Raw genomic sequence first — 463,227 nt, 5'->3', positions numbered from 1 at the left:
CATTCGCCCACGGCTCGGGGGGCTCCTCGGTGTAGCGGCTCGGCCCCGCCTCACCCACTCCTCGCCGCTCCGAAGGGGCAGGAAACGGGAGTAGCATGTCTGTCCTGGGCTCGGCTCCCCCGGGGGAGCTCCGGGCGCTTGACAAGGGCGTCCACAGGTACCAGGCGCGGGAGTGGTCTCCGCGACGGCCCGGGGGCGGCGGCGGCCGGCGCGCCCACTGCGGGCCCGAGGCGCCCGGGGAGGTGGCCCTGCAAGCCCCCGCTCCTCGGCCACGCTCAGGTTTCCGCAGCGCGGGTGCCCCCGGCGCCCCGGGTGGGACGTGACCCCGCCCCCGCCGAGTCGGGGCGCCCCCCACGGAGGGGTGCGCGGATCGCCCCCAGTCCCTGGGCCGACCCCGCCGCCCCGGGCCGCGGCGGGCGCGGGAGGCCCGGCTGGGAAGATGTCTCCTCTCGGTGCGCGCAGCTTCGCGCGAGGGTCAGCGACGGGGCAGCGGCCGCCCGAGCCGCGCCTGCCCTGCCCACGAACGGGCTCCCGCGGCTCGACAGCTGCCCGACGGGCTAGCAGGCTGGGGACGTCGACGGAGCTCGGCCAGAGGTATCTGAGCAACGCCATGCGAGCAGCCCAACCGCGATCAGGGCATTTCCCCAGCCAATCTCGTGCTTTGGGGCCCGTTTAAATTATAAATTCCATAAAGGACCGTGGCTTGGGCGTTACGCATCCGGGTCGACACGCTCGGTTTCGCTAAGGTCTTGCTGAGAGGTGTCACCCAGATCTTTTTCTCCCTGCCTTGGGTTCCTACTCTTTAACCCCTGATCCTGGGAGCCGGGAATGCAGGAGAGGGGAAAGAATATGGAGTGAATCATGTAACTTCTTTAAACAACCTTCCGCTCTTTTAGGAAGACCGATGGGGAAAGACAATTGAAATAAAGATCGCTTCTGTTTCTATCACAACTCTGGGTTTGAACTCTAGGGTAAAGGCACTACGTACACCCGAGGTAGTAATATTTATTACCACAGGGTGTTTTTCTACATGCACATGTTTGGAGTTTTAAAAAACGTTCTCTGTTTCACAGCATCCTTGGGAGTCAAGCTAATGCGCCTGGTAGTATTGTACTCATTTTAAAAATAGACAACCGAAGTACAGAAAGGTTAAACAGCTTGCCTAATTACTGGAACAGAGAGGAGTCCAGCAGTCTTCGAGAGCGGACAGCAACATCTCCCAACAACAAAACCTGGTTCGTTTGTGCACTTGTGGTGATGAGCCCCGTGCTATGTGTGGAACCCCACAATCCCTGTGCCATACTCCTGAAACTAATCTACACCGTATGTTAACTAGAATTAAAATAAAAATTTTGAAAAAAAATGATTTGTTGATATAGTCTTACTTCTTGCGTTCCAGTCACTGGGAAATGGTCTTTATTCTGATACCATTTTTGTTCAGACTTCATGGATTTTCAGGAGTACTGTTGTGAAGAAGATCTTCACCAAAACCTTATCAGTTCTAAAGCCTTTTTAAGTCTTTCGGACTACAGTAAAATATATTTTAAAAGCAGCAGAGGCAACTGGATGTCTGCAGGTATAGAAAAAGGCAGCAGCTTGTTTTAAGAAGAGAAAGACTTTTGCCATTGTCAGATTAAGCAAGTGTTAGGCCTCATTGCTATTTGCAAAATATATGGCTTTATTTACTTCCCACCTGTCCTTATAACCCATGCTTGGGGGCAAAGAGAAGGAGAAGGGGTTCTCGAAGTAGCTCAACTTGGTCTTGCCCTTTTCCTTAAGGTCCGGAGCCTCTCAAGTCGTTAACCCTCAACACTGAGTGTGAGTTCCTCACCTTCAGCCGATGCCTCCTATAGATTTAATCCAGGTAGGTATGCTGGGAGGAAACCTAAGAAGATTCTAAGAGCAGTTGACAGTCATACTTAACTTGGAGCAGAACTGCAAGTAAAGGTTTGTCAGAATGCAACCAGCTCTTTTCCAGTCGGAAGCCGATTGTTTACTAGTCTGGTTGGGGGGGTGTGGGGGGGTGATAGCATTTAAAAAGATACACGCGATGGGTGTGCGCCTGGGTGGCTCAGTTGGTTAAGCAATTACCTTTGGCTCAGGTCATGATCCCAGAGTCCGCGTAGGTCTCCCAGCTCCACGGGGAGTCTGCTTCTTCCTCCGACCTTCTCCCCTCTCATGCTCTCTCTCTCAAATAAATTAATAAAATCTTAAAAAAAAAAGATATACATACACAATGGGTTTTCCACAGGCAATCTTTGTTAATATTTGAAAGCAGATATGCAGAATAAGTTAAGAGATAGGTAGCAATGATGCCCCCAAAATCACAATTGGCAAGGGTGTGTTTTGAGGCTCACTGCTTTGCCCTAAAGGAGACATTTTCAAGAATAAAGCTTGGGGGGGGGGGGCGCCTGGGTGGCTCAGTGGGTTAAAGCCTCTGCCTTCGGCTCAGGTCATGATCCCAGGGTCCTGGAATCGAGCCCCACATCGGGCTCTCTGCTCAGTGGGGAGCCTGCTTCCTCCTCTCTCTCTGCCTGCCTCTCTGCCTACTTGTGATCTCTGTCTGCCAAATAAATAAATAAAATCTTTAAAAAAAAAAAAAAGAATAAAGCTTGGGGGTGCCTGGGTGGCTCAGTTGGTTAAGTAGCTGCCTTTGGCTCCGGTCATGATCCTAAAGTCCTGGGAAGGAGTCCCACCTCGGGTTCCCTGCTCCATGGGGAGTCTGCTTCTCCCTCTGACCTTCTCCTCTCTCGTGCTCTCTCTCACTGTCTCTCTGTCAAATAAGTAAAATCTTAAAAAAAAAAAAAAGAAAGAATAAAGCTTGGGTGATTCCCCAAGAAGGGCACGAGAACTATGGAACTATATGGCTTCAACTGTGACTGCAGGGAGAGGCAGAGTGGTGGATGGGAAGAAGGAAAGAAAGGTGCCTTCTAGAAACACCGAGGAGAGGATCCCTGGCTGGAATACGCTGGCACCTAATAAGATATTAACAAATTTCTGCCTTCTTGAGCAAAGCTGACACCCAACAAACGCTGAGTCAAAGTCCAGATCACCTAACTTCTTTTAGGAGACTTTAGTGGGTAGAAGGAGAACTGTATAGTCTCTTCAACCAAATCAAACTATTTCTAATTTCTCTGCACCCCTTAAATGTTAAGGAGGAAGTAGGGATGTCCCAAACAGTGGAAGTCTAAACCAAAATAGAGAAGTTCGTTTTGAAGATGCCCCTGTGGTAGCATAACCAGTGGTTAAAAAGCTTTGACGTCAGAGACTAAATTACCAGATCTTTGATCCTAATGAACTCCTCAAAGCCTCCATTTTTCATCTATGAAGTGGGAAAATACCTAATGCTCAAATGAGTAATGTTTTAAAGCTCAATGTCTAGCACATAATAGTCTCCAATTATGAGCATTTACTATGTTTCTGACTTCTAGTTTTACTATGTTTCTGACTTCTAGTTTTAAGGAAAGTTTTGAGTAAAGATGCTTCAATGTTTAGGTAAATTGACATGGAGTGCAAGTAGTCACTGAGAGCTTCTCTTTCCCTTTCTAGCTCCTAGCCTTTCTTTCCTCCCCACCCCTAATGTCTCTGATCTCCATTTTCCTCTCTCCCTGAATTCTGTTTGTGTCTCTCTCATCATCACGTCCCTCCTGAGGTCTCTTTTACCCATCCATTTGGAGCCCTCAAGCACATACTCTGTACTTCTGCTAATCATTTCCTGAACATCTCCCTCTACCTCCTTCCACTAGACTGTAAGTTCCTTCAAGACAGGAGTCAGGCCACATTCGTATCCATCAAAAACCTTCCAAAATCAATATCACGTACTTAACGGTGTCAACCTTAGGAGAGGTTAAGAAAAAAAAAATGTGCTGGGTGATTGTGGGTTTTAAGGGATAGAAAGCTTTCTTTTGAGGATGGAAGTAAAATCTGAAGTGATCAGGAGGAAAAAATGGAAGCCAGAAAAGCCCTGAGGATTGTCGGAGCATTGAACATGAATAGCACATGAGATTCTTGTAAGTTTCATGGAGCGCTGTTGATCCCTTCTCCAGGACTATGGGACCACAGCTCTCCCTGGCCCAATGCCTCCTTGCTGCCATTTTTTCTGGGCGTATAGCCTGCCTTTGTGCGGACCTGCCTCTCCTGATGTGAGGGGCTGACTTCCGCTGCGAGGGCAGCTACAGCAGCATCTGGGATCTGCCTGCTCTTTTTAGCCACCTTGCTTTCCCCCTTGGGGCGAGGCCACCATCACTTCCACTTCTAAAAGGGAGGACTCCCTGCGTTTTCCAGGGGTGGGTCTTCAAAGATGCCAAGCCCTGTGCCTCACCACGCTTGGGCTTCGTCGGGGGCTCTTTCTGGCACCCTGGGGTTTCCAGGTCGGTTTGCAACCTTATGCTTGTTCACTGGCTGAGCTAATGAGAGCTTATAGTGTTGCAGCGGCATCCCCAAGGGGCTAGTTACCTAAACACGTGGGCCTGTTCCTGGATCTGCCTAGTGGGTCTGATCTTTGCCCATCTTCTATAAGAACATCCCCTGCCTTTTATCAGCTTTGGCTAAGTCTAGTCCTTCTTCGGCCGCTTTATGAGAGGCTCTTACCGGTTGTATGTTATTAACCCAGGCCTTTAACCTATCAGAAACCCCGTTCTCTCTTTAATAAAACAGAGATAACAACTCCTGCCCTGTTTCCTGCTGGGATTATTGTGGAATCAGACGGACAAATACGCACAAACACCCTATAGACGCTAAAAGACAACACGTTTAGATGGGATTGCTGGTTCTCCTATTTTTTCTCATTTCTCTTTTTTCCTACATGAAGAATTTGTTTTGCTACTGAGTACCCTTATGCCCAACACTAAATGGAGCGCTAATATGGAGACAGCGATCTGAAAAATTAGAAAACTTGGCTTTTACCCTTGGACACTCCACATCATGTGGACATCAAGTGGACACTCCACTTCTGTTACCGGCTTTTTGACTTCGTTCTGTGACTCCACATCATGGCAGACATACTGGGGAGACTTGACATGCTTAGAGAAAAATCATCATTACAGTCAATCACCAGACGATCGGGTAGACAGCAGGAATTGGAGAGAGAATTCCACTTGGATGTGGGCCCCAGGGGAGAGGAAAAGTTGCACGTTTTTGTTCACGTTCATTAGTATATCCCCAGTGCCTCAAACAGTGCCAGGCTTGGCTGGCACTAGTCTGTCTGTGTTTATTGACTCCATGAATAATGTAGCATGCTGGTGCTTTTGAGACATGGGAGGGCTTTGAACCTCTGCACAGGTAGGTTTGGTTTGGACAGAGAGGCACACAGGTTCTGGAAGCAATGGGTTGATGGGGCAGCAACTTGTTGGAGGTGAACTGTTCATACAGTTGTCACTTCAGCCGGAATAGAGCTGATGGAACCCAAAACCCCTACCAGGAGGTAAGGATGCAGATCTTAGGGCAAGTGCTTTGCTCTCTTTACTCCAGGTTCTCTTGTGATCTAGTCCTTCTGTTTCACTGATCTCTACCACCTCCGGTTTCTGGGTGCCGTCTTCAGAGTCCACATCAGAAGCACAGCTTTCAATGTGATATTATGAGCTTAATATCGCCAGTCAACTTTTTTTTCCCCCGAATGCCTCTAATTACATTGTTCGTAATATTGGACGTGTGTAATTTTCAAATGATGATCTTCTTTTTCTCCCCCCAAATGCTTGCTAAATATTTAAACTCTGAAATATATTCACTTATCTTTTTCTTTCTGACTAGATCTATTTTCACACTCCCTGGGGGAACCACAAGAAAATACTGACTGCATTTAAGGTGAGATTTTCATGTTGTATTTTTGGCAATTATACTTGACTTGCCACCCAGCTTGGGGTTCATGTTTTGATTTTGTCACAATTACTAGTTCTGCTTCTACCGTTGATCTAGTTATTGTCTCGTTGGTGAGTTGCGTGTCCTTAGTAAATTTTCTATCCCTGTATAATTTATTGGTTTGAGGAAAGTGGGAGACACTATATGTCTATACCTTAGTCTCTATTATTGAAACTGATTACAAGATTTACCAATATCCAAGCTTTTAATAAACATGTTTATAATGGTGAAGGCTTATGTTTTGCATAAATGTTAGTATTTTCCATAGCCCCAGTACTCATTTACTATTTCCTTTTTAAAGATTTTTCATTTATTGGGGCACCTGGGTGCCTCAGTGGGTTAAAGCCTCTGCCTTCGGGATCAAGCCCCGCATCAGGCTCTCTGCTCAGCGGAGAGCTTCCTTCCCCCCCCCCCACCCTCTCTGCCTGCCTCTCTGCCTACTTATGATCTCTGTCTGTCAAATAAATAAATAAAATCTTTTTTAAAAAGGATTTTTCATTTATTTGAGAGAGAGAGAGAGAGAGCATGCTCCAGAGAGAATGAGTAGGGGGAGGAGCTGTGGGAGAGAGAGAAGCAGACTCCCTGCTAAGCAGGGAGCCTGAGGCTGGGCTCAATCAGGTTCCTGATCATGACCTGAGCCAAAGGCAGATGCTTAACTGACTGAGCCACCCGGGCGCCCCTATTTACTATTTCCTATATTTCATGCATTTTTGTAGTCAACCAATTCAGAAAAGTGGGCATATCGAATTCTCAAGTCTAGCTTGCTGGGAGATAAATATAGAATCTGCAATGTCTTCTTTTTTCTGAATCCACATTATTCCTCTTGAAGGGACCATATTTCTTTCTTTCTATATGCCTTTAAGTTGCTCTTTAATACACAGACATGTAATTTGGCTGCTATCGATAGAGCAATGCCCCTCATTTCCAATACCGTCTCTTCATTCTCAAGGGCACTTCTGATGAACCCCGCTGCCCACTGTCTCACATTTGATTGGATCTCCGTATGACCATTAGGGTCAGCAACCACAAAATACAGGCCAGTTTTTAACTCCCTGCTGGGTCCTGGAGATTTTAAAGTCTAAAACTTGGACCTTGCCCTCAAGGAGCTTCCTGTTTAAAGAGAAAAGTGGGGGGCTGCCTGGGTGGCTCAGTGGGTTAAAGCCTCTGCCTTCAGCTAAGGTCATGATCCCAGGACCCTGGGATCGAGCCCGCATTGGGCTCTCTGCTCAGCAGGGAGCCTGTTTCCCTTCCTCCCTCTCTCTGCCTGCCTCTCTGCCTACTTGTGATCTCTGTCTGTCAAATAAACAAATTAAAAAATCTTAAAAAAAAAAAAAGAGAAAGAGGGAAGAAATGAACTACATCAAAACTGTCAGCAGGGCAGGGCTGGGCGAGAGAAAAGTGGGGAGTATTTCTAGACACTTGGGGAGCTGCAGCCATATTCTTGTCTCTTTCCTAGGACTTCCTGGTGCATTTACTTGGTGCTGCACTAACTTCTCCCTTATAGTCTGTTAGAGCCTCATCTATGAGGGGACATTAGCATTGAATCACAAAATCTTAGAGCTAGCGTGGAGCTTAGAGGTCATCTAATCCCACCCGCTCATTTTAAAAACTGGCAGTCTGAGACCCCAAGATGTTTAACAGCTTGGCCAAGGTCATGCAGCTAGTTTAGTAATGAAATTGGAACTATAAACCATGTCTTCTGATAGTTGCTTTTTCTGCTGCTACTCAAATAGATGGCAGTTTTAATCATCAGACCCAACATCATTCATTCATTCGTTCCTCCCCCAAATAGAGCGCCAGCCTATGCAGGACACTGTGCGTGGCACTGGGGTTGATTGCAATGTGGTGTGCATGAGACCCATATTGTGTGGGGGCGAGGGCCTGGGGTTCCAGTGACCATGTAAATTACCCTCTAAACTGAGACCCTTTGAAATGGCAAAAGTGGACACCTGGGTGGCTCAATCAGTTAAGGGTTTGCCTTTGGCTCAGATCCCGGGGTCTTGGGATAGAGTCCCACATCCAGCTCCTTGTTCAGTGGGGAGCCTGCTTCTCCCTCTACCCCTTCCCCCCACCCACGCTTGTGATCTCAATCTCTCTCTCTCTCTCTCTCTCTCTCTCGGATAAATAAATAAAACCTTAAAAAAAAAAAGAAACAGCAAAATGGTCTAATAATAGCGGTATGTACATCAGGTATAAACTAGGACGAGTGCCATCATGGACATCAGGTCTCTGCAGGATATATGCAGTCTGTATAGGATACCGTGAGGGCACAAAGGTGGGAGGGGTCGATTCTACTGTGGGGGGAGGGGTGCTCAGTCCTGGAAGGCTTCTTGGAGGAGATGATGCTTGCAAGTCACTGGGGCTGTGATGTTAACCAAGAAGACAATGGGGGAAGAGCATTTCCTACCTCTGGCATGCCCTGGACACAGCAGGACAGCCAGCAAAAGGGGGAATTCCTATCCTGAGGACCTCTCCCACCATATTCAGCCAGCAGATGGGGGCTCAGTGACCCCCAGTCTCCCTTGGATCCCAGCAGGTATTTGGTCATCCCGACAGCAAATATTTACCGAGGATCCACTAGGTAGCAGGCAGGCCCTGGGAATACTGCGGACATGATAGGCAGGGTCTGGTGTGTGGTCTGGCAGGGACCCTGGAGATGTGCAGATTGTATTCCCAGTCCAGCTGCATCGTGCAGTGAACACATCGCATCGCTCAAGCCACAGAGCTCTTCGGGGTTCAGTTTTCCTCATCTGCAAAATGGGGACGAGTCTGTCCTCATAAGGTGGCTGTCACAGGATCTAAACGGGTTAACAGTCCCCTGGAACATAGGAAGCGCTCTACAAGTTTGTGAAACAAAACCGAGCTCAGAGTTAGTCGGGAGAACCACAGCAAATTATTAGCAAAATTGTATAAAGAAAATAGGAAGAAATAAAGGAAATAGGAAGCCTTCTCTGAGGTAGTGACATTGGAGTTGAGATCGTATAACGGAAAGGAACGTTCTGGGGAAAGGGAACTGCTTGAGTGGGAGCAGGAGTCTGTGTACTGAGACAGCCGCGGACCAGAGGGGCGGAGGTGGAGACTGGTGTGAGATGGAGTCAGAGTGGCCAGGCTGGGCCATATAGAGCTTGCCACAGGCTGGGAGTATACTCTTAGGGCCGGGCCAGCCCACGGTGGTTGTGGACGCAAGGGGATGACAAGGTCAAGTTTATGTTTCAGAAAGAACTCTCATGTAAAAGCAGAGTGCTGGAGAGAAAATTCAGGTGTTCTGAGGATCGCTTTGAGAGAATTTGAGGGCACGGCCTCAGCAGTAGATCTGGTATGGAGAGGCGAGAGGAGAGGTAGAGGACAACCTCCACAGGGTCTGGTCACACATGGGACTGTGTGGGAAGTGAGGCAGAGGGAGGGGCCGGTGATCCCCTCCTCTGCGCAGCTGCCTTCTCAACTGCATTTGCTGTGCTCCCCCCGCCCCCAAGGAAGGAATCCACGAGAAGCAGGGGCGGGGCCAAGAGGATGGGATGAGACTGGGGCTCCGCTGGGGGGCTGGAATGGAGAACGGTCTGCACCCAGACCCTGGGAGGCACAAGATAGCCCGCTGAAAATGCAGGAGACCAGAACTGCAGGAGATCAGAACTTCAGACTGTACCCAGCCCTTTGAAGATGCTCGGTTACGCCTTGAAGAGTGAATCAATGTAGGAAGTGGCCAGCAAAGGAAGAGGAGCCTGTGAAAACAGCTGAGAAGGAAAGGCTAGAGAGGTAGGACCCAAAGAAGGAAAGCAGCATGGAGGAGAGTGTCAAGCAGGAGGGAGGGGTGGAGGGTCCGATGCAGCTGGAAGCCCACCCCAGGGTGGGGAACCCTTATGACATCACCTTTGCCACCAGTGTCAGCGCAGATGTGGGTGGGAGGGGTGGGGTCAGAACGCGACAAGCCGAGATCGAATGGGAAGAAAAGATGTCAAATGTATCTCCTTCCCTCATAGAACTCTGCTCTGGAGACTAGAGCAGAGGGAAGACAGGATGGGGAGTGGGGGTTGGGATGGGAAAGAAACGAGCTTGTTTGGGGGATGGAGAAGACAGTGTGGTAGATTTTGGAGCTCTAGTCCCTTTCTGACAGAAGCCATGTCTTACTGCTCTGAACTTCCTTGGAGGGAGAAGGAGGTGGATTTGGGAAGCAAGGGGTGATTGCGGGCGCCCTGCCTCCTGTGACCACTGGTCATGCCAGAGGTCAGTGAGGAAGGAGAGCTTGGGAGAGTCCAAAGCAGGCCACGATGGCTCCAGCAGACCAATAAACAGGTGTTTCTGCCTCCCTCAGGCCCAGCTCTGCTTCTCTCCCACCATTGCCCCCAGACTTTCTGCAAGGCCTGGCCTTCAGCTTTCAGCTCATCCTTCTCTCCAAGTTCTCATTTATTCTCCTAACTTTGAATATCATCTCAGTGGGGGTGACTCCCGCTGCTACTGCAGCCCTGACCTTCCCACACCATCTGGCCAGCAACCTCGCCGTTGGAGTTTCCCTGGACTCCCCTGTGAGGAACGAGGTCTCCTCATGCTCCTTCCCTCCAGACTGGCTCAGGCTATGCTCCCTCCTCCAGGGCCCCCCTCCAGGGTCCTCAGTCACGTGCCCCAGGCCTTCCCAGCTGTCCCATGTAGATTCCGACAGCGCTGGAAACCACCCATCCAGTTTGGCATTTACTGCATGATATTTTGGATTTTGAAAATCTCCAGGGAGGGGCGCCTCCTTGGCTCAGTGGGTTAAGCCCCAGCCTTTGGCTCAGGTCATGGTCTCAGAGTCCTGGGATCGAGCTCCGCACCCAGCTCCCTGCTCAGCAGGGAGCCTGCTTCCCCCTCTCTCTCCACCTGCCTCTCTGCCTACCTTTGATCTCTCTCTGCCAAATAAGTAAATAAAATCTTTTAAAAAAGAAAAAGAAAAAAGAAAAAGAAAATCTCCAGTGAGTGTGTCTCGTTCTCCCTCCTGGATAAGCCCCCCTAAAGACTGGGGCTTCCGTGTCATGGTCTCCTCCAGTGGGTCTGGAATCAGCCCTCGAAAACAGCGGTTTCCTCACTAATGCTCATGAAGGTAATGAACGTGAGAGGAGGCCACTGGGTAGGGGCCAAAGGCACAGGAACCAGCTAGAGGGCCTGTGAGGAAAGATGTGGAACTTGTGAAGTAACTCTCAGAAGACAACATCACAGGCACCAGGTATTGGCATCAGAGTGACAACTCAGGACGAAACGATGGAAGAGGCCATTGAGTGACTTTGAAGGCTCAGCCAGCGGGTGGAGGCGATGGGAGAGGAAGCAGCGCAAGGGGCCTGAGGAGAAGAGCTGCTGGCGAGTTTAGCCTGGGACAGGTTGGTTGCCAGCAGCTGTACAAGGCTCTAGGAGGGGCTGTAGCCTATACTCAAGTCAAGAGATAAGGCACTTGTGGCCACCAGCTGGGTGCTATGTCAGCAGTTGCTAGAAGCTGGGAATTGGGAGGGTTGATGGCCACAGACTAGACTGAGGTGGTGATGGAGGAATGGGAAGAGTGGAGAGCAGGCAAGAAAGACCAGTGTCTGGCAGAGGGCATGGAATGAGGAAGGTGGCGGTGACTCACACAGGCTGAGCTTCGCCAAGTGAGTGGGAGGAAAACCTGAGGAGAGGCTGGTGAACGCTGCGTTTCTTGGTGGTCCTTACCCAACTCCATTCAAAAGGGTTGGAGAGGCCTCACGGGTAGTCTTAAGGGAGAGGAGTGGCGTCTCCCTTCCATGGAAGCTGAAGGCACCAGCCCTGCTCACCTCATCTTGCAGGGTGGCTTGTGACATAGGTGTGACCCGGCAGACCCTCTCTTTCAGGATGTCGATCCTGAACCAGGTGAAGCTCCCTGGCTTCCCACCAACCCAAATGTCGTCCTTCAGCCCCCAGTCAGTTCTGGGGCCAGCTCCCCCCACCCCCCGCAGACACGCACACTTAGGTCAAATTCCTCTCCGCTTTGGTTAGCCGGAGTCCCTTTCTGTTGCTTGCCACTAAGAACTCTGACTCAATCTGAGAGCTCAGTCTCTGCTGACTAAAGGTTAAGGATGCTGTCGGATTCCGACGCGGATGTGGAGTCCAAGGAGGAATTCAGAAGAACCACAGGTTGGTTCATGATTTTCGTTTCCTACATGTCAGGTTCTGTGTACCAGGAACGGGGGCCGGGACGGGGGTGGGGGGTGGAGGGAAAGACAAGGCTCTGGTCTTAACGCAAGCTGGTAAGTGTGTCTTCCTTTGAGTTTACCCAGCAGCAAAACTCAGAACAAGGGTTCAAGTGCAAGTAGTTGATGAGGGAAGGGGTCCTAGGGAGCACTGATAGGGAGGTGGGGGAGTTAGACAGGGAAGAGAAGAAGGCCAACAGAAGGTGCGTCATCAAACAGCTATTCCAGTGAGCCTCAGGAGCTCAGCCTGCCTGGGGCCTCTGGGAGACGGTGCAGAAGAGGCCTCACAGTTTCATTTAGCCACCAACTGCCATCTGTCGTTGGTGGACGGTGGCCTCCAGAGGCCACAAGCTCCCCAGCCCTTTCACCGAGTTAGCAGCTGAAGCAGCCCTTGGGCAAAGACATAGAATGTGGCTCCTGAGGAGCCATGGGTGGGCCACCCCTTCCAGGGCTGTGCAGTACAGTGGGGGGAGGGTTCTCTGGATTCTCTGAGAGAGCTGGGACACAGAGGGGATGGTGGGCATCAGAGGAGAGCCGTCAGTTCCAGAGAGAAAATGTCCTCAGACCCGAGTGATTTCTTCACTAAGGCCTGATGGGTTCTGAACATGAACTTGCTGATATGGTAAAGGAAGGCCAGTGGAAAGAGAACCTGCTGTGCCAAGGTCCCAACCCAGGAGGAGGCATCCTGATCAGAGGTGGCCTGCTTGGCTTAGAGGTGGGAGGAAGGAGGCCGGAGAGTGGAGGACCACCCCCCAACCCTCTGCACCAGGCAGCAGCATCTCACCTGCCTCCCTGGCCTTCACCGGTGGCCAGAGATGCCCTTTAAACTTTTATTGGGGTGCCTGGCTGGTTCTGTCGGTAGAGCATGCGACTTTTGATCTCGGGGTTGTGAGTTCAAGCCCCACATTGAGTGTAGAGATTACTTAAATAAATACATTGAACAAAAAAATACAGGTGAGGTTGTGTTCCTGCTCTACAAACACCCAGAAGGCTGCGTGTGTTCTGTGACAAGTGTGAATGAGACTCTCAGAGGGCTGCAGGGGACTCTCCCAGCAAAGAGAACTGGACGGGCAGGCCTGGGTGAAGGGCAGGAACACGGCGAGGAAGAACTTTCCCTGGGCGTCACCAGCTGGGGGCATGGCAAGGTGGGAGAGGGGCAGGGGCTGTGGCAGGCCAGGCGATGAGACAGGTGCACCTGCCAAGCAGAGGGGCCCAAGATGGGAGCCACTGTGTCAGGTGCGGGGGAGCACTAGGTTTGCAAAGGGTGAGGAAGACATGGCCCTTTCTCTTGAGCAGAAGCGCAGGCCAGGGGAGGAGATGAGAAAGGCCACAATAAATGATAGAGGGAGGTGACTGCTGCTGGGGCAGGGCGTGGCAGCAGCCCGGGAGTGGAGGTGGATGCGGGAAGCAGAGTCCTATGGTCTGATCCTGCCGTGGGAAGGCAAGCCCTGCTCCCACACCCTTACTCCCACACACTCCTGCCTCCTGCCAGCCCTCAGATCAGCCCCACGCCCAAGCCCCAGGGCACCTGCCTCCCGCATGCCCGGCAGTCCTGCCTGCCCACCACTCCCGCCCCTTCCTCTCTCCTTGAAGGGTTCAGCAGCTTCTAGTTGTGCTGTGCTACAGCACTAGAATTATCAGCCAGAAAGTAACCCATGTCCATTGTCCTCTTTGCCCTATGTTTGTGTAAGGATACTGAGTCTCAGGCAGCAGCGGCCCCCATGTAGTCTCAGGGGCCCAGACGGGGCTTGTAGTCCTGGGACGGACTGCGATCCTCTTGGACAAAGCCCTGAGCTTGGCTGTGCCAGGGGTTGACGCCGTGGCTCTTGGGGTCCTGAGTGATGTTCCAGATAAAGAGCTGCTCCTTACAGGGGGCCTTCTGGAGAGACTTCGGAGCACACAACTCACGCTTTATTTTGTCTCAAGATTCCCTAAGGTGTGCGACAAGTGTGTTAAATTGAAATTCTGCTCACTTCTGAGAGAGTCCCAGCCAGAGGCTAAAGTGTTTTCCCTTCCTTCCTCCCTTCCCTTCCCCTTCTTCCTTCCTTCCTTCTTTCCTTTCTTTTTTCTCTTTCTCTCTTTCCTTTCTTTTTAAAGATTTTGTCTTTAACTGTCTCTTTTTTAAAAAGATTTTATTTATTTATTTATTTGACAGAGAGATCACAAGCTGGCAGAGCAGCAGGCAGAGGGAGAGGGAGAAGCAGGCTCTCCGCTGTGCAGGGAGCCTGATGCGGGGCTCAATCCCAGGACCCTGGGATTATGACCGGAGCCAAAAGCAGCTGCTTAACCAACTGAGCCACCCAGGCGCTCCTTTAAAGATTTTGTTTTCAAACAATCTCTACACCCAGTGTGGGGCTCGAACTCAGGACCCTGAGATCAAGAGTCAAGGCTCCACCGACTGAGCCAGGAGGCATTCCTAAGGTGCCTTTTTTGTAGCCCTCAGCAGCTGTGCCCAATGGGCCGGGGGCTGGCAGGGGCTGTTGCTGAGCGCAGACAGCAGAGCGAGGCCCCAGCTCGGGAAGGCCACTCCGTGCTCACAGGTGCAGTGACCCCCGGTCTCCCTTGGATGCCAGCAGGCTCCCCCTCGAGCTCCGGCGACAGGGGCGGACGCTGCTCTCTCCAGGGTGGGAGAGGACAGAGCGCAGCAGGCAAGGCGGGCTAGCCCGCAGGAGTCCCGGCAGCTTTGTGGGACTGGGGCAGAGCGTCCTCTGGAGAGTGGATACATGGCTGTGGGGCCTGGGCCCCTTCCCAAGGGAGATTTGTCCTGAGTCTCGCCCGCAGCTCGGAGTGACGGTGATGTTCTAGGTGTCCAGCGGGTACTTGGTGGGAGCTGACGGAGCAGCTTCAGGGGAAGGGGGCCAGGGTGACCCCCAAGCTGGAGGTGGGTCTTTGCTCCTTAGGGGAAGGGTCTCAGTCCCGGCCCTGACTAGTTTTCAGCCCGGACATGCACCGCACCATTCTCCATCCCGCCTGTGATTCTCTGCCTGCTCTACCCTCAGCCCAGAGGCAAAAACTCTCCAGGGTCCCCCTGCCTGGTTTAGCTCCAGATTCTTCCCCTACCTCCACCACGACCCTCTCTTCCGGGGCCCCGCCCCACACGCAGGTGACCACAGACCACCGCCCTGTGAGGCTGGGCCGGGTAGAACTTGGGCCAGAGGCTTCGAGAGGCTCGGGCCGGGTGAGTGAGGGGTTCAGGGGGCCCCGCTGACCGTGCACAGCCGTGTCTCGCGCCCCAGCCGCCTTGGCCTCCGGGACACAGGCCCTGTAATCTCTGCCCGCCCCGCAGGCTTTTAATCCCTGCCATAATCCCTTCTGCTGCCTGCTGAGCAGAGGAGCGGGAAGCGGGGCGGGTGAGCTTGGAGAGGGCCGGGCGGCTGTTCTGCCCATAGCCCGAAGACCTCAGGAGGCCCGTCTTGGACCATCCCAACCCAGGGTCCCTAGGGCAGGCGGTCAGCCCAGGGGCAAGGTCATACTCGGGGGCTCCGAACTGAGTCTGGGCCAGAGTACTTAGATCTGGTCTGAAACGTGGTAACTGACTGCTGTGTCCCGACTTCCCGGGACTCCGAGGGTCAGTGAATTTGGGCTTGGGCAGACGCGTCCCGAGAGTGACAACGTGTGAGCAAGCCCATCAGGGGCTGTTTACACTTCTATTGTCAGAGGCCGGCATCTGTTTGTTTAACCCCAGGAGGTCTCTCATGGCTCTTTTGGGTCTCGGCTTCGGCTCAGAACTTGAATTTCGCAAGTCAGCACGAATCGCACGAAGTTATCCGTCTTGCCCGGAGGTGGGGCCGTTCAGGCTTTGAGAGCCCACGTGCATTTAATGAACATTAAAGGCCTCCAAGGGAGGCCCCGGGGCACGTCGCTAAGCCTCGGGGACCTGCCCTCAGCTTTTTTGCCATCCAGACCTCGGTTACGGTACACGGTTTCAGCTTTGACAGTTGTCCTTAGAGGTTCTCAGCTGAAGGATCATGGGGTCCTTCCCCAGCATAGATAATAGAATGTCCGATCAACACAAGATTTCTCCCAGTGCTTAGTTGGATTCGTTTTTTAAATAACGTTTTAAAAAGATTTTATTTGAGAGAGAGAGAATGAACCAGGAGAGAAACAGAAGGAAAGGGAGAGGCAGACTCCCCACTGAGCAGGGAGCCCAATGCAGGGCTTGATCCCATGATGGACTGAGCCACTCAGATGCCCCTTAAGTAATGTTTTTATTTTGGAAGTTTTAGATTTATATTAAAAAAAAAAAGTCTTACGTGGATGGAACTAGAGGGTATCATGCTTAGCGAAATAAGTCAATCGGAGAAAGACAACTATCATATGATCTCCCTGATATGAGGGAAAGGAGATGCAACATGGGGGGTTAAGTGGGTAGGAGAAGAGTAAATGAAACAAGATGGGATTGGGAGGGAGACAAACCATAAGTGACTCTTAATCTCACAAAACAAACTGAGGGTTGATGGGAGGGGGGTTGGGAGAGGGGGGATGGGGTTATGGACATTGGGGAGGGTATGTGCTATGGTGAGTGCTGTGAAGTGTGTAAACCTGGCGATTCACAGACCTGTACCCCTGGGGATAAAAATATATGTTTATAAAAAATAAAATTAAAAAAAAAGGCTAAAAAAAAAAGTCTTAGTACAGTTTCTATGTCTCCCTGCACCCAGGTTTCCCTAGTACTGGTATCTTATATTCATTCGCCTGGTACATTTGTTACAAGTAATGAACCAGTGTTTCTTTTGTTTTGTTTTAGTATTTATTTTTTTAATTTTTATTTTTTTAAGATTTTATTTATTTATTTGACAGAGATCACAGGTAGGCAGAGAGGCAGGCAGAGAGAGAGGAGGAAGCAGGCTCCCTGCTGAGCAGAGAGCCCGATGCGGGCTCGATCCCAGGACCCTGAGATCATGACCTGAGCCGAAGGCAGAGGCTTTAACCCACTGAGCCACCCAGGCGCCCCAGTATTTATTTTTTTAAGTAGGCTCCATGGGGCTTGAACTCAGGACCTCGAGATCGAGAGTCACATGCTCTGCTGACTGAGCCAGCCAGACACCCCTAGTAATAAGCCAATATTGATACATTATTAACTAAAGTTTATGCCTTCTATGGAGTTCCTTACTTTTTCCCTAATGTTCTTTTTGTCCCGGAATCCCTTCCAGGACACGAGATACTACATTTGATGGTCACGTCTCCTGAGGCTCCTCTGGCTGTGACAGTTTCTTAGATTTCGGGTGTTTTTGATGACCTTGACAGTTTTGAGGAGGACCTGCCAGGTAGTTTGTAGAATGTCCCTCAGCAGGGGTTTGTCTGTAGTTTTTCTCCTAATTAAATAGGGGCTCAGGCGGTGGAGTGGGTGACTCTTAATCTCAGGGTTGTGGGTTTGAGTCCCACATTGGGCATAGAGATTACTTAAAAATAAGATTTTTAAAAAAAATAAAATAAAAGGGGCACCTGGGTGGCTCATTTGGTTAAGCATCTGCCCTCTGCTCAGGTCATGATCCTGAGGTCCTGGGATCAAGCCCTGCTTCGGGCTCCCTGCTCAGTGGGGAGCCTGCTCCCCTCTGCTCGTGCTCTCTTACTCTCTATCAAATGAATAAAATCTTTAGGGGCGCCTGGGTGGCTCAGTCGGTTAAGCACCTGCCTTCAACTCAGGTCATGATCCCAGGGTCCTGGGATGGAGTCCTACATCCCACATTGGGCTCCTTGCTCAGTGGGGAGCCTGCTTCTCCCTCTGCCTCCCTCTCCTCCTGCTTGTGCTCTCTCTCTCACTCTCTCTCTGACAAATAAATATCTTTAATTAAAAAAAAAAACAAACAAATAAAATCTGTAAAATAAGTAAATAAATAAAAATAGGGTTTGGGAAGGATCACAATGGTAAAGTGTTTTGATTAATCTTGAATATAAAAATTAAATTTATTTCCAAAACTGTTCATTTTTTTCTCCCCTCCCTCTGACCCAGCCCTCTTTATTGCCTTCACCTTTTCTTTTTCTTTGGGGTGCACCTGCTTTGCCTGGCCCAAACACTTCCTCTATCTCTGTTGGCTTGTAGAAGACTAGACCTGGCCATCAGAGCTAAGGAGTTGAGGGGCGGGGTGATCAGTGGCCTGGAGGTCTTGGGGGGGAACCGGAGGGTCTCTGGGGACAGGAGGGGGCCAGTGAGGTGTAGTGATTGAGACATGGATTTCCTGGGTTCAAATCTTATTTTCTGCATCTCTGTTAAGAGCACCCACCTTGTTAGGGCTGTTGGGATTATTAGTTAAGCTGTAGAGAATAGACCCACCAAAGGGGTGCTTGAAGTGAGTCCTAAAAAGTCCTGTCTGACTGGGGTGGTGGGAGGTGAGGAGCAACGTTCCCCTCTGTCTCTTCCCCTGCCCCAAAGGCCCTTCAGCAGCCCCTGCAAGGTCTGCAGCAGAAGTACCATCACTAATGACCAAGTGGTTTCCCTGAACACCAGCTAGGCCCTCATTCCCCAGGCATTCACTAGGTGCTGTGTTAAGTCCTCCCGTGCAGGACCTCTTGGCAACCATCTAGGCAGCGAGCGAGGGAGGTCCTACCACCGCTTTACAGAAGAGGAAGCCGAGGCCCCACCCACTGATTACTGATCTTAATCTGATAAAAAATAAATGTATCTAAAACCAAAAATGGCAGGGAGCAAGCCAGAGTTTTTCCTTCTCTAAAACCTTTCTCCTTTAATTTACTGATTCCTTGGCTCCCTTTACCAAGTCACAGTACATACCATACTGGCACTTTGATAGAGTTTCATGTAGACAACAGCATAGGGTTTAGGGGCAAGAAGACCTTGAATCCTGTCCTTCCCTGCCAGCCCTGTGTGATCTTGGGTGGGTGCCCTAACCTTTCTCTTTACCTGAGCGTGGGGGTGTGGGGTGCGTGGAGGAGGTGTGGGGCCACTGAGTAGTTATACTACTGATCAGCGGGGCTCCTACTTAAATAGAACTTGTTTTTTGTTTTGTTTCATTTGGTGCCCAACCCCCAGGTGTGAACCAGCACTTGTTTTTAAATAAGCGTTCTTATTTTCATTTCTTATGAAACAAGTTTTCCAAAGTAAAACTAGGAACAATGCAAAAAAATGTGCAGCAGCAGATAGGCTTTTAAAAACTTATTAGAATATTCACTAGAGGAAATAACATGCAGCCACTAAAAATGATATTCACCTAAACGCATCATGATACACTGGATTGGGTCTTGGAACAGAGAAGAGACGTTTGTGAAAAAGCTAGTGAGACCCGAGTAAGGTCCAGAGTGAACTGTGTTAATGTTAATTTCTTAGTTTTGATAAATGAGTGTTAACATTACGGGAAGCCAGGTGAAGAGTTTATGGGGACTTGATATACTCTTTTTGTAATTCCTGTTTAAATCTGAGATTAGGGGGCGCCTGGGTGGCTCAGTGGGTTAAAGCCTCTGCCATCAGCTCGGGTCATGATCCCAGGGTCCTGGGATCGAGCCCCGCATCGGGGTCTCTGCCCCGCAGGGAGCCTGCCTCCACCTCTCTCTCTCTCTCTCTGCCTGCCTCTCTGCCTACTTGTGATCTCTGTCTGTCAAATAAATAAATAAAATCTTAAAAAAAAAATCTGAGATTATTCCAAAAATAATTTTTAATGATATTCACAAGCTGTTTGGAATATAAGAATGCTTAGACTAAAAATTGAGTTTTGTTTTTGTTTTAGGCTTAAATTTTGAAAAAAAAAAGCAGAATTCAAAATTGGTCAATGGTGTGATTACAACTATGCAAAAGCATTTTCATAGAAAAAAAAGAGGAAAAGAAGCTATGCAAATTATCAACAGCTGTTTTTGGTTGACCATGATACAGAGTAATTTGAATCCTGTTTTCCAATTTTCCCTTGATACACGATCTCAACCACTCAGACTTCTTCAGAGGCTTTGGACCTTGGAAGGGGCTGGTTAATTTCTGCAGAAAAGGCCTATGGAAAGGCTGTCTGATCACTCTCAATCAGTGTGAAAGCAGGGGAACAGGTCCCCATGGGCCAGGTGACAGCCACTGAGCACTTTTCCCAGGCAGGCCACCTCACCCAGTGTCTGGACCATGCACAGATACAGCCCTAGTTCAAAACCCTAGGTCTGTCACTCGTTGGCTTGTACAAGTTGGATAAGTTTCCTAAGCTCTCTGCCCCTCAGTTTTCCCATCTGTAAGATGGAGCTGCTGACAACTGGACCTACCTTGTACAGTGGTTTTGAAGACTGAATGAGTCTGGAAGGTAGAAAAAAAAAAATATTGCCCATGTTACTAAGACGAATTTAAACGTTCCTCTTTGTCTCCTCTTCCAGATTAAAAGTCTTAAGTGCGGGAGAGACAGCAAGAGGAGTCGATATTGGTGATGTCCTAGCGGCACGTTAAGGACAGAGTGAGGGTCCAGTGGGTGGCCCAGCTTCCACAGAGGAAAGCGTGCTCCCTCCCAGTACGGCTGCACAGAGAATCAAGAAGCCAGTGGTCCAGGGACTGGGCTGGGAGGTGCTCAGGAAAGAAGGGTTCAGTGCATGATTGAATAGACAAGCAAAACAAATGAAACAACTAGAAGGAATAGAAAAGCTAGTTAGGAGAGCCCAGGAAGCAGGAGGAGGGAGTGGGGGCAGTGAGACCAGAAAAAGAAGCTCTTCATGGCGTGTCCCGCAGGTCCCCCCTGGGACCATGGGACACTTAGATCTGCCCCTCCACCCTGTGGTCAGGGAGGTCCCCAGCCTGGGGTAGGGGCAGGGATAAAGGTGGAGTGAGTGGGAAGTTGCATGCCATGAATCTAGGCACCCAACCAGTGACAGCAGCGTAAAGCACTCTTTTTCATTTCAGGGGAAGAGCTGGGGTGGGGAAGCGAACAGTTGGAGAGCCCGAGGTGTCTGAAGCTAGGGGATGGGCAGGGGGGGAGCCCTGCGGGACGTCTCCCCTACTGTGGAGAGGTCACACGAGTAAGCCTTCAGCTGGAAAGGCTCACCTTTCCCAGCACCCTCCCACCCCCATCACAGGGTCTGGGTCTCCGCATGGCCTAGTTCTCCAGCAGGAAGAACCCCCAAGGTCCTCCAGATGCTCCCTGTCTTCCCTTCCCTCCTCCCGCCAGCCCCTCAGGATAGTTCTGGCCAAGTGGGGCATGCTCCAGGTACCTGCCCACAGTGTCTTACTTTCCGGGTGTGCTCCCTTGGGGTTCCCTGACGTCCTAAAGTATTTGGGTAATCTTCTACAACCATGATCTAAATTCGGAGGTGGAGTCAAGGGAGAGGAAGTCAGGGGCCAAGACACCGTCTGCCTCCCCAGGTGTCGCCCTGAGGAAATGAAGCGAGTCTGGATCCCGTGGCCCTGTGAAAAGTGCTTGCGGCCGAGCCGCCTCCTTTGATCTCGGTCCAGCCCCCGCACTTCCCTATGATCCTGCCAGGCGTACACGCTGCGCTGGGATTCTAGTCCCAGATTCTGACGATAGAACCCCAGCAGGATTTTCATTCTAAGTCCGCCCAGACTCGCTGAATGGTCAAGTCCTTGGCCACTCTGAGCCTGCTTTTTCTTCAATAAAATGTTGGGATGGGCACGGCTGGTGGGTGGCGGCTTGTGGGCATGGTGTGGTGGCCCACAGTGCCCCAGGTGGGGGCGATGGGACAGGTGTCCTCTCCTGGCCTGCCCGCCGGCCTCCCCTGGGGAGTTTCCTCTCCTTGGACCCTGCTGCCCTCTGCTGGTGGAGGTCCAGCCACCTGGCCAGTGCCCAGGGGAGGTCAGGAGCCTGGGCTGGGAGTCCCATCCTGCGTGCAAGACCCCAGCTTTTGGTCCCACTCTTTAGCTTTCTGAAGCGCTTTCCTCATCTCTGAAGTGAGGATATTGCGAGGACTGAATGAGGGACGGTGTGCAGAATGTCACCTACGGCGTCTGGCTAGACGATTCTAGTAATGCTCTTCCGGAGGGCAGACGGGAGCATAGATCCTGGACAACCCTGTTTCAGATTTGTGGCTGTGAGGGGGGGAACTCCCCCGTCTCCCCGCTTATTTATCTCAAGGGTAGAAGCAGGCTCCAGATGACACGTTGGACGCTCCCTCCCCCACGGGTTGTGTCCACAATGGGACTCCCACAGAGGGTGGAGGATGGAGGCTTAGAAGGCAGGAGCCTCATCCTGCTCCCTTCCACACCTCCCAGACACCCCAGTGTCTGGAACAGGGACCGCACATGGTAGGCAACCAAGACGTCTTTCCTAAACAAACACTTGGAGTGTCTGCCCTGAGATTAGTCGTGGACCAGGCTTGGTGTCTCTGCAGACGTGAGCCCCACAGGCAATTTCAGCCCATCCTCCTGCCTCCGCTCCGAGGGTTGGGCCAAATCCGACCTGTTAAACGGAAGCATTTAACTGGAGATCAAGCCCTAGAAAGCAGGGTGGCCTGTCAGCTATCCCGCTCTCTCCTGGATCGCGGCTCGCGGATCTCTCTGCCCCTTACCGGCTCTCAGGCTTTGTTGGTTCCCTCGCCAGTGGCTTCGGGATGACTTCCTGGGAGCCTGTGAATTCTCATCCTCCAAAAGGAGGCCAGAGAAAACAAAGAGAGTGGCCCAAAGTGGGGTGATCTGGCAGCCACCCTCCCCTCCCTGCTCCCAGATGTGGGGCTCGGCACGCACGCATACAGGCAGAGTTACAGGGAAGCTTCGTGACTCACGGAGTGTGCCCCACCCTCCCACCCAAGGATGCCAGGGAGTGGCCTGTTTTGGAGGAGGTGACTTGGGGTCCCCACTCCCACCCCTTGCCTTCCCGGCAGACAATCCCAAGGCTGGCGGAGGCGGTGTGGAGAACTGAAGACACTGCGGTCTGTGGCTCCTGGCCCCAGCTGGCCTCTGGGCTGTGCCTTCCCCTGGCTCCCACTCGTCTGGCCGCCGCCCTGCCAGACAGGGTTGTAAGGAATTGGAAGGGGGGCTTGGCGGGTGAGGAGGAGAACAGCAGTCCATAATAACAACCCTGGCTCCTCGGCCAGGCGGCTCCGAGGGCCACCACTCACTGTGGCCTCCCAGGATACCTGGGATGGCTGTGGGGGGACCGCCTGGCCAGATCCGCCTCTCCTGGTGCCGCCCGCGGGGAAGGGGCTCGTCTTCTCCAAGTTTCTTACGCTGGGAGAGGCCTGCATTCTTCCCTCATTCTCAGCGTCCCCACCCTTCCAGCAGTCCACCCGGGGCCACCACCTCAGCTTCCAAGCCTAGAAATCACCCGGCCTTGACCTGTGCAGGCTTGTTTCTCTGGTCGAGTCTGGACGTCTGCGGTTGCCCAACTGGGCTCCTGCCCCGCCCTCCCAGCCATCCTGCCCCGTCTGCCACCAGACTGTCATCTTAAGGAGCCCAGTCTGGCGGTTCCCACTGCCCGAAAGCAAAGCCCAGTTCCCAAGGGGCCCGTGCAAAGACAAGGGACCCTGGGGGGGGGGGGTGCATGCCATGAGGGGGAGTGAAGAGGTTGACAGGTCAACGGGTTTCCTGGGCAAGGTGGTGTCTGATCCGCCTCTGGAGGACTTGGGGTTGGAGGGGGGACTTGAACAGGCAGTGGTCGGCAGGTGGGCCAAGGGTCTGGAAGACCTGGAATACTTGGAAGCTAGGACAGGTCCGGGGTGCTCCCCGGTGTGGCTGGAGTGTCAGGTGTCCCGGCGTGAGGTAGGGAAGGCAGGCTGCAGCCAGGCAAGGCAGCCACTTAACAGGAGAGTTCAAGTCCCCGGCTACCCCAGCCCGACGACCTTCTTCCCGGGCAGAGGGTTGCGGAAGGATCAAGCTGACGTGACTGGATCCCTGCAGGGGAGAGTGGCCGTGCTGGCTGGGGGCGGTGGGAGGGGAGGAGGGGCGGAGTCTGGGAAGAAGGAGGAGGAGGAGGAGGAGGAGGAGGAGGAAGGCGGGGAGATCTACGTGATAACTGAGGCAGGACCGAGTGTGAGCCTCCATTCATCCCGCGGGTATTTCTTTAGAGCTTCCTATATGCTGGGCACTGTTGGAGGCACAGGGGAATCCGACAAACCCAGTCCGTTCTCTTGAGGAGCTGGTAATCCGCAGGGGAGCCCCACAAGACCGTCCCACACGGTGATGAGCTCTGGAGGAAAGTAAAAGAGAGCCTCCAAGGGCGGGGCGAGGCGGAGAGTAAGTGGATGTGTCTTTCTGACTCAGCAGCTCCCCTGCGGAGACCCCGCGAGACTGGGCTCCGGCCCACGTCCCTCTCCGTGCGTGCAGCAGCTCCAGAAGCCCCTTCTTGCATACCACTGTATCCTCTGTCTCCCTGACCCCATCTGACTTCACCTCTGCCCAGAGCAGTTCTTCTCTGACCTTGACCTCCCAGCGTGTGTCCCGGGGTGAAAAGCGGTGAGGGTTGAGCTAAACGTCAGACCTGCCTCTGGTCACATGTCCTCTTCCTCAGAAAACCTGTCCTTCAAGGCCGTCCACTGATTGGACAAGGCCCACCTACATGATGCAAGATCACCGCTTTACTCCAAGCCTACTGATGCAAACGTTCCTGATCTCTAAAAAAATCCCTTTAGGGGCAGCATCTAGGCTGGTGTTTGACCAAATAAACTGGGCACTGTCACCTAATCAAGTTGACACATAAATTTAACCATCAAAGCTGCTTATTTATCTAATCATCTCATTCCAGATAGAACACTGCCAAGAGACAAGAAGCAAGGAAGCAGAACTTACTCCTCCCATGGTCTGGTGAGAAGATGAGAAGACGGAGACCCTCCTGGGACCAAGCACATCACTCCTTCTACCTTCTTGTTAATCCTATGGCCCCCTTGGCCCACATCCTTTTGTCCCACCTGCCTTGCAAGACTTTACACACACACACACACTCAGGCTCTTGGGTCATCCTGATGGGACATGTCATACCCCATACTTACCTGTGGTCATATTCCTAGCCCTTGTCCTAGTGTGGGGCACACCAGAGAGCTCCTGAGACACCAGGTTGTTGAAGGGACAGATGACGGAGTCCCTGGTTATCTCAGGGAAGGAGCCCATGCCAGCACCTGTGTCTCTTGATCTCTTGTTCAGCACCTTGCCCTCGAGTATAGGACATCCCGTCCAGACCAGCTACTTCTTGCAACGTGTCCTCTGCTTCCTGCTTCTTCCTTTGTGGCCGGCACTATGCTAGGCGCCTGACAAGCCTTTTGTCGCTTCCTTCCCATAACAACCCTGTAGATGGATATGATACTTCCCCTTTGCCAGATGGGACATTGAGGCTCAAAGAGTGTAACTCTCATAAAACCACATAGCTAAGGAAAATGGCAGCACTGACACTCTAACCCAGATCTGCTACTGACTCCAGAGATGGGACACTCATCAGTGCCAACAGGCCAAGCCACATCCTCAGCTAGGGGCTGGGGACAAAGAGACAAAGCAAACAAAGGTCCTGATTTCATGGAAGCTGAGGTCTAGTGCATGAAGAGAGGTGTGTAGGCTGCCTGGGTGGCTCGGTCGTTGGGTGTCTGCCTTCGGCTCAGGTCATGATCCTGCCATATATCGGGCTCCCTGCTCGGCGGGAAGCCTGCTTTCCCTCTCCCACTCCCCCTGCTCGTGTTCTTGCTCTCACTGTCTCTCTGTCAAATAAATAAATCAATATCTTAAAAAACAACAACAAACAGATGCGCAAGAAGTTAGCGTGAAAGCTTCGTAGCAACCTGTCATGGCTCCAGGAACGTGTATTTGGGGAAGTCAGACAAGAGGGCTGTCTGAGCTGGGCTTGGGGAGGGCAGGAAGGGGAGAATAAGAAATATTCTGGGCATGGGGTATGCTTGGCAGGAAGGAGCAATCAGGCTAGAAATCTAGGCCAGGAAACGTTATTTCCCATTCATTCCTGGAGTGAAGCCTGTAATTCACGTGGGGTTTCTGGAGCAGGCCAACAACATCATCTCCCCTGCCTCAGTTCAGCTCCGTATCCCAAGCCATGAGGCCTCCTCTTGCACAAGTAGTCCTTCCCGTGAGCTGTTTGTCGTTGTTCTTTTTCTTTCTTTCTTTGTTTTTTTTAAGATTTTATTTATTTATTTGACAGACAGAGATCACAAGTAGGCAGAGAGGCAGGCAGAGAGAGAGAGGAAGGGAAGCAGGCTCCCCGCCGAGCAGAGACCCCGATGCGGGGCTCGATCCCAGGACCCTGGGATCATGACCTGAGCCGAAGGCAGCGGCTTTAACCCACTGAGCCACCCAGGCGCCCCTTTTCTTTCTTTCTTTTTTTTTTTTTTTTAAGATTTTATTTATTTATTTGACAGAGAGAGATCACAAGTAGACGGAGAGGCAGGCAGAGAGAGAGAGAGGGAAGCAGGCTCCCTGCCGAGCAGAGACCCCGATGCGGGACTCGATCCCAGGACCCTGAGATCATGACCTGACTCCCTTGAGTTTCTTTTTAAAAATATGTTGTGAGAGAGAGACTGGGAGCGAGTGTGGGGAGGAGCAGAGAGAGGGAGGGGAGAGAATCTCCAGCAGACTCCACGATGAACATGGAGCTTGGCGCTGGGCCTGATCCCACGACCCTGAGACCATGACCGGAGCCAAAACCTACATTTGGACTCCACTGAGCCACCCAAGCACCTTTTTTTTTTTTCTTAAAGATTTTATTTACTGGGACACCTGGGTCGCTCAGTTGGTTAAGCCTCTGCCTTTGGCTCAGGTCATGATCTCAGGGTTCTGAGATCGAGTCCCATGTTGGGCTCCTTGATCAGCGGGAAGCCTACTTCTCCCTCTGCCCCTCCCCCTGCTTATGCACTCTCTCTCTCCCTCCGACAAATAAATAATAAAATCTTTAAAACTAAAGATTTCATTTATTTATTTGAGAGAGAGAGGGGGAGGGCAGAGGGAAACGGAGAAGCAGACTTAACGCTGAGCAGGGAGCCCGATGCGGGTCTCTATCCCAGGACCCTGGGATCATGACGTGAGCGGAAGGCAGCTGCTTAATGGACTGAGTCATGCAGTCGCCGCCTCCCCACCCCCCTGCCCTCAAGCTGTTTCTAATGAAACCCAAGCAGGGCATGTTTGTGGCTGGTTCTATGTGGGTGGGCCTCACCCAATGAGGTGAAGGCCTTAAGAGAAATGACAGGTTTCTTGAGGAAGGAATTCTGCAGCACAGAAAGCCTTCCTGAGCATCCAGCCGGCTGCCCTGCAGAATTCAGACTCAGGACTGCAACATGAACTTACCTGAATCTCCAGCCTGCCCTACAGCTTTCATACTTGCCAGGCCCTGTGATCCTGTGAGTCAACTCCTTACAATTCCTCTCCTTCTCTCCACACATATACACACACACTATTGGTTCTATTTCTCTGGAAAACCCCACTATAATATTGCTGAGTATATTACATATATTATATCTCAGCAATATTATGTATTTATCATAAACAACAACTAAAAAACCCTCTTGTGAACCTTTTGTGAGCACTTACTGGGTGCCAGCCACGTGCCAAGCTCTTTGCGTGTGTCTTGGATGCTCTTCCTCATCTAAAGGCTCCATGCCATCATCTGGGATTGGTCCCATTTCACCGATGAGGATACTGAGCTGCAGAGGGTTCAAGTAATTTGCCCAAGGTCCTGAAGTGATAGAGCTGGGTTTGGATCCGGGTTTGGATGCGGGTAGTCCCACTCCAGTGCCTAAGAGTGGTGGGTCCTTTTCTGCTACGGAGTGTGTGTGTGTGTGTGTGTGTGTGTGTGTGTAAAGCAAGACACGTGACCTAGCTGGCAAGGAATGCGGTTTTAGTTAGTTGTTAGTTACCACTGGGTGGGCAGGGGGCGGGGATGAGGGAGGGTGTGAGTTGTGTGGCTCAGGGTTCTGGGAGTGCCCTGTCTGAAGGGGCAGCCCTGGGGGCAGCCGTGAGGCAGTGCCTAGCTAAACAGGCTGCTTCTGGATGTGCGGTCCAGGCTGGGAGCTGGGAGCCTGGCAGTCATTTTAGGGGACTCCAGGAATAGCCCTCCACAGGGCAGGTGGGCTCCGGAAGCCCCTTCTTCAGGCCTCAGGGTGAGCGGGTGATGCTATTCCAGGGTTGGCAGCTCCAGCTCAGGGGCCCGGCCTTGGCGGGTCCAGCTGTGTGAGGTGCAGTTCGGTGATCACAGCTTGGGGACTGGGTCCAGCCCAGCCGACTGGGCAGCGCAGCGCCCAGCTCCTTCCGGTGCTGCTGGGGTGGCTGGGGCAGGGAGGGGCTCAAGACGTCAGGTCACCACGCAACAGCTCCGGGTAACCCTCCTCCAGAAGTTGCGACCGCGGCTGCTGAGGGCCACCTTGGCTGCCTCCTGGAAGACCGCGTGGACATTTTCTTGGAGCAGGGCTGAGCACTCCAGGTAGGCCACTGCGCCCACGGCCCTCGCCATCTCCTGGCCCTAACAGAGAGAGGGGAGAGGGCTGCCTTGAGGGGGAGGCCTCCAGAGGGCCTTGCGCTCGGCCTCCTCATGGCTTCACAGTGCTCTTGGCCATCCTGGGGAGTCTCCAGGACAAAAGAGGAAGGTGAGTTTTTCCAGGGGCCACAGTTCCTGCCCCCTGGCTTGGCCAAGCACTCTCATGGCTTCTTTGGGTTTCCTGCCTCAGTTCCGGGATGGATCTCGGTCTCTCACGGCACGAACTAACCCACTTCCTAGGTGTGTAGCAGAGAGGGGCCTGTGGCCTGAAGGGATGGGGTTCCTCTCCAGGTCTCAGCTTCCCTATCTGTGAAATGGGTGTGCAGGATTATCTGAATGGGCAGACCACTCGCTCCCCTTCCACAGGCAAAAGCTTCTAGAGTATTCTAGGTACCAATTCTAAGCCCAGACCATTCCAAGATGACCCCTACCTTGACCTACACCCTGTTTGTGCTGGATGCCTCATGCTGCTGAGAGTCTGGGCGGGGTCAGCATACCCTGAAGCCCGCCCCCTTCCCAGGGCCCGTCACCCCCACCCTTGGGCTGGGTTTCCTACCCTGTGGTAGGTCACAGGTTCCAACCTATTTTTCCGCAGCTTCTTCACCAGCGACTTGTCCTTGCGCAGGTCAGTCTTGCAGCCCACGACAATGACAGGCACCTCCTTGCAGAAGTGGCTCACCTCTGGGTACCACTGCGGGGAGGGTGGCAGCACGGGTGTGTGTTAGCCATGTCCTCCAACCTCGCGCTCCCCGGGTGGACTCCAGCAATGAGAATCAGCGCAGCCAACGTTTAGGGAGAATTACCCTGTTCTAGGCTCTAAGACTTCACATGTGTGAACCCTTCAGTCCCCTAAGTTCCCGTGAAGCAAGTTCTGTCATCAATCCCATTGTACAGATGCAGTAACTGAGGCTCGGAGACGCTGTGGAACGTGGCTTTGGTCACACAACTGGAAGCGGCAGGATCTGAGCCCAGGGTTGGGACCCAGAGCCCTGCTCCTGCCTGGTCTAGAATCCTGCCACTCTGCAAGGTAAGGGCCCCTAGGACTGCCTCCTAACTGGGTAAAATATATAAAGAAATAAGTCAGCCTTTAAAAATAAAGCAGCTCACAAAATGGTCGCAGCAGCTGTGTGCCTGCTGGAGGGAACTCTCCTACTCTGTGTCAGCTGCTCTTTGGAACGTGCGGCTTCAGGGCCTGGGTACTGCAGCCTGGACAGCTGGGAAGTCTAGAATCTGGAGGCAGGGGATTTAGATCTCCAGGAGTGCGCGCCTGCTCAGTTTGTCTGTTTAGAAAAAACTGGCATCAAACCGTCTGGCTGCTGGAGCCAGACGGGGCCTGGGGGGTTCCTGGGCTGACTTCCCATACTCCAGCCTCTCCACAGACCTGTGTCTGACCGTGGTCTCCACCGTGACTTTGCCTTGCTAAATCCAACACTGAATCCTCGGCCTTCGTCCTGCCTGAGCCCTGGCACCAGGCCGCCAATCTCTCCCTCCCCTACCGTCTGGTTGGCACTTCACTCTGGGACCCTGCTCTCTCGCTTCTCTCCAGGTGACCTTCCCGTGTGCAAGGCTCTTCCCCACTGGTGGTGCCGAAATGGATCTGCCCAGCCCTGGGAGCTGCAGACTCAGACCCCCATGTCTACCTGGCCCTCCACTGCGATGTCCAACAGGCCCCCATCTCCCACCTCCCTACCCCCCACTTGCTCCTTCTCGTCTTGGGAAATGGCAAGGCTGCCTTCTATTTGCTCTGGTCCAAACCTCTCTCCCACTCCCAACCTGGGGACAATACTACTGGCTCCACCAGGCTGTCAAGGGGAGGAGATGAGTGAATGGGCAGAAGTGCCCAGAACGGAGCTTGGCACAGGGTATGTTCTCAGTAACTATTACCATCATTGTTGTGGTCAGTGTGACTCATGCTGTCACCAGCTGTGCTCTGAGGAACCCTAGAGCACACTGTTTGCCTGCCATTCACGTGGAGGCCCTGGCAGCAGGGGGTACAAGAGCAGAACAACTCAAGGGACCACATCCCTGACACCTGTGGGCAGCGAGCAGCCTTGGGAAGCCCTGACACGGCTGCGGGGCACTGTGGGAGGCTGCTGAAAGCCAGCAGTCACACAGGAGGGGGCCGAGAGCTGCTGGAGGCTGCCAGTGCGTGCAGCCTCGGACAGGCCCAGGCTGGAGAGCTGCAGGGGCTTTCTCGGTCCAGACCCTGCTACCAAATCCCTGTGGGACCTCTGGCAAGTTACTGTCCCTGCTCTGGGCCTCAGTTTCCCTATGTATACACCAAAGGTGCTGGATTTGAGTCATCTGGGGCCTGCCATGCTCTGACAGGCTGTGGAGTCAAGGGTGGGGCCAGAGCAGAGTGGCCCGGCTGCGGGGGGCTGTACCTCCTCCACCTCCAGTACCTACCCGGTTGAAGATGTTGTCACAGCTGTGCGGGCTGGTGACATCGAAGCAGAGGAGCAGGACACTGGCGTCGGGGTAGAAGAGGGGCCGCAGGCGGTCATAGTCAACTTGCCCTGGGGACAGTGGGCGTGGGCATTCCCTTCAGATCTCCCCCAACACCAGGGAGGTCACCCCAGCAGACGGGGGAGCCAGGATCAGGCCCGTATGCCTCGTGGTCTGATACACATGTGGTGCCTAGATGGCCTCAGCACGGACATTTCCCTCCCGGCGGTGTTCCCCCAGCTTGCCCGGGGGCTGTGTTGGCCCTGGTTAGCCCTGGTGCTGGCCCTTGCCAAGAAAGCCCTGTTCTGGAAGGAGTGGGGGACCAGGCAGAGGCCCAGACTGCAGGGACTGGGGCCATCGGTCCGAAGTCTGCTTTGCCCTGAGCTTGGGAGGTGAGGAGTAGGAAGCAGGTAGGACCCTGGACAAAGGCCCCTTAAGCCCCTGCACGGCCAGGGGGCTGCTGGGATACCCTGGGGTGAGCTTTCAGCTCTGGTGTGGATTTGACTGAACCCTATGTGGGTAAGGTCAGGAAGCTGGGAGGCAGAGGTCAAGGTCAGGCAGATCTTACAGAAGTTAGAGCCAGGATGGAATGCTTAGGAGGCCAGTAATAGCTCACCCCTTAAGAGAAAAGAGCTATGAACTCCCCCTTGTCTCCGGGACACAGCTGGCTACCCTCTGTTGGGGGAGGCAGCTGACGTAGGTGCAGGAGCAAAGAAGGTTCAGGTTCCCGGGGACCCTAATCGTGGCCAACACCCTCCCTTGGAGATCGGTGAGATTGGCTGGGCTTCTCTGGTTCGGAACGAAGGGAGCAGGGCTGGGCTTCTGGGCATGGGGGCCCCCTCCTCCCTCGTCCCTCCTGCAGCCTGCACACCCACCTGCCGTGTCCCAGATTTGGAGGTCCAGGGGTTTCCCCTTCATTTGCAGGTTAACGGTGAGCCGCTCAAACACAGTGGGGGTGTAGCTCTGAGGAAGAAGGGGGCAAGGCAGAGGCTGTGAGGACTGCTTCTGTAGCAGGGTATACCCGGGTGCCCTGGCCAGAGCCCGGATTTGCCTGCAGTACCGCCCCCCTCTTTGGGAGTCTGACAGTCTGAGGGAGGGTCTCTGCGAGGTAGGCGGCCCAAGGGGGTGAGGCCTAGCACTGCCGCCTCCTGGCTGGGGGTCCCAGCGAGGCAGGCACAGAACCTCCCCGGCCTTCCCACCTGTAAAGCAGGAATATGGAAGGCGCCTCCCACATGTGTTGCGCTAAGGATTCCGTGAGAGGCTAGCTCTGTGCAGAGCCTGACGCACACCGAGCACTCCCCACATGCCAACTACTGTTATTTTTATCTTTGTCCCCCCGGATGGGGGACTGTCCCATTTCTGAGTCTTCCTTCGCGTTGTCCCCTCCTCCTGGAATGACGTTAACCTACATTTGTTTGTTTGATTGTCCATTCATTCACTCCCTCATATATACATTCAGTAAACACTGGCACCTTCTCTAGTCCTGGTTGCTGGGGAGCAAGTCATGAACAAGACTCACTGTCTGCTCTGGAGAGCCTGTAGCTTTTTTTTGGGGGGGGGGTCCCTGCTTTGCCTCTCAACCTCTCATAAGCCAACCAAGCCCCCTGCCCCATGCCACCTCCCCCAGGAAGCCCTTCTGGATTGCTTCCCACATCCTGTCCGTGTCTGCCTTTCTTATTAGCCCCGTCTGGCATCAGGAGGAAGTCACTCAGGCCACAGGCCCCTCCACCCAGGCCTAGAGGCTGAGGGCACTCCCTCTCCATGAAGGCTGGATGAATGGAAACAGGACGGGTTTGGTACACAGACAACGTGCAGGAATGAGAAGGGGGATCGTGTATAGATGCGGTCTGAGCAACAGGTGAGAGGTTTCCAAGGCTCGACAATGCAAGCCCTTTGCCAGAGTGGTGTGCTGGACCAGCTAGGGTCCCCAAGGTGCGCTCACTTGCTCAGGGCTGGTGGGTGGGGCCACAGCATGGGGAGACCCTGGCCTCCTGGCCTCCGCACTTCCTAGGCCAGATGGGGCCTGTGCCTGCCTCAACTCCAGCTGACTTCAAGCCTGCCTGCCTGCCCGCAGGCTCTGAGTCAGGCCCTGGGCTGCTGGGAGGGGCAGCCCCTCAGTGGTGGGTCAGTGTGGTCCTCTAGGCCACTTGGGAAGGTACAGGGGGAGGGTGGGCCAACGGAGAAGGTGAGGACGGCCCTGGGATAGGGGTTTAATTTGCCCTGGACTCTAGCCACCTGTCACTCCCTCTACCAGTAGGTACAGACAAGAGCTCTACCTACCCCCCACCCCACCCCCCAGCACCCAGCTGCCCCAGGCTCCCTCCCCTCAGGTCCCTTGCCTGGCGGGAGACAGTGTGACATGGTGGCTAGAGCAGTGGCTGTGGTCTCAGATGTTCCTGGCTTTGGACTGGCTCTGGCCCTCACCAGCTGCGTGACCTTGGGCCCGTCCCCTCACTGGTTAAAGGAGAAGAGTGTCCCTTTACAGTGGGATAGGGGAGACCGGCTGGCAGGGGAGGCCCAGCATAGACGTCCCCTGCTTAGAAAGCGGGGCGCCAGCAGCAGTGTCCATGCCAGTTGCTGTCCATCCCTCCAGGTGGTATGCCCTTCCCCAGCCTGTCACCGAGGAAGGGACTGACACCTGCTGAGCTTCCACGCACCCACTCACCTGTGGCGGGACCCCTCCTGATCTGAGGTGGAGGGCAGCTGGCCACAAAGCCCTGGGGAGACATGTGTCACTACTTAGCGAACACCTGTGGAGATGACACCGTCATCCACATTTTCTAGGGATCTACTGTGCATGGCCCTCCACCTGTCCTCTCTGGGATACCCACAACCTTGGGAAGTTAGCACTATCCCCATTTTCCTCATGAGGACAGAGCCGGGAAGGATGGAGCCAGGTCTTTCTCGCTCAAGAGGCCAGGCTCTGTCCCAGGCTCAGACCACTGGCCTGTCCTGAGGTCACTGACTCTTGAGCCCTGGGTATCCGGAGTGGGCAGGCAAGCCCCATCCCAGGCTGCCTGGCTGGGTTGCTCCTGCAGCTTATAACAGCACAACCCTCCCCCCAACTCTAGAGACTTTGTCTACACCTTCTGTTGTGTTCTTTGAACCACCAGGCAGGGTCACTCTGACCAGTAAATGCCTAATCTTATCTCTTGAGCTGTCCTTAGTCAGAAAGGGAGGGCCAGGTCTGAGCCAGACCAGGGTAGAGGTGACTCAGGCTTGGGTCTGCCCTCATAGGGCTCACAGACAGACAGATGGAGCATTACAGGATGGGGGAACATAGTTCAAGAAAGGAGAGTCAGGGGGTTCACACCCATGAGAGTCCCTCTGTGGACCAGGAGGGACTGAGCTGGTTCTGGAAGGCAGGGCTGGTCCTCCCTCCCCCCTCCCCTTCCATCCTTCTGTGGGACCCCTGGGCTTTGGAATGGTTGCTGATCCAAAGGTTAGCCAGGACTGGGCAGAGGCTGGTGCCTGGACTTCCCTCTACCTCAGGAGCTTTCTCTACTCTGCTCCCTTGCTCTGAACCTAAGGCTGGGCCACAGCCAGACAAGGGTCCCTGAGGTTCAAATCCCAGCCTACTGTCTGCTCTGTGGGGGACTCCAGGTCTTCTAGCTGCTGGTTCCCTGAGTTTGGAGGCCTGCCAGGATGAGGAGTCTCGGGGCCAGGGCAGAAGGCTGGTCTGGCAGGCAGAGCACTGGGGACTGTGGAGAGTGCCCTGGTCAGGGGTGGGGAGATCTGGGCTCCCAACGTGCACTGTCACTGCTGGGCCCTGCTCCCCAAGGCAAGACTCTCTCTCTAGCTTCAGTTTTCCCACCTGTAAAATGAGGCCTTTCCAGTGCTTGCCATTCTTTTAAAAGAAGAGCTCTTCCTTGTGCCTGGAGGTAGAGGGGTCCTCAAACAGATGAGAAGCTTAGACAAGGACAGGTCCATCTCCCTGGTGGCAAGCATGTCCTCCCTTCCCCTGGCCAGCCCCAGCATGCCCTTCAAAACACACATTCCATCAACTTCCAGATGCCCACTTCCAAGCTGCAGTCTCTCTGGAATCAGGATGAGCCTTGCCATCAGTGATGTCTCAGAGACTAGGACACCCCTCCCAGCCAGTCTCCTGGACCCTGGCTGGCCTGGTCCCTCTCCCTACCATGCCATAGTTGTTGGGTTCCCTAGGGCAGCATCTGGGGGCCCAGAAACTTGTCCCACCCAACTTAACAAAAAATGTGACTGCCCAGAGGAGGTGCTGTCAGCTCCACAAACCACAAAGCAAGAGTTGGCTCGATGCTGCCATAGTGGAATGGAAGGTCTGACCCTGTTACCAGCCCTGGCTTCTCCTGCCTCCCCCATCAGACTCGCCAGGGCCTGTAACAGCCCAGGGGTTTGGAGGATGATGGGACAGGCAGGAGGGCGGCGAGATGCTGGAAGCAAACCCACAGACTCCCAGAACTGGGCTGAGAGGTGAGTGGGCCGAGCCCCTGTCCTGGTGCCTGGGAGCCCGCCTGGACAGTCTGAGTGCACTAGCGAAGGACCGACAGCCAAGGCGCCCAGAGTGTCCCAGACGTGCCTGGTACACACGGGCTGTCTCTCAGCCTTGCCCTAATTCCACCTCCCTGGGTCTCTGGCCCTCTAAGGTTGTGTGAGGAAATGGAGGCTCAGAGAGGCTAAGTAAGGTACCGAGGGCCCTACAGTTTGTTAGAGGAGAGCTGAGGTGCCAACCAAGCTATCTGACTTGAGTCTGGTGCGCTCTGACCTCCAGGACACAACCCACCAGAGGTCCCTGCACAAGCAAGAGCTGGTGGAGAAGAGATGTTTGCCAAATTCCGTGGGTCCTTCTTGCTGCAGGCTCTGAGCTGAGCCCTTGACCTGTATTAATTCACTCTTCACAGAGACCCTGGAAGGTGGGCACCGATCTTATTCCTATTGTGTGGTCAAGAAAACAGGCACAGAGAGGGTAGGGGACTTGCCCAAGGGTACGCAGCTTTAAGTGGCAAAGCCGTGATTCGAACCCAGGCAAGTCTGGCTCCAGCGTCCTCAGTCCTTGCTGGCCGAGCTGGGCCGCCAAGTGCTCTCTTAGGATCTGGGGGGTACCCAGGTCGCCTCTTCAGTCCCCGAGGTACCTCCCAGCGAAGTGCCCTTCTTGCCGCTTTACGGATGATACCACTGAGGCCCTCGCTCCCGATGGCGGAGCGAGAACGGCCTCCGAGCACACAGTCCGCCGGGAGACCCCTTGGGGGACCAGGTGGGCGCACCGGGGAGCGCGCGCGGAACCCGACCGCGAGGCCGAGCGCGCGAGGCGGGGTCCGGGGCGCGGGGCCCGGAGGGGGCCGGGACTCACCTCGGGGAAGGACCCCTCGGCGAAGACCATGAGAAGCGATGTCTTCCCGCAGCCGCCGTCGCCGACCAGGACCACCTTGACGGACCGCGCGCCCGGCGACGCCTGGGCGCCCGCGGCCTGGGCCGCCTTCATCGCGAGCGCGCGGGCGACGGCGCGGGGCGGCCGGCCGGGCAGGAATGTGGAAGGGGCGGGCCGGCGGGAGGAAGTGCGCGCGGGGCAGCCGGGGGCGGGGGCGGGGGCGCGGGGCCAGGTGAGAGCCCGGGGGCGTGGCGAGCGGCGGGGCCCGCCCCTGGGGAAACCCTTGGGGAGCCGCTACTGCGAGCGGGCGCCGGGGGGGGGGGGCCGGGGGGCGGGAAGGGGTCTCGCGCTCGGCCTGAGTCCTCTGGAGGCCCACCCGGGTCCGATGGGGAGAAGAAAAGGAGCGGGACGATGACTGTGTGTGGGGAGGGTGGACAGGGGAAGAGGAGGCCCCTGGCCCACTTCCCCTTGGAGGAAGGAGGCGGGGTGGGGGGTGAGGGGCAGCCTGGGGAGCCTACCAGCTTTGTAGGGACAAGAACTGGGTCCCTGGTGCCCAGCGCCGGCCGGCCGGAACAAGAACCACAAGAGCCGGTGACTTCGGGTGAACGAATGGATGCCTGAAGGGACGAATGTGCGTTTCCCCAGGGCTCTGGAATCAGCGCCCACCACGGTCCTCCCTCCAGATATGTAAGGCCAGGCGGGAAGGGGATGAGCCGGGCATACCCTTATGGGTCAGTTCCCGGCACTGCCAGCCTGGCCTGCCCTGCCCCAGCCAGCACCAGGAAGTTTCCATGCAGGTAGGTCAGTGACCATCTGCTCACCTCTGGGAGGGCATCATCTAAAGAAAGTGAAGGAACCTTCCACCAACAAAGTGATGAGAGCAGGGTCTGGTGCATGGTTGGTCCATGTGTTAGTGATCCTTACTACTTAACCAATACTGATGCCTAAGGGCCTGGGGACCCTGAACCCTTCAAGATGAAGTCCCTATCTTGAGAAGCTAACGTCTAGAATGGGAGACAGGTAGGGCATTGGTGTGGTGGGAGCTACAACAGAAGTGGGGACAGGCAGCGGGACAGAAGTAGGGAAGAGAGGCTGGCTCTTTACCTGGGGGGGGGGGATCAGAAAACCCTTCTGAGGAGAGGGGCCAGAGTCTTGAAGAAAAAGTGAGACAGTCAAATGGGCGGGGGTGGGGGGTGGGGGAAGGTGGTCCAAACTGAGGGAAGCCCAGGCAAAGTATGGAGGTGAGAGAGGGCGTACTTTGAGGGGGTGCTGTGGTCCTTCTCTGTGATGGAAGGTGAGGTCGGGTTGGGGAGCTGGTGCCAGGAGAGGCTGACGTTCTAACAGGGCTTGGATAGCAGAGCATTTTGGGTGCCGGGAATAAATACAGAACTGAAGTGAATTGAAATCCTTTGAAAATGGGCACAAGGTTCTCCCCAGGTCCTGGACTGAGTGTTTTCAGTGGAGCTCAAAGGAATAGACAGTAGAATCTTTGGGTTCCCCACGCAGGTCATGACGTCATCCCACGTGGAGTTCGAAGCTGGGCAGGTGGAAAAGCACCCTCAATCCGCGTTGAGGTCCTCACTGTGGACCAAAGTCCTGTGGACCACAGTCCTCACTGTGGACCAAAGAGACGGCTGGGGCAGGAGTCACTGTCCCCACTGCAAAGAGGCAGAGCCCAGACCCCTGACTCAAGCTCAGCCAGGGCCACAGTCCGCAGGAGGAATGGAGCCTCATCTGGATGGCGGGAGCATCTCGTGACATCCCCACCCTTCAGATGCTCTTTCCTCCCCGAAACTGCCAAAGGGCTGAGCAATGACTTGGCGCTGAGCTGGGTGTGTATAGCCACCGAGCAGGGCTCCCCGCCCCAAGGAGTGGTGGGAGGGGCCCCATCCTCCAACGATCAGCTGTCAGCTTTGTCATCCTCTGTTCTCTCCACTGCTGCTGTCATCAGGCCTTGGGTGACAGGCTAGGAGGCAGGTGGGGCCAGACTGGCGGTGGAGGGAGCTGAGAGTCAGGCAGAGGCGTTTGGCCTTGGTTGCTATAGGGATAATCATTATAATGACATCCTTGACGTATGTCATGCCTTACAGTTTCACTGAACATTTCCGAGAATAACAGCGCCCATTAATGGCTAGCTCACTGTGTGCCAGCTCTGTCCCCCAGCAGGTGGGAATTGTTAGCCCCATTTTACAGATGAGGAACCCTGGGCAGGGGGCAGAGAGGTTAAATTCTTGCCTAAGACCCGCAGCTAGGAAGAGGCAGAACTTGAGTTTGAACCCAGGTCTGGCCACACAGCAGGGCTCTCTCCTGACATCACACCTCGTATGTATTATTTCCTTCAGCCGCGAGACTCTGTTGTGAGCCCAGCAAGTGATCTGCTTCCTTCGTTCTACTGGGAGCTGAGGCTCAGGACAGTAGGTCCGATTGACTGCCTGGCTGGACAAAGAGGGCAAAGGAAGGGAAATGGAGCAGGGACTAGAGGAAGGAAGGTTGGTTGACTCAAAAGAATAGACAAACCAAAGAAACGAAAAAGGGATAAACGACCGCCCAGGTGAGATTACAGTGCGCGACCCAATGGTAGGGGCAGCAGGCAGGGGACCGCCCTCCTGCTTCCATCCGCTCCAAGGACCCCTGGCCTTGGCCCCTTGGCCACATCATAGACCCCCCCGACCCTACCCTCCCCAAGCCTGGGAGTCCCCTGCTGCCCCAGCCGGGTCTCTGCTGCCGCCGTGTGGCTGCTCTTCTCCCTGCACCATTCCCACAGAGGCTTGCCAGGTGGCTGGGAGCTCCTGGCTTGGGTGGTGGGGTGCTCATGAGTAGCTGACAGATGGGGGAAGTGGGTGCAGGGGGTGGAGTGGAACTTCAGAGGTCCAGTCATGCCCCTTGGAGTGGCTTGGCAGGCTACACAGGCCCTTTGCTCCTCATGCTTCCCTATGTGCCCTCCCCCTCCCTTTTATCTCGAAACCAGGTCCCAGGAGGTCTGTCTTTGGCCAGAACCCTTCCACCCAAAGCCCGGACCTCTTGTTTACAGAGCATCTCCTGAGTCCTGGACACTTGGCATGTATCGCTTTATTCCCTCCTGTTACGTATAATTCTTATCCTCCTTTGACAAGTAATGAAACTGAGGCCCAGAGAGGACAGATGATTTGCCCAAGATCCCACAGCTGGTGAGTGGGTGAGCTGGGATTCTAACCCAGGCATTTGGGGCTGCTACGCATGGAATTCCTGAAAGTCAGAGGTGTGGGGGGCCTTTAGAGGCCTTCCTGACCAACACATTTATTCTTCAGGCAGGGAAACTGAAGCTCTCAAGAGGAAGGGACCTGTCGCATAGTGAGAAAGCTGCAGGCCCAGTCTGCGGCAGATGGAGCCCAGAAGAACCTTTTCTCCCATTTCCGTCTGTCTGGGCTCCGTCAGATCCATTCCACTCCAGCCACCATTTAACTGGATGGAGCTCAGGGCTGGGAATGCAGGCCTCCTGTCCTCGCCTCCTCTCTCCGACCTGTCATTATGGATCCTGGTGGGTGGAGTGAGAAGGTTGATAATGGGGTGGGAGGGGCAGAGAGCGAGGGGGCCCTGTGGCCCAGTCTCAGGTTTATTTAGCCTTTCGGGTTGTCACTTTGGGCATCTGCAGGCATAGACGGCTGGGGCAGGAGAGAGGAAGCAAAGGTCTGAGCGGCTGTGGGGCTGTGGGCTCTGACCCAGCCCGGGACCCTCTGTGGCTCCTCACTGCCAACCCGACCAGGACCTTTGGCTTTACCCTGGAGCCATAAAACCTCCCCAGCTCAGCCTCATCTGGCCTCTCCAGCCTCAGGTGTCACAAAGGACACCAAGGAGTTCCCATGCCCAGAGGCCCCTCTCCCTCCTCCATTTGCATGGTCTTCCCCACACTGCCAGGCTAGTGCTCCTGCTTCCATCTCCTCCAGGAAGCCCTTCCCTACCCTCCCACTCCTATCTCACCGGTGTCCTTTGTCTGTCCAGTGTTGGTGGGAGACGTGGGGGGAGGTCCACAGAAGCCTGCACAGTCGGGCTCTGTGGGAGGCAGGCCTCCTCGGGGCTACTGGTAATTCCGACCTAGATCATCCTTTTATCCTTGGTATGATCTTCTAGGGCAGGGGAGAGACTAGAGCAGCCTGGGAGAGTCGGGGAAGGGGGCAGTGTGGCCTGGGGGTTAAGAGCATGAACTTTGGAACGAGACAGCCGGAGCTTGAATCCCAGCTTTGAGACTTTCTGGGGCTGTGTGATCTTGGACTAGTTACCTAACTTCTTTAAGCTTCCATTTCCGGTTCTTCAAAACGGGTTGATAACTGAACCTCCCCTAGGATAGCGAGGGTTACAGGGTGGCCCGCTGGCACCTGCACTCACTGAACGTGTGCGACCCTTCTCCCCTCTAAGCCTTTCTTTTGGGTCCCTTGTCCTCAGCCTCCCCCAAATTTGCTCTAGCAAGGTTGACTAATTGGCCTCAATTTTTGCCCACTCCTGCCCTTTTGTGTCTTGTTCCCTGTTCCAGAAATGCTTTTTGGGCCTTGTCCTACCTTTTTCAACCCTATGGTTCTTTCCCTGAAGATGGCTCAGAGACACCACCAGGAAGCCCTCCGTGGTATTCCCTACTGCCATCCTCCCTGCCAGGCCTGGCTTAGGGCCCCTTATTAGAGCCTCCCAAGCAGTCCGATGGCATTACTTCTTGTGCTAGACTCCCAGCCAGACAGAGGCCTCCTTCCCTTCTGGGTACTCAGCAGCAGGGCAGTCTGCTCAGAGTAACCCACACAGAGACCCAAGTCCCCATTCCTGGAGTAGAGACAAAGGTGATTTGGGGCCGAGCAAGGCTCCCTGGAAGCCCCCTCCTTCCTGCCCCAGCTTTATTTTGGTTCTAGAATCATTCCAGTCAGCAGACTCGGTCCCCACCGTGCCCGTCCTGGGTCCACAGTCCACATTTCATGCAGTTAGAGGGAGGGAAAGAGGGGGAAGAGAAGGTGGGTGTAAAGGCTGCCCTGGGGCAGAAACGGTCTGGGTCTCCCCGGCTGCAGAGGCTCCCCAGCTGCAGAGGCTCCTCCGCTGTGCCCCTGACCTCCGTAGCGGGCCATGCAGACCTTCCGGTGCCAGCCACAGGGCTGGGCCCACAGTTCTGCCTCCAGTCCCATGACTGGGCTCTCCCAGAGGCACTGGGGGTGACAGGTTGGGCCTAGGTCTCCATAGCTCACCAGGGCCTGTGGCAACCCGAGAGCCCCTGCGTTGACCTGTGGGTGGCCCCGGGGAGCGGATGCTGCTGCAGGCCACCCTCCCCACCCCCACCCCTCAGCTGCCTGCTTCTCACGCACAGGGGCTGCCGCAGCCAGTGACAGCTGGAGAGTGTGCGCTCTCCTCCTCCAGCTGGGGTGGGTGGTAGCCGAAGCCCTGGTGGGGGGCCAAACAGTCCAGCCCCTTTTTTTCTGGTCAGGATCCCTCCAGGGGCCAATCACACAACAGGGCTCCTCAGGCCATTAGGCTGGACACTCCAGAAGCCACGACGTGCTTGGAGTCTGCCCCTGCTCACGGCTCTCCTCTCTCCCCTCCAGTTTTCTCCAGATGGAGGAAGGCTCCCTGCTCTCCTAACTAACTCCTTGCCTAAGAATCTCAGGGTTCGCTTCTGGAACTTGACCTAGGACCCCCAGTGCCCCTCCTTCCCAGTCTGGCATTCAAACCCTTCCTTCTCACCCCCCCGCCAATCTGGATGCCCCTTGACTTCCCCTCCCTGCCTCTGCTCAGGCCACCCCTTTCCTCCCACCCCTGCAGTCTGTCTTCTGGCCCCACTACCCACTGGCTACCCACAGGCTGAGGCATCTCTCTTCCCAATAGGGCCTGGCCTGGAAGTATAGAGCCAATGCCTAATCCAGTGGAGACCAAACGCAGGGACCTGGCTCTGGGCCTCTCAGGATCTCTGGGCCTTGCCAGGGTTATGGATGGAGGGAGCAGATTTCATGGAGCGTGATTCCGGAGTCAGCCTGGTCTCCTGGTCACTTCTCCTGCCCAGAGAAAGGTCGTTGTGTCCACTCCAGTAGGCTGAGGACAGTTAGTGACAGGGAAGTTCCTGTCCCTGCCTTGCTAGGGCTGGCTGCCTGCATGGGACACACTCTGTTCTTTTCCTGCCCCTCAGGGCATGGCTCCCATCCTGTCCTCGCAGCCCCCAGAGCTCTGCCATGGTGGCATTCAGCACTGAGCAGAACCCCAGGACAGGGGAGTCTTGTCTTCCGGACATCCTAAGGGCCGTGTCCTCTTCATGTCATGTCTGTGGTATCTAGCACAGCATCTGGCCCCCAAGACTCACGCGTTTCCCCGTACCTGACCCCACTTAGCACTGGTCTCCCAGCAGGGTGGGATGTGGAGAGCCCTGAGAGACCAAGCCCCAATGCCCCAGGCCGAGGAACAGGGGGATCTCAAAGTGGGAGCACAATGAACCAGTGCCAGGCTGCCTTCCATGGGTCATGGCCCAGCCCCAGCAGGCCCTCTGTGGGAGAAAACCTTGGGTCCCTAGACACCTGGCCAGGCCCGCTTCTCCACTGCAGTCTGGACAGAAGGACCAAAATGGCTCATGGGGGCTCTGGCAGGGGACCCCAACATTCATGGCTCCCGCTGGACTAGGGAGGGGCATTAGAGCTGAGCATGGGCCAGGCTCAGTGCCCACCCCGGCCCGTCGTGCCAGCTGCTAGTTTCGCCGAACAGGGTGCCACATGGACACGGGCCTACGCAGAGTGGCCAGCATCTGGTTCCAGTGCGTGGTGCCCATGCCACTGGCAGACGGCCCAATGATGACATGGCCCACGTTGTCCCCTCGGCCGTCGCTGCTGCTCTCAGCCACTGTCACACGGAGAGACAGGTCCTGGGGAGGAAGTGACATGGGTGCTAGGAGCAGGGGGCCAGGTGTGACTCCCTGAATCCTTACCCCGGATCTGCGTAGCCCCCAGGCTTCTGTTCCTATCTCCCTACACAGCGGCGGCGCTGGACTCCCAGGTTCAAATGCCAGCCTCCCCACGAGCCTTGCTATGTGACCTTGGGCAGTGAATTGCGCTCTTCCTACCTTAGTTCCCCGTCTGGGAAATGGTAATTCTATTAGTTCCTACCTGTTCTGGGGGGAAAAAAAGGTTAAAATGTGTCAAGTGCTTAGAACAGCCTGCACACGGAGCATTTTAGATGTCTCATTATTCTTAATATAATCACATGTTGGACTCAGAGCTGAGGAAGGAAAAGAATGTGCTTGAGATCAAAGTGGTTGAGCTTGAAACTAAAACCCAGCCTGACCTCCTTCCTTCTCCTCCTCCTCGTGTTCCTCCTTCCCCACCTTCCCTCCTGGTCCTGAGAGGTCTCCCGCCCTTGGAGGCTGTGGAATAGGGACACTGCGGCCACTGGGGGTGGGAGAAGAGGGGGGCAGGTGGACAGTCTGTCCTATGAGGGTGGCAGGAAGGCAACACCGGTGCCAACCAGTGATGCTGGGATGTTTGCCTGCCTTGGGGACTCTGGGAGTGAGGCCGATTTCTGGGCTTTCAAATTCAGGGTGGGTGTCAGAGTTGGCGGGTTCCCACAGCCCCATGGATAAGGGGCAGGTTTCGGCTCAAGGCACAAAAGGCCATTCTCACTGTCAGGGATGCCCAGGGACAGAAGGACAGAGTGAGGGGAGGTGGTAAGCTCCCCATCCTCTGAGGCATGCCAGCAGGGCCACTGGTGAGGCACAGGCCATATTCTCTGTAACCCCCCAGGTTTGGTCTGTGGTATCTGTACTGGGGCGGGGTGGGGGTGGTCTCCCTGGATCACATGACCTTCTGAAAGCCACGGAAGTGTGGGCGGGGCTGAGCAGGGCCTCTGCTGGTAGCCTCCAGAGAGTTAGGGCCAGCACTGTGGGCCCTTGGCTTAGCCCTGGCTCATCTCCAAGGCCTTTGTTGCTCCTACCGGAAACTGTCTTAGCTTAGCTCTCCCCTCCTGCAAAAGCCTCCCCTGACCACCAAAGTCTGGCATGCTCTTGGAGGATTAAGATTGTCTGGGGACCTTCTGCCTGTCCCTTGTGAGCACCAAGGAAGCAGCGCCTGCGTCCCCAGCACCCACCATAGGGCCGGTAGCTGGTGGGTGCTCCATAAATGCCTCACCACTAGAAAGGTGAGGGCATGAGGCAAACCATTGGCATCTGCAGGAGCCCTGAGATGCAAGGTCGGTGTGGCTGGAGTGGCCCCAGAGTCCCCGGGGTGACCAGGCCTGGGCTCTCACACCTGAGCCAGTCCCCCCCTCACCTGGAGCACGATGGCTGGCACCGAGAAGATCATGGCTTCGTTGAACACCGGGTTGGGGTCATCCCTCTTCACAGCCGTCTTCTTTTTGCTCATCTTCCTCCCATCCTGAAGCAGGTACACCTTGACAAAGGGGTCTGTGGGCGAGCGAGAGGTGGGGGTCAGGGCCACACTCCCTTGGCATAGGCCGGCCCAGTCCTAGTGGCCCACTGGCTCCACACAGCCAAACCTTCACGGCTGCTACCATCCCCTGCCATCCTGCCATTGGGCCTTTAGTTCTTTCCTATTTTACAGATGAGAAAACTGAGGCTCGTGCATGAGTCAGGAAAAGAGCCGGGCTTGGGGCTCAGGCAGCCCGCCTCCCAGCCCCCGCACGCGCTCCCCGCCCATGGCGCTCGGCATACTCCGCAGACCCACCACTTCTCATTCTATAATGAGCACAGACGTCAGCCCTGAGTCACCCTGTACCCGTTCTGTGGAGCCTGACTTTGAAATAACAAGTCACTCACTGCTTGTCACCCTTCACCCATTGGGTGTCCTTGCTGTACCCGCCTGGACCCTGGATTCCCCCTCCCCTCCAGCTCCCAGCAGGTCGGGCTCCAGACCCCCCAGCCCTCTGTTTCCAGTTCTGTTCCCGCAGACGGTGGGAGGCAGCAGGTCCTGCCCGGCACCCAAACCATCCTGGGGGCCCTGGGTCCTGTCTGGGATCTAGGACGCAGCCCAGCTCCTCATGAATTCTAGTTCTGGAAAGTGGGCATCCACCTTGGTTTCTTCCCCATGCCCCAGCCTCCTGCTCAGACCCCCGTCTGCCCCTCACGGGGGTTCCCTGCCACCCTCGCTGCGCTCAGCCTTCCGCAGCCAGACTGCTTTCCCCGCTGTGCACAGCTCCTGAGCTCAGCCAACACCAGGGGGTGGAGGGGCCAGGCGCTGTACCCCCACACCTGCTGATGCTCCCGGGGGCCCCCTGCTTAGCAGGGGGGCCACCGCTCCCACCAGCCCACACGAAGGAGCCGGGCAGCCGGCCAGGCCTTACCTGCTGTGGTCTTGTCATTGGTCCAGATGAGATTTTTGGCTTTCACCACCACGACCGTGAGGCGCTCAGCTGTTGGGAGGTAGCTCAGGGACAGCAAGATCTCACCCACAGCATCAGCAGCCTGGAGGACATGTGAGTGACTTGAGGGGCCCAGGGCAAGGCAGAAGCTTCCTTCTCCGCTGAGAACTTGTTGCTCCTGCCCTTCCACCAGGTACTGGGCCAGTGGGATTGAGAAAGGGACCCCAGTCCCGCATCCCATGAAGGGTGCACCATCCCTCCCTCGCACAGGGGGTGGGCCCTGCCTTGGAAGGAGGGCCAGGGGCACCTGTCAAATGTGGCCACCCAATGCAGGTAGAGTCCCTCCTTCCAGCCCATGGAAAACGTTCCATGGAGTAGCACACAGAGGTCCCGGCGGACCAGGACGGGTAGACCATTTACTTGAGTAACAGTGATGGTCCCCAAGCCGTCCTACGCTTATAAAGGTAAACCGCAGCTCGGCCTCTGTCTGCATGATCCCCTTTAGCACCAGAGCACCTCCCCAGCAGAAACCCTCTAAGGAAGAGAGTGTCTGAAGGTTTGGTGGCTGGCGCAGTGAACAGCAGTGAGAGCATCTTCATTTCATGCAGTAAACAGAGTATTCCTGAATGCGGCACAGGCCTCTTTCTCTCATCCCCTAAAGAACGGCGGGGTGGGGGCTGTTATGGACGGCGGGGTCTCCCCGCGGCAAGAGGCATGTGTGACCCTCTCTCCATGGGCGGACTGACCTTGTTCTGGTCCTGGAGGTAGAGCCAGCCGCTGAAGGGCTGCAGGGGGAGGTCGAGGACAGAGAGCTTCAGCTCAACCACGCCCGTGCTGACCTTCCGCTCGTCTTCATCGATGCCAAACACAGAAAACCGCAGGCTCTTCTCCTCCAGGGCGGCAGGGTCCAGGGGGATGGAGAACTTCTCATCAAAGAAGATGGAGTAGGCATTCCTCTGGATCTGCAGAGAGAAAGGGACACGGGGAAGGGGTGGCAGTCAGGGGCCTGTGAAGCCATGGTGGGGAGAGAGCACCGGACAGAGAGTCCAGAGGCCTGGGCAAGCGCCCTGGCTCTGCTGCGCACCACCCCCCTGCCCAGCCTCAATGCCAATTCATCCTTTGGGGGTTTAGCCCTGAGGACTTTTTTTTAAGGTGGGCTCCATGCCCACCGTGGGGCTTGAACTCATGACCCTGAGATTAAGAGTCTTGTGCTCTACCAACTGAGCTAGTCAGGCACCCCAGCCTTGGGATTTAAAGGCCCCCGTCTTCCTCTCTGTGGTGGCCAATCTGGTAGCCTGGCATTCGAAGCTTCCATAATCGGACACCAACGAATTCCCACACTCAGTGCCCATGGCTCCATAAAACCCTTGTGATGTTTGCTGAACTGGTCTCCTCTCTCTTATACCAGTTCAGCTCTGGGCTGAGGTGTGCAGTAAGTACAGAAAATCGTGGAGCTGAGAACCACGGGCTGATGTCCCAGCCCTTCAGAGCCTGGCCCCGGATGGCCTGAACATTGTGGGATGGATGGATGGATAGGTGGATGGGTGAATGGATGGAGTCACGAGGTGAGGCTGGGCAGACTCTGCTTCCAAGACCAGTCCTGCCTGGTGGGTGCCTTTGGCCTCCTCCCAGGAAGCCGTGGGCAGGCCCCCTGGAAAGGTGCCCTAGCGGGCACAGCTCCCCTGTCCATTGGGGGCTGCCTTAGTCACTGCCTGGCAATATTCAGGGAGGAGCTCTCATCCCTGGAAACTTGCCTGAAGCTGGGGGGTTGCCCAGCCTGGGGGCAGCCACCTACTTGCTAGGACTGGCTGGGTTGCAATGCTGAGAAGCCTGCCTTCTCGGGAATAAATCCGCCAACAGCTCCGGGTGCACTGAAGCATACTCTTTGGTCCCTGCCTGGGTTGTGGGAAGGTTCCTTTGCCACTGCTCCCTGGGAGCCACGTTCCCCAGCCAGTTCCCTGCTTGAGGATCTTCACGGACTCCTTCCCCGTGGGATAAAGTCCACCCCTGATCTTGACCTTGGCCTCCAGGCTCTTCATGATCTCCCTCCTCCTGCCAAATGAGCCACTTTGCTGTCCCCTGCCTGCAGGGGCTCGGGTTCCCTGACCATGCATTCTCTGTGTGTTGTGCTTTATGAGCACATGGGGGGAGGAAAATGGGAACTCCAGGGCCAAGTCCTGGATCTCCGGCTCACTTGCTGGCATAGTGTTGGGCAAAGCACTCTCTTGAACCTCTTCATCTGTAAGATGCCCTTGGTCCATCCCACTGGGGCTAATGAGAGAGTCACAGATGTAGGGACTCGGTGAACCAGATTCTCAGCACACATCAGGCTGTGGTGGTTCCTATCCACCAATGTCCCCCCTCAAGGAAGGTATCCGGAACCACCCAGGATCTTCTAGACAGTCCAGGTCATCGGCAGCCTGGATCCAGGCTCAGCAGGGACACTCCATGGTCCTGAGGTACAATCTATTGTATCCCCTCCTCAAGGATTACAGTCCCCATTTGAGAGATGGGGAAACTGTGTCACAGAGAGCTTACATGACTTATCCAAGGTCATGCTGCTAGGAAGTGGAAAACTGCTATTGGAACCAGACAGTGAGCTTTTAGGGTCCTGCTCCTCACCATCCACTGGACGGCCTCTCTTGGGTCCCACGCATACTGGGCTGTGGTCAGGGACCCGGAGTGGGGGGGGCAGCGTGGGGGTGGGAGAGGGATGACAGTGTCCACCACAGAGGGACAGTCAACTTCAGCGTGGTAAGAGTGACTGGACACAGGCAGGTTTCTGAGGAGTCAGAAACCACTTGGTCCTGCAAGCCCGCAGGTTCCTCCTACTCCAGTTAGAGGCCATGGGGCGTCTACCTTGCCCACCTCAGAGGACTCCCAGCCATGGCGTCTGGAGCCTTTTACCCCTAATCCAGCCTGGAGGGGAGTGTGTCTCATGAAGGCTTGGCTCCCTCCTGGCCAAACAGAGGGGACCCTTGAAAGATAGCCTGGTGTGGGAGGGTGCTGAGTGTCTCCCCCCACTCTCCCCACCCTGTTCTCGACCCCAGGAACTGACCTCTATGGGTTGATCGACAGGATCCCTTAGCTTCTGGCTCCTGGTGGAGTCAGACAGGGGAAGTCACTCAAGGGAAATCAGAGGTCAGAGGTGGGGGTGCTTATTCCCTAGGTCCTTCTCTGCAATACTGCTGTGGTCTGACCATGTGTGTCCCTTGACCAAAGGGCACAGAGCCTATCAACGTGGCCCCTCCACATGCCTTTCTTCCTTTGGGGCCAGTAGTCTCCCCATCCCCTTATCCCTTCAGAAGAGGGAGCCACTCTATCTTTGAGGTCGTCCTATACCCCACCCACACCATTGTTTTGTGTGTGTGTGTGTTTTAAAGATTTATTTATTTATTTTAGGGAACGGGGGCAGGGAGGAAGACAGAGGCGCAGAGGAAGAGAGAGAGACAGAATCCTAAGCAGACTCCCCACTGAGTGTGGAGCCTGACACGGGGCTCGATTCCACGACCCTGAGATCATGACCTGAGCCTAAATCAAAAGTCGGAAGCGGGGCGCCTGGGTGGCTCAGTTGGTTGAGCGACTGCCTTCGGCTCAGGTCATGATCCTGGAGTCCCGGGATCGAGTCCCACATCAGGCTTCCAGCTCCACGGGGAGTCTGCTTCTCCCTCTGACCTCCTCGCTCATGCTCTCTCTCACTGTCTCTCTCTTCTCTCAAATAAATAAATAAATAAATAATGTTTAAAAAAAAAAAAGTCGGAAGCTTAACCAACTTAGCCCCCCAAGCGCCCCTCCCCCCCCCCGATCGTTAACAGTCCTGTTATTGAGCTCTCCACAAATGAGCCAACTTGAACATGTCATCCCTCTTCTGCCAGGACCCTAAGCTGACCCAGGGGACAGGAGCGGAAACGGACAATTACCACACACTGGGCCGCTGGGGTAGGACTGCCGAGAACCACGCCTGGTCCTCAGGTCCTTCAGCTCTGGGATTAGCATCTAAAGCTGCCCTGTGGCACCTTCCTCACATCCAGCCTGGCCCTGCAGACCCGCCTGCCCGGGGAGGACCTCCGAGAGCCCAGATAGCACCCCACTTACCCGGGAGATGCCCACGATCTGCTCGTCGGGCAGCAGGCTAACTCGCATGAAGCAGGACTCGAAGCCGGCTTCTTCCCGCTCCAGGAGGTCCTTGCCCTGCAGCACGGCCACGTGGAGGGTGTGCGAGGCCGTGTCGTAGTCCATCCTCACCTCCACCTGGCCCAGTGTGAAGTCCTGCCCGAAGGTGTTGCTCACGGAGGAGATGGAGTTCAGCGAGTCAGCCGACTGCGACTTGTGGAGGGTCCCGTAGGGGGCCAGGTCCAGCTCCCGGCCCATCAGCTCCAGCGGTCCCAGCTCGCTGATGCTCTCAAAGGTGTCCTCAATGCTGAGGCTGCCTTTGCGGCTGGGTGGTCCCCGCGTGCTGGCCCGTGGGGCATTCCAGGCAGGCACTCTCTGGGGGTGAGAAAAAGGGACACGGGAGCCTCACAAATGCAAAGGCATGGTCTTGTGAGCCTGGTCTATTCGAGGCACCTCTAGTTCCCCTTTTGCAGGAACGATGCATGCCTTAGTCAGGTGTTTTTAAAGATTTACTTACTTATTTGAGGGTGGAGAGAAAGAGAGAGAGAGAGAGAAGAGCACAAGCAGGGGGAGGAGCAGAGGGAGAGAACATCCACGGAGACCCCCACTGAACATGGGGCCTGGTGCGGGGCTCGATCTCACAACCCATGCGATCAGGACCTGAGTCCGATGCTCAACCGACTGAGCCCCCCAGATGCCCCAGGAAGGTCCTGGCTTAATGCTCTTTTGTGTCACTCCGTTTTCTTTCCCTAACCACGAGGAAGAAAGCTTTTTCTCAAAATGTTTAGTGATGCAGACTGAGTTCTGTACATAAAGATGTTCACTGCAGTGATGTTTATGAAAAGCGAAAGTAGTTCGCAATCTAAGTTTCCAGCACAAGGGCAAGGGGTAAGAATACTAGGGCAGAGCCGTTCACCAGATGATCGAGCAGCCTCAAAGGATGTTTACCAAAATGTCTACAAAAGGGGAAGTCTTCCAAGTTGGGTAACGTTCGCCCTAATATTCAAAATTTTCTTTTCTCTAAATTGACCTTGGGATTTGAGAACCCAAAAGCCTTTGTGCCATCAGCATCGCCCAAGCGGCTGCACAGTCTTCATTACCATAATTTTTAACGGGCCCCCAACCTGTCATTGAGTGGATAGCTGTGATTTACTTCACTGTCCTCCACTGCTGGACATTTACGTTGTTGCTTATTTTTCACGAAGAGAGATAACGCAGCATCAAATAGCTTTCTTAAAATCCTAGCTCAGAGGACACGGTCCTTTTGCAAGCAGTTGATCTATGTGGCCAAAATGCTTTTTGGAAAAGTTGTGCCAAGGTACAGTACCCCCCAGCAGAATGGGAGATAGTCCCCTCGCACCCCAAATGAATGAGTGTGCAGGGCCCCTATCCGGTAACAGATTCTGGCTGTGTCTCTGGAACTCGACATGATGTTAGAAAAATTCTCTGCCAAGTGTCTAATGATGAAACATTCAGCAATATACACTGAGAGCCCTAAAAAATGTTTGTCCTCCCTGACACAGGAATTCCACATCTGGGCGTCCGCTCAAAGTACAGAATCCCAAACGAAGACCAAGTTTTATATGTAAAATATTCACTGCATTATTTATAATGGCACTTAGGAAATCATGGCACATACATAAAAAGGAACCTGAACCGGCCATTAAAATGATGTTTACGGGGCCCCTGGGTGGCTTAGCTGGTTAAGCATCCGACTCTCGGTTTCGGCTCAGGTCATGATCTCAGGGTCGTGCGGAGTCTGCTTAAGACTCTCTCTCTCCATCTGCCCCTCCCCCCTGCTCTCTCTCTCTAAAATAAATTAATAAATCTTTTAAAAAATGATGGTTTATGACGGGGGCTCAACAATATAGGAAAATGTTTTAGCTGTGAGATAAAAAGAGCAGGGTATAAAATTTTATGTAGAAATGACACCCATTGTATAAAAACTATGCATGGAAAAAAGACTGGAGGGTAGATTAAAAGTACTGGAATGAAATCAAAATGTTAGTGGTTAAAATACAGCTCACAGTTATTTGGCCCTGGGTGGTAGCATGTGGAGAGAGGTTTTCTTATTTGTATTTTCCTGTAGTTTTCACAGGATGGTTTTTATTTTATTTTATTATTTTATTTTTTTAAAAAGATTTATTTATTTATTCGACAGAGGGAGAGAGAGACAGAGTGCACAGCAAGGGGCTCAGCAGGCAGAGAGAGAGGGAGAAGCAGGCTCCCCACTGCGCAGGGAACCCGATATGGGGCTCGATCCAGGGATCATGACCTGAGCACAACGCAGATGCCCAACCGACTGAGCCACCCAGGTGCCCCACACAGGATGGTTTTTAAAATTGAAAGCATTCATTCCCTCACTAAGTGTCCGCTGGTTTCGCACCACTGGGCTGTGGTGGAGACACGGAGTGGGACAAGGGTCGCTGGTCACCGGAGGAAGTTAACCAGGAGAGAACAAGGGACTGGGGAGGGAGGGGATGCCATCTTGAGAGAGCGGAAACCTCACCTTCTGCTTGGCCTCTGCGTAGGTCTCCCCGTACTTCTGTTGAAGGTACCTGTAGTCATAGTTTGGGAACGGGGAGGGGCTGGGGAAGCTCCCCGATGTCCAGAGCTTCCACAGGCTCACAGCTGCAATTCCCAGCAGTGCCAGGGCCCCAGCAGTGTAGACACCCACCTCCCAGCCAGGGGGGCTCTTGATGACTGCAAGGTAAGGGCAGCCTCTCATTAGTAGGCTCTGGGGTTCCCCAGTGCTTACAGACTCCCACCCAAGGAGCAGGGAGTTCAGCACTGACTTCCTTATTCACTGCACAAATATTTACTGAGCCGCTACTATGCACCAGGCTCCATGCAGAGTGCTAGGGGATCCAGGATTGAATAAGACATATGTACGCTGTGATTTCTGCTTCCATCTCCTTTTCTACAAAAGCATCCATTTCTACCGGAACAGGATGGCGGTGGGGACTAGCTTGGCTAGATCAGATGAAGAGCTGTGAACGATGGTTAAACATTCCCTAGGCTTTGAACAAATAGGGTTAATTTTCCCCCTTTTGAGTTCTCTGACCTTACAGCCTTCAAAAGACCTCTTGCCGCCAGGTAATCAAAGCCACCTTTTGAGGTCTGAGGGAAGAGGGAAAGGGTTTGGGGAAAAGAAGAAATTACCCCATTTTTGCCTCACCGTCATGTAGAACAACCCAATGTCTATCAATTGATAGATGGATAAATAAAATCTCCATCCATGCAACATACTATAATGTGGCAACACAAAGGTTTTTGGTTGCAACATACACCTTGCAACATACATGACCCATGAAAATGTCATGCTAAGCGAAAGAAGCCAGTCACCAAAAAACACATGTTGTAGGATTCTATTTACATGAAATGTCTAGAATAGGTAAATGCCTACAGACAGAAAGTTGGTTAGTGATTGTCTAGGGGGACAAGGGGGCAATGCAGAATACAGGGTTGCTTTGGAGAATGATAAGCAGATTCTCAAAGTTGAAAGTGTTGATGGGTATAAAATATGTCAAATCCACTGAATTGTACGTCTTAAGCCGGTAAATTGTATGTGAATCTTATCTCAATAAAGTTCTTATAAAAAAAAAAAAAAGGCTCAGCCAGGAGTGAGATGTAGCTTTCCGGCTGTGCAGGGCTTGGGGACAAATCCAGACACTTAATGCTCTCTCTCCGCTGATAAGTAAACAACTTTCCCTATCTGAGCCTCACTGGCCCCAGACATAGTAACAAACCGCCCCTCACCAGTGTTGGGTGAGCTCTCACCTATCAGAAGTGACCTTCTGCCGGCAAACGTAATTCTCTGCACCATTATAAGGACTGCTTCTATGCTCAGTTCAAATGGGGAAACTGAGGTGCACAAAGGATAAAGAAATTGCCCAAGGTCACAGAGCCAGGAGGGGGTGGTCCTGGGATTTCAACTCTGCCAGCCAGACTTGAGAGCAAGCAGGAGTCACCATGGCCCCACCCAGCCTCCACCCAGCACAGCTCCGAAGCAGCAAGGCGAAAAGAGTTGGGGAGGGCATTTCATGTGTGGAGATTCATCACTGCAACGTCTGTTGAGCACCTACTGTGTGCGAACACTCTGGAGGGAGTCAGCCCCAGGCTCAGTCCCTGTCCTTAAGTAGCTCACAGTCTAGGGATGAGATAAGTAGGCAAATAAATAGACAAAAAAAAGAGTGATGAGGACAATCCAGAAGGGCTTCCTGGAGGAAAGACATCCAGGCTGAGATACAAGGGAGGAGCAAGAAATGTGCCAGGCCAAGGCGCCAGGGACTGGGAGTTTAGGACAAGAAGAGGAGAGGGTGTCCAAAGCCAGAAGCATTCAGAGTGTCCAGTGGGGGAGAGAGAGTGGGGCATTTGGGGCTGGGGATATCCTTGCTACCCCTTCCCTGAAGCCAGGCTGTCCCGTGCTGCCACACAGCAGCAGCAGTCCGGCTGGCAGTGGAGGCCTCAGCCTACCCCTGCTCTCCTGAGACCCACCAACTCTAGCCAGAAGCCATAACACCAACGCACTCCGGAGAAGAGCAGGGCCAGCCTGTAGCCCCGGCATTTATCCAGCACGCACATCCTGTGAGCTCCCGACCTCCACCTGCTAGAGGAGGAGAGCTGAGGCTGGGAGAGGCTGAGAGCCTGCCCAGCCACCGGCCAAAGGCCCTGGGGTAGGAAACACAGAGCCTCACCAGTCTGAGCTGGAGCCTTCCCACCCAGAGAATGGAGATGACCACCCCGCCGCCTGCCGCCCCCCCCCCCCCCCCCCCCCCCCCACCGCAAGCATACGGTCCCGCCCTGGGGAATTTATCTTGCGGAGAAAAAATCCCAGGAAGTTTTATATCTGGTGTGAATCATCGAGGCTGTATTTATAACCGCAGAAAACTGGAAACAGCTTGCCGGGGTCACTGGGGCCAGGTGGTGCTAACTAGGGAGGGAAATACCACTGGCCTTTGAGAATGGAAGTCATTAGGATGTCACTGTGGCAAAGCAGGAAGATGTGTCATGCATTGCCAGAAGAAAAAAAGATGAATTCACGACATGGTCCAACCACACAGTTTTGACGTAAACATCACACGGCCTATGGACAAGGGCTGGGCGGGACCAGGGACAGATGAGAGGGGCGGGAGATCAGGATGGAGGAGCTGTGAGCAAACCCGGAGTTCTGACCTCTATTGACAGCACATCATTTGTGGGCTAACCAAAACCACAACAGAGATCTACAGAGGGCCCCAGGCGAGCCCTGCAGAGCCAGGAAAGTTCTGGGAGTCTGGTGAATAAGGGATGGCCTAGGAATGGGCCTGATGAACTGGAGAGTGAGGGCACACGTGAGGAGCTCTGGCCCGGGATGCTCCAGGGATGGCTCCCAGCAGGGCCAGTGGTTGTGGGGGCGGGCGAGCAGGTGGGCACTGAAGTCTGAGGTCCCTGTGGATGATGGGCAAGGCCACGTGCACAGCAGAGCCAGGCTCCCCTGAGAGGGAGGATCCCGGGGTGGCTGAGGGCCTGAAGCCAGAGTCCTGGTTGGCAGAAAGGGGGGCAGGAGAGGAACAGCCCCAGGACGGTGACGCAAAATGATGCCTATTAATGCGAATTTATTTATTCATTTTATTGCCTGCCAGCCTCAGGGGTATGGGGAGAATTCCCAAGGGAAGCGAGCACTCTGCTGGGACCAGAAATGAGGAGGAGGCAGCAGCGGCGGAGTGGCAGATAATAAAAGCTTCCTTGACTGTCGACTATTTGCCAGGCCCCTGTCCAGCACTTGTTTGTAGATTAGCCACTGAGACCCCAGGAGATGAAGGGCCGAGGAGGTGTTGGTGGCCTGCCAGTCTGGAGCTAGATCTGCCTCGGGGACATCCCACTGGTCTCGAGGGCTTAGCCAGGTGGAGGCAGGGAAGGACTCTGGGCAAAGGGAAGGGCATATGCAAAGATCTGAGTTGGCACTAAGCTCGGTTACTGAATCTTCCCAGCAGTCCTTGAGGGAGGCCTCACGTCCCCCATTTTGCAGATGAGTAAGTAGAAGCCCAGAGAGGTTTTTGTCACTCGTCCAAGGCCATGCCAGGTCCTAGCCCAGTGTCCCCAAGGCTGTGTGACCTTGGGTAAGTCCCTCTCCTTACTGCTAAAATAGGGCCATTACTGGCATCCCACTGACACCCCCACCCCGGGCCTTATGGGAAGGCCCGGTGAGGTGACAGCTTCTGCTGGGACTCACCGCTCAGGTGGTATTCAGCCACGTCCATGGCCATGGTGATGCCTGCTGCAGCAGCCGGGCCTGCAAGGGGAAAGACAGTCAGCAGAGGGGGCTTTGGAGGGCCACCAACCTGAACCCTATGCCTTGACCTCCCTGATGCCCATGGGCCTGTCTGGAGCTCACATTCACCTGTGAGGAGAGCTCAGCCAAAGGTAGGCTTTTAAATGGCATTTTCATTTTTTTTTAATTTAATTTTTAAAATTTTATTTATAAAAAAGATGTTATTTATTTATTTTCACAAGAGAGAGCATGCATGAGCTAGGGGTGGGGGGTGGGGAGAAGGGGCAGAGGGAGAAGCAAGCTCCCTGCTCAATCCCAGGAGCAGGGATAGAACGACCTGGGAACGAGCCAAAGGTAAATGCTTAATCCAGTCACCTATTAAATGGCATTTTAAAAAAATGGTGTTTAGGGTGCCTGGGTGGCTTAGTGGGTTAAAGCCTCTGCCTTTGGCTCAGGTCATGATCCCGGAGTCCTGGGATCAAGCCCCGCATCAGGCTCCCTGCTCAGCGGGGAGCCTGCTTCCCGCCCCCTCTCTCTCTGCTTGTCTCTCTGCCTACTTGTGACTTCTCCTTCTGTCAAATAAATAAATAAAATCTTTTTTAAAAAATGGCGTTTAAAGCTCTTTCCAACCAAAAATGCAAGATGCCCAGTGACATTTGAATTTGATTCATTTTAGTATAAGTATGTACCAAATATTGTATGGGACATACTTATACTAAAAAAAAAAATTATTCATTGTTTATCTGAAACTCAAAATTTCCTGGGTATCCTGCATTTATATTCACTAAATCTGGCACCGCTACCTCATTTCCATCCTACCAACCCCATCCAACCAACATCCTACCTGCAACTGTTCTCTGATTCTTTGCTACTTATAGCGTGGGCTTTTAGGGTGTTTGCTAAGGCTTACTTCAAAAGCTTTTGTTTCCACTGGAAAGGCAAGGCTGCATTTCTGCAATATTCTATTATCAGTCCTTTCACTGCTCAGGATGGTTTCCTCCCCACCCCACCCTCCAATTCCAAGTTTTATGAATGCTGAAGGTCTGAATCAGTTGTTCTAGAAAGGTCTGGGAGTCATACAAGCCATTACCTGAAACCCAGTGACTGCTCAAAATTTTATTACTGCTCTTGCTGAGAAGTACTTTTGTCTCACAGACATGAGCTAAAGGAATGGACAAGGGAGGCTGGGATAACCCTATCGGCCTCAGCTCTAAGGGCCACGGGAAGACAGGACAGCCCCGCCCCCGCAGAGGTGGCTGCAAACAGGTCAGGGTGTTGGCTCGCCTCCCCCCCACCCCACCAAAGGCCGCTGTTTTTTCTGTTCCCGCAGGAATGCCAACCTAGCACTGCTGGATCTTCTGGCTTTTCATGACTTTATTTTATTTTATAAAATATTTTATTTTTAAGTAATCTCTACGCCCAATGTCGGGCTCGAACTTATAACCCTGGGATCTAGAGCTGCAGACTCTACTGGCTGAGACAGCCAGGGGCCCCAATCTCCAGGCATTTTATTTTATTCTATCTATCTATCTATCTTCTGGCTTTTTCAAGAAAAGCCAGGTAGGGGCGCCTGGGTGGCTCAGTGGGTTGAAGCCTCTGCCTTCGGCTCCGGTCAGGATCCTGGGATCCAGCCCCGCATCGGGCTCTCTGCTCAGCAGGGAGCCTGCTTTCCTCTCTCTCTCTGCCTGCCTCTCTGTCTACTTGTGATCTCTGTCTGTCAAATAAATAAATGAAATCTTAAAAAAGAAAGAAAGAAAAGCCAGATACCTGGATCTTTTCTTGATTTTTTAAATGTTGTAACCAATTCACAAAAAAATGTGAACGCTGTTCAGCCACAGGGTAAAAGGCTCCCAGGCTGTGGCTTGGCTACCCTCTTTGCAACCCCTGGAAGGATTCTGTGGGTTCCCTTGGGGATTGGAGTCTAATCAGAAGGTAAGCATTTTCTTGAATCCTGGGGTTCTCCCCAGTCTGTGGCTCTACAGCCCAGAAGTCTGGTTCGGACGGGGTTATCCAGCACATGGGGGAGTGCCAGAAGCCCCAGGGCAGGAGGCCTGGAGAAACAGGGCAGGACAGAGCCCTGGGGCAAAGCTCTGTCAGGTGCGGGGACAGCTCCTTGCTCCCAGCTCTGCCGATGGTGATCCAGTGAGAGGTGGGTCTTTCACGGTGGTAGAAGGGAGGCTTATCCGGGAAGCCTTCACCTATGCTGACCCGAACAGGGAGCTCACTCCTGGGACCCTGGGCTGTAGACCTGGATGACAGCCTCGCTGAGCACTCCGTAGGCCCGAGAGCATGATTCTAAGCATTTTGCTTATATATTACCTCATTTAATCCTCTAACCACCCCAGGAGGTAGATACTATTATCATCTCCAGTTTGCAGAGGAAGAGTCCTGAGGCCCGAGGGGAAAATCATTTGCCCCAGACCACACGGGGCTAAGAAACCGGTCCACCCAGGCCCTCTGGCTCCATACTCCTAACCTCCGTGCCTTACTGCAGATGGCATATGGTTTCAAAACTTTCCTGAGAACGTGCAGGCCAAGCAGGTCCCTGTGGACAAGTCCAAGGTGGCCCTAGTTCCTGGCAGAACGGGGTCTGGACATACCAACACACATATGTTAAGGGGTACACACCTGTCCCAGCCTTGCTGGGAATCCAATGCCATCAGCTTTCTTTCCTGCTTACTTGGCACAAGCTGACTTCCAGAGTGAGGCTTCACGGGGATAGCCAGTGCTAGCAGCAGGCTAGCGTGGACGGGGTACACCCCCATGGCAAATACCACCTGGTATGGGACAGAACCCCGTATCTGCTGGGCCAGACTCAGAGCTGTGGAGGGGCCCCCAGCCCTCTGAGGCTGGTCCAGCTCCAAACCCCAACTATCACACTGCCCACTCTTCCCACACCCCTTGCCCGGGAGCTGTAGTTTCAGTGAACATGTGGATGATTCGAGGCACACCCAAGCCCCAAGTTTCTGCAGTGGCCCCCAGAGAGGTAGCAGAAGTCTGACTGAATCTGCCTAGACGGAGGGAGGGAAGGAGGAGAAAACTGGGCTGGGGGAGGAGGTGGGCAGCCTGAGCACAGTTCTGAATCTCAGCTCTGCCCCCTGACTAGCTCTGAGCCTCAGTCGTCCCATCTGTAAAATGGGGCTCATGACTGCCTTATCAGGGTGCTAGGGGGGCAGACTAAGAAGTGTAGTCTGGCTTGGTAAACATTAGCTGCTGTGGTTACCAGCCTGACAATCATCCCAAAGGCCCCCTAACTAAGCCCTCGTTTGAGCAGTAGAATCGTGTGGGCAGTAAGCTCGATTTACAGCTTCCCTTAAAAAATGAGGAGATCTGGGGGCTGGTGGGTCGGTCTCCCCCGACCCCTGCAAAAATGCCAAAGCTGGAATGGAGTAGGCTCTGCCCCTTGGGAGGGGGCATTTGTTCTTCAAGCCCGGCCCCTCCCATCCCTCCACTCACTTCCAGAACCTGCTGGCCCCTGGAGCGCATCTCCATTCATGGCTCTTGGATGAACAGTGAGAGGTTTAGAAAGGTTCAGGAATCTGCCCAAAGCCACACAGCCAGCAGTGGGAGAGCTGGTCCTGGGCAGCCACGCCTGCTGCCCCGTCCGGTGCCTCTTCCACTAGTAGCCACAGCCCCCAAGGACTTCACAGGTGTCTTCTCCAACACCTCCCACAAGACCCCTATGGGATATCCTATCATTAACCTCATTCCACAGAGGAGGAAGAAGAGGCTCAGAGAAGGGCAGTAAATTTGTCCAAAGTCACCCAACCAGGATGCAGGGAGCAGAGATTGAGCTAACTGTGTAGTGAGTGCCCTTCTGCATGGCTTTACTCCCTAGTGCTGGCCCCCTCGCCCCCCTCATCTCACCGACTACAGCCTCGGCAAGCAGGCTCCCACCGCTGCCTGGCTGGAGGTCCTCTGGGCAGAGGGGCTGTGGCTTCGGCCGTCTGCTGACAAGGCATGTCAGGAAGCCAGGGAAGCCTATGATAGAACTCCCCCGAGGTTCTGATACAGAGGAAATGGGCACACCAGGGATGAGCCAGAGCTGTCCCAAACTCACACCCAACCTCCTCAGATCCACATCCCCTTCCAGGCACCCTTTCCCATCCATCCATTCTACTCATTCAGGTCCCACCCCCCCCCCCCCCATCCTGAATCCAAAACTGCATGGGGCTTGCTCCCTGGAAACAGCTCTAGGTTCAAATGCAGACTTAATCAGACCTACGTGGCAGTGGCTCCCGACTGCTGCAAGCATTGGACTTCATACCTGCGAAATGCTCAGCACAGAGCCTGGGCTGGCCGAGGCTCGCGATACAGCCATGACGCTTGGCTGGATGAACGGGTCCCTGTTTTAAAGATGAGGAAGCGGGGGCCCCAGGTCACTCAGCATTTGAGTAGCGACCCTGGGACTGGTGCCAAGGTGTGATGGATCCGGGCCTGGGCTCTTGGCCCTGATGCCACCTCCTGACCAGGCCTTTCAGGGGTGGAGGTGGGTGGAAAAAAGTGTCACTGGCCTTACTGGAGTCTGACCACAGTCTAGGCCCCCTCCCGGGCTTGTTGGAGGAATGGCTTTCCAGGAATTTTGTGTCTCTCCAGGGGGAAGGGGCCCCGTGTCTCTGCTTCCCCCACCCCATTTCCTGGCTCACTGTGAGCCCACATCACATTTGTGGCTCACAAGGTGTTGCCTGTCCCCCCACCCCCACTCCTGTGGTCATCAGACATTAGGAAGGATTCCAATGTGGGCACAGGGCAGTCCTCACCTCCCAGGCTGTAAACCTCTTTAGGATCTTTAGGTTTGAAATCTTTTTCAAGTGCTTCCCTTCCTCCCGCCCCCGAAATAACCACATCCTGCTACCATCCCCCTAAAGCCTACAGAAACCGCAGGGCAGACTGGCTAGAGTGGCGGCTGCTGGCGTCTACTGGGTGCCTACTATGTGCTGAGCACTGTACCAAGGACTCGCCATGTTTTATTTCAGCAAGTCCCTCCCTGCTGCCCTCTGAGGGGTGCTACTCTGCCCATTGTACTGGTAAGAAAACTGACCCGCCAGAAATGACTTGCCCAGCGTCACCACAGCCGACAAGACGGAGAATCCAAGCTTGAACCCCAGACTGGGAACCTGCTCTCTCCCAAGCTAGGGGAAGGTTCTGGATTTCAGAGTGGGAAGGCAGGGGGCTTAGGTAGTTGTCTTGACCTTTCTCCAGACTGGCTGGGTTAACTTGGCTGGAACTCTTGTCTGCTTTGAGCCTCAGTTTCCCCATTTCTAGTAAGAAGCACAACAGCGGCTGCCCTCCTAACCTGCTCCCCTCCCTAGCTTGGAGAAGGAGCCGACATTCCTGGGTGAAGGTTTCCCAGTCGCTCTGGGTGGCCCTAATGACGGGGGAGGGGGGCACACTGTCATGCAGCCCTGGAAGAGGAATCACCAGGAGGGCTGGCTCAGGGCTCCTCCACCCACAGGCCTGGCTCCAGGTCCCCATGCTGGGCCCTACTCCCACCCCTCAGCAGCCAATTCTACAGTCGGAGGCCCTGAGACGCGGCAAGCTTCCTCTTGGCAAAGAGCAGCGGTATCAGAGGTTCCCAAGAGCCCCCACAAAGCCCCAGACTCAGGCCGTTGACACGGGACGAGGCTGAGGATCCTCTCCCGAGCTCCCCGAGCCTCCTGGCGACGCGGTGCGACCTGCCTCTCCAGATCGGAGCATTTCCTGAAGACCCAGCACCCCTGCCGCGGGAACCCCCCAGGGTATATGGGGACCCGAGAGCCGGGGACTGAGCCGGAAGAGTCGGGAGAGGGTGTGAGGTGGGGCAGGGGACAGTGGGGCCAGTCAGGACGCTGAGTGTGAAAGTGAGGGGCGCTCGCGCAGCGCGGGCGCCGGGGAGGCGTGTAAATGCCCGGGTGAGTCGCGTGTGTGCACACGCGGGACGGGCGTGCGGGCGCGATGTGATGCGCAGTGCGCGGAGTGGCCGGGCCGGGGAAGGGCTCCCGGCGCGCTCTGTGCCCGGCGTGCGTGTGCAAGCGCGGCGCGGCGCGGGTGTGCAGAGTGCGCGGAGGCCGGGGTCCGCGGCGCTGGCAGGGGGCGCCGCGTGCGTCCCCGCGCGGGACCGGATCCCGGTGGTGCGCGGGGGCGGCCGGGTGCTACTCACCCCGGCTCCACGGAGGGGCCGCCTCTCGGCTCCTGCTCGGGCTCCTGGCTCCCGGCTCCCGGTTCCCGGCTCCCGACTCCCGGCCGGCCTCCTGCAGCGCGCACGCACCCGCGCCAGGCCCGGCCGTCTCCCGCAACGCCACCCCTGCAGTGCCGCCCGGCGGCCCCTTCGGAGGAGCGCGGCGCGGGCCGGGGGCTCAGCCGGGCCGGGGCGGCGGACGGGAGCTGCGCCGCAGTCCGGGCACGCTCCCAGGAGCCCGCCGCGCGCTCCCTCGCGCTCGCCCGCCCCCCTCCCGCTCCCTCTTTTAATTTAAAGTGACAACCCCGAGCGCTCTCTCCGCTCCCGGGAGCCACGCGCCGCTTCCGGGGTCTGAGCCCAAGATCCCCAAGCGCACCCGGCAGTCCCGGGAGGTCGCCCGAGGCCGAGCGCAACCCCTCACTTCCCAGGTCGGGGGACGAGGGTCGGCTGGGGGATGTGCTCTCCAGTGGCTTTAAGAGTACTGGACGCAAAGTGGGCAGGCCCGGGTTCCAGCCCCAGCCTGCGGCGCCCCAGGTAATCCTATTCCCTTTCTGGGCCTCAGTTTCTTTTTCCGTAAAACCGGCCTGATACTGCGCGCCTCCTAGACACCGGTGAGAGAACAGGTGGAACAGCGGGAGGTTTCCCAAGGCGCTGAATGGATAATCACCCCTCCCAACGTAACTGGGCTTTTGGGCAGGCCAACATCATCTCCATGCTCACAATGACCTAATGGGGTCGTGGTCACACCATTTTTTACATGAGCCGACAAGCTTCAAAGAGGTGCAATGACCTTTCCAAGGTCACAGAGCCAGAGGTCAGAGCCAAGACTTGAACCTACATCTGTGTGATTTCAAAGCCCATGATCTTAACCTCTTAGAGGTCGTGCTTTCCTCCCAAAGGGATGAATGAATCATTCAGGAGCTATTTATGACGCCCCCGCTGGACTCTAGGCAGAGTGCCAGGTGTGGGCGATCTTCCTTGTTCCCAGAACAGGGGGACAGGTCCCCACCCTACCCTCGCAGTCTGGCAGGGAGGCACACATGCATCAGGAGGGGCCTGGGTGTGTGTGGGAAGATGCCACCTGCGACGGCACAGTGATCAAGAGAGCAGGCCTGGGGGCACCTGGGAAATCCTGCAGGAGACCCGGAGGACCTGGTATGAGGTGAAGAAGAGGGGAGAGCATCTCAGTGGGGAATACGTGTGTAAAGGCAGCTGTGGTTCCCAGATCATCTATCTGGGCTTTTGGGGCTGAGAGTAACCTGTGGGCACTGACCTCTCAGTAGAAGGCGGGTCTGTGCTAGGGCCCTGGGGTGGCTCAGTGGGTTAAGCCTCTGCCTTCAGCTCAGGTGGTGATCTTGGGTCTTGGGATCAACTCGGGCATCCGGCTCTCTACTCAGCGGGTTGCCTGCTTCCGGGCCCCGCCTGCCTCTCTGCCTACTTGTGATCTCTCTCTGTCAAATAAATAAATAAAATCTTAAAAAAAGAAGAAGAAGAAGAAGAAAAAGAAGAAGAAGCTGGGTCTGTGCTGGCTTTGTGGAGAGAGGACTTAGCCTAGAAAGCAGGACCCTGGAGAATCAGGGATGCAGCTTCACCGGTACCCACGGGGGGCGCCCTCGTTTTCCGCTCGCTTTCTGGATAGGACCTGGGGCCCGGACTGTGGGCTTTCATTGCCGTTTCTCATTTAACTGACTCTTCACAGCCACCTGCAGCTTTGGAATGATTGAACCCATTTTCCATGGAACATCATCAGCCTAAGAATAGTATCTTCTTAGGACATCAAAGCCTGAGGGAATGACAGGGTTCCTGGTTTGGGAGGGAGTGATGAGTTAGACACGCCATCAGCGCATAAAAGGGCAACGCTGATGTGGGCTTCTATGAGAGAAGCAGAAAGCAGTTGAGGCTCGTCGGGTTCTGGGGGCTGATGCAGGAACTGGAGTGAGCTTGGAAGGAGCTCTTGTAGATTTCATGCGGAAAACCCCTCCCTGAACAGAAGAGCGGGAGCACTCACTGTGCACCGATGTCAGGGGGCTGCGAGTGCCTGTCAACAGCCATGTGTGTAAATGCCTGGGGGCATAGTCACGTGGCAGGTGCACAGCAAAGGGAAAGAAAAACTTTGGTCCTCTGCAACAAGGTGGGTGAATTTCACCGGCAGGTGATGCTGAATAGTGCTTATAATGTTGAGTCAAAGAAGCCAGACACAGAAAACAGAGCGGAATGATTTCATTTATAGAAAGTAAAAAAAAAACAAAACAAAACAGGGAAAACTACTCTGTTGTGAGCAGTCAGGATGGTGGTTACCACAGGGGTTGTGGCTGGAAGAGACCCGGGGGGTGTCTGGGGTGCCGCTCCTGTCCTGGCTTTGAGCTCAGTGTTGGCTCCTGGGTGTGTTCACTTTGTGAAACTTCCCAGCATTGGCCACTTAGATTGTGTGAGTTTCTGCACACACCATCCGCTTCTGCGCACAGAAACAGAAGTACCTCGTTTGACTGCCCACCATTCTGGAAAAAAAAAGCCAAACTTCTTTCTGTGGTCCATACGGCCTTGCTGGCCTCTCTGACCTGTCGTGCCGTCCTCCTCCTCACCCACTGATCTCCCACCTCTCAGGCCTTCTGGTGTTCCTGACACCTGCCAAGCCATTTTCCACTTCAGGGAGTCTCACTTGCTGGTCCCTCTGCCTGGAAAGCACTTTTCCTGCTCTTGCCAAGGCTGCCTCCTCTATCCCCTAAACACTGCCCTAAAGCAGTCACCAAGAGGCCCTCCTGACTACCCCACAGGGAGTTCTCCGCCCCACAGCATGTCCTTTATTTCCCTGAAAACACCAGCCAAAATCCGCAGTTATTTTATTTATGTGTTTACAGTTAATTTTCTGCATCCCCCACTAGACTAATAATCACAAACACATGGCACACTAACTATTTGCCAAGTGCTCTTCTAACATTATATTAAGGCATTGAGTCCTCATCCCAAGCCCATGGGGAGATACTATTCTTAGGCGGATTTTACAATTGAGGCAGCTGGGGCTCAGAGAGGTTATGTAGCTTGCTCATGGTCACACAGCTGGAAAGCAGCAAAGCCGGGGCTTGAACCCAGGTAGCCTGGCTCCAGAGTCTCCGCTTAATTCTCCACTTTGACAATTCTGCCTGTCTTCATCCTTATAGCCTATCTGGGACAGTGCCTGGCACACAGTAGGTACTCGATAAGTGCCATCAGCACATAAACAGGCAATGCTGATGTGGGTTTCTACGAGAGAAACAAAAAGCAGAAGTTGAGGCTTTATGTGAATAAATCAGAGCTCTTCAGACTCCTTCCCACCACACTCCAGAAGCCAAGACCACCCCAGAAGAACCTTCCAGTTCTACCTGTGAGTTCTGGAAAGTTCTCTGGGCTCGGTCTCAGTTATCCCACTCCCTTCCATAAACTGGGATCATTTGCCCCAATATCACCAACTGTTGGGAGGATTTCATGGTGTAACAGCCAGGAAAACACCTTGCACAATGTCAAGTAGTATGTGAATTCCAGTTCTGTGTTATTATTTCAAAGAAAATGCAGGGGCAGGCGGCGGCAGCTGCTCCCGTTTGCGGAAGGCTTGCTGCGTGTCGTGCACACCCTCCTTTAATGGCCCCCCAGCCTTGTGAGGTTCGTCCCCAATTTATAGATGAAGACACTGAGCTCGGAGAAGGGAAGCTTCTCACCCATGATGGGAATTTAGGTTCACATCTGCCTGTCCTCAGAGCTCATGCCCAGGGGCATTGGGCCCTCGGAGGTAACAGGTCTCAAATGAAGGGCACAGATCAGCCAGCCAGGGCTTGGGAGAGAGGTGCTGGGTTCCCTGCCAGAGCCCCCAAACTGGCTGGCCAGATTCATGCCTCCTATTTTCTTATTCACTCTGTCATACCCCAAGGCAGATGGGGAAACTGAGGCTTAGAGAGCAGGAGGAGAGTCACGCCGTGAGTGAACAGCAGGTGGGGTATGTGGCACTCTCTCTCTCCACCCCACCTTGCAAAGCTCAGGCCCTTTAGGGTGCCTGGCATACCTCACACCGTTTCCCAGGCTACCCACCCCTGGTTCCCTCTTGGCCACACTCTCTTCCTTCTCTGGCCTCTTCAATCTCAACCTCACCTTTGCTGTGACCAACTACAGGGCTGGTTTAAGGGAAGAAGGGAACCTGGGGAGACCAGCAGGGACCCCAAGGCCCCAGAGCTGGGTGAGGTGTGGGGGGACCCGGTCAGCACTGTGCTTGGACCCGGACCCTTCGTCCCCTCAGCACCAGCAGCCCCTGGGTCTGGGGGTGGGTGCCAACACAGACAGTGGCCAGGACGTTGGGGGATGGGAGGTGTGCAGAGTAAGCAACAGAGGAGGGGGCAGAGCTGGCGGAGGGGAGGGGTGCTGAACAGCAGGGGGAGGCTGGGCCCCTGAAGTGGGAGGGTTAGTCTTAAGGCTCTCACAGCCATTCTGGTGATTTGCAAACTCTATGAAACAAATCAAAGGGATCCGTTCCCCTTGAAGCCAGAGCTTCCCCCCAGTCCTGGGGTTCTGGGAAACAGAGTGTGAGGTTCCACCCATTGAGGTCCGTGTTTTGGGGTGCCCAGGTTGCAGCTGAATAATGACCCTCCAACATATCCAGATCCTCAACCCCAGGCCATGAGTGGTTCCTCACACCGTAAAAGGGAAGCGCATGTTGCTTGTGTGATTAAGTCAAGGGGCTTGTAATGACAGCGTCTGTGATTACTGTGAGCCCAGGGTAATCACAAGGGTCTTCACTGGGGAGGCGGGAGGGCCAAAGCTGGAGACTAGCGGAGTGACAAGAGACCACGGGATGCGGGGCCATGAGCCAAGGAATGAGGACAGCCTCTAGCAACAGGAGAAAAGCTAGGAAATAGATTCTCCCCTCAAGCTTCCAGAAGGAACTGACCCTGCTGAGGTCTTGATTCTCGCCCTGTAAGACCCATTTCAGATTCCTGACCTTGAGAACGGGAAGAGAATAAATTTCAGCCCCGATTCTGTGGTAATTTGTCATAGCAGCGTTAGGAAACTAAAGCACCCAGGTGGGTCTTGAGTAAGCAGCTTCGGGAAGGCCAGAAACAGGGGTGGGGGACGGGGGCACAATGCCCTCTGGGGAGGAGTCTGGGAGGAGGGCTGGCTCGGGTGTGAATCAGTCCCCAAGATGCTGCGGGCCTCTCCCTGCAGCACATATTTTTCTGGGGGGGCCGGGACCCCAGGCCTGGCCTCTTTCTTATCTACCTCCTTCCTCGTCAGCTTGCAGCTGGAGATCTTGGAGGAGGAAGATGGAAACCTCATTTCTAATAGCTCCCATACCTGGCCACCCTGGGATCGTGTTGCTCAGCATAGTGACAGATGAGTGTGGCCTGTACCCTGGCCGGGGGCTCTACTTGCCGCCTTCGTGGACCGAGGAAGGACAGAGCTAGCCAAGGGTCTTCCTGTCCCGCAAGGTAGACATAACCATGAAAGAGGCAGATGGGGCCCTGGTCTTACGCTCTAGTGGTGAAGACAGGAGATAAACGAGCAAACCAATAAGGAAATGAGATGCTTACAAACTTTGGTAACTCTAATGAAGGCAATAAAGCAGGGTGATATGACAGAGAGGGGGTAGGTGGGCAAGGAAGGCTTCTGAGGAGGCAACATTTGAGCTACACCTCCCGTGCTAGGACTCAGGGACAGTCCAAGCAGAGGGAACAGCCAATGTCAAGGCCCTGAGGCAGCAGGGAGCTTGGTGAGCTGTGCAGGCGAGGACCCGTAGCTTCAGGTGGTGGTGAGGAGAGACAGATCAGCAAGATGCGCCGTGGCAGATCTGGGGTGACAGGATCAGGGACCACCACTGGGGTCAATTTTCGTGACTCCTTTTCTGGCCACTCTGTGGAAGAGGGATGGAAGAGAGTTTGAAAGCTCTCGCGGGATTCAGGTAGAGCAGGTGAGAGCTTGGAACAGAGTTTTACCAGGAAGAGGAATAGACAGATTTAGGGTCTCTTGGGGGCACGACAACCAGTTAGGAAGAGGAGACGCTATCGTTCCTGCGATGCCATCCGTGAGGCTCGTAAACTAGAGCGTAGTTCCAGAACAAGCTTGCCTTGGGGAGGTTTCATGATGCTCTTTTTTGATAATATATGCTACTTGGAGACGCTGTCTTACACATTTAAAGAAACACTAGTCTGGCATCTGAAATGGCTGAAAAGTTATTTACATTTTTCCAGAAGCCTCTCCAGAAAATGCCAAAGAAGCGCATTCATAAATGCTCAGCAAAATCCCTTTCCTCCTGTCTTCTCCTACCCTTGCCTGCTGCTTCCCAGATTTCTCTACCTGGCTCCAGCTGCCTGAGCATTCTGTTGGGCCCCTCCCACAGCCTGTCCTCATGCCCCCTTTTTGTGATGGAGAGAGATAGCATCTCTCTCCAGCCATGAGCTCCCAAGCTTCCCAGTGAAATCCAGCCCGGCCTCCCCCAGCTTCTCCAATCCCCCTCCTCCCCTCCCCACCCCCTTGAGATCCAGAGCCAGGAAGGGAGGAAGAAGCAACTGGACACTCCTGTGTTCATAATTCTTTCTGGTCACATACAGGGAGGAATTTTCTAAAGCTCCAAACACGAAGGGATTCCAGTGGTGACGGCCACAACAGCTGGGATCCGTCAGACATGTTTCAAACGCTCTTTATATTCATTATCTCGTTAATCCCACCAGGTTGATGCTGTAATTAACTCTTGTCACTGACAAAGAACCCAAGTCCAGTGAAGCTGAAATCACGTCCACATAGAGCCCCTGAGCCTAGGCCCCCAGTCATGAACACCCTCTCTCCAAGGAGCCGCTTAACTTCCCTTTGCTCCCAGTTGGGGATCCTGTTGTACCATCATCGCCCGAGGGCACCCACCATGCCTGACCCTGTGTGCCTCCCTCCCCCACACCCCAGTGGGGAAGTGGCTCCCCCAGCTGCCGTTTCCAGCATGAGGGTCTGGGATTCAGCCTGGAGAGGGCCTGGGGATGTAAGTGTCTTTTGCGGGGGGCAGGGACTCATTCTCCCAGCTCCCCTGTTGTAACCCTCCGAACCGGCAACTCTCGGTCTCCGCACCCACAAGACACTCGGTGTGCCCCATTCATGGGTAGCTCAGAGCCCTTGGCTGGGGGCGGGGGCTGCCACTGGCATTAGGGCAGAAGAAATTCAAGTGGAGGCTGCAGCTCTGGATGTAAGGCCAGGTTGCGGGGGGGGGGGGGTTTGTTCTCCAGCTGCCCAGGATGTGCCCAGGGAGACCTGTCTGCCAGCCGCTTCTCTCCTGATGGGTGTCTGTCCATCTGCCTCTGTGGCTCAGAGGCCCAGGTTGGCTGGGACTCTCCTCCCCACGTCCAACCCCATCAGCTCCCAGGGCCCATGTTCACAGGCTGGGAATGTACTTGTATTACCCTGTCTTTGCCCCTGTCTTTGGCATTCCCAGCTGCCAGAAAACACCTATGTAGGAGGAGGGAGACCACACGGGGCTTGGGTGACTGTGGAGGGCAGGACAGGACACCTAGGCCCATCTGTGTTTTCAGACCCTCAGGCCAAACCTTGTTGCTGCCTCCATTCAAGTGAAAACAGGTGTTCGATCAGCCCGCACCCACCCCTCCCCTCCCCCTCCTGCAACACTTCAGCCTTTATTCTCCAGCCTGGGTTCTACCCACAAGGCCTCTGGGGACATGCCTTCCTCATGGTCCAGCCTCAGTGTCCAGGCAGAGGGCAGGCCAGCAGGGACCCCTTCTCTAGCCCGCTCCAGAGAAGCTGGTGCTGGGGAGGCAGGGAGGCTAGCCTATGGTGTCTGTGGCCCCCCCCATTCCATCTGCACACCCTCTAGCCTCCCCCCCCACACCTCCCCAGGCATCTGCCCTGGGCACACTGTTTAGATTCTTGGTCACTGAGTCAGCCAATAGTTTTCTCCCAACAAGCATCTTCTGTGGCGATGGAGAGGCGGAGGAGATGCTGTTCCTGACCCTGAATGCTCCTGGGCTGGTGGGGGTTGTCGCTGGATGAATTGCGGCCCCCCACAAAGATACGGCCGAGTCTCAACCTGCAGTACCTGTGAATGTAACCTTATTTAGAAATCAGGTCTTGGGGCACCTGGGTGGCTCAGTGGGTTAAAGCCTCTGCCTTTGGCTCAGGTCATGATCCCGGAGTCCTGGGATCGAGCTCCACATCGGGCTCTCTGCTCAGCGGGGAGCCTGCTTCCTCCTCTCTCTCTCTGCCTGCCTCTCTGCCTACTTGTGATCTCTGCCTGTCAAATAAATAAATAAATAATCTTAAAAAAAAAAAAGAAATTAGGTCTTGGCTGAGATAATTAAGGATCTCAAGATGAGATCACCTTGGATATTGAGGGAGCCCTAAATCCAGTGGCTGGGGGCCTTCCAAGAGAAGAGAGAGGAAGATCACAGACACAGAGACACAGAGAGAAGGCGGCCCTGGGAAGATGACACGGGAGCCCAAGCCAAGGCATGCCAAGGATGGTTGGTCGCCACCGAAACCTGGGAGAGAGGCCTGGAAGAGATGCTCCCTCAAGCCTCCAGAGGGAACCAGCCCTGCCAGCACCTTGATTTCAGACTTCTGGCTTCCAGAACTGTGAGAATATAAACTTCTGTGGTTTTAAGCTGCCGTGCTTGTGGTCATTTGTCACAGCGGACAGGAACCTCATACAGATGGCATGAACCCCGACGGTCCAGAGCACCGAGCAGAGTGCACCGGGAGTCTGCGGGCAGAGAGGTCCTGACCTGGAGGTCAGAGGATGCTTCTCAGCCAAGGCCACACTTGGCAGGAGCCTGGAACCTCGCAGGGAAGAGAAGGGAGGACCTCACAGGGGAGGGTCCAAAGCGGGAGCATCTGGTGTGCTCAGCACCCTGCTAACTGGCCGGTGGGGCCTTGGCCCGGAGAGGGAAGCTGTGGGCCAGGAGCTGGCAGGGGGCGGGGCATGAAGGGGATGGACGCAGGGCCTGGAGGCCTTGAATGTCAGGGTTGGGGCAAAGAGGAGAGAGGCAAGAGTCTTGGCTGAAAACCAGAAAGGTCTGGATGGCTTGCTCGGCTCCCGGAAGCGCGGTAGGGAGAAAAGGGAGGTGAGATCCAAGTGGGCCTTGAGCACCACCTGTCAGAAGAACGCTGGGAAGCAGAGGTCAGATCAGCATAAACAAGAACTTTCTCATGGTCAGAGTCCCCCAAATCGGAAGCACCCCAAAGAGGGACCGAGCTCCCCACAGAAGGAGAACGGAAACATGAGTGCCGGGCACAGAGCTCAGCACTGGGTATGGCTGGTTCCAGCTGGTCCCTAAGGGTCTCTTTTCACCGGGACACCCCACACATTGCCTGGCTGGGCCCTTCTCCCATCCCCACTCAGTGACTCGATTATCTTGAATTACTCTGCCTCAAGCCACCCACACCTACTTTCTGGCCGGACTCTACAGCCCATCACCTGTGAAGACACGGGTGTCATCCCTCAAGGCCCAGAACTCAGGAATAACAGGTAAGATTCTTGCTTCTACCTCCCAAAGGAAAGGCTGGCTCTCCTGGACCTCACAGCCCCAACTCCTGCCCCAAGAGTCCCCTCTCCTCAGGGAAAACCTCTGCAGGCCCTTTCTAGCATGTGCCTACTTTGCACTAAGTATCTGACATCCGAGAACCTTCTCCACAACCCTCAGAGGCAGCACAGGTGGTTAAGGGCACCAGAGTCACTTCGTGAGCTTGGGTAAGTTCCCTACCTTCTCGATGCCTCAGTTTGCCCAAACTGCAAAGCAACCGGAACCGCCTCCTTAGACAGGAGAGAACCTGGAATGTGGCTCTGTGAGCAATAGCTCTTATTACCACTTTGCGGCCAACGGGGAAACCTGATCTGGTGCTGACTTCAAGGCTCCTTTGTCCCCTTCACCGGCTGGCATTTTAGGTGCATTTTCAGATGAAGGCGGGTCTTAGGGCCCATGAATGAGGTAGGCCCTACCCTCTCGAAGCTCACAGTCTGATGGTGGAGGCTAACTTGTAACCAAGCAATGTGATGACGGAGTGTAGGGCATGGTGGGAGCACAAAGGAGTATGACTAGCCCAATCTGAGCGAGAAGGGCTTCCCAGAAGGCTTCCTGGAAAGGGTGACCTTTAAGCTTAGACCTGAAAGATGACCAGGCATTGGGCTAGGCAAAAGGGGTGGGAGAAGGCATTCCAAGCAGAGGAAACTGGGCCATAAGCTCCATGAAAGCAGGGAGGCGGGCTGACCTGATCAACCCTGCATGTCCAGCACCTGATCAACCCAGCATGTCCAGCACCATATTTACTAGGAGGTGCCCAGTAAGTATTTGCCAAGGGAATGACATTTACTTGCAGAGGGGAATGGACCAAGATGGGGCTGTGCAGGTGGAGAGGGGCCATGCAGGGCCTTGTGGGTCCCGGTGATCTGGGCTTTATCTCCAGGCCTTAAATGCACATCCAGAGCAATATTTTCTGCTGGGATGAGAGGGGTAAGTGGGGGAGTGGCAGATCTGGAGTTTCTGCCACCCAGCACCCTTATCTGGGCTTTAGTTCCAAAGCTCCAGACTGCTGACCCACCCAGCCCTGGGGCCTCCTTCCCTGGGGCCTCCTTCCCTGGACCTGGGCCTTCCCCTGACTTCTCCCACCCTTGACCCCTGCCTGTGCTCTCCCAGGCACCGCACCCTTGTCCTGACCACAGCCCGATGCTGAGTCTTAGTGTCTGAGTCTTAGTCTGGCTGCCGACGCAACCAGCCTCTGGGGCTCCCTCTGCCTTTTGCAGCTGGTTTTTTGCCACTACGGACCCCATCTAAGCAGCTCAGTTTTCCCATCTGTACAGTGGGCACTCTTCATCCTTTCTATCTCACAGTCTTGCTGTGAAGAGCAGTGAGATGGGGGGTAGCCACCGGGAAAGGTGGGACACGAGGTCAGGTCTATCCTGCAGGCTCAGGCTCTCTCCATCTCCAGGCCCTGGGAAGAGAGTCAAGGCCCATTTATTAAGCACACGCTGTGTGCCTGGGCTGGACTGGGAGACAAGTACCGCATACCTAACGAGAATGTTGATTTCGTGGGAGGTTCGTCACAAAGGGTGGGATTGTGATAGGGGACACTGTGGGGTTTAGAGCAGGAGGCCACCAGAGGGCCAAAGGGTTGGGGGGACTTCTGTGGGAGGCTCTTCAAAGATAGCCCAGTGCTTCCAACCCAATTTGTAAGGGCCTACAACACGAAAAACTGGGAAAATTATTGCCTTCAAACTAAGATAAGAAAATCAAAGTTAATATTTGATCATGCAGGAATATTTTGCCGACTAGTAAACTGCACTTCAAATATGGTGTGATTAAGAATCAGTCCTCTTGGGGCGCCTGGGTGGCTCAGAGGGTTAAGCCTCTGCCTTCGGCTCAGGTCATGGTTTCAGGGTCTTGGGATCGAGCCCCGCATCGGGCTCTCTGCTCAGCAGGGAGTCTGCTTCCTCCTCTCTCTCTGCCTATCTCTCTACCTACTTGTGATCTCTGTACGTCAAATAAATAAATAAAATCTTTAAAAAAAAAAAAAGAATCAGTCCTCTTCATTGTGACATGTGGACACATTTCATGTGATGTGTTATGGGATGAGGCCTTCAGGAGAAGGAGAACCTGGGGCCTTAGGAAAGTCTTAAATGAACCTGGGTCCCAAATCCTTTTCCTACTTCCTCAGACCTGAAATTCCTTTGGCTCAGCACATTTGGGGATAAGACCAAAAAAGTGTGGCACCACTGCCAACAGCCCCTGTTAAAATAAAGCAAAAGAACCACAGGAAAACACCTCCTGACCTCTCCCCAGAGCGTGAGTCACGGGTGAGGCCGCCCTCCCCCAGAATGCCCAGGGACAGCTGTCAGGGCCTCACAGGCACCAGCAGGAGGCAGGGCAGCCACAAAGAGCATTTGGAGGTGGTGTCAGCGGCACGGTGCTAAGCAAGCAGCTAACACAGAGCCAGAACAGTCCTGGCAGGATGAAGGGCATGAGCCCAGGAAGGGATCTAGGGGACCTCGGGTTGGAAGGGGGGTTAGCACTGCACAAGTCCAGCTAAATCATGATGCCTACAGTCTAGACTCTGACGCCCATCTTGGCTCTCATCTGTCCTACCCACTCCTGGGGACCCAGCACAACAGAGGTGGATGGAACGTGGACCTGGGCAAGGCTGCTAGCTCCAGAAATCATGCCACACCCTCCCCCTCAAGGGCCCCTGGGATACAGTTGGCCTGGACACTCCCACAGGGGAGAAATGAATGACTGCAGATTATTCGTCCAGGTAATTCTTAAGACTCTGCTTCTTTTTCTAGCCTGAGAGGTGGCAAAATATTTTCTCTTAAAGTCTTGGGAAGCCAGAAATCAGGGCAGATATTTTTGTGGCATTTTATCACCTGTATCTTCAGCTTCTTGTCTAGCCCTCCCTGTCCCTTAGGGCCATACATTTTAAACTTCAGCAAGATACCTTACTAACTATTCCCCAAAAACACCAAGCCTTTCTAGTCTCCAGACTTTTGCTCAGTGCAATTCCTTTTGCCTGGAATGTTTTTTATATGCTTCCCTCTGTATAAAACTCCTCCTCCTTCTTCAAAACCTTCTCCTGCAATGCGTTCCAGAACTGTTCCAACAGGTCAGTCATTCTCCTTTTCCACAGAAACTTGGCCTTCCTTTTCGTGTAACAACATATAAAGTCTGTCATGAAAGTATTTCTTGCTTCCTTTTTGGGGGGCGGGGGTAGCAGAGGGAGAGAGAGAATCTTAAGCAGTCTCCACGTCCAGCATGGAGCCTAATGTCATGACCCTGAGATCATGACCTGAGCTGAAACCAAGAGTCCAAGGCTTAACTGCCTGAGCCAAGCAAGTGCCCTGGAAGTATTTCTTTCTCTGCCTGTTTCTACGGGACGCTGGCCGGCTGAGGACCAGGTACCATTTCTCAGACACCTCTCAGTCCTTTAGCGCTTTGTCAGTATTTTAAAAAATCAATGGGATGGGGACGCCTGGGTGGCTCAGTTGGTTAAGCAGCTGCCTTCGGCTCAGGTCATGATCCCAGCGTCCTGGGATCGAGTCCCACATTGGGCTCCTTGCTTGGCGGGGAGCCTGCTTCTCCCTCTGCCTCTGCCTGCCATTCTGTCTGCCTGTGCTTGCTCTCTCTCCCTCTCTCTCTGACCAAAAAAAAAAAAAAAAAAAAAAAAAAAAAAATCAATGGGATGCCTGGGTGGCTCAGTAGGTTAAGTGTCTGCCTTTGGATCAGGTCATGATCCTAGGGTCCTGGGATAGAGTCCTGCATGCGGCTCCCTGCTCATCGGGAAGCCTGCTTCATGACCCGAGGTGAAGGCAGATGCTTAACGAGGGAGCCACCCAGGTACCCCAGTTCTTAGTGTTTTATATAGTTTAACTCATTTAAGCCTCCCAACACTCCTCACCCTAACTCCCAACACTCCTACCATGAAAGTTCCCATATCAGACGACTTGGTGCTTGTTGGGGAAGAAAGAAATGTGGCCAAGGGCAAACCCACTAGCAGGTAGCTGCGGTGGGATTCGAACAAGTGACTACGGAGTAGTAGCAGTAGTAATAGCAGTGAGGAGGAGGAGGAAAAACAGGAGGAGGAGGAGGAGGAATGAGTTGATGAATGAACAGATGACTAAAAGGACCCACAGGAGAAAATCCAATGAAGAAGGACTTCTTCAGGATCAGAAAGGAAGCGTTCCCCCTCAGAAATGAAGAGAAACCCTTTGATTCATACCCAGTCTTTTAATAAATCTACCCTGCCTTCTCCCACTCCCTCTTAACATTGCCTCTCACTTGGGAACTGGGAGCGCGCTGGGTAAAAATAGCAAACCTGAGGGAGTGTGAAGGAAGCTCTCGGCAGAGCACCCACCAGGAACCCCCACTCTCACACCGTGTCATCCGCTTCCTATTTCCTGCTCATCCCTGGAAACCCAGCTTCCTCCCCCTGCTCTGGGAAGCCTTGTCCCACCCTGGCAAGGAACAGAATCCCACTCAAGCTCGCTGAAGCCGAAGAGGGGGACGACTCAAACACGTTCTGCATCTCGAGGCGCCCCGCCAAGGCAGCCAGATGTCCACAAACGACAAGGATCAGGGACGTGGAACCGTCATGAACCCTAATGGCTTCCCTCTGTGGCCCCTCCCCCTTCTTCCCACTCTGCAGACCCCTCACCAGGGAGAAAGGCCACCCCAAGCTCCCGGGGTAACAGCGTCTAGAATCCCAACCTGGGCCACCTTCCCTGGGAGAGCTCTGATTGGCTGGCGTGGGTCAGGTGATCGGCCCTGCTCCAATCCAGTGTGGCCAGGCGTGCTGTCACGTGATCCAGACAGGGCTTTGCAGGCCTGCTCTTGGAGGGGGTAGGGGCCGGGTAAGGGATGTTGACGTCACCCCAAAGGGGTCCTGGCCGCCTGCGTGCTCCTTTCTGAGCTTTACGCTTCCTGCAGAATTTATCTGTCTGCGTGTGTTGACTGCCCTTCCTGGGCAGTGCAGTTTGAAGTCCGACCGCCTTCTCTGCTTGCTTTCTGAGTCGGTCGTGTGTGCCGGTCTTTGCGCACAAACCCACGCGAGGACCCCGGCATGGTGTTGGGACAGACGCCCTCACCGTGCGTGTGTTGGTTCCAGGCCTCCACCCTAACCCCTCTTCTGGCCTGTCTTCCTGGGTGTACAGTCTGTGCATGGTTTGATGCTCTGCTGTTGCCGGCTTGCAATTCACAGTAATTTTTCAAAAAAGTCTGCATTAACATTTTGCAGCAAGCCCCGCACATTATTAGAGAGTTCTCCTCCTCTCCTTGCCTCCCCTTGCGATCATCTTTCCACCTGGACCATCCTAGTCTGCTTGGGCAGCCATAACAAAATACTATAGGCTGGGCGGCTCACACAACAGTAATTGAGTTTCTCATAGTTACAGAGGTCGGAAGTCCAACATCAAGGTGCTGGCAAAGTCCGTTTCTGGGGAGCCCTCTCTTCCTGGCTTGTAGAGGGCTACTTTCCACTTTGTCCTCACACGGCCTTTCACTTTCAAGCGCCTTGTGGACAGAGAAAATGCTCTCTGCGGTCTTTTTCTCTTATAAGGAAACCAGCCCTAACTGATTAGGGCCCCACCCTTACAACCTTATTTAACCTTAATTACTTCCCCAAAGGCCGGGTCTTGAAATACAGTCACCCTGGGAGTTAAGGCTTCAATATAGGAATTTGGAGAGGACACGATCCACTCCAGTTTGTAACGCCAGCCTTCTAGGTGCCTGGCCCCTGGGCTTGCATCTCCTGCACAGACTCACGCCTGCCCCTTTAGATTGACCAGGTGGCACTGTCCCTTGGAGTTGACCTCCAGTTTTCGCTCTCAGTCATGGTTCATCTTGCCTTGGCTGCTTCACCCTGGGCAGCACCCTGTTCAACCCAGTCTACCCCTTTGTCTGACCCAGCCATCCAGGGCAAAGAGCACTCACGCCCTTCAGGGACGTTGGGGCTGTCTGACTGGTGTTTTTCACACCTGCCAAACTCATAATCTTCAGGCTTGTTAGGACCCACACTCACCCTGCATGCTGTTTGTGCCCACCGCTCACTGCTCCCATGACTGGCCTCCGAGTTCCCTCCTGTGTGTCTTACCTCACCCCATTAGAGCTCCCACCAAACCCTGTTGTAGAGGTCGCTTTTAGGCAACAGGCTTGAGGAGTGGAAACTTGAACAAGGCAAAGGCCCACAGTGACCACGGAGATGAATGCAAACAGGTGTATTAAGCCATAGGCCCTAACCGGCCAATGCTATGGATGACCAGGCACAGTTACCAAAAAAGGGAAAATTCCATACATCCCCATACTGCTTCCCTCCACCCTGTAACTGTGGCCGGTCCCCACCACCCGTGGCCGTCTCCCCTTTGCTGTCCTGCCTCCTGTTCCCCTGCAGTGAATTCAGTAAAGTTCTATCTCTTTAGTTCTGCCTTGGGTGAATTCTTCCCTCACCTACTCGGCCGGTCCCCACCCAGTCAGGACACCCCACACAGTGGCCAGTTTTGTGCCTGTTGGGCCACTGGTCTCTTCACCATGATAGTGACTCTTATCACCATCTTCACCCTAATGCACGGGGTTGGCGCAGAGTGGGCACGAGAAATGATAAGGTGCTCTTTGAAGGTGGGGCTTGGTCCTGTCACCTTTGATCCCCTTCTGATTGTATCCAGTTGTGCCATGAGGACCACCCACAGGGACAGAAAGGGAACCGGCCTCTTCTAGGCCAAATGGGAGAAAAATCTATTGGGTTCTTGATTATTTGGCTTTAAAAAATTACAGCTGCCTTGGAGCGCCTGGGTGGCTCAGTTGGTTAAGTGTCTGACTCAGGTCATGATCTCAGGGTCATGGGAGGGAATGTCACGTCAGGCTCCAAGTTTAGTGGGGCGTCTGCTTGAGATTATCTCTCCTTCTCTCCCTCTGCCCTGCCCGCTCTCCTCCCGCACCGGCTCTCTCTCTCTCAACAAATTTTAAAACGACAACAACAGCAAAACTAGAGTGCCAAAGACCCCAGACAACCTCATGCTCCTTGGTCCTTTTTGCTTTTCATTCATGCATGTCTTTAAGAAATACACTCATTAAACTTTTTCTTAAATTACAGAAGCTCTATCAATGTGCCAAACATCAAACAAATTGCTGTCATTTAGCATCTGAAACACGAAATTTGGTATGAAAAACCAGAATCTATAACTCTGTCAAGCTCAGCTCCCTTTGCCCACGGTTCTGCTCAGTGGCAGCAAAATCCTAATACCGCTAATTTAGCATTGGGCACTTTCCATTTACACTTAAATCTCATAGTCTTGGAGAAAGTTTGGCTTCTATTTTTGACCTTAGCTCAAGGCAGAATGTTCACGTCACTTTGAAACCTAGTGCAGTTGAGACAAGGAAACTAAACGGACCCCATGAAAAATTGCTTTTTTGGCTCCTTTTCCTGCTTCTGTTCTAGCGCGCCCTACCTTCCCGCCTCCTGCACTCATTGTAGAACAGATAATGTGTGTCCTCCTCGTAGAGGTCAAGGGTTTAATGATTTCTTTAGAGTCTACAGATAACATCTAAGGAGTGACTGAGCATTTTCCAAGACCACTGACTCGTCGAGAACCCTAGCTCCAGGACCTAAGTGACTTAAGGGGACACGTATATACCTGTCCTTGCTCCTGGATGCCTGAGAAGACGCGTGCATCAGGCCACAATCCTCAGAAGAAAGCCCAGGCCCCAAGCCAAGCAGAGAGTCACGCTTACTTCCTTTCCGAGCCTCCCAGATGCTCTGTCTCTGTCTGCAGTTCTTCATGTCTTCAAAAAACTGCTCTCACTTCCTCTCAGCTCACATTTGATTTCTATCTTGTGTGAAGCCAAGGACCTTCTTGGCTCATCCTGTGGGACACCCGCTAAAGGAGAGCACATTAATCAGCTGTTTATTTATGCATTTGCATAAACACACAGATTTGTGTGTACACTGTTTTTTTTCTGTTCTTTTTGCTGTTTCGAGCCAGCTTGCCTGGGTTCAGATCCCCACTTTGCTATTTACTACATGTGCAACCTTGGGAAAGTTACTCAGGCTCTGTGACTCAGTGTTCTCATCTGCAGAATGGGAATAACAATAGTGATGAAGTCACAGAGTTGTGAAATTTACAGTGAGGGAGAGGCTAGCCCACGATGCATGGTACAGGGTTAATCGTGACCATGGCACTGTTTGTGCCAAAGGCTGACCTCATGCTTTCACTCTCTTGCAGGATATTTTATTTTCTGGGAGCATTGTAGTCTCTTGTCGATGGGCCAAGGCTGTTTCTAGTTTTGGTTATTACTAATAACACTGCAACAAACACATTTATTTTTATTTTTTTATTTATTTTTTAAAAAGATTTTATTTATTTATTTGACAGAGATCACAAGTAGGCAGAGAGGCAGGCAGAGAGAGGAAGGGAAGCAAGCTCCCTGCTGAGCAGAGACCCCACATGGGGCTTGATTCCAGGACCCCGAGGCCATGACCCGGGCGCCCCCCAAACACATTTATTTTTAAAATTTACAGCCCAGGGGCACCTGAGTGGCTCAGTGGGTTAAGCCTCTGCCTTCAGCTCGGGTCATGGTCTCGGGGTCCTGGGATCGAGTCCCACATCAGGCTGTCTGCTTGGCGGGGAGCCTGCTTCCCCTCTCTCTCTCTGCCTACTTGTGATCTCTCTCTCTCTGTGTCAAATAAATAAAAATCTTTAAAAATAAAAAAATAAAAAAGTTTTAAAATTTACAGCCCAATTGCCTCCTCCAGAGGTTACACCAGGGATTACACACCTGCAAACACTGATTCTAGCCCTGTGCCCTCATCACCACCGGTTTCCCTTCAGGTGAGAAGATGGTGGTTCATTGTTGTTTTAATCGGATTCCCTCTGGTTACTGTGTGTAGAAGCTCCTGTGTATTTTGGCCAAGATCTTTCCCTTGCTTTAGAGGTTTATGTATTTTTCCCCCACTGTCTCTTGTCTTTTTTCTCTTTTGATACTCTTTTTTTTTTTTAAAGATTTTATTTATTTATTTGACAGAGAGAGAGAAAGTACGAAGGTACTAGCAGGGGGAGGAGCAGAGGGAGAGGGACAAGCAGGCTTCCTGCTGAGCAGAGAGCCCAATGCAGGGCTTAATTCCAGGACTGTGGGATCATGACCTGGGCTGAAGACAGATGGTTAACCGACTGAGCCACCCAAGTGTCTCTCTCTTTTGAGACTTTTTTTTTTTTTTAAGATTCCATTTATTTGAAAGAGAGAGACACAGCAAGAGAGGGAACAAAAGCAGGGGGAGTGAGAAAGGGAGAAGCAGGCTTCCAGCTGAGCATGGAGCCAGATGTGGGGCTCGATCCCAGGACCCCAGGATCACAATCTGAGCAAAAGGCAGACGGTCAACGACTGAGCCACCCAGGTACCCCTCTTTTGATACTCTTTAACGCAGAATCATTTTAGGGTTACAGAGAATTTTCAAAGGTCCAACAGGGAATTCCCATGTACGCCACACCCAGGTTTCTCTATTAACACCTTAGTGTGAATTAGTATGGTACAACTGTCACAATTAATTAGCCAACATTTACACATTATTATTAACTAGAGTCTAACCTTTTTCAGATTTCCTTCCTTTCTAAGCCATGTCCTTTTGTCCCAGAATCCATCTGGGATGCCACATTACCTTTAGTCCCCTTGCTTTCTTATGCTCCTCTTTTTTTCATTTTAAAAGATTTACTTATTTTAGAGAGAGAGAAATAGAGTGGGAGAGAGAGCAGGGGGAGGAGCAGAGGGAGAGAGAGAACCTCAAGCACGATCCCTGGGTGGCTCAGTCAGTTAAGGGTCTGACTCCTGATTTCGGCTCAGGTTCTGAACTCAGGGTTGAGGGATTGACCCCCGCATCAGGCTCTGTGCTCAGTGTGGAGTCTGCTTGAGTTTCTCTCTCTCCCTCTCCCTCTGCTCCTCCCATGTGTGTGTTTAATGACCTTGGCAGTTTTAAGGGCAAATGGTTAGCATTTTGTAGACTGTCTCTCAATTAGGACCTGTTCATTTCCTCCTGTTTAAGTAGCATCCGGGCACTTTGGGGGGAAGACCACAGAGATAAAGCGCCATGTTTGTCATATCGCTTATCATCATTGATGTTGACCACACTGAGGTAGTATTTGACAGGTTTTTCACTGTCAAGTTACTCCTTTAATACTGTTTCCTGTGCGTTAACTGCGTCTATAGTGTCCTCTTTTTTTTCTTTTTTTTTTTTAACGGTGTCTTTTCATATGGAAGATTTACCTGTTTGGTCTCTTCAGAGCTGGAAGGACCTTCACCAAGGCATAGCATGAGTGACACCAGTAGGTCTGGGTCTGATGTAGTGAGTGCCTCTGGAGCATCCAGCCCCACGCTAAGAACTTCCTCACTTGCCTCACGGACCCCTGAGGACAACCTGTAATGTTGGTCGCTTTATTGTCTCCATTTTGTATCGAGAAAGTGGAGTCCACCCACCATTAGCCACACAAAAGCCAGCAAGTGGCAAAATCAGGATTCCTCCCTGAGTCTGTCTGACAATGGACATACTGTTTTATTATTTCTTTAAGTTTATTTATTTTTCGTAATCTCTGCAGCCAACCTGGGGCTCGAACTCAGGAACCTGAGATGAAGAGTTGCGCGCTCTTCCACTGAGCGAGACGGGTGCCCCTGGACAGAACTGCTTAAATGTAGAAACCAAGTTCCAGAGAGAGGGCGCTTATCTGCATCCACCCAGCAAGTTGGTGGCTTCTCCCAGGCCCTCCCCACGGCCGGGCCACCTCTGAGCCTCTTGAGTCAGGAGCTAAATTGCAGCCAGGAGCCTGCCCTGTCCTCAGCCCTAGCCCAGCCACCCGCTCCCCAGCCACCTCCAGGACGTGTCTTTGGCCGCTGTGGCTTCGAGCACCCCCAGGGGAAGGGACCCAGACTTCCCAGCAAATAAACACCACCCACAGATCTCCAAATATACAGAGCTAAGTGTTCCTTCCCCTCTCAACCGGGCCTGGCCCCAACTCCAAACATCCCGCCTGGCTTCCGCCATTCCCCGGGGTCAGGTTCTGGGTCTTGAGTCCTGCTCAGAACAGCACATGCCCTCTGCTGGGGCGTCTTGGCCACCATCATCAGTGGTCTTAGTTCGCAGCCACTTCCGGCTCACGTGCCTCGTCCACGCTTCATGTTTCACAGAATGACCGGGAACAAAGTCTTCCCAGCCCTCCTGGACACAGGGGTCTTTGTTATCAGAGCACTTTGGGGGTCCCCTTCCAGGGCTGTCTCGGGCACCCCGCGCCCCTAGGGGAGGGAGTTGGGCTGCAGGGCTGGGCGGGTGTGTTAGCAGCTCTGCCGCCACTAACAGAGAGGGCTGCTTTGCCAAAGCTCTTGATTGTGGAGACTTTTGAACATAAAACCAGACAGTCTCCACCCCGTTGCCTCAGTTCCGGGCTGATCTAGCTTCGTCTGCATTCCCATCCACATCCCTCTCCTTTAAAGCAAATCCCAGAGGGCACATCGTTTCACCCACAGAAGGCAAGAATCATCTCAAGGATGAGGAGTTTCTCATTAATATAATAGTATAATTTCCACTCCCCTCCCCCAGCCAAGAGGAATAGTTCTATAGTATCATCAAATGTTTGGTCAGCACTCAAAGTACCAGTTACTTCCTAAAGAATTTCCTTCAACAGGGCGCCTGGGTGGCTCAGTCGGTTAGGTATCAGCCTTCTGCTCAGGTCATGATCCCAAGGTCCTGGGATTGAGCCCAGCATTGCACTCCCTGCTCAGCGCAGAGCCTGCTTCTCCCTCTCCCTCTGCCTGCCACTCCCCCTGCTTGTGCTCTCTCTGTCAAATAAATAAATAAAATTAAAAAAAAAAAAGGGGGGGCGCCTGGGTGGCTCAGTGGGTTGAGCCTCTGCCTTCAGCTCAGGTCATGATCCCAGGGTCCTGGGATCGAGCCCCACATCAGGCTCTCTGCTCCGCAGGGAGCCTGCCTCCACCTCTCTCTCTCTGCCTGCCTCTCTGCCTACTTGTGATCTCTGTCTGTCAAATAAATAAATAAAATCTTAAAAAAAAAAAAAGGAATTTCTTTTTAAAAAAGTCTGAGTTAGTATCCAAATAAGGTTAATACACTGTGATTGGTTCATGTGTTAGGTTTCTTTTACTCTAGAGTGTCCCTCCATTTCTCTTATTTTCTTTGTAACTTATTTGTTGAAAAACAGCTTGGCGGTCTATCCTGTAGGGATCACCATGCCTGGATTTCGATGATTGCAGCCCTGTGGTGTAATGTAACATGTTTCTCTGTCCCCATGGGATCTAATAGATTGGGAGTGGGATCTAGAAGTTTCAGAAGATGCAGGCTCGATTTTTTTTTTTTTTTTTGGCAAGATTGTTTCATAGGTGATACTGTTATTTTTTTTTAAGATTTTATTTATTTATTTGACAGAGATCACAAGTAGGCAAAGAAGCAGGCAGAGAGAGAGAGGAGGAAGCCGGCTCCCCGCTGAGCAGAGAGCTCCATGCGGGGCTCGATCCCAGGACCTCGGGATCATGACCTGAGCCGAAGGCAGAGGCTTTAACCCACTGAGCCACCCAGGCACCCCGGTGGTACTGTTTCTTAAATCAGGAGATGTATGATGTCCGATTGCCTCCCCTTTTGCAATGCTTTATTTGTAAAAATTCTTATTTTGGAAAAATTTCAAAGCTGTGGGAAGTTGCAAAGATGGTTGGTATACCTCCACCTTGATTTACCAATCTTTGTCACATGGATTTTGTCATTCACATGTGTATATTCCTATATACACATTATTTGAGAACAGGCTTTAAGCGTTATGCCCCTTCACTCCTAAATGCTTTTGCATGTGTCTCCCGAGAGCTCTCTTTCATAACCATCTAAGAGAAAAAACTGTTTCTCTCTATATTCACAATACTTTTGACACCAAATATGTGGTTTTCCCTCACATTAAACAATTTGGGGCATCTGGGTGGCTCAGTTGGTTAAACATCTGCCTTTAGCTCAGGTCATGGTTCCAGGGTCCTGGGAGCCCTACGTTGGGCTCCCTGCTCAGTGAGGATCTGCCTCTCCCTCTGTCTCCTCCTTCATGCTCTCTCTTTCTCTCTCAAATATATAAGTCTTTAAAAAAAACAACCCAAAACAATTCTCCAACTCTTTAGATACCAACTAGGTGCCCTTCAATTTGGTTCTCACACTAGCCACTTGGATTTAGCACGGACTCTACAGGTGAAGGGCTCAGTCCCATAAGATTGTCCCCACAATCTAAACAAGATTGTTTAGAAGCCAGTGATAGGTCACAGGTATAAGGCTAAGTCACACCTGCTTCTGACCAACTGGCTACACATCGGGGGTTCAAGTTCAGCAGTTTGCTAGAAAGGCTCATAGAACTCAGGGAATCCTTGTTTGCTGGTTTATTATAGAAGATATGATAAAGGATACAGATGAACAGCCAAATGGAAGAGAAGCATGGGGCAAAGGATATGGAAAGGATGTGGGGCTTCCAGGCTCTCTCCAGGAGAACCACCCCTCCCACTGCCTTGTGTTCACCAACCAGGAAGTTCCTGAATCCCATTGTTTAGAATGTTTGTGGAGGTTCCATTCATAGGACAATTGATTAAATCATTGGCCACTGGTGATAGAACTCAGTCTCCAGGGGCGCCTGGGTGGCTCAGTGGGTTAAAACCTCTGCCTTGGGCTCGGGTCTTGATCTCGGGGTCCTGGGATCGAGCCCCATATCCGGGCTCTCTGCTCAGCGGGGAGCCTGCTTCCTCCTCTCTCTGCCTGCCTGCCTCTCTGCCTACTTGTGATCTCTGTCAAATGAATGAATAAATAAATCTTTAAAAAAAAAAAAAAAAGAACTCAGTCTCCAGTCCCTCTCCTCTCCTAGGGGTCCAGAGGTGGGACTGAAAATTCCAACCCCTCCAGTCCCAGGGTGGCCTCCAACTTCCAGATGTCTCCTCGTTAGCACAAGCTTGGGTGTGGTTAAAAGGGGGCTTATTATGAGTAGCAAAAGATGATCTACCCACCCACCCAGAGAAGTGGGATCCAGAGAAGACCCCCACTGACAACTTTGAGGCTGGGTACAGTGGTGGGCTCCCTTTTCTCCCATCCTTGCCAACACTTGTTATTTCTTGTCTTTGTGCTAATGACCATTCTAACGGGTGTGAGGTGACATCTCATTGTGGTTTTGACTTGCATTTCCCTGAAGACAGGTGACATCCCCCTGCTTTCCTTATACCTGCTGGCCATCTGTGTGTCTTTGGGAAAATGCTGATTCAGATTCTTTGCCCATTTTTTAATCAGGTTGTATTTTTACTATTGAGCTGCATGAGTTCTGCATGCATTTTGGATATTCTCTGATAAAGGGTTATGTATATTTTCTCCCATTCCATTTTCATTTTATTGACGGTTTCCTTTCTGAGCAGAAGCTTTTGTTGACATAGTCCCACTTGTTTATTTTTGCTTTTGGTGTCAAATCCATGGAGCAGCTACTATGCACCAGTTATTGGGGATATAGCAGGTCCCAAAGCATATCGAGTTCTTGAAGTTGATATTCTGGTCGCAAAGAGAATAAGAATAAGAACATATGTTGGCCAGAATAAGTGGGTAAAGTAGAGAGAGGAAGGATGGGAGAGCTGTTTTAGGTAGAAAAGTCAGGGAATTCCTCTGTGATGAGGCAATGAATGAGCAGAGATTGAAGAGAATTGAGGCAGGTTTTACAGGAAAACATTGCCAGTGGAGTCAATAGTAAGTGCAAAGGCCCTGAGGTGGGAGAGTGTGTCAGTATGCTTAAGGAACATCCAGGAAGTCATTGTGATTGAGCTGAGGGGCAAGGCTGTGGGAGGGCGGGCCTCCTGATGAGGTTGGAAAGGTAGCCAGATGGTGTCGGGTGGTGTATGCCATGGGATTTGCTGTGCAGGAACAGGAAGCCATTTCCAAGTCTTGAGAAAAGTGCCCAGATCTGACTTTAGCTTTAGAGGTTTAACCCTTGACACATGTGGAAAGTAGATGGCAGGGGGCCAAGTTGGAATGGGACCACCACATAGGAAACCATGAACATGGTCCTAATGAGAGGAGATGGTGGTCAGGCCAGGGCTGTGGTACTTAAAAGGGAGGCCAAGTTCTCCAAGTTTGGATGAATTTGGAAGATGAGGCCAACAAGATTAGCTGGGGGAAGTGGCATATAGAGAGGGGATTCGCTATAACGGTTAATATTCGCTATAATGGTTGATTTCATGTGTAATTGGGCCCATGGGAGGCCCAGACACTTGATTAAACATTATTCAGCCTGTGTCTGTGAGGACATTTCTGGATGAGATTAACATTTGAACTGGTCCACTGAGTTAAGCAGATAGCTCTCCCCAGTGCGGCCAGGCCTCTTCCAATCTGCTGAAGGCATGAAAAGAACAAAATGCAGAGTGAGGCCGAATTCTCTCTCTGTCCAGCTGTCTTTGTGCTGGAACATCAGTTTCCTCCAGCCTTTGCACTTAGATCCAGACTTGGATTGGGACTTACACTGTTAGCCCTGCCCCTACAGTGAACCTATTTTTATAATAAATCTGTATGCGTATATGTCTCACACTGGTTCTGTTTCTCTGGAGGACCCTAACTGATGTGCTGACCATTGAGTTTTCTGGTCCTGCCTGTGGAAATCTTGGAGTTGGCAGGGTGGACCAGATGACTGGGAAGACGGTTTGGGACATGTAAAAGGGAGGCTGTGTGACATGTTAAAGGGGGCTGTGTCACCTTGGGCAATTGACTATTTCCTATAAGAGCTTATATTTTAGTTGGAGAATCCATCTTGTCCCATGTGATTCCAGGGAAGACAACTCAGACTTGACCAGTCAGAGCTTTGCATTACCTGTCAGCAGTGACTGGTTCAGAGATGAGTCTATGAACAGAGATAAGCATTCTTGCCCTGCGTGCTCCTGGATATAGGGGCTGGGAGATCCACAGATCCATAAGGAGACGAAGAGAGAATGAATCTGAGAGGGAGATGGAGGGAGGGAGAGGGTGATGACACAGGTCCTAGGAATGGCTTTGAGCCCCTGAGCAAGCTGTACCTGAAGCTAGTCTGTGTCTAAACTTTTTCGTTATGTGTACCAATATATTCTTTTCTTCCTCAAGCTGGTTTAGGTTGAGTTTCTTGTTAATTGAAACAGAAAGAGAGGTACCTGGGAAACCATCCAATCCTTCCATTTTCCAGGTAAAAAAAGGCACAGCCCAGAAAAGATGAAGGACTTCCCAGAGGTCACACAACTAGTGAGCAAATGGGTAACTGAGCCCCCTGAGCCAGCCAACCAAAACCCCTACTCCACATCTCTGAAGATCCAGGATTCTTGCTTGGGAACAGGCTGCCGCAGCCCCCATCCCAGCAATGGAGTCTCCATTGTGGAGTGACTCGAAAGTCGGACCAGGAGGACCGTCCTCTCTCAGGGACCACTGGCTGTAGGGAGCCCACTAGGCAGGCTCCAGCTCACTTTACCTCCCCATGGAGAATTTACACCAGTCCCCAGGGCCCTTCTGCTGTGGGAAGGTGAAGTGGCAGACATTGGAACAGCTTTGGATTCTAGCCCTCCAAACATCCTGGTCTATGACATTGATCTAAGCACACTGACCAGTCACGGCGTCTGGTGTCTGTGCGGTCCAGGAGGCAGCAACTGTGCGAGTAGAGATGGAGAGGCGGGTTGCTCGTTTCTAGGGTGGAGCTGAAGACAGAAGTAGGAGGAGGACATGGAAAGATCGAGAGGGTGTCCAGCGCCAAGGGCAGAAGCAGGGGCCCAGACCTGTGGTCAGCCTCCCTGGCGCCCGTCCTCACCAACCCATCCACCCCCCAGCTGTCAGGATCGCCGCCCGCCCTGGGAAGGGGAGGGCCAAGCACCCTGCCCTCCGGGAGCTCCTAGCTGGGGTGGTGCCACCCGGCAGAGGAAAGAAGGCAGAAGGTGGATCTGTGCCAAGGCATGTGATGGGGGCCTGGGTGTGGAGTACAGAGCACCCGGCCTCATCATCTCACTGGATGTGACCCATCCAAGCCCACCTCCCCACCAGCCTCAAAACTCTCATTTGGAAAATGGGAACAGTCCACCTGCCCTCCGCCAGAGAGTCTCCACCATCCTCTGGGCTGGAGGGTCACAGGGAATCTTTAAGCTATCCCTTTTCCTCAGCTACTGAAAACCCTGTGACGGCTCCCCAGGCGAAGTGGTGTCCTGGTCCTTTGTGCCTTGTCCCTTGTGGGCCTCTCCTCGCCTCCCCCACTCCCACCTGTCCCCCAGGAAGACGGAAATGTGCCTGGATCTCCCAACACTCCAGCTGAGCCATATCCCCGTGCCCTTCCCTCTGGAAAGGTGGGGAGGCACCCTTGCCCTGTTCTCTGCTGTTCAAGAAGCCTTCTCTGCTGCCCGCTCTCCAAAAGCCCATCTTTGGGCACACCTGCTCCCCCAGCCAGCTCCTGGAATATGGGTTCATTTCTGTGGCTGTGCCCGTGGCGGATTCCAGGGGCTGTGCCTGTCATCCCGCCTGAAGTCTTCCCCAGAGCAGGGCTGAGTATTGGCTGAGCTGGCAGCTTGTGTCTGGAGCTCCGTGAAGGGAGACAGGGAGACGGGGCCTCGTGGGGGTGGGGCAGGAAGGTTGTGTGACAACCACAGTGCAGAGTGACGAGAGGCCTTCCTCCCACGCCCATTCCTGCCTTGACCGCGTCCTGGGAGGCCCCGGGGCAGCTGTCTGGTCTGCGGCTGGGCCCACTTTCCTGGATCCTAATGCCTGTGGCCCTGCCAAGGCCCAGCCAGGCCAAGGTGAGGTGAGGACACACTGGGCTCTGAGCGCCAGGTTCTCATTGAACAGGCACTTGTGTGTGCTGGCCCTGGGCTCAGTGCACGGGCACTTGTGTGTGCTGACCCCGTGCTCAGTGCGTGTGCGCCTTGGCCTATCTCATCCCCAGGATGCCTTTAGTCTGATGCTATTATTAGCGCCCCCATTTGCCAGAGGTGGCCACTGAGCCTCAGAGAAGGGACCCACCCTGGGTCACATCAGGTGAACCTTCTGGAACTGCTAGGAACCAAGGACGAAATGCTTTGCGTGCGTTCACTTGGGGAATACAGCAACCAGTGAGGAGGGGTCGGTTTTGTATTTATTGAACAGATGAGGAGACCGAGGCAGAAAGAGGGGTTAGCGTCTTGCCCAAGTTCACCGAGCTAGTAAGTGGCGGAGTCAGGGCTTTAACTCAGGCATTTGGCTACAGAGCTTTTATAGACTTTGCTCTCCTGCCTGATGACGCAGGTGGGGAGGAGGGGCCGGCGATGCTGTTCCTTTTTCGGAACGCAGCGCGCCCCGATTTGCAAAGCTTTTGTGCACTTAGCGCTTGGTGTGCCCTTTGGCTCAGGGAGACGCAGAGATCAAGATTTCCATTTTACAGAGAGGAGGCTAATCACTGGCCCAAAATCACTCCCCAAGTTAGTTGCAGGGTAGGGACTGGGGCCCCAGGTTTGGCACACAGGCTCGGCCTCCAGCCCTTCTGATTAACTGGGCATTCTGAGTTTGCAGTCCCCACCCCCAATCCCCGAGGGAAGGGGCTTTGTGTGCACAGGGTGGGCAGAGAGTTCTGGCCTGCTGTGGGACCTCAGTGTCCTTGTCTGTAAAATGAACAGCCTGGATCTGTTGGGCTCTGTGTGTCCTTCCAGCTGAATTCGCTGTCCTTGCTCTGAGAGTTGCTTGGGGACGCGGTGTTCCCCGCTTGCCTTGTTGCCTTCCCCGTGATGGCAACCAAGTGGCCCCATTCCCCTGGCAGGATATCCCCCCCCACCTGCCGGCCTCCTCCCATCTGGCCCGGCTGGAAGCCGCAGGAAGCTGGGGGAAGAGGTCCAACCACGCCCAGAGTGTCCCGCTGGCTCAGGAATCGGGGCCTCCTGCTTGATCTGCCTTGTGAGCTCCTACCCCATTCTGCATCGAAACAGAGCTGCTGGTCATCAGTCTGTCTGCCTGTCTGTCTCCCTCCCAAGCAGAACTGTGAGCCTGAGCACCAAGGTCCTGTGGAAAGACCTTGAGAAACAGTGAGCTCTCTGGTTCTGGAAACGTACAGAGGGGCAGGGGGTGGGTTGAAGGGTCCCAGGCCCCTCCAGCTCCTGGATCTGAGCCCCCACGGCATGGGAGAGGCCTGGGAGGCTCTGCCCTGTGGGCAGCAGGACCGGAAACTGGGGGCACGAAGCCTGCTCTACTCTGTGTGACCTTTGGGCACAGGCGGGCCGAGGGTGGAGCCCTTCGAGAGCTGGGTGCTGGCTGCGTCATCTCTCCACACAGGTCACCCCTGCCACGCACATCGGGGAGGCCTCCAATGGTGTCACCTCCTCCCACTCAGACCTGTGATGTAGGCAAAGTCCGCTGAGGTTGGCTAGCTGGTTGGCTTAGGAGCTGGCCCGTCTGGAAGCAGCCTTATACCCCCTCCCTCTCACCTTGGTTGAAGTCACCTTGGTCTCACCTTGGTTGAGGTCACCTTGGTCTCACCAAGCCCCTATTCGGTGTGGCCCAGCTCTGTGTGGTGCCTGTGCCCCCTCCTGTCAACTCACCCCACCCCAAAAGCTGACAAGGCAAGGGTATCCTCTCTCCTTGACAGAAGCTGAGGCCCCCAGGGGCGTGAGCATGTGAGGGGCAGTCGCAGAGCTGGGCCTAAGGCTCAGGGGCCTTCCCAGTGGCCCGCCCACCCCAGGAGAGTGAAGTCTTCACATGCAGACAAAACCAAGACGGGCAAGGCCCAAGGAGGGCACAGCTGGGGAGACAGGGAGGTGGGGAGGGGGACTGTCGGCCACATGTATGTCCAGAGCCTGAGCCAGGGACATCTGTCCTGTCATAGACCATTCACATGGTTTGCACCTCCCAGATGCACCGTGTTCTCTCTGGGCTTCCCAAACAACTCCCTCCACCTGGAACACTTACTCCCTCCCTCCCTCAGCCTGGCTAACTCTACCCCTTAGTGGCAGAGGACTCAGGACTTCAACAACTGTTTGCTGAGCACCTTCAAGGAGACAGACACTGTCCAAGGTGAGCAGTTCACGGTGAGCAAAGAGAATTGTCCCACCTTCTGGAAGTTTCCCATCCCCAAGGAACCACACAGAGCTGACAGGAAATAGTTGGGATAGACTCGCGGCTGTCACGAGCAGCCCCCAAATCAGAGGCTTCACACGACGAAAGCCTATTTTGAGGTCCTAGCATGGTTGAGATGGGTGACAGGGGGCTCTGCTTCTGTGCCACTGTCATCCCCTAACTTCAGAACACCCTTGGGTCCTCTGCACTGGGCAGGCCTGTGAGCGAAGAGGGAAGCATCGGGGGCTGGGCGGGGAGGCTTAGCTACTGGTTCTGGAGGGGCATGCGCGCCGTGTTTGTTCAAGCCAGAGCTTGGCCACAAAGCCACACCAGAGTGCAAGCAAGTCTGGGAGCTGTCACCTAACCAGCATGTTGGGTTTCAACACTGGCCAGTCTCTGCCAGGCAGAATCACACAAACAGTGTCTTAGTTTCTTGGGGCTCCTGTAACTATGCCCCAAATTCTGCGGCTTAAACAATAAGAATGTATTATCTCGTGGGGCTGGAGGCTTCAGGGGACAATCTTTCCTGACTCTGCTGGCGGCCACTGGTCGCTGCGGGCAATGCTAGCCTTCCTGGGCTTGTGGTCACTTCACTGCACTCCACGCCTCCCCCGCCTTCACATGGCCTCTTCCTCTGCGTCTTTTCCTTTGTGCGTCTCTCTAAGGAAGCTTCTTGTTGAAGTTGGGCCCCTCCCACCCCAAGAATCCAAGATGACCTCCTCATCCCAAGATCCTTAATTTTTTAAAGATTTTATTTATTTATTTGAGACAGAGAGAGCATGAGCAGGGGTCATGAGAGGGAGGGGGAGAGGGAGAAGCAGGCTTCTTGCTGAGCAAGGAGCCCCATGTGGGACTCGCTCCCAGGATCCCAGGATCATGACCTGAACCCAAGGCAGATGCTTAACTGACTGAACCACCCAGGCGCCCCATTCCTTCATTGAATTGTATCTGTAAAGACCTTTTTTCCATAGCAAGCAAAAGTCACAGGTTCTGGGGATTAGAATATAGACGGATCTATTTTGGGGCCACTTTTGGGGCAGGATCATGTGGACTCCTTCCCATGGCCACTGGCCTCCAAGAGGCCAGAAACAGAAGCAGCAAGTCCTCTTAAGGCCCGAGCTCAGAAGTCCCAGATCATTATTTCTATCGCATTCAGTTAGTCTGAGCAGGACAGGGCCCACCAGATTCAAGGGGAAGGAAAATAGAATTCCTCCCCGGATGGGAAGCGTGCCTCACTCACTCAACAACTTATTGGGTACCTAGTATGGGCCGGGCTCTGAGCCAGGCACTGGGGTCCTAGTGGTGAGCAGGCCAGGCCCCCACAGAACCTTCTGTTTTGTGGATGATGGAAGTTCATAACTGGAGCATGACACAAAGCATGACACAGAGCATGACAAATAGAGCAGCAAGGATTCGGGCTAGAAAATCCCTGGGGACACAGAGGCCAGGATGAGCCTAGAGGGCAGACATCTGGAGGGTGACAAGGACACCTCCCCATTTCTGGGCCTCAGTTTCCTCCTCTGGATGAGGGTTTGCCACAGCCATGGACTCAAACTATTCTTCCTGAAGTCCTGGGGCTGCCCAGAGGCACCCAACAGGCTACTGCAGAGGGTGGCAGAGTAGCGGGCTTCTAAAGTTTGTGACTCATTGGTCTGGAAGCTTCTGATCAGCTCCCAGATTCCAGCTTCCAAGCCGGGCACCCCAGTCTCTGATCCCAGTGGCTGTCTAGAACAAGATTTTCCTAGGAGCCCTCTTGTTCCTCAGTGGCCCTGCCGGGGTTCTGGACTCTGTGGAAACAGGGAACCTCTCTTTCTATCTGGTTGGACTCTCTTCCCACCATCCCAGGACAGACCTCGCCCTGGGACACCCCTCACCTTTGACCTTGGGTCTGCTTCAGCCAAGGGACCCCACAAGAAGTGCCAGTGTCTCTCAAAGAGCTCAGACCCTTTGGGGTAAAACCCTCCCTTCGGTGTAGCCTTGGATGAGCCCCTCGCTCTTTCTGGGCCTCGGAGGGAGCCCAGCCTCATGACGATGGGCACAAAGGCAAAGCACGCTCCCCGAAGCTGGCGGGAGGGGTGGCAAATCCTCTGGGGAGTGAGGTCAAGAGAAGTGGCAGGAAAGACCCAGCCTCCCGGGGACCCAGGGGGACCCATCCCTGGTGCCCCTGGTCCACCATTCTGGCAAATTCTGAGCCAAGCCTTTCTCCCGTCAGGCAAATTAATCACTAGGCACGTAGTTTACTTTAGCTTGGCAATCTTTATTCCTGGGTTCAGCCCCAAGGGTGGGAACTGGGTGTGGGTGGGGCCAGGGGTGCCAAAAACAATAATTCCTTCCTTGCTCTGGGCCTCAGTTTCCATTTCTGTCACACAAGGAGGGAAGGCATCCCCTGCTTCCTTCATTGAGACACTGTGAGGGTTCAAGTGACCACATACAGACCTGGGCCTTTCAGCCACACAGCTCCAGTACTGACAAGTGCCCTGACTCAGTCCTTGCCCCTGGAGGGCTCACTGTCAGGGAGGGAGACCCGTCTTGTCCACCACTAGCTGCTGGCAGGTGGGGCGTGGGGAGTGTGGGGGGACAAGCAATGCCCAAGAGCCTCTCAGCCATGGGTCTGGCTTCACTGAGCTCTGTCTTGGAAGTTCATGACTGGGCTTGTGTGGGGCGAGGGGTGTCAACACCCCTACTTCTAGGCAGGTAAGGCCCTTATACCTGTTACTGTCCAGGGATGCCCCCTTGCCCAGAGAGCAGGGTCCACCAGGAAACAGAGCTGAGCCCCCTTCTTCATAGTCCTTTTGGGGTCTTCCTTGCAGGCTGGCCTTGGAGTGGAGGGCCAGGGCCAAGGGGCAATCACAGGACCCTTGGGTGAGCTGATGGCAGAGGCCTTGGCGCACCGTGGAAGGAAGGCACGACTGGTCCACTCAGAGGGGTCCAGAGGGCTGCGAAGTGGTGGGTCAGCAGGCATGGCCATGCCGTGTGGGTGCCCCAGGGGCCTGCACCGCTTCCGCTTCCGACACCCTTAGCTGGTGGTGCCCTGAGGGGGCTGTGGGGAGGCTTGCCGGCTCAGGGTCACACCAGGGAAGCTGGAGACAAAGCTCTTCCATCTTCTCCTCACCTGCTGGCAGACAGAGGAGCGGGGAGATCAGGGCCCGGTCTCACAGCTGTGCGGTGGGCTTCAGTGTTGTTCCACCTACTGCCACGAGGTGGTGGTAGACCGCAGACACAAGAGCACTGCTGGGACGGGGTGCGGGGCGGGGGGGGGGGGGGGGGGGGGGGAGGGGGGGGGGACGTCGTCCAGAATAAGGAGGGAGGGCCAGGATCCTGCAGCTCCCACCAAGGGGGTCAGGATGCCCCCTTTCCTGGGGCAGAGGAACACAAGATGTAACCCTGGGGAAGTTGTATTGGCTGCTCTCCTTGCCTCCAGCGAAATCCACCCATGTAACCACTGCCAGATCGATCATTTTAGAACAGCTCTGACCCTATCACCAGCGGGCTCTAAAACCTTCCATAACTCCCCAGTGCCTAGGGGATAAATCCCAAATGCCTTTAGGGCCCTCTGAAATGTGGTGACTGGATACCTCTCTTTCCAGCCTTATCTCCAGACAGTTCTGCTGTCTTCTTGGTCCTTGGTCCCCCATGTTTCTACTTCTGAGCCTTTGCTACCCTGGGTCCCTCTCTGTAGAGTCCCTACCGTTCCCCTGCAGTGCTCCTCTGTCCGTCAACCCACAGCCAAACCTGCTGATACTGCTTCCGCCACTGCTGCCTTTTTCCTTGCTGGGCCTGGATGAGCCACTCTGTGTCCTCCGGGCCCCCTGGCAGCCACTCTTGACCTGGCGTATCCAGCCTTTCTGAGCCTTCGATGGAGGGCCTGGACTTCTCATGCCCCTGCGTGAGTCTCAGTGCCCAGCGCAGTCGGCTCTCTCGAGGCTTCCCCCAGGGCTCCTGGAGTTTGCCATAGGTGGGCCGTGGTCCTTGCAAGGACTGGCTGCGTGGGCCCGACCCCATGGTTCTGGAGGCTGCGAGCACTGGACGGCTGCAGGCCTCTTGGCTAGCCAGTGGCTTCTGAGATGGCCTGGAGTCTCTACCCTTGTGATGGGAACTTTATTTGGGGGCAAAGGTTGGTACTGCTGAGGTGGCCATCATAAACCAAAGGGCGGGCCACAGGGTACAAGCATCCCTGAGTCAGCACCCCCACTGCCTCTCTCTACCCGCGGGAAAGTCATCTAAGAAAGACAAAGACCTGGTGAGCAGACCTGGGGCTAAGGCCAAAAAGAAATCGTACAAAACTATGGTTCTAGGCATGGTCAATGACCTGGTCTTATGCTACAAAGGAACATAAGACAAATTCTCTAAGTTCTCAACTCTAAGCTTAGAGCCCCAGCTGTTGTGTCTGAGAGAAGATTCAAGGTCCCCTGGCGCGGGGCAGCCCTTCAGGATCTCCTCAGTAAAAGGACTTATTAACCTGGTTTCAAAGCACAGAGCTCGAGTCATCGATGCCGGTAACACTGAGGGAAGAGATGCCCCTCCTGCTGGCGGGGACACGTGAACAGATCCCACCAAGGGGGAACCCTGAAAAAGAAAACGTTATTAAATTAAAAAAGGAAATAGGGAACGGGACAGTCCTGGTCTAGAAGAGTCAAACTCACAGAAATAGAAGGTGGCGCGGGGGCTGCCAGGGTCTAGTTGTTTCGCGGTTGTCAGGCTTCAGACCCGCAAGAAGAAAACATTCCAGAGATTGAGGGAATGGCACCGTGAACACAGGTAACGCTACTGAATTATACAGAAAAATGGCTACATGGTAAAATGTATGTTTCTGGATATTTTACAGCGGCTGGACATTACTCATTAGCCGAGACGAATCCCTTCCCCTTCTCCCTTGGTCTTATCAGCTGCAAAATGGGTCGCTGTGAAAATCCGATGAAATCATGGATGTGGAAGAGCTAGACCACCAGCAGCGGCTCTTTTAGCCTCATGATAGCCCTGTGAGGTGGGCACTGTCATCCCCATTTTGTAGATCGGGAAACAGAGGCTCGGAGATGACGCACCTGCGGGAAGCACGCCCAGTAAGAGGCTGAGCTGGGACTCGCTCCTTGGTCAGAACCCATGCTGTGCCCATTCTGGTCCCCCTGCTCTGGTGTTGGTGGCAGAGGTAGGACCCAGAGCCGGGGGTCCTCCTCTGTGTTTGGGCTGCTGCCCAGGGCCCCCTGTCTGGGGTGAGGGAAGCCCTGGCTGCAGCTCTAGGCTCATCCCTGACCTCTCCTGAGGGCTGGCCTGGCTCTCTTTCCTCTGTCTCTCGGGGTTGCTAGGCCTTCCTGGGGTGTAGAGTCTCGTCATGTCCTCCAGGCTCGTCTCTCAGCCAGAGGAGCTCAGGCAGGGCCACAGTGAAGAGGAGCATGGAGAAGAAGGTCCCTCTTTTTTTTGTTTTTAATTTTTTTTTAAGATTTTACTCATTTATTTGACAGAGATCACAAATAGGCAGAGAGGCAGGCAGAGAGAAGGGGGAAGCAGGCTCCCTGCTGAGCAGAGAGCCCGATGTGGGACTCCATCCCAGGACTCTGGGATCATGACCTGAGCCAAAGGCAGAGGCTTTAACCCACTGAGCCACCCAGGCGCCCCAAGAAGGGCCCTCTTTACTCCAACCCTGAGCAACCCTCTAATGTCCAACCCAGAGGCCAGCCCTGGTGCTGGATGAAAGGCAGCAAAGCCATTGCTTAATGATCAGGACCCTCACCCCCCACGAGTTGGGCTCAGACAACCCCTCCCCCCAACCCTCCACTCTCACTGAAGCCTGGTCCAGGAAGAGTTCGCTGACTCAGACTTCTGGGACGTGCTGGGGTGAATCTCACTCACTCCTGTGTCGAGCAGGCAGCTGCTCGATATCCTCCTGCCAAGTGTGTCATCTTACAACTTCCCAAGCCCATGGACAAAATGTGTGCTCCCTTCCCTCCCTGCTGCCTCCCTGCCTCCGTGTCAGCTGGGAAGCACTTGCCTTTTCCAGACGCTGCTGTGCTCGGGGAGAACCACCCTGGGAGCCCACTGTCCCCTCTGCACGGCTGAGGGAGGCAGCCCCCCTCCTGCTCCCCCCCCCCAAACACAGTTTAAACACAGCAATTGTTGCAGGATTTTTCTTTCTCCACTGGTGCCCACGGTTCTTGGCTATGCCACTTGGAAGAACGAAGCGGTAGACCGGACAGAGGGGCGGGCAGAGATGCGAGGTTAACGGAGTGATTTACTGGGCGATTGCAAAAGTGATAGCACAAAGCATCCAAGGAGGAAAGAGACCTGGAGGGGTTGTCATGGGAGTTTCTGAGTCTAGGGGATTTTACTGGCTTGTGGGTGGGCTGTCTTAATCTGATTAAGCCCCCCGGGCCGGTCAGCCAATCAGATTTTTGTCCCCTATCTATCATAGGGGAAGGATGGAGGGCTCCTTCCAGGGTGTGTAAAATCCTTTTAAGCGAGGTTTCCTCTTGAGGGCAGGAGGCGCTGGTCCCTGTCTGCCTGCCCGCCTCCCAACTACCCTTCGTCACAGTCACACACGCAGGCCTTCCCCTCCCTCCACTGGGTGTCCCTTGAAGACTTTCCATCTCTGTGTTCCCAGGACCCGACGTAGGACGTATTTTGTCTTAAATAATGGAGACTCTTCGGGGCGCCGGGGTGGCTCAGTTGGTTAAGCAACTACCTTCAGCTCAGGTCATGATCCTGGAGTCCCGGGATCGAGTCCCACATCGGGCTCCCAGCTCTGTGGAGAGTCTGCTTCTCCCTCTGACCTTCTCCCCCTCTCATGCTCACGCTCTCTCTCTTTCAAATAAATAAAATCTTTAAAAAAAAATATATTGGAGACTCTTCATTGTTGCTGCCTTAAAAAATTACCCCAAAACTTAGTGGCTTAAGGCAACATTCATGTAGCACCTCACAGTTTCTGTGGGACAGGAGTCCAGGCCTGGCCAAGCGGGGGGCCTCTGGCTCAAGGTCCTTCACAGCCTCCAGTCAGGGGCCTGCCGCCATGTCAAGCTTCAGCTGCAGGGAATCTGGCTCCCGGGTCACTCGGATGGTTGCTGGCAGGACTCTGCTCTTTGCAGGTGGAGGGCCCGAGGGCCTGAGGGCCTGAGTTCATCGCTGGTTGCTGGCTGTTGCCACGTGGGTCTCTCCCAAGGGCGGCTCACAGCATTGTGGCTGCCAACTTCAGTTGGAACCAGTCCGTGGGAGGGCAAGAGATGGGGGCGCCAAAGCTAGAGTCTTTGGGGAGCTCAGTCTCAGAAGTGACCTCCCATCATTTCTGCCCTGTTCTGTTCGTTCCTGGGGGAGATTCTCCAGGTCCCGTCCCCCCTCCAGGGAGGGATCCCCACAGAGCTTGAACACCAGGAGGCGGGATCACTGGGGGACATCATGGAGCTGCTTACCCACAGACTGGGATTTTATTATTTTTAAAAAATGTATTATTTTATTTTTTTTAATTTTTATTTACTTGAGATGGAGTGTGCGTGTGTGTTTGCGCGTGCACACCCAGCAAGCACAAGCAGGAGGGAGGCGCAGAGGGAGAGAAAGCCCCAAGCCGACTCCCCGCTGAGCACGGAGCCAGAAGGGACTCCATCCCAAGACCGTGAGATCGTGATCCAAGCTGAAATCAAGAGTCAGATGCTTCAACAACGGAGCCACCCAGGTGCCCCAGGTCTGTGTTTTAAACCATCACGCTGCCTGAGTTTAGAGCCTGGCACTTCTGTGTGATAGCTCTGTATTTGAATGAGTGGCTTAACCTCATGTGCCTGTAATTTATCAGCTACAAAGTGGGGAAAATACCTTATTTCACCCAACCTCAGGTGGTATGAAAGGTAGCATTAATTCATACATCATTAAGAAAGAATACTCAGGGCGCCTGGGTGGCTCAGTCGGTTAAGCATCTGCCTTAGGCTCAGGTCCCGAGGCCCTCACTCTCCGGCTTGTGCTCTCTCTCCTTCTCTCACAAATAAATAAGTAAAATCTTAAAAAAAAAAAAAAAAAAGAGTACTCATTGCCCATTCATTGGAAGATGCAGTTCATTTCAGAGAGGTTAAAATGGAGGGTGGGGGGTGGTGTGCTGTGAAATTAATGAAACACATTGTATCTCTTTCCTAAAGTGGGTTCTGGGACTTGATATACACGAAGGCTACATGGGAGCCGCCTACACAATTCAAGTGAGACTTTTTTTTTTTTAAGATTTTATTTATTTATTTGACAGAGAGAGAGAGATCACAAGTAGGCAGAGAGGCAGGCAGAGAGAGGAAGGGAAGCAGGCTCCCTGCTGAGCAGAGAGCCCGACGCGGGGCTCGATCCCAGGACCCTGGGATCATGACCTGAGCCAAAGGCAGAGGCTTTAACCCACTGAGCCACCCAGGCGCCCCTCAAGTGAGACTTTTTAAAAATTTTTTATGATACCTAGGAGTAAGTCCCCCCAAACGAGGGATTCTCATACATATAAAAACAGACACCAAGTGCTGATAGTGCAGGAAAGGAGGATGGAGACCATTTGGTTTGGGGGTAGGGAGAATCTGGGCAGGCTGCCTGCAGGAGGTGGTGTTGGAGCTTAGCCTTGAGAGTAGGATGGATTGGTGCAGTAGAGATGGGGGCTGAGAGCCTATGGGCGACCAGAGCCTGGGAACACACAGGGTTACCCCCAGGGTGGGAGAAGAATCTGGAAAAGCAGATGGAGCCCAGTCTCTAGGGAGGCCTGGAGATGGAGATGGAGTGTGTCTTCTATTGCAGGAGCCTTACATCTGTGCTTACATTTCATCTTCACACTACTCCGGAGCTTAGCCCCATTTTTCAGATGAAATAACGGAAGCCCAGAGTGGTGAAGCAACTTGCCCAAGGACACACAGTCAGTAGTGGATCTTACATTCATCCTGGCGGTGTCAGGCCCATAAACAGAGGCCCTAGCAAATGTGTGACCACCCTTTGGGGATGGTCTTCACACACCCTACGGGATGATCAGACAGAACTATGACCCAAATGGTTAATGCCCCTAGAATCTTCCTTAAAAAATACGATGCCTGCCAGAAGGATGGCGAGAGACTGTGCAAATACACATATTTAATTTAAAATTGTGTATGTTTCAACTGATAATTCATCTCTTTGCCTGAGCAACTCTTATAATACAGTACGTGTTGGGGGAACTAGTTAGTTCTTCTGCTTCAGAATAATGGCACAGAATGCAGAATAATGGTGTTCATGGTTGTGGTTTCCATTGCCCCACAGGAGGCTAGAATGCCAGGCTATCAGGTTCAATGTCAGACTTTGGTGTCATTTGCACTTGGAGAAATCAAGCAAAGGGAATGATAAATTGTAATAATGCCATTGATAATAAAAGCTCCTGTGTTCTGAGCCCTGATTCTCTGCCGGGTGTTACAGGGCTTCCTACATGTAGTCCCAAAGAATCAGGGGAGGATTATTTCTACGTTACATACAAAACAATCGGGATCAATTGGTGTAGGATCCCGGAGCTCACAGTATAGGTGCTTTTGCAGTTTTTCTAATATGCGGGACTTGATGGCTGTTGATGGTGAGCCTGTCTCTTCTCCTGTGTGAGCCTCCTTTCTCATCTGTGAAATGGGTGGGTCTCGCTGGAGTGTCCCAAACGCCCCTTGTTAAAAAAACACCAGTTGCTCGTCCCCATCACAAGCCCCCTGCATGGACAGGGGCCTGAGAAGCTGTCTACGCAACCATGACCTAGGTGATCTGTATCTTGTGGGAAATCTTGGAAACATAATTGCTCAAGGCCCTTCTGCCTCTGAGGACTGTGATTTTAGGACTCAGATTTCAAATCTAAGCCCTCCCTTTGAAATTCTGAATTCTGCACATTCTTGCCTTCTCTTTTCCCCCAAGGCAACCAGTGGAGCCAAAAGACCGCAGCCTGGGAATCAGGGGATTGGAAGGCGAGTCCTGGCTCTGCCCCTGACTAGCTCTGTGATCCAGAAGGAAGTCGTTTCCTTTCTCTGAGCCTCAGGGGAAGAACCAGGGGAGCTGGAGCTTGGAGTGGGGGCAAGGGGAGGATCTTACCCTCCTCTGCCTTAGCCTATGAGCAGCAGCCTTGGTCTGGGCCTGAAGTGCTGTGGGGCTGGGATTTACTAGACCAAGACCCACCTTCATAGGTAGAAGGTCTGACCTTCTTGTAGAGATCCCATGACGGCATGGGCTCTACAGGCCCAGTGGGTCAAATAACCAGAGTAGGAGGAGGCCAAAAAGACAGGGTGTAGGAGTCTGGTCCAAGCCCCTGTGTAGGAATCCCAGGTCCCTGGGAGTAGGTGGTCTATGGGCTTAACTAAGCCTGGAGACCGCAGTGGGGAGGCATTGGGATTTAGTTTCCTCCAACCCCAAAACTATATTTGGGTGGCCATGGCAAGGGTCCAGGGCAGCCTCTTACAGTTGTTCAGTTTCCACACTGCACAAATACTCTTGGCAAGCTGGGATGGCAATCCAGCCCATGCTTTGCCAGCTCAGTCATGTGCTGGCATGACTCTGCTGCTGTCCTAAGAAGGGCCTCATCCCCAGGATGCCGCCAGAGGAGCATTTTTTCCTCATTGTCACAAGGTACAACATGGGTCAACAGTGTTGGTGGGTAGGTGGGGCAGCCTGGACACTTGAGGACCTGCCCGGAGAAGAACATATCTTGAACCACCTCCACCCCCCATCACACACCTCAGGAGTTCTGGGCTGCTTCGAAGAATAGAAGCAACAACTCCAGCCTGTGAAAAAGGACAGGCTTTGTCCATTCTTCTCACCTCCTCTTTCCATCGTGAAGGATTTAACCATGAGGTCTCACCAGCAGTCAAACTATCTGAGGTTCCAGCTGCTAGTATTTGGTGAATCTTTTTAAAAAGTAACTTTCTGGGCGCCTGGGTGGCTCAGTGGGTTAAAGCCTCTGCCTTCGGCTCAGGTCATGATCCCAGGGTTCTGGGATCGAGCCCCACATTGGGCTCCCTGCTCAGCAGGGAGCCTGCTTCTCCCTCTCCCACTCCCCCTGCTTGTGTTCCCTCTTGCTGTGTCTCTCTCTGTCAAATCAATAAATAAAATCTTTTTAAAAAATTAAAGATTTTTTTTTTTAAAGTGACTTTCTTTTGTCTCCCAGGACAGGGGATCTGGGACATCTAGGTTGTGCTTGAGAGGTCCTCAGGGCAGCCCTTATGGACTGTCACCAGCGAGAGATGGCTTCACGGTGGCTGTTACAGTTTGAGGGACCTACCTGGGTGCTTCTGCTTATCCTAACTGCTCTGGGCCTTCCCCACTGCTCCCACCTCAGGCAGTAATTCCTGAACTTGGGGGTGGGCTGTCTCCCCCCGCCCCCATGCCTTCATCCTATCATGCTTCCCTGCCTTTGTTTAGGCTCTGTATGGGATTCCTTTTACCAATAAATTTATCTGATAAGCTCTCAACTTATCTCTGCCTGTCTATCTATCTATCTATCTATCTACCTATCTATCTATCTATCATCTATCGACTTAGCATAGGCATTGCCCCCTCCAGGAAGCCCTCCATACCCCTCTCATGGGGTAAGGACTCCCCTCTTTGGGATTGCACTCTGGCCATTATCTCTAGCACAGCACTACACTGTTTTGGAATCCTACACTTTGAGGTGTATCTCCCCACTCTGGTCTCAGAGCAGCTTGGTGGGGGGCAAGTTGCTCCTTTTTCCATTGGGTGTTGCCAAAATGGCGGCAGAGTGACTGTATCTCATTGCCTCCTGTCCCCCATTCCTCCTTCCTGGTCTGGGGCACTGTAGACGCCTCCCTCCTCAGATTCTGCTCCTCCTGCCAGCCCGTGCCCTCCCCCTCTTTAGCTCTCCCCTTCCCCTTAGATGTGGTGCCCTCTGAAGTCGCCTCTCTATTGGGGGATTCCACTCAGCCTCAGGGGTTGGCTGATGACTCCCATTCCTTCATTTGCTGACTATTTATTAGGCATCTGCTGTATGCCAGACTCAACTCTTTTAGTGGTAACGTTCAAATGTGAGAAGGGGATGGGAGTACAGAAGACAAACACAAACCGAGAACTTTCCAGAAAGTGACTGATACTAAGAAGCCGTAAGGCAGATATAATCCTATCTTAACAGGACCCCATGAGCTGCTTTGCGGCCGCCCCTGGACCCCTCTCTTCCAATTGAGCTGTGCTGCCTGGGCCCTATACGCCAGAGAGAGACTCCCCACTAGCTCCTCCACGCTACTCTGAGCCTGTCTCTCCTGCATCATCTTCCCCTGTAGCCTCTTAGGAACTCAGCAAAGTTTCCCAAGGTTTTGGTGGCCTTAAAATCAGTTGCAGGTTGAGAGGCACCCCGTGGCTCAGTAGGTTAAGCATCTGACTTTGGCTCAGGTCCTGATCTCAGGGTACTGGGATCAAGCCCCACATTGAGCTCCACACTCAGCTGGGTGTGTCTGTTTGTCCCTCTCCCTCTGCCCTTCCCCCCTTGTGCTCTCTCTCTCAAATGGATAAATAAAATCTTTTTTTTTTTAAAGATTTTATTTATTTATTTGACAGAGAGAGATCACAAGCAGGCAGAGAGGCAGGCAGAGAGACAGGAGGAAGCAGGCTCCCCGCTGAGCAGAGAGCCCGATGCGGGACTCGATCCCGGGACTCCGAGATCATGACCTGAGCTGAAGGCAGCGGCTTAACCCACTGAGCCACCCAGGCGCCCGGATAAATAAAATCTTAAAAAAAAAAAAAGAATTAGTTGTGGTTTTGATACATAAATAGAAGATAAAAAGATTCTTGGGCCCAACCACCAGATTTACTGAATCCTTACTGAATTAGGGACGGGGGAGGGCAGGATCTGTTTTATTTTTATTTGTTTTTAAATGATTTTATTTATTTATTTATTTATTTATGAGAGTGCCCATGTGCAGGGTGGGGGATGCAGAGGGAGAGGGACTAGTACCACCCTGAGATGGTAACCTGACCCAAATCAAGAATCAGATGCTTAACCAACTGAGCCACCTAGGTGTCCCCTGTTTTGTTTTTAAGGAGCCCCAGGGGGAGTATTATTATCAGAAAGCCAAGAGAGTAACTTCTCTTGGTATCTTAGTGGGTCTCAACACTGACCCACATTAGAACCATTTGGAGAGCTTCTTTTATTTTATTTTATTATTTTTTAAAAGACTTTATTTATTTATTTGATGGACAGAGATCACAAGTAGGCAGAGAGGCAGACAGGGAGAGAGAGAGGAGGAAGCAGGCTCCTCGCCAAGCAGAGAGCCCGATGCGGGACTCGATCCCAGGACCTTGAGATCATGACCTGAGCCGAAGGCAGAGGCTTAACCCACTGAGCCACCCAGGCACCCCCCCATTTGGAGAGCTTCTTAAACTAGCAACGCAATGTAGGGATCTCATTCCCCAGAAAGGGATCCAAGTAGTATTCTGCTGGTCATTCGAAGACCTCTGACTTGGTGAGAACCATGGAGTGGCACTCAGGAATCTGTGTTTTCACTAGCAAGCACCCTGTCCCAAAGAGATTCCACCACTCGTGGTACAGAAGCCCACACAGAGGGATGCTCTAAGTCACGTTAGGCTCTCCACCCAGGTTTTTGTCCGTGCAGTTTTCTCCATCTGGGATGGACTACCCCTTCTAACTGTCCTCTCGGGAGCTCAGCCTGGGGGTAGGAAAAAGCCCCAATGGAGAGGTGTCTTGTTTCCTAATCTAACTTGAACTAGATAATTTACATGCCTGTGTTAACTGTCCAAAACCCACACGTTTTCTGTTCATAGCAGTCCATTTTCTAGTTCTCAATTAGTTTCTTTGTTCAGACCTCTGCCCGGTGGTTGTTGACATGGGAATCACCTGAACCAGTCTGGAGCCACCCACTCTGCTCCAGACCCACAGGTTCACAGGGACCAGGCAGGGCTGACCTGACCTTCATAGTGCCTACAGCATGGCCAGCCCTAGAGCAGGGCCTTCCTTTCCTGAGGGACACGAGGGTCCACATTTTACATGTGCACAGTGAGGGATATAAGATACAGGCAGAAAATGTTGAAATCACCAGGTAGGCATGCTAGATGAATAATAGGGACAGTAGTGTAATAGGGACTCAGTGTCTATCAAGTCCATCTGCTTATTTATTTCTTTATTTGAGAGAGAGAGAGAGAGAGAGAGAGAGCACACGCACAAGGTGGGGAAGCTCCAGGCAAAGGGAAAGGGAGAAACAGGCTCCCAGCGGGATCTAGATCCCAGGACTGTGAGATCATGACCTGAGCCAAGGGCAGACACTTAACCAACTGAACCACCCAGGCACCCAGAGTCCAATCGCTTCTAAGAGGAAATTCAGTCCAGAGAGGGAGGGGCCCTGGCCAAGGTCACAGTGCTTTAATTCTTTCCAGCATTAATGAAGTTCTGATGCAGGAAGTGTCCTAGGACGGGTATCTAATAGAATGTAAGCTCTACGATGTGATGCCACAGGGCCTGTCTTTTCCCCACTGTGCACTGGCATAGCACTAGGCTCATGATAAGTGCACAATCAAATGAATCGTTAATCGAATCACTATGTGGATCTGGAGAATTGGGATTCTAATCCTTGATCTGCTACTAAAATAACTGTGTTGGACTGAGCTATGTTGAAGTTCAGCCAGATAGGTGGAAGGAAGGACAAGAAAGTTGGAGAGACAAAACAGAGAATGTGACAGACATGACAGGGAATGGAGTTGTAATATCTCTCCATGCTCAATAAACTATTTCTGGTTAACAAGATGTTCTCATAGTCCTTGATCCTTACCATGGTCTGGAAGCGGGTTATTTTTCCTCCATGCCCTGATTACCATCTGGCGTATCCTATATTTTATTATGCCTTTTCTCTCAATGTAAAGCAGAGATTTTGTTTGGTTTTGGTCACTCTCATATCTCCTAATTGGCAGAGAGCCCAGCTTATGAAGCTTTCTGTTTAATCAAGCCTTCTAAACCTTCTAGGTCCCCAGGGGCCTCGATTTGCAGATTAAGAAACTGAGGCTCAGAGTGATGAGTTTGCTTGTCCAAGGTCAAACAGAGACGGACTCTTGCCTATCACCACCACTCCCACAGCTAAGGGACAAAATCACGCACACTCGTGTGGTACGACTGCCATCTCCTTCGCCCTGCCCTTCGCAAACGCTTCTCCTCTGCCCTCTTCCCGGTCAGCTCAGTGCATTGAAGTCCAGGCCAGATATCTTGAGTCCCGGTGCGATCTGTTATGCTTGCGGCTTTGGGAGACACGTGCTACTCGGGTGAATGAATCGCACCTCCCCACCCCCTCTGACAGCCAATCACAGCGCGGCGGAGCCCAGTTACTTCCGCCTATTGCGGGCGGAGGCCCCAGCGGTGCGGCCCACGTGGGGCTCTATAGACAACGGAGTAGGCGGTGGCGCGGCAGGGGCGGGCCCTCCCAGCCTCCTCACCAATCCTGGGACCCGCCGGCGACGCGAGGGGCGGGGCTGACGTGGGGCGCCAAGGCTTAAACGTGACGGGTAGGCGGGGGGGTAGGGAGGAGTCCTGAGCCGGAGCGGTGAGTGACGGGAGTCACTGTCCAATAACAGGAGGGGATGGGCTGCCTGAGCCAATAAGAAGTCTGTAAGGCGGGGCCAGGACTGCAGCAAGTTCGGTTGCGCGGAAACCGCAGCTGTTCCCTGTCAGTGGAGGTAGCGGCGGTAGAGACGGTGGCGACGACTTGCGGCGGAGGCGCGGAGGTGAGTGCCGGCGGCGCTGCGCACCTTCCTGTACTCCCGGCGGGTCGGAGCGGGTGGGCGTGCGCCAGCGCCGCCGCGGGGGACGCTTATGTAAGGGTCGTGCGCGCCAAGGCGGTGCGGGCTCCACGAGTGACGGCTGGAGGAGACGGCGGCGGGCGGTGCGAGACGCGACGTGCGCCGCCCCTCCCTCTCTCCCCTTCCCTCCCCCTCCCCCTCCCACGGGGATGGCCGACCGGCGCGGGTCTACCCCCGCCCTCTTCCCTGCGCGCGCACGCGCTCCAGGCACCCTGCTCTGGGGTCCCGTCGCCCGGACCCCGGCTCGCCTCCCCGCCTGGCTTCGTCCGCCCCGCGTCCCCGTCGGCGGCCTGCGGCCTTATTCCTGCCCTCGGGCCCATTTTGCAGATGGAGAAACTGACGCACGGAACCCCCAAATGCCTAGGGCGAGGTCCCTGAGGGTTGGAACCCAAGTCTGTCAGAATCGGGAGCCCAAGCGTTCCCCAACGTACTAGAAGTTGCTTAGCCCTGAAGAAAGCCTTGGGGTGCAAGGCGAGGGTTTTCTGTGTTCCAGGTGCTGTAGGGATTCTTGTAGTAACCCTGTCGGGATCCTCGGTTCCACTGGATTTCGAAGGGGAAGCAGCGATTCGTCCTAGGCTGCTCCGTGAGGAGGAGGAGGTGGGGCTGAACTCAGCCCGTTATTCTCGGGCTTGTAGCAGTTTACAAAGTGCACTGGCCCGGGGCGGTGAGGAGCAGCGGGCGGTCCTAGACGTTCCCTCCTGGGCACGGAATCAGGGCCCTGGCTTTGAGGACCTGCCCTGGCAGGTTCTTTCCAGCGGGACTTGTTTTGTGTACTTTTGAGTGAGTTGTTTTACCTCTCTCGAGCTCTTTCCTCTCGAGCTCTTTCCTCATCGCACACATGCTGGGGTGAGGCCAAGCCCCTAGGCTCCTGGCAGCTTTGAAACTTAAAAATCGAAACACTCCTTTTGTGAGCGAGAGGAGGCCAGGGCTATTGTCCCCATTCTGCAGCTGAGAAAGCTGAGGCTCCAGGAAGTGCGGGTGTTTTGCCAGATCCCAGTGAGAGCCTCCAGTGTCTTTGCCTTCCTTGGGGCCAGCAGCCCTGGTTTCCCTTGCCACCCTTTCCCTGCCTGTGATGCAGACACTTCTGGTGGGGTTGGATGTGCTTGGCGTTTGTGGTTACTGTCAGTGACAGCTTTTCTGTTTGCCCAGTGCTCATCCTAAGTCTGGAGCTCTCCATGGCATTCTTTTGTACCCCTACCATGTTGGGAGCCCTAGACTGGGCATGGGAAGAAGACTTCGGAGGTGAGGTTAATCCTTGCCCTAGGACTGCTGGCAAACTGGGGAAAGAAAAAGAAAGAACCTAACCAGTGAGTCAGCGTGCCACAGATGTTTGTAGAGAGCCCGCGTGGATGCGGCATGGTCTCTAGGAGGCCCCTAGGAAGTTCAGTAAAGGCCCACAAATCAGACCACACACCAAGGCCAGGGAGAGGAGAAATAGGCGAGACTAGGGCAGGCTTCTTGGAGGAGGTGAGTCATGAGTCTTCTTCAATTCCACTGGATCCTTCAGTGAAGAAGCAGTGATTGGATTTGAGCAGTCCAGGTTTTATTATGGAGGAGAGTTGAGTTTAAGCAACTAAAACCTGTAAGAGAAAGGCTGAGGAAGGTCAGGGGAGAAGATGGGAGAAGTAGCACTTCCCACTTGAGTAGAAGTTTGGCCGGGCACTTTGAAGACGCCTCTCCAGGAGATGTAACAAGGTGAGGGCACTTGCTATGGTGCAGAAAAGGCAGAAGTGAGATTGGGTTCTGCAGGTGCCATGGGTTTTGGTTGGGCTCTGAGGGCCCAGCAGCTACAGGTTGTGTCTGTCTGTGTTCTATGTGAGCAAGCGGCCTCTGGTTCTTAGTGGCTCCCCTGCCCTGCCCTGCTGGAATGGGCTTTGTTCACCATAGTTGCTCAATATCTGTTTGTTGAATTGAATTCGTTGCCAGCCAAAGTTTCCACAATTTGTCCCAAAGTCCCCTCTGTGCCTTATTCCCTATTCTCTCTCCCAAAGGCTGCTCCAGCCTGTTGGACCCTCTCTGTGCCAGTTCTCACTTCCAGGATCATCCTTCTGGGAAGTTTGCCCTGGTGGGTAGCCTCCTGGACCCTTGCTGCCTCTGACGTACCAATATAGGCCACTTGCCTTTTTTTTTTTTTTTTTTTCTTTTTTGCCCTCTTCTTCCCTTTCTCCTTGTTTCCCTTCTGGCACCCAGGACCCCAGGTGCTGTGCCAGGTGCCAGTCCTCCCAACAGTGCTCACAGAGACCCTGGGACCATGGCAGGGTAGACTTCAGACTCAGGACATTCCAACTTGCAGTTCTCTGTGTCCCTCTGCCCTATGACTTGTCAGTGCTGTGGACAAATGTTTCAGGTGAATTACTGGAAATGGCTCAAACTGGAAACCAGTGAGGAAGTTGGGGAACCAGGAAAGGGTCCCATTTAGGAACTGCACTGATGACTGTTCTAGGGCAGCGAATCTGGGAGGAAGGCCCGGGCAGGCCCCAGACCATGCAGATCTGTCATTGGCATGCTACTGTACGAGCTGGACACCTCACTTGAGTAGACAATTTTCCTTGAGGATTAGGGTGGGCCTTCTGTTGGCTGTCTCCCAACAGCATCTGACCCTCTTCTGATTGGGCCCTGACTCCTCCCATCCAGAGAGAGTGCCTGTCTGCGGGCTAGTTTCTCACCTGAGGCCTCCTTTGCAGAAGTGGGCCATTTTGCCTGTTACTCTGAAACCTCATCTGGGCCTGACTGACTCTCCCTTGGTCTCTGTCCTAGTTGCTTCTAGTCTCAGTTGTAGACATGTTGTTGAGCTGCCAAAGGAGTAGGGCGCCATAGTAGACGTGGGAAATGATGGAAGGAAGAACATTCCTCTTACCCACTGAACGAAAAGATGTGAGGCCATCTCTTGGGTTTTTTCTTCCATTTCACCCCACAGGTACCTTCTTCTGCCTCAGCCCTTGTCTGAGACTGCTTGCCATCATCCCAGACTTGCCTTTTAGTAAACCCACCCCCCATCTTGTTCCTTGGCGACCTTGTTTTCTATTACTCTTCCGGACTCAGGCTTTCCTGCATTATTAAGTCTTGACAAGCCTGTTCAGTTGGATGTGGGCTTTTGCTAATCCCACCGCATGTATTACTTGGTCATGACAACAACCCTACAACCAAGAGACTGTTAGGCCCTCATTTACACATCCGCCCCAGGCCGCCAGGCTCTGGGGTCCCTGCCCGGTTCCCTCTCCTGTATTACCCGTTTTCATCCTCTCTTAGCTTGCCCTCAACAACTTGCCCTTGGGCTTTTTGGGAACAGAGCCTGTGCCTGTGCCTTCTGGCATGGCTGCCTCATGCAAGGTATGTGCTTGATAAATATTTTATTGAATTGAATGCCCCCAAAGATTCATTTCGAGCCTTGACATAATTTCTTAAGGCAACTGATCTTAGAACATGGATTCAATCCATTCAGCAGCTTGCTGGCTTGTGTCTCCATTTTGCTCTTTACTGACCAATGGCTAGAGCTGACTGACAGGTGTAGCCTCTCAGAAACAAGTGGTCCAGGGGTGCTGGGGTAGCTCAGCCCATTAAGCATCTTGGCTTCAGCTCTAGTCACGAGCTTGGGGTCCTGGGATCATGGGATTGGCCCCCTGTCGGGCGCCATGCTCAGCGGGTCTGCTTCTATGCCCCCTGCCACCCTATGGTCACTTGCTCTCAAATAAGTAAAATGTTAAAAACAAAAAAAACCCAAGTGGTCTGTAAAACTCCAAAAAATGATGGGCTTCCTTGGGTCTGAAACAAGGGATGTGCTCTCTTGTGTGTATGTGTTAGCACTAAAGGAAAAGATCTGAGGAAATAGGGAAGTAGGAGACGTATCAGCTTTCAGGTCACGTAAGACAGTTCTTAATTAGTGTCAAGTTGCTTGGTGAGACAGGAACCAGGCTCAGGGAATCCAAGGGGGTTAGGTAGCTCCTGAGGCTTAGAGACAGCTCTGCTGAGAAAGTGGGCGTGGGCTGAATGGAGGTGGGCAGGAAGAGAAAACAGTTCACATAAAACAATAGGGGCGCCTGGGTGGCTCAGCGGGTTGGGCCTCTGCCTTTGGCTCAGTTGGTGATCTCCGTGATCTCCATCTCAGGGTCCTAGGGTCGAGCGCCGCCTCGGGCTCTCTGCTCAGCGGGGAGCCTGCTTTCCCCTCTGCCTGCTGGTAATCTTTTCCCCTCTCTCTGCCTGCTGGTAATCTCCGTCAGGTGAATAAATAAAATAAAAAAAAAAAGTTTTTAGAACTTCTTGTTCTGTGTGGTGGGTGCCAGAAAAGGGTTTTACTTTAACACTCCTTACTAAGCACGTTGGCTAATGTCTGAGAGCGTCCTTTGTACCAGGCTTCGTGCCAGTGGCTTGTGTGTATTGCATCACTGGGAACTCGGCAGGCTGGGCGCTGCGGTTATCCCCATTTCACAGATGAGGAAACCAGCTTTGACTGGTTATGGGAATGGGTGACCGAGAGGCACGGGTGGGGCCCACACTGTTGGACAGGAGCCAGGATCCTCTCAGCCCTGTGCTGTCCTGGCCCCCCACCCCCGCCCCGGGTCCCTAAGATGGAAGCAAAGGAACAGTTCTCTGGATTCTGGACCTATGTTCTTCCCACTCCTGGGTTCTCTGGAGGAACGCCTGAAGAAGCGAAGATAACACTTCTTTTTTCTTTTACTTTAGATAGCAGCTGCCTTCTGAGAGCCGACAGAAAACTGAGGGTAAGTCCATGCCTGATTCCAGGACGCTGGGATGCGCGTGGGTCTTCTCCAGGAACAGGTGTAGAGGTTCGCAGTCCTGGCATGTCAGTCATCAAGTTCAGTAAATAAAAGAGGCCGAGCTCTGAGTTTCGGAAAATAGAAGCAGTCTTTGTCTGTTCCTGATCTCTCTTGGTTTACCCCTGGCTCTCCGCTGGCCTCAGTTGGTAGCCGGCAGCCTGTGCAGGAGGCCTGACGTCTGGAAGGGTGCGGCTTGGGAAGCTAGTTAAGGGAGACGCAGCAGAGCTTCTCAGGACCACAAGAAGCAGGTCTAGGGCTGGGCAGTCTCAGGGACGACCCCTTGAGTCAGTGAGTAGAGCAGGCAGCCGGGCAGTGGGGGACTCGGGGAGATGTGAAGCTGGACATGGGAGAGGCTGGCTGTAAAAACACTTGACCTGGGGCACCTGGGTGGCTCAGTGGGTTAAAGCTTCTGCCTTCGGCTCAGGTCATGATCCCAGGGTCCTGGGATCGAGCCCCGCGTCTGGCTCTCTGCTCTGCGGGAAGCCTGCTTCCTCCTCTCTCTCTCCCTACTTGTGATCTCTGTCAAATAAATAAATAAAATCTTTAAAAAAAACCAAAACAATAACAACAAAAAAAAACACGTGACCTGTGTTTCCAGACAAGGACACCCAGGCTTCGGGAGTCCCAGCGATAAGGATGTGAAGGGGCGAAGTTGGACCTTCTTTGCCCACATAGTGCTCCGGCAGCCCTGTCCCCCGTGAAACCAGCTGCTGCTCTCTCACAGGGGTTCCCCGATGCCTGGCCTGAGTGCATCTGTCTCCGCAGCCTAATGCCAAGGCCCCTGGGCAGGAATCTACCTAGTGACCCAGTCCTGTCTCCCGCTGCTCGTCCAGCATGAACGTCCTGGCCTGGCCCGAGCCTCGCTCTCTCACGCGCCCACCTGTGTTTCAGACACTGATCACGCTGCTCTTCCCCACACCCGGAGGCAGGTCGCTTCATAGCCAGGTGCTCTGGCGGCTTCGTGGATCACAACTTTCCCCAGAGCTCAGACTCTGTGCTCAGGGCGAAGCTTCCTTTACCTTGGGATTCTTGAGTTTCCACCCATTGTGTGGGGATTTTTCTCAGGTGACCTGTCATGACCCAGGAGTTGTTCTGACATGTTCTGAGATGTTCCCACAGCCCTCTCTAGTTCTAGGTCTTGGACCAGCCGTGGCCGGTTTCCACTCTACATTTGCGTTTGCTTTGAAAAGCAGGTGGAGTGGGGCGCCTAGCTGGCTTAGTGGGTAGGACATGGCAACCCTTGATCTCAGGGTTGTGAGTTCAAGCCCCACATTGGGTGTGGAGCCTACCTTAAAAGAAAAAAAAATTCTCATCGCATGAAAAGCAGATAGAGTAAAGGCCAGATGGATGTGGATTTTTGATGGACTGTACCCTCCACAAAGGTTCCACTGCCCTGTTCTCTGCTTGCTCTCGCCTTCCTGTTCTTGGTTGATGGAGTTCAATGTTACTGCCCTTACTTGCATCCCTGAGAGGAGAGCGGGGAGAGTTGGGTGAGGGCCCTAACCACCTATCTCACGCAGCTGAGAAATGGGGGCCCGGAGAAGGCTGATTAGCAGAATCCAAGATTCTGGCCTTCCCCTTGCTTCTTAAAGAGTGCCCTCTTTTCTTATATGTCTTCCCCCAGATCCATCAGTAGCAAGGGAATATTAGTTGCCAAGAAGGGCTGCCTTTGACCTCGTCATCTGATCTGTTAAGGCTTGTCTAGCGCTTCATCCCTAAGCCCCGCTGAGTCCTTGGAGTTTTCCTTAGTTACCGAACTAAGACTGCCACAGAAGGTGGCTGCCCTGCCCCTCCTCTGCTGTCTCCTTGGTGATCCTGGAGGGAGGGGGATGGGATGTGGTGTTGTTGTCTTAGGTAGCATGCCAGAAGGTGTAACAGAAGTCATCCCGGCACCCCCTCATCGCCGCTGTCCCATAGCTCCTTATTGGCCTGCAAGCCGGAGAAGGGCGGGCGGATAGCCAGGGCTGCTCTGAGTGCGTTTCCACCAGCTGTGTGTGGAATAGGGACAGACTCCACATGTGGCAGCTCCCCTCCCCACAGACATCCATCCCTGGCCGAGGCCTTAGGGAAAATTCCGTGCTCTGTCTATGCTGAGTCATGCTTAGTCTCCCAGGATCTGTGTGGCACCTTTCGCATGTCTGTCACTGGCCAGCCCGGGGTCTGGGAAGGACTGCAGTTAGGCCGGAGCACACGTGCTCTGATCTGTTGTATTTGCACATCAGTGTCTGCTTCGAGTGCTTTTACTGCTGTGCTGTTCATCAGTGTGAAATTTATTAATATGAAATCGTTAATAATAAATGTATTGTTTATTCTGGAGAGGGTGGAGAGGGGCAGAGGGGAGGGAGAGACAATTTTAAACAGGCTCCATGCCCAGCATGAGCTGACATGGGGCTCAATCTCACAACCCTGAGATCATGACGTGAGCAGAAATGAATAGTCAGATGCTTAACCAACTGAGCCATCCGGTGCCTCTAGTCTTTTAAATTTTGCTTTTAAGTAAAGCCTATAGATTTTTCTGTTCTGTTTATGATTCTAGAAAATTCTAACCAGTTTGAAGGGACCTTTTGATGAGTACTTGATTTCATTTGTGAACTTAACTCATTTGAGAATTTTAAATTGAATTTGTAAATTGCATTCAACTTTCTTTAATTGTTTTAACACTTCCAGTTGTCTGCTTAACAAACATCCCTAATGCTTAAATAATTCCTGTAAGTCTAATAAATTAACCTGACTGTTAAATTTTCTTAAACATTCTTAATATTGGGGCGCCTGGGTGGCTCAGTGGGTTAAAGCCACTGCCTTCGGCTCAGGTCATGATCCCAGGGTCCTGGGATCGAGCCCCACATCGGGCTCTCTGCTCAGCAGGGAGCCTGCTTCCCTTCCTTTCTCTCTGCCTGCCTCTCTGCCTACTTGTGATCTGTCTGTCAAATAAATAAATAAAATCTTTAAAAAAAAAAACATTCTTAATATTGTTTTATGTTTTAACATTTTGAAGTTATTCTGCTCACTTCATTGAGGTATTGTTAACATAATAAATCGCTCATCTTCCATGTACACTGTGTATTTCCCCGTATGTTTCCTCTAGTGAGACCTTAACCACAGTTAAGACAGTGAACACATCCATCACCTCTGAAAGTGTCCTCGTGCCCCTTGGTAGGCCCTCCCTCCCACTCCTCTCTGCTTCTCCCATCCCCAAGTACCCACTGAGCTGCTTTCTGTTACTGTAGATTAGTTTGCATTTCGGGGAATTTTACATAAGTGGAATCGTAGAGTATGTATCCTTTTTTGTTTGGCTTCTCTCGGTCAGCACACTTATTTTGAGATTTGTCCGTGTTGCCGCATCCATCAGTAGTCCTTTCCCTTTGGTTTCAGGGTAGCAGTCCAGGAAGTGGGGGCCCCACAGTCTGTTTGCTAATTCACCTGCTGTTGGTCTTTTCAGTTTCCAGTTTTGGGCGGTGCCAAATAAAGCTGCTCTGAATGTTTGTGTCCAAGTCTTCATCGGGCACATAGTTCCTTTCTCTTGAGCAGTCGTGTGGTGGTGGAGTGGACAGAGCATATGGTAGGTGTGTATGTAACTGAACTTGCCCAGTCTTCTTCCAAAGTGGCTGTGCTATCTTACATGCCCACCCGTGGCGTATGAGCTCCAGTCTCTCCACATCCTCGCTGGCACTGGATATGGCCAGTCCTTTCAATTTTATCCATTCTAAAAGACGTGTGTTGGTGTCTTGTGGTTTCAATGTGAATTTCCTTGGTGGCTAATGATAGTGAGCATCTTTGAGCGTATTCGTCATCGGCCGTACTGATTTTAAGTTTTTTTTGTTTGTTTTTTTTTTATTTGACAGAGAGAAATCACAAGTAGGCAGAGAGGCAGGCAGAGAGAGAGGAGGAAGCAGGCTCCCTGCTGAGCAGAAAGCCCGATGTGGGGCTTCAACCCAGGACCTGGGATCATGACCTGAGCCGAAGGCAGCGGCTTAACCCACTGAGCCACCCAGGCGCCCTGATTTTAAACTTAATAAAATTCTTCCTTAAAATCATGTCTGAACCAGTTACTCAGTTACCTATTTTAATCGGAATCTTGAGACTGACTTGTTAATTCTGAACGGACCGAATTCCCTTGAAGTGCATAAAATAACAGATACACACAGATTTCTTAACTCAAAATTATAAGTACTATAGTTTCTATTTTCTTGGGGATGTTTATTCTTTTTTTTTTTTAAGATTTTATTTATTTATTTGACAGAGAGGTCACAAGTAAGCAGAGAGGCAGGCAGAGAAAGAGGAGGAAGCAGGCTCCCCACCAAGCAGAGAGCCCGACGCAGGGCTCAATCCCAGGACCCCCGAGATCATGACGGGAGCCGAAGGCAGAGGCTTTAACCCACTAAGCCACCCAGGTGCCCTGGGCATATTTATTCTTAATGCTTTAACTTCCTGGAATTAAAGAATCTTTAATTGCTAAGATTTCAAACTGTAATAAGTTATTTTCCTAAACAACTTCAGGAGTTTCTTTCTCCACTAGATGACATTTCTTTATAATTCAAGAGATTGCTGGCCAGGATGAAACTAGGTCTTTTCCTTTGAGTACACCTGCTAAGCAGAGTCCTGATTCATTGCCGTTTTGCTCCCAAATGGGGAGAGGCTCACAGCCCATATGCCCCAGATGAAAGCATCATATCGCCTAATCTTCTTCCCACAGAACTCTGCACTTTTCCACCCAGGCTGCCATACCGTGTGACTGGATCACTGGATTCAATTAACCTATTTAAGGCTTCATTTCTCATGCACTATGGCCGTAATAATAGGGGAAATTAAAAGTACAAATTAGGTGGAATTGAGGTTCTGTGTATCTTCCAGCACTTTCTCTGACCAAGGACTATCTGTAAAATCAGGCCAGTGACCCAGCAGTTCTAGAATTTTGAGTCCCAGTCTTCTGTGTCTAGATTGGCATTCCAACCCCCACCCACCAATTGCTTACATCTTCTCAAAAGAAGAGAAAGGGAGGCTGGGACTTCAGAGTACTGGTGGTTTCCGGTCAGTCTTGGTTACCAAGAAATCCTGGCACCAACAACCCACGCCTGCCTTTTCCCTTTCTTCAGGTTCACCTTCCTAGAAATGGTGAGAAGCCTGGCTTCGCCCTGACCTTGCAGTACAGGGCTACCGATCTCTTTGGAGGGGCCATTACTATCAGATTCTTTTTATGGATTTGATGTTAGATGTTAAATGAATGTGGATTTGCATTCCCATCCTGGTCACTGAGTGTGGCCTCAGGAAACTTTGTGGGTAGTTAGTGGGACCTGGTTGAAAATGATTGATGCAGCCTGACCTCTCCCGTGATGGCTGATGCTGATGTCACTCCACATGTGTAAGAGTGACAGTCTGTGGAGTTCCAAGAAAAGGACATTTGGGGGACTGCTTAGATTGCTGCTCTGCAGTTTGAAATACATTCTGTGTTCAGCTTTGGCTCTGAGTTTCCCCTTCAGGTGGTGAAGCGGTAGTGTGTGACAGTACAGAGCGTATGGGAGTTTATTGATGACAGTGACCTCCCTGCGTTAACAGAATCTCTGTTCAGAGAGAGAGGAAGGGGTGCTCCACCACAGGCAGGGCATTAAATGACGGGGGACAGAGAGATCACATGTAAAACTTAGAGTAAATAAATAAATAGAGCATTCAGCACAGCGATGTCAGTTCTAGACATGACAAACTGGGCTGTTCAGATCCGCATGTTTATAGCAGAAAATGGGAAACCGGGGCACCTGGCTGGCTCAGTTGGTGGACCTTGTGACTCTTGATCTCAGGGTTGTAAGTTCCAGCCCCACATTGGGTGTAGGGATGACTTAAAAATAAATCTTAAAAATGGAAAAAATGAAAGAAAATGGGAAACCACCAAAATACATATCAAAAAAGTGTCGCCGCATGTTTAGTCTGTTCAGTGTCATACAGCACAGCTTTGAAAATAGCCCATGTTACCCTAATCAAACTTGCTCTCTAATTTGTTACCTTAGAACAAGATGCTTTTATTTGAGAAAGGTATATTATGAAACAGAATGTGTAGCATCTCCTTTTTGGTTATTTTGGAATGCTATACCAAAAGTTTTTCCCTGGATGCTGGAATTGCAAAATTACGTGTTTAAATTTTTTTTTGTTTTGCTGTGTCTTTTAATTTTGAATAATCAGCTTTTTAAAAAATATAGAGAAGGGTGCAACTTATAATACTATGTGGCACTTAAGAGCAGGGAGTGGGTTTCAACTATCAGAATTCCTCTCTTTTGGACACCTGGGTGGCTTAGTCACTTAAAGCATCTTCCTTCAGCTCAGGTCATGATCCCAGGGTCCTGGGATCAAGTCCTGCATTGGGCTCCATAAGATAATTAAAAAAAAAAAAAATTCCTCTCTTTACTCCTGTTCTCCAACAAATTGTTTGGGGGTGATGAAAACCTTTTTCTAAATGCTGTATGAGATGGAGATCCTGGGAAATAGTGAAATAAAGACTTCTTAAAAGATGTACCTTCCTAAAGAAATGAAAAAAGCTGGCAAAAATTGTCAAAATCTTCTTTTTCAGATTCAAGGGAATTAATGGCTTGTAGCACTCCAAGGAAATGGCCAAATCTTTCTTTCAACAGAAATTATGAGTCCTGCAAAGAAACAAGAATGGCATATACACGGGGTATAGCTCCTGACGGAAACTATCCCTAAGAAAGCTCATTTGTTGGACTTTTATAAAGACTTTAGATCAGCTGTGTTAAAACGTGTCTAACGAACTCAACTAGGAGAACAGTGCCTTGCCAAATAGATGATAGAAATTATGAAAAAAGAACCAAAAAGAAATTCAGGAGTTGAAAAATAAAATAGCTGAAATGAAAAAGTCACTGGAGGGGCTGAAAAGCGGAATAGAGGTGGAAGAAGGAATCTGTGAACTTGAGGATAGCTCCGTTGAGATTATCCCATTGGAGGAACAGAGGAAGCAAGAATGAAGGATAATGAACAGAGACTCAGGTGATTGCAGAACACGATCAAACCTATCAGCGTTATTACACAACAGAAATTCAGTAAATGTGAAGATCTAATTGGGTTTTATTAAGTCATTCATGAATTGGGCAGCATCCGGCTAGCAAGTAGAGGGGAGCTCTGGGGAGTGGTACCTGGTATTTAAAGGAAGGTATTTATAGGCAGGAGGGTGAGGCAAGCGATCTTATTAGGTGGATTGCTTTATCTTTCTCTCAGGGTTGGAAAGGCCCCTGTGACAGATTATACTATGACAGATTATACCTCTTTAGTACTGATCAGAAAATTCCAGATTGATTGGTTTAAGATTCCACTCCTAGGGAGGTTGAAACTGTAATTAAGTCTTGGTTTGTCCCTCCTGCGGGCACACAACACCACTTTGAGCCTGTGGCTTTTTCTTTCTTTTTTTTTTAATGTAGCTCTAGGCCTAATGTGGGGCTTGAACTCAAAACCGCCACATCAAGAGTTGCATGTTGTGCCTACTAAGCCGGCCGGGCCCCCTGTGGCTTTCTTGTAAACAGTGTGCACATGTGGGAGTCCTAGCAGGAGAGGATGAATATTTGAGCAGAATGAATATTTGAAGAAATAGTGGCTAAAAAGTTGCTAAATTTTATGAAAAACAATAGTTTATGTGCCCAGGAAGTTTCACAAACTCCGAGTAGGAAAACGCAAAGAGAGCCATACCTAGACATCACAAAAGAATCCTGAAAGCAGGGATGCCTGGGTGGCTTAGTGGGTTAAGCCTCTGCCTTTGGCTCAGGTCATGATCTAAGGGCCCTGGGATCGAGCCCCCGCTTCCTCCAGTCATGCTCTCTGCTCAGCAGGGAGCCTGCCCCCCCCCCCCACTGTGTTCTCTCTCTCTCTGTCAAATAAATAAATAAAATCTTAAAAAAAAAAGAATCTTGAAGGCAGTGCTTAACCAACTCATCACTAACAAGGGATTTTTTTTTTTAAGATTTTATTTATTTATTTGACAGACAGAGATCACAAGTAGGCAGAGAAGCAGGCAGAGAGAGAGAGGAGGAAGCAGGCTCCCTGCTGAGCAGAGAGCCCAACTCGGGGCTCAATCCCAGAACCCTGGGATCATGACCTGAGCCGAAGGCAGAGGCTTTAACCCACTGAGCCATACAGGCACCCCTGCAGGAGGTCTTTTACCAAGTTTCCCTCCCCAAGTATTTCTAGAAATGCTTAGGAGATGCTTATTCTGTGTTCTAGCAAGCCAAGAACATAATAGGCCCCCCAGAATATTTGTTCAATGAATGAAATCTGCCTGGGTTGCTTCCTTCTCTGGCTAGCTGTCTGTCCACTCTTGTGCATGGGACCTCATTCTCCCTGTCTCAGAGTTACTGCCTCTCTCCTCATACCTCCTCATTTCGCCTGAAAGATGCAGACCATGGGGCGCCTGGGTGGCTCAGTGAGTTAAGTCTCTGCCTTCAGCTCAGGTCATGATCTCAGGTTCCTGGGATCACATCGGGCTCTCTGCTTAGTAGGGAGTCTGCTTCCCCCTCTCTCTCTGCCTGCCTGCTGCTCTGCCTACTTGTGATCTCTCTGTCAAAAAAATAAAATCTTTAAAGAAAAAAAGATGCAGACCAACCAGTTTAATAACTTCTCGAAGCACAGCTTTTAAAAATATTACTGGACATTTCACAAAATTTTACTGACTGTTTAGGGAATAGCGGAATGGAATTATGAGACAGAAAAAAGAAAATTTGCCTCAAGAAAAATAGAACAGCTGCTATAACCTAAAAGAGGCAGCTTCCCCCCTGCCCATGGTGAGCAGTCAAGGTTTCAGTAGGTACTAGAGTTTTAATCCCAGGCAGCACTTCCCAGGACACCGCTGCGCTGCCTGCCTGTGTTCTGCTGCTTCTGTCGTTGGAAACGCTCCTCATAGGTGTAGAGTCCTTTCCAGAGTCATCATTTCGTCAGACAGTTCTTTTTTTTTTTTTTAAAGATTTTATTTATTTATTTATTTGACAGACAGAGATCATAAGCAGGCAGAGAGGCAGGCAGAGAGAGAGGAGGAAGCAGGCTCCCCGCCGAGCAGAGAGCCCGACGCGGGGCTCGATCCCAGGACCCTGAGATCATGACCTGAGCCGAAGGCAGCGGCTTAACCCACTGAGCCACCCAGGCGCCCCTCGTCAGACAGTTCTTACTGGCACTGGTCAAGGTGATAGATTTGCTGTTTGCGGATGACAGCAGAGGCTGGAGGGCTTCAGTGAGTCAACCGGCTCTGCCAGGAAGCTTTGAAATCAGCACCTTGATTCCTGGCCTGGAGTCCTCCCTGCTGTCACACGGGGGATCAGAAGTGATGTGGCTGTGGCACGGTGACAGGTGCGCGGGGGCTGAAGAGATCATCCTGAAACTCGGCGTTCCCAGCTTCATAGTTCCTCTCCTGACGGGGGTTCGTACCTTCTTCCGTTAATGCTGTTTCTGGTCACTGGGACTTCGGCCCATTTGGGAGCCTCCCATCCGGGCAGGGTCTCCTCCCTGCCATGTTGCCTGAGGCTGAAGCCCGAGCCACTTCCATGAGACCCGAAGTTTGGCTCCGCCTTCCGGGCTTTTGCCTATTCGGTTCCAGGTTCCAGCCGGTTGCAAGGCCACGATTGGTGTTTTTATCCACCTGAGCCATCTTGCCCTCCCTTTTCCATCTGATCGTCTTAAATGGCAGTTTGAATATTTGGCAGGATAAATTCCCCATGACCTAATCCTGCGTGTCACAGCTGAACGCTTTAAGAAGGGCAGAGGTAACTACTGTGCGGAATTCCAAGAAGCTTCTCTTCAGGCAATTGCTGTGACCCTGTGGCAGGCATTGCCCTTTGCTGGATGCTGTGGGGTCACCAGAGTGGGGATCCGACATGGCCCTTGCCCTTGGTCACATATCCCATGGTTGGGGAGAGGAGGCAGGCACGTGCCGGGGCTTGGGATGTGCTCGCTTGGGAATGAGGGGCCGCCGCAGCTGGCCTTCACCATGGGCTGTGTCTGTGCCCGGGAGATGCTCAGTGCCGGGCTGGAGGCCGGTGCTTCCCAGAGACGTGGCTAAGCGCAGGGCTCTGGAGTCAGGTGGTCAGGAGTGGAGTTTGGCCCTTTCCCAGCCCTGTCACTTCTGGCAAGTTCCTGAGTCCCTTTGAGCCTTGGTTTCCTCCTCTGTAAAATACGGACAATAAAACCTGCCTCGCAGGGCCGTTGGGGGAATTAAACGAAATCACTTCCGTGAAGCGGCCCCTGGCAGACACGTCATCGCGGTGGCTGTGTTGGTGGTACTGGGGGAGGACGGCCGCAGGGAAGCTGTGTGGGGCAGAGCACAGGAGCCTGAGGGCCTGCAAGTTGAGGGCACGGGGTCGGGTGGGTGGCTACTCAGGATGGTCTTCTTGGGAGAGCTGGCTCTGAGATAGGGGGTCCTATTTGGGCTGGCAGAGAGTGTGGTGTCTAGATGGGGTGTCTCTCCCCCTCAGGTGAGGGCCCCCAGATGTGGGGTGGACCCCAGGGCATGGGCGGTGAAGGCATTTAGCCGAGGCAGAACAAAGGAAAAGGAGGTGTATTGACTACAGGGAGGGGGCAGAGGACAGGACGGCAAAGCAGAGACTGCCCCCGAGGCAGTGGTGGCAGCTGATTTTAAAGGTGGGGGGTGAGGAGGTGCGGGGACGCGCAGGATTCTCCCTATTTGGGTAACTGTGCCAAACTGTGGCTGTTAGTAGCCCATTGGTTAGTTAGGGCCTGTGGGTACTTTGAGGTGAGTCGCCCAGTGGGCCTGTCTGCATTCAGCCCAGGGGCGCGCTGGGGACATTTTCTCCATGCCATCGCTTAAGCCTGTTGGCCTAGAAGCCGCCTCTACAGAGAGGAGAGGACAGCATTCGAGTGGCAGCGCATGGAGACAAGTCACGAACCTGGGAAAAGCTGGGCATCGGGAAGGGTGATGCCCCAGCCTCGCTGGTGGGAGGAAGACGATGGAAGCCCTTCGAGGGTGGAGGTTTGCACCTGCTGTGTTCGCTGCTATTAGGAAACCCCATTGGAAGAATGGCTGCTGTTGGGGGATTCATTCCGTGAATGGCCAGCTGCCTGCTGGGTCTGAGACGGGGGGAGAAGCCCGAGATGCTTGAGCGGGCAACCACCCACGGGCGAATGGGGTTTTGAGAAACTCTTGGGGACTGTGCTGGCGCCTGGAATGGGGAGAAGCAGGTGGTCAGGGCGGGAGAGCAGCTCTGAGAGGCGGCTGTTGTCACTCCGACCAGGTGGCCAGGGGCAGGAAGGAGCAGGTACGGCTACAGAAGAAAGGTCGCCTTACAGGAAGGACTCAGCTCGAGTTTCCACCTCTGCCTCCATCTTGAGATGCGGAGCTGGAAAAACAACCGCATTCATCGAGCTGAAGAGACAGACCAGACAGGCCTGACACAGGGAGTTGGCGTGGAATGGTGTGTTAGGACTGGGCTGTTAGGCCCCACGCTCAGTTTCCTGAAAAAATTGAGTTTGCTTGAGACCAGAGCAGCTAGTCCTGAAAACGCACTTGGAGAAAACATGTGGAGAGAGAGAAAGCAAAGTTCCTGAATCTCCCCAGCTGTTGCCTCCTAGGGCCTTCCCTTTTCTGGCGATTTTAGGGCAGGAGCTGCTGACGGGGCCCCGGTGAGAGCCCGACAGGTCGTCTGCATGGTGGGCCTGTCGGAGCCCCAGCCCCTTGGGTAGGCGGGCTGGCAGGGCTCTTCAGGAGAGAAAGGGCTTCCAGTAATTGGAACTTTCCCTTTCCTTCCAAGGCTGGGGAGGTGGAAGCTGGAACTGCCTGGCACCTACTCTAAGCAAACCGGTGTATTTGTGGAGGTTAAATTTGAGAGGTTTTATTATTCACATGTTTTAGGAGCATGGGGAGGGAGGCATGCTGGAGGGGGGGTCTTCCCAGCACACTCCGCGCGCGCATTTGTAACTCTGCCCTCTGTTCTTCTTCCACCTGCTTTGTTCTGTGTTTCCCGTGCTAGGGCTTTGCAGTGGCGTTTGGTGAGCAAGACAGACAGGTGGGGCTCCTGCTGAGGGGTGTTGAGACCGGTCCCGAGTGAGGGGATGGCGGCTTTCCCTTCCAAACACAGGTCTGCATCCAGTCCTGTAGCTGGCCTCACTCTTGATTGCTTTACAGCTCTCAGTCTGTTTTCCTCCTCCTCCTAGCTCATTTCCCAGCTGGAGAGAACACAGCTTGAAACGGGGTTTCTTCCCCAGGAGGCAGATGAAGGGCATGTGCAGGGCAGAGGCCAAATACCGCCGTTTCTAGCAGATTCATGGCCCCAGGAGGACATTTCAGCCACCGTCTCTCCGAGGTTTTTGTCCCAGATCAGTAAGCCAAGCAGAGTAAGCCCAAGGGTCCAGTCAGTCATGGGTTCCCATCGGAAGATCTCTCATGGTGTGTTTTCACCCACAACACTTCAGACACTAAATGCGTGGTATTATTCCTAACACCAACCAGTGTTCTGACTGATACCAACTGGGTGTCCTAAGTTTAATTCAGTTCTGACACTAACCACCTGGAGTTCATGCAGACCCCATGGGTTAAGGGCTCAGTCACACAAGATGGCCTCCAGTTCACAGGCCGGTCACAAACGCCGCGTTGACTTACATCTGAGCGACAGGCTGTAAAATGGCATTCCCACGAGCACTTCCTTGGGTCTGATCATTTGCTCTGATGGCTCACGGAACTCAGGGAGACACTTCACTTTACTTAGTTTTACTGATTATTATAAAGGATGCAAACGAACAGCCAGATGAAGGAGTGCTTTGGGGAAAGTCCAGAAGGATCTTGAGCACAGGAACTTCAGGTGGAGTTGGGGGGATGCCTCCCTTCCAGCACGCGGAGGCATTCACCAGCAAGCAGCTCTCTGAACTCTGTTGTTGAGGGTGTTTATGGAGGGTTCATTGCGTAGGCATGATGATTGGCCATTGGTGATTAACTCCATCTCTAGCCGTCTCCCTTCCTGAGGCCCAGGGGTGGGGCTGAGCGGTCCAACCCTCTAATCTCACCTTTGGTTCCTCTGGCAACCAGCCCCCTCCAGAACTCTAGGGGCGTACCAAGAGTGATCTCATTAACATAGACTCTGGTGTGGTTGAAAAGGGCTTGTTGTGAATAACAAAAGACACCCCTCTCCCCGGTCCCTAGAAATTCCAAGGGTTTTAGAATCTCTTGGGGGGGGGGGCTGGGAATAAAGACCAAATTCCTATTTATTATATTACAGTATCACAGGGTCCCTGTAGGATTCTGGACTTGGATGGGCTGCGGTGCCCTTGCGGTGAAATCTTTGGGATGGTGGAGTGCCTTCAGCCCTGAGAACTGAGGTCTGGTAGAACACCTACGGAGGAGTCAGGATGCCCAGGTGTGACCCGGGCAATGGCCCTAGGGGCATGGTTTTGGAATATAGGTGAAGTTCAGTGAGGTGAGGTCCAGAGCCGACTGACAAAGGATTCTCGAGATGTCTTTGGTGCAAAAGGGTGGTCTGTTAAAGCCCGAGGACAGGACCCGTGGGCAGAAATAGCTGATGCACTGGCATTGTGAGGGGCGGCTGGTTGTACACTTGGGGGGGGTGGGGAGCGGGGGGGGGGGGTAAGGAAAAGGGTTTCAAAAGAACTTTCATATGCTAAAGAAGACCTACAAGATATTGGAGGCCTTGCCATTGTCAAGTTAATATTGTTTTTCCCCTTTAGCAGGGTGTTAACATGAAGACAGTTGGGAGATTTCTGGAAGAATGTCAACCTGTCCTACCCCGGAGTGGGGGTGTGTGTGCAGGGGGTCAGCTTCTGCTGTCTTCAGCCAGCCTTCTCCCTCATCCCTAGAGGCACCGCATGCGAGCCTAGCCTAGTCTTCTTACAACAAGTTTGCCACGTGGTAAACCAGGGGTTAGGGTTTAACTTAAAAAAAAAAAAAAAAAAAAAAAAAAAGCATGTGTTTTAGCTAAGTAATGCTTGCATCTGACACAACAGACGTATACAGAAGCCTTGTTTTGTTCTTTTCTCTTGAAACCTAGTTCCGCTCCCGAGAGGCCACCTCTGGTTCAAGTGTCTTGTCTGTCCTTTTAGAGATGATGGGTCCATTTAAAATACAATTCTATTTCTATTCCTTTTTCCTCTTATCCTCTCTCTCTGCTCCATGCCATTTTCACTTACCAGTGTCTTTGAGATCTTCCCGTATCAGTACAGACGTGGGCTTCGCTCTTTAAAAGCCGTGTAACATTCTATAGCTTTTCTTTTTTTCTTTTTTTTTTTTTTTGGCCTTATGTTTACTACAAAATATATCACACAGAAGAGGTATTTAAAACATATGCATACATTAAACATAAGGATCCATTAAAACAAAATAATAGACGTTTATGTTTCTATTCCCCAAGTTAAGGAATAAAAAAGACTAGATCTTATAAGCGCCGCCCCCACAACCTGCTGAAGGGCCTTACCCCCACAGCTGTCCTTTTGTAATAACCATTCTCTTGAATTTCTCTTCCTTCCCTTCCTTCCTCTCTCCCTCCCTTGCTGCTTTTCCTTCCTTCCATCCTTCCTTCCAGATTTACTTAGAGAGAATCCCAAGCAGACTCCCTACTCGGCAATGGATCTCATGACACTGAAATCATGGCCTGCGCCCAAATCAGGAGTCAGTCTCTTAACAGGTTGAGCCATCCCGGTGGTCTCTTGATTTTTCTCAGTAGTTTTACCACCTGTGACCAATCTCTGAGTAACTTACTATTTAGTTTTTGCCTGTGTTTGAACATCGCAGACATGGAGTCATACTGTAGACCTCTGACTCACTCAGCACGGTTGGGTTGTGTCCACGTGGATACACTTAACTCCCTTCATTTTCCCTGTTCTGTAGCTTTCCACGGTATGGATGAGCTGAAGGCTAATTTCAAAAACTTCTAAGAAATAAATACATACGGGTCGCCTGCATGGCTCAGTGGGTTAAGTGTCTGCCTTTGGCTCTGGTTGTGATTCCAAGGTCCTGGGATTGAGCCCCACCCACATCAGGCTCCCTGCTCAGCAGAGCGCCGGCTTCTCCTCTCCCTCTGCTTGTCTCTCTGCCTACTTGTGCTCTTTCTCTATCTCACTGCTAAATAAATAAAAATCTTAAAAGAAAGAAACATATACACAGATATGCAGGTATTTTATTCAGCATTTTTAGTTATCTGCAGGAGGCATGGATGGTGTTAAAAAACAAACCTAAAAAATTCAGCTGAGTAAATCTGAGGATTTGTCTTTATTCAGTGATGCATGAGTGAGGCAGCATCTCATCTAGCAAGTAGAAAGGAGCTCCGAAGAGCTCTACATAACGGGAGACTTTTGAACAAGGAAGGAGTAACCAATAACCTTCTTTGGGGGACGGAAGGGGTCTATCAGGCAGATGCTTCACTACTGCTGACAGAGAAGAGGCCAGATTGACTGGTTTAAGACTACATTCCAGGGAGAGATTGAACATGCAATTAGGTATTAAATATTGGCTTGCTGATGTAGGGCTTGGCACAAGTGACTCCATTTGGGGTCTGTGTTTGTTTATTTCTTTTTTTGGGGGGGGGGTCATCAATGTTTATCTAACCCTGCTAGGAAAATTCTTGTTTAATTTTGAAGTAGTGCTTTTGAGGCAGGGTCCTTTCATCCCTAGGATGTGGCTCCCATTGTCATGGGCCTTCAGCTTTAACCCTTGAGAATAAAACCGCTAGCGTCATAGTGATCTTATGGACGTGGTTTGGGCCACTTCCCCGGAACTGTAGTATTTCGATGCTTGGGTTGGGCCTGGAAATCTGTCTCACGCATCTTAAACTCATGTGCCATTGATTTGTCCTGGGAGGCCACTTTGAATTTGTAATGGAGGATAGAATCCCTGAGGTCTGCCCTTCTCGTTTTAAAGCCCTGTGGTTGGCCCATCTGTACCAAGTAGGTATGCTGGGGCCTAGGTCCACACTAGCATTCACTCCATAGACAGGGTTGCTTAGAGAGCAGGAGTGACAGAGGCAGTTTTCCGGACCTGTCAACAGAGTTTTAAAATGATCCTATTTTAGACCCTGGAAACCCTTGTCTCTGGTTGCAGATTCCTGCTTGAGCATAGTTGCTTTTCCAGATACTTTGTTGTTTTGATTTCTGAAATTCTCCATAGTTTTCACATTTTTTGCATTCCTGGGGAGACTGTGTAAATATCCCATTGTCATTCTGAATATCCCATATCCCATTGTCATTCTGCTACTGCCAAGTTGATCTTGGTAGGTGTTAATTTCAGGGTGGCCTGATTCTTTTTAATTTTTTAAAAAACTTTTTTGGGGGACACCTGGGTGGCTTAGTCATTAAGCGTCTATCTTCAGCTCAGGTCATAATCCCAGGATTCTGGGATCGAGCCCCACATCAGGCTCCCTGCTTAGCAAGAGGCCTGCGTCTCCCTCTCCCACTCCCCCTGCTTGTGTTCCCTCTCTCACTGTTGTCTCTCTCTGTCAAATAAATAATTTTATAAAAAGAAAAATAAATACCCCCCCCCTTTTTTGTGGTGCTTGGGTGGCTCAGTCAGTTAAGCATCTGACTGTTGATTTTAGCTCAGGTCATGATCTGAGTGTCGTGAAATTGAGTCCTGCATCAGGCTCTATGCTGGGCTCTGCCAGCTGCCCTGGCCCTGGCTCTGGCTCATGCTTTCTCTCTCAACAAAACAAGACAAAACCTTTTTAATAACCTTTTTATAATGTCCTTCTGCTGTCTGGATGCTGAAGAAGCTGCTTATTTTTCCTTTTTTTTTTTTTTTTTTTAAATTGTGGTAAAATACACATGACATAGAATTTGCCATCTTTTTTTTTTATTTAAAGATTTTTATTTATTTATTTGAAAGACAGAGATTACAAGTAAGCAGAGGAGATAGGCAGAGAGAGAGGAGGAAGCAGGCTCCCCATCGAGCAGAGAGCCTGATGTGGGGCTCGATCCCAGGACCCTGGGACCATGACCTGAGCCGAAGGCAGAGGCTTTAACCCACTGAGCCACCCAGGCATCCCCTAGAATTTGCCATCTTAAACATTTTAAAATGTAAAGTTCACTGGCATTAAAAGTATATTCACGTTGCTCGCAACTGTCACAACCATCCAACCCCATAACTTTTTTTATCCTGTAAGAGTGAAACTCTTTCCATGATTCCATTAATCAATAACTTCCATTCTTCCCTCTCATCTGTGCCCTGGAAACCACCATTATACTTTGTCTTTTCATATGCTTAGTGGCCATTCATATATCTTCTTTGGAGAAATGTCTGTTCAGGTCCTTTGCCCAATTTTGAATTGGGTGGTTTGTTTTGTTGTTGAGTTTTAGGAGTTCTGTATATTCTGGATATCAGTCCTTTATTGGATATATTACTTGTCAGTGTTTCTTCCATCCTGTGGATTGCCTTTTTACTCTGGGAATAATGTTTTGATGCACAAAATTTAAAAATTTTCATTAAGTATGCTTTGTTTATTTTTTCTTTAGTTACCTGTGCTTTTGGTGTTATATCCAAGAAATCACTGCCAAGACCAATCATAAAGTTTTTGTCCTATGTTTCCTTCTGCGTCTTATTATTTTAGGACTCACATTTAAGTTCCTGATCCATTTTGAGTTAATTTTTGCATATGGTCTTAGATAAAGATCCAGCTTCATTCATTTGCATGAGGATGCCCGGTTTTCCTGGCAACATTTGTTGAAAAGAGTATCCTTTTGACATTGACATCTTTGGGCTTGGCATCTTTGTTGAAAATACTTTGATCATGTATGTCAGTTTAATTCTGGGCTCTCACTTCTGTTCCATTGGTCTGTATGTCTGTCTTTATCCCAGTACCACGCTATTTTGATTACTATAGCTTCATAGTAGGTTTTGAGATCAGGAAGTTCACACTTCCTGAACTTCCTGAAGTTCCTCCAGTTCTGTTCTTTTTTTTTTTTCAAGATCATTTTGGCTAATTGGGGTCCATTGAGATTCCATATGAATTTTAGGATGTTTTTTTCTATTTCTGCCAAAATGTTAGGGATTGCATTGAATCTGTAGAACACTTAGGGTAATATTGACATTTTAATAATATTAAGTCTTCCAAACCATGAACATGGGATGTTTCCATTTATTTGTTTTCTTTAATTTCTTTCAGCAGTGTTTTATAGTTTTTATTATACAAGTTTTTTACCTCTTCGATTAAGTTAATTCCTAAGTATTTGGTTCTTTTTGAGGCCATTGTAAGTGGAATTGTTTTTGTAATTTTCTTATAGAAATGCAGCTGACTTTTGTGTTTGTTTTGTATCCTGCTACCTAGCTGAATTTATTTATTCTAATAGCTTTTTTTGTGGTATCTTTTGTTTTCTACTTATAAGATCATATCCCAACAGAGATAATTTTACTTCCTTCTTTCCAAATTGGATGCCTTTTGATTTCTTTTTATTGCATAATTGCTGTGGTTAGAACTTCCCATACTGTGTCGAACAGTGGCAGTGAAAGTGGGCATCCTTGCAATGTTCCTGATCTTAGAGGAAAAACTTTTGGCCTTTCACCATTGAGTATTATGTTTGCTGTGGGTTTTTCATATCTAGCTTTTATTATGTGGAGGTAGTTTCTTTCTATTCCTGTTTCATTGAGTGTTTTTATCCTAAAAGGATGTTGAATTTTGTTAAATGCTTTTTCTGCATCAATTGAGAGGATCACGTGTTTTTTTCCCCTCCATTGTTTGTTGATGTGGTCTATTACATTGATCTGTTTTCATATATTGAACCTGTGCATTCCAGGAATAAATTTCACTAGGCCAGGGTGTATAATCCTTATAATATGCTGCTGAATTCTGTTTGTTAGTATTTTTTTGAGGATTTTTGCAGTGTTCATAAGGGATACTGATTTGTAGTTTTCTTAACAGTGTTCTTGGCTTTAGTATCAAGGTTCTGCTGGCCTCATAAAATGAATTAGGAAGTACTCCCTCCTCTTTAGTTTTTTGCAAAAGTTTGAGAAGGATTGGTATTAGTTCATCTTTAAATGTTTGATAGAATTTACCAGTGAAGTCATTAGGTCCAGGGCTTTCCTTTGTTGGGAAATTTTTATTAATGATTCAGTTTCTTTACTTATATTCAGATTTTCTATTTCTTCATGATTTAGTCTTGGTAGGTTTTGTATTTCTAGGAATTTGTCCATTTTATTTAGGTTATCCAATTTGTCATGTGTAATTGTTTAGAGTTTTCTCATAGTCCTTTTAATTTCTGTAGAATTGGTAATAATATCCCCACTTTTATTTCTCATTTTAGTAATTTGAGTCTTTTCTCTTTTTGTCTTAGTCTGTCTAGCTACTTTTTTTGTTAGTTTTGTGGATCTTTGTAAGAATTAACTTTTGGATTTACTGATTTTCTCTATTGTTTCTTTATTCTCTATTCCATTTATCTTTGTTCTTAATCTTTATTATTTTCTTCCTTCTAACTTTGAGTTAGTTTGTTCTTTTTCTGGTTCCTTAAGTTGTAAAATTAGGTTGTTGATTTGAGATCTTGGTTTTTGTTTTTGTTTTTGTTTTTGTTTTTGTTTTTTTTTAAGTTTATTTAAGTAATCTCTATACTCAGCATGGGGCTCCAAAACTCAGCCCTGAGATCAAGAGCTCCATGCTCCTCCAGCTGAGCCAGCCAGGTGCCCCTCTTGTTTTTTAATGTAAGCATTTATGGCTATAAATTTTACCCTTAGCACTCCCTTTGCTGCATTTCATGAGTTTTGGTATGTTGTGTTTTCATTTTCATTTGTGTAAGTATTATTTCCCTTATGATTTCTTCTTTGAGCCACTGGTTATTTAAAAATGTGTTGTTTAATTTCCATGTATCTGTGAATTTTTCAGTTTTCCTTTTGTTACTGATTTCTGACTTCATCCCATTGTGGTCAGAAAAGATACTTGCATGGATAGCTGCCCTCTTTTTAATCGGGATTTGATTTGTGGGCTAATGTATGATCTGTCCTGGAAAATACCCCATGTGCACTGAGAAGAATGTGTATTCTGTTGTTGGGTAGAGTGTTCTAGATAAATCTGTTAGATCTACTTGGTTTATTGTGTTATATAAGTCCTCCTCTTATATAGTTATATAGTCCTCCTCTGTCTCGTTGTTCTATCCATTATTGTGAGTGGGATATTGAAGTCTCCAACTATTATTGTAGAACTGTTTATTTCTCCCTTGAACCTTGTCAGTTGATGATCAGTCATTAGGTGTGTGAATGTTTATGACTTATATTTTCTTGCTCTGCTGACTCCTTTATTAATATATAATATCTTTGTCTCATAACTTTTTTATTTTTTATTTTTATTTTTTAAAGATTTTATTTATTTGACAGAGCGAGAGAGAGCACAAGCAGGCATAGCAGCAAAAGGAGAAGGAAAGGCAGGCTCCCCACTGAGCAGGGAGCCCAACTTGGGGCTCAGTCCCAGAACCGTGGGATCATGACCTGAGCCGAAGGCAGTAGCTCAACGAAGTGAGCCACCCAGACGCCCCTTCTTTTATAACTTTCTAATTTTTATTATTTAGTATTTATTTATTTTTAAAGATTTTATTTATTTGTCAGAGAGAGAGACAGCAAGAGAGGGAACACAAACAGTGGGAGAAGGAGAAGCAGGCTTCCAGGCAAGCAGGGAGCCTGAGGCAGGGCTCTATCCCAGGACCCTGGCATCATGACCAGAGCTGAAGGCCGATGCTTAACTGACTGAGCCACCCAGGCGCCCCTATATCTTTTTTAAATTTAAAGTTATTTTGTCTGATAATTAGTATGGCCACCCTGCTTTCTCTTGGTTATACTTTGCACAGAGTATCTTTCTCCATCCTGTCATTTTCAACCAGTTTGTGCCTTTGGATTTTAAGTGAGTCTCTTGCAGACAGATACTGTTGGATTATTATTAAGGAGGAACTGACTTCTGTCACTGTATTATTTGTTTTCTACATGTCCTGTAGTTTTTGACCTTCGTTTACTGCATTATAATCTTTTGTGTTGTGAAATGTTTTTGTAGTGAAATGTTTAAATCCTTTCTCATTTCCTTTTGTATGTATTGTATAGCTGTTTGGGGATTACATATAACATCCTAAAGTTTTATCACTCTAATTTAATCTATATCATTTCAACTTAAATAATATCCCCACCCCTTTCAGTTGCTGATGTCACAAGATTTTACCTTTATATGTTGTGTGCTCTAAAACATAAACTAATAATTCTTTTTTTTTTTTAAGATTTTATCTTTATTTATTTGACAGACAGAGATCACAAGTAGTCAGAGAGGCAGGCAGAGAGAGAGGGGGAAGCAGGCTCCCCGCTGAGCAGAGAGCCTGATGTAGGGCTCTATCGCAGGACTCCGAGCGGAAGGCAGAGGCCTTAACCCACTGAGCCACCCAGGCGCCCCATAAACTAATAATTCTTATAGAGGCATTAGTCTCCTAAATTGTATAGAAAAGATTTGAAGTTACAAACTAAAGTTGCAGTAATACTACTGTTTACACAAGTAGTTATTTTCTTTTCTTCAAATGTTTCAGTCTCTTAAATGATGTAGAAAAGTACAGTTTGTTGCAATAATACTAGCTTTTATAATTGCCCATGTAATTACCTTTATTGAGATCTTTATTTCTGTGGATGGCTTTGAATTACTATCTAGTATCTGTTCATATCATCTTGCATGATTCCTTTGAGCGTATCTTGCAGGGCAGGTCTAGCGGTCAGACTCCCCTTCCGTTTTTGTTTACCTGGGACTGTCTTAATTTCTCCCTCACTTTTGAAGGACATCTTTGCCAGATAAAGGATTTATGGTTGATAGGGTTTTTCCTTTTAGCACTTACAAATATATTGCTCCACTGCATTTTGGCCTCCAGCATTTCTGATGACAGAGTGCTAAATATCCCTGTATGTGACGGTTTGTCTCTCTCTGCTGTTTTCACGATTCTCTGTTTTGTCCTTTGAAAATTTGATTATAATGTGTCTGGGTGTGGGTCTCTCTCTCTCTTTTTTTTTTAAGATTTTGTTTATTTGACAGAGGGAGATCACAAGTAGGCAGAGAGGCAGGCAGAGAGAGAGGGGAAGCAGGCTCGCTGCTGAGCAGAGAGGCCGCCCGATGCAGGGCTCGATCCCAGGACCCTGAGATCATGATCTGAGCTGAAGGCAGAGGCTTAACCCACTGAGCCACCCAGGTGCCCTGGGTGTGGGTCTCTTTGTGGGTCTCATATTCTCTTATTAATTGGGTTCATTGAGCTTCTTGGGTGTTCATATTCATGTTTTTCATCAAATTGGGATGTTTTCAGCCATTATTTCTTCAGATAGTCTCTCTTCTCTCTTCCTTCTGGGCTCCTACAGTGCATATATGGTATGCTTGATGGTGTCCCACAGATGCCTTATGCTCTGTTCACTTTTCTTCAGTCTTTTCTTTCTGTTCCTCACATTTGATAATTTCCATTGTCCTGTCTTCAGGTTCATGGATTCTTTCTTCTGCCTGCTCAACTCTGCCTTTGAATTGCTGTAGTGTATTTTTCATTTCAGATATTGTAGTTTTCAGCTTTAGAATTTCTCTTTGGTCTCGGTTTTGGTTTTTTAAAATATCTTTATTGATAATTTCCATATAATTTCCTTGACTTTCTCCACATCTTTCTTCAGTTCTTTGAGAATCTTTAAGACAGTTATTTAAAAGTCTTAGTCTAGTAAATTTGCTATTAGGTCTTTCTCAGAGACAATATCTGTTTTTTCCTTTGACTGGGCCATACTTTTCTGTTTCTTTGTATGCCTTTTGATTTTTGTTGTTGTTGTTGAGCACTGGGCATTTGATTCCAATAGTGTGGTATCTGGAAGTCAGACTTCCTGTTTCCCAGGGTTTGTTGTCTTTGTTTATTGTTTTTTAAAAATCATTGTTGTAGGCTGACTCTTTGCTGAGGATCAGCCTGGGGTGTGTATGTAAGGTCATTATAGGTGTTTTCTGTGCGTCTTCCCAATATGCACATGTCACTTTCCAGTTTTGCATGTGCAGTTGTTTTGGATGTTCTTGTCTTTACTGTATAGCTCCCCAAAGGGGAAAAAGCAAAAAATGAAGGGAAGGAAAGAGGTTACATGCCCTTCAAGTCCCCTGGCAGTCCCTTCAACTGCAGGGGTGGGGGTCTTGCAACAGTGGAGGCAAGTGCAGTAACCATGGCCACCCACCTCTTTTTCTGTACCTCTGTGATCAGGAGCAGCAGTCAATGATCAGAGCACATATCTGCAATATTTGAAGGTCAGGGTCCTCTCTGACTCCCTCTGGCTCCCGCATGTTGCGTGCCCCCTGCTCCAGGAACGTACACACCTCTGCCTGCCTTGTGGCTTGGGATTGGGGATGCATAGAGTCTACTATGCTAAGAGCTGAAATTGACAGAAATTAACTGCAACTTACCCCCCAAGACTTCCCATGGAAATTGCAGACTGTGGACTTCAACAGACTCCAGAGTTCCAAAATAGTTATATCAGAAAATTCTGCCAGTAGTTGTGTAGGAGGGAAATCAGATTCCTGGAACTACTTACTTTGCCATCTTCCCAGATAGGAATGAAGAGGTGTCCAGCGGTGTGCCTGGGAGTTGAGCTCTGGAGTCAGACTACCTGGGTTCAAGTCCTTGACTAATTAAAGCATAACTAGAGAGGCCAGCCTGGATGGTTAAAAATTATGTATTTCAAATGTTATGTAGGCATGAATGTTCACAGCAGCATGATTCATAACAGCCCAAGAGTAGAAACGACCCAAATGTTTATCTGCTGATGAGTGGATAAACAAAATATGGTAGATCCACGAAATGGCACGTTCTTCAACCATGAAAAGGAATGACACACATGCCACAGCACGGATGGACCTTCAAATCATTATGCTGTGTGAAAGAAGCTAGTGCAAAAGGCCTTGTAGTGTGGATTTTATATGCGATGGCTATAGTACGCAAATGCACAGAGACCGAAGGTAGATTGGTAGTTGCTAGGGGCCAGGGAGTGGGGGGTGATGGTTAATAGTACTGGGTTTCTGGGATGCCTGGGTGGCCCAGTCAGTTGAGTGTCCGACTCTTGGTTTGTTTTTTGTTTTTGTTTTTTTTAAAGATTTTATTTATTTATTTGACAGAGAAATCACCAGTAGGCAGAGAGGCAGGCAGAGAGAGAGGGGGAAGCAGGCTCCCCACTGAGCAGAGAACCCGATGTGGGGCTCAATCCCAGGACCCTGAGATCCTGACCTGAGCTGAAGGCAGAGGCTTAACCCACTGAGCCACGCAGGCGCCCCCCGACTCTTGGTTTTGGCTCAGGTCATGATATCATGGGTCATGGGATCGAGCCCCACGCATCAGGCTCTGTGCTGGGTGCAGAGCTTGCTTCACATTCTCTCTCCCTCTCCCCCTTCCTGCTCTCTTCCTTCTTCCCCTGTGGCTCTTTCCGTCTCTCTTTTTCTATCTCTCCAAGTAAATAAATAAATCTTTTATAAAAAGTACTGGGTTTCTTTTTGGGGTGATACAAATGTTCTGGAATTAGATAGTGGTGATGGCTGCACAGCATTGTGAAGTTCTAACTTGCACACTTTAAAATGGTGGGAAACACGCTTAAAAAAATTAGAGTTGCAAACTGAAAGCTTCATCATGCCATGTGAAACTTCCTTCTCCTCTTTGTCAGCAGGCCTGTGCACTTTGTATGCGCTTGTAACCACTGTGTTTAGGCCCTTGTGCCAAACAGTTCTAACTGTTCATGTACCTGTCACTGGTCCTGTCAATTTACCACGATGGATAATTAAAAAAAAATTCTACTTCCTACGTCCTACATGATGCCAGGCACTTAAGAGATTCTCTATAAACATTTACTGAATTACTTCCGCTTGCTCTTCGCGTTTCGTTAGTGTGGACAATTGCAGGCTAGCTGGAATTACGTTGTTCAGGATTGTTTCAGAAAGAGGTAATATCTCTTAAATTATGTGTCTTTCAGTAAGAGCTCTACATTTTACATTTGTAAGCTGTGTATATATTTTTTCCAGACAGAAAATAGCGTGCTTGGCTTTTCTGATCACAAAGATAATATTTGCTAATTTTAAGCAAGATTTAGATAATGGTCTTGCTTGGACTGTGACCTTTAGCTTTTAGAAGCCTCCAGACAATGCTAAGTCAGCAAAGGAGCTTCTTATTTTTTTTCCCACCCCCCTCTCTTTCTGTCCTGTCATTCTTTTTATTAACTTCTCAGCATCTTGAATTAGTCTGGCCTTCATCACTTCTTATCAAATAGTTTCTTAGATATCTTCTCTGAGACAGGACCCTAGGATGCCGTTTTCCTATTGTCCAAAGATCATGTCTGTCTTCTTTGCAAATAAGAAGAAAGAATGCATAGTGTTTGCTGTTCTGCCACATCAACGCCCCCTTAATTCCCAAATTTTTCTCCCTTCTTCTTCTTCTTCTTTTTTTTTTTTTTTTTTTGCTTCATGATTTTTCTGAATCCCAGAGCTATGTGCTTTCCTGTGACCCGTTGAAAACCTTCATCTGTGACATGGCTCTTTTGTGGAAAGGAAGCGGTGGACTTCGAAAGCCTCTTCCTTCCCCTTTGAGTGTGGCAGAGACGTCACTAGGCTGCCTTCTTGCTGCTCCATGGCATCTGGTCCCCTTTCTCTGCCACAGTCACAGCTCAGCAGCCTCAAGCCAGGTGAGATGTGGCAGCAGGGACGGGTCATTGTCTACTTAGGAGGCTGATGCCACTGACCTTGCTTTTCTCTTGAAGTTCGTTTTCAGCAGTGAGGATGCTCTCGTACCCTTTGTGTCCTTCTCCGAAACCCCCTTCTTAGCTAACAGCACACTTGGGCAGGACAAGCGTGGAGCCCAGGTGGGAACTGACAGGCCCACTCAGTGCTGGAGAGGCCAGCGGCACTCGACTTCCTGTGGCTGGAGGAGGACTCATGCCCATGTCACCTGCAGCCTTGAAGGGATGCGGACCCGAGATGGGAAAGAAAGGGTAGAGCACCGGATAAGCAGGCACTTCTTCCTGGAGTTCAGGCGCACACCCGGCAGAGCTGGTTTTCCTAGTTGACGCTGGGAAGACTGAAAGAATGTTTTATTTTTTATTTTTTATTAATTTTTTAAGACTTTTTAAATTTATTTGACAGAGATCATAAGTAGGCAGAGAGGCAGGCAGAGAGCGGGGGGAAGCAGGCTCCCCACTGAGCGGAGAGCCCGATGTGGGGCTCAATCCCAGGACCCTGAGATCATGACCCGAGCTGAAGGCAGAGGCTTAACCCACTGAGCCACCCAGGCGCCCCTGAAAGGATGTTTTAACCTTCGTTTGAGGCCGATGCTTGTGGAATGAAAGTGCATCTGTCTGTAGCTGCCTCTCCATCCTTCTTGCCATTATTCCGTTTATTCCGATTTGAAGCGCCTCACCACGCAGATTTAAATTGAGGCTGTCGGAAAGCTCCTTACTTTCAGAACGTCTGTTCTGGGGTTGTGGATGCCCGGTGGGCTCCGTGCAGACAAAGGGGCCCACGGCCTCATTCACAAGCACGGGGGGATTGTAATGAGGAAGATGTGGGCTCTCCTTTTTTCTGTTTAACTGAGGTGGGGGTTAGGGAAGGAACCCCTTTATGAATGTTGTGGGGGGAGGCAGCTTTCTCTTTGTAAGGCCTTGTCAGGCCAAAATTCTCAGGGAGCGCTCCAAAGTGGGAGGAAAATGAGAGCAGAATTCTTGGGTGGGTTTGTATCTGCTGGTTGTTTTTTTTCCCCCCCATTTAATACTAAATGTGTGTCATAGAAATCAGTCGTAGAGTGTAACGGCAGTTACATTTGTTCTGCTCTGCTGGGGTCTCTTCTGGAGGCCGAAGGTGTTACCCTGAGGAAACTGAGGCTCTTGGGGGTGATCTCCTTGCCCCAAGTTGTCTAGGGATGGAGTGGCAGAGCCGGGGGACAGACTCGGCTCTCTGTCCAGACACTTGGGCCCCAGTACCGCGCCGCCGCTGACAGAAGCCGATGCCGCCCTCTGCCAGGAGGCCGCGAGGTTGCTGCTTTCTCTGACTGGCCCGGCTTCTCTCTTTGTCCGTGTCTGTGCCGGGGTCTCTCGAAAAGCCTCTCCTTCCTTTTCTTTTTCCTTCCCTGCTGGCCTCGGACGTGATGCTTGCGGTGTAGAAGCAGGAGTCTTTGCTCAGAACATCTTGGTTCTTGTCTATTTCACAAAATTTTTCTCGGCCTCTTTCATTTTCGCTTTCATTTCCCCTGGACAGTGCTGCTGCTTCAGGCCATCGTGAGGAGAAAGATGAGCCTGCCTGAGGGTTTGAAGAAACGTAAAGGAGCAGTTTTATTTAGCAAACAGTTGGGTGTGGGGAAGCTTATTGCCACGCTTCTTGATGTCCTAGTGAGAGCGGGTGCTCTTCCTCACGACACAGTGAGGCACGGGTGCGAGTGGATGTGGTCGGGGACAGTGAGGCCGCTGGCCTGGGAAGCCCTCTTGTCCTTGGCCACATTGCATCACACGGTCTGCACTGAACCAGCGTGAGTCCAGGAGCAGTGCTGTTTCCTAAAGAGGTGGGAGATACCCCCCCCCATAGAGGGAAGAGAGCCCCGGGTGAAGCTGCTTGGAGGAGGGTGTGGTGAAGACAGAGGGTGCCCTTGAAAGCCTGGACTTGACAGGAAACCACTGCCAAGGGTTGGTTGGCCCCTTGCTCTTTCTGAAGCTGTTAACAGGTTTCTAGAAAACAGGCCGCACACCACACCTGGTCTTAGGTCCATGCCATTTCTCCTGCCCCCCCCCCCACGCCCCCATTTCTCCCAGCCCCACATGCCGAGATCTGGGGCTGACGGCCCCGTTGATGAGTAGCCAGACACCATTCTCCAGGTTGTCTACTGTGCCAGCTGAGGTTCGTGTTTTTGGCAAGGGGGGTCTGAGAATACATCTCCTTGCTCCCCCTGCCACCCCCTTCCCTCTGTACCCCAGCCGGAGGCGTGGTCTCTTCTGCGTCCCTGGTAAAGTGAGCCGCCTTGTTCCAAATTACATATGCATCAGCTCTGTCTCTGCTACTCTGATGACTCCAGATCAAACCAGCCTCATTCTGAATCCATTCATCTGTGTTTTCATCCCATGAGCGTTTTGTGCCAGGCACCGTGGTAACGTGCATTCTCAAGGCCGCGTCCTACCTCATCAAACCAGGATCGCTTGCAGAAGTGTGGGTCACTGATGAATGTGCCTTTGACCTGATGCCTGTTTAATAAACTTACGCTCCTCCTGAGTAATATGGTGTCTCTTCCCAAGGAGTTGAGGCCTAGATTTTGATTCTGACCTCATTCAGAGGGGGAGCCTGGGCCAGGCCCCTCACTGCCAGGCCTCATTTTTTTCTCAGCATTGGGAGTTAGAGGCTCCCCCCTCCCCCGCTCCTAGCTATTTGTTTGCTATTCCTAGCACAGACCCTTGCATTGGCCCATTCACTGCCTCTGGCCTAGAGCCTGTTCCACTGTTGTCACTACCCTGTCCCTCCCACCCCTTCCCCAAAGCAGTGACCCCTTCCCCAAAGCAGTGGCTTCTGTTCCTTTACTCTTACCAGCTCCTGGAGGTCTCAGGGGAGCCTCTGATAGCACCCGGGAAGCCCCTTCCCCAACTTCCAAAAAGATGCTCTTTAAGGGTACCAGTGAAGGGGGAACTTGAAATTAGAAAGTTTTTCTTCATTTGTTTTACCTTTTGAGACCAACCTGATGGCTTGAGACAATCTGCTTGGGCCCAAGGTGCCAGGATTATCTGAGTCTTTTCCAGGGTCTCTCCTGAAACCCTCTGGCTTCTGTGCGTGCTGAAGGCTCCCGTGGGCCTGCAGGCCTGCGGGGCTCGTTCTGTCTCCTCTCTGAGCTGCTGTGTTGGAGGTGCTTCCGGATAGAGGAGTCTTCAGGGACAAGATGGGAGTGTTGTGGGCCTCAACTTGTCCGGGGCTCTGCCTTGAGGCCAGGGTGAAAAATAGAACACTTGGAGGCTTAGGGGGTGGAGAAAACTTTTAGTCATTCTGTTTACTTATTCCTTTGTGTCTCATCTTCCCACCCACACCCCCAAAGAGAGACCTATGATGGAAGTAGACATGAGGCTTGCTAGTTTGTTTGCTGCCCTTTGCAGGAGCTGCCAGTGAGACGAATTCTCATTGGCTTCCTGTGACGTTTCCTTTAATGCAAAGTGATTTAGGAGGAGGAAAGGATTTCATTTGTTGTTTTCCTCACCACCTAGAGAGCTCTCAGCCTTCTGCCAGGAAAGGGACTTGGGCATTTTGAGTCAAGATTTTGCAGTGGATGGTGGGTGTTCCACAGAGATAAAAACGTGTAACTTAGGGGACAGGATTCCAGTTTCTCCCCTGCTTGTAGCTGGAGGTCCTCCTGGACCTTCCAAAGACCTTCCCCGCAGCCCGCCATTGGCTTGAGTGCTGCTGTTCCCGGCGGCTGGGGCACCTGTTGCCCCAGGTCACCCAAGTCCAGGCCAAAAAAATCATCTCTGCCTTGTTACACAAGAATGACAACAGTTTTCCAGACCCTTTCCCCTTTTTGGTGACTTACATCCATGTAAGCAGCTGACATGCCTGTGTTCAGGTGTTTGATTACTCTGAAGCTGAGGCCCAGCTAAGGCGAAGTCCACACACTGGACACAGCCCGAGAGCGACGTCCGAGCCACAGACGCAATCAGCTGCTGAAACATACAGCCAGCCTTCCAGGCCTGGTTCCGGTTTTCCCTGGAGCGCAGTTCTGGAATTTCAGGCTTGACCTCTCTTCTTAGCTTACCACCTCTCCATCCCCCTCTTATCCAGATGAGAGGCAGGTGAGGGCCGGCTCTGGAAACCGATCCCAGTTTGCTTGGACTCTTCCAGCAAACACAGCGCTCTCAGCTCTGTTCCTGAGAGGAATTAGGGCTGTCATTCTGGCAGACGGTCGCATAGAACCGGGCCTGGGAAATCTGCCACCAAGTCCCCTGGACAGTCTGCAGCACTTTGTCTCTCCCTTAAGGGCTTCTTGTGTCCACAGACATTTACTTCGTGCTTGTTTGGTTTTCTGTTCTGCTGGGTTTGGGATGCGGAGATGAGTAAGTTGTGTTCTCCAGCCTGGCAATGAGGTGAGCTCCTTGCTGCCTCCAGCCAGCCATGTCACTCGGGAAGTAAAGCTCTGTTTTACTTTGTGAGGAGCACAGGTCACACATGTAAAACTGCTTAGCAGAAAGCAGAACAGGCCTTCTTTCCATAACCATGAACCTGGCCTCCCATTGCTAAGAGAAGATAGTGGGCTGGGCTGAATGGTGGATCACCCCTGCGGTCCTTGGTCTCCACGATCACTCGGCGTGGAGTGCTCCGCAGCTGGCCCTCGCCTTCAGGGGCCACTGTGTAGTTGACAGACACTTGCATGTGTCCCGCAACTAATTATTGAGTACTCATGTGTTCCAGGCCCCATGCTACCTGTTGGAGACACAACAGGGAGCCGGAAAGATGGAGCCCTGGTCGCTTGGCATCAGAGCAGACAAGCAGAAGGCCAGTTACTGTTCAGTTATGGCTGTGATAAGTGCTGGGAAGAAAAGCGACGTGGGAGGGAGAGCACCTTAACCGGGAGGGCTGGCCGGCCAGTTATCTGCTTCCACAGCAGGCAGCGGCTGGGTGTGGATCTTGGCAGAACACAGGGAACCTTAGGTTTAGCGACTCCAACTCAGCACTCCCGGAACTGGAACAGAGGGCGGGCGGAGCTACTGCAGGCACCACTGTCTTCCACCATTCCCCACCCCTTCTTCCCCTTCCCCAAGTCCCTGGCTGGATTGGGGTTCCTGGAGCTGTTTGCAGACCTGGTGAGTCCCTTTCCAGGGGCGCACCCTGGGACCTCTGGTGCCATCGCTCTTAACCAGCCCCTGTGGTGTCACTGAGGTGATGGCAGAAATGCCCCCAGGGGACGGGGTCTGTTTCTAGTTAATTACATGCTTTCTTTCCCGGCAGTGGATGGGCAGGTTGTGGGTTGTCTGGGCTTATTCTCTCCGCACACTAGCGGAGCACTTACTTTGGGCCAGGCTCAAAGAGCTCCCAGCAAAGTCTTCTCAGGGTTTTCTTCTGGCCTCTTAGCTGTGGCCCTTGCTGGGAGAGACGGGCAGGGATGAGTGCCGGTGAAGGGGACTGAGTTGTTTTCAGGTTGCCCAGGTGCTGGGTGACCCGGGACACAGGAAGCACCCCGGCTGTGAGTTCCTAAGATTTCTTTCTTTTTTTTTTTTTTTTTAAGATTTTATTTATTTATTTGACAGACAGAGATCCCAAGTAGGCAGAGAGGCAGACAGAGAGAGAGAGAGAGAGAAGCAAGCTCGCCGCTGAGCAGAGAGCCCAATGCGGGTCTCTATCCCAGGACCTTGAGATCATGACCTGAGCCAAAGGCAGAGGCTTAACCCACTGAGCCACCCAGGCGCCCCATCTAGATTTCTTTTTTTGAAGGCTGTCCTTCACCCTTTCAGGCCTACAGCTGTGGCTGTGTCCAAGGGCCAGTGCCACCTTTGGGCCAGGCATGTGTCCTCCCTGCCTGGAACTCATATCTCAGAGAGCCCCACGTGTGGGAGTACCCCCCTGTGACTCTTCTGGGTCCCCCTCCAGTGCCGTTCTGGCTGGGCATTCCCAGCCCTGAGTGGGACCCATATTGCACCTTTGGGGTGCTCTCAACCCTCTGCCCTATTCAGGGACAACCAGATGTCCTAAGAGCTTGTCCCAGGGTCTCATGTCTGGGCCCAGTTCCAGGACGGCTCCCACTGGAGGCCGCAGTATTATTTCTTTTGTAGGCTTGTGTGAGATTGGACAGCCAAGATGGTGCTGATAATGCGAAGTGTGCATGACTCAAGTTTTTATTTTTTATTTTTTAAAAAATATTTTTTTTTATTTATTTGTCAGAGAGAGAGATCACAAGTAGGCAGAGAAGCAGGCAGAGAGAGAGGGGGAAGCAGGCTCCCCACTGAGCAGAGAGCTGATGTGGGGCTCGATCCCACAACTCTGGGATCATGACCTGAGCTGGATTAATGCCAAAGGCAGAGAGGTTTAACCCACTGAGCCATGCAGGCGCCCTGTGACTCAAGTTTTTATATAAATGAGGCATTCCTCCCCCAAAATATTTGCCTGGGGCCCTGCACATCCTAGGGGCAGACCTGCCGGAGGGCTACCCGTTGGGCCCTCCAGCTCTGCATTGCTGCTCTTGGCCTGCCCCAGAGAAGAGGATAAGGGCCCATTGTTTGTTCCCCGGGGGCCTGAATGGTACTTTGTTTTCTTCAATTGAACTCACAGGCTGTGGCTTTTCTGCTGCTGCTCTTGGCCGCAGTCATGTCTCGGATGAGAAATCCGTTCCCACTCTGACTTCACGGTGTTCCAGTGAATATCCTGGGAGGGAAGGGCTGAGCGCCAACTTGGGGTCTTGTGTTAGTAGCTGTGGGGTGGGAGCTAAGAACGGAGGTGCTGAGAGCAGGGCCTTCCCCTACCAGGAGGGCTTAGCTGTGGCCGAAGGAAAAGTGGGGAGACCCCTTTGTTCACACTGAACCGAGGAGCTAGCTGGCAGGAATGTAGGCCCGCCCTGACTGGGCAGGAAGGGAATGTGGTGGGAATGCGGGTGAGCTGAGGCTGGGCCGGGTGGGGGCAGCTGGACCAAGGCAGAGGATGCCGTTTGCCGCCCTCCTTTCTCTGTGCCTTCTTGCTGTCCTCCAGCGGCACATGTTTACCGCGTGGCCTGCTCTCTGGTGTGGAAATGAGCACAATCCCAAGAACAGAAGGTGCCTCGTTTATGCTGAGGTCAAAGGCCGGGCTGCGGAGCAGGGGTAGGAGAGCGAGTGGGAGCTTGTTCGCTGGACTTTGAGAGCGCAGCGAGCCGTCTTTGCGCGCCGGCCTGGGCCCTCTCAGGCGTCAGTTACAGGGCGTTGAGTCAGGCCCCCCTGCCCTGACTCAGAACAGGAACCCCAGCTCACCTCCCTCTGGCGCCTCTGCTTATGTCCCTGCGCGAAGGAGGCGGTTTGTTTTCTTTTAAAGGTGCTTTGCCCTTCTTCCAGTCTGCAGGGAGGGGCCTCCTAGATGAGTGTCTCTTCAAGTGGGGTCCGCAGGCCCATTTCAGGGGGGTCCCTGAGTCCAGATGGTGGTCGTAATGCTACCGAGAGATGACGCGCTCGTCTCTCCCTGCGCTCTCACATGCGCGAGGCTGTTGCAGAAGCCAAGCGGGGCGTGGCTGCTGGAGTCCGCGGGAGTCCGGGCTCCGGGGCCGGGGCGGGGGGCACGGAGCCCTTGGCCTCCACACACTCGCCACGCCAGGAGCCGGCTTTGCACAGCAGTGGCCTTGACGAAGCAGGAAGATGGCCATTTCATTGACTCCCCACGCGTGTGTGCACGTCCGCGGTCGCTGCCCGGGCTGAACCGTGCTGCTGGCTGAGGACGGGCGCTCCGGGGGTTGTGTGGGTTGCGAGCTGAGCTGGCTGCTTTGTGCAGGGAACGCTGTTTGTACTCCAAAGAGCGGGCAGTTGTGGTTATTCAGACTTGGGTACTCAACTGACCTTTCTCGAAAAATGGATGTAGCAAACCTCGCTTCAGAGAAAATCACTAATAACATTTATTGCCGGTGGCCAAATTCAAGCTGTCAAGCCACAGTGAGAATTTTGGAAAGCTTTTACCCACCATCATGAGCTCGGCTGCTTTTCAGCCCTTAGACTTTCTGATGATTTTATTGGTGGTAATATTACACATGTGACATCTTGGTGTTTTATTAGAAAATGTGTCCCCATCTGGAAGATCAGCATAAGTCCGTGAGCCAGTATTTTTTCAAATGACCAGTGTGGTGTGTAAGGTCACAAAATCATGTTGGGTAAAGGGCCCATTTATATTTCAAGATAGGCCAGTGGATTTTTTTTTTAAGATTTTACTTATTTATTTGACAGATAGAGATCACAAGTAGGCAGAGAGGCAGGCAGAGAGAGAGAGGAGGGGGATCAGGCTCCCTGCTGAGCAGAGAGCCCGATGTGGGGCTTGATCCCAGGACCCTGGGATCATGACCTGAGCCGAAGGCAGAGGCTTTAACCCACTGAGCCAACCAGGTGCCCCCAGTGGATTTTATTTTATTTTATTTTTTCTTTTTTTTTTTAAATTTAGATTTTATTTATTTATTTGACAGACAGAGACCACAAGTAGGCAGAGAGGCAGTCAGAGAGAGAGAGAGAGAGAGAAGGAAGCAGGCTCCCCGCTGAGCAGAGAGCCTGATGCGGGTCTCCATCCCAGGACCCTGAGATCATGACCTGAGCCGAAGGCAGAGGCTTTAACCCACTGAGCCACCCAGGCGCCCCCCCAGTGGATTTTAAAATAACACAGTACATTAAGGTTCATAGGGTTTCCTATCTCACATTATCATTAATTACTGTTGGTCAGGTTTTGGTATAGTATCAAACAGGAGACTCCAGCATTGTCTGAAATGGCTACTAAAATATTCCTCCCTTTTGTTAATACATGCCTGAGTGAGTCGTTCAGATTTTCCTCGTGAGCATCACTTATCACAACAACAGACTGAATGCAGAAGCACAGATATGAGAATCCAGTATCTTCTGTTAAGCTGGACATGAAATAGATTTCAAAAATGTAAAACGATACCACTCTTCTAAGTGTTTTTGAAAGTATAGTTATGTTTTTTGGGTAGGGTATGTGCTATGGTGAGTGCTGTGAAGTGTGTAAATCTGGCAATTCACAGACCTGTACCCTTGGGGCTAATAATACATTATATGTTAATAAAAAATAAAAAGTAGGGGGCGTCTGGGTGGCTCAGTGGGTTGGGCCTCTGCCTTCGGCCCAGGTCATGATCTCAGGGTCCTGGGATCAAGCCCTGCGTTGGCTCTCTGCTCAGTGGGGAGCCTGCTTCCTCCTCTCTCTCTCTGCCTGTATATCTGCCTACTTGTGATCTCTACCTGTCAAAAAAATAATCTTTTAAAAAAATAAAAAAATTAAAAATTAAAAAAATAGTTATGTTTTATGAAAAGTATGTTAACCTGTAATGTATTTATTATTTTAAAACATTAAGAAATATAAATGAGGGTACCACATCCCAGAATAAGCCTGCACTGTGTTTGTTTTGCCTACACAAAGCTCAGTTCCCCTTACTACAAGATTGTCTGAGGTCCAAGAGCATATGGACTTCTGATGGGTGGTTAAAATTTTTATTCGTGCAAGGATTTTAACTTTTCAAGAAGCTTTAAGCTTTTTTTTTAAAGATTTTATTTATTTGACAGAGAAATCACAAGTAGGCAGAGAGGCAGGCAGAGAGAGAGAGGGAAGCAGGCTCCCTGCTGAGCAGAGAGCCCCATGTGGGGCTCCATCTCAGGACCCTGAGATCATGACCTAGGCTGAAGGCAGTGGCTTAACCCACTGAGCCACTCAGGTGCCCCTAACATGCGTTACTTTTAAAAATTCATTTTTAGGGGCACCTGGGTGGCTCAGTGGGTTGGGGCCTCTGCCTTCGGCTCGGGTCATGATCCCAGGGTCTTGGGATCGAGCCCCACATCGGGATCTCTGCTCTGCGGGGAGCCTGCTTCCTGCCCCCTCTCTCTGCCTGCCTCTCTGCCTACTTGTGATCTCTGTCAAATAAGTAAAATCTTAAAAAAAAATTCATTTTTATAATACCTTTACTTGAGATATAATTCATATACTATAAAATACACCCCTTTTAAAGGGTTTAATTCAGCGGCTTTAGTATATTCAGTGTTGTGTAACCAACACCTGCTATTCCCGAACATACTCCTAACCCCAGAAGGAAACCCAGTGCCCATCAGCAATCACTCTGTTTTCCCGCCGCCTCAGCCCCTGGCAACCAATAATTTGCTTCTGTCTCTGTGGTTTTGCCTATTCCAGACATTTCATATAAATGGAGTCAGACAGTATATGGCCTTTTGTGTCTGGCTTTTTTCAGTTAGGATGTTTTCAAGCTTCACCCACTTTGTCACAAGTAATAATTCAGTCATCTTTTTCTTGGCTGAATAATATCCCATTGTACGGATAGACCACACGTTTATCTGTTCACCAGTTGGACCTTTGGGTTGTTTCCACTTTTTGGTTATTCTGGCCCGTGCTGCTGTGACCCTTTGTGTACACAGTTGGTGTCGACACATATTTCCTTTTCTCTTGTGTTCCTGTCTAGGAGCTGGGTCGTATGGTAATTCAGTATTTAATCATTTGAGGAACTCCAGACAGTTTTCTGAAGTGGCTGCCCTGTCTTATATTCCCACTGGCGGTGTATGAGGGCTCTGATTTCTCTGTGTCATCATCAGTACTTGTGACTGGCTTGTGGACCACAGCCACCCTGATGGGTGTGAAGTCTGTCTCACTGTGGTTTTGATGTGCATTTCTCTAATGACCTCGAGCATCTCTTCATGTGCTTATTGGCCATTTGTATGTCTTCTTTTGCAGAAATACCTGTTCAGATCTCCTCATGGTTAATGAAGTTGTATTTTTGCGGTTGAGGTATAAGAGGGTTTTGTGTGTGTTTTAAAGTATATATTCTGGATATTAGACCCTTAGAAGATTACATAATTTTTAAAAACTTTCTCCCATCCCGTGCGGTTGTCTTTTCTCTTTCTTGGTGTCCTTGGGAGCACAAAAGGTTTTTCATTTAGATGAAGCCAATTTATCTGTTTTCTTTGGTTTCTCACAAGTCTTCTGTCGGAGCTAAGAAGCCAAGGCCACAGAAATTTATATTTTATCCTAAGAGTTTTATAGTTTTAGCCCTTGCATTTATGTCTAATCCATTTTGTGTGAATTTCTATAAATGGTAGGAGGTAGGGGTCCAAATTCATTCTTTTGCTTGTGGCTCTCCAGTCATTATAGCACCGTTTGTTGAATTGTTTTTGACACCCTGCTGAAGATAATTGACTAACTATGAGGGCTAACTTACGGGCTCTCAAGTCTGTCCCCTGGATCTGTATCTCTATCCCTCTCCCAGGACCACACCGTTGTTGGCCCCGCCCCACCCCGTCTTGATTACTGGTAGCTTTCTAGCGAGTTTTGGAATTGGCAAGTGTGACTCCTCCAGCTGTGTTCTTCTTTTTCAAGATTCTTTTGGTGGTTCTGGTTCCGTTGCATTCCCTTATGAATTTTAGGATCATCTTGCCAATTTCTGCAACTAGAGGAAGCTGCAGTTCTTTTCTTTTCTTTTTTTTTTAAGATTTTATTTATTTATTTGACAGAGATCATAAGCAGGCAGAGAGGCAGGCAGAGAGAGAGAGGAGGAAGCAGGCTCCCCGCCGAGCAGAGAGCCTGATGCGGGGCTCGATCCCAGGACCCTGAGATCATGACCTGAGCCGAAGGCAGCGGCTTCAACCCACTGAGCCCCCCAGGCGCCCCGGAAGCTGCAGTTCATGTTAGGGTTTGTATTGAATCGTTTGGGGGGGTATTGCCATCTTAACCACGTTTCAGTCTCTGATCCATGAACTTGAGGTGTTTTGCTTTTTTGTTCAGGTCATCAGATTTTTTCAGTGATATTTTGTAGTTTTTAGTGTACCGGTCTTGCACTTCTTTTGTTAAATTTGTTCTTTGGTATTTTATTCTTTTTTTTTTTTAAAGATTTTTTTATTTTATTTATTTGATAGAGATCACAAGTAGACAGAGAGGCAGGCAGAGAGAGAGAGAGAGGGAAGCAGGCACCCCACTGAGCAGAGAGCCCGATGCGGGACTCGATCCCAGGACCCTGAGATCATGACCTGAGCCGAAGGCAGTGGCTTAATCCACTGAGCCACCCAGGCGCCCCTATTCTTTTTTTTTTTTTAAGATTTTATTTATTTATGACAGAGCGAGAGAGGGAACACAAGCTGGAGAAGGAGAAGCAGGCTCGATCCCAGGATGCTGGGCTGCTGAAATCATGACCTGAGCTGAAGGCAGATGCTTAACGACTGAGCCCCCCAGGTGCCCATTCTTTTTGATTCTTATCTTACTCTATATTGGTTAAACTGTATGGGGCTCCTGGATGGCTCAGTGGGTTAAAGCCTCTGCTTTCAGCTCAGGTCATGATCCCAGGGTCTTGGGATCGAGCCCCACATTGGACTCTCTGCTCAGTGGGGAGCCTGCTTCCTCCTCTCTCTCTGCCTACTTGTGATCTCTGTCTGTCAAATAAATAAAATCTTTAAAAAATAATAATAAACTGTATTGATTTACTCCACCCCCCCCGCCCCGGCCCCAACTTTCTCCTCAACTAGACTGAGTCCCCACAGGGCCTGGTACTTAAGTAGCACAGTGCACTGCCATAGAGATTTTCTTGTGTTTTTTCTTTTGTCATTCACTCTGCCCTTGTGAAGAAGGCATGGTCTTACTGTCCCTGGCCTAGTAGTTGAAGACACTGATGCCTGGAGAGCAAGGTGACTTGCTTTTTGGCACAGCACTCATTAGTGGTAGCAGAGGTAGGACCAGGATTTTTCTGAGTCACAGCCCACTCCTCTTTCCAGGCATCATCCTGAGTGGGACTGGCACTCTATTTTTTTTTCCTGAGCCACCAGGTACCCTGACATCTATTCTGTCCTCTCCACCCCCCAACCCCCATTTGTGTGTCTGTCCCTACATAGAGCCCCAGGGCATGAAGGGAAGAGAAGGATTAAGGCTGATACCACAAGGGCTGACCACTAGGGTCACTTTTCTGGGCATTTCCAGCGTGCCAGACTCTCTGAGGTATTTCCAAAATAGGCGACCTAATTAAGTTCTCAGAGCCTCTCCACCAGATGACTCAGATCACAGCGCGCTACAGACCAGCAGGTGAAAGTTCAGAAGGCCTTGGAAACTCCCAGGTCAGAGAGTGAGCTACGTGTTCAGCACTGTTCCAAAAACTTGAGTTACGGTGCTGCAAGAGGGGGAGGCGTGGGGAGGTGGGAGGGAATGGGGGCTTTTTCGGAAGCTGACACTCATCAACACCGGGTTGATTTGGATCAATCCAGAAGCGTTTGGTCATTGGCCTGCAGCTGGGATCTCAGAATGATTGGTTTGCTGCTCCCTTCCGGGGGTGACTCTCTCCCTCTCTGTTTCTCTGGAGCACCTGGCATCATTTTCATTACCCAGTGGACATTCTTCACAAGCTTTTTCAGTAAATCAAAGACACTCTGCCTGCCTGCTTTGCTCTATGGGAGTGGAACCTCTCAGCCTCTGTGGCCTGATTTGGGGTGATGTAGAAGAAAGGGGGACAAGGGGACAGAGGACAGAGGGGTCCCCGCTGCCGGGCTGATGTGAGACAGGCACGGGGGAGACGCAAGACCTGCTCTCATCGGCCGCGTCTCCACCCCCAGAGCAGAGACAGACAGACAGCTTCCTTCTTGGAGTCGCTGACATCTGGTCTATCACATCCAGGGCTGCGGCGTTGTTTCCACACCTGAGTCACCTGTGAACCAGAACAGCGCTGAGTATCTTTGCCGTTGGTTTCACTGAGCCAGACCCTTCCTCCCCACTCCCACTTCTGTTTTTCTAAAGTAGGAAAACACCTATGAAGTAGTAGACCTGGTGGCCTTGACAGTATTTTACAACTATATAGAAAGTTAACCGGTGCAGGTTTTTAAAAAAATATTTATTTGAGAGAGAGAGAAAGACAAAGTAAGAGGGAGCAAGTGAGCACGAGCAGGGGGAGGAGCAGAGGGAGAAGCAAACTCCCCACAGAGCAGGGAGCCTGGTATTGGGCTCGATTCTAGGTCCCGGAGACCATGATCTGAGCCAGAGGTAGAGCTTACTGACCGAGCCACCCAGGCGCCCCTAACTGGTACAGTTTTTGATGCTGGATGTTCCGCTTAGATGGAAAGCAGCGGCACAGATGATTATGTTTCTGCGATGCAGTGAGCTCGCCTTCTTCCCCAGCCTCCTTCTGGCACCTGCTGCATCAGCCATGCCAAGCTATGCATGGCTGCGGACATGGAAAGCCAGGTGGTGTCCCTGTCACACAGCTCCCTCTTCCTGGATGCTTGCCCTTCCTCCTTCCCTACAGTCACCTGTCCCGCTCCTCCTCTTTCAGGCTCCCTCCTATGATGCCCTTCTGGATCCTCGATCCCCCTTCACCTACCAGTAGCTTAGAGCTGACACCTGCTGCTGATTTCTGTACGATAGTGCCCATCACACTTCCTTTGACTTTCTCCCCCTTGGTTTATTTTTCTTTTTTCTCTTTATTTTTTTTTTAAAGATTTTATTCATCTATTTGAGAGAGAGAGTGAGGGAAAGAGCGAGCACAAGCAGGGGGAGGGGTGGAGGGAGAGAGACAGACTCTCTGCTGAGCAGGGACCCCCCCACCCAACCCAGGACTCGATCTCAGGACCCGGAGATCATGACTGAGCCGAAGGCAGACACTTAAATGGACTGAGCCACCCAGGCGCCCCTTTCCTTTTTTTTTTATTGAGGTGTAATTGACAATATTACTTTCAAGTGTATAGGGTAATGGTTCAGTATGTATGTATGTACAGTATGTATTGTGAGATAGTCCCAGTAAGTCTGGTTAATATCCTTCGCCACATGTAGTTACACGTTCATTTTTCTTGTGATGAACTTTTAAGATCCCTCTTAGCAACTTTCAGATACGCAGTACAGTGTTTACTGGAGCTGCTGTGCTGAGCAGTCCATTTCACTTCTTTCCATGTCTAGTGTCTTCGCTGATGCCAGTGCCATGAGGGCAGGGCCCACCCCTGTTCCTGCGTCACTTTGTGTCCCCACAGCTGGTAGAGACAGCTGGGCAGGCTGCACTGTGTTGACCAGAAAACAGAGCACTGCGGCCCCGGCAGTGGTATTCTCGGTGCAGTCCGGTGACTGCTTGTGAAGTGCCTGCCGCAGGCCAAGTCCCGGGCACCTTCGAATATGGACGAGCAGAGACACCTGTTCTGAAGGTTCCTTCTCTTCTGCCTTATCTCCGAGTGTTAGAAATGAAGCCTGCGCGGAGGCAGCTGGGGCTTGTGAGACGTGTCCCATGGGAATTGGCATCAGTGCCACTAGAAGTTGTCCCCAGCCCCCTCCGACTGACCCTAGAGAGGCCCGGGTCCTCACAGCTCTCAGAACCCAGGACTCTGCTCCTGGGACCATCCCTGCTCAAAGCTAGGTGACTTGCTTCCTTGATCTTGTCCTGACCTGGGTGCTATGGGGAGAAAGGCACCAGATTTCAGGGCATCTTTGCGATGCCTGTGGGCGTCCAGGAGGTTACAGAGGAAAAGGCCGTGTACCCAGCTACCTAACTGAGCCTGTTCGACCACCAGGATTTCCCCTTGCCCCGTCCTCCTCTGAGTTCCTTAGTGCTGGGAGATTAACAGAAGTTGGAGAAACAGTAGAATGTTTCTCCTTCTGGACTGCCTTCTTCTCGTTCTACTTTTATGAGAAAAATTGGGAACAGTTGGACCTCGCAGCTGGCCATTCATGATAATCAGGTCCATCGAGCCCTCACCAGCGGCCCTGCAAGCTGTGTGTTGCTGATTCCCATTTTATAAATGACTGAATCGAGGCTTGCAGGTGAAGGGACCTGCCCAGGGTCACACGCTGACACGGAGCGGAGCTAAGATCCAAGCTAAGATCCAAGCCCAGGTGTGTCTCACTGTGACGCCCTATCTCATGCCTGCTCATTCTTGTGCGTGGCAAGCATCACCCCCCTCTGTGCCCCTTGTTGCCAGCATGTCCAGAGCGTTGGTGAAGGGAGTCCCATCTTCCCTGATTTCAGCCACTTCCTATCCAGGGGCCCTCACCCACAGTTTATGCCTTTCCCCAAGTAGCCTCTGACTGTCCAGGCCTTCTCGGACCTGTTTCTGCACAGGTGTCGGGAGGGTCTCCATTCCCCTGTGGCCCTGTCCTGTCTTCATCCGCGTGGTGTAGGGAGATTGAGGTAAGGTGCGTGCAAGTGCTGGGCTAAGGTCTCATACTGCAGAAACGTCCCTCAGAGCATTCGTGTTCCCATCCCTGCCCCTGGATGAGGCTGAGGCCTGTGTGCCGGCCGGATGCCGCGGCTCCCTCCAGTTCCCGGACTCAGCGCTCCACCAGCCAGACTGGCCAGTCTCAAACTGCTGCTCTGCCTTCAGCTGGGGAAGCCTCGCTGGGCGCCGGTCCCGATGGCGCGGGAAGATGAGGCCTGCCACAGCGAGAAGCCGGGACACCGGATGCAGGGAGCCCCGGCTGGGTTCCCACTGGGCATCACAGCCGACCCTCTCCTCTCACTCTTCCTGGGCGGGCCCCCTGCAGGGTCACTGGCCTCTTCCCGGACCTGCAGCCGCCTGCCTTTGTCAGGGCATGTGAGTGCCTGGCTCCCTTCCTTGGTGGACTAGAGGGGAAGCAGAAAGCTGCTTGTTGTCAGCTCTGGAGAAAGCTGGAGGCAAGGGGGTAGCAGAGTGCCTGTACACAGTGAGGTCTGGGATCTGAGAGGAGGAAGCCGGCTTCCACCCAGGCTGAGTTTGCATTGAACTTCCCAGGGACTCCTGTTCTGGCTCGCACCTGACTTAGACCCTCTGCCCAGGTCAGGCGTGCCCGCATTTCATCAGCAGGAGCGTCCTTCCTGCTTCCCTGGCTGCCACCTGCCTTGTCCGGGAGTGAGCACTCAGAAGCGGGGAGGGCCCCTCTGACCAGTAAACCTCAGGTTCTAGAAGCTTAGCAAAGATCGAACAGTAACTTACTGACTGCGCCTCCTCGAAGAACTCTCGACTGAGTTCAGCCTTGGGCTGGTTTTTATTTTGGTGATAGTGGGGTGGCGTCCATGGCATAGGTACTCTGTCCCTGTTCTGGACTGGAGTGGTCTTGGGGATGGCGCTGTGTCCAATGGGTTGATCTGAGTGGGTTAAATGATACGTTAAGGCATTTAAAAGCCTTGCTAATGAAGTCAGACCAGGCCAAGGGCTCATAAGAGCCACTTGGTGACATGTGCCCTTGGGAGGAATCCTGTCTCCTGGCCCCAGGGGAGAAAGGACCAGGATGTCTGCAGATCCCACAGGGACAACCTGAGACTTGGTAAGATCTCAGCAGGAGGAGGTAGACCTCAGAGTCCTCATTTTTTCTTCAGCTGTCAGATTCTCTGTTCCTGTCCTTAGGCCAGAAGCTCTCTCACCTGGCTGGCTCTCCTGTCCTTGGCCCTCTTTTCCTGGTAAAGGCCAAACACTGCTGCCCTTTAATCCTTCCCGAGAACCCATAGGCAATGTTTTTGACCGCCCTCTCCCGGCTCACCCCTGGCCTGGTTTTGTTTTTTCCTTCTCTCAAACAAGCTGTTCAAGGTCTACTGCTGAGCCCAGAGATTGGCTCATAAGCAGCTCTCTCCTCTGAGCTGTAGGGAGGGGATAATTCTAGAAAGTCATTGACAGAGGCTTAACCTAGAACATCAATTATAAACAGGCTGTGGGCAGAGGGCCTAGATTTGGGTATCCTGGTACCAGGAACGCTGTGGCCTCCCTGGGGCTCTGCAGACCAGCTGCCACGGTAAGACCACCTCTCAGCAGTCCTGGGCACATGGTCCGGGTGGGTGTGTGCACTGGTGGTCACTGGTGAGGGACCATACACTGTGGTCATTGTTTCTCTTCCCTCTGGAACTTGGCAGTCTATTGCTACTAGAAGAAAGAGGGCAGAAGGGTTCTGGGAATAGTCCTTGGAGACAGGAACCCAGGGGACAGGTGGGCTGGATCATTGCTCACAGCTCTGGTCAGGGATGGTCAAAACCAAGGAGCCCAAGGTGGGACAAACCCTACTTGACAATGAACATGGATTCTTCCTGAGACCTTGGGGACAGAGGAAGATGCGGCGTAGGTCCCAGAGCTCTGGGCCAGGATGCCTTTGTGTGGTGGTGACAGCTAGGGGAAAGGGTGTGTGGGTCCCTTGACTAGGGTCCCTTGTGGAAATGGTGAAGCAGTAAGTGGTCTGCCAGGGGCTTGGGGTCCCACACGTGCTGTGCTCCAGCTCCTTGGGCAGCTTGGGCTTGGCAGATGCTCTGGAGCTGTGGAACAGGGAGGCCTTGCTCTTTTTAGGAATCTGGGACACAGAAGGGCCAGGATCAGTTCTAAGAGGTGAGTTTGTGATGACGTCGTAGAGAGCAGTGAAGGAAAGGCATGTAACTACCCACCTTTTTGGGAGAACAAATTTCTGGCTTTCAGCAGGACCCACTGCTCTGGTATAAAGCGAAATGACTTTTGCTTAAAAGAAAACCTTTCCCTCAGTTCTGGTGACAGAGAGGCTAAGGGCCCCAGATGGCTGCGGGTTATCTCCCACTGCCCACGGGCCAGATGGCCAGATTTTCCAGGTCATGGGATACATGGGATAAGGATTTAAGAAGGGAGTAACTCTGTGTGTGTGTGTGTGTTAAGGAACAGGTGAGAAGGAGGACTTACATTTCCCTTTACTTTGTCCCAAACTTCCCAGAGTAGAATTTGGGGAGAAATGTGCCTTTTCTCCTAGTGTTCTGGACCAGGGATGGTGGGAGGGATGTGGCTTCTGGACTTCATTCCCTTTTGGGTTACTCAGAGGGAGACCTGTCATCAGGAGAAATTCTAGGGCAAGATGACAGTCTTTGCTTACAAATCAGAAGGTCTGGGTCTGGAATGATCTCACTTGTGCCCTTGGTTTGCTCCTGGCTAGAATGAAACTCTCAGTTTCATGAAGGCAAGGACCTCTTCTCTCTTGTTCGGCTTACCTCTGGTGCCTAATGGTACCTGTTGCAAAGGCTCCATCACTGTTGAGTGAATGAATGAACACTTTCTCTGCCTGTCATTTCACTAAACCTCTCCAATTTCATCTTTTATTGGTTCATACCAGACTTCTCACCTGATCGGCATCTACTTGGTGTCACCGACTCTAAACTAATCAGGCAAGACCATGCACACTGGGAGAGGCTGGTGGGCCCCAGGGTTCCCACTCACCGCTGCTCCACATTGATGCCCTGTGGGCCAGGTGCCGCTGCCCTGGGGCCTCTGGGCCTCTGGAGCCCAGGCCAAGCCCCTCCTCCACGTCACTTACTTAACTCTCCTCAACCAATTTACCCTTTACCCTTCTCCAATCTCCCTTTTCCCCCAGGCGGATCCTTTAATATGCTGGCTACTTACTATCCCTGATATTGCAAGTTTGCTAGTCTCGTTTTCCTCACCAGGCAGAAAGTTTAATGAGGGCAGAGGCCCTGGTTTGTTACATTATCCTCTGTCCATCTAGAGTGTGTTACGGGCAGTAGGGGCTCCAGAAACACGCGGAGGCTCCAGTTGTGTGAAACTAATCCTAGTCTCCGGGAGTGTGACTTGCAGCTGCTTCTCTTTTAAAAATAAAAATTTATTTATTTATTTATTTATTAGAGAGAATGAGAGAGAAAGAGAGAGAGAGAGCATGAGAAGGGGAAGGATCAGAGGGAGAAGCAGACTCCCGGCTGAGCAGGGAGCCCGATGCGGGACTTGATCCCAGGACTCCAGGATCATGACCTGAGCCAAAGGCAGTCACCCAACCAACTGAGCCACCCAGGCGCCCCTACTTGCAGCAGACACCCTGGGTGAAGGGCTCAGGCCCCCAAGACGGCCCGCACATTAGACACCAATCACAAGATCTGGCCTTCTGGAGCTCTGACCCACCCGCTATAAATCAGAGATGACCATGATCCCATCCTCAGGTTTGGTAATTTTTAGAAGTGTTCACAGAACTCAGAATACTGCCTGCCTTACTTTGACTGGCTTCTCGTAAAGGATACAGCTAGATTGCCAGATTAGGAGGTACATATGTGGAGTCTGGAAGAATCCTGGGTGTAGGGGCTTCTGTCCTCATGACTGGGGTTCACCATTCCCGTGGTGTATGGACGCACTTACCCTCCTGGGAGCTCTCTCCACCTCATAGTTACAGAGGCATGGCTGATCACATCATTGGCCATTGGTGATTAACTCAATCTCTGGTCCCTCCCTTCCTCTCCATGGAAGTTCCAACCTTCTGCTCATGGGGTTGGTTTCTCCAGTGAGCAGCCCCTGCCTGAAGCTATCTAGGGGCCCACTGGGGTCGCTTCGTTAGTATAAAGTCAGGTGCGATTAAAAGGGGCTTACTGTGAATGAGAAAAGCTGCTCCCGTCTCCCCTGGCACTCAAGAAACTCTTCAAGGGTTTTAGGAGCTCTTTGCCAGGAACCAGGGAGGAAAACCAAATTCTATAGTTTTTACATCGCTATGTCACTCAAGGGCAGTGAGGCGGAGTGATCCCCAAGGTCATTCGAGCAGACAGTGACAAACCTAGAATTTGAACCTGACTTTTCTGACTCAAAAGACTTTGGCCTTTCCAGGGAATCTCAGCAGCGTCTGGCTCCACCTCCACTTCATCGAGACTTCGGTCCTGCCCTCTGGGGAGGGAGCTTCCAGCCCGACCTAAGGGTGGGGGGTGGGGCAGGACCCTGGCTGCTTTTCCCTTTATCCTTCCAAAGTCCCTGCTCCTGGGACTGTGGATGCTCTGAGTTGCTTGAAAAGAGCATTGTGGTGTCTGGCAGCAGCAAGGAGTTCGGGAAGTGATGTGGGTCAGCAGATGGGCCTGGAAAGCCCCATTTTCCTTATCTGTAAAATGGAGGTAATGCTTGCCCTCCCTAGGAGGCAGAGTTGCTGTTGGTAGCAAATGAGAGTGTCTCTCAGAGTACCTTCCAGACTGCGGAGAGCCGGAAGTGAGTGTGCTGCTGTTGAATGTGATTCCAGCACGCAGGGTGCCACTCTGTAAAGCTGTCACAGGGACCACCACCCACCTCCTAAGCGTTGGGAAATCACCTCGTCCAGCGGTCTGGCACCATACAGACACTTAGAGCTGTCATTAATTGTGGTGTTTTGTTTTGTTTTGTTTTAACTATTAAAACACATGACATCTTCCCCAGATGGAGGGTGGATGCACTGAGGAGACCTCCTGGAGTAGTTGGGACTGAGAAGATGAGGGGGGCAGTCTGTCGCCTGGGACTTTTGTAATTCAGTTCCTGCTCAGGTCTCTAGTGGGTCTCCCAGGAAGCCCCAAGTTCTCAGCTCGGATGGGTCTTTCTTGCAGGGAACTGTCAATTGAACTCATCAAGGTGGAGGAGAAACTCTTCAGTTCAAAAGAACACGCCCCCTGCCATCAGAACACGCCCCCTGCCATCAGAACACGCCCCCTGCTATCAGAACACGCCCCCTGCCATCAGAACACGCCCCCTGCTATCGGAGGGCGGAACAGTGAGTCTTGGCTAGTCAGAACCTGTGGGGAGGTGAAAGGTTGGAGCTGCGGAGCTTCTGGCAGGCACCCTGCTTTCGCCTTGCAGGGGACACCAGGGTAAAGGCCAGCGGGAGCCTCTGGTCACTTCTGCAGAGCTCCAGAACAGTCTCGGGGAAGGTTCTGCTCCTCTCAGCAGGATGCTCAGTTGGGCTCCTCCCACTCTTCCACGGTGATGGAGTGGTACCCAGCTGTGGCCAGGGCAGGTGTGGTGGTTGAGGCTACTTGGAGGTTGACAGGCAGGGAAGGGAGAGAGCGGTAACTGGTAAGGTGGCTGGTAAGGCTGGGATCCGCGGGCGGCTCCTGGGACTTAGCGACCGGAGTGAGGCACGGTGTGGGGTGACGGGCACACGGGAGTACGGGCGCCTTTTGGCTTTGAAGCCAGGGCCTAGCTAGTTATCGCGAGTCTCCGTGTCCTTACTTACAAAGCTGGGGCTGTAATGCCCGCCAGACAAGGGTTTGGACGATTGAATGGGATGGTGTGCAGCGCTTACTGCGGTGGCTGGCAGCCAGCAGCAGCCCAGGCAGATGTCATCGGTGGCTCTGACACTTTGCCACGTGGCTTTGGTCATGCGGATAAAACCAGCAATAGTGGTGCCTACGACTCCATCTGGGAAAAGCCTCTAGTGCAGGTTTTGTGCTCAGATTCCAAAGCAGAGGGTGAAGGTCAGATCGGGGGCTGCTGACACGTATTTTCCTGGAGTCAAGAATGGAGGGAGCAAGTAGCAGCAGCCACAGTCGAGGTCTTATCCTGTGAGGGTGGTTGTTTACTTTTTTCCTTCTAGGAACTGAAGCACTTTGCCTTTGAATTTCCTTACTGTTTCCTTGGCTTATGGACTAGACACTTCAGTGATCTGTTTACGCAGAGAACCACGTTTTCTAGTGAGCCAGGTTCTGTCCCTTCCAAGGGGATGTCTGGGGGTTGGTGTCTAGCAGAGTAGTGGTAAAGGTTGCTAGAAATGGCTGAGGTCACACACCGATTCTGAGAAACTGAATTAATCAGGCCAAGCAAATCAGGTGCCAAACCAGGGACATTGAGGCACCCAGAATGGGCAGCAGTGGGAAGCCATTACTTCCCGTTGGGAGAGGAAACAGTGCTTCCTCTAGACTCCAGGGGGGGTTGGCAGCGTGGAGGTGGGAACGCCCAGCAGGGACTGTCATAGTGGTGGGAAGCACCCCTGGCCAGGCCTATGGCAGCTAAGCCCGTAGAGAGGGGGGAAGATAGACCCATGCTCTCTCCTGTTTGTGCCTCCCGGTGGCTGAACGTACTGGAAGCCAGGCTGAAAACGCGGGGGGAGCCCTTTCACAGGTCTCAGATTCCCTGGGCGCGGAGCAGAGAATGACCGACCAGGAAGCTTCTCCTAAAGGCCAAATCTCTGGGGAAACATCCACTTAACAAGCGTGACAAGCAGAGGAATGAGGGTTCTGGCTTCCTGTGCATCAGAGCAGCTGCTGCTTTCTGGGACGGGCTACCTCCCATTCAAAATCAGTCACCAGTTTCAGATTTGGTCATCAAGGGCAATTAGGAGAGATAATGAAATGAAAGGCATACAGATTGGAAAAAAAGAAGCGGATATATGTTTGCAGCGGACGTGATCTTATATAGGAAAACCTAAGGAATCCACTAAAAACCTATTAAAATGAAGGAATAAAAGCGTTCAGCAGGGTTGCAGGACAGAAAATCAATATACAGAAATCAACTGTTTCTATACAGTAGCAGTGAACAAATGGAAAATGAAAAGTTTCATGTAGAACAGCATCAAGAAGAATAAAATTCTTTTTTTTTAAAGATTTTATTTATTTATTTGACAGACAGAGATCACAAGTAGGCAGAGAGGCAGGCAGAGAGAGAGGAGGAAGCAGGCTCCCTGCTGAGCAGAGAGCCCGATGTGGGGCTCGATCCCAGGACGCTGGGATCATGAACTGAGCCGAAGGCAGAGGCTCCAACCCACTGAGCCACCCAGGCGCCCCAAGAAGAATAAAATTCTTAAGAAAAAATTTAACGAGAGAAATGTAAAACTTAAAACAGCTTAAAACATTGCTGAAAAAAATTTTTAAGAATAAATGGACTAAATAAATGGACTAAATGGACTAAATGGACTAAATTTATGGACTAAATAAATGGACTCCCCATCTTCATGGATCAGAATTAATCCTGTTACAATGGCAGTACCCGCCCCCGCCAGTGACCCGCAGATTCAGTGCAGGGTCTTTCACAATGCAGCTGCGTTTAGTTGCAGAAACTGGCAAGATGATCCTAGACTCCACATGGGAGTGCAAGGGAAGCAGACAACCAGAAGAATCTTGGGAAAGAACTCAGTTGGAGGACTCACACTTTCTGACTCAGAACTTTGTACAAAGCTACAATAATCAAGACAGTATGATGTTGGCGTAAAGACAGACATAAAGATGAATGGAATAGAATTGAGAGCCCAGAAATAAATCCTCACACTTACAGTCAATTGGTTTGTGACAAGGGTGCCAAGACAGTTTAATGGCGCTGGAACAGCTGGATGTCCACATGCCAAAGAATGAAATTGGACACCTGCCTTTTACCACAGTCAGAGATCAAAATGGATCCAAGACCTGAATGAAAGAGCTAAAACTATAAAACTTTCAGAAGGAAACGCAATCGTAAATCTTTGTGATGTTGGGGTAGGTAGCGGTTTCTTAGCTACAATAGCAAAAGCGCAAGCAATAAAATAAAATAGATCAGTCAGACTTCATCAGTATTGAAAACTGTGCAGCAAAGGACACTGTCAAGAAAGCAAAGGATGGGAGAAAATTTTTACAAATCTTATAGGGAATTTCTTTCTAGAAATTGTATCTAGAATATATAAAGAACTCTTACAACTCGCAGTAAAAAGACAAATAATCCAGCTTAAAAATGGACAAGGGAGGGACGCCTGGGTGGCTCAGGCGGTTAAGCACCTGAATTTGGCTCAGGTCATGATCTCAGGGTCCTGGGATCCAGCCCTGTGCTCAGCAGGAATTCTGCTTGTCTGCCCCATGCCTCCCCCGCACCCGCAGACACACACACGTGCTCACGCATGTGCACTCTCTCTCTCTCAAATAAATAAAGTCTTTAAAAAATTAAAAATGGACAAGGGATCTGAATAGACATTTTTCCGAAAGATAGACAGATGGCCAGTAAGCACGCGAAAGTACACTCAACATCATTAGCATCAGGGAAATGTAAATCAAAACGACGATGAGATGCCACTTTGTCCCCTCTAGGGCGGCTGCTCAAAAAGACAGTTACAAGGGCTGGCGAGGATGTGGGGGAGCTGGTGGGTTATAAGATGGAGCTGCTGCTGTGGGAGACAGTTCGGCAGTCCCTCGAGCAGTTAAACATAGAGTCACCATAGACTCCAGCTGCCTGTCCCGAGCTGAGAGATGAAACACGTGTGCACCCAGAATCCTGCACACACGTGCTCACAGCAGCGCTGTTCCTAACAGCCAGCGAGTAGGAACAACCGGATGTCCACCTGCCTGTGACCCGGTAAGACGCGGTCTGTCTCTGCAGGGGGTAGTACTTGGCAGTGAAAGGGACTGAAGGTCTGGCCCCTGCTGCAACGTGGAGGAACCTTGAGCACCTTATGCTGAGTAAAAGAAGCCAGACACGAAGGCCCTTCTTATTCCTTTATGTGAAACGTCCCGAATGGGCAAATTGAGAGAGAGAGAGACAGAGAGGGACAGAGAACGTTAGCTTAGTGAGCTGGGACTTGGCGGAGAGGACAGCTAAGCGGTATGGACGTGCTCTAGAACGGATTGTGGTGACGGATAGACGGCTCCATAGACGATACACCACTGAACTGTACTTCAGTGTGCGAACTGTCTGGTTTGTGAATTTGACCTCAATAATGCTGTTTAACAAAACCCACACAGACCTGGCCCCTGGCGGTGATCCCATAGGCCAAGTCTGTGACTTCATGAGGAAACTCCTGCTGGCGGGGCAGAGGTGCTGCTGCCACCGAGCACCCTCTGCCTCCTTTTCTGGGTCTCAGAGCATGGGAAGACCCCGTGGAAAATTTTAATTCCAACCCAGTTTGCATTTTGGTTTAGTGAAATGGTTCTGGAACTCTTCTGTGAACCAGGCACCGAACTGGGTAGTCTCGTGAAAAACAGGGGGTCTGGATTTGGACGGGCTTGGTGATTCTTGAGTTGGCTTCTCTCTGTGGGCCCTCCTGAGGCTGATTTTTTCTTATCAGTAAAGTCAGGGTTGAACTCCTGGGATTGTGGTATGAAGTAAGCAAACTAGAAGGGGCCTGGCATCTAGTAGGCAGAAAATGGAAGTTCCCCTGCAGAGCTCCTGGGGCAAGTTCAAAGATGAGTGAGATGTGACCACAGAGAGCTTGAGGTCAGCCCTCAGCCAGCACTAGCTACCTAGCACCCAGGGAGAGGCAGGCAGGAAGAGGACACCAGACACCTGGCTGGCTCTAGGCCTTGGCTGGGAAACCAAGGGAGGCTCCCTGTGGGCAGGGCCTCGAGAGTGGGAGGAGCCCCTTGTCATATATTGTATTTACTTTTTTTTTTTTTTTTTTTTTTAAAGAGTGGGGGGAATTGAGAGAGCACGAGCGGGGTGGTCGGGGGTAGAGGGAGAAGCAAATTCCTGCTGAGCGGGGAGCCGATGGGGAACTCAGTCCCAGTCCCAGGACCCTGGGATCATGACCTGTGCAGAAGGCAGGCGCAGACGCTTAATTAACCAACTGAACCAGCCAGGTGCCCTGTATTTACTTTATATTTTGAATATTCAGTCCTATGATGTAAAGTCAAAAGGGTAAATGGTTAAAGATAGACCTTTTCCTCACGTCTCTTCCGCAAAGGCACCTGCTGTTAACCTGCTCCTCGAGTGCCCGTCTAGGAATATTCTACCTGCATACAAGCAAACGTTTGTCTCTGTAGCGGAATCTTGCTGGGACAGGTTGGACATCTTCCCCTGCTGGTGCATGGGGACAGAAGGCTCGGGCTAAGGTGTCATTTATGCCGCCGCCCTTCCTCCCAGTGGTGTTCAGACAGGCTCTCCGTGGGTCCCACCAGTAAGAACGCTGGCTCTGCTTTCCTTCAGGTCCCCTGGAGAGAGTGGTGCCCGTGGAGGGGATCCTGCCTGGTCCTTGCCTTACCTGGCATGCCACCTCTCTCTACAGCTCCTTACCCCTTTCTGGCCTGTCTGCCGTCTCCTTTTGGTGGAGCTTGTCCAGGTAGCTTCCTGAGAAGGAGTGCCAAGTGCGGGGGAGCTCAGGCATGGCGGCCTGTTTCTATTTTACCTGCATACGGCATTGGTAGTTTAACTGGATGAGGGGTTTCAGGTTTGAACTTTTTCCTTTGCAGTTTTGAAAGGATTGCTTTGTACTTTTTGGCCCCCGAGTTGCTGTTGAGAAATGCAAACCTCATTGATGTCTGATTCTTTGTGTCCTTTTCCCCCTTTCTGGAAAACTCACAAGACCTGAAATTTCACAACATGCCTGGTGTGGGTGTGGGTTCATCCGTCTTGTTGGCTCCCGGTGCGCCCTTCCGTGTGGAAATGTGCTTCTGTGGAGGGAGTTTCTAGAATATACTGTTATCTCTTTGTTTTTCTGTGCTCTCTCTTTTCTGAGACTCAGCTCTCGGGGCCCTTGGACAGCCCCCGGATTCTCTTTGCTCTTGGGCCTGTTTTTGTTTTTTGTCTTTCTGCTTCCATTTCTAGGAGGCCTCCCCTACCTTGTCTTCCAGCCCTTCTATGGGTCGTTCGTTTCCCCCATCATATTTTCAGTTTCCAAGAGCTCTGTCTGCTCTCTGAATGGGCCTTGGACAGTATGTGCACAGCCTGTTGATTTGCTGTATTGTAGGCTTTCCTTACTTCTCAGAGGATGCTAATGTGTGTTTGTCTTTTTTTCCTCGCCAAGGCTGTTTCCTCCCAGTTGCTTTTTTCTGCTGCTTTCTTTTGGTCTCTACCCTTGAGGGTATCTGTCCTCATCGGGGGCTGCAAGCTGCCTGGTTTCTGAGCTGCACAGAAGGTGATGTGCGTGTCCTTTGTTGGGTACCTCAGTGTCATATCCTGAGGTCTTCCCTCTTGAGTTGGGTCAGGTCTCTGAGGAGGGGAAGGGCAGGCTGCTGTGTTGTGGGAGCCGAGTGGGGTACGGGGCTTACTTAACATTCCTCCACCATTCTTGACAAGGTAACCAGGCCTTCAGCTGGGCCTCCTGTCCCCCAGTATAGACCCAGGGCTTTGCCGTCTCCAGAGAGTAAACGTCTGTTCTTCGGGAGAGGGCAGGAGGGGGACGGTCTCCAGCCACACAAGGAACAGTTCATCCCAGGCCCAGGGGCCCCGGGGCCATGGTTCCCTAGGCTTTCGTGGATTCTGTGGAAGAGACCGCTGCATGTGGGCAGCCTTCCCCACCACCCAAGAGAGGCCTCGAGGTCAGTTTTCGAGAACTGTCTTCTGGCTTCCACAGTTGCATGGCTGTGGTCTACTCTCCTAGTCTCCTTGTCATTGGGGTATAGAGCTTTATAAAAACAAAAAATTCTTCACTCGGGTTTTGGTGGAATTTCAGGAAAGAGGAAAATGAGATGCCACAAGCAGCCTTTGCATGAATCAGCACAAGGAGAAGGGTGGTCAGTGGGGGTGTTGGGGGAAGACGTGCCCCCAGGGAGATGGGGAGTGCTTGGGTTCTTTGGGAACGAGAAGGAGGCGGTTTGGCTGGAGTTAGAAGATTCGGGAGGCTGAGGACTGATGGGCAGTGAGGATGGAAAGGAGGTTGCGCTGGTGATAGGAGAGGGCCTGCAGGGGGAGAGCTTACCTGTGGGTAGTGGGGTGAAATGAGAGTGAAATAAGGCTTCTGTTGGGGGGCGCTAACTACCAGGCGTACGTAGCACGGATTGGTAGCTGAATCCAGCCGAGGGTCATGGCTGGTCATGGTGGGTTTTGCACTAGTCGAAGTAACAACGAAGGGCATAATCTAGGGTGTGTTCAAAGAAACGAAAGGAGGGAGGACCCTAGTTTAAACCCTAGTTCCTGGGGAGACGGAAGACAGGAAAAAGTGTGGGGCTTGGATTTTGGGGTGTTATTGGGGGAGCAGGAAGAGGGTGAGGAGGGAGGGGTAAGTTCTGTTTTAGAACAGACATTGGACATGTCCATCCAACAGCTGTTATTTTAAGTCCTCGCACTTCAATCTGCAAATGCCTATGTTGGTTAAGGGGGGCGTGGTGGGCGGGGGGACACGGTGCCAAGGATATGAACAAAGAAATGAGTCCCTTAGAAAACAAAACAATAATTATCATGTTGTTAAATGAGATTATCAAAAGAATCTTCAGGTTGAAATTCTCACAGGTTAATTGGTGTCGCGGGATGTGTTCTGAGCTGCGGTAAGACTCGGAGAACGTGCCAGATTCATTTCTTCCTCGGCTCACCCTCATGTTTTAACTGAATTAAGCACTTGTATGTCAGGCTTTTACAATGGAGACAGAGGCCTCTTTATTTGGATTCTGTAGCCAAAGGAGAAAATGGAGAAGGGGCGCCATTCACCACCCACACCCCGCCCCCAGTCTCTGCGACAGGGTGGCGGTCTGCTAGGCTCTCTGGTGCTCCGTCCCTGCCTGTCCAAGAGGTGGGCAAAGGGCCCTGATCGGCGAGTTTGCCAGTTCCTGCGGTATACATCTGCCCAGTGTGGCCGAGCGTCGGCTCCCAGTGAGATGCCACAGAGCCCGGAGTGGGGCAGGTGCAGAGTCAGGGAGCCGGTGGGAGCGGGTGGGAGCAGCTGCTTCCGCTGCGTGTGGCTCAGGTGGATCCCCGATGATGTGATGCGGCTGGGCAGGTGGACCCTGTTTCTTAGGTTGTCTTTTTGGGGTTGAGGCGTGCTTCAGAGTGTCCTCACAATCAGCAGTGCTTCATGGCACAGCTCAGCCTCGACTGGACCTCAGCTGTCCTCTGGCCCTCCCTTACAGCCCTTCTTCCCCCACCACCTCTCTCCATCAGAAGCAGGGCCAGCCCTGCGGTCCAGCTTCTAACACGAGAAGCTGACGGTTACAGTGAAAGCTGCTTCTGTGCCAGGCGCTGAGCCGAGGGCTTCACAAGCATTAACTAATGTTTAATGTTGTCTTTGCAACAACCCTATGTGCCGTTGCTGTCACTACGATGAAGTTGACAGACAGAGGTTAAGCAATTTGTCCAGAGTCCGTGGGCTTGGTGGAGCTCTGATGCAAACCCAGGCAGTGGGACCCCGGGATTGTAAGCAGTGTCATCCCTGTCTTCTGTGCTAGCATCTGAGAATTTTCCTCACATGTTTCTTTCCTCCTCACACCCAGTTGGCCCCCAGCACCACTGACTTGTTGGGGTAAAATACAGATAAAATACAGGATGCCTAGTTAAATTTAACTTTTGGATAAACAGCAAATAATTTTGTAATGTGCCCCACACACATAGTGCATGGGATATACTCACACTTTGAAAAAAATGTTATTTATCTGAAAATCAGATCTTAACCAAATGGCCACCGTCAGCTAGTTTTATGGTGGTTGAGAACACAGTCGGGAGGAGACTGAAGGGCCCGGTCTTGCTGTTGGTGGTTCTCTGGTCCGGCTGTGCTGAGGCCTGCAGGTCTCTGATCCACTGTACGCTGTAGAGTACAACATTCTTAACACCGAAACTCCAAAGGTGTAAATTTTGCTTTTGTTCCTCTAAAGAAAGAATATTAAAACACTATTTTGTAGGAACATGCCAAAACAAGGGTAGAAAACTGCTTTTGCTTCCCCATTCTCTAAGGATAATCACAACAGAAACTCAAGAAGTCTCATACAATCAGTTTCATATTTTGCTATTCCAAAAGAGTCACTTGATCTACACCGACTCTTTCGGAAAACTGTCTACATTCTTTTAAGACCCCCCTCAGAGGGAAGTGCCACTGCTCTGTCTCATCTGTATCTTTCGCTGATCTGACTATCCGGACGTTATTCTTAAAGTTAAACATCAGTCATCTCTGATGCAGCCTGGGCTCACTGCAGCAGCCGCTGCTGACGAGGAGTTTGGATGTGCCCGGGGTGCCCTGCCGTCTGCAGATTCTTCTTTCGTGGGCTGCTGTCTTCCGGTTGTGCCTCCTGGAACGTGATGTCTGGGCTTCTCAGCCTGGAGAGCCAGAGCGTAAGATCTACCGGTCATTTCACACCTTGGCCCGGTCAGTGCATTAGGTGACACTGGGTCCTAACCAGCTATATATTGTAGGTAGGTGCCTGTGGCCAGGCGCTGGCATGTTTCCGCTGGGACTGTCCCAGCAAATGTAGGTACTTCTGTCTCGGAGGAGGAAGGCCTTCTCTATGGACTTCCTGGTCAGTCTTTCACTTATACCAGGGAGACCCGCCTGGGCTTGCTTCTGTCTCCTACTGCCCTCCCCACTTCCTCTCCCTCTGCCCTTCCTTGGACTTACGACCTACTTTGTCATGCAGGAAGATGCCTCCCAGGTATATAATGGAGAATGGTTCATATCTAGAATATATAAAGACTTATTACACTCAGTAAGAAAAAGACAACCGGTCCAGTAGAAAAAGGGGCAAATGATATGAGCAGGCAATTCATCAAAGAGAAAACCTAAAAATAATCTCAATAATCTTAAGAAAATATCCAACTTTACCAATAATCAGAGAAATGACTTTCTGCCCGTGAGACCAACAAAACTCAAAGTCTGACAGAAGAGTGAGCAGGGACGTAGGGAAAGAGAAATTCTGTTGTGCTTCTGGCGGCTGCGTGAAGGATCGGGACAGCTGCATTAGAGAGCTGTTCGGCAGTATTGATGCTGAAAATGTGCCTGCCGGGGGCACCTGGGTGGCTCAGTCAGTTGAGCTTCTGAGTCTTGATTTTTGGCTCAGGTCATGAGGTTGAGCTCAACGTCGGGCTCTGCACTGAGTATGGGGCCGGCTTGGGAGTCTCTCTCTCCCTCTGCCCCTGCCCCTGCCATCCCTCCCATCGCGACTTGTGTATACACACACACACACACACACACACACACACACTCTCTCTCTCTCTCTCTAAAAAAAAAGAAAAGGTACAATGTACCTGCCGTCTGAGATAGCAGTTCCAATTCTACGTGTAGGCCCTGGAGAAATTCCTACACATTTTGTATATGAATGCAAGGTTATTCATTTTTTAATATTTTTTTTAAAAGATTTTATTTATTTGACAGAGAGATCACAAGTCGGCAGAGAGGCAGGCAGAGAGAGGGGGGGAAGCAGGCTCCCTGCAGAACAGAGATCCCGATGCAGGGCTTGATCCCAGGACCCTGAGATCATGACCAGAGCCGAAGGCAGAGGCTTTAACCCACCGAGCCACCCAGTTGCCCCGATTTTTTAATATTTCAATTGAGATTACTGTGGTTGTTTCCAAACATCCATAAAAATGGAGCAAATAGTACAATGAACTTTATGTACCTGTCCCCCAGTTTCAACAAGGATCCATTTGTCAATCTGCGCATCACAGTTTTTTGTTTTGTTTTGTTTTTGTTTTTGTTTTTCAGATCTTACTGATTTATTTGACACACAAGAGAGAGAAATCACAAGTAGGCAGAGAGGCAGGCGGGGTGGGGTGGGGGGAGGCAGGCTCCCCACCGAGCAGAGGGCCTGATGTGGGACTCAGGACCCTGAGATCATGACCTGAGCTGAAGGCAGAGGCTTAACCCACTGAGCCCCCCAGGCTCCCTACATCACAGTTTTTAATAGCTAAAATTGGAGGCCACCTCTGGTCTGTGTCTCTCATTTGAGCATGGTTGAGCTGTAGTCTGTATACTATTATACAGCTCATTAAAATTAATGAGCTAGATCGACTTGTAACAATGTGGATAGATTCCAAATATGTTGGGTGAAAAGAGTGAGTTAAACAATGATAGTATATCATTTATGGGAACATTAAAACACAGGTATATGGCCTGGGTACACATCTGTCTGATCAGTGTAAAATCCACAAAGGGGGAGCAACACCCCCAGAGACTGGCCTGTGCTGGCCCCTGGGGATCAGGGGAGGCGGAGAGGGGTGGGGGATGGGACTGGAAGAAAAGCAGGAGAAACTGCCGCTGTGTTCATAGGATGTGCTTTTCCTGTTGTTAACTTCAACTGTAATGTTATCGAAATAATTCATGCGGACACTTGGGAAGTCAAAGTGTGTCATGAGGCTCCAAAGCTCCTTCGGTCCCCTGCCCAGCCTGCCCTCCCTGATTGTCTCCTCAGAGACAAACCCTTTACTCCTAGCAGCTGCCCAGGCCTTCACCCTGGGCGCCGGCGCTGCTGTGCAAGGCTTCGCTTGCTTTTACCTTTGCCCCAGCCCCCCTCCTGCACCCACTTCCCCGGTTAGGGAACCGTTTTGGTTTAAGTACATTTTCAGTTTGTACGTTATTAAAATCAAGAAAATGCTCACACTTGAGAACCCCCCGTGCATATGTGGAAACATTTTCTTGTACAGTTTTCTTCTACAAGCTTTTCTTGTATGGTAGCTTCTTAGAGCTACTGTTGGCCGCATTCTTCATCCCTAAATGCACATCGCCCCCTCCTCTCCATTTTTTCAAGGGCTTCAGGCATTGTAGCCTTTGCCGTTGTCTACTTATCGCCCCCTTTCCCTCCCTCTCCTGGGCTCCCCCACCCTGGCCCTTCTGGGCAGGGCTTCTCTGTCACCGTCTTTCTGAGCGCTCCCTTGCATCTCCTGTACCATCTCCCGTGTTCATCGCGGGTTATTTACTCTCTGGTCTTGATGCCCCTTCCCCAGGAGCTCCCCAGGCAAACCGGCTCCTGGGCAGTGAGCTTGCCTTTGCTGGGTGTACCCGACAAGGTCTCTATTTTGCCCCTGCACGTGATTGGTAGTCTAAGTGGGTGGAGAGTTCTAGGTTGGAGGACATCTTTCCTCCAAGTAGCTTCTGGCTCAGTGTCCCTGTTAACTGTTACGTGACCTTCTACTCGTTCTCCACTTTGGAAGCATAGCAGCCTGGATGACGGCCCCCGAAGGTCTCTGGGTCCGCATCCGTGGAACCTGTCAGTGGCAAAAGGGTTTTCCTGCAGGTGATGAAGGGAAGGACCTTGACATGGGGAGATGACCCCAGATTATCTGGGGACCCGTTAATGCTGTCACATGTGTCCTCGAGAGAGAGAGGTGGGAGATGACACATGCCAGGGGAGGCTGAGTACCCACAGAGGCCAGGACCGGAGGGATGTGGCTACAATCCGAGGTGTCCAGCAGGTGCCATAGGCAGGGGGCCGTGGGGTAGGACACCCCCTCCTGGGACTGGAGGGGAGCATGGCTCTGCCGGCACCTCACTTGGGGCTCACACAGCTGATGCAGAACTTCTGGCCTCTGCCAAGGGGAGGGCACAGATCCTTGTTGCTTCAAGCTGCCACGTCTGGGGTGGTTTGTGACGGTCGTGCCAGCAAACTCGCGCAGGAAGCTGGTGGATCCCACCCGGCTCCCTTGCTGGGTGGGACTCACGGCATCATGCTGGCATCTCCAAGCGCCCTCGCCACCGCCGCCGGAGGGCCCGTCCCCAGCCCCGGGACTGCCGTGTGCCAGTCTTCCTGTTCTGCTCTCTGGGCGATGTCCTCAACTGTCTTCTCATTCTTCTATTTATTATGGTTAAAAGTGTCTGCGACTCTATTTTTAATTTCCTAGAGCTCTTTCTCGTTGCCTTTAAAATAGCTGCCGCCTTTCAATGCGATAGCTTCTCTTACTTCTCTGAGATTAATTACGGTTGTTTTTTTTTTCTGACTATCTGCTCTCCATGTTACTCTTCTCCTCAGAGTTCTCTGTTTCTTATTCCCCACTTGTTTTGGTGAATTTGGGGTGACTGCCTCAAATAGCTGGTGATCTTGGCTGTTCGTTCCTACTGAAGACTGACGTGGACGTGGGTCGGAGCCTGGGTGGGGCAGGACCCCTAGGGCTGCTCAGGACCCCTAGGGAGACTGAGGCAGCCACTTCCCCTGGCACCTGCTGGTCACTGCGGCTCTGCCCTGCGCTGGTGGCTTCCTAGAGAGGAGTCCTTGTCGTGCTGCCTGCCCGTCAGCCCGGGGCTGCCTGGTGGAAGCTGAGGGGTGTTTGGTGTCCCCGTCCTGCCTGGCCACCCTTCCCTGGTTACTGGGCTCGAACTGGGCTCTGTCACTTGTCCCCCTGGATGGAGCCTCTCTAGGGCCTGGGGGCAGGGGCAGCACCATCTGGCCTGCCTGGGTTTCACCTCCTGCGGCTCTAGACCTGAGCTCTCAGGGTGCAGGGAACTGTCGTGGGGAGGGTTTGGAGGACCTGGCGCGTGACCACAGGGGACTCAGGACCGCGTGGCCCTCATGGGGGCCCGCAGGCGTTGCTCTTCCTCGCTGCTCTATACCTGCAGCCACTTCTGTGGTCTTTAACTGGACGTCACCGTGCCATTCGTCCCTGCTTTTCAGGCAGGAGCCACGGGTCGCTACCCCACATCGGAGAGGTGCTGGCAGAGCTGCCGTGTTTCCGGGTTCTCGTCTCTTCCCTACATTGGAACATGCATTCCGCCTTCTAGTCTTTCCTTCTCAAATCCAGCTTCCTCGGAATGGCCAGCGGGGTCCCACTGGTCTCTCCTCCCCTGCCTGGTTTCTGGGCTGGTACCTCCTGCCCTGGGAGCTGCGGCCCCCGGCCCGTGCTATGCCGGCGAGCTCTCGACCACGTGTCGGAGTTCAGGTGTGGGGTCCCGGCCTCCGCAGCGTGTTCACTCCTGCCTCTGGCCTCAGTGCACGACCCACGACCCCAGGCTGCTCCTCTTGTGCCTTTGCTCCAGCTGCCCCATCCGGGACCGCCAGCCCCTCTTCCTCGGCCTTGAAGAGTCGGGCCCGGTGTCCTTCAGGAGGTCGTCCTGCTGCTGCCCGCTCTCCGTGCAGCTGTGTGTTGGTGCTGGCGCTGCCCATGGTCATGGCCTCCCACTCGGCCTTCCCTGGAGGGGACACTGATCACAATCCTAAATAGTTCTGTGCTCTGAAGGCCCTGCTGTGGCCTGTGCCAGCATGAGCAGGTGAAAGCAGGGACGTTTTCCCAGCCCGTGTCTCTCCTGGTCCTCGTCCCTGGTTTTAGGGTCTCTGAAGGTTCTGGTCATTAGTGGGGGAACCTAGTCTGTTAATTTCCTAGGGCTGCCATAGCGAAGTCCCCGAAACTCAACAGAGATTTATTATCACTTCTAGAGGCCAGAAGTCTAAAATCAAGGTGTTGGCAGGGCCTTGTTTCCTCCAAAAGCTGTAGGGGAGGGTCCTTCCTTCTCTCCTGGCTTCTGGTACTTTCCAGCAATCCTTCTAGATGAATCTCTCTGGACACGTGGCCCTCTTCTTCCTGTGTGTCTTCACATGATCTGCCCTCTGTGTTTGTCTTTCTCTGGTTCCAAATTTCCCTTTTTTGTAAGGACAGCAAGCATACTGTATTAGGGCCCCCTAAGGGCCTCATTTTCACTGAATACCTTACAGTTTCAACTAAGTTCATGTTCTGAGGTCCTGGGGGTTGGGACTTCCATAGATGACCTTGGGGAACACGGTTCAGCCCATATACTGGCATCCACTCCCCTGCCACCTTGGGACTGGAGTGAACTGGGTGAGCGACTGGGGAGGGGATCTTCCATGACCCTCCTTCTGGGGTGGTGTGCTGCGAAGGGGTCGGGGAACTTCCTGGCCCACTCACAGGCCCACTGCGCTCTGGGGTCTGTCCCCCTGCATAGCCACCATCCAGCCCCTGTCCAGAACGAAGGCTTTAATGCTGGTTGCCTTACTCAGCTCTCCTGGCTCCTGGCTTCCATTCGGGACGGTGCTTTTTGCTGACTTTGCCCGTTTAGTTAACTTCCTTGTCAGTACTTTGGGTTCTAATCTGTGCGTAGCTTCTGTGTGCTGCTCCGAGGAGGGACATGACTCTTGGTCTCAGTGTTGTATATTTCTGGAAACTTGTGTGATCTGGAGCATTCATTCATTTGTTCGTTCATCCATTCGTTCCCCAGACATTTAATCACGGTGTCAGGCACGGCACAGAGCACTTAGGAGACAGTGAAGGACAAAGTAAACGGAGGCTCCTCAGTGTCTCCTGAGATGGGTCAACGAATCGTTACATTAAGTGCTCCTTCCCAAGGATAGACATGACCTCACGGACATCCTCCATAGACAGGAAGACAGTGGGGTGTGGCAAGGACAGTGACAGAGATTTTCCAGGGAGGGTGTAGAGCTTGAGGTGGGATGTCCAGGAAGGTCTTCTGAGTGAGTTCTGAAGGATGTGGAGCCATGGGGGTGACTGGCCTTGTGTCACTGTCCTGGCAGGTGTGCGCTGGTCGGCAGTAGCTCTCCTTCTGCACCAGGGGGCAGTGTTTGACCTGCAGGTCACCCTGCCCTTGAAAGAGGCTGGCTCAGGGCAGCCGCTGCTGTGCCAGTTGCCCCGTCCTCGTCCCTGGCCTTCCCTGCCACCGCCCTGCACACCCAGGCCCCCGGCTCGCCTCCTCTCTCCGAGCTTGCTTCATCCCCCGCCTATGTATCCCGGCAGCCCACGCAGCACCGTCGGTCCCAGGGTGGCTGTCCCACCCTCTTCCCCTCTCCCTGCCGCCTTCAATCAAGGGCTCGTGGAGCCGTGCTGGTGAGGCTCTGAACCACGGCCACTCAGGGTAGGAGCCGGCTGCGCTGCTCCAGGCCACGTGCTGTTTCCACGCCCCGTCGCTGACTTTGTAGTCTTGCTCCCCTTTCTTCTTCGTCTGTCACCTTCACTGTTTTGTGTCCTCCCTTCGGCTCCCCTACCCAGACATCTCAGCCTTAGTCAGCCTCTCTTGGGCGCTTTGATACTGGCTCAGTCCTTTCCTTTCATCTGTCCCCATTGGCCACCAGCCCTGGGGCCCCTGTTGGACACGTTTAGGACAGCGCGGAGCTGCCTGGAGAGAAAGCTCGCCGGGAGCGGCCCCGTCCATCAGAGGCTGGCTTTTGCCACGGCTGCAGTCCTCTGCCAAGAACTCCTTTCTTCTGCTTTTGACCTGCTTTCGCTGCCCTGCTGAGGCCAGCTGGGGGCCGGGGCTGGAGCCTGGTGGGGCTGCTAGTGAGGGGAGGGTCGGGGGAGTAATGTATGGGAGTCTTGTTTGTTCATTTGGAGATTCCTGGGGCTGGTTTCCGAGCCTGTCTCACCCCCTTGGGTGCCCTCCTGCACACCTCTGACATGGACGTGCTGAGGGACTTGGGAACAGGCGATGGGAGCCCAGACTGGGGGCCTCCAAAACCACCGTCAGCCAGGCAGCCCCGAAACAGGGCCGTGGCTTCCCCTTCCAGTGTGCGCCTGCCCACAGCTGCCCTCCGAGGCTGCAGGAGATGCTGCGGGAGGGCTGTTGAGGGTGGAAGCAGGACAGATCCGTGAAGGAGGGAGCGTTCTGGTTCCTGACGCCTGGCTACACCGTGAAGGCGACTGCCCGACCCTGGTCCCAGCAGGGCTCCTCTGGCTGAGGGCACACCCACCCTGAGCTCAGTGGCCTACCGTGTGGACCACAAAGTGGACGACGATGGCCTGACAGAATTTGGTGCTGCTCCTGCTTGTAAGAGGCGGCCTGGGAGATGTAGGTGAGGTCTGAAGTGGTGGGACTTCTAGTGACATTTTGATGGCTTACTGGAGAAACTGCAGCTGCCCTGGCTTACAGGGGACATGGGGTTTCTGGCACTGTTCGCCTGCTCCCAGATGGGGCCTGCAGAGGCCTCTAGCGGCCCTGCTGGAAGTTCTGGCCCGGGTTTGGGCAGCTTTGGTTTCCAAGTGCCCATCGCGATCTGCTTTCGATGAAAGCCACAACTTACTCCTTCAGTCGGGGATGACTCCGTGTGCCCGGATGGAGGAGAGCCCCCGCTCCGGAGGGCAGCAGCCACATTGGGCTCAAACCTAGCCCTGCTGGGTCACCTGGGATGTGGTTCCTTATCTGTCCAAGGGCGTGATGAGCACTGTAGAGAGTCAGGTCTCATCCCGTGTGTAGCTCAGTACTGGTAGAGAGGACAGGCCCTGCTGGCGTGCAGTCAGCGCGGATCCCGCCTGCCAGCCTCTGCCTGGCGTGGAGGCTGGGCAGAAGGGGTGGGCACCTGTCCCCTTCCTCCTTCCACGGGTGGTTGCAGGCCCCTTCCTGACTTGATTGTTAGCCCTGCGTTCTGGAAGGAGAACGCCGAGCTGCTTGGTCCCCTGTCGGAGAAATCCTGCTCAGAGGAAGTAGGAAGTGTGGAGTCACGCAGGGAGGCTGTGGGGAGAGAGACCAGCTGCTGGAGACACTCCCTCTGGCCTGTGCCGCACGCTCGCCGGCAGGGCGGTGTTTACACGTCCCGAGTGAGAGTCAAAGCCGTCTTATTCCCAGTCTCTAATGCACAACCCGAGGCCAAGGAAAGAGATCTGTCAGCTGGCATTTGCAAAAAATAGCGAACAGGCCTCTCCGGGGCTGTCAGCTCTCTGGAGAGGAAACCAGGGTAAGGGATCTGCGGGTGACCATGGTTGCTTTTCTGTAACTGTTTCTTCCCTGACCGTCGCCGAGGTCAGGGAAGGAGCCGTTGGCGCAAGTGCGTCCCCAGCGTGGAGCAGGGTGACATGGTGTGCCTGGGGCGGGTAATCAGAGGCTCGCTGTGCTCAGGCAGCATCGAGCAGCCTCTCCTGAGGAGATCCAGCTGGCGAGGCTGTCCTCCCAGGACAGCGGCCTCCCTGGCCCAAGGGTTCCAGGGCTTTCCAAGATGCCAGGTTTGGTTAACGAGGCCCTTGGAGCCTTTAAGCGAGATTCTTAGCCAAACTGCCAGTGAGTTTGAAGATTTCTTGGTTACTATCCACTCACCAAAAACCCATGGTGGGAGCCTGGGACCAGCCCCACACCACTCACCTGCGACCAGCACGTTCGGCTGCTCTCTGCCCCGGTGTGAGGATGAGATGGACGTCGCCTGGAACAGGGTCTGAGGGGAGGCCCGCTCTCCGGAGGCTGTTTCTGGGAAAGTGCCCCTGTGAGGAGAGGCTGGCGCTCAGGCCACTCCACTCCACCCTGAGTGAGGGGCCCCACTTAATGCCAGAGGCAGCCCCTTTAGGAGGGCTGTAGGAGGGGAGTGTGGTGCCCGGTGGCCTCCCCACTGCCTTCCACTTCCACCTCGGGGGCTCTGCTTTTACCCGGTGTCTGGCCAGGTACCTCCCCGACAGTGTGGCTTCCTGCCTCCACGCCCACCCCCCCAAAAAAAGCCCTGCACAGGGGCTCTCCTCCCTCCCGGGGGTGGAGAGGGGCCGAGATGCAGGTAGCAGTGGAGTCCGCCGCTCAGGGCCTCCCTTTGGCCCATCCCAGAACCCACAAGCTCAACATACCCAGAGTGGACTCATCACACACGACCCACGGACGTCCTGCTTCCCGGAGGAGAGGGCCCTGTGAGGCAGCCCGCTCCTGTCCTGCCAGTTTTCCCCAGCTGTAGTTGATTCTGGAAAGGCCTTAGGAGACAGCGGGCAGCTGACCCCCAACCTCTGGGTTTCGGGTCTAGGAGGAGCATAGGATTTGACTAGGGACGAGGCGGGTGCTGGGTGAGCCATGTTCTAAGAAGGGTGGACATGTTCTGGGAGTGAGAGGACATTTTCGTTGGTCCCTGTGTCCTCCTAGGAGCCTGGCATTGGCAGTGGCGGGAGGGGATGGGGAGCAAGGTCAGGGTTGTGTGTGACTCCGCTATGTATGGAACTTCCAGGCTCTGTCTGGGCTTTGAGGAGCAGCGTGACCCCTGTCCTCTGTCAGGCACATGAGCCGCTCCCTGCTAGCCTCCCTGGACCCCGCTCGGCCCACTCCCTGATGTTTCTGTGCCTTTAACCTCAGTGGCAGCAGGTCCTAAGTCAGTCCCAGCCGCCCAGGCTCTCTGCTGTCCTTCTGCTGGCTGGTGTCCTGCCTCACATCATGTCCCTTGGAGTCTTCCCTAGTCCCAGGGGGTCAAGGGAGTGGGCTGCAGGCTGTGAATCACCTGCTGCGTTCATGACCCAACCTCCCTGCCTCTCCTGGCTCCAGGCCCCGGAGCCACTGTGGGCGCCCCTTCCCCTGATTTCAGTCTTGGCTACCACGTGGGCTCTCAGAACTCTGGTGCCTGGACATCGTAACCCAGTACGGTGGCCTCAGGCGGAGCGGCCAGTCGCCCACAGATTCCCTGGGCAGAAGTGGCTTGGGCGCCGGCTGGTGCAGGGTGAGTGCTGCGGGGAGGTTCTCCTCGACCCCCGGTGCCCGTCTCACTGAGCAAGGGCCTGGTGCTGCCGCGTGGGACCCGGTGGAAACGGAGCTTCTCCGTGCGCCTTTGCTCTTTTGGGAGGAAAGTGCTAGTGGCCCAGCAATCGCTCCATGCTCCGGGTCCCCAGGATGACCCGCCGAGGTTGGGGGGTTGGTGCTAGTTCACAGACAAGGAAATGGGGCCTCGGGTCCCCAGATCTCACAGCTCAGGCAGGCCCAGTTGGGAGCAGACCCAGACCTGTGACTCGAGGCACCCACGCTGGGCCACCAGTGGCGAGATGAGGCTGCTCTCTCCGCCCCTTTCCCCGCCGCTCTGGCTTTGGGGAGAGGACCCTGATTGTTCCTCTCTGTGAACCGCTGGGCTCTCTCTTGCGCCCCAAGGCCTGATCTGCTTGGACACGGGTTTGGGGTATTTGGAGGCTTGCGCCCCGGCCCCGAGCCCAGCTCTTGGTGGGGAAGGTCGTATTGCCAGGGAAGCCGGGCCGCAGCGTCTGTGAGGATAGACATGGAGGGTGCTCTGAGGCCTGCGTGGGTGTTTCAGGCTCCCTCTTTGCTTCACTGTGGGCTGGGAGGCACTTGTGCCCACCCTCTGCACAGCCTCCGGGATCCCTTTCTGTAGCTGGGAAAGAGAGTGGGAGTATGAGGTGCTGTTCATAGCCAAGACAGGGTAGGTGCCTGAGTGACAGCAGGAGCAAACCCACCCAGGTGGGAGAAAAACATGGGCCTCCTCGGAAATAGCTGGAACTTCCGGAAGTTTGAGAATCCTGGTGCCCTGGCACCAGCTATGAGGCTGCGCACCTGTGGACAGGTGAGGAAGACCCAGCGGCTCCCCTGGGGCATGGGGTGAGGCGGGTGAGGTGGCTCCACTATGTGTGGGGGGAGGGCGCCCAGCCTCACACACAGGCGCTGTTCCGCAGGATAGACCCGAGTCTTCACCACCCGCCGGGGGACGACGGAGACGGCCCACTTAGCCTTTTTCCACAGAAATCTTCCAGTCCCTTCCATATATGTCTGCATTGTGCTCTCTAATTGTAAATGACATCCCCCCAGTGGAGAAGACACGGACTGTCTGGAGAAGCATAAGGAAGAGAACAATACCGCACCAGTTCTAGAACATGGGGCTGACTGACGTGCTTCTGACAGCACTCCTTCCAGTTATTTCCTCACCTAAACAAAGCGTCACGAAATCATACTATTTACCGTTCTAATTTCCAGAGCATCACATTGTGTCACAAACATTCCCCCTGTTTTCGGAGCGGTGTACTCAGTCATCTTTAATGGTTACAGAGCGCCCGTGTAGGTGCCCTGTGTTGGATCTCTAAGTGGCCTCTAGTTATTTGTTGTTGTAAATAACGCTGTTTTGAACATCTTTCTGCATCCATCTTGGTTCCCATTTTATTTTATTTTATTTTTTTTTTAAGATTTTATTTATTTATTTGACAGAGAGATCACAAGCAGGCAGAGAGGCAGGCAGAGAGAGAGGAGAAAGCAGGCTCCCCGCCGAGCAGAGAGCCCGATGCGGGGCTCGATCCCAGGACTCTGAGATCATGACCTGAGCCGAAGGCAGTGGCTTAACCCACTGAGCCACCCAGGCGCCCCTTGGTTCCCATTTTAGAACGTTTCCTTGGGTTGGATTCTTAGAATGGCAGTCACCGGGCCAAGGGGCATAAATATTTCAAAGGCTCGTGATGGGATTTCCAGGGAGCTTTCCAGAGAGCTGCCTGGACACCCAGACCTCACCTTGCAGGTCTTTCTCCCACAGGCCTTGCCAGCACTAAGTCCCGGTGTTTTCAACACTGTCGCTGATTTAATAGAAGTGGCCCCTCGCTGTTCTCTTTTGTCTGTGGTGAAACTGCTACTGGTCTCTTTACCATTCCTGTTCACTGCTCTGTTGCTGTGCTTGTCCTAAAGGAGCAGGCGTTTTTTTGCCTCTTTTTGACTTAACCCTGTTTGGTGGTTTGGACTCTTTCTGTGGGGCCCTTGTCCCTGCCCAGATCTGCCGGCGGCCCCGAGCGGAGCGGCATTCAGTGCCCGGGACGAGGTGAGGGCAGTGCTCTCTGCCAGGGCGTTGGGCTCCGGCAGGCCCCCCCCCACCCGCTGGAAAGAGTGCTCCTCCCAGGGGGCCGGTTATCTGAAGCAGATCTCAGAGGGTCAGGCTGCTAGTGGGTCCACGATGGGAGATCGCGGGGCAGCGGGGGAAACCTGAGGTTCAGTGCACTTCGAGGAGCTGCATAGAAAAGGAGGCTCTGTCACCGTGTGACCAAGTCGCACTCCTGAAGTTTGAGCAGAGGCTTTGCTTCCTGGGATGGTGCATCCATGCAGGTCAATCTGTCGTTACCTTCGTGACCTGGCCAGGCAGAACCCCGGTGGAGGGACACGGGCTAGTGTGGCACGGGGAGGTTCTAAAACCCAGACCGCTGGGCCCTCTGCCCAGCACACACCACGCGCATGCAGGATTGCTTTAAGAGCGTGAAGTTGTCTAAGTTACCAGAGTGCTCCGGTGAGCTTGAGTTCTGGTTTGACTGCTCGATTCCCTACAGCCCGTCAGCCCTCCAGGAAATATTGGGTTTGGCCAGGAATTGAGGGAGGGGGAGGGGGGAGATGGCTGGATTTTGCGTGGGGCCGCTGTGGGGCCAGGGCGGGACCCTCACTTTTCCTGGGGGACCCTCCTTGCCAAAGCCACTCTGATCTGCTCTGACTTCCCAGATGCTGAAGTTCCAAACCGTCCGTGGGGGCCTGAGGCTCCTGGGTATCCGCCGAACCTCCACCGCCCCTGCTGCCTCCCCAAATGTCCGGCGCTTAGAGTACAAGCCCATCAAGAAAGTTATGGTGGCCAACAGAGGTGAGTGCCCTTGGGGCCAGCGAGAGGAGCTGCGTGTCCAGCCCAGCCTTAGTGTCCCTGTCCTGCCCCTGCCCTGCACACCAGCTCCCCGCCCTGCTTCTGTTTCTGTAAGGACCCAGGAATCTAGTGGCTTGTCTATTGCCCCTTCCCTCCAAGGCGAGATCGCCATCCGTGTGTTCCGGGCCTGCACGGAGCTGGGTATCCGCACTGTGGCTGTGTACTCGGAGCAGGACACAGGCCAGATGCACCGACAGAAAGCAGACGAAGCCTACCTCATCGGCCGCGGCCTTGCCCCAGTACAGGCCTATCTCCACATCCCAGACATCATCAAGGTGGCCAAGGTGAGCGGGGCTGGGCCTGCGTGCTGGGCCTGGCCCCGAGGCCGGCCCCTAGTAACTGTCTGTGTGTAGGGGAATGGATAAATGAAGGGATGGATGGATCGATGGACGGACCAAGTGTGGTCAGGGGGAGGTGCGCGAGCCACGGGTGTGGTTCTGGGCCTGTGGGAAGGAATTGGAGAGTCGCTGTCCTCCTCTGACTGCTCGTGCTCCCAGGAAAACAATGTCGATGCCGTGCACCCTGGCTACGGGTTCCTGTCGGAGCGCGCAGACTTTGCCCAAGCCTGCCAGGATGCCGGGGTCCGCTTCATTGGGCCAAGCCCCGAGGTGGTCCGCAAGATGGGAGATAAGGTGGAGGCCCGGGCCATTGCCATTGCCGCAGGTGCGTGTGGTGGACAGGCCTCTGGGGGCCGCATGGCTCGAGAGGGGCTGTCCAAGGAGGGGGGTGGCGGGTTTTGGCAGGATTCCAGCCTGTTACAGAGGACCCACATGCCTGTCTCCCAACAGGTGTCCCCGTGGTCCCTGGCACAGATGCCCCCATCACCTCCCTGCACGAGGCCCATGAGTTCTCCAACACCTACGGCTTCCCCATTATCTTCAAGGCCGCCTATGGGGGCGGGGGGCGTGGCATGAGGGTCGTGCACAGCTATGAGGTGAGCGGAAGCCCAGGGCTGGGTGCAGAGCAGGGAGCCCAGCTGGCCTGTGAAGCCACCCACAGAGCAGACCCTGGGGTTCCAGGAGCGGGCGGGGGTCCTGCAGAGGGAGAGACCGAGCTCCGCTTGCCTGCCCTCTCAGGAGCTGGAGGAGAACTACAACCGGGCCTACTCAGAGGCTCTGGCCGCCTTTGGGAACGGGGCGCTGTTTGTGGAGAAGTTCATCGAGAAGCCACGCCACATTGAGGTGCAGATCCTGGGTGAGTGGGGGCGTCCCTGGGCGCTTTCCGGGCTCAGGGCGGCTGATCTCCAGGAGCCATCCCTCGGGAAGACCCCCCCGCAGGAAGGCAGGCTGTGGAGGCCGCACCGGTCAGCGCCCGGGCCTTGGCGGTGGAGGTTTCTGTCCTGGCTGCCCCGACTGCTGGGAGTGGGCGTCGGCTGGCCCCCGCAGTCGCATGGGGGTTGGTGGGTATTCAGGAAGTGTTTAGGTCCCTGGAGAAGCTGAGTCTCCTTTTCACTGTAGGAGACCAGTACGGGAACATTCTGCACCTGTACGAGCGAGACTGTTCCATCCAGCGGCGGCATCAGAAGGTGGTCGAGATTGCCCCCGCTGCCCACCTGGACCCCCAGCTTCGGACGAGGCTCACCAGTGACTCCGTCAAACTTGCTAAGCAGGTGAAGGGCAGGGGCCTTCAGGGACGGTCTCTCACGTGGACCTAAAGAGCCTGTTCTAGTGGCTCCCTCTGGCCTCCGCCAGCTTAGGCCTCATGCCAGGGGTCCTGTCTGGAGGTGGACAGCCCGCCAGGGAGTGGGGAGGCTGCGTGACTGGCTCTGGGAGGGAGGGGTGGGGACTGTTTAGGAGGAAAAAGGGCTGACTCGGGGTCCTTGGGACCCTTACTGTGTGAGAGCAGAGGCGCCAGGCCCAGAGACCAAGCCTGGGATCCAGGAAGGCTGAGAAGAGGGAGGGAAAGAGGCCACTGGCCACTCCCTCTGCACAGACAGAGCTTCTGCGTGGCACCGACTAACCTGGAACGAAGGGAGTGAGATCCAGTGCGTTCTGTCCAAACAAGAAACATTATTAAGGCATTTCTTCTCCTTTGTTCTCGACCGTTCCCCGCATCACATTTATTGCCCCCCACTGAGTTCTCAGGTCCTCCTGCGCCAATCTCTGCTCTGCTGGCCATGGAGGCAGGAGATGGCATCTGGTTCCCCCAGCAGTGACCTGTCACCGGCCTCCCCAGAGAGCACCTGTCGTGGCCAGGCTTGTGGCAGGGGTCCCGCTCTCGGTTCTTCTGGGCTCTCCTGAGCCCACCCCCTCTCCGAGTCTGGGCACCTAGTCCGCACCCTTGCCTCCCCTTCCTGGCGCCCCGAGGGAGAGCCTCTGCTCAGATCTGCCTTCCCCAGTGGACAGGGTGGGCCTGGGTCCTGCTGTCTTTCCAGAGCTGTGCTCTCTCAGACCTCCTGGGCGACAGATGATTCTGTGACCTTCCCTGGCTGAGAGACAGGGTCAGCGTGGGCAGAGGTCTCAGCCGCAGTTAATAGGCTTGGTCAGGGTCTGATTTGGAGTTGACATTTGGGTTATTTGGTATGAGAAGTAAGCTTACCTGGAGTTGGGTCTAATTTGTTGGCTTAGGCCACGTGTGTCACTCTGTAACCAGTTTGAGGGAGCGGACTGTCGTCTATTTTGTGGTCCTGATAGAACCAGAGTGAGACTGGAATGAGCGTTGAATTTTGCCTTAGAATCATCACTGTTGGTTCCTCTCAGAGGACACCTCTTTGGGTCCTGGCCAGAGGTGGTGGTGAGTAGAGCAGTGGGGAACTTTCTAGAAACCCTCTGAGAATGAGAAGAGTAGAGGCTGGGGTAGGCGTGGTGGGGCCTGTCCTCCAGGGAGAGGGTGCCGAGTCCGGGGCCAATGGCAGCTCATGACGTCGTGCCCCAGACAAGCCCGGTGCAGCCATCAGAGGCCCGGGCAGGGTCCCGGGGAGCCGTCTAGGCAGGGGCCGGCCGTGGGCTGCGGGGGCTGCCAGCGCTCTCTCCGGGGGTAGGACTGGTTGTGCCCTCCATTGGGGCAGGGCGTGTGGCGGTCTGTTCCTTACGGAAGCGGCCCGATGGTTGTGGCTGAGCCCAAGTGGCGGTCGGCCCCGCTGACACGGCCGCCCCGCAGGTGGGCTACGAGAACGCGGGCACAGTGGAGTTCCTGGTGGACCGACACGGCAAACACTACTTCATCGAGGTCAACTCCCGCCTGCAGGTGGAGCACACGGTCACCGAGGAGATCACCGAGTGAGTGGGGCGCGGGCGCCGGGGGTGGGGGGGTGGCAGCTGCTGGGTCGCCAGTAAAATCCATGCCAGCGGCTCTTGGGGAGCTCAGCGCGTCTCCACTGTATTGGAGAGCAGTCAGGGGTCTAGGTGTTTGCTTTTTAGAAAAATTACTATTAGAAGAGCATTACATGGGGGCGTGCCTGCCTGGTGGTTCAGTGGGTCAAGCGTCCGACTCCTGATTTTGGCACAGGTCATGGTCTTGGGGTCCTGGGATGGAGCCAGCTTAAGATGATTCTCTTTCTCAGAAAAAGAGAGAGAGAAGCATTATATGCCTATTGTAAGAATAAAGGAGCAAATGAAAAAAAAGACTGAGATCCCGGGATAAAAATAAATAAAATAAATAAAATTAAAGAAAGGCTGAAAACCGGGATGCCGAGGAGGCTCAGGCACAGGTGTGCTGGGGGAAGGTCTGGTCTCCCGGGTTCCAGGTGAGCCGGAGGCCCAGGTCCGGGCAGCCCAGCAGCGCCCGGACTGCTTTGACTGTCCTGGTTTTGTTTCCTCTCCTTACTTGACTCTATAAACAGCTGGACCAATTGAGATGTTACACGTAGAATTTCTGTTGCACTTTTGTAATCAATATTCGTGGAAGGCATCCTCCAAGGCCCTGTTCTCTCTGAACTGCAGGTGTGCGTGTCTCATAGCTTAAGGAAGTAGCCAGCCCCCTCCCGTGCTAGGCGGTCGGGTCGTTGCTGGGTTTTGAGGCCCATAAGGGGGGTCTGTTTCCGTCTTGGTGCGTAGATCTCTCCCTTCCCCTCTGAAGAGTCCTGGGGATAGACGGTTCCTGTGTGGTTCCCTGAGCGAAGCCTCATCGGGTTTCCAGATTGTGTCCGTTTGTGCTCCCGCAAGCACTGAGTAGAGACACTTAAAAATCTGCCCGTTTTGTAAACCACCCAGTAGTTTTAAGATCCTATTTTGAGCCATTGAAGTGTGAAGCCCTGGCTCGGGGCCGGTCCATCTCGCCCGAACCTTCCTGACAGTTTGTTCCTCCCCCGACCCTCCCCTGAGGTTGAGGATGCTGTGGGGGCCTGCCTGTGCCCAGCAGATGCGCAGAGGCTTCCAGACTCTGTCCTCTCGAGGTTAAAGCCTGAGCTGAGGTGGATGCTTGGGCATCTGACTCTGGCTCCACGAGACTTGGCCTGATTGACCCACGGTAAACATGCTGTATGTCTCGGGCCTGCCGCAGGCCTGCTCTGTTCAGGACGGACATCTGTGCCAGCTTGGGAGTGGTCTGTGACAGACCAGGTGCAGGTTCCTCCCCGGCCACTACCCACACAGAGCTGGGACGAGCTGCAGCCTCTCTGACCCTCAGGCTCCTCCTCTGCTGGGAATGACAGACTCCCAGAGCATCACCGTGAAGGCCCAGCCTCAGTCCAGGCTGCACGCAGTCGCCGGCGCTGCTGGAACTACTAGTTCCTGCTCCAGCAGGAACTACGGGGCACTAGGGGAGAGCTGCCGGTGCCGTTTACAGGCCTGTCAGCAGGCCTCAGTGGCAATACATTTTAAACTTTGAGTTGTTTTTTGTTTTTTGTTATTTTGTTTTGTATTGTTTTTTTGAAACAGCTGTTCCACTTGGATCTGTCACTGTCCCTAGGAGCCTTGCAGTCCATGAGGCCAAGCTTATAAATCATGCGCATTTGGAGAGTTTTGTGCACTGAGGTTGAGGTCTTCCGTGGGGTGCGGTCTGGGGCGCAGGTGCAGCTGAGGCCCGGATCCCAGGAGGACGGCGGCACCCTCACTGCCGCACATCCCCTCACGGACCCTCCCAACAGCTTGTCGTTCCCATGTCAACCAGCCCCGCACTCACAGCCCCCACCTCTGTCAGGGTGTAGTGCATACAGCTCTCCTCATGGAATGTCTGAGGCTTCAAGTCCAGCTTGATCAAGGGAGGGCTTGGGGGAGGCCGGAGGACAGAAAGGCCCTGGGCAGGCAGTAGGGCAGAGCGTGGGGAGGGGACGTTTGGTGGCGGGCTCCGGAGCAGGTAGACACAGACATTTCAGCTGAGCCCTCTCCGGCTGCCCCCTCCTTGTTCCAACTGCCTGGACTTCCTGTCCCCTGGGCCTGGGGCGGGGGATGCTGGTCTGGCTGGAGGGAGCCTGCCACCCAGGCTGGTGAAGAGTCCACAGACGGGTGGGGACCTTTCTCCCCGTCCATCCCCTGCCTCACGCTCTGCGCCTCCCTGCAGTGTGGACCTGGTCCACGCCCAGATCCACGTGGCTGAGGGCCGGAGCCTGCCTGACCTGGGCCTGCGGCAGGAGAACATCCGGATCAATGGCTGCGCTATCCAGTGCCGGGTCACCACGGAGGACCCCGCGCGCAGCTTCCAGCCGGACACTGGCCGCATCGAGGTATGCCAGCCTTCCCACGGGGTGCACCCTGGTCTCTGTCCGGGCAGAGAGACCCTCCTGTGGGCCTGGCGGGGCACAAGCACCCTTGCCGGGGCTGGCTGAGGCCGGCTGAGGGTAGACCGGAGCCGGGCTCTGTCCGAGGGTCAGGGAGAGAACATTCCAGGGGGAGATGGCCGGGAGCCCAGACGAAGATACCAGCAAGGGAGTCACATGGAACGGGGAGCAGACCAGTTGGGTGGAGCCAAATGCGGGGTCCCCAGAAACGAAGCCCGGCCCCTTGACTTCGCCTTCTTGCAAGATCCCATGGACAGAGCAGCGGCCTCCCTCCTGCCTTCTGTCCGAGGGAGTGTGGTTGGCCAGGCAGGCCCCGGGGGTTGGGGCAAAGGACCAGGGCCCAGTTGTGCCAGTGGAAGGGCCCGGCTGAGCAAGGGGCCCAGTAAGGATCAAGGGGGGAGCCAGGGAGATGGTGGAAAGCAGGGAGGAGGCAGCCTCGGGGCGCCAGGGGTTGAGTGGGCAGACGTGGGGGTGGGCCCTGCTGTGCCTTTGTCCCTGGGAATGTCTGCTGTGCCCCCCCTTTTCCTCAGCACAGACATCCCTCCCTCCCGCACTCCTCCCCTCCGCACTCACGTCCCTAGGCCTGCCTGGGGCAGGCACCCTCTGAGCTGCGGGGTGCACGTCCCTGGTCCTCTCGCTCACGTTGGCTGAGAATGTTCCGGAACCTTCAGCAGCACTGCTGCCAGCTCTGCTGCTTTACCACCTCCCCATCTGGTTGGAGCCTCTGAGGGTGCAGGACTGTGTGAGAGCTCAGGTTCTGGCCCGGGGAGAGGGCCAGGCTGATTTGGAGGCGGATACTAGGCTTCTGAGAAACAAGTGATGTGGGGAGGGAAAGGGAGAGCCGGATTCTGAAAGTGCAGAGCTGGGAGGCTTGAGGCAGAGCTGCCACTGGAATTCCATTTCTGGAACAATCGAAGCCCATAGGTGGGGGCCAGCCTGAAGGCCGGAGTGCTCTCCAGCGAGGGCCCTGACTTGTCTGCCCTCGGCGGGGAAGGGGCAGCCCTGCGACACCCCGCGGCCTTCCTCCACCTCCATTTCCACGTTCTGGCTCCTCTGAGCCTGGTTTACCACAGAATATTTTTAGCTGACAGTTCCTGCTCACAGCTGAGTGTTCGTCCTTAAATATTTTATTAAGTTCCTTTTTATCGAACACAGGCCTGTGTCCCTCAGAAGCAGAAACCTGGTGCAGTGGGTGTCCCGTGCCCCTGGGCTGTCCCTCCCACTCCCCGTCCTCCTCCCCCATGCCTCACGGGGGTCCCCTGGCCCAGGTGTGGGCTCTCCCTGCCGGGACTCACCCCGGGCCCCGTCATGGGTGTTCTTGTCTATATCTGTTACCCCAGATACCCTGAACCTCTGTCCCCCAGGGCCCTGTCCCCATCCAGCCGTGGACTTGGAACCCCCGCCCGCCCCCGCGAGTCTGCTGCAGGACCCGCACCGCTCTGCCCTGCTTCCCTCTCCGAGCGTGTGGGCACGGACCTGCTCTCCTGAGAGCCCCGCGTCTGGCCCTTCTCCCCGATCTTCGTCTCATCTGCCTCTCCTCCCTCTCCCTCCCATTCTCCCCTTTTGGAAGGGAGGGAAAGTGGGGGGACACTGAGAGCTTCCCCATCGCTTCACAGCATATGTTAAAACTCCTTGGCCTGCCTTCCCTCCCTGCCCTGCTCGTGTCCTGCGATGTCCCTGTCACCAGTCCGATTTCCTTGTTTGTCCACCCCCTTGCCCAGCAGGCTGGGAGCCCCCTGGGATCAGGGACCCTCTTTTAGCTGCTCACCTCGGTGCCTGGCATGTGGTGGGCACAGATGTCCGTGGGATCAGTGACTCTAAGAGGCAAGAGGGTTGGTCAGGCAGGCAGGAGGAAGGTTGGGGGCGTCCGGCTGCTGCCTGCCCAGGGCCCCTCTCTGTGCTCTGCGGAGCTCTGCATCCGCCCTGGGCTCAGGGCCTGCGGGCCTGGGGCTGGCCGGCCGGGTCCTCCCCTGCCCTTTTCTTGCCTCCTCCCCTGCCAGCTCCTCTCAGGGGAAGGATGCAGTGACCATGTGGCAGCCAGAGAAGGCGGGATGCCCTGGACTTCACTGGTGGGAATGAGGCAGAACTAAACCAGCCAGAGCTGGCGCCCTTGTGCTAGGCCCGGCGCCCGGCCCCACCCGCACACGTCCAGCCTGGACTGGGGGCTGCATCCGGACTCCCGCTCCCGACCTGGTTCCTGACTCTGCTCACCCCCGTCCACAGGTGTTCCGGAGCGGAGAGGGCATGGGCATCCGCCTGGATAACGCGTCGGCCTTCCAAGGGGCTGTCATCTCCCCGCACTATGACTCCCTGCTCGTCAAAGTCATCGCCCATGGCAAAGACCACCCTACGGCTGCCACCAAGATGAGCAGAGCCCTTGCCGAGTTCCGGGTCCGAGGTGTAAAGGTAAGAGGCCGTAGGCTCTGCCTGCCTTCTAGGTGCTCAGTCCTGCACTAGGCCTGCCCCTTGGCCGCACGTCAACTCTCCTAGCCACTCTGCTGGGGCTGGGCCCCTCCGCCACCCTGGGAGTGGGCCTGGGCTCCTCTGGTGCTCGGGGCCCTCGGCCAGAGCCGGGAGTCTTGCTCCAGGGAGCCCCACTGCTTGCCCTTCTTAGGGGAGATCACCTGGAGTCTGTGTTCGGTCTGCATATCACAGGTCTCCTTTCTGGAAATTCTGATCTCATTGGTTGGGGTGAGGGGCCCAGAGCCTGCATCCTGAACACGCTCGCCAGGTAGTTCTGAGTCCCAGGAAGACCCTGGGTGAGAGAGCACAAGCCCGTGCGGAAGAGGTCACTTGGCATAAAATGAGACCCCCGCCTGCCCTCCTTGCCCTCGTCCCCTGGCCTGGCACGTGGGCGTCTTGTCGGTTGCCTTTGAGACAGCCAGGGGAGGAGGCTGCAGCCGGAGGTCTGAGGGAGGCCAGGGGGAGGCACGGGGCCCAGCTGCCAGGCAGGGACCTGAAATCCTCGATGGCCTCTTGGTTCCCTGTGTCTGTAGCCGGAGACGAAACCACAGCCGCATGCTGTCCTGTCCTGGAGGCCGGCTCTGCCTGCCTATCCGTGGGCATCCCCGGGCCAGGGGCTGCCCGCAGAGGCCCTGCGGCACGAGGGCAGGGAGGAGGGTTCCACCTGCAGCGGACCGTGCCGCCCAGCCCCTCTGTCCTCTCACGGTGCCCTGGGCCCATCCTTTCACCCACCGGCACGGCTCTGTGATGTGTCCTGGCAGGGGCTCCGGTGGGTGCAGAAGCCTTTCGAAAAAGCAGTTGACAGGGGAAGAGGGAGTCAGGGGACCTGCAGGGCCAGTGGGGGTGTCAGCCATCTCCCCTCAGGCCCGTGGCCCACCTCAGAGGCGGTGGCCGTTCCCCAAGTGTTGGGGTCTCTGTGCTCTCTCATGGGAAGCCTCAGGGCTCCTGGTCTGGGGGTTCCTGCGCACACAGAGATGTGTTGTGACGTCCTCCCTGAGGGGCCTTGAGGTTTCCAGCATGGGGAAGCTTTGGGGGCCAGTATGTGCCATGACCCTCGTGTGGGGCCCCACTAGCCCACCCTTCACCCGCCTGCCCTCGTTGCTCTGTTGTCCTTACCGCTGGCCCCTACGCTTGTGTGCCCAGGTCATTGGACCCTCCCCGTCCCCCAGCCTGGGAAGCTTATGAGGACCTCCTGCCCTAAGGCCCTGAGGGCAGAGAAGGGAGGCGGGAGTCACGGGGCTCACCAGGAGGAAGGTGGGAAGGCCAGCTACAGGACGTATGTTTCTGGTTCCTTGGGGCACCAGAGTCCTCCCCAGATGTGCACCCCGACGAGGCCACGGGCTCTTGCCACATCGAGAGCCGCCCACGCCCGGCAGCTCCTTGCCTGGCACGCCCCAGGCCCCCCTCCCCTCAGCCCCGGGCCGCCTCCGCCTTCTCCCCGTGGCCCCTTGGAGGGTTCCCGTTCTCGTGTTGTTCCGCGGAGGACCTTGTTTATTTATTTAAACCAGGATCTCCCCTGGGCCCCGTCCGGGCGTATGTTCCAGGGCTGCAGGGCGGGCTCACGTGCGTGAACTACAGACACGCCGGGGTGGGGGCTTGGCGGCCCACGTGTGTGCGCACATGCCTGTCGTCCGGCTCTCCGCAGGCTGCGCGCTGGAACACGGCAGGCCTCACATACGGGCACCGTGCGCCCCTTGGCACAGGTGTGGTGGCCACTATGGTCCGGGCCTCATCACGGGCTGTGGGATGCTGGTGTCCGCCATCTGCGGTGGCACTCAGGCATCTGCATGTTCTTAAAGCGTCTGGGGGTGCCGAGCGCCGTGGAGAGCCCCACGTCTGCTGTCATTCGTGTCTGGAGCATCAATTCCTCCCAGCTGACGCTCGGGAGCCGGGACTGTGCCCGGGGCCAGAGGCTGGCAGGGGTCTTGGTCAAGGGGAGTTAGAGCAGGGCCCGGCTGTGCCCCCCGGACTGCAGCTTGTCGGGGTGGGGGACAAAAGCGGGGAAGTGGCCCCTCATCCCAGCGTCTGCCGCTCCAAGGTCCAGCAGCCGTTTGACTCAGTCTTTCCAGACAAGCCCAGAGCGAAGCCACGGGGAGAAGTGGGGTGGGGGTGGGGGATCAGTGGAGCCGCTGGGAGCTCAGGACCTCTAGCACTGATGAACCTTCCAGAAGGTCTTGGGCTGATACCAACGCAGTGGAATTCTAAGCCTTTTCCAGTCCTTCTGGGATAACACTGTACAAATCCAGAAGCTGCCCTGGGAAGTGGGGAGGTGGTCTCCAGTGGAAGCCATGGGGACTTTCTACGGAGTTGGAGTGTTGCCAGCCAAAGGTCCCTTCGCCCTGAAGGGCTGTGCCGTGGCCCTCGTGCCCGTTGGCCCTCTGTGCAGCCTGGCATCCATGGTTCCACGAGGATGTCCCATCTTGTCCATGTCGTGCCAGGAAGGGGTGCTCTCTGCACTTAGAGGTGCAGGCACAGGGCCCAGAGGGCTTCAGCACAGCCCCTCCCCTTCTCGAGGGGCCGGTCTAACTCACCTGGGACAGGGACACCAGCCCCAAGCACCTGCCGTTAGGCAAGGCCAAGGGCACCCTGGGCTCGTTGGGCCACCTCCGGGGGGCTAGCGGTCCTGAACCTGACCCTGTCTTGTTTGGGGGTGTCTACTGGCCCACATGTCCCCCTCCCGTCCGGGAGCCTAGCAGGACAAGACAAGGCTAGCACAGAGGTGTACGCAACAATTTTATTATAAAGAAAAACAAGACTCCCGCTTGGTGGCTGCAGCCCTGCCTCGGCGGCTGTGAGCACCCGTCAGAGGAATGCGGGTCTGGAGGCCAGAACTGGGGCAAGGGCCCCTTGTCCTGCCAAGTACAAAGGAGGCCTGAGGTACCAAGGGTAAAATCAGGAGGGACTCCCAGGCAGTGCTGACCCACCGGGCCCAGCAGCTGCATGTCCCAGGCCCTGTGCCCCTTCCCCGGCCCACCCCGGGCTCACTCCCTTCCCCTCACACCACACTCTCCTCCAGCTGCTCCGTGCTGCCCCCCACCCCCCGGCACCCTGCCCCGAGCAGCCCCCCATGCACAGAGTGGCTTCTCCGGGCCCAGGCCCCTCCAAGGCGCCTGGCGTAACCGTAGCACCCGCCGGTGTCTCCCAGGTCCAGGGAGCAGCTGCGTTGCGGCCTCGGTGGTGGGCTCCGTGGTGGGTGGGCCTTGGGCGTGGGGCTGGGGCCTCCATTGGTCTGGGATTGGACGTGGCTGAGCTTGAGGGGGAGGCGGCCGTTCCCAGCCCCCCGGCCCCGAACCAGCAAGGCCACAGTGAAGACCAGTAAGGCAGCCACCAGCACACCCCCCACGGCCACGGTCAGGGTCCCGCCCAGCACGTGGGCCTGCAGGGCGTGGCACAGGGGTGCAGCCGGTAGCGTGGAGAAGTGGGCACAGCCCAGCAGCCTAGTGGCTGTGAGGTCGGAAGGCCCAGCGGCAGGTGACAGGGCCAGCAGGCAGAGGTCATAGTCGGCACCGGGGACGAGGTGCTTCAGCAGGAAGTGGTGGCTGGAGGCCGGGACAATCCTGTGGGCAGGGGTGGGTGGTCAGAGCCTAGGTTCGGGCTCTGACCCCAGCCCCCGCCCTCACCCCCGGCTCCCAGGTCCCACCTGGGAACACTCCCTTCCCCTAGGACCATCTGGGCCTCAGTTTACTCCAGAAGGCCGAGAAGCCAAGACAGGCGTCAGTGTGTGCAGCTGGGGACAGAGCACGGGGCTGGACGGGCGCGTGTGTGGATGCACAAGCCCAGGGCAAGCGGGGGAGGCGGTGTGGAGGCACGTGGCACGTGGCCAGGGCCAGGAAGAAGGTGGTGCGCGCAGCCCAGGGTCGTGCGCCTCTGCACAGAGACCAAACGCAAAGAGGCCTGGACTGCGGACCCCATGGGGCACTTCCCACCTCTCCCTGGTGCCTGCCCCCCCCCCCCGCCCGCTTCCCCCCTGCAGGGAGCTCAGAAGCTGAGGAGGGGTGTGTGGAAGTGGCCGAGTCTGGGAGGGCTGGAGGGGGGCTCTGAGGGCCACAGGGAGCCACGTGGGGGCTGCGGGCCGCACCCTCACCGGTAGATGAGGGTCTCGTCCTCACTGCTGTTGTACTGGATCTGGAACATCCACACGGGGTCTGCAGGCCGCCCCGGCCCCCAGCTCACCAGCCCTGAGGTTGCAGTCACCTCCGTCACCTGCACAGCTGGCTCAGACTCTACTGTCCCCTCGCCCTCAGCGGCGGTGCGGGCCGAGGCAGCAATGTCCGAGGGCCCCGGGCGGCCCCCCTCTGCGCTGCCGTTCCCGCCGTGGGGCAAGGCCAGCACGCGGAGCTCGACCCGGGCTGTGGCCTCGCCGGCTGGGTTGGTAGCAATGCAGGTGTAGCCCCCTGCATCCCCAGAGCCCGTCACCCCGATCTCCAGGGTCCCATTGGGGAAAGCCCGGGCTCGGGAGGAGTTGCCAACCAGCCGGTCGTCGGGGCCGACCCAGTGCATAGTGGGCGCGGGGTCGCCGAGGGCCCGGCACCGCAGCGTGGCCCGCTGGCCCTCCAGCACCCAGAGGCGCTGCGTGTGGCGCGCGATGAGTGGGGGCTCACAGGAGAACTCGCCTTCGGGCACGGCCCAGAAGTAGCGGCCGGCCAGGCCCGGCGGGGAGGCGCACGTCTCCAGGTCGTCGGGCCTCGCCAGCCGCCGCAGCCACAGCAGCTCGCAGTTGCAGTGCAGGGGGTTCCCACTGAAGCTCAGCACCAGGGGGGCGGGCGAGGCCTCGGCGTCGCGGCCTCGGGAGAAGAGCGGGTCGGGGGCCAGCGTGGCCAGGCGGTTGGACGTGAGGTCGAGGCGGGAGAGCTGGCTGAGCTGGGCGAAGGCGCCCGGGGGCAGCGCGTCAATGAGGTTGTGGTCCAGGTTGAGAGTGTGCAGCGCGGGCATGGCGCCGATGCCCGCCCAGGGCACCTGCCGCAGGTTGTTGTAGGACAGGTCCAGGTCCTCCAGGCTGTCCAGGAAGTCGTCGAAGGCCCCGGGCGAGATGCGGCCCAGCTGGTTGCCGCTGAGGATGAGGTGCTGCAGGTTGACCGGGCCGCGGAGGCTGCCGGAGCCCAGCTCCACCAGCCTGTTGCCGTCCAGGTGCAGGGAGCGCAGGCTCTCCAGGTCCCCGAAAGCGCGGGCCCCGATGCGGGTGATGGCGTTCCGGGACAGCGTCAGGTCCACCAGCCCCGTCATGTTTCGGAAGTCTGGCGGCCCCAAGGCCTGGATGAAGTTGTCAGCCAGCCGCAACTCCACTGTGCGCCGGTCCACGTTGGGCGGCACAAACAGCAGGCCTCGGTGGGCACAGAGCGTGCTGAGCGACTCGGACAGGTTCTGGCAGACACACGGCAGTGGGCAGGCGGCCGCTCCGCTGGCCAGCAGCAGCAGCAGGAGTGGCGGGGCCATGGTGAGCGCCCTGCAGGGAAGGGCCGGAGCCCAGGCGCAGGTGGGGCAGGTGCAGGTGCCCCCTGTGCCCGCCGCCCAGTCTCAAGGGCCAGCTTCCAGAGCCTGGCCTGGGTGTGTGTGTTGGGCCGGGGGTGTCAGAGTCAGAGACCCCAGGACTCTCCCTCTCCCCCAGGGGCAGAAAGAAGGCTGGGGCCTGCAGGGCCAGCCCCCCCCCCCCCCGGAGTAAAGGTCACATTTCCCAAGCGGGTAGGGGGGTCCTGGCTCTGGGGACAAGGTGCAGCATGAGGCAGGAAGCGGAGGTGGGCACTAGAGCAGGGAGGGTCCCGGAACTTCCTTTCTCTGGCGTCTCCAGGAACCGCCAGCCCCCTCCCTCCGCGCCATCCCCTCCCCCGCCAGGGAAGGCGTCCCCCCGCCCCACCAAGCCCCTCCCGTGGCCCGTGGCCCCTCCCTGCCCAGCCACCGCTGCCGTGCCCCGCGGCCCCCTCACCTGGTGTCTTTAGCTCAGGGGGCGCGGGCCGGCCTCCCCGTGGGCCTGGCCAGCCCCCGCCGACTCCAGGCGGCTCTCCCGTCGGGGCGAGGCCCGGGGCTGACCGGCCGCCCGCCGCGCGCCCTCCTGCCCATGGCGCTCGGGCCCGCGGCCCCGGCTCTCTCGGTTCCCGGCACCTTTTCCCGGCGGCTCGCGGCGGCGGCGGCGGCGGCGGCGACAGGCGGGCGGGTGCGCGCCGGCGAGCACGCGCTCCGCGGACACGCACGTGGAGGGCGGACAGGGAGGGGCGCACGGGGATCTACCCGAGCCGGCTGGCTCCCGAGGTCACGGGGACACGCGGCCACTGCAGCGCCCACGGGTGGCTCCCGGTCACGCCCGAGGCCCGGGCTGGCGCGGGCCCGCCGCGCAGTCCCCCGGCGCTGCCGCAGCGCACTCACCCTGGCACAGGCGCGCGCGCCCCCGGCCACCCTGGCGCCCCGGCATCCTGCACCGCACGGGCGCCCGCCGCCGCCGCGCGAACCGTCACTCCGCAGACAGCCAGACAAAGCGCCGGCTCGCGGGCCCCTTCACCATCTCCCAGAGACGGGAGCCTTTGTCACATGTCGCCGGGCACCCTCCCCAACACACCCACACATGCCCGCACACCCACACGTCCCCGCACCCACAGGCAGGGCCGGGCGCAAACCCGCACTGTTGTTGGGACCCTCACAGACACACGCTGAAGGTCATAACCGTTCTGCATCACCGAGTCACGTGGAGGGTCCCCAACAGGCACGGGGCCTGGGGTGGGGGGGGGCGGTGAGGGGCTGGGGCGACGCCCCCGGCAGGCCGGCTGCGGGGTGGGGCGGAGAGGGCTCGGCCTCCCGGCTGGCGCCGCGCCCCGCCCCTCGCTCCCCCGCCCGGGCTCGCCGCCCCGCCCGGCACGCTCGGGAGCCAACCGGTCTCCGCCTCCGGCCCGATTGGTCCGCGCGGCGCCGCTTCCCAGCAGGCCGTTGGCCGCGCGTCAGTGGTCCTCGCCGAGCCCGCGGCCCCTCCCGCCCCCTCTGTCCCGCTTCGGGCCGTGCTTCTGGGAGGGCGGCGCGGGGGGAGCTCGTCTGGGCTGAGAAGGGGCTCCCTGCCGGGGGTGCGGTGGGAGGAGGGTTCCCGGCTTCCTCCCCGCGAGGGCCGGGGGTGCGGTGGGCGCGCCGAGTGCTCGGAGCCAGCCAGCGCGCTCTGGTCCTCCGGGAAGCGAGTCGCCACTTCTCCAGGTATCTCCTAGTCCTCAGGCTCCCCGGACACCCCCACCCGCGCCCTGCCCCTTCCTTCCAGACGTGATTCCTAGGGACTGGGGGGCCAGGACCCCTGGGAAACGGAATTCTGATTCTGCCCCGTGCAGCAGGTAACCTTAGGCAAGTTATTGAACCGCTGAAAACACTTCACTCGTTTTGGCCAAGGGGTGTTAATGACACGAGGAGAGATGTCGCCTTTGAGGGGCGCAGCTGCCTGGCAGCTGGAAGCTTTTCCTGACCGTTGCTGCTGTCAGGGCCTCAGCTGTTGCGTTTGCAGAAACGAAGGCATTGGAGTCTAGCCCAGGTCCACTCTGGCTCTCAGCGGTGGGGTAGCTCCTCCCTTCACCTTCCGGAGAGTTGTCATTCGCTGGGAACAGGGTCTGCTGGCGTCCGTCACAGGCCGCTCTGTGCTGAGAGTGGGGGTACATCAGGAAGCGGATGGTCCTGGCTGTGCCCGCACTGAGCTCACAGTACATAGGAATGGCTGATCCCCCACGAAATCACCAAGGGGGAGGGTCTACACATGGGGGAATGGAGGGTGGGTCAGGGGAGGCCTCGGAGAATCCCTCTTACCCGTATGTGGTTCTCGGTTCCTTAGACGGCTCGGCTGCTCTTACCTTCTCACGTCTGTGCCTCGGTCCGGTTGAAACGCTCCATCTCTTTAGGAGGGGCAGGGACTAGTCTCAGGGACAGATAGGCCGATCTGTCGCACCAGAGAGGCATGAGGCAATGTTGGCTGAGTCCCACTCTGCAGTGACTGTGGGGGAAGCACCCTTTCCGTCTGGACTTCCAGGCGATAGGAGCCCTGAGTGGAGGGGGTGACAGCTAAAACTTCTCGGAGTAGCAGCAGGGCCCAGAAGCGTGAGTCCCTGTTGAAGTTGCCAACAGAGACAATGAGTGGATGACACAGAGGTACCTTATCTGAAGTGACAGCCATGTGGTCACAGGCAGTGCATGCTCGAATTCCACCCACGAGGCCGGGCAGTCATGGGACGTGTCTCCGTGCTGGCTTCCAGGCCGCCATGTGGCCTCCGGGTTGGACTTGCCTGACTTCAGCTTCAAGCTGCCACCTAGTAGTTTAGTGAGCAGAAATGAGGGCCCTTGGGGTGGGGGGGGCGCCAGGGTGGCTCAGTGGGTTAAGCGTCTGCCTTCCTCTCAGGAGCCTGCTGCGCCCTTCCCCACTTCCCCTGCTCGTGTTCCCTTTCCTTCTCTCTCTGTCAAATAAGTAAAATTAAAAAAAAAAGAGAAAGAGGGCCCTTGGGCACAAAGCAGGTGGACACAGATACGTCCCACAGCAGCCCCGCCCCCAGAACGCTCCCAGGGCTCGCAGGTGTAGGAAGAAGGCGGAGCGGAAGCTGACGCCTAGGAGGCACTTTGCAACAGCTGATCCCCCGGAAGCTGACTAGAAAGGGGGAGGTACCGCCAGAGGCCTTCAAGTTCAGACTTCCTGGAAGAGCCTGCCGGGCGGTGCAGAGGCGCGGCGGCATGAGAGCTCACGAGGCGACTCTGGTGTGGCTGGAGGGGGCCGTGACTTTGAAGCCTGGCAGATGACATGTCTGGAGACAAGGGCTCATAGAGTCTAGAGGTGACCATGGTAGAACCATCTGGCCTGACCAGTGACACAGGCTACTGGGGGTGATGGAGCGTAGGTTGGGGTCAGCGGGTGGACAGTGAGCACCCAGCAGAAGGCAGAGGACGGCGGGGTGAGGGAAGCTGACTTCGGACATGGTGAGCTTGTGTGAGGGCCACACAAGGAGAGGTGCCCAGGAGGCATTTCCACTTTAGGGTCTTGGCTCAGGAGCTGGAAGCCCAGGATGAGGCACGCGGGGAGAATGTGCTGTGTGAGGAGAAGAGGCCCAGTGACAGCTCTGAGAACTCCATCCTGCAGGGGTGAGAGGAGCTCCCAGTGGGGACTGGGGAGGAGGAGAGCAGGAGGTCTTGGAAGCCCAGGGCGACAGTGCCCAGGTGGGAGAGGGCCGAAGGAGTTAGCCGCCACGATGGAGCTTAGTGAGGCCGCCCGAGTACGGCTGTTGGGGGTGGGGGCGTAGGGACATCTGTCAAGAAGCATGGCTGGGAAGGGGAGCATGGCTGCCGTGTGTCGCAGTGTTGTGGGAAAGGCCTGACCCGTTTCCTGGGCTGTGTGGAGGAGAGGAACGAACTTCCAGATCACTGAGGAAGGAGGAAGTGATTCAGCACATGTTCTGGGGGGAGCAAGGTTGGGCGGGGGGAGTGGGCTCAGCCTTCTAACACTCAGGGCACTTTGCCAGGATAGGGGGTTGGTGAGATGGGAAAATGTCATCCCACAGGGAGGCCTCAGACCTCAGCCTAGTATCCTGGGGGACAGGGTGGCAGGGGGGCTCTGCTGCCTCTTCCCCAACCGTGCTACACGGTGACACCCCCCCCCACCTCTGTCCTGCAGACCAACATCCCCTTCCTGCAGAACGTGCTCAACAACCAGCAGTTCCTGGCGGGCACCGTGGACACCCAGTTCATCGACGAGAACCCCGACCTGTTCCAGCTGCGGCCTGCACAGAACCGGGCTCAGAAGCTGCTGCACTACCTCGGTCTGACCCCGGACTGCCCTGCTCTCCCCTCCCAGAGGCCTTGCTCCTGACCCCCTGCCTAGAGGAGTGCCAGCTCTCACTGTCCCTGCCCTCCTTGGCTTCACTCTCCTCCTCTGCTTCACCCTCCCACCTTGCCCACCTTCTTTGCTCCTGATCTCGGAGATGCCCCCTTTTCCGTCCGTGCGGCCGTCAGTAGGTCCCCACTGCGTGGATCCAGGAGGCCCTGGCTTTGGAGAGGCCTGGGGATCCCGGAGGAGCCCATCATGTCCAGGCCCATCCGCTGTCACTTCTGCCCTCAACTCGGACTCTTCCCAACCTGTCCTAATCCCACTATCCCTCCCTCCCTAGGTCATGTCATGGTGAATGGCCCAACCACCCCAATCCCCGTCAAGGCCAGCCCCAGCCCCACGGACCCTCTTGTCCCTGCCGTGCCCATAGGTAGGTGAGATTCATTCTGCCAACTCGGGGAGACGGAGAGGAGGCGGCTGCCTACGGCTGCTGACACCCCGGTCTGCCCTAGGCCCACCCCCGGCCGGTTTCAGAGACATCCTGCTGCGGGAGGGGCCGGAGGGCTTTGCTCGAGCTGTGCGGAACCACCAGGGGCTGCTGCTGATGGACACGACCTTCCGGGATGCCCACCAGTCACTGTTGGCCACTCGTGTGCGAACCCACGATCTCAAAAAGATTTCCCCCTATGTCGCCCACAACTTCAGCAACCTCTTCAGCATAGAGAACTGGGGAGGTAGGCTGGAGGAGGGCTGGAGGGCGGGACAGCCCCTGGAAGGAATCGGGTATCCAGTGTGGCCACTCCGGAAGCTAGAGATGTTCACACTGAGGAAATCAGTGAGGGGTGCACGACGCGTGGTGTTCATGTGTTCAGCAGCGACTGGTGCCCACTCCGGACACGCCTCACAGAGCTGAGACCCCAGTAGCTCAAGGACAGGGAGGAGCCACCAGCTTGCTCGTCACAGCACAGAGAATTGGCCGCAGGGCTGTGAAAGGGGGCACAGAGGACCCTGATCCTGAGCTACCCTGGGAGCCGCAAAGGGGAAAGTCTGCAAGGGCTGGGGCAAGGGCTGGGGTAGGAACGTGAGGGGTCCGGAAGGTGTGCGGGATGGCTGTGGGGGCTCGGGCCAGGGGCTCAGGCCGCAGAGCTGCAGGGTGTGGTGGAATCCCAGGGGAGTGAGGGGCTGACCTCGGCCTCTCGGTCCCCGTGCAGGAGCCACGTTTGATGTTGCCATGCGCTTCCTGTACGAGTGTCCCTGGCGGCGGCTTCAGGAGCTCCGGGAGCTCATCCCCAACATCCCATTCCAGATGCTGCTGCGGGGGGCCAACGCCGTGGGCTACACCAACTACCCCGACAACGTGGTCTTCAAGTGAGCCTGGGGTTGGGGCGCGGGCAGACCCTGGCGCATGACCCCGCGGGTGCTGCGCCACACTGCGATGGCCTGTGCTCCCTGCAGGGGGCTTGACGCTGAGCCTCCTAGCTGTCCCCAGCGAGGGCTGCCATCTGGCATCTCACGGAGTGTAGAATTAACGCTTGGAGAACTGGAAGGACTAAAAACTCAGGGAGGCGAGTGCTCGCTCAGTGCGGTCTCTCTTGCTCAGACCGTCACTCCCGCAGGGACTCTCCCGCTGAGTCTTCTGCCCTGGGCAGACAGATCGACTAGGGCAGGACAGCTCTGCGGGGCCACGTGCCTCCGGGGTGACCCTGCCCAGCCCAGGCTACCCCAGAAAAGGCCTTGTCCACACCGGGGCGCCTCCCCTCACACTGGCTCGGTGGGTGCCCCTCCCCCTGTCAGGCCAGAGCGGGATGTTCCGGGGGGGGGGGCAGCGAGATGGGATTGACCCTCGGGCTCTCCTGCCCACTCAGGTTCTGTGAGGTGGCCAAGGAGAACGGCATGGACGTCTTCCGGGTCTTTGACTCCCTCAACTACATGCCCAATCTGCTCCTGGGCATGGAGGCCGCGGGCAGTGCCGGCGGTGTGGTGGAGGCCGCCATCTCCTACACCGGGGACGTGGCCGACCCCAGCCGCACCAAGTACTCACTACAGTACTACATGGGCTTGGCTGAAGAGCTGGTGCGAGCCGGCACCCACATCCTGTGCATCAAGGTGCCTGGACCCCCGCCCCAGGACTCCCCAGGCCCTTACCCGTCCCCCCCCACCCCCACCACGCCCCCTGCTTACCGCCTTTTCTTTCCTTCTTGCCCCAGGACATGGCAGGGCTGCTGAAGCCAGCGGCCTGCACCATGCTGGTCAGCTCACTCAGGGACCGATTCCCCGACCTCCCGCTGCACATCCACACCCACGACACATCAGGGGCAGGTGTGGCAGCGATGCTGGCCTGTGCCCAGGCTGGGGCCGATGTGGTGGATGTGGCAGCTGATTCCATGTCCGGGATGACGTCACAGCCCAGCATGGGGGCCCTGGTGGCCTGCACCCGAGGGACTCCCCTGGACACAGGTAGGAACAGCGAGGGTGCATGGCCCTCCCCTCCCAGCTGTGGCCCTCAGGAGTCCTGGTGGAGTCTGGCCTATGCTAGAATCCAGATGTTCGTTCCTGACCTTGCCCTCCATGACCCACATCTGAGATGGGACCTGAGCTGGCCCCGGAGTGCTGGGAGAACCTGGGAGCTTAGCCCGTTTTCCTGGCCTCCCTGCAGGGGTGCCTCTAGAGCATGTGTTTGACTACAGTGAGTACTGGGAGGGGGCCCGGGGACTGTACGCGGCCTTTGACTGCACGGCCACCATGAAGTCTGGCAATTCGGACGTGTACGAGAACGAGATCCCAGGGGGCCAGTACACCAACCTGCACTTCCAGGCCCACAGCATGGGGCTTGGCTCCAAGTTCAAGGAGGTCAAGAAAGCCTATGTAGAGGCCAACCAGATGCTGGGCGACCTCATCAAGGTGAGCCGTCCCCCGTGTTCTTATCCCTGTTTCTGGGCATCCATAAGGCACAAGGTGTCCTAACCCAGGGGATTTTCTTCTCAGGTGACACCGTCCTCCAAGATCGTGGGGGACCTGGCCCAGTTCATGGTGCAGAATGGGCTGAGCCGGGCGGAGGCTGAAGCCCAGGCAGAAGAACTGTCCTTCCCCCGCTCCGTGGTAGAGTTCCTGCAGGGCTACATTGGCGTTCCCCACGGGGGCTTCCCTGAGCCCTTTCGCTCTAAGGTAGGAAGGCCCGGCACAGTCTGGGAGCGGGAGGCTGGGTGTAAGCGTCAGACCTGACCCCCTGCTTTGCTCCCCAGGTGCTAAAGGACCTGCCAAGGGTGGAGGGGCGGCCTGGAGCCTCCCTCCCACCCCTGGATCTGCAGATGCTGGAGAAGGAGCTGATAGAGCGGCATGGGGAGGAGGTGACCCCAGAGGATGTGCTCTCAGCGGCCATATATCCAGATGTCTTTGCCCACTTCAAGGACTTCACGGCTACTTTTGGCCCCCTGGACAGCCTCAACACCCGCCTCTTCCTGCAGGGACCCAGAATCGCAGAGGAGTTTGAGGTCAGTGGCTCTGGTACCTGTCTACACTGCCCCCCAGCACCCCTGCCCCCGAATCCCTAAGGACACCAGCACAGCTAGAGCTCCAGGCTTTGGCTTGGCCGTCACCCCGCCTCACAAGTTGTAGGTCCCCAAAGCACCCTTGAGAGACCAGGAGGCTAGGCCTTTACAAGTGAGGAGCCGGGGCCCAGGGTTGGGGGACTGGCCTGGGACTGGCTCGGGGGGCTGCTCTGCCCAGGCTTGTGTGTTCTGCTGTCCCCACCCCCAGCTCTGAGCCTCAGCGCCCTCCCTGCAGGTGGAGCTGGAGCGGGGCAAGACGCTGCACATCAAAGCCCTCGCCGTGAGTGACCTGAACCGGGCCGGCCAGAGGCAGGTCTTCTTTGAGCTCAACGGACAGCTGCGGTCCATTCTGGTCAAGGACACTCAGGCTATGAAGGTATAGTCCCCCCGGGGCCAGGCAGGGGGTGGGGACGGGTAGGGCCTGTGCCTCACGTCTCCTCCCCTCTGCCCTGTCTGCAGGAGATGCACTTCCATCCCAAGGCCCTGAAGGATGTGAAGGGCCAGATCGGGGCACCTATGCCCGGGAAGGTAATAGACATCAAGGTGGCAGCTGGGGCCAAGGTGGCCAAGGGCCAGCCCCTCTGTGTGCTCAGTGCCATGAAGATGGAGACTGTGGTGACTTCACCCATGGAGGGCACTGTCCGCAAGGTCCACGTAACCACAGATATGACACTGGAGGGCGATGACCTCATCCTGGAGATTGAGTGATCTGCCCCAGGTTGGCAGCCTGGCCATCCCCACCCCAAGCCTTCCATAGACACTGTGCTGCCAGGGCAGGCCCAGGCCAGCCAGTGCCCGGGGGCAGAAAGGCCTAGCCCTGGAGCGCCTGTCCTCAGCTGCTTGTGGCAGGAGACACACTGCCTGCTGTGGCACATTCCCTTCCTCCAGCCTTCTGTCTTTTCCCTGCTGGACAGCTGCTCACATAGTCATCTCTTGCCAAATAAGGGTCCTCTCCTTGTTGGAGATTACAGGTGGTGGTGTAGGTGGGCCAAAGACCCGGGGGAGCAGGTTGAGGGGTCCTGTCTCCTGGGAGGAGACCTAGGCTCCAGGTCCTGAGAACTTTGCGCAATAAAACTGGCTTCCCCTGCCCTCCATACCGGGTCCTGTGCAGCGCCACTCAGCAGAGGGACAGAGCTGCCTGCTGGGACTCCCCGTGGCAGGGGCAGGTCAATTGTGTCTTCCTCCTTGGGGGGTAGAGAGAACAGCAGCCTTGGTTTCAGCCACCATGGAGTGCCTACAGTATACACCCCAAACAGAAGTAGCTGTACTACGAACTTGTGGGAAGGGATGCTGTTCTAAGCACTGAACACCCATTAACACAGTGAGTCAGTCATGTTCTATGGAAAGAGAGATGGAATCCTACGAAGGTTAAATAACTCATCTAAGACCGCAGAGCTAGTAAGAGGCTGAGGGTTCAGACCCAAGCTGTCAGTGGCCTTGGCTCCCCACCAGAGTGCTTTACTTCCTAAACTCAGAGCCAGCCTCCCACCCCATTAGCTGAGGACTAGATCCAAACAGGCACCAAATTCTAGAGGTGGGCAAGAGGATGTTAGTGGGAGGTTAGGAGTAGTGGGTTGAGTCTCAGGATCTAATGCTGCCCATTCCCATAACCAAGCCCTCGGGAGAACCTGTCACCCGCAGGGGGACAGCAGCCCCTGACCGCACAGCTGCCCATCCTGAGCGCCCACAGGGGAGGGGACATGGGGGGCACTGGGCAGTTCCTGAGTAGGAACATGAGGAGGGGGTAGAGCACAACCCCGTGCTTTTGGGGTACCACAACCTAATTTTGGGGGCAGTTTTGGGTTTCCTTTTTGGACCCCAAGATTCCAAAGGTACCCTCTAAAGTAGGGCTGTGCTCACCTCCTCTGCCTCCCCAACAGCTGCTACACAGGCCAGAAGACAGCAAGGCCCCCACGGCAAGGCAGGTGCGACCATCATGGTGACCTTTTAGGTTCAGGTGACTGTCATGTAGCCACAGCTAAACCAACAGTACCCTGGGGAGTGACTGCACACCCATTTCCTTTCAACCACCAGGCTCAGGGGACGGGACGGGCAACCACCTTCAGTCTAGAGTGAGACCTCAAGGTATAATAATATTCCTTAAAAATTAAAGTTCCAGAGGCGGGGAATGAAGACCATTTGAAACACAAGCAGAAGGGCAGGTAGAACACTAGAAAGCTCGAAGAATGAACCTTGAGTTCCAGTGTTGCTCAGCAGGGTCCTTGATGCTCTCAGGGCTGCAATCTCTGTTCTGAGTTCCTCTAGGGACCAGACTAGCAGCACAATGGCAGAGGTCCAAGCCAGAAAAGCCTCTACTCCCAGGTGACACTGAGCTGGTTCCTTTCCCATTCTGAATGTGTTTGTTCTTCCTTATGTAATGCGAGGCTGGCAGACTTTGGGGAGGTCCCAGTGGAGGGCCCAGTCAGCCCTCTATCCTCTCACGTCACAGGTTGGAGGTTCCACCATGGATCAGTGCCCTAGGTTCCATTCCCTGATCCTGGGAGCCATGAGGCCCTAGGTCGAGCTGAATTCACACCTGGCACCTCTAGTCCCAGGTCCATCTGTGCCAGGACATGGGGCATGGCTGAGAAGGGAAGAAGCTGCAGACCCAAGGCAGCCAGAGGACCCCATCCTGCCCTTTACTTCAGGAACTGGGCCTATCCGGCTGAACTGCCCAGAGCTTGGGGTTTAAAGTAGCCAAGAAAGGTGGTGAGGACACAAAAACCCAAATAGATTGATTCCCAAAGATCCAAGGCCATGTTACCCAAGTTAAATCTCTTTAATATCTCAATACAAAGTCCTGATGCAAAAAGACAATGAGAAAACCCTGGGAAGTTGGGGGGAGGGATTTTGTAAATTCCACCCCCGAGCAGCTTTTCAGAGGCAGAGGGGGGCAGAGGAGCTCAGAAAAGCAGCAGTCCAAAGTGAGGAAGGGAGTGCACGGCTCCTGGGACCTGCCCCTTGTCCCCTCACTCCCAGCTGCTGCTCAACCTCCTTTGGAGGGGCTGTACCCTTTGGATATCTGCTCCTTTCTCTTGGTCCCTGGGATTCAACTAGCTCTGGCTTCAATCCCCTACAAAAATTCCTGAGATCTCGGGGACCCCAGCCAGCTCCTCCCCTGCAGTACCCCTTGGTGGGGAGGGGCTGGGGAGCCCGTGAGAGTTCATAGGAGCCTGGGTCAGGAGCACAGGGGAGCCTCTGAGTCCCCTGCCCGCTCCAAAAGCACACAAAGGGGAAGGCTGCCGTACAGCTTGGGGTCCGTGAGGGGCTGGAGCAGAAGTAGGAAGAGTCCCACACCCAGAGCATAGCATGCCAGCAGGGGCCGCCTCTGCGGATGCTCCAGGGCAGCGCACACGGCGGGGAAGCCCATGTAATTGCAGAAGGAGTGGCAAAGAACCGGCCCAATCAGGTGTCCTGGGGAGGGGAGAAGAGCAGCTCTTGGAGCATCCCCACCCCCTCTCAGGGCCCTTTCAGGGCTAATCACCCACATTCCTGAAATAGGAGATGAATGACCGCCCACACACCACAGGGCCTCTGCTCCCTTCCACCTCTCAGACCTCACCAGACTGAAAGCCCTGGTTCTGCCTGTCTCAAACACAACAGTGGAAGACACTTGTCACTCCTACCACAAACACAGCATTCCCATTCTCCCACCCACTCCTGTGGGCCCGAGTCCCCGGTGGGGGGGGGGACCCGTGAGAGACTGAGGACCAACCTGTGCGGATGAAGAGGAAAGCAGTGTAGGCACCGAAGACAGCTGTGTAGGAGAACTGGAACGCTGGAGACGGGGAGGCCTCGAGTGACCACACCTGCATGCTCTTCTGCCCCAGCACTGCACACCCATCAGCCAGAGATACCCCCTTCCCCCTGAGGGCAGTGGCTGCCTGCCCCAGGACCTATGGCTGTCCTCTACACCCCAACTCCCATGGCCAGGGGCCCTTCCAATACTACATCCCTCTGTTCCCAAGTCTTCCTCCAGAACGGCTTTCAGGGACACCCTTACACACCCAACCCAGGATTGCCCCAGGCAAGGTTTCTAGGACTCACCTGCAGATAAAAAGATGCTCCCCACGCTGCTCTGTCGGAAACGAAGCTGCTCAAAAATGTGGTGAAAATGGGCTGGGAGGAAGGCAAGAACTATGTCTCATTCCTCTACAACTGCCTTAACAGGCTGTACCCTTGCTCCAAACCCCATTTCTGGTGCTCATGCTGGGAACATCTCAATAGGACTCAGACAAACTCACCAACTCCAAAGAAGAGTGGGCAGGTGAACACGGCAGGGCCCAGGCCCGTGCACGGCGCTAACATGGGCAGCATGCAGGCCCGGAATACCAGCTCTTCTGTCAGGGGCGCGATCACTTGGTTCCGCAGCCAACGCATGTCTGTGAGGCAGCGGGCCCAGGAGCGAGGGGCTAGAGAGGGGATCCAGGACGAAGAATTCGTGATTAGCCACTGAGCAGAGATCCTAGAGGCCCCCAGGGCCCCTCTCCCACAACCTCTCCCCAGCCAAACTCAGTTTAGGCATCAATACTCCTGAGAACAGAGAAGAGTCAAGTTTTGTTACCACACCAAGTATAAAACAATGTTTTAAGAGGACCGAAAGGAAAGATATTAGTAACTGAGGCAGGATATCTTGGTAGTAAATTCTGGAAACATCAAAATCAGAACTCAAGACCAGTTCTGATTTGAAGTAATCAAATGTTAGAGTAAGAACGGTCTTTAGTCCACACAAAGTACTGCTACAGCTTCCTAGGGACCTCCGTGAATGTCAGGAACCAACTCTTACAGGCCATCTGCTACATGTTAAGACAGGATATAGAGAGAACATCTCCATCTCTTCTCATGTCCAAGTCCCACCAGGAGCCCACTTACTCCCTTCTTCCAATGAGCTGGGCTGCCTGTGCCTACTTTTTCCTTCAGCCCTAAGGACTCACCTAAGACAACCTTCAAGCCATCTGTCAGATCACAGGGGCAATCCATAGAGAGCTGCATCAGTGGGCCCAGGAAAAGGATCTGGAGACAGAAAAACGGGCGATCAAAGGAAAGGCTTAAGCCACAATCCACTGTCCTTGCTCAGAAAAGGCCTCATGAAACTTCAAGGCTCCTGGTCTCAGGATTTCCCACCCATCCATAACCGAGGACCAAGGGCCATCTCACAATTTCTGTTACCCTTCAGTCCAAAAATGGACACAAGATAAAAAAGGGGGGAGGGGCATGGGGAAAAAAATCACGTTAATACCAAGAGAAAAAACAAGAGCACTCACCATGGTCAGCAGCAGGGGCAGCAGCGCTGCTGGGAAAATACCCTCCAACCTGAAGCCCATCAGGGTGAGCAGGGATGTGCCTGGCTGAGCCACAGGAAAGGAGGCATCAGTCTAGCTCTCTCTCCCCTAGAGACCCCAGAGATTCCCCCCACTGTTGCCCTCTGCCCCACCTCCTTCGCACCTGGATGCCTGTGAGTTCTCTCCAGAGTAGCACGCAGAGGGGCGAGAGACTGGACACCACCAAGACGCTAGTGAAGCGCCGCTTGATGACGGCAGGGTGGTCCCTACGAAGGGAGCAGTAAGTTCTGGGGGCCCCCAGCCTACTCTGGACGGCGCGGCCCCGCCCCCCGGCTCTCCCAAGCTCCGCCCGCAGCCCCGCCTCGCGGAGGCGCGGGTTCCGTCCGCGCGCGCAGCCCCCGCACCTGGGTAGCTCGCTCTTCCAGACGTAGAGGCTGCCCACGTAGGAGCAGGCAAGACTGAGACAGGAGAACACTGACACCCAGCAGCAAAGTCCGGGGCCCGGACCGCCCAGAGCCGCCGACTCGGGCTGCCGCTCCGGCCGTGACACCGACAGCAGGCGCAGCCCATCCCCGCCCAGCGCCGCCATCGCGCCCGGACCCGCGGCGCGCACCAGTGACGTGACCCGCCGGCGCTCGACCCGCGCCTGCCGGAAGTGCGGGGTGACGTCATCCGGCGGCGCGGGTGCCCCGCCCCTGACCCCGCCCCCAACACAGAAGCAGAGGCGGCGTGCGCAGAGCAGGTTTATTGTACAACAGACAACACGCGGCGGTAACTACTGGCGGGTAGGCGTGGAAGCGCAGGGGGTGGGTGGGGAGGCACCCAGCTTAGGGCTCAGGGCCGGGATTCAGCCACTCAGACAGATTGGAGACCTCCCGCTGCCAAAGCGAGTCCTGCGGGAGGAAAGGGAGCCCAGGGTGAGGACCCACCGACGGCGGCCGTCTCCGCCTCCCGCTGAGCCTTCCCCTGCGCGACCCTCGCGGGTTACCTCCAGGTCGCCCCCGGGGCTCGCCCTGCTCCCGCTAGGCGTCAGGGAGGCCGCTGCGGGCTTCGTGCGGCACGCGGCGGCCTCTGACTGGCTCGGGCCCCTCGCAGAGTGGAAGGCCCGTGTCTCCTCTATGCCCTGCCGGAGACTGTTTTCCACTTGCCCGCTGGTCCCTAGGCGAAAACAAGCCCACTTACTTGTGCCCACGGCCCTGTGCTAGAAAGATCCCTGGGGCAGCAGAAAGGAAGGAACTGGTCCCATCTCTCCTAGCCCTCCCACCTCAAATTCTTTTCAGTCAGGTTTGGGCTGAGGCAGCGGAATTGTTTCAGTCCTCGCTTGGGGCTCACGCGCACTCATTCACTGCACACAGATTTCTGGTGGAGTTTGCACTGTCCAGCTCCTCCCTCCCTGCTAAGCTGTGATCCCCTGCCTGAAAGCCAGCCTCACCTCTCCGTTCGTAGCTCACAGTACATTGAGCAGTGCCCATTGGCATTCTCCTTATATTAACTGATGGACTTGTGCAAATTTAAAGTGAGTTTTTACCCATAGTTCCTTCTGAGCAGGTCCTGGGAATGTAGCTCAATGAGCTGATGCTGGGTTACGCTCACAAATGCTAGGAGGAATGCAGAAGTGTGTCCAAAGCCCATGGACAGAACAGAAAAAGAAGTTGCTAACCATCCCTAGAGGTGAAGAAAGGTTTCCCTGAGCTGTCTGAGCTGGGTTTTAAAGGACGAAGAGAAATATGGGGAACCAGTATTTCTCCAACAAGGGAAAGGAAAGGAATTCCAGGTGAAAAGATGCAAATACCCAAGACATTAATTAGTATCCCACATAAAATGCGAAGTGTGGGGGGGGTCCCCTAGGAGATGGATCTGACAGGGTTAGTAGAAATCAGAGAAGACTAAAAAATGGATTTTTAGGGCGCCTGGGTGGCTCAGTGGGTTAAAGCCTCTGCCTTCGGCTCAGGTCATGATCCCAGAGTCCTGGGATTGAGGCCCGCATCCGGCTCTCTGCTCAGAGGAGAGCCTGCTTCCTCCTCTCTCTCTCTGACTGCCTCTCTGCCTACTTGTGATCTATCTCTCTATCAAATAAATAAATAAAATATTAAAAAAATGGATTTTTACCTGTAGAAAGTAGGCAGTGAAGAACTGTAATAAGCACTGGAGATGTATTGTTAATTTTGTATTTTAGATTTTTCTGTCAAAAGTGTGGCTTAAAGTCAAATTAGAAATAGGAAGACCTTGGGACACCTTGGTGGTGCAATAGGTTAAGCATCCCACTCTCGGTTTCAGCTCGGGTTGTGATCTCAGGGTCATGAGATCGAGCCTCACGTGGGGTTCTGTGCTCAGCATGGAGTCTGCTTAAGACTCTCCCTCTCCCGGGGCGCCTGGGTGGCTCAGTGGGTTAAGCCTCTGCCTTCGGCTCAGGTCACGGTCTCAGGGTCCTGGGATCGAGCCCCACGTCGGGCTCTCTGCTCAGCGGAGAGCCTGCTTCCCTTCCTCTCTCTCTCTGCCTGCCTCTCTGCCTACTTGTGATCTCTGTCAAATAACTAAATAAAATCTTTAAAAAAAAAAAAAAAACTCTCCCTCTCCCCTACCCCTGTGCATGCAGGCACACGTTCTCTCGCTTTCTCTCTCTCAAAAAAAAAAAAAAAAAAAACCACCACCACCAACAAAAAACCAATCACATGAAGACCTCAAGAGCCCCAGAGAGTGAAGAGAGTAGGAATGGATGGAGGCACCACCAGGTTAAGAAGTATATTTATGAGGCCAAATCAAATCAACAGGCTTTGTTGAGACTAGGTGTGATACATGAGAATAAGCGGCATAGTGAATGAACCTCATTTCAGATGTGAAAAACTGGATGTGTTGTGGTGCTATTAATCTTGACAGAGAGGGGCGCCTGGTGGCTCAGTGGGTTGAGTGTCTGCCTTTGGCTCACGTCGTGATCCCAGGGTCCTGGGATCTAGTCCACATCGGGCTTCCTGCTTGGTGGGGAGTCTGCTTCTCCCTCTGCCCCTACCCCCTGCTTGTGCTCTCTCTTACTGTCTCGCAAATAAATAAATAAAATCTTAAAAACACAGAAGATCCTGACAGAGGTAGGACCATGGGATCTCCACATGGAGCTGTCTAGTTAGCAGATAAATCTTCCATCTGGCACTCAAGAAAGGCCTGAGCTTGTCATGCCAGCTGGCAAGTCCTGAGCCCAGAAGCAAGGTTTGATGCCTGAGATGGAAGAAAGCAGCTAGGGAAGGAGTGCGATACAAGCACTTTTAAGGGAGTGGCCAAAGGAGGCTGGTTGAAGAGAAAGATCAGAGGGGAGAATGAGGTGAGTCACAGTCTCATAGCACGGAATTCTGTAAATAGTTCAGGCACGGTAAAGATAAATGTACAATTTGGTACTTATGAAGTCTTCCCAAACAAGACCTTGCAGTGCAGAGGCCACACAGAAAGCAAGTGCCCTGGGTTAGAATTAGAGAATGGAGGAAGAAAGAGAGAGGGTACAGCTTGCTTTTTTGAGAACCCTGCCTCTGATCCGATGGAGAGAAAGAAGTTCAAGATCACGGGAAATTTCCTTTTTAAGTAGTGAGAGATTGCCCTGCTGAGGGGAGAGAACAGTGGAAAGAGTAAAGGTGCAGAAGTGGTAGCTGATGCAAGAAGGTCCTGAGAAAGCAGTAGGCTGATCCCACCCCTGAGCCTGGCAGAGATGGGTCCCCATTCTGATACAGTTTGGGCACTAAGTGTGAAGTAGGAGGCTAAGTCAGGAGGCAGAGGCTGGGTAGGTATTTTAAAGAATCGAATAGCCAGCAACGCGAAGGCCAGGAAGACAACACAAAGGACTGCTAGCTGAAGGCTACCCAGTGAATAGATCGGGGATATATGGTGGCGTTAACCAACTTTCAGTGATCATCTTTAGCAGAACTGCCCGTGTGGGACATAGGATTGATGGTGACTAGAGCTGCAGCTGTGTAAAGCAGAGCAGCTCACCCAGTCTTCCAGGCTCCACCAGATTTATAAATACCTAGATTTTAAGGCTTATATTGCACAGTGGAGAAAGCATAGCCTGACATTCAGATTATCCACCCACAGAGCAACCTCTGAGTCTGGACTATCTCTTGTGAAATGGGACCGATGCTGCCCATGCCGGAGGAGACCAGGCTCCGAGTGGCCACTGTGGGAAAGTCTAGTATCCCCCCTGGATCCACAGAAAGTGCTGGATAAAATGTTAATTTTTCCTTCTAAAAAACAGTTCCTTTTTTACTACTCTTCACTGCATAAATATTGAATTGTATCCATTCTTTTAAGTCTCCAAATCTAAATTTATATAAATAGATACTTTGCTTTACACAAGCCTTCACTGCAGCGTTCTTTTCAGCAGCAACAGCTCCCACCACATTTAAAACAAGGTTCAACTGACAGACTCAGGAGCACCTCTTAGGCCTAAGTCTGGACAACACGCAGCATGTTGTAGTTGTGACCCTGGAAAGAGGAATTTTACCAACAAAGTATAGGTACTAAAGTCAGTCCCCAAATTCCCTTAAGCCGAGGTGCTGTTATGACAGTGCATCCCTGCTGGTCTTGGCTCTCGGAGACAGACTGGACCCAGGCTACCTGGGTTTGAATTCTGGCTCTCCCATTTACTACCTGTGTGACCTTCAGTAATTTTATTGACATATCTGTAAAATGAGAATAGTAACACTATCTCATAGGATTGTTTTGAGAGTGAAGAGCATTTATGCATTTTAAAAGCTCAGAGTCGCAGTGCCTGGGTGTCTCAGCCAGTAGAGCATCTGACTCTTGCTTTCGGCTCAGGTCATGATCTCAGGGTTGTGAGATTGAGCTGCATCGGGCTCTGCACTCAGCGTGGAGTCTGCTTGAGATTCTCTCTCTTCCTCTGTTCCTCTTCCCCTCCCCGTGCCTGCTGCCCCTTCTCCCCACCAAAATAAATCTTTTTTAAAAAATTAAAACCTCAGGGGGTGCCTGGGTGGCTCAGTGGGTTAAAGCCTCTGCCTTCGGCTCAGGTCATGATCTCAGGGTCGTGGGATCGAGCCCTGTATTGGGCTCTCTGTTCTGCGGGGGGCCTGCTCCCCCCCACCCCCCGCCTCTCTACCTACTTGTGACCTCTGTCAAATAAATAAAATCTTTTAAAAAAATTAAAACCTCAGACTAGTGCCTGCCACCTGCACTGTCAGGCCCAGATTCCAGTGGCTATGGTGATTTCCAGCCATACACACATCCCTCTGTCACTGCTGGATCTGAAGGCCGTGTGAGTGTTGGAGGGAGAGGGAGAAGACCAGTACAATCATATTACACAAAACTACCCCCATAGGATACATCAGGGCTGAGGTGGTATTCCACGCCCAGGAGTGATCTCCAGAGCCCCAAACAGAGCAGTAACTCAAACCAGGGAGAGCTTATCAGCACTAATGATGGAGAAAAGACACAAGGAATGAACTGGATTCAGGGCCCTGGCCCTCCATGTGCGACTATCTTTAACTGCACAAACTTCATGAGGAGTTTCTAGTTCTGTCATTCCAGCTTCGGGGAGGGAATGCCCCCTGCTGCCCCAGAACACCGCTAGTGGTGGTGGGAGTCAACCAAATCCCAGGGTTTTGCTGTGGTGGAAGATGCAGTTTGAAAGCTTCAAGTGAACATTTTTTACTCCTGAGCTTTGGTCCTGGGCTCACCTGAAAAGCTGACACCGTACCTGCAAGGAGTTCCAGGCTGTTCTCATGTGCGTCCTTTGTGTTCTCCGCATTTTCCTCTGGGAGCAGCTGCTTTAAAAATCGGAAGTACTAAGTGAGTTTTGTAGGAACTTGAAAAAGCCCCAATGAGGTAAGTCTGCCTGGTGGCTTTGTTGACCTCACAGGGCTGTCTTCCCTCACCTGGAACTCCCGCTTCTTTCTTCCTGGCTCCTGTGAGTCTCCCTACCCAGCTCCAATCAAGGCTTCCTTCTAGAGTCTGAGCCTTTGCAGCTCATCCCAGGCACCCCGGGCATTTCCTTCCTCCTCTGAATTCTAGACACTCGCTCACCGTCTGTCCCACTCCTTGGGCTCTGAAGATGCACTGCCTGCCCTTGTTTTATCATTTTTGTGTGTGTGTTGTCCACATTATTTTTTTAAAATATTTTATTTATTTAGGTATGTAGAGAGTGCACACAAGTGGGGGAGGTGTAGAGGGAGAGAGAGAGCGAGCCCGAAACAGGGTTCAGTCTCACGACCCTGAGATCATGACCTGAGCCAGAATCAAGAGTCGAACGCTTAACTGACTGAGCCACCCAAGTGCCCCATTTCCGCGCTTTAAATTCCTTGAAAGGTAAGGCTCATTGTGCCCATGTCCCTTTACAGCCAGCACAGTGTACCTTGCACAGGTAAGTGCTCAACATGCAACTGACTGGGGTCAAACCTGGAAAGCCACGGGGCACATTCTGTGGTCCTCTATAGCCTTTCAGAGCCTTGCCACACTTGGTTCAATTTGGACAGAGAAAAGTTCTTACTAAGATCAGCCCAATTCTCCTAGCTTCTTGTCTTTCAAGAATACAAGTACATAAAAACAGACTTCCTGTTCATCAAAATTAAAAACTTTGTGCTTCAAAGGGTGCTATAAAGTGAAAACTCACAAGAATGGGAGAAAATATTCACAATTCACATCTGATAAGGGTGTTGTATCCAGAATAAAGAACACTTATAATTCAACAATAAAATAACAGCCCAATTAAAAATGGGTTTCGGGGGCGCCTGGGTGGCTCAGTGGGTTAAGCCTCTGCCTTCAGCTCAGGTCATGATCCCAGGTTCCTGGGATTGAGCCCCACATCGGGCTCTCTGCTCACGGGGGAGCCTGCTTCCCCCTTTCTCTCTCTGCCTGCCTCTCTGCCTACTTGTGATATCTGTGTCAAATAAATAAATAAAATATTTTAAAAATGGGTTTGGGGCACTTGGGTAGCTCAGTTGGTTAAGCATATGCCTTAGGCTCAGTTCATGATCCCAGGGTCCTGGGAGCAAACCCCACCTTGCATGAGGCTCTGTGCTCAACGGAGAGCCTCTCCCTCTGCCTGCCACTCTGTCTACTTGTGTGCTTTCTCTCTCTCCTGGTGTCAAATAAGTAAATAAAATATTTTTTTTAAAAATGAGTTTGATAGGGATGCCTGGGTGGCTCAGTCGGTTGAGTGGCTGCCTTCGGCTCAGGTCATGATCCCAGAGTCCTGGGATCGAGTCCCAAATCGGGCTCCTTGCTTCGTGGGGAGCTTGCTTCTCCCTCTGCCTGCCACCCTGCCTGCCTGTGCTCTCTCTATCTCCCTGACAAATAAATAAATAAATAAAATCTTTTTAAAAAGTGAGTTTGATAGATTTGGAGACCTTTCTCCAAAGAAGAGATACAAACGGCCAACAAACCCATGAAAAGATGCTCAACATCATTATTCATTAGAGAAGTGCAAATCAAAACCACTATGAGATACTTTACACCCAGCAGGATGGTAGTAGTAATAACAACAACAATAGTAGTAACAGGCAACACCAGGAGGATGTGGAAAAACTGGACCGTTACACACTGCTGGTGGAAAAGTAAAATGGCCAGTTTGGAAAATAGTTTGAAAGTTCATCAAAAAGTTAAACATAGTGGGGCGCCTGGCTGGTTCAGTCGGAAAAGCATGTGACTCTTAATCTCAGGGTTGTGAGTTGGAGCCCCACGTTGGGTGCAGAGATTACTTAAAAGTAAAATCTTTAAAAAAGAAAAAAAGTTAAACATAGGGTTATCTACAACCCAGCAATTCTACTACGAGATATATAACCAAGAGTATTGCCAACATATGTCCACCTGTAAATGTTCCCAGGGTTATACATAATCACCAAAAGTGCAAATAACACAAATACTCATCAACTGATGAATGGATAGAAAAAATGTGGTATATCCATACAAAAGGATATTCAACCATAAAAAGGAAACACTGTCACATGTTAAAATATGGATGAATCTTAAAAACATTATGCTTAGTGAAAGAAGCCAGACACAAAAGACTACTTATTATGTGATCCATTTACATGAAATATCCAGTATGGGCACATCAATGGAGACAGTAGACTAGTGGTTGCCAGAGGTTGGGAGGAGGGGGAATTGGGACTGACTACAAATAGGTACAGGGTTTCTTTTTGGCATGATGGAGATATTGTAGAATTTAGTGGTAACTGTTGTACAACACAGTGAATATATTTTTTTAAATGGTAGATTTTATGGTATGTGAATTGTAACTCAATAAAAAAAAATACTCTTATCATGTATTATTTACTAAAACTTCTAAGTACTTTCCAAGGAACACAGAAGGGTAAAGATGGCTCTGATGATGTGAAAAAAGAAACAGCACTAAAACAATTTCCACTTTTTAAAAAATTCTTTGAGAGAAAGCTTATTCTTTTATTTCATTGTTGTCTGGAAAATCTCATGTAATAGACAAAACCTTTCTCTTATCCTAAAACTAGTATCACCAAGGAAATACCCACACTCAATATATAGCCCTCAGCCTTAGAGGAACCTTGCACACACTTCATCCATCGTCAGTTCCCCGAAATGAGACAGCCGAATCTCTGGGATATACCTCCTTGGATTTAACACCAAGACATTTGATTCTGGTCTTACCCCACCCTCCTCCTGGAAGACAATAACTTTCCTAACAACTACTTCCCTGTTACTGTTCTTATTTATTAGGGACTTATGTTCTCAGCTGCTACACACATCTGTGACACTAGCCCTGGAGAACTACCTTGTTCCTTCATGGCCCACTGTCATATGTTCCAACACCCAACTTATAAATCTCCACTCTGGCATGGGCTTCTCTTAAATATATTCTATAAAACTCTAAACACATATTCTCTCATTTCTTCTACTTCTCCATAAACTATATAATAGATTGGATTGCCTTATTCTATATTACTGAAGAATTCAGCTTTTCTACTTTATCTGTTTAAAAGTGGAAACTGAGGGATCGGTCCAGAGGTAAAAGAATTAGAGCGATCATCGTTGATCTTGTAGTTTCTAGCTGAAGCCACTGGGTGCCGCTCTTGTGCCACTAACAAGTTATTTATCACTAAAAGGACATCACCGGAAGGAAAACAGTAATGATCTGGAGTGCAGAAGCAGAGGATCTGCTCACGAGTGCCTCTGATCACTCATCTTCCCTGGGCTATATGGTGTGGAACATTCCAGTACCAGTCCTATATGGTAACAACGTTACTAGGCTTTGAAACTAGGAGACCTCCGTGCAAAGCCTAGCCTTGACATTTGCTATGTCATCCCGAGCAAATTAGGAAAGTTCTCTAACCAGTTTCTTCATCGATAAAATGGGAAAACTACAACCTATTTTGTAGGATCTTTTTTGATATTAAAGTGGAAATCTTGACACAGATTAAGAATTCAATGAATATTCCTTCCTTCCAAGACCTAGAACTACTGGGTAAGACCTTGAGTTCACTAGCCATCTGCCAAATTAATTGGGCTATGAATGGCCCTGAGGCTATGAACCATCACTATGGTAACAGAATGGGGCAAAAGAGGTCAGATAATTTCCTTTTGAGATCTCACTGGGATATCAGAGAGGCCCAAGCAAAAGGTCTTCACAGGATGAAACACTTCTAGATCCTACCCATGTATCTTTGGTCCTATGATAATGGCACATGCTTATCCCTAGAAATCTGAAGGAGTGGATGGCTATAGTGAATAGAACAGTGGCTCCCAAAAACGTATGTCCCAAGTCTTGACCCCCAGAACCTGTAAATAAGACCTTATTTGGGAAAAAAGGTGTTTTTAAAAGTAATTAACGATCTCAAGATCATGATGCATTTCGAGTAGGCCAAAAATCCAATGACAGGTCTTTTTTTATAAAAGAGGCAGAGGGAAATTTGAGAGACATAGGAAAAAGGCCCTGTGTTGAAGATGGAGGCAGAGACTGGAGTGTTGTAGATACAAGGCAAGGAGCACTGAGAGCCAACAGAAGCTGGTAGGGGAATGGAAGGATTCTTAGAGCCTTTAGAGGGAGCATGGTTTCCTAAAACCTTGATTTGAGACTTCTTCTTCTTCCTCTTCCTCTTCCTTTTCTTCTTTCTTCTTCTTCTTCTTCTCCTTCTTCTTTTCTTCTTCTTCTCCTCCTCCTCCTCCTTCTTCTTTTTTTTTTTAATAGGCTCCATGCTGGACTTGAGATCAAGACCTGAGGTGAGATGAAAGACTCCACAGCCTAACCAACTTAGCCACCCATGTGCCCCTGATTTCAGACTTCTGGACTCCAGAACCGTGAGATAATAAATTTTGGTGTTTTTAAACCATTAAGTTTGTGGAAATTAGTTTGTTCAACTTTGTGGGCATCAGCTTTCCAAGTTGGAGTGAAACCAGCAAGAGTACTTGCAGTGAACTAGCTGAAGGGAATGGCAGATGCATTCCGAGGAACAGACTTTCTAGAAGGTACAGAAAAGTTGTGGTGAAAGGAGCATTCATAGGGATTTCACTCCCATCCTCTAGCCTTTCTAACTACAAAGCAGAGGAGGATAAACCAGTTGATGAGATGCTGTGATCCTTGGGTGTGATCCTAGGCACCTAAACACTCCCATCCAAATCAGGCAAACTAAAGTAGAAGAGGGAGAGAAGCAGTAGAAGTGCAAAGGGGCCTATTATTTTGTCAAAAATATCTGTAATTTTGTATAGCAACTTTATTGGAATATAACTTACACACTTATAATAAGCTGCATTTATATAAAATGTACAATTAGGTAAGTTTGGGCATACATACATATTTGGGCATACATATATACTTTTTGATCATCCCAATCAAGGTAATTAATACATCCATTATCCTCAAAAGTATCCTCTGACCTTAATAATCATTCCTTTAAACTCTTATACCTCCTATCTTTAAGCAACCACCAATCTGTAGGTAAAGATTAGTTGGCATTCTGAAAAAAAATTTATTTTTAGATTTGCTTATGACAGAGAGGGAGAGCAAGAGAGGGAACACAAACACAGGGGAGCCAGAGAGGGAGAAGCAGTCTCCCCGCCGAGCAGGGAGCCTGATATGGGGCTCCATCCCAGGACGCTGGGATCATGACCTGAGCCAAAGGCAGACACTTAACGAATGAGCCACCCAGGCAGGCACACTGAAGAATTTTATATAAATGCAATCAAATAGTATGCACTCTTGTATTTCAGGGATGCCCCCCTCCCCAGCTGCTCTTACACCTGATCCAGTATTTCAAGGGTTTTCATTTAGCATGGCTATTTAGAGATTCACTCATGCTACTGTGTATCCCAACAGTTCATTCCTTTCATTGCTGAGTAGTATTCCATTGAATGAACCATTTATTTCCATTTATCTACTGACACTGGGTTGCTTCCAGTTTGGGGTTATATTCCAGAGGTGCCATGAACATTAGTATATAAATTTTTGTGTGGACATACATGTTTTCATTTCTCTTGGGTTAATACTTAAGAGTAGAATGGCTGGGGCGCCTGGGTGGCTCAGTGGGTTAAGCCGCTGCCTTCGGCTCAGGTCATGATCTCAGGGTCCTGGGATCGAGTCCCGCATCGGGCTCTCTGCTCAGCAGGGAGCCTGCTTCCCTCTCTCTCTCTCTCTGCCTGCCTCTCTACTTGTGATCTCTCTCTGTCAAATAAATAAAATCTTTAAAAAAAAAAAGGGTAGAATGGCTGGATCATATGTATATACTTAACTTTTTAAGAAGCTGCCAAACTGTTCTCCTGAGTGATTGTACAACTTTTTCTTCCTACAAACAGGGTTCAAGAGTTCCAGTTCCTCCATATCCTTACCAATACCTGGTACGGTCAGTCTCTTTATAGCAAGTAGGTGTGAAATTATGCTTCTGACTTGCATTTTCCCTAATGACTAATGTTAAGCATCTTTCTTCTTTTGTATCTTTTGTGAAATGTGTGTTCAAATCTTGTGCCCATTTAAAAAACTGAGTTGTTTTCTTATGCTTAAGTTTTGAGAGTTTTAAAATATTCTCAATATTAAGTTAAGGTTTTTAACTAAAAATCCAATCTCTTTAATAGACATAGGTGTAATAGACCAGGTATATAGAGCTATTGCTTTTTTTTTTTTTTTTAAGATTTTATATATTTGAGAGAGAGAGACCATGTGCATGAGCAGGGAGAAGGACAGAGTGGGAGGGGGAGTAGGAGGGGCAGAGGGAGAGGGAGAAGCCAAATCTCTACTGAGCAGGGAGCCCAATAAGGGGCTCCACTCCAGGACCCTGGGATCATGACCTCAGCTGAAGGCACTTGCCTAACCGACTAAGCCACCTAGTTGCCCCTACAGCTGTTTCTTCTTGAGTGAACTTTAGTAATTTCTGTCCTTCAAGGAATTTGTCCATTTGATCTAAGTTGTCAAATTTACTGATACAATGTTTAAAATTTAACATGATAACATTCAACATTGCTCATAATAACTCCTGATAATCCTTTTAATATCTGAGATGTCACTTCTCTAATTTCTAATAGTAGAAATTTGTGTCTTCTGTGGTATAAAAATATAATGGAATACTATGCAGCCATCAAAAGAAATGAAATCTTGCCATTTGCAACGATGTGGATGGAACTAGATGGTATTATGCTGAGCAAAATAAGTCAATCAGAGAAAGACAGATATATGATCTCTCTGATATGAGGAATTTGAGAGACAGGGCAGGGGGTTGTGGGGAGTAGGAAAGGAAAAAATGAAACAAAATGGGATGGGGAGGGAGACAAACCATGAGAGACTCTTAATCTTACGAAATAAACTGGGGGTTGCTAGGGGATGGGGAGTTAGGGATAGGGTGGCTGGGTTATGGACATTGGGGAGGGTATGTGCTATGGTGAGTGCTGTGAAATGTGTAAGCCTGATGATTCACAGACCTGTACCCCTGAGGCAAATAATACATTATATGTTAATTCTTTAAAAGATATGAAAAAAAAAAAAGAAATTTGTATCTTCTTTTATCCTGATTAGTCTGGTTAAATGTTTGTCAATTTTATTAATATTCTCAATAAACCACCTTTAAATCCTCATTGATTTTTCCCTACTGTTTTTCTGTTTTCTATTTTACTGACTTCCACTCTGACTTTATTATTTAATTCCTTCTGTTTGTGTGTCATTTGCTCTTCTTGTTCTAGTTTAAGTTGGAAGCTAAGACCATTGATTTGGGAACTCTTCCTTTTCTAACATAGGCATTTTTCTCTCTAAGTATTGCTTTAGAGAGAGCTCACAGATTTTGATAATTTGCATTTCCATTTAAATTAAAATATTTTTCTACTTTCTCTTTTGATTTTGTGTTTGATGCATGGGTTATTTATAAGTGTGTCATTTAATTTCCAAATATTTGAAATTTTCTAGATATCATTCTGTCACTGATTCTACTTAAATCCAACTGTGGTCAAAAACATACTTTATATGACTTGAGTTCTTTTAAGTTTATTGAGATGTATTTGATGGCTCAGAATATGGCTTACCTTGTTAAATGTCCCTTTTGTACTTGAGAAAAATATTCTGCTGTGGTTGGGCAGGACGTTTTATGAATATAAGTTAGGTGAAGTTAATTCATAGTGTTACTTAGGACTTCCACTTTTCCACTTCCACTTTCCACTTTCTGTCTACTTTATCAATTATTAATAGAAGTATGTTGAAATTTCCAAATACAATTGTGAATTTGTGGGGCGCCTGGGTGGCTCAGTGGTTTAAGCCTCTGCCTTCAGCTCAGGTCATGATCTCAGGGTCCTGGATCGAGCCCCGCATTGGGCTCTCTGCTCTGCAGGGAGTCTGCTTCCCCTTCTCTCTGCCTGCCTCTCAGCCTACTTGTGGTCTCTCTCTCTCTCTGTGTCAAATAAATAAATAAAATCTTTTTAAAAAAATTGTGAATTTGTCTATTTCTTCTTACAATTCTATCAATTTTCTTCATTTATTTTAAAGTTCTCTCAAAAGTTTCATGAGGAGTGCCTGGGTGGCTCAGTGGGTTAAGCCTCTGCCTTGGGCCCAGGTCATGATCTCAGGGTCTTGGGATCAAACCCCACGTCGGGCTCTCTGCTGAGCGGGGAGCCTGCTTCTCCCTCTTTCTCCGCCTGCCTCTCTACTTGTGATCTCTCTCTCTCTGTCAAATAAATATCTTTAAAAAAAAGTTTCATGAACGTTTGGGGCTATTATCTTCATTACACTGTACACACTGTATTGTAATCATCATTATGAAATGACCCTCTTTATCCCTAGTAATATTGTTTGCTCTGAAATCTACTTTATAGCCTTTTCGATGGTTTTTTAAAAAAGATTTTATATATTTATATGACAGACAGAGATCACAAGTAGGCAGAAAAGCAGGCAGAGAGAGAGAGAGAGAGAGAGAGAGAAGAAGCAGGCTTCCCACTGAGCAGAGAGCCTGATGCGGGGCTTGATCCCAGGACCCTGAGATCATGACCTGAGCTGAAGGCAGAGGCTTTAACCCACTGAGCCACCCAGATGCCCCTCAATGCTTTTTTAAAAAGATTTTATTTTTAAGTAATCTCCACACCCAACATGGGACTCAGATTTACAATCCTGAGATCAAGAGTTGCGTGCTCTCCCAGCTGAGCCAGCCAGGTACCCCTCTTCAGTGCTCCTTTTATCAGTGATAGACTATGGTATATATCTTAAGCATGGCATATCTTTTTTATCCTTTTACATGTTTAATCTACTTCTGTATTTTAAAGTGGGATTCTTATAGGCAGCATATTGTTCTCTTTATTTAATCTAACAGTCTCGATCTTTTAATGTAAATAGTTGTAAAGACCACATTTAATATGATAATTGATATGGCTGAGTTTAAATATATCTTCTTGCTAACTGCTTTCTATTTGTCTCGTCTGTACTTTGTTTTCTTTTCTTCTTCCTCTTTATCTGCCCCCCTTTTGATTATTTTTTAAAAAGGGACTTTACTTTTTAGAGCAGTTTTAAGTTTATAGCAAAACTGAGGAAAAGGTACAGAGATTCCTCATATGCCCTCTGCCCCATATATGTATAGCCTCTTCCATTATAAACATCCCCCATCAGACTGGTACATTTGTTACAAATGATAAACCTACATTGACACATCATTGTCATTCAAAGTCCATAGTTTACATGAGGGTTTACCCCTAGTGTTGTACATTCCATGGCTCTGGACCAATGTATGACTCGTATCCACCATTACAGGATCATACAGAGTAGTTTCACTGCCCTAAAGTCCTCTGTGTTTTGTATATTAATTCCTCCTTTTCCTTTAACCCTTGGAAATCACTGATCTTTTTACTGTCTCCATAGTTTTGGCTTTTCCAGCATGTTCTGCTTTTTCATAGTGACTTCTTTCATTTAATAATATACCTTTAGGGGGTGCCTGGGTGGCTCAGCTGGTTAAGCAACTGCCTTCGGCTCAGGTCCTGATCCTGGAGTTCTGGAACGGAGTCCTGCATCAGGCTTCCTGCTCGGTAGGGAGTCTGCTTCTCCCTCTGACCCTCCCCCTTCTCATCTTCTCTTTCTCTCTCTCTCAAATAAATGAATAAAATCTTTTAAAAAATATATACCTTTAGGCTTCCTCCATGTGTTTTCATGGCTTTATGGCTCATTTCTTCTTAGTGTAAAATAATATTCCATTGTCTGGATATGCCAGTGTATTTAACCATTCACCTGCTGAAGGACATCTTGGTTGCCGCCAAGTTTTAGCAATTATTAAGAAAGCTGCTATAAACATCCATGTGCAGGTTTCTGTGTGAACCTAAGTTTTAACTCATTTGGATAAACACCAAGAAGCATGATTATTGGATCACATGGTAAAGAATGTATTTAGTTTTTTAAGAAATTACCAAATTGCTTTCCAAAGTAGTTGTATCATTTTGCATTCTCACCAGCAATGAATGAGAGCTCCTATTGTTTCACATCCTTGCCGGCATTTGGTGTCGTGTTCTGGGTTTTGGCTATCGTAATAGGTATGTAGGGATATCTCATTGTTTTAATTTGCATTTCCCTGATGACATATGATGTGGGGCATCTTTTCATGTGCTTATTTGCCATCTTAAGTCTTCTTGGTGAGGTTTCTGTTAAGGTCTTTGGCCTGGTTTTTTTTATTATTATTTTTTTTTGTGAGTTTTAAAAGTTCTTTGTATATTTTGGATAATAGTCTCTTAATCATATGTGTCTTTTCCAATTATTTTCTCCCAGTCTGTGGCTTATCTTTTCATTCTCCGGAAGGCTGAATATGTTTTATGACTCCGTTTTATCTCCTTTCTTGGCTTAATAGCTGCAACTCCTTGTTGTATTATTCTGATGGTTCCTTTCATCTTAACTTACCAGTCTACCTTCAAGTAATATTATGCCACTCCGCATACAGTATATGTCTTTACAACAGTATATTTCCATTTTTCTCCTCCTGGTTTTTGTGCTGTTGTCATACACTTTACTTCACCATAGGTTATAAATCTCACAATACATTATGGCTATTTTTTTAAAAAGATTTTTTTTTAATTTATTTGACAGAGAGAGATCACAAGTAGGCAGAGAGGCAGGCAGAGAGAAAGGGGAAGCAGGCTCCCCACTGAGCAGAGAGCCCAATGCGGGGCTGGATCCCAGGACCCTGGGATCATGACCTGAGCCATAGGCAGAGGCTTAACCCACTGAGCCACCCAGGCGCTTCCATTATTGATATTTTTGCTTTAAAAAGTTAATTATGTTTTAAAGAGATTAAGGTAATGAGAAAAAAAGTCTTTATATTTATCCTCGTAGTCACCATTTTCAGTACTCTTCATTCCTTCATGTAGATTCAGGTTTCTAGCTGGTATCACCTTTCTCCTACTTGAAGGACTTCCTTTACATTTCTCATCTGCTGATAATGAATTCTTTCAACTCTTGTATGTCAGAAAAGGTCTTTACTTCATCTTTTTTTCTTAAAGATTTAATTTTCGTTAGGTAAATAATCCTAGGTTGAAGGTTTTTTTCTCCAGTACTGTAAAGATGTTGCTCCATTTTCTTCTAGCTTACACTGTTTCTGATGAGAAATTTTATGTAATCCTTATCTTTGTTTCCTTGTAAATAAGCTTTCCTCACCCATTTGTTTTTTAGGTTTTCTCTTCACCACTGGTTTTAACCTATTTAATTATGTTGTGTCTTGGTGTAGTTTTGTTTTGTGGGCTTGATGTTTCTTAAGATTCTTAGATCTACTAGATTTATAGATTCTATCAATTTGGAAAATTTTCAGCCATTATTCCCTCAAACATATTTTCTGCCCCATTTCTTCTTCAGATTCCCCGATATTTAGGCTATGTGAAGCTGTCCCATAACTCACAGATATTCTATGTTTTATTATTATTGTTTGTAAAGAAATCTTATCCTTTTAATTAGTTAATCTTTTTTAGGGAGAGCATGCACATGTGTGAGTGGGGGGTGGGGGTTAGTGGAGTGGGGAAGAGTGGGAGGGGAGAGGGAATCTTTTTCTTTTTTAACAGATTAAGCTATTTTATTTATTTATTTATTTATTTATTTATTTATTTATTTATATTATGTTCAGTTAGCCAACATATAGTACATCATTAGTTTGAGAGGGAGAGAATCTTAACCAGACTCCATGCTGAGCATGGACCCCAATGCAGGGCTCAATCTCATGATCTTGACATCACAACCTGAGTCAAGATCAAGAATCAGATGCTTAATTGACTAAGCCACCCAACTGCCCCTATGATTATTATTATTATTTTAAATCACTGTGTTTCATTTCAGATAGTTTCTATTGCTGTATGTTTCTCCTTAAGTGTCCAATGTGCCATTCATACTATTCAGTATAATTTCTACCTTGGAGACATCATAGTTTTCATCTTTACAGTTCATTTTGGGCCTTTTTTATACTTTCCACATCCCTACTTGATATGTTCAGTCTTTCCTCTAGCTTCTTCCTGAACATACGGAATACGGTTATAATAATAACACTCTTAATGTCTTTGTCTACTAATTCTAACTTCTGTGTCAGTTCTGGATCAGTTTTGATTCAATGATTGATTGACCAATTAAGAGTTTTCTCTTCAGTATGGGTTGTATATTCCTGCTTCTCACCATACCTGTTAATTCTGATTAGATGCAAGGCACTGTGAATATTACCATAGTGGGTGCTGGATATTTCTAATAATCCTATAAATATTCTTGACCTTTGTTCTGTGATGCTGTTGGAAACAACTTGATTCCTCTATGTCTTGCTTCTGCTTTTAAGCTTTGTTAGGCAGGACCAGAGGAGTGTTTATTAGGCAGAGGTTTAATTTTCCTCCATTCCGAAGACAAGTATCTTCTTAGTATTCTATATCATGCTCCATAAATTATAAAGCTTTCCTCTCTGGTTGATGGAAATAGGCACTATTCCTGGCCCTTTTAAGCTCTGCATATTATTCCCTCTAATCCTTCTGGGTGGTTCTTTACCTGAATAGTTTCTTCACAAGACTGAGCTGATTCATACTCATCTGAATAATAGAGAAGGAACCCTGCAGATTCTCAGAATTCTCTCTGTATGGAGTTCTTTCTTTTCTGATAGTTCACCCTGAAAACTTTATCTGCTTTGGCATACTGGAATTCCCAGCTTCATCTATTCAACTCAGGGAAACCACTAGGCTTTGCCTGGATATCTTCTCCCTGTTCAGTGGCCTCTGTACTTTCTCTAGGCAGTATGTTAGGGTAATCATAGGGCTTACTTCATTTGTTTTCCACATCTCAGGAAAGACTATCCCATTCATTGCTGCTCAATGTCTTGAGAACCATTGTTTTATATGTTGGGTCTGGATTTTTTTTTATTTCAGTCAAGAGAGTAAATCTAGTTCCTGTCACTCTGTCTTGGCCAGAATCCACTGTATAATAGTATCACCCTTACTCTCTTTTATTTACTCATATTATACTTTAGTTCCACAAAGGCCAGTCCTACTGATTGGAGCCAAGAGAGCCAGAAGAATGGGCTTTAGTTGGAACACTGTTTCAGTTATACCTGCAATCTGGAGATATATAGAATTTCCCAGCTATGAATCTTTTCACTCATTAGAGGAGTCTGTCATAAAACCAGATGAAGCTGTTTGAGCTCCTTGAGGGTGGAGACCCCAACTAATGCAATTCTCTATCTCCAGCATCCAGAAAGGTAAATAAAGTATGGCTTTGATTAGACAAAACTAAACAAAAATACTCCACTCTATCATCACCATTGTAATGGTAGCTATGTGCTCAGCACTTTACATACATTATTTTATTCAAACCTCACAACAGTTATTTCAGGTTATGCATCATTCCTACTTTATTGATAAAGAAACTAAGGCTTAGAAAGGTTAAACAGCTTCCACAATACTACACAACTAGCTAGTGGCCGAAATGGAATTTGAGCAACATCTAGCTATGCTCTTGACCTTTGTGTAATACTGTATTTTATAAAGTTTTCCTAAACCACAGGCTTCCCTGCTGAAAGACTAACCTCAGATTGTGCAATCTAAAGTACCTGCCCCTAACCACCCGTATTCAGGGTTCCCACACATCAGTATGGAAGATCTCCACCAAAGTACGATTAGTACTTTATACTTACCTGCTTTGTCTCACATGAGCAGTAGGGAAGAGATCGGTGCCGGGTGATGTCATGAAATGATTTGTGCAGTTTGGTCCCAAATTCTTGAGTGTCAACTGCCTAAAATGGGCCATAGATGAAATGTGCTGAATTCCAATACTGGCAACCAAAAGGAAGGTACCCACAGGATATGGGAAGAGGATGAGACAAATAGGAAGGCAAACCACTGACATCCCTCATGTTATGTTTGGAGTTTCCTTAATTCCTATGGATACATAGAAGTAGAGAGGCGGCCTGGGATACATGCCATGAGACAAGTAGTTGTGGCTCCTATGGCTTCCAGTGTCTGTTACCTAACCAAGATCTTTCAAACAAGGCCTTTGCTCTACCTATCTCTATAGGAAATACATATCCCAGAGACTTCTCTGTTCATAAAGGGGTTATATAAACTACTTTCCTCTAAAACAAGTGCCAGGAGAGCAGAGGCTTCACTATATTCAACTAAGACCGATATAAGAACTTTTCCTCAAATAAGTCTTTTAGCAAATAAAGGAAGAAGATAATAGCATCCATAAGGAATGGGTAATAACTTCTAAGTTTTAGTATAGAATTGCAGGAAAGTAGAGTTAAAGGGGACAAGAGTAATCACCCAATACAACAAACAAATTTTATAGATGAGAAAACTAAAATCCAAAAAGGTGAAGTAACCCACCTAAGATTTCATGACTTGTTATACAAAAGTTAGGCCTGACCTAAGGATTTCCAACGTGGCATTCTTCTCATTACCCTGTGCTATCCACATGATCCAGAAAGCTGAAGCTGTAGGAGGCACTAGATTATAAAGGTGTTATACTCTTAGACCTAGTAACTCCACTTACAGAAATTTATTCTAGGAAATAATTCAGAAGAAGCAAGATATCACACAGAGGTATTAACTGAAATACTATTTATACTGGCAGAAAGAATATAAGCAACGTAAATGCCTATTATTAAGGGGATGGGTTATTAAATTAGATTAAACCAATGTAGTGAAACTGGCTAACTGATAGAAATTTTAGAAGAGTTAAAACGGGGAAGTATCAACTTATATATGAATATAGAATTCTTCAGTTACAACTATACAATATAACTTGAATGAGATTATATCAAAAAAATTTTAATTACAGTGATAAATATTATTAGCTATTATTTTAAATTTTGAATGTATTATATTATTTTTTCAAGAAAAAAAGTACAAGAAAATAAAGCAACAGACATGGAATGAGTGGATCACGCACTGCTGATACCAACTGGTCAGCACACATTCCTAAAAGGAAGGAAAGAAACTAACATTTATTCAGAACCTACCATGTGCTACATGCATGTTCACACTTCGCCCTCACCATCGCAATAACCCTCTGAGGCACTATTATTTTTTCCACTTTGTAGATGAAGCTCAGACAAATTAAGCACCAGCCTAAGTCCACATAGCCAGTAAGTAAATGAGCCAAGAATTGAACTCAGGCCTCAGACTTCAATTGTTATACTATGCTATACTGCCAAACATGTGTAATACCTAAGGCTACTCAGTTATTTCCAGTGTTTTCTGTCACCATGAGGTACCAAAACATTCTTCAATAAGGAACTGGGAATCACTGTCTAATCTTGGTTCTAACTGTAACCAGCTATGTGACCTAAAGCAAGTAGAAATTTTAGATAACTTATTTTCTCATTTATAAAGTAGTACATACATACTATCCATTCAATAAAATTTCTTAAAACACCACAGGCCTGACGCTATGTATGTAAAATCAGAATTTTTGATCACAGTAGGATAAAATGAAATAATGTTTCTAAAAGCTCTGTACATAATGCTGTGTTGGGCCGTAGAATGTCATTAGAACCCTGGCACTTTTAAGCAGCCCCAAGTTCCCACTAACTTGAAGGGCCTGGAGACAGATCTTTCGGAAGCTGTTGCTGGTGCTTCCAGTCACGATACTCATGATGGAATTCACAGCCACTGAGAGTGAGGCCTGAAATTTCTGATGATCCTAAGGAACATATTAAGAAGAGATGGTAGTTTATAATAATCCCAAGCTACTGGTTCAGAGAATACCAAAGGAATCAAAGATTTCAGTAACAGCAGGATTTCAACAACTCTTCCCCCACCCCCATCAACAATACTTACTGAGATCATGCCATAGAAAGGACACTTATGGATTGAAACAATGTTCTCCCCTTTTGCAGAGATGACTTACTGACACAGAAATATTCAGAAAAGATAAGCCATGAGACACTAGGCAATAAAACAGATGTGCCTGCTATTAAAAAAAAAAAAAAGCTTTAAACTTTGCCCTCTTAGTGTGGTTGTTTTTTCCCTCAAAGGGGGTCATATGAATTTAAGAAATATGTTACAAAAAGCATATAGGATATAGGAAGTCAGAAAGTCAGATGAAAAGAGAAAGTGTTGGGGCACCTGGGTTGATCAGTTGGTTAAGCCTCTGCCTTGGGCTCAGGTCATGATCCTGGAGTCCCAGGATCAAGATCCCTCCTTCAGCGAGGAGACTGCTTCTCCCTCTCCCTGAGCTCCTCCCTCTTCCCCCACACCCCCAGCTTATGCTCACTAGCTCTCTCTTGCTCACTCTCTCTCTCACCTTACACCAGTTAGAATGGCCAAAATTAGCAAGACAGGACACAACATGTGTTGGAGAGGATGTGGAGAAAGGGGAACCCTCTTATACTGTAGGTGGGAATGCAAGCTGGTGCAGCCACTTTGGAGAACAGTGTGGAGATTCCTTAAGAAATTAAAAATAGAGCTTCCCTATGACCCTGCATTGCACTACTGGGTAAATACCCAAATACTAGGTATTTACCCCAAAGATACAGATGTAGTAAAAAGAAGGGCCATCTGTACCCCAGTGTTTATAGCAGCAATGGCCACGGTCACCAAACTGTGGGAAGAACCAAGATGCGCTTCAATGGAAGAATGGATAAGGAAGATGTGGTCCATATACACTATGGAGTATTATGCCTCCATCAGAAAGGATGAATACCCAACTTTTGTATCAACATGGACGGGACTGGAAGAGATTATGCTGAGTGAAATAAGTCAAGCAGAGAGAGTCAATTATCATATGGTTTCACTTATTTGTGGAGCATAACAAATAACATGGAGGACAAGGGGAGATGGAGAGGAGAAGGGAGTTGAGGGAAATTAGAAGGGGAGGTGAACCATGAGAGACTATGGACTCTGAAAAACAATCTGAGGGTTTTGAAGGGGCGGGGTGAGGGGGTGGAAGGGTGGGGGAGCCAGGTGGTGGGTATTATGGAGGGCACGTATTGCATGGAGCACTGGGTGTGGTACATAAACAATGAATTCTGTTAGGCTGAAAAGAAATAAATAAATAAGTAAATAAACAAAATCTTAAAAAAAAAAAGAGGGAACGTGATGTTATAAACCATTAGGAAATGAGGGAAAAATGTAAGATTTAGAGAAGCAGTAGCTCAAAACGCATGTGTGGAAAGGGAAGAAAGATAAGGAAAGGCTCATTATTAGTCATTTTTCTCGATTATTTTGTCCCTTTTTATTCAAATTCACCCATTAGGAGGTAAGACTATGCAAGCTGGTAACAGTGACATATGCTAAGTTAAATCTTGAGTTCCTGGGCTAGAGGCCATGTAAGGATCAGCCAAGGTGACAAAAGAGGAGTAGGCGTTGAGGGAGGAAGGGCTCTCAAGCTCGGTCATAGCCTCTAGTTCTTGCAAATTTCTTATTACCTTGGTAGCCTGGTGATGCTGTTCCAAGGCCTGGTCCATGGCAACCTGGATGGAATCTTGCACTACGCTGTGGTTCTCCATGAGGATGGCACTGAGATGAGTGGTGAGCAAAGTGTGGACTCCTAAGGGGAGGGAAAATATTGGTAACTTTGAATGAGAATGGCCAAGACTTCAAGACTACTGTTATGGTGCTATGAGTTAGGGGTGGAATGAGAAAGAGGCCTTTTGGAAGAAGAGGACACTTTTGCCTATCCACAAATAATTACTTTTTTAGACCAAACAAAACCACCCCCCAAAAAACCCAAAAAACAAAACAAAAACCCCCCAAAACAAACAACAACAGAAGGTCAGCAACTTACAAACCCATCCAATTCCACTTGCAAATGAAAAAGACTTCCAAAAACTAAGTGTGAAGGTTGACATTATTTTTGAAGAGAAAAGTGAGGGATCCTGTTTAATTCATATCAGAAACAGAACTATATACCACATACTATAAACAATGACACTGGTGACTTCCAAAGGATAGGAGGAGGAGGAGGAAGAGAAAAAGGAAAGGCCTGTTGGAAAGTGTGTCTACCCTACTCCCTTCCTATGTGAGCATCACTGTTGGGGTGAACCACTGTTACTGTCAGGGTCTCAATCCTTTCACCTATCCTGTGATACAAAAAAAGTTAACACTCACAAAGATGACTCTGAGACTGCTGGTACAAGGCATTTTTATTTATTTTTTATTTTATTTTTTTCTTCAAGGTATTTTTAAATGGGGCTATTTCTAATTAACCATAGGCACCACTGCTCAGAAGAAAAGCTAACAGTTAAGAGAAATAGGTAAAATATGTCAAACAACAATAGGCTGGCCTGATGACCCAGAGACATGGGAAGACAAATTCACTTTACACCTGAGAAAATCCTTGTAATTAACCTTTCCCTTTTCAGTATTTTTCTGTTCTCCCCTGAATACTCCGTGCAAAGGCCATGGTGAAGCAGCCCACAGCTGGCTGGCTTTTCTCAGGGCTGCATTAAAAATGCAAACCAGAAGGTACATTTTCTACCACAAGGCACCATGATGCTCTCCCAGAAAGGAATTCAAAATGTGGTCTGCTCAAAAGGAATCCAAAATTGGAGTCTGGAGAACATAGATTCCAGAGTGAATTCAACCACTAGCTAGTGGTGACCAAGTCCCTTCACTTTTCTCACTTCAAAACTAAAACTGGCTTTATACCACCTGCTCTCACAGGCATGTTGTGCAGATAAACTGGGATAATATGTGTGAAGTGTTTTTAAATGTACATTGCAATATGCAACAGGACAATATTGCTATTGCTATGATGATATCGTATGGATTACTGTTTTCTATTGTTTGGTGCTAAGAATAGCCTCAAGAAACCAGTTAGGCCCTTTTTGAAAGCAGACATTTAATTAAAAAGCTACAAGTTTGTTCCCCTAAAACTGATGATACTACCAGATGCCTTTAACGTTGTAGCAAAATAATGAGTTAATCATAGAAAAGTTACCATGACAAGGTGGGCAGGAGGCCAGTTAAGTGATTTTTTAAGACACATGGAAACAGACTGTAGTTCTGCACAATCTGTTTCCTAAAAGTAGCTCTAGAGAAAGCTTTCAAGGATATGAGAAAGAATAAGGGAAAAAGAAGATAAAATTACTGTGTCTCTATTCATGTGTCTATATCTACCTACCTTTACATTATACCCTTTTTCAAAGGCTAGTCCTACACTACCAGATGTGTAAGGAAATTTATAAAGATACATAGTATGGGGGCTCCTGGGTGGTTCAGTTAGTTGAGCAGCTTGCTGTTGATTTCGGCTCAGGTCATCATCCTGGGCTCCTGGGATCAAGCCCAGTGACAGCATCTTTGGGCTCCATGCTCAGCAGGGAGTCTGTTTCAGGATTCTCTCTCTCTCTCTCTACCCTCCCCACTCTCTCAAATAAATAAATCTTTTTTTTTAAAGATACTTAGTATGTTTATTAATGCAGTGATGAATTTCTATTTAATCCAATATCGAGTGTCACTACCTGAGATGCTACAGGCCTTCTGAGTCAAGCTAAGCAGAGATGTATAAACGATCAAATTACTGCAAGAATGACAGGAACCACTGGTTTTTTAGGAATCTGAGTTCTTCAGGTGTGTACGATAGGATTCAGAAAATGGTATGAGACTGTCATCACGGGGAAGATTGAATGTGATAATGCCTCTAGCAGACCTCAAAACAAAACAAAATAAAACAAACAAAATCGAAACCAAACAACAACCAACAAAAAAAGCCTGCCAAAAGACAGTGGATCTTAAGTTGTAAGAGGGTCTTAGACTTGGAAGGGCTTTGATAGCACCTAGTCTAACAATCTCACATTAAATACATGAAAAGGGAAGATCAGATGATTTATGTGACTTGTTTCCCAAAAATCACCAAGGAATTTGATAGCAGAACTAAGATTATACCCAGCTTTCTTGATTCTATCCTGAAGTCCTTTCCACTATACTAGGATTTTTCTCTTATCAGCCTCTGTCCCTACGAGTGCAGGCTGGGTAACAACCCTAGGCCTCCTCACTTTGTCCTCCCTGCTTGAAGCCTCATTAGTCTGGGTCACTTCGGGCTCCCATTCCAGGGCCTTGATGAATGGAAGAGTGGGGCACCAGAAAATAGCTCTTCAAATGAAGAGTGGCAAGCCAGAACCCACAAAAGCAGTGTGCTTCTCTCCTAAACAATATACAGATACTGGGAAAAGACCAGAGAAGCAGAGAAAGTGGGAAGCAGGAAAAATCCCACAGCTGACAACAGTTTGTTCAATAAATAGTTGGCACCAGTCAGCAGGAGCTCTTCTGCTCTGGGGACGTAAGCTGTCTCCTTTCTCTCATGACTTCGTGGGAGCAGGGCCACAGCAAACAAGCACAGCGATGGCTGGAGCAGAGCCCCAAGGAAAAACAGTGGCTCACAGAGCGCACAGAAGCATATCGGGAGCACCGAAAGGGAGGCTTCTTCTGAACCTTTCCTCGGACATTTATAAGCTCCGTGTCTTGCTATTTCCAAGTTTAGGAGGGTATTGGGAAACTCTCTTCGGGGCACCTGGGTGCTCAGATGGTTAAGTGTCTGCCTTCAGCCCAGATAATGATCCCTGATTGAGCCCTGGGAGCAAGCCCCCTGCTCAGCAGGGTGTCTCCTTCCTCTTCCTCTGCCCCTCCCCCTCCCCTGCTCACACTCTCTCAAATAAATAAAATCTTTTATTTATTTATTTATTTATTTATTTATTTATTTATTTATTTTAAGATTTTATTTATTCATTTGACAGACAGAGATCACAAGTAGGCAGAGAGGCAGGCAGAGAGAGAGGAGGAAGCAGGCTCCCCGCTGAGCAGAGAGCCCGACGTGGGGCTCGATCCCAGGACTCTGAGATCATGACCTGAGCCGAAGGCAGAGGCCCTAACCCACTGAGCCACCCAGGCGCCCCACAAATAAATAAAATCTTAAAGAAAAAGGAAACACTTAAATTTATATCTCAGTATTTATTGGATTAAAATGCATAAGCCAACTCACACTCAGTGGTTTTCAAACTTCACTATATTTAAAAATTACCTGAGAATCTTGTTAAAAATGCAGACTCTTGAGCCATACCGTATTTTTACATTATAACAAAACAGTGAGTTAATCCTTGGCTCAGGAAGCAGCATATTTTCAAATACTGTAGGTGATTCTGATGCATGCATTTCATGGACCACCAACCAGAACCTTTCTGGTAAAAGGTTATCACCAATTTGTTAGATAAACTCTAAAGTCCCCCTTTGTATGCCTGAACAAGGACAGTTTCTCCCTTTCCAGAGGTCCATGTGGCAGTCACAGAAAGTCATTCATACCATTACACGCCCACACCTCCCTATGTTGTAGTTGAGAGAGATGTTGCCTCAAGGCCAAGCAATGAGAGTAATGTTTCTTGATTCCACATGGAAAAGTGGTAATGTGGTGGACAGTTCTCAGGCCTGAGCTTTAAAAATATACTGCTATCTGAATCCTGTCTCAGTCCAAGGAAATCATAAGACCTGGGGGTGACGTCTGGGCATTTTTTTAGAAGCTCGCCAGGTAATATATCAAGCAGCTAAGGTTGAAAACCACTCATCTAAGGTAACAGACTCTGTAGAGATCATTACAGAAGTATCCACGGATATCTGGCCAACTAAATCTGGGAATGTCATCATTTGAGGGGTGTTTCAAGATACGTATCTTTTCCACAGAGCATATAGTTTAACTTTTTTAGGCAAGGTTTTTCATTAAAATTCATTTTTCTACAGAAATATATGTAATTCAGACATGTGCATCATATAAAGTCTCCCTTTCTTTACTTTCTTAACATTTAAGCACACCCAAACTGGCAGCCCCTATACCTACTCCACAGTTCTGGTTGCTGGACTGGAAATCCACTGTGAAAATCCACAAAGAGAAAAAGCAGCAGCGTTTGTCCCTGGGAGTCCATATTCTGAGACTGATCTCCCACACTGGATTCCACCTGATAACTCACATCTGGAAGCACCAAATCTAGAGGACAAGATATTACACAGTATTCTAACATAAGTAAAGCCCTCAGAATGCTGAGCAAATAAACAACCTATACCTCAAAGAAGGATCTGAGACAGATCTAAATTCAAACACTCCCTTCTCCTCCTGAACCTGTTTTTCTATCCATGTGATGGAAACAAAGAATAGGCACTCACAGAAGGAACATCAAAATAACAACTGGGTGTGCAAAATGCAAACCAAACAGCACTCCTTAGAACTTACTGGGAAACATTAGTATAATACATTTGCTGATTCCCCACACGACTTTCCCAGATAGATATCACTAGTAAGGGGCAGAGGTTAGAGTCAAACCTGAGTAACGATAATGACAACAGCTAATTTGTATTAAATGCTTACTACATGCCACTTATTATGTTAAATGCTTCACATGGACTATCTAAATATTTAGTCTTCTCAACAACGCTATGGCATAGGACCTATCCTTATATCATTTTACAGATTAAAAAAAGGCACCAATAGATTAAATACATTGCCCAACATGAGGCAGTAAGGTGGTGGAACTGTTTTAGACAGACTCAAAAATCTGTGTTCTTAACCACATTACTATATTGTATTTGTATCCCCAGGTAATCTGATGCCCTACAGTCACTTTCTAGCACCTTGATCCTTTAGAATACAATTATGATAGTCCTAAATTTCCACCCAGGTCCATACGGAGAAGAACCTCCATGTGGATTCTGGTTCTGTCCTTTACAGTAATGAGTGAGGAAAGGAGATGAGGGGACATTTTCTACATTACTCATTTCCAAAGTAAACTGAGCAAGTTCAGGCACTGTGAATTGGCAAAAAATGAAGGAAACCAACAAAGCATGAAAATAAAAATTGAAAGAGAAAAGGAGATATGGAGAGCCCTAGAGACTCAAATATTTATTCGCATGACATCCCACCTGTTAAGACCAGGCATTCTTTCTTCACAAAACCACTCACCTCCACAGACCCTATTTAAAGACACCCTCCTTTCACTGCACCCTCTGGAATAACTACTTACTCAAGAAAAAAATCCTTACTCTGAGGCTTACTTCCTAGAGAAGATTCTATCATTTCCCCTGAGATACTTCACCCCAGGAGGCTTCAGTCCTCTCATTCCAGGCACAGTTCTAGAATGCCTTTTCCCCACTGATCACCTTCCTCAGCATCCAGTTTACCAGACCTTCTAAATTTCAGAGGATTGTAGCAAACTAGTCAAGCTCAAGTCTGTAAACCTCCTAGATATCACCTCCTGGTTGCATATCCCTACTTTCCAGTTTTGTTTTTTGGTCCAGTTATTAAGTGTCCAACTTTCGGTGTGATTCACCCCAAGTTAATGTGGTTAGGATCTATATGAATACTATAACCAGCTTCCTAAGCTGATTACTGTGTGGTTTATACTCCTGCTTTGAATTTATATGGTGTTCTAATTTTTTATAAGTAATTTTATGTGCATTTTCTCATTTCACTAGAAAATATTTCTCTTCCACAATAGTTCAGTGATGTTACTGACCTTTCTAAAACCCCACAGTTGACAGATTAAGGTATGACAGAAACCCTCTGAACAAGTCATTACAAGATGGAGGCCTACTGACTATCTCAAGAGGACCAGGAAGAGAGGAGGCAGCAGAAGAAATGAGAGGAAAACCAGCATTAACAGGTAATACCAAAACAGTTAGGCTCTAATGCGTCTTTGACTATTGACCTCTTAGCCACACTTCATATAGATTCCCAAACTTAGACCCTTACCAGCGGCCCCCAACATAAACCATCAGATCACTGTCTCCTATTTTTCATGTACACCTGCTATTTATATTTCCTTGCATTTTTCTAATTTCCTCCAGGTTTCTTTATTCCTGTGCAAAGAGAGGGAGATATACCTCTATCCAAGTTGAGATCCAAACTGGGCACCATACACAAGTGGTATTTCTTCCAATCAATGAAATAAGAGGTATCTTTGAAGACAGTAGTAGTTGGCTGCTCCTGACCTGGCAATATCAGAGGCAGACCTGATGGTCCATATAGAAATATGTATAGTTGCTAAAGAAAACTACTAGATTTTAGTTTTTTATGACTATGTATTCATTTGCATAAAACAAACATAACACTGACCTGGTTCACACTCCCAGAAATAAACTAGGGTGCTAGATGATTACATATTCCTTTCCACATTGAATAGAGGTGTGAGGCACTAGAGAAGGTCCACTAGAATCCCTAGAAATTTATTCCGGGTTTAATAAGTGTGTGCTACAGGTATAGTATTGGGACAATTAGTTTATATATTCATCCTACTTATTCCATCGTAGGTTTGAGTGGTACTACAAGCTAAACACCATATTAAATTCAGAGGATACAAAGATGAATATCCAGATTTAATACCTTTGAGTTATCATATTTATAGTACTGGAGATACAGGTAAAAATCAGTAAAATATGGTGTGATACATACTAGAATAGAAGTATATACAAAGAAATATCTTTCAGTAAGTATCTGAGTATATTCAGATTAAGAAGGAAATTCCTTACCATCTCTAACCCTATTCTCTAACCAAGACCAAGGGGGCCAGGACCTCTGAAATGGTTTCCTTCTCTTGATTTCCCTCCTACCCTCACCCTCCCTTTTACCCAGGGTTTCTCCACCTTAGCACTACTGGCACTTTAAGTCAGATACTTGTTGTAGGGGCTGTCCTGTGAACTGTAGGATGTTTAGCAGTATCCCTGGCCTCTACCTACTAGATGCGAGTAGCAAGCTGCTCCTGAGTCATGACAGTCAAAAATTCCCCAGACATTCCCTAATGTCCCATGAGGGCGAAATTCTTCAGTTAAGAACTAATACTTAACCCTTTTTATCCCCTAAACCAAAGCTAAATAAACCAGAAATATTTTTTCCTTTATCTTTTTTTTGTTTTCATCCTCTTTTTAACAGGGTACACATGAAGAATTAAGTGTGAAGATTAAAATCCTCACCCGTAGGCACAATGAAAAGTCCCAGCAGAACAAGGCAAGACAGTACCCCTAAATGAAGTCGCTATCACAAATCCAAGACATCTACACAGGAGCTGAGGCCAACACATTCACTTTTTAGAGCCAGGGGAGCTTTAAGGTACTGCGAACTCAGTAAGAGTGGAGTGTCTGAAGAGTCAAAATTGTGTGACTATCTTTTCATTGGGTTGTTGAAACCATTTACATTTAATATAAGTACTGTTATGGTTGGGTTTAAATCTACCATCTTATTATGTGTTTTGCATTTGTTTCTTGTATTTCCCTCTTTTCTATTTTTGGATTCTATTTTGGACTTGGTATTTTTTATAATTCCATTTTTAACCTCCTTTTTTACTTATTCGTTTTAATTCTTTGTTGTAATAACTTAGGGATTGCTTTAGGCTTTATAGTATACAACTTTATCACCACCTACTTTTAAGTGATATTATAACAGTTAACACACATAAAGTATAAGAATCCTGCAAAAATACTTCCATTTTTCCCCTCTTGTTCTTCGTACTATTGTCACTCATTTTACTGTGACATAGCATATAAGTCTTATATACCGATGGCTATCAGGGCACCTGGGTGGTTCAGTGGGTTAAGCCTCTGCCTTGGGCCCAGGTCACGATCTCAGGGTCTTGGAATCGAGCCCCATATCAGGCTCTCTGCTGGCCGGGGAGCCTGCTTCCCCCTCTCTCTCTGCCTGCCTCTCTGCCCACTTGTGATCTCTCTGTCAAACAAATAAATAAAATCTTTAAAAATAAAAAAAAAATTTTTAAAGTCACTGTCTTTTAAAGAGATTTTTTTAAAAATACGACAAAAATCTTTTATATCTATTCACATAGTTATGGTCTCCAGTGCTCCTCTTTATTTGTGTAGATCCAGAATTCCATCTTCTGTCTGAAGCATTTCCTTTAACATTTCTTACAATATAGATCTGCTGGTGATTGAAATCTTTTGTACATCTGAAAAATTCTTTATTTTGCCTTTGTTTTTGAAAATATTTGCTTTTGGTATAGAATCCAGGTTAAGTTTTTGTTTTTGTTTTTACTATTTTAAAAATGTTGCTTCAGTGGCACCTGTGTGGCTCAGTTGGTTAAGTGTCTGACTCTTGATTTTGGTTCAGGTCATGTTCTCAGGGTCGTGAGATCAAGGCCCACCTTGGGCTCCATGCTAAGTGTTCAGCCTGCTTAAGATTTTCTCTCTCCCAGGGCACCTGGGTGGCTCAGTGGGTTAAAGCCTCTGCTTTCAGCTCAGGTCACAATCCTGGGGTCCTGGAATCGAGCCCCGCATTGGGCTCTCTGCTTGGTGGGGAACCTGCTTCCTCCTCTCTCTGTCTGCCTCTCCACCTACTTGTGATCTCTCTCTCTCTCTCTGTCAAATAAATAAATAAAAACACTTTAAAAAAAAAAAGAAGAAGAAGAAGAAATGTTATTAAAAAAAAAAAAAAAGATTCTCTCTCTCCCTCTCCAGGGGGCTGGGTGGTGAAGTGGGTTGAGCGTCTGACTCTTGGTTTCAGCTCAGGTCATGATCTCAGGGTCCTGAGACTGAGCCCTGTGTTGGGTTCTGTACTCAGTGGAGAGTCTGCTGGAGAGTCTCTCTCTTTCCCTGCCCCTCCCACGTTCTCTAAAATAAATAAATCTTTAAAAGTGGGGGAGGGGCACCTGGGTGGTTCAGGTTAAGCAACTACTTTCAGCTCATATCGGAGTCCTGGAATCGAGTCCCGCATCGGGGTGGGGGGGGGCGTGCCTGCTCAGTGGGGAGTCTGCTTCTCCCTCTGACCCTCTCCCCTCTCATGCTCTAACTCATTCTCTCTCAAATAAATAAATAAAATCTTTAAAAAAAAACAAAAAGATTCTCCCTCTCCCTCTGCCCCTCCACCCCCCGCTCATGTGCTCTCTCTTAAAAAGAATAAAAATAAAAAATAAAATAAAAACGTTGCTTCACTTTCTTCTAGCTTAGTTTCCAATGAGAAATCTTAATTCTCATCTTGGTTCCCCAGTATGTTATATATGTCTTTTTACCTTAGTCTCTTTTAAAGTTTTTTTTCTTTATTATTGGCTTTAACCAATTTGATTATGATGTATCTTGATATAATTTTATTCAAGTTTCTTATGTTTAAAGTTTGTTGATCTTCTTGCATTTGTAGATTTATACTTTTCATCAAATTTAGAAATTGGGGGAATATTATTTCCTCAAATATTTTATCTGCCCTCCCTCCCTGCAGGAATCCAATTACATGTCTCTAAATTAGGCCACTTGAAGTTATCCCACAGTTCACTGAAGCTTTGTTCACTTTTTTAGTCTTTTTTGGGTTTCATTTTAGTTTCTATTGCCATGTCTTCAAGCTCACTAATATTTTCCTCTGCAATGTGTACATCTGTCACTGATCTCATCCAGTGTATTTTCATCCTAAAAGTTGTAATTTCTATGTCTGGTTGTTCAATTTGGGTGCTTTTTATAGCTTTTGTCTCTTTACTTAAGATGTTCAATATTTTCCTCTCACACCTTGAATATATGGATACAGTTATACCTGTCTTAATGTCCCTGTTTACAATCCTTTATTATCTATGTCATTTCTGGGCAGTTCTCATTGACCAATTTTTTTTCTTTCATTATGGGTCCTATTTTCCTGTTTGTTTGCATGCCAAGTAATTTTTTATTGGATGCCCAGCATTATGAAGTTTATCTGGTCAAATGCAGGACATTTTTGTATTCCTGTAAATATTCTTGAACTTTTTTCCTCAAACACTATAAAGTTACTTAGGAATAGTTTGAGCCTTTTGGATCTTACTTTCAAGCTTTGTTAGGTGGGACCAGGGAAGCTAGGGCTAGGGCTAACTCCTCCACTATATTCAGGCAAAACCTTCTTAGGACTCCAACTGATACTTTATGAAATACGAGGTTTTCCATCCTGCCTCATAGGAACAGAAACCATTCCCAGGTCTGTGTGTACTCCAGGAATTCTCCTCTGTCTGGAGCTCTCTCTGTATATTCATCTCCTCTTTGGTACTCTATAAGTTCTAGCTCTCTGAACCTCCCTAAACTCTGAAATTTGTCTTCTCAACTCAGAGAGATCACTAGACTCTAGCTGGGTATAACCACCCTATGAAGTTCTCTCTAGGTAGTACAGTGGTACAACACAGGGTTTGTTCGTATCTCCTCTCTCTAGACCCACTGTCCTATACTATCTATTGTTAATATAACTTGTCCATTTTTTAATTTGTTCATGGTAGGAAGTTGGATCCAGTCCCTGTTATTTGTTCTTGGCTGGAAGTAGAATTTCTGAAATTGACATAATCTCATGGGCTTTGATAGCTTCTTTGCTTTCCAGATTAACGTAAGATACCCAGGCTCATCTTGTAGATTTACTTTTTTTAAAGATTTTATTTATTTATTTGAGAGAGAGCATGCATAGGAGTGGCAGAGGAGGGAGACAGTGGAATGAGAAGGGAAGAGGGGGGGAGAGAAGCAGACTCCCCACTGGGCAGAGAGCCCCATGTGGGACTCGATCCCAGGACCCTAGGATCATGACCTGAGCCGAAGACAGATGCTTAACTGATTGAGCCACCCAGGCGCCCCTTATCTTGTACATTTCTACTTTAGACCTGGAATCAGTCATTCCTCCTTTTTAGTGAGCAATGACATTTAGAGAACACATTCTAGGTACTAGGGAGTGCTCATTGTTCCTACACTTGTTTGTTTTTTGTTTATTTAGCAGACAAAGCTAAGAAATATATAATTTCAAAGGTCAGAAAACTTGGGGGTACACACTGGTATCTTCAATTCCACTTTAAAATTACTTAAAATTTTTTTTATTTCAAAATAAAAATATTTTTTGAATTTATACTCCTGTATCTGTTATCTTATGCTACAAATTTTGGTTCCCAACAATGTTAATGTAATTACTTGCTTTATAATAAGTAAGTATATAATAATTTTAGTGTAATACCAATGTTATTACTACGAATCAAGGTCACTAAATGAATTTCAAGAGTGCTTTACAGTTCACTTTATTCTTAGAGTATATCCTACCAAGAATGTACATCAAAACAGTATGTTCTAAAGTCAGCTGAACTAATCTTTTTACTGTATGAATTATGACATTAATCTATATGGGTAAGTTCATTATCTTTTATCTTGAGAAATACTTTTACAGGCTCTGGGATTCCAGCTTGATTTTTTTAGTTTCAGGACATTAACACTATTATACTACTACATCCTGTTGGAATGGGGAAGTCAGCTGCAATTTGTTTCTCTTTTGAAGAAAATCCATCTTTCTTAGCTGATTTTTCTTCTTGTTTTTGATTTTCTACAGGTATATATATCTTTTTACTTATCCTGCTTGATTATTGAGCTCTAAAATCTGTTTTAGTTGCTTCCGCCATTAGTTCTTTAAAGACTGTTTCTGCCCCATTTTCTCTCTTCCCCTTTGGGATGGAAATTAAATGTACATTAAATGATCTCATTGTTTCCTCCCACCTGTTAACTTCTCTTCTGTATTTTCCATACTTTTGTCTCTCTTTACTTTATTTTACTAGTTTTTGCTATCCTCATCTTTTACTTTACAAATTCACTTATGCTATATCTAATCTGTTGTTAAACCTATTTAATTTCAATATTGGTCATTGTCTTTTTTGATTCTACAATTTCTGTTTGGTTCTTTTAAAAATTTTGTCACATTTTATAGTTTACAGTTTCCTGGCAAGATTTTTTTTTTTTTAAGATTTTATTTATTTGACAGAGAGAGATCACAAGTGGACAGAGAGGCAAGCAGAGAGAGAGAGAAGAGGAAACAGGCTCCCTGCGGAGCAGAGAGCCCAATGTGGGACTCGATCCCAGGACCCTGAGATCATGAGCTGAAAGCAGCGGCTTAACCCACTGAGCCACCCAGGTGCCCCTCCCTGGCAAGATTTTTAAGCTTGGCTTTCAATTTCATAAGCATCGTAAACATAATTTTTTATTTTTAAAGTCAATGTCTGATATTACCCATATCTGGAGTCCCAGTGGGTGCTTCTGTTGCTTCTGTTTTTGCTAGCTTTTGTTCATGTTCCCTTGTGCACTCTTGTACCTAGGTGTGGGGGTGTGTGTGTATGACAGAGAGAAAGACAGAAATGTGCACATGAGCTGGACATTTTGAGAAAGCATCTGTTAAATAATTTGAAGCACAGATGTGGTCATCTATCTACCTAGAAAGAATTTTTGTTTGCTTCTACAGGGCACCTGGGAGAATTAGAAATCTAGAATCATCTTAATCCATTCTGAAAGCTTAAGATTTTCTAGACTTCCCAGATGACCCAAAAAATATATGAGCTCATGTGAAGGATGGTTTATTTCAGATTCACCTTACTCCATAAAGTGTAACCTTTTAGTTATCCCTGCCCAAAACAAGAGGAACTTTTAACAGCACCCCAGCTCAGCAAGCCCTAAACTCTTTGGCTTTTTTGTCCTACATCAATTTAGAAGTGCGTCTTAGCCTCTAGGCTGCTGGCTTTAATTTGCAAATGACCTTAGGGCAAAAGCAGCCCCCAATGTTGGGTTCAAGCTTTCTGTGATTCCTGTTTTCTCCTATGTTGGCCTAGAAATTTCTCCCTACTCACTAGCTCTTAGATTCTTTTATGATGTTTTAATATTTCACACAGCATTTGTCCTCAATGGGAGGGTGGGTCTAAATTACCTAGTTTGCCATTTTCAGAAACTGAAATCCTACCAGAGTTTTCTGTTAGCTCTCTTTCTCTTCACTAAAACATCACCTCCCTAGAGTCTCCTTTGGCTATAATATTTAAGTAACTTCCCTATCATTATCTCTTTACCTACTTTATTTTATCTTTACTGTACTTATCACTACCTGACATTTATTTATTAAAATGTCCCACTAAGGGGCGCCTGGGTGGCTCAGTCAGTTAAGCGACTGCCTTTGGCTCAGGTCATGATCCTGGATCTCAGGATCAAGTCCCGCATCTGGCTCCCTGCTCAGTGGGGAGTCTGCTTCTCCCTCTGACCCTCCCCCCTCTTGTGCTCTCTCTCATTCTCTCTCTTTCAAATAAATAAAATAAAATAAAATGTCTCACTAAATGTAAAGTTCAAGAAGATAGAAAATGTGCCTTATTCCCTCTGGGGAATGGGATGGGGAGGAAGGAGAAATTTTTATATTTTACTTTATACTCTTCTATATGACCTAGATATTAAGGTTTTTAAAATCCAAGAGTCCATGCATAATCTTTATCACCATCCCGCTCCTTCCTCCTCCCTAATGATATTTTCAGCTGACATTTATTCCATGACCTTCGCCTTCTTCTGTTCTTATTCTTTACACTCTACTATATATAACTACATTTACTCATATAGCTTCAGTCATATAACAATAATACCTAATATTTATTGAACACTTATTAAATGTCAGGCAGTATGCTAGGAGCCTCACACAGATTACTATATAATCAGTCCTAAAACAAACAAATCACAAAGGGTAACTATAACAACAACAAAACCTTTGCAAGGGGAAATAAATAATTCTACCAAGTAGCATTATGTCTGTTTTAAAGCTGATGAAATGAAAGCTTAGGCTGTGAGTAAGCTGCATAACGTCACAGCCCATTAGCGGTGAACCCGGCACTCACACTCTCGAGCCACGCTCTAGCCAGCACGGCGCTACACTAAATCCATGGGGCAAATGTTGACGCTCAAAAATCTATCTCTAAATCTGATCACTTCCAATTTCCAAACCAAAATTTCTATGTAGCTGCTTGCCATTTTCTTTTTTTTTTTTTTTTTTTTTTTTTTTTTTTAAAGATTTTATTTATTTATTTGAAACAGAGAGAGAGATCACAAGTATGCAGAGAGGCAGGCATAGAGAGAGAGAGGAGAAAGCAGGCTCCCCGCTGAGCAGAGAGCCCGATGCGGGCCTCGATCCCAGGACCCTGAGATCATGACCTGAGCCGAAGGCAGAGGCTTAACCCACTGAGCCACCCAGGCGCCCTGCTTGCCATTTTCAAGGGACATCCTGCAGGAACCATAAACGTGTTTAAACCTCAGCTAATCTTCTTTACCTTCCAAATCTGCCATTTATGATTTGTTTCTAATTGACAGTATCATTATTCTATCAGCCATCTATGGAAATGTTTTTAAACAGCTTACTGAGTTTTAAAGATAACACATAACATACAATTTACCCATTTGAAGTGCACAGTTAAATAGGTCATAGTATATTAAAAAAAATTGTGCAACCATCACCACCATCAATTTTAGACCATTTTTATCACCTCCTAAAAAATCCCTCTCCATCCACTTTCTGTCTCTATAGATTTGCCTCTTCTGGATGTAGAAATCTGGACATCAACTTTGGCCATTCCCTGCCCCTAATCTCTCCCGACCCTAACAATGAATTGGTTGCCTCATTATGTTGATTACTTCCAATGATAAGTTTCTCTTTTCCACGCTCCTCACACTTTTAACTGAGGCAAGCATTATCTCTTGCTGAGGTCACTTATGAATTTATGTAGTGATTACTGACTTCTCTCTCCTACCCCACTGCATAATGCTGCCTGAGACTCCTAAAACATCCAATGGTTTCCCACTATAAAGACAATGAAGTTTACCCTCCTTAGTGTGACACACAAGAGCCATGTTCAACTCCAGCTACTTTCCCAGCCTCATCTCTCCGGCTTGCACCATTCATTTCATGCTTCATTCATACTAAATTACATGACAAGCATGTGGCACATGTGTCACATTTTATAGTTTTCAGTTTTTTGGAAAAATTCTCAAGCTTGGCTTTCATACTGGATTTTTATTTTTATACAAATCATACTGGCTTCTAGGCACAGAGTTTATATGCCAAGGTTTTTTTTTGAATTGAGATATAAAAATTCATTTTTTTCAGGGTGCTTGGGTGGCCTAGTCAATTAAGTGCCCAACTCTTGATTTCAGTGCAGGTGATGAGCTCAGGGTCATGGCATTGAGTCCTGCATTGGGCTCTATGCTCAGCTCAGAGTCCGCTTGTCCTTCTTGCTCTGCTCCTACCCCCACTCACTGTCTCTCTTGCTCTCTATAATAAATAAAATCTTTAAAAAATTCATTTTTCAAGACAATGAATTTGAAGATTTTAATGGACTCTGTCATCAAAAGGATATGGAAACCGAAGAAATCCTATTCAGCTGGTTGGGAAAGACCTTTGGGCAGGGACACAGAGCAGCAGCTGGAGTCAGTATCAGCTCTCCCAGCAAGCCCATGCCAGCCATGTCATCAGGGATGAAAAGCATTACTGGATGTCCTAGGACAGGATGGATTCTGCTGCAGAGTAATTCAGCTGTAGCAAATTTTGGTTTACTGTGAAAAAACAGGTAAGACAAATTTAGCTTTTTTGGTTCTTAAGATTTTTTTTTTTTTTTTTTTTAAGTAAGCTCCACGATTGGGTGCCTGTCTGGCTCAGTTGGTAGAGTGTGCAACTCTTAATCTTGGGGTTGTGAGTTTGAGCCCCACACTGGGTGTAGAGATTACCTAAAATAAAATAATCTTTAAACATAAATAAATAAATAAAAGTAGGCTCCACGCCCAACAAAGACTTTCCTCTCTCTTTAAACTGATGAGGTCATTCAGGAAGATATGTCCACAAACACTGGCTCAGAGGCTTAAACTTTTTCGGTAAATCTGTTAATGAGCTGTCTACCTGTAAAGATTGTATGATAGCAGAGGACTACAAAAGAAAGTTAAGGTTGGGGGTTTTGTTTCCTGCACATATTAAAGAATTAAAAAAATCTGATCTGAATTGTAATTCTGATTAAGAGTGAAACTAAAAAGCCACGAGGAGTCTCTTCAAGCCTTAAGATCCTATGACTAACAGTGATGATTCAGGGCATACAAATGGACTTGAAAACTACTGAATAAAGAATAAATGAGTTGATCTTAATAATAAATTAGTCTTGGGGCGCCTGGGTGGCTCAGTGAATTAAATCCTCTGCCTTCGGCTCAGGTTGTGATCCCAGGGTCCTGGGATGCGCCCCACATTGGGCTCTCTGCTTGGCAGGGAGCCTGCTTCCCTTCCTCTCTCTCTGCCTGCCTCTCTGCCTTCTTGTGATCTCTGTCTGTCAAATAAATACATAAAATATTTTTTAAAAATTAGTCTTTTTCTTGCTATAATGCACATTCACTTTGGATTCTGTGGTAAATGGACAGCACAGGAAGGCAAGACAGAGGGTTCTATTCCATTTATTTACCATCTTCTCCATGGATTTTTTCTTTTTTTTTTTTTTTTTTTGTAGTTTGAAGGAGGTGGAGGTAGAAAGAGGATTTCCAAACATATGCAAAATGCTGATGCACAAATAATAACATACAAAAAATTCCTTTCTATTCATACTATCTTTCTATCCAAGAGTTCAGGTAACTATCTAAAGTCATTCCTCTCTTCTCATATGTAAATAAGAATGAAATTAGCAGGGTTTGTTTGGTTTCATTTACAGATGGGAAAGAGAAGGGACATATCCTTGGGTCAATTAGAATATATTCAAGAAACCAGAAATAGGGGCGCCTGGGTGGCTCAGTGGGTTAAAGCCTCTGCCTTCAGCTTGGGTCATGATCCCAGGGTCCTGGGATCGAGCCCCGCGTCGGGCTCTCTGCTCAGCGGGGAGCCTGCTTCCTCTCTGCCTGCCTCTCTGTCTGTCAAATAAATAAATAAATAAATCTTAAAAAAAAGAAACCAGAAATAATAAATGTTTTCAATACAAATAGTTTCAAAATTTTACTTCTACTTTTCTGACAGAGAATCTGATACCTGGCACTAAGAAATGACAAGTGAGGCTACTTTCAATTTCTACCCACATTCATACTCATAACAGGAGATTAAAACGTGGAGAAGGACCACAGTGCTTTTACCCTTCACCTCACATAATGCTGATAGCTTATAACAAGAGCAATTCCATTCGACAGGTTCAAAGTGGGTTCATTCTTTGTCCTGCAAAGCAAAGAAAAACTAAGCCATATTTCAGAGATTCTAAAACCAATCTTTACATGATACAAATTCTGGCCCATGACTCCCATCACCCCCAAAGGTTACTAGAATTCAATAACCGATTAACCAAGGGGAAAATGGCAACTTTTAAGATCAGCCACTCAAGGGAGAGGAAAAGAAATGAAATGTTTAGATGAATCTACTTGCTCATTAAAAGCTAACATGGGAAAAGAAATTTATTCAATGTGAAAAAAAAATCTAACATAGAATAAGAAAATGTGGGGCTCTCAGAAAATTAGTTTCAGGGTGAGTTTGGGTCGAGAGGTCAAACTGTGGGGCACCTATGTGGGTGATATAGCTGGTTGAGCATCCAACTCTTGATTTCAGCTCAGGTCATGATCTCATGGTCCTGAGATCAAGGCTTTCCTGGAGTCCCGCATCAGGGTCTGCGTTCAGCATGGAGTCACTTGGGTTTCTCTTACCCTTTGCCCCTCCCTCCCACACATAGGTGCATAGGTGCACTCTTTCTCTCTAAAATAAACAAATCTTAAAAAAAAAAAAGTCAAATTGTGAAGCTACTAGAAACAGTACAATAATGACTGAGAAAAACTATAAATCCACAGCATAAACTTAAGCCATGGATTTAAGGACTTACCCAAAGACTTCCACAGAAAGGACTCCATCCACCTTTACACTGAAATTAAACTTAATCTGCAAAGTAAATGGAGTATGAGATTTAACACGAACCAGGACAGAGATTAAAAACTTTCATACTTAATTCCCAAAGGGGAAGATATTCTTTATATCTACTTTGTTTTACTTGTCCTTTCCTTGAACATAATATAATTAATACAATTACCATTTATCTGTGCTCAAATTCTGCATCTCAAATAAATTGAGTCCTAGACTTCAATTCCAAGTGGCCACAGATTATCACAAGAATGAACCCACTTTGAACCTGTCGAATCAACCCTTTGTTCTCTGCTCTTCTCCCAATGTTATCTCTTCTCCCCCTTAAAGGAACTATCAATTTTTCTCTCTATTCTTTCCACTGTTTTTGTACATAGAACATTCAATGCTTTTTCCTTTGCTTTTTCTTCCCCTGCCCCTCTCTGACTTTTGTCCTCCCTCCAATTCACTTCACTGTTCTAATTATTTCCTACCTTTGACCTACATTTTTCTTTCTGTGTAACATAACGGGTAATCAAGAACTCTAGAGCCAGACTGCCTGAATTCAAATCCTGGCTCTGCAAGTTACTTAACCTCTCTACCATAGTTTCCTCAGCTATAAAATGGGAAGATGCTGATAAAACCTACTTCACAAGGGCTGCTGCATGGGGTGAGTGAGTGAGTGTGTGGAAAGCACTCAGAATGGTAACTGGCATAATAAGCACTGAACCCTGCTGAAGACAGAAAAAGTAGAAAGCTAGCAAGAGAAGAAAAGGAGAAGTTAAAAAGCATACTTAAGGGTGTGCATCCCTATAAACATACCTAATTACAGCTAATAATAAAAATTATAGCTCTCGGGGCACCTGGGTGGCTCAGTGGGTTAAGCCTCTGCTTTCAGCTCAGGTCATGATCCTGGGGTCCTGGGATCGAGCCCCGCATCAGGCTCTCTGCTCAGCGGGGACCCTGCTTCCACCTCCCTCTCTGCCTGCCTCTCTGCCTATTGTCATCTCTGCCTGTCAAATAAATAAATAAAATCTTTAAAAAAAATTATAGCTCTCCAAAGTTTGAAGCACTTTTTCAGAATTTCCTGATTTGCTCTTCTGGTCACTTCGGAAAAGAAGAAGATGGTCAGCCAGGTTCATTATCCAGATTTAATAGAAAAATGAAGTACAGAGGAGGGAAAAAAATGAATCTAAACTGATAGAGTAAAACAGTAAGGAAGTAAAAACAAGAACACAAGGAAAGCTCTATATCCAAGGGCTCTCAGCTATGTCCATAACATGACCAACATCAACACTGTGTTAGGGACAAAGAAATCAAGTCAATTCAATAATAAAAGTTGTAATCATTATCATGGAAAGAAAGTGGACCAACCATATCATTTCATCTCCTACAGAGTAGAGGTCTCCTAAAGACGACAAGAAAAGCATCACTGTGCCAAAGAACAGCTTACCTTAGGGTGTACCATGACAATTTTATGTAAAAAATTCTTTATCACCAGACTATCTGTCATCAGAGTTCTGGGCTTTTCATCAACCTGCAACAACACAACAAAAACATCCACCACACATACACAAACCCAGGAGCACAAATAAATTAAATTATGGTATTTCTTGGGGCATCTGGATGGTACAGTCGGTTGAGCATTTGACTTTTGGTTTCAGCTCAGGTCATGATCTCGGGGTGGTTAGATCGAGCCCCACATTGGGCTCTGTGTGGAGTCCACTTAAGATTCTCTTTCCTGCGGGGCTCCTGGTGGCTCAGTGGGTTAAAGCCTCTGCCTTCGGCTCAGGTCATGATCCCAGGGTCCTGGGATTGAGCCCCGAATCAGGCTCTCTGCTCAGCAGGGAGCCTGCTTCCTCTTCTCTCTCTCTCTCTGCCTGCCTCTCTGCCTACTTGTGATCTCTATCTGTCAAATAAAATAAATAAAATGTTTAAAAAAAAAAAAAAAAAGGATTCTTTTTCCCGGGGCGCCTGCGTGGCTCAGTAGGTTAAAGCCTCTGCCTTCAGCTCAGGTCATGGTCCCAGAGTACTGGGATTGAGCCCCGCATCGGGCTCTCTGCTCCACGGAGAGCCTGCTTCCTCCTCGCTCTCTGCCTGCCTCTCTGCCTGCCTCTCTGCCTACTTCTGATCTCTGTCAAATAAATAAATAAAACATAAAAAAAAAAAGATTCTCTTTCCCTCTCCCTCTGCCCCTCCCTGCCTCTCTAAAATAAGTAAATAAAGCTTTGAATAAATAAATCTTTAAATAAATGAAGAGAGGTATTTCTTCCTATAAAGGTAACTTACCCCTCAGAAAGCTTTTCAGATATCCAAGGGGAAACACCTTTGGATCTAAGAACTGGACATAAAAGGCAATCTAATAGCTATCATTTCTTGGGCTAAAACTATTTCATGGAACTTCTGGAGACACAATTTCAAAACCACCTTTTGGAACAAATTTAAAAAGTAATTCAGACTGAAACTAAGAAAAGTAACTCTACCTTAGCTCTACCATCCTGATGTGAATTGATCTGTATTAAGAATGTAGTGAGGGACGCCTGGGTGGCTCAGTTGGTTAAGCGGCTGCTTTCAGCTCAGGTCGTGATCCCAGGGTCCTGGGATCGAGTCCCACATCGGGCTCCTTGCTCAGCAGGGAGCCTACTTCTCCCTCTGCCTCTGTCTGCCTCTCTGTCTGCCTGTGCTCACTCTCTCTGACAAATAAATAAATAAAATCTTAAAAAAAAAAGAAAGAATGTAGTGAAAGGGGGTGCCTGGGTGGCTCAGTGGGTTAAAGCCTCTGCCTTCAGCTCAGGTCATGATCTCAGGGTCCTGGGATAAAACCCCGTATTGGGCTCTCTTCTCAGTGGGCAGCCTGCTTCTCCTCGCCTCTTTCTGCCTGCCTCTCTGCCTACTTGTGATCTCTATCTTAAAAAAAAAAAAAAAAAAAAAAAAAAAGAATGTAGTGAAAGGAGCAGACAATAAAAGGAATTATTTTTCAGCATCAATTCATTTATCTACTCATTATTTTTTTAGGAAAAGCTGTAAAGCAAAAAGTTCACAAGTCAGAAGACAAGTTCTAGTACTAGCTCTTAATTGCTCTGAATTTTATTTACTAATCTGTAAAACAAGGATAAAAGTCATCCATTCTAGGGGCATCTGGGTGGTTTGGTTAAGTAGTTGGTTAAGCATCTGCCTTCAGCTCAGGTTATGATCTCAGGGTCCTGGGATGGAGCCCCACTTTGGGCTCCCTGATCAGTAGGGAGTCCGCTCCTCCCTTTCCCTCTGTGTCTGCCCATCGCTTGTGCTTTCTCTCTCTAAAATAAATAAATAATCTTTAAAAAAAAATTTCCCAATTCCACCTCACAGAACTGTTGTAAGGATCAAGTAATAATCTTTAAGTTATATATTATACATGGCAACAACAGCAGATATCACTTGTGGAATGCCTACTATGTAGCAAGCATTGTGCAGGTGTTCTACCTATATTACCTCACAAAAATCCTCAAGGCAGGTACTACTATCCTTTTTTTAGAGTTTTTTTTTAAGAGTTCATTTATTTATTTGACAGAGAGAGAGAGCACAAGCAGGCAGAGTGGCAGGCAAAGGGAGAGGGAGAAGAAGGTTCCCCGCTGAGCAGGGGGCCCGATGCAGGACTCAATCCCAGGACCCTGAGACCATGACCTGAGCTGATGGCAGAGGCTTAACCCACCGAGCCACCCAGGCACCCCAGTAGACTTTTTTTTTTAAGATTTTATTTATTTATTTGACACAGAGACAGTGAGAGAGGGAACACAAGCAGGGGGAATGGGAGAGGGAGAAGCAGGCTCCTTGCTGAGCAGGGAGTCCGATGTGGTACTCTATCCCAGGACCCTGAGACCATGACCTGAGCAAAAGGCAGATGCTTAACGACTGAGCCACCCAGGTGTCCCTAGATTTTTTTTTTTTTTTTTAAACGAGACCTAGGGGCACCTGGGTGGCTCAGTGGGTTAAAGCCTCTGCCTTCGGCTCAGGTCATGATCCCAGGGTCCTGGTATCAAGCCCCACGTCAGCTCTCTGCTCGACAGGGAGCCTGCTTCCCCCTCCCTCTCTCTGCCTGCCTCTCTGCCTACTTGTGATCTCTGTCAAATAAATAAATAAAATCTTTAAAAATAATTTTTTACTACAGAGGTGCCTGGGTGGCTCAGTCGGTTAAATGTCTGACTCTTCATCTCAGCTCAGGTCTTGATCTCAGAGTTGTGAATTCAAGCCCTGTGTTGGGGTCCACACTGGGTGAGGAGCCTACTTTAAAAAAAAAAAAAAACTTTATTATAAGATGTTCAAATAGAAGAAAAGCAATGAGCTCCTCAAAGCATTTTCTGTACTTAGCACTTAGAAAACAACTTCTTGGAACAGTTTCAAACTTCTGTAGCCTTGGTTATTATAGGGTACATCACAGAAAGGGCTAATTAAATCTAGCAGTAAGGCAACCAAGTAAGTGAAAATTCCTTGAGCGGCTACCAGAGAGGGACTACAATTAATAATGATGAGAGCTACCACTTACTGAACACCTGCTACATGCCAAACAGTTTAGATGCAAGTAGGAAATATCCCCCATTTTATTTATGAGAATAATGAGACTAAATAAGCTGTTTAATTTTTCCAAGGTCACACGTAACTAGCTAAGTGGCAAAACTGGGATTCAAACCTAGATCTAACTTCAAAGCTCACATTCCATTATGTAATACTGTCTCTCCAAGAAAGTTCATTATTTGTGCATATAGCTTTCAGAATCAGATATTGTGTAATCTATCATCACTTTTATGGAGTCTGACAGGCAATGCTTATGCAAACTATTGAATTACCCACTCAAAACACTGAACGGAGTTTATTATGTAACCTGAGCCTACAGAGGTAAATAAAACAATATGAATTTGAAGAGTTCACAGTTAAGTAGAAGAGAAAGACAAATAAATAATGTATATGACAATGTGAAATGTTCTATGATTTACATATATTAAGAAATGCTAAAGAAATCCACAAGAAGGACTGGTATTTAATCCAGACTGAGAAGATAAAGTGACCTAATATCACGTCAGCAGAGGACAGTTAACATAAAGCAAATAGCTCCTTTTATAATCTACTCATAATTTATTGAGAGGGACTGAAAATGTATGTATTGGGGGCGCCTGGGTGGCTCAGAGGGTTGGGCCTCTGCCTTCAGCTCAGGTCATGGTCTCAGGGTCCTGGGATTTAGCCCCGCATTGGGCTCTCAGCTCTGCAGGGAACCTGCTTCCCCCTCTGCCTGCCTCTCTGCCTACTTGTGATCTCTCTCTCTCTCTCTCTGTCAAATAAATAAATAAAATCTTTTTAAAAAGAAAGTATATGTGTCTATGTCTACAAAGTCTTTTAAAGCCTTTTAGAGTTGGGTGTCAGAAACCCAGTACCCCAGCCTGACATACATACAGAAGCAGTGAATTTACTTAAGTGTTGTTAGGAAAACATAGATGCTGCCAGCCCTGGGCAGCAGAAACGATTATTGAATCATATGTTCCAGCCTTCACCTTTAGATACAAATCTGATTATATCACAGATAATATCAAAGCTGTTTTATAGTTTCAAACTGAACTCAGGTTGTCATAGGCCCTATATGACTGTCTAGAAGAAAGTAAATCTGTGCTTCTGTCTCGTCCTGTCTCAAGTTAAATATGTATATAAAGAAATAGAGATAGATAAACATGAAGATATGTTTGAAATACACAAGTACCTCTACCAATTTTATCACTTAGTATTATAGCAGAAATAATATAAAAATGGATAAAGCTTTTAAGAAGATCTTGTAAAATCAAATTGTTTTTGGAGGGGACATGTTACCCAGCCGAATGGATCCCAAGATGCAGGACTGACTCAGCATAAACACAAGACCTTGCATCTCTCCTAAATGACGTTCTCTTCAGTATTCCCTGGGATTGGCTCTCCTCACATGCCCAGAGCAGTGGATCATTTATTACTGCTTATTCATGGATGTCTCCATTCACTAGCTTCCACTGTGAACCTTGCTACCTGACTCTTCTCCGTTTGAGGTACATATGATGAATTTGTTCACAATCTCCCCCTTCTTCTCTTCTCACTCTCTTCAAATATCGTTTAAATAACTGCACAGTAACAGAGACAATGAGATGTAGTGGAACAAATGCTTTCAGGGAACTCTTGTTCCTGCTCCTCTGAGGTCAGACTACTTTTTGCCACTTTTCATACATTGCCAGCTGACTGCAGGCACTGAGCTCACGTTTCCTCAGCATTTTGAGCCTGCCATCAAGGGCGCCTGGGTAGCTCAGTGGGTTGAGCTTCTGCCTTCTGCTCAGGTCATGATCTCAGGGTCTTGGGATTGAGCCCCGCATCGGGCTCTCTGCTCAGCGGGGAGCCTGCTTCCCCCCCTCTCTCTGCCTGCCTCTCTCTCCCTACTCGTGATTTCTCTGTCAAATAAATAAATAAGATTTAAAAAAAAAAACCTGCCATCAACTGGGCTGACTTCCACATCCAAGTTGATGGTCTAAGGAACAACTTAAGTCTCACAATTTCCTGACCTCTTCAACTCCAATGACCTTGACATCCACACATTTCCAGCTACCTATTTCCATGGCCTAGTTTGGAATTGTACTATTCTAAAAACCTGACACTGAAATGCCTCACTCTTGCGTGAAAAGATGCACACCAAGATGTTAACAGTGGCTACCATGATTAAGTCAAATTATCTGTGTTTTAAATGCTCTCTTTGATTTTCCTGAGGGAAACACTGCTTTTGCAATAAGGAAAAAAATAAGACAAACTCCATAAGTCTGAAGACAACTTCCTATTCTTTCAAGTCTCTGAATCCCTTATACCCAGAAAATCTTTTGATACATACATATGATACGTATTACACTGTGTTTGTAATTATTTGTTTGCTTGTTTATCTTTTCCTTTATCAAGTAATGTGTCTTGGGACTCTGTACCTTCAACATCTAGCACAGTGAGGCCAACTTGAGCAAACACAGGCTCCTGAATGAGTGAATAAATAAACAGAGCTGATTAAAATGAGTAAGACTTTGGTTCAAATTCTAATTCTGTCACCTAACTTTCTCATGACCTTGGGTAAATCAATTGAACTCTCTGAATCTCAGGGTTCTTGCATCTGTAAAAAGGGGGTATAATCCCTGTTCTATCCACTTCACAAAACTGTCAGGAGGCTTAAATAATATATATAAATGTTAGTTATAAAAATTATTGTTTGTTTAAACTGGTTAAAACACATGATCTCCTTTTCTAGAACTGCTTTCCTTGGTTCACTGAAATCAGCTTTTTTTATTGCTACTTGAAATTAATAGTTTCAGAGTCGACTAACCATTAATTGCTCCAGATTGTTTACCCATCATTCCCCTAAAGAAGATAAGGCACAGCCAGAGATATCTATTGTCGCAATACTGCACCCATTTCCTTTGAGGAGGAGCATATAATTGTCCAAATACAAAGAAAGGCTTCCCAAATGTTTCTTGGGAGAATGTTTAAAGTACTCTAGTTCTGGGGCTCCTGAGTGGCTCAGTCAGTTAAGTAACTTCCTTTGGCTTAGGTCTGATCTCAGACCCCTGGGTTCAAGCCCTTCATTGGGCTCCCTGTTCAGGGGGCAGCCTTCTCCCTCTCCCTCAGCCCAATCCCGCATCCCCCCACCCTGGCTTGTGCTTTGTCAAACCTCTCTCTCTTTTTTTTTAAGATTTTATTTATTTGACAGAGAGAGGGCACAAGCAGGAGGAGCAGCAGAGGGAGAGGGAGAAGCAGGCTCTCTACTGAGCTAAAGGCAGATGCTTAACTGGCTGAGCCACCCAGGTGCCCCTAAATAAAATCTTAAAAAAAAAATTCTAATTCTTTATGACTCCATAAACTCAAAGGAAAGAAAGATAGGGGATCATAGATTTGTTAAAGAGAATGGAGAACTCAACAGTCACCCTCATAAATCTGAGCTTCAAATAAATCAATAAAGATCTTTAAGCCAACTTAATAAAAATGTATCCAAATAGCATCTGCACTGAGAATCCATTTTTATTTTCTTTTTCAGGAGATCCAAATTCAAATAATGGCTTGTTTCAGTGGCTCTCAAATTTATCTGCACATTAGGAATCATCTGGGATTTTTTCCCATCTGGGATTTCAAAAATATTCCAAAGCCCAGGCCCCATCAGTATCAACTAAATTGTATCTCCCAAAATTCACACATTGAAGCCCAGCCCCCCATGTGACTATAGCTGGAGATAGAGCCTTAAAAACATAATTAAGGTTAAGTGAGGTCATAAACATGGAGCCCTAATGTGATCAGACAGGTGTCCTTATAGAAGAGAAAGACATGAGAGTATTCTCTCTTCATGTACAGAGGAAAGGCCATGTGAGGAAACAATGACAAGCCACTTTAATCTTAAACTTCTAGCCTCCAAAAGTATGAGGAAATAAGTCTATTTTTTAACCACCCAATCTGTAGTATTTTTTTTAATGGCCAAATGAGCAAACTAATACTGCACCCTAGAACAGCTAAATCACAGCCTCTTGGAGTGGGACACAAATACCAGTATTTTGGAAGCTACCGAGCGTTTCAACAACTGCACAGAGAAGTCTGGGAACCAACGCCTTATTTCAACTTGGAACTGTGATGGACCTACGCTTTACTGGATTTGTAGAAAAATAAGAATTAAGACTTCAGTAATTTATAGAACCACAACAAAACTTGCCTCAAAAATCATCTGGAAGGGTGTTACCCCTGATATGTCCTGAGAATAGCTGGCTTCCTCTGAAGTCCAATTCAATTTTGCAGAGAATCCAGGCAGTAGAGATTGTATTTCTGTGTGAGAAGAAATGGTGACAAAAAGAAAAAGCAGTTTGGAAAAGCACCAGAATTTCTGGAATTGTTTATTAAACTGATGAGCCAAGAAGGCATTTCCCTGATGAAAAGATTATCTGCAAAATTCAAAATATGACTGGAAATGGCTATGCATCAGCAAATTGCTTGAACATTTAGAATTACTTTATGGGGTTAAGACATTTAATCTCATGTTTTCAATTTTTCACATTTGCTAAATCAATTTGTATTTTCAGTTAATTTCCATAAGGTCATGTGCAAAGCCAGAAATCTTCAAAGCTGATAGCTCTAGCTTATATTCTTTTTTTTTTTCCAAGATTTTATTTATTTATTTGACAGAGAGAGAGAGAGAGACAGCGAGAGAGGGAACACAAGCAGGGGGAGTGGGAGAAGGAGAAGCAGGCTTCCCAATGAGCAGGGAGCTCAATGCAGGGCTTGATCCCAGGGCACTGGGATCATGACCTGAGCCTAAGGCAGGCACTTAACAAATGAATCACCCAGGCAACCCTCTAGCTTATATTCTTGTATTTTTTAATAAATCAACTCATTATTAGCAGAGTTGCGCAGCGGAAGTGTGCTGGGCCCATAAATTAACTCATTATTTAATGAACTCAAACACAGTTAAGTGAGCTAATTAAGAACTGAAAGCAGAAAAATTCAAGAATGACGTCTCAAGCATTTACCTAATACAGTATTTTTTTTACTGTGTTATGTTAGTCACCATACAACACTTCATTAGATTTTGATGAAGTGTTTTAAGATTTATTGTTTACGTATAATACCCAGCGCTCCATGCAATATGTGCCCTCCTTAATACCCACCACCAGGCTCACCCATCTTCCCAGCCCCCTCCTCTCTAAAACCCTCAGTTTGTTTCTCAGAGTCCACAGTCTCTCAAGGCTCATCTCCTCTTCCAATCCATCCCCCTTCACTTTTCCTTTCCTTCTCCTAATGCCTTCTATGTTATTCCTTATGTTCCACAAGTAAGTAAAACCATATGACAATTGACTTTCTCTGCTTGACTTATTTCACTCAGCATAATCTCCTCCAGTCCCATCCATGTTGATGCAAAAGTTGGGTATTCATCCCTTCTGATGGCTGAGTAATACTCCATTGGATATATAGACCACATCTTCTTAAGCCTACTCCACGCACAAGAAGGGAAATAATTAAGATTAAAGCAGGGATCAATGAGTTAGAAACTAGAGATACAGTAGAACACATCAACAAAACTAGAAGCTGGTTCTTTGAAAGAATTAATAAGATTGATAAACCACTGGCCAGACTAATCCCAAAGAAAAAAGAGAGGACCGAAATTAACAAAAATTATGAATGAAAGGGGAGAGACCACAACTAACACAAAGGAAATAGAAACAATCATCTGAAATTATTATCAACAGCTATATGCCAATAAGTTAAGCAATCTAGAAGAAATGGACGCATTCCTGAAAACCTATAAACTTCCAAGACTGAAACAGGAAGAAATTGACAACCTGAATGGACCAATAACTAGTAACAAGATTGAAGCAGTGATCAAAAACCTCCCAAAACACAAGAGTTAAGGACCTGCTGGATTCCCTGGCAAATTCTACCAAACAGTCAAAGAAGAAATAATATGTATTCTCCTGAAGCTGTTTCAAAAAACAGAAACAGAAGAAAAACTTCCAGCCTCTTTCTACGAAGCCAGCATTACCTTGATCCCCAAACCAGGCAAAGACCCTCTCATAAAAGAGAATTTCAGACCAATATCCCTGATAAATATGGATGCCAAGATTCTCAACAAGATCCTAGGTAATAGGATCCAACAGTACATTAAAAAGATTATCCACCATGACCAGGTGGGATTTATCCCTGGGATGCAAGGATGGTCCAACATTCACAAATCAATCAATGTGATAGAACAAATTAATAAGAGAAGAGAGAAGAACCACGCGGTCCTCTCAATTAATGCAGAAAAAGCATTTGACAAACTACAGCATCCTTTCCTGATTAAAACTCTTCAGAGTATAGGGATAGAGGAACATTTCTCAACTTCATAAAATCCATCTGTGAAAAACCCACAGTGAATATCATGCTCAATGGGGAAAAACTGAGAGCCTTCCCACTGAGATCAGGAACACAACAAGGATGCCCACTCTCACCACTATTGTTCAACATAGTACTAGAAGTCCTAGCAACAACAATCAGACAACAAAAAGAAATAGAAGGTATTCAAATTGGCAAAGAAGAAGTCAAACTCTCTCTTTTAGCAGATGACATGATACTTTATGTGGAAAACCTGAAGACTCCACCCCCAAATTACTAGAACTCATACAGCAATTTGTATTGTGGCAGGATACAAAATCAATGCACAGAAATCAGTTGCTTTCTTATACACTAACAATGAAACTGTAGAAAGGGAAATTAGAGAATTGATTCCATTTACAATAGCATCAAAAATCATAAGATACCTTGGAATAAACCTAACCAAAGACCTTAAAGGATCCATACTCGAGGAACTACAGAACACTCATGAAAGAAATTGAAGAAGACACAAAAAGATGGAAAAACATTCCATGTTCATGGATTGAAGAATAAACATTGTTAAAATGTCTATGCTGCCCAGAACAATCTATACTTTCAGTGCCATCCTGATCAAAACACCATTGGCATTTTTCAAAGCACTGGAACAAACAATCCTAAAATTTGTATGGGACCAGAAAAGATCCCGAATCACCAAGGAAATGCTGAAAAAGAAAAACAAACTAGGGGCATCACATTGCCTGATTTCAAGTTGTATTACAAAGCTGTGATCACCAAGACTGCATTGTACTGGCACAAAAACAGACACATAGACCAATGGAACAGAGTAGAGAGACCAGATATGGACCCTCAACTCTGGTCAAATAATCTTCAACAAAGCAGGAAAAAAGACAGTCTCTTCAATAAATGATGCTGGGAAAATTGGACAGCTGTGTAGAAAAGAATGAAACTCGACCGTTCTCTTACACCATACATGAAGATAAACTCAGAATGGATGAAAGTATGTTTGTTAACAACATACTGGATTTGTACCAGTCTTTAACAAAGTAAAGGCAGTCTCTAACAAACTAAAGCAAATTCTTGCTAATTTAATTCATAAGTTAACCGCTTGGTGTATTTACATATGTAGACTTAGAACTATCTTTCCACAAAGCACCAGCGGGTCCTGCATCATCAAAATTTGCATCAATGTTCTTCTTTTCTGTACCCTGGCACTCATACTATAAAGGAAAAAAACCCAAATATCCCATTTTATAAATGCCATCCCTTATTGCCCTTCTACAGTACTATTATAATAAAGAACTACAGATGAATAAAGAACTATACAAGCTCTACCTTGTAAATGAGGTTGGCAATGCAGATATTATACAAGAATTCAACTTTAAAAACCTAATAACAAAATACATCCTAATAGTACAACTTTCTCCTACAGCATTCATACTACATATCTAATAACGCTTTAACCATCTCAAAAAGTATGAACATTACCAGGACCTGGCTATCAATCTTAATGGGTAGTATTTTTCTTACCATTGTTTTTCAAATATAATTCAGTCATAAAGCATGGGATATTATAGCAGCTACACTGAAATTTAGTGAACTTGGCACTGACCCAAGATGACTTGAATCAATCTTCAGTTTTACCACTGACCAACTTTCTGACCTTAGGTGACCCCCTTTTTTCACTGTAATTAAATTACTTTTCTATAAAGTAAGAAAAAATTTGTCCCTGAATCCTACCTTGTCTTTGAAGTACCGATACAGTGAAGAACAGGGAAAAGAGGTAGATATGTGAGAAAAAGTCTTGTCAATAACAAAGTACTCGGGGGCGCCTGAGTGGCTCAGTGGGTTAAAGCCTCTGCCTTCGGCTCAGGTCATGATCTCACGGTCCTGGGATCGAGCCCCACATCCGGCTCTCTGCTCAGCAGGGAGCCTGCTTCCCCCTCTCTGCCTACTTATGATCTACCTGTCAAATAAATAAATAAAATCTTCTAAAAAAATAACTAAGTACTTGAGAAATCATAACAACAATTCAAATAAAATATGTACTGATTTGAGGGAAATCAATTTCAATTGCCTCACTTCACACCCACACATAAATCAAAATCCAGATGGAGTGACTAGAGTTAAATGTGAAAACCAGAACAATAAAACTAATACTATTATAAATTATTATTATAAATAAAATTTATTATTATAAATAAAGCTAATATTAATATTGAAATAAAACTTCTATTTCAAGTTGCGCATATGTTAAAACTGCATCTTCCTATTCGAACACATAAAATGATAAAACAAATATTTTTAAGTTTTAAATTTAGAGCATATTTAATTAATATACAGTGTAATATTAGTCTCAGGTGTACAATAATAGTGATTCAACACTTCCATACATCACTCAGTGCCTGTCACAAGTGAACTCCTTAATCCCCATCACCTATTAAAATAAGTATGTCTACAACTTAATAAATACACAGTCACGGTGAGAAAAAGAGAGAAATCTTTATAGACCAGAAATGGAAAGGAATATTTTCCTCATTTTCAGAAAGGAAAAAGAGAAAGAATCTACAATTGCAGGAAAGGACCAAAGATGCACACCATATGAGGGGCTTGGACTAGAGGGGAAAAATGGGGCTAATATTGCAACAGCCACAAGTTTAAGAACAAGATCCACACAGGCCGAGATCTGCCCAGGCCACACATAGGAGATCTAAACAAAGAACCAAAATACGAACAACGGCCAGAGATTTGTCACCTGCCTACTAGAGCGTTGGTTAAAGTCAAGTGAGGCTAGCAGCAGCATCAGTGATGCAGACTGAGGACCTCAACAGCTATGTCATAGAAGTGGAAACAAGACTCAGAATGATATGATCTATTAAGATGCCAGAGCTTTCTATCTTGACACTCAAGCAAAATTTAAACACACACACACACACACACACACACTCCTGCAAGATTAGGGCTCAGCAACAGAGAGCCCCCGACCGCGAGCCTACTGATGCAGGACATGTTCAAAACAAACAGAAGATGGACAATTAACTCTTAACTAAAAAGTACCAATGAACAAAGATCAATACCATGAAAAATGTGACACATATCAACTAGTAAAACTTATACATGAGGAAACAGAATTAACAAAAAGAATCTGAAAAGGAAACTATCAATGAACTAAAAGGCAACCTATTTTAACTAGAATTTAAACTAAAAAAATAAAAATGAAATGGGCAACCTACCGAATGAAAGGAGATATGTACAAATGATATGCCTGATAAGGGGCTGATATCCAAAATAAAGAACGCCACCAAAACCCCACAAATAATCCGATTAAAAATGGGCAGATGACTGAATAGACATTTCTCCAAAAAAAGACATACAGATGGCCAACAGACACATGAAAAGATGTTCAGCATCACTCATCATCATAGAAATGCAAATCAAAACCAAAATAAGATATCACCTTATACTTTTGAATGGTTCAAATGAAAAATAAGAATTAGTGTGGCAGGAATATGGACAAAAAGGAACTGTCATGCACTGTTTGTGGGAAAGTAAACTGGTATATCCACTGTTGAAAACAGTATGGAGTTTCCTCAAAAAATTAAAAATAGAACCACCATATGATCCAATAATTCCACTACTGGGCATTTACACAAACAAAAAGGAAAAAAACTAATTCAAAAAGACATATGCACCCCTATGTTTACTGCAGCACTATTTACAATGGTCAAGATATAGAAGCAACCCAAGTGTCCACTGAAAGACAAATGAATAAAGATGTGTGTACACACACACACACACACACACACACACACACACAGGAATATTACACAGCTGTAAAAATTGGGTTCATTTGGGACCGCATGGATGGTACTCTAAGTGAAATAAGTTAGACTGAGAAAGACAAATACCATATAAGTTTCACTCATAACTGGAATCTCAAAAACAAAACAAATGAATAAACAAGCAAACAAAAAGAATCAGACCTATAAATAACAGAGAACAAACTGAGGGCTGTTAGAGGGGAGGGTGATAGGAGATGGGTAAAATGGGGAATGGGGAATAACAGTTATAGGCTTCTCATTGTGGAATGAATAGGTTATGGGAATAAGAGGTACAGCGGGAACATAGTCAATGATGTTGTAATAGTGTTGTATGGCGACCGATGGTAGCCACACCTGTGTTGAGCATAGCATAACATAGATAGATCTGAATCACTATGCTGTATACCTGAAATTAATGTATCACTGTGTGTCAACTATACTCAAATAAAAAAATTTTCCCAAAAAGAATATACTGCCATTGATTAAACAGAAAATTTAAGGGAGGAAAACCCTGTTAGAAATCTTGGAAATTGGGGGGCCTGGGTGGCTCAGTGGGTTAAGCTGCTGCCTTCGGCTCAGGTCATGATCTCAGGGTCCTGGGATCAAGCCCCGCGTCGGGCTCTCTGCTCAGCAGGGAGCCTGCTTCCTCCTCTCTCTCTGCCTGCCTCTCTGCCTACTTGTGATTTCTCTCTGTCAGATATAAAAAAAAAAAAAAAAAAAAAAAAGAAATCTTGGAAATTAACGATACAGTATTTGAGGGGCGCCTGGGTGGCTCAGTGGGTTGAGCCTCTGCCTTTGGCTCGGGTCATGATCTCAGGGTCCTGGGATCGAGTCCCACATCGGGCTCTCTGCTCGGCGGGGAGCCTGCTTCCCTTCCTCTCTCTCTGCCTGCCTCTCTGCTGACTTGTGATCTCTGTCAAATGAATAAATAAAATCTTTTTTAAAAAAAAGATACAGTATTTGAAATGAAAATGTTATGGAAAGCAGATTAGTAACTATAAAAGAACACATTTAAAAGAAGGTAGTACTTGAATCTTTTTTTTTTAAATTAACATATAATGTATTATTTGTTTCAGGGGTACAGGTCTGTGATTCATCAGTCTTACACAATTCATAGCACTCACCATAGCACATACCCTCCCCAATGTCCATCACTCAGCCATCCCATCCCTCCTACCCCACTTCCGTCTAGCAACCCGCAGTTTGTTTCCTGAGATTGAGAGTCTCTTATGGTTTGTCTCCCTCTCTGGTTTCATCTTGTTTCATTTTTTCCCTCCCTTCCCCTATGATCCTGTCTCGTTTCTCAAATTCTTCATATCAGTGAGATCATATAATAATTATCTTTCTCTGATTGACTTATTTAACTTGGTGACTAGCCTCTAGTTCCATTCTACTTGACTCTTTCATAGCAGCATGATTCATAGTAGGCAAAGGTAAAAACAATCTGAGTGTCTATCAGAAATAAACAGATTAACAAAATATGTAATATCTTCAACCATAAAAATAATATAACCATAAAAATAAATTAAGTTCTATTACATGCTATAACATGGATAAATCTGGAAAACATTATGCTTAATGAAAGAACCCAGACAAAGGGTGCCTGGGCAGTGCAGTTGGTTAAGTGTCTGCCTTTGGCTTAAGTCTTGATCCCAGGGTTCTGGGATCAAACCCCACATCGGGCTCCATGCTCTGTGAGAAGCCTGCTTCTCCTTCTCCCTCTGCCATCCGCCCAGCTTGTTCTCTCTGGCTCTATCTCTTTGTCAAATAAATAAATAAATAAATCTTAAGAAAGAAAGAGAGAGAGAGAAACTAGACACAAAAGTTTACATATTGTATCATATCATTTATATGAAATGTCCAAAATAGGCACATCCCTAAGGACATTAAAGATAGATTTTAAAAAGAAATACTAAAAAATTTCATTTAAAATATAGGTCCAGAATAAATGAGAATTATAACAAAGACAGATGTAAGTTCTGTTTGAATAAATTTACCAAATGCCAAGCATGATAAATTTCTTTAAAAAAAAAAGGCACAAAAAACCACACAACTGAATATATCACATTGAAACCCAGAATAACAAAGATAAAGAGAAAACCCTAAACACTACAAAAGAGAAGGAAATCACCCAGATACATGAGTTAGACTTCTTATCGGCAATACCACATGCCAGAAAATAATTAAGTATTATTGTCAAAGACCAGAAAAAAACTAACTTTGAATCTGGACTTTTAAGAGAATCAAACTATCATTAAAGAATGAGCAACTTTAAACATTATGTTCTACAAGCTCTTGGTGAAAGAACAAAATAAACTAAATAAACCAGCATGACCACTCAAAAATGATTTTAAATTTGCACTTTTGGGGGCACCTGGATGGCTCAGGCTGTTAAGCATCTGCCTTCGACTAAGGTCATGATCCCAGGGTCCTGGAATGGAGCCCCATATCTGGCTTCCTGCTCAGTGGGGAGTCTGCTTCTTCCTCTCCCTCTGCCCCCCACCCCCGCTCATGTTCTTTCTCTCAAATAAACAAAATCTTTTAGAATTTTTGCACCTTTTTGCTGAGATACTGTGGGGATAAGGACAAAAGAATTATATCATCAACAATACCAAACTATCTCTTCACGTAACTCTCCAACTGTTAAAGATGAAGTAGCAAAAGTTCAATCGTGTGGCAATGGGAATATATATCAAAACAATATACTGGAACTTCTCTATCCAGCAATGATGAAATAACAGGTACCAAATCAGCCCTCCCACCAAAAGCTACTATAAAACTGGATAAAACATATGAATCAGTTGTTTTCAGGCTCTGGATAAGAGAGAGCACAAGACTGTTATCCCTGACAGAAGGGAAATTCCTGAGGTAAACTTATGATTGCCCTGGATGTCTGCCTATGGAAATTTTCTTGTCCACTGAGCAGGGACCTAGAGCCCAAGCAGAATACAGTGGTTCTAGTAAGATGAGGAGACACAGAACAGAGTTCAGAATTGCCAAAGTACCTGGATTCTACAAGGCAGGGCACTGGAGGGGAGGGACCTATGAAGAAGTGGGTATTCAAAGTCTGTGTGGGAGCTCCCCATGAGTCCTTGGCCAAAAGGTGGGCTATTCATGTACCAGTGAGACTGTATAAAATTTCCCAGAGAACAGCTGCAATGGCATTGAGAATGGAACAAGAATGGTCAAGCAGTGCTAGAAAATGTTGGCTTTCAGGTCTAACCAGAATGGAGAGACCTTGATAAAACTGATGGTATCCAGGCTAAGAGGCCAAAAAAGTAAGGCTTTAGTAGGGAAAAAAAAAAAAAACCACTTTGTAGATGGAACTCTGTTCTTGATCTACCCTAAAAAACAAAACAAAACAAAACAAAAAAACAAGCCTCAACAAGATCCACAGAAAAGATAATTTGGAGGTTGTGTGGTATCAAGTTAGAAGAGTTTGGAAAATGATTTGGGTTTCTACATACCAACTCTATAAAATGTACAAAAACAAGCCAACACAGGGTTAAGGTGATTAGCCTGCTAGAATAAAAATCAACACTCTTTGGACATAAAACTGAATATAAAATATGAACATATTACCCAATATAAAATAATGATTTACTAGACATGCAAAGAAAAAAAAAAGTAACTTATAAGAAAAAAAAGCCATAAAAAACCAAGCCTATAATAATTACTACATTTAGGAGAGACTTTAAAGCACAAACTATTATAAATATGTTCAAAGGCATAAAGGTAGTTTAAATTAGTCAACTGATAGGAAATATCAGCAGAAAAATGTACACTGCAAAAGAAGAACCAAATGGAAATTCTACAACTGTAAAGTTCAATAACTGAAATGAAGAATTTTCTGGACAGTTTTAATAGATTAGATATGGAAGAAGAATCAGTGAAATTATTGAAGACAAAGAACAAAAATTACCCAATCTAAACACCAGAGGAAAAGGGATTCAAGAAAAATGAATAGAATCTTAGAGACCTATAGAACAATACCAATCAGTCACAACATGTATAATGTGAGTTCTAGAAGGAAAAGAAAGTGGAATGGGACAGGAAAAATAGGAAAAAATCATGGATAAATTTTTTTAATTTGATGAAAACTATTAAGATGTGAAAAGCTCAGCAAACTCCAAGTAGGATAAATGCAAATAAAATCACACCTAAGTACATAATGGACAAAGTGATTAATAAAAAAAAGTAGAGAATCTTGAAACAAGCTGGGGAAAAAGCACATATTACATACAGAGGAACTATAATATGAATTACGGCTGACTTCTTCTGAGAAACAATGGAATCCCTAAGACAATGAAACATCTTTTTTTTTTTTTTTAAGATTTTATTTATTTATTTGACAGAGAAAGAGATAGTGAGAGCAGGAACACAAGCAGGGGGGAGTAGGAGAGGGAGAAGCAGGCTTCCTGCCAAGCAGAGAACCCGATGTGGGGCTTGATCCCAGGACCCTAGGATCATGACCTGAGCTGAAGGCATATGCTTAACGACTGAGCTACCCAGGTGTCCCTTACTTATTTCTTTGAAAGGGAGAAAGCATGAGCTGAGAGAGAGGCAGAGGGAAAGGGAGATGCAGACTCCCCACTGAGCAGGGAGCCTGATGTAGGGTTCCATCCCAGGACCCTAAGGTCATAAACAGCCAAAGGCAGATCCTTAACTGACTGAGCCACCCAGGCACCCCCAAGATAAAGACATTTTAAGATAAACAGAAGATTAAATAACTTGTCGGCAGAAGCCTTGACTATAAGAAATGCTAAAGGATTTTCTTTAGGCTGAAGAAGAAAACCCAATGGGAAGGAAGAAATGAAGAACACCATAAATAAATAAGTGGGCAAATACAAAAGATATTTTTCTTTCTTCTTCTTTTTTTTTAATAAAAGATTTTATTTATTTGACAGAGAGAGAGAGAGATCACAAGTAGGCAGAGAGGCAGGCAGAGAAAGACGGGGGAAGCAGGCTCCCTGATGAGCAGAAAAGCCTGATGCGGGACTAGATCCCAGGAACCTGGGACCATGACCTGAGCAGCGGCTCAACCAACTGAGCCACCCAGGTGCCCCTCTTTCTTCTTTTTAATTTAATTTTTTTCAGTGTTCCAAAATTTATTGTTTATGTACCACACCCAGTGCTCCATGCAATATGTGCCCTCCATAATACGCACCACCAGGCTCATCCAACCCCCTCCCCTCTCCCCTCCAAAATCCTCAGTTTGTTTCTCAGAGTCCATAGTCTCTCATGGTTTGTCTCCCCCTCCAATTTTCCCCAACTCACTTCTCCTCTCCATCTCCCAATGTCCTCTGTGTTATTCCTTATGATCCACAGATAAGTAAAACCATATAATAATTAACTCTCTCTGCTTGATTTATTTCACTCAGCATAATCTCTTCCAGTCCCGTCCATGTTGATACAAAAGTTGGGTATTCATCCTTTCTAATGGAGGCATAATATTCCATTGTATATATGGACCATGTCTTCTTTATCTATTTGTCTGTTGAAGGGCATCTTGGTTCCTTCCACAGTTTGACAACTGTGGCCATTGCTGCTATGAACACTGGGGTACAGATGGCCCTTTTGTTCACTACATCTGCATCTTTGGGGTAAATACCCAGTAGTGCAATTGCAGGGTCATAGGTTAGCTCTATTTTTAATTTCTTAAGGAATCCCCACACTGTTTTCCAAAGTGGCTACACCAACTTGCATACCCACCAACAGTGTAAGAGGGTTCCCCTTTCTCCACATCCTCTCCAACACTTGTTTTTTACTGTCTTGTTAATTTTGGCCATCCTAACTGGTGTAAGGCGGTATCTCAATGTGGTTTTAACTAAATGACCAAGGTTAATTTTACTAACAAAAAGACCTCAACATCATTAGTTGCTTCACATGATACAATGAAATGAATACATCAGTCTCTGTGGTATTGTTCCCAACAATGCATAACCTCAATCTAATATAAGAAAATATCACACAATCTCAAACTGCAAACATTCTAAAAAATACCTGACAAATACTCTTCAAAAGTATCAAGGTCATGAAAAAATAGGAAGACTGAGAAACTGTCACAGACTGAAAGAGATTAATAAACCATAACAATAAAATGAAAAGTGAGATCCTGTAATGGATCCAGGAACTGAAAAAAACATTAGTAGAAAAACTGGTAAAATCTTAATGAAGTCTGTAGTTTAGTTAGTATTATTTTACCAATGTTAATTTCTCAGGTTTTTTTTTAAGATTTTATTTATTTATTTGACAGAGAGAGAGAGAGATCACAAGTAGGCAGAGAGGCAGGCAGAGAGAGGAGGAAGCAGGCTCACTGCTGAGCAGAGAGCCCAATGCGGGGCTTGATCCCAAGACCCTGAGATCATGACCTAAGCCGAAGGCAGAGGCCTAACCCACTGAGTCACTCAGGCGCCCCAATTTCTCAGTTTTGATAACTGCACTATAGGTACTTAAAGTACCAATTGTAGGGGAAGCTGGATGAAGAGTATATAAGAATTCTTTGTACTGTTTTTGCAACTCTTCCAGTCTAAAATTATTTTCAAATTAAAAATGTAAATGCTTTGCAAAAGAATGAAACTGGAACATTATTTTACACCATACATGAAAATTAACTCAAATGGATTAAAGACCTGAATGTTAAGGGGAGCCTGGGTGGTTCAGTGGGTTAAAGCCTCTGCCCTGGGCTCAGGTCATGGTCCCAGGGTCCTGGGATAGAGCCCCACATCGGGCTCTCTGCTCAGCAGGGAGCCTGCTTCCCTTCCCCTCTCTCTGCCTGCCTCTCTGCCTAGCTGTGATCTCTGTCAAATAAATAAATAAAATATTTTTTTAAAAAGACCTGAATGTTAAGACCTGAAATCATAAAACTCCTAGAAAAAAATAGACAGGAAGTTTCTTGATACTGGTCTTGGTAATTATTTTGGGGGGATTTCACACCAAAAACAAAGGCAACAAAAATAAGAATAACCAAGTGTGACTACATCAAACTAAAATCTTCTGCAGAGCTAAGGAAAACAAACAAACAAAAAAAATGAAAAGGCAACTTACTGAAAGTGAGAAAAAAACCCTGCAAATTATATATCTAAATAAGGAGTTGATATCTGTAATATATAAAGAACTCATACAAATATATGAGCAAAAAACCCAAACAATCTGATTAAAAAATGGGCAAAGGATATGAATAGACATTTTTCTAAAGGAGATATACAGATGGCCAATACGTACATGAAAAGATGCTCAATATCACTAGTTATCAGGGAAATGCAAATCAAAACCACAATGAGGTATCACCTCACCCCTGTCAGAACGGCTATTACCAAAAAGATAATAATAAAGTGTTGGCGAGGATGTGGAGAAAAGTGAACCCTTGTGCACTACTGGTGAGAATGTAAATTGGTGCAAACACTAAGAAAAACAGTATGAAGCTTCTTCAGAAATTAACATTATAACTACCATAATATCCAGCAACTCCACTTCTGGGTATTTACATAAAGACAACAGAAACACTAATTTGAAAAGATATATGCGACACATGTTATTGCAGCATTATTTACAATAGCCAAGACACGGAAACAACCTAAGTCTCCACTAGTAGACAAATGGATAAAGAAAATACGGCACGCACACACCCACACACACAGAGGAATATTACTGAACCTTTAGAAGAATGAAATCTTGCTCTTAGTGACAACACAGATGAACAATAAGGGCATTATGTTAAGTGAAGTCAGACAAAGAAAGACAAATATATGATCTCACTTATATGTGGAATCTTAAAGAAAAAAATGAGAGGCACCTGCGTGGCTCAGTAGATTAAGTGTCTGCCTTTGGTTCAGGATATGATCTCAGGAATCGTGTTGGGCTCCCTGCTCAGGGGGGAGTCCGCTTCTCCCTCTCCCTCTGCCCCTCCTACCCCCCTGCTTGTGCTGTCTCTCTCAACCAAATAAATAAAATCTTAAAGAAAAACATTAGCTTATAGATACAGAGAACAGACTGGTAGTTCCTGGGTAGGGGGATGGTGGGGGCAGGAGTCAAAAGATACAAACTTCCAGTCATAAAATAAAGAAGTCAAGAGAATGTAATGTTCATGGTGACTACCGTTAATAATACTGTGCTGCACATTTGAAAGTTGCTAAAAGAATAGATCTTAAAAGTTATCATCATGAGAAAAAAGTTTACATCTATATATGGTGATGGATGTTAACTAGACTTACTGTAGTGATCATTTCACAATGCATACAAATGTCAAATCATTATGTTGTATACCTGCAACTAAATAATGTTATACATCAATTATACCTCAATTAAATATTTTTCTCACTGTACTGCTTTTATTTTAAAAAAATCAAGTAACTGTAGAAGTATGGGCCTATTTCTGGACTCTATTCTTCCCCACTGTTGTCTTTATGCCAAGTCAACACTGTCTTAATTACTGTAGCTTCATAGAAAGTACTTTGCAGGGTAGGCTAAGCCCTCCAGTAATGTTCTTCTTTTTCAAGTTTGTTTTAATTATCTTAGCTCATTTCCATTTACATATATTTTCCCTGTTTTTTGTTATTGTTTTGTTTGTTTTAAAGATTTTACTTATTTATTTTTTGAGAGAGTGTGGGTGAGGGGATGGACAGAGGGAGAGAGAAAATCTCAAGCAGACTCCCTGCTGGGTACAGAGCCAGACACAGGGCTCAATCTTAATCATGACCTGAGCAGAAATCAAGAGTCTGATGCTTAAATCAATGAGCCATCCAGGTGCCCCTTATTTGTTTTTTAAGTAGGCTCCACACCTAGCATGGAGTCCAACATGGAGCTTAAACTCATGACCTTGAGATCAAGACCTAAGGTGAGATCAAGAGTTGGGTGCGCAACTGAGTCACCCAGATGCCCTTTTATTTTCCTTGTTTTTTAAAAAATTAATAACCTTTGGAGACTTCTGGGGAAGAGGACAGAGTAGGAGGATCCTAAGCTTACCCTGTCCCACAGATACACCCACATCAGTGTAAATAACCCAGAAAATGACCCAAACACTGGTAGCACAGACAGCTAAATGTAGAGAAGAGGGTAGGAAGGGCAGAAAAGGTCGAGAGCCAAAATGACCCAGAGGACTGTCCATGGGAGGGAGGGACACCAGGGCATAGAGAGGAGAGAAAAGACCCTACACCAGGCAACCCAGACACAGGTGCTCTGCACTAGGATAACAAATCCCCATAACATTTGGCTTTGAAAACTAGAGGGGCCTAACTTCACAAGTTCTTACAATCTGTAGAGCCTAATGCCTGAAACTTTAAAAATCAGCAGGTGAGCTCTGGAAGAGCTGGAAGGGATAAGAAACTGAGTTCCCATCCTTAAAGAGACAGCACAACAAATAGCCCTGCTGCAATACGGCATTGAAACCACAGTTTGAAAAACACTTAAGACTTCTCCAAGAAGAAAAGAGCTGGGGTGGTGGGGATGGTGGGGAGAGGTGGGGCCCTGAGTGGCTCAGTAGGTTAGATGTCTGATTTTGGCTCAGGTCATAATCTCAGGATCCTGGGACTGAGCCCTCCATTGAGCTCCTTGCTCAGCAGGGAGTCTGCTTCTTCCTCTCACTCTCCCTCTGTCCCTCCCTCTGCTCATACTCTCACTCTCTCTAAAATAAGCAAATCTTAAAAAAAAAAAAAAAAAAAGGAATAAAAGAGCTGGCAGTCACCATTTCCCTTCCCTGGCTCCCAGCCTAAATACAGAGACTCCTGCAAGAACCAGCACAGAACAAACACTTTCCACCTAGCTTGCTAACAGCATGCCTCACCCCTAGGATTCTCCTGCTGTAGTGTCCCCCTCCATCCTGGCCTGGGCAGGAGTTTTCCATAGTGGCTGCAGGTCTCCTCCTGCAGCAGACTGGTAGACCTTGCTGGTACCATGGGCCCTGCCCCTGTATTCTCCTGTGGGCACACTCCCTTCAACAACACATCCTTGGCAGGAGCCCATCTAGAGTGGTGCCACAACCCTGGCAGTGTGTAAGCAGTCCCTGGAGGGGCTAGCACAATTCCAAAGTGACTCCTCCCCTTAGAAGAGGGGAAGATAACCACACACACCAGTCTGACTGCAGCCCTAGCAGTGGGTAGACATCTGGCCTGACTGCAGGCCCCATCCACCAACAAAAACTTCTCTCAGGACAACACAGGGAAACTGCCTTACAGTTGGGCTACCACAGCTCTGACAAATGGTCAGACTAAGCTCAAACCCAGGGTAGCCCCGCCCTGGCCCACTAACACAGGGACAAAACACTGCCCACTACTGGCAAAGAGAGCCACTGAAGACTGGAATGAAGGCAAATGCAGCTCAGCAGGGTACATGCAACACACATGGGAGACACCCCTGAAATGCCAGGTTCTGGTGAACAGGGGATATTGCATTTCAGGGCACTACAGGACCTCTTCTTTATAAGGCCACTAATTTCAAGAGCAGGAGGCATAGGTGACTTTCCCAACATATAGAAACAGACACAGAGAGTTAGACAAAATGAGGAGACATAAGAATATGTCCCAAATTAGGGGCACCTGGGTGGCTCAGTGGGTTAAAGCCTCTGCCTTCGACTCAGGTCATGATCCCAGGGTCCTGGGATCAAGCCCCGCATTGGGCTCTCTGCTCAGCAGGGAGCCTGCTTCCTCCTCTCTCTCTCTCTGCCTGCTTCTCTGACTACTTGTGATCTCTGTCTGTCCAATAAATAAACAAAATCTTAAAAAAGAAAATGTCCCAAATTAAAGAACAGGACAAAATCACAGCAAAAGAGCTAAATAAAATGGAGGTAAATAATACACCTGATAGAGAATTTAAAATAATGGTCTTAAAGATAATCAGTGGATTTGAGAAAAGAATGGAGGACTTCAATGTGACCCTCAGCAAAGAGAAAGAAAGCAAAAAAAAAGAACCAATCAGAGGCAAAGAACTCAATAAATGAGATTAAAAATATTCTAGAGGGAATGAATCGCAGACTATAGTAAGTAGAATAATGCATCAGTAACCTGGAGGAAGAGTAATGGAAAGTGATCAAATGGAACAGGAGAGAGAAAAATAATAATAAATAAAAATAGGCTTAAGAGAACTCCGCAACACCATCAGGCATAACATTTGCATTACAGGGGTCCCAGAAGAAGAGAGAGAAAGGGCAGAAAACTAGTCTGAAGAAATGATGGCTGAAAACTTCCTGAATCTGGGGAAGGAAACAGAAATCCAGATCCAGAAGGTATAGAGACCCTCCCCAACAAAATCAACCCAAGGAAGTCCACACTAAGACATATAATAAATAAAATGGCAAAAAGTAATGGTTAAGAATTTTAAAAGCAACAAAACAGTTACACACAAGGGAAACCCCATAAGGCTATCACACTCCCTCTCCTGGGATTTTTCCAACTGATTTTTCAGCAGAAACTTTTTAGACCAGAAGACAGTGGCATGATACATTCAAAGTGCTAAAAGAAAAAAAAAACCCTGCAACTAATACTCTATCCAGCAAGACTATCATTCAGAATAGAAAGAGAGATAGAGTTTCCCAGACAAACAAAGGTTAAAGGAATTTGTCACCATTAAACCAGCCCTACAAAAAATGTTAAAGGCAACTCTGAATGGAAAGATTATAAGCAAGAATAAGAAAAGTAGGAAGCACCAAAGTAAAATGAACAATGTATAAGAACCAGTCAAGAGATTCACAAAATATAAGGATGTAACACCATATACCCAAATTCATAGCAGGAGAATAAAGGAGTAAAAATGTAGTGCTTTTAGAATGGGTTCAAACTTAAGTAACCACCAACTTAATATAGACTGCTATATGTGTAAGATGTTATATGTAAACCTAATGGTAACCACAAATCAAAAACTGGTAACAGATATACAAAAAAAGAGAAAGGAATCAAAGAATATCACTAAAGAAAACGAGCAAACTGTGAGAAAAGAAGCAAGAGAAGAAGGTAACAGAGAAGAACTACAAAAACAACCATAAAGGAAGGAACGAATTGGCAATAAATACATATCTATCATCCAAAGAGGCACGTGCACCCGAATGTTTATAGCAGCAATGTCTACAATAGCTAAACTATGGAAAGAACCTAGATGTCCATCAACAGATGAATGGATAAAGAAGATGTGGTATATATACACAATGGAATACTATGCAGCCATCAAAAGAAATGAAATCTTGCCATTTGCGACGACGTGGATGGAACCAAATACACAAAACAGCTCATAACAAACATAAAAGAAGTAATCTATAGTATTACAGTAATAGTAAGGGACTTAAACACCCCATTTGTATTTATATCTAGAAAACAGATCATCCAAACAGAAAATCAACAGTGGCTCTGAATGACATATTGGACTAGATGGATCTAACAGAAATATTCAAGACGTTCTACCCTAAAAGAATAGAATACATATTCTTTTCAAATGCACATGGAACATTCTCCAGAATAAATCACATGTGAGGCCACAAAACGAATTGCAACAAATTCAGGAAGACTGAAGTCATACCATGCACCTTCTCTGATCACAATGCTACACGACTAGAAATCAAACACAAGAAAAAATCTGGAAAGAACACAAATACATGGAGGTTGAATAACATGCTACTAAACAATGAGTCAACCAAGAAATCAAAGAAGAAATTAAAAAATACATGGAGACAAATGAAAATGAAAACACAACAATCCCAAGTCTTTGGAATCCAGCAAAAGCTGTTTTAAGAGGGAAGTTTATAACAACACAGGCCTATTCAAGAAGCAAGAAAAATCTCAAATAAACAACCTAACCTTATACCTAAAGGTATAGTTCCTAGAAGGTATAGTTCCTATAGTTCTAGTTCCTAGAAAAAGCCCAAGCAAAACCCAAAACCAGTAGAAGGAAGGAAATAATAAAGATTAGAGCAGAAATAAATGAAAGAGAAACTAAAAAAAAAAAAAGAAGAAGAAGAAGAAGAGAGAGAAGATATATGAAACCAGGAGTTGGCTCTTTGAAAAGATCAAGAAAGTTGGTAAGACTTTAGCCAGACTTGGGTGGCTCAGTCGGTTAAGCAACTGCTTTCAGCTCAGGTCATAATCCCAGAGTCTTGGGATCAAGCCCCACATTGGGCTCCTTGCTTCTCCCTCTTCCTCTGTTCGTATGTGCTCTCTCTCTCTCAAACAAGTAAAATCTTAAAAAAAGTAAAAAAATTAAAAAAGGCATGCCTGTGTAGCTCAGTCAGTTAAGTGTCTGCCTTCAGCTTGGATCATGATCCCAGGGTCCTGGGATTGAGCCCCAGGTCAGGGTCTCTGCTCAGCAGGGAGCCTGCTTCTCCCTTTCCTTCTGCTTGCCACTCTGCCTACTTGTGTTCACTCTTCCTCTCTGTCAGATAAGTAAATAAATCTTTAAAAAAAAGACTTTAGCCAGACCCTCCCCCCAAAAAAGTAGAGAGAAGACTCAAACAAAATCAGAAATGAAAGAGGAGAAATAACCAACACACAGAAATACAAAGGATAAGAGAATATGATGAAAATTATATGCCAACAAATTGGACAACTTAGAAGAAATGGATAAATTCCTAGAAACATAACCTCCCAAAAACAAATCAGGAAGAAATAGAAAATTTAACAGGCTGATTGCCAGCAATGACATTGAATCAGTAATCCACAAACTCCCAACAAACAAATGTCCAGGACCAGATGGCTTCACACATAAATTCTACCAAACATTTATTTTTTTGAAGATTTTATTTATTTATTTGAGAGACAGAGCATGAGTAGGGGGAAGGGGCAGAGGGAGATGGAGAAGCAGAATCCCCACTGAGCAAGGAGGCTGATGCAGGGCTTGATCCCAGGACCCTGGGGTCATAACCTGAGCCAAAGGCAGACACTTAATTAACTTACAAAGCTATAGTAATCAAAGCAGTATGGTATGGACACAAAAAAAGACACACAGATCAACTAAACAGAATAGGGAGCCCAGAAATAAACCCATGATTAAATGGAGTCAATTAATCTTCAACAAAGGAGGCAAGAATATGCAATGGGAAAAGGTCTCTTCAACAAAGGGTGTTGGGAAAACTGGACAGCTACATGCAAAAAGTGAAACTGGACCACTTTCTTACACCATACACAAAAGTAACCTCAGAATGGGTTAAGAACCTGAAACCATGGGGCACCTGGGTGGCTCAGTGGGTTAAGCCACTGCCTTCGGCTCGGGTCATGATCTCGGGGTCCTGGGATCGAGCCCCGCGTCGGGCTCTCTGCTCGGCGGGGAGCCTGCGTCCCCCTGCCTCTCTGCCTACTTGTGATCTCTCTCTTTCTCTCTCTCTGTCAAATAAATACATTTAAAAAAATCTTTAAAAAAAAAAAAAGAACCTGAAACCATAAAAATCCTAGAAAAGAACAAAGGTAGTAATTTCTCTGACATCAGCCATAACAAAATCTTTCTAGATTTATGTCTCCTGAAGCAAGGGAAACAAAAGCAAAAAATAAAACTATTGGGACTACATCAAAATAAAAAGTTTCTATACAGCAAAGGAGTCAGGCAACAAAACTAAAAGACAGCTACTGAATGGAAGAAGATATTTGCAAATAACACAACTGATAAAGGGTTAGTATCCAAAATATATAAAAAACCTATATAACAACATTAAAAAAAACCCAAACAATCCAATTAAATAATGGGCAAAAACATGCATAGGTATTTCCCCAAAGAAGACATTCAGATGGCCGACAGACACATGAAAAGATGTTCAATATCACTCATAATCATGGAAAATGCAAATCTAAAGTACGAGACATCACCTCACACCTGTCAGAATGGCTAAAATCAAAAACACAAGAAACAAGTGTTGGCGAGGATGTGGAGAAAAAGGAACTCTCATGCACTGCTGATAGGGATGCCAATTAGTGCAGCCAGTGTGGAGAACAGTACAGATGATTTTCCTCAAAAAATTAAGAAGAGAATTACCGTATTATCCAGGAATGCCACTATTTACCCAAAGAAACCGAAAACACTAATTCAAAAAAATGTATGTAAATCTATGTTTATTGCAGCATTATTTATGATAGCCAAGATATGGAAGCAATCCAAGTGTCCATCAATGAATGAATAAAGAAGATGTGGCAGGCAGGCGCGCGCACACACACACACACACACACACACAATGGAATATTACTCAACTATAACAAAGAATAAAGTCTTACCATTTGCAACAACATGGATGAATCTATAGCGTACAATGCTAAGTGAAATAAGAGTGACAAAGACAAATACCATATGATTTCATTCATATGCGGAATTTAAGAAACAAAACAAATGCACAAAGAAAAAAAGAGACAAACTAAAAGACAGATTCTTAGAGAACAAACTGATGATTACCTGAAGGAAGGTGGGTGGAGGGATGAAATGTGTGGAGGGGATTAAGAGTATTCTTTTTTTTTTTTTTAAGATTTTATTTATTGGGGCGCCTGGGTGGCTCAGTGGGTTGGGCCGCTGCCTTCGGCTCAGGTCATGATCTCAGGGTCCTGGGATCGAGCCCCACATCGGGCTCTCTGCTCAGCAGGGAGCCTGCTTCCTCCTCTCTCTCTGCCTGCCTCTCTGCCTGCTTGTGCTCTCTCTCTGTCAAATAAATAAATAAAAAATCTTTAAAAAAAAGATTTTATTTATTTATTTGATAGACAGAGATTACAAGTAGTTAGAGAGGCAGGCAGAGAGACAGGAGGAAGCAGGCTCCCTGATGAGCAGAGAGCCTGATGTGAGGCTCGATCCCAGGACCCTGACACCATGACCTGAGCTGAAGGCAGAGGCTTAACCGACTGAGCCACCCAGGCGCCCGATTAAGAGTATTCTTATCATGATAAGCACTGAGCAATGAATAGAACTGTTAAATCACTATATTGTATACCTGAAACTGATAGTAACACTATATGTTAATTATATCAGAATTAAAATTTAAAAATTAATAACCATTATTTTTTAGAGCCGTTCTGAGGGAAAAACTGATGGAAGGTACAGAGAATTCTCATATACACCATCCCCATACAAACACAATCTCCCCCACTGTCAACTTCCAGTATCACCATGATACATTTGTTATAATCAATGAAGGTAATGAACAACTGACACATCATAATCACCAGAATCTATGGGATTCACTTAGGATTCACTCCTGGTGTTATCTATTCTATGGGTTTTAACCAATGTATAATGATATATACCCACCATTATAGTATTATAAAGAATAGTTTCACTGCCCTGAAAATCTGTGCTTTCCCTATTCATCTCTCCTTTCCCCCAACCCCTGGCAACCATGAATTCTTTTATTGTCTCCACAGTTTTGCCTCTTCCAGAGCATCATATACTTGGAATTATGCAGTTTTTAACCTTTTGGGATTGGTTTCTTTTACTTAGTAAGATGCACTTAAGCTTCATCCATGTATTTTTATGGCTTGATAGCTCATCTCATTAGTGCTGAATAATATTCTATTGTCTAGGTATACAGTTTATCTATCTACTTACCTACTGAAGGATATCTTGACTGCTTCCAAATTTTGGCAAAGAAAGCTGCTAAAACATCCATGGAGAAACTTTTATGTGGACATAAGTTTTCAATTTATTTGGGCGAATACCAAAGAGCATGATTACTGGATCATATTGTATGTTTAGTTTTCTAAGAAACTACCCAACTGTCTTCCAAAGTGGCTCCAACAATGAGTAAGAGTTCCATTGTTCCACATCCTCGCTAGCATTTGGTAACAGTGTTCTGGATTTTGGCCATCCTAACAGGTGTATAGGGGTATCTTATTGTTTTCATTTGCCATTCCCTAATAACATATAATAAAGAGTGTCTTTTCTTGTGTTGACTTGCAATCTGTTCATCATTGGTGAAATGCCTTTCCAGGTCTTCTGACCACTTTTTAACTGGGTTGTTTTCTTACTGTTGAGTTTTAAGATTTCTTTGTATATTTTGGATAGCAGTCCTTTTTCAGATGTGTCTTTTGCAAATATTACCTCCCAGTTTGTGGTTTGCCTTCTAATTTTCTTGGCATTATCTTCCACAGAGCAGAACTTCTTAATTTTAATAAGGCCCAGCTTATCAATTATTTTTTTCATGGATCATTCATTTGTTGTTTTACCTAAAAATTCATCTCTATATCCAAGGACATCTACATTTCCCCCCACTTTCTCTTCTAGGAGTTCTATAGTTTTGTGTTGTACATTTACATTTATAATCCATTTTGAGTTAATTTTTATAAAGGTGTAGTATTTATCTAGATTCATGTTTTTGCATGTGGAAATGCAGTTGTTCCAGTACCATCTGTTGAAAAGACTACCTCTGCTCCCTTGTAGCTCCTTTACACCTTTGTCACAGATCAGTTGACTCTATTTATGTGGGCTCTCTATTCTGTTCTAGGCTTTATTTCTGGCCTCCCTATTCTATTCCACTGATCTATTTGTCTATTTTTTTTTTCACCAACACCACAATGTTCTGATTACTGTAGCTTTATAGTAAGTCTTGAAGTCAAGTAGTGTCAGTTCTATGACTTTGTTCTTCTCTAATACTAAGTTGGCTATTCTTGGTCTTTTGCCTCTCCATATAAACTTTACAATCAGTTTGTCAATATTCACAAAATAATTTGCTGGGATTATGACTGGGATTGCACTGGATCTATACATCAAGTTGGGAAGAACAAATGTCATGTCAATATTGAATCTTCTTAACCATGACATGGAACATCTCTTCCACTTATTCTTCTTTGATATCTTTCTTCAAAGCTTTATAGATTTCCTCAATAGATCTTGTACATTTTTTTATGTTATACCTAAGTATTTCATTTTAGGGGGTGCTAATGTAAACAGTAATCTGTTTTTAACTTTTTTTTTTTTAAGATTTTATTTATTTATTTATTTGACAGACAGAGATCACAAGCAGGCAGAGAGGCAGGCAGAGAGAGAGGAGGAAGCAGGCTCCCTGCTGAGCAGAGAGCCCGATGCGGGGCTCGATCCCAGGACCCTGAGATCATGACCCGAGCCGAAGGCAGCGGCTTAACCCACTGAGCCACCCAGGCGCCCCATCTGTTTTTAACTTAAAACATCACTTGTTCATTGATAGCATATAAAAAAACCAACTAACTTTTGTACATTAACCTTTTATCTTGCAGCCTTGCTATAGTCCCCATAAATCTTTAACCAGTTTGTCAATTTCTACAAAAAGTCTACTGATATTATGATTGTGTTGAATTCATAGATCAATTTGGGAAGAACAGACATCTTAGAAATACTGAATCTGGGGCACCTGGGTGGCTCAATGGGTTAAGTTTCTGCCTTTGGCTCAGGTCATGGTCTCAGGGCCCTGGGATCGAGCCCTGCATTGGCCTCTCTGCTCAGAGGGGAGCCTGCTTCCCCCTCTCTCTGCCTGCCTCTCTGCCTACTTGTGATCTCTCTCTCTGTGTCAAATAAATAAATAAAATCTAAAAATCTTCCAATCTTCCAATCTTCCAATAGTATATACCTCCATTAATTTCTCTCAACAATGTTTTGTAGTTTTCAGCATAGAAAACTTCTATTTTTTAAAGATTCTATTTATTTATTTTGACAGAGTGAGAGCACGAGCAAGGGGAGCAATAAAAGCAGAGGGAGAAACAGATTCTCCACTGAGCAGGGAGCCCAATGAGGGGCTCAATCCCAGGACCCTGGGATCATGACCTGAGCCAAAGCCAAATGCTTAGCCAACTGAGCCACCCAGTTGCCCCGAGAACAACTTTTTACATAAAATTTATCCCTGTTTCATGTGTTTTGATGCTATTATAAATGGAAATATTTTAAAGGCATTTTTAAAAAAAGATTTGCTTATTTTATTTTAGAGAGAGAGAGAGAAAGCAAGCATAAGAGCAGAGGCAGAGACACAAAGGAGAGAAGCAGACTACCCACTGAGAAGACCAATGCAAAGCTCATTCTCAGGAACATGAGATCATGACATGAGCCGAAACAGACTCGATGCTTAACCAACTGAGCCACCCAGGCATCCCAAATGCAATTTTTTTTAAATAAGTTCTACATCCAAAGTGGGGCTCGAACTCATAACCCCAAGTTCAAGAGTCATATGTTCCACCATCTGAGCCAGCCAGGCACCCCAGAACTGTTTTTTAAGTTTTATTTTCCAGTTGTTTGCCACTAGTATATCAAAATACTTTTTTTGTTTATAGACTTTATACCCTGTGACCTTGTTACATACACATATTTTTCTAATACTATTTTGCAGCTTCCCTATATAATTTTGTACATAAACAATCATTTCATCTGTAAATAAAGACAGTTTTACTTATGCCTTTTACTAATGCCTCCCAACTTCTATACCTTTCATTTTTCTTGCTTTATTACATTGGCTAGGACCCCCACTGTGATTTTTATAAATGATATTTTCAAAGACTTCTTGTGAAATAAGCATATGCTTACTATAAGTGAGAAATATAAGACATACTGTGAAAAATGGTATTTATGAAAACATATAGGTAAAGAAAAAAAGACCTTAAGAAAAAACATTTAAATGTTAATGGTAATTATCTCCAGAAGTATGGGTGATATATGTTTCTTTCATTATTCTTTGTTTTATATCATACATATAAAATAGTTCATAAGAAAAAATTAATTTTCAAATGAGTAGAGTAATTAAATACTAAAGAACTTAGATTTGATATGTCAAATAAATACAGAAAAGTCTAGAATGCCTTAAAAAATAAAATTCCTGCCAATGATTAAGCTATACAGCTTATGCTCTTTATATCTGGTAACTAATATGCAAAGAAATTATTCCTTTTTGAGTGGGAATAAAAGGTATGGAGAAATTGAAGTGGGGTTTTTTTTTTTCCAATTAATAAAGACAACTGATGCCATTTAGTTTTTTTAGCTTCCCCAAAACAAGTGATTTTATTCAAGAAATCCTTTCAGAATGTTTGGAGCAAAACAAAGAGCAACTGACTGGACTTACACTTTATAATACTACCTAACTAAATTAATTTAATTCTCTGAGATAGGAATTCCCTTATTATCCCCATTTTCACAACTGAGAAAACTGGTTTTCAAATGTTACATCTCATGTAAAAGTTAGGGTTTAGCATTGACCTGACTTTAAAGCCTGTGTTTTTAATCACTATACGTACCTATTTCGAATAAAATTGATTTTAATAACATAAGTAACACAGTATAAATATCATTTTAATCTGTTTGGAAAAGAACATCATCACACAAATAGCTTTTGTTTAAAGAACATTTTAAAATAATATTCTAGCTCTTCAAGTACTTCCACAATGAGACTCTTATATCAGTAAATATTAGAAGAAAATACAATCTGGGAAATCATTACATTAGACCTATCATTCCATAGCCAACTATGCATCTCAAAACAAAATGGCATTACAATAGTGAAATGAATGTCAATGATTTGTAAATCATGGTATCAAGCCTAAAAATGCAAATTGCATACTATCTTAGTCCATTTGGGATGCTCTAACAAAATACCACAGAACTGGGTGGCTTATAAATAATATGTTTATTTCTCATAGTTCTGGAGGCTGTTAAGTCCACGATGAGTGTCCTAGCTTTGTCAGGTTCTGGGCCCTCTTTCAGGTTCCAGACTTCTCCTTGCATTCTCACACAGCATAAGGACCTAGAAAGGTCTGTGAAGTCTCTGTTAAAAGGGCACTAATCCCATTTGTGAGGGTTCCATCCACATGACCTAAGCATCCCAAAGGTCCCATCTCCTAATACCAACACACTGAGCATTAAGATTCCAACATATGGATGTCTGGGGAAACATAAATATTGACATCATAGCATACAGCTAATGGCCAAATTTATTCTAAATTTCACCTTAGAAATTTAGCCCTAAAAACATGGAGAAAGTTCAGAAAAAAAGAAAGTGCAAATAGGAAACATTTATAAAAAGGTTCAAACAAACACAAATTAAAATTATACACTGTAAGGGTCTGGTTGGCCAGAGGGAGCCATTTTGTTGTGGTGAACTTGTATTGACCCTGCCCCTCCCAGAGGAATTTGCTTGCAAAGCCTAGATACAAGGGCGGGGCAAGCCGGATGAAGACATCCAATCAGTGAGGCGCGCGTATATCCACTAGGGTGAATTGAAATTCAATTGGCCACCTGTGTGTGGGCAGGGCTAAACCACCACTATAAAGGTTGGTCTGCGAGGCTGTTGGAGGCAGAAGAAGGAGAGCTGTCGGAGGAAGAAGGAGAGCTGTCAGAGCTCTTGTAAGAGTTGTCAGAGCTCTTGTAAGAGCCGTCAGAGCTGTCACAGCTCTTGTAAGAGCTGTGGGAGTTGTCAGAGCTCTTGTCAGAGCTGTAAGAGCCATGAGAGCTGCCAGCGGCCCCACCACCAGCGGCCCCGCCGCCCCAAGCCGCGGCCTCGCCGAGCAGCCCTGCAGGAGCAGCATCATCTGGGAAGAGGCCTCCTCAGTGAGCAGGTCTGCGGGAGCAGCATGTCTGGAAGAGGCCTCCTCGGTGAGCGGGTCTGCGGGAGCAGCATCGTCTGGAAGAGGCCTCCTCGGTGAGCGGGTCTGCGGGAGCAGCATCGTCTGGAAGAGGCCTCCTCGGTGAGCGGCCCTGTGGGAGCAGCATCGTCTGGGAAGAGGCCTCCTCGGTGAACGGCCCTGCAGGAAGCAGCATCCTCTGGGAAGAGGCCTCCTCGGTGAGTGACCTAGTCAGAAGCAGCATTGTCTGGGAAGAGGCCTTGTCCAGAGCAGCCATGTTGGGAGCGGACTTGCCGGGGTCATCGTCGTCACCTTTTCGTAAGAGACAGCCCTGACTGGTCAGTTTGATTCTTGATGCTTGGTGTGAAATAAAGCTTTGCTTGACCTTTGCTTTGTATCAGTCTCGTTCCTTTGATCACAGACCCCAACACTGGGGGCTCGTCCAGGATCAAACGACGAGAACTGAGCCAGCATCAAAATTTTGGGGAAATGCCTCCAGAGGTATTGGGATCTTGGGTATTGGGATCTTGGGTATCGGGATCCTATCTGTATGTCTGGTTGGAGCTCCAGGGTATAGCCCACCGGGGAGAAGCTGGATGCAGATATGCTCCCCAGGGCTGGAGTGGATGCAGGGACGCCCCATCCCTCTGCTGGTAGATCGACAGGGGGTTCGAGTCCCCCTGGGCGGTCAAGGGGTTCGAGTCCCCTAGACAGTTGAGGGGTTCAAGTCCCCCTAGGCGGTTAGGGGATAAAGAAAGCCCCCACCAGTGGCAGGTTCTGGGTAAGAATCATTGGGTCTGCAGTTGTCTTTGCCTGGTTCTTTTGTTGTCTGTTGTGTGGTTTGTTGTGTTTGCAGGGGGACCAAGAAAGTCTCCACCAGCAGCAGGCTCTGAATGGGGATCGCTGGGTCTGCGGTTGTCTGCCTTGTTCTTTTGTTGTCTGTTGTGCTGTTTGTTGTATTTGGAGAAATGGGACAAACGGGGAGTAAGAGGCCTGTGACACCCCTAGGTCTTGTTCTTTTTTTTTTTTATTTTTTTTTTATTTTTTTTTAAAGATTTTATTTATTTATTTGACAGAGAGAGATCACAAGTAGACAGAGAGGCAGGCAGAGAGAGAGAGAGAGGGAAGCAGGCTCCCTGCTGAGCAGAGAGCCCGATGCGGGACTCGATCCCAGGAACCTGAGATCATGACCTGAGCCGAAGGCAGTGGCTTAACCCACTGAGCCACCCAGGCGCCCCCTAGGTCTTGTTCTTGAACATTTCAAGGATTTTCAAGGTAAAGCCACTCAGTCAGTTGACAAGGTTTACCCGGGAAAACTAAAAACACTCTGCCAATTAGAGTGGCCCACTTTCTCCACAGGGTGGCCACTGGAAGGAACGTTTGCCTTGACACAAATCTATTCTACCCTGAGTGAGGTCTTTGATCTACATCGAGACCAAATACCGTACATTGTAGCCTGGCAATATCTGATAGAAGAGCCGCCATCATGGCTCAAGTCCCACCATCCCCCTGCTAACAAAACCATTTCTCTCCCTCTAAGGCAGGTCAGAGCACCAAAACCAGAACAGACAAATGAGGGGGATCCAGGGAAGAAGACCATTCTACCTCCATCGGATATGGAGGATGCAGAAATCCCCCCCCCCATTTGTCCTCTAAATCTGACTCTCACTCCCGAAATGCCTTTACCAGTCCACCTCATACATGGTCGGGGTCCACCTATGGGACCACCAAGCGGAGAGACCGCCCTGATCCTTCCCCTTTCCTCTATCCCCCTCAGCCTCCCTTTACCTCACTGGTACTGTCCATGCCAATGCTGCCTCTTCGTGAGGTTGCTCTACCAGAGGGGAGAGGGCAGCCCTACCTAAGCTATATCCCTTTCTCCTCTTCTGACATCTATAACTGGAAGACCCAACACAAATCCTTTTCTGACCACCCTCAGGATTTAATTAGCCTCTTGGAGACTGTCTTTCTTACTCATCAACCTACCTGGGTGGATGTTCAACAGCTCCTTATGGCTCTCTTTAACGGGGAAGAGCGGGGTCACATCATGCGAGAAACCCATAAGGTGATAAGCGAGAGACTTGGCAGGGACCTCGATCCCTGCCGAATGGAGGACTACTGCCCAAGGGAGCCCCCAACTGGGACCCAAACTCTGATGAAGGTAAGGAGAGCTTACGTTTCTACCACCAGGCTCTACTGGGAGGCCTCCGTGCAGCTGCAAGGAGACCCATAAATTTATCTAAAATTACTACGGTGACTCAAGGTAAGAATGAGTCTCCAGGAGCTTTCCTAGAAAGGCTAATTGAAGCCTATAAAATGTATAGCCTGATCTATCCTGAGGCACCCGAAAATCAGAGGGCAATGAATCTTGCTTTTGCCAGTCAGTCAGCCCCAGATATAAGGAGGAAACTTCAGAAAATCAAAGGATTTGAAGGGAAGAATCTGACTGAGTTAGTGGGAATAGCAGAAAAGGTGTTTAACAACAGGGATGCAAAGAGGATGAAAAACAGACAAAAAAACTGGTTAAGGTTTTGGCATTACATGAGGCAGGGAGGAGACAGGTAGGGGATAGTAAATGGAAGGAAAAGCCTAAGCACAGAGAAGGCAGGTGGGAAGACTTAGATTCAGATCAGTGCGCTTACTGTAAGGGAAAAGGACATTGGGCCAGGGAGTGCCCCAAAAGGAAGACAGCAATGCTTGCCACCAGAGACTGAAGAGGCCATGGTTCGGAGCCCCTCCCCAAACCTTGGGTAAAAATTGAAGTGCAGGGGAAATCAGTTGATTTTTTGGTGGACACGGGAGCCCAATTTTCATCATTACTTAAACCTATGGGAAAACTATCTGGAGAGGAAGTTTGGGTACAAGGAGCAAATGGCACAGAGAGACATAAATGGACAACAGAAAAGACTTTAAATTTGGCCTCGGGAGTAGTTAAACATCAATTTTTGGTTCTCCCTAATGCCCCATATAACTTGATGGGAAGAGATCTCCTCCACAAGTTAAGAGCTGGCATTCAGTTCTCAGAAGGAGACATGACTGTAACCTTGAGACAACCCACTGTACAAGTGCTTATGGCAGCAGTAGATGAATACCTCCTTTACGAGCCAGTCTCAAAACCAGAGGAAACAAAGGGGGGGAGCCTTCTCCAAATCCTACAGGACGAGTTTCCCCAGGTCTGGGCAGAAGGGAAACCCCCTGGCTTGGCCAAGGAACAACCTCCAGTGGTGGTACAATTAAAGGCGACAGCTACGGCTATTCGCGTTCGGCAGTACCTCCTTCCCCAGGAAGCGAAGGAAGGGATCAGAAAACATATTAACCACCTCCAAGGAGACGGGATCCTAGTTCCTTGCAAATCTCCATGGAACACACCTTTGCTGCCCATCAAAAAGGCCGAGACTGGGGAGTACCGACCCGTCCAGGACTTGAGGGAAGTTAATAAATGGGTTGAAGATATCCACCCAACAGTGCCTAACCCCTATACCCTACTCTCCCTCCTGGGCCCCAAAAGAACTGTATATACTATCTTAGATCTCAAGGATGTATTTTTCTATATATCTTTAGCGAGGGAATTTCAGCCCCTTTTTGCTTTTGAGTGGTCTGACCCACAGAAAGGGCTTCAAGGCCAGCTCACCTGGACAAGACTTCCCCAAGGATTCAAGAATTCACCCATCATTTTTGACGAGGCCCTACATGAGGATTTGTGTGAGTACAGAACCTCCAACCCAGGAGTCACTCTGTTACAGTACGTTGATGACTTGCTAGTAGCCGCTGAGGACTATGAGTCATGTTTGCGGGGACGAGAGCTCTTTACAGACTCTGGAGGAAAAAGGGTATCGGGTGTCAGTGAAGAAAGCACAGCTCTGTCAGAACCATGCCACTAATCTAGGCTTTGATCTCCACGAGGGAGTGCGTTCACTGTCTGAGTCCAGGAAACAGGTAATCACCTGATACCCCCACCCCACCATGTCCCAAGTAAGGGAGTTTCTTGGGACGGTGGGCTACTCTAGGCTGTGGATACCACGGTTTGCGGAGATTGCCCGACCTCTCTACGAACTGACAAAAGGAGGGCTCACTATGATAGAGTGGACAGCTGAGGCAGAAGGAGCATTTCGGGAATTACAAACAGTCTTACTGAGTGCCCCAGCATTGGCCATCCCAGATGTTACCAAGCCCTTCCAATTGTATGTGGATGAAAAACCAGGGGTGGCCAAAGGAGTTTTAACTCAGACTCTGGGGCCTTGGCGAAGGCCAGTGGCCTATCTTAGCAAGAAACTAAATCCAGTAGCGGCTGGGTTCCTCCCTTGCCTCCACATAATTGCTGCAATGGCCCTCCTGGTCAAGGATGTGAGTAAATTGACTTTGGGCCAAAATCTTATTGTAACCACTACACACGCTATTGAGGGCCTTCTCCGGACTCCACCAGACCGATGGATGACGAATGCCCGAGTAACGGGATATCAGGCCCTTCTCCTCAACGAACCAAAAGTGACCTTCCGAACCCCGGCGGTGCTAAATCCAGCCACACTGCTGCCAGAGGAACTAGCTGACCATCTACACGATTGTGGGGAGGTCCTAACCCAAGTCATAGGAATAAGGCCGGATCTCAGAGACATTCCCCTCCCCGATGCCGAGATGACTCTGTTCACAGATGGGAGTAGCTACATGGTCAATGGAAAGAGGTATGCAGGGGCTGCGGTGGTTTCTCCTGAGCAGAAACTCTGGACAGCAGCCCTGCCACATGGAACTTTGGCACAAAAAGCGGAGCTGATTGCACTCACTAAGGCACTGCAGATGGCCAAAGGTAAAACCGCCAACATCTATACAGACAGCAGGTATGCCTTTGCTACTCTCCATATACATGGGGCAATTTATAAAGAAAGGGGCCTATTAACAGCAGAAGGAAAAGGAATTAAAAACAGAGAAGAAATATTGGCTCTCCTCCAGGCTATTTGGGACCCAAAAAAGGTGGCTGTTATGCATTGCCCGGGACACCAAAAGGGGACTGATCTGATTTCAAAAGGAAACCACTTAGCAGATCAAGCCGCAAAGCAAGCAGCTCGAGAAACAGTGCAAGAACTGGTTACACTCCTGGCTCCAGCCCTACCAGAAAAACCGAACTATTCAGAAGATTTAAAGTATTTACAGAAATGGGTTAAACTGGACTATGAAGGGAACTGGGCTAAGACTAAAACAGGAAAAATAATTCTTCCTCGAAAACTAGGTAAGAATTTAGTAGACCAGATACATCAGGGTACTCATTTGGGGATACGCAAACTCAAAGACCTTATAGGCAAGCAATTCCAGGTTTCTAAATTAGGGCGTATGGTTCAGGATGTAGTTGATAGATGTGCTCAATGCCAGGCAGTTAATGTGGGAAGAGCTAAAATGGGAAGAGGGAAAAGAGAAAGAGGTAAGGAACCAGGAATTTATTGGGAAATAGATTTTACAGAAATAAACCTGGAAAATATGGGCACAAGTATATGTTGGTTTTTGTGGATACTTTTTAAGGCTGGGTGGAGGCTTTTTCTGCCAAACATGAGATGGCAGGAGTGGTGGCCAAAAAGCTACTAGAAGAAATAATTCCTAGGTTTGGGCTGCCTCTCACAATCGGGTCAGACAATGGCCCTGCATTTGTGAGTTCAGTCTCACAGGCATTGGCCAAGGCCGTGGACACAAATTGGAAACTACATTGTGCCTATCGGCCCCAGAGTTCCGGGCAAGTAGAGAGAATGAACCGGACTCTTAAAGAGACCTTGACAAAACTAATTCTGGAGACTGGCAGTGGATGGGTGGATCTCCTTCCTTTCGCCCTGAGATGTACACCCTATTTAAACAAGGTGACGCCATTTGAAATAATGTTTGGGAGACACCCTCCCCCCCCCCCCCCCGCTCTGTCCTCGGCTACAGGAGGTTGCCCTAGCAGAAATGACTGATCAGTCTGTACTCCAGTCACTGCAGGCATTACAGTCTGTCTTAAAAAAATCCCATGCAGGGATCCGAACTGCCCACACTGGGACGGAGACAGTGGTGGAACCACATCCTTACCAACCCAGGGACCTGGTTTGGATACGTCGCTATCAAGTGGGGAACTTGGAGCCTCGCTGGAAGGGACCGTTTACTGTTATCCTAACCACCCCCAGGGCAGTAAAAGTAGAAGGCATTAGGGCCTGGGTTCATGCGGGTCACGTCAAACGAGCCGAAAGTAAGGACGCCCCCCAGAGATGGAAGCTGCAGCCGACAGACCCCGCTGACCATGAACTAAAGCTAAGACTAAAAAAACTGTGAGTTTATTGTTGCTCCTATTGTTACCTGTTTATGTAAAGTATAGGTGGGAAATTAGATGAACGGAATTGGGAAAAATGAGCCAACTGTGCACTAATGTCATTTGTACCCAAGAAAATTAGAGTGATAAAATGTTAGTCTTACATGCTCAATATAACATAGAACTAGCTGAAAAGTCAAGGATTTGACTAATCTCCAAAGAAAAGGGGGGAATGTAAGGGACTGGTTGGTCAGAGGGAGCCATTTTGTTGCAGTGAACTTGTATTGACCCTGCCCCTCCCAGAGGAATTTGCTTGCAAAGCCTAGATACAAAGGCGGGGCAGGCCAGATGAAGACATCCAATCAGTGGGGCCTGTGTATATCCACTAGGGTGAATTGAAATTCAATTGGCCACCTGTGTGTGGGCGGGGCTAAACCACCCCTATAAAGGTTGGTGTGCGAGGCTGTCGGAGGCAGAAGGAGGAGAGCTGTCCGAGGAAGAAGAAGGAGAGCCGTCAGAGCTGTCAAAGCTCTTGTAAGAGCTGTGGGAGCTGTCAGAGCTCTTGTCAGAGCTGTAAGAGCCATGAGAGCCACCAGCGGCCCCGCCGCCCCGAGCCGCAGCCTTGCTGAGCGGCCCTGTGGGAGCAGCATCATCTGGGAAGAGGCCTCATCCAGAGCAGCCACGTTGGGAGCGGACTTGCCAGGGTCGTCGTCATCACCTTTTTGTAAGAGACAGCCCTGACCAGTCAGTTTGATTCTTGACACTTGGCGCAAAATAAAGCTTTGCTTGACCTTTGCTTAGTATCAGTCTCGTTCCTTTGATCACGGACCCCAACATACACCATTTCATTAACTAGTAAATTGGCTAAAATATTTTAAGTAATTGAAATTCCCAAGGCTAGCAAAGTATAAGAAGTTGGTATCTTCACTTAGAAATGCTACATTACATGACACAATGTTTTTAAAACCAATTTCAGGAACCATAAAAAATGTTCACAGACTAAGTTAATTCTATTTTAGGGAAATTAGCCCTAAATTTCTCAATTAAGTAAAAAGCTATATATATTAAGCTATTCATCCCAGTGACATTTACATTAGCATTTATTGAGAACTATGTACTCAGAACAACCACTATGCTACATGCATTATGTGTATTACCTCATTCAATCCTCAAAACAGCTTTATGAGTTAGGTTCTTTCAAAAGATCAAAAACTTGCTCAAAGACACACCTATGAATTCCTAATCATTGCAACACACCATTATTCATAATAACGGAAGGAAAAACTAAACTTAAATGCCTAAAAATATTAAAATGATTATGGTTAAATGAAATGATTAAAATGATTAAATTAAAAATGAAAATGATTACTATTAAAATGATTAATGATACAAAATGAAAATGATACATCTTCTGGACAATTTACCCATTAAAAATAAGGACTAGAAAACTATGTCATAACATGAAAAAATACTTACACGTTAAGTTAAAAAAAAACTAGTAGGACAAAACTATATATATTGTGATTACAAATACATTAAAAATACATCAGGGGGGAGTTTGCAGAGAATATAATAAAATGCCAAGATTTATCATGCAAGAAGTGTTTTCTTTTTCTCTGTTTTTTAATATTCTAAAATGGGTAATATTGCTTCTATTACCAGAAAGTTCCTTTTAAAAATAATTCATGTGTTGGGGGCAAAAGTTAAGATCTGGCTGCATGTTAGAAAAAAAAAAAAAAAAAAAAAAAAGATCTGGCTGCATGTTGTTTTATTTTTTTCAAGAGACTCAACAAACCAGTAACTATTTGGTCGCACTTGGTCTGACTCCTGTCCTTTAATGTAACTTTATCATAATGCTTGCAAATAATGTACCAGTAAATAAAGCAGCCATATCAAGCATTTTAAAGAAGGAAGCTAATTAAGCCAAAAGATGAAAAGTTCTTTGGTTGGTTCTGTGGCTTGATGTCATTAGTTAAATTGGCTAATTATTTCCACATTATAAAACAACCCTGGACATTATTTTTTTTTTTTTTGAAGATTTTATCTATTTGTCAGAGAGAGAGTACAAGTAGGGAGAGTGACAGGCAGAGGGAGTAGCAGGCTCCCTGCTGAGCAACGAGCCCAATGTGGGACTCGATTCCAGGACCCTGGGATCATGACCTGAGCTGAAGGCAGACACTTAACGAACTGAGCCACCCAGGTGTTCCCCAGACATGCTTTAAAGAAAGAAATAGAAAGCAGAATATTTTAATGGAGGATCAGAACCTTTTAAAAATATTGTGTCAAATCCTCATTTACTCCCTCGAAAAAAGTAGAGAGACTAGTAGCCACTGCTGCATATTCAGTGGGCTCCAGGAAGGAAAGATGTGATCACTCAAGTCTCCAACAAGGGAATATACAGTTGAGCCTCATACTACTACTGGTTCCCAAACCAAAAGGATGTAAGCTGAGAATGAAGGTAGAAAAAACTTGATCATTTTTCCAAACGTACACATGCTTCTTCACACAACCTCAACAACTCAACCACCAAATGTGATACAGGCTATAGATTTCTTCAACTTGTGGTATAAAAGTAAAAAGTTGTCAAAGGAAGAGAGAAATTAGTATCTGTTCATTTATTGAGCATAAACGAGAGTTGGTTATCTAAAAAGCTACTATCAGGGGCGCCTGGGTGGCTCAGTGGGTTAAAGCCTCTGCCTTCGGCTCAGGTCATGATCTCAGGGTCCTGGAATCGAGCCCCACATCGGGCTCTCTACTCTGCGAGGAGCCTGCTTCCCTCTCTCTCTGCCTGCCTCTCTGCCTACTTGTGATCTCTCTTGTCAAATGGATAAATAAAATCTTTAAAAATAAATAAATAAATAAATAAAAAGCTACTATCATAGGCAAACCTGGAGCAAAACAGTATACTATAGAGTAAACCATATTACTATTGAATAGTGGGTAAAAGTGTCTCAGCCAATCTGTCTAGGTTCATATATCCCACTCAACCACTTACTAGCTTTGTGATTTTGAACAAGTTACTTAACCTTTTCATGAATAAAATGAAATGTTTGCTATTAGTATTATGATCACCACCACTAAGAAAAAGGCACAAAAATAACATAGATCCCGGGGGTGCCTGAGTGGCTCAGCGGGTTAAGACTCTGCTTTCAGCTCAGGTCATGATCTCAGGGTCCTGGGATCGAGCCCCGTGTCAGGCTCTCTGCTCAGCAGGGAGCCTGCTTCTCCCTCTCTCTGCCTGTCTCTCTGCCTACTTGTGATCTCTCTCTCTGTGTCAAATTAAAAACAAACAAACAAATAACATAGATCCCAAAGAGATAAGAGTACAAATATTTTTAAATCATAAAAATCTATCAATGAAATTAAAAAATAAAATGAAATGCCTAACACATAGCAGTTTGCTCAATAAATATGTACTAGATGAATGACTGAAAGGGAGTAAGAAATAATTTGTGTGTGTTCGTGTATTTTTTTTTAAATACACTGAGCCTGGCTGGCTCAGTGTGTTAAGTGCCTGACTCTTGATTTTGGCTGAGGACATGATTTCAGGGTTGTGATATCAAGCCCCACATTGGGCTCCACACATAAGATTCTCTCTCTTCATCTCCCTCTGCCCCTCCCTTGCCCTAAAAATATAAATATATATACATATATATGTATATATATAAAGAATTGACTCTAGGAGAAACAGAAAATTTAAACCAAACATCATCAAAGAAAACAAGTTTGTTATAAAAAATATTTTCCACTCCCCTTCCTCCACCCAAAATACCAGGTTCAGATGACTTTTTTTTTAAACAGGTTAGTTCTACCAAATCTTCAAAGAACAGATATAAAAAGTTCCATAACAGAAATGGGTAAACTTGTCCAATTCATTTTACAAAGCTAATATAATGATCTTGCTACCAAAACAGGACAAGGACAACAGAAACCAATCTCACTGAGAATACAGATGTAAAAACTAAGTCCAGGATATATAAAACTTCATGATAAAACTGTGATGGAACTGTAAGGATGTTTCATAAGAAGGTCTACCTTCTTTCATAAGAAGGTCAGACTTCTTTCATAAGAAGATCTACCACTGTAAGTCATCATATTAACAGATTTTAAACACCATATCATAATCCCAAAAGATAAAGAAAAAGCACTTTAGAAAATACAACACTTCATAACAAACACTATCGGCAAATTAAGAAGAGAAATTCCTTAACCTGACAAGGAGCAAGTGCCAAAAACCTACAGTAAATGTGCTTAATGGTGGAATTTTAAGTAATCTCATTAAAAGAAAGCAAGACACAGATACCTAGTATCACCCTACTCTTCTAACAAGTACTAGTACTGCTCTATACAATGCAACATGATAAGGAAAAGAAGTAAGCCATATGAGACAAGGAAAAGACAAAATTGTAATAATTTAAAGATGCTTTGATTGCCATATAGCGAATCCAAGGGAATCTACATATAAACTACCAGAATTATTAACAGTTCAATTCAGCAATGTTGAAAAAACAATGAATGCCACTCACAATGGCAACAAAAATTATGACACTAGGGGTTAAATATAACAAAATATGTCAAAGAGTGTTATGAGAAGAATTACAGTGTTAACATAAAATAGGATCTAAATAGGAGTGTCATCAGCAAAATGTCAATAGAGGAAGTCCCAGGCCCTTTTTCCCACTTGGAGATACTTCCTTAACAACAATACCAAATTGCCTTTGTGAGAATTAAGAAACCAGAACTCCAGGTAAGTACAAAAAAGAGCCACTTCAGAGTAGGAATCAGGCTAAAGGAGTATCTTCCATCTCAGACATCCTAGCAGCAGAAGAAAAGGAGCTAAGACCAAAACACATTGGCCTTTAAAGCTTCTCCTGGGAGGTGGCCCATATCACTTCCACTCATATTTCGTTGGCCTAAGCAAGTTATATTGCCCAGCTTTGTATCAATGGGGCAAGAAGTATAAATCTCTCACAGGGAGAAAATAATTTGAACAAATAATATCAAGCAAAATGGTCTCTGGAGTCAGGCCAACTTTGGCTTTACTAGCCATGCGCTCTTGGGAAAGCTCTGTATTTTCCTATAGAAACCTTACATTGGTAATTATAGTACCTGCCTCCTATTTGTGATAATTAAAATTAAGTAACATATTGGGGACACATGACTCGGAGGAACATATGACTCTTGAGCTAAGGGTCACAAGTTCGAGCCCCATGTTGGGTGTAGAGTTGTTAAAAAAAAATACAAAACTTAAAAAAAAACAAGTAACATTTTTAAAAAGATCTAAATAAATGACAAACTAGATCAACTCATAGAAACATTTAATAGTATAAAAATACTAACAGCTACCAAATTAACCTATGAATTCAGTAAAATAACAATCAAAATCACAAGATTTTTCACAAAACTTAAATTATAAAATTCATTGGGAAGAGTATTGGTTTTAAAGACCAAAGACAATTCTGAAAAGCATCAAGAAGAAGGGGGGATCTGCCTTATGACATAGCAAGATTTGTTCTAAAGCATTAGGAAATAAGACTCTACAATACTTGTCCTGGAACAGACATAAAGACTAGGGCATTCAGAAACAGGACATATCCAGAAACAGTATATGATAGGACAGGAATACAAATTATTGGGGAAAACAAAAGATTTAAATTATATTCCTAACTTGTATCACAAATAAAAATGAACTCCAGACTAATTATAATAATTTAATGATTAAATACAAATTTGAAACTTTAGAACTATTAAAAGAACAATATTAAAGAATATCATGATTCAGCACAGAAAAGAATGGTGTCAATCAATAATTGCATCTTCCACTTTAAAAAACTAGAAACAGAAGAGCAAATGAGATACAAAGCAAACAGAAAAAAGAAAAGAATAAAAGGTCAGTGTGAAAATCAATTAAATAGAATACAACAGAAAGAACCTGATTCTTGCCAGACAGATTAAAGTTAGAGAAGAAGGGAGGGAAAGAGGGAAAGAGAGAATAAACAACTATAAATTACCAATACCAGGAGTTAGAAAGGTAATATTGCTAGAGATTCTATAAAATTTGGAAAGATAATAAGGGTATATTAGGAACAGTATTATGCTAATAAATTCAACAACTTAGACAAAATGGACAAATTCCTTGAAAGACACAAACTTCCTACAGTTACTCAAGAAAAAATAGATAACTTACATATTTAATGATGAAAACCGATTTCCCTTTAAGGTCAGGAACAAGGTGAGGAAGTCTGAACTCATCCTATATATTCAACTTTGTACTTAGAGGATCTAGCCAGCTCAACTCAGCAAGAAAAGAAATAAAAGGTATCCAGAATGGAAAGTAAGAAGTAAAAGTCTCTTTTCCAAATGTTATGATCCTCAACGTAGAAAATCCTATGGCATCTACAAAAAAGGTACTAGAACTGACAGTTTAGCAAGACTGAGACAATTTTTAACCTGCTGTATTTCAAATATTAGCAATGAAAAACTAAAAGATAAAAATTCAAAAATATCACTTACAACAGAATCAAAAATCTTAAACATTTAGTGTTAAATCTAACCAAAAAGGTACAACATCTGTACACCAAAAACTACAAAACACTTAGAGAAATTAAAGAAGACCTAAGAGATGGATAGATATACTGTATTCATGCATCAGAACACTGAATGTTGCTTAGATGTTAATTCTCCTCCAAACTGAGCTATTGATGCAACACAATCTCAATTAAAAACCCAGCAGGCTTTAGTAGATATTGACAAGAAGATTCTAAAATACAGATAGACTCAACTATAAGGAACAAACTAAATGCTGATGGAAGGAGGTGGGTAGGGGATGGACTAGATGGCGAAGCATATTAAGAAGGGCACCTGTTCTTTCTGATGGAGGCATAGTACTCCATAGTATATATGGACCACATCTATGGAGTACTATGCCTCCATCAGAAAGGATGAATAACCCAACTTTTGTATCAACATGGACAGGACTGGAAGAGATTATGCTGAGTGAAATAAGTCAAGCAGAGAGTCAATTATTATATGGTTTCATTTACTTGTGGAGCATAAGGAAAAACACAGAGGACATTAGAAGAAGGAAAGGAGAAGTGAATTGGGGGAAACAGGAGAGGGAGATGAACCATGAGACTGTGGATTCTGAGAAACAAACTGAGGGTTTTGGAGGGGAGGGGAGTGCGGGGATAGGTGAGCCTGGTGGTGGGTATTAAGGAGGGCATGTATTGCATGGAACACTGGGTATGGTGCATAAACAATGAATCTTGGAACACTGAAAAAATTAAACAAAATTTAAAAAAAAAACTATTTTAAAGCTACAATAATCAAGACAGACAGACAGACCAAAGTAACAGAATTCAAAGTCCAAAAACAGACCCACACAGGTATGGTCAGTTTTCACCAAAGGTGCAAAAGCGATTTAATAGAGGAAAGGATAGGCTTTTACAATGATGCTGGAACAATCAAAATACCAATACTGCAATAAATAAATAAATAAACTTTAATCTAATTCTCACATCGTATATTAAAAAAACAACTCAAAATAGGTCACAGGCCTAAATGTAAAACCCCAAATTACAAAACTTTATGAAGAATGCAGAGAAGAAAACCCGTGTGACTTTAAGTTAGGTGACATTTCCTTAGTTATGGCACCAAAAGCATGATCCATAAAAAACAAAATGGTAAATCTGACTTCATAAAAATTAAGAACTTCTCTTCTAAAGACACTAGAAAGCACCAAAGGACAAGCCAAAGACTCAGAGAAAATATATTCAAACCATGTATCTGGTTGTTCCAGAATATATTTTTTTAAACTCTCAAAATTCAGTAAAGAGAAAACAAAGAACCCAATTAAAATACGGGCAAAAGACATGAATATACACTTCACCAAAGAAAACACATGGATGGCCAATAAGCACATTATATCAAAACTTTTCAAATTGTATACTTAAACATGTAGGGCACAGGAGAGTTCGACTTTATGTCTAATATGTTACCATTTTTTAAAAGTTTGAGGAAAATGTATCACCAACTCAGCACCTGCTCATTTTGTGTAATGAGTATAATTATTATATTATCCTTTGCTGTTTCATGTATTTAAGCAAATATTTCATATTTTAAACATTTTTTAGATGGTTTTAAACATTTACTGAGTACTCACTGTATGGCCAGCACTGGGCTAAACACTGATATGGAGAATTAAGACAAAAACCTTACCCTCAAGAAATTCATGGTCTAGTAAGGGAGAGAAATGCATTAACAGATTATTTTAACAAGAGAATCAATTATAAAGTAGTGGCTAAAAGTGTAGACTTGGGAGTCTGACAATTTCAAAGAAAATGAGTTTGAGGGGCCAGACTAGAGATAAGGAGACCAATTAGGAAATTATTATAGGCAAGAATAATGAGATTCTGAATCAGGAACATTGCAGGGATAGAGAAAAAGGAGCAGATTGAAGAAATTTAGGAGGTTGGGGTGCCTGGGTGGCTCAGTGGGTTAAGCCTCTGCCTTTGGCTCAGGTCATGATCTCAGGGTCCTAGGATCGAGCCCTGCATCCGGCTCTCTGCTCTGCAGGGAGCCTGCTTCCCCCTCTCTCTCTGCCTGCCTCTCTGCCTACTCCTGATCTCTGTCTGTCAAATAAATAAAATCTTAAAAAAAGAAAAAAGAAATTTAGGAGGCAAAATCAACAAGATTTTGAGATTGACTGGAGATGAGTGTAAGGAAAAGAAAAGCAAAGAAATACTCAAATCCCCAGGATGCATAACTTCTTAGATAATGAAATAGGAAATAAAGTTGGAGGAGGGTCAGGCTTTGCAGAGAAAATTAAATTTTAGGCATGCTGAATTTGAGTTACCACTGGAAATTCAGATGACTACTCTTAAAAAGTTTATATGAGAAGAAAATGAGAAAAAAGAAGGAATAGATGCTAGTATAGAGGAACAATAGGTGTTTGCGTGAGAGGACCCAAGTAGGACAAGTAATTAAGGAAAGGGGTAAAGTTAACTAGACATCTTAATCTTCCTTAGGTCACAGACTGTTAAAATCTGTTTAAGTTATACACCTTCCTACCAGATATATACACATAAACAAAAAACTGAACAAAATTTTAGTGAGATCAGTGACCCAAAGTTAAGAACTCTATATAGACTGATTAGAAAGAAGCATAGAGAGAAAGAGGTTAAAGTGACTCAACCAATATTTATTCAACACGTGCTATATACCAAACATTGTACTGGGTTCTAGAAATACAGGAATGATTAAGGTAGACTATACCCATCTCCTCCTCATGGAGTTCACATTCCAATTGAAAAAACAATAAGTAATAGATAGCAAAACAACATACCCTGCAAGAATCCCACAGAATAGAACAAATACAGTGAAAGAAATAAGCAGAGCAGGAAGATAAACTACTTTATTTTTTTTTTAAGATTTTATTTATTTATTTGACAGAGAGAGAGATCACAAGTAGAGAGGCAGGCAGAGAGAGAGGGGAAGCAGGCTCCCTGCTGAGCAGAGAGCCTGATGCGGGGCTCAATCCCAGGACCCTGAGATCATGAGCCAAGCTAAAAGCAGAGGCTTAAACCACTGAGGCACCTAGGCGCCCCAAGATAAACTACTTTAAATAGGGTAGTCAGGGAAGGCTTCTTGGAGGAGGTGACATTTGAGCTGAGAAAAAAAAATGGAAGTGAACCAACCAGTCACATGAAAAACTAGGGATTAGAACACTACTGGTAAAGAGAACAAGTACAAAGGCTCAGAGATGAGAAAGAGTTTGGTGTGTGTTAAGGAACAGAAATGAGGTCAATGTGGCTGGAGAACAAGTGAACTGAGAAAAGAACTGTTAAGAGGTGCCTGGGTGGCTCAGTCAGTTAAGCATCTGCCTTTGGCTCAGAGTCCTGGGACGGAGCCCAGCTTCAGGCTCTGTGGGGGGTCTGCTGCTCCCTCTCCCTCCTCCTCCCCCTGCTTTGCATGTGCTTTTGCTCTCTCTCTCGCTCTCTCTCTCTCTCTCTCTGTCAAATAAATAAATAAATAAATCTTAAAAAAAAAAAAGAATTGCTTGAGATAAGGTTTGGAGAGGCAGAAATGAGTATGATCATTCAATCTTATAGTTTATAATGAAAAGTTATAGATTTTTCCCAGTTGCAATGGAAAGTATTAATGGGTATTAAGCAGGAGAATAACCATAATACATTTACATTTTTTTAATGATTAACCGGTTTGCTGTATAGAGAAGGGATCTGAAGTTTAGGGCATAGATCTAGGCTGGCAATATAGAGAAGGGAGATGAAGTGGTCAAAGGCATAAACAGAAGCCTTGAGCACCTTCCACATTCCAGGTGCTTTGAAAATATTTTAAATATTTTTTTCAATTTTAATCTTCTAACAACTCTAAGTGTCATTATTCTCACTTTACAAATGAGAAAACTGAGACACGAGGAGGTTATATAACTTGTCCATCATCATAAAGCTAGTAAATGGTTAACCAGAATGACTAAATAGTACAGTCATATGCTCTTCTTCTAAATTTCTCTACTTTTAAGCTATCCATTCATGCAACAAATAGGTTTTGACTACCGAACTATACACAAAGCATGATGAAAGGTACAAAAATTCAGAATAGGGGGCGCCTGGGTGGCTCAGTGGGTTAAAGCCTCTGCCTTCGGCTCAGGTCATGATCTTGGTGTCCTGGGATCGAGCCCCACATTGGGCTCTCTGCTCAGCAGGGAGCCTGCTTCCCCCTCCCTCTCTGCCTACTTGTGATCTCTATCAAATAAATAAAATAAAATCTTTAAAAAAAATTCAGAATAAGACTATGTTGAGCAATTTTTAAAATAGAAAATGTTCACAATATAATGTCAAGAATAGAAAAAAATGTATGTTACAAAGCTCTATATATAGTTTGATTATGATTTTATTTAAAAAACACATTATTTATGTTTGATATACTATCTGGGCTTTTGTGTAATTATTACTATAAAAAGAATGGAGGGACGCCTGGGTGGCTAGGTTGGTTGAGCATCTGACTCTTGATTTCGGCTCAGGTCATGATCACAAGGTTGAGTTTGAGCCTCACATCAGACTCTATGCTGGGTGTGGAACCTGCTGAAGAGTCTTTCTCTTCCTCTCCCTCTTCCTCTGCACCTCCCACCTCCTCACGTGCATGCACACTCACTCTCTTAAAAAAAAAAAAGAAAGAAAAAAGATTGGAAGAAAAGCCATCAAAATGTTAAAAATTATTAGCTTTGAATGGTGGACTTAAACAATTTTTATTTTTTTCTTTACATTTTACTACATTTTCCTGCAGTTCTACAATAAACATATTTGGTTAAAGTGAAGAGTTAATTTATAAGGGACTAGGGAATTGAATAAAAAAGAATAGGTAAGAGCAGTGAATAGAGATTGCTCCCTTAAATTTATGGAAGAAAGGAGAAAAATAGTAGGATTGAGGACTGGTTGTCTTTTTTCCTTCTTTTCTAAGACTGGAAAAGACTTGGTAACATATGCACATAGGGCAAAGAAGCCAGTATAACAGAGGCAAAGGTTTAAATAGCAAAAATGATGTGACATAGGTTCAACATGAAGGGACTAAAGTCCAGAGAAATAGCACATTTATCCTTTTTTATAGGATAAGAAATACTTCTGGAAATATAGAATATTGTTCATGTTTATTTACATGATGCTTTATACTTTTTAAAATTGGTTTCTCATTACAAAATTAAAGCTAATTGTGAAAGAGACCATGTTTTTCACTTTATATATCAGAAAATTAAGGTACAGAGATGAAAAGCAGAATTTAAAAACTGGATCTTGAAATTTGTTTACACAGTGAATCCCTACATTTTACATTCTGAGAATCTCAAGTACAAAAAGATCAAGATAACCAAACTCACACCAAGTAGTTAGTGTCAGAGTCAGGACTACAACCAGTATTCTTCAAAATTTATTTGATATCTTTTCTTTAAGATTTTATTTATTTATTTGAGAGAGAGAGAAAGAGAAAAACATGAGCAGGGGAGGAGGAAACTCCCCACTGAGCAAGGAGCCTGACACTGGGCTCTATCCCAGGACCCTGGGATCATGACCTCTCGCTGAAGGCAGGTGCTTAATCAACTGCACCACCCAGGTACCCCAATATTTATTCTACATCTTAATGCTAACTACAGACATTTAGATAAGTTTGTGAACTTTCTGTAGGTATTTTTAAAATAAATACCTTATACCTACTTTATCAAAAGCACTTCCTTATACTATAAAAGCATTTTATAATAAAACATTTACAAATTAGATTCTACATACAAACTTCTGAAAAGATAATATTGCAGATGAAGTAGTTGCCATAAGACTGATTTGTCTAAGCCCATGAAGCTAATAGACAGATTTTCTCATTACAACTTAGTATTTCAAATTTAAGTTACAAAGAGAATTTAAAGAAATACCACTTGGACAATCTCAATCTTCCCAGTAAAAACAGAAGGTAAATTTGTTTAGAGGAGTTCAAGTAGGTTGAAACCTATAGTATCGGAATTAAACGATAATAGATAAAAGAATAAATAAAAGAATAATTATTGAAAACCCTTAAAAAGTTAAAAATTCTACTTAAATTTGTAGTGTGGCCAGTGTTATGATTTATACTAGCAACATTTGGCAGCTTGGAAGTAAGAATGGGAAAAACAAACAGAAGGGGTTTATTCAAGCTTGAAGGCCGTAAGGAAAGAGAAAATCAAGGCAGCAGGGGATTATACTGGCCCAAGTGGTTAACTGACCGTGGGCAGGGAGGCCAGAAGCAGTTTCAATATAGAGAGAGAAGGAAAGGGGAAGATGACAGTTCAAAAAATGTCAATTTCATATAACTACTTCTTTTTTCTTTCTTTTAAAATTTTATTTACATTCAAGCTAGTTAACATATAGTGTAGTATTAGTTTCAGGGGTAGAATTTAGTGATTCATCACTTACATGTGACACTCAGTGTTTATTACAAGTGCCCTCTTTAATGCTCAACACCCATTTAGCCCCCATCCACATACCCACCTCCCCTCCAGTAACCCTTTGTTCCCTATAGTTAAGAGTTTCTTATGGTTCAATGAAATACCACCTCACACCATTCAGAATGGCTAAAAGTAACAAGTCAGGAAATGACAGATGCTGGCGAGAATGCAGAAAAAGGGGAACCCTCCTACACTGTTCGTGGGAATGCAAGCTGGTGCAACCACTCTGGAAAACAGCATGGAGGTTTCTCAAAAAGTTGAAAATAGAGCTACCCTAAGATCCAGCAATCGCACTACTGGGTATTTACCCTAAAGATACAAATGTAGTGATCCGAAGGGGCACATGCACCCAAGTGTTTATAGCAGCAATGTCCACAATAGCCAAACTATGGAAAGAACCTAGATGTCCATCAACAGATGAATGGATGAAGATGTGGTATATATATACACAATGGAATACTACGCAGCCATCAAAAGAAATGAAATCTTGCCATTTGCAATGATGTGGATGGAACCAGAAGGTATTATGCTGAGCGAAATAAATCAATCAGAGAAAGATGATTATCATACAATCTCCCGGATATGAAGAATTTGAGAGGCAATGTGGGGGGCTTAGAGGGTAGGGAAGGAAAAAATGAAACAAGATGGGATCAGGAGGGAGACAAACCATAAGAGACTCTTAATCTCACAAAACAAACCAAGGGTTGCTGGGGGTAGGGGGACAGGGAGAGGGTATGTGCTATGGTGAGTGCTGTGAAGTGTGTAAACCTGGCGATTCACAGACCTGTACCCTTGGGGCAAATAATACATTATATGTTAATAAAAAATTAAAAATTAAAAGAAAAGTTTATGGTTTGCCTCCATTTGTTTTTATCTTATTTTTCCTTCCATTCCCCTATGTTCATCTGTTTTGTTTCTTAAATTCCACAAATGAAATCATATGGTATTTGTCTTTCTCTAACTTATTTCACTTGGCATAATACAGTCTATTTCCATCCATGATGTTGCAAATGGCAAGACTGCATTCTTTCTGATGGCTCAGGAATATTCCAGCCTGTGTGCGTGCATGTGCGTGTGTGTACATCATATCTTTAACAACTCATCAGCCAATGGACATTTGAGCTCTTTCCATATTTTGGCTACCATGGATAGTACTGCCATAAACACTGGTGGGGGGGGGGATTTATTTTAAACCTGGTATATAATTCACACCATATATTTCACTATTCTTAGTGCCTTTTAGTACACTCACAAGGTTATACAACCATCACCACTATCTAATTCCAGAACATTTTCATTACTCCAAGAAGAAAAACTCATACCCATTAATACTAACCCCCCATTTCTCCCTTCTCCCTCTACTCTCTTTGGACATTTCATATAAATAGAATCATACAATGTGTGGCCTTCTGTATCCAGCTTCTTTCACTTAGCATATTTCCAATTTTCATCCATGTTGTAACATATACCAAGACTTCATTATTTTTAATGGCTGAATACTACTCCACTGTGTGAATAGAGCACATCTCACTCATTAATTAACGGACATTTGTGTTGCTTTCAGTTTGGGGCTATTATGTATAATGCTGCCATAAATATTAATGCATGAGATTTTGTGTGGACATTGCTGAGTAAAGATAACTCTATGTTTAACTTTTCGAGGAACCTCCAAACTGTTTTTTCAAAGTGGTTGCACCACTTTACATTCCTACCAGCAAAGTACAAGGGTCCCTATTTCTTAATATGCTTATCAATACTTGTTACTTTTTTTATTACAGTCATACTAGTAGGGTATCAAGTAGTATCTCATTATGGGTTTTTTTTTTTAAGATTTTATTTACTTATTTGAGAGAGAGACACACGAGTGGGGAGGAAGGGCAGAGAGAGAGGGAGAAGCAGGCTCCCCGCTTGAGCAGGGAACCCGATGTGGAGGCTCAATCCCAGGATCCCTAGATCATGACCCAAGCCAAAGGCAGATGCTCAACTGACTGAACCACCCCAGCGCCTCTCATGGTTTTGGTTTGCATTTCCCTAAAAAGATGTTGAACATTTTCTCATGGGTTTATTGGCCATTTATATAGATAAACGTTGTCTTCACCTGCTCAGGCTGCCATAACAAAATATCACAGACTAGGAGGCTTAAACAGTGGAAATTTACTTCACATGGATTTGAAAGCTGAGAAGTCCAGTGTCAGGGTGCCAACAATTCAGTTCCCAGTGAGGGCACGTTTCATGGCTTGCAGACAGTTGCCTTCTCATTATGTCCTCACATAGCTTTTCCTGGGTAGGTGCACTTGGGAGAGATATTTCTCTTTCTTCCTCTTCTTATAAAAACACTAATCCCAGGGGCACCTGGGTGGCTCAGTTGGTTGGGCGACTGCCTTCAGCTCAGGTCATGATCCCGGAGTCCAGGTATTGAGTCCCACGCCGGCCTCCCAGCTCCATGAGGAATCTGCTTCTTCCTCTGATCTTTTCTCCTCTCATGCTCTCTCTTCACTCCCAAATAAATAAATAAAATCTTAAAAAAAAAAAAAAAAAGCACTAATCCCATCATGAAGGTCCCATCTTCATGACCTAATCTAACCCTAATTACCTCCCAAAGGCCTCATCTCCAAATACCCTTGCATTGGGGATTAGGGCTTCAACATATGAATTTTGGGAGGACACAAACATTCAATTCATAACAAACATCTATTCAGATCTTTTCCCTATTTTAAAATTAGTTGTCTTTTTATTGTTGAGTTGTAAAAGTTGTTTTGGCACTCTGGATATTAGACTCCTATCAGATACTTGATTTGAAAATATTTTCTCCCATTATGTAGGTTGTCTTTTTTCTCTTTTTTTAAATTGTTTTTCTCAGTTTTATTGAGGTACAATTGCTATATAACAGTGTGTAAGGTTAAGGTGCACAACCTATAAATCTGATACTTACATGTTCCAAAACGATTACTGCCTTAGCCTAAGCTAACACTTCCATCACATCATGTAATTATCTCTTCACTTTCCTGATGGTGCTCTTTTTTTTTTTTTAAGATTTTATTTATTTTACAGAGACACAGGGAGAGAATGAACACAGCAGGGGGCATGGGAGAGAGAGAATAAGGCTTCCCACGGAGCAGGGAGATGGATGTGGGGCTCAATCCCAGGACCCTGGGATCATGACCTGAGCTGAAGGCAGCCCCTCAATGGCTGAGCCACCCAGGCCCCCTGATAGTGCTCTTTGAAATACAAAAGATTTTAATATTGTTGACATCCAATTTATCTATTTTTTTCTTTGGTTGCTTGTGCTTTAAATGTCCTATGAAGATTTACACCTATATTTTCTTGTTTAAGAGTTTTATAGTTTTAGCTCTTACATCTAGGTCTTTGACCCATTTTGAGTTAACTGTTATATACCGTGTCATATGACTTTTTTAAATGTGCTAAGTGGGTAACCATAAAGTCTACTCAGGAAATAATACTCAAAATGTCCCTTCTTCCCATACCAGCCAAATTCACTGCCATAGGCTGCTAACATGGTCTACTATGGAGATGAAAGCGATATGATAACCCAAGAAGCCAGAGTTGGAGCAATAAGTGCCCAGTTGATTACACAATGAGGGGTAACAACAGTCCAAGGGTTTTAAGCCAAAACAGGTACAATGCAGGCTAGCTCCCACTAACTACTGAATAAAAGCCACTTGCCTAGAGGATGAGCCAACTCCCAGGATCTCTGATGTTAAGAGCTCTCCTTTTCCTCTCCCTCTACCTACCCTACCTCAAAAGGAAAAGAAACATGTCAATGTTCATGTTTTTTCCATCTCCTTTCCCTTCATATCAAATCTTGAATATATTCTCAATAGTGAAGTATGATTATATACATTTAACAGGGAAAAGAGAAAAGAAATATTAAGGAAGCAAAAGATGACAAATTCACTTTTTTAAAGATTTTATTTTTTAAGTAATCTCCTTACCCACCATGGGGCTCAAACTCACAACCCTGAAATCAAGAGTTGCATGTTCCACAGACTGAGTTAGTCAGGAATCCTAACAAATTCATTTATTTTAATATATGAGAATTTATATAATTTTATATAAGAGAATTTAGTAATTCTCTTGATCTCCAATCTTCTCTTTACAAAATCTTGCTACATGTTATGCAAATTTAGCAGCAAGAGACTGTTTTGGATGTACCAAAAGTTTTAGGATTAAATGTGGACTCACTGGGTAACCAATGACCTATGACCCCACAAATTCTTCCCTTACTTCTAAATTTAATATATGAGGCTGAGGTAAAGTTCAGTCTCCTCATCTCAGAAAAAGAAATGATAACACTTAAGTCTGACCTACCTCTGGAGAATGAATGAGATCATGTCTATAAAATGAGCTCCTGGGGAAAAAGTATTAGATGAGTACTGAGTCTTAGACTTTGTGATCTTGTAAGATATAAAATTAAAATAGAATTTAATCTTTGAATATGAGAATTTCAGATTTAAAAATATGTATTAGGTCAGACATCCAAGAGTTCACCATCATGAATTTCTCACTCAGTGATCAGCAAGCCTGGACCCATCAATCTCTCTAATGTACAAAAAGCATGACTTTCCACTTCCTTTCACAACATATTAACAAAGAGGACAAAATTAAACTAAACTTTTTTATAAAATCTCCCTGACAGCAAAAGGGAAGACAACAGAGAAGAGGCAAAAACTAGACTATCATAATCATATAACCATACATCAATAGCACAGATGTCTTCCCTACTTTCAAGGATTAGTATTCTTATCTAGTTTTCTTTCTGAAGGAAAAAAAAAAAAAGGCTGTAAATTTTCTGACTTGGGAAAAACACTTGAACATGACCGGTTAAGCTGTATTTTACAAGAGTTAAATTATGTCAATAAACATGGGAATGAGGAGGAGCTAATTAAAAAATAAAAAAGAAATCAAAATAATAGAATGAAAGAAACAGCAAAACAGGGACCTATAAACACAAGATTTTTCATATTCCCTCATCTTATCACTCTCTTCTACCCTTCTTCTTTTTACTTTTCTTCACTAGCATAGGACATGATAGGAAGTAAATCTGGACAAGAAGTATAAACTAAAATCATCATGTTTTGCTAAATAGATTTTTATGATAGAAGTAGTTCTAGATAAATGGGTAAGTAGATATATAATGGATATAAAATGGATTTCTATATATAAATAGATAAGCATATCATGCAGAATAATAGTGCATATATCAATATGAAGTAATGAGAATTTTTAAACACTTAAGAATTTATCTATATTAATGGACACCATCCTTCAAAGTACAGAAGTTATTCTAATTGACAGAGACCTAGCATCTGGTCTGAGGTGTTATCCTAATAAGCAACTGGGAGTCATCAAGATAGGAACTTAAAGAAATATTTAAATTCATATATAATTGAATAAATAATAGTTCTATACAATAAAAGGAAAACTAACAAAAATTCAATAAGATTAGATAACGGAGAAAAGAAAAAAGAAGATGCCAAAAAACCCTCAAAATTTATAAGCTTGGAAAATTATGAATGTTAGTATCATTGAAAGAAATGGAGACATTACAGAGCAAGTTAGCAAGAAAATGAAACCCATTTCAGATATGTTGCACATATATTTCAAAGGAACCTTCAAGTGGAATATAAACAATAGTTTAATTGACAATCAAAGCTGAAAACATATTAGTGATAGGAAAAAAAATAAATCTCATCAGCATAGAATTGATATTAAAACTTTAAAAGTAGTGGGCGCCTGGGTGGCTCAGTGGGTTAAGCCGCTGCCTTCGGCTCAGGTCATGATCTCAGGGTCCTGGGATCGAGTCCCGCATCGGGCGGGAGCCTGCTTCCCTCTCTCTCTCTCTCTCTCTCTCTCTGCCTGCCTCTCCATCTACTTGTGATCTGTCAAATAAATAAATAAAATCTTAAAAAAAAAAAAAACTTTAAAAGTAGAAAAGCTATCTGAAGTAAATACAGAAAAATAATACAGAATAATGAATGGAAGAAAGGTATATGGATGACTGAACTTTAAGGATTATCCTCTAGGTTACCAAAGAAGCACCTTGAATTTACAAACCTCCATTATAGTACTATACTCTGGTATAGTATGGGATAATTACATTACATTTTATTTTCAGATCTACCTCTCCCTATGACTTCCTGTGGCAAGGTGGATGTTCAATTAAATGTTTTCTGGATAAAAGTAAGAACAGTTAGGAAGAAGAGAAGAAAGTGAGTAAGAAAGAGAACATAAACCATTACAGAGGAAGTAAAATGGAGAGATTATCTTGATTACTTCTTATTCCAACATAAATAAAACAACCCAAAATAAGAGCCTGTTTGTATACAAATAGAAGTATTCCAGAGCCAGTGAAAAATACCTATACAATCCTGATAGAACAGACTGAAGGTAAAGAAAATTGAAGGTGGATGGCTCTACAACAGCACAGTTCCCCAAAGAGAGATCAGACCTTATTTTAGGCACTGAGAGACAACAACCAAGCAATGAAGAGAACAAAATAGTTAAAGTGAATTCAGAGGCATACCATTAATTTTATATAGATAAGTAATTTTTTTAACATCTGGAAATCTGATGGTTAATCAATCAGCCATCAGAGACTTTCTAATGAAGCTAATTAAACAGTGTAAAGACTTGTGAATGGACTTAAAGCAGTTCATTATGGGGCACCTGGGTGGCTCAGTGGATTAAGCCTCTGCCTTCGGCTCAGGTCATGATCTTAGGGCCCTGGGCTCAGGTCATGATCTCAGGGTCCTGGGATCAAGCCCCACATCGGGCTCTCTGCTCTGCAGGGAGCCTGCTTCCAACCCCCACCAACCCCACCACCCTCTCCGTCTGCCTACTTGTGATCTCCCTCTGTCAAATAAATAAATAAAATCTTTTAAAAAAATAAAGCAATTCATTAATAATGTTACAGGAATCCTAAACAAATAACCATAGTAATAAAGCCATAGTTAATGGTGCATAAACCAGGGAGCTAAGGGATTTAAATCTTAAACTTGGACAATTTCCTTTGTGAGTTTTACTGAGTCATTTTTATTACTAATTAGTAAAAATTAATAGCATTATTGACTGGAGGTTAGTATTATGAGCCTGGAAAATAGACAGGCTGAAGTTGGCTATTAAATGTGATTAACTATGATTAAATGACTCAATTTTTATTGTCTAATTGATATGTAGTACAAAAAGTTAGCCACCTATACCTTATCACCAAGGATATAAAAATAAATAAATAAATATGCATAAAATTGCTGTGAGCTTTTAAAAGAATTAAAACTAAGTTACCATGACACTGTTTAAATTTTGTATTAACATAATAACAGGTGGTTATTCCATACCCTAATTCAACTCAAAATCTTCTCTCCAGGTATTAAGAATGATAATAAATCCATTCCCTTGTACCTACATAGGTTTTTCACTTTTCTCAAAGCACTTTCACAAATATTAATTGAAGAAATTGTATTAGATACAACCTGACCACTGACTGTACAGGCGTGTTAAGTATAGGCTTATGTTTCAGGAAATATTCCTATTACTTCCTTAGTGCTAATAACAACATACTCCCTGTTATTTACGTGGATTTGCACTTCTTCCAAAGCATTTTCACACATATTAACTAAAGCAGTGGCATTAAGAATGATCTTTCCATTCCTTGATCACCCAAATGGCAGAATTCAAAAAAGAAGAGGACTAAAGATTGATAAATAGGCTAGATGGTTTTGAGGTAGTTAACTCATGATTCTTAAAGCTGGACTCAGGCTTCCCAAAGTTTTAGAATTAGAGCAGACTCTCCAGGACAATAAGCTGATTCTCCTTTTCTTCCAGACATAGGCTTTGGGAGGCAGTAGAATTAAGTGATTAAAAGATCTTAGGTATATGCATAAGGAAGACACCAAATCTGTCTTGATCAACTCTATAACCCCTCCATGTCAAACACAAAGCTAAGTGTATAGTTAATGCTCAATGAATCATCATTATGATGATTACCACAAGGAGAACATTCTACCCAAGGTTTCACAGAATTTTTGTTATGGAGCTATTGTCCACCACAATTACTGCCTTCAAATGTGTGCACACCAAGAAGAACCTAAGATGGGGGAGCACCTGGGTGGCTCAGTCAGTTAAGTATCTGCCTTTGGCTCAGGTCATGGTCCAAGGTCCTGGGATTGAGCCCCGCATCAGGCTCCCTTCTTGATGGAGTCTACTTGGCCCTTTCCCTCTGGCCCTCCTCTCACCCCAGCTCATGCTCCCTCACTCCCACACAAGCTCTCTCTCTCAAATAAAATCTTTTAAAAAAATAAATAATAAAAAATTTTTAAAAGAAAGAAATAAGATTCACAGAGCAAAAAGCTGAGGTCCATTAAGAATCTAGGATACGGGGGCACCTAGATGGCTCAGTTGGTTAAGTGTCTGACTCTTGTGATCTCTGTCAAATAAATAAATAAATAGTCTTTTTTTTTTTTTTAATTATTTTGTAGGGAGGAGCAAGATGGAGGAGCAGGAGACCTAAATTTTTTCTGGTCCCAGGAATACAGCTAGATAGTTATCCAATCATTCTGAACAGGCTACAAACTCAACAGGAGATAAAGAAAAGAAGAGCAACAATCCTATGAACAGAAAAGTGACCACCTTCTAGAAGGTCTCTTCTGATTTGTTTTGTGTATATTCTTCTGGGGTCATTGTTACCCTTTTAGCATTTTGTTCTCTCATTCATCTGTTCTTCTCTGGACAAAATGACAAGGTGGAAAAACTCACCTCACAGAGAAAAACAAGTATCATATGATCTCACTGATAGAGGAATTTGACAAACAAGACAGAGGATCATAGGGGAAGGGAGGGGAAAATGAAACAATATGAAACCAGAGAAGGAGACAAACCATAAGAGACTCTTAAATCTCAGGAAATAAACCGAGGGTTGTTGGAGGGAAGATGGGTGGGAGGGATGGGACGGCTGGGTGATGGACACACAGAGGGTATGTGCCATGGTGAGTGCTGTGAATTGTGTAAGACTGATGAATCACAGACCTGTATCCTGAAACAAATAATACATTATATGTTTTTTTTTTAAGATTTTATTTATTTATTTGACAGAGAGAGACACACCAAGAGAGGGAACACAAGCAGAGGTAGAAGCAGGCAGAGGAAGACAGAGGAAGAAGCAGGCTTCCTGTTAGGCAGGGAGCCCGATGTAGGGCTCAATCCCAGGACTCTGGAACCATGACCCAAGCCGAAGGCAGATGCCCAGTGACTGAGCCACCCAGGCACCCCGATATTTCATGTTAATTAAAAAAAAATTTTTTTTTAAATAAAAGGTATAAGCTTGCAAGAAAAAAATTTTGTAAAATTTGTAAATTAACCACACTTTAGGAAAAGGCCCATTGGATAATTTACAAACCACACAACTATAGAAGATAAACATGAAAGCACAACATTTCTCAGATCATTTTGATCTCCTTAAAATAAATGTATATCCTTTTGCTTTAGATTATTCTCAAGTCAAAGGAAAGAAGAGCTAAAATCAGGGTCACCAAAACTTCCTAAACCACACCAACTTTGGCATGTGGAGTACAGTATTAAAACTGGCCAAAACAATTTATAGTAAAGCCTTCTCCACACATTATTTCTTTGAGGTAGAAGGAAACAAATACTTTACCAAAAATTTTATTTTGTATCTGTGATAATTTTGCCTGAAGTTGTATAGAGAGTATTCAGAGAAGTTAGAGACCTAGGTATCTTGTTCATTCCTGTATCTATACAATTTTATACATCATCTTTCTGTAGGATTGCCAGATAAAATACAGGACAAAATATTGCATGGCACACTTACACTACAAAATTACTCATTGTTTATCTGAAATTAAAATTTAAATGGGCATCCTGTATTTTTATTTGCTAAATCTGGCAACACTATCTTTCAGTTTGTCTGTTTTAGAAAATACCAAATTCACTGTCAGGAAGAGACTTAATCTCAGGAAAGTAGAGTAATTCTTTCTTTACCTTTTAGGAACTTCTTGAGAACCAAACCACCATAAATGCTTCCTGCAGAAGCAACTGTAAGAAACAGAATACAAAGAAATATCACAAACAATTAAACAGATTTATCTAAAGAATCTAATGGGAGCCTAAAAACAGTTTATAGATACAGAACATAAAAAAGGTGACCACTTTGTAATGGGTTTATTAAAAATGGAGACACCAAAGAAGCATTATGAGGCTATAACAACTCTCTGGCAGAATAACTTTTTGGAGATGAGAACTAAATGGCAAGTCTTTTCACCTATACCCAATACCAAGACTGCTTCTTTAGGTATTACTATTCCTGAGAGAAAATGATTATAGGAAGACTGCAAACTATAGCTAGTAATCAGAATATATCATGCCAATAACCCACATTCCAGTGTAAGATTCAATTTAAAAATTTGGCCCTTTTAAATAATTTATTCTCTAGTGGAAAATATTAGACTATCAGGTAAGAATTCTTCATATCTAGAGTTCTAACTCTGAACATCAGAACATTTAGACCAACAATCTTTTTAAAAAAATTTTTTAAGTAAACTCTTACCCCTCAATGTGGGGCTCAAACTCACAACCCTGAGATCAAGAGTCACATGCTCAACTGACTGATCCAGCCAGGTGCCCCTAGAGCAATGATTCCTCAGGGGAAGAGGATGAAAAATGAAGCAGGTACCTAAGCCCTCAGAACCATCTAGAGACTTTTTCTAAATTGAACATCGCTCCCCCAGAGGGTTAACCCACAGTTAAGAATCTAAGAATTGCTGCTATAGGAACCAATGAAAATGTGTGTGTCTCTCTCTCTAGAAATGTGTATTCCTCAAGCAGGGGAAAGAGGCTGAGAAGAACTGAACAACAGTGAGAGGCAATCGTTCTCTAAATGTGTGCAGTCCAAATACAGTAGCCACTAGATACATGTAGCTATTTAAATTTAAATTTAGCTAAATTAAAACAAATGAAAAATAAGATTCCTCTGTCACACTAGCCGTATTTCAAGTGGTCATTAGCCAGGTGTGGCTAATGGCTACTGTGCTGAACAGCACAGATATAGAACATTTCTGTCATCACAAAAAGTTCTACTGAAATTCTATTAGAACCGGGCTTTAGGGCACATGGGTGGCTCAGTGCATCAAGCCTCTGTCTTCAGCTCAGGTCACGATCTCAGGGTCCTGGGATTGAGTCTGGCGTCGGGCACTCTGCTTGGTGGGGAGGCTGCTTCCTCCTCTCTCTCTACTTCTGATCTCTCTCTCTGTGTCAAATAAATAAATAAAATCCTTAAAATAAAAAAAAAGAACAGGGCTTTACATTTCCAGATTTTGAATGATTCAAGCCCCGCATCGGGCTCTCTGCTCAGGAGGGAGCCTGCTTCCCCCTCTCTCTCTGCCTGCCTCTCTGCCTACTTGTGATTTCTCTCTCTGTCAAATAAATGAATAAAATCTTTAAAAAAAAAATCATCTCAGGGTGCCTGGGTGGCTGAATCAGTTAAGCATCTGCCTTCAATTCAGGTCATGATCCTGAGATCCTGGGATGGAGCTCCACATCAGGCTTCCTGCCTCTCCCTCTCCATCTGCCACTCCCCCTGCTTGTGCTCTCTCTGTCAAATAAATAAGTAAAATCTTTTTTAAAAAATATTCTCTTTTTTCTTAACATTCTTCATAGGCACACACTGGTTCTAACTTGAGAGCGGATCACGGGGACAGGGATGGCAGATGGTAGCAGGCCTACACTAGTGATTACTGAGGAACTGAACATTAGTAAGAAAAAAAAAAAATACAACCTATATACCTCACAGTGCATCCACGATATTTCTCAATTGCATATGTCACACTGTCTCCTCAAACATTCTTTTTTTTTTTTTTAAAGATTTTATTTATTTATTTGACAGAGAGATAGAGAGCGCAAGTAGGCAGAGTGGCAGGCAGAAGGAGAGAGAGAAGCAGGCTCTCCGCCAAACAGGGAGCCCGATGTGGGACTCGATCCCAGGATCCTGGGATCACGACCCAAGCTGAAGACAGCCACCCAACGGACTGAGCTACCCAGGCGCCCTCAAACATTCTTTTTTAATTTTAACAAGTACCATATCAACTATTGTTGAAAATGGGTCACTTTCAGGGCACCTGGGTGGCTCAGTCAGTTAAGCGGCTGCCTTCAGCTCAGGTCATGATTCCAGGGTCCTGGGATCGAGTCCCACATTGGGCTCCCTGCTCAGTGGGAGGCCTGCTTCTCCCTCTCCCTGCTGCTCCCCCTACTTGTGTGCGTGCTCTGTCTTTCCGTCAAATAAATAAACAAAAATCTTAAAAAAAAAAAAAAAAAGAAAAGAAAATGGGTCATTTTCAGTGAATGTACTCAGAGAGCAATTATCCTGCCTGCTCCACACCCCTTCCGGCCCCCAATTTTCAGCTATCTTTCTAATGTCCGTGTACTAAAGTAATGAAGAGCTATCCTTCAAATGCAAAGATAACAACACAGACTTATCTGTAAAACATCATTTTTAAAGCAACAGCATTGGGGCGCCTGGGTGGCTCAGTGGGTTAAGCCTCTGCCTTCAGCTCAGGTCATGATCTCAGGGTCCTGGGATCGAGCCCCACATCGGGCTCTCTGCTCAACAGGGAGCCTGCTTCCTCTTCTCTCTGCCTGCCTCTCTGCCTGCTTGTGATCTCTCTGTCAAATAAATAAATGAAATCTTTAAAAAAAATAAAAAATAAAGCAACAGCATTCCCCAAAATTCTCTCTAAAGAACAGCAAATGATGTTTTTTTTTTTTTTAAAAAGAGCTATGAGGTCAAATATGTTTGGGAAATACTGAATACTATTGCCCATTTTTGAAGATTCATAGTCTACAGTGGCATATCAAAGGTTTTGAGAAGATATAATGAAACTCAATTAATGGTTTTTTTTTTTCAAGACCAAATGGGGAAGGTGGGGGGGTAGAGGGAGAGAGAGAATCTTAAACAGGTTCCACACCCAGTGCAGAGACCAATGTAGGGCTCACTCTTACAACCCTGAGATCATAACTGGAGCCAAAATCAAGAGTCAGTTGCTTAACCGAGACACCCCAGCACCCCTCATTTGATTTTCATCAGCATTTCCCAAATTTATATGAATACAAACTCCTTCCTCACAACTCCTATAAACATACTATAGCACACTACGAAAAACACTGCAATAAATAATGTGTTAAAGACTTCAGCAATTACTGATGGAAAAACTCTATAGTGATCTCTTCAGTTTCTCATAGACGGGTCATTCTAGCAATAAAATTTGCTCATGTTGTGAGTTGAATTTTGCGCTTCTGAAAGAGATTTTGAAGAACTAAGCCCCAGTACTTGTGAATATGTCTTTATTTGAAACAGGGTCTTCACAAATGTAATCAAATTAAGATGAGGTCATACTGGTTATGGTGGACCTAAATCCAACTGGTGTTCTTCTAAGAAGCCTACATGAAGACACAGACACAGATAAACACAGAGGGAGACTATCCCATGAAGGCAGAGGCAGAGACGAAGTGAGAGGCCTACAAGCCAACACCAAGATCTTGCTGGCAATCAACAAAGGAAAAGAGAGAGGCATGGAATAGATTCCTTGCTCAGAGTCTCCAGAAGGAACCAACCCTACTTAGACCTTGATTTTAGACTTTTGGCCTCCATACCTGTGAGGGAATAAACTTATTTTATGTTTGTGGTACTTTTTAATAGCAGTCCTAGAAAACTAATACATGGTTTTTCATCATCAGAGATTTCAGACCAAATATACCACTTCATAGTTTCAAGCAAAGATGACAGACTAAGGGGCGCCTGAGTGGCACAGTCGGTCAGGCCTCAGACTCTTGGTTTCAGCTCAGGTCATGATTCTGATCAGGGTCATGAGATAGAGCCCTGTTTGGGGCTCCATGCTGGGCATGGAATGGAGCCTGCTTCAGAGTCTCTCTCTCTGCCCTTCCCCAGCTAGCTCTCTAACTCCTGTCTCTAAAATAAATAAATAAATCTTTAAAAAGATGACAGATTGAACATACCCATTATTTCTACCACCTCCTGAAACTGCAATAAAACAACAGAAGGGGTATTTTTTTAGAGGAATAAACTGACTAGGACAGAGAAGAAACAAAGATGATGATATTTAAATTCTAGAAACTGCAAAGCAGAAGGACAAGTGGGATAGGATTCAGGGGACCTTAGAAATTGAATTATAATCCAAAAAAGAGAAAGGCCAAGGAACAATCCAAATGACACAACAAAATCCCCCAAAGATTCAGGAATGGTAGAAACAGGAACCTTTGGAATTAGAGGTGGGATGGGAGCTAAAATAAGGAGAGTTAGTTGAAAAAATGAATTTAAGAAGTAGCCAGGTCTTTAGATGCTTTCCTCCACTAGCATTCTAGGGACTGACCCTTCCTAACCTTGGCAGGCGGTGGAGAAAGGGTTATCCTTTGATAAAGACAAAGTATGGGTTTTTGAGTTGAGGACCAAAGTTGTATTAAAAATAACTGGCCTGAATGAACATAAAGACTAAATGCTGAGATACCTCTCTTACCCCTCCATCCCAGAAGATTCACAATCTGGCTTTTTCTCTCTCATAGTGAGAGGCTATGAATTTACACATAGAAAAATCTAGCAGAATGCATATTGAATGTTAATTAGTAATTATCTCAAGGGATGACTAGAAAGTCTCCCTTTCCATAATACATGTGTCTGTAATGTTGGAATGCTTTATGATAAACATGTACCACCCCTTCTTCTACCAAAAAATTATGAAAATTATTACATAAAGATGAGAGACAATAAGACAATAGAAAGGTCCCTATTATTTCACATGGTCTGAACAAATCCATTAAGCTCAAAATGCCTATGGAATTGGTTTTTTTGCCAAAAGCTACTACTATGGCTCAAGTCCTCCACTTTGAGTGAAATCAACCCTGCTACGTTGGCCAGTTTATTGGATTAGAATCAATTCATAAACTAACACAATCATATACAGACCAGCATCACCGTAGCTATCTAGCTAACCCAAACTCTATTATGCATGGTGGGAACTCTGTCCAGTCAGAATGGAGTTCATGCACAATAAGAGCAAACCAACCTATCATATTTCTCTCAAGGATGTTTACTGCTAGTATCCAAAGAGAAGACAGGGCATTCCAGTTCAGTGACACAATGTCTTGTAGAGTCTAAAGTACTATTCAGTCTCAGCTGGTACTCAGGATGACTCCCCTAAGGCTGATGGAATAATTTCATCCCCAAGTATCCTTCAGTAAACCTAGACACACACACACACACACACGGGATAATTTCATCCCCAAGTATCCTTCAGTAAACCTAAAGACACACACACACACACACACACACACACACACGGGATAATTTCATCCCCAAGTATCCTTCAGTAAACCTAAAGACACACACACACACACACACACACACACACACACACACACGGGATAATTTCATCCCCAAGTATCCTTCAGTAAACCTAGACACACACACACACACAAACAAGTTATTGCTTCAAAAACTGAAGAAAATTAGTTGTTCCAGGGACCATCACCTTTCCCTCAAGAGTATATGCAGAAATAATGAGGGGATGAGAGCCAAATGGAAGGGGCGCCTGGGTGGCTCAGTGGGTTAAGCCTCTGCCTTCGGCTCCAATCATGTTCTCAGGGTCCTGGGATTGAGCCCCACATTGGGCTCTATGCTCAGCAGGGATCCTGCTTCCCTCTCTCTCTCTGCCTGCCTCTCTGCCTACTTGTGATCTCTGTCTGTCAAATAAATAAATAAAACATATATTTTTAAAAGAGCCAAATAGAAAAGGTTTATTTTCAAACTAACTGCAAGTTGGGATTTTTAAGGTATGCACCATTCATCATTATTTCTTCTCCTTTTTCTTTATTTTGGAAGTCTCTCTTCCAACTATCAAAGGCTGGACATGTAAAAGAGGATAAATTTCAACGTAATGTAATTTTGCTATGAAAGAGGAGGTTAAAACCAAGAGCAAGAAGGAGACAGTTTCTAAGAATTCTTAAGCCAGTAAAATTGTCTTCTGATAAGAGTCATTGTACTCACCTTTCCTATATAACACACTTGTAAATCTATCACCAGATACTTGTTACATAATTATTTTTTTAACTATGGAATAACCCTGAAGTAATAACGTGATAAAAGATTTTGACTAACTTAAAATTTTAAGTTAAATATAACAAATCATAACAAGACAAAGAGAGAAAATCAATATTTCTTCATCTACTTACTAGTTGTTACACAATGAAGAGTATTTGCTTGGTGCTTAGAATTTAATGCTTCCATGGAAATCACTAGCTGTCCTTCTAGCAATGCTCCCTTTGATGTTCCTGCTGTTTCACACTTCCAGTGAATTATTAAAAATTTCAAAATCTGAAAAGGGCACAATTCAAAGAAAACAAATCTTTAGAAATGAAGGTAATATCAAATTTATGACACAGTTAACAATCTTAATTTCCAAAAATATTCTTGCTTGCAAAATGTCAGATTTAGATTTTGTTCAGAACAAAACATTGTGTCTACAGAATAACTAGGAAAGTGACATAAGAAAGGAGACATAGGAAATTAACACAATGCCCAACAAAACAGGAAATGGAGACAATAAATTGCTTTATTCAAAGGGTAAGTTCATCTGGAAATAATAATTTGGAAAAATTATGTAGGAGTTTGTTTTTCCTGTTTCTTTTTTTTCTCCCCAAGTAAAAACCAATATGAAGATTATGAATAAGACTGGCATCCAGCTATGAATCATCTTTACCTTTCATTAAATCATCATTTCTGAAGATCAGAATACAAGTTAAGAGCACTGGATTTGGAGGCAGATGCCTGGCTCGGAATCCCTGATGTGCCATGTGACCTTGGGCAAGTTATTTAACTCCTCTCTACCTCAGCTTCCTCATTTACCAAAATGAAGACAAAACTACCAGGTATGGCTTCTGTGAAATGTAAACAAAATAAGAGCAAAGTGCTTAACACGGTGCTCTGCGTATATAATAGTAAGTGGTTAATAGACATTAGCTTTTATTTCGAATAAGTTCATCTGCAGTGAAGACTGCACACAATGTAAGTTTTAAGGTTTCCAAGATGTCTAGACAAAACATTCAATCTTGATGAGACAAATTTAAAAATACTGTATTTAACTCCATCACTTATGAAAGTACACTCTCACTTCCACACTCAGGTACCATAGGGAAGATTATTACCCCTTTTCTTTTTTTTTTTAAAGATTTTATTTATTTATTTGACAAAGAGACCCAGCAAGAGAGGGAACACAAGCAGGAGAAGTGGGAGAGGGAGAACCAGCTCCCCACCAACCCCCCCCCCCACCCCGCCCAGCAGGGAGCCGGAGGCGGGGCTGATCCCAAGACCCTGGGATCATGACCTGAGCCAAAGGCAGACGCTCAACGACTGAGCCACCAGGCGCCCCAACTACCCCTTTTCTTAAAGGCAAACAGATCTCAGTAAGAGACCTTGGGAATGAAGATCCTAATGTGTACCAGAGTTTATAAAAATGGTTTCCAGGCGTTCCTGCAATCTAACCCCTTCCTTCACACACCGTCGGACGCAGCGTGCTCCCCTCTGTTAAGATTTTCCCTCATTGTCTTCACCCGCGAGAGCGCGGTTGGGAAAAGAACACTGGCCGGGGAGTCAGAAGCCCTTGGTTCTAGCCTAGCGTCTGCCGTCTGTAAAAATCGAATCCTCCAACTTCCTTTGAGCACAGCGGAGGAGACAAGAGCGCTGGGCGAACTCTCGCGTGCCCTCAGGTCAGCCCCGTCTGGCCTGTGGTTCTGTTCTGCCTCGTTCCCCTTTACAAGACCAGCGCCTGAGAATCGCATCAGGTGGCGGCTGCAAGGTGCTGCCCCGGGGGAACCCACGTGGCGCGGCGGCGCCGGGCCTTCCGCCCCACCCCCCAGGGCGGGAAGGTTCTCGGGCCAGCGGGGTGGTCGGAGCTCCGGGAGGCTTCTGCCCTGGGGCCATCCATCCTCCCGACGGCTCGGGGGCCCCACCCAGGAAGGCGCCCCACGCCGTGGCCCTCCGGCCGGCTGCACACGACTCTTGCTCCCTCCCACTGCGCCCGCACTGCTCCCACCTTCCGCCCGCCGCTGCCCATGCGACCTTCGTGCGCGCCCCCTCGGCCCGGGGTTGGGGGGCTCCCCGGTGGTCTCCACGCCCTACCCCGGTCCGCTAACGCCTGGCCAACACTTCAGCCTCCTGGGCCCCGGTTTTCTGGGCTGTCAGGTGGGGCGTCCCCCCAGCTGAGGGGCTGTTCCTCCCTGCGCAGGGGCCCCCTCATTCGCTCCTCACAGCCCCGTGTGGGGCCCGCGGGCTTTCACCGAAGCACCTCATTCCCACCTCAGGTACCGCCAGACCCCTCTGCCCAGACTTCGCGGACCCCTCACAAAACCCTTCCCAGAGTGTCCTCTGTTTTCTCTCCCTCCCCGGCATCACCTCGCAGACTGCCACGGCCGAGCCCTCCATGGCTCGAGGGCAGCAGCAGCAGCAACGCCCACCGCCGGCTGCCCGCCGGGACGTCGATCTCCGCGGGCGCCCACGCCCGGCCGCTCGGCGTTCTTCCCGCCCGCGCGCGCGCGCCCCGCCCACCGGCCCGCCGCGCTTGCGCACTTCGCGTTGCACCGCCCCCAGGCTGCGAACCGCCGGGGCTTGCCAGGAGCGGTGAAGAGGTGCGGGGAGCCGCGAGGGCCCGTGGGCGGGCCAGCCGCGGAGCTGGGGAGAACCCGCGGGCGCCGACTGAAGCTCGAGGCGAGCGGGAATGAGGCCAGGCCAAGGCTCTCCTTCCTCCGGAAAGAGACTTTTCCCACGGTCCCGCGGAGGAGCAGCCCTTAGCTGGGAGAAGCTGCTGGGGCCGGGTGCGGGATCCCCAAGCGGGTTCTTGGCTCCTGAGCAGCCTCTCCTCCTGCGGGAGCTGTCCCAAGTGCCCTAGGCCAACCTCTGGTTCCCAGGTTTAGCAAGTAAAAATACAGGACAGCTAATTAAAATTGAATTTAAGATTTAAAAAAAATTTTTTTTAAGCATATATCTATCCCATGAAATATATGGGACGTACGTATACTAAAAAATTATTCGCTCATCTGAAATTCAAAACTGGGCGTCCTGTATTTTATCTGACAACCTGCCCCACGCACGTCCCCAGCCTAATCCCGAGGTGCCTGGCCAGCCCTAGGCAGGACCTGGAAGGGCCCCCGCGGGGGGAATAGGCCCTGCCCCACGTTTGGCTCTGCCCTAACTATGCCAACCGCAGGAGCCGGCTTTCTCGGGCTCCAGCTGACAAGACAAGCTCTGGGGTTGTCAGAGTGTTCCCAGCTGGAAGGATGGTATTACTCCAGACCAGCTGCTGGACTCTGGGCAGGTTCAGGGAGGGACGAGGTGAGCGGGGCTTGATCCCAAACTGATAATCTGACAGCTGGTTCCCAGGCAGCTGAAAGAAACAGGTGAGAGAGATTCCTGTGTGGCAAAGAGTTGCCCAAGGAGAAGGGTGGGACAGGGTGTTGGCTGCTGTCCTTCAGGGGAAATTATTCCACCCCAGCTCCAAAAAGCCAGGATTGGGCAGAACAAACGGGGGAGCTGTCAGAATGCCGGTCCGTATACAGCCTTCCTGCCACTCCAAAGAACATGTCTGCTGAGACCTGAATCTTGGCCAGTCCATGCTCAGCACCACTGACCACCCTCTCCATCTCAGTGGCTCACAGAAGACCTACTGGAGAAAGGTGGCTTTTATTTCTGGAAAATTCATCACAAAACCATCTCAGACTTGATAAGAGAGCTGGCATTCGGGGAATCATTGGAACCTGCCTCTCCCTTTCACTCTCTTCTCTCTCCAGTGTTCCTTTAGGCAAAGGAGTTGCCAAGGAGAAGGGAGCTTACATTTGCTGAATGACTGCATGTTGTCTGACACCACTGGCTCATTACACAAGTTTTTTCACTCTCACAAGTATCTTGTGAGATACTTAACTATCTTCACTATATTCGCTATCGATCAGTGAGGAACCAAGGCTCTGAGGATGGCTTTTCAAAGCATTTCCCATAAAGAGTCTGGCTCAGTAGGAATTGCCCCACCTTGAGAGTGGCATTGGGAATGAAGGGTGGAGAACAGTTTCCAATGTAGAAGTACTTCAGATGAGTTGGTTTTCCTGGCTTCCAGCCCTTGGCCTTGGAGTGAGCCTCAGGGATGAACCTGCAGTGGAACACCCAGCACTATCCTAGAATCAGAGGAGGCCTGACAGAGGCCGAGGACACAGTCACCTTCCATACTGGATGTAGGCAGAAGTGAGGAAGGGAACCTTCGATATGAGGGCCTGCCATCAGGACTTCCATAGTATAAACTCGTGCAGTTAGGCAAGCTTTTTTTTTTTTTTTTTTTTCCTTTTTTAACATAGTCTCCATGCCCAACTTGGGGCTTGAACTCATGACCCTGAGATCAAGAGCCCCACAGTCAACTGATGGGGCTAGTCAGGTGCCCCCTTTAGGCAAGATTTGATGCAGTCTTAACATTTGGTAGGCATTTACTCTGTGCTAAGTGGTCCTCACTTTTTCTTACTTATCTTAAGTAATCCTCCCAACATTGTATGGAAGGTGTTGTCCTTGTTTTATAAAACGTGGAGATGAGGATCCAAGAAGAGCTTGTATGACAGTGAGTTGTAAATGACAGGGCCAGAATCTGAAACAAACAAGATCCTTAACACCTCTTTCCACTCCCCTACAGCTACCCAGTACATCTCCCACTTGAATATGATTGCTTGTCTCAAAGTTCTATAGTATGGGAACATTAAGATGACCATGAAAGTCCAGCCCCTCCATTCAAAAACTAAGGAGCCAATGAACTCAGATGCCCTCCTCTACCACAAACTAAGGTTTGAATGAGCCACAGCTCCCAAACCTTCCCTAAGCCATCAGTGGGTGCCCCCATCCTGCTTGGGGTCTAGTAACTAATACACTATTGGGCTCCACATTGTTAAAATTGTTTTTACTCAGACCCCATACTCAGAGCAATAGAATGTCAGAGTCAGAAGGAGCTGTAGAGGTTATCAATTATCTTAAATAGATGAAGAAATTTGAGGTCCAAAGACATTAAGTGACCTGCGCAAGGTTCAGGTCACCTTAGTCAACCAAGTCAGCCAAGGAGCTTTTGGAAGCTGCTCTGGACATTTTCAGCCCTGGTGTTCAGGGTCTTATCGGTGTCTTCAGGGGGCCAGTTATCCCCAGTCCTTACACTTAGTGCCATATTAATTCTGCTTGTATTCCTCTGCCCATCTCAGTATTTGTAATAGTGTTGCGTGTCTGCTTTGAACATCTTGTTTATTCTGAGAAGAAATCCCCTGTCTGGATACAAGAGACTCCATCTAAAGATTCTGACCCAAGCCCAAGGATTTAAGTGGAACCAAGAACATCCTAAGAAATGCTGCCATGAACAGTGACATTTTAGGAACTGCCAAGCTGTCTTTCCCTTTCGAATGTGCCCTCTCTGTGGATATCTTTCCTAGACACCTCTTAGGTCTACCTTGTGCTTAGGCTCCCTTAGAGCATCCTAAGGAGGCCCTGAAGAGATCGACTATAGAAACTTAAAGTGGAAAATATCCCCGTGGTCTCCCTTATGAGGCTGATGCAGAAGTAAATCCATTTGAGAAGTTTATTTCCCCCTGGGAAACTATTAAAAGAGGCTGTTTCCCATACACGCAATAGGAAAGGGTTAACTCCTTCTCTTGGGTCCTGAGCCAAGTCTGTCCCCCACCAGTTCCCATAACCGGGTTTCCTGAAATGGAGCAGGTCCCAGGTGCCTCTCCACTAATCACATCCTTGGAAATGGGGCCAGGAAGCTCAGATTAGCTCATCCCTTCACCTTCTTGAGGCCTTCTCCACCTGGAGCACAGAATCTGGGGCAGCTTCTCTACTCACCTCCCTCTGCTATCCAGGGTCAGACAGGGATGTTCTTGCAGAGGTATGTTCGGTTGTGGGGGCATTGGTAGCCATAGTGGTGCTGACTTTTGTGCCAATTCTTTGGCTATAGCGTGTGTCCTTCCTTATTCTGAGACTTATGGGGAAAGGCATGACTCTGTCCCAAGACAGTACTAGAGTTTGTATAGCTAGAGTGTTATTTTCCTCACCCCTTTTCCTGATGTTTCCTTCCTCTACTTTTAGAATGACTGTGATACCAGATAGCTTCCTGGTTTTCCTGGTGACAGTCCCCCTGTGTACACAGAGTCTGATTCCTCACCCATCAGTAATAGGTTCCCGGGCCAGCCTGGGAGATTTCATTCCTTCCCTGTTAATGTCTAATTTCTACTCTTCCTAGATAACAATAAAATCTATATCACACAGCTTGTTCTGCTCTCTAATTGGCTTTTAAGTTTCTCTCTAGGTAGGGTTGGGTTTGTCCCACTAGCTGATGTCCACTGGATGGCAGATATTCTTTGTGGCATAGAAATCTTAGGAATGGAAACAGCAGAGGATCTGGTCACATATGGCTGAGTAAGTCTATTGGTCCAAAGGCCAGATGATCCCGTTTATTCGAAAGACAAGTGGGGTAACTGGAAAAAAGGTTCTTCTTCTAGAAGCCACATTCAAGAGGAACTGACTGCACAAGTTTAGTCTTGGTTCCATCTTTGTCTGGTTCCAGTACTCTAAGGACTTTACCAGGCATGCCGGTGTATGGAGTCTTTAAAGCTAGTAGTACAGAGCCTTGGTGAAGCTGATTTTCCCTTTATCTCCGAAGCTGACTTGATCTCCTCCATTCTAGCTTTAAGGCCACCATCATCTTCTGTTTCTTCAACTTCCCTTCTCACTAGCCAAAAAGAGGCTGTGGGATCAAAAGACTAAAAGGACGAGGATGTCTGAATTCTTTTCCTATTTTACCACTCATTTTCAGTGTTATGTTCTAGTTTTCCTCAACTAAAATAGGAAAATTATCCCAGGAATATAGTTAAAATAACATCTGTGAAACAATTTGAGAGTCTTGGAATCTTTACTTTTTAAAGAGCTTTTAAAAAGATTTTATCCATTTATTTGAGAGAAAGACACACACAGTGAAAGAGGGGACACAAACAGGGGGAGTGGGAGAGGGAGAAGCAGGCTTCCCACTGAGCAGGGAGCCCAATGTGGGACTCAACCCTGCGATCATGACCTGAGCCAAAGGCAGACACTTAACCGACTGAGCCACCCAGGCTCACCTTAAGATATTTTTTTTAATCCTGAAGTAATCTCTCCACCCAACATGGGGCTCTGAACTTATAACCCCAAAATCAAAAGAGTTGCCAACTGAGCCAGCCAGGAGTCCCTATACTCGTTAAATTAGAGGAAATCTTAGAAGTCATTTAATCTGGTATTTCCCAACCAGAGGAGCAATATTTTTTTTTCCAGCTCATTTCCTTTATCCCCATGCCTCCTCTGAACAGCCTCCCTCTGCCTCCTTCCTCAACCCTTGGTATCCAAGGTAGAGAACTGATCTAGTTTGCACAATATATTTTGTGTGCTTAGGGTTGTGAAACACTGCCCTAATTCACCTCCCTGTTTTATGTAATAGTCATTCCAACAGTTCTGACAAGTTGATATCTTGCTTTTACTTGAATATCTTGTGTTGGGAAATTTGCCACCTCAGAAGCAACCCATTCCAGTTTTGGACAGCAGTGGTTTGGTAGGGAGTTTTCCATTATATTGAACTTCTATCTTCTACCTGTTGGTCCCAGCTCTGCTCTTTGAAATCACAGAGCAGTCACCTAATCCTTTTAATAAAGGACAGAGGGGAATACCCAGGATTGTTATTGTTAACTTGTCATAGTGGTTCAGACCTGGCCTGAATGATTGTATTACAAATGTCCTGTGCTTTGTACACTAGCTATGTTCCTAATGCATTGTGTAAATCTAGTTGTGTGTGAATCAAATTGTTTTAGACACACAGAGAAGCTGACTGTCTCAAAGAAACCCTGTCATTGCTTCTTTCATAGACTGAAGAATTTTGTTGTAATGCAAAGCTCTTTCCCATTAAACTTTTATGCAAATCTAGATTTCCCTACATGACATTTTACTTAAGGCAAGATTTGCCTGCATACAAAACAAGTAAAATAATGATAATAACAATAGCTAACATTTATTGAGCCCTAATCTGCACCTGAAATACACTAATTTCTCACCACAATTCCTTTAAACTTATCCCCTATTTACAGATGAGGAAACTGAGACTTAGCAAAGTTACATAACTTATGCAAGATCACAGAATTAGAAAATGATGGACCCAGGTTCCAACAAGGCCATAAAACTCCAGAGTCTTAACCATCGGGAAGTTTCAGATGCCAATAACCATCGAAATGACTGGCTATAGCTGTGTACCTACCTAGCTATTTACCGCACAGTTAGGCTACAATACGGAAAACTGACCTAAGACGTTTCCAGCTTCAAAGATGTACACTAAGTCTACTCATTTTGGGTTCTGGCACCCAAAAATGTACTCTTTGTAGGTTTCCCACACAACTCACATTTCTCAGTGCAATTTGATCAAAGAACTCCAAAGACTTCCCTTCAGCTGTTAGTATGAAGCAGATGCCGCCAAACTTTATTTCTGGCAGATGGGTGTGATCAGACACTTTTTCAAAGGATTTGTGTATTCTCAAGGCTTTGTGGCAGAAGCTTCTTAGGAAAAAGAAGTGGTTCGTTATTGACAGGTAAAGTCAAAGATACTGGCATTGCGGTTGATCCCAGTCTGCTCCTAGACGGGCTGAAATCATTCAAACATGCTTTTAGGTCCAGTTCTTAATTGTATTTAGGGTTGCAAGTTAAAAATAGTTGGGGAGGGATGATCCATAAATAAACTGCTGGTTTGAATTCAAACTGGACGAAGACAAATGGATGTAATACTTCCATGTCCTCAAATCTGTCCCGGTGTCTCCAGTTTAGTCACCAACAGCAGGCACACACAACGTTGCTCAGCTCAGAACGTGACCCTCAAGGCTCCTAGAACCTTAGACTTTTCTCCACTATATAAGGGAGCTCCAGGTAGTAAGTAGTCTGTCCTCTGTGCCCCTCCTCCACCCACCCCAGCATCAGAACACCCGGTTTGACTTGACACTTTATCTTGACTCATCTGCAGACTTTTGCTTTCAAATACATGATCATTCTTTGCAAATCTTGCCCTCAGCTTGTGTTACACAAGCTTCCTGGTCCACAGTCGGCAGGAAATCAGGTCAGTCCTTGTAAGGCACCAGGACTCTCCTTTATAAGTCCACATTTCTGACCTTTACTTTCTACACCAGGCTTGTTTATAACCTCAAGTCATTGACCCAGGTGAGGACACATGCAATTTTCTGTATTTCTTTTTCTTTTTTTAAGATTTTGTTTATTTGAGAGAAAGAAAGAGTGAGAGAAAGAGATCACAGCAAGGAGGAAGGGTAGAGGAGAAGCAGACTCCCCTCTGGGCAGAGAGCCCAATGCAGGACTCGATCCCAGGACTCTGGGATCATGACTTCAGCTGAAGGCAGACACTTAACTGACTGAGCCACCCAGGCACCCAATTCTCTGTATTTCTTTTTTTTTTTTAAAGATTTTATTTATTTATTTGAGAAAGAGACAATGAGAGAGAGCATGTGCAAGGAGAAGGTCAGAGGGAGAAGCAGACTCCGCATGGAGCTGGGAGCCCGATGCGGGACTCGATCCGGTAACTCCGGGATCATGACCTGAGCCGAAGGCAGTCGTCCAACCAACTGAGCCACCCAGGCATCCCTGTATTTCTTAACCTACCTCTTCAACCCCCTATTTCTACTAATGGCAGAAAAATAATGAACTTTGCCAATTCCAGACAACTCAATCTTTCCAAGTTTTAAACTCAGTCTCTTAGGATTCTCTTTCTTTCTCCCCACAGTGTTCTAGTTGGTGGTTCACATATCATGCTGACATCAGGGAGGGGCATCAAGGTCAAGTGCCATCTTCTGTTTCTCTTGCCTCACTTGATCTTGGCCATTGGACTCCATTGCCACTGCAGTGCACTTGCTACTACAGTGTTCCCTGGTGGGTGGATTAGAAAGTTACAGTGACTGCTTCGTGAGGAGCTCAGTGGCTCCCATCTCAGCCCTTCCTGGTACTACTGAGTCTCCATCTGGCCCCTGGCTTGAGTCATGCAGCCCTCAGCTCAACTGGGAAGTTCACCCCCCCCCCCCAAAGCAATCCTCAATGGTCAACTGGCTCTCAGCTCACCCTCACACCCTCAGGGGCTGGACACCAAGGAACTTTTCAAATTTCCCCCAACTGTCAAGGAGCCAAGGAGACTCAGGTTTAGGCTGTAGGTAGTGAGGAAATGCAATTTATCTCAGACCTGCTTTACCTACACAGATGACAATGCCACTTCTACCCTGTGGCAGCTGTCCCTTGTTAGCGCAGGGTACTTTGAAATGCTTTGTCTTCTCAGAGTTCTAAGAATGGAATGGAGTATAAGCCTCTTCTGTCTACTGTTGTTTGTGATGAGCACAGAAAACAGAGCCCAAAGGTGCATCTAAACCCTTTTGCTCTTTTTCTAGTCTTTTCCAATTCTGCTCTAGACTGAAAAAGGATTGTATTTCTATGTAGAAGGGAAACTCACATGTCCTTCCCATTTCACCAGATAATGGCATAAATTCTAAGCTGTAGGTTTGTCATATTCTGTCTCTTGATATTTAAAGAGAAACTTCTGAAGGGGAAAAAAATCCCTCTAGGGGCACCTAGGTGGCTCACCCAGTTAAGCATCTGCTTTAGGCTCAGGTCATGATCCCAGGGCCCTGGGACTGAGGCCCACATCAGACTTCCTGCTCAGTGGGAAGCGTGCTTCACCCTCTCTCTCTATTCCTCCCCCTTGAGGGACATCCCCTCTATGATCAATTTCAAAAGGTCTAGTTAAGAATTCAAAAGCCCAAGTCTTTGACCCTGATCTTTCTATATCATCCCTATGTAGAAGATACTGCTTCTAAAAAGCACTTGCTCCTGCTTAATGATGGAGATAGATTCAAGGTAAAGAAACAGAAAACAGAAAGTGCATTGTGTGATATGAAAACATCTAGTTTTATCATTTTACAACAAGGAATCCCCTTCTCTCCCAAAGTCTTTTATGTCATTCGTCAACATATTGCATAGATATTTACATGTCTGCTCTACTGGGGACACAACCGAGAAATGGATGTCCTCCATTCTCTCCCAGTGTTCACCATCTAAGAGGGAGCACAATGGGCAGTGCCAGTCACAGGGAGCTGTCAGAAGGTCCCTGTCCCAGACTTAGAGTCCAGAAGTGACACCTAAATTTAGACATAACAGATGAGTAAAATCTAGGTGAATGGAAAAGGAAGAGCTTCCAAAGGGAATACTGTGTTCAAAATCCCACAAACAATGGAAAAACTCAAACATGGATTCCTTATGTCTAGGGAACATAGAATATCAAGTGAGGAGTGGTGAGCAATGAGGCTGGAGAGGTAAGCAGCGTGCGTCAACTCTGTTAAGAGCTCTGGACTTTGGGGCTCCTGGGTGGCTCAGTGGGTTAAGGCATCTGCCTTCGGCTCGGGTCGTGATCCCAGGGTCCTGGGATCAAGCCCCACATCGGGCTCTCTGATCAGCAGGGAGTCTGCTTCCTCCTCTCTCTCTGCATGTCTCTCTGCTACTTGTGATCTCTGTCTGTCAAATAAATAAAATCTTAAAAAAAAAAAAGAAGGGGGCGCCTGGGTGGCTCAGTGGGTTAAGCCGCTGCCTTCTGCTCAGGTCATGATCTCAGGGTCCTGGGATCGAGCCCCACATCGGGCTCTTTGCTCAGCAGGGAGCCTGCTTCCTCCTCTCTCTCTGACTGCCTCTCTGCCTTCTTGTGATCTCTCTCGGTCAAATAAATAAATAAAATCTTAAAAAAAAAAAAAAGAACTCTGGACTTTATCCCAAAGGCACTGGGAAGCCACTGAAGGAGTTTCAGCAGAGGAGTAATCTCTCAGAATTTTGTATTAAAAAGATGCTCTGGCTGCAGAGTAGTAGATAAGGGGGCCCAGGAAGAATGCACAGAACGAAGAAAGGGCCTAGAATGAACCACAACCACCAATGGCAACAACACAATTAAGTGACAAGCGGAAAGGAACTCACAAGAGGAACAAAGGAGGGACCACAGGAATTGAAGGAAATCCAGGAGTGTGGCAACCCTAAACCAAAGGAAGAAAATTTCAAAAAGCAGGCATAATTGAAGTCAACCACTGCCAAGAGGAACAGTAACTGGAAATTAACACTGGATTTAGCAAGAGGACTAATGATGACTTTGTTGAAAGCAGCTGCAGAGGAATAGAAGTTATACTGCATTGGACTAAACCAATTGCATCAATGTCCATCCATCTCCTTCACTCACCATCTGGCCCTGCACTGATGTCTTCCAGATGTTTATCATAAGTCCAGGGCCCCCTTTGAGCTGCACACCCAGATACCACTGACTACTTAGAATGTCCACTTGATTAGTTCAAAGGTATCTCAAACCCAGCAGGTTCCAAGACCTACTACACTCCCCCCACCCAAACCTGGTCGTCTCCCAGTGTGCTTCATCTCAGTAAATGGTACCTCAGGCTTCCAGCTGCACGATCTATCCATGACAACTCTCTCCCCACTGTATGTCTAAGCCATCATCACCTCTTGTCAATTCTTCCTACCTATGTGTTCCTCTATCTCCATTGCCAGCATTCACATTCAAGCCACCATCTTCTCTCTCATCTAAACCACAGTGGTAGCCTCCTCACTGGTTTTTCACGTCAACGTGCGCACCCCTCCATTCCCCACACAGCAGCTGGAATCATCTTTTTAAAATACATAGTTGAGGGGCGCCTGGGTGGCTCAGTGGGTTAGGCCGCTGCCTTCGGCTCAGGTCATGATCTCAGGGTCCTGGGATCGAGTCCCGCATCGGGCTCTCTGCTCAGCGGGGAGCCTGCTTCTCTCTCTCTCTCTCTCTCTCTCTCTCTCTCTCTGCCTGCCTCTCCGTCTACTCGTGATCTCTCTCTGTCAAATAAATAAATAAGATCTTTAAAAAAAATAAATAAAATAAAATAAAATACATAGTTGATCACTTCACTTCTTTGCTTCAAATCCTCCAATAGTTCCCTCAGGCTCCAAAGCTGAAAACCGAAATTCTTTAAATGACCTGGAAAGTCCTGCATGTTCTAGCCCTTGCACATTTTCCCAGCCCGGAATTACCACACATTCCCTCTTGCCCTCCCACTGTCCTTCTCTCCATTTACTACACGTACCACGCATCTTGCTGCTTCGGGTTTGGCATTCACATGCTCTGCGTCTCTGTAGCTAAGAACATGGTTCAAGTGTCAGAAGTCTGGGTTAAAAATCCTAGCTTTACCCCATCCTGGCTAACTGACCCTGGGCAAGACACTTCATCTCTCTATGCTTCCGTTTTTTCTTCTGTGAAATGAGGTTAATACTTAGCTGTCAGAGTTTTTACAAGAATGAAATGAAATTACGTGCATAAAGTGTTAAAAATGTAGTCCCCAATTAGAGTTAGTTACCATTACAATTTTCCCCATTCTCAGCCTAGTTAACCCTTCTCTTATTTCAAATCTCAGCTCAAATGATCTGGGGGAGGTCTCCCTTCACACTCCCCCCAACCAGATTATGACTCTCTGTTAGACTCTCACCTAGCATCCTGAAACTTTCATTATACTTTGTGATTATATATCTCAAGGGTTATTTTATCAATGTCTGTCAACCCTCCCAGAATATAAGCTCCAAGAAGATAGAGACTGTCCATGTTACTCATCATTAGATCCCCCAGAACCCAGCACAGTGCCTGACACATAAGCTAGGCAGTTTTTTGTCTGTTTAAGATCTATTTATTTATTTGAGACAGAGCACATGAGAGGGAAGGGCAGAGGGAGAGAGAGAATCTCAAGCAGACTCTGTGGAGTGTGGAGCCTGAAACGGGGCTTGATCCCAGAACCTGGAGATCATGACCTGAGTGGAAACCAAGAGTTGGACCCTCAACCGACTATGCCACCCAAGCGCCCCTAAGCCAAATTGTTTTTTTTTTTAAGATTTTATTTATTTATTTGACAGACAGAGATCACAAGTAGGCGGAGAGGCAGGCAGGGGAGGAGGGGGAAGCAGGCTCTGGGATCCCGGGATCATGAGCCAAAGGCAGAGGCTTTAACCCACTGAGCCACCCAGGTGCTCCTGAATGTTGGGGGGGGAGGTGGGCACCTGGGTGGCTCAGTGGGTTGAAGCCTTTGGCTCGGTCATGATCTCAGGGTCCTGGGGTGGAGCCCGTCATCAGGCTCTCTGCTCAGCAGGGAACCTGCTTCCCCCTCTCTCTCTGCCTGCCTCTCTGCCTACTTGTGATCTCTGTCTGTCAAATAAATAAATAAAATCTTTAAAAAAAATAAATGAATGTTCGGTTAAAGGGGAGGCAAGGTAGTGGAGCCAATGCATTCAAATCACCCAAGAAGATCATGGTCATAAAGAGTAAGGGAAAGACTTGGAGGAGGCTCAGGATCTCTCACTTGTTAAAACTTGAGTGTGTTCACATGCTGATGGGAAGGAGCCCAAAGAGAGGGAACTCACCAGAATGACTAGATGCCATGAGACTGCAGGAGGGAATGGCACTTCGTGCAGAAGCCAGAAGAATCAGTCTCAGACAGGAGAGACACCTTTTCCATGGTACAGGAATGAGAGATGAACATTCGGCTAGGTCTGTCTCTTTGGTGGCAGGAAGTGTTACCAGACCTTTCCATGAATCTTGGTAACTTAAGTAGCAAATCTGGATTCTCAGAGAAGCAGCACAGTTGGTCGAATTCATTCCATTCACTTTTGCAACTCACCTAAAAAGGAAGCCGACTTTGTCTCTTCATCATTGACTATGCTGATGCACTACAGAGCAAAATAACAAGTTTCCAAAGCAACTGAAACTAATGATCTCAGTGTTCGCTTTTTTGAGCCTGCTTCCTCCCCAAACTGGGAAATAGTATGGTAAAAGGATAACGTGGTAAAATAGTAACGGCTGATGCTGGTTGAGGGCTTACTGTGTGCCAGGAGCTGTTCTTGTTTATCTGCATTAACTCATCTGATCCCCACCTTGTGATACCATTTTGCAGGTAAGGAGACTGAATCCCAGAGAGTTTAAGTAATTTGCTTGAGGTCAATAGCAAGTAGGTGGCAAAACCACTTTTAAGCCCAAAGAGTCTGGCTCTAAAATTGATGCCTTTAACCGCTCTGTTAATACTCTCTCTAGCAGAAGGGAAAGAACGTATTAGGGATCAGAAGACCTGACGTCTCCACCATGAACTAACTCTGAACTTGGGCATTCACTTAGGCATCTGAACATCAGTTTGCTGAATGATAATGTTTACCCTACAAGGCTTTTCAAAGGACTATGAAATGCTAAAAATGGGAAATACTATAGAAAAGATCTTATTAGTATGCTGCCCATAGGACCTAATATCCTTGTCTTCTAACTGGGTCACAATCCAATAGCTTTTTTCAGACCCTTGGTTCCCGTACCAGCATAGCAGGTGTCCTGGCTCCGTTGGCAGATCAGCTGATTCTCATCCCAACAGCTTTAATATCCCGGACCAAGTCTCCTTGATGACCAAAAACACACCTCATTGCCCCCTTCCCCCTGAACTCTCTCGTATCGTTGGGAATGGTTGCAGCTTATGCCCTCACTTCTTTGATTCCAGTGACTGTTAAAAAACAAGTAATAGGGGCGCCTGGGTGGCTCAGTGGGTTGAGCCTCTGCCTTCAGCTCCCGTCATGATCTCTGGGTCCTGGGATCGAGCCCCGCGTCAAGCTCTCTGCTCGGCGGGGATCCTGCTTCCCCCGCCCCCATCTGCCTGCCTCTCTGCCTACTTGTGATCTCTCTCTGTCAAATAAATAAATAAAAATCTTTAATTAAAAATAGTAATAAATAGCAGTTGTGGCTACTGGTGAGGCACATCCCAGTTTCAGTTCGGTGGTGGAATCACTGTTCCAGTTGAGTGGTGGAATCAGACTATCAGAGCTAGAAGAGAGCTTCAGGGTCATCTCTTAGTACAACTCCCTGATACGCCTCCCGACCCATTTTATAGTCTAGGAAAACCAAGGCCAGGTAGGTGAGAAATGATACAACCAGAGAGGATTGGTAGCAGGGCTTTTTTTTTTTCCTTGAAAATGTTTTCAAATAAGTTTAAAACAATTTCACCTTGCCAAAATCGTAACTGTAAAGTACTTCAGTCACTTACAGGTCTGTTTCACTAGGTATACCTTTTCAGAAAGGAGCAAAATCCTACAACTCCGTTACCCGTAAATAAATAAAACCTTAAACCCAATAATTCATGCCAAGCCCATTCTTCACGTTGCCCTTACTTGGCCATTTCAGGCATTTTCCCTGTGGAAACAGGCCCACATCCTCAGGGACAGAATAATCTAATGGTTAAATTCTGCTTGCTCTGTACAAAACCCAATCTATTATTACTAGTTCATCTCTGAGTTTAGTCTCCTAGACTGGAAGAACAGTACCTACCTCTTAGAGCTGGAGTGTGGAGTTGGGGGGGGTGGGGGTCACATGGGATAATGCACTTTTAATACCCAGCTGGCACTTCATAACTTTATTATTATTTGGGCATAATTCTTTTCTCTCTCAAGCAGATAGCAGTTCACCTTGCTTAACGACCTAAGACCTTCGACCACTCAGATGCTACTAAACCAAGGAGAAACCCAGCTGTGCCAGGCCTAGAAATGTCCATCCCCACCCCCACTCCCTTTTAAGACAGTGAGTAGGCCGGAATTCTCCTGGTTGATAAATGAGAAGAGCTGAGAAGGAGCAGAGAGAAGCTGCAGGGATGACTGTTCCGAGAATCTGATCTGGAGCAGGCGAATCTCCACCACGGAGACCATGGAGACGCTTTGGGAAAGAGAGCCGGCCTACCTGCCTGAAGGAGGATGCTCAGGAGAGGGGATGGAGGAGAGGATTGCTTAAAGGGAGATGAACTGGAGGTGCCCAGAGAGAATTTGAAAAGGAAAACGGAGGCTGAATTTTGGGAAACCTTCCGGGCGGTGAGTGCCGTGAAAGGAAGGATTGCGTGTCTCAGGGATACAGGTTTTGGAGGAAACGAGGAGTAGGGACAAAGGTGGGGGTCCTCAAACTGCGGATCCCGAGCCCCGCCAGCTGTGGGGGGTACCCAGATGGCCCAGGGTTGACCAGAAGGCGGCATTATGGGGAGCACCCACACGGAAGGTGGCGGGGGTCGGGAGCCGGCCGCAGAGCGGCCGCCGTGGTCGCCCCGGGGAAGGTCAGCGACCCCGGGGCCGGGGAGCTGTGCCGACAACCGAGAGGGGCCGCGGTTACCATGGCGCCGGGCGGGGAGGGGGTGATTCGGGCCCCGCCCCGAGCCCCGCGGGGCCGCCGGCTCCAGATGGTCCCGGGCCTCCCGCGGGAGCCGGCGGCCTGCGGCAGGGGGGAGGCTATTGTCCTCCTTCCGCGGCGCCGCAGTCCCGCCGCTCGCGCCCGCGCGCCGCCACGCGCCCCGCCGCCGCCGGCCCCGCGCGCCCCCCGCGCCGCTCGCGCCCCGTGACAGCGCCCGCCGCCGCTCGCCGTGCGCCCCGCCGCCGCCGCCCGGCCACCCGTCGCCGCCGCCCGCAACCGCCCCTCGCGGCGGGGCTGCGGGCGCAGCGACGACCGGTGCGCCCCCGCCCGCCGCACTCCCGCCTGGCCGGCCGGCGCTCCGCACCGAGGTAGGTGCCGGCGCCCGGGCCCGCTTTGTCCCGGCGGCGGGGCGGCGCGCTTTGTGCGGCCGCGTGCGGGCGGCGGGGTTGGGGTCGGGGTCGGGGCTCGGGGCCCGCCGCGGGAGCCGGGGAGGGAGGATGCGGCGCCTGGCCCTCGCTCCCGCCCGGTCCGGGGAACAGGATGGAGAGTCATGTGCCAGCCACCCAGGTACCGGGGGTGAGGGTCGAGGCGTGGGGAACGCGGGCCTTTCCGGAGCGGAGCGAAGAGTCTTGCAAGAGTTGCGGCTGACAAACGCGTTGAGGGCTCGGGCCGGCTGTGCTCGGAGCGTGTGTGACAGCGCCGGCTGTTCCGGTGGCCGCGGCTCCTCCGCCGACCGCCGGCGCTGATCCAGGTGCTGCGGACACGCTCTGCCGTCTGTGCCCGGCGTGTGCGGGCGCCCGGCTCCCCCTCCGGAGCTTGCTGGGGGCTTCCCTCGGGAGCCGGGGGTGCTCCTCCTCGCCTCTTTGGTAGCTAGCTCCATGCGCCCCTTTATGCTTCCTGACTGTGTGTGAGAGGGGACACCGCTGGCCGCGGGGACCAGAACGCTGGTAGAGGGAGCATGCAGCCCCTTCGGGCGGTGGGGAAGGAGCGGCGGAAGGTGTTTCCGTGGCCGGGACATCGGACGGCTTAGAGTCCGCCCCGCACACAACTACCCCGCAAGGCCTCCGCGCTGGGGTGTTCCGACTCCAGCACCACGGTGGGCATTTACTGTCCACTCTGGCGCGGGACGACTTCACCCCACTGACCCCGTGGCGTTGCATGCTCGGCTGCGCCGCGGGCTTGTCCCTTTCCTAACCTGCTGCATGTTGTCTCCGCGGGTTGCTTCTCCGCCGCCCTCATCCTCTCCCTCGAGCCGCCGCGGTTCCAGCGCTGGCGAGCCGGTCGGTTCAGGCAGGCACGGGCAGGGCATCCACGAACCAGTTTTCCTTGAAGGTGAAAGGGGCAGAGTGAGTTCCAAATATGCGTCGGGTGCTGGACCAAGCTCTTGGTCAATTCGGAAGAGGAAAGGTTTAGAGAGGGAAAAGTTATTAGGGATCTTAGATTTGTGCCTTGGAGAAACTGATGTAACCCAGCCGGCGCAGGCTTGGGGGAGGGGCATAGCAAGGGAGTGAAAATTAGTCTGAATAATTCTGCCCTGAGTGGAGGATTCCAGAGAGGATCAAACAACAATTTAGTGCCACTCTTCAGCCTGGTCCTTAAGTTCCGTGGAGGAGAGTCCCTGCGTTTCACCTGGAATACAGCCTTGAGGGAAATGGGTTAAGGTGTTTTTCTCTGCAAGGGTCTCTGATTGCCCTGAGTGTGTCTTTCTTTTGCCCTCCTAGGAGCCCTGAGTTTATTTGTAATCCCTTTTTCCTTTTATGTCTCTGCCGGTCCACTCAGACTTTGAGTCTAAGATTTTTACTTGGCCAAGGTCTCCATTTATTCTCATCTGTTACTCACCCTGCTGTCATTTGGTCAACTCTACTCCCCCCACCGCCCATGGCATCTCCAGCCATCTCGTCCTTCTTCTGCACATCTGTGATTCGCCTGTGTCAGGGCCTCAGATCTATTTGTCTCATTAGATCCAGAGTTCACATTGTCTTCATTTCCTCTCTCATCGCCTGACGCTTCTGGTTCTTTGTGGGTCTTGGAGTTTCTCAGAGAAGTTACATTTTGAGTTTAGCATTGGATAGAGCCTGAACCCACCCAGAAGTTAACCTTGGATCACCCTCACCCCCGAAACTTGGTGTCTCTTCAGTCCTCATAGCTCCCCTAGCCAATTCTATCGCTCCTCATCTTTGGACAATGGTGCCCTCAAATCAGGTCTTTAGTGTCCTCTGGGAACAAGTAGGAAAAGCAGGGTCCTGGGCCCCACCCCAGATCTACTGAATCAGAAACCTTGTGGGGGGGGGTAAGGGAGGAGGGGGACAAGGGGGTCAGGGCCCAGTTTTCTGTGTTTTAATAGCCTCCAGGTCATTGTAATTCATGCAAGTTGGAGAATCCCTCATCCTGAACTATAGAGTTTAACCCTGAGAGTACTTCAACAGAGGGTCTCCTCCAATCCCATTTTTATTCTTTCCTTGTGTTTTTCTCCAGCTCTAAGAAAGACATTAATTGGCTGGCAGAAAAAGAAAAAGAAAAAGAAAGAAAGAAGAAAAAAGAGTTATGGTCGAGTCATTCACAATTTCTTTACTGAATGCCTCTTGTACCAGGCTTGGAAAAGACGAACATGAGTAAGACACAGCCCTTGTCCTCCATGGGTTAAAAATGGAGCATGCAGAGAGGCTCATAAACAACCAAGTGTAATACAATGTGATGGGGGCAATAATAGCTTCTCTCCCAAGTGCTGTGGGAGCGCAGAGGAGAGAACCATCAACTGTCTCTGAGGGAGGCAAAGACTTAATCAGGAGCAGTATGCGACCAGAGGAGGAATTAGGGTACAAGACAGGCTATTGCCAGGGGATAGGATTTCTAGCCTGCATGCCAGCTGAAACGGGAGGAAAGGGGAAGTGGGACAGCTGCCCTTGAGGATCCGCCCGCAGCTGAATCCAGCAGCAGCCGGTGGAGAATCCAGCAGGACCCCCAGGCTTGCAGCTGGTGGGAGCTGGCTTTATTCTAGCATGAACAATGTAAGCTACTTGGGCCTGGCCTCGAGGTCAGTGGCTAAGAATAAGGTTCCGGTGGAACTGTAATCTGGATTAGCTGCCGTGCCGTCCTGTTGCCAGAGTTTGGGAATCCATGGGGAGAATGAGGCTGAGGATTCTCCAGCATACGGAGACACAGGGGTCATGAGTCTGGTGGACAGGCAGACTAAGCAGATGTGAGTATGGGGACCCAGATCATAGGTGAGGAGTGATGTACTCAGTGAAAGAACTCAGAGCAGGATCTATGTAAAGAAACTCCATAGATGGCAGCAGGGGACAGAGAACACAGAGTATTGTCCCTAAGGCCAGGGACTGCAGAGCGCAAATGCTTGTCAACGAAACCTCAGAGGCCACAGCACTGAACAACACCAGAGAGCACCATTCACATGCAAGTCCGTGGGAACCAACTCCTTGGAATCCCAACATGTGGCCCTAGAGAGATCCGTAATTGAAGGACACCAGCGCCATCCTGGTTCCTTATCTATCTGATGGCATCCCTGGGAACTCAGGACACAAAGCATGTGTGTCAAAATTTGACTTGGCCAAAGGAGCATTTAAGTGGCTGAATTTTTATTTGGGAGGAGGGGAGATTCCAAATCCATACTTTCTCTCCGAAATTATAGGATTCCATGGAGAGGCTCTAATAGCCAGACCTCGCTGGGAGGTCTGGATCCCTTGCCTGGGTCCCACTACGGGAGGACCAGGTTGGATCACCAAAAGGAAGCCAGAGTAATACATGTTTAAGTTTTGTGCAGGTTATGGGGCCCCAAGGACACACAGTGGTTTGGAGACAGAGTCAGTCAGTCTATCTCTTTAAGTGTCTGCTCTTTGGTAGTACTAAGATATAAAGGAAGATTTAAGAATCTCGAGGTCTTCAGGGTCCCAGAGGTGACAAAAATATGTGACATAGGGGTGCCTGGGTGGCTTAGTGGGTTAAAGCCTCTGCCTTCAGCTCAGGTCATGATCCCAGGGCCCTGGGATCAAGCCCCACATCAGGCTCTCTGCTTAGCAGGGAGCCTGCTTCCTCCTCTCTGTCTGCCTGCCTCTCTGCCTACTTGTGATCTCTATCTGTCAAATAAATAAATAAAATCTTAAAAAATATATATATGTGACATGGCTGGGAAGGAGAAAAGGAATGGTAAGGTCTGTAGAGAACTGGAAAGTGCCAAGCCCACCTAAAGGAATCCAAAATCAGTTGTGTTTTTTGTTTGTTTCTTTTTGTTTTCTTTTAGTTTTATTTGTTAAGTAATCTCTATACCCAACATGACCCCGAGATCAAGAGTCACATGCTCTTCTGAATGAGCCAGCCAAGTACCCCCCAAATTAGTCCTTTTTAAACAAGTTTATCAGCCATAGGCCTGGGGACTGGCTTTAGTAGGTTCTGTGACTCCTGACAAAAGGAAAAAGGGTTATGGAAACAGAAGGCTGGAGGGCATTGTATGTATATAGGACTTTTTGTGGGGAGGTCTATGTAGAGAGCATGTGAGTGCTGGAAATGTCAATCCCAGAGCTAAGTGTGAGCATGGCTACTGGCAAGGAAGCCTGGACCTGAATGGCTGAGAAAAATGGAGTTGGTACCAGTTCGGGGCCTTAGGCTCCTTCCCTGTTCAGTGCCTGCCAGCATTAGGTGACTCTAGTTCAGGTCACACCTTGCCCACAGCACTTTTTGCTCAGGGTGACTCAATTCTGCCCTAGAATTTATTTTTATATAAATATTTACAGAGCAAATTCAAAGAATCTGTTGGGGATTAAGAGAAATGATGAATTTTAAAGGAGAAAGGTGTCCCAGCTAGTGGAAATTAAGCTCTTTTCCCTATTACAGGGAATGCGAAACCCAGTCTAGGAGCCTTAGACCATAGCTCCCTCACACCTCATTAATGCTACTCCCAGGGAAATCCTTGTGCCTGATTTCTCTTTGAGAGAAAGGGGAGGGGCTGACAATCCTGGCTTCCTGTGGGTCAGGGTCAGGTTCAGCTTCACGAAACCAGTTAATGATAGAAGCCAAGTTCTGCTTCTGCGTGCCCAGGGGAACACACCTCCCTACCCCCCCCCCCCACAACTCACCACCTATCCCTTCTCCTTTCCCCCAAACTACACACGAGGTCCTCCTGTCCACCCTCCCAGAACCAGAGACAGCCAATATCATAGCCTTCAGCCTAGGAAGTAGTGCTAAGGGTTAAAATGTCTTCATGTTTGAAAATTACTAGGAAAATGAGAAATGCATACTTGGGATTCTAGTGAAGTTGCAGATCCAGCCCCCTCCATTCCCTTGAATGGCTGCTGAACGCTGAAATATATAAGAAATTGGACAGCAGAGGGGTTTTTAAATCTCGAGCAGCTAATCTGAATCTCCTTTGTTAGTCTCGAGAAGGACAGAGTTTGCATAACGTAGACCCATGAGTAGTGCTGGCAAGCATATGTGGTCCTAATTTCCCTAGCCTGGGCCCTTGAAGGGAGCCCCAGCTGCTGATGCTTCCCAGGGAGCTCCGAAGGGCTCCAGGGTGCTCGAGGTGTTATGATTGGGAGCTTGTTCCCCAAAGTCAGAAAGAATCTCTCTTTGACACCCAGCTCTGCTCCTTCCAGCTGCGTGACCTTGAACCATGACTTAACTTTCACCGTGCAGCTTCCTCTATGAGTGCGGACGACAATGAACCCTTGCCCCGTAAGAGGTGACACATGTACATAGCAGGGCCACATCTCACAGCTGACATGTACCTTGCACCTGTCAGGTATTCCTGCAGCAAACAAAAGGGAACAAAGCGGGAGAGAACCATACCATGTCCTCCTCTGAACTCCTGGGCACTTTGTCTATACTCACCTGAGAGTGCATCACAGGCTTCCTGGTGTATTCTAAATCCATCTCAGCTGGAGAGCAGGATTAGGGTCCTTTCATCTCAGATCACGTACTGGGTATAAGAGGTCGTCTTATGTGGAGTGGGAGCTCAGAGCAGTTTGTGGAACCACGAAATGAAGGAACTCTAGTTTCGACTGGGGTCCTGCGTCTGCTTCCTGTGCTACCCTGGTTTGCGCACCGCCCTCCCGAGCCATGCTGTTAGCCATCGTCATTTTCAGTCCCCAGGTTCGTCCACTGTCCCTCCCTGGAGCCTGTTTTCTCTGCCACAGCACTCTGAGACACTCTTGCCTTCCTGTCTCCCTCCATGTTCATCTCTTGGGCTCCTGTCCCTCGGCTTCCCCACCGTGGCTTCTCCTCTCCCACTAGGGGCTGATCTCTGTTGACAGAGAAACCAACCACAGCCTTTGGCCCTCAGGAGAGTGGAGCAGATCCAGGGCAAGAGGAGAGAAGGACATGGTGAGTAGTGGGTTCAGTGGTCCTGAGATGCCCCTCACCAGCCACGTTCCCCCTTGCAGGAGCAGGAGGCCACCTACCACCATGAGCAGCACCCTGTCACCCACAGACTTCGACAGCTTGGAGATCCAGGGCCAGTACAGCGACATCAACAACCGCTGGGACCTGCCCGACTCGGACTGGGACAATGACAGCAGCTCAGCCCGCCTCTTCGAGAGGTCTCGCATTAAGGCCCTGGCAGGTGAGGTCAGGGGAGGGCCAGGGGAGATGCTGAGGAGGCTGGGGAGAGAAGCTAGTCAGGGAGAGTCCTCCAATGTCACAGGAAGACCAACTTTCTTTCTAAGCTGCCAGCTGATTCAGATTACCCCGTCAAGCCCCTGGTCCCCAACTGCAGCGCCAAGAACAAACTTCATACAGTCCAAAATGTTCCCCATCTTCCCTTCCCCAAGCACAAGACTCAGCTCTGTTCCCCTCTGTCCCTGAGTCATGGTCTTTAACTCTTTCGCATTTAGTCCTGCCATCTCCACCCATCTGTCCCTTACCTTTCATCCTCTCGTTGGGACTTCCTTGGTTTTCCCTGTCACCTGTCACACCTGTTATCTCTCCCAGTCCATTACCCTCCCCCTTCCTTCCCCACCTGTTCCTTCCACCTGCCTCCTGTTCCTCCCATTATTTCCGTCTACCTGTTCCCTGAAGCAGGTTCCCTCCACCCGCCGCTGGTTTCTGCAGCCGCCCATTCTCCCAGGTTTGTTCTCAACCCGCCTCTTCCTCTGCCTATCCCTATGGCCTGGGCTCTTCCCTCAGCTCCGCTGAGCACAAACAAACCCGTCTGACGGGCCTCCCTGCGTTCCGGGGAGGAGTTGTCATGGCAACAAGAGTGCAGCTGCCACCTGACACCATCAGCGGCTGGCTGGCGTGGGGCTGAGTCACCCACACACCCTAAGGCCACCCACCCCGTCTGGCTTCCCTCCTCCGTCCCACCCTCATCTCTTCCACCGACCTGCTGGCCTCCCAGCCCCATGCCATGGGAGGATGCCACAACCACGCCCTGCCATCGCAGGCAGTGCCCCCAGCATGAGTGGGTGGCCTCCTGGGAGAGGGGAGACACTGAGGGGGTGGTTCCCAAACCGGGCAGCACTTTTTATAGGATAACCCAGGGACAGTTTTACAAATCCACGTCCCGAAGCCCCCTCCTAGACACACTGAATTAGGATCGTTGGACCCATATATGGTCCAGAAACGAGGATTTTTAAAAAGCTCTCCAGGTAATTCTTCTCCAGCAGCACAGCATCCCAGGACCCTTGTGTGGTGGCCTTAGGTCTGGGAAGCCCTCATCGTGTATTTTCTCCCCCACCTCTCTGCCCTTCTGGTTGAGTCTCAGGCTGGCGTGTGAAATACTCATTTCAGTGTTTTTGTAGACAAGAGAAGACAGAACAGTGGGTTGTGGACAATGTCACCTCTTTGAGGAGAAGTTTCTCTGGTACCCCGGTTTTGGGGTCATGATGTCTGTGCACATGCCACATGCCACCCAGGACTGTCCCCATGTTTATAGCCCAAGTGACACATGCCACCTTGAGCTGTCATTTCTCCACCACCAAACCGGGCTCTCCTGTGTGGGCTTCACCTAGCACAGCCCCTCGCACCAGCAGGTGTCAGGAAATAATGAATGAAGACAGGAGAGACCAAGAGTAGCCTGTAAGGGACATGAGCTGAAGCCCAGGGAGAGATCGGAAGAGAATCTGGCAGATGTCCCAGCAGTGCGATGCACTGGGGGCCAGGGATGGCCTGGCTGAGGAGGGCTTGGTGAGCCTTGTGCCAAGGGAGGGACGGGAAGCGGAGGCGGTGACAAACAAATGGGGAAGACTGGAACACCAATTTCACAGATAAGAGAACTTAAGCAACAGCCCAGCAGAGTGTCCCGCACCTACGGAGCTGGTTTCACCTCTCCAGGGATTTTTCTTTCTCTGTCCTCCGAGCTGGGGACCAGAGCTCAGGTCCTGAAGGGGGGACCTCCTACCGTCACCCCAAGAGGGGACCATCCTTGTCCCACCTGCAGACCTTCGAGAGGCAGGAGTTTGCTTCGGGGGCCCGCGCTTGAGCAGCTGGGGCCCGGGGGGCGGGGGGCCGGTCCGCAAGGCGCCGGCGGTTCCCTGTTCGCGTCGCAGGGCCGGGCCGCCGCCGCCGCCGCGAGCCGCGCCCCGCCTCCCGCCCCTCCCCCGGCACCGTCCGACCTGTTTGTCGGGAGCCGCCTCGGTCTCCCCTCGCCGCAGCCAGGTGTGCTCTGCCCACGGGCCCCGGAGCTCGGGCGCTCGGACGGCCGGCGCTCGGCTTCCCGCCGCTCCGCGACACGTCCCCTGCCTTCGGACCGACTCCCCGCCGGGAGCCCGGGCGCTCGGGACCCCGCGCTGCGGTGGGGCAGGGGGGAGGCGCGGAGCGGAGCCGTGGCGCGCGGCGCGGGCAGGGCATGGACTGCGGGCCCCGGGCCGCGTGAGAGGCAGCGGGCGGCATGAATGGGAACGGGGTGAGCGGGGCGCACCGGCCCGGCCTCAACGGCGCGGGCGACTTCTACTATGAGGCCGTGGAGGGGGCTCAGAGCCCGGGGGGCCTCCTGCTGTCGCCGGCCGCCTTCATCAACCCGGCGCAGTACGCCAGCGTGCTGGAAGGCCGCTTCAAGCAGCTTCAAGGTGAGCGGCCGCGCCCAGGGGCCCCGGGACGGAGGGGCCCGAGCAAAGCCGGGGAGGCACCCGCCATCTGTGCCGGGAGAAGTGTGCGCGGGGACTGACTACGAGTACGAGGGACCCAATCCATGGGCACCGGCAGAGTCGGGAAAGGCTTGGGCCCCCCTGGAAGAAGGGCTGAGCGTGGTGGCAGCGCCCGCGTCAGCACCGAGCCCGTTCGCTGTCCCCGCGGAGGGTTTGGGGGAGAAGCACCTGCTGGGATGGCTGTTAAGAGAGACGGCGGTCACCCGGGAGGCCCAGCCACCCAGGGCTTGTCCCTGTGGCCCTGGTTTTCTGAGTGGGTGTCTGGAGCTGTGTGTGTATGTGTGTGTGTGTAAACCAGGGAGCGTGTCAAAGGGAGTTGGTGCCGACGGGCAGGTCTGTGTTCATCCTGGCACCGATATTTCAGTGTATTTCCAGGACCACTGAGTTTGGGGGGGTGGTGCCTGTGGATGTTGTGGACAACCTTGTAAAGTGATGCTTTATCTCTGGGCCTTGGCTTTGCCCAGTTTTCTCCTAGCTGCTACGGATTCGGTCTTCCTCTCTTTTTCTACCTGTAGGCCAGAATGGCCTCACCCCAGTGTACCTGGCATCAGGGCCATCTTCACGCCTCCAGCCATGGCCGGTGCTCTGAGCAGTGTCGGGCTCAGGCAGGGCCTGGAGACCCTGAAAGGAGGCCCACAGAGCAGGGGTCTGCTGGTGTAGTTGTTAGGACCCGGAGGAGGCTGGCTTAGGTACGGGGCTTGGAGGTAAGAGAGACAGGAATAGACGTGGGTGTGTCGTTTTATTTTATGGGTGAGGTGCACAGGAATGTGAAATTCAGGGATGGGTCTTTTCGGTTTCTGAGATGCTGGGGCTGAGAAGGGAAACAAAAGTGACTCTTCAGGCCCAAGCCCCTTGGATTGGGTCCTCGCACTGGGCTCCTGTGGGGGAAACGGGCAGAAATCCGAGTGGCCAGACCCTCTTCCCTCACTTTGTCATTTATAACGTCTAAAATGTTAAATTTTCCTGTGGAACCTAGAAAGCATGCTTCATCAGCAGCCTGTCCTGTGGACCAGGCAGCAAGGCATTTCCTTACCTTCTTTGAGATCCGCACCCAACTCTGCCTGTTTTATCCCCTCTGTGTATCCTGGGCTCAGCGTTTTCCTTATTCCCAACCTTCAAGATTGTTTTCTGTCTTAGCGTTGGGATGTTGCTGTCCCAGGACTGGATCCCACTGTAGCCCTGAATGAACTGAATGAACCCACCCCAGAAGTAGAGGAGCCCCATCTTTTCTTTAAATTATCCCAGGAGAACAAGCTGACTCAGGAGGCTAGAGCCTCTGTAATGTCTTGTCCTTCTAATGACCACTTGGAAGAGCTGCTGGTGTCATTTAAGTCCACGCCCTGTCCGTCAGCAAAGAGAATGGCCACGCCTCCTGCTGCTTCCGAGAGCTCTGGGTCTCTCCTTCGGGTTAGATCATGCCCGGATAACTGTAACTCATCAAGGAGCAGCCCATCATGTGTGCGGGGCAGCTGACGTACATTGTCTCATTTTGTGAACAGTCACGGGTTGAAGTGGAAAGTCAAGCAGTATGCCCATTTAACAGATGAGGACAGCAAGACTGATGATAACAGTGTCTCTCCACTGTTACAGGACAGCCCTGATCCCAGATCCCAGCCCTTCCCCGCATGTCTCACTGCTTCTAATTTCTTTCCTCCTTTCTTCTCAAAGCCTGTTTGCTCATTTCTCTTTTTTACCCTATGAGCTCATCCCAATTTCTTTATTCCCTGCTTTTTAAGTCTGGGATTTTGTCTCAGGCGTTTTCCTGCCCCTCCTCCTTCCTAGACCTCACTTCCAGGTCCCCCAGCCTCCCAACCCCGTCAGCTGGTGTTTAGAAGCAGGTGCACTGTACTTGAAGGACAGAAATGACCCCTTGTTGCTGCCGCAGATGAGCGAGAAGCTGTGCAGAAGAAAACCTTCACCAAGTGGGTGAACTCGCACCTGGCCCGGGTGACATGCCGGGTGGGAGACCTGTACAGTGACCTCCGGGATGGACGTAACCTCCTGAGGCTCCTCGAGGTGCTCTCGGGAGAGACACTGGTGAGCTGTGGTCACAGAGGGAGGAGGGAGCCCAAGAAACAGTGGTCAGAGGACAAGCTGGGTGTCGCCCTTAGAAGAGTGACGGCACAGAGCGGGAAGCAGTTGGCTGCCCTCTGCTCAGAAGATGGTTTCGTTTTGAGAGGCTTTGCCACCTGGATTAAATAAGAGCATTGCTTCACAGAGACAGGAACAGTGGCCCCATTGAAATCTTTTCTTTTCCCACCCACTCTGGGTGCAATTAATTCCCTTGGGAATCTTAATCTGCCCAAGCCACTTCTGGAAACTGCACTTTGGGTCCTGAACTTGGGCCCAGGCTTGAGGGCTGTACCCACGTTCCCGACGCGGGTCACAGGGAAGGCGCGTAGAGCAGGGTCCTGAGAAGGCTGAGAGGGAAAGAGGAGGAGGCCCACAGTCCCATGTTGTTGTGTCCCCTATCCCTTAACAGCCAAAGCCCACCAAAGGCCGCATGCGGATCCACTGCCTGGAGAATGTGGACAAGGCCCTCCAGTTCCTGAAGGAGCAGAAAGTGCACTTGGAAAACATGGGCTCCCACGACATTGTGGACGGAAACCACCGTCTGACCCTTGGGCTGGTCTGGACCATCATCCTTCGGTTCCAGGTAGCCCGGCACAGCGTCTCGCAGAGTGGGCTTCACACATCGGTGCCGTACCGCGAACGGGCACCACCAGTCCACAGCGTGACCGACGAAAACACGCAGGGTCTAGAACTTCATAGAGTGTTTGAGGTTGCTGTGCTATCCAAGCACCAGACCCAGACAGCCTCCCCCTCCCACGGGGTAGAGACCAGTGTGGGTGTTGTCAGACTTCTGTGGCAGGTTCCCCGTGGCCTGGTCTGTTTACTGGCCACATGTGGTAGGACCACATGTTGGTCCACAAGGGACGGGAGATTGTACAAACTGGACCAACCTTCACCCCTGAGAGTTTGAGAACTCTACCTGGGGCCTGGTCATCGGTCCACTCGTCCGCTTCCAACTCTGCTTGCCTCCCTAAAACAGTCACCGTGTTGCTTCTTATGCTCTGAGCATAGGCAGGCCAATGTCCCCATACCATAGCAGTTCTCCCGGTTGTCCCCATACTCCCCGGTGCTCCTCCCAGCCTGGAGCAGAGCTCCATCGGTGCCCCCTTGGAAACCCAGCTCCCAGGTAGCGCTCTCACCCACCCACTCGCCACTCGCCACTCCCCACTCCGAGGAGCCAGCATCCTTCACTTTGAGGCCCTTCCACTCTTCTGACTTCCGACCCCATCCTGCTGCTTCAAATGTTTTGTGGTCATTATCCCAGGAGGAAAAGTCCTCCGGCTCTATCCTGGCACCCTTCTTCTAGGAGTCTATAAAGAGCAGTTTTCTGCTGTGTATTTCCGAGTATCTCTGATAACTCCAGGAGCCCCTGTTGGGGGACTGAGGCGCTCCCTTCTTTCCTTCTTAGATCCAAGACATCAGTGTGGAAACAGAAGACAACAAGGAGAAGAAGTCAGCCAAGGACGCCCTGCTGCTGTGGTGCCAGATGAAGACGGCGGGGTGAGGCTGCCCAGGGACCGTGGCCTTGGAGGGTTGGCCGCACCGAGGCTGTGCGGTAAAGGAGGGATGGGCTCCCGGAACCACGAGCTGGGGATCCATCCTTGAGTCACAGACCAGGGCTAGGCCCTACTCACTGTTCTTCCCGGTCTCCATTTATAGGTATCCCAATGTTAACGTGCACAACTTCACGACCAGCTGGAGGGACGGGCTGGCCTTCAACGCCATTGTGCACAAGCACCGGTGAGGGGCTGGGGTTGGCGAGCCTTCTGGGCAGCTGGACGGGCTCACGGCCCTCGGGCGCGCACACGCCCACAAGGACCATGAGATGGGCTACACGGCAATTACAAGGAGTGAACGTTCAGACGAGAGCTGGGATGTGGGGGCACCACGCTGCACAGAGGGCAGTGGTGGGAGCCAGGGCGGGTGGGAGCAGTGGGTGGGGGCTTGGGGTGCCTGGTTCGGGACAAAATGGAGTTGGTGGCAGGGATAAAGACAGGGGTGGCTTCACTTTTCCTCTTTAGGGGCTCACGTGCTCTTGATACTTTCTCTGTCCCCTCCCCTTGTAGGCCGGATCTGCTGGATTTTGAGTCGCTGAAGAAATGCAATGCACATTATAACCTGCAAAATGCTTTCAATCTGGCTGAGAAGGAGCTAGGGCTCACGAAGTTGCTGGATCCTGAAGGTGGGGCAGAGTGGCGGAAAGAAAGTGCTGTGGGATAGAGACAGAAGGCAGATGAGTGGGGGCCAGGGGCTGAGGGCAGGGGGCTAGGGGCAGGTGACTGCTAATGGGTATGGAGTTTCCTCTGGGGGTGATAAGAACGTTCTGGAACAGATCATGGTGAGGACTGCACCACTTTGTGAAGGTACTAAAAGCCACTGAATTGTCCCCTGTAAAAGGGTGAATTGTATGATGTGAAAATTACGTCCCTCCTCCAAAAAAGGATGTAGGGAGACGGGCAGTCCTGTGGCAGAAAGAGCCCTCAAATGTGGTTCTATGCCTCGAATGTGGTTCTATGCTGGCCCTGCCACGGAGCAGCTCTGTGACTTAGAGCCAGTGGCTTAACCTCTCTGTGGCTCATTTTCCTCATCTCTAAAATGAGAAGATTGGTCTCTGAGGTTCCGTCTTCCTCTAAAATTCTAGGGTTCTAAATTAAGCTGCGTGACGCTGAGATCTCACCCAGCTCTGGCCTTACGGTCAGCGGGCCCTGCTGACTGGCCCCTCTGGTTCTGATCTTGATGTTGGTCAGGCAGTGGTCCCTGGCTCTTATTTCGGACCTGGCCCTGCACGCGACATGCTTTACTCAACTCAGTCCTCACTACACGCTCTGGAAATCGGGGCCGTTACTGTCCTCAGTTTATGGAAGAGAAGATGGGGACCTATCCACCGGGTTAAGTGACTTTCCCGAGGTCATACAGCGGGTGGGGCAGAGATCCAAACTCCAGACCTGCTTCCTCAGCCAGTTCTCAGGGAGAGCACTCTCGGTGCTGCCAGAAAAGGGAGGCAGAGGAGGGCCAAGGGGCTTCCCTGCTGGACATGCTCCTCCCTAAGCTCACTGGGCAGACTTGGGTCTTGGTATTTTTCTCCCTGTTTTCTGTCCCACCATAGCCCCATCTCAGTCCAGAGCGACACTCATCAGCCATCTAGTGATGGAAGTCACGCACATAGGTTCCTGGGAAAGCATTTGAGAGGCACAGTTACGATAAAGAACATTTAAGTAAAACAACTTTATGACATGACTTCGATGGGTCCTTCTTGCCTGTGGAATTTCAGAGGGGACCACAAGAGCTTCCAGCCCTATAGTGTTGCCTGTAGGTAGGATGGAATCTGCCGATTGTGGGCGTAGAACCCAGGCATTTCAAGTCCCAGTCTTGGTCTTTGTGGTAGAAGCTGATTTGCCCAAAGGACACTCACCTCCTTAGACTTGCAGCTGAACTTTGGGACTGAGGTCAGAAATAGCCATGACCGAGCCCTGAGATGGCCCTGAGAATAGCTGGGGCTCGCTGGGCCCATCCGTCCGAACATCCTGGCTTCGGGAAGCTTGGTTTTTATCTTCCGTGTTGCTGCCCCCCAAATCCACTGATTTCTTAGACAGTTTTCCAGCCCCTAAGTACAAGATCCATCCCCAAACAGGAATGTTGTTTATTTTCTTGCCTTTCCTGCCCTCAACAGCTAATTTTGGTTTCCCTTAGAAACACTGGGTAAAAGTCTCCTTGGGCTTCTGCATTTTGTCCTCTGCTTGTTTCTAGAGGAGGTGGGGGGTGGGGAGAAACTTCGCTTCCTTGTGTCCTTTTAGTCCAAATGATTTACTTGTCTTTTTGCCCTGAGAGGAGCAGGAAGAATGTCAGTTTCGGAGGGCTGAGGTGGGGGCCCTGGGATTGGGGTAAGCGCTCCAAGTAGCAGGTGTATTTCTGGGAGGCAGGTTTCTAATCTCTAAACATCAGGGCCTGACCTGAGAGTTCCTTCTTCTCAGATGTGAATGTGGACCAACCAGACGAGAAATCCATCATCACTTATGTGGCTACTTACTATCACTACTTCTCCAAGATGAAGGCTCTGGCCGTGGAAGGCAAAAGGATTGGCAAGGTACCCCTCTGCCATGAGGCGGGCGGGACAGAGCTCAGGCCTAGGGGTCTTCCTTCCTGAAAGCCGAGACAGTGGGGAGCTGCTGTGCTGGGCCAGTGACCCTGTGGGCAAGACCCCCTTGTTGCTGTCCCGCAGGTGCTGGACCACGCCATGGAGGCCGAGCGCCTCGTGGAGAAGTATGAGTCTCTAGCCTCAGAGCTGCTGCAGTGGATCGAGCAAACAATTGTGACCCTCAACGACCGCCAGCTGGCCAACTCCCTGAGTGGGGTCCGGAACCAGCTGCAGTCCTTCAATTCTTACCGAACCGTAGAGAAGCCGCCCAAGTAGGTGGCCCTGGGCCGCCCCCGCTGCAGCATGCCAGCCCTGAGCCTAAATTAGGGTGGCCTTTTGGGAGGGAGATTTGGCAGGACATAAATGCAGGGAAGGCTCGTTTCCCCTAGTTCAAAGTGCCAGAAGCAATTCCAAGATAAATTTTGAAAATGATGATCCATTAAAAAAAAAAAAATCACGCTGGGGAAATGCTTACTATGGTAGGTAGAGTCGGCGCAATCCACTCAGATATTACTGGCCGGAGTGTCCCAGAACCCAATGCCAGCTTAGGGCCAGGCAGACTGGATCTGATGGGCAGATCATCACCACCAACATGGGAGTGTGGCTGCTTCTGCGCACACTGCAAAGGCTCTGTTGGCCTGCTTTATTTTATTTTATTTTTTTTTAACAGTATTTTTGTTTTTAAAGATTTTATTTATTTATTTGACAGAGAGAGATCACAAGCAGGCAGAGAGGCAGGCAGAGAGAGAGGAGGAAGCAGGCTCCCCGCTGAGCAGAGAGCCCGATGCGGGGCTCCATCCCAGGACCCTGAGATCATGACCCGAGCCGAAGGCAGCGGCTTAACCCACTGAGCCACCCAGGCGCCCCTGTTGGCCTGCTTTAGAAATGGACTTTCTAAATGGGATCCCCAGGAGGCAGCTCTCTACGGCACATGCTACAGCCCCCGCTTGTCCAGTATTGAGCTCTTCTGCAGTTAATACGTTTAGCTCCAAAACTAATACTAATCCAGAAAACGTCTGTTCCTACACATTCCAAGAATGGTTTGAGGTATGCCCTGTGACCCAGAAAGCCCTCTGCTTTCTGGAAGGTAGAACTTCCAGGATGTTCACTCACCTGACCTTTGTAAAAGAAAAATAAGTCAGGGGAGAGCCACTAGAGATCGTGTTGAAGGAATGCACTTACTGGCATGAAAAGATGTTCATGAAACGGAAACGAGGAAGCAGTTTACAGAACCGCTTATTTGTAGGCGGCAGGGAGCACGTGGCTAAGTGGTCAGGTTCGAAGTACCCGAGTTCAAATCCTGCCTCTGCCGTCAAGCAGTCATGAGCACTGGGCAGCTTCTCCGGCTTCTCCGTGCCTCCGTTTTCCCATCTGGAAAATGAAAGCAATAAGAGAATGCGGGTGACAGTGAAAGCCAGACACGAGCAGGGCCTGGCTCGTGGTGGATGAGTCCTCGGTGATGTCAGCCATGGTTCTGGAATAATCCCATCTGTGTAACCAAAAAAAAAAAAAAGGAAGAAGAAGTACATACGTGCCGAAGTGTAACTGGTCATTTCTGTCCGGTTTTCATTTGTTTTAAAATTATGTTCTTTTTGCTTGCCCATATTTTCTGGCTTTTGCACTGAGATCACGAGAAGACAAGGACCTTTCGGTTTGAAACATAGAGTCCTTGTGCCTGTGTGGCCTTTGACTCTGACCCCAACCTGGCCTCCTGCCTCAGGTTCACCGAGAAGGGGAACTTGGAAGTTCTGCTCTTCACCATCCAGAGCAAGCTGCGCGCCAACAATCAGAAGGTCTACACGCCCCGCGAGGGCCGGCTCATCTCTGACATCAACAAGGTGCCCGGCCCCCCTCCCCACCCCATAGATGTCCCATCCTTGGCACCAGCCCCCCCGCTGCCCTGACCGGAAGGCTTGTCCTGGCCTCCTGCGTAAGATTAATATAAGTGATGAGGTTCACCTCTAGTCCCACCACCACAGACAAATCCAGTGGTCTTCATCGTTCCCTATCCCCTTCCGGTCCTCATCCGTAAGCAGAAGTGTTTTCACATGGTTGCGTGGCCCTCATGCTGTCCGTTTCTCCTGCTTCCATGCACAAGTGTCTCACCGACCACATCTGGCAGACCTGCTAGACCGAGCTCCTCTGGGACTCATCATGTGCCCCCCAGTCCCGATGACCCCTCCTCTCCAACCCTGTCCCCCGACCTCGCAGGCTTGGGAGCGGCTGGAGAAAGCGGAGCACGAGCGTGAGCTAGCCCTGCGCACCGAGCTGATCCGCCAGGAGAAGCTGGAGCAGCTGGCTGCCCGCTTCGACCGCAAAGCGGCCATGCGGGAGACCTGGCTTAGCGAGAACCAGCGCCTCGTGTCCCAGGTAGGGCGAGGGGGGCAGGTGCTCTGCCTGTGCAGGCTGGGCAGGAGGTACAGAGAGAGGGGGCGGGGGGAGAGGGAGGTGGGTTAGGAGCCCTGCTATGTCGGGGAGTTAAAGAAACAAGGAGTCCATCACACAGAAGACAACCCGGAGTCCCCAGAACCGGGGGCACCAGGGGCCGGAGACTTGAACTGGGGAAAGGGAGCCAGGCTGGGACAGGATAGAGAGGAGACAGGCCACCTTGTGGAGTTGGCGTCTCGCGGCAGGAGTGCCCTGGAAGGCAGACACGGCCGGTGGGCCGAGCTGGGGGGCCTGTGCTCCCCCACTTCCCCTTGCCTGCCGTCTGCCCCAGGACAACTTCGGGCTGGAGCTGGCGGCCGTCGAGGCGGCCGTGCGCAAGCACGAGGCCATCGAGACGGACATCGTGGCCTACAGCGGCCGGGTGCAGGCCGTGGACGCCGTGGCCGCGGAGCTGGCGGCCGAGCGCTACCACGACATCAGGCGCATCGCGGCGCGGCAGCACAATGTGGCGCGGCTCTGGGACTTCCTGCGGCAGATGGTGGCAGCCCGGCGGGAGCGGCTCCTCCTCACCCTGGAGCTGCAGAAGGTGTTTCAGGACCTGCTCTACCTCATGGACTGGATGGAGGAGATGAAGGTAACCGTGGGCCCAGGGGGCGCAGGGGAGCATCTTGGGGGAGAAGGTCCCCGCGCTGGGCCTTGTACACAGAGCAAACGGGCCCTGCCATCGTGGGGCTCACCTTCTAGTTGAAGGAGGCTGCCAAGGAAACCCCTGGGCCAGTTGTGAAACAGAACAGTAGGCGGACCTAGAGCCTCTGGGGACACAGAACAGGGCTGCAGGGTGAGGTGGTCCGGGAAGGCCTCTGAGGAACCACAGACCCACAGGGAGTCAGCGTGGGGAGGTGTAAGCAGGGAGTGTCATAGGCAGAAGGAGCAGCCCTGGGCCTGCACAGGCGTGCTGCGTTCCGCGTAGGAAGGAGGGCCGGGGGCACTGGAAGAACAGGAGGGGCAGTGGATGAGGTAAGGGTGGGAGCAGCCAGCCCCCCACCCCCACCTCCCTGGGCCTGCCAGGCCTGCTCAGGCTTTGGGTCTTGTTCAGAGTAGCATGGAGCACTGAGCGTGATCAGAAGTTTCTGGAAAGGAGAGACAGGATTCTGCCTTCATGTTTTTAAAGGTCACTGTGACCACGATGTGCAAGAGGGCCGTGGACAGCCCAAGGGGCAATTAGATGCTGTGCGGTGATCTAGGCAAGGGACGGAGAGGACGGTGGGTCTGGAGAGACCCTGGACTTGCTGGGGTGCTGGGGGCTGAGCAGTGACCCGCAGGAGGGTGGTGAGAATTCTGGGGCTGAGAAGATGAGTCAGAACAGAGATTTTGGGAGCAAGATTTAGTAAGAAAGTTGGTCGTTCCATAGGAGGGCAGTTGAGTACAAGGTGACCGGGGTGTCGGCCCAGAGCTGGGCTGTCACTGCCTGTGTGAATGGGAGCCGACGGACAGGGACGGCTGTGCTCCTCAGGGTGTGACCCCCACAGCCACCCAAGGAGGTTGGGTGGGAGGCCCTCGGGTGGGCCCCGGCATGCTGCCTGTCCCCGCAGGGCCGGCTGCAGTCTCACGACCTGGGTAAGCACCTGGCCGGAGTGGAGGACCTGCTGCAGCTACATGAGCTGGTGGAAGCCGACATCGCCGTGCAGGCCGAGAGGGTGCGAGCCGTCAGCGCCTCGGCCCTGCGCTTCTGCGACCCAGGCAAAGGTGACCCTGGGGAAGGAGGACAGCTGGATGGGAAAAAGCCAAATCCGGGACGGGAAGGGTGGGGGCAGATGGGAGGTGACGGGGCTGGGGAGGGAGGCCTAAGGGGATGGTGGGGGGTGGAGATTCATAACCAGGGACTGGTGGGGGCAGCGGGCTGGCTGGGCTACAGCTCTCAACCCTCCACCCCAACCTTTTCAGAGTACAAACCCTGCGACCCCCAGCTGGTGTCGGAGCGGGTGGCCTCCCTGGAGCAGAGCTACGAGTCGCTGTGCGAGTTGGCCGCCACCAGGCGGGCGCGGCTGGAGGAGTCCCGGCGCCTCTGGCGTTTCCTCTGGGAGGCGGGTGAGGCCGAGGCCTGGGTGCGGGAGCAGCAGCACCTCCTGGCCTCCGCAGACACCGGCCGGGACCTGACCGGTGCCCTCCGCCTGCTCAACAAACACACGGCCCTGCGGGGCGAGATGAGCGGCCGGCTGGGGCCCTTGAAGCTGACGCTGGAACAGGGCCGGCAGCTGGTCGCCGAGGGCCACCCTGGCGCCAGCCAGGCCGCCGCCCGCACCGCCGAGCTGCAGGCCCAGTGGGAGCGGCTGGAGGCCCTGGCCGAGGAGCGCGCCCAGCGGCTTGCCCAGGCCGCCAGCCTCTACCAGTTCCAGGCCGACGCGAACGACATGGAGGCCTGGCTGGTGGACGCGCTGCGCCTGGTGTCCAGCCCCGAGCTGGGGCACGATGAGTTCTCCACGCAGGCCCTGGCCCGACAGCACCGGGCCCTGGAGGAGGAGATCCGCAGCCACCGGCCAGCCCTGGATGCCCTGAGGGACCAGGCCGCCGCCCTGCCCCCTGCGCTGAGCCGCACACCAGAGGTGCAGGGCAGGGTGCCCAGCCTCGAGCGGCACTACGAGGAGCTGCAGGCCCGGGCAGGCGAGCGTGCGCGGGCCCTGGAGGCGGGCCTGGCGCTCTACACGATGCTCAGTGAGGCCGGGGCCTGCGGCCTGTGGGTGGAGGAGAAGGAGCAGTGGCTCAATGGGCTGGCCCTGCCGGAGCGCCTGGAGGACCTGGAGGTGGTACAGCAGAGGTAGGCCCCCCCGCAGACCTCCCCCCAGCCCCACCACTGCAGGCCTGGCAAGTGGGGCCGCCCGCGTGTGGGCCACCCGACCCACCATAAACCGCCGGCTCTTGCTACGACCCTTGAGTCTTTTTTTTTTTTTTTTAAAGATTTTATTTATTTATTTGAGACAGGGAGCAAGAGAGTGCAAGCAGGGAGAGCTGCAGAGGGAGAGGGAGAAGCAGGCTTCTCACTAAGCTGGGAGCCCCATTCGGGGCTCGATCCCAGCACCCTGGGATCATGACCTGAGCCGAAGGTAGAGGCTCAACCACTGAGCCACCCAGGCGCCTCCGACCCTTTGTGTCTTAACAGTGGTCTGGGTTTTGTTTTCTTGAAAAATGTCAGACATACTCAAAGGGAGAAAACCTACCACAAACCCCCTACATCACCATCACCAGATTCAGCGATAGTCAGCCTCTTGCTATATTTGATTATTTTTTGTTTTAAAAATTAGCAGATCTCCAGGGGCGCCTGGGTGGCTCAGTTGGTTAGGCGGCTGCCTTCAGCTCAGGTCATGATCCTGGAGTCCTGGGATCGAGTCCCACATCGGGCTCCCAGTTCCACGGGGAGTCTGCTTCTCCCTCTGACCTTCTCCTCGCTCGTGCTCTATCTCGCTGTCTCTCTCTCTCAAATAAATAAGTAAAAATAAAATATTTTTTAAAAAAATTAGCAGATCTCCAGAATATCATTTCACTTCTGTGTTCCCCACGATGTGTCCTCCAAGAATTAGGAAGAATGTATAATATATAATAAATTTTTTAATTGTGTGGACTTAAAATAGAGGAGGCTTTGATGTTATAGAACTTTAGATAGGTACACTGATTCACCTCATCAAGTAGCTGTATTTACAGGATAATACATCTTAAAATCCATGAGAAAGGAAATTTTTTTAAGGTTTTATGGTATTGTTTATTTAACAGACAGAGATCACAAGTAGGCAGAGAGGCAGGCAGAGAGAGAGAGAGGAGGAAGCAGGCTCCCTGCTAAGCAGAGAGCCCAGTGTGGGGCTTGATCCCAGGACCCTGGGATCATGAACTGAGCCAAAGGCAGAGGCTTTAACCTACTGAGCCACCCAGGTGCCCCAGAAATTTTTCTCACAGAACCACCCTACTGTTAATTATCATATAGAACGGAATTAGCAATTCCTTGATATCATCTATTACTCATCCTATAGTCAAATTTCCTGATGGTTTTAAAAATGTATTTAAGGATTTTTTTTTTTTTTTTTTAAGTTTCCAAGATATGCTATGACAGGGATCAGCATACTATAATTCTGGGGCCAAATCCAGCCTGTTGCCTTTTTTTTTTTTTTTTAAATAAAGCTTTATTGGAACAGAGCCAGGCTCATTCATTTCCATATCATCCCTGGCTGCTTTTGCACTACAACAGCAGAGCTAAATACTCGTGACAGGGACCTTATGGCCCACGCAGCCTGAAATATTTGCTCTCTGGCCCTTTATAGAAACCATTTGCAGACTGTGAGAGTATTACAGAAATTGTGCTTCACACCCTTATCACTCAAACAAATATTTTTGGTTATCAATTCATTTTTTAACACCTGGTAGTAGGATGGGACCCAGCTAGGCAGCTAAGGGGTCAGTCCCAGGAGGAATAGGGAGGATCTAATAAAGAATGAGGCACTGGGCCAGGCCTTACGTTGGTTCGTGCACCTGTTCCCGGTATTTAACTACCATCATCTACTTGAGTCGCTCTAGAGATGACTGCTCTTCTACTTGTCTGGGGGGACTTGGGGCTCCCCACCTGACCCACAGATACTGCAGACCTCATAGGTTAAGATGTGCAGATGTCCTATAAATCAGCCACATGTTGACAGAGAGGCATTTTCCTGGGCATCTAGGGGAGGTGGGCTGGTGCACCACCACTTCCACGACCCATGGCCACCTCTTGTACCCTCTTCCTCCCGCTCAGGTTCGAGACCCTGGAGCCCGAGATGAACGCCCTCGCAGCCCGGATTACTGCCGTGAATGACATTGCAGAGCAGCTGCTGAAGGCCAAGACGCCGGGCAAGGACAGCATTGTCACTACCCAGAAGCAGCTCAACCACAGGTGGGCTTAGGGAGGGGAGCCAAGAAAGGGGGCAGCAGATGGGGATGGCAGCCGCAGGGGAGTCCTGGAGGGCGTGGTACGGAGACTGAAAACGAGGCAGGAAGGCCCTCTGGTATACGTTGCAGGGCAGAGGTAGGAAATGAGGGAAGGAGTGAAAGGGGGTGAAGGTAGTCCAATCGGGCTTGTGGCTAGACAGGGAGCAATCAGGGGTTCGGGGGAGGAGGAGCCAGGAGCGGCCTCTTTAACACAGCAGAGCAGGTGGTAGAATATCCCAAAGCAGAGGGAGGCAGGGAAGAAGCTTCCAGATAGACCCGGACAGTGCAGGGCAGCTGAGTGGCTCCAGTCACCAGACCCTCCCTCCACCCTCAGGTGGCAACAGTTCCGGACCCTGGCGGACGGCAAGAAGGCAGCTCTGACGTCAGCCCTGAGCATCCAGAACTACCACCTGGAGTGCACGGAGACCCAGGCCTGGATGAGAGAAAAGACCAAGGTCATCGAGTCCACCCAGGGCCTGGGCAATGACCTGGCCGGGGTGCTGGCCCTGCAGCGGAAGCTGGCCGGCACCGAGCGAGACCTGGAGGCCATCGCCGCACGGGTGGGCGAACTGGCCCGAGAGGCCGATGCCCTGGCTGCCGGCCACCCCGCCCAAGCCCCTGCCATCCACGCCCGGCTTGGAGAGGTCCAAGCCGGCTGGGAAGACCTGAGGGCCACCATGCGGCGCCGAGAAGAGTCACTGGGCGAGGCGCGGCGGCTGCAGGACTTCCTGCGCAGCTTGGATGACTTCCAGGCGTGGCTCGGTCGCACGCAGACCTCCGTGGCCTCGGAAGAAGGGCCGGCCACCCTGCCGGAGGCAGAGGCCCTCCTGGCCCAACACGCAGGCCTGCGGGGGGAGGTGGAGCGGGCCCGTGGCGAGTACAGCCGGCTCCGGGCCCTGGGAGAGGAGGTGACCAGGGACCAGGCTGACCCACAGTGCCTCTTCCTGCGGCAGCGGCTGGAAGCCCTGGGCACCGGCTGGGAGGAGCTGGGCCGCATGTGGGAGAGCCGGCAAGGCCGCCTGGCCCAGGCCCATGGCTTCCAAGGCTTTCTGCGGGACGCGCGCCAGGCCGAGGGCGTGCTCAGCAGCCAGGTGAGAGCCCGGGGACACAGAGACACCCCCCCCCCCCGAAGAAGGGACTAGGGACAGGGAAGTGTGGACAAGAGAGGTGGATGGGGAGGAAATGGCAGCAGGTGGAGTAACTGAGAAACCAGGACAGACAGGGAGACCGTGCAAGAAAAATATGGATGTAGAAAAAAAAAAAAGATGTAGGTGCCCAACTGGCTTAGTCAGTAGGGCATGTGACTCTTGATCTCAGGATCATGGGTTCAAAGCCCACGCTGGGTGTAGAGCTTACTTTAAAAAAAAAAAAAAAGACTGAACAGAATTAAAAAAAAAAAAAAAGATGTAAATATAATTTGCCAAAACTTACTTGAGAAGAAATAGAAAACCTGACTTGTGTAGCTGCTGAATCAAATCAGTGGCTAGAAATAATTTGAAACAGGATTTGGGCTGCGAAGTTCCTCTGGCCCAGCTCCCCTGTTACTTTGCAAGCCCGTGGGGTAATGGGGCGCCCCCCACGTGGTCTTCGAGCCGGACCATCCACCCTCCCCTCCCCAGCTGGCCGCCACGTCCGATGTGTCCTCGCGGTAGGTCCCTTCCACAAGGTCGACAAGTACTTTTGAGAAGTGAGCTGCGTCCCTGTCCTCCCACACAGGACTACGTTTTGTCCCACACGGAGATGCCGGGGACACTCCAAGCTGCGGATGCCGCCATAAAAAAACTGGAGGATTTCATGAGCACCATGGATGCCAACGGAGAGCGGATCCGCGGGCTGCTGGAGGCTGGGCGCCAGCTCGTGTCTGGGGGCAACATCCACGCCGAGAAGATCCAGGAGAAAGCAGACTCCATCGAGAGGAGGTATGGTGAGGACAGTAGGTAAATGGGAGCCCCGATGGGAAGCAAGTGGGAGCAGCCCGGCCTGTTCTGCTGATGGAGAAGCTGGGGAACGCAGCACGGACAGACGGATGGTGGTGGGGGCTGACGAAAAGCAGAGGAGGAAGAAGTCAGTGGCCAGAGAGGGACTAGGCCATGAGCTGGGAAGGTCTGCCTACCCGCCACCAGGGGAGGCGACGTCCGCTGGCCTAGCTGGACGCTGGACATCAGTAATCCCGGGTTAGTGCTCCCCGAAGGCATCGAGCCCATAGCAGGAGGACTGCAGGCTTCTAGGTTAATGAGAGGGTCATAACCCTTTGCCAGCAAGTTCGAGGGCCTCACAAGGGCCTGTCATTACAGACACAAGAAAAATCAAGAAGCAGTGCAGCAGCTTCTGGGCCGTCTTCGGGACAACCGAGAGCAGCAGCATTTCCTGCAAGACTGTCAGGAGGTAAGGCTCCCTATTCCCGCATGTCCCCTCCCGCATTTCCCAGCCATCCGTTTGCTGACGTGCCCTGGCTTGCTGAGCCTAGAGTAAGACCATGGCAGTGGCACCTGAGTAAGATGATGGACCCCCGCCTCTTGGCCTGGCTTCTCCCCGCAGCCACCTCTTCTCCTAGCTCGCCTCACCCCCTTAGGCCTCAGTGCTTCTGAAATGTACTCTGCCCTTCTCCACCCCTGCTCTGTGCTTGGTCCAGCTGAAGCTCTGGATTGACGAGAAGATGCTGACAGCCCAGGACGTGTCCTATGACGAGGCCCGCAACCTGCACACCAAGTGGCAGAAGCACCAGGCGTTCATGGCCGAGCTGGCTGCCAACAAAGACTGGTTGGACAAAGTGGATAAGGTGAGTGGGGTGACAGCAGCAGCAAGAAGACAGCCCCGGGGCCGCCTCAGGACGGGATCCTGGCTTCAGGCTGGGGTGCTTTCAGGGTCAGTGGTCATGGGGTCTCTGGTGCCAGTCCTCCAAGATGGAAACTTAAGTTCTGGGGAACAAAAGTCTTAGGTCTCTGAGACAGTGACTCCAGAACTTTGGAAAAGTGCAAATCAGTAGGGAGCCAAACTGCAGCTTTGCATCAATGTGGTAACTATCCCTGCATCGGGACCACAGTGACACTCTTCAGCAGAGGTCAGCAAACTTCTGCCAAGGGCCAGGTGGTACATATTTTCAGGGGCTTTGCGGGCCACATGGTTTCTGCTGTGACTACTCAACTCTCCGCAAAAGCAGCCATAGAGAATACATAAGGATTGAGCATAGCTGTGTTCCAATAAAACTTTATTTATAAAAACAGGTGGGGGCCGCATTTGGCCCGCAGAGCACAGTTTACCAACCCTTGCTTATGAGTCTTATTGTTCCTGGTCTCCAAACCCACCACTTCCTGTAGAGCCGAGCATAGGTAAAACTTTATTTCAACTCAGCAAGTATGCCTGGGCAGGCGACCTTGTGTGTGCTCAGCACCCTGCAGGCTATGTGAAAAGACACTCTCCTTCCCTCAAGGGCAGGGCTGGGGAGAGGAGGAGACCAGTGTATGTCTGGTGTTTCTGTTTGTTCAGCAAATATTTACTTGGCGCTACTATATGCGAAGCATTGTACAGGGCACCGAGAGGGGGAATGAAGGAGATTCTACGGCCGGCTGCCCCATTGAGAATGACGCTACCGCCAGGATTTGAGACAGATCCGCAAACACCAAAGTTACATCCAAAGCAGAATATGACAGATGCAGTTAAGAGAGGGCCTGATAAAGCCTGGTCCCTCTGCGTGTGCCCGTAAAGCTCTGTGCCAATAAAACTCTGTTTACAAGGAGAAAGGAGGTAGAGGAATCCTAGGGGCCCGGAGCCTCTAGGGCAGTCCCTGAAGGTTGAGTAGAATTTGGACAAGCAGAGATATTGGAGGAATGATGTTTTTAGACAGAGAAAACAGCACAAACAGGAAACCCGAGGTGTGGAAGTGAGGTGCCTGTACGGGAACAAGGGGGTAAGTCAGTCTGGCAGGAACACAGAATGGGGAAAGGGGCCCCATGGAAGAAAAGGTGGGAAGAACCTGTTCAGCTAGGTCACCAAAGGCCTTGACCGTACATGAGGACTGTGCATCGATGTGTGGACTGTGCCGAAGGCCCACGGAGTTGCCCAAGCAGTGCTAAACACTAGCTCTTCATCTTGGCAGCCAGGCACAAGACAGCCTCAAGGCAGAACCTTGGTTTGTGTTCTAGAAGCGTACCCTGAAACAAGACTTCCAGTGCAGGCCACTTATATGGGAGATGAGCACAGAAAACACCAGTAGGGAAGTGGGGAGCTGGGATAGAAAAGGAAAGGCGTTCAATAATGGGTCCTCTGCCACGTCAGTTACCCCAGGGGGCAGCTGGCACTCAGTCCTAACAAGGCACCTTGGGAGACAGTGTAGAACACGCATCAGTGTTATCCCGACCAAGGCACAAGGATGCTGAGTGTTTGTCCGCCAGCTCCCCGTCTGTCACTGGTTGAGGGCTGCTTCCCAGGGCATTGAACTCTCGGATACTTCCGGTCTGTCTTGCACACAGGTCAAGAGACCATGCTTCCCCCACCTCCCCAGCAACCAAAGTCCTCAAGCAGAAAGGCTGGGAGAGGGGAGAGCAGGTGGGACTTGCGTGTACATAACTCAGGTGAGGGGTGACTCTCTGAGAAACGGGAGAGGACAGTGAATACACAAGACCACATGTGCATGGCCCCAGAAGCCATAAGCATGAAGGAGCCCAAAAAAGGAAAGGTCTCTGTGGCTTCTTCGTTGATACGAGGTTTGAGCTGGCCCTTGAACAAGTAGGGTGTCATCAGCAGTGGGAGGCGTGGTTTAGGAGGGGTTTGAAACCTTTGAGATGAGTGTGTTGTGGAGAATACCCAAGAACTTGCACTTGTGGCCTACACCTCAGGTTCCTACTGCCCTTTAGCTCCCTGGGCCGCTACTGACCCATAAAGTTCAGTGGCATCTAATTCTGACACTGACCCTGTCTGTGTCCCACCCCCCAGGAAGGGCGGGAGCTGACCCTCGAGAAGCCAGAGCTGAAAGCTTTGGTGTCCGAGAAGCTGGATGACCTGCACAAGCGCTGGGACAGGCTGGAGAGCACCACCCAGGCCAAGGCCCGCAGCCTCTTCGATGCCAACCGAGCCGAGCTGTTTGCCCAGAGCTGCTCCGCCCTGGAGAGCTGGCTGGAGAGCCTGCAGGCCCAGCTGCACTCTGACGACTATGGCAAGGACCTCACCAGCGTCAACATTCTGCTCAAAAAGCAACAGGTGCTTTCCAGGCCCGTGGTTGCAATGGGGACGGTGAACCGTGGCAGAAAGGAGGAGGGGGTCTGTGGTTCCTGAGACTTGGGAGGTCATTCTAAGGCCTCATAGACAACATCTTTCCTGGTATTCCTGAAAGCGAGGTCCGTGGGCCACTGTATCAGAATCTCAGGGAATGAGTATCAGTCGGAACAAAATCAGGAGACAGAACCCACACTCTAACTTGAACAAGGAAACTTTAAGAAAAAGAAGTATTAATTAGTAAAAGGTGCCTAACTACCAAAAAGGGTAAAGGGAATTCAAAAGTAGGGATCAGAAAACTATAAGGAGACAGACAGTAATAGTTTGGCTCCTTTAGGCCATATGGTGTCCTTCACAAGAACTCTGTTCTTGTAGCGTAAAAGCTGCCATAGGCAAAATGTAAAACTGTATGTGTAATGGGTGGGGCTCTGTGCCAATAAAACTTTATTTGCAAAAACAGGCAGGGGGCAGGATTTGCTGGTCCCTGCGATAAAGAGTACAGGAGTAGCAGCTACTACCTCCAGGGCTGAGGAGGGGTACCCAAGGAGGAACAAGGTGCCCCCCGCCCGCCACCACCCCAAGGTGGCGTTTCAGACCGTGGAGAGGGCCGAGGCCCACTGGGTGTTGTAGAACTTTGCGGGGGGTATCATGGGACCAAGCAGGTCTAAAGCTGGCAGGCCAAGACGGGCCACTAGGAGGCTGCCGCTGGGATGCCACCAAACTTGCTGGAGGGCGGGAGCCCCTGGATTTCCTGCACATGATGGGCCAGTTTTGCCTCAGGAGCAAAAAGAACTGCGAGCTGGAACCCGAGCTAGCAGCCTCCCGTCCTGCGCCTTGTGGTGTCCTCTAGCACCCCCTACTCACAAGGCCTAGCATTGCACCAACACTGGCAAGTGTTGACAGGGTTCCCTTGCGAGGTCTCAAAACAAGGTAAGATGTACCTGGCACGGAAGTGAATTTGGGTCCGAGAGGCAATAAACGGGTAGGTGGCCCAGTTATCACACAGCCCTGGACTCGTGTGTTACAGTTTGGGCTCCACCGAGCGAGGCCATGCGGGGATGCTCTCCCTGGGGATGAGAAATGTCCGTTGGCTACATAAGCCGTGTGCGCTGACCATGGCTCCTTCCTCCCCGGGTCACAGATGCTGGAACGGGAGATGGCTGTACGAGAGAAGGAGGTGGAGGCCATCCAGGCCCAGGCGACAGCGCTGGCCCAGGAGGACCAGGGTGCGGGGGAGGTGGAGAGGACCTCGAGGGCCGTGGAAGAGAAGTTCCGGGCCCTGTGCCAGCCCATGAAGGAGCGCTGCCAGCGCCTGCAGGCCTCTCGTGAGCAGCACCAGTTCCACCGGGACGTGGAGGATGAGATCGTGAGTCACTAGGGCTGCGATGGGGTCGTGTCGTCGTCCTGGCGAGTTGCGTCCTGCCAGTTGCTTTCTAGTCTCCTTCCTGGATGCTGGGGCGATGCCAGCAGCGCTGTTCTCTCTTCCATCTGGCGCTGAACAGAGACCCTGGAGGGACTCTTGGGGATGCCCTTCACGCCAGACTCCAAGATGGCTGTTCCCAGCACACACTCACCAGGAGACCTAGAAAAACCTCCCTGCAGGTCTCCCCACCATCCAACCCCTCCTCCTGCTTTGCTCTCTGGACCTCCACTGACCCCCTCTTTCTCATGCAGCTGTGGGTGACAGAGCGGCTGCCCATGGCTAGCTCCGTGGAGCACGGCAAGGACCTGCCCAGTGTCCAGCTCCTCATGAAGAAAAACCAGGTGAGTCCAAGTCTAAGGGCAAAAGAAAAGGTCCCAGAGCCTCCCAGACCCGGAAGTTTGTGTTTTCTTAAAAAACCTTGGGGTTTCTCTGGCTCCCCTCGAGGCTGTGTGGGATCGCACACCTCAGGGGTGGGCCTTCCCTCACCGCGGGAGGGTGGGTTCCCTCCAAAGCAGACCAGGTAGATTGAAAGGGAGCGAGTGAGGAGGACGGAGGGAGAACGAGGCCTGGGACTAAGGAGCTGGGTGTGGAGCAGGGGTGAGGGGGAAAGGGAGGATGAGGGGCCCCCTGTCAGAGTGTCCTCTTCTGCCACTGGGGACAGACCCTGCAGAAGGAGATACAGGGCCATGAGCCGCGGATCGCAGACCTCACGGAGCGGCAGCGTGCCCTGGGCGCAGCGGCGGCGGGCCCCGAGCTGGCAGAGCTGCAGGAGATGTGGAAACGCCTGGGCCGCGAGCTGGAGCTTCGAGGAAAGCGACTGGAGGACGCCCTGCGGGCCCAGCAGTTCTACCGCGACGCCGCCGAGGCGGAGGCCTGGATGGGTGAGCAGGAGCTGCACATGATGGGCCAGGAGAAGGCCAAGGTGAGAGGCCGGGCAGAGCCAGCCTGCGGGGCTGCCACTCTCTCCCCGCAGAGGCCGCTCCCTGACGCCCGCTGTCGTCCCCAGGACGAGCTCAGCGCCCAGGCGGCGGTGAAGAAGCATCAGGGGCTGGAGCAAGCCCTGGCCAACTACGCTCAGACCGTCCGCCAGCTGGCCGCCAGCAGCCAGGACATGATCGACCACAACCACCCAGAGAGGTGAGCCCAGCGCGCAACCAAGGGAGAACTGCCCCTGGGGACGGGATGGGGGTGGGGGGGGACACACGGGGACGGGGGCCGGTTCTGGGGCGGTGCGGGGACTGGGGAGCCTCCGGGACTACACGTGTGCAGACCTGTCTAGAGAACTGGACGAGCAGAGACCTGGCAGGAAGTTGGGGGGCACCCGAGGGGACAGGACTCTACGGAACAGAAGGGGGATCAGAGCCCGGCATCCTAAGCCCGGCGGTGCCTGTCCTGCCTCTGCAGCACACGGATATCGATCCGCCAAGCCCAGGTGGACAAGCTGTACGCCAGCCTCAAGGAGCTGGCCGGGGAGCGGCGGGAGCGGTTGCAGGAGCATCTGCGGCTTTGCCAGCTCCGCCGGGAGCTGGATGACCTGGAGCAGTGGGTCCAGGAGCGCGAGGTGGTGGCAGCCTCGCACGAGCTGGGCCAGGACTATGAGCACGTGACTGTGAGTGCGGGGTGGACACCGGCCGCAGAGCCGCCCCAGGGAGGGCTGGGGGCAGGGGGCATGAGACTGGGCTGAGGGGAGCCATCCTTGGGTATCTGAAGAATCGTGCAAAATGGAGGTCATGGGGCTGCATGTAGATGGGCCAAAAAGGAAGTTTCCAATCCTTCTTTCCCAACAGAACTCACCAGCATGGGGGCCTTGAGGTTCCTCTGCAGAGTTTGGGGGCTTGAACCCTCATGAGTGCAGATATATGGACCATAATTAGGGTATCCTTGCCTGAAAGCCAAAGGTCCCAGGCAACCCCCGTGCTTTTGCTAGGGCCTGGGGGCATCAGTCACATCTGGGGTAAATGGAAACCAGTTGCCCCATGGAAGAAACCTGTTTTGACCCATGGGGCCCAGGGAGAGAAGTGGGCTCTTGGTTTGGGGAGAAAAGACTCAGGAGTAAGGCAGGGACCGTGTCCAGCAGCGTGACGGCCCTGTCCGTGTCTCCTCCAGATGCTCCGGGACAAATTCCGAGAGTTTTCCCGGGACACGAGCACCATCGGTCAGGAGCGCGTGGACAGCGCCAACGCTCTGGCCAATGGGCTCATCGCCGGGGGTCACGCCGCCCGGGCCACCGTGGCCGAGTGGAAGGACAGTCTCAACGAGGCCTGGGCCGACCTGCTCGAGCTGCTGGACACGCGGGGCCAGGTGCTGGCCGCGGCCCACGGGCTGCAGCACTTCCTGCACGGGGCCCGCCAGGCCCTGGTGCGGGTCCAGCACAAGCAGCAGCAGCTGCCCGATGGCACCGGCCGTGACCTCAACGCGGCTGAGGCCCTGCAGCGCCGACACTGTGCCTTCGAGCATGACATCCAGGCCCTCAGCACCCAGGTCTGCACCCCGTGCGGCAAGATGGGGGCTGGCTTGGGGAAGACTTGGTGGGGAACGGTGGGGCCGGGGGTGGGGGGTCGCGGGAACGCAGGGAGGGTGACTGGTAAAATGGACAGGAGGGCGAGATCGGAGAACGGAGACCCGAGACCAGGACTGGGAGGCCGCAGCTCCTCGGAGTCCTCCCCGCCGGCTCTACCTCACTCTGAGTGGGGCCCTGCAGGTCCAGCAGGTGCAGGACGATGGCCACCGGCTCCAGAAGGCCTACGCTGGAGACAAGGCCGAGGAGATCGGCCGTCACATGCAGGCTGTGGCCGAGGCCTGGACCCAGCTGCAGGGAAGCTCTGCTGCCCGCCGCCAGCTGCTGCTGGACACCACGGACAAGTTCCGCTTCCTCAAAGCTGTCCGGGAGCTGATGCTGTGGATGGACGGCGTGAACCTGCAGATGGACGCCCAGGAGCGGCCCCGGTAAGGCCCCCCGGTGCCCCACGGCCTCCACGGGGTGTGGACGGGCAGCCGGGAGAGGGTTGTGGGCCCGGCAGTAACGTGGTCTCTGTGCCCCCAGGGATGTGTCCTCCGCAGACCTGGTCATCAAGAACCATCAGGGCATCAAGGCGGAGATAGAGGCCAGGGCCGACCGCTTCTCCTCGTGCATCGACATGGGCCAGGGGCTGCTTGCCAGGAGCCACTACGCAGCCGAGGAGGTGGGTGATGTGTGTGCACCGCCAGGTCATCCTCTCAGGGGGAGGCCCGAGTGCTGATGTCTCCTCTGAGTCTCCCTCCTTCCTCTCACTCTTCCTTCGTAGAAACCTCTCTCACTTCAGTGCTGTTCAGGGATTTCCCCATTCCAACTCCCCACCCCCTGCCCCAACCGTCTGCCTCCTGACATCAGAATTCACTAGTTCCCTGTGTGAGTCCTCCAGGGATCCTGGAAAGGTCGCACTGGGTGCTAACTCACGTCTCTGCCTGCCCCCCTCCCCCCAGATTTCAGAGAAGCTGTCCCAGCTGCAGGCACGGCGCCAGGAGACAGCAGACAAGTGGCAGGAGAAGATGGACTGGCTCCAGCTTGGTGAGCTGCCGTGGGGGCCAGGGCTCAGGAGAAGGGTAGGTAGATAAGACCAAGTAGACCAGAGTAGGTAAGACCAAGAGGCCTGGGCATGGAACTCAAGGTGCCCACTCTTGGCACTGCCCGGGTCACGCCATGCTCCTGCTCTGGGGCACTGGCTTCCTCCGGGTCTCTGTTCTCGAAGGGCTGCGGCTGCAGTGCCCTGCTGGTGCTCTGACCTGCCCTCTCCCTGTGACCCCCCCAACCCTTGCAGTTTTGGAGGTGCTCGTGTTTGGGAGAGATGCGGGTATGGCGGAGGCCTGGCTGTGCAGCCAAGAGCCACTGGTGCGCAGCGCTGAGCTGGGCTGCACAGTCGATGAGGTCGAAAGCCTCATCAAGCGGCACGAGGCCTTCCAGAAGTCAGCGGTGGCCTGGGAGGAGCGTTTCAGCGCACTGGAGAAGCTCACAGCGGTGAGGGCTGTGGGACCCCAGGGCTGCCGGCCCCCTCCCACTGCCCCAGGCCCCTGCTCTCCCCTCTGCGCCAGCCTCTCCCAAATGTGAGCCAACGGTGCCCCTTGTCAGCAGAGCTGGAGCCATCACTCCACCCCCCCCCACCCCACCCCAGCCAGGGGGACGCTGAGAGACACTGTCTCCCCCGTTGTTTCCAATCCGCACCTTCTTCTGGAATTCTGTTTCCAATACTTTCTGTTTCATCAGGCTAGAGCTGAGGCATTTCAGCTTTCCCCCAGGCCCTGGTCCTCTTAAGTGAGACCTTCTATGCTCTGATCCCAGAATGTTTTGACAGCTGGAAGAGCAGGAGAAGGAGCGGAAAAGAAAGAGGGAGGAGGAGGAACGGAGGAAACAGCCCCCTGCTCCAGAGCCCACAGCCAGTCGGCCTGCCGGGGATCTGGTGGACAGCAAGACAGCTCCTGGCGCCGCCTGGGACGGGTGAGAGCTGGGACACTCAGGGGAGAGAGGAGGCGGAGTCTGAGCCGCCCACGGGCTTCATGCTCTGTGTCACCTCCTGCTGTTCCAGAACCCAGCCCCGGCTCCTGGCGTCCACCCAGCAGGCCAGCGTCAACGGAGTCTGCACAGACGCAGAGTCCCCACAGGTGAGCCCCACTGCCCTGTGCACCCCCATCAGGACCTCAGCACACCCCCCTCCACACCGGCCCATCTTCTTACAGCTTCTTGTCCTTGTAGCCCCTGTCGGAGCAGCAGAGACCGGAGCAGGGCACCTTTGCAGAAGGATCTGTGAGTTTCTCCTGGAGGTTTGGGTGTGAACAACGGGAGATGGAGGGGCGCACGGGGGCGTGAGCCAGGTGGCGGTGATGCTGGGTGCGGGAGAGGCCGGAGGCCCAAGGGACACACAGCTCCTGGAGGTCAAGCTTCATGACCTTCAGGCGAGGTATTTCCCATCTCTTCCTATGAGGCTGACCGTTTTCCATTTTCCCCACAGGGGTCTGGACCTGGGGACGAGGCCAATGGGCCCCAGGGAGACAAGCACAGCCGGACACAGGGCCCAGCCCCTCCCGCCATGCCCCAGAGCAGGTCGTCTGAGTCAGCCCGGGTTGCCACTCTGCCACCCCGAGGGCCCGAGCTCTCTGCGCAGGAACAGATGGAGGGGATGCTGTGTCGCAAACAGGAGATGGAGGCCTTTGGCAAGAAGGCTGCCAACAGGTACTGGGCCTGGCTACCCGGCACTGGTGGCCTCTCCCGTTCCCGCCTTCTGAAGAGGCGTCCCCGCAAACCCTTCCTCCATAGACGGGTAAGGGGTGCCCTGGAGGAGGAGGGACCTCGGGGACCGGGAGAGGACCCAGGAGGAGAGCGGGGCCTCAGGTGAGGGTCTGGAGTGGGTAAAGACAAGGAGCACACAGACAGGGCTGGCAGTAGCAGTCCTCAGACACCCGAGCTCGTCCCAGGGTTCTAGGCCCCGCAGAGACTGGCCACCCACCTCACCTACACCACGGTCCCTCCAAGGTCGTGGCAAAACGTGTACTGCGTCCTCCGGCGTGGGAGCCTCGGCTTTTATAAAGACGCAAAGGCAGCCAGCGCGGGAGTGCCGTACCACGGAGAGGTGCCTGTCAGCCTGGCCAGGGCCCAGGGCAGCGTCGCCTTTGATTATCGAAAGCGCAAACATGTCTTCAAGCTGGGGTAGGAGTGCAAGGTGCCCTCGGGGCGGGAGGGGAAGCGGAGGTGGGGGGTGGGGGGTGCGATACAAAGCAAAGGGAAGCCAGGAGCTAGGAGCAGAGGCCGAGTGTTACAGGGCTGGGTGTTTGGGGCCAGCGATGGAGATGAGGGAAAGGTGGGGGGTCCTGGTTGTAATCCACACTAAGGGGGCTCAGGAGCCCCAAGATGCAGGCCTGCCTGCTGACGATGGCAAGCCAAAACGAGATCCTGGGTGGGAACTCGGAAGGCAGGGGGCTGGTGCTGCCCAGCTACCGGGGACTCCCAGGGCCTGCCCTTGCCGGCCAGCAAGCGGCCGGAGCAAGAGGCATGGCCCGGGGTGCAGTTGCGCTCACCACGCTCCCCGGCGGCCGGACTGGAAGGGTTCGCTTCTGCGCGGTCCTGGGAACCTGAAGAATGTGCAGAGCGTGTCTGGTCCGGCGCTGAAGGCCGCGGCCGCCTGTTCCCCAGCCTGCTCTCGGCCTGATGCCTGAGCTCTCCCCAGCTCTCAGGTAGCCCTCCCACATTCTCAGCTCTGCCCTGACGTTTCTCTTTCCCCCAACAGCTTACAGGATGGAAAAGAGTATTTATTCCAGGCCAAGGATGAGGTGAGCTGGCCCCTTCTCCCACGCTCCCACCTTTCCGCACCCTTTTCAGAACATTCCAGTTGCGGATTCCCCTTTCTTCCCTCTCCTCCCTTTTTCTCTGCCCGCTCCTTGGAGGCCTGCCTGCCGTCTGCCCGCCCAGCCCCTAGCGGCCTCGCGGCTGAGCCCCTGCCCCCTCTGTGCCCTGTGCAGGCGGAGATGAGCTCGTGGCTGCGGGTGGTGAATGCCGCCATCGCCACCGCGTCCTCTGCCTCCGGAGAGCCTGAAGAGCCAGCGCTGCCCAGCGCCGCCCGGGGCATGACCCGGGCCATGACCATGCCCCCAGTGTCACCGGTCGGGGCGGAGGGGCCTGTCGTACTTCGCAGCAAGGACGGCAGAGAACGAGAGAGAGAAAAACGCTTCAGCTTCTTCAAGAAGAACAAGTAGTGGGGGGCGAGACTCCCAGGCTGGCTTCTTCCCTCGATTCAGGAAACTGCCAGGGACTGCCAACAGGGACCACCCTCTTGTCAGGACAACTGCCTGCTGCTAGGGTCTATTGCCAAGGTCAGCCCATCACCAGGAACTGTCTCGGAGGACAAGTCAGTGTTCCCCAGGGCAACGCTCCTCTCCTGCTATTTAATTCCAGACTGGTGGTGGGACCCAGGCGACCCCCAATTCCACTCCCGCCTCCCAAGTTCTTCCCTCCCCCCCCCAGCCTTGTGCCCCAATCCCGACCCGGGTGTGGACCGCGCTGCACCCTCCATATAGGCAACGTGGAAACGGCTGCCCCTGCCTCAGGTCATTCCCCCACCGCAGCGAGGGCACTTCCCTCAGTCCTTTGACCCTGGGGACCAGCCAGGAACCTGTCAGAGCTGAAGCAGGACCTGGGGGCGAGATTGCCAGATGGCCGAGTCAGAGCCCCCGAAGCTTCCCCTTCCTGCCCTGACTCCTCCTCTGACTCAAGCGGCCACTCCATCTCCGGCGACGCTCCGTGGCTTCCCAGTGAGTTGTTTGGGGCAGCCACAGCCTGGAGCCTGGCCAAGGAGGTGATTAAACAGCTCAGCTTCTCTCACTGCTTCCGGGTGTCTTTGCTTTCCCGACCACAAGCCTCCCTGCCTGTGCCCACATTCTTGCCTTTGGCTCTGGTCTCCTGTATGTCAGGTTTCCACTCCGCCACCAGCCTCCCAGCCCTCAACAAGCCATATTATTTTGAGAGCCTCCCTACCCTGGTCTCATCTCCCCATGATGAGGACCTCCAGTCTGCTGGGCTGACCAACGACAAGCCTCTTTTTAGACCAAAGAAGTTCACCGTGGGTCAGGGTGATGGTAACAAGCACTATCAATGTTAAAAGGCAGCGAACAACTCCTTCCCTGGTACACAACTTTCTTTACGCATGACTCTCTCAACTGTTTTCAAAAATGGAAGACTGAATTGCCCAAGCAAGTGTCAGCCACCGCTCAGCACGACAGTGGAAAGTGGGAGTGTGTGGGGGTGAGGACTGACCCCATCTTCTGTCTCCTCCCCAATAGAGAGGATCACGGGGGGGGTGGTCAGACAGGGATCAGAGAAGTGGCAAGTTCCCAATCCACTGACCCATAGGATGACATCACTCTGGGAAGCCACCAGGTACATCCAAAGTGTGTAAACACACAAAAACACAGAATATATTCTAGATCTGGTGAAGTATTAAAAAAAATTAGTTTTCTCCCTTGTCTCTGGCTTGGCAATTGGAGGGTAAGAGTATTATTGCTTTGGTGGTCTCCTACAGGAAAAGCTTTGTTCTTTCATTGTTTCCCAGAAACCTACAAACAACCATTTCTTTTGGGGGCTCAGAGGAGATCTCTCCAGAGAAGCAGCCCTACCTATATATATATATTTTTTTTATTTTAAATTCCAGTACAGTTAACATACAGCATTATATTAGTTTTGGGCGTACGAAATAGTGATTCAACCTTTCCATGCATCACTTGATGCTACTCACAACAGATGTACCCCTTAACCCCCATCACCTATTTCACCCATCCCTGCACCTCCTCCCCTAAGCAGCCCTATCTTTAGCACAAGTGGCCAAGGGCCCTGGCCGAGTAGACCCCTGACCATCATCAGCCATGACAAAGGGTCAGGTGTGTGCAGGCCCAGGACTCACACAACACAGCCCAAACCAGCATGGTCTCCAAACATGAGATCTGGTAGACCAGACAGCCCACAGAATAATTCTCCCTTCCTCTTAAGCAGATTCAGAAGTACTCCACAGTCAGCATGTTGGATAGATGTAACTGGAACAATCTGTCATGGGACTACACGGGATGACCCATCAGCTTCTCTTGTCCTTCTGGCCCAACTGTGCAAAGGAAGAAAGAGACATAATGTTGTAGAGTGCCCAGGGAAACGGGTTTTCCACTGTAATGTGGCAAGCCTGGGAGTTGGGAGGAGACACAATAATGGGACATTTTAGAAGGAAATGTATATGGGAGTGAGAAATAAATGAAGAAAGGCTCATTTTAGTGTGTAAAATGTGAATGGAAATAGGGCAGCCAAGTACAGCCGTCTGGGAGGATGGAGTCAGTCCCTGCGAACGGAGACGTCATGAAAAGGTGCTTTGGGCATCATCCAGGTGACCGGACACAGATAAGGATAAACATAAGGTCAGGAAGTGAGTCTTGAGAGACACCTTCACATATGAGTGGAAGAAAAAGAAAGTTCCAGAAAGAGATGGAATGAAATGGGCTACGAGATAGATTAGAGCACAAAAATACAGTCTGTGCAGGCACCACAAGTCCGAAATGTGGACAGCTAAACATGGATTATTTGGAGAAAAACGAATTTGCCTTCTCACCAAACATGGCCTCTGAGGGTGAATTCCAGAGCTGCACTGTCCGAGATAGTAGCCATGGGCCACATGTGGCTGCGGAGCCCTTGAAATGGGGCAAATCCAAAGCGAAATGTGCTGGACATGTAAAATGCTCGCCAACTTCAAAAACTGAAGAGGAAAAGAACTTAAAGTATTTCATTAATACTGTTTATATTGATTATATGTTGCAATATTTTAGCTTTATTGGGTTTCCAAAGTATTAAAATGAACTTCAGCTGTTTCTTTTTACTTTTTAAATGTCTTTACTGGAAAATTTTTAATTACAAAAATGGCTGACCTTGTATTTGTCTGGACAGCCCTGCTTTTGTTTTTCTTTTTAACATTTTATTTTTGAAGTCATCTCTACACCCAACGTAGGGCTCGAACTCACAATCCTGAGCCACAAGTTCCACCTACTGAGTCAGCCAGGCACCCCAGGATGGCACCACTTTGAATCGACTACAGATCTAAATGTGGATAGTTAAAAAAAAAAAATTACTGTTAATAGAGGAAAATGTAGGAGAATACATTTGTGACTCGGGGGGTAGAAAAGAACAGCTTATACAAAACCGCAAAAGCACACACTTTAAGACAAATTAATTAGATACCATAAAAAATTAAGAATTTCTGTTCAATGAAGGGCACCATGGACAAAGTTAATAAGTTAGTGGAATGATGGAAAATATTTAAAGAGATCACTGTCTAGAATATACAAGAAAATCCTGCAAATAACAACAAAGAGGAAATTGCAACCACTAAGAATGTTGAGCAAAAGATATGAACAGGAAATTTACAGAAGAGAAAACCCAAAAAAACTAATAAGAGGAGATCCTTAAGATCATTAGTAATCATGCAAATTAAAACAAGTGCTATATCACTTTATTATACTAGCAGAAATTAGAAAACTGAACAATGTCCAACACTGGCGGAGTTATTGATACACAGGCCCCCTCACGTGCTGCAGGTGTGAGGGGTGACGGGTACAGTTCTTCCAGAGAACAACCTGGCACTACTTACTTACTTACAAGTTAGTTCCACAGGTTACATAACGTGCAGCAACACGGGTATTTAGTGCAAAAACTAAAACAATGAGCCCTACAACACAATTTACATAAATACATAATTTACCCGAACGCACAACCGATGGACCTTGTTATGATCCGCGTTAGAAGACAATTGCAAAAAAGCATTTGCCACAACCTAGGGGATATTTTATTATAAAGATTAGATAATATCAGTGTAGTCCTAATGTCTTATTTTTTCTTTTAGGTTTTATTTATTTGACAGAGCTATATCAAGAGAGGGAACACAAGCAGGGGGTAGTGCGAGAGGGTGAAGCAGGCTCCCTGACATCCAGGGATCCCAATGCAGGGCTCTATCTCAGGACCCTGGGATCATGACCTGAGCCGAAGGCAGATGCTTAACACTGAGCCACCCAGGAGCCCCCACAATAAAACATTTTTTTAAATGGATAAAGCAAATGCGCACTGAAAGGATATGTCAGGCAAGAACACAAACAAAATAATACATATTAAACTCATTAGCGTGATTGTCTATGAGGGAAGGGGATGTGAGATAAAAGGGAATAAATAAGAGCAGAGAAATAGAAGGGGGGAGGGAGGGAGACAGAACAGTACAGTCAGAGCTCTGAGGAGCAGTATAAAAACACGGGAGAAGAAAATGCTAAATGAAATGAAAACTTTAGAAGGGTGAAAACTTAAAAGGACATTAACTTTGGTGACCTCAGAAAAATTTGGGGCATTGGAAGAGGTGGACAGAAATCAAAACCGTGTCCAAAGGTGGGCAATAGTTGGTTCAGACTCCCCATTTGCAAATCCTCTGACCTGGAACACAAGGAAGGACCCCAAGATAGAAAACATTAATAGTGAAGGTGAATGGGAGGTATTTCAGAAATGGGTAAGGAGGTCCCTATACATGTTTTAGAAGTCTGAGTGTAGAGAGAAACTGGAAATGAACAAGAGGAGGAGAAAAGGGAGAAGTAGATGGAATTAGGTGGGAGAAATCGTGAGTCGTATTAAAATTGGAAGGACGGTGCCTCTTCTAAAATGGCTGGGAAACAAAAAGAATTCAGTGAAAGAAACACATCAGAGTAGCTGGGGAGGAGGAGGGAAGCCTGGGGAATTTGTGCCTGATGGTATCAGAAAAGCTTCTATGGAGCCACCACAATGAAGAATGGTGCCTGACAACCACCCCAGCATGCTCCACTCAGAGATAAGCTGGATCCATCAATCTCTATAAACGTCCATTCTTTGTTCAAGGGTGACAGTGACTAATCTACCTACTTGCTTCTCTATTGCCACCAGGAGGCGCCCTTGGACCACAGCAGAATTTTGAACGCTAGAAAGCGCTCGGAGTCCCAGCTGCCTAGACCTCCAGCAGCTTGGTGCGGACCTGGAGACCCTTTTTCACCCCAGTCTCTCCGCCCCGCCCCAAACAAAGAACTTCTCTGGGCCTCTGCACCAAGTGCTCCCTTGGTGTAGTCACCACGGACCAGGAACTGTGAAGGACACACAATTAGAGCTAATAGTGTAACTAGAGAGAGAAAAACAGCCCACACACATCCGTGAGCAAACATGTGACCGATAAATGCAGCCTGGATACAATGCCTCTTAGAGCTCTCCCAGCTCTGCCATCTTTGGTTCTGCTTCCTCACCAGGAAGAGGCTTGCCATGAAACGCTGAGTTACATTTACAGCTCTACAAACATGGACTACGTTTGCTTAAGATGTGGCTCTTCTGTGTCTCTAAAATGTTGACCCAAGCTACCGAAGTGGCTGGCCAGCCTGCTCAGAAAACCCCCATTTAGAGGACCCAGTGAGATAACCCTTTGTCATTAGCTACCCCCCCCCCCCGCCCCAACTGGCCCAATAGCACGATCCATTGTGATGGTTAGCGACTCCCCGGGCTTCTGATTACGCCAAGGTAGTGGTTGCGTCCGGAGCCCTTCTGACGCTTGAGCGCCGACCTCCACCCCCACCCGACTTCCAGAGTGCTGATTGGCTAACCGGGGCTGGGGGCGGGCTGACCTCCGCTCCGCAGCGGCGTCACCAGCTGGCCCCGCCCCCGGGTCGGGGCGGCTGGGAGCCTAGCCTGGAGCAGCCATTTGTATGCGGCCGCGGGATTGGTCGCCCGGCTCCCGCGAGGGGGAGGGGACGGAGGCAGCGCGCACTCGCGCGTGCGTGAGCTGGAGCGCGAGAAAGGGCCCGGTCGCGCCGAGGCTCGAGCGGCCGTCGCCATTTTGTAGGGTTCTCTCTGACGCGGGAGCCGCCGCCACCGCCGCCGCCACCCGGAGGTGCGAGGGGGTCTTCTGGGTGTGTGGGGAGCCGAAGGGCGGGTCGGGCTGGGCCTCTGGCGGACGGGGCCTGCCCAAGGTGTGGGATTCTCTTGCTGCGGGAGGTCCGGGGAAGACAACGGGAGGAGGCGGGGCCGGGTCTCCGGAGGGGGCGGGGCAGGGGTCGGGTCGAGTCTTTGTTGGGGCGAAAAAGCTGGAGGTTGGGTCGCTGGGGGGGTCCCGGATTGGGGCCAAGGAAGCCTCTTTATTCTTCAGGTGTCGTAGAAGGTAATACCGCACGGAGGAGAGGGACACCGATTTCCCTCCAAAACCTCGTTACCGGGGACACTCGAGATAGACGCCTCTTGCCGTCTCCTTGAGCCCTTCTCTTTCCTGCCCCCCAAAGAGAATATTTTAAGACCTAAAACAGCCAACCTTGTTATTTAAATGCTCATTTCACGGATATGATAGACGGTGCGATGCCTGCTGATCCCAGCCTCCCGTTGGGGTGTCACACACGTCTCACACTACCTCTTAATGTACAAACCATTTCTCTCAATTAAGAGAAAAATAATGAACGTTTATGTGGGGGGGGTCTTGAATCTTGAAGGTGCCAAGAACTTTTTTGGAGAATTAAACCAAAATGCAATGCCCTGAAATTTCCCACTCCACCCCTAACTTTTGGACATCTTATTTGTTCCCTCCCAGGCTCTTGTCAGGATGGTGAAGCTGTTCATCGGAAACCTGCCCCGGGAGGCCACAGAGCAGGAGATCCGCTCGCTCTTCGAGCAGTATGGGAAGGTGCTGGAATGTGACATCATTAAGAACTACGGCTTTGTGCACATAGAGGACAAGACGGCGGCCGAGGATGCCATCCGCAACCTGCACCACTACAAGCTGCACGGGGTGAACATCAACGTGGAAGCCAGCAAGAATAAGAGCAAAGCCTCAACCAAGTTGCATGTGGGCAACATCAGTCCCACCTGTACCAACCAGGAGCTTCGGGCCAAGTTTGAGGAGTATGGTCCAGTCATTGAATGTGACATCGTGAAAGATTATGCCTTCGTACACATGGAGCGGGCGGAGGATGCAGTGGAGGCCATCAGGGGCCTTGACAACACAGAGTTTCAAGGTGAACTGCTCTGGGGTCTGGGTGGCAGAACTGAGTAGTGGGGTCTAGGACAAGACAGAGACAAGAGCACAGGACCAGGAGGCTGGCGGGGAGGTGTCTTCCATTCTGTTTTAGCTGGATGTAATGGAAAGATTGTGTGTTTACCACTGTTAAGTACAGTTTACTCTTGGAGAAGCAAACACCCCCTTTGCAGATTTACTTGCCAAGATGTTCCTCAACAACTGTGTAGAGGCACAAACTGGGTTACTTCATCCTGCAGTCTTCATTCATTTGAGTGCTGTTGGAAGTTTAACCTGCCTAGGCAAATGAGTCCCTACCTCATGGGAGAAGAGAGAATAAAAGTCTGTGGATTATCTGCTTTTATCATCAAAAAGCCTTATATTGAGAGTTTAAGTGCTTAGGATTTATACTCTTTACAGCCTGGGGTGATAGGTTGTTGTGGGAAAGAGGAACAGAGACATCTAGAGGGATTCCTATATTATTAATCTGGATGGTGAACCTGGATTTGGGGAAGTATCTTTGAGGGCTCAGATTTGTTCAGTCTGTCAGCCCAAAGCCATGCACTGAACTGTTCTCTTCTACCTACTATTATTTAACCCTAATGGAAAAAAAAGAAAAATTTTAAAAATACTAGGTTGAATGAGATGATGGTCCTGCTTCTGAAAGTTTCCACTAAGGGTGTTACGGAGCCTATTATATAATTTCACCAATTATAAAGCTCCATAGGTTATAATTTAATACTTCGAGGTTGTCGGAAGACTGCAACTGAGCCGTCTGATATGGTAGCCCCTAGGCACATGTGGCTATTAAATACATTTTAAATTTCAGTTTTTCAGTTGGACGCACGTTTGAAGCACCCAGAGGTCACATGAGTCTATTGGTGACCGTATTAGTGTAAAGGGAGAACATTCCCATCATTATAGAAAGTTCTGTTGGACGGCGCGGTTCTACAGTTTTTGGTTGACAGTTTAATCTTGAGCCACGCATTTCCAGCCACTTCTCAGGTTCATAAGTTAATACCATTTTTTTTCCGAGTGCCACTAAAAGGTTCGTTGAGAAGTACTTAAGTGTCCTCTGCTAAACCTAAAAAACAGTCGAAAAAGAAATTCCAGAAGAGGAAAAGTTGACTAGAAAAGGGTAAGAAAGTTTGCAAATAGCGTAGATTACAAAGAGCGCGTCACATCTCTTTGGGTTCAGCCAGTGGTGTCCTGGCCTTTAGCTCTTCTCTAAAGCATAGGGCGAAAGTCACAGATGACTTGCTACCATTAACGAGGTCTGTGACTTCAGGCCAGTGTTTTAATCTCTCTCTGCTTCATTTTCCCCACTTACAAAGTGGAATTAATGATCCCTGCAGTACCTCCCTCACGGGATGGTAGAGAGGCTAGAATAAGGTAATAGATGTTAAAGTAGATGGACGGTAAGCACTCTGATGAAAGGCGAGTGGTGTTTGCAACAACTGAAGTGTTTGCATTACAGTTGGAAGCTTACTTAAAATGTGATTGTTAGCTTTCCTCACTTATCTCTCTTATTTATATATATATTTTTTAATTATTATTTTGGAAAGCTGTTGCACTTCAGACAGATTTAAGAATATTCTTAATTATTTCTCACTTGATGGAGATGGGATCATGAATGGACAGTGTTGGGGGGAAATAGAGGTTCTCTCCTTGACAGGTAACAAAATGTGGGAAGAATGCAATTAAAGTCGGGTCCAGACTCTGCAAACATGTCACAGTAATGTACTGCATGTCCTTACCTTTTTAACAACAACCGAATAAAAGGATAAGGGCAAAAGTACACGTACAGAAGTTAGTTGACTCGGGGGAGTTGGCTTGGGAAGAGTGTGTTGTTTTTTTTTTTTTTTTTTTAAAGATTTTATTATTTATTTGACAGAGAGAGATCACAAGTAGACGGAGAGGCAGGCAGAGAGAGAGAGAGAGGGAAGCAGGCTTCCCGCCGAGCAGAGAGCCCGATGTGGGACTCGATCCCAGGACCCTGAGATCATGACCTGAGCCGAAGGCAGCGGCTTAACCCACTGAGCCACCCAGGCGCCCCAAGAGTGTGTTTTAATAAAGCAAGTTTAATTACTCTGGGAAGTGGATGTTGGAGTAACAGCGATCCATGAAATTCTTTAAAATGTCATCGTTGGAAAAGAAGAATCCTTGATTTGGTCTTCATGTTCTTAGCCTGTCCACTCCGGAGAAAGCACTCTACTCGGAGTTAGACATATAGATATTTTTATAACCAGCTCTGTTTTTTTCCAGCTGACCAGAGAAAGTTTAGCGTGGGATAATACGTTGCAGTTTTACAGAAAATATAATCAAGATACCAGCTTGTCACCTTTGTCTATAAAGCTTTTTTAGTCAGCTGCCAATGAAGGCGGCCTCTTAGGAGTGCCACTTTGAACATCTTCTGAACCTTTATTTTCTTGTTAAATATTTTATTTATTTATTTGACAGAGATCACAAGTAGGCAGAGAGGCAGGCAGAGGGAGAGGGGGAAGCAGGCTCCATGCTGAGCAGAGAGCCCGATGAGGGCTCAATCCCAGGACCTTGAGATCATGACCTGAGGTGAAGGCTTAAGCCACTGAGCCACCCAGGCGCCCCAACTTTTATTAATTGTTGCCATTTAGGCTTCTGCATTTATCTTATCAGAGGAAGGAATCCTTATCAAAGGAAGCAGGGGAACCTGAGTTAACCTGGGTCTTTCAAGACCTGTTTCCTGTCCACAAGCAGCAGTGAACTGAACCACTGTTGAGTGGGCAAACAGTTTGCACGGGAAGACTCTAACTGAAAAAGCTGTTCCCAAGTAACAGTTCAAGCAACTGAATTGGGAATGATGTGTAAGAGGTCGGGTGTCTTGGTTTCGCCATATGCAAACAAGCACGAAGCTGGAGCAGTGTTAGGGAGAAGCTACGCCCCCCAGCCTTCTCGGGGTCCGGCCCATGCTAGGAGCCCAGCACTTAGAGGACCCCAGGTTGCCCATCTCTCCGCATTTTAATTATCATTTTTGTTCCAGCTTTCAAAAGAAAACACTTCTGTTAGGCTGGTTTTCTGGGAAATGTTGGCAACGTATTTCAGTAACTTTTGAGGTCTCAGAAAATCTTTAAAGTTTTGTCCTCTCCAAGTGTAGTAGAGTGGTGGAATTTAATCTTTCAATTTTCTTTGCCCTGGTTCCTTAAGGTAATAGAGTAAGAGAAGCACAGTATTTTTCAGTTATAATAACTTAAGCGGATTTAAATTAAAAACCTAGTTACAACCTAGGAGAGATTGGCAGGGGGAGGGGGGAGGTGGACTATCACTTCTATTACAAATCTTTTTTACTTCTAGTTAAAATTTTCTTTTACCTGAATCCTTTTCACAGCTGCTACAGAGGTAGATTATAAACATAGATGTTTATAAACTTAGGCATTCTCTCAGTAAAACTGAAATGAAGATTGGATGTAGTAAATACCAAAGAAAAATCACTGGGTTTTGTTTCTCAACAACAACAAGAAGAACAAAAACTGGGCCAGAATCTATAAAAAGTAAAAAGCAAATTAAATTGAAAAAAATTTTTAAATGTACTTCTAGGTCTCTGAATCGGCTGCGTTTTTAGATTGGCAGAGTTCCTGCGACTTCAGAATGGGAACAGTTTATATCTGTCACAGAGGTTAAAGTCACCATGCATGTGTGAAAACCAAGTAACTATTGGTCTTCCAGTCTAAATCATAGGAAACTACATTTGAGATAGAAATTGGGGCAAAAAATCTGTGTTTCTGTTCTAAGCATAGTTAGCATGTGGCCCTTAATAACCTTTTTTTTTTTTTTTTTTTTTAAGATTGATTGATTGATTTGACAGAGAGAGACAGCACGAGAGGGAACACAAGCAGGGGGAATGGGAGAGGGGAAGCAGGCCTCCCGCTGAGCAGGGAGCCCAATGTGGGGCTCAGCCCCAGGACCCTGAGATCATGACCTGAGCCGAAGGCAGGCGCTTAATGACTGAGCCACCCAGGCAGCCCAATAATTTTTAAGAATGAGGATGGGAGTATTTAAATCTCTGAAAACAATGGATGGCTAAACGCTACATTCCGATATTTGTTATCTGTTGACTGTCAGTGGTGATGATGGACACCGCCTCTCTGCTGGCAGCTAGAAGTGAAAACCTGAGCACTTTTGTTTCTGCTAAAGAAGGGGTTTTAAGTTGGAGGTGGCAGCTACCAGAAACCAGGGTGGTAGGAATCTTAGACATTGGGCAGCACTGCGTTTGACTGAAGCGATACTACTGCACTAACCGGTCCCCTCTCAGGGTCAGTGCATGGCGCTGTTCTGGCTGCCGTCCTGAATCAGGCGTTTCCCAACAGGATGGTGGAACACGAGGCCTCCTATCGCATAGCTGCATCCAGAACAAGGTCTGTTACAGAGAGAGCAACTTGCTGATTGCGGAGGGGGGATTTGTTCTGAGCAGCCCTCAAGAGTGACCTGGAGTCCCTGTTCTCTGCATCTGTAGTGGCTACATACAGTTTGAGAACTACTGACTTGATCTCCAAAGTCTTAGGCAGTTTGGGACCGAATCCTGCCAAAAAGATTCCTTTCCTCAAACTGCTTTTGAAGACCTTGGATGCTTTCATCAGTTAAGGGTCCCAGGGCACAAGCCCAGAGAAGAGATTGTTTCTTCTCTTAGCTGGTCGTGGTGCTGGCCTTTTCCTGGAAGAATGGATGTTGCTTGTTTGTATGGGTGCCCAGAGGCTCTTAGGGCAAATGCTGATTTTTCTAACGAGATCGTCCCCTATGAAGGATTGTAAGTTACATGGCAGGATGAAATGCTGAATTATGTGGGTACACATTGTCCCTAAAAAACCCAGTACTGCTTCAGTATCTTCCTAATTCTTGCTGTTGAGAGACCTTGGTCAAGTTTTCTTTTCCACATAGGCATGGATCGCCCTTGCTGAAAAACACAGGGGTGGGGTTGAAACCCGGAGGGTTGCATAACTCCTAGAGGGACTGAGGTGAAGCAGTGTATGGTGCGTGTATCCAGCATAGCCTCCTGGTGACACCTGTCAAAACGGCTGGAGGAAACAAGATGGACAGGTTGCCGTGGTTTTTAAGCTACAGTAAACGCTGGGGCCTTACGTTGCCCTGAGTAAATCAGTGAGAGGCTGGTAAGATGCTTTTCAAACGTGGCATAACTGAGGTTTTGTTGACTGATTTGGAGGAATTGGCAGGTCTTGAATCATGACAGTTGTAATCAGTCTTAGCAGTGGTAAGTGGAAAAGTTTTCAGTTTCTGTGTTGGGGGCCAGAGGAAAGGGAGGGGAGGTCGTGGACACAGAAGGGAATCCGGCTACCTGATGGAAGTAGTGTTGCCTGGTCTCTGAGGACTCAGAGTTTCTAGCTGTCATCTGTATCACAACGTCAACTGCTTTTGGAGCGGACCGCTGACATAGGGTTGCCAGAGCACGTGTATGTCTGTGTGTCTCACACCAGCTAGCTTACTTTCATGTGGGGGAGGATTAAAGAACGTCAGTGAGTTATAATCTTCTTGCGTCTGTTTCCTCAAGGCAAACGAATGCACGTGCAGTTGTCCACCAGCCGGCTTCGGACTGCGCCCGGGATGGGAGACCAGAGCGGCTGCTATCGGTGCGGGAAAGAGGGGCACTGGTCCAAAGAGTGTCCGGTAGATCGCACGGGTCGTGTGGCGGACTTTACCGAGCAGTATAATGAACAGTACGGAGCGGTGCGCACGCCTTACACCATGGGCTACGGGGAATCCATGTATTACAACGACGCGTACGGAGCCCTCGACTACTATAAGCGCTACCGGGTCCGCTCTTACGAGGCGGTGGCAGCGGCGGCAGCGGCTTCTGCGTACAACTACGCGGAGCAGACCATGTCCCATCTGCCTCAAGTCCAGAACACGGCTGTGACCAGTCACCTCAACTCCACTTCTGTTGATCCCTACGACAGACACCTGTTGCCGAACTCAGGTGCTGCCGCCACCTCGGCTGCTATGGCTGCCGCCGCTGCCAACACTTCCTCCTATTACGGAAGGGACAGGAGCCCCCTGCGTCGTGCTGCTGCTGTGCTCCCCACAGTTGGAGAGGGCTACGGTTACGGGCCAGAGAGTGAGCTGTCTCAGGCTTCAGCCGCTGCACGGAATTCTCTGTATGACATGGCCCGGTATGAGCGGGAGCAGTATGTGGACCGAGCGCGGTACTCAGCCTTTTAAAAACTGGAGGTGAGAGTGGGGTCGGTGTGGTTAAGAGACTCGAGTTTCCTTGAAAGAGATCTGTGCTGCATAGAGGAGGCTAAAGCCACGTGTTTGTTTGCTGGCAGGACAGTAGCCACGAGACAAATTTACATTTTAGTCTTAAATATTTCTCTAGCTTAGGCCAGAGGTTCATTTGGCCTGTTGAGGTTTTTTAGTGTATGACTCCAACCAGCGGCTCCTTCGGAGAGAACAACAACAAACTCGGTTAGGAGGGTATTATTTAATCAAATGTAAGCCATCTGCATTACAGAAACATAGTTAAGAGAACATTTATCGAGTGCCCTCGTTGTCCGATATAGCATTTAATCTACACAAAAAGCCTTTGAGATATTTTCTCTTTTACAGAGAAGGAAACAAAGGCTCAGAGAGGTTAAGTACTTTGCCTGAAGTCATGTGGATAATTGAGAGGCAGTCAGAATTCAAACTCAGGCGAGGTGGGCTCCAAAACCATTCTCTTCCCACTAGAAAAGTCATCGGGATGTAGGTGGAAGAATACAGGTTCAGGAATTGGTCATGAACGTCACAGTGAGAATTTTAACTACAGCTTTAGACTTCTCACTTGCTAATATAGGTACTACTTAGGTCATTACTTTTGATCAGAGGAAACTTCTAATATCCTAGATCTATAGGCCATATAAAGCCCTGTAAGCTTTAGGTGTTGAGTTCTAAGACCCTTGAAAGCAAAGTGTTTCGGTGCCCCTGTCCCATGGAGTCCTTTCCTTATTAGTAATCCAGAGCACCTTACTCTGCCTGACCTGAGCCCTTGAAACTGTATTTCGTCATACCCTGTTACTATCATTTAGAGCCCCAACATTTTTCTTTTTCCCCAGCAATTTTTGTTTTGGTTTTTGTTCAGGAAGAACACGTAAGGGTCTAGATAAAACAGGTAATTTCTGAATGTGTATAAATTCCCACTGGTGGTGACCGCAGAAATTTAATTTTTCCTACTTTAGAAAATGTACACCAAAGATGTTGGAATGGCAAGGATAATTAGTAGGATTATCTGGATAAATTTCATCTGAGTGGAAATAGCATCGTGACAACTTTCTCTTCTCATGGTTTTTCCTTGTACCTTGAAATTGAGCATCACTTGATCAGGAGGCCTACTCAGGAACCTACTCAAGAAGTTAAATGGAGTTTCCAGGGTTCCTCACTTAGCCCGCTGGTATATATGTGTAGAAGAAACTAAAGCAATAGGAATTTGCCCTTTTACGTAGTGAGAAGCAAACAATGGTTTGAATCTGTGGTAAATTATGTGCTAGATGGCCCATGACAAGACCGCGATCTCCTGAGACCATTGTGTAGCAGCGGCGTGTTAATGTGTGTAAAGTCCACAATCTTAAAGCTCGTGTAGATTGCCTTAGTTTTTACTTTTAATGCAGCTGGATCTGCCACGAAGTGGGATATTTCTCTAAAGGTGGGATCACCTACCAGATAACTTGTTTTCCTCGAATGTGTTTTATAGTTAAATTAGTGTATTACAGTCTTTAAGGGTATCGCTAAGGTATTTTAAAGTGAATTTTGACTGCAAGCCGTGGTTGTTTAACTAACCTCTTTTTAGTGATGACTTTTAAAGAAACTTACCTTCCAGGTGTGAACCTCAAATGGACTGAATAACCCTGAGTTGGTTGCAGTCCCAGGAGCCTGATGTTAATGAGGCTGCCAGGAGGAAATACTCCAGAACTGTTGGGGATCTGAATTTGGGTCTCACCCTAGCAGAACTGATTCAAGAACGTCACAACTTTTGAAGTCGGTTGGTACAGATCAAGACCACGATTTGGCCCTTTGTAATAAGTAGAGGAACTTGGTGTGAGTTAACTTCTTTTTTCCCCCAGCCATCAGTGTCTGGAGTTCCCATCATCAATGGAAGAATTTAGAGAATTTTAGGATTTCTTCTTTCGATTTGGTTAAGGGAGATTTGACCACGTAGGGGTACTGCTGGAGTTACGGCTCTAACTCTGGGACAGTAGGACATGTAGGTATGTTGCAGGATAAATGACACCCTTTGTGACTGCCATTTCTGAAAACTTGTTTACTATGAAACCGTGACATGAAACAGACTTAGAGTAGTGCAGTTGGCAGTATTCGAGATCTTGGCATCATCTGCTTTTTCGGGACACAACTAAATTAATGGTTTTTGATACTATCATGTATGCCCTTTGTTGCAGTGACAGTAGCCTTGTATCCCAGAGGTGGTCTTGCCTAAAAGATGGATTAAAAGATGAGAAAGATAGATTTTATCGGCAGCACAGCAGTCTTCCAGAGAGACTGCTGCTCATTCTGTACCTAGCTGTGAGTAGATCCCTTGGTAATGACACAGGACGTAAGTTTGATCCAGTCTGACTTGGTTTTGTTTTGTTCTTTGTTCTTTTCCCCCTGGAATACAGGACGGGACCAGGGCCCTTGTACTCGGAGCCAAGCTGCTCTCCAGGCATTGTGTAAGCCTCTTGTGTTGTGCTCTCTTTCAGGTAGGATAATTGCGGACTGAACCCTCGGGCTGCGGTCATATATGAGAACTTGCTCCGCGCGGTCCCCTTTGCCGGGATGTTTCCATTGCTTCATGTTTCAGTAAACAAAGGAGTTTGTGACCAACTATGTTTTCTTTCTTAATTTAATTCTTCTAAGTTGACTTTTCTTTCCTCCTGATACTAGTTTCTGTAGCTTTCACTCTGTTCCTTACATTCTCAGCCTCTGAGCGGCCCTAGGTAAGGATTATGCTGGCATCCCCTTTTTCCTGTACAGTGGAACCCCTCTTATCTTGCTTTCCTTAGGAGTTGAACCCTTCTCCCTGTCTACCTGAACATCTCCTTTCCCTTTAAAATGACCATGTAGTGGCAAGCGACCTTTTACTCTTCTCTGTTAGCTCTGGACTCTAACATTGAAGCTAATCTTCTGAAACTGCTAGGACCATTGGGGTTTTGGGGGTGGGGGTTGTTGTTGTTTTGTTTGTTTGTTTTGTTTTTTTATGTCTGACCTGTGATCGTGGTACAGCATTAGCTGAAATTTAGCCTTGTTTTACTCCACTCCTCCCACTTTTTTTTTTTTAATATTTTGACAAATAAACGTTTCTAACACTTAAGTACCTTTTTGTGTTTGTGTTGACTGTTATTTACCACCAGTATCTCTGGTTCGTTCTCAGTTCTGTTGAAACTCTAAAATTTGAATGACTACATACTGGAAATTTCGATGTACAAGGAAGGATTTAGTGTGATCTAATAGGCCTCAGCAATGGGCAGAGGAAAATCATCCAGCATCTCGAGACACTGATAAGTACGCTACTGCTCATGGTCAGGTTCCATCTTTCTGTAACCAGAGTTACTCTTTCCACTTTACAGGCTAGCAGACCTAGGTTAGAACCCATGTGTCAGGAAAAAGCTAAGTCAGAATATTGCCTAGGACCTATTGGGTTGACTCAGTTTGACTTCATAGTACATAGTCACTTAAATTCACTTACGAACTACTTAAAGAGGTCTCCTGTGGTGGTAATACTCCGCTAGGTGCAGACTATGGCTAAAATGAATAATCATTATGAGAGATCAAAGAGGGAGAACAGGTGATATTTTTTTAGCAGAAAAGTAGGTTATTAGTGATTAGCAGTGGACGCCTGGGTGGCTCAGGTCATGATCTCCCGGGTCCTGGGATCGAGCCCCGCATTAGGCTCTCTGCTCAGCGGCAGCCTGCTTCCTCCCCATCCCCTTTGCCTGCCTCTCTGACTACTTGTGATCTCTCTCTGTCAAATAAATAAAATCTTTTTAAAAAAATGATTAGCAGTGACAACAGTCTGCAATTAAACGTGTCTATAGATTTTTTTTTAAAGATATGTGGACATTTTATCATTGCTTAGTTCCCCATAAAAACAAGTTTAGTAATGGACTCAATCCTACTTAAGCTGTATTTATTGAAACCTGTATAGAAACACTAATGTGTAAATTCTGACTACCTGTGAATGTCAACCGAATTTTATAGCACTTTCCCCACATACTTTATACTTAAAATAATCCTGACATAGGGGCACCTCGGTGGCTCAGTCAGTTAAGCATCCAACTCTCGATCTCAGCTCAGGTCTTGATCTCAGGGTCATGAGTTCAACCCCAGTATTGGGCTCCATGCTGGGCTTGGAGCCTACTTAAAAAAAATCCTGACATAGGTGAAGCAAAATTTTCCCTGGTCTTTTGGGGGTAGGATACAACAGTGAAGAGGTTAACCTGTCCATGCACCATTGCAACAAGTGGTAAAAGTATTCAAGGCCCACATTAGCTTCAACATTGCCAAAGAGGCAGGGCTGTCTGTTTTACATAAAGGAAAAAAAAGGCAGAGGTACTGGGATTTCCTTGTAATTAAAGTACAGGGCACCAGGCAAAACAAAGAGAAATATGTACAGGTTTTACTGGCCGCCTCAAAATCTCAGGTACCTCTCCTGTGGTTTTTGTGTGTGTGCATGAGTGCTAACTTTTTAAGATTTTATTTATTTATTTGACAGATATCACAAGTAGGCAGAGAGGCAGGTGGGGGGGCGGGGGAGCAGTCTCCTGCTAAGCAGAGAGCCGGATGTGGGACTCGATCCCAGGACCCTGAGATCATGACCTGAGCCGAAGGCAGCGGCTTAACCCACTGAGCCACCCAGGCGCCCCATGAGTGCTAACTTTTAAAGTAACAGTTTAACATTCCTTGATTTGTCTTGCTGGCAAGACAAAAAAAATGGGGAGTCTGCAAAATAGTTCTGCATCAGCTCTGTCCAATAAAACTTGGCAGTGTTGGAAGTGTTCTAGATTTGTGCTGTCCTCAGTTTATAGCCATTAGCTACGTGTGCCTGTTAAGTACTGAATGTGGCCCGTGAAGCTGAGAAACTCAGTTTATTTTAGTTATTATTAGCCACAAGTGGCCAGTGGCTTCTACACTGTACAGCACAGTTTAGATGGTTAATAAGTTCCTTTGGGGGGGGGCGCTTGCAGGATCTTACCAAGTATTTTTCCCTTAAAAAAAAAAACCCCTTTTGGGATGCCTGAGTGGCTCATTCGGTCAAGCGGCTACCTTTGGCTCAGGTCATGATCTGAGGGTGTTGGGATGGAGCCCCACATCAAGCTCCTTGCTCAGGGCGGAGCCTGCTCCTGCTGCTTCCTCTATCTGTGTCTGCCACTTGCCTTCTTGTGCTCTCTCTGACAAATAAATAAAATCTTTAAAAAAAAAAAAAAAAGCAAAAAACCTTTCATGGGATGCGTGTGGCTCAGTCAGTTAAGTGCCTGCCTTCAGCTCAGGACATGATCCTGTCCCATATCCGGCTCCTTGCTCAGCAGGGAGTCTGCTTCTCGCTCTGTCTCTCCCCCTGCTTGTGTTCTGACAAAATCTTGAGGAGGGGAAGAAAAACACCTTTCATGGGGCGCCCGGGTGGCTCAATTAGCTAAGCATCTGCCTTCGGCTCAGGTCATGATTCCAGGGTCCTGGGATCGAGCCCCAAATCGGGCTCCCCACTCAACAGGGAGTCTGCGTCTCCCTCTCTCTTTGCTGCTACCCCCGGCTCATTCTCTCTGAAGTAAATAATACCACTTTTTAAAAAATCCCTTCATTGCCCCCCAAATAGGTATACTGGGAAAGGGGTTAGTTTCCAGCCAATGTAAGAAGATTGTTGAGTAGGAACAAATGTGTTTTTTTCTAAATCTGTTATTACCATGAGAAATTGCATGTTGTGGCCATAAATCCCTTTTATTCACTAAGACCAGGTTTCTCATTGTAGACCACTTCAGAGTCCCATGAGGCCTCTCACACTAAAAGCACCTGTGAATTCATCTATGAGTGACTGAATTCCTACTGTGGGTCAGGATTTGGGTGATGAAGGCAGCCTATGTGGTTCCTAGCAGAGAGGCAAATCTTAATTACATCTCTGATTGGTACTGTGGAGGGTGGAGGACAAGATGTTAGCAAAACAACAGTGACTGATTCGGGAGGTTGGGGGAGTGGGGCAGTTGCTCATCCAAGTGAGGAAGCAGTGCGCGTGAAGACCCCTGATCAGGCCGAGCGTGGCACCCACGAGGAGCCAGGAAGGGAGCTCTGTGGCAGAAGAAACAGCAGTAGGCATCTGAAGGAGGTGCGCTACACGCACAGCTCATTAGAGCCTTACAGGTTGTTAGGAATTTCATCTTCACTTCAAGACTAACTGGAAGTGATTAAAGGATTTTAAATTGGGGGGTTAACAGGACCAGACTCATTTTTCTTATTAAAACTCACTCTGGAAAAGAAAGAAAAAAATGAATAGTATTACAAATGTGAAATTTATGTGATACAAAACAGAGGTCTCTCCCCTAATCATGAAGCCAAAAAAAGGTGACACCTTTAAAAGGAGAAAAAAATAGACAGAAGAGGATCATTCATAAGGACATATGACTCAAGGGGCACTCAAAGGGGTCAGGTTTAAATCCCTGAGGTTAACCAATCCCTAAATAACAGAATGAGCTGTGCCTCTCCCACCCTAACATCTGCTGAGCACCTGTTGTTGGCCAGGCCCTAAGGGCTCTGCCCAAGGCCCCACGGAGGGGCAGAGATGAAGAATGAGGTACGGTCTCAGCCGAGAGGATGGTATGACAAAAACGTTAATTGCTAGGAGAAAGGTAAAAGCACTGGGTGGGGTTCAGAGAAGGGCAATTATTTCTGCAATCCTACCAAAATTACTGCTTATTTTTTGTGCCTTAAGACCTCTCTCTGCAACAAATAAACTGAGCAGTGTACAGAGACAGTGAAAAATGGAGGGATAATGAAGGCCAAGGGATATCCCTGACCCGACCTGGGCATGGGGAATGGGAATGAGGAATAGCCCGGGTCTTCCATCTCCATGAATTTCTTCCTGAGGGGTCCACTGTTTGGGGGGGGGGGGGGGATTCTGAGCATCTACCCACGCAAGGCCCAGCCATACCAGCAGCAGCGTAAGGCGCTTCAAGTACAAAGCAAAATCAATCCTAGCCTGACTTCAATATTGCTCCCCAGAAGAAAGGCGTCCAGATTCCCCCAGGTGGTGGTTGAGAACTCCCTGAGTTCTACTGCAACGCCTTCCCTGGGGTGGGAGGGGAGACACAGATCTGCCACGGCTTCTAGCTGGCAACAGCCGACCACACACCCCAAGGCCTGCTCCACCCTGCAGAGCCACACAACGTGGCACGAAAAGATACCAGGCCCTCAGCACTCCACGCATTGCCCAGAGCCTGTCTGAAAGGCAAGAAAGGGTTGGCAGGCTGCAAGAGAGCCCAGAAAAGAGAAGCAACTTGCCCAAGGTTGGCTTCATGGCTTGTCAGGATTTGGTTCACAGATCTGGTCCTTGCCCCAGGAGATTTGGAAGGAGGAAAGCAGAGACCAAAACGCTTTCCTGGGAAAAACTGTCAGCTTGTCAAAATAACCCATCTCGGGGCTTCAAGGTCTGGGCTATGTTCTACTGCTGAGGAGAACTAAAGTACCAGAAAGGACGTTAGCCCCAGGAACCCACGAGGGAAGAGTTGTCAAGGTCTGGTGAGATGATTTTAATCAGCAGTACCTTAGTTTTGCAGGCACTTTGAAGATCCCAGCCAAATTCAAACTGCACAACGGCCCTCAAGATTTGATTTATCCATCATCTCTGCTAGTCTGTAAGAGCCCAGGGAGGTAGTATCCTGGGCTGCCCTGGTAATGAACCAACAGAGGTTTAAAAGGGTAAATGACTTGGCTGAGATTAGAGTCAGCGCTGAGGGAAAGACTTGGGATCCCCAGTGCTTGCTCTGCAGCAGAAAGCCACAGCGAGACGCTACTAGAGAGAAGGAGCTGGCAAACAGACGCAGCAGTCTCAGGGGCAGACCCTATCCGCATGGAGGAGGAACAGTTGGAGGTTCCTGAGCCTCTTCATTTGGCAAGGTGAACTAGACCGCCAGAGATGGTGGCCCTAGACTGCCCTTGGCTCTGGTATCTCTGAAGCAGGGCAGTGGCCATGAGAATTAGGAAAATGAGTGGTTAGGGAAAGGGTTCTCCCCACCGAAGTTACCGTTCTGTTCCCGCCACCTTGGGGTGTGGCGTGCTCAGCGGCTGCGGGAACTGTCCCCCGCTCCACCACAGAGACACAGTGAAGAATTTTACACAAGACCATGGAAGTTGGGCAGCTGACCAGCGCTCCAGGGACCGCACTGCTGCTCATACACTCCCCGCCTGGAAGAGCTGCACGGGAGAGGGCTGGGCGAGCCAGGCTTGCCTCAGACAGGCACAGAACCCTGGGCCCCACAAGGAAGCCAAAATCCTGGATGCGACTCACAACAGAGCTCACCCAAGAGCAGAGCTGGGTGCACTGCCACAAGCCTCAGCACGCTCACTGAAGCCTGCAATTTGGGTTCTAGAACTGAAGCGCCAAACTGAGATACCCCTTTCTGTGCCTTACGCATGTTACTTAACCTGAGTCTTTTTTAAAAAGATTTTTACGTATTTATTTGAGAGAGAGAGAGAGCACATGAGTGGAGAGGAAAGGGAGAAGCAGCCTCCCCAGGAGCACAGAACCTGACGTGGGGCTCGATCCCAAGACCCTGGGATCATGACCTGAGCTGAAGGCAGACGCTCAACCAACTGAGCCATCCAGGTGCCCCTCTGAGCCTGTTTCAGCAGAAAATGGGAATAATAACCTTCCTGTTAAGAGCTATTTGGAAGGGGCGCCCAGGTGGCTCAGTTGGTTAAGCATTTGCCTTCGGCTCAGGTCACAATCTCAGGGTCTTGGGATCGAACCCCAAGTCAGGCTCTCCGCTTCCTGGGGAGCCTGCTTCTCCTGCTCCCTGCAGCTCCCCCTACTTGTGTGCTCTGTCAAATAAATAAAATCCTTAAAAAAAAAAGAAAAAGCTGTTTGGAATACATGTAAAGCACTCAACTGGCCATTCCTATCACAGATAAACTGTGATGTGGGCAAGCAAGAGAAGGTTCCACCCCTTCTGGAGCTCACCAATTAGTGGAGTAGGCGTAATCTCAAAGACACAATCTATAATGACAAATTACCAAGAGGGCGATACATGCAGAAAGGTAGAGGAAGGAGAGCTGACATCATGCTCTCTCTAGTCCTTCAAGGATTCCAACTCCTCTTTCCATTCCTTACCCAGCTCTGAGACCCAAAGACAAACCCACTTGCTCAGACCTTAGGGATCATCGAATCTCCAAGCTCAAAGGCCCGCCAAGGTTATGAGTTCAACCTTCTCTGCTTTCTACTGACTGAACTCCTACAGGATAGGGCACAACTCCAGCCCTAAAAGTAGGTATCTAGCAATCCTCTGGTCCTACTCTAAGGCCTGGTTCTATGCGCGCACTCATTTCCTGAGTGACTATGACTGCTAAGGCAATGAATGGATGGGACAAGGGCAGAAGGTATTATGTTCTCAAGGAGAGCATGTAATTCAAATGCTAGCTCGCACACATGCATTTAGTATTAAACGTCTGTTATGTATCAGGCACTGTTGCCTGGCACAGGGGCAATTCCCTATTCCCTAGCTTATAATTTTGTGAGGAAAACGTTCAATAAATAAGCAAAGAAAGTGGGCTAAGCACAAAATACATAAACTGGGCACAATGGTAGGGAAAAATGGAAGGGGGCATCTACTTAGAGGTTGACGGGGAGGATTCTCTGATGCTTGATCCTTAAGATACAATCTTAAGGATAGAAATTAGCCCTAAAGTGGTCAAAGGGAAAATCCTTCCAGACAGAAAGAAGGCCCCGAGGAAGTGTTTAGTGAACTAGGACCTGAAAGGAAGGCCAGTGTGGTTAGAAAAAGATGGGTGAGGGGGCGCCTGGTTGGCTTAGGCAGAGGAGCGGCTAGCTCTTGATTTCGGCCCCGGTCATGATCTCGGGGTCCTAGAATCAAGCTGTCCTCCTCTTTTGGCTTCACACTCAGTGGGGAGTCTGCCCGAGCAAGATTTTCTCCCCCTCTGCTGCTGCTCCTACTTGCGTACTCTCTAAAAATAAATCTAAAAAAAACGGAAAGAAAGAAAAAAGGTGCGTGAGGGGGAAAGGTCCTGAGATTAGAGTCAGGTTGAGGCCAGACCTTTCAAAGCATTTTAGGCTGAAGTAGAGGACTGGCATTGTTCCAAAGCAAATGGAAAACTGCTGCAAGGTTCAAAGTTGTGGAGTAACAATCAGATTTATATTGAACAAGATCATCCCAGCTACTGAATGGAAATTAAATTGAAGGGGAGGTGGCGCCTGTGTCGCTCAGGCATTAAGCGTCTGCCTTCAGCTCATGATCCCAGGGTCCTGGGATGAGCCCCATGTCTGGCTCTCTGCTTGGTGGAAAGCCTGCTTCCCCCCTCCCACTCCCCTTGCTTGTGTTCTCTCTCGCTGTCAAATAAATAAATTTTTAAAAAAATCTTTTAAAGGGGCGCCTGGGTGGCTCAGTGGGTTAAAGCCTCTGCCTTCAGCTCAGGTCATGATCTCAGGGTCCTGGGATCAAGCCCCCATCGGGCTCTCTGCTCAGCGGTGAGCCTGTTTCCTTCTCTCTCTCTCTACCTGCTGTAATCTCTGTCAATAAATAAATAAAATCTTAAAAAAAAATAAAATCTTTTACAAATTAATCAATTAATTGAAGAGAACAAACAGGAAGACAGAAGACAAACCAGGCAAAGGTTACTACGCATGGAGTAGTGGTGGGTAGGAGATGAGCATATGGTCTTGACTATCACTGTGACACAGACATGGACACAAGTGACAACATTTGATACAAAATGTGCTAAAGAACATAATGAGAAACAGGGGAAGAATCAAAGATGACTACCAGAAATCTCCTTGGAGCAAGCCAGTGAATGGAAACACTATTTAAAGATATGGGAGGGGCACCTGGGTGGCTCAGCTGGTTAAGCGTCTGTCTTTGGCTCAGGTCATGATCCCAAGGGTCCTGAGATGGAACCCTGCATCAGGCTCCCTACTCTATGGGGAGCCTGCTTCTCCATCTCCCACTGCCTGCTGACTTCCCCTGACTGTGCTGTCAAATAAATAAAAATCTTTTTAAAAAATTTTTTAAAGGAAGAAGTAAAGATACAGGGAAGACTGGAAGAAAAATCACTTTCGGAGTGGGGAGACTCAGGAATTCTATTTCAGACATATTGAATCTGAGCATATTAAGACAACCACGGAGGGATGCCTGGGTGGCTCAGCTGGTTAAGCGTCCAACTCTTGGTTTTGGCTCAGGTCATCTCGGGTTGACAACAGAGCCCCGGGTCAGGCTCCACAATCAGCACAGAGTCGGCCTGAGATTCTCTTTCTCCCGCTGCCCCCCGCCCCAGCTCATGCGCCCTCACTCAAATCAATCAATCAATCTCTGGGGCTGCCTGGATGGCTCAGTGGGTTAAGCATCTGACTTCGGCTCAGGTCATGATCCCAGGAGTCCGGGAGGGAGACCCGTGTCAGGCTCCGAGCAATCAGCGGGAGTCTGCTTCTCCCTCTCCCTCTGACTCTCCCTGTTCGTTCTCTCAAATAAATAATACCTTAAAAAATAAATCTTAAAAAGAAAAAGAAGAAGACAAGCACGGAGAAAACTGTAGGTCTCTGGATCCCTGAACTCCAAGCACAGAGGAGAGGTTTGGGACAAGAGAAGTAAATTTCATTCTTCAGCAGCCAGATCAGTGTAATCCAACAGAAGTAACGTGAGCCACAAATGCAAGCTACATATGCAGTTGACCCTTGAACAAGATGGGGGTTGGGGCACTGAGACCCTGTGTAGCCAAAAATCCACATACAACTTTTGAGTCCCAAAAGCTTAACTACTAATAAGCCTACTGTTGACCGGAAGCCTTACTGATAACATAAACCAGTTGATCAACATGTATTCTGTATGCTTTACATGATCCGTATCGTATCCTTACAATAAAGTAAGCTAGGAAAATACTAAGAAAATCTTTAAGGATGAGAAAACACAGTTACAGTATTGTACCGTATGTACTGGAAAAAACCTACATATAAGTGAATCCACACAGTTCAAATGCATATGGTTCAAGGGTCAACTGTAATTTGAACACTTCTAACAGCAGGCCACATTCATTCATTCATTCATTCATTTATTTATTTATTATTTTAAAGATTTTTTATTTATTTATGACAGAGAGAAATCACAAGTAGGCAGAGAGGCAGGCAGAGAGAGAGGAGGAAGCAGGCTCCCTGCTGAGCAGAGAGCCCGATGCGGGGCTCGAACCCAGGACCTGGGATCATGACCTGAGCCGAAGGCAGCGGCTTAACCCACTGAGCCACCCAGGCGCCCCTTATTTATTTATTTTTAAAGATTTTATTTATTTGAGGGGCGCCTGGGTGGCTCGGTGGGTTAAGCCGCTGCCTTCGGCTCAGGTCATGATCTCAGGGTCCTGGGATCGAGTCCCGCATCAGGCTCTCTGCTCAGCAGGGTGCCTGCTTCCCTCTCTCTCTCTGCCTGCCTCTCCATCTACTTGTGATCTCTGTCAAATAAATAAATAAAATCTTAAAAAAAAAAAAAGATTTTATTTATTTGAGAAAGAGCGAGAAAGAGCATGAGAAGGGGGAGGGTCAGAGGGAAAAGCAGACTCCCCACTGAGCAGGGAGCCCAACGTGAGACTTGATCCTGGGACTCCAGGATCATGACCTGAGCTGAAGGCAGTCGCTTAACCAACTGAGCCATCAGGTACCCTAACAGCCACATTTAGAAAAGTAAAAAGAAACAGGTTAAATTAACTATTTAATAATTTAACCCATATATCCAATATATTATTTCATATAATTTGATATGAGCACTTAAATATGAATGTCTTACATTATTTTTCATACTAAGCTTCCGAACCCCCCTGGGTATTTTATGCTCACAGCACAGCACCCTATTGGTGTGTGGCTATTCTATGGCTCAGCACAACTCCAGCTGGTATACAAAACCAAAGGAATTCATAATTGCCTAGAACAGGGTTTCAACCTTGGCACTATTGAGATCTGGGGCTAGGTAATTCTTTGGGGGGAGGAATTCTTTCCCATGCATTGTAGGATACTTGGCAGTATCCCTGGACTCTGCCCACTAGATACCAGGAGCATCCCCCCAGTTTTGACAATTAAAAACTTCATACTGCACAGTGTCCCAGCAGAGGGTGGGGAGCAGAGAGGGGAACCCAGAGAGAGACTGTAGACAGAAGAGGGTCCAAGAGAACTCTGGGAAAATCCAGATTTAGCATCCTCCTTAGGTAGTTTACATAGAGGAATTAAAAGGAACAAAAAGGAAGGAAGGGGTATTGGTGATTTCACCTGAATACCTGAGAGATCCAGTTTCTAGCACATAAAAAACCCAACCAACGTCTAATAGCTACATTAAGAAGTCTTTCCCCACCATCACTGGTAAGAATTTTTCCTCTTTTCTGACCCTTTCCATCTAGACCAAGGAATACCCATGGAGTTTCAAAAGCATATACCGAGGACAACTGACTGTCCTCAAAGAAAAATTCCATATATCCTTTTGGAGAGAGCAGCAGTTATCCAAATTAGAGGAAACCATAGGAACAAATTCGAATCACACTTCCATTGCCTTTTGGACAATCAGCCTGCTTGAGCATAGAGAAGAAAAGCTGGGGGCTAGAGATGCACATGTGGGAACTTCAGGATACAGATGATAGATAAAAAACCAAGGGAATTGGTGATACCACTAAAATGGAGAGCATGGAGAAAAGAGAGAATAGAGCCCCAGTCTCATTTTCACTGCCCTGAAAACTTATCAGCTTCCTTTCACCTTGAAAACCCAAATCTGCTGTTTTAAAAAAGGGGGGGGGGTACTTTAAGGAACATCTAGAACACAGCCAGTGTAAATACTAAGGGAGAAGAGGCCTGGCTGTAAAAAAGTTCAGGATATGGTACAGCTGAAGCCCAGTGAGCAAAGGAGTAAGACAGAGAGAGCTAAGGTGAGAAGTGGGGCAGATCATGGAGGGCTTTACAGGCCTTTCACTGGATTCTGACTCTGACTGAATGAAACGAAGAGCCCTTAGATGGGGTAGGGGGATTGAGGGGTGGGGCATTTCATACTATCTGATTTCCACTTTAAAAGCTTCACTCTGGGGGCACCTGGGTGGCTCAGTCGGTTAAGCGGCTGCCTTTGGCTCAGGTCATGATCCCAAGGTCCTGGGATCAAGCCCTGCATCGGGCTCCCTGCTCGGTGGGGAACATGCTTCTCTCTCTCCCACAACCCTGCTTGTGTTCCCTCTCTCGCTGTATGTGTCTCTCTCTGTGTGTCAAATAAATATATTAAAAAAATTAAAATAAAAATAAAAGCATAACTCTGAGGGGCACCTGGATAGCTCAGCCAATAGACCATGGAACTCATGATCTCCAGGTCCTGAGTTCTAGCTCCACATTAGGCATGGGGCCTACTTAACTAAAATAACAATGATAATAATAAAATAAAATTGAAAAAAAGGGCGACTCTGGTTGCTATGCTGTGAACAGATGGCAGATTAAAGGAACACTCCGGTTGCTATATTGTGAACAGACAGTAGATACTATAGAAGCAGGGACATCAACTGGGAAAGAACTTAGGAAATTCAGGGGAGAGAAAATGGTGGCTCTTACTAGAGGACCAATAGTCCGGAAGATTGTGAGAAGTAAAACCAGCAGGATTCCTAATGGACTGAGCGTGGGTGTAACCAAGTTCTTGGCCAGAATAACTGAAGTATGGAGTCTCCATCAACAGAGATAAGGGAAGGGAACAAGAGGAGTGGTGGCAGAAGGGGTTACTTAACAGAAGATCAAATTTACACAAGTTTTGAAATACCAGATGCTTGAGCAAAAATAACAAATGGGGGGCGCCTGGGTGGCTCAGTGGGTTAAGCCTCTGCCTTTGGCTCAGGTCATGATCCCAGGGTCCTGGGATCGAGCCCAGCGTCAGGCTCTTTGCTCAGCGGGGAGCCTGCTTTCCCTCCTCTCTTTGCCTGCCTCTCTGCCTACTTGTGATCTCTGTCAAATAAATAAATAAAATCTTAAAAAAAAGAAATGGGCAGTAGAATATGAATCTGAAATTTGGAAGATCTAGACGAGAGATTTAACTTGGAAATGTTGATATATAGATGGCATTTGAATCCACAGGATCACCAAAGACCCAGAGCTAAACTATGGAGCCTCTAACATCAAGAGGTCAGAGAGAGAGGAACGAGCAGAGGAAAATGAAAAGGTAGAAAAACCAGGCATCATGTCCTGTAAGTCAAATGAATTAAGTGTTAAGGGAACAAAGTGGGGGCACCTGGGTGGCTCAGTTGTTAGGCCTCTGCCTTCGGCTCAGGTCATGATCCCAGAGTCCTGGGATCAGCCCCACATCGGGGGCTCCCTGCTCTGGGGGAAGCCTGCTTCTCCCTCTCCACTCTCCCTGCTTGTGTTCCCTCTCTCGCTCTGTCAAATAAAAAAATAAAATCTTATTAAAAAAAAAAAAAAGGAACAGAAAGTAGCCAACTGTGTCAAAGTACTAATACCAAAGATAGAAGTAGATAGATGACCTAAAAATTGACCAAGGGCTGAGGGGATCAACTGCAAAGCAGCACCAGAGCCTTTTGGGGTGACAAAAATGTTCTTCATCTTGTAATTTATCAATTTATCAAACTATATTCTTTTTTTTTTTAAGATTTCATTTATTTATTTGACAGACAGAGACTACAAGTAGGCAGAGAGGCAGGTAGAGAGTGGGAAGCAGGCTCCCTGATGAGCAGAGAGCCCAATGCGGGGCTCGATCCCAGGACCCTGGGAACATGACCTGAGCCGAAGGCAGAGGCTTAACCCACTGAGCCACCCAGGCACCCCTCAAACTGTATTCTTAAAATCAGTGTTATTTTACTTCACAGAAAGGACACCTCAATAAACCTTTTTTTTTTTTTCTTTATAAAAAGTGTGTCAGTCACACACCTCATACCTCACACAGGGCCTGCTAAGAGTCAGCAGGACCAAGCAAGCATAGGCGGGTTGGGGGAGGAGGAGGCGGCAGATAGATGGAGAAGCAGACTGCCTGCTGTGCAGGGAGCCTAATAAGGTACTGGATCCCAGGACCCTGGGATTGTGACCTGAGCCAAAGGCAGATGCTCAAATGACTCAGTCACCCAGGCATCTCCCTAAAACCTATTTAATCAGACTTTTACCCCTACCATTCCACAGGAACATTGCTTATGATTTTATGCTGCTAAGTCATGTGGTCATCTTTTTTAACTAAAAAGATCAAAGCTTATTTCTTGCTCATGTCACATGCCCATTGTGGTGTAGTGGTTCCTCCTCTGTGTTAGTCCGCATGACTCAAGGATTAACGGTGAACATAGGAAACTGTGTGTTAGGAAATAGCTTTGTATTAAAATTTTTTTCTCTCTCTGTCAAATAAAAAAAAAATAATTAAATTTTTAAAAAAGGTTAAGGGGTGCCTGGGTGGCCCAGTCACTGGGTGTCTGCCTTTGGCTCAGATCATGATCCCAGAATCCTGGGATCCAGCCCCTCATCGGGATCCCTGCTCCGAGGGAAGCCTGCCTGCCTCTCCTGCTTCCCCTGCTTGTATTCCCTCTCACTGTCTGTCAAATAAAAAAATAATAATAAGACTTAAAAATTTTTAAAGATCTATTTACTTATTTGACAGCAAGTGAGGGAACACAGCAGGAGTGGGGGCGGGTGGGGGGGGAGTGGGAGAGGGAGAAGCAGGCTTCCAGCAGAGCAGGGAGCTTGGTGCCGGGCTCAATCCCAGGGTCCTGGGACAGTGACCTGAGCTGAAGGCAGACACTTAACGACTGAGCCACCCAAGTGCCCCAGGAAATAGCTTTATATTAAAAAGGGAAGAGTTGAGGGGCCCCTGGGTGGCTCAGTGGGTTAAGCCTCTGCCTTCGGCTCAGGTCATGATTGAGCCCTGCGGCGGGCGGGTTCCCTGCTCAGTAGGGAGGCGGCTTCTCCCTCGCCCTTTGCCACCCCCCTGCTGAGTCTATCTCGGTCTCTTTCAAATAAATAAAACCTTTATTTTTTTTTAAGATTTTATTTATTTATTTGACAGACAGAGATCACAAGTAGGCAGAGAGGCTGGCAGAGAGAGAGGAGGAAGCAGGCTCCCCACTGAGCAGAGAGCCCGATTCGGGGCTCGATCCCAGGACCCTGGGATCATGACCTGAGCCGAAAGCAGAGGCTTTAACCCACTGAGCCACCCAGGCGCCCCTAAATAAAACCTTAAAAAAAAAAAAAAAAAAAAAAAAAAAAAAAGAGGGTTTAAGAGCAGGTGCCTTGGTGGTTCAATCAGTGCCACATCTGCCTTTGACTGAGGTCATGATTCTGGGGGGAGCCTGCGTCTCCCTCTCCCTCCGGCTCGCTCTCTCCTCCCAACTCAAATAAATAAAATCTTTAAAAAAATAAAGAGGGTTTAAGTGAAAAGGGACGGCAATAATTACTGACAGAAACCAAAGAAAATGCTTTTGAGGAGTTTTGCTACAAAAAGGAATGAAGAAACAAAGTGGTGATAACAAGCAAGAGAAATAGTCAAGAAATGTTTTTAGGGGGAGTTACAGTATTTGTAATGCTAGTAAGAATGACCCAGTAAAGAGGAAAACTGTATGACAGCAGAGGCAAAGAACTACAGTAGCGAGCTGGGCCTTACGGTATTAGGTGGGGCAATGGTCCTAGGTATAAGTAAGCTAACCAGAGGGAACGTGATGTGGCTGCAGATACTGGAAGGGACCAAGTGTGATGAGAAGGCGCAAACTCGCTTCTGGTTGCTTATTTTCTCAGGTAAGCGTAAGTAAAGTAGGCCAGTAGGTGAGTTAGGCCTAAGAGAGGAAGTGAAAGAGACAGAGAACAGACTAGGGACCTGTAACTCCTAACTGCCTGGCAGAACCACAGGTCTCCTACACAAGACAAGGTTCGTGAACCCTCATCGAAGTGAGACCGGTCACCGAGACTGTTTTTCTCCATCACCTTCAGCCTCATCAATCAAGTGACTGTGAACAGATGAACTGGATTTAATCTGGGAAGTGGTTCTGCCAAGTGTGTACGATGAAGCTGGGGGACTGGGTCGCCCCAAGGGTTGCAAGGAAAAGGTTGTAAGCAAAGAAATGATAATGACTGGCACATATTTCAAGTTGGGTAAGGAAGTGAGAATATAAGGGTGAGGGACAATGAAAAGTTGCATCAATGAATTAGTTCCAATGGGATGGAAGGGCTGGAATACGGAAGGCGGCAATCTGGAAAGGCACAAGATGGCCAACATAAGAACAGAAGGTAAGTTCTGAGAAATTAAGAGGCTGACATTTTGGAAGGACTGTCTCCAAACCAAAAAAAACCAAGACACCCTTCCATGTCATTTCCTGCACCACCGATGTGATTTATCCATCGGGGAAGGGGGAAATACTGCCAGATCTCTTATCCACCTCCCACCTTAAAAGATGTCCAACACTAAAACCTAAAGGAAATTTGTTTCAAGAAACTTTACAACTAACTTTTTTTTGAAAACTTTTTATTTATTTGACAGAGAGAGAGAGATCACAAGTAGGCAGAGAGGCAGGCAGAGAGTGAGGGGGAAGCAGGCTCCCCGCTGAGCAGAGAGCCCGATGCGGGGCTCGATCCCAGGACCCTGAGATCATGACCTGAGCCGAAGGCAGAGGCTTAACCCACTGAGCCACCCAGACGCTCCACTTCATTTTTTTATGATGTCCAGCTACCATTTCCATTATTCACTTTGATAAAAGTCTAGCATTATGATTCTAACGTAACTTTCTAAATCCAGTTATATGAGCTACATAAGAAATTAGTTTCTGATGAAAAACCACCTGCCAGGAGGAATGCTAGTCAACATAATAGATCATGCCATGTAAAGTCTATCAAATAGTTTCGTGAAATTGGGAAAGGTGGAGGGAAACTCTTCTTGCTGCAGCGTTTAAGAATTTAGAAGAACTGGATGCCAAGAAGGGAAAATAAAAACAAAACACAAAACCCATGGCTGTGGACACCCAAGAAAGACACATCTGCTAATATAGCAGTAGAACCTATAACCTGACCTACAACCACTTAGGAAAAGCCACTGGGGTAAAGGTTCAGCAAGTCTACTGCTCAGCTGAAAACCGGAGGGATTAAGAGCTCTACTTGGGCCAAGTCAAAGATATATCTTGCAGCCAGATAATTTACCTATTGTACACGGCCTATTTCAAGGAAACGGCCGTTAAGACCTGAGTAACTCCTGAGAACAAATATAAGAACAGGTCACACAGGCCAACACAGAGATGGAACTGGAGCAGCCCAATCAAGTAGAACAAGCCCCCTCAGCAAATATGAGGAAAGAAGTTTTGTCTTAGACTACCAATGAGTATAATTTGCCAAAGACAATTTCAAGGAGTTAAAACTTGCGTGTCTGCCCCCAAGTTGGAATGTTATGCTTTTCACCAGAGTTAGAAAGTGTTACAATGTAGAGAAGAAACAGGTGAGGAAGGCAAAATCAGTCTCATCCATCTTGACTAAGAGATGGGCCCCCATCCTGATAGAGGAGTCCTGGGCACTGTCACAAATGGACTGGGGAGCACCCCCGGGGTTTTCATCAAGCTCTGTAGGTTGAATCCTACAGAATGAATCCTGAAGGACAGGCACGCCAACCCCAACAAACCTGATTAACACTCCATAAAGTAAAGCCTAAGTACTTTAAGCACTCTAGGCACAGATTCACAAGAGTTGATTTTGCTGGCAGGCCAACCACTAGAAACTATGATTTAATAATTAGTCTAAGGCAGTGGTTCCTCTCTCGATAAGCAGAGTTTGTTGAGTAGGTAGGAGGCATCTATGTCCTGTTCATTCCAGTCTTTCATCAAAAAGGGTGCTAAATGTCTTCCTTCTTATAATCAGAAAAAAAGAGGTATATTCTAAATAGCATTATTTTAATCCCTTCATTCCACTGCAATTGAGATTTCTTTCAATTAGTTCCCCAACTGAGTTGCCATCTGGAAAAAAGGATAGAGATCCCTGTCACACTTCATACAAACAAATTCCAAATAGATTAAAATTCTCAATTTAAAAAATGAAACCAAAATGTACCAGAAAAAAAAAGCTAAGAATTTTCTTATCTTTTTTTTTGGTAAGACTTTATTTACTTATTTGACAGAAAGAGACACCGTGAGAGAGGGAACACAGGCAGGGGGAGTGGGAGAGGGAGAAGCACGTCTCCTGCTGAGCAAGTAGCCCCTCAGGGCTTGATCCCAGGACCCTGGATCATGACTGGAGCGGAAGGCAGACACCTAATGACTGAGCCACCCGGGCGCTCCAATTCTTTTCTTTTTCAAGTGCAGAAATCCCAAGTATAATGCAAAATCCTCAAGTCTTAAGAAAAGGCTGGAAATTCAACCACCACACGTATAATTTTTCTACATGAAAAAAACATTAAGTGACAAATGAAAAAACACTGGCAACTTAGATCACAAAATTTCCTTAATTTATATATTGTTTCCACAAATTAATAAAACCAATACTCTTTTAAAAAAAGGTTAAGAACGGGGCCGCCTGGGTGGCTCAGTGGGTTAAAGCCTCTGCCTTGGGCTCAGGTCATGATCTCAGGGTCCTGGGATGGAGCCCCGCATCGGGCTCTCTGCTCAGCGGGGAGCCTGCTTCCCTTCCTCTCTGCCTGCCTCTCTGCCTACTTGTGATCTCTGTCAAATAAATAGATAATCTTAAAAAACAAAAACAAAAATAAAAAAACATTAAAAAAAAAAAGGTTAAGAACTAAGAATATGAAGAGAAAAAGGAAATACACATAGCTGTTAAAAATACAGATGACTTGGGGCGCCTGGGTGGCTCAGTGGGTTAAAGCCTCTGCCTTCGGCTCGGGTCACAATCTCAGGGTACTGGGATCGAGCCCCATGTCGGTTGCTTTGCTCAGCAGGGAGCCTGCTTCCTCCTCTCTCTCTGCCTGCCTCTCTGCCTGTGATCTCTGTCTGCCAAATAAATAAATAAAATCTTAAAAAAAAAAAATACAGATGACTTACCGCACTCATAAAAACAGATGCTAAGTTTAACTATATTTTTTTTCAGATTTTATTTATTTATTTGACAGAGATCACAAGTAGGCAGAGTGGTAGGCAGAGAGAGAGAGAGAGAGAGAGAGAGGAGGCAGGCCCTCCGATAAGCAGAACACCCAATGCAGGGCTCGATCCCAGGACCCTGAGATCATGACCTGAGCCCAAGGCAGAGGCTTTAACTCACTGAGCTGCCCAGGCGCCCCTAACTATATCATTTTTAACTATTAGGCTGGAAAAGATCAACAATGCACTAGATCAGGGTTTAAGAAAACATTTTCATACCTTGATGGAGGGAATATAAACTGTAATTAACTTTTTTTTTTTTGGTAAAGATTTTATTTATTTTAGAGAGGGAGGGAGAGAATATTTCAAGCAGATGTGCAGAGGAGGAGGAGGATGGAGTCCAACATGGGGCTCGATCCCAGGACCTTGAGATCATAACCTGAGCTAAAACCAAGAGTCAGATGCCTAATGGACTGAGCCACCCAGGACCCCCTCAACTGTACAGCTCTTGATAACAATCTAACATGTACCAAAATGTAAAATGCCATTCCACTTCGATGAATATAGCTTACAGATAAGATTTGCACTCATCAACATAACCATATTTCATTTAATACAAAATGTCATTGATTTTAAGGTGCATCATTGTTTCACATACCACTAAAACCCAGACACTGCTAACTATGGGTATCAAATACATTCAAATTTCAGAGATACTAAAGACATGAGGAAAATGTATTAATTAAATATATAATCCTATAACCTCATATTAATTTCATTCCATAAAACTTTTTAAAATTGAAGTATATTCAAAATCTGGTTCCCCGTCTTTGCCAGGTCTTCGACATTTTAGATGGTACCATGGTGAAACTATAGGAAACGTTTTTTGGCATCTTCACTCCCAGTCCCAAGCTTTTCAGGAAAAACTTCTTTGTTCACTACTCAAGCCTGTTATTCAAACCATTTCAAGTCTATAAATAAATCAGAAAGTCCTACTGCAGCTCAAGTCATTGGGTAAAAACTATCTACCTTCCTCCTCCTGCAACAGCCTGGATGATACCGGTAAGACTGGAAGTTCTATACTCAGGAAGTGCCAGACCCTCACATCTGTTTTAACATTTCCTACACGGTGGCAACTGAGAGAGGTCCCATCTTGTTACATAATGGAGTAAGGACAACTCAGCATGTTGGATAGAGGTGCTGAATGAAACCAGCAGGCTCAGCCCTTAAAGTTAGACAAAACAGGAGCAGTAATAAAATGCTCAGGGGCACCTGGGTGGCTCAGTGGGTTAAAGCCTCTGCCTTCGGCTCAGGTCATGGTCCCAGGGTCCTGGAATCGAGCCCCGCATCGGGTTCTCTGCTCCACAGGGAGCCTGCTTCCTCCCCTCTCTCTCTGCCAGCCTCTCTGCCTACTTGTGATCTGTCAAATAAATAAATAAAATCTTAAAAAAAAAAAAAAAAAGAAACTAGATGGAAATGTAAAAAACAAAAAAACCAAAAAACCCCAAAACAAAAACAAACAAACAAAAAAAGCTCAATTCAGTTTTAATGTTTACTTACCACTAAGCACTTCCTTTCTTTGCTGTCTTATCTACGTGATGTGCCGTGATGTGCCGGACTGCTAGCACCATCCCTGCCCTGTTATCTCAGAAACGCTATTTACTGGTCAATAAAGGAACTGTCCCTGCTCCCTCCAGCTGAAAAGGTTCACCTGAGTGTTCAGCCATCGCCTCAAGATTAAACTGTTAGCATAAGTTTATTTTTATCAAAATAATCCATGAGGGGTGCCTGGGTGGCTCAGCTGGTTAAGCGGCTGCCTTTGGCTTGGGTCACGATCCCAGGGTCCTGGGATGGAGCCCCATGTCGGGCTCCCTGTTCAGTGGGAAGCCTGCTTCTCCCTCTCCCTCTGCCTAACGCTCTGGCTACTCGTACTCGATGAAATAAAATCTTAAAAAAAAAAAAAAAAAAATCCATGAACATGGTTTAACAATAGTATATAAGGTTTTCAAGTCTCTTCTCTCCCCAGAAACAACTTTTTATAGCTGTTCTTACCTTTATGGGACTCAGCAAGATAGTCATTATTCTCCATTTACCACTTCTTAAAATTATGTTAATTTCTACTATGGAATGAGTTTTGCTCTTACACATCTCCTAATTCACTCATCCACACTTTCCCATTCTCCCAATTTAGTTAGCTGGCTGACAATTGTATTACTAACAGTGCTGACATGATCGTGACTAGGTTGAGCCCCATAATTCTATTTTACAAGTTTTGGTAAAACATTTGTTTTTTCATTTATTTTCTATGTACTTATCAGGAATTCAAGCTCCACACTCTTCAAATGAACCAAAATTTCCTCAAAATATTAAAATACAGGTATTTTAAAATTCTGTCGTGGAATTCCCTTCTGTAATTCTACTTTGCTCTGCTTCAACCAAGACTATACTGTTCTCCAAGCCCAAAGCAAAGTGTTCCTGGGACTTCCCATTGTCATTATCCTGGGAGTTCTTTTTTACCTCAGCATGAGACCTCATAAAACACCAGTACTTAGCAAACATTACTCCAGTAGTTTGCAACAGCACTTAATCCCACAATCCTGGGGCACCTGTGTGGCTCCGTTAAGGGTCTGCCTTCAGTTTGGATGATGATCCCAGGTTCCTGGGATCAAGCCCTGCATCAGGCTTCCTGCTCAGTGGGGAGCCTGCTTCTCCTTCTCTGCTGGTCCCCCTGGTTGTACTCTTTCTGTCAAATAAATAAATAAAATCTAAGAAGAAAAAACCCAAACAAAACCACAATGCTAATGCTCTACCTCTCAGGACTCTACCTCCCTAGAGTCTAGCTTAGTGTGAGGTAGCTCTGGGCTGAGGAGCCGGATTTGATTTGGCATTCACCCAAGTTAACCCCAATTTTGAAGCCTGGAAGACTCTTTTATGTCAAAGTTAAGGTCTAACACCAAATCAAACCCCAATATCACCTTGAGAACAGCTCTCCTAAGTCCTCTGACCCATCCAGAATGAGATGGGTCAGATCTGGGCCAGATGCCAATGCTACAGAAGCACGACCATTCCCATCCCCACCTTTCAGTGATAAAACAATTAGCTGCACACCCAAGGCCTAGACGGAGAGCTGCTTGCAGACAAGGTGAGGACAGGTATCTTTGTATTCTCTACCAAGTGTACTTAGATGTACTAGGTGACCAACCAGTCAAGTACTTCATAAACTATATTTAAAGCCAGCTCTCAGGTGGATGCTAAGCACACTTCACTCACCAGAAGGAATGGTGAAAGGCTACAGAAATCTGTGTATGAATGCATTACTCTTCAACTATCACAGGACTCCTGAGCTAAGAGATATCATATAATTCTATTACACAGAGGAGACTATGTAGCCTCAACTCAGAGGTACATCTAACCAGAAGCTTAAATACTAATTTCAAAAAACTTAATGCTGAAATACCAGCAAGTCCAATTTAAATAAAATTTTAGAATTCATTTCCACTGCTCTTAATAGTTTTGCCTTTTAACAACAATCAGAGAGCACAGCAGGAATGAAGCATTAAACCAGCCCAGATTTTGACAGTCATCAAAAACTGCTTAGGCTGTTAACAGGGAGACATGCTCTGAAAAAAAGAACTCCCTTAAAATTTTAACCAGACACTGTGTTTTATAAAGAAAAATATATTACCTCCATAGCTACTCTACTATGACATGCAATCACCTAAAAAAAAAAAAAACCTTCTCCCACTACTCACATCTAAATAAAATTCTCAATTTGACATTGTCTATTTGACTTTGTCCCCCCCATACCGTAAGCTCCAGAACTATACCCAGCACCTACAACAATAACCTGCAGAATATCAAATTATTTGTTGAAGCAAACACGGTTATAGTCTCCATCTTTTGAAATTTGCCAATTCCACCTATCAGACCAATGGGTGCACCAATTAAAGTGCCAAAGAGAGATGGGTCCGTCTTTTCAGAGAAAAGGGAATCAAAATAGGCACCACCCTCCAAGAAGTGGGACTGGCAGACCCAGCCACGAAAGATAAAAGAGACAAACGCAGCACTTGGGTGGCTCAGTGGGTTAAAGCCTCTGCCTACGGTTCAGGTCATGATCCCAGGGTCCTGGGATTGAGCCCTGCATCAGGCTCTCTGCTCAGCGGGGAGCCTGCTTCCCTCCTCTCTCTCTCTCTCTCTCTGCCTGCCTCTCTGCCTACTTGTGATCTCTGTCAAATAAATAAATAAAATCTTAAAAAAAAAAAAAAGAGAGAGAGACAAATGCAAGGAAAGTTAACTCTAGACTATACTCATAATCTTCGTTACTGACCACTTCTTACCTGTAGAAGCCAGTAGCTCTTTTCAACTTTAATCCCCTTAGCTCCACCAACAGTTTTCCTGGAACTGTTATCTTAGTCACTAGAGCTCCCAATCACAGACAGCCTGTGTTCAAAAATCGGTTTGTATTTTGAGGGTAAGAGAAATCAAACATCATAATTTACAGAAAAATGGTTGCTGGGAGTATTAAATGAACACACACAAATGACCAATCACGGGGTTTCATACAGAGCAAACATTCAGTAAGTTACAAGTCATATACATACAGTTATTTTCATCTTGGCCATCTATGATTAGAACCAGTCACAGGTAGAAGCCTGAAGTAGAAAAATTGAGAATTTGCTCAACTAAATACCAGATCCTTTTTATCTCCCATCACAATCCACCTTTCCTAAAGGGATACCACAGATGCTCAATATTTATTAAATGAATGGTACTAGAAAATACCCTACATAAAGCCTCACTATTTATAATGTTAAAACTCGCACCAAGGTACAGAGAAGAAAAAAAATCTGGGACACAATCTGACAGAAGCATGGAACTGAATAGCAGTGGCTCATTCTTGCACTCATCCCCATGCACCTTATTAAATATTCTAAAGCTCACTGCTGGGTCCTTTTCTGTACCTATCATTCTAAAGGCTCTAAGTACAAGTTAATGAGGTGCTAGTGGTACCATTCAGGTATTCTTTGGATTTTGGCAGAGCTATAAAAACATGGCGAAAGGCATCAAAATGTTACCTATTGGCCTAAAGTAGCAGCAGAATGCTGACAGAGCCACAACTTTATTTTTCCATACGGCATGAAAAATGAAAGCTGATTTCCTTCAAACACTTCCTTTTCCTAGAACTCTATCCTGGCAATAAATCAGGCTTGATGTACTGACTGGGTGGTTAGAATGATAGTAAGAGGTGCACGATGATTGTTTTGCAGACAAGGAAAAACCTGTATCTCAAAAATACTAGTAACTAGTTGGTTTTATTACAAATGTGGACTAGTGGGAAGAAGTCTTTACTGGAATAAGGCTACCTGGGTTCTTCTGCACACAACCTCTTTTTCCTTTTGTACCTGTAAGTTCTATCTACAATAAAGTAACAGCAATGATGTTCACCCCGAGCTCAATGTCAAGCTCTCTGAACCTCCCCTTCTCTTCCAGGGACAAATAAAGAATCCAGACACAAACCCAAGCAAAAACTCTCTCAAAGCACACATACCCTAAGTTGAAAAACCATTTATTTCACCGGAAAAAAAAAAAAAAAAAAAAAAAAAAAGTTATCCAACTCTATGTGTATACCCGCCACAAGCCTTTGGGCCAAAAAGACTCAGGAGTAGTGACACTCTCATCAAGGTCATTCCCAAGTCCAACACCCACTGGAAGCAGGAGGTGGGGAGACAGCACAACCCCCACCAGTTTCTGCACACAATGAGGCCTGCTGGGAGAACAGAACATAAATGGGAAACTACAGAAGTATTAAAGAACAGGAAGAATGGGAAAATGGGCAGGAAGGAGGAAGGAAGAGGTGGTCTGAACTTAGCAAGGTAAATTAAGGTCCACGGTTCCTGAGGGACTGAACGTACAGAGCCGAGAACGTCCCGGAGATGGGGTACCAAACGAAGGGTGTATTCTCATGCACAACCGCAGCTCGGAATTTCAGCCCACACACATCCCACCTGAAAGAGAGCACAATACAGGGGCTTTACAGCAAAGCTCAAAAGGGCTTTCCTACTTAAAACTTCAAAGAGCATCTTTGTGAAGTCTGGTAACTTGATAATCCTTTTAAATTTACTTGTACCCATTCCCAGTATCACAATAACCTCTACAAGTGAAAAGAGCTTGAAGGCCAGAGAGTAACTGGGAAGGTCAAACAATCCCAGGCTGGGCCTTTCTCTAAATTAAATAGCGAATACTTTTTCAGGAAATTAAGCAAAGACAATGCACTTCTCTTGGAAGTTAACGTTAGCATTCCTCAGAAAAGGTTATTCCCACATCACAAATTATCACTAGAGAGCAGAAAAAAAAAGGTTCCAATTAGCTCTCTGGGGTAAAAGTCAAAAGTATGTTTGAATCTGGGTTTACTACCAAGGTCCAAGTTAAAAACCATTCAAGGTCTAGGCAAAAGTAGCATCGAATGAACAAACTTTAAGACCTGAGGGCATCCAACTCTGCCTAGTGAAGAAACTAAAAGACTGTAGAGAAGGGTATGTGTAAACTACCTATCAAATCATTCTTTCTTTTCCAGCCCTATCAGAGATTTCCTATCCTATAATCCCGGGGAAGTCACATATACCTTCTGCCTTAACTCAAAGATGACAGAATGTCACTCACCCTGTCACTAAAAAATTATGGATTGAAGGTACGGTCTGGGATACACTGGGGACTACCCCAAACAAAAGGTGTTGAGAACCACCCTTTAATGCAACAGCAATCTCCAACACCTAGAGCCCAGAGCTGGCAAACATCAGAAAGAATATACTCAAGTAGAGCCAAATGGATCATGAGGCTCAAACTGTAGAGCAGAGGACAAAGCCAGAGGACTTAGGGTAGAGCTGGTGGTTCAAGAGTATTAAATGCCCATATCTAGTGGGAAGACTAAGGGAGTGATTTGCTTAAGGCAAAGCTCCCAACCCTGTGTTTGTGCAGATTTGTATTACTATAAAACTTGAAGAAGGGGTGAGGATGTCCACCATAACACTATGGGACAGTTTAAAAAAAAAAGAAAAAGAAAAATACTGAGCGAAGTAAAAAGGCTCTTATAGGACAGATTCAAAGACAAAGCAATGGAGTGGGCAATCTATTCAGGGAATCAATCTGTGCTGAGTGGAGAAGTTGGATTTGAGTCTATGCCCCAGACTCCTTGTTTAAAGCTTTATAAATTAAGATCTCTTTTCTTCTCTTTGCCCCAACTTACCATCAAAGAAGTCTTTTCTATAAAGCTCATAGGGAGTGAACTATTTGGGAATGTCAGAAAAGCGCTGCTTCAAGATTAAGATGATGCCACCTGGGTAGTCTTCATAGTAACTGGGACCCAAGCAATGACGACTAGTTAACTGGTTATCAATTTTATATTACTATAGGTCATATCCGACCTTTCACATAGCACGAAGCAGAACAGGAAACTTGCAACCCTTAATAATGTCGCACACCTAGGAATTTCAACGAAGGCTCTGGAGAAACAGCACACCTCAGTCGGAATATATGGGTCCCAGGTTCAGGTCAATTACAGCACATAGGTGTGACCCAAGATTCAGCACACTATTCTTTGTTTTTCCAGGCACAAATAGCATCAGACGGACTCCCACTACTAGGAGCCCTGAAAAATAGCCATGAGGGCTACGGATGTTTATAGATTTCAAAAAGTTAGGTAGTTAAGGTCTTCTCCCTAGCCTCTGAACCATGCTAGTAACCTTACCCTAACCCAGCAAAAGCAAGCAAGCAGGGCAGCCTAACTGGAGCCTTTAGGCTGCAGGAGGGATGGCAAAACCAGAACAGGAGACACCCCACCGCTCTCACCTCAAGCCTTAAAAGGCTGAATACCGCGCCCGATCCGCATACTGCTCCCGCTCATACCGGGCCATGTCGTACAGGGAATTCCGCGCGGCCGCCGAAGCTTGGGACAACTCACTCTCATGCCCGTAACCGTAGCCCTCTCCAACAGTGGGGACTGGGCCTGTAGCGCGACGCAGGGGGCTCCGATCCCGCCCGTAATATGAAGTGGAAGCTGCGGTAACAGCAGCAGCGGCTGCTGCAGCAGCAGCGGCTGTAGCAGCAGCAGCTCCTGAGGTCGGCAACAGGTGTCTATCGTAGGGATCGAGAGAGGTGGAGGTGAGGTGACTGGCCATGGCTGTGTTCTGGACTTGTGGCAGCTGGGACAGGGTCTGCTCTGCGTAATTATACGCAGAGGCAGCTGCAGCCGCCACTGCCTCATAGGACCGGGCAGCACGGCAGCGCTTGTAGTAGGCATCGAGCGCTCCGTATGCGTTGTTGTAATACAACGAATCCCCATAGCTCATGGTGTAAGGTGTGCGCACTGCTCCATATTGCTCATTATATTGCTCGGTAAAGTCTGCCACTCGGCCCGAACGATCTATCGGACACTCTTTGGACCAGTGCCCCTCTTTCCCGCACCGATAGCAGCCGCTCTGGTCTCCCATCCCGGGCGCAGTCCTAAGCCGGCTGGTGGACAACTGCACGTGCATTCGTTTGCCTTGAAGAAACAGACGCAAGAAGGGTTGCTATCACTCTTAGTCATAGCCCACGCCCCTACCCCAGACACTGGTCATAGCAATGGCTTTACCTAGACAACTCTAATGCAGAATTCATTGCCAAAAAAAGGTTAAAAAAAAAAAATAATCCACCGTACAAATTCAATATAATGACTTGATTTCAGGCAAAGATCAATTAGATGAAGTGTTTCAGCTCTAACACTAATTTAATGCTTGTGCCCAAAAACAAGCACTTCATCCTTTGCCAAGTCACTGCAGACAAAAACTACCCTGAACAATGGCCCACTGTCAAAAGAAACTACAGTAAGACTCCTCCAAGATTCTGACATTTCCCATCTTCACCACCAAGACTGATTTCATTAAGTGGGATAATGCAAAGGCCAGTCCTCTAGCTCCCCACCCCAAAATCAAAGAGATTAAGACCCTAGAGTTACCACTGATAGAGAATATGACCCAAACATGATCTGTGGCTGAATGTGATAAGCAAATTTCAAGATTTCTGGAACAACACTCATGAACTGGGGGAAAAGGGACAATAAATACACACTGAAGGACTGCCTTTCTCCTTAACACAGTCCTTTCATTGCTGGTCCTGACAGTCATTCCACCAAAGATTCTTTACAATCTGATGGCTAACTTCAGTGACCTCCTAAGGAAACAGGACAGGCAATTCACAAGATGCCTGAATTCTTAGAAAGATTTTGAAAAACATGGAAGGAAAAGGGGAAGAAAGGTGAGAAAAACTAAGACTAACCAGTATTATTAGTGGATCAAAGAGTTCGTTTTAACAAGATTTAAAGTACTTTTTCTACTTAAACTAGGCATCCGAGAGATTCTAAAAATACACAATTAATAATGCTATCTTCTGCTGAAAATTACAATTTATATTCTGGAAATAAAAAATACTACTTCTGGAAAATTTTACAAAAGAAACTTTTCAAGAAGTTTAATGTTTAAAATCTTTTCACAGTTAAGTTTTCAACTAACATACTCTACCAATTTACTTGTAAGCAAAATTCCAGCAAAAACTTCCAATGCAAGTGGCTATGATGTACCCAAACATGCAGATGTCAAAGTGAATGGTCAGAAGCAGGAAAGAGTGAAGAGACAGGTCTTCTATTTAGATCTAACAATACAGAGGTTGGTAAATGGACCATTTCACATGCAAACTTAAAAGTCCTGGGAAGCGGGAAAAGGAGGTGAAGGATCAAACTACCCCAAAAAATCCTGCTGTAAACATTACATCTGGTAAGTTAGACATGCTGCAAGTTAAGAGCTAAGATACCCAATTAAACACTTAACTGTTTTTAAAGTGCTCACCTATGTCCCTCTGGCATTTGCCCATGGGGCCACTTTGGCACCTAACAAAACCAGAGAAAACAAACCTTGCACATTCACGACATAAAGGTCATTAACTAACGTCCTGATCTAAGGATGTGTCAATTCCAAAGCCAGAGGGGGAAAAAAAAAGTCTTTAAAAATATCTACAGTTGATGTCTTTTAAATGAGCAAACAATGGAGAGCACAACGGACACTGAAAAACTAAAAGGGTTAAAAGACCACTTAATAAACACTGCTACTCCTTGTACACAAAGAACTCTACTGAACAGTACTAAGGAGAATGACTAACAGTAAGAAAAGCAGTGAAAATAAAAATAAGCATAAGCGGCACCAGAGCGCCTACAATTCATATGCCCGAAGTTATGCCGCCCTCCTCACAGAAGCGGTCCCCACCTGGTACACACTGGCCTCCCCTTAACGCGCGACTGCTACAAGCGGGCACAGCCGCCCGTTCCGTGACTGGATTCAAGTGCAGAAGAGTGTCCAAAAATCAGGTATCGTATCACAAACCCTCCTCAAAGGCAGTCCTGACCCCAATTAAGTTGTTGACAACAAACAATTCTCAACTTACCAATTAAAAAAGAAAAACCAGACCTGAGAGACTAGTGACACTTTTCTTTAGTAATGCACAGCAATACCCACGACACAGTGCATCCATTACTTGGAGGAACGGTGATCAGACCTCCAGCTCTAAGAAAGGTCCAATTTAAGGGAAATAAACACCGTAACAGCAGCAATGACTCTTAAGAAGAGTACTCAGGAAAGAACCAGTAACTACCCTGCCTGGGCTAAAAAGGCTGGAATATACTTTAAAAATGTAGCAAGAAGTTGTGGCAGTATCCCGTAACTCAGTAGTAGTCACAACCAAAAGGAAATGGCTTTTTGATACTAGGGACACAAAAGGGAGGGGTGGAGGGGTGGGAGAAGAGTTAGCAACTCACCATGGTTACCACACTCACCCTTCCCAGATTGCCACTCTTGCCACAGGAGCTCAAATCTTAAACCAAGAAAAGACAAAACCTTCCATATAAAGGGACAATCCATACCATTACTCATGCTGCCCTCCAGGCACACTAACAATCTCGCCAAGGCTCTAAGGTTAACACCCATCTAGATGCTCTATTCACCAAGGATGTTCAGTCTACCCTCCAAGAGTAAAAAGGCACTGCCATTACTGCCCCCCAAGTCCCCAAATCTCCTCCTCAGAAACTCCTAAATCAGACTTTTATTCTGGAGTAGCCTCAACCTCCAAAGAGAACCTCTTAGTACAAGCATAACAGAAAATCAACAAGAACAATAAGCCTTTAAAGACACCAGCTATCTCAAGACTAGTTATTTAATGATCACTTATCTTTACTGGGAAGTTATGAGTTGGGAAGGGGGGGCAGTTGCTTAACAGGGATTCTGCTCCCAAAAGTGTTGCTGAGAATACTCTTGCCAGGTTCTTTATATGTAAAATAAGATATAATGCTGATACTGGGCTGAGGCAATAAATTCAGAGTGAACCAATGGAAAGTGCTCTACCAACAAAAGGGAAAAAAATTAAAAAGACAAGATAACTGAGGAAATCAAAGGAAAAGGATTTCTGTGCTACTAGGCATAAGAGTCTTAGGGGTTCCAAACTAAAGCCATGTGGCAGACATGGCCTAAGGTAAAGCCTCTATATCCCATGCATTCTCCATTTAAGTCCATCACCCACAGTGCTTCACCGTCAACACCAACAGCTGTATCTCTACCCCAAACCCCTCCCTTTACTTATCCAACCTATTTTCTGCACATAGCCTGTGTTCAGCCCTCTTCCCAAAGAGGGTGGTTCACCTTGAAACTCTGTGTTGTCAAGGCCCCTGATGGCCTCCACTGCATCCTCCGCCCGCTCCATGTGTACGAAGGCATAATCTTTCACGATGTCACATTCAATGACTGGACCATACTCCTCAAACTTGGCCCGAAGCTCTTTGTTGGTACAGGTGGGACTGATGTTGCCCACATGCAACTTTGTGGAGGTTTTGCTCTTATTCTTGCTGGCTTCCACGTTGATGTTCACCCCATGCAGCTTGTAGTGGTGCAGGTTGCGGATGGCATCCTCGGCCGCCGTCTTGTCCTCTATGTGCACAAAGCCGTAGTTCTTAATGATGTCACATTCCAGCACCTTCCCATACTGCTCGAAGAGCGAGCGGATCTCCTGCTCTGTGGCCTCCCGGGGCAGGTTTCCGATGAACAGCTTCACCATCTCGACACAGCCTGCACGGGAAGAAACAAAATTTCTAACAAAAGACCTAAGGCTCACGTCAATTAAAACAAAACAAAAAACTCTAGCGAATATTTCCAGTTTTCCTTTTCTCTTACACGCCCACCTCCACAGAACAATCAAAGTAAAGTGAGAATAAGGAAGCCCACTACAGTACAAACGACAGAACCCGTAAGAATGGGAAAGTCTTTAACAAAAGATCCTCAACAGACAAAGGGTTTGAGAAGAGTTGGGAAGCTTCTAACGCAAATGGAAATGAAAACGAGGGCATACACGCACGGCTAGAGATACTGGGCTTTTCAAGCCACTGTGAGGTCAGAAAACGAGGGTCTAACTACTGGCTGGCTGAACTGACTACTGAAATTACGAATTAGCTCTTCCTCTTGCAACCGAGGGAGCGGCCACCATTTCCGGGAAAGTGGCCTTATAATGGCTACGTTTTCGGGTTTCCTTTGGAAGCAGTGAACCGGCGACCCGGGCCGGAGAGCTAGGCATGAGGAAAAGTACAGTAAGTGCTAGAGCGGAGAACGCCTCTTCCGAGGTGCCATCCTACGAGCTGTGCAGGACGGGGAAATGCGTGGCCTGAGAAGGGGGCTTCAGACTCTTCAGCCAGACAACAATGTCTCGGGGCCCAAAGAATTCTAGAAAAGGGTTTCAATGTTCCTGAGTCCAAGGAAAACGCCGTTATCTCTATGGAAACCTCTAGGCAGGAAACCGAGCCAAGTCGGGTAGAAGGCAAGGTGGGGAGAAAGCAGGGTATTCTCGGGGGAGGTCGTGGGGGGAAGGGCTGCTTCAGGCTTACCGCGCAATGCCCAGCACCGAAGTCTGCTCTCAGAGACGGGTGCGGAGGCCGCGACCCCACTACGATACCCCTGAAGCCCAAAGAAGTGAAATAAGATTAAACAAGACCAAAAAAAAAAAAGACAGTGGAGGAGCTTGGAGTCTCTCACCCGCACGGAAATCAGCAGGGGCTCTTCCTCGCGGCGCAGACGCTTCTGACAAAACGCTAAAATGGCGGCGGCCGCAGCAGTGACTCTGGGTAGAAGGGGAGGTGAGTGTACCACCGGATTGGCTGCTCAGTTAAGTTAAAGGCAGGCGTTCCCACAGCTCCTCTTCCTGATTGGTTACGACCAACGCCAATTACCTGAGAGGCCGGGAAGAGGTGGAAACGTCAGTAACCCCGGAGCTTTTATGCGAATGCCAATGAGCGCCTATCTGCCGAAGCCGAAGTCACTGATTGGGCAAGAAGTCGGCGTGGGGGAGGAACTACAAACGTGGGCTTCGCCGGCGGGGTGCGGCCCGCCATTAGGCGGAGCGAGCTGAGGCCCCGGTGTGGCGGTCTTTAGCTTCATGGCGCCAATTTTGTGAAGCTTCCACGTTTTGCCACCGACACGTGCACATCCTGACACTCTCCCCAGGCCCAATTTGCCTTCTCCAAATTTCTCCTTCTACACTCCCAACCACCAACCCCTCGCAGCCAGGATGCTACGAACGATTAGCAGACCCAAACGCCAGGTAAGAAAAATAACGAAGCGTCCCCGCCTGAAGAACCAACCTCCTCGTTTGCCCAAGAATCCACACCGTAGCCCTAGGAGTCCCGGAGCTCCCCCCGGATCAAAACTACTGACATAGATGGTGAAAGGAATTCTGCAAACGGTTAATGGGCGCGGCTTCAATTGGTTTATAACGGCCCCGAAGTTGGCCCGGTCGGAGGCTGCGTTACTCAGAAGGCGCTGAGACCAGCTCCCGCGAGGAACCAGCCTCCCGGGGTGGATCCAAGATGAAGAAAAACGGCTTCTCTGTGTGACCTTGAAGATTGAAAACGCCCCCACCCGCCCTGAGAAAAAACTGGAGCAGCAAAGTTTTTTGTTTTATTTTATTGGGCACCATCAGCCAGAGCTGCAGGTTTAAACTCCTAGAACCGACCTTTAGGGAGCCTAATCACATCCAGCTATAAAGAAAATACAATCAAAACAGCATTCTCCAGAGCGTCCGGCTCCCTCATCACATCTTTCTTCTCATCCTTTGGTTTCTTCACGTAATCCCATATTCATCGAGCAAGCAATGACCCTTTGCGAGGCAGCTTTTGAGGAGAGAGTTAAAAGCTGGAGTGCGGAAAGGTGCTGAATGAAAGAACTTAAAACAAAAGCAGTGAGTTATCTATGAGGCAAGGGATGAGATGACATTTGAATATAACATACAACCGTCCAACGCAGCCCCCAGAAAGGGGGGGTGGGGACCATAAAAAGAAAGGAGTCAAAGTTATGGAAATGAGTTTTTAAACCGGACATGACTCGGTAACCAAGTGGTGGAAAACTGGTCAAGACTTATTCTAGGGTGGGAAGAGCAAAGGACCTAAAAACATCGAAATATAACATTTACAGGTGTAGTCATTAATGGTGGTCCGTTTTCATTGTGAATTTTGATACTGAAACTCTGAGACTGAGTAAAGGCCATATAATCAGTGAAGAAAATCAATTCCACGTTAGTCAGCTGTGTGTGTGCCCTTTTGAGGGGGCCAGCCATCAGATGAGGGTCAGCACTCAATCTGCAGGGAAACACATCTGGTATAGAAATCCTCTCAGCTCCTTTCAAGTTTGATCTTCCAAATTTTGTGTCCCAAGAGCCCTGGAGATAAATAAACTTTCTTCCAAAATAACCAAAGCAGAAGAGACCCACTTACTCTATAAGAATCTCTCCAGGCCCAAAGGGGAGAGGACTGGGAATATAAATCTCAGGATCACAATCCATGCCAGTTTGCAGACCACAGCCTCCCCCACATCCCTGTCCCCAACACCCTCAATCTAATTGATTTATCTTCTGAAAGCCTTTAAGGTGAAGTAATCACAGGTTTCATTTTGCACGCTCATCCAACTCAGTAAAAGCACATTAAATCATCACCCAATTCTTAAAACCCACTGCAATTGGAAAATTGTCAAACTCACCCTGCCTGATCTGGTTCTTGCCAGAATCTCCCAATCTCCTTAAAAGCCCCCACCCCGACACACACAGTACTCCCACCCCACACACCCAAACCCCAATTATGCTCCAGTACACTGGCCTTTTTGTTCCAAGTTCATTCAGGCTGGAATGTTCTTTCCCCAGGTCCTTTGGTGGCCACCTCATCCCCCTACCCCAACCCTACCTTGGCACTCCATGCCATGACTTCATGTTATTTTTCCAAATACTTACCATCACTTGAAATTCTATTTGTTCATTCCATTTCTTTCTACCTTTTCCCCCCTCCCTCATCAAATACTTGTTCAAGGGCAAGGGACCTTTTCTTCGTCCTTTATCGTCAGTGTTAAATGCACCTGGAACATGGCAGGCACTCAATTATTTGTTGACTAAGTTAACACAGAGGTGAATGAATGCAAGACTTCTCGGGAACCAAAAGGAGAAATACTTCGGATTTTCAGTCAATATCAGTTTAAGACAGTTCGCCCTTATTTCCAAAAACAAGCACTTTTACCCCTATTACCTAGTATGCTCTCCAGTCTCCCTCAAACAGAAAAAGCAGGTGCTCAAAAGCCAGGGGGTAACTATGCTACAGCTTTTGATCATCAGGAATACCTGCTTGACACATGCTAAAAAATGAAGCTTTAGGTAGAAACATCTGTTTGCAGTTCAAGCATCTCCATACTGATATTCATCTATCCAACTCTACTGTATTGAGCACTAAAGCAGCTTAATATTCATCCCTTAAAAACCATTAAGGTTTACAAATTTAAATCATCTGGTCCAAATCCTCTACCATACCAACCCAACTCGGCAAAATAGGATTGAATGCAGAGTTTTAAAAGCACCTTGTCCAGTAACACTTTAGGTGCTACTTGGGTGATTTGCTGATCGAGTTACCAAGCACCTAAAAGGAAGCGACTTGTCCAAAGTCATCTAGACAGCTGGTATCTGTCACAGCCAAGCAAAATACACATTCTCACTGCAGATCCCGAAAAGACAGAAGTCTGAACTCTTGAAAAGAGCAATAAAGGAAAAATCCAACTTAGGGTGAAACACTGATGTCAGTGAAAAACCATTCAAACGTGAATAAACAGATCTACTACTTTAACACCCTTAGGGGTGAACATATATAATTTATACATGTTAAACTCTGGCTCCTACCCAGAAACGAGTTACTGGTTTAACAAGAGCTCAAATTAAAAATCAGTATTCTCCAGGGATGTCCAGATTAGCCTTCCTTGACTAGGCCAGTCAAGCAAGCTTCCTAAATCTCCAATCCCACTGGCAGCTACACCCTCTTACCCTCCCCTTACTGTTTCTGCAGTTTCCTACTCCGTGGACCTTTCTTTTCCACACCCAAAGAGAATCTGATCTCAGGACACTGAAGTGTTGTCTGAGACTGCAAGTGACAAAAACTGGTGTGGTCCGTGTCCTATTTCACTCCTAGGTACTACTCATTCAAAAAATCCAGTTTCACAGATTCATATGTGCTGCACTCACACCTACATCCAAACTCCTTTGCTCAGATGTGTGTTCCACTAGGCCACCCCAATCTCTCCAGAATGTTCTAACTCCTGTCTGTGAGATAGCTAGCGCTTAAAGAGCAGTGGCTATGTATGAGCCCTACACTTGTCACTGTTCTCATCTGATCCTTCCAAGTATTATAATGATTACAAGCAAAGTCCTGGATAGTTCAATTCAAAATACTGATTCAATCCCTTGTTCTACTTTCTGAGAATTTTTTTTAAGTTATTTAACCTACAGCCTCAACTTCCCCATTATAAGAGATTTAAAAATACTTAAATGGCACTTGGATTGCAATGAAGGTCAAATGAAATTCCTGTATGAAATGCACTTTTAGTGGTGCTTAATAAGTGTTCAATAAATGTTAGCTATTATCTTCATTTTATAGATGAAAATACAGGCAGAGTTCTTGACACGTCCAAGATCACAAAGCTAAATGATAGAAAACACGATTCAAACTCAGGAAACCTGGTTTTAGAGTCAACACCCTTAGTCATTCTCTCTGTACCAAGTCAATTTTCCAACAGAACAGATCCTATTTCCAGAAAGTTGTAACTAGTGGAACTGCCTTGTATCTTTCACTACCCTAGTATTGTTTACTAACTGTAATTAGTTCACTGAGATAGGTCCTGCCTCTCCATATTATAAATTCAAGGTCAGCCCAAGGGCTCAGCTACTTCAACACTGTTATTTCCAGTACTATAAACACACAATATTTCAAATGATTTAGAGCTACCTGAAATAATTTTAAGAATTTTCTTGGAAAACCCCTTTTATGATCTAAAGGTAACTATAAAATTTAGGTGAACATAAATTTTTCACCCGCTCATCTTTTTTTAAAGATTTTATTTGTTTATTTGAGAGAGTGGGAGCACAAGCAGTGGGGAACGTCAAGAGAGAGGGAGAAGCAGACTCCCCACTGAGCAGGGAGCCCAACGCCGGAGACTTGATCCCAGAGACTCGATCCCAGGACCTGGGATCATGACCTGAGCCCAAGGCAGACGCTTACTTAACCAACTGAGCCACCAGGCAGCCCTCACCTGCTCTCCACCTTTTCTTCTCTATTATTACCAACCTTCTATTAGATACAGTCCATAAATCTAGGAAATTTGTTTTCATTATGACCTCAGTCATCCCCTATTATGGTCAGCTTGCTTGGCTGGATAGGGCAAAATGACTGGAGAACCAAGTCTGTGCAGACACTGGTAGAGCTTAACTGATGTGTGTAACTAGAACAGCAGCCTACCGAGAGGCTGACCCAGTCGCAGTGACAGTTCCATTGCCTCCAGTACAAGGGATGGGGCCCCAGGCCTACCCCAGGCAGAATTTGAAACGAAGTCCAAACCTCAGAAGGGAGCAGACTGACAAGGCCGGAAGCCCCTATGTGATCTTGTTCCAGGAATAAATCATCTTAAACTTCTCCAATGAAGGCCAAGTTGTAGAGGTAACAGATGCAGAAGTGCAAAAATCTGAAGACACTGGGAGCCCATATTCCCCACCCTCTTATCCCAAAGCACACATAGTATGTCTGCCCTCCCATTCATTCAACCCAACCACCTCCAAGTTATAGGACCCAGGAACTCAGAAATCTACAAAAAGCGAAGTATAAGCAGTGGGCTATAGAATTAACACAGGTGGCATATTTTAAATAAAAGAGGAAGGGAATTTTAAAACAATCTGCAAGAAGAGAATGACACGATTTAGCTTTGTACCCTCTTCTACTTAAACAACGAAAAACCTCAGGGCTGAGGCAGCAAGGGCATCAGGACCTAAAGATGCCAGTGATCCTCTAGGGCCAGGTCACTCTGAAGAACATGGGCTGCAATAAAGAATGCTGGCCCCAAGAGCATATTTAGCTGTTTTTTTACAGGAACCCTGGAATTAGGGTAGTGGCAGCACCCTCACTGGAGAAAAAGGAAGACAGAAAGCCACATGACAAAGAAATATCACAAATACACAAGCCACAATCACAGCCCTGTAATCAACCAACCCTCTTATTTTCCAGAGTAATAATCAGAGCTAAGCTTGTTAGCTTGGCCCTCACATCACCCCACCCTCCCTACAGAAAAGTGACAAGAAACCTAATCGAACTCCCCCTCCCAGTCCTGTAAAGAAATGAAAAGGAACAGCGAAGCACCTGGAGGCAAAGCAGTGAGCAAAAAGAGAAGCAAGGTCAAGAGCTATGGCCCCAGTAACCCCCTGAAATTACAGTCAGCATACACAAGAGCTCATGGTTATAAAGATTATATACTTCTGCCCACTGGGCAGAGGGAAGAGAACATCTGGGGGAAGCCACTCTGTCACAGGCGAATTCACGAGAAGCCAGTGAAAGGCAGAAAAGAATCCACCTGAACTCCACCTGATTTGACAGACAACTCCCCCAAATCGCCTTGCCCCAGCAGGCTCCCATAATCCAATCTCTAAAGCCCCCTTTCCCAAAAGAACATCAGCAGGTTCCTACCCAGCCAGTTTTCTTCCATTCACTCATTATCAGTAAGCCCAAACTTCCATCTGGTCCGTGGCTGGAACTTTTCTTTATTCTTTTTTTCTTTCTTTTTTTTTTTTTTTTTTTTGCCAGGCCCTCTCAACGCCCCCCCCCCACCCCTTGCCCACCCATCCCAGATTCAAGTATAGAATCTTCAATTCCTCACCCTAACCCAGCAACCCTTCTTGGGTTATGCTTGTACCTCACCCCCTTCCCAGTCTGTGAGGACACCTTCAACTATAAATCCAGCAAGAAACATCTAGAACCCCAACAAATGGAGATAAGGGAAGTTGAGTCTCAGGGCACTATTACGGCAGAAGTTGGCAGGACGCAGGAAGGACGCTCCATGGTGATGTCCAACAGGCGGAATACCGGGTCTCTAGCCAGATTCCCCAGACCTGCTTCCGACTGTCCCTGCTCCTCCTCCTCTCTAACCCACAGGGAAGTACCAGACACTGACATCACCCCTACCCCACCACTGGCTCCCTTCTGGGTCCCAGCTTCAGCACTCAAGCCCACCCTCTGGAGAATCCTCTAAACTTTAAGCACCAAAGCAGTTCACTTCCCCACTTCTCACTTGAGAAGCCATACCCCAGAACCACCCCGCTGGAGCACAGGTTGTTTCCGACCTGGAGATAAGTTAGGGGGTAACAGGCAATAAATTTACTGCACCTTGGTGTGATCAATTCAAGTTAAGGGCTGAGAAAGTCCAAGCAACTTGGTCTGGACTCTCCAGTCCTAAAGATGGCAGACTAGCAGGTCAACGATGACCTATATCCCTCTGGGCAGCAGGAAAATCACTAATGCCCACATTCAAACCCCTTTCCTTATCTGCCCTGGGGTTCTCCAGCTGCCTCTCCCTTTGCTGTCATGACTTCCTGGATGTCAAACTGGCTCCTCTGAAACTGAGTGCAATCAAGACAATGACAACCAGGTTTCCAAACTGCAAATTGCCCCAAGTTTTATTTGTAGTCCATACAAAAGGGAAAAAAAAAATCAAGGTTTTCTAACACCACCTACTTGGGGAGATGGGGACGTGGGACTGTGCCACTCAGCGTCAGCTATAACATCAGGGGGACAGTAGGGATTTGGACGTATACCAACCGACTGTCCCGACAGGAACTCAGTCTCAACACAGTCCATAGAGGGACAAAGTCAGGGCCCCCTGGACTGCTGGCACAGCTTGGCGCATAGGAAATGGTTAAGCTAACCCTTTCCTGGCCTCCCTCACATCTAAAAAGAAAAAGGCGCCGCCGACCTCAGCTGCAGGTTGCTTCCCCATCCAGACGACCTTAAATATCGCGCACAAAAATAAAAGGGAGCCAGGAAAAAAATAAAAACATAAAAGAAATTCCCATCCTGGGAGATGGGAAGCAGGGGAAAGGGGAAACCGCAGATCTAGAGCCAGTAGCAAGATTTGCTGCTGAGGCGAAGGAACAAAGTAGGTTACTGCCGAACACTCAAAAGGATCATCTCCTGGGGAAGGCCCACAGGGTAGAGGGGATGAAAAACCGCAAACGGGAGAGGTATGGGCCAGTGGTTATAACCCGGGTCTGCACCCTACCCCACCTTTCCTCTCCTTCCCTCCCTGTGGTGCCCCATCCCAGGATGGCCCTACATGCGGCGCTGGTAGCCAGAGTGCATCTGAGCTGCCCGCAGGTAATCATTATAGGAGCCCGAATAGCGTGCGTAATCGGAATGGGCATCGGGCAGGCGACGGTAATCCAGCGAGGACTTTGTCGGCGAGCGGCGGAACGAAAGCTGCGACTCTGATAAACGGCGGTAATCAGAGAGCTCGGCTAAACGCCGGTCGGAACCATACCTAGTCGAGAGAAGAAGACAGTTGGTGAATGAGACAATTGAGGGGAGGGCTCCAGGTGGGCATGGGGGAGATGCCAATGGGGATAGGGAGGGTGTGATCAGATTGGTCTCCAACAAACACGATTTTGTCAGAAGGCTCATCACCCTATCCAGGGCAAGAAATCAAGCCTGGTTCAACTCAGTGGGAAACCAAGCCCACCACCGAAGCCCTCCCTTCTCAACTGGCCAAGGTGGATTTGGTCTACATTCCCAAACCACAAACAAACTACCCCCCCGGGCCCTGCACAGAAAGACCTTGGTTGTTTATCAACAGAACGGCGGACGAAAGCAAGGTCCCCAACTTCCCAAAGAGTGGACGCACCTCCTACACCTTGCCTTCAGCCGGTGAGTGCCAAAGGGACTACTCTTTCAAACCCACCCCACCAAAGCCAGGACAACCACGTAACAGGCTTAAGGATCCTTGAGACGGTGGGAAAGGCTGTGGGCCACAATCCTGCAGGCAGTAGCTCCAATGGCACTTGGGCTAGCCTAAACAGGTGACACTTTTCCCAGCCTGACTAGCTGGTACCACCCCAGGCTGAGCATTAATGCTCCACCTGAACCCTGGTGACCAGAAAAGTTCACAGACATCAACCCCCTCGGCCTTTGGACATCCCATGGGAGTAGAGGAGTGAAGACCAGAGGGGCCAATGGCTCCAGTTTCCCTCCCATGCCAACCTCAGCCCCTTGCCCTAAGCCCAGCTGGGGGCAGAGGCGGGGGGGCATACAGTACCTTTTCGACATGGCGACAGCCTTTTTGTAGGGATCGTCGTAGCTGGCCCGGGGTGGGGAGAGGCGGGTACGCTCATAGGGCGGCGGGGTGCTGTTGGCGTTGGCAACGGCCCCCTGGGACATGGACAGGTAGGCTGCAGACGGCTGACCTGCCCCATCGTAGGCATTGCCCGGCTGGCCACGGTAGGAGGCAGCAGCCTGGGGATGCTGCTGGGCAGCATAGGAAGCAGCCAATGAGGCTGACGACTGAGTGCGGTACGGAGCTGCCAGGGTGGCAGAAGGCTGGGCCCCATAGGCAGCTGCAGCACCATAGGAGCCAGTGGCCGCGGCAGCTGACTGAGCCCCATAGGAGCCTGACAGGCCCATTGATGCTTGAGCCCCGTAACTATTCAGCTGGGTCTGAACAACCGGCTGGGCCCCATAGGAGCCAGCCAGTGGGGCAGTGGCTTGTGCAGCGTAGGCAGCTGGTTGGCCGGCATAGGCAGCTGCTGTAGCTGGCTGTGCCACATAGGCAGCCGGCTGCGAAGAGTAGGAAGCAGCCTGTTGTGCAGCGTACGGGCAGACTGGGCATTGTAAGAGGCCGAGGGCTGGGCATTGTAAGAAGCTGCCTGGGCCCCATAAGCTAGTGAGGAGGCTGCAGACTGGGCCCCATAAGAGGCTGCCTGGGCCCCATAAGAGCCTAGGGAGGAAGCTGCTCCCTGGGTGTTGTAGGAGGAGGCAGCCGCACGAACCCCATAGGAAGAGGCAGCCTGCGCGCCATAAGAGGATGGCTGGTTACCATAGGAGGCAAGGGAGGAACCCTGAGCCCCATAGGAGTTGAGCGAGGAAGCCGCAGCTGGCTGACCCCCATAGGAGGAGAGGGCCGAGGCCGAGGGCTGGGCTCCACCATATGGGCCAAGCGAGGAAGCTGCAGCAGACTGGGAGCTAGGGCTAGCCAGCTGGCCCCTGTATGGGGCCCCAAGGGAGACAGAGGGCTGAGCGCGGTAAGAGGCTGCCTGGGCTGTCATGGGCTGAGTCCGATAGCCGACACCCAAAGAGGCAGAAGGCTGGGCCCTGTAGGCAGCTCCCAGCGACACTGAGGGCTGGGCCCGGTAGGTGGCTGGCTGGGCCGTCAGAGGAGCCACATAGGAGGCTCGGGGAGGTGAACGGCGCAGGGGGCTGCGGTCGCGACCAAAGAAGGGTGGTGTGGGCTGACGGGCTTGCCCATCAAAGCCACCAGTGCTGTTGCCAAAAGCCTGCTGGTAGTCGAAGGTGGCAGAGAAGCCACCAGTTCCAGGGAATGCCGTATCCCCAGCCCCTGGTTTCTTGGTCTTGTCCCCAGACTGGATAGCCAGGCCGGGCCCCTTCTTCTGACCCTTGGTTGAGAGTTCCACGTTGATGCGCTTGCCCTTCACTTCTTTGCCGTTGAGCTGCGCGATGGCGGCTTTGGCATCTGCTTCCTTCTCCATGTGAACAAACGCGTAGTCTGATAAAGCAGCAGACAGAGGGTTAGCAATTAGGGGGGCAGGGCATGCTACCTGATGGGTCCCAAACTGGACACACAACAGCACCCAGCTGTTGCCAGCTACCTCCAGGCCTCCAAACCCTCCTCTCCAGGAGTATGTCATGAAACATGGCTCCCATATAACAAAGCTTCCGACTGTCCCAAGCAGTCACCTTTCCCTATGGCCTTCTCCCCATTCTCCCCTTTCCCCCTGCAACTTCACCCAACTTTCTGGTGAGAGAAGAAAGAGCAAAGATGAACTGTAACACAGGGTGAAAATCTTTCCAATTCCTGTTAAGTGTAAACCACCGGACAAAACACAGAAAGGGTTCCTGGATCACTCAATTATTTAGTGTTCTCTAACCCAACGTCACCAAACACGACTGCTCACCTTTGAAGCTTAACTCTGAAACACTAGAAATGACCACTGTCTTAACATGACCCATGTCTCAGCCCAGGGTCCAATTAAAGCAAGAGAGCTAGACTGCAATGCACACTACATGAAATTCCTCCAATGTGATCTCCCCCTTTCTCAGAGTACTTCCATGCACAGGCCTTCATCTGGGCCTCACAACAATCCTGGGAGGCGGGCAGAGCAAAAGATCATGACCTCTACTTTACAGGTGAGGAAACAGAGAATATTTATATGGCCTGCCCTAAATCAAAATTTATTAGAGCCAGGAACAGAATCCCAATTCTTCTGTGCCCCTTCACTACCCGTCTATCCCTGAGAAGTCAATGTGTAAGGCAGAACCGTGTAACATGACTAGAAATTTTAAACTTACAACAGAAGCTGGCACGCATATAAGCCGGTGAGGTGTGGGAATGGAAATCAAGCCTCTTGGCTGAGTTCAGGCCTAAGCCCCCTCCCCCAAGCTACAGAATATCCTCTATGTGTTCCTCTTCAAAGGACAGAAATCCACCTTAACCCTTGGACTCCTGTTCACAGGGAAGATCTGGTTTCCTAGACTCAAGGTGAGAAGCTGTGATTACTGCAGCTTGTGGGCTCTGCTAAGCAGGTTACCCTTGAGGTCCTCATTCAGGATTTGAATGAGCTGTGGTGGCATACAAACTCAAGGCAGGACGCTGATCTCAAAGTCCTCAGCTACCACACAAAAGGAGACAATTTTAGATTAGAAGAGGGAGGAATGGGAAGAAATTCTTATTCATGCTCAAACTCACAAACCACAAAGGTGCAAGCAGGATATGAAAAACAATGACAAGATCATGCTCTTGGGAGATAAAGCCATGCACCTAAACCCATCTGAATCTGTGGCTACTTAAGTACCAAGTACCTGGATGCCATCTCTCTCACATTAGTTTAGGAAATGAAGAACTACCTGGATGAAATCACTAAAATTCCATTCTTGAAGATAAGAAATCCTTTTAAATAGCCTTGAAATAAGTGTCCTCTAATTTCTAGAAACTTTCATACTGGGATGCCCTCTCTAGCTGCTCTGAGAGAGCAAGTCAATTTTTCTCAATGTGAGGCATGCCACCAACCTGCGTCTCTTACAAATGAAAATAAAAATGTAATTAACAGGTACAAATCAGAAGTATGATACAGCACAAGGAATCCTGGGTTAGGCACTTAAAAGTCTCAATTATAGACCCAGATATCACTGACTTGCCAAATCTGTCCTACCCACCTCAGAGTTAGGAGATTCAAATAAGAAAATAAAAGTGCCTTGCAAAATATAAATAGCTATATGATAATGAAGAATTATGATGATTATTTAAGTCTAGAAATAACCATAAGCTTCTCTCCCTACAGAACACTTTCCTTCATTTTTAATAATAAAAAACAAAAGCTACCATAACATTTGTATATGCAAACTTAGAACCTGCCAGAGATGATAAAAAAAACAAAACGAACCATCACAACTCTCAATCCTCACACCCCCATGATCAGAACCTGATTTCTCACCTACCAATTTAGGCAAGTGTTCCTTTTGGCTCAGCCACAGGGTACTAGAACTGTCCCTATGGTCTCTCACCTCCACTTTGGGTAAAGGTAGCTAAAAATAGATACTAGTGATCAGAGATCTCCTTAAAAACAGGCTTGGCTGGGGTGCCTGGGTGGCTCAGTGGGTTAAAGCCTCTGCCTTCACTCAGTTCGTGATCTCAGGGTCCTGGGATCGAGCCCTGCATCGAGCCCTGCATCGGGCTCTCTGCTCCATGGGGAGCCTGCTTCCCCCTCTCTGTCTGCTTGCCTGTCTGCCTGCTTGTGATCTCTCTCTCTCTGTCAAATAAATAAATAAAATCTTTAAAAAACAAAAAACAAAACAAAAAAAAGGCTTGGCTGACCCTCCAGAGAATGCAACTGGCAAGCAAAAAATGGGAGCTTGTAGGCAGATTAAGAGAAATGAAAAAATCTCCAGGCACTATGAGAGAATATTAATGAATGGTATTATAGTCCTGGCTAATCCACCAGCAGATTCCTGAGACTAGAACAAGGTAGGAAAAACACCCAACAAAAACTTCAAACGGTTTACAATAGCGACAGGACGTCCCACTGTCTACTCCCTATTTAGCTGGGTTTTGTTAAAAAACAGACCAAATTGAAATCTGAAAACTGGGATTTCACATGTAGAATTCAACTGACTGCCCAGATAAGTTATATCACTGATTTTTATAACTGATTTTTTAAAAAGCCATCAAATACACTTAAAACCAATTAATACCAAAAAGTTCCTAAGCCAGACATTATAAAGAGATATGTGACTTGGTTGTACAGCTGATTCAATGACATCAGGGCTTACACAGCCAGCAGCCAAACCAAAACCTAGCCCTATCAAAGATGCCCAGGAACCCACTTAATCCTAGGACGATGTAAAACCAGAAATCTAGAGAACTCCAGAACCCATCTGCCTGAAGAGCTAGTTCAAGAAATAGTAATCTCTGAAAAAAATCCACTGCATTTAAAGGCACTAGCCAACAATCTTTCACACAGATCAACTACGGTCTGGTGGCATCACAATTCCTCTAGCACCGAAGTTAAGAGAATCTAGAAAAATGAGTTTTCCTATCCTGAGAAGAGTGGAAATCTCTTACTTTAAACTACAGATTTGTTACGGGGGGGGGGGGGGGGGGGTTTAAAATGGCCCCCTACAAAAAACCAAAACCAAAAACACAAGAACAAAACAAAACAAACAAAAAAACCAGAGGAAACCATTTCCTCTTCTGCCTTACAGACCTCCCCCTGAAGCCTAAATGGTTCCTAAAGCTGTCAGCAACTCTCATACTTCACTTCTGAACACCCAATAGAATGTGACCTGTGGACAGTAGTTACAATCCCTGTCGCTATGGAGATTTTTGCTCTTTAAATCCAATCACATCTAAGCTTCAAGGGTAACCAGGCAACTATGTTTTTCCTCTGTGAAATAAAACAGAACTGGTTTGCTGTGCAGCCCCAAGCTTCTGTGCTGTTCAAAGACCCCCAGAGCCCAACACCAAAAGACTCGATCATCGAATGCCCCATTCCCAACCCAAGAAATTCGTGTTTATAAAGCCAGAGCCAGTCTCTTCAGCCACATTCCCCACTTAAAAACTTCACTTTCTTTCACCTCAGAGACAGAAAAGCATCAGTGGAGAATATGACAGTCAAATCTTTCCCAGAGTCTCTTACATCAAAGTGTATCAGGACCTCTGGTACTTATCAGGGTTAAACTACAAGTAACAGCTAACCACTACTCCTTGATGTAATTAACACATTTCTGCTAACTGAACGTTTACAAAAGGATAATAGACATAACTTTCGCTTTCTCGCTAGAAGTCAGCCAGTTCTATAAACCACATGCTATTATCCACTTCACCCTCCCCACCACTGTCACTTGGTCTCAGTCCAGAGCGAATCAAGGCAAATTTTTGGTTTCTCTACCACCTGAGAAAGCAAGTTCTTGACCAACAGTTCCATGGAGACAGTCCCCTCAGATGCTAGTTTCTAGATTCCCAATATAGTAGGCATGTTGCCTGAGAACCACAAAGGAAACTTGGTAGATCAATTAAACACAGAACTCTCATAATGAGTCATGTACCCCCATCCATTTCCTGGCCAGATGCCCAATCTAAAATCCTTTCTACTCTTAACTCTATAAACAAAAACAAAAATCAATGCACCACAAAGCCTGCCTTAGAGCACCAGCAGGAAAGCTTGATTCTGGCTATTTGTAGACTTGCATAACCTGAGTTCAGGAAAACAGAATGCGATATTAACGCAAAACAAGGAACTGCTCCTAGCAGTGGAGACTACGACCCTTCACACTTTCCCAGTTACAAAAAAGTCAAAGAATGGCCCAAAAGATACACCTTTCCAAGAGAGCAAATGAAGTGTCTTGGTGGAAACAAGCACCTGCACCCATTTATTTCCTATCCCCTAAACTTTTCACACAGGGTAAGGGCAGGTATGAATCCAACACCCAGAGTAGGGCATCAGATGCTCCCCCAGGCTGCAGCCTTGACGATGGCAAAGTTAACTCTGATCTGTTCCCAAGGGAAACCGAAACTGGCCACATACACAAGGGCTATCCCAACAAACCTTGACAACATAAAGGAAACAGAATTTACAGGATAGAAACCTAGACTACAAAAGTCAACACTGGGTCCCAAAAAGGAAGTCGGGCCTAAATTAGGGATACATTTTTCTCAAAGGCCAATTAGGGATCTACCCTAAGGATCAGACTTCTCCAGCAAAGACAAATAGCAAGTAAATGTGTTTTGCCAATGTTTAACCAAGACCCCTCACACACCCCTCTCAATGTCCCCCTCAGCCACAGAGTATACGCCCCCTTGCAAAATCACCGACCTTATAAAAGAACACAGCCCCAAGGGCATGGGCTGGCAGGTAAAGGTTAAGGAAAAGAGGACTTCATAAAACAAGCCTCCTTCCACATTCGAAAGGTCCGGGTTTCCAGTTTATAGATGTAAAATCGAGCCCAAAGTAAAAAAACCCAAGTTTGAGGGACTTGGAAAATAGCGTTGCCACACCTAACCCACCTAACGATACTGAAATGCCAAAGTGATTCGGAAGGGGCCCCTCCTGTACCCACGAGTGAGTAGACCCATGCCACACAAAGCTAAAAGATCCCAGCCCGAGAAACGTCCAAGGGCCCCGTTACCTTCCGCTCGGGAGCATTCATCGGGAGGGAACACGAGGGTGGCCTTGGGGCGTCAGCCCCCACCTTTTCCCTCTTCCCTTGCTCTCTGACCGACGTCTGGAGAGAAAGTGGGGAAGTGGCGAAATCTTCCCCGCTCCATGATCCGGCTTGTGCCCGTCACTTCCCAATTTCCGCTCGGTGCCAGGCCCAGGAGACCAGTGGAAGACGCGCCCCCGGTACACTCGCAAGTCTCTCAGGCGCGTCCCCGGCCCCGTAGCTCAGCTCACATCCGCCGCCGAACCCACCCAGAGCCGCTTCCTCCCATCTGGAGAATGGTGCTTGACCGCAGGGGAGGAGGGTGGCTCTACCCAACGCGCCCCCAATACCTCCGGCCTCGCTCCCCACCCTCCCCAACCGCGCGGTGACCGACCCCCGGGAAAGGGGCGTGGCTAACAAGCAGAGTGCCCAGAGCGCGCCCGCGCCCCCGCCCCCGCGCGCCCCCGCGTTACCTTTCACCACGTCACACTCGATGACGCGTCCGCGGCGCTCGAAGAGGCTGCGCAATTCCTGGCTCGTGCATGCAGCCGACACATTGCCCACGAAAATCTTCCAAGTGTTAAGAGGCCGTGGGCGCGACATCTCCACCACGAGCGCGCGCCCCGGCCGCAGCTCGTGGCCGTGCAGAGCCTCGATGGCGCGCAGCGCGCCTGCGTTCTCGCGCATGTGCACGAAGGCGAACTGTTTCATGACGGCGCAGCTCATGACCGTGCCGTAGGGCGCGAAGAGGGCTGCTAGCTCCTCTGGCGTTGTATCCGCCCCATCGACGTTTCCCACGAATATCTTCATTTTGTCGCCGCAGCCGCCTTCCCGGGGAGCCGGGACCTCTCCAGCGACAGGCGAGACGTCCGACCGGCCGGCAGTCCTCCCCAGGAATGGCTGGCGACCGAGAACCCCGCCGCGCAGGCGCCCTGACCTAGCCAATCGGGGCCCACATCCCGCGCGTCCTGCATCCAATCATAGAGGCTGAAAGAAGATGCTCTCAGGCGCAGCCAATCCCAGAGGGTCTGGAGCCCGCTCGTTAGCGGAGGGGGCGGGAAAGGGACGACGGCGCGCGACCAACCGCCACTGCCGGGGGGAGGGGGAAAAGAAGGGTTGGAGAAGGGGGAACGCGCGCGGGGAGCTTCGGCGGCGGAGAGGCCTAGTCGGTGAGATGGCCTCTGGCCGGGGTGGGGCCGGGATCGGCGGGCCCGAGGAAAAACTTTGTTCAGTCGGAAGTCAGAGCTCCTCCCATTCTGGCAATGTAGGGCAGACCTGGAGGCTGCAGCGGGCTTGTCCACGAGAGGGTCTGGCCTGGCCGAAGAAACCGAGACAGCCGCCTTCAGTCAGCAAACTGCCGCCTCCAGGACTGTGCTGGGCTGTCCGAGGGGCCCGAGAGGCAACTGCCCCAGAGAACCCTCGTGCTGTTAATTCATTCTTTGGAAACACGTTCCCTGATGTTGCTGAGGTCCTGGCGGAAGATGGAGACTGAAAAATCGGACTTTCATCTCTGCCTTTATGGAATTTCCACAAGAGGAATAATGAGATGTATCTCTTGAGTGCGTTGAAAAATTTTCCACAATGAAAAGTTTAATGAAACAATATTAGGTCAGAATAGTTCCTGAGGGAACAAAAATTGAGCCTTAAAACAAAATAAAAAGTTCAAAACCAACAGGTGTATGTAAATAAAAGTATTTTGATGGCTGAAGACATCAGAAACATAAACACATGCGACAAACTCAGGACAATATTTTACCTGCAACATGCGCATTCTCCTGATTCTACTGAGCACCTACCAAATGGGCAGCACCAAGGGTACAGCTGTGAACCAAAAGTGACAAAAATCCTGACCTTGGAATTTACACTATGGTGGACAGAAATATAATAAACAATGAAGTAAAACAGACCATTAGAACGTAATATCTTGAGATGGTATTAGGGGCGCCTGGGTGGCCCACTCTTGATTGCAACTCAGGTCCTGATCCCAGGGTTTTGAATTCTAGCCCCACACTGAGCACTGTGCTGAGTGTGGAGCCTACTTAAAAAAAGTAAGAAGTGGGGCACCTGGGTGTGTCAGTGGGTTAAAGCCTGCCTTCCGCTCAGGTCATGATCTCAGGGTCCCGGGATCAAGCCCCTCCACGGGATCTCTGCCTCCCCTTCTCTCTCTGCCTGCCTCTCTGCCTACATGTGATCTCTGTCTGTCAAATAAATAAAATCTTAAAAAAAAAAAGTTAAAAAAATGTTAGTGCTAAAGATTTGAAATGACAGAGCAAGCCATTCTAAGGAGAATCATTCCAGCCAGAAAGTAACAAGTCAGTAAATCGTGGGGCAAGAGTATGTCTGTCTGTCTGAGGAACAGCCATGTGCCAGTATGGCTGGAGACTGTAACAGAGTAAATAATAGAGCGTGAAGTTGTGAGAGAAGGTTGTAGTACCACAGGGGCCTATGAAATGACTGGTTTCACTTCTTTTTTAGTGTTTGTTTTATGCAACATTTCCATACCTCACCAGGTTTGCATCACAAGTGCACTCCTTAATTCCCATCCCCTGTTTAACCAATCCCTCACCCACCTCCCCTCTGGTAACCACCAGTTTATTCTCTATAGTGAAGCGTTTGTTTCTTGGGGGCCTGGGTAGCTCAGTCAATTAAGCGTCCAACTCGATTTCAGGCCAGGTCATGATCTCAGGGTTGTGAGGTGGAGCTCCGCATCAGGCTCCATACTGGACGTGGAGCCTGCTTAAGATTCTGCCCCTCCCCACCCTCTCTCTCTTTCTCCTAAAAAAAAAAAACAAAAACAAGTCTAATTCTTGGTTTGTGTCTTTTTTCCCTTTGTTCCTTTGTGTTTTTTTTAAAGATTTTATTTATTTGACAGAGAGAGCTCACAAGGAGGCAGAGAGGCAGGCAGAGAGAGAACAAGGGAAGCAGGCTCTCCGCTGAGCAGAGAGCCCGATGTGGGGCTCAACCCCAGGACCCCAGGATCATGACCCGAGCCGAAGGCAGAGGCTTTAACCCACTGAGCCACCCGGGGCCCCTGTTCCTTTGTTTCTAAAATTTAACACATGAGTGAAATCATATGGTATTTGTCTTCCTCTGAGCAGCTTATTTTGCTTAGCATTATACTATCTAGATCCACCTATGTTGTTGCAAATGGCAAGATTTCATTCTCAATAATATTCCATTATATATACATTATATTATATATACTGATATATAATATATATTATATTGCCATGCTATTATATATATATTCTATAATAGCAAAGTGCCAGTATGGCTGGATGGATAGACAGACAGACAGACAGATCTATATATCTCACAGCTTCTTTATCCCTCATCAGTCGATAGACACTTGGGCTGCTTCCATGTCTTGGCTATTGTAAATAATGCTGCTATAAACTTAAGTGTGCATGTATCCCTCTGAAATAGTGTTTTGTATCCCTTGGGTATACAGTAGTGCAACTGCTGGATCACAGGTTAGTTGTGTTTTTAACTTTTTGAGGAAACTCTATACTGTTTTCCATAGTGGCTGCACCACTGTGCATTCCCACTAACAGTGCAAGCGGGTTCTTTCTCCACATTCTTGCCAACACCTGTTGTTTCTCGAATTGATGATTTTAGCCATTCTGACAAGTGTGATATCTCATAGTGGTTCTGATTGCATTTCCCTGATGATCAGTGATGATGAGTATCTTTCCACATGTCTGTTGGCCATCTGTATGTCATTTTTGGAGAAATGTCTGTTCATGTCCCCTGCCCACTTTTTAATTAGGTGTTTTTTGGGTGTTGAGTTGTAAAAGTTCTTTATAGATTTTGGATACTAACTCTTTATCAGATATGTCGTTTGCAAATATCTTCTCCCATTCCATAGGTTGCCTTGTAGTTTTGTTGATTGTTCCCTTTGCTGTGCAGAAGCTTTTTATTTTGATGTAGCCCCAATAGTTTATTTTTGCTTTCGTATCCCTTGGCTCAGGAGACCTATCTAATGAAAAGTTGCTCTGGCTGATGTCAGAGGAGTTACTACCTGTGGTCTCTTCTAGGAGTTTTATGGCTTCTGGTCTCACATTGAGGTCTTTAATCCATTTTGAATTTATTTTTATATATGGTATAAGAAAGTGGTCCAGTATCCCCAATACCATTTGCTGAAGACTTTTCCCCATTGGGTATTCTTCCTTGCTTTGTCAAAGATTAGTTCACTATATAGTTGTGGGTTTATTTCTGGATTTTCTGTTCTTGGATTGCAAGAGTGGCCCACTATTCACAAAATCAATGTGATACATCACATCAATAAGAGAAAAGAACCATATGATCATTTCAATAGACACAGAAAAAGTATTTGACAAAGTACAACATCCATTCATGATAAAAACCCTGGCTTTTACTACTAAGTGAGGCTGGAAGTCTGTGGAGGGCAAAGAGCAGGGGAGTTTATCTGATAAGGTTTATCTCCCATAGTTTTACAAATATCTTTTTTTGGCTGCTATTGAAATGAGCAAAAACCAAGGGAAAACAGTTGTTTTGCGGTGCCTGGGTGGCTCAGTCATTCGGTGTCTGCCTTCAGCTCAGTTCATGATCCTGGGGTCCTGGGATCGAACCCCGCATTAGGCTCCCTGCTCAGTGGGAAGCCTGTTTCTCCCTCTTCCATTCCCCCTGCTTGTGTTCCCTCTCTCACTATCTCTCTCTGTCAAATTAAATACATAAAATCTTTAAAAAGAAAAGAAAAAACAGTTGTTTGTTCAGAACATTACTGCTAGAATCCAGGAGAAAGATGACAGTGACGGGGTGCCTGGGTGGCTCAGTGGGTTAAGCCTCTGCCTTCGGGCCAGGTCAGATCTCAGGGTCCTGGGATCAAGCCCCTCATCAGGCTCTCTGCTGGGTGGGGGGCCTGCTTCCTCCTCTCTCTCTCTCTGCCTGCCTCTCTGCCTACTTGTGATCTCTCTCTCTGTCAAATAAATAAAATTTAAAAAATCTTAAAAAAGAAAAAGATGACAGTGAGCAACTTGGAAGCATGGAATTGTCATTTACTGAGATGGGGGATGTTGTGGGAGAAGCAGATTTTCTGTGAAAGACCCGAAATTCAGTTTGGGTCATGGTAAGTGTGAGATGCCTCTAAGTCACCCAAGTGGAGATGCAGTGGGCAATTAGATATGCGTGTGGAGTTCAAGGTGGAGATCTGAGCTGCATTTATAAATTTGGGAGTCTAAAGAGTTAATATCTAAACTGTACAAAGAACTCCTACAAATTGATAAGAAAAAAAAAGATGAGATAAGTGGGCCAAGGATACAAACTGGCCATGTTCTTGGAAAGGAAGTACAAATGGCTAATAAACCAGAAACTTCATTGGTAGCCAAGAAAATGCACTTTCCTAAGAAAATGAGAACATTTTTCACCCTTGAATTTGAAAAAAAAAGAAAAAAAGATTTATATCTATTGCTGGTAAGGGTGTGAGAAAAGTACACACATATTGTTGACGATAGTGTAATCTCTGTATCCTTCTTGGGAACTATTCTGGCAATTTTGAAACTTCCAATGTGGTGATTCTTTAATATTTTTATTGATTTATTTATTAGAGAGTGTGAGAACAAGAGAGATCACAGAGGGAGAGGGAGAAGCAGACTCACCACTGAGCAGGGAGCCCGGATGCAGGGCTCGATCCCAGGATCCTGGGATCATGACTGGAGCTGAAGGCAGACACTTAATGGCTAAGCCTTCCAGGCACCACAATGTGGTGATTCTTTAACATAGTAATCCAACTTTGGAAATCTAGTCTACAAAAAAGCTCTTCAATAAGAATATCGGTATGAATTTATTTATTTTAGCATTGTTTGTAGTAACAAGCAATGGAAGTAACCTGTATGTCTGTAAATAAGGGAATAAGGTATTGCCTTAAGATAGAATATTATAGGGGCGCCTGGTTGGCTCAGTAGAGCATGCAACTCTAGATCTTGGGGTTGTCAGTTTGAGCCCCATGTTGAGTATAGACATTACTTAAAAATAAAATCTTAGGGGTGCCTGGGTGGCTTAGTGGGTTAAAGCCTCTGCCTTCAGCTCAGGTCATGATCCCAGGGTCCTGGCATCGGGCCCCACATCGGGCTCTCTGCTCAGCAGGAAGCCTGCTTCCCCCGCTCCCTCTGCCTGCCTCTCTGCCTACTTGTGATCTCTGTCTGTCAAATAAATAAATAAAATCTTTAAAAAAATAAAATAAAATAAATTCTTAAAAATAATAATAATAGGGCGCCTGGGTGGCTCAGTGGGTTAAGCCACTGCCTTCGGCTCAGGTCATGATCTCAGGGTCCTGGGATCGAGTCCCGCATCGGGCTCTCTGCTCGGCAGGGAGCCTGCTTCCCTCTCTCTCTCTCTCTCTCTGCCTGCCTCTCTGTCTACTTGTGATCTCTCTCTGTCAAATAAATAAATAAAATCTTAAAAAAAAAATAATAATAATAAAAACAAAACCTTAAAAAGAGATGGAATATCGTGTTGCTACTAAAAGCAGTTCAGAATTTGTTGATATGGAGGGATGACCATAATTTAAGAGGGAAAAGCACACTGTAATTGTATAATGTTACATCTTTCTAAACTATAGGGGGGAAGAATCCTCCATATAGGTGCATCTGTTTTTTCAGCAGAGAAATAACATTGGTTATGGATGAAATGGGTTCTTTTTTTTACACTTCTCCATATCATTAGACTTATTTTTTAAAGATTTTATTTATTTATTTGACAGAATGAGCGAGCACAAGCAGGCAGAGCAGCAGAGGGAGAGGGAGAAGCAGGCTCCCCGCTGAGCAGAGAGCCTGATGTGGGGCTCGATCCTAGGACCCTGGGATCATGACCTGAGCCAAAGGCAGCTGCTTAACTAACTGAGCCACCCAGGCGCCCTGTATCATTAGACTTTTAACAGTGAGCACCTAATTCTTTTACAATTAAAAAAGTACCATTTTGATACCACTCTGGTATCTTTGCAAATCCTAGCTGCTGGCAGTATTCCCAGACTGAGTATCAGCGGGCCCCTGGCCACCCCAGCAAGCAAGCACAGCCATTTTAAGGGTATTGTGGGGCAGTTCTATCTTTGTTCCTATAATGCTGGTAGGGTGTAGAGTCAGAACACTGTGAAACAGAAATATAATGTAAAACCCATCTGTGCTTTTAATTTCTCTGCTATCCACTTTCAAAAGAAAAATACAAGTAAAATTAATTTAACAATATATTTTAACCTAATCTACCTAAAAAACTATCATCATATAATCAATATATAAAAATTATTAATATTTTACATTATTTTCCTTATACTAAGTCTTTGAAATTCATTGTGTACTGTACACTAAGGGCGCTTTGAATTAAGAGCAGTTTGAATTAAATACATTTCAAGAATTGAGTAGCCATGGGGTGCCTGGGTAGTTGAGTGGGTTAAGTATCTGCCTTCTGCTCAGGTCATGATCTGAGGGTCCTGGGATTGAGCCCCGCATCAGGCTCTCTGTTCGGCAGGAAGCCTGCTTCTCCCTCTCCCTCTGCTGCTCTGCCTGCTTGTGCTCTCTGCAGGGAGCCTGCTTCTCCCTCTCTCTCTCTGCCTGATTCTCTGCCTACTTGTGGCCAGTGGCTGCTGTATTAGCTACTGCAGGTTTAGCCTTCCTCCTGAAATGGGTTTCAGATCCTGGAGAGACATCCTTTGGAAAAGCAGAACTTCAATGTTGGTGATGTATCTGATTTTCCAAAACAGCCCACCATCAAGGTGGTGGCCTTACTGGGGCTAATTCAATGTTCTTTCCATTATGTCAGATCAGAGTTAGATCATCATTCAAATCACAATCTGCCAGTTGTGAAAACTTGAGCAAGATTCTTCACATTTATGAGGCTCACCTCTCTCACTTGCAAAATAACTGGCCTTCTGACAAGGAGTTTTGGGTTTTGTTTTCTTTTTTTCCTTCGTTCTTTTTTTTGTTATTCACCCATTCATTCATTCATTCATTCAGTGGGCTCCACACCCATCATGGAGTCCATCCTGGGACTTGAACTCACTACCCTGAGATTAAGACCTGAACTGAGATCAAGAGTCAGATGCTTAACTGCGCCACTCAGGTGCCCCTTGTTTTCTCTTTAAAGTTTTACGTATGTGTGTGTGCAGTAAAAATGTACATGACATCAAATCTACTATTATAACCTTTTCTTAAAAGATTTTATTTATTTATTTATTTGACAGAGAGAGAGAGAGCAAGCATAAGCAGAGAGAGTAGCAGAGGGAGAGGGAGAAGCAGACTCCCCACTGAGCAGGGAGTCTGATAGAGGACTCGATCCCAGGACTCTAGGACCATGAGCTGAGCTGAAGGCAGACGCTTAACCAACTGGGCCACCCAGGCGCAGGCCCCCCATTATAACTATTTTTAAGGGTAGAGTTTTGTGGTATAAAGTACATTCATTCACATTGTTGTGCAACCACCACCACACTCTATCTCCAGAACTTTCTCATCTTTCCCAAGTGAAAATCTGTACCTATTAAACTAATTCCTCATTCCCTCTTCCACTCAGCCCTCAGCAACCACCGCTCTCCTTCTGCCTGTATGAATGCAACCACCCTAAGTTCCTCATATACGTGAAATCATATTACTTATCTATTTGACAGAGAGAGAGATCACAAGTAGGCAGAGAAGCAGGCAAAGAGGGGGGCGGGGGAAGCAGACTCCCTGCTGAGCAGAGAACCTGATGCAGGTCTTGATCCCAGGTCCCTGGCATCATGACCTGAGCTGAAGACAGAGGCTTTAACCCACTGAGCCACCACCCCCAGATTTTATTTTTTAACTAAAGTATAATTTATATACAACAACAATCTCTCCTCTTCTGTGTTGAGTCCTTTGAGTTTTGACAACCCTACAGTCACAGAATCACCACCACAGTTGAGATAAAGACAGGCCCATCACCCTGAAGTTTTCTTCTGCTGTTCCTTTGCAGTCAACCCCCCACTCAAGCCCAAGGCCCTGGGAAACAATGATCTATTATCTTGCATGACAGTTCTGTCTTTTCTACAATGTCATACAAATGGAGTCGTAGAGTGTATCGCTTCCGGAGTCTAGCTTCTTTCACTTACATAAGGCATCTGATATTCATCAAGGTCCTTGCCTGTATCAGTAGTTAGTTCCTTTGTATCAATGACCGGCATTGTCTGGATGTGCCAGTTTGCTTTTCCATTCCCAAGTTGAAGGACATCTGAATTGCTTCCAATTTTTGGAGCTTATGACTCAAGCTGGCATACAGGTATTTGTGCAAACAGAAGTTTTCATTTCTCTTGGTAAATACCTATGAACCACAAGGTCGTTCTGAGCATTGAACAATAAAGTGTTTGGCACCCTGTAAGGCACATAGTAAGCTCAATAAATGAAGCAATTAGAAGAGTCTGCCACAGGGTTCTATGAATCCTATGAAATAAAAAGAACCTGTAGTATCCCGACTAGAATTTTATTAAGCACCTACTATCTGCCAGGTGTTCTTCTAGTGTTTCTGGAACAACATTCAGTTAGAATCATGAAGTCCTGTGTGTTTAAAGACAAAAATAAAAATTGCTTCCCTTTGTTTTCCCCATACTTCAAGCCCACAATTAGATCTATTTCTCTGGTGACGACGCTAGACTTTCCCTGATCCTTCACCTCTCTGACCCTGTCGCAAGCCCAGTGCCATACCTAACCCATCAATGCTCTCCCCAGTGGCTTTAACTGCAATAAAAAGGAGAGCTAAAAAGATATTTCTAGGGGCGCCTGGGTGGCGCAGATGGTTAGGTGTCTGACTTTGGCTCAGGTCATGATCCCAGAGTCCTGGGATCAAGCCCCACATCAGGCTCCTCGCTGGCTCACCAGGGAGCCTTCTCCCTCTCCCTCTGTGTCTCCCCCTGCTTGTGTGTTCTCTCTGCCTCTCTCTCTTTCTCAAATGAATAAATAAAATCTTTTTTAAAAAATAAAAAGACATTTCTAGTAAGATAATACATATCATATAACAAAATATGTCTTCTGGTCAGTTACAAATGTAGACCGATGCAGAGCTTTTGCCATTAATGACTCAGGTGGTACTAGGGACCCTACCACCAGCAAAACCACTCTCCAAAATGGTGAACAACTCTTAGTAATATTCGAAACCAAAGAACAAGATACATCAGTGTGTATTAAAACTGCACCAAAAATACTGTGTTTATAAATATAATAATACACTAAATAAATGGGGTTCTAATTATAAACGTGTTTTTCACCTACAAGGATATCCGGTAGGACATTTGCAAGTTGGGCAGGTAATGGGACCATTGGTTTTTCATTGTGTCAGACTATCCTGCGTACTGCAGGTTGACAAGGATCCCTAGCTTTCCCCCACTAAATGCCAGGAACCACCCCCCCACATACACACACTCAGCATTGTCACAACCAGAGAAATCTCCCTCACAAAGTCTCAAAAGTCTCAAAAGTGTGAAGTTTGTGTGTAAAAATTCATTGCTGTAATAAAGTAATCTGCTAGGAAAAGTCCTTATCTCTTTACAGTAAATAGAAGGAAATGTTAGAAATTCTGTCCTCTAATGGCAGGAAGAGAGCCCACATTTACTTATGACCTTGGCCTCAGTTAATTATATTAATAACCCAAAAGTTCTTTGGTTTGATAGGTTATGGTAATAGGTCAAAGGTGTCAGGTCCTAATCCCTGGCATCTGGAAACATTATCTTATTTGGATAAGGGGTCTTTGCAGTTGAAGTTAAGGATCTTGAGATGGGCAGATTATCCTGGGTTATTCGAATGGGCCCTAAATAAAGCACATGTATCCTTATAAGAGGGAAGCAGAGGGAGAATTGGCACAGATAAAGGAGAAGGTGTTGAGAAGACAGAGCTGAGAAAGGCCTGAAGATCTGGGCCTTGAAAATTGGAGTGGGATGGCCACAAACCAAGGAATGCCAGCCATCACCATAAATTGGAGGATGCAAGGAATGCATATTTTCCTAGAGCCTCTGGAGAGACTGTGGCCCAACTGACACCCTGATTTCAGCTCAGTGTTAGGAATTTTGAACTTCTAACCTCGAGAACTGTGAGAGGATGAAGTTCTGTTGCCTTAGGGCACCCAATTTGTGGTCGTTGGTTACAGTAGCCACAGGAAGCTAATAGTCATAAGTTACATTTTCTTAACAACATGGATGAAGGCATTTTCACAGCATGGACTTACACGATGTTCCATAGATGTTCCTCCCCCATAAAGGGCAAGAGCTTTTCCCTTTTCACCTCCTTCCTTCCTGCTACCCACCTTGACCTTGCCATGTGTTAGCATTCGAGGAAGGGAGGCTTGGCCATGCAACCAAAGAGTAGAGGGGCGCTAAGAGAAACCACAGTTCAGGGTGATGTAGTGTCCTGACGCCATGAGCCACTGGACCCATTCCGAAACCTCTATTCTGCTTATCTTACGAGATAATTACAACATCTTTATTGCCCTGGCCATTACTATCAGAACTCTCATTACTTGCAGAGTTCATCCTAGTATAGAATTCAACAGACAATATCAAGATTGCAAATAAGAAATAGCAATACAGTCTTGTTGCCTAAAAATATGAAAGTAAATCGCAGAAGAAATGGCCAAGGGCATTAGGTACCTCTAGGAACTACAGGATTTCAGAAGAGATGAGACAGAGCTTTTCACCATAAACCTAGTAGTACTATTTTACTTATTACTTGTATGCATATATTACTTAGATAAAAATAGAACTGGAAGTTAGGGGCACCTGGATGGCTCAGTCAGTCAAGTGTCTGTCTTCAGCTCGGGTGGTGATCCCAGGGTGCTGGGATCAAGCCCCACATCAGCTCTGCTCAGCGGCGAGCCAGCTTCTCCTTCTCCCTCTGCTGCTCCCCCTACTTGTGCTCTCTCGATCTGTCAAATAAATAAATAAAATATGAAAGAAAAAAAAAGATGACTAAAAGTTAGGGGTGCCTGGATGCCTCAGTTGGTTAAGCATCTGACTTTTGATTTCAGTCCAGGTCAGGTCATGATCTCAAGGTTGTGAGATCGAGGCCTGTGTTGGCTCTGCAGTGGGCATGGAGCCTGCTTAAGATTCTCTTTCTCTCTCTCTCTCTCCCTCCCTCTGCCTCTCCCTGCTTCTCTCTATATATATTTAAAAAAACAATTAATAAATAAAATTTAAAGTACCTTAATGAAGGGATGCCTGGATAGCTCAGTCATTTAAGTGCTGACTTTGACTCAGGTCATGATCTCAGGGTCCTGGGACTGAGCCCTGCAATGGGCTCCCCTTCAGCAGGGAGTCTCCTTGTCCCTCTTCCCCTCCCTGCCAAGGCACCCCACAACTCTTGCTTGCTCTCTCTCTCTTTCAAATAAAATCTTAAAAAAAAAAAAGTACCTTTACTGAAAATAAAAGAAAATCTACAGGATGCAATGGGTATTTGAAAAAAACTTTGAATTTTTTTTTTTTGAGAGAGAGAGAGTGTGTACACGCACGTGCTCAAGCGCTGGAGAGGAGAGGCAGAGGGAGAAGAGAATCTTGAGCAGTCTGCACACCCAGCGTGGAGCCTGACGGGGGTGAGTGGTGTTCGGTTTCACAACCCTGAGATCATGACCTGAGCCGAAATCAAGGGTCGGACGCTTAACTGATTGAGCCACCCAGGTGCCTCGAGTTTAATTTTTAAAGTACTAAGTTTGTTGGGGCGCCTGGGTGGCTCAGTGGCTTGAGCCTCTGCCTTCGGCTCAGGTCATGATCCCAGGGTCCTGGGATTGAGCCCCACATCGGGATCTCTGCTCGGCAAGGAGCCTGCTTTCCCCTCTCTCTCTGCCTGCCTCTCTGCCTACTTGTGATTTCTCTCTGTCAAATAAATAAAATCTTTAAAAAAAAAGTACTAATTTTGTTGTCAAACGATTGGATAGCATGCACATTTTCTGACATAAGAAGCACAGAAACAAAGTGATCAGAAGGACGAGGGGGAAGATCTTATCTCACGTTACATTTATACAGATTCTACCTCCTATGCAGCTAAACGGCAGCAGAGGGCTTCCTGAGATGGTTGCAGGTTCTTCCTGAATTCCTTAATGAATGAATGAATGAACAAGTGAGTGAAAACAAAATAACAACACTGAACACTGAATACTAAATTTGCCAGGGGCTGTTCCTTGAACGGGCAATCTTATTTGATTATCACAGCAGGCCCATGAGTTTGGTCTATTGTAATCCCCCTTTCATAGAGAAGACTGAGAGGCATGACCCAAGGTCACATAGCTAGAAAGCAGTAGACCTGGGATCTGGATGGACCCAAAGCCCGACTCATCGCTACTACATTTTCCCGGGTATATGCATGAGTAAGAATGATTATTAAACATGGCCATGCATAGAACATAAATGCAGTGTTGAAAACATTAGCAAGGAATTCACTCATTATGTAAAGATGCTGCTTTGTGGTAAATACATTTTCAGACAGAAAAAGATCTGTCCTTAGAAGGTCTTTAGGATTATGGGAGAAGAAGAAGGGGAGGAAGGACAAGGAGAAGGAGAGGAAGGAGGAGGAGAAGGAGAAGGAGGAGGAGAAAAAGGAGAAAGAGGAGGAGGAGGAGGAGAAAAAGGAGGAGAAGAAGAAGGAGAAAGAGAAGAAGAAGGAGAAGGAGGAGGAGCGGGGAGGAGAAGAGGGGAGGAGAAAAGGGGGAGGGAAAGAAGAAAAGCCAACCTCTAATAGATTATTTGGGTTTAATTTGATCAAATCAAGAAGAAATCTACAAGTGTGGAGTGTGGGGATAGGGAGGAAATTTACACAATTTTTATTGCTTAAATCAGGTAATAAAATTAAGAGATTATGGAAACATACTTTATAGGCTTAATCTGAATTTAAGGACCATAGTTTGTAAAGCCAATGCCATCTGTAGGGTTTGGCCTTGGAGTTCCGTTACCACAGCAACGATTTAAAGCAGACAGACCCAGCAGGTACACTTATTGCAGAGGAAGAACTGCCCTTTACGAGTGCAGCCCCAGAGGTCAGTAGCTCCTGTCCTGGGGACTGTAGCCCAACTTCTTTTCAGCTGAAAAAGTGTCCTTTTAGTGGGTAATCTATCTTAATACTGGGAAGATGTAGAATTAAAACCAAACGTACTGAAGTGAATGAAAAACATACTGGTAATAATTTTAAGCTCACAAGTAGATTTTTGTCATATTTGGGGAAGCCCGAATATATTTGGCATTTAAAGTATGTGTCATGTTTAAAGAAATGCTGACCTATTAGAGAATCTGACAGATCAGTCTTGGTTTTCTAACTTAAAAGGAATACTCAAGAAACTGATCTTATGAGCCAATCACAGAAGAACAAATATTTTATGATTCCTCTTACGTGAGGTCCCTAGAGTAGTAAAATTCATGGAGACAGACAGTAGATTGCCAGAGTGCTTGCTAGGTGCTGGGGGACAGGGAATGAAAAGTTGGTGTTTAACGGGGACAGAGTTTCTGATTAGGAAGATGAGCAAGTTCTGGAGATGAATGATGGTGTTGGTTGTACAACACTGTGAATATAGGTAAGCCACAAAAAGGTACACTTAAATACGGTTAAAATAGGTTAAAATAGGGCATCTGGGTGGCTTCATTGGTTAAGTGTCCTACTCTTGATTTTGGTTCAAGTCATGATCTCAGGGTTGTGAGATCAAACCCTGCTGTGGGCTCCATGCTGGGCGTGGAGACTGCTTAAGATTCTCCTCTCTCTGGGGCCTCTGGGTGGCTCAGCTGGTTAAACATTGGCCTTTGGCTCAGGTCATGATCCCAGCCTCCTGGGATGGAGTCCTGCATCGGGCTCCTTGCTCAGTGGGGAGCCTGCTTCTCCCTCTGCCGGCTGATCCCTCTGCTTGTGCTCCTTCTCTCAAATTAATTAGTTAACTAATTAATTTTAAAAAAGATTCTCTTCTCTCTCCCCATCCTCTCCCCCACCACCATTTGCTCGGGGGCGCTCTCCCTCTCTCTCAAGGAAAAAAAAAAAAAAAAAGGTAGAGTGCCTGGTTGGCTCAGTCAGTTAAGCATCTGCCTTTAGCTCAGGTCATGATCCCGGGTCTTGGATTCTAGCCCCATGTCGGGCTCCCTGCTCAGTGGGGAGTCTGCTTCTCCCTCTGCCATGCCCCCTGCTTGTGCACTCGCTCTCTTTCTCTACCCCCCATTCCTTCTCTCAAACCAATACAATCTTTAAAAAAGGGTTAAAATAATCAATTTTCTGTCATTTTTATTTCAACAAAATAAAAAAAACGAGTTTTAAAATTTTATTTTTACTTAACTTTTTTTTTTAAGATTTTATTTATTTATTTGACAGAGAGAGATCACAAGTAGGCAGCGAGGCAGGCAGAGAGGAGGGGAAGCAGGCTCCCCGCTGAGCAGAGAGCCCCATGCGGGCCTCAATTCCAGGACCCTGAGATCATGACCTGAGCCGAAGACAGAGGCTCAACCCACTGAGCCACCCAGGCGCCCCTTTATTTACTTAACTTTTAAACAGGATTTTTATTTAATTTTAGATCTTATTTATTTGAGAGAGAGAGAGAAAAAGAGAAAGGGCATGCACAAGCAGGGGGAACTGGCAGGCAGAGGGAGAAGCAGACTCCCCACTGAGCAGGGAGCCTGATGTGGGGCTTGATTCCATGACCCTGGGATCACAACCCAGGACAAAGGCCGACGCTTAACTGACTGAGCCACCCAGGTGCCCCGGGATAATGTTCTTATTTTACCAGATTTGAAAATAGAAAAATAAGTTTTGAAATTCGAACTTAAAGGCTTAAGGAAAATGAAGTTTTACATGTGTTACTTTAATAAAACTGAATCCTAACTGTGCTGGCTTCTTGGTGGCTGTTGGAAGACATCACCACAATTGGCGTGACTTAAAGCAACAATTCATTTCTCACAGTTCTGGAGGCCCGAAGTTCAAAATTCTTAGCAGTGGACTGAAGTCACATTGTCAGCAGGGCCATCCACTCCCTGCCTCTCGCAGCCAGCTTCGCATTCCTGGGTCCGTGGCTGCAGCAGACTGAACTTCAAGGTCAGCATCATTCAGTTTTTCCCTCTGTTGTTTGCCTTCAAACCTTTCCAAGTGATGCTCATGCTGCTGGTCATGATCCCGGGGTCCTGGGATCCAGCCCCACATTGGCCTCCCTGCCCAGCGGGGAGTCTGTTTCTCCCTCTACCCCTCCCCCCATCGTGCTCTCTCTCTCTCTCTCTCTAAAAAAAAAAAACAAACTTAAAAAAAAAATAATAAAAACTACACAGTTAAAGGGCACCTGGCTCTGTCAGGAGAGCATGTGACTCTTGACCTCAGGGCTGTAAGTTCAAACCCCACCTTGGGTGGAGAGATTACTTAAAAATAAAACCTTTGGGCACCTGGTGGGCTCAGTGGGTTAAGCATCTGCCTTCGGCCCCGGTCATGATCTCGGGGTCCTGGGATCGAGCCCTGCATCGGGCTCTCTGCTTAGCGGGGAGCCTGGTTCTTCTTTTCCCTCTACCCTTCCCCGTCCACCACGTGTGCTTGTGCGCGCTCTCTCTCTCAAATAAATAAATCTTAAAAAATAAAATAAAATCTTAAAAAAAAAGCAATGCAGTTAAGAGTTCGTTTTTTGGGAAGATTTTTATTTATTTATTTGACAGAGATCACAAATAGGCAGAGAGGCAGGCAGGGGGCTGGGGGGAAGCAGTCTCCCCACTGAGCAGAGAGCCCTATGCGGGGCTCGATCCCAGGACCCCAAGACCATGACCTGAGCTGAAGGCAGATGCTTAACCCACTGAGCCACCCAGGAACCCCAACGGTTAAGAGTTTAAAAGAGAGAAAAGCTAATGGGGATGCTGATTCTTTAAAAGTGGGAACAGAGTGGTAGGGTTTGGTAAGAGGTTTGGCCACGGGAGGGTGAAACCCAGCTGTCGTTCCAGAATGAAGGTGAGAGGAAGTCAGGGACTGGCTGTGGGCAGGGTCCATGAGGAGCTCCTGCAATGATCTGGGGCAGGGGAAGACAGCCTGGGTCCCATGCTTAAAAGGGGTTTGGTTCCCAGGAATCAGGGGAGCTGGAAAGCAACCAGCACAGGTTTGGCAAAAGAGAGCAGGGTCCAAGGACTAGGGCTGGGCGCAGAGCCGGCAGCCTTGAGGGAGAAAGAGGAAAGGTCTAGGGAATGGGAACAGAGTCAGGCACAAGTCAGCAAGGTCAGCTAGCTGGAAAATCACCTGCCTGGTTCCAAGCAGACATGGTAAGGGGCAAAGTTTGTGTTCTGACAGCCCACTGTGTTATAAAAGCAGTTTTGTCATGGATGACCAAGCTTGACAAAGTCCAGTGGGGGGTTAGGAGTGTCGGGGGAGGGAGGCAAAACTGTAAGTGGGGACGCCCAGAATCCCTGGCCCCACACATTAGTCCTTGGATACCGGCCATCCCTGTGAGAGCAGGGCTCGGCTGGGGCAGCCTCCAGAGGCCCTGTCTGGCCTCAGAAGCACAGCCACCGGTCCCTTAACTTCCTGCATGCCAGGTCCTGCACCAAGCATTCTACTTATTAGGTTAATTAAAAGTCTTTTACTTGTGAATTAAAAAAATCAACTCAAGCCAAATTAATTCAAAGAGCAAGAGGAGGGGATGCCTGGGGAAAATCCAGGAGTGACTCCTGACCCCCCAGGTCAGGAAGCAGGAGGCCTCAGGAAAGGCCCAGAGCGGGCGCTCGGGGGTGTCTGACATTATCCAACAGCTCAGAGGAGCTCCATGTGCCTCTGCCTCCTCCCGCTCCTCAGCAGACAGGCTTTTTCTGCTACTCAGCTGACAGGGCAGGGAGAAGAGAGCCACCTGCAGCTCTCAACTTCTCGCATGACAGGGCCAAGCACAGGGAGAAACTAAAGTAGGGTGTGTGACAGCAACCTGAGCGCTGTGGTCCCGCACGGTGACCCTGAAGGGAATGCTGCCCTCAGTACCTGTGTAGATCTGAATCCAGTTTTGTTTGGCTCCAAAGCCAAGAGGTAGTCCTCACATGAAGGCCAGAAACACAGACTGTGTTCAGCAAGCCCATAAAGGGACACTGGGACATGGACAAAATCCAGAGTTCCATATGAAAATAAAACTTTAATGTGCCAAGGAAACATCAAAGTGACCCTTCACACCCCGTACCTGAGTTCTGCTGGGACCAGGCAAGCAGGGCCTCCCTCCCCTCTCTATGGAAGCGGACGGTTCTCAGCGGGGAGAACAGCCCCAACCCCTGGGCTGAGGCCTGCTCAGAGGTGGGCAGGCGGCTTGGCTGGCTCCTTCCGTCCCTCACCAGCAATAGGCCGGCCTCGCTCCTCCCAGATGGTGAGGCCATCACAGGAGCAGATCTGCTTGGGGTTCTGGAAGAGGCCAGCAGAGCGTGCGATGATGCCACAGGCCAACCTGAGGAAGAATATGTGGTCAGGGGTAGGCCCTGGGCACTGGTCTGGGCTCCTCTGGGCTTGACCATAAACCACTGGCCAAGCGGAGTCTCCTGTTGGAGGTGGCATCTCTCACCTCTCTCCTGAGTTCCCCGTGACCTTGGATAAGGGATGGCCACCCCGGCCCAGGTCGTCTTCTCTCTCGTCGATGACCAGGCTTCGGCCGATCACATCCCATACCTTTGAGGGCAGATAACAGCCTCAGACAGTGAGCCTGTTAGGAGAGATCCCCACCTCCTTTTCCACCATTACCTTCAGCTGCTCGTCCTCTATCCTGAAGCTGGCTCGGCCGTCAGCATCAGCGTGCACGTTCCCCAGGTCTCCACGGTGCTGCAATGAGACCCGGGGGAGAGAAGAGGGGTGTGTGGGGCACAGCTGCTAGCTTCTAGCTTCCCAGGATCCGATTCCCCTTCCCAAAAGTACCAATGTCCTCCTCTGGGTACGGTCTGGTAGGATAACAGGATGGCCGAGGACACAAGAAAGGCGACCGGATGCTCCCTGCCGGGTACTGAAATGCCGGACAGCGACTGCCTTCCTTGGGGTCCTGCCCACTGGATCAGACCACGTCTCCTGCAAGGCTGTTGCCCCTCCTGCATCTCAGCCTCAGAAACTAGCCCGGCTGCTACTGCTTTGCGAGCCCAGTTCTCCAACCTCTCGTTGACTCTAAGCCCTTGGCAGTCTACAATTCCCCTGGGCTTAAGTTAAGGAAGCAGCCAGGACCATTCCCTGACTCCCAGCCTCCTGGAACAGAGAAAAACACACGGAGCAGGGGGGCCTGTTCGGCCCCCCCAAGAAGTTGGCTCTGCCTACCTTCTCCCCTTTAAGGCAGGACAAAATGTCCTAACACGTCGACTGAGCACCGCCTACGTCAGACATACACTGCCGGCATGGGGGTGGGGTATGCGTGCAGCCCCCCCACCCCGGGCAAGGAGCTTGAAGCGTGGTGGGGAGACAGACACAGAACAGACCAGCGATTATGAAACATAGACTAAGTACAGCACAGAGGAGGTTTTCTGCGGACCGGACCCTACTGACAAGTCACAGAGACCCACATTTGTGCAAGTAAGTTGTCTCCAACCAGACACTTTAGGCAGAAGCAGGTGCCTTGCCGGTGTGGGCTGGTGCACATGACCTTGCTGAGACGCACGCTCACAGATCATGTCACTGCGTGGCGGGGCTGACAAGCAGCAAGGAGCACCACCTCTGCTTTATCCGGTTTTCCAGAGAGACATCTGCTGCTGACACCGGGCACTCTGTGTTACCCTGCATGGGCAGACTTTTGGGTACAAAGATCAAGGAAGGGGAGGGGATACCGAGCCTCGAGGAGCATCTTCAGGACTGGGCTGAAGGGGCGAGCAGCCTGGCAGTGCGGCTCAAGAGGCATGGCCCAGCAGCATGGTCCTCTCCCTCCCCTGCACTTGGGGAAGGAGGAACCAGGCTGCAGGGCCTTGAATGTCACACCCAGCAACTGGGCTGGGCCTACAAAACCTTCAGGCACTGGGGAGTCAAAAAACGGCTGTGGGCAGGGGCATGCCATGGTTACACTGTGCTTGGCAGCAATCCCCCTAGCACAGTGCATGAAGGGGAAGGACTGGGGATAGGCGAGAGAAGAGAAGGCCCCTTGGAGATTAGTCAGGAGATGTGCAAAGGGACAACCAGGCTCTGGTGTAAATCCCCACACTGAATTCACTTCCAGCTGGCCAAAGCAGATGCAGAAATCCCAAAAGGATTCGTCAGATATCATGGTGGCCTTGGTGGGCTAGATGTTACTCAAGTCTTCCTCCTCCTCTATCAAGGACTTGGGGACGCTACGGCAGCTGGGTCCAGCCCCTCCTGATTCCCCGCCCAGAGAGAGGCCTGGTCCAAACAGGCCAAGGCACAGGTGGCAAGGCAGCTTCTCACCCTTCTGATCTTGGCTTTGTAAGAGACACGGTGCTCCCAGTTCCCAAATGCCCCTTGCTGGTTCATGCCTCGGGGGCTCTGCCTACAGCGTTTTCTTCTTTGTCTGACAGTTCACACACTCTGTTCTCTGGCTTGATTTCTGTGCAGCACCTCTCAAGGCTCAATGAGGACAACAGCCTGTGCGATGCACCTTCCCACGTACTAACATCCTTGTGTGCTTCTCCACTGAGTGGGCTGGACCTAGTGTACTTGCTAGATTCGGTTACAGAAAGAGAACAGCTTGGCTCAGTCTGGGATGCCCTCTCTCACGCACTTGCTCTCAGGGAAGCCCAGCTGCTGTGTTGCGAGCCGCCCTAGGAAAAGGCCCACGTGGCAAAGGGCTGATGTCTCTGGCCAACTGCCAGGGAGGACCTGAGGAGGCCTGCCAAGAACAACATGAGCCTTCAGATGACGGCAGCCCCGGCCGACACTTGATTACAGTCCCCCTAAGCCAGAGGCCCCCCGCTAAGCTGCATCCAGATTCCTGCTCCAGAGAAACTGAGATGATGAATGCTTGCTGTTTTAAACCCCCAAGTTTGGAGTCATCCGACACACAGCAAGGACCCGCTGCTATGCTGAGCACAAACATGGCACCACACAGTGGACCCGACAAAAACTCGTCTGGCTTCTCCAGCTTGCCAGGGCGGGAAGGGAATGGAGTCAAACTTCTGACCCTTTGAAATGCCACAGAACTGTCCAAAAAATCAGGTACGTGAAGTAAGAAACATGCACATGCGGGCGCCTGGGCGCTTCAGTCCCTTAAGCATCGGCCTCTTGGTTTCAGCTCAGGTCATGATCACAGGCTTGTGAGATCGAGCCCCACATCAGGCTGGGTGCTCACCAGGGAGTCTGCTTGAGAGTCTCTCTCTCTCTGCCCCTCCCCCACACATGCGCTTGCTCTTTCTCAAATAATTAAATAATTAAATGTTTAAAAAAAGAAGAAGAAGAGGAGGAAGAAGAAAACATAGGCCTTCTGTTTTCGGACCTTGCAGGCCAGAATCCAGTGGGACTCTACTAATGTTTATTTGACCACCACAGACTGTTTTCACAGTGAGCCTGCTCTTATGGCTATAAGAACTGGTTTTTGGGGCACCTGGGTGGCTCAGTCGTTAAACGGCTGCCTTTCACTCAGGTCATGATCCCAGGGACCTGGGGCTGAGCCCTGCATGGGGCTCCCTGCACAGCAGAGAGCCTGCTTCTCCCTCTCCCACTCCCCCTGCTTGTATTCTGTCTCTCACTGTGTCTTTCTGTCAAATAAATAAATAGAATTTAAAAAAAAAAAAAAGAACTGGTTTTTCCCATCTCTCTGGCAATATCAAGTTTCTTATTAAAAAACAAGTCTCCCTAAAAAAAAAAACAAAAACAAAAACAAAACAAAACAAAAAAAACCCAAACCTCTACCTTAGGGGCACCTGGGCAGCTCAGTGGGTTAAAGCCTCTGCCTTCGGCTCAGGTCATGACCCCAGGGTCCTGGGATCGAACCCACATCGGGCTCTCTGCTCAGTGGGGAGCCTGCTTCCTCCTCTCTCTCTGCCTACTTGTGATCTCTGTCAAGTAAATAAAATCAAATCTAAAAAAAAGAAAAAAACCAAAAAACAAGTCCACCTTAATTGCATGAAATGATGTCTTGGTTTCTTTCAAATAACGGTGGAGAAAGCCTGGAGATGTAGATGCCACAGGACTCGCCAGGAGTTGGTCACTGTTGAGAGTGGGTGATGGGGACACAGGGCACAGGAGCCTGGGACAAATTTGTGTACTTTGGAATGTTTGAAACATTCCGTGCTGGATTAAAACATTAAGAATACCCAAGTTTATCTCAGGAAAAAACGGAGTTAAGTTGCAGCAAAATGCGACTAACAGAACAAGCCATATGCAGATGAGCCAAAACCAAGGCGGCCTGCCACTTGCCGCCCCGCCGAAGGGAAACAGTTCTCTGGGGAAAAGTGCGACTCCAGGCAGGGAACTGCGCCATTGGTAAGATTTTCAACGTCCACACGTTCGGCTTCTCTAGGAAGCTTCCTCCCACTGCCCATGTCCTCGGGCTCAGGGCGGATGGGTGCGTATACTCTGGGCTCCGGGGGCCTCTTACAGGCTCCTGCAAGGATCTCCTCACTGCCCTGCAGCCACGGGGCTCTCAAGGGTCTCCCTCACAGGACTGGTTGCTCCTGGCAGCGGGGGGGCTCCACCACGGAAAGGGTTGATGTTTCTAAATGAACAAAATAAAGCAAGGGGACCACACCAAAAAATAGTGCGCTAAGGCCCCAGGAGTGGCCTGCCTTGCCTGAGGCCTCGGGCCCTCTCTCAGCCTAAGCCTCCCCCGGATGGACACTTACCCGGTCAGAGTCCTGAGGGCCCCCGTGAGATGCTCCATCAGGGTTAAAGTGGTCCCCACAGCTAAGAAGAAAAGGGAGCAGGTGAACAGCAAGACACTGGCTCCTGGGCGGCCGATCCCCATCTCACTCTAACTGTGTTTATTCTACTCACTCACCCGACAGACTCACTCTGTGCCAGACTCCGATGTGGGTCCCGCCCTCACTAAGCTTTCAGGGGAGACGCAGATGAGTAAGAACTAACTGCCACACAGCCCAACAAACACCGTGACACGGGGACCTGCCCTGCTGTGTCCAGGAGTCACTTCCGCCACAGAGGCCATACGGTGGCCACGAACAGGAGCATTAAGGTCAGATGTGGGTTCAAATCCCACTCCACCATTCACATGCCCCGGGGCCTTTGTCATTTAACCTCGGAGCTTCCATTTCCTCGTCCGCAGACTGGGCCTGGGTGGACGGGCCTCACGGTTCTTGTGAGGACCAAGCGTGAAAGCGTGTGTGGGTAGCCGCATACAGCCCTGGCACGCGGGGGATGCACGAGCAGGGGGTGAAGATGCCACAGGGCCGGTCACAGATGACTCACCTGTCGCAGCTCCCCGTGAGGTCCCCAAACTGATGGACGTGGAGTCCGTGCAGCCCAGGCTCCAGGCCATCAATGGTCCCCTCGATGAGGCAGCGTTCAGAGGTCAGCTGCAGGAAGCGCACCACCCCTTGCACGGGACCAGGGCCCTCCAGGATGGCAACTGCTGCCCCCAGGTTCTCTGCAAGGTACCAGACAGCCGGGCTGGCTCGCCACCTCGGCTAGCCCCACACAGCCCCAGAAGGGCAGGGAGACAGCTCCACATAACTTTCACGCCTTCCCCAAAGCCACTGGAACCCCACACCCCCAAATCCTATGGTTTAGGTATGTACCAGCACCAGGCCACCTCCCTCCCAGAGAGGCCAAGGCCAGGGCCAGAGTGGCTACTCACGCAACAGGCCACTCCCCATGCCCTTGAGCACAGCCTGCCGCCCTGTGTCTTCCAGAAGGGCCTGCACCTCTTGGCTGGGCAACGTGGTCTGCACCAGAACCATCTGGTTCTCCAACTGCACTTCCACGTTCTGGACACCTGGAAGGAGAGAGAGGGGAGAAGGCAGCAGAGGGCTGACATCCCTGTGCTGGGAGCGGGGAAGAGAGAGACACGGCCCTCCCCACCTCATCTTCACCAACCTTCCCATGGCTGGAGGCAAGCTCGGAAACTGCTTTCTGACTGTGCCGGGCCCTCAACCTCTCTGAGTCTGTATCTTTAGGAATAAAGTGGGGATAAGGCCCCCTCACCCCCAGGGGTATTGTTGGTCCTTATTATGTGCCAGGCATGCTTTACAACTTAAAAAACACAAATAATTACTTCAAGATGTTTTTATAAAAGTCCATGATAAAAGTTTTTATAGTAGTCCATGATTCACGATAGCCAAAAGGTGAAAAGAACCCAAATGCCCATCAACAGATGAATGGATAAAGAAAATGTGTAGCCATTATTTCTCAGCCATGAAAAGATAAAAGGGAAGGAATTCCTCATAATGCCACCACAGGGAAGGAGCTTGAAAATACGGTGTTAAGAGAGTGCCGGCCACAAAAGCTCACGTGGTAGGTGATGCCACTATGGACAGAAAATCCAAAACAGGGAAAATCTAGAGACAGAGTAGATGAGGGGATCGGGGAATGAGCAGGCTGACAGCTAAGGGCTCTATTGCTTCACGAGAGGCTGAAACATACAAGGGGCCGTGGTAACGGCCACGCAGCTCTGGACATCTTAAAAACCATTAAAGTGTACACTTAAAATGGGAATATTTTGTGATATTTGAATTATATGTCAATAAAGCTGTTATACGCATCAAAAACGGGGTGGGGGGGTTGCCATCACCATCATCATGAGAAGTCACATCTGCCGCACTGTCGCATGTGCACTGTGGGCTTTTTTGTACTTTTCCCATATTAGCTCATTAGAGAGTCAAGTAACCCTGTGAAGTGGGTCCTATTTTTTTTTAAGATTTTATTTATTGGGGGCACCTGGGTGGCTCAATGGGTTAAAGCCTCTGCCTTCGGCTCAGGTCATGATCTCAGAGTCCTGGGATCGAGCCCCGCATCGGGCTCTCTGCTCAGTGGGGAGCCTGCTTCCTCCTTTCTCTCTGCTTGCCTCTCTGCCTACTTGTGATCTCCATCTGTCAAATAAATAAATAAAATCTTAAAAAAAAAAAAAAAGATTTTATTTATTTATTTAACAGAGAGAGAGAGATCACAACTAGGCAGAGAGGCAGGCAGAGAGAGAGGGGGAATTAGGCTCCCGGCTGAGCAGAGAGCCCGATGCGGGGCTCGATCCCAGGAACCTGGGATCATGAACTGAGACAAAGGCAGAGGCTTAACCCACTGAGCCACCCGGGTGCCCCGAGGTGGGTCCTATTATCCCTTTATCACAGTTGAGAATATTAATGCACAGAAAGATTTAAGAACCTTGCTCAAAGGCACAGTGTAGTAAGTTGTGGAAGTGGAATTCATCTCGGGCCGCCTAGCTCTGGAGCCCACCCGGACACTGCTCACCCTGAAACAGCCCCCACCCTGCAGGCTGGGTTAGGACTCTGTCCTCTGTCCTCCTGTAGCTCCGTCTTCCCCCAAGGGACTCACGCTGCACTGACTCCAATCCTCTGTAAGCGCGAGAGCTCTGTGTAGTCCACAAGGGTCAGGTTCAAAAGTTAGTGTGTTTCAACTGCCCACCGAATCCCCAACCTCACCTTGCGTGCAGAGACTGCGGGATGACTCGGTCACCTGCTCATCTTTGGGGGCCATCGAGCCACCTGGGAGAAGGAAGAGAAGGCACTTCTCTCTCATTCGGATACTCAGGGCTCCCAAGCCTTTTAAGAGAACTCTCCAACCCTTAGCTAGTGCACAGGGGAGGGGCTGCTCTCACCTCATCTCTCTCTGATCTTGGCAAATGTGTTTGTTGCTCCGCGCATAAAGCCCAGGGGAGCCGTGGGCAGTCACGAAGACAAAGGTTAAATCAGCAGATTCACGCTGTTGAGATGGCGCTCTGTGAACCGAAGGCTACACGGACTACTGTCGTTCCCTTCATCTTTGGGTTCCCTCCTCCGTATTCTCTCACCAAATGTGTGCTGGGCTGGGTGTGGAGGAGGCCAGGGTCAGGGAACACACTGGTCCTTGTCCCCAGGGGGGCCTCACAGGCTGTGGGAAAAGCCAAGCTATGCCTGGATTAACCACCAGGCAGAGACAGGAATAACAACCCGCAGGGTATGAGCAAGGTGGCAGGGACACTGTCGGGGGAGGGGCAGAACTGGGGAGACTCGAGATGAATGCTCACAGCCCCACCCCTGCAAGTACAGGGGGATTCTGTAAGAAGAAAATCCTCCAAGTTACCGAACTGGCCTCACTTCGCACAAAATGTTACCCTGTGCCACCAGGCAGCCTGCGGAGCATTGTGAGCTCTGGGTCCACCTAGAGATGCCTCTGGATGTCCATGACCGCAAAGGGGGTACAGGGAGGGTGATGGGGGAACTCCAGTGCTCTGAGCCTCCAAGGGATGCCAAGAGCTGTGCTCGGTCTTACACACATCAGGACGGGGATACTGCCCTCTTCTGGCAGGTGAGGAAACGAGGCTAGAGGGTGACCCAACAAAGTGCGGAAGGCAGCCTGTCCAACCCCAAAGCTGATGCTCGGTCCCCCTGCCCCACAGAAAGTGGGGTTCAGCTCCCTCGGAGGCTCCCAGAGCCCAGTAGGGTGCACAGTGCAAGAAATTTTGTTTGCTCACCTCATTTAACAAGTAGACACTAAGCACCCATCACGGGCCGCGTTCCAGCCAGTAGAAGCGAGCGGGGAACAAGTCATGCGACATCTGTGCCCCAGGAAATAGCATGTGTTCCAATGCAGGGATACAAATGTCAAATATACACACAAGAGAGATGCAGGCAGTGAAAGGAGTGATTGGTGAACTAGGTGTTAGGAAACAAATGTGGGCGAGCCACTGAGGCTGGTCAAGGACCGACTCTCTGAGACCCTAAGTAAAGGCCTGAATGTAGTCCAGTAACAGCCTTCCAAGCGAGGGAACAGCATGGGCAGGAACAACAGTGACATGTGTTCCAAGAAGAAAAGAAGGCCAATGTGGCTAAAGTTGGGAATAAA

The 463,227-nt window shown here is 48.9% G+C and overlaps 12 protein-coding genes and 2 long non-coding RNA genes across 48 annotated transcripts in view; 4 read left to right on the top strand and 10 right to left on the bottom strand.

Annotated features, from left to right (window-relative positions):
- Positions 1-27,331: 27,331 nt before the first annotated feature.
- On the bottom strand, positions 27,332-36,289 carry RHOD (ras homolog family member D). Of its 2 annotated transcripts, none has more exons than XM_047692540.1 (5): positions 36,117-36,289; positions 31,666-31,753; positions 30,752-30,861; positions 28,927-29,036; positions 27,332-28,330 (listed from the first exon to the last, which is right to left on the bottom strand). In XM_047692540.1, the coding sequence occupies exons 1-5, from the start codon at positions 36,246-36,248 to the stop codon at positions 28,168-28,170; spliced, it is 603 nt and encodes a 200-aa protein (XP_047548496.1). In that variant the 5' UTR covers positions 36,249-36,289; the 3' UTR covers positions 27,332-28,167. The 2 variants fall into 2 exon arrangements, with proteins under 2 accessions (XP_047548496.1, XP_047548495.1); XM_047692539.1 differs by having other exon boundaries at positions 27,689-28,330; positions 28,902-29,036.
- Positions 36,290-37,697: 1,408 nt separating this feature from the next.
- LOC125079124 (uncharacterized) lies at positions 37,698-39,649 on the top strand. Its single transcript, XR_007121046.1, has 3 exons — positions 37,698-38,685; positions 39,103-39,301; positions 39,422-39,649. It is a non-coding gene; the product is annotated as an uncharacterized LOC125079124 (long non-coding RNA).
- Positions 39,648-62,225, bottom strand: SYT12 (synaptotagmin 12). Of its 2 annotated transcripts, XM_047692537.1 has the most exons (8): positions 61,940-62,225; positions 55,762-55,821; positions 52,057-52,250; positions 49,530-49,922; positions 46,181-46,396; positions 45,417-45,537; positions 44,387-44,520; positions 39,648-42,987 (listed from the first exon to the last, which is right to left on the bottom strand). In XM_047692537.1, exons 2-8 carry the CDS (start codon positions 55,793-55,795, stop codon positions 42,814-42,816), a joined length of 1,266 nt encoding a protein of 421 aa, XP_047548493.1. In that variant the 5' UTR covers positions 55,796-55,821; positions 61,940-62,225; the 3' UTR covers positions 39,648-42,813. The 2 variants fall into 2 exon arrangements, with proteins under 2 accessions (XP_047548493.1, XP_047548494.1); XM_047692538.1 differs by lacking the exon at positions 52,057-52,250 and having other exon boundaries at positions 61,940-62,222.
- A 31,524-nt stretch (positions 62,226-93,749) lies between these two features.
- On the bottom strand, positions 93,750-95,581 carry C10H11orf86 (chromosome 10 C11orf86 homolog). Of its 2 annotated transcripts, none has more exons than XM_047692264.1 (2): positions 95,240-95,581; positions 93,750-94,622 (listed from the first exon to the last, which is right to left on the bottom strand). In XM_047692264.1, exons 1-2 carry the CDS (start codon positions 95,507-95,509, stop codon positions 94,524-94,526), a joined length of 369 nt encoding a protein of 122 aa, XP_047548220.1. In that variant the 5' UTR covers positions 95,510-95,581; the 3' UTR covers positions 93,750-94,523. The 2 variants fall into 2 exon arrangements, with proteins under 2 accessions (XP_047548220.1, XP_047548222.1); XM_047692266.1 differs by having other exon boundaries at positions 93,750-94,619.
- Positions 95,582-107,054: 11,473 nt separating this feature from the next.
- PC (pyruvate carboxylase) lies at positions 107,055-203,664 on the top strand. 5 transcript variants are annotated; one of them, XM_047693158.1, is made up of 22 exons: positions 107,055-107,173; positions 111,929-111,966; positions 180,951-181,086; positions 181,243-181,427; positions 181,641-181,806; positions 181,932-182,077; positions 182,220-182,337; positions 182,601-182,752; positions 184,243-184,361; positions 186,583-186,745; positions 189,023-189,205; positions 198,870-199,014; positions 199,363-199,452; positions 199,535-199,756; positions 200,234-200,390; positions 200,888-201,128; positions 201,230-201,479; positions 201,679-201,923; positions 202,008-202,187; positions 202,265-202,513; positions 202,806-202,946; positions 203,030-203,664. In XM_047693158.1, the coding sequence occupies exons 3-22, from the start codon at positions 180,951-180,953 to the stop codon at positions 203,276-203,278; spliced, it is 3,537 nt and encodes a 1,178-aa protein (XP_047549114.1). In that variant the 5' UTR covers positions 107,055-107,173; positions 111,929-111,966; the 3' UTR covers positions 203,279-203,664. The 5 variants fall into 5 exon arrangements, with proteins under 5 accessions (XP_047549114.1, XP_047549115.1, XP_047549117.1 ...); XM_047693159.1 differs by lacking the exon at positions 107,055-107,173 and adding an exon at positions 107,720-107,845; XM_047693161.1 differs by lacking the exon at positions 107,055-107,173 and adding an exon at positions 109,240-109,313.
- LRFN4 (leucine rich repeat and fibronectin type III domain containing 4) lies at positions 191,983-197,609 on the bottom strand. 4 transcript variants are annotated; one of them, XM_047693164.1, is made up of 3 exons: positions 195,183-197,609; positions 193,347-194,705; positions 191,983-192,819 (listed from the first exon to the last, which is right to left on the bottom strand). In XM_047693164.1, exons 2-3 carry the CDS (start codon positions 194,693-194,695, stop codon positions 192,258-192,260), a joined length of 1,911 nt encoding a protein of 636 aa, XP_047549120.1. In that variant the 5' UTR covers positions 194,696-194,705; positions 195,183-197,609; the 3' UTR covers positions 191,983-192,257. The 4 variants fall into 4 exon arrangements, with proteins under 4 accessions (XP_047549120.1, XP_047549121.1, XP_047549122.1 ...); XM_047693165.1 differs by having other exon boundaries at positions 193,347-196,860; positions 197,068-197,609; XM_047693166.1 differs by having other exon boundaries at positions 193,347-197,255; positions 197,367-197,609.
- Positions 203,665-205,069: 1,405 nt separating the features above from the next.
- Positions 205,070-208,575, bottom strand: RCE1 (Ras converting CAAX endopeptidase 1). 10 transcript variants are annotated; one of them, XM_047693179.1, is made up of 8 exons: positions 208,257-208,561; positions 208,005-208,118; positions 207,835-207,914; positions 207,505-207,583; positions 206,815-206,982; positions 206,618-206,689; positions 206,286-206,402; positions 205,070-205,131 (listed from the first exon to the last, which is right to left on the bottom strand). In XM_047693179.1, the coding sequence occupies exons 1-8, from the start codon at positions 208,522-208,524 to the stop codon at positions 205,085-205,087; spliced, it is 945 nt and encodes a 314-aa protein (XP_047549135.1). In that variant the 5' UTR covers positions 208,525-208,561; the 3' UTR covers positions 205,070-205,084. The 10 variants fall into 10 exon arrangements, with proteins under 10 accessions (XP_047549135.1, XP_047549139.1, XP_047549141.1 ...); XM_047693183.1 differs by having other exon boundaries at positions 206,286-206,348; XM_047693181.1 differs by having other exon boundaries at positions 205,101-205,131; positions 206,286-206,391.
- Positions 208,576-208,579: 4 nt separating this feature from the next.
- On the bottom strand, positions 208,580-323,290 carry C10H11orf80 (chromosome 10 C11orf80 homolog). 7 transcript variants are annotated; one of them, XM_047693167.1, is made up of 16 exons: positions 323,163-323,290; positions 320,945-321,086; positions 314,690-314,743; positions 258,003-258,112; positions 250,743-250,826; positions 249,276-249,331; positions 248,552-248,623; positions 246,807-247,002; positions 237,571-237,721; positions 235,535-235,681; positions 231,138-231,259; positions 229,301-229,411; positions 227,403-227,501; positions 213,545-213,614; positions 208,841-209,010; positions 208,580-208,745 (listed from the first exon to the last, which is right to left on the bottom strand). In XM_047693167.1, the coding sequence occupies exons 1-16, from the start codon at positions 323,190-323,192 to the stop codon at positions 208,680-208,682; spliced, it is 1,680 nt and encodes a 559-aa protein (XP_047549123.1). In that variant the 5' UTR covers positions 323,193-323,290; the 3' UTR covers positions 208,580-208,679. The 7 variants fall into 7 exon arrangements, with proteins under 7 accessions (XP_047549123.1, XP_047549124.1, XP_047549129.1 ...); XM_047693168.1 differs by having other exon boundaries at positions 213,545-213,611; XM_047693173.1 differs by lacking the exon at positions 323,163-323,290 and adding an exon at positions 308,360-308,432 and having other exon boundaries at positions 320,945-321,023.
- A 14,180-nt stretch (positions 323,291-337,470) lies between these two features.
- SPTBN2 (spectrin beta, non-erythrocytic 2) lies at positions 337,471-374,651 on the top strand. Of its 4 annotated transcripts, none has more exons than XM_047691178.1 (37): positions 337,471-337,730; positions 344,433-344,611; positions 349,018-349,169; positions 349,615-349,788; positions 350,614-350,705; positions 350,865-350,945; positions 351,272-351,387; positions 353,177-353,289; positions 353,425-353,612; positions 355,061-355,178; positions 355,552-355,710; positions 356,060-356,362; positions 357,321-357,474; positions 357,673-358,543; positions 360,503-360,640; positions 361,010-361,766; positions 362,392-362,594; positions 362,970-363,060; positions 363,308-363,454; positions 365,608-365,871; positions 367,028-367,252; positions 367,561-367,650; positions 367,971-368,231; positions 368,316-368,446; positions 368,714-368,918; positions 369,416-369,790; positions 370,011-370,255; positions 370,353-370,491; positions 370,772-370,856; positions 371,107-371,303; positions 371,638-371,780; positions 371,869-371,944; positions 372,036-372,086; positions 372,292-372,512; positions 372,813-372,986; positions 373,564-373,606; positions 373,796-374,651. In XM_047691178.1, exons 2-37 carry the CDS (start codon positions 344,455-344,457, stop codon positions 374,027-374,029), a joined length of 7,173 nt encoding a protein of 2,390 aa, XP_047547134.1. In that variant the 5' UTR covers positions 337,471-337,730; positions 344,433-344,454; the 3' UTR covers positions 374,030-374,651. The 4 variants fall into 4 exon arrangements, with proteins under 4 accessions (XP_047547134.1, XP_047547133.1, XP_047547131.1 ...); XM_047691177.1 differs by lacking the exon at positions 337,471-337,730 and adding an exon at positions 338,334-338,408; XM_047691175.1 differs by lacking the exon at positions 337,471-337,730 and adding an exon at positions 338,591-338,607.
- A 1,079-nt stretch (positions 374,652-375,730) lies between these two features.
- Positions 375,731-379,417, bottom strand: LOC125078451 (uncharacterized). The gene is made up of 3 exons (XR_007120898.1): positions 379,371-379,417; positions 376,420-376,554; positions 375,731-375,924 (listed from the first exon to the last, which is right to left on the bottom strand). It is a non-coding gene; the product is annotated as an uncharacterized LOC125078451 (long non-coding RNA).
- A 128-nt stretch (positions 379,418-379,545) lies between these two features.
- LOC125078450 (RNA-binding protein 4B) lies at positions 379,546-390,187 on the top strand. Of its 3 annotated transcripts, XR_007120897.1 has the most exons (5): positions 379,546-379,765; positions 380,434-380,857; positions 386,396-387,072; positions 388,697-388,858; positions 389,493-390,187. XR_007120897.1 is itself a non-coding variant. In XM_047691180.1 (4 exons), exons 1-3 carry the CDS (start codon positions 379,562-379,564, stop codon positions 387,061-387,063), a joined length of 1,296 nt encoding a protein of 431 aa, XP_047547136.1. In that variant the 5' UTR covers positions 379,546-379,561; the 3' UTR covers positions 387,064-387,072; positions 388,697-390,187. The 3 variants fall into 3 exon arrangements, 2 of the variants coding, with proteins under 2 accessions (XP_047547136.1, XP_047547137.1); XM_047691180.1 differs by having other exon boundaries at positions 388,697-390,187; XM_047691181.1 differs by lacking the exon at positions 388,697-388,858 and having other exon boundaries at positions 379,612-379,746; positions 389,574-390,187.
- Positions 390,188-413,622: 23,435 nt separating this feature from the next.
- On the bottom strand, positions 413,623-421,331 carry RBM4 (RNA binding motif protein 4). Of its 5 annotated transcripts, XM_047747318.1 has the most exons (5): positions 421,170-421,330; positions 419,790-420,212; positions 416,533-416,611; positions 415,918-416,202; positions 413,623-414,077 (listed from the first exon to the last, which is right to left on the bottom strand). In XM_047747318.1, the coding sequence occupies exons 2-4, from the start codon at positions 420,199-420,201 to the stop codon at positions 415,926-415,928; spliced, it is 768 nt and encodes a 255-aa protein (XP_047603274.1). In that variant the 5' UTR covers positions 420,202-420,212; positions 421,170-421,330; the 3' UTR covers positions 413,623-414,077; positions 415,918-415,925. The 5 variants fall into 5 exon arrangements, with proteins under 5 accessions (XP_047603274.1, XP_047603275.1, XP_047603273.1 ...); XM_047747319.1 differs by lacking the exon at positions 416,533-416,611 and having other exon boundaries at positions 421,170-421,331; XM_047747317.1 differs by having other exon boundaries at positions 415,918-416,611; positions 421,170-421,328.
- Positions 421,332-424,018: 2,687 nt separating this feature from the next.
- Positions 424,019-437,311, bottom strand: RBM14 (RNA binding motif protein 14). The gene is given in 4 exon segments (XM_047747315.1): positions 424,019-429,011; positions 429,783-430,341; positions 430,344-431,246; positions 436,870-437,311. Coding segments are annotated over 4 exon segments (2,007 nt in total). The 5' UTR covers positions 437,207-437,311; the 3' UTR covers positions 424,019-428,803.
- Positions 437,312-454,424: 17,113 nt separating this feature from the next.
- CCS (copper chaperone for superoxide dismutase) overlaps positions 454,425-463,227 on the bottom strand; it is a 12,286-nt gene continuing 3,483 nt past the window's right edge. Inside the window, exons 3-8 of the mRNA XM_047692284.1 lie at positions 460,028-460,165; positions 459,640-459,817; positions 459,060-459,120; positions 455,038-455,115; positions 454,862-454,965; positions 454,425-454,747 (exon numbers count right to left, since the gene is read on the bottom strand). Of these exons, the coding sequence (XP_047548240.1) occupies positions 454,594-454,747; positions 454,862-454,965; positions 455,038-455,115; positions 459,060-459,120; positions 459,640-459,817; positions 460,028-460,165 (713 nt within the window). The 3' untranslated portion in view covers positions 454,425-454,593. The remainder of the gene's footprint in view (positions 454,748-454,861; positions 454,966-455,037; positions 455,116-459,059; positions 459,121-459,639; positions 459,818-460,027; positions 460,166-463,227) is intronic.

The sequence above is a fragment of the Lutra lutra genome, chromosome 10, assembly GCF_902655055.1.
Source record: "Lutra lutra chromosome 10, mLutLut1.2, whole genome shotgun sequence".
NCBI classification, from domain to species: Eukaryota; Metazoa; Chordata; class Mammalia; order Carnivora; family Mustelidae; genus Lutra; species Lutra lutra.
The sequence above is the reverse complement of the archived record's forward strand: the minus strand, read 5'-3'. Positions and strand labels throughout refer to the sequence as shown.

What these genes read in the sequence shown, in the direction of transcription:
- LRFN4 (XM_047693163.1), bottom strand. Translation starts at nt 194,695, where the DNA reads ATGGCCCCGCCACTCCTGCTGCTGCTGCTGGCCAGCGGAGCGGCCGCC. An exon ending in GACGAGACCCTCATCTACCG is followed by an intron (nt 192,820 to 193,346) that starts GTGAGGGTGCGG and finishes CCCTGCCCACAG; the next exon opens with GATTGTCCCGGCCTCCAGCC.
- LOC125078450 (XM_047691180.1), top strand. Translation starts at nt 379,562, where the DNA reads ATGCGGCCGCGGGATTGGTCGCCCGGCTCCCGCGAGGGGGAGGGGACG. An exon ending in GGTGCGAGGGGGTCTTCTGG is followed by an intron (nt 379,766 to 380,433) that starts GTGTGTGGGGAG and finishes GTTCCCTCCCAG; the next exon opens with GCTCTTGTCAGGATGGTGAA. An exon ending in TGACAACACAGAGTTTCAAG is followed by an intron (nt 380,858 to 386,395) that starts GTGAACTGCTCT and finishes TGTTTCCTCAAG; the next exon opens with GCAAACGAATGCACGTGCAG.
- RCE1 (XM_047693175.1), bottom strand. Translation starts at nt 208,524, where the DNA reads ATGACGTCACCCCGCACTTCCGGCAGGCGCGGGTCGAGCGCCGGCGGG. An exon ending in CCCACTCTTCTTTGGAGTTG is followed by an intron (nt 206,690 to 206,814) that starts GTGAGTTTGTCT and finishes CCTTCCTCCCAG; the next exon opens with CCCATTTTCACCACATTTTT. An exon ending in GAGCATCTTTTTATCTGCAG is followed by an intron (nt 206,403 to 206,617) that starts GTGAGTCCTAGA and finishes ATGGGTGTGCAG; the next exon opens with TGCTGGGGCAGAAGAGCATG.
- PC (XM_047693158.1), top strand. Translation starts at nt 180,951, where the DNA reads ATGCTGAAGTTCCAAACCGTCCGTGGGGGCCTGAGGCTCCTGGGTATC. An exon ending in CATTGAGGTGCAGATCCTGG is followed by an intron (nt 182,338 to 182,600) that starts GTGAGTGGGGGC and finishes TTTTCACTGTAG; the next exon opens with GAGACCAGTACGGGAACATT. An exon ending in CAGCATAGAGAACTGGGGAG is followed by an intron (nt 199,757 to 200,233) that starts GTAGGCTGGAGG and finishes GTCCCCGTGCAG; the next exon opens with GAGCCACGTTTGATGTTGCC.
- SYT12 (XM_047692537.1), bottom strand. Translation starts at nt 55,795, where the DNA reads ATGGCCATGGACGTGGCTGAATACCACCTGAGCG. An exon ending in AGATCGTGGGCATCTCCCGG is followed by an intron (nt 46,397 to 49,529) that starts GTAAGTGGGGTG and finishes TTCTCTCTGCAG; the next exon opens with ATCCAGAGGAATGCCTACTC. An exon ending in TGCCAGCCATCGTGCTCCAG is followed by an intron (nt 42,988 to 44,386) that starts GTGAGGGGGGGA and finishes CTTCCTCCCCAG; the next exon opens with GACCTGTCTCTCCGTGTGAC.
- RHOD (XM_047692539.1), bottom strand. Translation starts at nt 36,248, where the DNA reads ATGAAGGCGGCCCAGGCCGCGGGCGCCCAGGCGTCGCCGGGCGCGCGG. An exon ending in CCAAATCTGGGACACGGCAG is followed by an intron (nt 30,862 to 31,665) that starts GTGGGTGTGCAG and finishes CACTGTCCCCAG; the next exon opens with GGCAAGTTGACTATGACCGC. An exon ending in AACCTGTGACCTACCACAGG is followed by an intron (nt 28,331 to 28,901) that starts GTAGGAAACCCA and finishes TCTCTCTGTTAG; the next exon opens with GGCCAGGAGATGGCGAGGGC.
- RBM4 (XM_047747317.1), bottom strand. Translation starts at nt 420,201, where the DNA reads ATGGTGAAGCTGTTCATCGGAAACCTGCCCCGGGAGGCCACAGAGCAG. An exon ending in TGACAACACAGAGTTTCAAG is followed by an intron (nt 416,612 to 419,789) that starts GTGAACCACCCT and finishes TGTTTCTTCAAG; the next exon opens with GCAAACGAATGCACGTGCAG.
- SPTBN2 (XM_047691175.1), top strand. An exon ending in GCCACTACGCAGCCGAGGAG is followed by an intron (nt 370,492 to 370,771) that starts GTGGGTGATGTG and finishes CCCTCCCCCCAG; the next exon opens with ATTTCAGAGAAGCTGTCCCA. An exon ending in GGCAAGAAGGCTGCCAACAG is followed by an intron (nt 372,513 to 372,812) that starts GTACTGGGCCTG and finishes GGTCCCTCCAAG; the next exon opens with GTCGTGGCAAAACGTGTACT.
- C10H11orf86 (XM_047692264.1), bottom strand. Translation starts at nt 95,509, where the DNA reads ATGGGGTCGGGCCCACGCAGCCAGTCCTTGCAAGGACCACGGCCCACC. An exon ending in GGCGGAAGCAGTATCAGCAG is followed by an intron (nt 94,623 to 95,239) that starts GTTTGGCTGTGG and finishes TCTGTCTGCCAG; the next exon opens with CAGGTGAGGAGAAGATGGAA.
- C10H11orf80 (XM_047693167.1), bottom strand. Translation starts at nt 323,192, where the DNA reads ATGGAGGGCTCGGCCGTGGCAGTCTGCGAG. An exon ending in CGGCCGTGGCAGTCTGCGAG is followed by an intron (nt 321,087 to 323,162) that starts GTGATGCCGGGG and finishes TGCCCTTTTCAG; the next exon opens with ATTTTGAAATTTTTAATAAT. An exon ending in CCAGCAACCAGAACTGTGGA is followed by an intron (nt 231,260 to 235,534) that starts GTAGGTATAGGG and finishes CCCTCCCCTTAG; the next exon opens with GAGTCCACACTTTGCTCACC.